General features: G+C 53.4%; 14 protein-coding genes and 1 long non-coding RNA gene across 20 annotated transcripts; all 15 read right to left on the bottom strand.

Annotated features, from left to right (window-relative positions):
• Window positions 1-2,046: 2,046 nt before the first annotated feature.
• On the bottom strand, window positions 2,047-3,153 carry LOC136005872 (hydrocephalus-inducing protein-like; the record flags this gene model as incomplete). Its single annotated transcript, XM_065663765.1, has 2 exons — window positions 2,047-2,505; window positions 2,950-3,153. Coding segments are annotated over 2 exons (663 nt in total), but the record flags the coding sequence as incomplete, so codon positions are not given.
• A 332-nt stretch (window positions 3,154-3,485) lies between these two features.
• On the bottom strand, window positions 3,486-51,457 carry LOC136005871 (hydrocephalus-inducing protein-like; the record flags this gene model as incomplete). The annotated part of the gene is made up of 38 exons (XM_065663764.1): window positions 3,486-3,512; window positions 3,799-4,023; window positions 4,272-4,422; window positions 4,722-4,885; window positions 6,258-6,455; window positions 7,250-7,442; window positions 7,801-8,015; window positions 9,418-9,582; window positions 10,320-10,469; window positions 10,865-11,056; window positions 11,144-11,271; window positions 12,120-12,256; window positions 13,145-13,278; window positions 14,009-14,139; window positions 14,599-14,776; window positions 15,544-15,681; window positions 16,548-16,757; window positions 17,466-17,505; window positions 20,286-20,599; window positions 21,329-21,472; window positions 23,149-23,292; window positions 25,393-25,633; window positions 27,144-27,382; window positions 30,200-30,352; window positions 31,729-31,893; window positions 32,352-32,487; window positions 33,760-33,860; window positions 34,443-34,678; window positions 36,055-36,115; window positions 37,552-37,770; window positions 38,139-38,257; window positions 39,372-39,471; window positions 43,229-43,419; window positions 44,877-45,001; window positions 45,854-46,053; window positions 46,603-46,737; window positions 49,887-50,006; window positions 51,368-51,457. Coding segments are annotated over 38 exons (6,009 nt in total), but the record flags the coding sequence as incomplete, so codon positions are not given.
• An 86-nt stretch (window positions 51,458-51,543) lies between these two features.
• LOC136005870 (hydrocephalus-inducing protein-like) lies at window positions 51,544-61,904 on the bottom strand (the record flags this gene model as incomplete). The annotated part of the gene is made up of 7 exons (XM_065663763.1): window positions 51,544-51,588; window positions 57,562-57,756; window positions 57,874-57,954; window positions 59,248-59,472; window positions 59,721-59,871; window positions 60,171-60,334; window positions 61,707-61,904. Coding segments are annotated over 7 exons (1,059 nt in total), but the record flags the coding sequence as incomplete, so codon positions are not given.
• A 1,341-nt stretch (window positions 61,905-63,245) lies between these two features.
• Window positions 63,246-106,883, bottom strand: LOC136005869 (hydrocephalus-inducing protein-like; the record flags this gene model as incomplete). Its single annotated transcript, XM_065663762.1, has 28 exons — window positions 63,246-63,359; window positions 64,867-65,031; window positions 65,769-65,918; window positions 66,314-66,505; window positions 66,593-66,720; window positions 67,569-67,705; window positions 68,581-68,714; window positions 69,441-69,571; window positions 70,024-70,201; window positions 70,969-71,106; window positions 71,973-72,182; window positions 72,891-72,930; window positions 75,710-76,023; window positions 76,756-76,899; window positions 78,576-78,719; window positions 80,820-81,060; window positions 82,568-82,806; window positions 85,625-85,777; window positions 87,151-87,315; window positions 87,774-87,909; window positions 89,182-89,282; window positions 89,865-90,032; window positions 98,653-98,843; window positions 100,301-100,425; window positions 101,278-101,477; window positions 102,027-102,161; window positions 105,313-105,432; window positions 106,794-106,883. Coding segments are annotated over 28 exons (4,383 nt in total), but the record flags the coding sequence as incomplete, so codon positions are not given.
• Window positions 106,884-112,917: 6,034 nt separating this feature from the next.
• Window positions 112,918-161,465, bottom strand: LOC136005868 (hydrocephalus-inducing protein-like; the record flags this gene model as incomplete). The annotated part of the gene is made up of 30 exons (XM_065663761.1): window positions 112,918-113,178; window positions 113,296-113,376; window positions 114,664-114,894; window positions 115,215-115,293; window positions 118,672-118,781; window positions 120,289-120,453; window positions 121,191-121,340; window positions 121,736-121,927; window positions 122,015-122,142; window positions 122,991-123,127; window positions 124,003-124,136; window positions 124,863-124,954; window positions 125,453-125,630; window positions 126,398-126,535; window positions 127,402-127,611; window positions 128,321-128,360; window positions 130,301-130,614; window positions 131,342-131,485; window positions 133,162-133,305; window positions 135,406-135,646; window positions 137,157-137,395; window positions 140,213-140,365; window positions 141,737-141,901; window positions 143,779-143,868; window positions 153,237-153,427; window positions 154,885-155,009; window positions 155,862-156,061; window positions 156,611-156,745; window positions 159,897-160,016; window positions 161,376-161,465. Coding segments are annotated over 30 exons (4,677 nt in total), but the record flags the coding sequence as incomplete, so codon positions are not given.
• An 86-nt stretch (window positions 161,466-161,551) lies between these two features.
• On the bottom strand, window positions 161,552-171,895 carry LOC136005867 (hydrocephalus-inducing protein-like; the record flags this gene model as incomplete). Its single annotated transcript, XM_065663760.1, has 7 exons — window positions 161,552-161,596; window positions 167,569-167,961; window positions 168,406-168,609; window positions 169,284-169,478; window positions 169,727-169,877; window positions 170,177-170,340; window positions 171,698-171,895. Coding segments are annotated over 7 exons (1,350 nt in total), but the record flags the coding sequence as incomplete, so codon positions are not given.
• A 1,341-nt stretch (window positions 171,896-173,236) lies between these two features.
• LOC136005866 (hydrocephalus-inducing protein-like) lies at window positions 173,237-223,679 on the bottom strand. The gene is made up of 30 exons (XM_065663759.1): window positions 223,675-223,679; window positions 222,961-223,063; window positions 222,436-222,516; window positions 222,124-222,318; window positions 215,945-216,034; window positions 214,464-214,583; window positions 211,179-211,313; window positions 210,430-210,629; window positions 209,453-209,577; window positions 207,805-207,995; window positions 198,347-198,436; window positions 196,305-196,469; window positions 194,778-194,930; window positions 191,721-191,959; window positions 189,970-190,210; window positions 187,726-187,869; window positions 185,906-186,049; window positions 184,863-185,176; window positions 182,883-182,922; window positions 181,965-182,174; window positions 180,961-181,098; window positions 180,016-180,193; window positions 179,426-179,517; window positions 178,566-178,699; window positions 177,560-177,696; window positions 176,584-176,711; window positions 176,305-176,496; window positions 175,760-175,909; window positions 174,858-175,022; window positions 173,237-173,437 (listed from the first exon to the last, which is right to left on the bottom strand). Exons 1-30 carry the CDS (start codon window positions 223,677-223,679, stop codon window positions 173,237-173,239), a joined length of 4,500 nt encoding a protein of 1,499 aa, XP_065519831.1.
• A 52-nt stretch (window positions 223,680-223,731) lies between these two features.
• On the bottom strand, window positions 223,732-281,705 carry LOC136005865 (hydrocephalus-inducing protein-like; the record flags this gene model as incomplete). Its single annotated transcript, XM_065663758.1, has 42 exons — window positions 223,732-224,034; window positions 224,283-224,433; window positions 225,465-225,469; window positions 227,261-227,453; window positions 227,812-228,026; window positions 229,429-229,593; window positions 230,331-230,480; window positions 230,876-231,067; window positions 231,155-231,282; window positions 232,131-232,267; window positions 233,114-233,289; window positions 234,020-234,111; window positions 234,610-234,787; window positions 235,555-235,692; window positions 236,559-236,768; window positions 237,478-237,517; window positions 240,297-240,610; window positions 241,344-241,487; window positions 243,164-243,307; window positions 245,408-245,648; window positions 247,159-247,397; window positions 250,216-250,368; window positions 251,736-251,900; window positions 252,359-252,494; window positions 253,767-253,867; window positions 254,450-254,685; window positions 256,062-256,122; window positions 257,546-257,764; window positions 258,133-258,251; window positions 259,366-259,465; window positions 263,208-263,413; window positions 264,871-264,995; window positions 265,848-266,047; window positions 266,597-266,731; window positions 269,882-270,001; window positions 271,363-271,479; window positions 277,562-277,954; window positions 278,398-278,601; window positions 279,043-279,273; window positions 279,522-279,672; window positions 279,972-280,135; window positions 281,508-281,705. Coding segments are annotated over 42 exons (7,089 nt in total), but the record flags the coding sequence as incomplete, so codon positions are not given.
• An 8-nt stretch (window positions 281,706-281,713) lies between these two features.
• LOC136005864 (hydrocephalus-inducing protein homolog) lies at window positions 281,714-324,752 on the bottom strand (the record flags this gene model as incomplete). Its single annotated transcript, XM_065663757.1, has 28 exons — window positions 281,714-281,720; window positions 283,051-283,160; window positions 284,668-284,832; window positions 285,570-285,719; window positions 286,115-286,306; window positions 286,394-286,521; window positions 287,370-287,506; window positions 288,353-288,528; window positions 289,255-289,346; window positions 289,845-290,022; window positions 290,790-290,927; window positions 291,794-292,003; window positions 292,713-292,752; window positions 294,693-295,006; window positions 295,740-295,883; window positions 297,294-297,437; window positions 299,538-299,778; window positions 300,883-301,121; window positions 303,969-304,121; window positions 305,490-305,654; window positions 307,533-307,622; window positions 315,298-315,424; window positions 316,948-317,149; window positions 318,540-318,664; window positions 319,517-319,716; window positions 320,266-320,400; window positions 323,182-323,301; window positions 324,663-324,752. Coding segments are annotated over 28 exons (4,212 nt in total), but the record flags the coding sequence as incomplete, so codon positions are not given.
• Window positions 324,753-324,838: 86 nt separating this feature from the next.
• LOC136005863 (hydrocephalus-inducing protein-like) lies at window positions 324,839-380,825 on the bottom strand (the record flags this gene model as incomplete). The annotated part of the gene is made up of 39 exons (XM_065663756.1): window positions 324,839-324,883; window positions 330,863-331,057; window positions 331,175-331,255; window positions 332,584-332,772; window positions 333,021-333,171; window positions 334,783-334,787; window positions 335,999-336,191; window positions 336,550-336,764; window positions 338,167-338,331; window positions 339,069-339,218; window positions 339,614-339,805; window positions 339,893-340,020; window positions 340,869-341,005; window positions 341,881-342,014; window positions 342,741-342,871; window positions 343,331-343,508; window positions 344,276-344,413; window positions 345,269-345,478; window positions 346,848-346,887; window positions 349,659-349,972; window positions 350,706-350,849; window positions 352,526-352,669; window positions 354,769-355,009; window positions 356,520-356,758; window positions 359,577-359,729; window positions 361,098-361,262; window positions 361,721-361,856; window positions 363,139-363,239; window positions 363,822-364,057; window positions 365,434-365,501; window positions 366,913-367,136; window positions 367,505-367,623; window positions 368,738-368,837; window positions 372,595-372,785; window positions 374,243-374,367; window positions 375,220-375,419; window positions 375,969-376,103; window positions 379,254-379,373; window positions 380,736-380,825. Coding segments are annotated over 39 exons (5,922 nt in total), but the record flags the coding sequence as incomplete, so codon positions are not given.
• An 86-nt stretch (window positions 380,826-380,911) lies between these two features.
• LOC136005862 (hydrocephalus-inducing protein-like) lies at window positions 380,912-387,967 on the bottom strand (the record flags this gene model as incomplete). Its single annotated transcript, XM_065663755.1, has 3 exons — window positions 380,912-380,956; window positions 386,928-387,320; window positions 387,764-387,967. Coding segments are annotated over 3 exons (642 nt in total), but the record flags the coding sequence as incomplete, so codon positions are not given.
• Window positions 387,968-388,299: 332 nt separating this feature from the next.
• Window positions 388,300-435,024, bottom strand: LOC136005861 (hydrocephalus-inducing protein-like; the record flags this gene model as incomplete). The annotated part of the gene is made up of 39 exons (XM_065663754.1): window positions 388,300-388,326; window positions 388,642-388,836; window positions 389,085-389,235; window positions 389,535-389,698; window positions 391,071-391,268; window positions 392,063-392,255; window positions 392,614-392,894; window positions 394,231-394,395; window positions 394,666-394,725; window positions 395,133-395,282; window positions 395,678-395,869; window positions 395,957-396,084; window positions 396,933-397,069; window positions 397,916-398,091; window positions 398,818-398,909; window positions 399,408-399,585; window positions 400,353-400,490; window positions 401,357-401,566; window positions 402,276-402,315; window positions 404,256-404,569; window positions 405,303-405,446; window positions 407,123-407,266; window positions 409,367-409,607; window positions 410,712-410,950; window positions 413,769-413,921; window positions 415,295-415,459; window positions 416,050-416,053; window positions 417,326-417,426; window positions 418,009-418,244; window positions 419,621-419,681; window positions 421,118-421,336; window positions 421,705-421,823; window positions 422,938-423,037; window positions 426,795-426,985; window positions 428,443-428,567; window positions 429,420-429,619; window positions 430,169-430,303; window positions 433,454-433,573; window positions 434,935-435,024. Coding segments are annotated over 39 exons (5,976 nt in total), but the record flags the coding sequence as incomplete, so codon positions are not given.
• A 20,376-nt stretch (window positions 435,025-455,400) lies between these two features.
• LOC136004832 (inositol 1,4,5-trisphosphate receptor-interacting protein-like 1) lies at window positions 455,401-499,542 on the bottom strand. Of its 2 annotated transcripts, none has more exons than XM_065661723.1 (9): window positions 499,363-499,542; window positions 496,506-496,620; window positions 493,728-493,800; window positions 493,008-493,284; window positions 488,997-489,070; window positions 471,735-471,834; window positions 471,266-471,353; window positions 470,021-470,098; window positions 455,401-456,882 (listed from the first exon to the last, which is right to left on the bottom strand). In XM_065661723.1, the coding sequence occupies exon 9, from the start codon at window positions 456,603-456,605 to the stop codon at window positions 455,757-455,759; it is 849 nt and encodes a 282-aa protein (XP_065517795.1). In that variant the 5' UTR covers window positions 456,606-456,882; window positions 470,021-470,098; window positions 471,266-471,353; window positions 471,735-471,834; window positions 488,997-489,070; window positions 493,008-493,284; window positions 493,728-493,800; window positions 496,506-496,620; window positions 499,363-499,542; the 3' UTR covers window positions 455,401-455,756. The 2 variants fall into 2 exon arrangements, 1 of the variants encoding a protein (XP_065517795.1); XR_010608599.1 differs by lacking the exon at window positions 455,401-456,882 and adding an exon at window positions 467,068-468,151.
• Window positions 499,543-533,340: 33,798 nt separating this feature from the next.
• LOC136005329 (uncharacterized) lies at window positions 533,341-536,579 on the bottom strand. The gene is made up of 3 exons (XR_010608759.1): window positions 536,453-536,579; window positions 534,238-534,343; window positions 533,341-533,484 (listed from the first exon to the last, which is right to left on the bottom strand). It is a non-coding gene; the product is annotated as an uncharacterized LOC136005329 (long non-coding RNA).
• Window positions 536,580-545,433: 8,854 nt separating this feature from the next.
• On the bottom strand, window positions 545,434-555,889 carry CMTR2 (cap methyltransferase 2). 5 transcript variants are annotated; one of them, XR_010608622.1, is made up of 3 exons: window positions 555,210-555,695; window positions 551,277-553,637; window positions 545,434-545,457 (listed from the first exon to the last, which is right to left on the bottom strand). XR_010608622.1 is itself a non-coding variant. In XM_065661953.1 (3 exons), the coding sequence occupies exon 3, from the start codon at window positions 553,616-553,618 to the stop codon at window positions 551,330-551,332; it is 2,289 nt and encodes a 762-aa protein (XP_065518025.1). In that variant the 5' UTR covers window positions 553,619-553,637; window positions 555,210-555,335; window positions 555,828-555,889; the 3' UTR covers window positions 550,903-551,329. The 5 variants fall into 5 exon arrangements, 4 of the variants coding, with proteins under 4 accessions (XP_065518025.1, XP_065518026.1, XP_065518024.1 ...); XM_065661953.1 differs by lacking the exon at window positions 545,434-545,457 and adding an exon at window positions 555,828-555,889 and having other exon boundaries at window positions 550,903-553,637; window positions 555,210-555,335; XM_065661954.1 differs by lacking the exon at window positions 545,434-545,457 and having other exon boundaries at window positions 550,903-553,637; window positions 555,210-555,335; window positions 555,529-555,695.
• Window positions 555,890-558,201: the final 2,312 nt, after the last annotated feature.

Below are 558,201 nucleotides of genomic sequence, written 5' to 3'. Positions count from 1 at the left end.
TTGGCATCAGCCCACCTTACAAGCGTGTCAAGGTCCCTCTGGATGGCATCCCTTCCCTCCAGCGTATCAACCGGACCACACAGCTTGGTGTCACTGGCAAACTTGCTGAGGGCGCACTCAAGCCCACTGTCCATGTCAGCGACAAAGATGTTGAGTAAGACCGGTCCCAACACCGATCCCTGAGGGACACCACTCGTTACCGGTCTCCAGCCGGACATCGAGCCATTGAGCACAACTCTTTGCGTGCGGCCGTCCAGCCAGTTCTTTATCCACCGAGTGGTCCATCCATCAAATTGATATCTCTCCAATTCAGAGAGAAGGATGTCGTGTGGGACAGTGTCAAACGCTTTGCACAAGTCCAGGTAGATGACATCAACTGCTTTACCCTTGTCCATCAGTTCTGTAGCCCCATCATAGAAGGCCACCACATTGGTCAGGCAGGATTTCCCCTTAGTGAAGCCATGCTGGCTGTCACCAAGCACCTTGTTGTTTTTCATGTGCCTTTAGCATGCTATCCAGGAGAATGTGCTCCAAGATTTTACCAGGCACAGAGGTGAGACTCACTGCTCTGTAATTCCCCGCGTCTTCCATTTTCCCCTTCTTGAAAATGGGGGTTATATTTCCTGTTTTCCAGTCGTCGGGAACTTCACCTGGCTGCCATTATTTTTCAAATATGATGGCCAGTAGCTTAGCAACGTCATTCGCCAGCTCCTTCAGGACCCGCGGATGGATTCCATCAGGTTCCATGGACTTGTGCACGTTCAGGTTCTTAAGACGGTCTTGAACCAGATCCTCTCCTATAGTGGGCCTAAGGTCTTCATTCTCAAATTTTTACCTTTAAGTGGAACCGACTGAAGTCTTAACCGCGCTTTCCCAAAGAATCTTAGAGAATAACAGAATCGTAGAACGCTTTGGATTGGAAAGGACCTTAAGATCCTCTAGTTCCAACACCCTGTCACAGGGAGGGACACCTCACACAAGAACATGGTGCCCAAGCCCCGTCCAACCTGGCCTTGAACACTGCCAGGGATGGAGCATTCACCACTGCTTTGGGCAACCTGTGCCAGTGCCCCACCACCCGCACAGTGAAGAATTTCTTCCTTCTAGCTAACCTGAACTTCCTCTGTTTCACTTTAAGCCCATCACCCCTTGTCCTCTTGATACAGTCCCTGATGAAGAGTCCCTCCCCAGCATGCTGGTAGGCCCCCTTCAGATACTGGAAGGCTGCTATGAGGTCTCCACCCCGCCTTCCCTTCTCCACGCTGAACAGCCCCAGCTTTCTCAGCCTGTCTTTGTACAGGAGCTGCTCCATCCCCCTTAGCATCCTCGTGGCCCTCCTCTGGATTTGCTCCAACAGCTCTAGGTCCTTCTGTTGAGGACACCAGAACTGTACACTGTGCTCCCAGGGGGGGTCTCATGAGAGCAGAGGAGCAGGATCACCTCCCTTGACCTGCTGGTCATGCTCTTGGTGATACAGCCCAGGACACAGGGGGTTTCCGGGCTCAAGCGCACGCTGAAGCGCCTCATGTTCCAACCCCCAGGTCCTTCTCCTCACGCTGCTCTGAATCACTTCTCTGCGCAGCCTGCAGCTGTGCCTGGGATTGCCCTGACCCAGGGCCAGGAGCCTGCACTCGGCTTTGCTGAACTTCATGAGGCTGGCCACCTCTCCAGCATGTGCAGGTCCCTCTGGATGCCATCCCTTCCCTCCAGCGCGCCGGCTGCACCACACAGCTTGGTGTTGTCTGCAAGCTTGCTGAGGGCGCTCGATCCCACTGTCTGTGTCAGCGACAAAGATGTTGAACAGGGTCTGCCCCAACACCGACCCCTGACGGACACCATTCGTCACTGGTCTCCGTTTACACATTGAGCCATTGACCGCGACTCTCTGTGTGCAGTCATCCAGCCAATTCCTTGTCCAGCGGCTGTGCATCCAGCAAATTCATGCCTCTCCCGTTTAGAGACAAGGACGTCGTGTGGGAGGATGCTAAATGGAATTTATTGGCTCCAGAGAGCACGAACGTGGCGGGAAGGGCCCGGGGCAGCTGGTCACTTGCGGGTGGAGGGCAGGCCCCGGAGGTGGTAGATCCAGGAGCCGCCAGGGCAAGAGACCACCAGCCTGCTGGTGACAGGAGCCGGGCCACCCGTGAAGGAGACGGTGATGGTGGTGCTGCTCTTGGCGCGCAGCATCTCGGGGGCCCTGACGCTGAAGGCCGGGTGCTTTACGGCATACTGGAACGCCGTGGCCCTCGGGAAGACGTTCCTGAAGGAGATGGAGGTGGTGCCGCCGGCTGGGATGAGGAAGGGGCCCTGGGGTTCAGGGGGCAGCGCAAGGCCGATGAGTGGGATGCAGTACTGCCCGCCCAGTGCAGAGCTGAGCTGCAGCGTGGCCTTGGCTTTGCCCAGGTGGCAGGGCTCAAAGGTCACTTCCACATTCAGCTCCGAGCCCCCAGCGCTGGCGGGTGCCGCACTGATGGATTTTGCCGTCTGGAAGTCGGCACAGTCGGTCTGCGCAGGGGAGACAAGAGACCATGGGGGGTTGGTCACAACAGCAGAGCCAGCGCCTCGGGAAGAACACGATGGTCCCCTGGCCCTGGCCCGTCCCACCCAGACCATAGCCCTGGTGAGTGCCTGCGGTGAATGGGCACGAGAAGTGTGCAAACGTGCCCAGCAGGAACAACCCTGCACCCAAGCCCCAAGACTGCCAGACCTGGGCTGCAAGCGGGAAGCAAGCCCAGGCACCACGGGGCCTGCAAAAGCAGCTCCAACCAGGGCAGCAGACACGGGCCCGCAAGGGAGGACAAGCCCACACTAGTGGGAAGGCCCCTGGGCTCACATGGCCACCCTGGCTCTGCCAGGCCACGCCAGAGGCACTCGGACCCCCTGGTGGAGAGGGCTGGTGCTGGCCAGAGGAGCTGCCTCCCAGCCAGAGCCCCGGCAGCCCGGGCTCACCTGTAGGAGGTACTCGGTCTCCTGCTGGGCAAAATTCCGGATTTTGGTGGTGATGGTCTGACGGGAGCCCAGCGTGGTGCGGAAATACACGGGCTTCTCTGGCCTGCTCGAGGTGGCTTTCAGCTGCAGGTTGTAAGACAGAGAGCCCAAGTCGCTGCTCTGGAGCACCAGGTGCCCCGTGCTCTCACCCGTTTTCAGGGGCTGATACTCCAAGACAAGATCCGCCTGGGAGGAAGGAAGGAAAAAGCCACGGCGTCAGGCACAGGCAGGGAACACGTGTGCCTGAGAAGGGGGCAGCTGGTCCCTGCTCTGCTCAGGCAGCGCTTGAAGGCTGGGCTGCCTTCCCCGCTCTGACTCCCTCTCTCTCGGGCACAGCCTTGCTCCTTCTGGGGGACGGTTCACTCAGGGACAGATCCCAACAGCTCAGAGCCCTCCAGCATGATGCCAGAAGCTGCCCACCCTAAAAAGCCCCTGTGCTCCCCCAGGGCACACACCACCTCCTGTCAATGCAGGCTGCAGACAACCTGGCCGCGGGATCAGGCTTGTCCTGCAGCCACTCGCACCTGGAAGCAACACATTAAATGAGGGGCACATGGCACAAGGGCCTGCCACGTGACGCCCAGTGGCGGCGTGTTACAGGGGCCAGCAGGGCAGACTCCACCAGCGCAGGATGATTCCCACTGGGGATATTCTCGCACACTGCTCCCTCTCTACGTCATCGGCAGGGAGCTGCCACCACGGAAAGAGGCCCCACATGGCTCCTTTCAGGCATCACCCTCCAAGAGCCCCCCCTCCGGCCACGAGTAGGGAGAGCAGAGTGAGCCGGAGGAGCTTTGCTCCTACCTTTGACTGTGCAGGAACAGTAAAGTGCTGTGGAACGCTGACGTCCGGCACTTTGCAGTTGATGGCAAACGTCACCGGGACAGGCAGAGGGTTGTCCACCTTGACGGTGGAGGACACTCTCTGCCGAACGGCGGTGCTCATTTCAACAGTGCCGATGGGTCCCGAAGCCATCACCTTGAAAGTCACCATGTGGAACAAGTACTCTCCGGTTGTCTCGTTGAGGAAGGTCACCTGAATCAGACAGAAAGGGAAGTGCTGCTCATTCCACACAGGAAAACAGACCCGGAAGAGCCCACCGAGCTCAGCGCCCTGCTTCCAGGAATGGCTATGAGCACCCAGCGAGGAGGAGTGCAAGACCAGAGAAAGCACCTGTGGTATTTCATAGGACCCGTGCACGTGGAGGTATGAAAACGGGCGTGTAGCTTCTCAGTGAGCCAACAGCTCCTTGAAGGGCCCTGCAGACCAGTGTCCTCACTCACCTTTGCCCTGTAGACTCCTTCTTTGTAGGAGAAGAAGGTGAGCTGGTAGTCCTTCTTCGCAGAGCTCGGCACGTCGATGTATGAACACCCCTGCAGCACGGAACTGCTTTCCAGGTTCTCTGGTTTGAGCATGTCAATAACCACCAGGAACCTGCGGGTGAGAAGGACGCAGTGAAGGTCAACAGGAAGGACTCCCATAGGATACCCATCCTGCGGGGGTACAATACAGTCCCTCTCATCCTCAGTGCCTCGGGCACAGGGCGCCAGCTCTCACCCCCCTTGGAGGAAAGCCCTCCAGGATGGCTCTGCACAGGCAGAACGTGGGTATGGCCAGACACAGCCAAGGAGAGGGAAAAGCTTTCAGGAGGGAGCTTCCAGGCACTGGAAGCTTCCTTCCTTGTGCTGCTGCAGGGATTGCTCATGAGGCCAGACTCCCTGGGCTGGACTCACCTCTGTGGTCTCTGCAGCCAGTTGGACACAGGGATGAGCTCCGTGTGGGAATTCCTGCACGGAACCTGCCGGGAAATGGCCCCTGAACACCTGGGGGCTTCAGCAGTTCCTTCCAGCTGGTAGCGTAAGCCTGTCCCGTCCGGCAGGGGGAAGAAGATGGAGCCCTACAGACAACGAATAGGACAAGTCGGCTCTGGAGCACCCCTGGACAGTCCCACGCCTGAGGCTCTCACTGAGGCAGCTTTCAGCATGTCCAGCTGGCAGAGCTGTGACTGCAGCCCTGTCCCGCGCAGGAGGAGACAGACGCCAGCGTCGCACCTGCTCTGAGCTGCTTGTGAGCGGGTGCGTGGCCCACAGGACACGGCACAGCTACAGGACACAGAGGCATCATCTCTGGGCAAAGCAAGGAAACACGGGCCCTGCAGCGGAGCTGCTCTGCACATCCCAACACTCCCTTACTGGCCCCACTCACCTGGGCATGTCCCTGCCAGCCTGTGCTCACGCAGGGACAGCCGTGGGCAGGGGGTGGCCGTCCCTGATGAGCTCCATTGCCTCAGTCCTGCTGGCCTTAGCCCCAACAGCGCTGACCAGAGAGCAGCCTGTAAGCTGGCACAACAGGGGCCCCCAGACATGGGCCATGGAAAGCTCATATCCATGCTCATTCTGGGTGCCCGTGGATCCCAGACACCTGCCTCTGCCTCCACAGCAGCTGAAAGCTGCAAGACTCCTCACGCAGGCTGTACGTTAAAGAGATGCTGAGCACGTGCGACCCTAAGGGCACAGATCTGCTGAGCACCCTGGAGACTTGAGGCCAGAAATCTCTGACCTGGCCCACTGTAAGGCCAGCTGGAGCGGGACAAGGAGCGCGACAAGGACCCGGCAGCTCCAGCACCACAGAGCCCTTCTGAACTGACCCCTTGGATTTGGGAGCTTGTTGCTGGCCTGGCACAGAAAACATTGCAGAGGGGCCAGTCACCCCCATGTGCCCAGCCTGAGACCTGCAGGAAGGGCTCCTCCCAAAGCTCCTGCATGACCCTCAAGAGATCTCTCTCGTTTCCCACCTGCCTGCTCACGGCCAGGACGGCACTGACAAACTGCAGGGCAGCTTTGCCCTTCTTGCTCCCTGCAAGCTGCAGAAGGACACCAGCCAGGTGCTGCTGGCAGAAGTGGTTGTGCCCGGGGCTTGGAGAGCCTGTGCAGCCCGTGCGCTGAGCATGGGGGTCTCTGAGCCCCCTGGGCTGCCACAAGCAGCGACCCAGAGCTACACAGAACAAACTTCATTTCTTGGCCTGCAGAAAGCCTGGCTTTTTACGTTAGCTGCTCCAACACGTTTGGTGCTCAGTCCCGACTTCCCATCTGCCCTTTGCCCGTGCCTGGCCCCCAGCCACCACAAAACCCACCTTCCAACAGAGAGCACAGGACACCTTCAGCTTGGACAGGACCTCCAAAGGTCATCTCGGCCAACCTCCTGCCCAAAGGAGAGTGACCTACAAGGGTCATGCCACGAGGGTCAGCACGCTGGCACAGCTCACCTACCTGATGCTTCTTGTTCCCACAGCTCATGGTTAGGGGTCTGTAGGTGACCTGGTAGGCCTTTTCTTTTTGCCTGGCCTCCAGATGGATAAATTCAGGCCCTTTCCAGTATTTCCCCTCAACAATGGGCTGCAGGGTCCAGGCCTCGCTGCTCGGGTTCGACAGGAGGATGGTCTGGCTCTGCTTCTCACGCACATTGCAGCTGAAAGTCAGGGTCTGCAACAGAGGAGCACAGAGGCTGCGGGGTCGTACCCACAATCCTTGCCACTCTTCTCACGCTGGCTCTACACCAGGACCTGGAGCACGGGGAGCAGCTTTTCCTTGTCACATGCAAAAATTACACTTTGGCCACAGCTTTTGGAGTAAATCAAGCTGGTTGTTCTTGAAGAAGGGAGCAGAACAAGCCTTTCGCATGCTGGGTGAAAGGAAACTTCAGGGGAGTCCTGAAAGGAAACTGCTGTGCAAGGACAGATCTGCAGCCACACAGCCCTTTCCTTCATGGGCAGGATGAAGAGGAGCTCCATGCTCTCTTTGGGAGCAAGAGCCAACTGCTCCCAAGCTACCCCCACCCAGGGGCTGGATGCAGATGCCTTGCCCCTTCCTACTGCTGAATGCCCTCCCCTGGCCCGGCACGGGGGAGAAGTGTGGCTGCGGGTGCAGTGCTGGGATACAGCGGGGTGGCTCTGTGGGGAGGGTCTCAGGAGAGCCCGGCAGGGTGCTCCCACGGCACGGGTGCTACAGTGCAGAGCCAGGACAACCGAGCTGCTCACTGGAGGAGCAACACCTCGAACAGGGGAGAAAGGCAATGACAGGGCTCAGGAACTCTGGCAGTCCTGCCCAGCACTTTCTCTCTGGGATACCCCGGCACAAGCCAGTCTGCGCTCGCAAGTGTCCTTCAGTTCCTGCCCTGGCAGAGATGTGGCGCAAATGCTGGGGTCCAGGGGCCCATCCTGTCCCTGCTGCGTTACCTCTCTGGTGCCAGGGGCCTCCACGCAGGATCCTGATAGCGTAAGGCGGAGCGCCTCGCTGCCCGGGATGAAGCACCGCAGCCCCTCGTACTGGACAGCCTGGCTCAGCTTCGAGGGGCGGAAGGTCACAACGAAGGGGACATCCACCCCTGGCCTGATGTAACCCTTCGTGGGGCTGATAGAAAAGTCCGGCTGGAAGCTCTCCACGTCCCACAAAAACCTTGCCAAGGAAAGCACAAGGACAGGAAAGAAGGATTAGCCACGGGGAGCTGTCAAGGCAGGGTAAGTCTCAGCGTGAGGCTCTCCGTCTCTGGTGGGCTTTCCCACCACATCTCAGGCCTGATGCTGAGCCACCTGGCAATAAGGCTTCAGGCTGGGCAGGACCCACTGCACCCATCTCTAAATGAGCTTTTGCTCGTACCCCCTTGCTAACTGCCAGGGCCTGACTGCACGGCCATGGCTGCACGACTCTCCAGCGGGATGGAGAAGCAGAGAGGAGCTATCTGGGCACACTACGGCTCCTCACAACCCTCATCCAAGCAATCAGCCCTCAGAGAGGCGGGGGGGTCCTGCTTTACCTGACTCCTGCGTCGCCCGCGTTCCGCATGACGACGCGCCGGCACGTGTAGCTCTGCCATACCACGGCTCCAAAGCTGAGCTGGTCCTGGTCCAAGCTCACGAGGCTGCCCTGGCAGGAGCCCCGCACCGCAAAGAGGGAGCGCACCAGCCCGCGGCACTCCAGCAGCACTTCCCCGCTGAACGGCTGCATGCGGCGCTTCGGGGAGAAGGTCACCTCCACTTTGCAGGTGTCTCCTCTGGCCTTCAGCTTTAGCTCCTTGCTGGGCTTCAAGCACAGAACCTACCCGAAGAGATGAGTGGAGACTATTTCATCTGGCAAGCCAGCTGCGGAGCCTCCCTCACCAGACTCAGGGAAGAGGCTTCCAATTCCTCTTCTGTCCGCACCAACACTGACCCAGTCCCACTCATTCCCTCGTAGGCATTCCTAGGTAATACCAAAGGTGTTTTCTGCCATGTGTCCACCTGGTCACGGTGAGGTCACCTCTGCCTTCTAAAGCTTTCATGGAAGTTCCAACAGAGCTGTAACCCTCCCTCTTTCAAGATTCACCTCCCTCGCCTTTCCAGATCTAAAATATGTGGCTGCATCCTGACCTATGCATCTAAAACAGGTTAGAGGAATTGTGCCGCCTTCTCACTTGTGGCTCTCGGGGAGTCCTGGCACCCAGCTCAGCTGAAGCATTCACACTGCAAGCATCTGCTGGCAGAGCAGTGCCAGCAGGGAGGACGGGGCAGGCACAGGCAGCCAGGGCAGCCCACAGCTGTCATTAGCTACTACCTCCCACCCACAGCAGCTCATCGCTCCCTGCAGGCACGCTAAAGTGCTCTGCAGAGAAGAAATGGCACTTACCCCAGCTTCCTGCAACTCTGGCACGGTGGATGTGACTCTGAGCTTAAAGGCGAGAGGGCCTGCACTCTTGTTGGCTATGGTGACGATCTTCTTCACCGTCTGCCCAATGCAGATGTTTCCTAGCTTCACCACCTTTCCTGGTGGATGCACAACGTCAACCTGAGGCAGGAGGGATTGATATCAAGCCAAAGGAAAGAAGGAGAAGAGGTTTTCTGCCACTCTCGTGGCAGAAACACAAACCATGGTAGGCTGGGGAAGAGATGAGGAAATGAGAAAACCATGCTGGTTGCCACCTGCACTTTTAGCATTTAGATTTCATCTCACCTTCATTTCTATGCCCCTTCCTTGGGCCTCAACAGTCAGCTTCTCAGCCGGGGCACACGGAGGCAGCAACAAGCTGTTGTGGCTGTTGTCGTCTTTAGGTGTCCGTAGGAGCTGCGCACAGAGGGAAGAGAAACCACAGACAGCATGAGTTTCTGGACCTTCACCACGTGAACAGACTCCCCAGACGAGACATCCCCTCCCATATTCTTTCCCCCCAGTGGCAGGGATTATCCAAGTCCCTCCACAGCCTGCCAGCAGAGCCGGCTAACCCTGGAATGCCACCGGGCTTTGCCCTGCGCGCTGCCCCCGTCTCCCTGGCACAAGCCTGGGAATGCTGGAGCGCTGGGAATCTCCAGGAGCGTGCACAGACCTTCCCCCTCACCTGCTCCTCAGCAAGGTGCTGCTGGTCAAACTCCAGTGAGTAAACCCCACAGGGGTTCTTCACCACCACTGTCCCCTCTTCCCCATGGCTCTGTGGCAGCAGCGGTCCCAGCTCGAGCTCTGCGGGGCTCAACTCCAGCCGTGGCTCCAGACCACATCCCAAGACCGGCACCCGCAGGCGTTGGCTGCTCTGGCAAATCTGGATCTGCAGCTCGCCCCGGTAGCACTTCTGCAAAGAAGCAGCACAGAAAGCTCCTCCGTGAAGCCCCAGGTGACAGCGCCTCCAAGGCAACAATCGCCCCAGGGTCAGGGGTCTTCTCAGCACCTCTAAGCTGAACCCAAACCAGGCAGTTACTTAGAGCAGGGGCTACAGCATCTGCATGGCTCTGAGTAACTGCGGTGAGTCCTGCTCGGGAGTGTAACTGGTCAGTTGGCTACCAGATGGATCTAAAACAGCCTATCAGAGGTTTTCACCTAGTCGTGGGGGAGCGCAACGCACGTGAGAAAAGTCTGCTTTCTCAGACACAGTCCTGGCGCTGCAGCACCGGGCAAACATCAGCTGTGTGAAAGAGGCAGCTGAGCTCTCACTGGACAGAAATAAGGATCGTCTTCTCTGCTCAGTGCTTGGCTCTGGTCAAGGCCAGACACGAGACGCTGAAATCTCCATGAGCAACTGAAAGATCCCTGCGACTGTCCCCAGCCATGGAAGCACTTGGGTCCATCCTGTCACACGCTGCCAGTTTCCAAGTCACGGTGGCCACATGCAAACTGCCTTTGGGAATGCTCCACCATTTAAGCTGACTCCCAAACTGCGTGGGACCGTGCAGGGGAAACTGAGGAACGGTGGGCACAGGGCTGGCAGAAAGCTCCACGCGGAGGCAGAGCTCATTCCCCGCTCCCTGGGCTGGCCTCCCCTTACCACACTGCCCTGACAGTCCTCCTGGGGGTGACACCCACCAAACTCACCTCTTCCGTGGGTGAAAAACGGACTTGGACATGGCACTGCTGTCCTGGAGCGAGGGTTCCAGCTGAGGGCAGCACCTCAAAGCCACAGGGCGCGGGCCTCATCTCCTCCCGCAGCTTGTCACGCTCGCTCGCTGGCAGATGTTTGTCCACCTGCGCACAGAAACCAGTCGCGTGAGGTCTCCTTGGTCTGCGAGGACAGACCCTCGGTTCCTGCAGTGCTCCGAGATGCTGGCACGGTGCAGGGAGCACCTTCATCCCACCCAGACGTGGCCACCCCTGCCTAGAACTGGAGGGCAAACATGTTGGCAGGGCAGGCAGATGGGGAGGCAGTGTCCTCGGAGGGGGAGGAATGGGTGAAGATGGCAGAGAAGTGAAGCGTCAGCTAGTGAGCAGGCCCAGGTGAACCAGCCTTGCTCTGTACCCTCAAAAGCTTCCTCAAGCGAGCTGCAGCCCAAGTGCTCAGGCAGCCAGAGGGGCGGGAAAGCCAAGAGAGGCAAAGAAAACCCAACCGAGAAGTTGTGTGTTACACGTTGTCTGTGCTTTACCTCCTTAACAGCCTCATTCATGCTAATGGACCATTTACAGGGGACCTGGGACGTGTTGTGGAGCTGGATGGTTTCTTCCTGCCACTGCCCACACTGGACAGAGGAGAACTCCAGCCTGTCCCTCGAGAGGCAGAGGGACGGCTCAGCCACAATGGCACGCAGGCGGACCTGGAACGTGGGGCCTCCTCTGACCTAGAGAAGGACAGAGCATCCACTTGAGAGCCCGGCTGACACTCGCTGCTGTGCCCAACCTGCCGCCTGCCCCACAAGCTGGCCTACCTTGATGGGCAGGAGCACATCCACCTTTCCCAGGGGCACGTTGGCACTTTGTGGGTCAAAGCACACTTCAAATGTCTTGGTCTCACAGCAGGGCAGGCGCTTCACAAGGTCCAGGCACACGCTGAAGCCTGAACACAGGAAAATCAAGCAGCTGAGATACACAAGCAACAGGAAATGGCTCAGAAGCACGGCAAGGCCACAGGGGTGTCCTGGCTGGCAGCTCTGTGAAAGACCCCTTTCCATCTCCAGAGAAGCTGCTCTGCTCCCCTTGTCACTGCCCAAAGCAAAAGGATTTTCACAGCCAGAATCCAGGGGTTGCAGGCTAAAAACGAACCACATTGGTTGAGGAGCTCCAGCAATTCCTTCAGCAGGCATCTCAGGGAAGGACGCATACACCTCTCCAAAGGACAATTTCCAACTAAGATACCAAATGCTGTGGTGTTCCCTGGACAGCGGCTTAGAAGAGACGCCTGGCCACCCGTCACAGACAGCAGTCCCCGTGTGACGGAGCTGCAGCCTTACCCCAAGGCCTCTTTGCGAAGCCTGTTTCGATACGGCACAGGATCCCACAGGCCGTTCAATAAGGCTGAGCAGAAGTGCTCTGGCACTAGGAACTCTGAACAAAGCACTTCCGAACCACAGAGGGTCCATCTGGCTGCAACATAAACCCTCAGAGTGCACGAAGAAACTCCGATGGTGCTCACGGGAGCCAAGAGCAGAAGATGCTGAGAGGCGATCATGCTGATCAGCCCATCTGGCCCCTGCAATGACTTTTTAGGGCAGCCACAGGCAGACCAGGTCTCTGGGCACTGCTCGACAGAATTCAGGCTCTTGAACAGGGCACCGGCCAGAGGGGTACTAAGGAGGAAAAAGCTGCCCAAGGAAGTACTCAAATCTCCCCATGCCCAATGGCTCCAGCTGATGTGGCAGAGACAGCCCCTTCAAGCCCCCGTGAAGCCTCTTTACCACTGGTTACCTGTGTTATACAGGACATATCCATCGGCCTTGAAAGATGCAGGGAAGTGCCCGGTGTTGGTGAGCTTCACCATGTGTGTGTGGATGTCACCGGGAACGACATAGCCAAGGTCCAGGACGTATTCGGGCAGCTCAGCTCTGAAAGGAGGAGGAAGGACACTCTGTAAAGCCCAGCATGGCGTGGGGTGGAGAAGCAAATGGAGGGGATAATTCTGTATCCACTGCTGTGAAAACTCAAGCCAAGCCCAGGAAACCCAAGGCCTGACCTGAGCACCCAGTAATAAGACTTGGCTAAGTCATGGGGAGTGCAGGGCCTAGGATTTATCAGCCACCAACGGGATCTTCGAGTCAGTTTAAAGCGGGTACTGGACACAGTTCCTATGCTGTGAAAAGCCATTGCAGAGAAGTCCACTGCGTCTCCACGGGTCTCAATGAAACTGCTAAGCTGGTGTCCGGCCCAAGCCTGAAACTGCTTCAGGACCTTCTCACAGGATTTCCTTGCAGAGGATACCTCCACTGCTCTGCAGCCAGATCAGTCCCCAAAGCAGCGCTTGAGAGTATCGCGTGCAGTAACCAACACTACAAGATTGCTGTGAAGGTCTTTGTGCAGGCAATCCCACTTGGAAAAGCACATAAGGGATCTGGACCATTCCCTGCTCTTCCTGCTTAGTGGGGTCTGCTTCTCGGCACAAAGACGCCGGCTTGGAGATGCCCCTTTCACAGCTGGTCAGCAGGGGTGGTGCCTGTGCTGTCTGCAAGGGCTTGCTGGTCTGCACCCCCTCAGCTCTGAGAACAGAACCCAGCAACTGTGGGGAGTGGAGCACCTCCAGAGCTCAGGGTAGCACTGTGCAAGTGAGGACACCGAGCTGCCCACAGGGAGCACGGCGTAGCTCTCAGCATCAGGCCCTTTCGGAAGTCTTCAGCTATTCCCAACTCTGAGACACAAGGAGCTCTCAGGGGCAGGGCTGCACTGCTGGCTGTTACTCTCGCGGCCCCTGGAGACAGGCTACAGGAGTCCCTACTAACTTGAGAAGCCTCCGATGTACACGCTGGTGAAAGGCAGTGTCCTCCGGGGGACGGGAGGCGAGAGCTTTCTGCTGCTCCAGGGCATGTTCCTCAATCAGCATCTCCTCCATCTGCATCTGCAGCTGAGCATCCCACTGAGGAAAGGAAAGACAGGGGCTGGTTAGCCAAGGTCCTTCCCAAGGCACAAGCTTGTCTCGGGTGGAGGATCCCACTCTGCTCTTGTTGAGAGGGACGACGGAGTCAGTCTGTCTCACTGGTCGGTGTCTGTGACACTTCCTGCTCTCTCAGGCAGGATCATATCCCCACAGAAATGAACTCCAGTGTCTCTGCCTGCCCAGTTATCAAAGCTGATCTGGACAGACACACAAACAAGCCAGAAACCTTCCAAAGCTCCAAGTATGTCCCTGCCTCCAGTGAGTGCCAAAGCAGCCTGGACAAAAGCTCTTCTGGAAAGGGGACCATGAGAGAGCTGGAGCCTCCTGAAGATACAGAACACAGCACAGCCTCAGGCTGCATTCAGGCTGCTGCTTTACGCTCTGTAAACCTGGCAGGGCTTGGCCGGTGAGCAACAAACCCCCCAGCACCGCCCTGTGTGTCCTTCAGAGCACCAGAAACCCAACTGCCCGAGCACAGCTTTCAGCATCTCCCTGGCTGGGGTAGTCAGGAGCTGGCGCATCGCCACGAGGGACAACTCCCAGAGGTGGGCAGCCCAAGGGGCACGCTGAGCTGACACACTCCGTGGCCAGGGGTGTGCAGGGAGGTGCCCAGTGCCGGCAGGGCCCTGGGCAGCTGCCGTGGGGCGCAGGGGCTCCAGTGTCTCGCAGGAGGGTGGCACGTGCGGGACAGGGCAGCAGCTCTACTCACCACGGTGCCCGAGTCGTCCACGCGGGGCTCGGCTGCCACAGCCTCCCCCAGAGCAATGGCCTCTTCTCTCTGGCTGCCTTTGTCCAGCTTTTCTTTGGCCTTTAGGAGGATCTTCTCATATTTGGCGTTGCCTGAAAGCACAGAACACCACCCATAGCAGTGGGGCAGCACAAATCCCACGGAAGACGGGAAGCCCCATTCCCCCGACACCCAGACACAAACTGCTCCAGCAATGTAGGGAAAGGAGATCCTGCTGCTTCTCACCCCCACCCGTCTTTCTCGCCACACAGGAGCATCTCAGCCCCACAGCGTGATGCAAACCCAACCCCTGTCAAAATCCCTGCCAGCCTCTATTACAGCTTTCCCAAGCTTTTCTGCCCAGCCATCATCTTCCCAGACCTCTTGGCAAGCTGTGCACGATGGTTCCTGCGGCAAAGCCCACATGGGCTCGTCTGCCAGAGGCTAAAGAAGCAACCAGAGGGCTGACCTTGTCTGACAGCCCTGAAACCTCCAGGCCTGCTCGAGGTGCCTGTGAGCTGCCCTGTGGGCATATGGCATGGGGGAAAGCCGAGCAGACAGGCAGTGCTCACCTTTGATGTTCCTGGGCAGGTCCAAGTGGATCCTGGGAAAGGTCCCCTCTCCTTTCAGGGAGATTTTTTCTGGCTCCAGGTGACCCAGTTGGATCTGGAAAGCCCTGCAGAAGACTCCAGGCACTCCTGGCAGGTAATACACTTTCAGCACTTGCTGCTTGCCAGGTTCAACGTAACCCTGCAGGGCACACAAGAGGGAGGGACGCAGTGTACCAAAGAGGATTCACTGGAGGGATGGCTCACATGACAGACGCGCTGAGAACACAAGACAGGTTCTCATACATAAGGAAACATCAGACATCACCACCTCCAGCTTTCCTGTATCCAAACGCCTGAGTCTCACAGCTCTTCTGCTCACAGGGTTTACCCTCTGCTAGCCAGAGCCAGGCACAACAAACCAAAGCTCTTTCACCAGCTGCTCTGGAAGAACGGAGAAGGGCCTCTGCTTCCAGCAGGGCCAGCAGCTCCTGGCAGCAGCTTGCAGGAGAGGACATCAGCATGTCACCCCTCAGACGGACAGGCACTGAGGAAGGTGGAAGCCACTTGGCCCTTTGGCTTCCTCTTCCCATCGCAAAAGGGCACCAAGACAGGAACACTGCTCCAGCTCTAAGACACCCAGGCAGGATGACAAGCTGCGATGGAGTGATGCTCCAGTGATGGCACAACCAGAGAGCTCAGCACTCAGCTCCAAAGAGCTCCCGGAGCACTCGTGCCTCCCACTGGTGCTTGCTGTAGGACAGCAGAGCCAGCGGCGCCCAAGGACAATCAGGGGCTCCGTTAGGATTCTGCTCGATGGACCTCCTCTGCCTCTGCAACAGTCGCTCACAGCCCTGTCTCTCCTGGCTGGTTTTGGACGGGGCTTGTGTGTTCATTCCCCCTGTTTTCCCCCAAAGCGCTCTCCTGGGCAGCCTGACACAGGCCGGGTGAAGCCCTTGTGCTACTCACCCTGCTGGGCACGACCAGGGGCACGCCAGGCAGAGGGCTGGCTGCAGTGCCTGTGCCGGGGCTCAGCACCGCAAAGGCAAATCCCAGCTTCCCGCTGTTTTGCAGGGTCAGCGCTGCTTCCGTGACTTTGTTAAACACCTGAGCAGAGGACAGAAGAGCAGGAAGTTACAGGCACATGTCTGCTGCCAAGAATTTCATTCCTCTTCCATCGGGTTGAAAGCAAAGGAACACAGCCCAGAAGCAGGGAGCGCACAGGAGAGATGGGCACTGGGCTCTCTGGGTTAGCCTGGGTAGCCCGCGGCCACAGGGTACCCCTGGGCCCTACACAGGAACAGCTATTTGTGGCAGAGGTGCAATAGCAACCATGGAAAGATCAGTAATAAAGCAAGTAGGGGACACAAGCTCTCTGCACTTGAAGGTGTCACCCAACTGCGAGCTGAAACACAGGAGGAGGCATTGGGGCATTTCAGGAGAAAAGGCACCTGCACACAAGTATTTGTGGGCACAACACAAGCCAAAACGGAGGGAGAGAGGGCAACGCACACAGGGCCAACAGCTGGAAACAGCTGTGGGGGTTGTAACCGGAAAGAAGTACAGTGAGGGTTATATGGGGACATTCTATCCGGCTACGGTGACTGGAAGCCCAGGTCAGCTGCCTCCTTGGTTGATGAATCAGGAGCATGAAAAGAGAGCACCTCATTTGGGCTTTAGGAGCAGATCAGCGGATGGATGTCTCAGGGACACATCCCTCTGCAGATCACCACTGGGATCCTGCCTGCCCCAGGAGGCAGCGTTAGTTAGAGGAGGGATTCCCAGCTTTGGGCTGGGCTGGGGTGGAGATGGCCATTAAACGCCAGCTTGGAGGTATCCCCCAAACATTGGACTTCCAAGCCACAGAGCCAGCGAAGCAGCTGGGAAGGGGGGAGAGCCCTGGACCCGGGTGGGCAGCAGCCCACCAGTCATGCTTGGAGGCAAGGAGCACTGACAAGAGCAGTGTGCGGTACCTGCAGCCCGCAGTCGATCTCGGTGGTGTCCAGGAGGTAGCTGATGCGCGAGGCCTCCCCACGCAGAGCCACCTCGTAGCTCGGGCCTCCCTCCACCCTGCACAGCGCCGTGACCTGGCTGACGGTGTTGGCATGGCCGAAGAAGGAGAAGCAGACGCGCTGGCTCTGGCCCGGCTGCAGCTCACCGTGCAGCGGCAGGATATCGAAAACCTGCAGGCAGGGAGGAGAGATCCACACGTGGAGCACGGGACTGATGCAGGAGAGCAGCCTCAGCTTGGGCCAAAGGACAGACGTGGCTGCAGGGGCCTCTTCCTCAAACACAGGCAACATCATCCTCATCTCACACTGCAGCCGTTCCACTCACCAACGGAGAAACCATGGGGAAAACCTTCTCCCACAGTCCCAATTAATGCAGTAGCTAATACACTACATTCATTTGTGGTGCCTCCTGGCAGCAAGAAATTCTCTCTGCTGCAGAACTTGCCTTCAAAAACACCTTTTCCTGCCCTCAGAAGAACACGAGACTGGGAGCTGAGAGCCTGTGGAGCCGGGGGCAGGATCCAGCCCAGCTCCTCGCACTCCTCATGCTTTTCCCTGTCTCTGATTCACATCCTGCTCTCTCCAGATGCTGCAGCAACTGCTGCCGCAGCAAATGCTGCCGCAGCAAATGCTGCTGCAGGAATTTCTTACCCACCACTAGATGAGGACCAAGATGGATAAAATCCTCCATAGCTGCCGCACAAGAAATGTTCTTGACCAGCCCTATAAGACCTCCCATGTGGCCTCTCCAATGACCAGTGATGCACTTGTTATGACATGAGGCCATTCTGGGAGCAGCACCCAGGACACCAGTGGGAGTGGGAGTACGTAACTGCTTGCTACACTGGAAATGTGGAAGTGAGACAGATTCCCACTTACCTCCTCCACACCCAAGGCGAGGGGCTCTGTCTCCATGAACCTGGAAAAAGAACAGACCTTTGCTCAGGGACCTTGCAGTGGGAGGGAGGGAAGTCTGCACAGCAGCTCCTCGGCAGGATGGGGCCCCTGCGGGGGCATCAGTGGTGTGAGCTCAGCAATGACCTCCAAAACTGGGATGGAGCAGGTCAACGCCTGGCAATGACACTGCCGTAGCAGCGCTGCAGGCAGCTGGCAACTGCTTGCCTCCAGATCTGCTATCTCCTGCTGCGTGATTCTGAAGATCCATTCCGTCACTGGAGAAAACACCTTGGTGCAAAGGCTTAGCTCAGCTTTGAGCTCTCAGAGGTCCAAGGGCTGAGGCTTAGGGTTAGTCTGTCTCTAACCACGTGGGTCTACAACAAGAGTAACCACGAGAGATTTGTGCCTCAGAAGTCAGAGAAAGGGCACACGTTGGTCTACACTGCCTATGTCCAGCCACACAGCAACAGTTGGATTGTGTTGCTCATATCACAGAATCACAGAATCCCAAGGGTTGGAAGGGACCTAAAAAGATCATCTAGTCCAACCCCCCTGCAAGAGCAGGGTAACCTACAGTACATCACACAGGAACTTGTCCAGGCGGGCCTTGAATATCTCCAGTGTAGGAGACTCCACAACCCCCCTGGGCAACCTGTTCCAGTGCTCTGTCACTCTTACAGTAAAGAAGTTCTTCCTGATGTTAACGTGGAACTTCCTATGTTCCAGTTTACACCCATTGCCCCTTGTCCTATCACTGGATATCACTGAAAAAAGCCTAGCTCCATCATCCTGACACCTACCCTTTACATATTTGTAAACATTGATGAGGTCACCCCTCAGTCTCCTCTTTTGCAAGCTAAAGAGACCCAGCTCCCTCAGCCTCTCCTCATAAGGGAGATATTCCACTCCCTTAATCATCTTTGTGGCTCTGCGCTGGACTCCTTCAAGCAATTCCCTGTCCTTCTTGAACAGAGGGGCCCAGAACTGGACGCAATATTCCAGATGCGGCCTCACCAAGGCTGAGTAGAGGGGGAGGAGAACCTCTCTTGACCTACTAACCACTCCCTTTCTAATGCACCCTAAGATGCCATTTGCCTTCTTGGCCACAAGAGCACATTGCTGGCTCATGGTCATCCTCCTATCCACCAGGACCCCCAGGTCCCTTTCCCGTTCACTACTTTCCAGCAGGTCAACCCCCAACCTGTACTGGTACATGGGGGGTTGTTTTTCCCCAGATGCAAGACTCTACACTTGCGCTTGTTAAATTTCATCAAGTTTCTCCCCGCCCAACTCTCCAGCCTGTCCAGGTCTCGCTGAATGGCAGCACATATGATCACTCTGCCCCAGGTAGCAGCAATGACCAAAGAGCAAGGAGGAAAGAACGGGCTGGACAATTAGAAAGAAAAAAATGTAAACACACAAAGTCTTGTTGAGGCAGAGAAACAGCGTTTTTCTCTCCTGACCAAAATAAACGTGCGCGACTGATCCTGGGAGTCTCTGATGACCAGCTCCAGCAAGGTCCCAGGTAGGGAAAGTTCCAGTCTTTGATCTCCCCTTCATGAGACCTGATGCTTGATTCCCTCCATGTCAGACTGAGTTAGAGCTGATGATTTAGAATACCAACAGTGCTTAGTGTGGACCAGAAATAACATCTGACACGCTGCCCTTCTGCAGGCTCCTAATGAACACTTTGAGTGTTTGGTGGTAACACCTTGGAGACCATCTTCATTTCCAGCTCTGGCACACAGCATCCCATGGTGTCTGCTGAGCGCCCTGGAGTGCCCCAGTGCCCTGGTCGTCTCCCCCAAGCCCTCCTAATAGCCACAGCTCATCTCCAGTTCCCAAGAGGTCACCTCCTCCGAGTCAGATCCCAATTCCCTTCACACAGCTGCTTCTTGATCGTTTCCCTTGTTTGTAATAACAGCGCTTCAGTGCCACGTGGTGAACTTTGCTGCGTTTCCTAGGGCATTACGGAAAACCATTTGCTACCGTCCTTCAAACTGCCCAGAGCAGACTTTTGTGCTATGCAGAGAAGCCGCAGCAGAAGGAACACTAGGAATGTGCTTCTAGATGTGCTTCAGCACCATACAAGTTTGCTCTTGGCCTTGGAAACCATAGACCACCACTGCATGGTCCTCCTTCCCAGGGATGTCCATACAAGGGCTCCCTCCAGCATCTACAGCTGGACCTAAAGTCACAGCAGAACCTGCCATTCCTCACTAAAACTCTACATAGCTCTTCTGTGAATGTGACGTGCAGTTCAAGAGATGAACACTCACTTCAAGGGGCTGTTTGCCTCAGGCCACGAAGATCTGAGAAAGCAGCTTTCTACATCAGCCCTCCTGCCCCCAGGAACCCATACAGGCCTACAGCAAAGCAGAGCAAGGGACTGCGACAGCAGTGTGTCACTCTGATGGCAGTGCCTGGGTAGGATCTTAGTACAAAATGACAACAGATGGGCTTAGCAGGGAAGGACACCTTCTACATCCGCTTCTCCAAGTGCCGAAGCATGGCTTTGCAGCTGCAGAGATAAAGCAGGACTCCAGCTTATGGCTATGTGAAAAGGGTCAGTAGTGTCCTACAGTCCCAGCCTGGCTGGAGAATGCTGTCTCCTTCCCAGCATCAAACCGGCGGAGATCACCTGTTCCCTGAGCACCTTGGCTGAGCACAACTCAGAGGTGTGATTTCCTCAAGGGAAGGTTGAAAACAATTTGGCAGATCAGGCAAATGGCCTCGGGCTTTGCAAACCACAAACAGGACATCAGGAAGAAGAGCTTCCAGGAGAGGGAGAGGTGCGCATACCTCACTGGGTTCACCTGGCTGTCCTTCAGGAATGCCCAGTGGTACTGGACAACCAGTGGGCTGCAGTTGGTCATCTCCATGTAACGCACATCCTTGCTGTCATTCAAGATGCAGCCAAAGTCCACGGCCGTGCTCTGGATCTGGAGATTCGGGAAGTAGACTTCTCCCCGGACGGTGACCTGCTCTTCGTGAGGATGCTCCAGGAACTTGATCTTCAGAGCCTTCTCCGCTGCCCGGATAAGCAAATCCTCCTCATAAGCAGGGTTAAATCCGATGCAGAGTTGAAGTTCCTCCCCTGTCCTCAGCTTCACGGGCTGCAAGGAGATGAAGAGAAAATGTTCAACGTGTGACCCCAACACGGGCTTCTGGCTTCATCCTTCATTTTCTTCACGCTGTCTGACCAAGCACCGCACTTTTTTCTGAAGCTGCCTGAGGCTCACGGTTCTGTGCTCTGCACCAATACAAGAGGAAATCCACGTTGGTCTCCTGAATTCTGGAGCCGCAGAAGCCACCTGCTAAACACAACCAAAGCAGCACTCTGGCACCCAGGCCTTCGCCCTCTGGAGGAACTCCTTTAGCCTGCAGCACAGCGGTGGCTGCACCTCTGACAACACGTGCACTGCAGAGCCCATGCCCAACACCTTCCGCACACACCAGGGCAGGAGCCAGACAGCAGCTGGAGAAGCCTACCTCAGCCTTCCCAAAGGCAGGGCTGCCCTCAAAGACAGCAAGCTGTTCCCCAGCTTATCTGAGGATGGCTGCTGGAGAGCTGGCATGCCTTCCAGCAGACACCTTTCCTACAGCTTGCCCACAGCTGGGTGCCTGCTCCCTCCTCCCCCTGTCTTCAAGCCAGGAGGTCTCTTCCCCATTCAGATGGCATTCTGTTTCCTTCAGCAGCTCGTTTCACATCTGATTTAGCTTGGGCCACTTTACTGCAGACTCTACAGAACACACTTCCATCATGGAGGACCTCCCAACAGAGACACACCACCACGTTCATCCCTCTTCAAAGCCCAGCAGCAAGAAAGTCCGGGGCTGCTCACCTGAGCATTTGCAGGGAGACGCTGCTGGTCCGCAGTGCAGATGGAGAAGGGCTGCTCTAAGGCAAGGACCACGCTGAGGGGCAGCGAGCACATGTTCTTTACAGAGAGAGGCTTGTACATCACAGCCAGGACATCACCGGGGTGCTACAGAAACAGGAGACAAGAAAAAATGACCTTGAAGTGGCCATGGACCTCCTCCCCTTCAGACGCATTTCAAATTTTCCAACCCCAAAAGTGCATCCATCTCTATTTACTCTTTTGATTGGTTTCTACCCCTCTGCAAAGTTTGTCCTCCAACTCTAGCAGACGCTTTCGCGTTTAGAACCCACAGCCTTCCCCAGGGGACAGGGAAACAGTCTCGCGTACAGATGAGGGAGCAGCCCCCCAGAGGAGGCAGCTGCTTCAGCAAGATCCAAAACAGAAAGTGAACCCACTCTGGCTCCAGTTGTGTGTCCTCTCCTGCCCAGAGAGCACACACAGGCACAAGGCACAAGGCCATTTCCACTCCCATACAGTAGTTTCTTACCACCCTATCAGCTCTGCCAGGCCCGCAAGGCAGTGATGCTGCTCAGAGGAGGCAAGCAAGCAGGATATGGCCTGCAGCGGACAGCCTGCAGCAGCCCGAGGTCAGCTTTGAACATTCACGGGCACATGCAGACAGCTCCAAACCTCAACAGTCTGGCCGCAACCTGCTGCCCCTGCTCCACTGACAAGATGTTGCAGCCTCAAAGCTAAGCTCAGCCTAAGCCTTTTCCTCCTGTCCATGCATTGCTCCGCGCTTCCTGCATGGTTTATCTAAACTAGACAGTCTTTGGGAAACTAATTGTGGATGCATTGGCATCCAACTCCTGCAGTGTCGCAGCACGCAACACATGGGAGCATGTGGCATCAAGCAGACCACAGGCAGACATCAGGGGGAGCTGAAAAGCTTCTGATTAGATGTGAACCGCCTGCTCACAGGATTTGTGCTTCTCTGGAAGCCTGGGAAGTGGAGGAGAGACCTGAAACCGCAGAAACTAAATCATGAGCTATCTGCTCTTTTTCAGACACCTCACGCGACGGGGAAAGGTGATGCAGGAGTCGGGATCCAGACACTAAAGGGCACACACGTTGCACTGGTGCTCTCATCGCTGCAGCTGAAGGGCACTCGTGGGTCCTTTGAAGAAGGTGAGGCTTGGGAAAGGCAAAGGGGCAGCACCCATACCGACGGCAGGGAAGGCAAAGAGGCGCAAGAGATGCCAGTTTTTCCTCATCAGCTTGAGGAGTTGACAGGAATCTCAGCTTTTCTCAGCTTCCCTACACGATCGCTGCTCGGACATCACCACACCTTGGAAGATCCTCAAAACCCTGACTACAGACACTGGCGTCTCTCTAGAGGGGGGCATGCTCCCCCTCGCCAGAGCAGCTGTAATCTCAGTTCTACCTGGCTCAACTTAGAGAACAGCCTCATCTCTAGCAGCATCCTCACTCCTCTCACCACCACCTCAGGGAGGGTGAGGAGGGATCTGCTCTCCACCTGCAGCCCCAGCACAGCAAGTGGCTCTTCCAAAGCCCACGCTGCTCTCACGGGTCCCACACCTCAGCCCGTGCCCTTGGCTCAGCAGCTCAATTCTGTCTGCACCTCGAGAAGGGCAGAATAGAGCTGCGGAGACTGTCCCCAGCCCCACAGGGGTGAAATAATGATCTCGGCATTCATGACAAAAGCTGGGCCTGGCTCAAGTCAACAGCCAAAGCTCTGTGGACTTGGAGAACTTCCTCCTTAGGACACAGGCACACCCCAGCCACACCAGTCAGTGCCAGGATGCAATGCAGAGACTCACCTTCTCCACCCGGAAAGTGATTTCTCTGCTGGATATTTGCAGAGCAGGAGCAATGAACTCGCACGTGACGTCCACCTGCACGATCAGATTCTTCACTCCCTCCTTGCCCACGATGGCGTGACACAGCAGCTTCTCCTTCACCACCTGCATGAGAGCCACACGGCCCCCAGCGGGTGTTATCAGGGTGTCCACAAAACACACTGCATCTTTGAGCCGCCCACCCACACGCCCCATTACTGCATGAAGTTACAGCCATTGGTCTCCTCAGGAGCCCTCTCTTCTTTATAAGCTGCATCCTCTTTGTTCTGCACTCACGCGTCCCTCGTGTTACAACCCAACCACCACAAAAGGCCCTCAGGAGTCTTGTGCTGCCTACAGCTCTCAGAACAATCCCTGCCCAAACGGTTATTGCTTTGCTTTGTCCCACTGCCAAACAAAATGCTTACCGAAAACTGTAGGAACTCATGAAAAAAAAACAAACCAGACTGTATGAAGGGAAACAGGGGATAGAAGGATCAATGCCAGCAAATCCTCCCTTGCAAGTTTAGTGGAAAGGATCCCTGGGAAAACCCCAAACAGACAGCCTGCCTTCCTAGGATGTACTGTGTCCCCCTAGACCTGCCTGTAAAACAAACCTCCCCAGGAAAGAGATGTCTTCAACCTGGCATGAAAACCCTCTACTTAAGCTGGATGCTCTTACATCCAAGACTTTTCCTGATTCCTCCTCATGGTTTCACTTCCCCACATTCCTCCCTTTTTTCCTCTCTCTTCCCTCTGATAGACCACCACAACCCAACTCCTCCTCAGAGCCTAGAGACATCAGAATCACCTGTGCTGCACGTGCACCACAGGGTCTTGGGCTTCTAACCAGCCTCAAGAGTATGAAGTTCTCGAGACCTAGGGAAGGTGGAAGACCCAGTCCCAGGCTCTTGGCTTGGACTGCACGAGCCAGGTAGCCACAGCTGAGCTCACAGATGCCCATTTGGCTTTCCAGGAAGGCACCCTCACCAGTGGCCTGACCATTTCCCTTCTGGTTCCTTCTTCCCTCTTCAGCAAAGCCTCATGGGCTCAGAACTGCACAGGGACAGTCCCATCGGAGTCAACCAGCTGAGAGATCAAGTCTTCCTCAAGCTACCACTCAGGCAATCCTTTAAAACACCTCTCAAACTCTAGCAGCAGCAGGAGCTTAATGCACATTTATTCCCCATTCACTTAAACACTTATGCCCAGTGCTCCTGGAGCCAGGGAAGGCACACCGGGGTCAGACGGCAGCTCCTCTGCAGAGCTGGATTTCCCCCGGAGAGAAGGGTCCAGGGAGGAAAACACTCAGTGACCCTGCTGAAATCTGCCCCTCTGAGCTGCAACCCAAGGGTGCTGCAAGACCTGCCTGCCCTCGGCACACGGGGGCTGGCTGAGGGAGCGGGGCGAGCGCTGATGGGAATACTGACACAAGTCAAGCTCTCAGTTCTAATGATCCCTGGAACACTTTCCCATGTGGACGGACATCATTCGGATCATTAGAGCTGGCACACTGGGTTCATTTCTCTCGTCCCGGTCTCCGGGCCGGACAAGCTCCCGGCCCGTGTCTGTCTACAGAGGAAAATCAATGCTGCTCCCAGACACTCCCTACCTTCCTGGGTGTTTTGTTTCACTCGCTGCTTCCCCACACAGACAACTGCCCATTTCTTTAGTTACTTTCTGCCTGGGCTCCCAGTCTACCTCTAACTTTAAGGCCAGCTGAGAAAACTGGGGCTGCTCAGCCTGGAGAAGAGAAACCGCGGGGAGACCTCAGAGCAGCCTTCCACTAGCTGAACGGGGCCTACAAGGATGCCGGACACGGACTCTTCTCAGGGACTGCAGCAACAGGACAAGGGGTAATGGACTTAAACTCAAACAGGGCAAGTTCAGGTTAGATACAAGGAAGAGGTTCTTCACTGTGAGGATGGTGAGGCACTGGCACAGGTTGCCAAAGCAGTGGTGAATGCTCCATCCCTGGCAGGGTACAAGGCCATGCTGGACAGAGCCTGGGGCGACAGTGCCTTCAGGCCATGTTTTGCTACCACCAAGTTGGCTTTATGGTAGCCATGGAACTCAAAAAGCCTCAGCAACTGATGGTGGCGAGCATGGAAAGCAACTGGTGCTGCCACGGTAACTTATGGCAGGAAACCAGGTTCTCAGAAGCACTTGCCCATTTGCTCAGGCAAATGTCAAGGGGCTGCACAAATGCCCTGATGCAGAACTCACCTGAGGGGTGCTGCAGGAGCCTTTCAGCACCACCTCCGCTGTCTGGCCGGGCATCAGCTCCGTCCTCAGCGGCTGAAGCTTCAGCACGGGGCCACAGGAGGAAACCTTGCCCTTGCTCTTACTGATGCGAGGGAGACGCTTGCGCTGCTTAAGTGTGGTGCCACCTTCTGTGGTCCAATAGAGCAGATGGGTGCGTCGTCCTTTGTTTGTCATCTTGAAGCGGTAACAGCAGGGATCCAGGCTAGAGGAGAAGCAGAGACACAAAATGGCAGGGGAGCTGCTATTTGCCACTGGTCACCCAGCTTCAGCACCCTGAGGGCACGACCTGACTGCACACTCGGCTTCACCAAAAGCCAGACCTTGGCTGCCCCTAGGTTTGTCACCATCCAGCAGCTGCTCTGCTGGCACCCTTCCAGCAAGGAAGAGCTTCGTAAAGAGCCGGCCCCACATGCAAGTAGCTGGAGGAACAGCCTCGCTGCCACTCCACCTTCCCCTTGGGAGCTGTTGTTCATGCCTCTGAGGCGTCTCGTAGGGAGCATCCAACCCTCATTGCCCCCAACGTACCACCCTCTGGTGGCGGCTCTGCAGCCGACAGCAATAGCAACAGCTCCAAACTGAGCCTGCGGGCAAAGACATAAAGGGGGGAAGAAGACAACTACATGAATCACATGGACACTGTCCCCTCCATTGTGCAGCCAGCTTGTGGCTGCACTGAGCACAGGAAACTCTGGGCAAGCACCAGCCTCCCTGCGATGTCCCTGCATACGTGGAGGGCTCGTGGGTGCGTATTTTACCTCTCCAAATCTATCCCAAGTACTTAAGGTAGGATTAAGCTGCTCTTTCTACCCCAAGAATTCAGGTATCGGAGCACCACGGACCCTCTTTGCAGCCACAGAAAGGAAGAGCCACCCCAAGAAGACTGTTCTTCTTCTCTGAGGAGGTCTCCAACACAAGGCAAACAGCACTTTTTTCCTCCTGTCTCCAAGAACATGACTGGTTTCAGACACACACGTTGGGACCACTGAATCCTCTCCTTCCAGCTCACCAATTTCAATCGAGACTCTTCATTTATCCCACTCCACCTCAGCAGACTTCCACACTTCCACACTTCCTCCCCCTTCCAGAGCTGGTCCTGCATCCACACTCGCTTGCCCGTGCCTCGGGAAGCAGGCAGGAGAAACCAGGGAAGAGCCACCACGTCTAATAAAGAGCAACCGGGCACGGAGTGGGGTAGAGGAGCCAACTGGGGGATGACACAGGGCAAAGAAATTCTGCTGCTCCTCCAGGGCTCCTGGCCAGAGGGGAAATAAACCAGCGCCATTCATTCAGTCGAGGAGCTGCTAACAAGCTACTGCCCAGGCTTGCTGCTGCTCTGAGATCTTACTCCAGACGGAATGGCAAAGCAAGCAATATCACTGCAGAGAGAAACATGTCTGTACTTGTAAGGCAGCATTTCTCAGCTGGAGGCTTCCAGGACCTGCTCTCTTCCTCCAAATCTTTGTTTGATAAAGTGAGGAGACAAATGGATTATGACTAAAGACAATTCAGCAACAACTTAGCAACTGCTCTCCAGCTCGGTGGCTTTCAGAGTACCTACTGACTTGCAGATGGCCATAAAATGTTTCCAAAGGAAGCCCTGTGGCTTCAGGGAAGCAGAGCCAGGACTGTGAGCACTGAAGAAGCTTGAGGGACTGCAGCAGAACTCCTCCTTGCTGAGCCCATGGGGAAGTGGGAGCTGAGAGATTCCCTACCTGAAGCAGGGCGCCAGGTTGAGCTCCGGGCCAAAGGGTTTGTCAATGACAATCGTGGTGCCAACGCCAACAGCCTGGACGGGGATGACGTAGGCACGACTGTTCTCAATGAACAGCACCACCTCGTCCTTGAATTGCTCCGTGTCATCCAAGTTTGCAGTGACAGCCAGAGACACCTCGGCCTTGGCAGGGATCACTCCCTGACTGGGTCCAACGGTCCAGCACGAGTCTGCACCAGCCTGGAAGACAAACAACACTCATTTAGGACGGAAACCACGGACCTGGCTGCCACCAGCCAAGGCCTGCCCAGGCAACACGTTCACACCGAGCCAGTGGGTGTGAAGATTCCACTGACATTCATGTACAGCTTCTCTGGCTCGTGCTGACACAGGGCAGCTCGCTTGGAAAGGAGCCCTGTGAGCTCCGCTCCAAACGTGAATCTGAGAGTCTGCTCCCTGACAAAGCTCATTTATCAAAGCTTGGCAACAAGCCCGCCAGAAAATTGTACCCCAGAAACTATTCCTGAGGAATGAGGATGGGGGTCTCGACGGAGCCAGACCTTCAACTCCCTGGCGTGACCCAGCACAGCCCTGCTGGGCCCGCCCAGGCCAACAGCCCACGCCAACAGCCCAGGCCAGGGGAGGACGATTTGCATCCTCTCCTCATTCTTTCAGTCAGCATCTGCTCTGGCTCCAAGGGGCAGCACCGTGCACTGCTGAACAGGAGACCTGCCAGGGCCACAAGGCTCTGCCGAGACACATTCCCTTGGGTTTCTAGGTCAGCTTCTGCCTGCCCCCAATCCAGCCTGTGTCTCAGAGACAAGAAACCTCTTGGAGCCACGCTACAAAATACCCCCACTTTCAAGACAAATACCCAACCTCTGATAACATCTCTGCTACTTGCTTATCCTTGAGTGCGCCGCAAAATGATGCCGTAGCTGCATGCACTGCATGCACAAAGACAGTGGCTATTTCTGACCCTATAGCAGCTTCTTGTACTATTGGGCATCAGAGCTCCTGAGTAACCAGTAAGGGCTGGGATCCACCACTTCAGAAGTTCACCACGATAATCAGAATCTTATCCCAGCACAGACATCCATCGTGAATGAAAGCTTCCACAATCTGGTTACAATGGACACCAGTGTGCAGCTGACGGATGGAGGGAGGGAAGGAGAGAGGGAGGAAGGGACGGATAGCTGCCCCAAGGGATGACTGAGGAGACACCACAATCAGCTCTCTTGAATCTGTTTACAGATGAGTCACTGAAGTGATCTGGTCACTCTAGCCTTGCACAAGTGACAGAGGAAGCAGAACTCCACGTTACAAATGCAGCTGCACTTGATCAAGCCGTAGCTCTAGCGAGAGCCGTAGCTCTAACAACAGCATTCCCATTCCCGTAGCTCTAACAACAGCATTCCCATTCTCAGTCAGGCTGAGTCACTGTCCTCGTAGGGCTGCTCATGAAGGGGAAATAAACCCCGTCCTGCACCAGCTGGCTGCAGAGCCTTGTCCCAGGTGGTTCAGCATTCCCGGTGGGGGGGACCCTCTGTTCTTCATTTCAAAGCTGCTCCTTATCCACACAAACAGCCAGTGGCAGGAAACAGCCCAAAAGCACCCCGAGCCCTGCAGGAGGCGGAGATCAGAGCCTGAGGCTGGCTACATGCTCCTGCCAACAACCGGCCTCCTCCTGCCTCCTCAGCATCAGCATCTCCTCAGCACAAGCACGGGGACCACTGTGGTTTAGCCTCTGCCCCGAGCACCGTCAACGGGATGTTTTACGGGATCAAGGGGCAGAGCTTGTCTCCATTTGTGCTCCCTGTCCACAGCTCACCCCTCCATGATCGCATCTGCCCTCCCTGCCAGGCTGGGGAGGCCAGGGACACCACTCTGCGCATCGCGGCTCTCCAGGCCACGGCTACGGCTTGCCCAGCTGCTGCCAAGCGCAACATTTAAGAACCAAACTGCTCCTGCTTTGCCTTTGGGAAAAGCTCTCAGCTTGCTTCTAGAAGCACAGCTGTCTTGAAGACTTCTAACCCTCTGTAATTCAGTTGCCAATAGGCACAGCGCAACAGGACATGTTTGCTTTCCCCTGACGAGCAGAGTAACAATTGCTTTGCTTACCAGCAAGTAAGAAAGGGCACTGAAGGAGGCAGCTGCTGAGGGCACTGGGGTGCTTGCTCTTTGCAGAGGTCAAAAGCAGATTTTTATGGTGCGGACAAAGAAGCTGCCTGCGAATCCCCCACTTTGAGGTTCTATTTAACCCCCAAACGCCTGGAAAAGCAGCAGGAGGGAAATTCAGCCCCCTCCTCCTTGCCCAGGGGGCTGAGCCTGTGCTCTCACACCCTGCTGGATGCCTCATGCGCAGACACAACCAAGTCCCCAGCCACAGGCCTGCGTGAAGCGGCTCCAGAACTTCAACAACCCAGCCTGCAGAAGAACAAACCTCCTCTCAAGCCCCTCACAGACGCCCCTCCGGTGGGGAGCACCCCCCAGACCCAGCACACGAGCCCTTCCTGGCTGCATCAGCCCCTGTCAGAAGACCCCACAACCTCCTTCTGCTCCGCAGCCTGTTCCACCCTGCCGCCTCCAGGAATTAAACAGCCTCTTTCTGCAGCCACATGCTCTACAATGTTACAGAGCACACAGGCTCTGCAGGTACACAACCCTTACAAGTCTGCTTCTGGGCAACAACCCAGCTGGTTTGACCCCCGAGGAGGTGTGAAACCCACTTCACCCTAAGCGCCTTGAGGACAGACCTCTCAGTTCCAAAAACAAAGACTCTCACAGCTAAACGCCTTCCACAAAATAAAGGGAGAACTTGCAGAAATGAACTCCTTTCTGCTCAAACATCTCTGCAAACTCTGTTTTACTGACGGGTGCCCCAGCTACAAGTGCCCCCGGAGCCAGGCTCCTCTTGCTGCACTCGGATGGAACATCTGGCTTTCTCTCTCAGACACATCTCAGTGACGTGGAAATGTTGCATAGAAATAAGTGCTCCAGTCACAGGCTGCTATGGGCCACTCACTTGCTCTGGAAAACAGCCCCAGCGACACTTACCATCTTTGCCGAGAAGGATGCGGGGATGACAGACTGATTGGAGAGGTGGAGGGTCCGGGAAGCATCTTGTAGAACTTGGATGCTGCCAAAATTTATCTCACTTGGGTGCACGTGGACAACTGGTCCTTCTCCAGTGCTCAATAAATGGATTTCCTGCTCCAGGAGGCAGGCAGGAAAGAGAAAAAAACAACAGGGAAGGTTTAGAATGACTGGACAGCTCTAAGGGGGCTCGTAGGCTGAGGGAATTCTGACTGTTTGAAGCTGTCAGGGTTGTGAGGCTGAAACAGGAAGGCTGGAGCAAAGGTGGCACCTGGAGTGGTCCCTGCGGATCTGAAAGCCACAAGATCCCATTATGAGGGGATACAGAACCCCCATCTCCCACGCATGCTTTTCACACCTCCTCCATGCTGTCAGCTCTCCTTCCGCTACCCTGCGCCTACGCCTGCTCCTTGTACTGCTCCATCATGCCATAAACCACCCTCCCTGACTGCTGCGGCTGCACAGCCACACTGCACAGGAACTTCTTCAACCTTCCCAAAGCTTCTCCTGTGAAAACCAGTAGAGGCTGGAAGCAAAGCTCTTCTCAGTAGAGATCATGCAAGTTAGTTGCCTCTCATTTGTGCTTGTGTGCATTCCTGGTATTACTTCTTTATTGCACCAAGACATTCATTATTAATTGCATCATTCGAGCAGTATTTTTTTCTGCTGACAGCCTGAGACCCAAAAGTTTGTTCCTGCAGAAGGGGCACAAACTAGCGGAGGAGGAATGTGGATCCTTTTGCTAAACCCTCTTCTCACATCACTAAAACCAATGAGAATTTATCCAGTCTGGCGGGATTTCCCCAGCTCCAAACACCCCAAGCCTTAACCAGGCTTGTAGAGCCTGAAGAAGGGAGGGCTCTGGGGAGACCTTAAAGCACCTTGCAGTGCCTAAAGGGGCCAACAAGAAACCTTGAGAGGGGCTTTGGATAAGGGCCTGCGGGGACAGAACAGGGAAGGACGGCTCTAAATTGACGGGGGCGGGGGGTGGGGTTGTGATCAATATGGGATCCTGGGAAGAAGCTCTTCCCTGTGAGGGGTGGTGAGGCTCTGGCACAGGTTGCCAAGAGGAGCTATGGCTGGCACAGGCTGCCCAGAGGAGCTATGGCTGCCCCATCCGTGGCACTGTTCAAGGCCAGCTTGGATGTGGCTACCAGCTCCCGAAGCTGCACTCAAGCCATAAGGCAGACCTAGAGGAAATGACACCCAGAAACTCCCATTTGTGCAGGCAACACCCAGCCAGGTTTTGACCAGCATTTGCGGGCTGCGAGCAGCAGCCGAGCACGAGCGCAGCGCCTTGAGGATGGATTGACCGGGCACAGGGTCACTCAGTCCCATGTCTTCTCCAGGCATTAGTGTTGCTTATGCCACGAATGCCTTCTTTCCTTGTAGACAACAGCCATAGATCATTTTCCCTGGAAGAACCCCTGTACGCTCTACATCCCACCAAGATGAGAGGCACAAAGGCACACGTCTGCCCCAGCACTCACCAGTGGGGATTCTTTACTCCCAAACACCGCAACACGAGCAACGGTGTCCTGCTTTCCCGTCACCTGGACTTCCAGTGTGAACGGGATCTCCACCGATCTCTGAGGCTGGATAATCCCACGAGGCTCAGGGCTGGAGTACCACACAGCAGCAGTATCCTTGTTCTCCTATAAGGGACAGAACCAAACACGGCTTCAGACTGACCTTTGAGGAAACTTTCAACTCTTTAACATCTACCACAACGGCAACTCACACACGTGTCTAAAAATGCCTAGGAGAAAGCAGAAAGGCACAACTCAAGATGCAAGACATGTATGGGCTCAGCATCCCGAGGGGGGCCAACAGCTGCTGCCTCCACAACCCCCCGTCCCGTGCTGGCAGCCTCCTTGCAGCAGCTTTTCACAACCCTACAAGTTCTCCCGCATTGAAAGCATCCCGAAGGCTAGAATATAATCTGCTTCCTGGAGAGTTTAAGCTGCTTCCTGGAGTTGATATTCAGGTAGCTTCCTGTTCCCAGCAAACCTTTAGGGTTGAATACAAACCAGCAACATCTTAACCAAACCCGTTTTTTCCCTAACAAACCCCTAGGTGACATTGGAGGCAGGAGGCGGATGCGATGCCAAACCTGAGGAAGAGCCCAGTAGCAGCCTGGAAGGTTGCTGTCGTTCACAAGGGTCAGCATCTGCTGGTAAGGGACTTTGAGAGAGCATCGTCCAAAGGTCAGAGCCGGGTGGAGCACTCGCAGCGGGGGAATTACACATCTAGGCAGAGAGATGAGCAAAAGGGAATTAGATTCTGACACAGCGTTGCTTACTTGTTTACTTCTCAATGAGCACCAAATGGAGCACGACCCAATTGTCACCGTCAAATAGTCATTTGATACGCCTACAGTGAGAAACAGCCTTCAACTTCTTTTTACCCAACAACCTCTTGCAAAAGAGGGGCAGACCCTGAGTCACAGCATCACAAAAGCTGCTCAGTGCCCAGGCAGAGCACGGTGCCCTGTCCCAGGTCAGCTTTGCCCCTCCTTTGCCCCAGGAGGCTCGCAAGGACCCTCTCAATGGCCCCAGCGAGGTGTGAGCTCTGAGGGAGCTTTCCCACCGAGGAGCAGCGCTCGCCAAGGCTCCAGGAACACCAGACTCCAGTGTCTCAGGGAAAACACCGCTGTGTCCCTGCCTGAAATCCAGCCCTTTACCCCAGCAACGCAGGGTGCAGGCCACCACCTGCCCTGCGCCGTGAGCGATAACCCTCTCCCAGGCCCTGTGGCTGCCTTGGTCCTTTCCCCACAGGTCCGCACGCCAGCTGCTCCCATTTGCACTTGTTCTACACAACTGCAGCCCAGGCACTGACTGCACAACTCTGCCCGGGAGAGGGAACAGCACCGGTGAAATGCATCCCTCTTGCCGTTGAACTGACGCCCACCGCAGCACAACAGGCCTGAATGTGGCTGAAGCAAGAACAACTTTGAGCTTAACTCCGAGAACATCAATGCTCAGCAGAGCCAGACGGAAGCACAAAAACCTGAGCTCACCTTCCACACCAAAGACTACTTTGTCTGTCACAAGATCTCGCCTTTACCTTTCCCTCACCAGTCCTGCCCTAAGCCCCTTGCCCGTCTGCACGGCCCCTCCTTAACTGAGGCAGACAACAGCTTGCAGCAGCTGCTTGCTGTGGCCCAAACCAGTCCTGGATTCTGGCCACAACCCAGCACAAGTCCAACACTTGCAGGAAGGAGGAGAGGCGGCCCTTTGGAAACATTACACCTCAAGCCCCCAGAGCAGGCCGATAAGGAATATAATCACAGTTTCCTGTAGGAGAAGGCCCTGGGCCGTGCCTGTGCCTGAGCACAAATGCTGCTCATCATGGACTGCTTTCCATGCGCTGCTGTTCTCCTGTCTAGCTGGGCAGAACTAGCTCATTGAGCAATGCTCCTCGTTTGGAGCTGGAGCCAGCCAGCTCTACGCAAGGCAGCACCACCTGCTTCTGGCAGATGCATAGGGAAAGAAGAGGGGCTGCAAGGGAAGCGTTGGTACCTGGCTCTGACGGGCAGTGATAACACCTCTCTGCCAACACCATCCACATCAACCACCAGGGCCAGCTTGTATCTCTTCACGGTGTTGGAGCACAGGGTGACCTGGAAGACAAGAGCATCAAATACTTCATCACTCCCAAAACCCATCGGCCATATGCAGTGCCCTCCACATCTCCTTCCACAGCAAGGAAAGGGAGGATTTAGTAGATATGAGGAAGATGAGGTATCAGGAAGAAGTTCTTCCTTGTGCGGGGGCTGAGGCCCTGGCACCGGTTGCCCAGAGAAGCTGCAGCTGCCCCATCCCTGGCGGTGTTCAGGGCCAGTTTGGATGTGGCTTGGAGCAGCCTCGTCTGGTGGAAGGTGTCCCTGCCCATGGCAGGGGGCTGGAACTGGATGAGCTGCAAGGTCCCTTCCAACCCAAAACAGGCTAGGATTCTGTGATGTTTGCCTTTAATTCTTCTGCTGGTTCATGTGTAGAGCACAGTCTCTGGCAGTAACAGAACTCTTTGGACAATACCTGAATTACTGAATGCGCTTTGCGTTGCCAGGGCAGATGTAGAGCCCAACACTAGTGCCCAACTCTTACTCGCAGGATGCTCAGAGCCAGCAGTGCTAAAGCCCCCTCAATGCCACCGAAGCTCCAGCTCCACCTCTGAAGCACACAGGGCTGCACTCTTCGCGTACCTGGATATCCAAGTGTCCCTTGGCGCAGATGGTCCCTGTGCAGGGCCTGATAGTAAATTCAGCTGGCTTCTTGGCACCTGGGGCTCGCTTTCTCCACGACGGACCAGTGCTGTCTGACACCTGAGCAAAACTGGTCACGCTGGGTGCTCCCGAGCCGTCCCCAGGAATGCGAAGGTTGAAGTTGAAGGGCACCGAGGAAGTGTTAGTGAGGCGGCAGCACAGGGTGCGAGGAAAGCCTGGGAAAAGGACACAACAGGAGTTTATTATCCCGTGACTCCTGGGGTGGACATCCTGCGGTGATAAAACTGCGCTTGGAGTTTGCCTCCTTTCAATGGCAATTACAGCTGATTGAGAAGCTCTGTGGGGAAGTCGTTGTCAATGACGGTCCCTTTTACGCTTGTCACACAGAAATGCCACTCTGACACAAGTGTCTCTAACTGTGAGGAGCTCTCACCTCCCCCAGACCAGCACCAATTCCTTCTCAACCACGACGGTGCATCCAGAACATTTACTCTCAAAAGTCAGTCCAGAAAAGTCCCTGTGAACTCCACAAACACTCCCACAGTTTTCGAGAGATAAAAGCAGTATGTTGTCATCAAAGAGATGATCCAGGAAAGGAAAGGAAAGATGAAATTGGCAGCCACAGCATGATGCAGAGCACTCTGAAGCAGTTTCTCCAGACAGGAACCTCGGTGCATCTCCTGGTTTGGGACAATCGAGACTGAGCCTGTGGCAGCTCACGGCCCACTTCACTGGAGGCAAACCTGATGCTTGCTCAAGAACAAGCAGGACCTGTGTCTCACCCTCCCGAAGGAGTGGGGACAAACGGCCATGCTGCACACCGCCTTTCATTACCCCACAAAGGCTGACATGGCTTCAGCTTTGGTACTTGCTTTCCATAATGGAAGCCACTGACACAATCGCAGCTGATCTGGGGGGTTGAGTTCACATTTAAACTTGAGACCATCTCAGTGAGAAGTCCTTTGCGAGACTGAGGTGGAGAACCAGAATCTGCATCTCAGTGGAGAAGCTCTGGGTGCACAGCCGCCAGCTCTGTCAGCAGAGCTGGGCTTTTGGTGGGGAAGGAGGAGCCCATGTCTGAAGACATGGGCGCCCAATGCGGAGCTACTGCTTGGCCATGTTACCTGGGAGCTGACAACGAGTTGGCCTCACAGCACTAGTTGATTTCTCACGCTAATGGTCAGGTGGGTAAATGGTGCCCTTGCCTCACAACAGCAAAATTCACCCAGGGCACCTACAACTTGCCTTCAACTCCCTTCTCCAGTTGGCCGCGGACAAGAAAGACTTTCACAGTCATTCTGTTGCTGAGGACTGGCAGATTGGGGCTGGACTGACTGTGAGGGACACCAGAGAACACTGACTTTCTACTCCCTCCGTTCTATTTGAACCATTCAATTGGCTCTGTGCCATTCTGTCTGGTTCTGTTTGATCTCATGATGGCAAAATACTGCCTAGCAGCTGGCAGTCCTGGTTTTGACATGCTGAAGGCGGCTATGGAGGAACACAAGTGACAATGCTGTCCTGGACAAGTGCTCCATCTGGGTAAGGCTCAGACCTCCCACCCTGCAGCCCAAGCCCAGGGCACACTCACCAAAGGAGACTTCACCGAAGCGGAGGGACGATACATTGAAATGAAACGCCGGCCCAGTGACACAGCCACTGTGAGGACAAAGGCAGAGGAGACATGGCCTCGGTTAAAGAGAACTGCAAAGCCTTCAGCTTTCCTTACCGTTCCGGTGGGTAAAAGCCGGCCTGAGAACCTCAGGGGGTTTCACATCAAGCCCTCACCCTCATGCTCAGCACAGCATCCAGGTGGACGGGAGGCAGCCAAAGCAAAGCGGTCAGCAGCCCATAGCTGCTTGTGGGGCTTGGGGCACAGTGTCATGCAGGGTATGCCCCCAAGTTGTAGATGGCCTGAGGAAGGACACCAAACAAGTGATGGCTGCGTGCCTCAGTTTCCCCATCTGTAATGTGTTGGACACAGGGGTGTCCCCAGTAAAGCACACTCAATGTAACTACCCTTCCCAGCCACAGCTTTCCTGCTTTGGCATTTCTTAGCTGGAACCGCTCTTCCCATGGAGTACAGGAACACCTTGCTCAGAAGATCTTGATCCATGCAATCGTTATGGGGGCAGGACTTTGAGACACGAAGCCAGGGGAGCCCCAGACATCCCTTGACAAGAGCCGCAACAGCTCAACAGAGCGGACAGTTGAATCTTGGAGGAAAACATCAGCCAACCACCAGGGCACCAGCTGACCCATCCAAGAGCAACACGTCTTAAACCACCCAACACAGAATCGTCAAATCATCTACGCTGGAAAAGACCTTTAAGATCATCAAGCCCAACTGTCACCCCAGCGCTGCCAAGCCCACCACTAATCCGTGTCACTAAGGGCCTCGTCTACACGGTTTGGGAACACTTCCAGGGATGGTGACTCCACCACTGCCCGGGGCAGTCTCTTCTAATGCCTGACCACCCTTTCGGGGAGAAACTGTTCCTAACATCAAGTCTAAATCTGCCCTGCACACACTGAGGCCGTTTCCTCTTGTCCTTTCCCTTGTTACTTGGGAGAAGAGACCAGCCACCTCCTGGCTCCATCCTCCTTTCAAGTAGTTGCAGGCATAACGGAACCTGAACACACCGCATCTCCTCACCTGCCCTTAAATTCAGCAGACTTGAAGGCTCCAAACTCCAGGACTCACCAACATCCACCTGAATCACCACGTGAAGCTGCACAACACCCATTAATTTATTTCATGGTTGATGCCAACCAATGCCAGCTCTGCCTCTCAGCTCAAAATCAAGGACCACAGCAACTGGTGTGTTCAACCCAACCTATTCCATGGCTCCCTCTTGCTGACAATTCCACTTCACTTGCTGCTGTGGTCGCAAGGAGTCAGCATCAAACTGGAGTCAAGGTTAGTGTGGGCTCCTAGTGTGGAGATGCCAGGATGAGAGCCAAGCTCAAGACCTCAGACAAGCCTTTTCTTTCTCTGCTCCATCAGCAAATGAGGTAGGTGGGAGATGACTACCCAGAGAGAGCTACAGATGTGGCCGCCAAGCTCTTAGAACCCTCCTCACCTCACAGTCAGCGTCAGAGGCTCAGGGGATCCCTTCACATTGAACTGGAATTCCTCTGTGAACTGCCCCACGACACTGGCATTGAAGGAGATCCAGATGGCCTGATGATCAAAAGGCAAAAGCATGCCCTCCCGGGGGCCAAAGGTGAAGCAGGAGCCCAGAGCTCTCTCTGGAGGGACCACGCTGAAGGGAGTCTCAGTAACTCCTCTGTTGAGCAGGAACACCTGCAGCAGCAGCGAGAAGGCAACATGGAAATACATGAGGAATCCTCTTTGCTTACAGAAGGCTCACTTCTTTTCTAGTTTAGCAATTAACATCTGTAAAAGGCAGAAGATGCTGAGCGCTGCTGCCAAATACAACAGGACGAGTTCTGCCTCGGGGATTTTTTCCATGCAAAGCAGGGATAACTTCACACAAACAGAGCCACTCTGGGCTTATTCCCCTGACACAGAGCACTCCACTTGACCTGCAGTGCCAAGCGCCTGCTCAGCACCACCAAGTTGATTCAGACCCATCCCGCAGCTCCACGAGGCTCGCTGCTGCCCGGGAGCCATCCGGATCCACCCCATGCCCTGCGCCCCGTCCTGCTCACCCTGTAGCTGTGGCTTGAGCCAACAGTCACCTCCCCGATGCTCAGCTGGTCACAGCTGAGTTGGACCTGGGGCCCGACGCCTTCCCCGCTGATGCACAGGGGCAGCCTGGTCTCACAGCCTGTGGAGGGAAATCTCTGTGAGTGCAATTCCCTCTGCTACCCGGCACTTTCCATGTTGTCTCAGTGCTGCTGCCGGTCCCTTGGCTGGATGGAACCAGCTCTAGATGCTCCAGGACAAGATACGGGACCCATCTCGTCCCTCAGGACATACGCCTTGGGGCTGCTTTCTCATTTCTAACCAACCCCCTGGGCCGGTGTCTCAGAGAACCACAGAATGGTTTGTGTTGGAAAGGACCTTAAGATCATCCAGTTCCAACCCCTTGCCATGGACAGGGACACCTTCCACTAGAGCAGCTTGCTTCAAGTCCCGTCCAGCCTGAACTTGAACATTGCCACGGGTGGAGCAACTTCCTTGGGCAGCCTCTTCCAGTGCCTCACCACTCTCACAGGAAAGAATTTCTTCTGTATATCTAAACTAAATCTCCCCTGTTTAAGCTCGAACCCATCAGCCCTTGTCTTATCTCTCCAGTCCCCGATGAAGGCTCTCTCTCCAGTCATGGGAAACCAGCCTTCTCACTGAGCAGATCACATAAGCCATAAATGTACTGCTAACGTGCACATCCCTTGGTGCAAAGGCAACCGAGACCTCAAGGCTTACAGCTAAACTCCAAGGTGGGTCCTTTCCCTTACATTTGCTAGAGATGACAGAGCACAAGATCTTCAGTCTGAAGGCTGCTCTCAGCCACTGAAGCAGCCTAAGGTGCCTGAATCCTGGCTCAAATTTTGGATGAGCTCTCACTGCCATCCCAGCCTACTCTGCACACAAAGTGAGCAGCACGAGAAGGAGGAGAGAGCCACGCCACAAAGACTCATCTTGGAGGTAACTGGTCTACAGGGGCCTGGTGCTCCTTCACTAAAGCTGTGTTGCAAATGCTGGCAAAGCCATGGCGGGAAAGCTTATTCCTTCACTGCTTGGTCACTTCTGGGATCAGGAAGGCAGAGCCAGGCATCCTGAGCCCTGGCCTCCGACAGGAGACCACCGGGAACCACGGGGACAGCGGCGTGTGCCAGCACTGCCCTGTTGAGCCCTCCAGAACTACATGAGGTCCGAGTGGGCTGGAAGAGTGTTTCTACCTCCTCTGTGGGAACAGGAGCAGGAGGAAAGAGCTGTACCTGAGATGTCACAGTAGACTGTCTCTTGGTAGACTCTGGCTTCTTCGGGCTTAAAGATTACATTGATTTCAAGGGAAGAATTGGGCAAGACATCTCCCTCCTGAAACAGAAGTGACAGCAAACCATTTATCTTCAAACATCACATTCTTGTTTCCACTGCAGCCCTGGAAGCCTTTATTTAGAGCATCAGCAAAGAGCAAGGAGCAAGCAACGCTTGCCAACAGGATTTACAGGAGAGCTTGGAAGCAGCAGCTTCCAAAGTCCCTCGCCTTTACTGGCACCCGGAAGGGGCATTTTGTTCCCCTCAGAAGAGACTGAGCTCTTGCTCGCAGATTTAAGTCTGGGCCACGCTACCAGTTTCTGCAACTCTCTGCTGCTCTCGCAGAGGATCCTGGCACTGGTGCTCAGTCCCAGGAAGCCCTGCCACACATTTCAGGAGGCATCCCTGGTTTCTATAGGCTCTCACTTCCTGTAACTGGTTTAAGGATAGGCACCTCTCAGCTTTACACGGGCTGCAGGAGCAACCAAGAAGAGAACAGCAGCCCCTTCCTCGGAAAACAAAATAGAAAAAATAAACTACTTTCACCCACTGTAAAAGAAAGAAGAGGTTGGGATTATTCCAGGGTTTACTCCAAGATGAGAAGGGATGCTGCGCTGCTCAGACAGCAGCCATTCTTCATCTCAAGACCATGCAAATACTCAGAAGGCAGGCTCTGGCTGATTGAAGGCCATGGGGTTTTTGCTGGCATCACCAGGAAAGTGAGCAGTTTTCTCTACCTATCTGCAGTAGAACTCAAAAATCCCGTTTAAACCTGCCAGCCTCGTGTCCAGGCTCACAGACGACACTGGAAGGGAGACTCAGACGTGGTATAAATCCAGGTTTTAGGAAGGGATTGCTGTGCTTGGGCTCAATTTGGCCTCCTTTCCACCCAGGACCATTGCATTCTGCAGGTCAGTATGTGAACTAACAGTGCACCAGTGTCCTTTCTTCACCCCCGCGCGCTACGTGGGAATGTGTCCTTACGGAGAATAACTGATACCTCTGAACACTGTGTGGACACTCATGAAGTGCCCTTAATTCACAGCCCTTGCAGCAGAGCCCAGCCTGGGGTCGGCTCTTGCCGCTGTTCAGAAATGCTTTTTGCAACAAGTGCCCCTAGCCTCACCAGAAACCGGATGTCTCCTCTCTTGGCACATCAAGCAGCTGATGTGGGATCTGCCAAGGGACCTCCTTCAGAGATGAGAAGGAGGAGGAGCAGCAGGAAGGGAGGTTCTCAGCCATCACTTACCATGGGCACAATGGTGAAAATATCACTGCAGAAAGGCATGGAGCCTCCCTGCACCTCTGTCCCCTGGTTCTGGGAGCTGCAGATGGGAAGGGAAGGGTGTTCTCTGAGAGGGGGGACCAGCCCGTGCTCCGCAGGAACATCAACCAGCTTGTCCTCTTCCTGCCTCTGCAGCCTGTGCCATGGGAGAGACGAACCAAGCAGATAATTGAATAAGCAGCAGATTTGCAAAGCCTGTCGTGTCAGTGCACGAGCAGCAAAGCACTCGGCGAGGAAGAGCAGCAGCTCAGCACAGGGCTGACCCTGAGACACAGGCTCCCACATGGATCCCATTATTGCCGTTCTTCCCAGCACAGCAAGGAGTTTTACTCCTCACTGACGAGCTAACAAGAGGTTTCTTAAAGCTGGCAGCCCTCAAGAAAAAGCCTCCTGCATTGGGAGGGGAGAAGCAACTGGCTTTCAGCTGCTCGTTACCAGCATCACACTTTTCCCCTTCCCTTTTGCACCCACAGGGGTGAGGAGACAGTATCTGCACTGCCTTCCACCAGAGGATCCCGGTGCACTTCCAAAGCAAAGCAACGGATTTGGGCATCCCATCACTTCAGTGACACAAATGGCTTTCTGAGCATGAAAACAGAGGTGCCAAGAGACGAAGGGACTCTGCCCAGCATCACCTAGTAAAGCAGTCAGGACCAGCATCTCTGAATGCAAACCCTACGTGGAATCTTGAACCACCTCATCTTTTCCCTCGTTTTGGCCTCCACTGCAGAGCTGTGATGCACTTAACCTCTCCCTTTATTGGCGACTGCAGCAGAAATCATTCTAGTGTTTAAAGATCACAAGCGGGAGATGAAAGGGGAGCCCTGCTGCAGAGCGGTTGCTCCTTGCTGGCACACTGCTGTCCCCCCTTCACGCTCCAGTCCCCTGGCCATGAAGAACCAGCGGGTGACAGCACTGGGGGACCAGGGGAAAGCTCCACGTGCAGCAAATCGAGGCAATGCCGTGTGAACGATCATCACCCAGCTAAATCCAAACGCAAAGAGAAGGGAAACAGGCAAGGACGTTACTTGCTGCACACACACTGAGCCTCGCGCACATGCTGTGCATGAGGAGGGCTTCCACACACTGGCGTGAGCAGCCCTCAACTCAAGCTCCGTCAGCAGGCCAGAATCACATCCCCAAAAGCGCTGCAGGAGGGACACCTTCTAATGGGCCATGTCTTTTGGGGTCACATCCCAACACAGGCTCCTGCACTGCCTCCTCTCAGGAAAAGGCCCTCTCTCCTCTGAGATCTCAAAAGCTTCTCTGACAGCAGGATGGTGGCCTTGGACCATCCCCAAAACTACGAGTAAGGAGGAACCAAGCGTCATGCTCAGAGTCAAGGACAGAGACTGGCACGACAGCAAGTCTCATACGTAAAAAATCAGGTTGAAGTGAACTCTGGGGAAAGCTGGTGGCTTCTGAGGGGACAGAGGATCACCCAGGGTCCAGTCCGAGACAGGCAGGTGGGGAGAGATGCTAAAGAAATGGTCCAGGGAAGAATCAAGGCAAGCTCACGAGATTTTCTTTTAACTCAGTGCGTTTGCACAGAACTCACACACTGTGTCATTAAAAACAGACAACCGTGGAAAACTAGTTCTGGCCTTTGAGGCATTTCTGACCTAATTACGCTGAACTTGATGTGCTCAAAGCCCTTGAAAAGTGCTGCAGTTCAAGGCAGTTTCCTGATCAGCTCTGGGTTCAGACTAACTCCTGTATATCTGCACCCATCTGAGCCTGAGAAGTCGCACAAGGATTGCCCAAGTCACATAAGCTTTAAAGTGTCATTTCCAGTTCATCCCCCCAGGCTGTGAGTGTTTCTCTGCTGCCTGAAATGGCAATTTCAAAGCTTTGCCAGAGACACCCTTGGAAGAACCTGCCCCATCTCTCACCACCACGACGACACAGGTTGCTGAAGCCCAAAAGCACTTCCAAGTCCTGGCTGCCCTCCCTTCCCCGCAGAGCCCTCCACATCTGCCCAGCCTATGAGGAAGGGGAGAAACACCTCGTTGGGCCAGAAACCAGGACACTGAAAGGCAATTCCCCAGCCTACGGCAGGACGGCCTCCACCTTCTGGGCCAACCAAGCACTCTACCCTGCCTGTGACTGGAAAAGGAGCCTGCCAGCTTATCAAAGAAGAAACTGCTAGAGTATCACAATAGCTGTGCCACCTGCAGCTCTTCAGGGCTACTGCTCAGTGCAGTCCCAGGTACCGAGTGCTGACACCTTCCTCAGCCTCATGGACCCTCCGTAGTGCACGGATCTCTGAACTCAATAGTTTGCCGCTCCCAAACGTGAGTTTGCCCTCTCAGGCAATCCAGTGATTGCACTCAACCTTCTCTCCCCAAAACATCATCCTCAGCTGTAGCACGGCTGGGACTGCAATGGTAAGGGTTAAGCTCCACGCTGTGCATGGGTTTACGTGCCCTAATCCGTTCAAAAGCCCCAACAGCCCTCTGAGACCGTGTGTTAGTTTTCCCCTGGGGCATCTATCTTTCTGAGACGAATCTCTCAAACAAACCTCAGCTTCTGCCGCTCCTCCTCTTCCTGATCAACAAAACGCTTCCACTGGAAGTGGGCCGTGATGGCACTCTGATTGTGGATGACCAGGGATCTTAGCTTTGACAGCGTGACAGAAGTCTTCTCAACTGTCAAGGAGCTCTTGTCAAGCCTGATGTTGACATTTACAGCTGTTCCACAAAGGCTTTTGTGAACATCTTCACCTGGAACAAAGCAAAAGCAAGTCTTGGCTCATCTCACTTGCTGACGGAAGTACAAGGAACAGAACAATCTGCAGGCAACAGAAGAAAGAGCTGCAGTTTTGAGCTGCATAAGCAGTTCCCCGGATCAGGACACTTAGCATATCCTGACAGCTGCACATGCTACAGCATGAGGATGTCCTGGCACCACCTTAGGCACCTTATTTTGTGGGTCGTTCGTGGAGATGTATCTTTTCAGATGTGCCCGGGTGCCCTTTGGGCTGCCATCCCACTCAGGTCACAGGGAATTCTACATCCAAGTCACTCAGTGATGCTGAGGAGCGCCACCTCAGCCATGCCTTGCCCAGGGTCTCCTGCAGGCAGGAGATGCCCCCAGTGTCGTGTCATCCTCATCTCCTGGTCCTGAAATATTGGGCATAGCTCTGATCTCAGAACCCAAGCGGGAGCATTTGAAATGCAATGGAGAAGGGCAGAAACAACAATGGAAACTACAGAGCAGCTTCTGTGCTGAGCTCTGCACTCAACAGGCTGCTACTGGGCCCTCGGATCCATCTGCCAACTCCTTCTTTGGCTCCTGCTACGGTCACAGCCAGGTGCCTCACCACTGCCCGCACATTCTTCCTTGTCAAACGTGCTGCTGTTACCACTTCACCACCGGAGAAGTGAGTCCCTTCACTAGGGTAAGTGTCCTCTGGAAGGCTGGAGACTTACTTCCAGCACCAGAGCAACACGCACAGCAGCACAGCCATTTCAAAGTGTTTCTCCAAGGTGGTGTTCACGACCTACCTTCAGACATCATTGCACCCTCACATTACTGACTCCAGCCAGCCCTAGCAGCAGCTTGCTCATAAACCTCACCACTAAAGAACTGCTGCTAACAAGGCGGTTTCTACAGAATCATTCCCAGGCTACAGCAAAGCTCAGAGCACCCTAATGGCTACCGCTGCCACAGTTACTGCTCCTCCTGGTCACAAGTCCTCAGCATGGCCCAGCTCTCAGCACAGCACCAACTGTACCCATGCAGCACATCACAAGAAGAGGGTCTCTACCTCAAAGGCCTTCCCGGGAACTGTAACACAACAGATCGGGATGAAAAGCAATGACCCGTCAGGAGAGCTCTAGGGGACAGGTTGCAGGCTCTTCAGAGAGCTCTCTTGCACGTTAAAAGCCATCTCCTTTTCAGTCAGGCTCCCTGCTGTGAGTTCTTCTGCAATGGAGCACCCAGAATATTCGCCATCGCCCCCGGTGCACCGTGCGCAGGAAGATCTGCCTGCCTTGCTACAGGCTGAAATATTCCAGCACAGGAATATCTGGCAGCCAGCAGGGGAGCTTTGCTCTACTCAGCGTGAAGGAACCTTGCAGAAGGCATTCAACAGGACAATGAAGCCACCAGATGATGACAGACAGCGCAGACACCGCTCTGTTTCGAAGGACACACGGAGGGTGCACCACGCGCTTACCTGTGTCATAGTGAACGATCATTGGACTCGTATAAACACCGGTCTTTGGTGGGTGGAATTCCACCGTGACTTCCATCGCTTCTCCAACGCCAAGAGTCCCAATGGAGGGATCCACAGAGAAAGGGCTGCAACACAAAGAGAGAGATCAGGACTGTATGGGAGATCCGGGCCCTCCCTTAAGTTTGCAGTCTAGTTCGCTTCAGCTCACTTGTGCAAGCAAGGAGCAAGCAAACCACAGTCGGTACAAGAAAACCAGAACATCCAGGATCAGAAATGGAGCGGGTGACTCTCCCTGCTGAAAGAGAACCAGACCTCAGAAGATCCCGCGGTATACCACGACCCCAGCCCCCCACACTCTGCACCCAGTTCTCAGTTCTCAGCTCTTCACCTCTGCACACGTGCAATCCAGTTACTCAGAATTCTGCTTTTTTGTGTAGTTCACTTAAAACTTTCCTAATGCTTCCCATTTCTTTATTGCAACTTGGGACTGAAATAGTTCATTGCCGAAGTTCGGGAACTCTTAAAACCCTTGTCAAGGAGCTCTCAACACACGCTCTATTACCCAGTAGAGTAGTTGGCAAGCGCCTTGCAAATAGATGCTAGACTTCACTGGGTATTTACTGTGGTGGTGCCTCTCACCAGCTCATTGCTTGCCTGTTTCTTGATGCTGTGTTTGGGATCCGTGACCTGAGCCCCTCGAACTGTCCTCTGCCACACAGCACCTTCTTCAGCAGTCAAGCTGCCTTCCTACCTTGCCTCTTCCAACCCAACAGCATCAGACCTGCAAGATGCTGCGTTGGAGACACCACTGCAGTGTAAAACTTGCTTGCAGAGCTTTCTCAAAACACTGCAAGCAATGGCAAACCCCACGTGTCCTGCCCATCTCCAGCACCTCAGATGCTCTGCCTCCTTTTTCTCACAGTTTACAAGCCCATGACCACGCAACAGCGTTTTGCGCAAGGGATGAGCTCCTTTACCTCAGAGTGGTGATGCTGTAGCAAGCCTCCCGCTTCCCCACGTTGCGCACCAGCAGAGTTTTCTGGGTGCTGAACCTGACTGGACACTCGGAGAAGTTCAGCTGCTCAGGGAAGTCCAGGCTGGCTCGGGCACCTATGGCTCGGATAGGCACAAAGAACTTCTCCCTCTCTGTGATGATGATAAGCTCGTCGAAATAATCCTGCAGGGAGAGAAACAATCTCAGCACAGTGCCTTTAGCACCATGCCCATTGCAGAAGAAGAGCTGCTGGTTTCTGTGACTCTCACAGTAGCATTCGGCAATGGACATGCACTTTTTACCTTCACGGCCTTTCATTACAGATTATTTCACAAGCAGGGGCAGCCAGGGACCATGGGGCAGATCCTCTTTAGTTTCTACAGGCATGCTGCCCGAGGGTAGGCCAGAGTATTGAACTACATTTAAGCAGCAAACAGAAGATGAGGAAAAGGCCATGCACAGGCAGCAGACTCTCAGCCCTGAAGCCAACAGACGTTACGTTAAATATTCCACCACTGAAGGGGAAAACAGCCTGAAACAGGCAAGAGCCTCCAGCCTATGGGAGCACAACCTTCACCCCCAGGAAAGAGTCTCCCCCAGGTCTAGATCCAGTGCAACTCCACTGAACGCAGGCCACTTCTTCAAAACCCACACCACATGCCTGCTTTGGAACCCAGCCCTGCAGGTTCACCTTCCCCTCAAGGCGCCATCTCTCGGGACCTCCACTCTCACCTTGTCCTCATCAGGTCTGAAAAGGATGCGGTAGGTTGAAGACATGCCCGGTGCTACCTTATAGTCCTCATTACTCGGGCTGATCAACTCGAAGTAAGGAGAGTTCCCCAGGATGACGTTCAGCAGACGAGGAACCTGCAGGGAAGACACAAGTAGGATTTTGTCGCTTGTGGAAACATGAGAAGGGACCAGGACAGGCCATGTGACATCCTTCCTTACCACCTTTCCAAAACACTTTTAGCTCTGAAGCTACACGCACGTAACACACGAGGGTGGACTTGAATCCCTTCTGCTGAGCTACACAGCTGCAGCACAGAGACAGTAGGAACAACACGCCCTGCTCTGAAGGCAGCAGGAAGGAGATGCAGTACCTCAAGTCACCTGCGTATTCAACAAGCCCAAAGAACATGCTTGCTTCTGCCTGCACACATCCATGCAGTCATACCTCTGGAGGGGGAATGTATTATCTGAAGGCAAACCAGCGTGCGTTATACGGGGAGGGAAGGAAGTCACTTCTGACACACCAGGGTGGAGCGGGGTGGTCAAGCTGCGGTGCTAGTCATGGCGGTGGACCAGCAAGAGAAGCAGACCACAGACACTCTGGGCTTCCTGAGAATAAAAGCTTACCTCAAGAGTAAAAGGACGAGCGCAGGAAGACAAAAGAACAACCCCAGGAAGAAGCAGATGGCTAAGAGAATTTAAAGGGGGCTGCAAAGCAGCAAGGGAGATCCGTAATACAAGGAAAGGCTGGTGCAGAGATGAGAACACCCAACGTGCCTCTACGATGGATACCACAGGCACGGAGACAGCAAACAGACATTCTCTAGCACACAGGCAGCAACGCCCCAGCACCCAATCTCATCTCAGAAAGCATAACAAGGAGACTTTGAATGGCAGGCAGCTCCACTGATGAACACGACGAGCCTTGGAAAAAATGGAGGCTCATTCTGCACCCCTGACCCAAGCCTGGTGACCCATGGCCAAGGCAGCCCTGGACGCTCTAAACACCCTTTGCTCCCACCAATGCCCTGGGGCAGCAAGCTCCAGGAGCCCATTTCCCACTGCAGCCACACGTTCTGGTCGCCAAGTCCCTTGGCACGTGAGCCCAGGTGGCAAAGATCTTCAGCAAGAGCCACCCAGGATGCCTCTGAGGGTGCTGAGGAGCAGCCTGAAGACAGGAAAGCAATTCGACAGCAAGTAGGCAAGAGCAGTAAGCATAGAGTGCAGCACTTCCGTATCGGAGTGAATACAGAGCACCTATTGGGCTCGATTACACTTTGCCTCTGTTACACATTGCTGCTAGCTGCAGTTTTAGGGGGTAGACAACCTCAGCTACCACGCAGGATACATCAGTAGGATTCCGAGGAATGTGGGAAACTCGTGAGACAGAGCACAATGTTCCTTTTCTCCAGGACATGACCAAAACCCAGCAAAATTAGAACATAATGAACTCTCTTGGGATTAGCATCTCTATCTTTGTGCATTTAAATATGCCAAGGGTTTTCGTTAGAGCTGATCTGCCTTTTACACCAGGGCTCTCCGACGCCTGAGGTTGTACCAGCTTCACAACTGATTCATTTTGGGTAAAATCAACAGTTCACACACTGCCTCCCCTTCACAGGGCATAGAAATCCCAAGCTGCAGCTGTTACCAGTCTATTACGTTTTATTGGGAATGGCACCAACATCAATGCAGGTGTTGTTTTCCACTTGGGAAGCACGAATAGAGCAAATTCACTGTTTGCCTCTTTGCTGGTACTTGGCAAAGGCAAACATTCTGAGGTGCTGCACGGATGAGGGAGCAGCTGAAGCCAAAAGGCACAGTGGGAAGGAAGCAGAGCAGTAGGAAAAGAGAAGCTGAGGCCCATTTTAATAAGCAAAGGGCACACCTGCAGCAAAGATTGCCCAAAGTCACTGTGAACCACACCAGTGGTGTCCCTTGGGCATAGGTACCCACATTGCAACTTCCCAGTATGCCCAAGCTACACCAGGAATGACACAGTACTCTCTGGGAGTAACTGAGGGACATACCTTCATCCTTCCTTGCCAAAGGCTCTTTCATGCTCTACCACGTCCCTGTAAAACCTGTTATCTCAGGAGATACTCTGACTTCTCTTGCTGTTCCTCCCCCTACATTAAGCCCTGACGGTGTCACTCCTTTTGTCCCCTCCTTTGTTTCTCCCAACAGGGAGATTTGAGGAGGGCGTTAATTCACCTGCACACTTCCACCTCCCCCCCGCTCCCCGCTGTGCCCTCCTCTCACACACACGTCTTGCTCTTTCTTACACAACCGGATCCTGAATTACGCCTGTTTCTCACCTTTCTCTGCTTCTAGCACACTTCCTCTTACGTACCAAGAGAATCCCTGTGCGGAAGAAAGCGCTCCGCGACAGGACGTTGAACTCAGCCCCTTTCCTCCCTCCTGTCTTTTCCCACCAGCTTGCTCTTGGCACATGCCTCACTGGAGCAAACGTTTCCCCAGCTGAAATTCAAAAGGTCTCCATTTCCCCCTCTACAGCAGAGCAGAACAAAGTTGCTGCCACTTCTCAACTTCTCCCTGCTCATTTTTCTTAGGAAATCTCAACAGGATCACAATCTTTCCCGTTCAAGTTGGAGACCTTCAGGAGCACATTACCCTGCCTGTGCTGGGATTCTCCAAAGAGAAAGCACAGCCACGCTGGCTTAGAAACACCTGAGCAGAACCGAACTAAGCTTAGCAGGAGCCTCAAGTGGCACCTCAAGTCCTCCCCTTTAACTGCTGCTGCTAAGCCAGCCTGTTTCCCCTGCTCTTCCAAAACACCCAGCCTGGAGTGCTAATGCCAGGAGTTACAACTTACTCCAGCACAAAGTGGAGAAAACTCAAGCCCTGTGCTTTGACACGGAGTTGCACACAGGGGGCTCAACAGGCTGAGAGAGGGAAACATGCCCTGCCAGAAACCAGGATTAACCAAGGAGCCACCGGGACATGGTGCACACTCGCGGTAAAGCATGACAGCAGGCAAGCACTGCCCAGCCCTCGACATTCCCATCAGTCCAGGGCTTTCAAGGGGAAGCATGCTGGCTCAGAAAGCTCCTTTGGCTTAGTTACCACCAGTGCGCGGCCAAAACCAGCGGCAGAATCCCCAGCATGGCAACATTTCCCCCATCTTGCAGAATCACGCTGCTGAGACATTTTATTCTGGATGCGCTGCGCTGCAGCAGGTAACTTGCTCTGCTGCACACCACGTGAATTCCACTGCTCTCCTCCTCCAGCCCAGTGCTCAGCCTCCACAGCCCAGCACTTACCCTGTCGATGTTCCTCAGAGCTAGCGCCGCTATGTAGAACTGGCGGGGAACGTAGTTCTCAAACACCACCTCGGATGGGAACGGCTGGAACAACCTCTGGTCCAGGCCAACTGCTGAGAACTGCAGATGCAAGACAGAGCAGAGAGAGCTTCAGCTGCTGGGAGAAAGATTAACGAATGAAGATCCCACACTGATCTCCAGTAAATACAGTCTCTTGGTGAGTACATCTGCCCAGCTCACACTAGGAGATGGGAGCCCACCCACCTCCGCTCTCAGCTCACAAAACGTTTCTGGACCATGTTGAGCAGCCTCAAGCTAAGAAGCTCTTTTGCAGGCTGTTTCTCCAGGCTGCCTTCTCCAAAAGGCAAAGCAGCGCCCACCTCCAGCAGAGCCCTCTGCTAAGGGGCTCCCTCAGCTCCAGACGCTTGCTGGAACAGTCACGAGCACTCAGGGAGCAAGCAAAACCCAGGAGTTTCCAGGAGCCTCCACAGGAAACAATTTGCAGGTGAACTTCCCTCTGAGACAGCGAGACTGAGTCCCACGCATCCCAAATATCTTTTTGGTTTTTTGATGCAGACCCGAGAAACCAGTCGGAAGACACCAGTACCAGGGAGGAAAGGCCAACAAGAAAGTAACAGGGCAGGAGGGAAACAGACAAATGAGGTGAATGCTGGATGGGGATGAAGTTTCAGCTGAAGTCTCAGCATCACGGGGCAACTTGAGCTAGACTGCAATTCGTATCCCCTTTCCCCACGAGCTTTATGTTGATGCTTCACTGTATTCTCTTACTGCTCGTTTCTTGAACACCGCTGCAGAAGCAGCTCTGAAAAATGCACGCAAAGACCAAACGCTGACCCAGCAGAGGCAGTACTTGGAGATAATTCCTCCCTGCTTGCTCTCCCCTCTCCCAGCTGCACTGCTGTCACTCGAGAGACACAGGCAGCTCTCCCGCTTCTCCACAAAAGCCACGCTCAGGCCGAGCCCAGTAGCTGTAGCACTGCCAGTTATTTGGGCGCCCGTCTTACGTGTTCCCACCTCCTGTGCTGCCTGGGGCAACCCATAACCGATGTGCTACATCAGGTCTCTTGCTGGCAGCTTTCTGCTCAACAGCCTACCTCAGTCATCCACCCACCTGGACTGTGTGTTAGACTGAGCAGTCCTGCAAGAAAAGCAGCTTTGAACATCCATCTAAGAGAACACTGATCCAGGCAAAGCGCATCCACTCTTCTCTGCCCAGCAAAACCCACCCACTGCAGCAGAGGTTCCACTGCCTTTGTGCAGACCAGGACTTCAATGGCTCATTGGAGAAATGTGTTTTTTGCCTTTCCCCCAGCAGAAAGAACTCCACCGCCACCAGTTGGAAATGACAACAGGACCTCATCACCAAGCTGCTTGGGTAAGCTGGAGGCAAGGCTGCCACAAGCACGTGCCCTCTTCAAATGTCACATCAAACGGCAAGGAGAAGAGCAGGGAAAGGCTACCTTTTGATGGGAGACTTCACCCATGTCCCGAAGCTGGGTAGCCCGGGGCCGCCTCATCTCCCGAGGGCTGGCCAGCCTCTGCCTGGTGGTGAGAGACTCTTCTGCCTCTCTGACCAGCTTCGGATTACGAGATGCTATCACTCTGCTCTGGAATCCATCCGCCCTTCTGGAGGACCTCATGGGCCGGGGGGTCTTGCCACTGGCCATGTCGCAGAGGTCGCCTGGAAAGAAGCAACAGTTGGACAATCCACAACCCCAGAACCTTAAAACCCTGGACCCATGGAACCCTGGAACCCCGCAACCTCAGGGAAGGGCTCTTAAAGCTCACCCAGTTGCAACCCCCTGCCACGGGCAGGGACACCTTCCACTAGGGCAGGTTGCTCCAAGCCCCGTCCAACCTGGCCTTGAACACTGCCAGAGATGGGGCAGCCACAGCTTCTCTGGGCAACCTGTGCCAGGGCCTTGCCATTCCTGGCACACCCAAAGGACACAGCTGTGTCTCCAGCCTCTGGCATCCTTCCTAAGCAGAGAACACAGGGCCTCCCCACCCTCATTCATGATTAGACCATATTTAGGCTCCATTCATAGACGTAAAACCCCACAACAAACAGACCCTGAGCCAAAACAGCCTTTTGCTCTGGGGGCAGTCCCACGAGCCACACAGACGCACCAGGCGCTACTGGCACTTCTCACCCTCTCTGCAAGGAGCCTGATGATGTTTCTAACTAAGTCAGCACAGAGTTCAAGACTCTGATTAAGAACCATAGTTTCTCAAGGCTACTTTGCCTGGCTCACGTTACAAAGATTATCTGGCAAAAACGGCTCCTTCCAGGCAGGAAATCACCCCACTGCCCAAGAGCATTTCTCCATGCAGAAGGACGCCCTAATTTTCACTTGTTAACACCCAAACTCCAGGCTCCCTCCAGGCACTCCAGGCTGCCACAGCAGGAAAAAAGCAGGAAACCATCGAAGGCACATGAGCAATTAGCTCAGAGCTACGTAAAATCCAGGATGATATTCCCTCCTGCTTCCCTGTGCTCCACATCACCTCTGCTGTGTGCACTTGCTGTACACAGCAAGACAGCATCTAGGCAAAGATGGCCATTCCCTGCCCCTCGACTGCTCCCCACACCCTGCAAGCAAGGCAATCACTTCATTCCTTTACTGCCAAGGCAGCGACAGCACGGCACGTGTTTGTGGTGCCGGGCCCTCCACGGCTTCAGGAAACAAGGCTACCGTTTCCTTTTGTCCTTGCAAGAAACTCCAGAGCTCTGCACTGCCCTACGGACAGGAGGACCTGCTGCAGCAAGAGCTGGGATTTAGAGCTGGAAATAACTCCTTTTCAAGGGAGAAACCTAATGGGGATGATCCAGCATTAAGCTGGGTTTCAGTGGTTTCTTACCGGGTCTTAAGAATAACTGCCTTATTCGTTCCAATTCTCCGAGCTGTGATTTCACTTCACTTGAAACGAACCCTGTCGTCGCCCCCACAACGCTTATTTCCAGAGGGCTTCCAACCTCCAGAGCCCAGCCAGCCCAGCAGCTTCCCCCCGCGCCCTGGAGCAAGGCTCTTCCACAGCCCCAGAGCCTGCAGGGACCAGCCTCCCAGAGGAGCAGGAAAGGAGCACAACGGAGCAATCGGGCACATCTCCCTGCAGGGGCAGGACAAACCAGCCACCAGGACACAGCACCCCTCCAGCCCACCACCCCACGGCTCCCTGCTCCCCACCTCAGACAGCCAAGGCTCCCTTTGCTGCAGGACCTACAGCCTAGCTCCAAGTCTCTACCCTCCCTGCAAGTTGCACGGCAATTTCAGAGCCCGTTCAAGCCCTTCTACCTGCCCAGCCCTGCTCTTAGCCCAGGGATGTTTAAATCCTGCCGGCTATCACACAACTGCCCCATCCCTGCTGCCAGCGGAGCTGCCTCCTCCCTGCCCAGGGCCAGACGCTACCTGAGCACGGGTGATTCACGCTTCTCCTGGAGGATTCCTCCGTGCGGGGCCCAGCCTTGGCTCCTGAATGCCCTCGCGCTGCTCGGCAGCTGTGGGCAGCTGCAGGGACAGGAGCCGCCCAGGGACGCCTCGGTGTGGCTCTTGCCCACCAGCACAGCAGCTAACTGCTGCTGGGCTGCCAACAGCCAGGGGAACCTGGGCAGCAAAGGACAGGGCTGGCACCTGGGCTGCCCAGCCCCTCTCCTCAACGCTCTGGCTTTGCCAGCTAGGGCAGGGTTTCACCAGCGCCTCGAGGAAGCAGAGCTCAGAGCCTGACAGTAGCTCAAGCCTGCTCCTGCCTCAGCGGCTCAGCAACTCCTGCTCTCACTGGGCCACGGCTGCTGCTCGCATTTAACAGCAGCAGCTCCCCTGTACGTCACAATAGGCGAGGGCCACACGTGGCTTCCACGGCCACCGCAGGGCCTTGCTAAAGCTACAGCCTTGCGGATCCCTGCAGCCCCCTACGCCTTCAATGTCTCCCCCGCAGTGAAGCCCTGCACCAGGGCTAAAGTGCACCTTACAGCAGCATTTGGTCACGCTCCGTGAGCGACACATAAATTGCTGGAGACACCGCAGATGAGCCAAGAATTTCCCTGCTTCAGCAGGAAAGAAAAAAGCTTCCGCACTGACTACAAAGCAACCATTTAATTCCTACTTTGCTGGCCCACGAGGAGCCCCGCCACACCAGGGCCATGGCCAGCCTGCCTTTGGGGTGACCCCTGTTGCTGTCCCTGGTGAGCACCCGTCGATGACTTTGTACCCATTAAGCCTGCGCACACGGGCACACGCACCACACAAGGCCACCCAACTGCCCGGGGCATCTCAGCTGCCAGGAGCTTCACACGTTTGCAGCACAGCGTTTGCCAGAAACAAAAGCTTCCCATGAGACTCGGGGCCACAGGCAAAGCAAATCCTCACACCTGCCTGGCGGGGAACGTGGAGCCCTCACTTTGAAACCAACACTCATCATCTGGGCCTTTACAACACAGGCAGGGAGGATATGAGCCCCGAGTGCTAACTGGCTCTCCAGGCAGCCAGCCTCTGGAAACACTCCAAAACATGTCCCGCACCATGTCCAGCCACGAATCCAGCTGGAAACTGGAGAGCTCAGGCAAAGACACCTCAGGCGTGACACCCCTGTGTGCTGAAGGCACCAAGGCAGAAGCTCTCTAACTAAAGGAAACCTCTTACAAAAGCTCTACCACAGCTGACATCATTAATAGGAGCCCACTAGTAGAGCTTCCTGCTATTTCCTTCATAACCTTCAACTGCCAGCCAACGCTGAGACAGCCCAAGCTCCCTTCCAGGGTCATAGAATCATAGAATCATAGAATAGTTAGGGCTGGAAAGGGCCTCAAGATCATCTAGTTCCAACCCCCCTGCTATGGCCAGGGACACCTCACGCTAAACCATCCCACGCAAGGCTTCATCCAACCTGGCCTCGCACACCGCCAGGGATGGAGCACTCACAACCTCCCTGGGCAACCCATTCCACACCACCCTAACAGGAAAGAATTTCCTCCTTAGATCCAATCTAAACTTCCCCTGTTTAAGTTTTAACCCCTTACCCCTTGTGCTGTCACTACAGTCCCTGATGAAGAGTCCCTCCCCAGCATCCCTATAGGCCCCCTTCAGGTACTGGAAGGCTGCTATTACGTCCCCACGCAGCCTTCTCTTCTCCACGCTGAACAGCCCCAACTTGCTCAGCCTATCTTCATACGGGAGGCGCTCCAGTCCCCTGATCATCCTCGTGGCCCTCCTCTGGACTTGTTCCAGCAGTTCCATGTCCTTTTTATGTCGAGGACACCAGAACTGCACACAATACTGCAGGTGAGGTCTCACAAGAGCAGAGTAGAGGGGCAGGGTCACCTCTTTCGACCTGCTGGTCTCGCTCCTTTTGATGCAGCCCAGGATACGGTTGGCTTTCTGGGCTGCGAGCGCACACTGCCGGCTCATGTTCATTTCCTCATCGACCAGCACCCCCAGGTCCTTCTCTGCAGGGCCGCTCTGAATCTCTTCTTTGCCCAACCTGTAGCTGTGCCTGGGATTGCTCCAACCCAGGTGTAGGACCTTGCACTTGTCATGGTTGAACATCATAAGGTTGGCATCAGCCCACCTTACAAGCGTGTCAAGGTCCCTCTGGATGGCATCCCTTCCCTCCAGCATATCAACCGGACCACACAGCTTGGTGTCACTGGCAAACTTGCTGAGGGCGCACTCAAGCCCACTGTCCATGTCAGCGACAAAGATGTTGAGTAAGACCGGTCCCAACACCGATCCCTGAGGGACACCACTCGTTACCGGTCTCCAGCCGGACATCGAGCCATTGAGCACAACTCTTTGCGTGCGGCCGTCCAGCCAGTTCTTTATCCACCGAGTGGTCCATCCATCAAATTGATATCTCTCCAATTCAGAGAGAAGGATGTCGTGTGGGACAGTGTCAAACGCTTTGCACAAGTCCAGGTAGATGACATCAACTGCTTTACCCTTGTCCATCAATTCTGTAGCCCCATCATAGAAGGCCACCACATTGGTCAGGCAGGATTTCCCCTTAGTGAAGCCATGCTGGCTGTCACCAAGCACCTTGTTGTTTTTCATGTGCCTTAGCATGCTGTCCAGGAGAATGTGCTCCAAGATTTTACCAGGCACAGAGGTAAGACTCTGTAATTCCCCGCGTCTTCCATTTTCCCCTTCTTGAAAATGGGGGTTATATTTCCCGTTTTCCAGTCGTCGGGAACTTCACCTGGCTGCCATTATTTTTCAAATATGATGCCCAGTAGCTTAGCAACGTCATTCGCCAGCTCCTTCAGGACCCGCGGATGGATTCCATCAGGTTCCATGGACTTGTGCACGTTCAGGTTCTTAAGACGGTCTTGAACCAGATCCTCTCCTATAGTGGGCCTAAGGTCTTCATTCTCAAATTTTTACCTTTAAGTGGAACCGACTGAAGTCTTAACCGCGCTTTCCCAAAGAATCTTAGAGAATAACAGAATCGTAGAACGCTTTGGATTGGAAAGGACCTTAAGATCCTCTAGTTCCAACACCCTGTCACAGGGAGGGACACCTCACGCAAGAACATGGTGCCCAAGCCCCGTCCAACCTGGCCTTGAACACTGCCAGGGATGGAGCATTCACCACTGCTTTGGGCAACCTGTGCCAGTGCCCCACCACCCGCACAGTGAAGAATTTCTTCCTTCTAGCTAACCTGAACTTCCTCTGTTTCACTTTAAGCCCATCACCCCTTGTCCTCTTGATACAGCCCCTGATCAAGAGTCCCTCCCCAGCATGCTGGTAGGCCCCCTTCAGATACTGGAAGGCTGCTATGAGGTCTCCACCCCGCCTTCCCTTCTCCACGCTGAACAGCCCCAGCTTTCTCAGCCTGTCTTTGTACAGGAGCTGCTCCATCCCCCTTAGCATCCTCGTGGCCCTCCTCTGGATTTGCTCGAACAGCTCTAGGTCCTTCTGTTGAGGACACCAGAACTGTACACTGTGCTCCCAGTGGGGGTCTCATGAGAGCAGAGGAGCAGGATCACCTCCCTTGACCTGCTGGTCATGCTCTTGGTGATACAGCCCAGGACACAGGGGGTTTCCGGGCTCAAGCGCACGCTGAAGCGCCTCATGTTCCAACCCCCAGGTCCTTCTCCTCACGCTGCTCTGAATCACTTCTCTGCGCAGCCTGCAGCTGTGCCTGGGATTGCCCTGACCCAGGGGCAGGAGCCTGCACTCGGCTTTGCTGAACTTCATGAGGCTGGCCACCTCTCCAGCATGTGCAGGTCCCTCTGGATGCCATCCCTTCCCTCCAGCGCGCCGGCTGCACCACACAGCTTGGTGTTGTCTGCAAGCTTGCTGAGGGCGCTCGATCCCACTGTCTGTGTCAGCGACAAAGATGTTGAACAGGGTCTGCCCCAACACCGACCCCTGACGGACACCATTCGTCACTGGTCTCCGTTTACACATTGAGCCATTGACCGCGACTCTCTGTGTGCAGTCAGCCAGCCAATTCCTTGTCCAGCGGCTGTGCATCCAGCGAATTCATGCCTCTCCCGTTTAGAGACAAGGACGTCATGTGGGAGGATGCTAAATGAAATTTATTGGCTCCAGAGAGCACGAACGTGGCGGGAAGGGCCAGGGGCAGCTGGTCACTTGCGGGTGGAGGGCAGGCCCCGGAGGTGGTAGATCCAGGAGCCGCCAGGGCAAGAGACCACCAGCCTGCTGGTGACAGGAGCCGGGCCGCCCGTGAAGGAGACGGTGATGGTGGTGCTGCTCTTGGCGCGCAGCATCTCGGGGGCCCTGACGCTGAAGGCCGGGTGCTTTACGGCATACTGGAACGCCGTGGCCCTCGGGAAGACGTTCCTGAAGGAGATGGAGGTGGTGCCGCCGGCTGGGATGAGGAAGGGGCCCTGGGGTTCAGGGGGCAGCGCAAGGCCGATGAGTGGGATGCAGTACTGCCCGCCCAGTGCAGAGCTGAGCTGCAGCGTGGCCTTGGCTTTGCCCAGGTGGCAGGGCTCAAAGGTCACTTCCACATTCAGCTCCGAGCCCCCAGCGCTGGCGGGTGCCGCACTGATGGATTTTGCCGTCTGGTAGTCGGCACAGTCGGTCTGCGCAGGGGAGACAAGAGACCATGGGGGGTTGGTCACAACAGCAGAGCCAGCGCCTCGGGAAGAACACGATGGTCCCCTGGCCCTGGCCCGTCCCACCCAGACCATAGCCCTGGTGAGTGCCTGCGGTGAATGGGCACGAGAAGTGTGCAAACGTGCCCAGCAGGAACAACCCTGCACCCAAGCCCCAAGACTGCCAGACCTGGGCTGCAAGCGGGAAGCAAGCCCAGGCACCACGGGGCCTGCAAAAGCAGCTCCAACCAGGGCAGCACACACGGGCCCGCAAGGGAGGACAAGCCCACACTAGTGGGAAGGCCCCTGGGCTCACATGGCCACCCTGGCTCTGCCAGGCCACGCCAGAGGCACTCGGACCCCCTGGTGGAGAGGGCTGGTGCTGGCCAGAGGAGCTGCCTCCCAGCCAGAGCCCTGGCAGCCCGGGCTCACCTGTAGGAGGTACTCGGTCTCCTGCTGGGCAAAATTCCGGATTTTGGTGGTGATGGTCTGACGGGAGCCCAGCGTGGTGCGGAAATACACGGGCTTCTCTGGCCTGCTCGAGGTGGCTTTCAGCTGCAGGGTGTAAGACAGAGAGCCCAAGTCGCTGCTCTGGAGCACCAGGTGCCCGGTGCTATCACCCGTTTTCAGGGGCTGATACTCCAAGACAAGATCCGCCTGGGAGGAAGGAAGGAAAAAGCCACGGCGTCAGGCACAGGCAGGGAACACGTGTGCCTGAGAAGGGGGCAGCTGGTCCCTGCTCTGCTCAGGCAGCGCTTGAAGGCTGGGCTGCCTTCCCCGCTCTGACTCCCTCTCTCTCGGGCACAGCCTTGCTCCTTCTGGGGGACGGTTCACTCAGGGACAGATCCCAACAGCTCAGAGCCCTCCAGCATGATGCCAGAAGCTGCCCACCCTAAAAAGCCCCTGTGCTCCCCCAGGGCACACACCACCTCCTGTCAATGCAGGCTGCAGACAACCTGGCCGCGGGATCAGGCTTGTCCTGCAGCCACTCGCACCTGGAAGCAACACATTAAATGAGGGGCACATGGCACAAGGGCCTGCCACGTGACGCCCAGTGGCGGCGTGTTACAGGGGCCAGCAGGGCAGACTCCACCAGCGCAGGATGATTCCCACTGGGGATATTCTCGCACACTGCTCCCTCTCTACGTCATCGGCAGGGAGCTGCCACCACGGAAAGAGGCCCCACATGGCTCCTTTCAGGCATCACCCTCCAAGAGCCCCCCCTCCGGCCACGAGTAGGGAGAGCAGAGTGAGCCGGAGGAGCTTTGCTCCTACCTTTGACTGTGCAGGAACAGTAAAGTGCTGTGGAACGCTGACGTCCGGCACTTTGCAGTTGATGGCAAACGTCACCGGGACAGGCAGAGGGTTGTCCACCTTGACGGTGGAGGACACTCTCTGCCGAACGGCGGTGCTCATTTCAACAGTGCCGATGGGTCCCGAAGCCATCACCTTGAAAGTCACCATGTGGAACAAGTACTCTCCGGTTGTCTCGTTGAGGAAGGTCACCTGAATCAGACAGAAAGGGAAGTGCTGCTCATTCCACACAGGAAAACAGACCCGGAAGAGCCCACCGAGCTCAGCGCCCTGCTTCCAGGAATGGCTATGAGCACCCAGCGAGGAGGAGTGCAAGACCAGAGAAAGCACCTGTGGTATTTCATAGGACCCGTGCACGTGGAGGTATGAAAACGGGCGTGTAGCTTCTCAGTGAGCCAACAGCTCCTTGAAGGGCCCTGCAGACCAGTGTCCTCACTCACCTTTGCCCTGTAGACTCCTTCTTTGTAGGAGAAGAAGGTGAGCTGGTAGTCCTTCTTCGCAGAGCTCGGCACGTCGATGTATGAACACCCCTGCAGCACGGAACTGCTTTCCAGGTTCTCTGGTTTGAGCATGTCAATAACCACCAGGAACCTGCGGGTGAGAAGGACGCAGTGAAGGTCAACAGGAAGGACTCCCATAGGATACCCATCGTGCGGGGGTACAATACAGTCCCTCTCATCCTCAGTGCCTCGGGCACAGGGCGCCAGCTCTCACCCCCCTTGGAGGAAAGCCCTCCAGGATGGCTCTGCACAGGCAGAACGTGGGTATGGCCAGACACAGCCAAGGAGAGGGAAAAGCTTTCAGGAGGGAGCTTCCAGGCACTGGAAGCTTCCTTCCTTGTGCTGCTGCAGGGATTGCTCATGAGGCCAGACTCCCTGGGCTGGACTCACCTCTGTGGTCTCTGCAGCCAGTTGGACACAGGGATGAGCTCCGTGTGGGAATTCCTGCACGGAACCTGCCGGGAAATGGCCCCTGAGCACCTGGGGGCTTCAGCAGTTCCTTCCAGCTGGTAGCGTAAGCCTGTCCCGTCCGGCAGGGGGAAGAAGATGGAGCCCTACAGACAACGAATAGGACAAGTCGGCTCTGGAGCACCCCTGGACAGTCCCACGCCTGAGGCTCTCACTGAGGCAGCTTTCAGCACGTCCAGCTGGCAGAGCTGTGACTGCAGCCCTGTCCCGCGCAGGAGGAGACAGACGCCAGCGTCGCACCTGCTCTGAGCTGCTTGTGAGCGGGTGCGTGGCCCACAGGACACGGCACAGCTACAGGACACAGAGGCATCATCTCTGGGCAAAGCAAGGAAACACGGGCCCTGCAGCAGAGCTGCTCTGCACATCCCAACACTCCCTTACTGGCCCCACTCACCTGGGCATGTCCCTGCCAGCCTGTGCTCACGCAGGGACAGCCGTGGGCAGGGGGTGGCCGTCCCTGATGAGCTCCATTGCCTCAGTCCTGCTGGCCTTAGCCCCAACAGCGCTGACCAGAGAGCAGCCTGTAAGCTGGCACAACAGGGGCCCCCAGACATGGGCCATGGAAAGCTCATATCCATGCTCATTCTGGGTGCCCGTGCATCCCAGACACCTGCCTCTGCCTCCACAGCAGCTGAAAGCTGCAAGACTCCTCACGCAGGCTGTACGTTAAAGAGATGCTGAGCACGTGCGACCCTAAGGGCACAGATCTGCTGAGCACCCTGGAGACTTGAGGCCAGAAATCTCTGACCTGGCCCACTGTAAGGCCAGCTGGAGCGGGACAAGGAGTGCGACAAGGACCCGGCAGCTCCAGCACCACAGAGCCCTTCTGAACTGACCCCTTGGATTTAGGAGCTTGTTGCTGGCCTGGCACAGAAAACATTGCAGAGGGGCCAGTCACCCCCCTGTGCCCAGCCTGAGACCTGCAGGAAGGGCTCCTCCCAAAGCTCCTGCATGACCCTCAAGAGATCTCTCTCGTTTCCCACCTGCCTGCTCACGGCCAGGACGGCACTGACAAACTGCAGGGCAGCTTTGCCCTTCTTGCTCCCTGCAAGCTGCAGAAGGACACCAGCCAGGTGCTGCTGGCAGAAGTGGTTGTGCCCGGGGCTTGGAGAGCCTGTGCAGCCCGTGCGCTGAGCATGGGGGTCTCTGAGCCCCCTGGGCTGCCACAAGCAGCGACCCAGAGCTACGCAGAACAAACTTCATTTCTTGGCCTGCAGAAAGCCTGGCTTTTTACGTTAGCTGCTCCAACACGTTTGGTGCTCAGTCCCGACTTCCCATCTGCCCTTTGCCCGTGCCTGGCCCCCAGCCACCACAAAACCCACCTTCCAACAGAGAGCACAGGACACCTTCAGCTTGGACAGGACCTCCAAAGGTCATCTCGGCCAACCTCCTGCCCAAAGGAGAGTGACCTACGAGGGTCATGCCACGAGGGTCAGCACGCTGGCACAGCTCACCTACCTGATGCTTCTTGTTCCCACAGCTCATGGTTAGGGGTCTGTAGGTGACCTGGTAGGCCTTTTCTTTTTGCCTGGCCTCCAGATGGATAAATTCAGGCCCTTTCCAGTATTTCCCCTCAACAATGGGCTGCAGGGTCCAGGCCTCGCTGCTCGGGTTCGACAGGAGGATGGTCTGGCTCTGCTTCTCACGCACATTGCAGCTGAAAGTCAGGGTCTGCAACAGAGGAGCACAGAGGCTGCTGGGTCGTACCCACAATCCTTGCCACTCTTCTCACGCTGGCTTTACACCAGGACCTGGAGCACGGGGAGCAGCTTTTCCTTGTCACATGCAAAAATTACACTTTGGCCACAGCTTTTGGAGTAAATCAAGCTGGTTGTTCTTGAAGAAGGGAGCAGAACAAGCCTTTCGCATGCTGGGTGAAAGGAAACTTCAGGGGAGTCCTGAAAGGAAACTGCTGTGCAAGGACAGATCTGCAGCCACACAGCCCTTTCCTTCATGGGCAGGATGAAGAGGAGCTCCATGCTCTCTTTGGGAGCAAGAGCCAACTGCTCCCAAGCCACCCCCTCCCAGGGGCTGGATGCAGATGCCTTGCCCCTTCCTACTGCTGAATGCCCTCCCCTGGCCCGGCACGGGGGAGAAGTGTGGCTGCGGGTGCAGTGCTGGGATACAGCGGGGTGGCTCTGTGGGGAGGGTCTCAGGAGAGCCCGGCAGGGTGCTCCCACGGCACGGGTGCTACAGTGCAGAGCCAGGACAACCGAGCTGCTCACTGAAGGAGCAACACCTCGAACAGGGGAGAAAGGCAATGACAGGGCTCAGGAACTCTGGCAGTCCTGCCCAGCACTTTCTCTCTGGGATACCCCGGCACAAGCCAGTCTGCGCTCGCAAGTGTCCTTCAGTTCCTGCCCTGGGAGAGATGTGGCGCAAATGCTGGGGTCCAGGGGCCCATCCTGTCCCTGCTGCGTTACCTCTCTGGTGCCAGGGGCCTCCACGCAGGATCCTGATAGCGTAAGGCGGAGCGCCTCGCTGCCCGGGATGAAGCACCGCAGCCCCTCGTACTGGACAGCCTGGCTCAGCTTCGAGGGGCGGAAGGTCACAACGAAGGGGACATCCACCCCTGGCCTGATGTAACCCTTCGTGGGGCTGATAGAAAAGTCCGGCTGGAAGCTCTCCACGTCCCACAAAAACCTTGCCAAGGAAAGCACAAGGACAGGAAAGAAGGATTAGCCACGGGGAGCTGTCAAGGCAGGGTAAGTCTCAGCGTGAGGCTCTCCGTCTCTGGTGGGCTTTCCCACCACATCTCAGGCCTGATGCTGAGCCACCTGGCAATAAGGCTTCAGGCTGGGCAGGACCCACTGCACCCATCTCTAAATGAGCTTTTGCTCGTACCCCCTTGCTAACTGCCAGGGCCTGACTGCACGGCCATGGCTGCACGACTCTCCAGCGGGATGGAGAAGCAGAGAGGAGCTATCTGGGCACACTACGGCTCCTCACAACCCTCATCCAAGCAATCAGCCCTCAGAGAGGCGGGGGGGTCCTGCTTTACCTGACTCCTGCGTCGCCCGCGTTCCGCATGACGACGCGCCGGCACGTGTAGCTCTGCCGTACCACGGCTCCAAAGCTGAGCTGGTCCTGGTCCAAGCTCACGAGGCTGCCCTGGCAGGAGCCCCGCACCGCAAAGAGGGAGCGCACCAGCCCGCGGCACTCCAGCAGCACTTCCCCGCTGAACGGCTGCATGCGGCGCTTCGGGGAGAAGGTCACCTCCACTTTGCAGGTGTCTCCTCTGGCCTTCAGCTTTAGCTCCTTGCTGGGCTTCAAGCACAGAACCTACCCGAAGAGATGAGTGGAGACTATTTCATCTGGCAAGCCAGCTGCGGAGCCTCCCTCACCAGACTCAGGGAAGAGGCTTCCAATTCCTCTTCTGTCCGCACCAACACTGACCCAGTCCCACTCATTCCCTCGTAGGCATTCCTAGGTAATACCAAAGGTGTTTTCTGCCATGTGTCCACCTGGTCACGGTGAGGTCACCTCTGCCTTCTAAAGCTTTCATGGAAGTTCCAACAGAGCTGTAACCCTCCCTCTTTCAAGATTCACCTCCCTCGCCTTTCCAGATCTAAAATATGTGGCTGCATCCTGACCTATGCGTCTAAAACAGGTTAGAGGAATTGTGCCGCCTTCTCACTTGTGGCTCTCGGGGAGTCCTGGCACCCAGCTCAGCTGAAGCATTCACACTGCAAGCATCTGCTGGCAGAGCAGTGCCAGCAGGGAGGACGGGGCAGGCACAGGCAGCCAGGGCAGCCCACAGCTGTCATTAGCTACTACCTCCCACCCACAGCAGCTCATCGCTCCCTGCAGGCACGCTAAAGTGCTCTGCAGAGAAGGAATGGCACTTACCCCAGCTTCCTGCAACTCTGGCACGGTGGATGTGACTCTGAGCTTAAAGGCGAGAGGGCCTGCACTCTTGTTGGCTATGGTGACGATCTTCTTCACCGTCTGCCCAATGCAGATGTTTCCTAGCTTCACCACCTTTCCTGGTGGATGCACAACGTCAACCTGAGGCAGGAGGGATTGATATCAAGCCAAAGGAAAGAAGGAGAAGAGGTTTTCTGCCACTCTCGTGGCAGAAACACAAACCATGCTAGGCTGGGGAAGAGATGAGGAAATGAGAAAACCATGCTGGTTGCCACCTGCACTTTTAGCATTTAGATTTCATCTCACCTTCATTTCTATGCCTCTTCCTTGGGCCTCAACAGTCAGCTTCTCAGCCGGGGCACACGGAGGCAGCAACAAGCTGTTGTGGCTGTTGTCGTCTTTAGGTGTCCGTAGGAGCTGCGCACAGAGGGAAGAGAAACCACAGACAGCATGAGTTTCTGGACCTTCACCACGTGAACAGACTCCCCAGACGAGCCATCCCCTCCCATATTCTTTCCCCCCAGTGGCAGGGATTATCCAAGTCCCTCCACAGCCTGCCAGCAGAGCCGGCTAACCCTGGAATGCCACCGGGCTTTGCCCTGCGCGCTGCCCCCGTCTCCCTGGCACAAGCCTGGGAATGCTGGAGCGCTGGGAATCTCCAGGAGCGTGCACAGACCTTCCCCCTCACCTGCTCCTCAGCAAGGTGCTGCTGGTCAAACTCCAGTGAGTAAACCCCACAGGGGTTCTTCACCACCACTGTCCCCTCTTCCCCATGGCTCTGTGGCAGCAGCGGTCCCAGCTCGAGCTCTGCGGGGCTCAACTCCAGCCGTGGCTCCAGACCACATCCCAAGACCGGCACCCGCAGGCGTTGGCTGCTCTGGCAAATCTGGATCTGCAGCTCGCCCCGGTAGCACTTCTGCAAAGAAGCAGCACAGAGAGCTCCTCCGTGAAGCCCCAGGTGACAGCGCCTCCAAGGCAACAATCGCCCCAGGGTCAGGGGTCTTCTCAGCACCTCTAAGCTGAACCCAAACCAGGCAGTTACTTAGAGCAGGGGCTACAGCATCTGCATGGCTCTGAGTAACTGCGGTGAGTCCTGCTCGGGAGTGTAACTGGTCAGTTGGCTACCAGATGGATCTAAAACAGCCTATCAGAGGTTTTCACCTAGTCGTGGGGGAGCGCAACGCACGTGAGAAAAGTCTGCTTTCTCAGACACAGTCCTGGCGCTGCAGCACCGGGCAAACATCAGCTGTGTGAAAGAGGCAGCTGAGCTCTCACTGGACAGAAATAAGGATCGTCTTCTCTGCTCAGTGCTTGGCTCTGGTCAAGGCCAGACACGAGACGCTGAAATCTCCATGAGCAACTGAAAGATCCCTGCGACTGTCCCCAGCCATGGAAGCACTTGGGTCCATCCTGTCACACGCTGCCAGTTTCCAAGTCACGGTGGCCACATGCAAACTGCCTTTGGGAATGCTCCACCATTTAAGCTGACTCCCAGACTGCGTGGGACCGTGCAGGGGAAACTGAGGAACGGTGGGCACAGGGCTGGCAGAAAGCTCCACGCGGAGGCAGAGCTCATTCCCCGCTCCCTGTGCTGGCCTCCCCTTACCACACTGCCCTGACAGTCCTCCTGGGGGTGACACCCACCAAACTCACCTCTTCCGTGGGTGAAAAACGGACTTGGACATGGCACTGCTGTCCTGGAGCGAGGGTTCCAGCTGAGGGCAGCACCTCAAAGCCACAGGGCGCGGGCCTCATCTCCTCCCGCAGCTTGTCACGCTCGCTCGCTGGCAGATGTTTGTCCACCTGCACACAGAAACCAGTCGCGTGAGGTCTCCTTGGTCTGCGAGGACAGACCCTCGGTTCCTGCAGTGCTCCGAGATGCTGGCACGGTGCAGGGAGCACCTTCATCCCACCCAGACGTGGCCACCCCTGCCTAGAACTGGAGGGCAAACATGTTGGCAGGGCAGGCAGATGGGGAGGCAGTGTCCTCGGAGGGGGAGGAATGGGTGAAGATGGCAGAGAAGTGAAGCATCAGCTAGTGAGCAGGCCCAGGTGAACCAGCCTTGCTCTGTACCCTCAAAAGCTTCCTCAAGCGAGCTGCAGCCCAAGTGCTCAGGCAGCCAGAGGGGCGGGAAAGCCAAGAGAGGCAAAGAAAACCCAACCGAGAAGTTGTGTGTTACACGTTGTCTGTGCTTTACCTCCTTAACAGCCTCATTCATGCTCATGGACCATTTACAGGGGACCTGGGACGTGTTGTGGAGCTGGATGGTTTCTTCCTGCCACTGCCCACACTGGACAGAGGAGAACTCCAGCCTGTCCCTCGAGAGGCAGAGGGACGGCTCAGCCACAATGGCACGCAGGCGGACCTGGAACGTGGGGCCTCCTCTGACCTAGAGAAGGACAGAGCATCCAGTTGAGAGCCCGGCTGACACTCGCTGCTGTGCCCAACCTGCTGCCTGCCCCACAAGCTGGCCTACCTTGATGGGCAGGAGCACATCCACCTTTCCCAGGGGCACGCTGGCACTTTGTGGGTCAAAGCACACTTCAAATGTCTTGGTCTCACAGCAGGGCAGGCGCTTCACAAGGTCCAGGCACACGCTGAAGCCTGAACACAGGAAAATCAAGCAGCTGAGATACACAAGCAACAGGAAATGGCTCAGAAGCACGGCAAGGCCACAGGGGTGTCCTGGCTGGCAGCTCTGTGAAAGACCCCTTTCCATCTCCAGAGAAGCTGCTCTTCTCCCCTTGTCACTGCCCAAAGCAAAAGGATTTTCACAGCCAGAATCCAGGGGTTGCAGGGTAAAAACGAACCACATTGGTTGAGGAGCTCCAGCAATTCCTTCAGCAGGCATCTCAGGGAAGGACGCATACACCTCTCCAAAGGACAATTTCCAACTAAGATACCAAATGCTGTGGTGTTCCCTGGACAGCGGCTTAGAAGAGACGCCTGGCCACCCGTCACAGACAGCAGTCCCCGTGTGACGGAGCTGCAGCCTTACCCCAAGGCCTCTTTGCGAAGCCTGTTTCGATACGGCACAGGATCCCACAGGCCGTTCAATAAGGCTGAGCAGAAGTGCTCTGGCACTAGGAACTCTGAACAAAGCACTTCCGAACCACAGAGGGTCCATCTGGCTGCAACATAAACCCTCAGAGTGCACGAAGAAACTCCGATGGTGCTCACGGGAGCCAAGAGCAGAAGATGCTGAGAGGCGATCACGCTGATCAGCCCATCTGGCCCCTGCAATGACTTTTTAGGGCAGCCACAGGCAGACCAGGTCTCTGGGCACTGCTCGACAGAATTCAGGCTCTTGAACAGGGCACCGGCCAGAGGGGTACTAAGGAGGAAAAAGCTGCCCAAGGAAGTACTCAAATCTCCCCATGCCCAATGGCTCCAGCTGATGTGGCAGAGACAGCCCCTTCAAGCCCCCGTGAAGCCTCTTTACCACTGGTTACCTGTGTTATACAGGACATATCCATCGGCCTTGAAAGATGCAGGGAAGTGCCCGGTGTTGGTGAGCTTCACCATGTGTGTGTGGATGTCACCGGGAACGACATAGCCAAGGTCCAGGACGTATTCGGGCAGCTCAGCTCTGAAAGGAGGAGGAAGGACACTCTGTAAAGCCCAGCATGGCGTGGGGTGGAGAAGCAAATGGAGGGGATAATTCTGTATCCACTGCTGTGAAAACTCAAGCCAAGCCCAGGAAACCCAAGGCCTGACCTGAGCACCCAGTAATAAGACTTGGCTAAGTCATGGGGAGTGCAGGGCCTAGGATTTATCAGCCACCAACGGGATCTTCGAGTCAGTTTAAAGCGGGTACTGGACACAGTTCCTATGCTGTGAAAAGCCATTGCAGAGAAGTCCACTGCGTCTCCACGGGTCTCAATGAAACTGCTAAGCTGGTGGCCGGCCCAAGCCTGAAACTGCTTCAGGACCTTCTCACAGGATTTCCTTGCAGAGGATACCTCCACTGCTCTGCAGCCAGATCTGTCCCCAAAGCAGCGCTTGAGAGTATCGCGTGCAGTAACCTACACTACAAGATTGCTGTGAAGGTCTTTTTGCAGGCAATCCCACTTGGAAAAGCACATAAGGGATCTGGACCATTCCCTGCTCTTCCTGCTTAGTGGGGTCTGCTTCTCGGCACAAAGACACCGGCTTGGAGATGCCCCTTTCACAGCTGGTCAGCAGGGGTGGTGCCTGTGCTGTCTGCAAGGGCTTGCTGGTCTGCACCCCCTCAGCTCTGAGAACAGAACCCAGCAACTGTGGGGAGTGGAGCACCTCCAGAGCTCAGGGTAGCACTGTGCAAGTGAGGACACCGAGCTGCCCACAGGGAGCACGGCGTAGCTCTCAGCATCAGGCCCTTTCGGAAGTCTTCAGCTATTCCCAACTCTGAGACACAAGGAGCTCTCAGGGGCAGGGCTGCACTCTCGCGGCCCCTGGAGACAGGCTACAGGAGTCCCTACTAACTTGAGAAGCCTCCGATGTACACGCTGGTGAAAGGCAGTGTCCTCCGGGGGACGGGAGGCGAGAGCTTTCTGCTGCTCCAGGGCATGTTCCTCAATCAGCATCTCCTCCATCTGCATCTGCAGCTGAGCATCCCACTGAGGAAAGGAAAGACAGGGGCTGGTTAGCCAAGGTCCTTCCCAAGGCACAAGCTTGTCTCGGGTGGAGGATCCCACTCTGCTCTTGTTGAGAGGGGCGACGGAGTCAGTCTGTCTCACTGGTCGGTGTCTGTGACACTTCCTGCTCTCTCAGGCAGGATCATATCCCCACAGAAATGAACTCCAGTGTCTCTGCCTGCCCAGTTATCAAAGCTGATCTGGACAGACACACAAACAAGCCAGAAACCTTTCAAAGCTCCAAGTATGTCCCTGCCTCCAGTGAGTGCCAAAGCAGCCTGGACAAAAGCTCTCCTGGAAAGGGAACCATGAGAGAGCTGGAGCCTCCTGGAGATACAGAACACAGCACAGCCTCAGGCTGCATTCAGGCTGCTGCTTTACGCTCTGTAAACCTGGCAGGGCTTGGCCGGTGAGCAACAAACCCCCCAGCACCGCCCTGTGTGTCCTTCAGAGCACCAGAAACCCAACTGCCCGAGCACAGCTTTCAGCATCTCCCTGGGGCAGTCAGGAGCTGGCGCATCCCCACGAGGGACAACTCCCAGAGGTGGGCAGCCCAAGGGGCACGCTGAGCTGACACACTCCGTGGCCAGGGGTGTGCAGGGAGGTGCCCAGTGCCGGCAGGGCCCTGGGCAGCTGCCGTGGGGCGCAGGGGCTCCAGTGTCTCGCAGGAGGGTGGCACGTGCGGGACAGGGCAGCAGCTCTACTCACCACGGTGCCCGAGTCGTCCACGCGGGGCTCGGCTGCCACAGCCTCCCCCAGAGCAATGGCCTCTTCTCTCTGGCTGCCTTTGTCCAGCTTTTCTTTGGCCTTTAGGAGGATCTTCTCATATTTGGCGTTGCCTGAAAGCACAGGACACCACCCATAGCAGTGGGGCAGCACAAATCCCACGGAAGACGGGAAGCCCCATTCACCCAGACACAAACTGCTCCAGCAATGTAGGGAAAGGAGATCCTGCTGCTTCTCACCCCCACCCGTCTTTCTCGCCACACAGGAGCATCTCAGCCCCACAGCGTGATGCAAACCCAACCCCTGTCAAAATCCCTGCCAGCCTCTATTACAGCTTTCCCAAGCTTTTCTGCCCAGCCATCATCTTCCCAGACCTCTTGGCAAGCTGTGCACGATGGTTCCTGCGGCAAAGCCCACATGGGCTCGTCTGCCAGAGGCTAAAGAAGCAACCAGAGGGCTGACCTTGTCTGACAGCCCTGAAACCTCCAGGCCTGCTGGAGGTGCCTGTGAGCTGCCCTGTGGGCATATGGCATGGGGGAAAGCCGAGCAGACAGGCAGTGCTCACCTTTGATGTTCCTGGGCAGGTCCAAGTGGATCCTGGGAAAGGTCCCCTCTCCTTTCAGGGAGATTTTTTCTGGCTCCAGGTGACCCAGTTGGATCTGGAAAGCCCTGCAGAAGACTCCAGGCACTCCTGGCAGGTAATACACTTTCAGCACTTGCTGCTTGCCAGGTTCAACGTAACCCTGCAGGGCACACAAGAGGGAGGGATGCAGTATACCAAAGAGGATTCAGTGGAGGGATGGCTCACATGACAGACGCGCTGAGAACACAAGACAGGTTCTCATACATAAGGAAACATCAGACATCACCACCTCCAGCTTTCCTGTATCCAAACGCCTGAGTCTCACAGCTCTTCTGCTCACAGGGTTTACCCTCTGCTAGCCAGAGCCAGGCACAACAAACCAAAGCTCTTTCACCAGCTGCTCTGGAAGAACGGAGAAGGGCCTCTGCTTCCAGCAGGGCCAGCAGCTCCTGGCAGCAGCTTGCAGGAGAGGACATCAGCATGTCACCCCTCAGACGGACAGGCACTGAGGAAGGTGGAAGCCACTTGGCCCTTTGGCTTCCTCTTCCCATCGCAAAAGGGCACCAAGACAGGAACACTGCTCCAGCTCTAAGACACCCAGGCAGGATGACAAGCTGCGATGGAGTGATGCTCCAGTGATGGCACAACCAGAGAGCTCAGCACTCAGCTCCAAAGAGCTCCCGGAGCACTCGTGCCTCCCACTGGTGCTTGCTGTAGGACAGCAGAGCCAGCGGCGCCCAAGGACAATCAGGGGCTCCGTTAGGATTCTGCTCGATGGACCTCCTCTGCCCCTGCAACAGTCGCTCACAGCCCTGTCTCTCCTGGCTGGTTTTGGACGGGGCTTGTGTGTTCATTCCCCCTGTTTTCCCCCAAAGCGCTCTCCTGGGCAGCCTGACACAGGCCGGGTGAAGCCCTTGTGCTACTCACCCTGCTGGGCACGACCAGGGGCACGCCAGGCAGAGGGCTGGCTGCAGTGCCTGTGCCGGGGCTCAGCACCGCAAAGGCAAATCCCAGCTTCCCGCTGTTTTGCAGGGTCAGCGCTGCTTCCGTGACTTTGTTAAACACCTGAGCAGAGGACAGAAGAGCAGGAAGTTACAGGCACATGTCTGCTGCCAAGAATTTCATTCCTCTTCCATTGGGTTGAAAGCAAAGGAACACAGCCCAGAAGCAGGGAGCGCACAGGAGAGATGGGCACTGGGCTCTCTGGGTTAGCCTGGGCAGCCCGCGGCCACAGGGTACCCCTGGGCCCTACACAGGAACAGCTATTTGTGGCAGAGGTGCAATAGCAACCATGGAAAGATCAGTAATAAAGCAAGTAGGGGACACAAGCTCTCTGCACTTGAAGGTGTCACCCAACTGCGAGCTGAAACACAGGAGGAGGCATTGGGGCATTTCAGGAGAAAAGGCACCTGCACACAAGTATTTGTGGGCACAACACAAGCCAAAAGGGAGGGAGAGAGGGCAACGCACACAGGGCCAACAGCTGGAAACAGCTGTGGGGGTTGTAACCGGAAAGAAGTACAGTGAGGGTTATTCAGGGACATTCTATCCGACTACGGTGACTGGAAGCCCAGGTCAGCTGCCTCCTTGGTTGATGAATCAGGAGCATTAAAAGAGAGCACCTCATTTGGGCTTTAGGAGCAGATCAGCGGATGGATGTCTCAGGGACACATCCCTCTGCAGATCACCACTGGGATCCTGCCTGCCCCAGGAGGCAGCGTTAGTTAGAGGAGGGATTCCCAGCTTTGGGCTGGGCTGGGGTGGAGATGGCCATTAAACGCCAGCTTGGAGGTATCCCCCAAACGTTGGACTTCCAAGCCACAGAGCCAGCGAAGCAGCTGGGAAGGGGGGAGAGCCCTGGACCCGGGTGGGCAGCAGCCCACCAGTCATGCTTGGAGGGAAGGAGCACTGACAAGAGCAGTGTGCGGTACCTGCAGCCCGCAGTCGATCTCGGTGGTGTCCAGGAGGTAGCTGATGCGCGAGGCCTCCCCACGCAGAGCCACCTCGTAGCTCGGGCCTCCCTCCACCCTGCACAGCGCCGTGACCTGGCTGACGGTGTTGGCGTGGCCGAAGAAGGAGAAGGAGACGCGCTGGCTCTGGCCCGGCTGCAGCTCACCGTGCAGTGGCAGGATATCGAAAACCTGCAGGCAGGGAGGAGAGATCCACACGTGGAGCACGGGATTGATGCAGGAGAGCAGCCTCAGCTTGGGCCAAAGGACAGATGTGGCTGCAGGGGCCTCTTCCTCAAACACAGGCAACATCATCCTCATCTCACACTGCAGCCGTTCCACTCACCAACGGAGAGACCATGGGGAAAACCTTCTCCCACAGTCCCAATTAATGCAGTAGCTAATACTCTACATTCATTTGTGGTGTCTCCTGGCAGCAAGAAATTCTCTCTGCTGCAGAACTTGCCTTCAAAAACACCTTTTCCTGCCCTCAGAAGAACACGAGACTGGGAGCTGAGAGCCTGTGGAGCCGGGGGCAGGATCCAGCCCAGCTCCTCGCACTCCTCATGCTTTTCCCTGTCTCTGATTCACATCCTGCTCTCTCCAGATGCTGCAGCAACTGCTGCCGCAGCAAATGCTGCTGCAGCAAATGCTGCTGCAGGAATTTCTTACCCACCACTAGATGAGGACCAAGATGGATAAAGTCCTCCATAACTGCCGCACAAGGAATGTTCTTGACCAGCCCGATAACACCTCCCATGTGGCCTCTCCAATGACCAGTGATGCGCTTGTTATGACATGAGGCCACTCTGGGAGCAGCACCCAGGACACCAGTGGGAGTGGGAGTACGTAACTGCTTGCTACACTGGAAATGTGGAAGTGAGACAGATTCCCACTTACCTCCTCCACACCCAAGGCGAGGGGCTCTGTCTCCATGAACCTGGAAAAAGAACAGACCTTTGCTCAGGGACCTTGCAGTGGGAGGGAGGGAAGTCTGCACAGCAGCTCCTCGGCAGGATGGGGCCCCTGCGGGGGCATCAGTGGTGTGAGCTCAGCAATGAGCTCCAAAACTGGGATGGAGCAGGTCAACGCCTGGCAATGACACTGCCATAGCAGCGCTGCAGGCAGCTGGCAACTGCTTGCCTCCAGATCTGCTATCTCCTGCTGCGTGATTCTGAAGATCCATTCCGTCACTGGAGAAAACACCTTGGTGCAAAGGCTTAGCTCAGCTTTGAGCTCTCAGAGGTCCAAGGGCTGAGGCTTAGGGTTAGTCTGTCTCTAACCACGTGGGTCTACAACAAGAGTAACCACGAGAGATTCGTGCCTCAGAAGTCAGAGAAAGGGCACACGTTGGTCTACACTGCCTATGTCCAGCCACACAGCAACAGTTGGATTGTGTTGCTCATATCACAGAATCACAGAATCCCAAGGGTTGGAAGGGACCTAAAAAGATCATCTAGTCCAACCCCCCTGCAAGAGCAGGGTAACCTACAGTACATCACACAGGAACTTGTCCAGGCGGGCCTTGAATATCTCCAGTGTAGGAGACTCCACAACCCCCCTGGGCAACCTGTTCCAGTGCTCTGTCACTCTTACAGTAAAGAAGTTCTTCCTGACGTTAACGTGGAACTTCCTATGTTCCAGTTTACACCCATTGCCCCTTGTCCTATCACTGGATATCACTGAAAAAAGCCTAGCTCCATCATCCTGACACCTACCCTTTACATATTTGTAAACATTGATGAGGTCACCCCTCAGTCTCCTCTTTTGCAAGCTAAAGAGACCCAGCTCCCTCAGCCTCTCCTCATAAGGGAGATGTTCCACTCCCTTAATCATCTTTGTGGCTCTGCGCTGGACTCCTTCAAGCAATTCCCTGTCCTTCTTGAACAGAGGGGCCCAGAACTGGACGCAATATTCCAGATGCGGCCTCACCAAGGCTGAGTAGAGGGGGAGGAGAACCTCTCTTGACCTACTAACCACTCCCTTTCTAATGCACCCTAAGATGCCATTTGCCTTCTTGGCCACAAGAGCACATTGCTGGCTCATGGTCATCCTCCTATCCACCAGGACCCCCAGGTCCCTTTCCCGTTCACTACTTTCCAGCAGGTCAACCCCCAACCTGTACTGGTACATGGGGTTGTTCTTCCCCAGATGCAAGACTCTACACTTGCCCTTGTTAAATTTCATCAAGTTTCTCCCCGCCCAACTCTCCAGCCTGTCCAGGTCTCGCTGAATGGCAGCACATATGATCACTCTGCCCCAGGTAGCAGCAATGACCAAAGAGCAAGGAGGAAAGAACGGGCTGGACAATTAGAAAGAAAAAAATGTAAACACACAAAGTCTTGTTGAGGCAGAGAAACAGCATTTTTCTCTCCTGACCAAAATAAACGTGCGCGACTGATCCTGGGAGTCTCTGATGACCAGCTCCAGCAAGGTCCCAGGTAGGGAAAGTTCCAGTCTTTGATCTCCCCTTCATGAGACCTGATGCTTGATTCCCTCCATGTCAGACTGAGTTAGAGCTGATGATTTAGAATACCAACAGTGCTTAGTGTGGACCAGAAATAACATCTGACACGCTGCCCTTCTGCAGGCTCCTAATGAACACTTTGAGTGTTTGGTGGTAACACCTTGGAGACCATCTTCATTTCCAGCTCTGGCACACAGCATCCCATGGTGTCTGCTGAGCGCCCCGGAGTGCCCCAGTGCCCTGGTCGTCTCCCCCAAGCCCTCCTAATAGCCACAGCTCATCTCCAGTTCCCAAGAGGTCACCTCCTCCGAGTCAGATCCCAATTCCCTTCACACAGCTGCTTCTTGATCGTTTCCCTTGTTTGTAATAACAGCGCTTCAGTGCCACGTGGTGAACTTTGCTGCGTTTCCTAGGGCATTACGGAAAACCATTTGCTACCGTCCTTCAAACTGCCCAGAGCAGACTTTTGTGCTATGCAGAGAAGCCGCAGCAGAAGGAACACTAGGAATGTGCTTCTAGATGTGCTTCAGCACCACTACAAGTTTGCTCTTGGCCTTGGAAACCATAGACCACCACTGCATGGTCCTCCTTCCCAGGGATGTCCATACAAGGGCTCCCTCCAGCATCTACAGCTGGACCTAAAGTCACAGCAGAACCTGCCATTCCTCACTAAAACTCTACATAGCTCTTCTGTGAATGTGACGTGCAGTTCAAGAGATGAACACTCACTTCAAGGGGCTGTTTGCCTCAGGCCACGAAGATCTGAGAAAGCAGCTTTCTACATCAGCCCTCCTGCCCCCAGGAACCCATACAGGCCTACAGCAAAGCAGAGCAAGGGACTGCGACAGCAGTGTGTCACTCTGATGGCAGTGCCTGGGTAGGATCTTAGTACAAAATGACAACAGATGGGCTTAGCAGGGAAGGACACCTTCTACATCCGCTTCTCCAAGTGCCGAAGCATGGCTTTGCAGCTGCAGAGATAAAGCAGGACTCCAGCTTATGGCTATGTGAAAAGGGTCAGTAGTGTCCTACAGTCCCAGCCTGGCTGGAGAATGCTGTCTCCTTCCCAGCACCAAACCGGCGGAGATCACCTCTTCCCTGAGCACCTTGGCTGAGCACAACTCAGAGGTGTGATTTCCTCAAGGGAAGGTTGAAAACAATTTGGCAGATCAGGCAAATGGCCTCGGGCTTTGCAAACCACAAACAGGACATCAGGAAGAAGAGCTTCCAGGAGAGGGAGAGGTGCGCATACCTCACTGGGTTCACCTGGCTGTCCTTCAGGAATGCCCAGTGGTACTGGACAACCAGTGGGCTGCAGTTGGTCATCTCCATGTAACGCACATCCTTGGTGTCATTCAAGATGCAGCCAAAGTCCACGGCCGTGGTCTGGATCTGGAGATTCGGGAAGTAGACTTCTCCCCGGACGGTGACCTGCTCTTCGTGAGGATGCTCCAGGAACTTGATCTTCAGAGCCTTCTCCGCTGCCCGGATAAGCAAATCCTCCTCATAAGCAGGGTTAAATCCGATGCAGAGTTGAAGTTCCTCCCCTGTCCTCAGCTTCATGGGCTGCAAGGAGATGAAGAGAAAATGTTCAACGTGTGACCCCAACACGGGCTTCTGGCTTCATCCTTCATTTTCTTCACGCTGTCTGACCAAGCACCGCACTTCTTCTGAAGCTGCCTGAGGCTCACGGTTCTGTGCTCTGCACCAATACAAGAGGAAATCCACGTTGGTCTCCTGAATTCTGGAGCCGCAGAAGCCACCTGCTAAACACAACCAAAGCAGCACTCTGGCACCCAGGCCTTCGCCCTCACTCTGGAGGAACTCCTTTAGCCTGCAGCACAGCGGTGGCTGCACCTCTGACAACACGTGCACTGCAGAGCCCATGCCCAACACCTTCCGCACACACCAGGGCAGGAGCCAGACAGCAGCTGGAGAAGCCTACCTCAGCCTTCCCAAAGGCAGGGCTGCCCTCAAAGACAGCAAGCTGTTCCCCAGCTTATCTGAGGATGGCTGCTGGAGAGCTGGCATGCCTTCCAGCAGACACCTTTCCTACAGCTTGCCCACAGCTGGGTGCCTGCTCCCTCCTCTCCCTGTCTTCAAGCCAGGAGGTCTCTTCCCGATTCAGATGGCATTCTGTTTCCTTCAGCAGCTCGTTTCACATCTGATTTAGCTTGGGCCACTTTACTGCAGACTCTACAGAACACACTTCCATCATGGAGGACCTCCCAACAGAGACACACCACCACGTTCATCCCTCTTCAAAGCCCAGCAGCAAGAAAGTCCGGGGCTGCTCACCTGAGCATCTGCAGGGAGAGGCTGCTGGTCCGCAGTGCAGATGGAGAAGGGCTGCTCTAAGGCAAGGACCACGCTGAGGGGCAGGGAGCACATGTTCTTTACAGAGAGAGGCTTGTACATCACAGCCAGGACATCACCGGGGTGCTACAGAAACAGGAGACAAGAAAAAATGACCTTGAAGTGGCCATGGACCTCCTCCCCTTCAGACGCATTTCAAATTTTCCAACCCCAAAAGTGCATCCATCTCTATTTACTCTTTTGATTGGTTTCTACCCCTCTGCAAAGTTTGTCCTCCAACTCTAGCAGACGCTTTCGCGTTTAGAACCCACAGCCTTCCCCAGGGGACAGGGAAACAGTCTCGCGTACAGATGAGGGAGCAGCCCCCCAGAGGAGGCAGCTGCTTCAGCAAGATCCAAAACAGAAAGTGAACCCACTCTGGCTCCAGTTGTGTGTCCTCTCCTGCCCAGAGAGCACACACAGGCACAAGGCACAAGGCCATTTCCACTCCCATACAGTAGTTTCTTACCACCCTATCAGCTCTGCCAGGCCCGCAAGGCAGTGATGCTGCTCAGAGGAGGCAAGCAAGCAGGATATGGCCTGCAGCGGACAGCCTGCAGCAGCCCGAGGTCAGCTTTGAACATTCACGGGCACATGCAGACAGCTCCAAACCTCAACAGTCTGGCCGCAACCTGCTGCCCCTGCTCCACTGACAAGATGTTGCAGCCTCAAAGCTAAGCTCAGCCTAAGCCTTTTCCTCCTGTCCATGCATTGCTCCGCGCTTCCTGCATGGTTTATCTAAACTAGACAGTCTTTGGGAAACTAATTGTGGATGCATTGGCATCCAACTCCTGCAGTGTCGCAGCACGCAACACATGGGAGCATGTGGCATCAAGCAGACCACAGGCAGACATCAGGGGGAGCTGAAAAGCTTCTGATTAGATGTGAACCGCCTGCTCACAGGATTTGTGCTTCTCTGGAAGCCTGGGAAGTGGAGGAGAGACCTGAAACCGCAGAAACTAAATCATGAGCTATCTGCTCTTTTTCAGACACCTCACGCGACGGGGAAAGGTGATGCAGGAGTCGGGATCCAGACACTAAAGGGCACACACGTTGCACTGGTGCTCTCATCGCTGCAGCTGAAGGGCACTCGTGGGTCCTTTGAAGAAGGTGAGGCTTGGGAAAGGCAAAGGGGCAGCACCCATACCGACGGCAGGGAAGGCAAAGAGGCGCAAGAGATGCCAGTTTTTCCTCATCAGCTTGAGGAGTTGACAGGAATCTCAGCTTTTCTCAGCTTCCCTACACGATCGCTGCTCGGACATCACCACACCTTGGAAGATCCTCAAAACCCTGACTACAGACACTGGCGTCTCTCTAGAGGGGGGCATGCTCCCCCTCGCCAGAGCAGCTGTAATCTCAGTTCTACCTGGCTCAACTTAGAGAACAGCCTCATCTCTAGCAGCATCCTCACTCCTCTCACCACCACCTCAGGGAGGGTGAGGAGGGATCTGCTCTCCACCTGCAGCCCCAGCACAGCAAGTGGCTCTTCCAAAGCCCACGCTGCTCTCACGGGTCCCACATCTCAGCCCGTGCCCTTGGCTCAGCAGCTCAATTCTGTCTGCACCTCGAGAAGGGCAGAATAGAGCTGCGGAGACTGTCCCCAGCCCCACAGGGGTGAAATAATGATCTCGGCATTCATGACAAAAGCTGGGCCTGGCTCAAGTCAACAGCCAAAGCTCTGTGGACTTGGAGAACTTCCTCCTTAGGACACAGGCACACCCCAGCCACACCAGTCAGTGCCAGGATGCAATGCAGAGACTCACCTTCTCCACCCGGAAAGTGATTTCTCTGCTGGATATTTGCAGAGCAGGAGCAATGAACTCGCACGTGACGTCCACCTGCACGATCAGATTCTTCACTCCCTCCTTGCCCACGATGGCGTGACACAGCAGCTTCTCCTTCACCACCTGCATGCGAGCCACACGGCCCCCAGCGGGTGTTATCAGGGTGTCCACAAAACACACTGCATCTTTGAGCCGCCCACCCACACGCCCCATTACTGCATGAAGTTACAGCCATTGGTCTCCTCAGGAGCCCTCTCTTCTTTATAAGCTGCATCCTCTTTGTTCTGCACTCACGCGTCCCTCGTGTTACAACCCAACCACCACAAAAGGCCCTCAGGAGTCTTGTGCTGCCTACAGCTGTCAGAACAATCCCTGCCCAAACGGTTATTGCTTTGCTTTGTCCCACTGCCAAACAAAATGCTTACCGAAAACTGTAGGAACTCATTAAAAAAAAACAAACCAGACTGTATGAAGGGAAACAGGGGATAGAAGGATCAATGCCAGCAAATCCTCCCTTGCAAGTTTAGTGGAAAGGATCCCTGGGAAAACCCCAAACAGACAGCCTGCCTTCCTAGGATGTACTGTGTCCCCCTAGACCTGCCTGTCAAACAAACCTCCCCAGGAAAGAGATGTCTTCAACCTGGCATGAAAACCCTCTACTTAAGCTGGATGCTCTTACATCCAAGACTTTTCCTGATTCCTCCTCATGGTTTCACTTCCCCACATTCCTCCCTTTTTTCCTCTCTCTTCCCTCTGATAGACCACCACAACCCAACTCCTCCTCAGAGCCTAGAGACGTCAGAATCACCTGTGCTGCACGTGCACCACAGGGTCTTGGGCTTCTAACCAGCCTCAAGAGTATGAAGTTCCCGAGACCTAGGGAAGGTGGAAGACCCAATCCCAGGCTCTTGGCTTGGACTGCACGAGCCAGGTAGCCACAGCTGAGCTCACAGATGCCCATTTGGCTTTCCAGGAAGGCACCCTCACCAGTGGCCTGACCATTTCCCTTCTGGTTCCTTCTTCCCTCTTCAGCAAAGCCTCATGGGCTCAGGACTGCACACAGACAGTCCCATCGGAGTCAACCAGCTGAGGGATCAAGTCTTCCTCAAGCTACCACTCAGGCAATCCTTTAAAACACCTCTCAAACTCTAGCAGCAGCAGGAGCTTAATGCACATTTATTCCCCATTCACTTAAACACTTGTGCCCAGTGCTCCTGGAGCCAGGGAAGGCACACCGGGGGCAGACGGCAGCTCCTCTGCAGAGCTGGATTTCCTCCGGAGAGACGGGTCCAGGGAGGAGAACACTCAGTGACCCTGCTGAAATCTGCCCCTCTGAGCTGCAACCCAAGGGTGCTGCAAGACCTGCCTGCCCTCGGCACACGGGGGCTGGCTGAGGGAGCGGGGCGAGCGCTGATGGGAATACTGACACAAGTCAAGCTCTCAGTTCTAATGATCCCTGGAACACTTTCCCATGTGGACGGACATCATTCGGATCATTAGAGCTGGCACACTGGGTTCATTTCTCTCGTCCCGGTCTCCGGGCCGGACAAGCTCCCGGCCCGTGTCTGTCTACACAGGAAAATCAATGCTGCTCCCAGACACTCCCTACCTTCCTGGGTGTTTTGTTTCACTCGCTGCTTCCCCACACAGACAACTGGCCATTTCTTTAGTTACTTTCTGCCTGGGCTCCCAGTCTACCTCTAACTTTAAGGCCAGCTGAGAAAACTGGGGCTGCTCAGCCTGGAGAAGAGAAACCGCGGGGAGACCTCAGAGCAGCCTTCCACTAGCTGAACGGGGCCTACAAGGATGCCGGACACGGACTCTTCTCAGGGACTGCAGCAACAGGACAAGGGGTAATGGACTTAAACTCAAACAGGGCGAGTTCAGGTTAGATACAAGGAAGAGGTTCTTCACTGTGAGGATGGTGAGGCACTGGCACAGGTTGCCAAAGCAGTGGTGAATGCTCCATCCCTGGCAGGGTACAAGGCCATGCTGGACAGAGCCTGGGGCGACAGTGCCTTCAGGCCATGTTTTGCTACCACCAAGTTGGCTTTATGGTAGCCATGGAACTCAAAAAGCCTCAGCAACTGATGGTGGCGAGCATGGAAAGCAACTGGTGCTGCCACGGTAACTTATGGCAGGAAACCAGGTTCTCAGAAGCACTTGCCCATTTGCTCAGGCAAATGTCAAGGGGCTGCAGAAATGCCCTGATGCAGAACTCACCTGAGGGGTGCTGCAGGAGCCTTTCAGCACCACCTCCGCTGTCTGGCCGGGCATCAGCTCCGTCCTCAGTGGCTGAAGCTTCAGCACGGGGCCACAGGAGGAAACCTTGCCCTTGCTCTTACTGATGCGAGGGAGACGCTTGCGCTGCTTAAGTGTGGTGCCACCTTCTGTGGTCCAATAGAGCAGATGGGTGCGTCGTCCTTTGTTTGTCATCTTGAAGCGGTAACAGCAGGGATCCAGGCTAGAGGAGAAGCAGAGACACAAAATGGCAGGGGAGCTGCTATTTGCCACTGGTCACCCAGCTTCAGCACCCTGAGGGCACGACCTGACTGCACACTCGGCTTCACCAAAAGCCAGACCTTGGCTGCCCCTAGGTTTGTCACCATCCAGCAGCTGCTCTGCTGGCACCCTTCCAGCAAGGAAGAGCTTCGTAAAGAGCCGGCCCCACATGCAAGTAGCTGGAGGAACAGCCTCGCTGCCACTCCACCTTCCCCTTGGGAGCTGTTGTTCATGCCTCTGAGGCGTCTCGTAGGGAGCATCCAACCCTCATTGCCCCCAACGTACCACCCTCTGGTGGCGGCTCTGCAGCCGACAGCAATGGCAACAGCTCCAAACTGAGCCCGCGGGCAATGACATAAAGGGGGGCAGAAGACAACTACATGAATCACATGGACACTGTCCCCTCCATTGTGCAGCCAGCTTGTGGCTGCACTGAGCACAGGAAACTCTGGGCAAGCACCAGCCTCCCTGCGATGTCCCTGCGTACGTGGAGGGCTCGTGGGTGCGTATTTTACCTCTCCAAATCTATCCCAAGTACTTAAGGTAGGATTAAGCTGCTCTTTCTACCCCAAGAATTCAGGTATCGGAGCACCACGGACCCTCTTTGCAGCCACAGAAAGGAAGAGCCACCCCAAGAAGACTGTTCTTCTCTGAGGAGGTCTCCAACACAAGGCAAACAGCACTTTTTTCCTCCTGTCTCCAAGAACATGACTGGTTTCAGACACACACGTTGGGACCACTGAATCCTCTCCTTCCAGCTCACCAATTTCAATCGAGACTCTTCATTTATCCCACTCCACCTCAGCAGACTTCCACACTTCCACACTTCCTCCCCCTTCCAGAGCTGGTCCTGCATCCACACTCGCTTGCCCGTGCCTCGGGAAGCAGGCAGGAGAAACCAGGGAAGAGCCACCACGTCTAATAAAGAGCAACCGGGCACGGAGTGGGGGAGAGGAGCCAACTGGGGGATGACGCAGGGCAAAGAAATTCTGCTGCTCCTCCAGGGCTCCTGGCCAGAGGGGAAATAAACCAGCGCCATTCATTCAGTCGAGGAGCTGCTAACAAGCTACTGCCCAGGCTTGCTGCTGCTCTGAGATCTTACTCCAGACGGAATGGCAAAGCAAGCAATATCACTGCAGAGGGAAACATGTCTGTACTTGTAAGGCAGCATTTCTCAGCTGGAGGCTTCCAGGACCTGCTCTCTTCCTCCAAATCTTTGTTTGATAAAGTGAGGAGACAAATGGATTATGACTAAAGACAATTCAGCAACAACTTAGCAACTGCTCTCCAGCTCGGTGGCTTTCAGAGTACCTACTGACTTGCAGATGGCCATAAAATGTTTCCAAAGGAAGCCCTGTGGCTTCAGGGAAGCAGAGCCAGGACTGTGAGCACTGAAGAAGCTTGAGGGACTGCAGCAGAACTCCTCCTTGCTGAGCCCATGGGGAAGTGGGAGCTGAGAGATTCCCTACCTGAAGCAGGGCGCCAGGTTGAGCTCCGGGCCAAAGGGTTTGTCAATGACAATCGTGGTGCCAACGCCAACAGCCTGGACGGGGATGACGTAGGCACGACTGTTCTCAATGAACAGCACCACCTCGTCCTTGAATTGCTCCGTGTCATCCAAGTTTGCAGTGACAGCCAGAGACACCTCGGCCTTGGCAGGGATCACTCCCTGACTGGGTCCAACGGTCCAGCACGAGTCTGCACCAGCCTGGAAGACAAACAACACTCATTTAGGACGGAAACCACGGACCTGGCTGCCACCAGCCAAGGCTTGCCCAGGCAACACGTTCACACCGAGCCAGTGGGTGTGAAGATTCCACTGACATTCATGTACAGCTTCTCTGGCTCGTGCTGACACAGGGCAGCTCGCCTGGAAAGGAGCCCTGAGAGCTCCGCTCCAAACGTGAATCTGAGAGTCTGCTCCCTGACAAAGCTCATTTATCAAAGCTTGGCAACAAGCCCGCCAGAAAATTGTACCCCAGAAACTATTCCTGAGGAATGAGGATGGGGGTCTCGACGGAGCCAGACCTTCAACTCCCTGGCGTGACCCAGCACAGCCCTGCTGGGCCCGCCCAGGCCAACAGCCCACGCCAACAGCCCAGGCCAGGGGAGGACGATTTGCATCCTCTCCTCATTCTTTCAGTCAGCATCTGCTCTGGCTCCAAGGGGCAGCACCGTGCACTGCTGAACAGGAGACCTGCCAGGGCCACAAGGCTCTGCCGAGACACATTCCCTTGGGTTTCTAGGTCAGCTTCTGCCTGCCCCCAATCCAGCCTGTGTCTCAGAGACAAGAAACCTCTTGGAGCCACGCTACAAAATACCCCCACTTTCAAGACAAATACCCAACCTCTGATAACATCTCTGCTACTTGCTTATCCTTGAGTGCGCCGCAAAATGATGCCGTAGCTGCATGCACTGCATGCACAAAGACAGTGGCTATTTCTGACCCTATAGCAGCTTCTTGTACTATTGGGCATCAGAGCTCCTGAGTAACCAGTAAGGGCTGGGATCCACCACTTCAGAAGTTCACCACGATAATCAGAATCTTATCCCAGCACAGACGTCCATCGTGAATGAAAGCTTCCACAATCTGGTTACAATGGACACCAGTGTGCAGCTGACGGATGGAGGGAGGGAAGGAGAGAGGGAGGAAGGGACGGATAGCTGCCCCAAGGGATGACTGAGGAGACACCACAATCAGCTCTCTTGAATCTGTTTACAGACGAGTCACTGAAGTGATCTGGTCACTCTGGCCTTGCACAAGTGACAGAGGAAGCAGAACTCCACGTTACAAATGCAGCTGCACTTGATCAAGCCGTAGCTCTAGCGAGAGCCGTAGCTCTAACAACAGCATTCCCATTCCCATAGCTCTAACAACAGCATTCCCATTCTCAGTCAGGCTGAGTCACTGTCCTCGTAGGGCTGCTCATGAAGGGGAAATAAACCCCGTCCTGCACCAGCTGGCTGCAGAGCCTTGTCCCAGGTGGTTCAGCATTCCCGGTGGGGGGGACCCTCTGTTCTTCATTTCAAAGCTGCTCCTTATCCACACAAACAGCCAGTGGCAGGAAACAGCCCAAAAGCACCCCGAGCCCTGCAGGAGGCGGAGATCAGAGCCTGAGGCTGGCTACATGCTCCCGCCAACAACCGGCCTCCTCCTGCCTCCTCAGCATCAGCATCTCCTCAGCACAAGCACGGGGACCACTGTGGTTTAGCCTCTGCCCCGAGCACCGTCAACGGGATGTTTTACGGGATCAAGGGGCAGAGCTTGTCTCCATTTGTGCTCCCTGTCCACAGCTCACCCCTCCATGATCGCATCTGCCCTCCCTGCCAGGCTGGGGAGGCCAGGGACACCACTCTGCGCATCGCGGCTCTCCAGGGCACGGCTACGGCTTGCCCAGCTGCTGCCAAGCGCAACATTTAAGAACCAAACTGCTCCTGCTTTGCCTTTGGGAAAAGCTCTCAGCTTGCTTCTAGAAGCACAGCTGTCTTGAAGACTTCTAACCCTCTGTAATTCAGTTGCCAATAGGCACAGCGCAACAGGACATGTTTGCTTTCCCCTGACGAGCAGAGTAACAATTGCTTTGCTTACCAGCAAGTAAGAAAGGGCACTGAAGGAGGCAGCTGCTGAGGGCACTGGGGTGCTTGCTCTTTGCAGAGGTCAAAAGCAGATTTTTATGGTGCGGACAAAGCAAGCTGCCTGCGAATCCCCCACTTTGAGGTTCTATTTAACCCCCAAACGCCTGGAAAAGCAGCAGGAGGGAAATTCAGCCCCCTCCTCCTTGCCCAGGGGGCTGAGCCTGTGCTCTCACACCCTGCTGGATGCCTCATGCGCAGACACAACCAAGTCCCCAGCCACAGGCCTGCGTGAAGCGGCTCCAGAACTTCAACAACCCAGCCTGCAGAAGAACAAACCTCCTCTCAAGCCCCTCACAGACGCCCCTCCGGTGGGGAGCACCCCCCAGACCCAGCACACGAGCCCTTCCTGGCTGCATCAGCCCCTGTCAGAAGACCCCACAACCTCCTTCTGCTCCGCAGCCTGTTCCACCCTGCCGCCTCCAGGAATTAAACAGCCTCTTTCTGCAGCCACATGCTCTACAATGTTACAGAGCACACAGGCTCTGCAGGTACACAACCCTTACAAGTCTGCTTCTGGGCAACAACCCAGCTGGTTTGACCCCCGAGGAGGTGTGAAACCCACTTCACCCTAAGCGCCTTGAGGACAGACCTCTCAGTTCCAAAAACAAAGACTCTCACAGCTAAACGCCTTCCACAAAATAAAGGGAGAACTTGCAGAAATGAACTCCTTTCTGCTCAAACATCTCTGCAAACTCTGTTTTACTGACGGGTGCCCCAGCTACAAGTGCCCCCGGAGCCAGGCTCCTCTTGCTGCACTCGGATGGAACATCTGGCTTTCTCTCTCAGACACATCTCAGTGACGTGGAAATGTTGCATAGAAATAAGTGCTCCAGTCACAGGCTGCTATGGGCCACTCACTTGCTCTGGAAAACAGCCCCAGCGACACTTACCATCTTTGCCGAGAAGGATGCGGGGATGACAGACTGATTGGAGAGGTGAAGGGTCCGGGAAGCATCTTGTAGAACTTGGATGCTGCCAAAATTTATCTCACTTGGGTGCACGTGGACAACTGGTCCTTCTCCAGTGCTCAATAAATGGATTTCCTGCTCCAGGAGGCAGGCAGGAAAGAGAAAAAAACAACAGGGAAGGTTTAGAATGACTGGACAGCTCTAAGGGGGCTCGTAGGCTGAGGGAATTCTGACTGTTTGAAGCTGTCAGGGTTGTGAGGCTGAAACAGGAAGGCTGGAGCAAAGGTGGCACCTGGAGTGGTCCCTGCGGATCTGAAAGCCACAAGATCCCATTAGGAGGGGATACAGAACCCCCATCTCCCACGCATGCTTTTCACACCTCCTCCATGCTGTCAGCTCTCCTTCCGCTACCCTGCGCCTACGCCTGCTCCTTGTACTGCTCCATCATGCCATAAACCACCCTCCCTGACTGCTGCGGCTGCACAGCCACACTGCACAGGAACTTCTTCAACCTTCCCAAAGCTTCTCCTGTGAAAACCAGTAGAGGCTGGAAGCAAAGCTCTTCTCAGTAGAGATCATGCAAGTTAGTTGCCTCTCATTTGTGCTTGTGTGCATTCCTGGTATTACTTCTTTATTGCACCAAGACATTCATTATTAATTGCATCATTCGAGCAGTATTTTTTTCTGCTGACAGCCTGAGACCCAAAAGTTTGTTCCTGCAGAAGGGGCACAAACTAGCGGAGGAGGAATGTGGATCCTTTTGCTAAACCCCCTTCTCACATCACTAAAACCAATGAGAATTTATCCAGTCTGGCGGGATTTCCCCAGCTCCAAACACCCCAAGCCTTAACCAGGCTTGTAGAGCCTGAAGAAGGGAGGGGTCTGGGGAGACCTTAAAGCACCTTCCAGTGCCTAAAGGGGCCAACAAGAAACCTTGAGAGGGGCTTTGGATAAGGGCCTGCGGGGACAGAACAGGGAAGGACGGCTCTAAATTGACGGGGGGGGGGGGGGTGGTGATCAATATGGGATCCTGGGAAGAAGCTCTTCCCTGTGAGGGGTGGTGAGGCTCTGGCACAGGCTGCCCAGAGGAGCTATGGCTGGCACAGGCTGCCCAGAGGAGCTATGGCTGCCCCATCCATGGCACTGTTCAAGGCCAGCTTGGATGTGGCTACCAGCTCCCGAAGCTGCACTCAAGCCATAAGGCAGACCTAGAGGAAATGACACCCAGAAATTCCCATTTGTGCAGGCAACACCCAGCCAGGTTTTGACCAGCATTTGCAGGCTGCAAGCAGCAGCCGAGCACGAGCGCAGCGCCTTGAGGATGGATTGACTGGGCACAGGGTCACTCAGTCCCATGTCTTCTCCAGGCATTAGTGTTGCTTATGCCACGAATGCCTTCTTTCCTTGTAGACAACAGCCATAGATCATTTTCCCTGGAAGAACCCCTGTACGCTCTACATCCCACCAAGATGAGAGGCACAAAGGCACACGTCTGCCCCAGCACTCACCAGTGGGGATTCTTTACTCCCAAACACCGCAACACGAGCAACGGTGTCCTGCTTTCCCGTCACCTGGACTTCCAGTGTGAACGGGATCTCCACCGAGCTCTGAGGCTGGATAATCCCACGGGGCTCAGGGCTGGAGTACCACACAGCAGCAGCATCCTTGTTCTCCTATAAGGGACAGAACCAAACACGGCTTCAGACTGACCTTTGAGGAAACTTTCAACTCTTTAACATCTACCACAACGCCAACTCACACACGTGTCTAAAAATGCCTAGGAGAAAGCAGAAAGGCACAACTCAAGATGCAAGACATGTATGGGTTCAGCATCCTGAGGGGGGCCAACAGCTGCTGCCTCCACAACCCCCCGTCCCGTGCTGGCAGCCTCCTTGCAGCAGCTTTTCACAACCCTACAAGTTCTCCCGCATTGAAAGCATCCCGAAGACTTGAATATAATCTGCTTCCTGGAGAGTTTAAGCTGCTTCCTGGAGTTGATATTCAGGTAGCTTCCTGTTCCCAGCAAACCTTTAGGGTTGAATACGAACCAGCAACATCTTAACCAAACCCGGTTTTTCCCTAACAAACCCCTAGGTGACATTGGAGGCAGGAGGCGGATGCGATGCCAAACCTGAGGAAGAGCCCAGTAGCAGCCTGGAAGGTTGCTGTCGTTCACAAGGGTCAGCATCTGCTGGTAAGGGACTTTGAGAGAGCATCGTCCAAAGGTCAGAGCCGGGTGGAGCACTCGCAGCGGGGGAATTACACATCTAGGCAGAGAGATGAGCAAAAGGGAATTAGATTCTGACACAGCGTTGCTTACTTGTTTACTTCTCAATGAGCACCAAATGGAGCACGACCCATTTGTCACCGTCAAATAGACATTTGATACGCCTACAGTGAGAAACAGCCTTCAACTTCTTTTTACCCAACAACCTCTTGCAAAAGAGGGGCAGACCCTGAGTCTCAGCATCACAAAAGCTGCTCAGTGCCCAGGCAGAGCACGGTGCCCTGTCCCAGGTCAGCTTTGCCCCTCCTTTGCCCCAGGAGGCTCGCAAGGACCCTCTCAATGGCCCCAGCGAGGTGTGAGCTCTGAGGGAGCTTTCCCACCGAGGAGCAGCGCTCGCCAAGGCTCCAGGAACACCAGACTCCAGTGTCTCAGGGAAAACACCGCTGTGTCCCTGCCTGAAATCCAGCCCTTTACCCCAGCAACGCAGGGTGCAGGCCACCACCTGCCCTGCGTCGTGAGCGATAACCCTCTCCCAGGCCCTGTGGCTGCCTTGGTCCTTTCCCCACGGGTCCGCACGCCAGCTGCTCCCATTTGCACTTGTTCTACACAACTGCAGCCCAGGCACTGACTGCACAACTCTGCCCGGGAGAGGGAACAGCACCGGTGAAATGCATCCCTCTTGCCGTTGAACTGACGCCCACCACAGCACAACAGGCCTGAATGTGGCTGAAGCAAGAACAACTTTGAGCTTAACTCCGAGAACATCAATGCTCAGCAGAGCCAGACGGAAGCACAAAAACCTGAGCTCACCTTCCACACCAAGGACTACTTTGTCTGTCACAAGATCTCGCCTTTACTTTTCCCTCACCAGTCCTGCCCTAAGCCCCTTGCCCGTCTGCACGGCCCCTCCTTAACTGAGGCAGACAACAGCTTGCAGCAGCTGCTTGCTGTGGCCCAAACCAGTCCTGGATTCTGGCCACAACCCAGCACAAGTCCAACACTTGCAGGAAGGAGGAGAGGCGGCCCTTTGGAAACATTACACCTCAAGCCCCCAGAGCAGGCCGATAAGGAATATAATCACAGTTTCCTGTAGGAGAAGGCCCTGGGCCGTGCCTGTGCCTGAGCACAAGTGCTGCTCATCATGGACTGCTTTCCATGCGCTGCTGTTCTCCTGTCTAGCTGGGCAGAACTAGCTCATTGAGCAATGCTCCTCGTTTGGAGCTGGAGCCAGCCAGCTCTACGCAAGGCAGCACCACTTGCTTCTGGCAGATGCATAGGGAAAGAAGAGGGGCTGCAAGGGAAGCGTTGGTACCTGGCTCTGACGGGCAGTGATAACACCTCTCTGCCAACACCATCCACATCAACCACCAGGGCCAGCTTGTATCTCTTCACGGTGTTGGAGCACAGGGTGACCTGGAAGACAAGAGCATCAAATACTTCATCACTCCCAAAACCCATCGGCCATATGCAGTGCCCTCCACATCTCCTTCCACAGCAAGGAAAGGGAGGATTTAGTAGATATGAGGAAGATGAGGTATCAGGAAGAAGTTCTTCCTTGTGCGGGGGCTGAGGCCCTGGCACCGGTTGCCCAGAGAAGCTGCGGCTGCCCCATCCCTGGCGGTGTTCAGGGCCAGTTTGGATGTGGCTTGGAGCAGCCTCGTCTGGTGGAAGGTGTCCCTGCCCATGGCAGGGGGCTGGAACTGGATGAGCTGTAAGGTCCCTTCCAACCCAAAACAGGCTAGGATTCTGTGATGTTTGCCTTTAATTCTTCTGCTGGTTCATGTGTAGAGCACAGTCTCTGGCAGTAACAGAAGTCTTTGGACAATACCAGAATTACTGAATGCGCTTTGCGTTGCCAGGGCAGATGTAGAGCCCAACACTAGTGCCCAACTCTTACTCGCAGGATGCTCAGAGCCAGCAGTGCTAAAGCCCCCTCAATGCCACCGAAGCTCCAGCTCCACCTCTGAAGCACACAGGGCTGGACTCTTTGCGTACCTGGATATCCAAGTGTCCCTTGGCGCAGATGGTCCCTGTGCAGGGCCTGATAGTAAATTCAGCTGGCTTCTTGGCACCTGGGGCTCGCTTTCTCCACGACGGACCAGTGCTGTCTGACACCTGAGCAAAACTGGTCACGCTGGGTGCTCCCGAGCCGTCCCCAGGAATGCGAAGGTTGAAGTTGAAGGGCACCGAGGAAGTGTTAGTGAGGCGGCAGCACAGGGTGCGAGGAAAGCCTGGGAAAAGGACACAACAGGAGTTTATTATCCCGTGACTCCTGGGGTGGACATCCTGCGGTGATAAAAAACTGCGCTTGGAGTTTGCCTCCTTTCAATGGCAATTACAGCTGATTGAGAAGCTCTGTGGGGAAGTCGTCGTCAATGACGGTCCCTTTTACGCTTGTCACACAGAAATGCCACTCTGACACAAGTGTCTCTAACTGTGAGGAGCTCTCACCTCCCCCAGACCAGCACCAATTCCTTCTCAACCATGACGGTGCATCCAGAACATTTACTCTCAAAAGTCAGTCCAGAAAAGTCCCTGTGAACTCCACAAACACTCCCACAGTTTTCGAGAAATAAAAGCAGTATGTTGTCATCAAAGAGATGATCCAGGAAAGGAAAGGAAAGATGAAATTGGCAGCCACAGCATGATGCAGAGCACTCTGAAGCAGTTTCTCCAGACAGGAACCTCGGTGCATCTCCTGGTTTGGGACAATCGAGACTGAGCCTGTGGCAGCTCACGGCCCACTTCACTGGAGGCAAACCTGATGCTTGCTCAAGAACAAGCAGGACCTGTGTCTCACCCTCCCGAAGGAGTGGGGACAAACGGCCATGCTGCACACCGCCTTTCATTACCCCACAAAGGCTGACATGGCTTCAGCTTTGGTACTTGCTTTCCATAATGGAAGCCACTGACACAATCGCAGCTGATCTGGGGGGTTGAGTTCACATTTAAACTTGAGACCATCTCAGTGAGAAGTCCTTTGCGAGACTGAGGTGGAGAACCAGAATCTGCATCTCAGTGGAGAAGCTCTGGGTGCACAGCCGCCAGCTCTGTCAGCAGAGCTGGGCTTTTGGTGGGGAAGGAGGAGCCCATGTCTGAAGACATGGGCGCCCAATGCGGAGCTACTGCTTGGCCATGTTACCTGGGAGCTGACAACGAGTTGGCCTCACAGCACTAATTGATTTCTCACGCTAATGGTCAGGTGGGTAAATGGTGCCCTTGCCTCACAACAGCAAAATTCACCCAGGGCACCTACAACTTGCCTTCAACTCCCTTCTCCAGTTGGCCGCGGACAAGAAAGACTTTCACAGTCATTCTGTTGCTGAGGACTGGCAGATTGGGGCTGGACTGACTGTGAGGGACACCAGAGAACACTGACTTTCTACTCCCTCCGTTCTATTTGAACCATTCAATTGGCTCTGTGCCATTCTGTCTGGTTCTGTTTGATCTCATGATGGCAAAATACTGCCTAGCAGCTGGCAGTCCTGGTTTTGACATGCTGAAGGCGGCTATGGAGGAACACAAGTGACAATGCTGTCCTGGACAAGTGCTCCATCTGGGTAAGGCTCAGACCTCCCACCCTGCAGCCCAAGCCCAGGGCACACTCACCAAAGGAGACTTCACTGAAGCGGAGGGACGATACATTGAAATGAAACGCCGGCCCAGTGACACAGCCACTGTGAGGACAAAGGCAGAGGAGACATGGCCTCGGTTAAAGAGAACTGCAAAGCCTTCAGCTTTCCTTACCGTTCCGGTGGGTAAAAGCCGGCCTGAGAACCTCAGGGGGTTTCACATCAAGCCCTCACCCTCATGCTCAGCACAGCATCCAGGTGGACGGGAGGCAGCCAAAGCAAAGCGGTCAGCAGCCCATAGCTGCTTGTGGGGCTTGGGGCACAGTGTCATGCAGGGTATGCCCCCAGGTTGTTGATGGCCTGAGGAAGGACACCAAACAAGTGATGGCTGCGTGCCTCAGTTTCCCCATCTGTAATGTGTTGGACACAGGGGTGTCCCCAGTAAAGCACACTCAATGTAACTACCCTTCCCAGCCACAGCTTTCCTGCTTTGGCATTTCTTAGCTGGAACCGCTCTTCCCATGGAGTACAGGAACACCTTGCTCAGAAGATCTTGATCCACGCAATCTTTATGGGGGCAGGACTTTGAGACACGAAGCCGGGGGAGCCCCAAACATCCCTTGACAAGAGCCGCAACAGCTCAACAGAGCGGACAGTTGAATCTTGGAGGAAAATATCAGCCAACCACCAGGGCACCAGCTGACCCATCCAAGAGCAACACGTCTTAAACCACCCAACACAGAATCGTCAAATCATCTACGCTGGAAAAGACCTTTAAGATCATCAAGTCCAACTGTCACCCCAGCGCTGCCAAGCCCACCACTAATCCGTGTCACTAAGGGCCTCGTCTACACGGTTTGGGAACACTTCCAGGGATGGTGACTCCACCACTGCCCGGGGCAGTCTCTTCTAATGCCTGACCACCCTTTCGGGGAGAAACTGTTTCGAACATCAAGTCTAAATCTGCCCTGCGCACACTGAGGCCGTTTCCTCTTGTCCTTTCCCTTGTTACTTGGGAGAAGAGACCAGCCACCTCCTGGCTCCATCCTCCTTTCAAGTAGTTGCAGGCATAACGGAACCTGAACACACCGCATCTCCTCACCTGCCCTTAAATTCAGCAGACTTGAAGGCTCCAAACTCTAGGACTCACCAACATCCACCTGAATCACCACGTGAAGCTGCACAACACCCATTAATTTATTTCATGGTTGATGCCAACCAATGCCAGCTCTGCCTCTCAGCTCAAAATCAAGGACCACAGCAAATGGTGTGTTCAACCCAACCTATTCCATGGCTCCCTCTTGCTGACAATTCCACTTCACTTGCTGCTGCGGTCGCAAGGAGTCAGCGTCAAACTGGAGTCAAGGTTAGTGTGGGCTCCTAGTGTGGAGATGCCAGGATGAGAGCCAAGATCAAGACCTCAGACAAGCCTTTTCTTTCTCTGCTCCATCAGCAAATGAGGTAGGTGGGAGATGACTACCCAGAGAGAGCTACAGATGTGGCCGCCAAGCTCTTAGAACCCTCCTCACCTCACAGTCAGCGTCAGAGGCTCAGGGGATCCCTTCACATTGAACTGGAATTCCTCTGTGAACTGCCCCACGACACTGGCATTGAAGGAGATCCAGATGGCCTGATGATCAAAAGGCAAAAGCATGCCCTCCCGGGGGCCAAAGGTGAAGCAGGAGCCCAGAGCTCTCTCCGGAGGGACCACGCTGAAGGGAGTCTCAGTAACTCCTCTGTTGAGCAGGAACACCTGCAGCAGCAGCGAGAAGGCAACATGGAAATACATGAGGAATCCTCTTTGCTTACAGAAGGCTCACTTCTTTTCTAGTTTAGCAATTAACATCTGTAAAAGGCAGAAGATGCTGAGCGCTGCTGCCAAATACAACAGGACGAGTTCTGCCTCGGGGATTTTTTCCATGCAAAGCAGGGATAACTTCACACAAACAGAGCCACTCTGGGCTTATTCCCCTGACACAGAGCACTCCACTTGACCTGCAGTGCCAAGCGCCTGCTCAGCACCACCAAGTTGATTCAGACCCATCCCACAGCTCCACGAGGCTCGCTGCTGCCCGGGAGCCATCCGGATCCACCCCATGCCCTGCGCCCCGTCCTGCTCACCCTGTAGCTGTGGCTTGAGCCAACAGTCACCTCCCCGATGCTCAGCTGGTCACAGCTGAGTTGGACCTGGGGCCCGACGCCTTCCCCGCTGATGCACAGGGGCAGCCTGGTCTCACAGCCTGTGGAGGGAAATCTCTGTGAGTGCAATTCCCTCTGCTACCCGGCACTTTCCAGGTTGTCTCAGTGCTGCTGCCGGTCCCTGGGCTGGATGGAACCAGCTCTAGATGCTCCAGGACAAGATACGGGACCCATCTCGTCCCTCAGGACATACGCCTTGGGGCTGCTTTCTCATTTCTAACCAACCCCCTGGGCCGGTGTCTCAGAGAACCACAGAATGGTTTGCGTTGGAAAGGACCTTAAGATCATCCAGTTCCAACCCCTTGCCATGGACAGGGACACCTTCCACTAGAGCAGCTTGCTTCAAGTCCCGTCCAGCCTGAACTTGAACATTGCCACGGGTGGAGCAACTTCCTTGGGCAGCCTCTTCCAGTGCCTCACCACTCTCACAGGAAAGAATTTCTTCTGTATATCTAAACTAAATCTCCCCTGTTTAAGCTCGAACCCATCAGCACTTGTCTTATCTCTCCAGGCCCCGATGAAGGCTCTCTCTCCAGTCATGGGAAACCAGCCTTCTCACTGAGCAGATCACATAAGCCATAAATGTACTGCTAACGTGCACATCCCTTGGTGCAAAGGCAACCGAGACCTCAAGGCTTACAGCTAAACTCCAAGGTGGGTCCTTTCCCTTACATTTGCTAGAGATGACAGAGCACAAGATCTTCAGTCTGAAGGCTGCTCTCAGCCACTGAAGCAGCCTAAGGTGCCTGAATCCTGGCTCAAATTTTGGATGAGCTCTCACTGCCATCCCAGCCTACTCTGCACACAAAGTGAGCAGCACGAGAAGGAGGAGAGAGCCACGCCACAAAGACTCATCTTGGACGTAACTGGTCTACAGGGGCCTGGTGCTCCTTCACTAAAGCTGTGTTGCAAATGCTGGCAAAGCCATGGCGGGAAAGCTTATTCCTTCACTGCTTGGTCACTTCTGGGATCAGGAAGGCAGAGCCAGGCATCCTGAGCCCTGGCCTCCGACAGGAGACCACCGGGAACCACGGGGACAGCGGCGTGTGCCAGCACTGCCCTGTTGAGCCCTCCAGAACTACATGAGGTCCGAGTGGGCTGGAAGAGTGTTTCTACCTCCTCTGTGGGAACAGGAGCAGGAGGAAAGAGCTGTACCTGAGATGTCACAGTAGACTGTCTCTTGGTAGACTCTGGCTTCTTTGGGCTGAAAGATCACACTGATTTCAAGGGAAGAATTGGGCAAGACATCTCCCTCCTGAAACAGAAGTGACAGCAAACCATTTATCTTCAAACATCACATTCTTGTTTCCACTGCAGCCCTGGAAGCCTTTATTTAGAGCATCAGCAAAGAGCAAGGAGCAAGCAACGCTTGCCAACAGGATTTACAGGAGAGCTTGGAAGCAGCAGCTTCCAAAGTCCCTCGCCTTTACTGGCACCCGGAAGGGGCAGTTTGTTCCCCTCAGAAGAGACTGAGCTCTTGCTCGCGGATTTAAGTCTGGGCCACGCTACCAGTTTCTGCAACTCTCTGCTGCTCTCGCAGAGGATCCTGGCACTGGTGCTCAGTCCCAGGAAGCCCTGCCACACATTTCAGGAGGCATCCCTGGTTTCTATAGGCTCTCACTTCCTGCAACTGGTTTAAGGAAAGGCACCTCTCAGCCTTACATGGGCTGCAGGAGCAACCAAGAAGAGAACAGCAGCCCCTTCCTCGGAAAACAAAATAGAAAAAATAAACTACTTTCACCCACTGTAAAAGAAAGAAGAGGTTGGGATTATTCCAGGGTTTACTCCAAGATGAGAAGGGATGCTGCGCTGCTCAGACAGCAGCCATTCTTCATCTCAAGACCATGCAAATACTCAGAAGGCACGCTCTGGCTGATTGAAGGCCATGGGGTTTTTGCTGGCATCACCAGGAAAGTGAGCAGTTTTCTCTACCTATCTGCAGTAGAACTCAAAAAGCCCGTTTAAACCTGCCAGCCTCGTGTCCAGGCTCACAGACGACACTGGAAGGGAGACTCAGACGTGGTATAAATCCAGGTTTTAGGAAGGGATTGCTGTGCTTGGGCTCAATTTGGCCTCCTTTCCACCCAGGACCATTGCATTCTGCAGGTCAGTATGTGAACTAACAGTGCACCAGTGTCCTTTCTTCACCCCCGCGCGCTACGTGGGAATGTGTCCTTACGGAGAATAACTGATACCTCTGAACACTGTGAGGACACTCATGAAGTGCCCTTAATTCACAGCCCTTGCAGCAGAGCCCAGCCTGGGGTCGGCTCTTGCTGCTGTTCAGAAATGCTTTTTGCAACAAGTGCCCCTAGCCTCACCAGAAACCGGATGTCTCCTCTCTTGGCACATCAAGCAGCTGATGTGGGATCTGCCAAGGGACCTCCTTCAGAGATGAGAAGGAGGAGGAGCAGCAGGAAGGGAGGTTCTCAGCCATCACTTACCATGGGCACAATGGTGAAAATATCACTGCAGAAAGGCATGGAGCCTCCCTGCACCTCTGTCCCCTGGTTCTGGGAGCTGCAGATGGGAAGGGAAGGGTGTTCTCTGAGAGGGGGGACCAGCCCGTGCTCCGTAGGAACATCAACCAGCTTGTCCTCTTCCAGCCTCTGCAGCCTGTGCCATGGGAGAGACGAACCAAGCAGATAATTGAATAAGCAGCAGATTTGCAAAGCCTGTCGTGTCAGTGCACGAGCAGCAAAGCACTCGGCGAGGAAGAGCAGCAGCTCAGCACAGGGCTGACCCTGAGACACAGGCTCCCACATGGATCCCATTATTGCCGTTCTTCCCAGCACAGCAAGGAGTTTTACTCCTCACTGACGAGCTAACAAGAGGTTTCTTAAAGCTGGCAGCCCTCAAGGAAAAGCCTCCTGCATTGGGAGGGGAGAAGCAACTGGCTTTCAGCTGCTCGTTACCAGCATCACACTTTTCCCCTTCCCTTTTGCACCCACAGGGGTGAGGAGACAGTATCTGCACTGCCTTCCACCAGAGGATCCCGGTGCACTTCCAAAGCAAAGCAACGGATTTGGGCATCCCATCACTTCAGTGACACAAATGGGTTTCTGAGCATGAAAACAGAGGTGCCAAGAGACGAAGGCACTCTGCCCAGCATCACCTAGTAAAGAAGTCAGGACCAGCATCTCTGAATGCAAACCCTACGTGGAATCTTGAACCACCTCATCTTTTCCCTCGTTTTGGCCTCCACTGCAGAGCTGTGATGCACTTAACCTCTCCCTTTATTGGCGGCTGCAGCAGAAATCATTCTAGTGTTTAAAGATCACAAGCGGGAGATGAAAGGGGAGCCCTGCTGCAGAGCGGTTGCTCCTTGCTGGCACACTGCTGTCCCCCCTTCACGCTCCAGTCCCCTGGCCATGAAGAACCAGCGGGTGACAGCACTGGGGGACCAGGGGAAAGCTCCACGTGCAGCAAATCGAGGCAACGCCGTGTGAACGATCATCACCCAGCTAAATCCAAACGCAAAGAGAAGGGAAACAGGCAAGGACGTTACTTGCTGCACACACACTGAGCCTCGCGCACATGCTGTGCATGAGGAGGGCTTCCACACACTGGCATGAGCAGCCCTCAACTCAAGCTCCGTCAGCAGGCCAGAATCACATCCCCAAAAGCGCTGCAGGAGGGACACCTTCTAATGGGCCATGTCTTTTGGGGTCACATCCCAACACAGGCTCCTGCACTGCCTCCTCTCAGGAAAAGGCCCTCTCTCCTCTGAGATCTCAAAAGCTTCTCTGACAGCAGGACGGTGGCCTTGGACCATCCCCAAAACTACGAGTAAGGAGGAACCAAGCGTCGTGCTCAGAGTCAAGGACAGAGACTGGCACGACAGCAAGTCTCATACGTAAAAAATCAGGTTGAAGTGAACTCTGGGGAAAGCTGGTGGCTTCTGAGGGGACAGAGGATCACCCAGGGTCCAGTCCGAGACAGGCAGGTGGGGAGAGATGCTAAAGAAATGGTCCAGGGAAGAATCAAGGCAAGCTCACGAGATTTTCTTTTAACTCAGTGCGTTTGCACAGAACTCACACACTGTGTCATTAAAAACAGACAACAGTGGAAAACTAGTTCTGGCCTTTGAGGCATTTCTGGCCTAATTACGCTGAACTTGATGTGCTCAAAGCCCTTGAGAAGTGCTGCAGTTCAAGGCAGTTTCCTGATCAACTCTGGGTTCAGACTAACTCCTGTATATCTGCACCCATCTGAGCCTGAAAAGTCGCACAAGGATTGCCCAAGTCACATAAGCTTTAAAGTGTCATTTCCAGTGCATCCCCCCAGGCTGTGAGTGTTTCTCTGCTGCCTGAAATGGCAATTTCAAAGCTTCGCCAGAGACACCCTTGGAAGAACCTGCCCCATCTCTCAGCACCACGATGACACAGGTTGCTGAAGCCCAAAAGCACTTCCAAGTCCTGGCTGCCCTCCCTTCCCCGCAGAGCCCTCCACATCTGCCCAGCCTATGAGGAGGGGGAGAAACACCTCGTTGGGCCAGAAACCAGGACACTGAAAGGCAATTCCCCAGCCTACGGCAGGACGGCCTCCACCTTCTGGGCCAACCAAGCACTCTACCCTGCCTGTGACTGGAAAAGGAGCCTGCCAGCTTATCAAAGAAGAAACTGCTAGAGTATCACAATAGCTGTGCCACCTGCAGCTCTTCAGGGCTACTGCTCAGTGCAGTCCCAGGTACCGAGTGCTGACACCTTCCTCAGCCTCATGGACCCTCCGTAGTGCACGGATCTCTGAACTCAATAGTTTGCCGCTCCCAAACGTGAGTTTGCCCTCTCAGGCAATCCAGTGATTGCACTCAACCTTCTCTCCCCAAAACATCATCCTCAGCTGTAGCACGGCTGGGACCGCAATGGCAAGGGTTAAGCTCCACGCTGTGCATAGGTTTACGTGCCCTAATCCGTTCAAAAGCCCCAACAGCCCTCTGAGACCGTGTGTTAGTTTTCCCCTGGGGCATCTATCTTTCTGAGACGAATCTCTCAAACAAACCTCAGCTTCTGCCGCTCCTCCTCTTCCAGATCAACAAAACGCTTCCACTGGAAGTGGGCCGTGATGGCACTCTGATTGTGGATGACCAGGGATCTTAGCTTTGACAGCGTGACAGAAGTCTTCTCAACTGTCAAGGAGCTCTTGTCAAGCCTGATGTTGACATTTACAGCTGTTCCACAAAGGCTTTTGTGAACATCTTCACCTGGAACAAAGCAAAAGCAAGTCTCGCCTCATCTCACTTGCTGACGGAAGTACAAGGAACAGAGCAATCTGCAGGCAACAGAAGAAAGAGCTGCAGTTTTGAGCTGCATAAGCAGTTCCCCGGATCAGGACACTTAGCATATCCTGACAGCTGCACATGCTACAGCATGAGGATGTCCTGGCACCACCTTAGGCACCTTATTTTGGGGGTCGTTCGTGGAGATGTATCTTTTCAGATGTGCCCGGGTGCCCTTTGGGCTGCCATCCCACTCAGGTCACAGGGAATTCTGCATCCAAGTCACTCAGTGATGCTGAGGAGCGCCACCTCAGCCATGCCTTGCCCAGGGTCTCCTGCAGGCAGGAGATGCCCCCAGTGTCGTGTCATCCTCATCTCCTGGTCCTGAAATATTGGGCATAGCTCTGATCTCAGAACCCAAGCGGGAGCATTTGAAATGCAATGGAGAAGGGCAGAAACAACAATGGAAACTACAGAGCAGCTTCTGTGCTGAGCTCTGCACTCAACAGGCTGCTACAGGGCCCTCGGATCCATCTGCCAACTCCTTCTTTGGCTCCTGCTACGGTCACAGCCAGGTGCCTCACCACTGCCCGCACATTCTTCCTTGTCAAACGTGCTGCTGTTACCACTTCACCACCGGAGAAGTGAGTCCCTTCACTAGGGTAAGTGTCCTCTGGAAGGCTGGAGACTTACTTCCAGCACCAGAGCAACACGCACAGCAGCACAGCCATTTCAAAGTGTTTCTCCAAGGTGGTGTTCACGACCTACCTTCAGACATCATTGCACCCTCACATTACTGACTCCAGCCAGCCCTAGCAGCAGCTTGCTCATAAACCTCACCACTAAAGAACTGCTGCTAACAAGGCGGTTTCTACAGAATCATTCCCAGGCTACAGCAAAGCTCAGAGCACCCTAATGGCTACCGCTGCCACAGTTACTGCTCCTCCTGGTCACAAGTCCTCAGCATGGCCCAGCTCTCAGCACAGCACCAACTGTACCCATGCAGCACATCACAAGAAGAGGGTCTCTACCTCAAAGGCCTTCCCGGGAACTGTAACACAACAGATCGGGATGAAAAGCAATGACCCGTCAGGAGAGCTCTAGGGGACAGGTTGCAGGCTCTTCAGAGAGCTCTCTTGCACGTTAAAAGCCATCCCCTTTTCAGTCAGGCTCCCTGCTGTGAGTTCTTCTGCAATGGAGCACCCAGAATATTCGCCATCGCCCCCGGTGCACCGTGCGCAGGAAGATCTGCCTGCCTTGTTACAGGCTGAAATATTCCAGCACAGGAATATCTGGCAGCCAGCAGGGGAGCTTTGCTCTACTCAGCGTGAAGGAACCTTGCAGACGGGATTCAACAGGACAATGAAGCCACCAGATGATGACAGACAGCGCAGACAGCGCTCTGTTTCGAAGGACACACGGAGGGTGCACCACGCGCTTACCTGTGTCATAATGAACGATCATTGGACTCGTATAAACACCGGTCTTCGGTGGGTGGAATTCCACCGTGACTTCCATCGCTTCTCCAACGCCAAGAGTCCCAATGGAGGGATCCACAGAGAAAGGGCTGCAACACAAAGAGAGAGATCAGGACTGTATGGGAGATCCGGGCCCTCCGTTAAGTTTGCAGTCTAGTTCGCTTCAGCTCACTTGTGCAAGCAAGGAGCAAGCAAACCACAGTCGGTACAAGAAAACCAGAACATCCAGGATCAGAAATGGAGCGGGTGACTCTCCCTGCTGAAAGAGAACCAGACCTCAGAAGATCCCGCGGTATACCACGACCCCAGCCCCCCACACTCTGCACCCAGTTCTCAGTTCTCAGCTCTTCACCTCTGCACACGTGCAATCCAGTTACTCAGAATTCTGCTTTTTTGTGTAGTTCACTTAAAACTTTCCTAATGCTTCCCATTTCTTTATTGCAACTTGGGACTGAAATAGTTCATTGCCGAAGTTCGGGAACTCTTAAAACCCTTGTCAAGGAGCTCTCAACACACGCTCTATTACCCAGTAGAGTAGTTGGCAAGCGCCTTGCAAATAGATGCTAGACTTCACTGGGTATTTACTGTGGTGGTGCCTCTCACCAGCTCATTGCTTGCCTGTTTCTTGAGGCTGTGTTTGGGATCCGTGACCTGAGCCCCTCGAACTGTCCTCTGCCACACAGCACCTTCTTCAGCAGTCAAGCTGCCTTCCTACCTTGCCTCTTCCAACCCAACAGCATCAGACCTGCAAGATGCTGCGTTGGAGACACCACTGCAGTGTAAAACTTGCTTGCAGAGCTTTCTCAAAACACTGCAAGCAATGGCAAACCCCACGTGTCCTGCCCATCTCCAGCACCTCAGATGCTCTGCCTCCTTTTTCTCACAGTTTACAAGCCCATGACCACGCAACAGCGTTTTGCACAAGGGATGAGCTCCTTTACCTCAGAGTGGTGATGCTGTAGCAAGCCTCCCGCTTCCCCACGTTGCGCACCAGCAGAGTTTTCTGGGTGCTGAACCTGACTGGACACTCGGAGAAGTTCAGCTGCTCAGGGAAGTCCAGGCTGGCTCGGGCACCTATGGCTCGGATAGGCACAAAGAACTTCTCCCTCTCTGTGATGATGATAAGCTCGTCGAAATAATCCTGCAGGGAGAGAAACAATCTCAGCACAGTGCCTTTAGCACCATGCCCATGGCAGAAGAAGAGCTGCTGGTTTCTGTGACTCTCACAGTAGCATTCGGCAATGTACATGCACTTTTTACCTTCACGGCCTTTCATTACAGATTATTTCACAAGCAGGGGCAGCCAGGGACCATGGGGCAGATCCTCTTTAGTTTCTACAGGCATGCTGCCCGAGGGTAGGCCAGAGTATTGAACTACATTTAAGCAGCAAACAGAAGATGAGGAAAAGGCCATGCACAGGCAGCAGACTCTCAGCCCTGAAGCCAACAGACGTTACGTTAAATATTCCACCACTGAAGGGGAAAACAGCCTGAAACTGGCAAGAGCCTCCAGCCTACGGGAGCACAACCTTCACCCCCAGGAAAGAGTCTCCCCCAGGTCTAGATCCAGTGCAACTCCACTGAACGCAGGCCACTTCTTCAAAACCCACACCACATGCCTGCTTTGGAACCCAGCCCTGCAGGTTCACCTTCCCCTCAAGGCGCCATCTCTCGGGACCTCCACTCTCACCTTGTCCTCATCAGGTCTGAAAAGGATGCGGTAGGTTGAAGACATGCCCGGTGCTACCTTATAGTCCTCATTACTCGGGCTGATCAACTCGAAGTAAGGAGAGTTCCCCAGGATGACGTTCAGCAGACGAGGAACCTGCAGGGAAGACACAAGTAGGATTTTGTCGCTTGTGGAAACATGAGAAGGGACCAGGACAGGCCATGTGACATCCTTCCTTACCACCTTTCCAAAACACTTTTAGCTCTGAAGCTACACGCACGTAACACACGAGGGTGGACTTTAATCCCTTCTGCTGAGCTACACAGCTGCAGCACAGAGACAGTAGGAACAACACGCCCTGCTCTGAAGGCAGCAGGAAGGAGATGCAGTACCTCAAGTCACCTGCGTATTCAACAAGCCCAAAGAACATGCTTGCTTCTGCCTGCACACATCCATGCAGTCATACCTCTGGAGGGGGAATGTATTATCTGAAGGCAAACCAGCGTGCGTTATACGGGGAGGGAAGGAAGTCACTTCTGACACACCAGGGTGGAGCGGGGTGGTCAAGCTGCGGTGCTAGTCATGGCGGTGGACCAGCAAGAGAAGCAGACCACAGACACTCTGGGCTTCCTGAGAATAAAAGCTTACCTCAAGAGCAAAAGGACGAGCGCAGGAAGACAAAAGAACAACCCCAGGAAGAAGCAGATGGCTAAGAGAATTTAAAGGGGGCTGCAAAGCAGCAAGGGAGATCCGTAATACAAGGAAAGGCTGGTGCAGAGATGAGAACACCCAACGTGCCTCTACGATGGATACCACAGGCACGGAGACAGCAAACAGACATTCTCTAGCACACAGGCAGCAACGCCCCAGCACCCAATCGCATCTCAGAAAGCATAACAAGGAGACTTTGAATGGCAGGCAGCTCCACTGATGAACACGACGAGCCTTGGAAAAAATGGAGGCTCATTCTGCACCCCTGACCCAAGCCTGGTGACCCATGGCCAAGGCAGCCCTGGACGCTCTAAACACCCTTTGCTCCCACCAATGCCCTGGGGCAGCAAGCTCCAGGAGCCCATTTCCCACTGCAGCCACACGTTCTGGTCGCCAAGTCCCTTGGCACGTGAGCCCAGGTGGCAAAGATCTTCAGCAAGAGCCACCCAGGATGCCTCTGAGGCTGCTGAGGAGCAGCCTGAAGACAGGAAAGCAATTCGACAGCAAGTAGGCAAGAGCAGTAAGCATAGAGTGCAGCACTTCCGTATCGGAGTGAATACAGAGCACCTATTGGGCTCGATTACACTTTGCCTCTGTTACACATTGCTGCTAGCTGCAGTTTTAGGGAGCAGACAACCTCAGCTACCACGCAGGATACATCAGTAGGATTCCGAGGAATGTGGGAAACTCGTGAGACAGAGCACAATGTTCCTTTTCTCCAGGACATGACCAAAACCCAGCAAAATTAGAACATAATGAACTCTCTTGGGATTAGCATCTCTATCTTTGTGCATTTAAATATGCCAAGGGTTTTCCTTAGAGCTCATCTGCCTTTTACACCAGGGCTCTCCGACGCCTGAGGTTGTACCAGCTTCACAACTGATTCATTTTGGGTAAAATCAACAGTTCACACACTGCCTCCCCTTCACAGGGCATAGAAATCCCAAGCTGCAGCTGTTACCAGTCTATTACGTTTTATTGGGAATGGCACCAACATCAACGCAGGTGTTGTTTTCCACTTGGGAAGCACGAATAGAGCAAATTCACTGTTTGCCTCTTTGCTGGTACTTGGCAAAGGCAAACATTCTGAGGTGCTGCACGGATGAGGGAGCAGCTGAAGCCAAAAGGCACAGTGGGAATGAAGCAGAGCAGTAGGAAAAGAGAAGCTGAGGCCCATTTTAATAAGCAAAGGGCACACCTGCAGCAAAGATTGCCCAAAGTCACTGTGAACCACACCAGTGGTGTCCCTTGGGCATAGGTACCCACATTGCAACTTCCCAGTATGCCCAAGCTACACCAGGAATGACACAGTACTCTCTGGGAGTAACTGAGGGACCATACCTTCATCCTTCCTTGCCAAAGGGTCTTCCATGCTCTACCACGTCCCTGTAAAACCTGTTATCTCAGGAGATACTCTGACTTCTCTTGCTGTTCCTCCCCCTACATTAAGCCCTGACGGTGTCACTCCTTTTGTCCCCTCCTTTGTTTCTCCCAACAGGGAGATTTGAGGAGGGCGTTAATTCACCTGCACACTTCCACCTCCCCCCCAGCTCCCCGCTGTGCCCTCCTCTCACACACACGTCTTGCTCTTTCTTACACAACCGGATCCTGAATGACGCCTGTTTCTCACCTTTCTCTGCTTCCAGCACACTTCCTCTTACGTACCAAGAGAATCCCTGTGCGGAAGAAAGCGCTCCGCGACAGGACGTTGAACTCAGCCCCTTTCCTCCCTCCTGTCTTTTCCCACCAGCTTGCTCTTGGCACATGCCTCACTGGAGCAAACGTTTCCCCAGCTGAAATTCAAAAGGTCTCCATTTCCCCCTCTACAGCAGAGCAGAACAAAGTTGCTGCCACTTCTCAACTTCTCCCTGCTCATTTTTCTTAGGAAATCTCAACAGGATCACAATCTTTCCCGTTCAAGTTGGAGACCTTCAGGAGCACATTACCCTGCCTGTGCTGGGATTCTCCAAAGAGAAAGCACAGCCACACTGGCTTAGAAACACCTGAGCAGAACCAAACTAAGCTTAGCAGGAGCCTCAAGTGGCACCTCAAGTCCTCCCCTTTAACTGCTGCTGCTAAGCCAGCCTGTTTCCCCTGCTCTTCCAAAACACCCAGCCTGGAGTGCTAATGCCAGGAGTTACAACTTACTCCAGCACAAAGTAGAGAAAACTCAAGCCCTGTGCTTTGACACGGAGTTGCACACAGGGGGCTCAACAGGCTGAGAGAGGGAAACATGCCCTGCCAGAAACCAGGATTAACCAAGGAGCCACCGGGACATGGTGCACACTCGCGGTAAAGCATGACAGCAGGCAAGCACTGCCCAGCCCTCGACATTCCCATCAGTCCAGGGCTTTCAAGGGGAAGCATGCTGGCTCAGAAAGCTCCTTTGGCTTAGTTACCACCAGTGCGCGGCCAAAACCAGCGGCACAATCCCCAGCATGGCAACATTTCCCCCATCTTGCAGAATCACGCTGCTGAGACATTTTATTCTGGATGCGCTGTGCTGCAGCAGGTAACTTGCTCTGCTGCACACCACGTGAATTCCACTGCTCTCCTCCTCCAGCCCAGTGCTCAGCCTCCACAGCCCAGCACTTACCCTGTCGATGTTCCTCAGAGCTAGCGCCGCTATGTAGAACTGGCGGGGAACGTAGTTCTCAAACACCACCTCGGATGGGAACGGCTGGAACAACCTCTGGTCCAGGCCAACTGCTGAGAACTGCAGATGCAAGACAGAGCAGAGAGAGCTTCAGCTGCTGGGAGAAAGATTAACGAATGAAGATCCCACACTGATCTCCAGTAAATACAGTCTCTTGGTGAGTACATCTGCCCAGCTCACACTAGGAGATGGGAGCCCACCCACCTCCGCTCTCAGCTCACAAAACGTTTCTGGACCATGTTGAGCAGCCTCAAGCTAAGAAGCTCTTTTGCAGGCTGTTTCTCCAGGCTGCCTTCTCCAAAAGGCAAAGCAGCGCCCACCTCCAGCAGAGCCCTCTGCTAAGGGGCTCACTCAGCTCCAGACGCTTGCTGGAACAGTCACGAGCACTCAGGGAGCAAGCAAAACCCAGGAGTTTCCAGGAGCCTCCACAGGAAACAATTTGCAGGTGAACTTCCCTCTGAGACAGCGAGACTGAGTCCCACGCATCCCAAATATCTTTTTGGGTTTTTGATGCAGACCCGAGAAACCAGTCGGAAGACACCAGTACCAGGGAGGAAAGGCCAACAAGAAAGTAACAGGGCAGGAGGGAAACAGACAAATGAGGTGAATGCTGGATGGGGATGAAGTTTCAGCTGAAGTCTCAGCATCACGGGGCAACTTGAGCTAGACTGCAATTCGTATCCCCTTTCCCCACGAGCTTTAAGTTGATGCTTCACTGTATTCTCTTACTGCTCGTTTCTTGAACACCGCTGCAGAAGCAGCTCTGAAAAATGCACGCAAAGACCAAACGCTGACCCAGCAGAGGCAGTACTTGGAGATAATTCCTCCCTGCTTGCTCTCCCCTCTCCCAGCTGCACTGCTGTCACTCGAGAGACACAGGCAGCTCTCCCGCTTCTCCACAAAAGCCACGCTCAGGCCGAGCCCAGTAGCTGTAGCACTGCCAGTTATTTGGGCGCCCGTCTTACGTGTTCCCACCTCCTGTGCTGCCTGGGGCAACCCGTAACCGATGTGCTACACCAGGTCTCTTGCTGGCAGCTTTCTGCTCAACAGCCTACCTCAGACATCCACCCACCTGGACTGTGTGTTAGACTGAGCAGTCCTGCAAGAAAAGCAGCTTTGAACATCCACCTAAGAGAACACTGATCCAGGCAAAGCGCATCCACTCTTCTCTGCCCAGCAAAACCCACCCACTGCAGCAGAGGTTCCACTGCCTTTGTGCAGACCAGGACTTCAATGGCTCATTGGAGAAATGTGTTTTTTGCCTTTCCCCCAGCAGAAAGAACTCCACCACCACCAGTTGGAAATGACAACAGGACCTCATCACCAAGCTGCTTGGGTAAGCTGGAGGCAAGGCTGCCACAAGCACGTGCCCTCTTCAAATGTCACATCAAACGGCAAGGAGAAGAGCAGGGAAAGGCTACCTTTTGATGGGAGACTTCACCCATGTCCCGAAGCTGGGTAGCCCGGGGCCGCCTCATCTCCCGAGGGCTGGCCAGCCTCTGCCTGGTGGTGAGAGACTCTTCTGCCTCTCTGACCAGCTTCGGATTACGAGATGCTACCACTCTGCTCTGGAATCCATCCGCCCTTCTGGAGGACCTCATGGGCCGGGGGGTCTTGCCACTGGCCATGTCGCAGAGGTCGCCTGGAAGAAGCAACAGTTGGACAATCCACAACCCCAGAACCTTAAAACCCTGGACCCACGGAACCCTGGAACCCCGCAACCTCAGGGAAGGGCCCTTAAAGCTCACCCAGTTCCAACCCCCTGCCACGGGCAGGGACACCTTCCACTAGGGCAGGTTGCTCCAAGCCCCGTCCAACCTGGCCTTGAACACTGCCAGGGATGGGGCTGCCACAGCTTCTCTGGGCAACCTGTGCCAGGGCCTCGCCATTCCTGGCACACCCAAAGGACACAGCTGTGTCTCCAGCCTCTGGCATCCTTCCTAAGCAGAGAACACAGGGCCTCCCCACCCTCATTCATGATTAGACCATATTTAGGCTCCATTCATAGACGTAAAACCCCACAACAAACAGACCCTGAGCCAAAACAGCCTTTTGCTCTGGGGGCAGTCCCACGAGCCACACAGACGCACCAGGCGCTACTGGCACTTCTCACCCTCTCTGCAAGGAGCCTGATGATGTTTCTAACTAAGTCAGCACAGAGTTCAAGACTCTGATTAAGAACTATAGTTTCTCAAGGCTACTTTGCCTGGCTCACGTTACAAAGATTATCTGGCAAAAACGGCTCCTTCCAGGCAGGAAATCACCCCACTGCCCAAGAGCATTTTTCCATGCAGAAGGACGCCCTAATTTTCACTTGTTAACACCCAAACTCCAGGCTCCCTCCAGGCACTCCAGGCTGCCACAGCAGGAAAAAAGCAGGAAACCATCGAAGGCACATGAGCAATTAGCTCAGAGCTACGTAAAATCCAGGATGATATTCCCTCCTGCTTCCCTGTGCTCCACATCACCTCTGCTGTGTGCACTTGCTGTACACAGCAAGACAGCATCTAGGCAAAGACGGCCATTCCCTGCCCCTCGACTGCTCCCCACACCCTGCAAGCAAGGCAATCACTTCATTCCTTTACTGCCAAGGCAGCGACAGCACGGCACGTGTTTGTGGTGCCGGGCCCTCCACGGCTTCAGGAAACAAGGCTACCGTTTCCTTTTGTCCTTGCAAGAAACTCCAGAGCTCTGCACTGCCCTACGGACAGGAGGACCTGCTGCAGCAAGAGCTGGGATTTAGAGCTGGAAATAACTCCTTTTCAAGGGAGAAACCTAATGGGGATGATCCAGCATTAAGCTGGATTTCAGTGGTTTCTTACCGGGTCTTAAGAATAACTGCCTTATTCGTTCCAATTCTCCGAGCTGTGATTTCACTTCACTTGAAACGAACCCTGTCGTCGCCCCCACAACGCTTATTTCCAGAGGGCTTCCAACCTCCACAGCCCAGCCAGCCCAGCAGCTTCCCCCCGCGCCCTGGAGCAAGGCTCTTCCACAGCCCCAGAGCCTGCAGGGACCAGCCTCCCAGAGGAGCAGGAAAGGAGCACAACGGAGCAATCGGGCACATCTCCCTGCAGGGGCAGGACAAACCAGCCACCAGGACACAGCACCCCTCCAGCCCACCACCCCACGGCTCCCTGCTCCCCACCTCAGACAGCCAAGGCTCCCTTTGCTGCAGGACCTACAGCCTAGCTCCAAGTCTCTACCCTCACTGCAAGTTGCACGGCAATTTCAGAGCCCGTTCAAGCCCTTCTACCTGCCCAGCCCTGCTCTTAGCCCAGGGATGTTTAAATCCTGCCGGCTATCACACAACTGCCCCATCCCTGCTGCCAGCGGAGCTGCCTCCTCCCTGCCCAGGGCCAGACGCTACCTGAGCACGGGTGATTCACGCTTCTCCTGGAGGATTCCTCCGTGCGGGGCCCAGCCTTGGCTCCTGAATGCCCTCGCGCTGCTCGGCAGCTGTGGGCAGCTGCAGGGACAGGAGCCGCCCAGGGACGCCTCGGTGTGGCTCTTGCCCACCAGCACAGCAGCTAACTGCTGCTGGGCTGCCAACAGCCAGGGGAACCTGGGCAGCAAAGGACAGGGCTGGCACCTGGGCTGCCCAGCCCCTCTCCTCAACGCTCTGGCTTTGCCAGCTAGGGCAGGGTTTCACCAGCGCCTCGAGGAAGCAGAGCTCAGAGCCTGACAGTAGCTCAAGCCTGCTCCTGCCTCAGCGGCTCAGCAACTCCTGCTCTCACTGGGCCACGGCTGCTGCTCGCCTTTAACAGCAGCAGCTCCCCTGTACGTCACAATAGGCGAGGGCCACACGTGGCTTCCACGGCCACCGCAGGGCCTTGCTAAAGCTACAGCCTTGCGGATCCCTGCAGCCCCCCGACACCTTCAATGTCTCCCCCGCAGTGAAGCCCTGCAGCAGGGCTAAAGTGCACCTTACAGCAGCATTTGGTCACGCTCCGTGAGCGACACATAAATTGCTGGAGACACCGCAGATGAGCCAAGAATTTCTCTGCTTCAGCAGGAAAGAAAAAAGCTTCCGCACTGACTACAAAGCAACCATTTAATTCCTACTTTGCTGGCCCACGAGGAGCCCCGCCACACCAGGGCCATGGCCAGGCTGCCTTTGGGGTGACCCCTGTTGCTGTCCCTGGTGAGCACCCGTCGATGACTTTGTACCCATTAAGCCTGCGCACACGGGCACACGCACCACACAAGGCCACCCAACTGCCCGGGGCATCTCAGCTGCCAGGAGCTTCACACGTTTGCAGCACAGCGTTTGCCAGAAACAAAAGCTTCCCATGAGACTCGGGGCCACAGGCAAAGCAAATCCTCACACCTGCCTGGCGGGGAACGTGGAGCCCTCACTTTGAAACCAACACTCATCATCTGGGCCTTTACAACACAGGCAGGGAGGATATGAGCCCCGAGTGCTAACTGGCTCTCCAGGCAGCCAGCCTCTGGAAACACTCCAAAACATGTCCCGCACCATGTCCAGCCACGAATCCAGCTGGAAACTGGAGAGCTCAGGCAAAGACACCTCAGGCGTGACACCCCTGTGTGCTGAAGGCACCAAGGCAGAAGCTCTCTAACTAAAGGAAACCTCTTACAAAAGCTCTACCACAGCTGACATCATTAATAGGAGCCCACTAGTAGAGCTTCCTGCTATTTCCTTCATAACCTTCAACTGCCAGCCAACGCTGAGACAGCCCAAGCTCCCTTCCAGGGTCATAGAATCATAGAATAGTTAGGGTTGGAAGGGGCCTCAAGATCATCTAGTTCCAACCCCCCTGCCATGGCCAGGGACACCTCACGCTAAACCATCCCACGCAAGGCTTCATCCAACCTGGCCTCGCACACCGCCAGGGATGGAGCACTCACAACCTCACTGGGCAACCCATTCCACACCACCCTAACAGGAAAGAATTTCCTCCTTAGATCCAATCTAAACTTCCCCTGTTTAAGTTTTAACCCCTTACCCCTTGTGCTGTCACTACAGTCCCTGATGAAGAGTCCCTCCCCAGCATCCCTATAGGCCCCCTTCAGGTACTGGAAGGCTGCTATTACGTCCCCACGCAGCCTTCTCTTCTCCACACTGAACAGCCCCAACTTGCTCAGCCTATCTTCATACGGGAGGCGCTCCAGTCCCCTGATCATCCTCGTGGCCCTCCTCTGGACTTGTTCCAGCAGTTCCATGTCCTTTTTATGTCGAGGACACCAGAACTGCACACAATACTCCAGGTGAGGTCTCACAAGAGCAGAGTAGAGGGGCAGGGTCACCTCTTTCGACCTGCTGGTCTCGCTCCTTTTGATGCAGCCCAGGATACGGTTGGCTTTCTGGGCTGCGAGCGCACACTGCCGGCTCATGTTCATTTCCTCATCGACCAGCACCCCCAGGTCCTTCTCTGCAGGGCCGCTCTGAATCTCTTCTTTGCCCAACCTGTAGCTGTGCCTGGGATTGCTCCAACCCAGGTGTAGGACCTTGCACTTGTCATGGTTGAACTTCATAAGGTTGGCATCAGCCCACCTTACAAGCGTGTCAAGGTCCCTCTGGATGGCATCCCTTCCCTCCAGCGTATCAACCGGACCACACAGCTTGGTGTCACTGGCAAACTTGCTGAGGGCGCACTCAAGCCCACTGTCCATGTCAGCGACAAAGATGTTGAGTAAGACCGGTCCCAACACCGATCCCTGAGGGACACCACTCGTTACCGGTCTCCAGCCGGATATCGAGCCATTGAGCACAACTCTTTGCGTGCGGCCGTCCAGCCAGTTCTTTATCCACCGAGTGGTCCATCCATCAAATTGATATCTCTCCAATTCAGAGAGAAGGATGTCGTGTGGGACAGTGTCAAACGCTTTGCACAAGTCCAGGTAGATGACATCAACTGCTTTACCCTTGTCCATCAATTCTGTAGCCCCATCATAGAAGGCCACCACATTGGTCAGGCAGGATTTCCCCTTAGTGAAGCCATGCTGGCTGTCACCAAGCACCTTGTTGTTTTTCATGTGCCTTAGCATGCTGTCCAGGAGAATGTGCTCCAAGATTTTACCAGGCACAGAGGTGAGACTCTGTCTGTAATTCCCCGCGTCTTCCATTTTCCCCTTCTTGAAAATGGGGGATATATTTCCCGTTTTCCAGTCGTCAGGAACTTCACCTGGCTGCCATTATTTTTCAAATATGATGCCCAGTAGCTTAGCAACGTCATTCGCCAGCTCCTTCAGGACCCGCGGACGGATTCCATCAGGTTCCATGGACTTGTGCACGTTCAGGTTCTTAAGACGGTCTTGAACCAGATCCTCTCCTATAGTGGGCCTAAGGTCTTCATTCTCAAATTTTTACCTTTAAGTGGAACCGACTGAAGTCTTAACCGCGCTTCCCCAAAGAATCTTAGAGAATAACAGAATCGTAGAACGCTTTGGATTGGAAAGGACCTTAAGATCCTCTAGTTCCAACACCCTGTCACAGGGAGGGACACCTCACACAAGAACATGGTGCCCAAGCCCCGTCCAACCTGGCCTTGAACACTGCCAGGGATGGAGCATTCACCACTGCTTTGGGCAACCTGTGCCAGTGCCCCACCACCCGCACAGTGAAGAATTTCTTCCTTCTAGCTAACCTGAACTTCCTCTGTTTCACTTTAAGCCCATCACCCCTTGTCCTCTTGATACAGTCCCTGATCAAGAGTCCCTCCCCAGCATGCTGGTAGGCCCCCTTCAGATACTGGAAGGCTGCTATGAGGTCTCCACCCCGCCTTCCCTTCTCCACGCTGAACAGCCCCAGCTTTCTCAGCCTGTCTTTGTACAGGAGCTGCTCCATCCCCCTTAGCATCCTCGTGGCCCTCCTCTGGATTTGCTCCAACAGCTCTAGGTCCTTCTGTTGAGGACACCAGAACTGTACACTGTGCTCCCAGGGGGGGTCTCATGAGAGCAGAGGAGCAGGATCACCTCCCTTGACCTGCTGGTCATGCTCTTGGTGATACAGCCCAGGACACAGGGGGTTTCCGGGCTCAAGCGCACGCTGAAGCGCCTCATGTTCCAACCCCCAGGTCCTTCTCCTCACGCTGCTCTGAATCACTTCTCTGCGCAGCCTGCAGCTGTGCCTGGGATTGCCCTGACCCAGGGGCAGGAGCCTGCACTCGGCTTTGCTGAACTTCATGAGGCTGGCCACCTCTCCAGCATGTGCAGGTCCCTCTGGATGCCATCCCTTCCCTCCAGCGCGCCGGCTGCACCACACAGCTTGGTGTTGTCTGCAAGCTTGCTGAGGGCGCTCGATCCCACTGTCTGTGTCAGCGACAAAGATGTTGAACAGGGTCTGCCCCAACACCGACCCCTGACGGACACCATTCGTCACTGGTCTCCGTTTACACATTGAGCCATTGACCGCGACTCTCTGTGTGCAGTCAGCCAGCCAATTCCTTGTCCAGCGGCTGCGCATCCAGCGAATTCATGCCTCTCCCGTTTAGAGACAAGGACGTCGTGTGGGAGGATGCTAAATGAAATTTATTGGCTCCAGAGAGCACGAACGTGGCGGGAAGGGCCAGGGGCAGCTGGTCACTTGCGGGTGGAGGGCAGGCCCCGGAGGTGGTAGATCCAGGAGCCGCCAGGGCAAGAGACCACCAGCCTGCTGGCGACAGGAGCCGGGCCGCCCGTGAAGGAGACGGTGATGGTGGTGCTGCTCTTGGCGCGCAGCATCTCGGGGGCCCTGACGCTGAAGGCCGGGTGCTTTACGGCATACTGGAACGCCGTGGCCCTCGGGAAGACGTTCCTGAAGGAGATGGAGGTGGTGCCGCCGGCTGGGATGAGGAAGGGGCCCTGGGGTTCAGGGGGCAGCGCAAGGCCGATGAGTGGGATGCAGTACTGCCCGCCCAGTGCAGAGCTGAGCTGCAGCGTGGCCTTGGCTTTGCCCAGGTGGCAGGGCTCAAAGGTCACTTCCACATTCAGCTCCGAGCCCCCAGCGCTGGCGGGTGCCGCACTGATGGATTTTGCCGTCTGGAAGTCGGCACAGTCGGTCTGCGCAGGGGAGACAAGAGACCATGGGGGGTTGGTCACAACAGCAGAGCCAGCGCCTCGGGAAGAACACGATGGTCCCCTGGCCCTGGCCCGTCCCACCCAGACCATAGCCCTGGTGAGTGCCTGCAGTGAATGGGCACGAGAAGTGTGCAAACGTGCCCAGCAGGAACAACCCTGCACCCAAGCCCCAAGACTGCCAGACCTGGGCTGCAAGCGGGAAGCAAGCCCAGGCACCACGGGGCCTGCAAAAGCAGCTCCAACCAGGGCAGCAGACACGGGCCCGCAAGGGAGGACAAGCCCACACTAGTGGGAAGGCCCCTGGGCTCACATGGCCACCCTGGCTCTGCCAGGCCACGCCAGAGGCACTCGGACGCCCTGGTGGAGAGGGCTGGTGCTGGCCAGAGGAGCTGCCTCCCAGCCAGAGCCCCGGCAGCCCGGGCTCACCTGTAGGAGGTACTCGGTCTCCTGCTGGGCAAAATTCCGGATTTTGGTGGTGATGGTCTGACGGGAGCCCAGCGTGGTGCGGAAATACACGGGCTTCTCTGGCCTGCTCGAGGTGGCTTTCAGCTGCAGGTTGTAAGACAGAGAGCCCAAGTCGCTGCTCTGGAGCACCAGGTGCCCCGTGCTCTCACCCGTTTTCAGGGGCTGATACTCCAAGACAAGATCCGCCTGGGAGGAAGGAAGGAAAAAGCCACGGCGTCAGGCACAGGCAGGGAACACGTGTGCCTGAGAAGGGGGCAGCTGGTCCCTGCTCTGCTCAGGCAGCGCTTGAAGGCTGGGCTGCCTTCCCCGCTCTGACTCCCTCTCTCTCGGGCACAGCCTTGCTCCTTCTGGGGGACGGTTCACTCAGGGACAGATCCCAACAGCTCAGAGCCCTCCAGCATGATGCCAGAAGCTGCCCACCCTAAAAAGCCCCTGTGCTCCCCCAGGGCACACACCACCTCCTGTCAATGCAGGCTGCAGACAACCTGGCCGCGGGATCAGGCTTGTCCTGCAGCCACTCGCACCTGGAAGCAACACATTAAATGAGGGGCACATGGCACAAGGGCCTGCCACGTGACGCCCAGTGGCGGCGTGTTACAGGGGCCAGCAGGGCAGACTCCACCAGTGCAGGATGATTCCCACTGGGGATATTCTCGCACACTGCTCCCTCTCTACGTCATCGGCAGGGAGCTGCCACCACGGAAAGAGGCCCCACATGGCTCCTTTCAGGCATCACCCTCCAAGAGCCCCTCCTCCGGCCACGAGTAGGGAGAGCAGAGTGAGCCGGAGGAGCTTTGCTCCTACCTTTGACTGTGCAGGAACAGTAAAGTGCTGTGGAACGCTGACGCCCGGCACTTTGCAGTTGATGGCAAACGTCACCGGGACAGGCAGAGGGTTGTCCACCTTGACGGTGGAGGACACTCTCTGCCGAACGGCGGTGCTCATTTCAACAGTGCCGATGGGTCCCGAAGCCATCACCTTGAAAGTCACCATGTGGAACAAGTACTCTCCGGTTGTCTCGTTGAGGAAGGTCACCTGAATCAGACAGAAAGGGAAGTGCTGCTCATTCCACACATGAAAACAGACCCGGAAGAGCCCACCGAGCTCAGCGCCCTGCTTCCAGGAATGGCTATGAGCACCCAGCGAGGAGGAGTGCAAGACCAGAGAAAGCACCTGTGGTATTTCATAGGACCCGTGCACGTGGAGGTATGAAAACGGGCGTGTAGCTTCTCAGTGAGCCAACAGCTCCTTGAAGGGCCCTGCAGACCAGTGTCCTCACTCACCTTTGCCCTGTAGACTCCTTCTTTGTAGGAGAAGAAGGTGAGCTGGTAGTCCTTCTTCGCAGAGCTCGGCACGTCGATGTATGAACACCCCTGCAGCACGGAACTGCTTTCCAGGTTCTCTGGTTTGAGCATGTCAATAACCACCAGGAACCTGCGGGTGAGAAGGACGCAGTGAAGGTCAACAGGAAGGACTCCCATAGGATACCCATCGTGCGGGGGTACAATACAGTCCCTCTCATCCTCAGTGCCTCGGGCACAGGGCGCCAGCTCTCACCCCCCTTGGAGGAAAGCCCTCCAGGATGGCTCTGCACAGGCAGAACGTGGGTATGGCCAGACACAGCCAAGGAGAGGGAAAAGCTTTCAGGAGGGAGCTTCCAGGCACTGGAAGCTTCCTTCCTTGTGCTGCTGCAGGGATTGCTCATGAGGCCAGACTCCCTGGGCTGGACTCACCTCTGTGGTCTCTGCAGCCAGTTGGACACAGGGATAAGCTCCGTGTGGGAATTCCTGCACGGAACCTGCCGGGAAATGGCCCCTGAGCACCTGGGGGCTTCAGCAGTTCCTTCCAGCTGGTAGCGTAAGCCTGTCCCGTCCGGCAGGGGGAAGAAGATGGAGCCCTACAGACAACGAATAGGACAAGTCGGCTCTGGAGCACCCCTGGACAGTCCCACGCCTGAGGCTCTCACTGAGGCAGCTTTCAGCACGTCCAGCTGGCAGAGCTGTGACTGCAGCCCTGTCCCGCGCAGGAGGAGACAGACGCCAGCTTCGCACCTGCTCTGAGCTGCTTGTGAGCGGGTGCGTGGCCCACAGGACACGGCACAGCTACAGGACACAGAGGCATCATCTCTGGGCAAAGCAAGGAAACACGGGTCCTGCAGCAGAGCTGCTCTGCACATCCCAACACTCCCTTACTGGCCCCACTCACCTGGGCATGTCCCTGCCAGCCTGTGCTCACGCAGGGACAGCCGTGGGCAGGGGGTGGCCGTCCCTGATGAGCTCCATTGCCTCAGTCCTGCTGGCCTTAGCCCCAACAGCGCTGACCAGAGAGCAGCCTGTAAGCTGGCACAACAGGGGCCCCCAGACATGGGCCATGGAAAGCTCATATCCATGCTCATTCTGGGTGCCCGTGCATCCCAGACACCTGCCTCTGCCTCCACAGCAGCTGAAAGCTGCAAGACTCCTCACGCAGGCTGTACGTTAAAGAGATGCTGAGCACGTGCGACCCTAAGGGCACAGATCTGCTGAGCACCCTGGAGACTTGAGGCCAGAAATCTCTGACCTGGCCCACTGTAAGGCCAGCTGGAGCGGGACAAGGAGCGCGACAAGGACCCGGCAGCTCCAGCACCACAGAGCCCTTCTGAACTGACCCCTTGGATTTAGGAGCTTGTTGCTGGCCTGGCACAGAAAACATTGCAGAGGGGCCAGTCACCCCCATGTGCCCAGCCTGAGACCTGCAGGAAGGGCTCCTCCCAAAGCTCCTGCATGACCCTCAAGAGATCTCTCTCGTTTCCCACCTGCCTGCTCACGGCCAGGACGGCACTGACAAACTGCAGGGCAGCTTTGCCCTTCTTGCTCCCTGCAAGCTGCAGAAGGACACCAGCCAGGTGCTGCTGGCAGAAGTGGTTGTGCCCGGGGCTTGGAGAGCCTGTGCAGCCCGTGCGCTGAGCATGGGGGTCTCTGAGCCCCCTGGGCTGCCACAAGCAGCGACCCAGAGCTACGCAGAACAAACTTCATTTCTTGGCCTGCAGAAAGCCTGGCTTTTTACGTTAGCTGCTCCAACACGTTTGGTGCTCAGTCCCGACTTCCCATCTGCCCTTTGCCCGTGCCTGGCCCCCAGCCACCACAAAACCCAGCTTCCAACAGAGAGCACAGGACACCTTCAGCTTGGACAGGACCTCCAAAGGTCATCTCGGCCAACCTCCTGCCCAAAGGAGAGTGACCTACGAGGGTCATGCCACGAGGGTCAGCACGCTGGCACAGCTCACCTACCTGATGCTTCTTGTTCCCACAGCTCATGGTTAGGGGTCTGTAGGTGACCTGGTAGGCCTTTTCTTTTTGCCTGGCCTCCAGATGGATAAATTCAGGCCCTTTCCAGTATTTCCCCTCAACAATGGGCTGCAGGGTCCAGGCCTCGCTGCTCGGGTTCGACAGGAGGATGGTCTGGCTCTGCTTCTCACGCACATTGCAGCTGAAAGTCAGGGTCTGCAACAGAGGAGCACAGAGGCTGCTGGGTCGTACCCACAATCCTTGCCACTCTTCTCACGCTGGCTTTACACCAGGACCTGGAGCACGGGGAGCAGCTTTTCCTTGTCACATGCAAAAATTACACTTTGGCCACAGCTTTTGGAGTAAATCAAGCTGGTTGTTCTTGAAGAAGGGAGCAGAACAAGCCTTTCGCATGCTGGGTGAAAGGAAACTTCAGGGGAGTCCTGAAAGGAAACTGCTGTGCAAGGACAGATCTGCAGCCACACAGCCCTTTCCTTCATGGGCAGGATGAAGAGGAGCTCCATGCTCTCTTTGGGAGCAAGAGCCAACTGCTCCCAAGCTACCCCCTCCCAGGGGCTGGATGCAGATGCCTTGCCCCTTCCTACTGCTGAATGCCCTCTCCTGGCCCGGCACGGGGGAGAAGTGTGGCTGCGGGTGCAGTGCTGGGATACAGCGGGGTGGCTCTGTGGGGAGGGTCTCAGGAGAGCCCGGCAGGGTGCTCCCACGGCACGGGTGCTACAGTGCAGAGCCAGGACAACCGAGCTGCTCACTGGAGGAGCAACACCTCGAACAGGGGAGAAAGGCAATGACAGGGCTCAGGAACTCTGGCAGTCCTGCCCAGCACTTTCTCTCTGGGATACCCCGGCACAAGCCAGTCTGCGCTCGCAAGTGTCCTTCAGTTCCTGCCCTGGCAGAGATGTGGCGCAAATACTGGGGTCCAGGGGCCCATCCTGTCCCTGCTGCGTTACCTCTCTGGTGCCAGGGGCCTCCACGCAGGATCCTGATAGCGTAAGGCGGAGCGCCTCGCTGCCCGGGATGAAGCACCGCAGCCCCTCGTACTGGACAGCCTGGCTCAGCTTCGAGGGGCGGAAGGTCACAACGAAGGGGACATCCACCCCTGGCCTGATGTAACCCTTTGTGGGGCTGATAGAAAAGTCCGGCTGGAAGCTCTCCACGTCCCACAAAAACCTTGCCAAGGAAAGCACAAGGACAGGAAAGAAGGATTAGCCACGGGGAGCTGTCAAGGCAGGGTAAGTCTCAGCGTGAGGCTCTCCGTCTCTGGTGGGCTTTCCCACCACATCTCAGGCCTGATGCTGAGCCACCTGGCAATAAGGCTTCAGGCTGGGCAGGACCCACTGCACCCATCTCTAAATGAGCTTTTGCTCGTACCCCCTTGCTAACTGCCAGGGCCTGACTGCACGGCCATGGCTGCACGACTCTCCAGCGGGATGGAGAAGCAGAGAGGAGCTATCTGGGCACACTACGGCTCCTCACAACCCTCATCCAAGCAATCAGCCCTCAGAGAGGCGGGGGGGTCCTGCTTTACCTGACTCCTGCGTCGCCCGCGTTCCGCATGACGACGCGCCGGCACGTGTAGCTCTGCCGTACCACGGCTCCAAAGCTGAGCTGGTCCTGGTCCAAGCTCACGAGGCTGCCCTGGCAGGAGCCCCGCACCGCAAAGAGGGAGCGCACCAGCCCGCGGCACTCCAGCAGCACTTCCCCGCTGAACGGCTGCATGCGGCGCTTCGGGGAGAAGGTCACCTCCACTTTGCAGGTGTCTCCTCTGGCCTTCAGCTTTAGCTCCTTGCTGGGCTTCAAGCACAGAACCTACCCGAAGAGATGAGTGGAGACTATTTCATCTGGCAAGCCAGCTGCGGAGCCTCCCTCACCAGACTCAGGGAAGAGGCTTCCAATTCCTCTTCTGTCCGCACCAACACTGACCCAGTCCCACTCATTCCCTCGTAGGCATTCCTAGGTAATACCAAAGGTGTTTTCTGCCATGTGTCCACCTGGTCACGGTGAGGTCACCTCTGCCTTCTAAAGCTTTCATGGAAGTTCCAACAGAGCTGTAACCCTCCCTCTTTCAAGATTCACCTCCCTCGCCTTTCCAGATCTAAAATATGTGGCTGCATCCTGACCTATGCGTCTAAAACAGGTTAGAGGAATTGTGCCGCCTTCTCACTTGTGGCTCTCGGGGAGTCCTGGCACCCAGCTCAGCTGAAGCATTCACACTGCAAGCATCTGCTGGCAGAGCAGTGCCAGCAGGGAGGACGGGGCAGGCACAGGCAGCCAGGGCAGCCCACAGCTGTCATTAGCTACTACCTCCCACCCACAGCAGCTCATCGCTCCCTGCAGGCACGCTAAAGTGCTCTGCAGAGAAGGAATGGCACTTACCCCAGCTTCCTGCAACTCTGGCACGGTGGATGTGACTCTGAGCTTAAAGGCGAGAGGGCCTGCACTCTTGTTGGCTATGGTGACGATCTTCTTCACCGTCTGCCCAATGCAGATGTTTCCTAGCTTCACCACCTTTCCTGGTGGATGCACAACGTCAACCTGAGGCAGGAGGGATTGATATCAAGCCAAAGGAAAGAAGGAGAAGAGGTTTTCTGCCACTCTCGTGGCAGAAACACAAACCATGGTAGGCTGGGGAAGAGATGAGGAAATGAGAAAACCATGCTGGTTGCCACCTGCACTTTTAGCATTTAGATTTCATCTCACCTTCATTTCTATGCCCCTTCCTTGGGCCTCAACAGTCAGCTTCTCAGCCGGGGCACACGGAGGCAGCAACAAGCTGTTGTGGCTGTTGTCGTCTTTAGGTGTCCGTAGGAGCTGCGCACAGAGGGAAGAGAAACCACAGACAGCATGAGTTTCTGGACCTTCACCACGTGAACAGACTCCCCAGACGAGCCATCCCCTCCCATATTCTTTCCCCCCAGTGGCAGGGATTATCCAAGTCCCTCCACAGCCTGCCAGCAGAGCCGGCTAACCCTGGAATGCCACCGGGCTTTGCCCTGCGCGCTGCCCCCGTCTCCCTGGCACAAGCCTGGGAATGCTGGAGCGCTGGGAATCTCCAGGAGCGTGCACAGACCTTCCCCCTCACCTGCTCCTCAGCAAGGTGCTGCTGGTCAAACTCCAGTGAGTAAACCCCACAGGGGTTCTTCACCACCACTGTCCCCTCTTCCCCATGGCTCTGTGGCAGCAGCGGTCCCAGCTCGAGCTCTGCGGGGCTCAACTCCAGCCGTGGCTCCAGACCACATCCCAAGACCGGCACCCGCAGGCGTTGGCTGCTCTGGCAAATCTGGATCTGCAGCTCGCCCCGGTAGCACTTCTGCAAAGAAGCAGCACAGAAAGCTCCTCCGTGAAGCCCCAGGTGACAGCGCCTCCAAGGCAACAATCGCCCCAGGGTCAGGGGTCTTCTCAGCACCTCTAAGCTGAACCCAAACCAGGCAGTTACTTAGAGCAGGGGCTACAGCATCTGCATGGCTCTGAGTAACTGCGGTGAGTCCTGCTCGGGAGTGTAACTGCGCAGTTGGCTACCAGATGGATCTAAAACAGCCTATCAGAGGTTTTCACCTAGTCGTGGGGGAGCGCAACGCACGTGAGAAAAGTCTGCTTTCTCAGACACAGTCCTGGCGCTGCAGCACCGGGCAAACATCAGCTGTGTGAAAGAGGCAGCTGAGCTCTCACTGGACAGAAATAAGGATCGTCTTCTCTGCTCAGTGCTTGGCTCTGGTCAAAGCCAGACACGAGACGCTGAAATCTCCACGAGCAATTGAAAGATCCCTGCGACTGTCCCCAGCCATGGAAGCACTTGGGTCCATCCTGTCACACGCTGCCAGTTTCCAAGTCACGGTGGCCACATGCAAACTGCCTTTGGGAATGCTCCACCATTTAAGCTGACTCCCAGACTGCGTGGGACCGTGCAGGGGAAACTGAGGAACGGTGGGCACAGGGCTGGCAGAAAGCTCCACGCGGAGGCAGAGCTCATTCCCCGCTCCCTGTGCTGGCCTCCCCTTACCACACTGCCCTGACAGTCCTCCTGGGGGTGACACCCACCAAACTCACCTCTTCCGTGGGTGAAAAACGGAGTTGGACATGGCACTGCTGTCCTGGAGCGAGGGTTCCAGCTGAGGGCAGCACCTCAAAGCCACAGGGCGCGGGCCTCATCTCCTCCCGCAGCTTGTCATGCTCGCTCGCTGGCAGATGTTTGTCCACCTGCGCACAGAAACCAGTCGCGTGAGGTCTCCTTGGTCTGCGAGGACAGACCCTCGGTTCCTGCAGTGCTCCGAGATGCTGGCACGGTGCAGGGAGCACCTTCATCCCACCCAGACGTGGCCACCCCTGCCTAGAACTGGAGGGCAAACATGTTGGCAGGGCAGGCAGATGGGGAGGCAGTGTCCTCGGAGGGGGAGGAATGGGTGAAGATGGCAGAGAAGTGAAGCGTCAGCTAGTGAGCAGGCCCAGGTGAACCAGCCTTGCTCTGTACCCTCAAAAGCTTCCTCAAGCGAGCTGCAGCCCAAGTGCTCAGGCAGCCAGAGGGGCGGGAAAGCCAAGAGAGGCAAAGAAAACCCAACCGAGAAGTTGTGTGTTACACGTTGTCTGTGCTTTACCTCCTTAACAGCCTCATTCATGCTCATGGACCATTTACAGGGGACCTGGGACGTGTTGTGGAGCTGGATGGTTTCTTCCTGCCACTGCCCACACTGGACAGAGGAGAACTCCAGCCTGTCCCTCGAGAGGCAGAGGGACGGCTCAGCCACAATGGCACGCAGGCGGACCTGGAACGTGGGGCCTCCTCTGACCTACAGAAGGACAGAGCATCCAGTTGAGAGCCTGGCTGACACTCGCTGCTGTGCCCAACCTGCTGCCTGCCCCACAAGCTGGCCTACCTTGATGGGCAGGAGCACATCCACGTTTCCCAGGGGCACGCTGGCACTTTGTGGGTCAAAGCACACTTCAAATGTCTTGGTCTCACAGCAGGGCAGGCGCTTCACAAGGTCCAGGCACACGCTGAAGCCTGAACACAGGAAAATCAAGCAGCTGAGATACACAAGCAACAGGAAATGGCTCAGGAGCACGGCAAGGCCACAGGGGTGTCCTGGCTGGCAGCTCTGTGAAAGACCCCTTTCCATCTCCAGAGAAGCTGCTCTGCTCCCCTTGTCACTGCCCAAAGCAAAAGGATTTTCACAGCCAGAATCCAGGGGTTGCAGGGTAAAAACGAACCACATTGGTTGAGGAGCTCCAGCAATTCCTTCAGCAGGCATCTCAGGGAAGGACGCATACACCTCTCCAAAGGACAATTTCCAACTAAGATACCAAATGCTGTGGTGTTCCCTGGACAGCGGCTTAGAAGAGACGCCTGGCCACCCGTCACAGACAGCAGTCCCCGTGTGACGGAGCTGCAGCCTTACCCCAAGGCCTCTTTGCGAAGCCTGTTTCGATACGGCACAGGATCCCACAGGCCGTTCAATAAGGCTGAGCAGAAGTGCTCTGGCACTAGGAACTCTGAACAAAGCACTTCCGAACCACAGAGGGTCCATCTGGCTGCAACATAAACCCTCAGAGTGCACAAAGAAACTCCGATGGTGCTCACGGGAGCCAAGAGCAGAAGATGCTGAGAGGCGATCATGCTGATCAGCCCATCTGGCCCCTGCAATGACTTTTTAGGGCAGCCACAGGCAGACCAGGTCTCTGGGCACTGCTCGACAGAATTCAGGCTCTTGAACAGGGCACCGGCCAGAGGGGTACTAAGGAGGAAAAAGCTGCCCAAGGAAGTACTCAAATCTCCCCATGCCCAATGGCTCCAGCTGATGTGGCAGAGACAGCCCCTTCAAGCCCCCGTGAAGCCTCTTTACCACTGGTTACCTGTGTTATACAGGACATATCCATCGGCCTTGAAAGATGCAGGGAAGTGCCCGGTGTTGGTGAGCTTCACCATGTGTGTGTGGATGTCACCGGGAACGACATAGCCAAGGTCCAGGACGTATTCGGGCAGCTCAGCTCTGAAAGGAGGAGGAAGGACACTCTGTAAAGCCCAGCATGGCGTGGGGTGGAGAAGCAAATGGAGTGGATAATTCTGTATCCACTGCGGTGAAAACTCAAGCCAAGCCCAGGAAACCCAAGGCCTGACCTGAGCACCCAGTAATAAGACTTGGCTAAGTCATGGGGAGTGCAGGGCCTAGGATTTATCAGCCACCAACGGGATCTTCGAGTCAGTTTAAAGCGGGTACTGGACACAGTTCCTATGCTGTGAAAAGCCATTGCAGAGAAGTCCACTGCGTCTCCACGGGTCTCAATGAAACTGCTAAGCTGGTGGCCGGCCCAAGCCTGAAACTGCTTCAGGACCTTCTCACAGGATTTCCTTGCAGAGGATACCTCCACTGCTCTGCAGCCAGATCTGTCCCCAAAGCAGCGCTTGAGAGTATCGCGTGCAGTAACCAACACTACAAGATTGCTGTGAAGGTCTTTTTGCAGGCAATCCCACTTGGAAAAGCACATAAGGGATCTGGACCATTCCCTGCTCTTCCTGCTTAGTGGGGTCTGCTTCTTGGCACAAAGACACCGGCTTGGAGATGCCCCTTTCACAGCTGGTCAGCAGGGGTGGTGCCTGTGCTGTCTGCAAGGGCTTGCTGGTCTGCACCCCCTCAGCTCTGAGAACAGAACCCAGCAACTGTGGGGAGTGGAGCACCTCCAGAGCTCAGGGTAGCACTGTGCAAGTGAGGACACCGAGCTGCCCACAGGGAGCACGGCGTAGCTCTCAGCATCAGGCCCTTTCGGAAGTCTTCAGCTATTCCCAACTCTGAGACACAAGGAGCTCTCAGGGGCAGGGCTGCACTCTCGCGGCCCCTGGAGACAGGCTACAGGAGTCCCTACTAACTTGAGAAGCCTCCGATGTACACGCTGGTGAAAGGCAGTGTCCTCCGGGGGACGGGAGGCGAGAGCTTTCTGCTGCTCCAGGGCATGTTCCTCAATCAGCATCTCCTCCATCTGCATCTGCAGCTGAGCATCCCACTGAGGAAAGGAAAGACAGGGGCTGGTTAGCCAAGGTCCTTCCCAAGGCACAAGCTTGTCTCGGGTGGAGGATCCCACTCTGCTCTTGTTGAGAGGGGCGACGGAGTCATTCTGTCTCACTGGTCGGTGTCTGTGACACTTCCTGCTCTCTCAGGCAGGATCATATCCCCACAGAAATGAACTCCAGTGTCTCTGCCTGCCCAGTTATCAAAGCTGATCTGGACAGACACACAAACAAGCCAGAAACCTTCCAAAGCTCCAAGTATGTCCCTGCCTCCAGTCAGTGCCAAAGCAGCCTGGACAAAAGCTCTCCTGGAAAGGGGACCATGAGAGAGCTGGAGCCTCCTGAAGATACAGAACACAGCACAGCCTCAGGCTGCATTCAGGCTGCTGCTTTACGCTCTGTAAACCTGGCAGGGCTTGGCCGGTGAGCAACAAACCCCCCAGCACCGCCCTGTGTGTCCTTCAGAGCACCAGAAACCCAACTGCCCGAGCACAGCTTTCAGCATCTCCCTGGGGCAGTCAGGAGCTGGCGCATCGCCACGAGGGACAACTCCCAGAGGTGGGCAGCCCAAGGGGCACGCTGAGCTGACACACTCCGTGGCCAGGGGTGTGCAGGGAGGTGCCCAGTGCCGGCAGGGCCCTGGGCAGCTGCCGTGGGGCGCAGGGGCTCCAGTGTCTCGCAGGAGGGTGGCACGTGCGGGACAGGGCAGCAGCTCTACTCACCACGGTGCCCGAGTCGTCCACGCGGGGCTCGGCTGCCACAGCCTCCCCCAGAGCAATGGCCTCTTCTCTCTGGCTGCCTTTGTCCAGCTTTTCTTTGGCCTTTAGGAGGATCTTCTCATATTTGGCGTTGCCTGAAAGCACAGGACACCACCCATAGCAGTGGGGCAGCACAAATCCCACGGAAGACGGGAAGCCCCATTCCCCCGACACCCAGACACAAACTGCTCCAGCAATGTAAGGAAAGGAGATCCTGCTGCTTCTCACCCCCACCCGTCTTTCTCGCCACACAGGAGCATCTCAGCCCCACAGCGTGATGCAAACCCAACCCCTGTCAAAATCCCTGCCAGCCTCTATTACAGCTTTCCCAAGCTTTTCTGCCCAGCCATCATCTTCCCAGACCTCTTGGCAAGCTGTGCACGATGGTTCCTGCGGCAAAGCCCACATGGGCTCGTCTGCCAGAGGCTAAAGAAGTAACCAGAGGGCTGACCTTGTCTGACAGCCCTGAAACCTCCAGGCCTGCTGGAGGTGCCTGTGAGCTGCCCTGTGGGCATATGGCATGGGGGAAAGCCGAGCAGACAGGCAGTGTTCACCTTTGATGTTCCTGGGCAGGTCCAAGTGGATCCTGGGAAAGGTCCCCTCTCCTTTCAGGGAGATTTTTTCTGGCTCCAGGTGACCCAGTTGGATCTGGAAAGCCCTGCAGAAGACTCCAGGCACTCCTGGCAGGTAATACACTTTCAGCACTTGCTGCTTGCCAGGTTCAACGTAACCCTGCAGGGCACACAAGAGGGAGGGACGCAGTGTACCAAAGAGGATTCCGTGGAGGGATGGCTCACATGACAGACGCGCTGAGAACACAAGACAGGTTCTCATACATAAGGAAACATCAGACATCACCACCTCCAGCTTTCCTGTATCCAAACGCCTGAGTCTCACAGCTCTTCTGCTCACAGGGTTTACCCTCTGCTAGCCAGAGCCAGGCACAACAAACCAAAGCTCTTTCACCAGCTGCTCTGGAAGAACGGAGAAGGGCCTCTGCTTCCAGCAGGGCCAGCAGCTCCTGGCAGCAGCTTGCAGGAGAGGACATCAGCATGTCACCCCTCAGATGGACAGGCACTGAGGAAGGTGGAAGCCACTTGGCCCTTTGGCTTCCTCTTCCCATCGCAAAAGGGCACCAAGACAGGAACACTGCTCCAGCTCTAAGACACCCAGGCAGGATGACAAGCTGCGATGGAGTGATGCTCCAGTGATGGCACAACCAGAGAGCTCAGCACTCAGCTCCAAAGAGCTCCCGGAGCACTCGTGCCTCCCACTGGTGCTTGCTGTAGGACAGCAGAGCCAGCGGCGCCCAAGGACAATCAGGGGCTCCGTTAGGATTCTGCTCGATGGACCTCCTCTGCCTCTGCAACAGTCGCTCACAGCCCTGTCTCTCCTGGCTGGTTTTGGACGGGGCTTGTGTGTTCATTCCCCCTGTTTTCCCCCAAAACGCTCTCCTGGGCAGCCTGACACAGGCCGGGTGAAGCCCTTGTGCTACTCACCCTGCTGGGCACGACCAGGGGCACGCCAGGCAGAGGGTTGGCTGCAGTGCCTGTGCCGGGGCTCAGCACCGCAAAGGCAAATCCCAGCTTCCCGCTGTTTTGCAGGGTCAGCGCTGCTTCCGTGACTTTGTTAAACACCTGAGGAGAGGACAGAAGAGCAGGAAGTTACAGGCACATGTCTGCTGCCAAGAATTTCATTCCTCTTCCATCGGGTTGAAAGCAAAGGAACACAGCCCAGAAGCAGGGAGCGCACAGGAGAGATGGGCACTGGGCTCTCTGGGTTAGCCTGGGCAGCCCGCGGCCACAGGGTACCCCTGGGCCCTACACAGGAACAGCTATTTGTGGCAGAGGTGCAATAGCAACCATGGAAAGATCAGTAATAAAGCAAGTAGGGGACACAAGCTCTCTGCACTTGAAGGTGTCACCCAACTGCAAGCTGAAACACAGGAGGAGGCATTGGGGCATTTCAGGAGAAAAGGCACCTGCACACAAGTATTTGTGGGCACAACACAAGCCAAAACGGAGGGAGAGAGGGCAACGCACACAGGGCCAACAGCTGGAAACAGCTGTGGGGGTTGTAACCGGAAAGAAGTACAGTGAGGGTTATTCGGGGACATTCTATCCGGCTACGGTGACTGGAAGCCCAGGTCAGCTGCCTCCTTGGTTGATGAATCAGGAGCATTAAAAGAGAGCACCTCATTTGGGCTTTAGGAGCAGATCAGCGGATGGATGTCTCAGGGACACATCCCTCTGCAGATCACCACTGGGATCCTGCCTGCCCCAGGAGGCAGCGTTAGTTAGAGGAGGGATTCCCAGCTTTGGGCTGGGCTGGGGTGGAGATGGTCATTAAACGCCAGCTTGGAGGTATCCCCCAAACGCTGGACTTCCAAGCCACAGAGCCAGCGAAGCAGCTGGGAAGGGGGGAGAGCCCTGGACCCGGGTGGGCAGCAGCCCACCGGTCATGCTTGGAGGCAAGGAGCACTGACAAGAGCAGCGTGCGGTACCTGCAGCCCGCAGTCGATCTCGGTGGTGTCCAGGAGGTAGCTGATGCGCGAGGCCTCCCCACGCAGAGCCACCTCGTAGCTCGGGCCTCCCTCCACCCTGCACAGCGCCGTGACCTGGCTGACGGTGTTGGCGTGGCCGAAGAAGGAGAAGGAGACGCGCTGGCTCTGGCCCGGCTGCAGCTCACCGTGCAGCGGCAGGATATCGAAAACCTGCAGGCAGGGAGGAGAGATCCACACGTGGAGCACGGGACTGATGCAGGAGAGCAGCCTGAGCTTGGGCCAAAGGACAGACGTGGCTGCAGGGGCCTCTTCCTCAAACACAGGCAACATCATCCTCATCTCACACTGCAGCCGTTCCACTCACCAACGGAGAAACCATGGGGAAAACCTTCTCCCACAGTCCCAATTAATGCAGTAGCTAATACACTACATTCATTTGTGGTGTCTCCTGGCAGCAAGAAATTCTCTCTGCTGCAGAACTTGCCTTCAAAAACACCTTCTCCTGCACTCAGAAGAACACGAGACTGGGAGCTGAGAGCCTGTGGAGCCGGGGGCAGGATCCAGCCCAGCTCCTCGCACTCCTCATGCTTTTCCCTGTCTCTGATTCACATCCTGCTCTCTCCAGATGCTGCAGCAACTGCTGCCGCAGCAAATGCTGCCGCAGCAAATGCTGCTGCAGGAATTTCCTACCCACCACTAGATGAGGACCAAGATGGATAAAGTCCTCCATAGCTGCCGCACAAGGAGTGTTCTTGACCAGCCCTATTAACACCTCCCATGTGGCCTCTCCAATGACCAGCGATGCGCTTGTTATGACATGAGGCCACTCTGGCAGCAGCACCCAGGACACCAGTGGGAGTGGGAGTACGTAACTGCTTGCTACACTGGAAATGTGGAAGTGAGACAGATTCCCACTTACCTCCTCCACACCCAAGGCGAGGGGCTCTGTCTCCATGAACCTGGAAAAAGAACAGACCTTTGCTCAGGGACCTTGCAGTGGGAGGGAGGGAAGTCTGCACAGCAGCTCCTCGGCAGGATGGGGCCCCTGCGGGGGCATCAGTGGTGTGAGCTCAGCAATGACCTCCAAAACTGGGATGGAGCAGGTCAACACCTGGCAATGAAACTGCCATAGCAGCGCTGCAGGCAGCTGGCAACTGCTTGCCTCCAGATCTGCTATCTCCTGCTGCGTGATTCTGAAGATCCATTCCGTCACTGGAGAAAACACCTTGGTGCAAAGGCTTAGCTCAGCTTTGAGCTCTCAGAGGTCCAAGGGCTGAGGCTTAGGGTTAGTCTGTCTCTAACCACGTGGGTCTACAACAAGAGTAACCACGAGAGATTCGTGCCTCAGAAGTCAGAGAAAGGGCACACGTTGGTCTACACTGCCTATGTCCAGCCACACAGCAACAGTTGGATTGTGTTGCTCATATGATCACTCTGCCCCAGGTAGCAGCAATGACCAAAGAGCAAGGAGGAAAGAACGGGCTGGACAATTAGAAAGAAAAAAATGTAAACACACAAAGTCTTGCTGAGGCAGAGAAACAGCATTTTTCTCTCCTGACCAAAATAAACGTGCGCGACTGATCCTGGGAGTCTCTGATGACCAGCTCCAGCAAGGTCCCAGGTAGGGAAAGTTCCAGTCTTTGATCTCCCCTTCATGAGACCTGATGCTTGATTCCCTCCATGTCAGACTGAGTTAGAGCTGATGATTTAGAATACCAACAGTGCTTAGTGTGGACCAGAAATAACATCTGACACGCTGCCCTTCTGCAGGCTCCTAATGAACACTTTGAGTGTTTGGTGGTAACACCTTGGAGACCATCTTCATTTCCAGCTCTGGCACACAGCATCCCATGGTGTCTGCTGAGCGCCCCGGAGTGCCCCAGTGCCCTGGTGGTCTCCCCCAAGCCCTCCTAATAGCCACAGCTCATCTCCAGTTCCCAAGAGGTCACCTCCTCCGAGTCAGATCCCAATTCCCTTCACACAGCTGCTTCTTGATCGTTTCCCTTGTTTGTAATAACAGCGCTTCAGTGCCACATGGTGAACTTTGCTGCGTTTCCTAGGGCATTACGGAAAACCATTTGCTACCGTCCTTCAAACTGCCCAGAGCAGACTTTTGTGCTATGCAGAGAAGCCGCAGCAGAAGGAACACTAGGAATGTGCTTCTAGATGTGCTTCAGCACCACTACAAGTTTGCTCTTGGCCTTGGAAACCATAGACCACCACTGCATGGTCCTCCTTCCCAGGGATGTCCATACAAGGGCTCCCTCCAGCATCTACAGCTGGACCTAAAGTCACAGCAGAACCTGCCATTCCTCACTAAAACTCTACATAGCTCTTCTGTGAATGTGACGTGCAGTTCAAGAGATGAACACGCACTTCAAGGGGCTGTTTGCCTCAGGCCACGAAGATCTGAGAAAGCAGCTTTCTACATCAGCCCTCCTGCCCCCAGGAACCCATACAGGCCTACAGCAAAGCAGAGCAAGGGACTGCGACAGCAGTGTGTCACTCTGATGGCAGTGCCTGGGTAGGATCTTAGTACAAAATGACAACAGATGGGCTTAGCAGGGAAGGACACCTTCTACATCCGCTTCTCCAAGTGCCGAAGCATGGCTTTGCAGCTGCAGAGATAAAGCAGGACTCCAGCTTATGGCTATGTGAAAAGGGTCAGTAGTGTCCTACAGTCCCAGCCTGGCTGGAGAATGCTGTCTCCTTCCCAGCATCAAGCCGGTGGAGATCACCTGTTCCCTGAGCACCTTGGCTGAGCACAACTCAGAGGTGTGATTTCCTCAAGGGAAGGTTGAAAACAATTTGGCAGATCAGGCAAATGGCCTCGGGCTTTGCAAACCACAAACAGGACATCAGGAAGAAGAGCTTCCAGGAGAGGGAGAGGTGCGCATACCTCACTGGGTTCACCTGGCTGTCCTTCAGGAATGCCCAGTGGTACTGGACAACCAGTGGGCTGCAGTTGGTCATCTCCATGTAACGCACATCCTTGGTGTCATTCAAGATGCAGCCAAAGTCCACGGCCGTGCTCTGGATCTGGAGATTCGGGAAGTAGACTTCTCCCCGGACGGTGACCTGCTCTTCGTGAGGATGCTCCAGGAACTTGATCTTCAGAGCCTTCTCCGCTGCCCGGATAAGCAAATCCTCCTCATAAGCAGGGTTAAATCCGATGCAGAGTTGAAGTTCCTCCCCTGTCCTCAGCTTCATGGGCTGCAAGGAGATGAAGAGAAAATGTTCAACGTGTGACCCCAACACGGGCTTCTCGCTTCATCCTTCATTTTCTTCACGCTGTCTGACCAAGCACCGCACTTTTTTCTGAAGCTGCCTGAGGCTCACGGTTCTGTGTTCTGCACCAATACAAGAGGAAATCCACGTTGGTCTCCTGAATTCTGGAGCCGCAGAAGCCACCTGCTAAACACAACCAAAGCAGCACTCTGGCACCCAGGCCTTCGCCCTCTGGAGGAACTCCTTTAGCCTGCAGCACAGCGGTGGCTGCACCTCTGACAACACGTGCACTGCAGAGCCCATGCCCAACACCTTCCGCACACACCAGGGCAGGAGCCAGACAGCAGCTGGAGAAGCCTACCTCAGCCTTCCCAAAGGCAGGGCTGCCCTCAAAGACAGCAAGCTGTTCCCCAGCTTATCTGAGGATGGCTGCTGGAGAGCTGGCATGCCTTCCAGCAGACACCTTTCCTACAGCTTGCCCACAGCTGGGTGCCTGCTCCCTCCTCCCCGTCTTCAAGCCAGGAGGTCTCTTCCCGATTCAGGTGGCATTCTGTTTCCTTCAGCAGCTCGTTTCACATCTGATTTAGCTTGGGCCACTTTACTGCAGACTCTACAGAACACACTTCCATCGTGGAGGACCTCCCAACAGAGACACACCACCACGTTCATCCCTCTTCAAAGCCCAGCAGCAAGAAAGTCCGGGGCTGCTCACCTGAGCATCTGCAGGGAGAGGCTGCTGGTCCGCAGTGCAGATGGAGAAGGGCTGCTCTAAGGCAAGGACCACGCTGAGGGGCAGCGAGCACATGTTCTTTACAGAGAGAGGCTTGTACATCACAGCCAGGACATCACCGGGGTGCTACAGAAACAGGAGACAAGAAAAAATGACCTTGAAGTGGCCATGGACCTCCTCCCCTTCAGACGCATTTCAAATTTTCCAACCCCAAAAGTGCATCCATCTCTATTTACTCTTTTGATTGGTTTCTACCCCTCTGCAAAGTTTGTCCTCCAACTCTAGCAGACGCTTTCGCGTTTAGAACCCACAGCCTTCCCCAGGGGACAGGGAAACAGTCTCGCGTACAGATGAGGGAGCAGCCCCCCAGAGGAGGCAGCTGCTTCAGCAAGATCCAAAACAGAAAGTGAACCCACTCTGGCTCCAGTTGTGTGTCCTCTCCTGCCCAGAGAGCACACACAGGCACAAGGCACAAGGCCATTTCCACTCCCATACAGTAGTTTCTTACCACCCTATCAGCTCTGCCAGGCCCGCAAGGCAGTGATGCTGCTCAGAGGAGGCAAGCAAGCAGGATATGGCCTGCAGCGGACAGCCTGCAGCAGCCCGAGGTCAGCTTTGAACATTCACGGGCACATGCAGACAGCTCCAAACCTCAACAGTCTGGCCGCAACCTGCTGCCCCTGCTCCACTGACAAGATGTTGCAGCCTCAAAGCTAAGCTCAGCCTAAGCCTTTTCCTCCTGTCCATGCATTGCTCCGCGCTTCCTGCATGGTTTATCTAAACTAGACAGTCTTTGGGAAACTAATTGTGGATGCATTGGCATCCAACTCCTGCAGTGTCGCAGCACGCAACACATGGGAGCATGTGGCATCAAGCAGACCACAGGCAGACATCAGGGGGAGCTGAAAAGCTTCTGATTAGATGTGAACCGCCTGCTCACAGGATTTGTGCTTCTCTGGAAGCCTGGGAAGTGGAGGAGAGACCTGAAACCGCAGAAACTAAATCATGAGCTATCTGCTCTTTTTCAGACACCTCACGCGACGGGGAAAGGTGATGCAGGAGTCGGGATCCAGACACTAAAGGGCACACACGTTGCACTGGTGCTCTCATCACTGCAGCTGAAGGGCACTCGTGGGTCCTTTGAAGAAGGTGAGGCTTGGGAAAGGCAAAGAGGCAGCACCCATACCGACGGCAGGGAAGGCAAAGAGGCGCAAGAGATGCCAGTTTTTCCTCATCAGCTTGAGGAGTTGACAGGAATCTCAGCTTTTCTCAGCTTCCCTACACGATCGCTGCTCAGACATCACCACACCTTGGAAGATCCTCAAAACCCTGACTACAGACACTGGCGTCTCTCTAGAGGGGGGCATGCTCCCCCTCGCCAGAGCAGCTGTAATCTCAGTTCTACCTGGCTCAACTTAGAGAACAGCCTCATCTCTAGCAGCATCCTCACTCCTCTCACCACCTCCTCAGGGAGGGTGAGGAGGGATCTGCTCTCCACCTGCAGCCCCAGCACAGCAAGTGGCTCTTCCAAAGCCCACGCTGCTCTCACGGGTCCCACACCTCAGCCCGTGCCCTTGGCTCAGCAGCTCAATTCTGTCTCCACCTCGAGAAGGGCAGAATAGAGCTGCGGAGACTGTCCCCAGCCCCACAGGGGTGAAATAATGATCTCGGCATTCATGACAAAAGCTGGGCCTGGCTCAAGTCAACAGCCAAAGCTCTGTGGACTTGGAGAACTTCCTCCTTAGGACACAGGCACACCCCAGCCACACCAGTCAGTGCCAGGATGCAATGCAGAGACTCACCTTCTCCACCCGGAAAGTGATTTCTCTGCTGGATATTTGCAGAGCAGGAGCAATGAACTCGCACGTGACGTCCACCTGCACGATCAGATTCTTCACTCCCTCCTTGCCCACGATGGCGTGACACAGCAGCTTCTCCTTCACCACCTGCATGCGAGCCACACGGCCCCCAGCGGGTGTTATCAGGGTGTCCACAAAACACACTGCATCTTTGAGCTGCCCACCCACACGCCCCATTACTGCATGAAGTTACAGCCATTGGTCTCCTCAGGAGCCCTCTCTTCTTTATAAGCTGCATCCTCTTTGTTCTGCACTCACGCGTCCCTCGTGTTACAACCCAACCACCACAAAAGGCCCTCAGGAGTCTTGTGCTGCCTACAGCTCTCAGAACAATCCCTGCCCAAACGGTTATTGCTTTGCTTTGTCCCACTGCCAAACAAAATGCTTACCGAAAAGTGTAGGAACTCATTAAAATAAAACAAACCAGACTGTATGAAGGGAAACAGGGGATAGAAGGATCAATGCCAGCAAATCCTCCCTTGCAAGTTTAGTGGAAAGGATCCCTGGGAAAACCCCAAACAGACAGCCTGCCTTCCTAGGATGTACTGTGTCCCCCTAGACCTGCCTGTAAAACAAACCTCCCCAGGAAAGAGATGTCTTCAACCTGGCATGAAAACCCTCTACTTAAGCTGGATGCTCTTACATCCAAGACTTTTCCTGATTCCTCCTCATGGTTTCACTTCCCCACATTCCTCCCTTTTTTCCTCTCTCTTCCCTCTGATAGACCACCACAACCCAACTCCTCCTCAGAGCCTAGAGACGTCAGAATCACCTGTGCTGCACGTGCACCACAGGGTCTTGGGCTTCTAACCAGCCTCAAGAGTATGAAGTTCTCGAGACCTAGGGAAGGTGGAAGACCCAGTCCCAGGCTCTTGGCTTGGACTGCACGAGCCAGGTAGCCACAGCTGAGCTCACAGATGCCCATTTGGCTTTCCAGGAAGGCACCCTCACCAGTGGCCTGACCATTTCCCTTCTGGTTCCTTCTTCCCTCTTCAGCAAAGCCTCATGGGCTCAGGACTGCACACGGACAGTCCCATCGGAGTCAACCAGCTGAGGGATCAAGTCTTCCTCAAGCTACCACTCAGGCAATCCTTTAAAACACCTCTCAAACTCTAGCAGCAGCAGGAGCTTAATGCACATTTATTCCCCATTCACTTAAACACTTGTGCCCAGTGCTCCTGGAGCCAGGGAAGGCACACCGGGGTCAGACGGCAGCTCCTCTGCAGAGCTGGATTTCCCCCGGAGAGAAGGGTCCAGGGAGGAGAACACTCAGTGACCCTGCTGAAATCTGCCCCTCTGAGCTGCAACCCAAGGGTGCTGCAAGACCTGCCTGCCCTCGGCACACGGGGGCTGGCTGAGGGAGCGGGGCGAGCGCTGATGGGAATACTGACACAAGTCAAGCTCTCAGTTCTAATGATCCCTGGAACACTTTCCCATGTGGACGGACATCATTCGGATCATTAGAGCTGGCACACTGGGTTCATTTCTCTCGTCCCGGTCTCCGGGCCGGACAAGCTCCCGGCCCGTGTCTGTCTACAGAGGAAAATCAATGCTGCTCCCAGACACTCCCTACCTTCCTGGGTGTTTTGTTTCACTCTCTGCTTCCCCACACAGACAACTGGCCATTTCTTTAGTTACTTTCTGCCTGGGCTCCCAGTCTACCTCTAACTTTAAGGCCAGCTGAGAAAACTGGGGCTGCTCAGCCTGGAGAAGAGAAACCGCGGGGAGACCTCAGAGCAGCCTTCCACTAGCTGAATGGGGCCTACAAGGATGCCGGACACGGACTCTTCTCAGGGACTGCAGCAACAGGACAAGGGGTAATGGACTTAAACTCAAACAGGGCGAGTTCAGGTTAGATACAAGGAAGAGGTTCTTCACTGTGAGGATGGTGAGGCACTGGCACAGGTTGCCAAAGCAGTGGTGAATGCTCCATCCCTGGCAGGGTACAAGGCCATGCTGGACAGAGCCTGGGGCGACAGTGCCTTCAGGCCATGTTTTGCTACCACCAAGTTGGCTTTATGGTAGCCATGGAACTCAAAAAGCCTCAGCAACTGATGGTGGCGAGCATGGAAAGCAACTGGTGCTGCCACGGTAACTTATGGCAGGAAACCAGGTTCTCAGAAGCACTTGCCCATTTGCTCAGGCAAATGTCAAGGGGCTGCAGAAATGCCCTGATACAGAACTCACCTGGGGGGTGCTGCAGGAGCCTTTCAGCACCACCTCCGCTGTCTGGCCGGGCATCAGCTCCGTCCTCAGCGGCTGAAGCTTCAGCACGGGGCCACAGGAGGAAACCTTGCCCTTGCTCTTACTGATGCGAGGGAGACGCTTGCGCTGCTTAAGTGTGGTGCCACCTTCTGTGGTCCAATAGAGCAGATGGGTGCGTCGTCCTTTGTTTGTCATCTTGAAGCGGTAACAGCAGGGATCCAGGCTAGAGGAGAAGCAGAGACACAAAATGGCAGGGGAGCTGCTATTTGCCACTGGTCACCCAGCTTCAGCACCCTGAGGGCACGACCTGACTGCACACTCGGCTTCACCAAAAGCCAGACCTTGGCTGCCCCTAGGTTTGTCACCATCCAGCAGCTGCTCTGCTGGCACCCTTCCAGCAAGGAAGAGCTTCGTAAAGAGCCGGCCCCACATGCAAGTAGCTGGAGGAACAGCCTCGCTGCCACTCCACCTTCCCCTTGGGAGCTGTTGTTCATGCCTCTGAGGCGTCACGTAGGGAGCATCCAACCCTCATTGCCCCCAACGTACCACCCTCTGGTGGCGGCTCTGCAGCCGACAGCAATGGCAACAGCTCCAAACTGAGCCCGCGAGCAAAGACATAAAGGGGGGCAGAAGACAACTACATGAATCACACGGACACTGTCCCCTCCATTGTGCAGCCAGCTTGTGGCTGCACTGAGCACAGGAAACTCTGGACAAGCACCAGCCTCCCTGCGATGCCCCTGCGTACGTGGAGGGCTCGTGGGTGCGTATTTTACCTCTCCAAATCTATCCCAAGTACTTAAGGTAGGATTAAGCTGCTCTTTCTACCCCAAGAATTCAGGTATCGGAGCACCACGGACCCTCTTTGCAGCCACAGAAAGGAAGAGCCACCCCAAGAAGACTGTTCTTCTTCTCTGAGGAGGTCTCCAACACAAGGCAAACAGCACTTTTTTCCTCCTGTCTCCAAGAACATGACTGGTTTCAGACACACACGTTGGGACCACTGAATCCTCTCCTTCCAGCTCACCAATTTCAATCGAGACTCTTCATTTATCCCACTCCACCTCAGCAGACTTCCACACTTCCACACTTCCTCCCCCTTCCAGAGCTGGTCCTGCATCCACACTCGCTTGCCCGTGCCTCGGGAAGCAGGCAGGAGAAACCAGGGAAGAGCCACCACGTCTAATAAAGAGCAACCGGGCACGGAGTGGGGGAGAGGAGCCAACTGGGGGATGACACAGGGCAAAGAAATTCTGCTGCTCCTCCAGGGCTCCTGGCCAGAGGGGAAATAAACCAGCGCCATTCATTCAGTCGAAGAGCTGCTAACAAGCTACTGCCCAGGCTTGCTGCTGCTCTGAGATCTTACTCCAGACGGAATGGCAAAGCAAGCAATATCACTGCAGAGGGAAACATGTCTGTACTTGTAAGGCAGCATTTCTCAGCTGGAGGCTTCCAGGACCTGCTCTCTTCCTCCAAATCTTTGTTTGATAAAGTGAGGAGACAAATGGATTATGACTAAAGACAATTCAGCAACAACTTAGCAACTGCTCTCCAGCTCGGTGGCTTTCAGAGTACCTACTGACTTGCAGATGGCCATAAAATGTTTCCAAAGGAAGCCCTGTGGCTTCAGGGAAGCAGAGCCAGGACTGTGAGCACTGAAGAAGCTTGAGGGACTGCAGCAGAACTCCTCCTTGCTGAGCCCATGGGGAAGTGGGAGCTGAGAGATTCCCTACCTGAAGCAGGGCGCCAGGTTGAGCTCCGGGCCAAAGGGTTTGTCAATGACAATCGTGGTGCCAACGCCAACAGCCTGGACGGGGATGACGTAGGCACGACTGTTCTCAATGAACAGCACCACCTCGTCCTTGAATTGCTCCGTGTCATCCAAGTTTGCAGTGACAGCCAGAGACACCTCGGCCTTGGCAGGGATCACTCCCTGACTGGGTCCAACGGTCCAGCACGAGTCTGCACCAGCCTGGAAGACAACCAACACTCATTTAGGACGGAAACCACGGACCTGGCTGCCACCAGCCAAGGCTTGCCCAGGCAACACGTTCACACCGAGCCAGTGGGTGTGAAGATTCCACTGACATTCATGTACAGCTTCTCTGGCTCGTGCTGACACAGGGCAGCTCGCTTGGAAAGGAGCCCTGAGAGCTCCGCTCCAAACGTGAATCTGAGAGTCTGCTCCCTGACAAAGCTCATTTATCAAAGCTTGGCAACAAGCCCGCCAGAAAATTGTACCCCAGAAACTATTCCTGAGGAATGAGGATGGGGGTCTCGACGGAGCCAGACCTTCAACTCCCTGGCGTGACCCAGCACAGCCCTGCTGGGCCCGCCCAGGCCAACAGCCCACGCCAACAGCCCAGGCCAGGGGAGGACGATTTGCATCCTCTCCTCATTCTTTCAGTCAGCATCTGCTCTGGCTCCAAGGGGCAGCACCGTGCACTGCTGAACAGGAGACCTGCCAGGGCCACAAGGCTCTGCCGAGACACATTCCCTTGGGTTTCTAGGTCAGCTTCTGCCTGCCCCCAATCCAGCCTGTGTCTCAGAGACAAGAAACCTCTTGGAGCCACGCTACAAAATACCCCCACTTTCAAGACAAATACCCAACCTCTGATAACATCTCTGCTACTTGCTTATCCTTGAGTGCACCGCAAAATGATGCCGTAGCTGCATGCACTGCATGCACAAAGACAGTGGCTATTTCTGACCCTATAGCAGCTTGTTGTACTATTGGGCATCAGAGCTCCTGAGTAACCAGTAAGGGCTGGGATCCACCACTTCAGAAGTTCACCACGATAATCAGAATCTTATCCCAGCACAGACGTCCATCGTGAATGAAAGCTTCCACAATCTGGTTACAATGGACACCAGTGTGCAGCTGACGGATGGAGGGAGGGAAGGAGAGAGGGAGGAAGGGACGGATAGCTGCCCCAAGGGATGACTGAGGAGACACCACAATCAGCTCTCTTGAATCTGTTTACAGACGAGTCACTGAAGTGATCTGGTCACTCTGGCCTTGCACAAGTGACAGAGGAAGCAGAACTCCACGTTACAAATGCAGCTGCACTTGATCAAGCCGTAGCTCTAGCGAGAGCCGTAGCTCTAACAACAGCATTCCCATTCCCGTAGCTCTAACAACAGCATTCCCATTCTCAGTCAGGCTGAGTCACTGTCCTCGTAGGGCTGCTCATGAAGGGGAAATAAACCCCGTCCTGCACCAGCTGGCTGCAGAGCCTTGTCTCAGGTGGTTCAGCATTCCCGGTGGGGGGGACCCTCTGTTCTTCATTTCAAAGCTGCTCCTTATCCACACAAACAGCCAGTGGCAGGAAACAGCCCAAAAGCACCCCGAGCCCTGCAGGAGGCGGAGATCAGAGCCTGAGGCTGGCTACATGCTCCCGCCAACAACCGGCCTCCTCCTGCCTCCTCAGCATCAGCATCTCCTCAGCACAAGCACGGGGACCACTGTGGTTTAGCCTCTGCCCCGAGCACCGTCAACGGGATGTTTTACGGGATCAAGGGGCAGAGCTTGTCTCCATTTGTGCTCCCTGTCCACAGCTCACCCCTCCATGATCGCATCTGCCCTCCCTGCCAGGCTGGGGAGGCCAGGGACACCACTCTGCGCATCGCGGCTCTCCAGGGCACGGCTATGGCTTGCCCAGCTGCTGCCAAGCGCAACATTTAAGAACCAAACTGCTCCTGCTTTGCCTTTGGGAAAAGCTCTCAGCTTGCTTCTAGAAGCACAGCTGTCTTGAAGACTTCTAACCCTCTGTAATTCAGTTGCCAATAGGCACAGCGCAACAGGACATGTTTACTTTCCCCTGACGAGCAGAGTAACAATTGCTTTGCTTACCAGCAAGTAAGAAAGGGCACTGAAGGAGGCAGCTGCTGAGGGCACTGGGGTGCTTGCTCTTTGCAGAGGTCAAAAGCAGATTTTTATGGCGCGGACAAAGAAGCTGCCTGCGAATCCCCCACTTTGAGGTTCTATTTAACCCCCAAACGCCTGGAAAAGCAGCAGGAGGGAAATTCAGCCCCCTCCTCCTTGCCCAGGGGGCTGAGCCTGTGCTCTCACACCCTGCTGGATGCCTCATGCACAGACACAACCAAGTCCCCAGCCACAGGCCTGCGTGAAGCGGCTCCAGAACTTCAACAACCCAGCCTGCAGAAGAACAAACCTCCTCTCAAGCCCCTCACAGACGCCCCTCCGGTGGGGAGCACCCCCCAGACCCAGCACACGAGCCCTTCCTGGCTGCATCAGCCCCTGTCAGAAGACCCCACAACCTCCTTCTGCTCCGCAGCCTGTTCCACCCTGCCGCCTCCAGGAATTAAACAGCCTCTTTCTGCAGCCACATGCTCTACAATGTTACAGAGCACACAGGCTCTGCAGGTACACAACCCTTACAAGTCTGCTTCTGGGCAACAACCCAGCTGGTTTGACCCCCGAGGAGGTGTGAAACCCACTTCACCCTAAGCGCCTTGAGGACAGACCTCTCAGTTCCAAAAACAAAGACTCTCACAGCTAAACACCTTCCACAAAATAAAGGGAGAACTTGCAGAAATGAACTCCTTTCTGCTCAAACATCTCTGCAAACTCTGTTTTACTGACGGGTGCCCCAGCTACAAGTGCCCCCGGAGCCAGGCTCCTCTTGCTGCACTCGGATGGAACATCTGGCTTTCTCTCTCAGACACATCTCAGTGACGTGGAAATGTTGCATAGAAATAAGTGCTCCAGTCACAGGCTGCTATGGGCCACTCACTTGCTCTGGAAAACAGCCCCAGCGACACTTACCATCTTTGCCGAGAAGGATGCGGGGATGACAGACTGATTGGAGAGGTGAAGGGTCCGGGAAGCATCTTGTAGAACTTGGATGCTGCCAAAATTTATCTCACTTGGGTGCACGTGGACAACTGGTCCTTCTCCAGTGCTCAATAAATGGATTTCCTGCTCCAGGAGGCAGGCAGGAAAGAGAAAAAAACAACAGGGAAGGTTTAGAATGACTGGACAGCTCTAAGGGGGCTCGTAGGCTGAGGGAATTCTGACTGTTTGAAGCTGTCAGGGTTGTGAGGCTGAAACAGGAAGGCTGGAGCAAAGGTGGCACCTGGAGTGGTCCCTGCGGATCTGAAAGCCACAAGATCCCATTAGGAGGGGATACAGAACCCCCATCTCCCACGCATGCTTTTCACACCTCCTCCATGCTGTCAGCTCTCCTTCCGCTACCCTGCGCCTACGCCTGCTCCTTGTACTGCTCCATCATGCCATAAACCACCCTCCCTGACTGCTGCGGCTGCACAGCCACACTGCACAGGAACTTCTTCAACCTTCCCAAAGCTTCTCCTGTGAAAACCAGTAGAGGCTGGAAGCAAAGCTCTTCTCAGTAGAGATCATGCAAGTTAGTTGCCTCTCATTTGTGCTTGTGTGCATTCCTGGTATTACTTCTTTATTGCACCAAGACATTCATTATTAATTGCATCATTCGAGCAGTATTTTTTTCTGCTGACAGCCTGAGACCCAAAAGTTTGTTCCTGCAGAAGGGGCACAAACTAGCGGAGGAGGAATGTGGATCCTTTTGCTAAACCCCCTTCTCACATCACTAAAACCAATGAGAATTTATCCAGTCTGGCGGGATTTCCCCAGCTCCAAACACCCCAAGCCTTAACCAGGCTTGTAGAGCCTGAAGAAGGGAGGGGTCTGGGGAGACCTTAAAGCACCTTCCAGTGCCTAAAGGGGCCAACAAGAAACCTTGAGAGGGGCTTTGGATAAGGGCCTGCGGGGACAGAACAGGGAAGGACGGCTCTAAATTGACGGGGGGGGGGGGTGGTGATCAATATGGGATCCTGGGAAGAAGCTCTTCCCTGTGAGGGGTGGTGAGGCTCTGGCACAGGCTGCCCAGAGGAGCTATGGCTGGCACAGGCTGCCCAGAGGAGCTATGGCTGCCCCATCCATGGCACTGTTCAAGGCCAGCTTGGATGTGGCTACCAGCTCCCGAAGCTGCACTCAAGCCATAAGGCAGACCTAGAGGAAATGACACCCAGAAATTCCCATTTGTGCAGGCAACACCCAGCCAGGTTTTGACCAGCATTTGCAGGCTGCAAGCAGCAGCCGAGCACGAGCGCAGCGCCTTGAGGATGGATTGACTGGGCACAGGGTCACTCAGTCCCATGTCTTCTCCAGGCATTAGTGTTGCTTATGCCACGAATGCCTTCTTTCCTTGTAGACAACAGCCATAGATCATTTTCCCTGGAAGAACCCCTGTACGCTCTACATCCCACCAAGATGAGACGCACAAAGGCACACGTCTGCCCCAGCACTCACCAGTGGGGATTCTTTACTCCCAAACACCGCAACACGAGCAACGGTGTCCTGCTTTCCCGTCACCTGGACTTCCAGTGTGAACGGGATCTCCACCGAGCTCTGAGGCTGGATAATCCCACGGGGCTCAGGGCTGGAGTACCACACAGCAGCAGCATCCTTGTTCTCCTATAAGGGACAGAACCAAACACGGCTTCAGACTGACCTTTGAGGAAACTTTCAACTCTTTAACATCTACCACAACGCCAACTCACACACGTGTCTAAAAATGCCTAGGAGAAAGCAGAAAGGCACAACTCAAGATGCAAGACATGTATGGGTTCAGCATCCTGAGGGGGGCCAACAGCTGCTGCCTCCACAACCCCCCGTCCCGTGCTGGCAGCCTCCTTGCAGCAGCTTTTCACAACCCTACAAGTTCTCCCGCATTGAAAGCATCCCGAAGACTTGAATATAATCTGCTTCCTGGAGAGTTTAAGCTGCTTCCTGGAGTTGACATTCAGGTAGCTTCCTGTTCCCAGCAAACCTTTAGGGTTGAATACGAACCAGCAACATCTTAACCAAACCCGGTTTTTCCCTAACAAACCCCTAGGTGACATTGGAGGCAGGAGGCGGATGCGATGCCAAACCTGAGGAAGAGCCCAGTAGCAGCCTGGAAGGTTGCTGTCGTTCACAAGGGTCAGCATCTGCTGGTAAGGGACTTTGAGAGAGCATCGTCCAAAGGTCAGAGCCGGGTGGAGCACTCGCAGCGGGGGAATTACACATCTAGGCAGAGAGATGAGCAAAAGGGAATTAGATTCTGACACAGCGTTGCTTACTTGTTTACTTCTCAATGAGCACCAAATGGAGCACGACCCATTTGTCACCGTCAAAGAGACATTTGATACGCCTACAGTGAGAAACAGCCTTCAACTTCTTTTTACCCAACAACCTCTTGCAAAAGAGGGGCAGACCCTGAGTCTCAGCATCACAAAAGCTGCTCAGTGCCCAGGCAGAGCACGGTGCCCTGTCCCAGGTCAGCTTTGCCCCTCCTTTGCCCCAGGAGGCTCGCAAGGACCCTCTCAATGGCCCCAGCGAGGTGTGAGCTCTGAGGGAGCTTTCCCACCGAGGAGCAGCGCTCGCCAAGGCTCCAGGAACACCAGACTCCAGTGTCTCAGGGAAAACACCGCTGTGTCCCTGCCTGAAATCCAGCCCTTTACCCCAGCAACGCAGGGTGCAGGCCACCACCTGCCCTGCGTCGTGAGCGATAACCCTCTCCCAGGCCCTGTGGCTGCCTTGGTCCTTTCCCCACGGGTCCGCACGCCAGCTGCTCCCATTTGCACTTGTTCTACACAACTGCAGCCCAGGCACTGACTGCACAACTCTGCCCGGGAGAGGGAACAGCACCGGTGAAATGCATCCCTCTTGCCGTTGAACTGACGCCCACCGCAGCACAACAGGCCTGAATGTGGCTGAAGCAAGAACAACTTTGAGCTTAACTCCGAGAACATCAATGCTCAGCAGAGCCAGACGGAAGCACAAAAACCTGAGCTCACCTTCCACACCAAGGACTACTTTGTCTGTCACAAGATCTCGCCTTTACTTTTCCCTCACCAGTCCTGCCCTAAGCCCCTTGCCCGTCTGCACGGCCCCTCCTTAACTGAGGCAGACAACAGCTTGCAGCAGCTGCTTGCTGTGGCCCAAACCAGTCCTGGATTCTGGCCACAACCCAGCACAAGTCCAACGCTTGCAGGAAGGAGGAGAGGCGGCCCTTTGGAAACATTACACCTCAAGCCCCCAGAGCAGGCCGATAAGGAATATAATCACAGTTTCCTGTAGGAGAAGGCCCTGGGCCGTGCCTGTGCCTGAGCACAAGTGCTGCTCATCATGGACTGCTTTCCATGCGCTGCTGTTCTCCTGTCTAGCTGGGCAGAACTAGCTCATTGAGCAATGCTCCTCGTTTGGAGCTGGAGCCAGCCAGCTCTACGCAAGGCAGCACCACTTGCTTCTGGCAGATGCATAGGGAAAGAAGAGGGGCTGCAAGGGAAGCGTTGGTACCTGGCTCTGACGGGCAGTGATAACACCTCTCTGCCAACACCATCCACATCAACCACCAGGGCCAGCTTGTATCTCTTCACGGTGTTGGAGCACAGGGTGACCTGGAAGACAAGAGCATCAAATACTTCATCACTCCCAAAACCCATCGGCCATATGCAGTGCCCTCCACATCTCCTTCCACAGCAAGGAAAGGGAGGATTTAGTAGATATGAGGAAGATGAGGTATCAGGAAGAAGTTCTTCCTTGTGCGGGGGCTGAGGCCCTGGCACCGGTTGCCCAGAGAAGCTGCGGCTGCCCCATCCCTGGCGGTGTTCAGGGCCAGTTTGGATGTGGCTTGGAGCAGCCTCGTCTGGTGGAAGGTGTCCCTGCCCATGGCAGGGGGCTGGAACTGGATGAGCTGTAAGGTCCCTTCCAACCCAAAACAGGCTAGGATTCTGTGATGTTTGCCTTTAATTCTTCTGCTGGTTCATGTGTAGAGCACAGTCTCTGGCAGTAACAGAAGTCTTTGGACAATACCAGAATTACTGAATGCGCTTTGCGTTGCCAGGGCAGATGTAGAGCCCAACACTAGTGCCCAACTCTTACTCGCAGGATGCTCAGAGCCAGCAGTGCTAAAGCCCCCTCAATGCCACCGAAGCTCCAGCTCCACCTCTGAAGCACACAGGGCTGGACTCTTTGCGTACCTGGATATCCAAGTGTCCCTTGGCGCAGATGGTCCCTGTGCAGGGCCTGATAGTAAATTCAGCTGGCTTCTTGGCACCTGGGGCTCGCTTTCTCCACGACGGACCAGTGCTGTCTGACACCTGAGCAAAACTGGTCACGCTGGGTGCTCCCGAGCCGTCCCCAGGAATGCGAAGGTTGAAGTTGAAGGGCACCGAGGAAGTGTTAGTGAGGCGGCAGCACAGGGTGCGAGGAAAGCCTGGGAAAAGGACACAACAGGAGTTTATTATCCCGTGACTCCTGGGGTGGACATCCTGCGGTGATAAAAAACTGCGCTTGGAGTTTGCCTCCTTTCAATGGCAATTACAGCTGATTGAGAAGCTCTGTGGGGAAGTCGTCGTCAATGACGGTCCCTTTTACGCTTGTCACACAGAAATGCCACTCTGACACAAGTGTCTCTAACTGTGAGGAGCTCTCACCTCCCCCAGACCAGCACCAATTCCTTCTCAACCATGACGGTGCATCCAGAACATTTACTCTCAAAAGTCAGTCCAGAAAAGTCCCTGTGAACTCCACAAACACTCCCACAGTTTTCGAGAAATAAAAGCAGTATGTTGTCATCAAAGAGATGATCCAGGAAAGGAAAGGAAAGATGAAATTGGCAGCCACAGCATGATGCAGAGCACTCTGAAGCAGTTTCTCCAGACAGGAACCTCGGTGCATCTCCTGGTTTGGGACAATCGAGACTGAGCCTGTGGCAGCTCACGGCCCACTTCACTGGAGGCAAACCTGATGCTTGCTCAAGAACAAGCAGGACCTGTGTCTCACCCTCCCGAAGGAGTGGGGACAAACGGCCATGCTGCACACCGCCTTTCATTACCCCACAAAGGCTGACATGGCTTCAGCTTTGGTACTTGCTTTCCATAATGGAAGCCACTGACACAATCGCAGCTGATCTGGGGGGTTGAGTTCACATTTAAACTTGAGACCATCTCAGTGAGAAGTCCTTTGCGAGACTGAGGTGGAGAACCAGAATCTGCATCTCAGTGGAGAAGCTCTGGGTGCACAGCCGCCAGCTCTGTCAGCAGAGCTGGGCTTTTGGTGGGGAAGGAGGAGCCCATGTCTGAAGACATGGGCGCCCAATGCGGAGCTACTGCTTGGCCATGTTACCTGGGAGCTGACAACGAGTTGGCCTCACAGCACTAATTGATTTCTCACGCTAATGGTCAGGTGGGTAAATGGTGCCCTTGCCTCACAACAGCAAAATTCACCCAGGGCACCTACAACTTGCCTTCAACTCCCTTCTCCAGTTGGCCGCGGACAAGAAAGACTTTCACAGTCATTCTGTTGCTGAGGACTGGCAGATTGGGGCTGGACTGACTGTGAGGGACACCAGAGAACACTGACTTTCTACTCCCTCCGTTCTATTTGAACCATTCAATTGGCTCTGTGCCATTCTGTCTGGTTCTGTTTGATCTCATGATGGCAAAATACTGCCTAGCAGCTGGCAGTCCTGGTTTTCACATGCTGAAGGCGGCTATGGAGGAACACAAGTGACAATGCTGTCCTGGACAAGTGCTCCATCTGGGTAAGGCTCAGACCTCCCACCCTGCAGCCCAAGCCCAGGGCACACTCACCAAAGGAGACTTCACTGAAGCGGAGGGACGATACATTGAAATGAAACGCCGGCCCAGTGACACAGCCACTGTGAGGACAAAGGCAGAGGAGACATGGCCTCGGTTAAAGAGAACTGCAAAGCCTTCAGCTTTCCTTACCGTTCCGGTGGGTAAAAGCCGGCCTGAGAACCTCAGGGGGTTTCACATCAAGCCCTCACCCTCATGCTCAGCACAGCATCCAGGTGGACGGGAGGCAGCCAAAGCAAAGCGGTCAGCAGCCCATAGCTGCTTGTGGGGCTTGGGGCACAGTGTCATGCAGGGTATGCCCCCAGGTTGTTGATGGCCTGAGGAAGGACACCAAACAAGTGATGGCTGTGTGCCTCAGTTTCCCCATCTGTAATGTGTTGGACACAGGGGTGTCCCCAGTAAAGCACACTCAATGTAACTACCCTTCCCAGCCACAGCTTTCCTGCTTTGGCATTTCTTAGCTGGAACCGCTCTTCCCATGGAGTACAGGAACACCTTGCTCAGAAGATCTTGATCCACGCAATCTTTATGGGGGCAGGACTTTGAGACACGAAGCCGGGGGAGCCCCAAACATCCCTTGACAAGAGCCGCAACAGCTCAACAGAGCGGACAGTTGAATCTTGGAGGAAAATATCAGCCAACCACCAGGGCACCAGCTGACCCATCCAAGAGCAACACGTCTTAAACCACCCAACACAGAATCGTCAAATCATCTACGCTGGAAAAGACCTTTAAGATCATCAAGTCCAACTGTCACCCCAGCGCTGCCAAGCCCACCACTAATCCGTGTCACTAAGGGCCTCGTCTACACGGTTTGGGAACACTTCCAGGGATGGTGACTCCACCACTGCCCGGGGCAGTCTCTTCTAATGCCTGACCACCCTTTCGGGGAGAAACTGTTTCGAACATCAAGTCTAAATCTGCCCTGCGCACACTGAGGCCGTTTCCTCTTGTCCTTTCCCTTGTTACTTGGGAGAAGAGACCAGCCACCTCCTGGCTCCATCCTCCTTTCAAGTAGTTGCAGGCATAACGGAACCTGAACACACCGCATCTCCTCACCTGCCCTTAAATTCAGCAGACTTGAAGGCTCCAAACTCTAGGACTCACCAACATCCACCTGAATCACCACGTGAAGCTGCACAACACCCATTAATTTATTTCATGGTTGATGCCAACCAATGCCAGCTCTGCCTCTCAGCTCAAAATCAAGGACCACAGCAAATGGTGTGTTCAACCCAACCTATTCCATGGCTCCCTCTTGCTGACAATTCCACTTCACTTGCTGCTGCGGTCGCAAGGAGTCAGCGTCAAACTGGAGTCAAGGTTAGTGTGGGCTCCTAGTGTGGAGATGCCAGGATGAGAGCCAAGATCAAGACCTCAGACAAGCCTTTTCTTTCTCTGCTCCATCAGCAAATGAGGTAGGTGGGAGATGACTACCCAGAGAGAGCTACAGATGTGGCCGCCAAGCTCTTAGAACCCTCCTCACCTCACAGTCAGCGTCAGAGGCTCAGGGGATCCCTTCACATTGAACTGGAATTCCTCTGTGAACTGCCCCACGACACTGGCATTGAAGGAGATCCAGATGGCCTGATGATCAAAAGGCAAAAGCATGCCCTCCCGGGGGCCAAAGGTGAAGCAGGAGCCCAGAGCTCTCTCCGGAGGGACCACGCTGAAGGGAGTCTCAGTAACTCCTCTGTTGAGCAGGAACACCTGCAGCAGCAGCGAGAAGGCAACATGGAAATACATGAGGAATCCTCTTTGCTTACAGAAGGCTCACTTCTTTTCTAGTTTAGCAATTAACATCTGTAAAAGGCAGAAGATGCTGAGCGCTGCTGCCAAATACAACAGGACGAGTTCTGCCTCGGGGATTTTTTCCATGCAAAGCAGGGATAACTTCACACAAACAGAGCCACTCTGGGCTTATTCCCCTGACACAGAGCACTCCACTTGACCTGCAGTGCCAAGCGCCTGCTCAGCACCACCAAGTTGATTCAGACCCATCCCACAGCTCCACGAGGCTCGCTGCTGCCCGGGAGCCATCCGGATCCACCCCATGCCCTGCGCCCCGTCCTGCTCACCCTGTAGCTGTGGCTTGAGCCAACAGTCACCTCCCCGATGCTCAGCTGGTCACAGCTGAGTTGGACCTGGGGCCCGACGCCTTCCCCGCTGATGCACAGGGGCAGCCTGGTCTCACAGCCTGTGGAGGGAAATCTCTGTGAGTGCAATTCCCTCTGCTACCCGGCACTTTCCAGGTTGTCTCAGTGCTGCTGCCGGTCCCTGGGCTGGATGGAACCAGCTCTAGATGCTCCAGGAGAAGATACGGGACCCATCTCGTCCCTCAGGACATACGCCTTGGGGCTGCTTTCTCATTTCTAACCAACCCCCTGGGCCGGTGTCTCAGAGAACCACAGAATGGTTTGCGTTGGAAAGGACCTTAAGATCATCCAGTTCCAACCCCTTGCCATGGACAGGGACACCTTCCACTAGAGCAGCTTGCTTCAAGTCCCATCCAGCCTGAACTTGAACATTGCCACGGGTGGAGCAACTTCCTTGGGCAGCCTCTTCCAGTGCCTCACCACTCTCACAGGAAAGAATTTCTTCTGTATATCTAAACTAAATCTCCCCTGTTTAAGCTCGAACCCATCAGCACTTGTCTTATCTCTCCAGTCCCCGATGAAGGCTCTCTCTCCAGTCATGGGAAACCAGCCTTCTCACTGAGCAGATCACATAAGCCATAAATGTACTGCTAACGTGCACATCCCTTGGTGCAAAGGCAACCGAGACCTCAAGGCTTACAGCTAAACTCCAAGGTGGGTCCTTTCCCTTACATTTGCTAGAGATGACAGAGCACAAGATCTTCAGTCTGAAGGCTGCTCTCAGCCACTGAAGCAGCCTAAGGTGCCTGAATCCTGGCTCAAATTTTGGATGAGCTCTCACTGCCATCCCAGCCTACTCTGCACACAAAGTGAGCAGCACGAGAAGGAGGAGAGAGCCACGCCACAAAGACTCATCTTGGACGTAACTGGTCTACAGGGGCCTGGTGCTCCTTCACTAAAGCTGTGTTGCAAATGCTGGCAAAGCCATGGCGGGAAAGCTTATTCCTTCACTGCTTGGTCACTTCTGGGATCAGGAAGGCAGAGCCAGGCATCCTGAGCCCTGGCCTCCGACAGGAGACCACCGGGAACCACGGGGACAGCGGCGTGTGCCAGCACTGCCCTGTTGAGCCCTCCAGAACTACATGAGGTCCGAGTGGGCTGGAAGAGTGTTTCTACCTCCTCTGTGGGAACAGGAGCAGGAGGAAAGAGCTGTACCTGAGATGTCACAGTAGACTGTCTCTTGGTAGACTCTGGCTTCTTTGGGCTGAAAGATCACACTGATTTCAAGGGAAGAATTGGGCAAGACATCTCCCTCCTGAAACAGAAGTGACAGCAAACCATTTATCTTCAAACATCACATTCTTGTTTCCACTGCAGCCCTGGAAGCCTTTATTTAGAGCATCAGCAAAGAGCAAGGAGCAAGCAACGCTTGCCAACAGGATTTACAGGAGAGCTTGGAAGCAGCAGCTTCCAAAGTTCCTCGCCTTTACTGGCACCCGGAAGGGGCAGTTTGTTCCCCTCAGAAGAGACTGAGCTCTTGCTCGCGGATTTAAGTCTGGGCCACGCTACCAGTTTCTGCAACTCTCTGCTGCTCTCGCAGAGGATCCTGGCACTGGTGCTCAGTCCCAGGAAGCCCTGCCACACATTTCAGGAGGCATCCCTGGTTTCTATAGGCTCTCACCTCCTGCAACTGGTTTAAGGAAAGGCACCTCTCAGCCTTACATGGGCTGCAGGAGCAACCAAGAAGAGAACAGCAGCCCCTTCCTCGGAAAACAAAATAGAAAAAATAAACTACTTTCACCCACTGTAAAAGAAAGAAGAGGTTGGGATTATTCCAGGGTTTACTCCAAGATGAGAAGGGATGCTGCGCTGCTCAGACAGCAGCCATTCTTCATCTCAAGACCATGCAAATACTCAGAAGGCACGCTCTGGCTGATTGAAGGCCATGGGGTTTTTGCTGGCATCACCAGGAAAGTGAGCAGTTTTCTCTACCTATCTGCAGTAGAACTCAAAGCCCGTTTAAACCTGCCAGCCTCGTGTCCAGGCTCACAGACGACACTGGAAGGGAGACTCAGACGTGGTATAAATCCAGGTTTTACGAAGGGATTGATGTGCTTGGGCTCAATTTGGCCTCCTTTCCACCCAGGACCATTGCATTCTGCAGGTCAGTATGTGAACTAACAGTGCACCAGTGTCCTTTCTTCACCCCCATGCGCTACGTGGGAATGTGTCCTTACGGAGAATAACTGATACCTCTGAACACTGTGAGGACACTCATGAAGTGCCCTTAATTCACAGCCCTTGCAGCAGAGCCCAGCCTGGGGTCGGCTCTTGCTGCTGTTCAGAAATGCTTTTTGCAACAAGTGCCCCTAGCCTCACCAGAAACCGGATGTCTCCTCTCTTGGCACATCAAGCAGCTGATGTGGGATCTGCCAAGGGACCTCCTTCAGAGATGAGAAGGAGGAGGAGCAGCAGGAAGGGAGGTTCTCAGCCATCACTTACCATGGGCACAATGGTGAAAATATCACTGCAGAAAGGCATGGAGCCTCCCTGCACCTCTGTCCCCTGGTTCTGGGAGCTGCAGATGGGAAGGGAAGGGTGTTCTCTGAGAGGGGGGACCAGCCCGTGCTCCGTAGGAACATCAACCAGCTTGTCCTCTTCCAGCCTCTGCAGCCTGTGCCATGGGAGAGACGAACCAAGCAGATAATTGAATAAGCAGCAGATTTGCAAAGCCTGTCGTGTCAGTGCACGAGCAGCAAAGCACTCGGCGAGGAAGAGCAGCAGCTCAGCACAGGGCTGACCCTGAGACACAGGCTCCCACATGGATCCCATTATTGCCGTTCTTCCCAGCACAGCAAGGAGTTTTACTCCTCACTGACGAGCTAACAAGAGGTTTCTTAAAGCTGGCAGCCCTCAAGGAAAAGCCTCCTGCATTGGGAGGGGAGAAGCAACTGGCTTTCAGCTGCTCGTTACCAGCATCACACTTTTCCCCTTCCCTTTTGCACCCACAGGGGTGAGGAGACAGTATCTGCACTGCCTTCCACCAGAGGATCCCGGTGCACTTCCAAAGCAAAGCAACGGATTTGGGCATCCCATCACTTCAGTGACACAAATGGGTTTCTGAGCATGAAAACAGAGGTGCCAAGAGACGAAGGCACTCTGCCCAGCATCACCTAGTAAAGAAGTCAGGACCAGCATCTCTGAATGCAAACCCTACGTGGAATCTTGAACCACCTCATCTTTTCCCTCGTTTTGGCCTCCACTGCAGAGCTGTGATGCACTTAACCTCTCCCTTTATTGGCGGCTGCAGCAGAAATCATTCTAGTGTTTAAAGATCACAAGCGGGAGATGAAAGGGGAGCCCTGCTGCAGAGCGGTTGCTCCTTGCTGGCACACTGCTGTCCCCCCTTCACGCTCCAGTCCCCTGGCCATGAAGAACCAGCGGGTGACAGCACTGGGGGACCAGGGGAAAGCTCCACGTGCAGCAAATCGAGGCAACGCCGTGTGAACGATCATCACCCAGCTAAATCCAAACGCAAAGAGAAGGGAAACAGGCAAGGACGTTACTTGCTGCACACACACTGAGCCTCGCGCACATGCTGTGCATGAGGAGGGCTTCCACACACTGGCATGAGCAGCCCTCAACTCAAGCTCCGTCAGCAGGCCAGAATCACATCCCCAAAAGCGCTGCAGGAGGGACACCTTCTAATGGGCCATGTCTTTTGGGGTCACATCCCAACACAGGCTCCTGCACTGCCTCCTCTCAGGAAAAGGCCCTCTCTCCTCTGAGATCTCAAAAGCTTCTCTGACAGCAGGACAGTGACCTTGGACCATCCCCAAAACTACGATTAAGGAGGAACCAAGCGTCGTGCTCAGAGTCAAGGACAGAGACTGGCACGACAGCAAGTCTCATACGTAAAAAATCAGGTTGAAGTGAACTCTGGGGAAAGCTGGTGGCTTCTGAGGGGACAGAGGATCACCCAGGGTCCAGTCCGAGACAGGCAGGTGGGGAGAGATGCTAAAGAAATGGTCCAGGGAAGAATCAAGGCAAGCTCACGAGATTTTCTTTTAACTCAGTGCGTTTGCACAGAACTCACACACTGTGTCATTAAAAACAGACAACAGTGGAAAACTAGTTCTGGCCTTTGAGGCATTTCTGGCCTAATTACGCTGAACTTGATGTGCTCAAAGCCCTTGAGAAGTGCTGCAGTTCAAGGCAGTTTCCTGATCAGCTCTGGGTTCAGACTAACTCCTGTATATCTGCACCCATCTGAGCCTGAAAAGTCGCACAAGGATTGCCCAAGTCACATAAGCTTTAAAGTGTCATTTCCAGTGCATCCCCCCAGGCTGTGAGTGTTTCTCTGCTGCCTGAAATGGCAATTTCAAAGCTTCGCCAGAGACACCCTTGGAAGAACCTGCCCCATCTCTCAGCACCACGATGACACAGGTTGCTGAAGCCCAAAAGCACTTCCAAGTCCTGGCTGCCCTCCCTTCCCCGCAGAGCCCTCCACATCTGCCCAGCCTATGAGGAGGGGGAGAAACACCTCGTTGGGCCAGAAACCAGGACACTGAAAGGCAATTCCCCAGCCTACGGCAGGACGGCCTCCACCTTCTGGGCCAACCAAGCACTCTACCCTGCCTGTGACTGGAAAAGGAGCCTGCCAGCTTATCAAAGAAGAAACTGCTAGAGTATCACAATAGCTGTGCCACCTGCAGCTCTTCAGGGCTACTGCTCAGTGCAGTCCCACGTACCGAGTGCTGACACCTTCCTCAGCCTCATGGACCCTCCGTAGTGCACGGATCTCTGAACTCAATAGTTTGCCGCTCCCAAACGTGAGTTTGCCCTCTCAGGCAATCCAGTGATTGCACTCAACCTTCTCTCCCCAAAACATCATCCTCAGCTGTAGCACGGCTGGGACCGCAATGGCAAGGGTTAAGCTCCACGCTGTGCATAGGTTTACGTGCCCTAATCCGTTCAAAAGCCCCAACAGCCCTCTGAGACCGTGTGTTAGTTTTCCCCTGGGGCATCTATCTTTCTGAGACGAATCTCTCAAACAAACCTCAGCTTCTGCCGCTCCTCCTCTTCCAGATCAACAAAACGCTTCCACTGGAAGTGGGCCGTGATGGCACTCTGATTGTGGATGACCAGGGATCTTAGCTTTGACAGCGTGACAGAAGTCTTCTCAACTGTCAAGGAGCTCTTGTCAAGCCTGATGTTGACATTTACAGCTGTTCCACAAAGGCTTTTGTGAACATCTTCACCTGGAACAAAGCAAAAGCAAGTCTCGCCTCATCTCACTTGCTGACGGAAGTACAAGGAACAGAGCAATCTGCAGGCAACAGAAGAAAGAGCTGCAGTTTTGAGCTGCATAAGCAGTTCCCCGGATCAGGACACTTAGCATATCCTGACAGCTGCACATGCTACAGCATGAGGATGTCCTGGCACCACCTTAGGCACCTTATTTTGGGGGTCGTTCGTGGAGATGTATCTTTTCAGATGTGCCCGGGTGCCCTTTGGGCTGCCATCCCACTCAGGTCACAGGGAATTCTGCATCCAAGTCACTCAGTGATGCTGAGGAGCGCCACCTCAGCCATGCCTTGCCCAGGGTCTCCTGCAGGCAGGAGATGCCCCCAGTGTCGTGTCATCCTCATCTCCTGGTCCTGAAATATTGGGCATAGCTCTGATCTCAGAACCCAAGCGGGAGCATTTGAAATGCAATGGAGAAGGGCAGAAACAACAATGGAAACTACAGAGCAGCTTCTGTGCTGAGCTCTGCACTCAACAGGCTGCTACAGGGCCCTCGGATCCATCTGCCAACTCCTTCTTTGGCTCCTGCTACGGTCACAGCCAGGTGCCTCACCACTGCCCGCACATTCTTCCTTGTCAAACGTGCTGCTGTTACCACTTCACCACCGGAGAAGTGAGTCCCTTCACTAGGGTAAGTGTCCTCTGGAAGGCTGGAGACTTACTTCCAGCACCAGAGCAACACGCACAGCAGCACAGCCATTTCAAAGTGTTTCTCCAAGGTGGTGTTCACGACCTACCTTCAGACATCATTGCACCCTCACATTACTGACTCCAGCCAGCCCTAGCAGCAGCTTGCTCATAAACCTCACCACTAAAGAACTGCTGCTAACAAGGCGGTTTCTACAGAATCATTCCCAGGCTACAGCAAAGCTCAGAGCACCCTAATGGCTACCGCTGCCACAGTTACTGCTCCTCCTGGTCACAAGTCCTCAGCATGGCCCAGCTCTCAGCACAGCACCAACTGTACCCATGCAGCACATCACAAGAAGAGGGTCTCTACCTCAAAGGCCTTCCCGGGAACTGTAACACAACAGATCGGGATGAAAAGCAATGACCCGTCAGGAGAGCTCTAGGGGACAGGTTGCAGGCTCTTCAGAGAGCTCTCTTGCACGTTAAAAGCCATCCCCTTTTCAGTCAGGCTCCCTGCTGTGAGTTCTTCTGCAATGGAGCACCCAGAATATTCGCCATCGCCCCCGGTGCACCGTGCGCAGGAAGATCTGCCTGCCTTGTTACAGGCTGAAATATTCCAGCACAGGAATATCTGGCAGCCAGCAGGGGAGCTTTGCTCTACTCAGCGTGAAGGAACCTTGCAGACGGGATTCAACAGGACAATGAAGCCACCAGATGATGACAGACAGCGCAGACAGCGCTCTGTTTCGAAGGACACACGGAGGGTGCACCACGCGCTTACCTGTGTCATAATGAACGATCATTGGACTCGTATAAACACCGGTCTTCGGTGGGTGGAATTCCACCGTGACTTCCATCGCTTCTCCAACGCCAAGAGTCCCAATGGAGGGATCCACAGAGAAAGGGCTGCAACACAAAGAGAGAGATCAGGACTGTATGGGAGACCCGGGCCCTCCGTTAAGTTTGCAGTCTAGTTCGCTTCAGCTCACTTGTGCAAGCAAGGAGCAAGCAAACCACAGTCGGTACAAGAAAACCAGAACATCCAGGATCAGAAATGGAGCGGGTGACTCTCCCTGCTGAAAGAGAACCAGACCTCAGAAGATCCCGCGGTATACCACGACCCCAGCCCCCCACACTCTGCACCCAGTTCTCAGTTCTCAGCTCTTCACCTCTGCACACGTGCAATCCAGTTACTCAGAATTCTGCTTTTTTGTGTAGTTCACTTAAAACTTTCCTAATGCTTCCCATTTCTTTATTGCAACTTGGGACTGAAATAGTTCATTGCCGAAGTTCGGGAACTCTTAAAACCCTTGTCAAGGAGCTCTCAACACACGCTCTATTACCCAGTAGAGTAGTTGGCAAGCGCCTTGCAAATAGATGCTAGACTTCACTGGGTATTTACTGTGGTGGTGCCTCTCACCAGCTCATTGCTTGCCTGTTTCTTGAGGCTGTGTTTGGGATCCGTGACCTGAGCCCCTCGAACTGTCCTCTGCCACACAGCACCTTCTTCAGCAGTCAAGCTGCCTTCCTACCTTGCCTCTTCCAACCCAACAGCATCAGACCTGCAAGATGCTGCGTTGGAGACACCACTGCAGTGTAAAACTTGCTTGCAGAGCTTTCTCAAAACACTGCAAGCAATGGCAAACCCCACGTGTCCTGCCCATCTCCAGCACCTCAGATGCTCTGCCTCCTTTTTCTCACAGTTTACAAGCCCATGACCACGCAACTGCGTTTTGCACAAGGGATGAGCTCCTTTACCTCAGAGTGGTGATGCTGTAGCAAGCCTCCCGCTTCCCCACGTTGCGCACCAGCAGAGTTTTCTGGGTGCTGAACCTGACTGGACACTCGGAGAAGTTCAGCTGCTCAGGGAAGTCCAGGCTGGCTCGGGCACCTATGGCTCGGATAGGCACAAAGAACTTCTCCCTCTCTGTGATGATGATAAGCTCGTCGAAATAATCCTGCAGGGAGAGAAACAATCTCAGCACAGTGCCTTTAGCACCATGCCCATGGCAGAAGAAGAGCTGCTGGTTTCTGTGACTCTCACAGTAGCATTCGGCAATGTACATGCACTTTTTACCTTCACGGCCTTTCATTACAGATTATTTCACAAGCAGGGGCAGCCAGGGACCATGGGGCAGATCCTCTTTAGTTTCTACAGGCATGCTGCCCGAGGGTAGGCCAGAGTATTGAACTACATTTAAGCAGCAAACAGAAGATGAGGAAAAGGCCATGCACAGGCAGCAGACTCTCAGCCCTGAAGCCAACAGACGTTACGTTAAATATTCCACCACTGAAGGGGAAAACAGCCTGAAACAGGCAAGAGCCTCCAGCCTATGGGAGCACAACCTTCACCCCCAGGAAAGAGTCTCCCCCAGGTCTAGATCCAGTGCAACTCCACTGAACGCAGGCCACTTCTTCAAAACCCACACCACATGCCTGCTTTGGAACCCAGCCCTGCAGGTTCACCTTCCCCTCAAGGCGCCATCTCTCGGGACCTCCACTCTCACCTTGTCCTCATCAGGTCTGAAAAGGATGCGGTAGGTTGAAGACATGCCCGGTGCTACCTTATAGTCCTCATTACTCGGGCTGATCAACTCGAAGTAAGGAGAGTTCCCCAGGATGACGTTCAGCAGACGAGGAACCTGCAGGGAAGACACAAGTAGGATTTTGTCGCTTGTGGAAACATGAGAAGGGACCAGGACAGGCCATGTGACATCCTTCCTTACCACCTTTCCAAAACACTTTTAGCTCTGAAGCTACACGCACGTAACACACGAGGGTGGACTTGAATCCCTTCTGCTGAGCTACACAGCTGCAGCACAGAGACAGTAGGAACAACACGCCCTGCTCTGAAGGCAGCAGGAAGGAGATGCAGTACCTCAAGTCACCTGCGTATTCAACAAGCCCAAAGAACATGCTTGCTTCTGCCTGCACACATCCATGCAGTCATACCTCTGGAGGGGGAATGTATTATCTGAAGGCAAACCAGCGTGCGTTATACGGGGAGGGAAGGAAGTCACTTCTGACACACCAGGGTGGAGCGGGGTGGTCAAGCTGTGGTGCTAGTCATGGCGGTGGACCAGCAAGAGAAGCAGACCACAGACACTCTGGGCTTCCTGAGAATAAAAGCTTACCTCAAGAGCAAAAGGACGAGCGCAGGAAGACAAAAGAACAACCCCAGGAAGAAGCAGATGGCTAAGAGAATTTAAAGGGGGCTGCAAAGCAGCAAGGGAGATCCGTAATACAAGGAAAGGCTGGTGCAGAGATGAGAACACCCAACGTGCCTCTACGATGGATACCACAGGCACGGAGACAGCAAACAGACATTCTCTAGCACACAGGCAGCAACGCCCCAGCACCCAATCGCATCTCAGAAAGCATAACAAGGAGACTTTGAATGGCAGGCAGCTCCACTGATGAACACGACGAGCCTTGGAAAAAATGGAGGCTCATTCTGCACCCCTGACCCAAGCCTGGTGACCCATGGCCAAGGCAGCCCTGGACGCTCTAAACACCCTTTGCTCCCACCAATGCCCTGGGGCAGCAAGCTCCAGGAGCCCATTTCCCACTGCAGCCACACGTTCTGGTCGCCAAGTCCCTTGGCACGTGAGCCCAGGTGGCAAAGATCTTCAGCAAGAGCCACCCAGGATGCCTCTGAGGGTGCTGAGGAGCAGCCTGAAGACAGGAAAGCAATTCGACAGCAAGTAGGCAAGAGCAGTAAGCATAGAGTGCAGCACTTCCGTATCGGAGTGAATACAGAGCACCTATTGGGCTCGATTACACTTTGCCTCTGTTACACATTGCTGCTAGCTGCAGTTTTAGGGAGCAGACAACCTCAGCTACCACGCAGGATACATCAGTAGGATTCCGAGGAATGTGGGAAACTCGTGAGACAGAGCACAATGTTCCTTTTCTCCAGGACATGACCAAAACCCAGCAAAATTAGAACATAATGAACTCTCTTGGGATTAGCATCTCTATCTTTGTGCATTTAAATATGCCAAGGGTTTTCCTTAGAGCTCATCTGCCTTTTACACCAGGGCTCTCCGACGCCTGAGGTTGTACCAGCTTCACAACTGATTCATTTTGGGTAAAATCAACAGTTCACACACTGCCTCCCCTTCACAGGGCATAGAAATCCCAAGCTGCAGCTGTTACCAGTCTATTACGTTTTATTGGGAATGGCACCAACATCAACGCAGGTGTTGTTTTCCACTTGGGAAGCACGAATAGAGCAAATTCACTGTTTGCCTCTTTGCTGGTACTTGGCAAAGGCAAACATTCTGAGGTGCTGCACGGATGAGGGAGCAGCTGAAGCCAAAAGGCACAGTGGGAATGAAGCAGAGCAGTAGGAAAAGAGAAGCTGAGGCCCATTTTAATAAGCAAAGGGCACACCTGCAGCAAGGATTGCCCAGAGTCACTGTGAACCACACCAGTGGTGTCCCTTGGGCATAGGTACCCACATTGCAACTTCCCAGTATGCCCAAGCTACACCAGGAATGACACAGTACTCTCTGGGAGTAACTGAGGGACCATACCTTCATCCTTCCTTGCCAAAGGGTCTTCCATGCTCTACCACGTCCCTGTAAAACCTGTTATCTCAGGAGATACTCTGACTTCTCTTGCTGTTCCTCCCCCTACATTAAGCCCTGACGGTGTCACTCCTTTTGTCCCCTCCTTTGTTTCTCCCAACAGGGAGATTTGAGGAGGGCGTTAATTCACCTGCACACTTCCACCTCCCCCCCAGCTCCCCGCTGTGCCCTCCTCTCACACACACGTCTTGCTCTTTCTTACACAACCGGATCCTGAATGACGCCTGTTTCTCACCTTTCTCTGCTTCCAGCACACTTCCTCTTACGTACCAAGAGAATCCCTGTGCGGAAGAAAGCGCTCCGCGACAGGACGTTGAACTCAGCCCCTTTCCTCCCTCCTGTCTTTTCCCACCAGCTTGCTCTTGGCACATGCCTCACTGGAGCAAACGTTTCCCCAGCTGAAATTCAAAAGGTCTCCATTTCCCCCTCTACAGCAGAGCAGAACAAAGTTGCTGCCACTTCTCAACTTCTCCCTGCTCATTTTTCTTAGGAAATCTCAACAGGATCACAATCTTTCCCGTTCAAGTTGGAGACCTTCAGGAGCACATTACCCTGCCTGTGCTGGGATTCTCCAAAGAGAAAGCACAGCCACACTGGCTTAGAAACACCTGAGCAGAACCAAACTAAGCTTAGCAGGAGCCTCAAGTGGCACCTCAAGTCCTCCCCTTTAACTGCTGCTGCTAAGCCAGCCTGTTTCCCCTGCTCTTCCAAAACACCCAGCCTGGAGTGCTAATGCCAGGAGTTACAACTTACTCCAGCACAAAGTAGAGAAAACTCAAGCCCTGTGCTTTGACACGGAGTTGCACACAGGGGGCTCAACAGGCTGAGAGAGGGAAACATGCCCTGCCAGAAACCAGGATTAACCAAGGAGCCACCGGGACATGGTGCACACTCGCGGTAAAGCATGACAGCAGGCAAGCACTGCCCAGCCCTCGACATTCCCATCAGTCCAGGGCTTTCAAGGGGAAGCATGCTGGCTCAGAAAGCTCCTTTGGCTTAGTTACCACCAGTGCGCGGCCAAAACCAGCGGCACAATCCCCAGCATGGCAACATTTCCCCCATCTTGCAGAATCACGCTGCTGAGACATTTTATTCTGGATGCGCTGTGCTGCAGCAGGTAACTTGCTCTGCTGCACACCACGTGAATTCCACTGCTCTCCTCCTCCAGCCCAGTGCTCAGCCTCCACAGCCCAGCACTTACCCTGTCGATGTTCCTCAGAGCTAGCGCCGCTATGTAGAACTGGCGGGGAACGTAGTTCTCAAACACCACCTCGGATGGGAACGGCTGGAACAACCTCTGGTCCAGGCCAACTGCTGAGAACTGCAGATGCAAGACAGAGCAGAGAGAGCTTCAGCTGCTGGGAGAAAGATTAACGAATGAAGATCCCACACTGATCTCCAGTAAATACAGTCTCTTGGTGAGTACATCTGCCCAGCTCACACTAGGAGATGGGAGCCCACCCACCTCCACTCTCAGCTCACAAAACGTTTCTGGACCATGTTGAGCAGCCTCAAGCTAAGAAGCTCTTTTGCAGGCTGTTTCTCCAGGCTGCCTTCTCCAAAAGGCAAAGCAGCGCCCACCTCCAGCAGAGCCCTCTGCTAAGGGGCTCACTCAGCTCCAGACGCTTGCTGGAACAGTCACGAGCACTCAGGGAGCAAGCAAAACCCAGGAGTTTCCAGGAGCCTCCACAGGAAACAATTTGCAGGTGAACTTCCCTCTGAGACAGCGAGACTGAGTCCCACGCATCCCAAATATCTTTTTGGTTTTTTGATGCAGACCCGAGAAACCAGTCGGAAGACACCAGTACCAGGGAGGAAAGGCCAACAAGAAAGTAACAGGGCAGGAGGGAAACAGACAAATGAGGTGAATGCTGGATGGGGATGAAGTTTCAGCTGAAGTCTCAGCATTACGGGGCAACTTGAGCTAGACTGCAATTCGTATCCCCTTTCCCCACGAGCTTTAAGTTGATGCTTCACTATTCTCTTACTGCTCGTTTCTTGAACACCGCTGCAGAAGCAGCTCTGAAAAATGCACGCAAAGACCAAACGCTGACCCAGCAGAGGCAGTACTTGGAGATAATTCCTCCCTGCTTGCTCTCCCCTCTCCCAGCTGCACTGCTGTCACTCGAGAGACACAGGCAGCTCTCCCGCTTCTCCACAAAAGCCACGCTCAGGCCGAGCCCAGTAGCTGTTGCACTGCCAGTTATTTGGGCGCCCGTCTTACGTGTTCCCACCTCCTGTGCTGCCTGGGGCAACCCGTAACCGATGTGCTACATCAGGTCTCTTGCTGGCAGCTTTCTGCTCAACAGCCTACCTCAGTCATCCACCCACCTGGACTGTGTGTTAGACTGAGCAGTCCTGCAAGAAAAGCAGCTTTGAACATCCATCTAAGAGAACACTGATCCAGGCAAAGCGCATCCACTCTTCTCTGCCCAGCAAAACCCACCCACTGCAGCAGAGGTTCCACTGCCTTTGTGCAGACCAGGACTTCAATGGCTCATTGGAGAAATGTGTTTTTTGCCTTTCCCCCAGCACAAAGAACTCCACCACCACCAGTTGGAAATGACAACAGGACCTCATCACCAAGCTGCTTGGGTAAGCTGGAGGCAAGGCTGCCATAAGCACGTGCCCTCTTCAAATGTCACATCAAACGGCAAGGAGAAGAGCAGGGAAAGGCTACCTTTTGATGGGAGACTTCACCCATGTCCCGAAGCTGGGTAGCCCGGGGCCGCCTCATCTCCCGAGGGCTGGCCAGCCTCTGCCTGGTGGTGAGAGACTCTTCTGCCTCTCTGACCAGCTTCGGATTACGAGATGCTGCCACTCTGCTCTGGAATCCATCCGCCCTTCTGGAGGACCTCATGGGCCGGGGGGTCTTGCCACTGGCCATGTCGCAGAGGTCGCCTGGAAGAAGCAACAGTTGGACAATCCACAACCCCAGAACCTTAAAACCCTGGACCCACGGAACCCTGGAACCCCGCAACCTCAGGGAAGGGCTCTTAAAGCTCACCCAGTTCCAACCCCCTGCCACGGGCAGGGACACCTTCCACTAGGGCAGGTTGCTCCAAGCCCCGTCCAACCTGGCCTTGAACACTGCCAGGGATGGGGCAGCCACAGCTTCTCTGGGCAACCTGTGCCAGGGCCTCGCCATTCCTGGCACACCCAAAGGACACAGCTGTGTCTCCAGCCTCTGGCATCCTTCCTAAGCGGAGAACACAGGGCCTCCCCACCCTCACTCATGATTAGTATTTAGGCCATATTTAGGCTCCATTCATAGATGTAAAACCCCACAACAAACAGACCCTGAGCCAAAACAGCCTTTTGCTCTGGGGGCAGTCCCACGAGCCACACAGACGCACCAGGCGCTACTGGCACTTCTCACCCTCTCTGCAAGGAGCCTGATGATGTTTCTAACTAAGTCAGCACAGAGTTCAAGACTCTGATTAAGAACTATAGTTTCTCAAGGCTACTTTGCCTGGCTCACGTTACAAAGATTATCTGGCAAAAACGGCTCCTTCCAGGCAGGAAATCACCCCACTGCCCAAGAGCATTTCTCCATGCAGAAGGACGCCCTAATTTTCACTTGTTAACACCCAAACTCCAGGCTCCCTCCAGGCACTCCAGGCTGCCACAGCAGGAAAAAAGCAGGAAACCATCGAAGGCACATGAGCAATTAGCTCAGAGCTACGTAAAATCCAGGATGATATTCCCTCCTGCTTCCCTGTGCTCCACATCACCTCTGCTGTGTGCACTTGCTGTACACAGCAAGACAGCATCTAGGCAAAGATGGCCATTCCCTGCCCCTCGACTGCTCCCCACACCCTGCAAGCAAGGCGATCACTTCATTCCTTTACTGCCAAGGCAGCGACAGCACGGCACGTGTTTGTGGTGCCGGGCCCTCCACGGCTTCAGGAAACAAGGCTACCGTTTCCTTCTGTCCTTGCAAGAAACTCCAGAGCTCTGCACTGCCCTACGGACAGGAGGACCTGCTGCAGCAAGAGCTGGGATTTAGAGCTGGAAATAACTCCTTTTCAAGGGAAAAACCTAATGGGGATGATCCAGCATTAAGCTGGGTTTCAGTGGTTTCTTACCGGGTCTTAAGAATAACTGCCTTATTCGTTCCAATTCTCCGAGCTGTGATTTCACTTCACTTGAAACGAACCCTGTCGTCGCCCCCACAACGCTTATTTCCAGAGGGCTTCCAACCTCCACAGCCCAGCCAGCCCAGCAGCTTCCCCCCGCGCCCTGGAGCAAGGCTCTTCCACAGCCCCAGAGCCTGCAGGGACCAGCCTCCCAGAGGAGCAGGAAAGGAGCACAACGGAGCAATCGGGCACATCTCCCTGCAGGGGCAGGACAAACCAGCCACCAGGACACAGCACCCCTCCAGCCCACCACCCCACGGCTCCCTGCTCCCCACCTCAGACAGCCAAGGCTCCCTTTGCTGCAGGACCTACAGCCTAGCTCCAAGTCTCTACCCTCACTGCAAGTTGCACGGCAATTTCAGAGCCCGTTCAAGCCCTTCTACCTGCCCAGCCCTGCTCTTAGCCCAGGGATGTTTAAATCCTGCCGGCTATCACACAACTGCCCCATCCCTGCTGCCAGCGGAGCTGCCTCCTCCCTGCCCAGGGCCAGACGCTACCTGAGCACGGGTGATTCACGCTTCTCCTGGAGGATTCCTCCGTGCGGGGCCCAGCCTTGGCTCCTGAATGCCCTCGCGCTGCTCGGCAGCTGTGGGCAGCTGCAGGGACAGGAGCCGCCCAGGGACGCCTCGGTGTGGCTCTTGCCCACCAGCACAGCAGCTAACTGCTGCTGGGCTGCCAACAGCCAGGGGAACCTGGGCAGCAAAGGACAGGGCTGGCACCTGGGCTGCCCAGCCCCTCTCCTCAACGCTCTGGCTTTGCCAGCTAGGGCAGGGTTTCACCAGCGCCTCGAGGAAGCAGAGCTCAGAGCCTGACAGTAGCTCAAGCCTGCTCCTGCCTCAGCGGCTCAGCAACTCCTGCTCTCACTGGGCCACGGCTGCTGCTCGCCTTTAACAGCAGCAGCTCCCCTGTACGTCACAATAGGCGAGGGCCACACGTGGCTTCCACGGCCACCGCAGGGCCTTGCTAAAGCTACAGCCTTGCGGATCCCTGCAGCCCCCCGACACCTTCAATGTCTCCCCCGCAGTGAAGCCCTGCAGCAGGGCTAAAGTGCACCTTACAGCAGCATTTGGTCACGCTCCGTGAGCGACACATAAATTGCTGGAGACACCGCAGATGAGCCAAGAATTTCTCTGCTTCAGCAGGAAAGAAAAAAGCTTCCGCACTGACTACAAAGCAACCATTTAATTCCTACTTTGCTGGCCCACGAGGAGCCCCGCCACACCAGGGCCATGGCCAGGCTGCCTTTGGGGTGACCCCTGTTGCTGTCCCTGGTGAGCACCCGTCGATGACTTTGTACCCATTAAGCCTGCGCACACGGGCACACGCACCACACAAGGCCACCCAACTGCCCGGGGCATCTCAGCTGCCAGGAGCTTCACACGTTTGCAGCACAGCGTTTGCCAGAAACAAAAGCTTCCCATGAGACTCGGGGCCACAGGCAAAGCAAATCCTCACACCTGCCTGGCGGGGAACGTGGAGCCCTCACTTTGAAACCAACACTCATCATCTGGGCCTTTACAACACAGGCAGGGAGGATATGAGCCCCGAGTGCTAACTGGCTCTCCAGGCAGCCAGCCTCTGGAAACACTCCAAAACATGTCCCGCACCATGTCCAGCCACGAATCCAGCTGGAAACTGGAGAGCTCAGGCAAAGACACCTCAGGCGTGACACCCCTGTGTGCTGAAGGCACCAAGGCAGAAGCTCTCTAACTAAAGGAAACCTCTTACAAAAGCTCTACCACAGCTGACATCATTAATAGGAGCCCACTAGTAGAGCTTCCTGCTATTTCCTTCATAACCTTCAACTGCCAGCCAACGCTGAGACAGCCCAAGCTCCCTTCCAGGGTCATAGAATCATAGAATAGTTAGGGTTGGAAGGGGCCTCAAGATCATCTAGTTCCAACCCCCCTGCCATGGCCAGGGACACCTCACGCTAAACCATCCCACGCAAGGCTTCATCCAACCTGGCCTCGCACACCGCCAGGGATGGAGCACTCACAACCTCCCTGGGCAACCCATTCCACACCACCCTAACAGGAAAGAATTTCCTCCTTAGATCCAATCTAAACTTCCCCTGTTTAAGTTTTAACCCCTTACCCCTTGTGCTGTCACTACAGTCCCTGATGAAGAGTCCCTCCCCAGCATCCCTATAGGCCCCCTTCAGGTACTGGAAGGCTGCTATTACGTCCCCACGCAGCCTTCTCTTCTCCACACTGAACAGCCCCAACTTGCTCAGCCTATCTTCATACGGGAGGCGCTCCAGTCCCCTGATCATCCTCGTGGCCCTCCTCTGGACTTGTTCCAGCAGTTCCATGTCCTTTTTATGTCGAGGACACCAGAACTGCACACAATACTCCAGGTGAGGTCTCACAAGAGCAGAGTAGAGGGGCAGGGTCACCTCTTTCGACCTGCTGGTCTCGCTCCTTTTGATGCAGCCCAGGATACGGTTGGCTTTCTGGGCTGCGAGCGCACACTGCCGGCTCATGTTCATTTCCTCATCGACCAGCACCCCCAGGTCCTTCTCTGCAGGGCCGCTCTGAATCTCTTCTTTGCCCAACCTGTAGCTGTGCCTGGGATTGCTCCAACCCAGGTGTAGGACCTTGCACTTGTCATGGTTGAACTTCATAAGGTTGGCATCAGCCCACCTTACAAGCGTGTCAAGGTCCCTCTGGATGGCATCCCTTCCCTCCAGCGTATCAACCGGACCACACAGCTTGGTGTCACTGGCAAACTTGCTGAGGGCGCACTCAAGCCCACTGTCCATGTCAGCGACAAAGATGTTGAGTAAGACCGGTCCCAACACCGATCCCTGAGGGACACCACTCGTTACCGGTCTCCAGCCGGATATCGAGCCATTGAGCACAACTCTTTGCGTGCGGCCGTCCAGCCAGTTCTTTATCCACCGAGTGGTCCATCCATCAAATTGATATCTCTCCAATTCAGAGAGAAGGATGTCGTGTGGGACAGTGTCAAACGCTTTGCACAAGTCCAGGTAGATGACATCAACTGCTTTACCCTTGTCCATCAATTCTGTAGCCCCATCATAGAAGGCCACCACATTGGTCAGGCAGGATTTCCCCTTAGTGAAGCCATGCTGGCTGTCACCAAGCACCTTGTTGTTTTTCATGTGCCTTAGCATGCTGTCCAGGAGAATGTGCTCCAAGATTTTACCAGGCACAGAGGTAAGACTCTGTAATTCCCCGTGTCTTCCATTTTCCCCTTCTTGAAAATGGGGTTTATATTTCCCGTTTTCCAGTCGTCGGGAACTTCACCTGGCTGCCATTATTTTTCAAATATGATGCCCAGTAGCTTAGCAACGTCATTCGCCAGCTCCTTCAGGACCCGCGGATGGATTCCATCAGGTTCCATGGACTTGTGCACGTTCAGGTTCTTAAGACAGTCTTGAACCAGATCCTCTCCTATAGTGGGCCTAAGGTCTTCATTCTCAAATTTTTACCTTTAAGTGGAACCGACTGAAGTCTTAACCGCGCTTTCCCAAAGAATCTTAGAGAATAACAGAATCGTAGAACGCTTTGGATTGGAAAGGACCTTAAGATCCTCTAGTTCCAACACCCTGTCACAGGGAGGGACACCTCACACAAGAACATGGTGCCCAAGCCCCGTCCAACCTGGCCTTGAACACTGCCAGGGATGGAGCATTCACCACTGCTTTGGGCAACCTGTGCCAGTGCCCCACCACCCGCACAGTGAAGAATTTCTTCCTTCTAGCTAACCTGAACTTCCTCTGTTTCACTTTAAGCCCATCACCCCTTGTCCTCTTGATACAGTCCCTGATCAAGAGTCCCTCCCCAGCATGCTTGTAGGCCCCCTTCAGATACTGGAAGGCTGCTATGAGGCCTCCACCCCGCCTTCCCTTCTCCACGCTGAACAGCCCCAGCTTTCTCAGCCTGTCTTTGTACAGGAGCTGCTCCATCCCCCTTAGCATCCTCGTGGCCCTCCTCTGGATTTGCTCCAACAGCTCTAGGTCCTTCTGTTGAGGACACCAGAACTGTACACTGTGCTCCCAGTGGGGGTCTCATGAGAGCAGAGGAGCAGGATCACCTCCCTTGACCTGCTGGTCATGCTCTTGGTGATACAGCCCAGGACACAGGGGGTTTCCGGGCTCAAGCGCACGCTGAAGCGCCTCATGTTCCAACCCCCAGGTCCTTCTCCTCACGCTGCTCTGAATCACTTCTCTGCGCAGCCTGCAGCTGTGCCTGGGATTGCCCTGACCCAGGGCCAGGAGCCTGCACTCGGCTTTGCTGAACTTCATGAGGCTGGCCACCTCTCCAGCATGTGCAGGTCCCTCTGGATGCCATCCCTTCCCTCCAGCGCGCCGGCTGCACCACACAGCTTGGTGTTGTCTGCAAGCTTGCTGAGGGCGCTCGATCCCACTGTCTGTGTCAGCGACAAAGATGTTGAACAGGGTCTGCCCCAACACCGACCCCTGACGGACACCATTCGTCACTGGTCTCCGTTTACACATTGAGCCATTGACCGCGACTCTCTGTGTGCAGTCATCCAGCCAATTCCTTGTCCAGCGGCTGTGCATCCAGCGAATTCATGCCTCTCCCGTTTAGAGACAAGGACGTCGTGTGGGAGGATGCTAAATGAAATTTATTGGCTCCAGAGAGCACGAACGTGGCGGGAAGGGCCAGGGGCAGCTGGTCACTTGCGGGTGGAGGGCAGGCCCCGGAGGTGGTAGATCCAGGAGCCGCCAGGGCAAGAGACCACCAGCCTGCTGGTGACAGGAGCCGGGCCGCCCGTGAAGGAGACGGTGATGGTGGTGCTGCTCTTGGCGCGCAGCATCTCGGGGGCCCTGACGCTGAAGGCCGGGTGCTTTACGGCATACTGGAACGCCGTGGCCCTCGGGAAGACGTTCCTGAAGGAGACGGAGGTGGTGCCGCCGGCTGGGATGAGGAAGGGGCCCTGGGGTTCAGGGGGCATCGCAAGGCCGATGAGTGGGATGCAGTACTGCCCGCCCAGTGCAGAGCTGAGCTGCAGCGTGGCCTTGGCTTTGCCCAGGTGGCAGGGCTCAAAGGTCACTTCCACATTCAGCTCCGAGCCCCCAGCACTGGCGGGTGCCGCACTGATGGATTTGGCCGTCTGGAAGTCGGCACAGTCGGTCTGCGCAGGGGAGACAAGAGACCATGGGGGGTTGGTCACAACAGCAGAGCCAGCGCCTCGGGAAGAACACGATGGTCCCCTGGCCCTGGCCCGTCCCACCCAGACCATAGCCCTGGTGAGTGCCTGCGGTGAATGGGCACGAGAAGTGTGCAAACGTGCCCAGCAGGAACAACCCTGCACCCAAGCCCCAAGACTGCCAGACCTGGGCTGCAAGCGGGAAGCAAGCCCAGGCACCACGGGGCCTGCAAAACCAGCTCCAACCAGGGCAGCAGACACGGGCCCGCAAGGGAGGACAAGCCCACACTAGTGGGAAGGCCCCTGGGCTCACATGGCCACCCTGGCTCTGCCAGGCCACGCCAGAGGCACTCGGACCCCCTGGTGGAGAGGGCTGGTGCTGGCCAGAGGAGCTGCCTCCCAGCCAGAGCCCCGGCAGCCCGGGCTCACCTGTAGGAGGTACTCGGTCTCCTGCTGGGCAAAATTCCGGATTTTGGTGGTGATGGTCTGACGGGAGCCCAGCGTGGTGCGGAAATACACGGGCTTCTCTGGCCTGCTCGAGGTGGCTTTCAGCTGCAGGTTGTAAGACAGAGAGCCCAAGTCGCTGCTCTGGAGCACCAGGTGCCCCGTGCTCTCACCCGTTTTCAGGGGCTGATACTCCAAGACAAGATCCACCTGGGAGGAAGGAAGGAAAAAGCCACGGCGTCAGGCACAGGCAGGGAACACGTGTGCCTGAGAAGGGGGCAGCTTGTCCCTGCTCTGCTCAGGCAGCGCTTGAAGGCTGGGCTGCCTTCCCCGCTCTGACTCCCTCTCTCTCGGGCACAGCCTTGCTCCTTCTGGGGGACGGTTCACTCAGGGACAGATCCCAACAGCTCAGAGCCCTCCAGCATGATGCCAGAAGCTGCCCACCCTAAAAAGCCCCTGTGCTCCCCCAGGGCACACACCACCTCCTGTCAATGCAGGCTGCAGACAACCTGGCCGCGGGATCAGGCTTGTCCTGCAGCCACTCGCACCTGGAAGCAACACATTAAATGAGGGGCACATGGCACAAGGGCCTGCCACGTGACGCCCAGTGGCGGCGTGTTACAGGGGCCAGCAGGGCAGACTCCACCAGCGCAGGATGATTCCCACTGGGGATATTCTCGCACACTGCTCCCTCTCTACGTCATCGGCAGGGAGCTGCCACCACGGAAAGAGGCCCCACATGGCTCCTTTCAGGCATCACCCTCCAAGAGCCCCCCTCCGGCCACGAGTAGGGAGAGCAGAGTGAGCCGGAGGAGCTTTGCTCCTACCTTTGACTGTGCAGGAACAGTAAAGTGCTGTGGAACGCTGACGTCCGGCACTTTGCAGTTGATGGCAAACGTCACCGGGACAGGCAGAGGGTTGTCCACCTTGACGGTGGAGGACACTCTCTGCCGAACGGCGGTGCTCATTTCAACAGTGCCGATGGGTCCCGAAGCCATCACCTTGAAAGTCACCATGTGGAACAAGTACTCTCCGGTTGTCTCGTTGAGGAAGGTCACCTGAATCAGACAGAAAGGGAAGTGCTGCTCATTCCACACATGAAAACAGACCCGGAAGAGCCCACCGAGCTCAGCGCCCTGCTTCCAGGAATGGCTATGAGCACCCAGCGAGGAGGAGTGCAAGACCAGAGAAAGCACCTGTGGTATTTCATAGGACCCGTGCACGTGGAGGTATGAAAACGGGCGTGTAGCTTCTCAGTGAGCCAACAGCTCCTTGAAGGGCCCTGCAGACCAGTGTCCTCACTCACCTTTGCCCTGTAGACTCCTTCTTTGTAGGAGAAGAAGGTGAGCTGGTAGTCCTTCTTCGCAGAGCTCGGCACGTCGATGTATGAACACCCCTGCAGCACGGAACTGCTTTCCAGGTTCTCTGGTTTGAGCATGTCAATAACCACCAGGAACCTGCGGGTGAGAAGGACGCAGTGAAGGTCAACAGGAAGGACTCCCATAGGATACCCATCGTGCGGGGGTACAATACAGTCCCTCTCATCCTCAGTGCCTCGGGCACAGGGCGCCAGCTCTCACCCCCCTTGGAGGAAAGCCCTCCAGGATGGCTCTGCACAGGCAGAACGTGGGTATGGCCAGACACAGCCAAGGAGTGGGAAAAGCTTTCAGGAGGGAGCTTCCAGGCACTGGAAGCTTCCTTCCTTGTGCTGCTGCAGGGATTGCTCATGAGGCCAGACTCCCTGGGCTGGACTCACCTCTGTGGTCTCTGCAGCCAGTTGGACACAGGGATGAGCTCCGTGTGGGAATTCCTGCACGCAACCTGCCGGGAAATGGCCCCTGAACACCTGGGGGCTTCAGCAGTTCCTTCCAGCTGGTAGCGTAAGCCTGTCCCGTCCGGCAGGGGGAAGAAGATGGAGCCCTACAGACAACGAATAGGACAAGTCGGCTCTGGAGCACCCCTGGACAGTCCCACGCCTGAGGCTCTCACTGAGGCAGCTTTCAGCACGTCCAGCTGGCAGAGCTGTGACTGCAGCCCTGTCCCGCGCAGGAGGAGACAGACGCCAGCGTCGCACCTGCTCTGAGCTGCTTGTGAGCGGGTGCGTGGCCCACAGGACACGGCACAGCTACAGGACACAGAGGCATCATCTCTGGGAAAGCAAGGAAACACGGGCCCTGCAGCAGAGCTGCTCTGCACATCCCAACACTCCCTTACTGGCCCCACTCACCTGGGCATGTCCCTGCCAGCCTGTGCTCACGCAGGGACAGCCGTGGGCAGGGGGTGGCTGTCCCTGATGAGCTCCATTGCCTCAGTCCTGCTGGCCTTAGCCCCAACAGCGCTGACCAGAGAGCAGCCTGTAAGCTGGCACAACAGGGGCCCCCAGACATGGGCCATGGAAAGCTCATATCCATGCTCATTCTGGGTGCCCGTGCATCCCAGACACCTGCCTCTGCCTCCACAGCAGCTGAAAGCTGCAAGACTCCTCACGCAGGCTGTACGTTAAAGAGATGCTGAGCACGTGCGACCCTAAGGGCACAGATCTGCTGAGCACCCTGGAGACTTGAGGCAAGAAATCTCTGACCTGGCCCACTGTAAGGCCAGCTGGAGCGGGACAAGGAGCGCGACAAGGACCCGGCAGCTCCAGCACCACAGAGCCCTTCTGAACTGACCCCTTGGATTTGGGAGCTTGTTGCTGGCCTGGCACAGAAAACATTGCAGAGGGGCCAGTCACCCCCATGTGCCCAGCCTGAGACCTGCAGGAAGGGCTCCTCCCAAAGCTCCTGCATGACGCTCAAGAGATCTCTCTCGTTTCCCACCTGCCTGCTCACGGCCAGGACGGCACTGACAAACTGCAGGGCAGCTTTGCCCTTCTTGCTCCCTGCAAGCTGCAGAAGGACACCAGCCAGGTGCTGCTGGCAGAAGTGGTTGTGCCCGGGGCTTGGAGAGCCTGTGCAGCCCGTGCGCTGAGCATGGGGGTCTCTGAGCCCCCTGGGCTGCCACAAGCAGCGACCCAGAGCTACGCAGAACAAACTTCATTTCTTGGCCTGCAGAAAGCCTGGCTTTTTACGTTAGCTGCTCCAACACGTTTGGTGCTCAGTCCCGACTTCCCATCTGCCCTTTGCCCGTGCCTGGCCCCCAGCCACCACAAAACCCACCTTCCAACAGAGAGCACAGGACACCTTCAGCTTGGACAGGACCTCCAAAGGTCATCTCGGCCAACCTCCTGCCCAAAGGAGAGTGACCTACGAGGGTCAGCACGCTGGCACAGCTCACCTACCTGATGCTTCTTGTTCCCACAGCTCATGGTTAGGGGTCTGTAGGTGACCTGGTAGGCCTTTTCTTTTTGCCTGGCCTCCAGATGGATAAATTCAGGCCCTTTCCAGTATTTCCCCTCAACAATGGGCTGCAGGGTCCAGGCCTCGCTGCTCGGGTTCGACAGGAGGATGGTCTGGCTCTGCTTCTCACGCACATTGCAGCTGAAAGTCAGGGTCTGCAACAGAGGAGCACAGAGGCTGCGGGGTCGTACCCACAATCCTTGCCACTCTTCTCACGCTGGCTCTACACCAGGACCTGGAGCACGGGGAGCAGCTTTTCCTTGTCACATGCAAAAATTACACTTTGGCCACAGCTTTTGGAGTAAATCAAGCTGGTTGTTCTTGAAGAAGGGAGCAGAACAAGCCTTTCGCATGCTGGGTGAAAGGAAACTTCAGGGGAGTCCTGAAAGGAAACTGCTGTGCAAGGACAGATCTGCAGCCACACAGCCCTTTCCTTCATGGGCAGGATGAAGAGGAGCTCCATGCTCTCTTTGGGAGCAAGAGCCAACTGCTCCCAAGCTACCCCCTCCCAGGGGCTGGATGCAGATGCCTTGCCCCTTCCTACTGCTGAATGCCCTCCCCTGGCCCGGCACGGGGGAGAAGTGTGGCTGCGGGTGCAGTGCTGGGATACAGCGGGGTGGCTCTGTGGGGAGGGTCTCAGGAGAGCCCGGCAGGGTGCTCCCACGGCACGGGTGCTACAGTGCAGAGCCAGGACAACCGAGCTGCTCACTGGAGGAGCAACACCTCGAACAGGGGAGAAAGGCAATGACAGGGCTCAGGAACTCTGGCAGTCCTGCCCAGCACTTTCTCTCTGGGATACCCCGGCACAAGCCAGTCTGCGCTCGCAAGTGTCCTTCAGTTCCTGCCCTGGCAGAGATGTGGCGCAAATGCTGGGGTCCAGGGGCCCATCCTGTCCCTGCTGCGTTACCTCTCTGGTGCCAGGGGCCTCCACGCAGGATCCTGATAGCGTAAGGCGGAGCGCCTCGCTGCCCGGGATGAAGCACCGCAGCCCCTCGTACTGGACAGCCTGGCTCAGCTTCGAGGGGCGGAAGGTCACAACGAAGGGGACATCCACCCCTGGCCTGATGTAACCCTTCGTGGGGCTGATAGAAAAGTCCGGCTGGAAGCTCTCCACGTCCCACAAAAACCTTGCCAAGGAAAGCACAAGGACAGGAAAGAAGGATTAGCCACGGGGAGCTGTCAAGGCAGGGTAAGTCTCAGCGTGAGGCTCTCCGTCTCTGGTGGGCTTTCCCACCACATCTCAGGCCTGATGCTGAGCCACCTGGCAATAAGGCTTCAGGCTGGGCAGGACCCACTGCACCCATCTCTAAATGAGCTTTTGCTCGTACCCCCTTGCTAACTGCCAGGGCCTGACTGCACGGCCATGGCTGCACGACTCTCCAGCGGGATGGAGAAGCAGAGAGGAGCTATCTGGGCACACTACGGCTCCTCACAACCCTCATCCAAGCAATCAGCCCTCAGAGAGGCGGGGGGGTCCTGCTTTACCTGACTCCTGCGTCGCCCGCGTTCCGCATGACGACGCGCCGGCACGTGTAGCTCTGCCGTACCACGGCTCCAAAGCTGAGCTGGTCCTGGTCCAAGCTCACGAGGCTGCCCTGGCAGGAGCCGCGCACCGCAAAGAGGGAGCGCACCAGCCCGCGGCACTCCAGCAGCACTTCCCCGCTGAACGGCTGCATGCGGCGCTTCGGGGAGAAGGTCACCTCCACTTTGCAGGTGTCTCCTCTGGCCTTCAGCTTTAGCTCCTTGCTGGGCTTCAAGCACAGAACCTACCCGAAGAGATGAGTGGAGACTATTTCATCTGGCAAGCCAGCTGCGGAGCCTCCCTCACCAGACTCAGGGAAGAGGCTTCCAATTCCTCTTCTGTCCGCACCAACACTGACCCAGTCCCACTCATTCCCTCGTAGGCATTCCTAGGTAATACCAAAGGTGTTTTCTGCCATGTGTCCACCTGGTCACGGTGAGGTCACCTCTGCCTTCTAAAGCTTTCATGGAAGTTCCAACAGAGCTGTAACCCTCCCTCTTTCAAGATTCACCTCCCTCGCCTTTCCAGATCTAAAATATGTGGCTGCATCCTGACCTATGCGTCTAAAACAGCTTAGAGGAATTGTGCCGCCTTCTCACTTGTGGCTCTCGGGGAGTCCTGGCACCCCGCTCAGCTGAAGCATTCACACTGCAAGCATCTGCTGGCAGAGCAGTGCCAGCAGGGAGGACGGGGCAGGCACAGGCAGCCAGGGCAGCCCACAGCTGTCATTAGCTACTACCTCCCACCCACAGCAGCTCATCGCTCCCTGCAGGCACGCTAAAGTGCTCTGCAGAGAAGGAATGGCACTTACCCCAGCTTCCTGCAACTCTGGCACGGTGGATGTGACTCTGAGCTTAAAGGCGAGAGGGCCTGCACTCTTGTTGGCTATGGTGACGATCTTCTTCACCGTCTGCCCAATGCAGATGTTTCCTAGCTTCACCACCTTTCCTGGTGGATGCACAACGTCAACCTGAGGCAGGAGGGATTGATATCAAGCCAAAGGAAAGAAGGAGAAGAGGTTTTCTGCCACTCTCGTGGCAGAAACACAAACCATGGTAGGCTGGGGAAGAGATGAGGAAATGAGAAAACCATGCTGGTTGCCACCTGCACTTTTAGCATTTGGATTTCATCTCACCTTCATTTCTATGCCCCTTCCTTGGGCCTCAACAGTCAGCTTCTCAGCCGGGGCACACGGAGGCAGCAACAAGCTGTTGTGGCTGTTGTCGTCTTTAGGTGTCCGTAGGAGCTGCGCACAGAGGGAAGAGAAACCACAGACAGCATGAGTTTCTGGACCTTCACCACGTGAACAGACTCCCCAGACGAGCCATCCCCTCCCATATTCTTTCCCCCCAGTGGCAGGGATTATCCAAGTCCCTCCACAGCCTGCCAGCAGAGCCGGCTAACCCTGGAATGCCACCGGGCTTTGCCCTGCGCGCTGCCCCCGTCTCCCTGGCACAAGCCTGGGAATGCTGGAGCGCTGGGAATCTCCAGGAGCGTGCACAGACCTTCCCCCTCACCTGCTCCTCAGCAAGGTGCTGCTGGTCAAACTCCAGTGAGTAAACCCCACAGGGGTTCTTCACCACCACTGTCCCCTCTTCCCCATGGCTCTGTGGCAGCAGCGGTCCCAGCTTGAGCTCTGCGGGGCTCAACTCCAGCCGTGGCTCCAGACCACATCCCAAGACCGGCACCCGCAGGCGTTGGCTGCTCTGGCAAATCTGGATCTGCAGCTCGCCCCGGTAGCACTTCTGCAAAGAAGCAGCACAGAAAGCTCCTCCGTGAAGCCCCAGGTGACAGCGCCTCCAAGGCAACAATCGCCCCAGGCTCAGGGGTCTTCTCAGCACCTCTAAGCTGAACCCAAACCAGGCAGTTACTTAGAGCAGGGGCTACAGCATCTGCATGGCTCTGAGTAACTGCGGTGAGTCCTGCTGGGGAGTGTAACTGGTCAGTTGGCTACCAGATGGATCTAAAACAGCCTATCAGAGGTTTTCACCTAGTCGTGGGGGAGCGCAACGCACGTGAGAAAAGTCTGCTTTCTCAGACACAGTCCTGGCGCTGCAGCACCGGGCAAACATCAGCTGTGTGAAAGAGGCAGCTGAGCTCTCACTGGACAGAAATAAGGATCGTCTTCTCTGCTCAGTGCTTGGCTCTGGTCAAAGCCAGACACGAGACGCTGAAATCTCCACGAGCAATTGAAAGATCCCTGTGACTGTCCCCAGCCATGGAAGCACTTGGGTCCATCCTGTCACACGCTGCCAGTTTCCAAGTCACGGTGGCCACATGCAAACTGCCTTTGGGAATGCTCCACCATTTAAGCTGACTCCCAAACTGCGTGGGACCGTGCAGGGGAAACTGAGGAACGGTGGGCACAGGGCTGGCAGAAAGCTCCACGCGGAGGCAGAGCTCATTCCCCGCTCCCTGGGCTGGCCTCCCCTTACCACACTGCCCTGACAGTCCTCCTGGGGGTGACACCCACCAAACTCACCTCTTCCGTGGGTGAAAAACGGACTTGGACATGGCACTGCTGTCCTGGAGCGAGGGTTCCAGCTGAGGGCAGCACCTCAAAGCCACAGGGCGCGGGCCTCATCTCCTCCCGCAGCTTGTCACGCTCGCTCGCTGGCAGATGTTTGTCCACCTGCGCACAGAAACCAGTCGCGTGAGGTCTCCTTGGTCTGCGAGGACAGACCCTCGGTTCCTGCAGTGCTCCGAGATGCTGGCACGGTGCAGGGAGCACCTTCATCCCACCCAGACGTGGCCACCCCTGCCTAGAACTGGAGGGCAAACATGTTGGCAGGGCAGGCAGATGGGGAGGCAGTGTCCTCGGAGGGGGAGGAATGGGTGAAGATGGCAGAGAAGTGAAGCGTCAGCTAGTGAGCAGGCCCAGGTGAACCAGCCTTGCTCTGTACCCTCAAAAGCTTCCTCAAGCGAGCTGCAGCCCAAGTGCTCAGGCAGCCAGAGGGGCGGGAAAGCCAAGAGAGGCAAAGAAAACCCAACCGAGAAGTTGTGTGTTACACGTTGTCTGTGCTTTACCTCCTTAACAGCCTCATTCATGCTCATGGACCATTTACAGGGGACCTGGGACGTGTTGTGGAGCTGGATGGTTTCTTCCTGCCACTGCCCACACTGGACAGAGGAGAACTCCAGCCTGTCCCTCGAGAGGCAGAGGGACGGCTCAGCCACAATGGCACGCAGACGGACCTGGAACGTGGGGCCTCCTCTGACCTAGAGAAGGACAGAGCATCCAGTTGAGAGCCCGGCTGACACTCGCTGCTGTGCCCAACCTGCTGCCTGCCCCACAAGCTGGCCTACCTTGATGGGCAGGAGCACATCCACCTTTCCCAGGGGCACGTTGGCACTTTGTGGGTCGAAGCACACTTCAAATGTCTTGGTCTCACAGCAGGGCAGGCGCTTCACAAGGTCCAGGCACACGCTGAAGCCTGAACACAGGAAAATCAAGCAGCTGAGATACACAAGCAACAGGAAATGGCTCAGAAGCACGGCAAGGCCACAGGGGTGTCCTGGCTGGCAGCTCTGTGAAAGACCCCTTTCCACCTCCAGAGAAGCTGCTCTGCTCCCCTTGTCACTGCCCAAAGCAAAAGGATTTTCACAGCCAGAATCCAGGGGTTGCAGGGTAAAAACGAACCACATTGGTTGAGGAGCTCCAGCAATTCCTTCAGCAGGCATCTCAGGGAAGGACGCATACACCTCTCCAAAGGACAATTTCCAACTAAGATACCAAATGCTGTGGTGTTCCCTGGACAGCGGCTTAGAAGAGACGCCTGGCCACCCGTCACAGACAGCAGTCCCCGTGCGACGGAGCTGCAGCCTTACTCCAAGGCCTCTTTGCGAAGCCTGTTTCAATACGGCACAGGATCCCACAGGCCGTTCAATAAGGCTGAGCAGAAGTGCTCTGGCACTAGGAACTCTAAACAAAGCACTTCCGAACCACAGAGGGTCCATCTGGCTGCAACATAATCCCTCAGAGTGCACAAAGAAACTCCGATGGTGCTCACGGGAGCCAAGAGCAGTAGATGCTGAGAGGCGATCACGCTGATCAGCCCATCTGGCCCCTGCAATGACTTTTTAGGGCAGCCACAGGCAGACCAGGTCTCTGGGCACTGCTCGACAGAATTCAGGCTCTTGAACAGGGCACCGGCCAGAGGGGTACTAAGGAGGAAAAAGCTGCCCAAGGAAGTACTCAAATCTCCCCATGCCCAATGGCTCCAGCTGATGTGGCAGAGACAGCCCCTTCAAGCCCCCATGAAGCCTCTTTACCACTGGTTACCTGTGTTATACAGGACATATCCATCGGCCTTGAAAGATGCAGGGAAGTGCCCGGTGTTGGTGAGCTTCACCATGTGTGTGTGGATGTCACCGGGAATGACATAGCCAAGGTCCAGGACGTATTCGGGCAGCTCAGCTCTGAAAGGAGGAGGAAGGACACTTTGTAAAGCCCAGCATGGCGTGGGGTGGAGAAGCAAATGGAGTGGATAATTCTGTATCCACTGCTGTGAAAACTCAAGCCAAGCCCAGGAAACCCAAGGCCTGACCTGAGCACCCAGTAATAAGACTTGGCTAAGTCATGGGGAGTGCAGGGCCTAGGATTTATCAGCCACCAACGGGATCTTCGTGTCAGTTTAAAGCGGGTACTGGACACAGTTCCTATGCTGTGAAAAGCCATTGCAGAGAAGTCCACTGCGTCTCCACGGGTCTCAATGAAACTGCTAAGCTGGTGTCCGGCCCAAGCCTGAAACTGCTTCAGGACCTTCTCACAGGATTTCCTTGCAGAGGATACCTCCACTGCTCTGCAGCCAGATCTGTCCCCAAAGCAGCGCTTGAGAGTATCGCGTGCAGTAACCAACACTACAAGATTGCTGTGAAGGTCTTTTTGCAGGCAATCCCACTTGGAAAAGCACATAAGGGATCTGGACCATTCCCTGCTCTTCCTGCTTAGTGGGGTCTGCTTCTCGGCACAAAGACGCCGGCTTGGAGATGCCCCTTTCACAGCTGGTCAGCAGGGGTGGTGCCTGTGCTGTCTGCAAGGGCTTGCTGGTCTGCACCCCCTCAGCTCTGAGAACAGAACCCAGCAACTGTGGGGAGTGGAGCACCTCCAGAGCTCAGGGTAGCACTGTGCAAGTGAGGACACCGAGCTGCCCACAGGGAGCACGGCGTAGCTCTCAGCATCAGGCCCTTTCGGAAGTCTTCAGCTATTCCCAACTCTGAGACACAAGGAGCTCTCAGGGGCAGGGCTGCACTGCTACAGGAGACAGGCTACAGGAGTCCCTACTAACTTGAGAAGCCTCCGATGTACACGCTGGTGAAAGGCAGTGTCCTCCAGGGGACGGGAGGCGAGAGCTTTCTGCTGCTCCAGGGCATGTTCCTCAATCAGCATCTCCTCCATCTGCATCTGCAGCTGAGCATCCCACTGAGGAAAGGAAAGACAGGGGCTGGTTAGCCAAGGTCCTTCCCAAGGCACAAGCTTGTCTCGGGTGGAGGATCCCACCCTGCTCTTGTTGAGTGGGGCGACGGAGTCATTCTGTCTCACTGGTTGGTGTCTGTGACACTTCCTGCTCTCTCAGGCAGGATCATATCCCCACAGAAATGAACTCCAGTGTCTCTGCCTGCCCAGTTATCAAAGCTGATCTGGACAGACACACAAACAAGCCAGAAACCTTCCAAAGCTCCAAGTATGTCCCTGCCTCCAGTCAGTGCCAAAGCAGCCTGGACAAAAGCTCTCCTGGAAAGGGAACCATGAGAGAGCTGGAGCCTCCTGGAGATACAGAACACAGCACAGCCTCAGGCTGCATTCAGGCTGCTGCTTTACGCTCTGTAAACCTGGCAGGGCTTGGCCGGTGAGCAACAAACCCCCCAGCACCGCCCTGTGTGTCCTTCAGAGCACCAGAAACCCAACTGCCCCAGCACAGCTTTCAGCATCTCCCTGGGGTAGTCAGGAGCTGGCGCATCGCCACGAGGGACAACTCCCAGAGGTGGGCAGCCCAAGGGGCACGCTGAGCTGACACACTCCGTGGCCAGGGGTGTGCAGGGAGGTGCCCAGTGCCGGCAGGGCCCTGGGCAGCTGCCGTGGGGCGCAGGGGCTCCAGTGTCTCGCAGGAGGGTGGCACGTGCGGGACAGGGCAGCAGCTCTACTCACCACGGTGCCCGAGTCGTCCACGCGGGGCTCGGCTGCCACAGCCTCCCCCAGAGCAATGGCCTCTTCTCTCTGGCTGCCTTTGTCCAGCTTTTCTTTGGCCTTTAGGAGGATCTTCTCATATTTGGCGTTGCCTGAAAGCACAGGACACCACCCATAGCAGTGGGGCAGCACAAATCCCACGGAAGACGGGAAGCCCCATTCCCCCGACACCCAGACACAAACTGCTCCAGCAATGTAGGGAAAGGAGATCCTGCTGCTTCTCACCCCCACCCGTCTTTCTCGCCACACAGGAGCATCTCAGCCCCACAGCGTGATGCAAACCCAACCCCTGTCAAAATCCCTGCCAGCCTCTATTACAGCTTTCCCAAGCTTTTCTGCCCAGCCATCATCTTCCCAGACCTCTTGGCAAGCTGTGCACGATGGTTCCTGCGGCAAAGCCCACATGGGCTCGTCTGCCAGAGGCTAAAGAAGCAACCAGAGGGCTGACCTTGTCTGACAGCCCTGAAACCTCCAGGCCTGCTCGAGGTGCCTGTGAGCTGCCCTGTGGGCATATGGCATGGGGGAAAGCCGAGCAGACAGGCAGTGCTCACCTTTGATGTTCCTGGGCAGGTCCAAGTGGATCCTGGGAAAGGTCCCCTCTCCTTTCAGGGAGATTTTTTCTGGCTCCAGGTGACCCAGTTGGATCTGGAAAGCCCTGCAGAAGACTCCAGGCACTCCTGGCAGGTAATACACTTTCAGCACTTGCTGCTTGCCAGGTTCAACGTAACCCTGCAGGGCACACAAGAGGGAGGGACGCAGTGTACCAAAGAGGATTCACTGGAGGGATGGCTCACATGACAGACGCGCTGAGAACACAAGACAGGTTCTCATACATAAGGAAACATCAGACATCACCACCTCCAGTTTTCCTGTATCCAAACGCCTGAGTCTCACTGCTCTTCTGCTCACAGGGGTTACCCTCTGCTAGCCAGAGCCAGGCACAACAAACCAAAGCTCTTTCACCAGCTGCTCTGGAAGAACGGAGAAGGGCCTCTGCTTCCAGCAGGGCCAGCAGCTCCTGGCAGCAGCTTGCAGGAGAGGACATCAGCATGTCACCCCTCAGACGGACAGGCACTGAGGAAGGTGGAAGCCACTTGGCCCTTTGGCTTCCTCTTCCCATCGCAAAAGGGCACCAAGACAGGAACACTGCTCCAGCTCTAAGACACCCAGGCAGGATGACAAGCTGCGATGGAGTGATGCTCCAGTGATGGCACAACCAGAGAGCTCAGCACTCAGCTCCAAAGAGCTCCCGGAGCACTCGTGCCTCCCACTGGTGCTTGCTGTAGGACAGCAGAGCCAGCGGCGCCCAAGGACAATCAGGGGCTCCGTTAGGATTCTGCTCGATGGACCTCCTCTGCCTCTGCAACAGTCGCTCACAGCCCTGTCTCTCCTGGCTGGTTTTGGACGGGGCTTGTGTGTTCATTCCCCCTGTTTTCCCCCAAAGCGCTCTCCTGGGCAGCCTGACACAGGCCGGGTGAAGCCCTTGTGCTACTCACCCTGCTGGGCACGACCAGGGGCACGCCAGGCAGAGGGTTGGCTGCAGTGCCTGTGCCGGGGCTCAGCACCGCAAAGGCAAATCCCAGCTTCCCGCTGTTTTGCAGGGTCAGCGCTGTTTCCGTGACTTTGTTAAACACCTGAGCAGAGGACAGAAGAGCAGGAAGTTACAGGCACACGTCTGCTGCCAAGAATTTCATTCCTCTTCCATCGTGTTGAAAGCAAAGGAACACAGCCCAGAAGCAGGGAGCGCACAGGAGAGATGGGCACTGGGCTCTCTGGGTTAGCCTGGGCAGCCCGCGGCCACAGGGTACCCCTGGGCCCTACACAGGAACAGCTATTTGTGGCAGAGGTGCAATAGCAACCATGGAAAGATCAGTAATAAAGCAAGTAGGGGACACAAGCTCTCTGCACTTGAAGGTGTCACCCAACTGCGAGCTGAAACACAGGAGGAGGCATTGGGGCACTTCAGGAGAAAAGGCACCTGCACACAAGTATTTGTGGGCACAACACAAGCCAAAAGGGAGGGAGAGAGGGCAACGCACACAGGGCCAACAGCTGGAAACAGCTGTGGGGGTTGTAACCGGAAAGAAGTACAGTGAGGGTTATTCGGGGACATTCTATCCGGCTACGGTGACTGGAAGCCCAGGTCAGCTGCCTCCTTGGTTGATGAATCAGGAGCATTAAAAGAGAGCACCTCATTTGGGCTTTAGGAGCAGATCAGCGGATGGATGTCTGAGGGACACATCCCTCTGCAGATCACCACTGGGATCCTGCCTGCCCCAGGAGGCAGCGTTAGTTAGAGGAGGGATTCCCAGCTTTGGGCTGGGCTGGGGTGGAGATGGCCATTAAACGCCAGCTTGGAGGTATCCCCCAAACGTTGGACTTCCAAGCCACAGAGCCAGCGAAGCAGCTGGGAAGGGGGGAGAGCCCTGGACCCGGGTGGGCAGCAGCCCACCGGTCATGCTTGGAGGCAAGGAGCACTGACAAGAGCAGCGTGCGGTACCTGCAGCCCGCAGTCGATCTCGGTGGTGTCCAGGAGGTAGCTGATGCGCGAGGCCTCCCCACGCAGAGCCACCTCGTAGCTCGGGCCTCCCTCCACCCTGCACAGCGCCGTGACCTGGCTGACGGTGTTGGCGTGGCTGAAGAAGGAGAAGGAGACGCGCTGGCTCTGGCCCGGCTGCAGCTCACCGTGCAGCGGCAGGATATCGAAAACCTGCAGGCAGGGAGGAGAGATCCACACGTGGAGCACGGGACTGATGCAGGAGAGCAGCCTCAGCTTGGGACAAAGGACAGACGTGGCTGCAGGGGCCTCTTCCTCAAACACAGGCAACATCCTCCTCATCTCACACTGCAGCCGCTCCACTCACCAACGGAGAGACCATGGGGAAAACCTTCTCCCACAGTCCCAATTAATGCAGTAGCTAATACACTACATTCATTTGTGGTGTCTCCTGGCAGCAAGAAATTCTCTCTGCTGCAGAACTTGCCTTCAAAAACACCTTTTCCTGCCCTCAGAAGAACACGAGACTGGGAGCTGAGAGCCTGTGGAGCCGGGGGCAGGATCCAGCCCAGCTCCTTGCACTCCTCATGCTTTTCCCTGTCTCTGATTCACATCCTGCTCTCTCCAGATGCTGCAGCAACTGCTGCCGCAGCAAATGCTGCCGCAGCAAATGCTGCTGCAGGAATTTCCTACCCACCACTAGATGAGGACCAAGATGGATAAAGTCCTCCATAGCTGCCGCACAAGGAGTGTTCTTGACCAGCCCTATAACACCTCCCATGTGGCGTCTCCAATGACCAGCGATGCGCTTGTTATGACATGAGGCCACTCTGGCAGCAGCACCCAGGACACCAGTGGGAGTGGGAGTACGTAACTGCTTGCTACACTGGAAATGTGGAAGTGAGACAGATTCCCACTTACCTCCTCCACACCCAAGGCGAGGGGCTCTGTCTCCATGAACCTGGAAAAAGAACAGACCTTTGCTCAGGGACCTTGCAGTGGGAGGGAGGGAAGTCTGCACAGCAGCTCCTCGGCAGGATGGGGCCCCTGCGGGGGCATCAGTGGTGTGAGCTCAGCAATGAGCTCCAAAACTGGGATGGAGCAGGTCAACGCCTGGCAATGACACTGCTATAGCAGCGCTGCAGGCAGCTGGCAACTGCTTGCCTCCAGATCTGCTATCTCCTGCTGCGTGATTCTGAAGATCCATTCCGTCACTGGAGAAAACACCTTGGTGCAAAGGCTTAGCTCAGCTTTCAGCTCTCAGAGGTCCAAGGGCTGAGGCTTAGGGTTAGTCTGTCTCTAACCACGTGGGTCTACAACAAGAGTAACCACGAGAGATTCGTGCCTCAGAAGTCAGAGAAAGGGCACACGTTGGTCTACACTGCCTATGTCCAGCCACACAGCAACAGTTGGATTGTGTTGCTCATATGATCACTCTGCCCCAGGTAGCAGCAATGACCAAAGAGCAAGGAGGAAAGAACGGGCTGGACAATTAGAAAGAAAAAAATGTAAACACACAAAGTCTTGTTGAGGCAGAGAAACAGCATTTTTCTCTCCTGACCAAAATAAACGTGCGCGACTGATCCTGGGAGTCTCTGATGACCAGCTCCAGCAAGGTCCCAGGTAGGGAAAGTTCCAGTCTTTGATCTCCCCTTCATGAGACCTGATGCTTGATTCCCTCCATGTCAGACTGAGTTAGAGCTGATGATTTAGAATACCAACAGTGCTTAGTGTGGACCAGAAATAACATCTGACACGCTGCCCTTCTGCAGGCTCCTAATGAACACTTTGAGTGTTTGGTGGTAACACCTTGGAGACCATCTTCATTTCCAGCTCTGGCGCACAGCATCCCATGGTGTCTGCTGAGCGCCCCGGAGTGCCCCAGTGCCCTGGTCGTCTCCCCCAAGCCCTCCTAATAGCCACAGCTCATCTCCAGTTCCCAAGAGGTCACCTCCTCCGAGTCAGATCCCAATTCCCTTCACACAGCTGCTTCTTGATCGTTTCCCTTGTTTGTAATAACAGCGCTTCAGTGCCACGTGGTGAACTTTGCTGCGTTTCCTAGGGCATTACGGAAAACCATTTGCTACCGTCCTTCAAACTGCCCAGAGCAGACTTCTGTGCTATGCAGAGAAGCCGCAGCAGAAGGAACACTAGGAATGTGCTTCTAGATGTGCTTCAGCACCACTACAAGTTTGCTCTTGGCCTTGGAAACCATAGACCACCACTGCATGGTCCTCCTTCCCAGGGATGTCCATACAAGGGCTCCCTCCAGCATCTACAGCTGGACCTAAAGTCACAGCAGAACCTGCCATTCCTCACTAAAACTCTACATAGCTCTTCTGTGAATGTGACGTGCAGTTCAAGAGATGAACACTCACTTCAAGGGGCTGTTTGCCTCAGGCCACGAAGATCTGAGAAAGCAGCTTTCTACATCAGCCCTCCTGCCCCCAGGAACCCATACAGGCCTACAGCAAAGCAGAGCAAGGGACTGCGACAGCAGTGTGTCACTCTGATGGCAGTGCCTGGGTAGGATCTTAGTACAAAATGACAACAGATGGGCTTAGCAGGGAAGGACACCTTCTACATCCGCTTCTCCAAGTGCCGAAGCATGGCTTTGCAGCTGCAGAGATAAAGCAGGACTCCAGCTTATGGCTATGTGAAAAGGGTCAGTAGTGTCCTACAGTCCCAGCCTGGCTGGAGAATGCTGTCTCCTTCCCAGCATCAAACCGGCGGAGATCACCTGTTCCCTGAGCACCTTGGCTGAGCACAACTCAGAGGTGTGATTTCCTCAAGGGAAGGTTGAAAACAATTTGGCAGATCAGGCAAATGGCCTCGGGCTTTGCAAACCACAAACAGGACATCAGGAAGAAGAGCTTCCAGGAGAGGGAGAGGTGCGCATACCTCACTGGGTTCACCTGGCTGTCCTTCAGGAATGCCCAGTGGTACTGGACAACCAGTGGGCTGCAGTTGGTCATCTCCATGTAACGCACATCCTTGCTGTCATTCAAGATGCAGCCAAAGTCCACGGCCGTGCTCTGGATCTGGAGATTCGGGAAGTAGACTTCTCCCCGGACGGTGACCTGCTCTTCGTGAGGATGCTCCAGGAACTTGATCTTCAGAGCCTTCTCCGCTGCCCGGATAAGCAAATCCTCCTCATAAGCAGGGTTAAATCCGATGCAGAGCTGAAGTTCCTCCCCTGTCCTCAGCTTCATGGGCTGCAAGGAGATGAAGAGAAAATGTTCTACGTGTGACCCCAACACGGGCTTCTGGCTTCATCCTTCATTTTCTTCACGCTGTCTGACCAAGCACCGCACTTTTTTCTGAAGCTGCCTGAGGCTCACGGTTCTGTGCTCTGCACCAATACAAGAGGAAATCCACGTTGGTCTCCTGAATTCTGGAGCCGCAGAAGCCACCTGCTAAACACAACCAAAGCAGCACTCTGGCACCCAGGCCTTCGCCCTCTGGAGGAACTCCTTTAGCCTGCAGCACAGCGGTGGCTGCACCTCTGACAACACGTGCACTGCAGAGCCCATGCCCAACACCTTCCGCACACACCAGGGCAGGAGCCAGACAGCAGCTGGAGAAGCCTACCTCAGCCTTCCCAAAGGCAGGGCTGCCCTCAAAGACAGCAAGCTGTTCCCCAGCTTATCTGAGGATGGCTGCTGGAGAGCTGGCATGCCTTCCAGCAGACACCTTTCCTACAGCTTGCCCACAGCTGGGTGCCTGCTCCCTCCTCCCCCTGTCTTCAAGCCAGGAGGTCTCTTCCCGATTCAGATGGCATTCTGTTTCCTTCAGCAGCTCGTTTCACATCTGATTTAGCTTGGGCCACTTTACTGCAGACTCTACAGAACACACTTCCATCATGGAGGACCTCCCAACAGAGACACACCACCACGTTCATCCCCCTTCAAAGCCCAGCAGCAAGAAAGTCCGGGGCTGCTCACCTGAGCATCTGCAGGGAGAGGCTGCTGGTCCGCAGTGCAGATGGAGAAGGGCTGCTCTAAGGCAAGGACCACGCTGAGGGGCAGCGAGCACATGTTCTTTACAGAGAGAGGCTTGTACATCACAGCCAGGACATCACCGGGGTGCTACAGAAACAGGAGACAAGAAAAAATGACCTTGAAGTGGCCATGGACCTCCTCCCCTTCAGACGCATTTCAAATTTTCCAACCCCAAAAGTGCATCCATCTCTATTTACTCTTTTGATTGGTTTCTACCCCTCTGCAAAGTTTGTCCTCCAACTCTAGCAGACGCTTTCGCGTTTAGAACCCACAGCCTTCCCCAGGGGACAGGGAAACAGTCTCGCGTACAGATGAGGGAGCAGCCCCCCAGAGGAGGCAGCTGCTTCAGCAAGATCCAAAACAGAAAGTGAACCCACTCTGGCTCCAGTTGTGTGTCCTCTCCTGCCCAGAGAGCACACACAGGCACAAGGCACAAGGCCATTTCCACTCCCATACAGTAGTTTCTTACCACCCTATCAGCTCTGCCAGGCCCGCAAGGCAGTGATGCTGCTCAGAGGAGGCAAGCAAGCAGGATATGGCCTGCAGCGGACAGCCTGCAGCAGCCCGAGGTCAGCTTTGAACATTCACGGGCACATGCAGACAGCTCCAAACCTCAACAGTCTGGCCGCAACCTGCTGCCCCTGCTCCACTGACAAGATGTTGCAGCCTCAAAGCTAAGCTCAGCCTAAGCCTTTTCCTCCTGTCCATGCATTGCTCCGCGCTTCCTGCATGGTTTATCTAAACTAGACAGTCTTTGGGAAACTAATTGTGGATGCATTGGCATCCAACTCCTGCAGTGTCGCAGCACGCAACACATGGGAGCATGTGGCATCAAGCAGACCACAGGCAGACATCAGGGGGAGCTGAAAAGCTTCTGATTAGATGTGAACCGCCTGCTCACAGGATTTGTGCTTCTCTGGAAGCCTGGGAAGTGGAGGAGAGACCTGAAACCGCAGAAACTAAATCATGAGCTATCTGCTCTTTTTCAGACACCTCACGCGACGGGGAAAGGTGATGCAGGAGTCGGGATCCAGACACTAAAGGGCACACACGTTGCACTGGTGCTCTCATCGCTGCAGCTGAAGGGCACTCGTGGGTCCTTTGAAGAAGGTGAGGCTTGGGAAAGGCAAAGAGGCAGCACCCATACCGACGGCAGGGAAGGCAAAGAGGCGCAAGAGATGCCAGTTTTTCCTCATCAGCTTGAGGAGTTGACAGGAATCTCAGCTTTTCTCAGCTTCCCTACACGATCGCTGCTCGGACATCACCACACCTTGGAAGATCCTCAAAACCCTGACTACAGACACTGGCGTCTCTCTAGAGGGGGGCATGCTCCCCCTCGCCAGAGCAGCTGTAATCTCAGTTCTACCTGGCTCAACTTAGAGAACAGCCTCATCTCTAGCAGCATCCTCACTCCTCTCACCACCACCTCAGGGAGGGTGAGGAGGGATCTGCTCTCCACCTGCAGCCCCAGCACAGCAAGTGGCTCTTCCAAAGCCCACGCTGCTCTCACGGGTCCCACACCTCAGCCCGTGCCCTTGGCTCAGCAGCTCAATTCTGTCTCCACCTCGAGAAGGGCAGAATAGAGCTGCGGAGACTGTCCCCAGCCCCACAGGGGTGAAATAATGATCTCGGCATTCATGACAAAAGCTGGGCCTGGCTCAAGTCAACAGCCAAAGCTCTGTGGACTTGGAGAACTTCCTCCTTAGGACACAGGCACACCCCAGCCACACCAGTCAGTGCCAGGATGCAATGCAGAGACTCACCTTCTCCACCCGGAAAGTGATTTCTCTGCTGGATATTTGCAGAGCAGGAGCAATGAACTCGCACGTGACGTCCACCTGCACGATCAGATTCTTCACTCCCTCCTTGCCCACGATGGCGTGACACAGCAGCTTCTCCTTCACCACCTGCATGCGAGCCACACGGCCCCCAGCGGGTGTTATCAGGGTGTCCACAAAACACACTGCATCTTTGAGCCGCCCACCCACACGCCCCATTACTGCATGAAGTTACAGCCATTGGTCTCCTCAGGAGCCCTCTCTTCTTTATAAGCTGCATCCTCTTTGTTCTGCACTCACGCGTCCCTCGTGTTACAACCCAACCACCACAAAAGGCCCTCAGGAGTCTTGTGCTGCCTACAGCTCTCAGAACAATCCCTGCCCAAACGGTTATTGCTTTGCTTTGTCCCACTGCCAAACAAAATGCTTACCGAAAACTGTAGGAACTCATTAAAAAAAAACAAACCAGACTGTATGAAGGGAAACAGGGGATAGAAGGATCAATGCCAGCAAATCCTCCCTTGCAAGTTTAGTGGAAAGGATCCCTGGGAAAACCCCAAACAGACAGCCTGCCTTCCTAGGATGTACTGTGTCCCCCTAGACCTGCCTGTAAAACAAACCTCCCCAGGAAAGAGATGTCTTCAACCTGGCATGAAAACCCTCTACTTAAGCTGGATGCTCTTACATCCAAGACTTTTCCTGATTCCTCCTCATGGTTTCACTTCCCCACATTCCTCCCTTTTTTCCTCTCTCTTCCCTCTGATAGACCACCACAACCCAACTCCTCCTCAGAGCCTAGAGACGTCAGAATCACCTGTGCTGCACGTGCACCACAGGGTCTTGGGCTTCTAACCAGCCTCAAGAGTATGAAGTTCTCGAGACCTAGGGAAGGTGGAAGACCCAATCCCAGGCTCTTGGCTTGGACTGCACGAGCCAGGTAGCCACAGCTGAGCTCACAGATGCCCATTTGGCTTTCCAGGAAGGCACCCTCACCAGTGGCCTGACCATTTCCCTTCTGGTTCCTTCTTCCCTCTTCATCAAAGCCTCATGGGCTCAGGACTGCACACGGACAGTCCCATCGGAGTCAACTAGCTGAGGGATCAAGTCTTCCTCAAGCTACCACTCAGGCAATCCTTTAAAACACCTCTCAAACTCTAGCAGCAGCAGGAGCTTAATGCACATTTATTCCCCATTCACTTAAACACTTGTGCCCAGTGCTCCTGGAGCCAGGGAAGGCACACCGGGGTCAGACGGCAGCTCCTCTGCAGAGCTGGATTTCCCCCGGAGAGAAGGGTCCAGGGAGGAGAACACTCAGTGACCCTGCTGAAATCTGCCCCTCTGAGCTGCAACCCAAGGGTGCTGCAAGACCTGCCTGCCCTCGGCACACGGGGGCTGGCTGAGGGAGCGGGGCGAGCGCTGATGGGAATACTGACACAAGTCAAGCTCTCAGTTCTAATGATCCCTGGAACACTTTCCCATGTGGACGGACATCATTCGGATCATTAGAGCTGGCACACTGGGTTCATTTCTCTCGTCCCGGTCTCCGGGCCGGACAAGCTCCCGGCCCGTGTCTGTCTACAGAGGAAAATCAATGCTGCTCCCAGACACTCCCTACCTTCCTGGGTGTTTTGTTTCACTCGCTGCTTCCCCACACAGACAACTGCCCATTTCTTTAGTTACTTTCTGCCTGGGCTCCCAGTCTACCTCTAACTTTAAGGCCAGCTGAGAAAACTGGGGCTGCTCAGCCTGGAGAAGAGAAACCGCGGGGAGACCTCAGAGCAGCCTTCCACTAGCTGAACGGGGCCTACAAGGATGCCGGACACGGACTCTTCTCAGGGACTGCAGCAACAGGACAAGGGGTAATGGACTTAAACTCAAACAGGGCGAGTTCAGGTTAGATACAAGGAAGAGGTTCTTCACTGTGAGGATGGTGAGGCACTGGCACAGGTTGCCAAAGCAGTGGTGAATGCTCCATCCCTGGCAGGGTACAAGGCCATGCTGGACAGAGCCTGGGGCGACAGTGCCTTCAGGCCATGTTTTGCTACCACCAAGTTGGCTTTATGGTAGCCATGGAACTCAAAAAGCCTCAGCAACTGATGGTGGCGAGCATGGAAAGCAACTGGTGCTGCCACGGTAACTTATGGCAGGAAACCAGGTTCTCAGAAGCACTTGCCCATTTGCTCAGGCAAATGTCAAGGGGCTGCACAAATGCCCTGATGCAGAACTCACCTGGGGGGTGCTGCAGGAGCCTTTCAGCACCACCTCCGCTGTCTGGCCGGGCATCAGCTCCGTCCTCAGCGGCTGAAGCTTCAGCACGGGGCCACAGGAGGAAACCTTGCCCTTGCTCTTACTGATGCGAGGGAGACGCTTGCGCTGCTTAAGTGTGGTGCCACCTTCTGTGGTCCAATAGAGCAGACGGGTGCGTCGTCCTTTGTTTGTCATCTTGAAGCGGTAACAGCAGGGATCCAGGCTAGAGGAGAAGCAGAGACACAAAATGGCAGGGGAGCTGCTATTTGCCACTGGTCACCCAGCTTCAGCACCCTGAGGGCACGACCTGACTGCACGCTCGGCTTCACCAAAAGCCAGACCTTGGCTGCCCCTAGGTTTGTCACCATCCAGCAGCTGCTCTGCTGGCACCCTTCCAGCAAGGAAGAGCTTCGTAAAGAGCCGGCCCCACATGCAAGTAGCTGGAGGAACAGCCTCGCTGCCACTCCACCTTCCCCTTGGGAGCTGTTGTTCATGCCTCTGAGGCGTCTCGTAGGGAGCATCCAACCCTCATTGCCCCCAACGTACCACCCTCTGGTGGCGGCTCTGCAGCCGACAGCAATGGCAACAGCTCCAAACTGAGCCCGCGGGCAAAGACATAAAGGGGGGCAGAAGACAACTACATGAATCACACGGACACTGTCCCCTCCATTGTGCAGCCAGCTTGTGGCTGCACTGAGCACAGGAAACTCTGGACAAGCACCAGCCTCCCTGCAATGTCCCTGCGTACGTGGAGGGCTCGTGGGTGCGTATTTTACCTCTCCAAATCTATCCCAAGTACTTAAGGTAGGATTAAGCTGCTCTTTCTACCCCAGGAATTCAGTTATCGGAGCACCACGGACCCTCTTTGCAGCCACAGAAAGGAAGAGCCACCCCAAGAAGACTGTTCTTCTTCTCTGAGGAGGTCTCCAACACAAGGCAAACAGCACTTTTTTCCTCCTGTCTCCAAGAACATGACTGGTTTCAGACACACACGTTGGGACCACTGAATCCTCTCCTTCCAGCTCACCAATTTCAATCGAGACTCTTCATTTATCCCACTCCACCTCAGCAGACTTCCACACTTCCACACTTCCTCCCCCTTCCAGAGCTGGTCCTGCATCCACACTCGCTTGCCCGTGCCTCGGGAAGCAGGCAGGAGAAACCAGGGAAGAGCCACCACGTCTAATAAAGAGCAACCGGGCACGGAGTGGGGGAGAGGAGCCAACTGGGGGATGACACAGGGCAAAGAAATTCTGCTGCTCCTCCAGGGCTCCTGGCCAGAGGGGAAATAAACCAGCGCCATTCATTCAGTCGAGGAGCTGCTAACAAGCTACTGCCCAGGCTTGCTGCTGCTCTGAGATCTTACTCCAGACGGAATGGCAAAGCAAGCAATATCACTGCAGAGGGAAACATGTCTGTACTTGTAAGGCAGCATTTCTCAGCTGGAGGCTTCCAGGACCTGCTCTCTTCCTCCAAATCTTTGTTTGATAAAGTGAGGAGACAAATGGATTATGACTAAAGACAATTCAGCAACAACTTAGCAACTGCTCTCCAGCTCGGTGGCTTTCAGAGTACCTACTGACTTGCAGATGGCCATAAAATGTTTCCAAAGGAAGCCCTGTGGCTTCAGGGAAGCAGAGCCAGGACTGTGAGCACTGAAGAAGCTTGAGGGACTGCAGCAGAACTCCTCCTTGCTGAGCCCATGGGGAAGTGGGAGCTGAGAGATTCCCTACCTGAAGCAGGGCGCCAGGTTGAGCTCCGGGCCAAAGGGTTTGTCAATGACAATCGTGGTGCCAACGCCAACAGCCTGGACGGGGATGACGTAGGCACGACTGTTCTCAATGAACAGCACCACCTCGTCCTTGAATTGCTCCGTGTCATCCAAGTTTGCAGTGACAGCCAGAGACACCTCGGCCTTGGCAGGGATCACTCCCTGACTGGGTCCAACGGTCCAGCACGAGTCTGCACCAGCCTGGAAGACAAACAACACTCATTTAGGACGGAAACCACGGACCTGGCTGCCACCAGCCAAGGCCTGCCCAGGCAACACGTTCACACCGAGCCAGCGGGTGTGAAGATTCCACTGACATTCATGTACAGCTTCTCTGGCTCGTGCTGACACAGGGCAGCTCGCTTGGAAAGGAGCCCTGAGAGCTCCGCTCCAAACGTGAATCTGAGAGTCTGCTCCCTGACAAAGCTCATTTATCAAAGCTTGGCAACAAGCCCGCCAGAAAATTGTACCCCAGAAACTATTCCTGAGGAATGAGGATGGGGGTCTCGACGGAGCCAGACCTTCAACTCCCTGGCGTGACCCAGCACAGCCCTGCTGGGCCCGCCCAGGCCAACAGCCCACGCCAACAGCCCAGGCCAGGGGAGGACGATTTGCATCCTCTCCTCATTCTTTCAGTCAGCATCTGCTCTGGCTCCAAGGGGCAGCACCGTGCACTGCTGAACAGGAGACCTGCCAGGGCCACAAGGCTCTGCCGAGACACATTCCCTTGGGTTTCTAGGTCAGCTTCTGCCTGCCCCCAATCCAGCCTGTGTCTCAGAGACAAGAAACCTCTTGGAGCCACGCTACAAAATACCCCCACTTTCAAGACAAATACCCAACCTCTGATAACATCTCTGCTACTTGCTTATCCTTGAGTGCGCCGCAAAATGATGCCGTAGCTGCATGCACTGCATGCACAAAGACAGTGGCTATTTCTGACCCTATAGCAGCTTCTTGTACTATTGGGCATCAGAGCTCCTGAGTAACCAGTAAGGGCTGGGATCCACCACTTCAGAAGTTCACCACGATAATCAGAATCTTATCCCAGCACAGACGTCCATCGTGAATGAAAGCTTCCACAATCTGGTTACAATGGACACCAGTGTGCAGCTGACGGATGGAGGGAGGGAAGGAGAGAGGGAGGAAGGGACGGATAGCTGCCCCAAGGGATGACTGAGGAGACACCACAATCAGCTCTCTTGAATCTGTTTACAGATGAGTCACTGAAGTGATCTGGTCACTCTGGCCTTGCACAAGTGGCAGAGGAAGCAGAACTCCACGTTACAAATGCAGCTGCACTTCATCAAGCCGTAGCTCTAGCGAGAGCCGTAGCTCTAACAACAGCATTCCCATTCCCGTAGCTCTAACAACAGCATTCCCATTCTCAGTCAGGCTGAGTCACTGTCCTCGTAGGGCTGCTCATGAAGGGGAAATAAACCCCGTCCTGCACCAGCTGGCTGCAGAGCCTTGTCCCAGGTGGTTCAGCATTCCCGGTGGGGGGGACCCTCTGTTCTTCATTTCAAAGCTGCTCCTTATCCACACAAACAGCCAGTGGCAGGAAACAGCCCAAAAGCACCCCGAGCCCTGCAGGAGGCGGAGATCAGAGCCTGAGGCTGGCTACATGCTCCTGCCAACAACCGGCCTCCTCCTGCCTCCTCAGCATCAGCATCTCCTCAGCACAAGCACGGGGACCACTGTGGTTTAGCCTCTGCCCCGAGCACCGTCAACGGGATGTTTTACGGGATCAAGGGGCAGAGCTTGTCTCCATTTGTGCTCCCTGTCCACAGCTCACCCCTCCATGATCGCATCTGCCCTCCCTGCCAGGCTGGGGAGGCCAGGGACACCACTCTGCGCATCGCGGCTCTCCAGGGCACGGCTACGGCTTGCCCAGCTGCTGCCAAGCGCAACATTTAAGAACCAAACTGCTCCTGCTTTGCCTTTGGGAAAAGCTCTCAGCTTGCTTCTAGAAGCACAGCTGTCTTGAAGACTTCTAACCCTCTGTAATTCAGTTGCCAATAGGCACAGCGCAACAGGACATGTTTGCTTTCCCCTGACGAGCAGAGTAACAATTGCTTTGCTTACCAGCAAGTAAGAAAGGGCACTGAAGGAGGCAGCTGCTGAGGGCACTGGGGTGCTTGCTCTTTGCAGAGGTCAAAAGCAGATTTTTATGGTGCGGACAAAGCAAGCTGCCTGCGAATCCCCCACTTTGAGGTTCTATTTAACCCCCAAACGCCTGGAAAAGCAGCAGGAGGGAAATTCAGCCCCCTCCTCCTTGCCCAGGGGGCTGAGCCTGTGCTCTCACACCCTGCTGGATGCCTCATGCGCAGACACAACCAAGTCCCCAGCCACAGGCCTGCGTGAAGCGGCTCCAGAACTTCAACAACCCAGCCTGCAGAAGAACAAACCTCCTCTCAAGCCCCTCACAGACGCCCCTCCGGTGGGGAGCACCCCCCAGACCCAGCACACGAGCCCTTCCTGGCTGCATCAGCCCCTGTCAGAAGACCCCACAACCTCCTTCTGCTCCGCAGCCTGTTCCACCCTGCCGCCTCCAGGAATTAAACAGCCTCTTTCTGCAGCCACATGCTCTACAATGTTACAGAGCACACAGGCTCTGCAGGTACACAACCCTTACAAGTCTGCTTCTGGGCAACAACCCAGCTGGTTTGACCCCCGAGGAGGTGTGAAACCCACTTCACCCTAAGCGCCTTGAGGACAGACCTCTCAGTTCCAAAAACAAAGACTCTCACAGCTAAACGCCTTCCACAAAATAAAGGGAGAACTTGCAGAAATGAACTCCTTTCTGCTCAAACATCTCTGCAAACTCTGTTTTACTGACGGGTGCCCCAGCTACAAGTGACCCCGGAGCCAGGCTCCTCTTGCTGCACTCGGATGGAACATCTGGCTTTCTCTCTCAGACACATCTCAGTGACGTGGAAATGTTGCATAGAAATAAGTGCTCCAGTCACAGGCTGCTATGGGCCACTCACTTGCTCTGGAAAACAGCCCCAGCGACACTTACCATCTTTGCCGAGAAGGATGCGGGGATGACAGACTGATTGGAGAGGTGAAGGGTCCGGGAAGCATCTTGTAGAACTTGGATGCTGCCAAAATTTATCTCACTTGGGTGCACGTGGACAACTGGTCCTTCTCCAGTGCTCAATAAATGGATTTCCTGCTCCAGGAGGCAGGCAGGAAAGAGAAAAAAACAACAGGGAAGGTTTAGAATGACTGGACAGCTCTAAGGGGGCTCGTAGGCTGAGGGAATTCTGACTGTTTGAAGCTGTCAGGGTTGTGAGGCTGAAACAGGAAGGCTGGAGCAAAGGTGGCACCTGGAGTGGTCCCTGCAGATCTGAAAGCCACAAGATTCCGTTATGAGGGGATACAGAACCCCCATCTCCCACGCATGCTTTTCACACCTCCTCCATGCTGTCAGCTCTCCTTCCGCTACTCTGTGCCTACGCCTGCTCCTTGTACTGCTCCATCATGCCATAAACCACCCTCCCTGACTGCTGCGGCTGCACAGCCACACTGCACAGGAACTTCTTCAACCTTCCCAAAGCTTCCCCTGTGAAAACCAGTAGAGGCTGGAAGCAAAGCTCTTCTCAGTAGAGATCATGCAAGTTAGTTGCCTCTCATTTGTGCTTGTGTGCATTCCTGGTATTACTTCTTTATTGCACCAAGACATTCATTATTAATTGCATCATTCAAGCAGTATTTTTTTCTGCTGACAGCCTGAGACCCAAAAGTTTGTTCCTGCAGAAGGGGCACAAACTAGCGGAGGAGGAATGTGGATCCTTTTGCTAAACCCCCTTCTCACATCACTAAAACCAATGAGAATTTATCCAGTCTGGCGGGATTTCCCCAGCTCCAAACACCCCAAGCCTTAACCAGGCTTGTAGAGCCTGAAGAAGGGAGGGCTCTGGGGAGACCTTAAAGCACCTTCCAGTGCCTAAAGGGGCCAACAAGAAACCTTGAGAGGGGCTTTGGATAAGGGCCTGCGGGGACAGAACAGGGAAGGATGGCTCTAAATTGACGGGGGGGGGGGGGGGTGGTGATCAATATGGGATCCTGGGAAGAAGCTCTTCCCTGTGAGGGGTGGTGAGGCTCTGGCACAGGTTGCCAAGAGGAGCTATGGCTGGCACAGGCTGCCCAGAGGAGCTATGGCTGCCCCATCCGTGGCACTGTTCAAGGCCAGCTTGGATGTGGCTACCAGCTCCCGAAGCTGCACTCAAGCCATAAGGCAGACCTAGAGGAAATGACACCCAGAAACTCCCATTTGTGCAGGCAACACCCAGCCAGGTTTTGACCAGCATTTGCGGGCTGCGAGCAGCAGCCGAGCACGAGCGCAGCGCCTTGAGGACGGATTGACTGGGCACAGGGTCACTCAGTCCCATGTCTTCTCCAGGCATTAGTGTTGCTTATGCCACGAATGCCTTCTTTCCTTGTAGACAACAGCCATAGATCATTTTCCCTGGAAGAACCCCTGTACGCTCTACATCCCACCAAGATGAGAGGCACAAAGGCACACGTCTGCCCCAGCACTCACCAGTGGGGATTCTTTACTCCCAAACACCGCAACACGAGCAACGGTGTCCTGCTTTCCCGTCACCTGGACTTCCAGTGTGAACGGGATCTCCACCGAGCTCTGAGGCTGGATAATCCCACGGGGCTCAGGGCTGGAGTACCACACAGCAGCAGCATCCTTGTTCTCCTATAAGGGACAGAACCAAACACGGCTTCAGACTGACCTTTGAGGAAACTTTCAACTCTTTAACATCTACCACAACGCCAACTCACACACGTGTCTAAAAATGCCTAGGAGAAAGCAGAAAGGCACAACTCAAGATGCAAGACATGTATGGGTTCAGCATCCCGAGGGGGGCCAACAGCTGCTGCCTCCACAACCCCCCGTCCCGTGCTGGCAGCCTCCTTGCAGCAGCTTTTCACAACCCTACAAGTTCTCCCGCATTGAAAGCATCCTGAAGACTTGAATATAATCTGCTTCCTGGAGAGTTTAAGCTGCTTCCTGGAGCTGATATTCAGGTAGCTTCCTGTTCCCAGCAAACCTTTAGGGTTGAATACAAACCAGCAACATCTTAACCAAACCCGGTTTTTCCCTAACAAACCCCTAGGTGACATTGGAGGCAGGAGGCGGATGCGATGCCAAACCTGAGGAAGAGCCCAGTAGCAGCCTGGAAGGTTGCTGTCGTTCACAAGGGTCAGCATCTGCTGGTAAGGGACTTTGAGAGAGCATCGTCCAAAGGTCAGAGCCGGGTGGAGCACTCGCAGCGGGGGAATTACACATCTAGGCAGAGAGATGAGCAAAAGGGAATTAGATTCTGACACAGCGTTTCTTACTTGTTTACTTCTCAATGAGCACCAAATGGAGCACGACCCATTTGTCACCGTCAAATAGACATTTGATACGCCTACAGTGAGAAACAGCCTTCAACTTCTTTTTACCCAACAACCTCTTGCAAAAGAGGGGCAGACCCTGAGTCTCAGCATCACAAAAGCTGCTCAGTGCCCAGGCAGAGCACGGTGCCCTGTCCCAGGTCAGCTTTGCCCCTCCTTTGCCCCAGGAGGCTCGCAAGGACCCTCTCAATGGCCCCAGCGAGGTGTGAGCTCTGAGGGAGCTTTCCCACCGAGGAGCAGCGCTCGCCAAGGCTCCAGGAACACCAGACTCCAGTGTCTCAGGGAAAACACCGCTGTGTCCCTGCCTGAAATCCAGCCCTTTACCCCAGCAACGCAGGGTGCAGGCCACCACCTGCCCTGCGCCGTGAGCGATAACCCTCTCCCAGGCCCTGTGGCTGCCTTGCTCCTTTCCCAACGGGTCCGCACGCCAGCTGCTCCCATTTGCACTTGTTCTACACAACTGCAGCCCAGGCACTGACTGCACAACTCTGCCCGGGAGAGGGAACAGCACCGGTGAAATGCATCCCTCTTGCCGTTGAACTGACGCCCACCGCAGCACAACAGGCCTGAATGTGGCTGAAGCAAGAACAACTTTGAGCTTAACTCCGAGAACATCAATGCTCAGCAGAGCCAGACGGAAGCACAAAAACCTGAGCTCACCTTCCACACCAAGGACTACTTTGTCTGTCACAAGATCTCGCCTTTACTTTTCCCTCACCAGTCCTGCCCTAAGCCCCTTGCCCGTCTGCACGGCCCCTCCTTAACTGAGGCAGACAACAGCTTGCAGCAGCTGCTTGCTGTGGCCCAAACCAGTCCTGGATTCTGGCCACAACCCAGCACAAGTCCAACACTTGCAGGAAGGAGGAGAGGCGGCCCTTTGGAAACATTACACCTCAAGCCCCCAGAGCAGGCCGATAAGGAATATAATCACAGTTTCCTGTAGGAGAAGGCCCTGGGCCGTGCCTGTGGCTGAGCACAAGTGCTGCTCATCATGGACTGCTTTCCATGCGTTGCTGTTCTCCTGTCTAGCTGGGCAGAACTAGCTCATTGAGCAATGCTCCTCGTTTGGAGCTGGAGCCAGCCAGCTCTACGCAAGGCAGCACCACTTGCTTCTGGCAGATGCATAGGGAAAGAAGAGGGGCTGCAAGGGAAGCGTTGGTACCTGGCTCTGACGGGCAGTGATAACACCTCTCTGCCAACACCATCCACATCAACCACCAGGGCCAGCTTGTATCTCTTCACAGTGTTGGAGCACAGGGTGACCTGGAAGACAAGAGCATCAAATACTTCATCACTCCCAAAACCCATCGGCCATATGCAGTGCCCTCCACATCTCCTTCCACAGCAAGGAAAGGGAGGATTTAGTAGATATGAGGAAGATGAGGTATCAGGAAGAAGTTCTTCCTTGTGTGGGGGCTGAGGCCCTGGCACCGGTTGCCCAGGGAAGCTGCGGCTGCCCCATCCCTGGCGGTGTTCAGGGCCAGTTTGGATGTGGCTTGGAGCAGCCTCGTCTGGTGGAAGGTGTCCCTGCCCATGGCAGGGGGCTGGAACTGGATGAGCTGTAAGGTCCCTTCCAACCCAAAACAGGCTAGGATTCTGTGATGTTTGCCTTTAATTCTTCTGCTGGTTCATGTGTAGAGCACAGTCTCTGGCAGTAACAGAAGTCTTTGGACAATACCTGAATTACTGAATGCGCTTTGCGTTGCCAGGGCAGATGTAGAGCCCAACACTAGTGCCCAACTCTTACTCGCAGGATGCTCAGAGCCAGCAGTGCTAAAGCCCCCTCAATGCCACCGAAGCTCCAGCTCCACCTCTGAAGCACACAGGGCTGGACTCTTCGCGTACCTGGATATCCAAGTGTCCCTTGGCGCAGATGGTCCCTGTGCAGGGCCTGATAGTAAATTCAGCTGGCTTCTTGGCACCTGGGGCTCGCTTTCTCCACGACGGACCAGTGCTGTCTGACACCTGAGCAAAACTGGTCACGCTGGGTGCTCCCGAGCCGTCCCCAGGAATGCGAAGGTTGAAGTTGAAGGGCACCGAGGAAGTGTTAGTGAGGCGGCAGCACAGGGTGCGAGGAAAGCCTGGGAAAAGGACACAACAGGAGTTTATTATCCCGTGACTCCTGGGGTGGACATCCTGCGGTGATAAAACTGCGCTTGGAGTTTGCCTCCTTTCAATGGCAATTACAGCTGATTGAGAAGCTCTGTAGGGAAGTCGTCGTCAATTACGGTCAATTTTACGCTTGTCACACAGAAATGCCACTCTGACACAAGTGCCTCTAACTGTGAGGAGCTCTCACCTCCCCCAGACCAGCACCAATTCCTTCTCAACCATGACGGTGCATCCAGAACATTTACTCTCAAAAGTCAGTCCAGAAAAGTCCCTGTGAACTCCACAAACACTCCCACAGTTTTCGAGAGATAAAAGCAGTATGTTGTCATCAAAGAGATGATCCAGGAAAGGAAAGGAAAGATGAAATTGGCAGCCACAGCATGATGCAGAGCACTCTGAAGCAGTTTCTCCAGACAGGAACCTCGGTGCATCTCCTGGTTTGGGACAATCGAGACTGAGCCTGTGGCAGCTCACGGCCCACTTCACTGGAGGCAAACCTGATGCTTGCTCAAGAACAAGCAGGACCTGTGTCTCACCCTCCCGAAGGAGTGGGGACAAACGGCCATGCTGCACACCGCCTTTCATTACCCCACAAAGGCTGACATGGCTTCAGCTTTGGTACTTGCTTTCCATAATGGAAGCCACTGACACAATCGCAGCTGATCTGGGGGGTTGAGTTCACATTTAAACTTGAGACCATCTCAGTGAGAAGTCCTTTGCGAGACTGAGGTGGAGAACCAGAATCTGCATCTCAGTGGAGAAGCTCTGGGTGCACAGCCGCCAGCTCTGTCAGCAGAGCTGGGCTTTTGGTGGGGAAGGAGGAGCCCATGTCTGAAGACATGGGCGCCCAATGCGGAGCTACTGCTTGGCCATGTTACCTGGGAGCTGACAACGAGTTGGCCTCACAGCACTAATTGATTTCTCACGCTAACGGTCAGGTGGGTAAATGGTGCCCTTGCCTCACAACAGCAAAATTCACCCAGGGCACCTACAACTTGCCTTCAACTCCCTTCTCCAGTTGGCCGCGGACAAGAAAGACTTTCACAGTCATTCTGTTGCTGAGGAATGGCAGATTGGGGCTGGACTGACTGTGAGGGACACCAGAGAACACTGACTTTCTACTCCCTCCGTTCTATTTGAACCATTCAATTGGCTCTGTGCCATTCTGTCTGGTTCTGTTTGATCTCATGATGGCAAAATACTGCCTAGCAGCTGGCAGTCCTGGTTTTCACATGCTGAAGGCGGCTATGGAGGAACACAAGTGACAATGCTGTCCTGGACAAGTGCTCCATCTGGGTAAGGCTCAGACCTCCCACCCTGCAGCCCAAGCCCAGGGCACACTCACCAAAGGAGACTTCACCGAAGCGGAGGGACGATACATTGAAATGAAACGCCAGCCCAGTGACACAGCCACTGTGAGGACAAAGGCAGAGGAGACATGGCCTCAGTTAAAGAGAACTGCAAAGCCTTCAGCTTTCCTTACCGTTCCGGTGGGTAAAAGCCGGCCTGAGAACCTCAGGGGGTTTCACATCAAGCCCTCACCCTCATGCTCAGCACAGCATCCAGGTGGACGGGAGGCAGCCAAAGCAAAGCGGTCAGCAGCCCATAGCTGCTTGTGGGGCTTGGGGCACAGTGTCATGCAGGGTATGCCCCCAGGTTGTTGATGGCCTGAGGAAGGACACCAAACAAGTGATGGCTGCGTGCCTCAGTTTCCCCATCTGTAATGTGTTGGACACAGGGGTGTCCCCAGTAAAGCACACTCAATGTAACTACCCTTCCCAGCCACAGCTTTCCTGCTTTGGCATTTCTTAGCTGGAACCGCTCTTCCCATGGAGTACAGGAACACCTTGCTCAGAAGATCTTGATCCACGCAATCGTTATGGGGGCAGGACTTTGAGACACGAAGCCGGGGGAGCCCCAGACATCCCTTGACAAGAGCCGCAACAGCTCAACAGAGCGGACAGTTGAATCTTGGAGGAAAACATCAGCCAACCACCAGGGCACCAGCTGACCCATCCAAGAGCAACACGTCTTAAACCACCCAACACAGAATCGTCAAATCATCTACGCTGGAAAAGACCTTTAAGATCATCAAGCCCAACTGTCACCCCAGCGCTGCCAAGCCCACCACTAATCCGTGTCACTAAGGGCCTCGTCTACACGGTTTGGGAACACTTCCAGGGATGGTGACTCCACCACTGCCCGGGGCAGTCTCTTCTAATGCCTGACCACCCTTTCGGGGAGAAACTGTTCCTAACATCAAGTCTAAATCTGCCCTGCGCACACTGAGGCCGTTTCCCCTTGTCCTTTCCCTTGTTACTTGGGAGAAGAGACCAGCCACCTCCTGGCTCCATCCTCCTTTCAAGTAGTTGCAGGCATAACGGAACCTGAACACACCGCATCTCCTCACCTGCCCTTAAAGTCAGCAGACTTGAAGGCTCCAAACTCCAGGACTCACCAACATCCACCTGAATCACCACGTGAAGCTGCACAACACCCATTAATTTATTTCATGGTTGATGCCAACCAATGCCAGCTCTGCCTCTCAGCTCAAAATCAAGGACCACAGCAAATGGTGTGTTCAACCCAACCTATTCCATGGCTCCCTCTTGCTGACAATTCCACTTCATTTGCTGCTGCGGTCGCAAGGAGTCAGCGTCAAACTGGAGTCAAGGTTAGTGTGGGCTCCTAGTGTGGGGATGCCAGGATGAGAGCCAAGATCAAGACCTCAGACAAGCCTTTTCTTTCTCTGCTCCATCAGCAAATGAGGTAGGTGGGAGATGACTACCCAGAGATAGCTACAGATGTGGCCGCCAAGCTCTTAGAACCCTCCTCACCTCACAGTCAGCGTCAGAGGCTCAGGGGATCCCTTCACATTGAACTGGAATTCCTCTGTGAACTGCCCCACGACACTGGCATTGAAGGAGATCCAGATGGCCTGATGATCAAAAGGCAAAAGCATGCCCTCCCGGGGGCCAAAGGTGAAGCAGGAGCCCAGAGCTCTCTCCGGAGGGACCACGCTGAAGGGCGTCTCAGTAACTCCTCTGTTGAGCAGGAACACCTGCAGCAGCAGCGAGAAGGCAACATGGAAATACATGAGGAATCCTCTTTGCTTACAGAAGGCTCACTTCTTTTCTAGTTTAGCAATTAACATCTGTAAAAGGCAGAAGATGCTGAGCGCTGCTGCCAAATACAACAGGACGAGTTCTGCCTCGGGGATTTTTTCCATGCAAAGCAGGGATAACTTCACACAAACAGAGCCACTCTGGGCTTATTCCCCTGACACAGAGCACTCCACTTGACCTGCAGTGCCAAGCGCCTGCTCAGCACCACCAAGTTGATTCAGACCCATCCCACAGCTCCACGAGGCTCGCTGCTGCCCGCGAGCCATCCGGATCCACCCCATGCCCTGCGCCCCGTCCTGCTCACCCTGTAGCTGTGGCTTGAGCCAACAGTCACCTCCCCGATGCTCAGCTGGTCACAGCTGAGTTGGACCTGGGGCCCGACGCCTTCCCCGCTGATGCACAGGGGCAGCCTGGTCTCACAGCCTGTGGAGGGAAATATCTGTGAGTGCAATTCCCTCTGCTACCCAGCACTTTCCAGGTTGTCTCAGTGCTGCTGCCGGTCCCTGGGCTGGATGGAACCAGCTCTAGATGCTCCAGGAGAAGATACGGGACCCATCTCGTCCCTCAGGACATACGCCTTGGGGCTGCTTTCTCATTTCTAACCAACCCCCTGGGCCGGTGTCACAGAGAACCACAGAATGTTTTGCGTTGGAAAGGACCTTAAGATCATCCAGTTCCAACCCCTTGCCATGGACAGGGACACCTTCCACTAGAGCAGCTTGCTTCAAGTCCCTTCCAGCCTGAACTTGAACATTGCCACGGGTGGAGCAACTTCCTTGGGCAGCCTCTTCCAGTGCCTCACCACTCTCACAGGAAAGAATTTCTTCTGTATATCTAAACTAAATCTCCCCCGTTTAAGCTCGAACCCATCAGCCCTTGTCTTATCTCTCCAGTCCCCGATGAAGGCTCTCTCTCCAGTCATGGGAAACCAGCCTTCTCACTGAGCAGATCACATAAGCCATAAATGTACTGCTAACGTGCACATCCCTTGGTGCAAAGGCAACCGAGACCTCAAGGCTTACAGCTAAACTCCAAGGTGGGTCCTTTCCCTTACATTTGCTAGAGATGACAGAGCACAAGATCTTCAGTCTGAAGGCTGCTCTCAGCCACTGAAGCAGCCTAAGGTGCCTGAATCCTGGCTCAAATTTTGGATGAGCTCTCACTGCCATCCCAGCCTACTCTGCACACAAAGTGAGCAGCACGAGAAGGAGGAGAGAGCCACGCCACAAAGACTCATCTTGGACGTAACTGGTCTACAGGGGCCTGGTGCTCCTTCACTAAAGCTGTGTTGCAAATGCTGGCAAAGCCATGGCGGGAAAGCTTATTCCTTCACTGCTTGGTCACTTCTGGGATCAGGAAGGCAGAGCCAGGCATCCTGAGCCCTGGCCTCCGACAGGAGACCACCGGGAACCACGGGGACAGCGGCGTGTGCCAGCACTGCCCTGTTGAGCCCTCCAGAACTACATGAGGTCCGAGTGGGCTGGAAGAGTGTTTCTACCTCCTCTGTGGGAACAGGAGCAGGAGGAAAGAGCTGTACCTGAGATGTCACAGTAGACTGTCTCTTGGTAGACTCTGGCTTCTTTGGGCTTAAAGATCACATTGATTTCAAGGGAAGAATTGGGCAAGACATCTCCCTCCTGAAACAGAAGTGACAGCAAACCATTTATCTTCAAACATCACATTCTTGTTTCCACTGCAGCCCTGGAAGCCTTTACTTAGAGCATCAGCAAAGAGCAAGGAGCAAGCAACGCTTGCCAACAGGATTTACAGGAGAGCTTGGAAGCAGCAGCTTCCCAAGTCCCTCGCCTTTACTGGCACCCGGAAGGGGCATTTTGTTCCCCTCAGAAGAGACTGAGCTCTTGCTCGCGGATTTAAGTCTGGGCCACGCTACCAGTTTCTGCAACTCTCTGCTGCTCTCGCAGAGGATCCTGGCACTGGTGCTCAGTCCCAGGAAGCCCTGCCACACATTTCAGGAGGCATCCCTGGTTTCTATAGGCTCTCACTTCCTGCAACTGGTTTAAGGAAAGGCACCTCTCAGCCTTACATGGGCTGCAGGAGCAACCAAGAAGAGAACAGCAGCCCCTTCCTCGGAAAACAAAATAGAAAAACTAAACTACTTTCACCCACTGTAAAAGAAAGAAGAGGTTGGGATTATTCCAGGGTTTACTCCAAGATGAGAAGGGATGCTGCGCTGCTCAGACAGCAGCCATTCTTCATCTCAAGACCATGCAAATACTCAGAAGGCAGGCTCTGGCTGATTGAAGGCCATGGGGTTTTTGCTGGCATCACCAGGAAAGTGAGCAGTTTTCTCTACCTATCTGCAGTAAAACTCAAAAAGCCCGTTTAAACCTGCCAGCCTCGTGTCCAGGCTCACAGACGACACTGGAAGGGAGACTCAGACGTGGTATAAATCCAGGTTTTAGGAAGGGATTGCTGTGCTTGGGCTCAATTTGGCCTCCTTTCCACCCAGGACCATTGCATTCTGCAGGTCAGTATGTGAACTAACAGTGCACCAGTGTCCTTTCTTCAGCCCCGCGCGCTACGTGGGAATGTGTCCTTACGGAGAATAACTGATACCTCTGAACACTGTGAGGACACTCATGAAGTGCCCTTAATTCACAGCCCTTGCAGCAGAGCCCAGCCTGGGGTCGGCTCTTGCCGCTGTTCAGAAATGCTTTTTGCAACAAGTGCCCCTAGCCTCACCAGAAACCGGATGTCTCCTCTCTTGGCACATCAAGCAGCTGATGTGGGATCTGCCAAGGGACCTCCTTCAGAGATGAGAAGGAGGAGGAGCAGCAGGAAGGGAGGTTCTCAGCCATCACTTACCATGGGCACAATGGTGAAAATATCACTGCAGAAAGGCATGGAGCCTCCCTGCACCTCTGTCCCCTGGTTCTGGGAGCTGCAGATGGGAAGGGAAGGGTGTTCTCTGAGAGGGGGGACCAGCCCGTGCTCCGTAGGAACATCAACCAGCTTGTCCTCTTCCAGCCTCTGCAGCCTGTGCCATGGGAGAGACGAACCAAGCAGATAATTGAATAAGCAGCAGATTTGCAAAGCCTGTCGTGTCAGTGCACGAGCAGCAAAGCACTCGGCGAGGAAGAGCAGCAGCTCAGCACAGGGCTGACCCTGAGACACAGGCTCCCACATGGATCCCATTACTGCCGTTCTTCCCAGCACAGCAAGGAGTTTTACTCCTCACTGACGAGCTAACAAGAGGTTTCTTAAAGCTGGTAGCCCTCAAGAAAAAGCCTCCTGCATTGGGAGGGGAGAAGCAACTGGCTTTCAGCTGCTCGTTACCAGCATCACACTTTTCCCCTTCCCTTTTGCACCCACAGGGGTGAGGAGACAGTATCTGCACTGCCTTCCACCAGAGGATCCCGGTGCACTTCCAAAGCAAAGCAACGGATTTGGGCATCCCATCACTTCAGTGACACAAATGGCTTTCTGAGCATGAAAACAGAGGTGCCAAGAGACGAAGGCACTCTGCCCAGCATCACCTAGTAAAGAAGTCAGGACCAGCATCTCTGAATGCAAACCCTACGTGGAATCTTGAACCACCTCATCTTTTCCCTCGTTTTGGCCTCCACTGCAGAGCTGTGATGCACTTAACCTCTCCCTTTATTGGCGGCTGCAGCAGAAATCATTCTAGTGTTTAAAGATCACAAGCGGGAGATTAAAGGGGAGCCCTGCTGCAGAGCGGTTGCTCCTTGCTGGCACACTGCTGTCCCCCCTTCACGCTCCAGTCCCCTGGCCATGAAGAACCAGCGGGTGACAGCACTGGGGGACCAGGGGAAAGCTCCACGTGCAGCAAATCGAGGCAATGCCGTGTGAACAATCATCACCCAGCTAAATCCAAACGCAAAGAGAAGGGAAACAGGCAAGGACGTTACTTGCTGCACACACACTGAGCCTCGCGCACATGCTGTGCATGAGGAGGGCTTCCACACACTGGCATGAGCAGCCCTCAACTCAAGCTCCGTCAGCAGGCCAGAATCACATCCCCAAAAGCGCTGCAGGAGGGACAACTTCTAATGGGCCATGTCTTTTGGGGTCACATCCCAACACAGGCTCCTGCACTGCCTCCTCTCAGGAAAAGGCCCTCTCTCCTCTGAGATCTCAAAAGCTTCTCTGACAGCAGGACGGTGGCCTTGGACCATCCCCAAAACTACGAGTAAGGAGGAACCAAGCGTCGTGCTCAGAGTCAAGGACAGAGACTGGCACGACAGCAAGTCTCATACGTAAAAAATCAGGTTGAAGTGAACTCTGGGGAAAGCTGGTGGCTTCTGAGGGGACAGAGGATCACCCAGGGTCCAGTCCGAGACAGGCAGGTGGGGAGAGATGCTAAAGAAATGGTCCAGGGAAGAATCAAGGCAAGCTCACGAGATTTTCTTTTAACTCAGTGCGTTTGCACAGAACTCACACACTGTGTCATTAAAAACAGACAACAGTGGAAAACTAGTTCTGGCCTTTGAGGCATTTCTGACCTAATTACGCTGAACTTGATGTGCTCAAAGCCCTTGAAAAGTGCTGCAGTTCAAGGCAGTTTCCTGATCAGCTCTGGGTTCAGACTAACTCCTGTATATCTGCACCCATCTGAGCCTGAGAAGTCGCACAAGGATTGCCCAAGCCACATAAGCTTTAAAGTGTCATTTCCAGTTCATTCCCCCAGGCTGTGAGTGTTTCTCTGCTGCCTGAAATGGCAATTTCAAAGCTTCGCCAGAGACACCCTTGGAAGAACCTGCCCCATCTCTCAGCACCACGACGACACAGGTTGCTGAAGCCCAAAAGCACTTCCAAGTCCTGGCTGCCCTCCCTTCCCCGCAGAGCCCTCCACATCTGCCCAGCCTATGAGGAAGGGGAGAAACACCTCGTTGGGCCAGAAACCAGGACACTGAAAGGCAACTCCCCAGCCTACGGCAAGATGGCCTCCACCTTCTGGGCCAACCAAGCACTCTACCCTGCCTGTGACTGGAAAAGGAGCCTGCCAGCTTATCAAAGAAGAAACTGCTAGAGTATCACAATAGCTGTGCCACCTGCAGCTCTTCAGTGCTACTGCTCAGTGCAGTCCCAGGTACCGAGTGCTGACACCTTCCTCAGCCTCATGGACTCTCCGTAGTGCACGGATCTCTGAACTCAATAGTTTGCCGCTCCCAAACGTGAGTTTGCCCTCTCAGGCAATCCAGTGATTGCACTCAACCTTCTCTCCCCAAAACATCATCCTCAGCTGTAGCACGGCTGGGACTGCAATGGCAAGGGTTAAGCTCCACGCTGTGCATGGGTTTACGTGCCCTAATCCGTTCAAAAGCCCCAACAGCCCTCTGAGACCGTGTGTTAGTTTTCCCCTGGGGCATCTATCTTTCTGAGACGAATCTCTCAAACAAACCTCAGCTTTTGCCGCTCCTCCTCTTCCTGATCAACAAAACGCTTCCACTGGAAGTGGGCCGTGATGGCACTCTGATTGTGGATGACCAGGGATCTTAGCTTTGACAGCGTGACAGAAGTCTTCTCAACTGTCAAGGAGCTCTTGTCAAGCCTGATGTTGACATTTACAGCTGTTCCACAAAGGCTTTTGTGAACATCTTCACCTGGAACAAAGCAAAAGCAAGTCTTGGCTCATCTCACTTGCTGACGGAAGTACAAGGAACAGAACAATCTGCAGGCAACAGAAGAAAGAGCTGCAGTTTTGAGCTGCATAAGCAGTTCCCCGGATCAGGACACTTAGCATATCCTGACAGCTGCACATGCTACAGCATGAGGATGTCCTGCCACCACCTTAGGCACCTTATTTTGGGGGTCGTTCGTGGAGATGTATCTTTTCAGATGTGCCCGGGTGCCCTTTGGGCTGCCATCCCACTCAGGTCACAGGGAATTCTACATCCAAGTCACTCAGGGACGCTGAGGAGCACCACCTCAGCCATGCCTTGCCCAGGGTCTCCTGCAGGCAGGAGATGCCCCCAGTGTCGTGTCATCCTCATCTCCTGGTCCTGAAATACTGGGCATAGCTCTGATGTCAGAACCCAAGCGGGAGCATTTGAAATGAAATGGAGAAGGGCAGAAACAACAATGGAAACTACAGAGCAGCTTCTGTGCTGAGCTCTGCACTCAACAGGCTGCTACTGGGCCCTCGGATCCATCTGCCAACTCCTTCTTTGGCTCCTGCTACGGTCACAGCCAGGTGCCTCACCACTGCCCGCACATTCTTCCTTGTCAAACGTGCTGCTGTTACCACTTCACCACCGGAGAAGTGAGTCCCTTCACTAGGGTAAGTGTCCTCTGGAAGGCTGGAGACTTACTTCCAGCACCAGAGCAACACGCACAGCAGCACAGCCATTTCAAAGTGTTTCTCCAAGGTGGTGTTCACGACCTACCTTCAGACATCATTGCACCCTCACATTACTGACTCCAGCCAGCCCTAGCAGCAGCTTGCTCATAAACCTCACCACTAAAGAACTGCTGCTAACAAGGCGGTTTCTACAGAATCATTCCCAGGCTACAGCAAAGCTCAGAGCACCCTAATGGCTACCGCTGCCACAGTTACTGCTCCTCCTGGTCACAAGTCCTCAGCATGGCCCAGCTCTCAGCACAGCACCAACTGTACCCATGCAGCACATCACAAGAAGAGGGTCTCTACCTCAAAGGCCTTCCCAGGAACTGTAACACAACAGATCGGGATGAAAAGCAATGACCCGTCAGGAGAGCTCTAGGGGACAGGTTGCAGGCTCTTCAGAGAGCTCTCTTGCACGTTAAAAGCCATCTCCTTTTCAGTCAGGCTCCCTGCTGTGAGTTCTTCTGCAATGGAGCACCCAGAATATTTGCCATCGCCCCCGGTGCACCGTGCGCAGGAAGATCTGCCTGCCTTGTTACAGGCTGAAATATTCCAGCACAGGAATATCTGGCAGCCAGCAGGGGAGCTTTGCTCTACTCAGCGTGAAGGAACCTTGCAGAAGGGATTCAACAGGACAATGAAGCCACCAGATGATGACAGACAGCGCAGACACCGCTCTGGTTCGAAGGACACACGGAGGGTGCACCACGCGCTTACCTGTGTCATAGTGAACGATCATTGGACTCGTATAAACACCGGTCTTTGGTGGGTGGAATTCCACCGTGACTTCCATCGCTTCTCCAACGCCAAGAGTCCCAATGGAGGGATCCACAGAGAAAGGGCTGCAACACAAAGAGAGAGATCAGGACTGTATGGGAGATCCGGGCCCTCCGTTAAGTTTGCAGTCTAGTTCGCTTCAGCTCACTTGTGCAAGCAAGGAGCAAGCAAACCACAGTCGGTACAAGAAAACCAGAACATCCAGGATCAGAAATAGAGCGGGTGACTCTCCCTGCTGAAAGAGAACCAGACCTCAGAAGATCCCGCGGTATAACACGACCCCAGCCCCCCACACTCTGCACCCAGTTCTCAGTTCTCAGCTCTTCACCTCTGCACACGTGCAATCCAGTTACTCAGAATTCTGCTTTTTTGTGTAGTTCACTTAAAACTTTCCTAATGCTTCCCATTTCTTTATTGCAACTTGGGACTGAAATAGTTCATTGCCGAAGTTCGGGAACTCTTAAAACCCTTGTCAAGGAGCTCTCAACACACGCTCTATTACCCAGTAGAGTAGTTGGCAAGCGCCTTGCAAATAGATGCTAGACTTCACTGGGTATTTACTGTGGTGGTGCCTCTCACCAGCTCATTGCTTGCCTGTTTCTTGAGGCTGTGTTTGGGATCCGTGACCTGAGCCCCTCGAATTGTCCTCTGCCACACAGCACCTTCTTCAGCAGTCAAGCTGCCTTCCTACCTTGCCTCTTCCAACCCAACAGCATCAGACCTGCAAGATGCTGCGTTGCAGACACCACTGCAGTGTAAAACTTGCTTGCAGAGCTTTCTCAAAACACTGCAAGCAATGGCAAACCCCACGTGTCCTGCCCATCTCCAGCACCTCAGATGCTCTGCCTCCTTTTTCTCACAGTTTACAAGCCCATGACCACGCAACAGCGTTTTGCGCAAGGGATGAGCTCCTTTACCTCAGAGTGGTGATGCTGTAGCAAGCCTCCCGCTTCCCCACGTTGTGCACCAGCAGAGTTTTCTGGGTGCTGAACCTGACTGGACACTCGGAGAAGTTCAGCTGCTCAGGGAAGTCCAGGCTGGCTCGGGCACCTATGGCTCGGATAGGCACAAAGAACTTCTCCTTCTCTGTGATGATGATAAGCTCGTCGAAATAATCCTGCAGGGAGAGAAACAATCTCAGCACAGTGCCTTTAGCACCATGCCCATGGCAGAAGAAGAGCTGCTGGTTTCTGTGACTCTCACAGTAGCATTCGGTAATGTACATGCACTTTTTACCTTCATGGCCTTTCATTACAGATTATTTCACAAGCAGGGGCAGCCAGGGACCATGGGGCAGATCCTCTTTAGTTTCTACAGGCATGCTGCCCGAGGGTAGGCCAGAGTATTGAACTACATTTAAGCAGCAAACAGAAGATGAGGAAAAGGCCATGCACAGGCAGCAGACTCTCAGCCCTGAAGCCAACAGACGTTACGTTAAATATTCCACCACTGAAGGGGAAAACAGCCTGAAACAGGCAAGAGCCTCCAGCCTATGGGAGCACAACCTTCACCCCCAGGAAAGAGTCTCCCCCAGGTCTAGATCCAGTGCAACTCCACTGAACGCAGGCCACTTCTTCAAAACCCACACCACATGCCTGCTTTGGAACCCAGCCCTGCAGGTTCACCTTCCCCTCAAGGCGCCATCTCTCGGGACCTCCACTCTCACCTTGTCCTCATCAGGTCTGAAAAGGATGCGGTAGGTTGAAGACAGGCCCGGTGCTACCTTATAGTCCTCATTACTCGGGCTGATCAACTCGAAGTAAGGAGAGTTCCCCAGGATGACGTTCAGCAGACGAGGAACCTGCAGGGAAGACACAAGTAGGATTTTGTCGCTTGTGGAAACATGAGAAGGGACCAGGACAGGCCATGTGACATCCTTCCTTACCACCTTTCCAAAACACTTTTAGCTCTGAAGCTACACGCACGTAACACACGAGGGTGGACTTGAATCCCTTCTGCTGAGCTACACAGCTGCAGCACAGAGACAGTAGGAACAACACGCCCTGCTCTGAAGGCAGCAGGAAGGAGATGCAGTACCTCAAGTCACCTGCGTATTCAACAAGCCCAAAGAACATGCTTGCTTCTGCCTGCACACATCCATGCAGTCATACCTCTGGAGGGGGAATGTATTATCTGAAGGCAAACCAGCGTGCGTTATACAGGGAGGGAAGGACGTCACTTCTGACACACCAGGGTGGAGCGGGGTGGTCAAGCTGCGGTGCTAGTCATGGCGGTGGACCAGCAAGAGAAGCAGACCACAGACACTCTGGGCTTCCTGAGAATAAAAGCTTACCTCAAGAGCAAAAGGACGAGCGCAGGAAGACAAAAGAACAACCCCAGGAAGAAGCAGATGGCTAAGAGAATTTAAAGGGGGCTGCAAAGCAGCAAGGGAGATCCGTAATACAAGCAAAGGCTGGTGCAGAGATGAGAACACCCAACGTGCCTCTACGATGGATACCACAGGCACGGAGACAGCAAACAGACATTCTCTAGCACACAGGCAGCAACGCCCCAGCACCCAATCTCATCTCAGAAAGCATAACAAGGAGACTTTGAATGGCAGGCAGCTCCACTGATGAACACGACGAGCCTTGGAAAAAATGGAGGCTCATTCTGCACCCCTGACCCAAGCCTGGTGACCCATGGCCAAGGCAGCCCTGGACGCTCTAAACACCCTTTGCTCCCACCAATGCCCTGGGGCAGCAAGCTCCAGGAGCCCATTTCCCACTGCAGCCACACGTTCTGGTCGCCAAGTCCCTTGGCACGTGAGCCCAGGTGGCAAAGATCTTCAGCAAGAGCCACCCAGGATGCCTCTGAGGGTGCTGAGGAGCAGCCTGAAGACAGGAAAGCAATTCGACAGCAAGTAGGCAAGAGCAGTAAGCATAGAGTGCAGCACTTCCGTATCGGAGTGAATACAGAGCACCTATTGGGCTCGATTACACTTTGCCTCTGTTACACATTGCTGCTAGCTGCAGTTTTAGGGGGTAGACAACCTCAGCTACCACGCAGGATACATCAGTAGGATTCCGAGGAATGTGGGAAACTCGTGAGACAGAGCACAATGTTCCTTTTCTCCAGGGCATGACCAAAACCCAGCAAAATTAGAACATAATGAACTCTCTTGGGATTAGCATCTCTATCTTTGTGCATTTAAATATGCCAAGGGTTTTCCTTAGAGCTGATCTGCCTTTTACACCAGGGCTCTCCGACGCCTGAGGTTGTACCAGCTTCACAACTGATTCATTTTGGGTAAAATCAACAGTTCACACACTGCCTCCCCTTCACAGGGCATAGAAATCCCAAGCTGCAGCTGTTACCAGTCTATTACGTTTTATTGGGAATGGCACCAACATCAATGCAGGTGTTGTTTTCCACTTGGGAAGCACGAATAGAGCAAATTCACTGTTTGCCTCTTTGCTGGTACTTGGCAAAGGCAAACATTCTGAGGTGCTGCACGGATGAGGGAGCAGCTGAAGCCAAAAGGCACAGTGGGAACGAAGCAGAGCAGTAGGAAAAGAGAAGCTGAGGCCCATTTTAATAAGCAAAGGGCACACCTGCAGCAAAGATTGCCCAAAGTCACTGTGAACCACACCAGTGGTGTCCCTTGGGCATAGGTACCCACATTGCAACTTCCCAGTATGCCCAAGCTACACCAGGAATGACACAGTACTCTCTGGGAGTAACTGAGGGACCATACCTTCATCCTTCCTTGCCAAAGGCTCTTCCATGCTCTACCACGTCCCTGTAAAACCTGTTATCTCAGGAGATACTCTGACTTCTCTTGCTGTTCCTCCCCCTACATTAAGCCCTGACGGTGTCACTCCTTTTGTCCCCTCCTTTGTTTCTCCCAACAGGGAGATTTGAGGAGGGCGTTAATTCACCTGCACACTTCCACCTCCCCCCCGCTCCCCGCTGTGCCCTCCTCTCACACACACGTCTTGCTCTTTCTTACACAACCGGATCCTGAATTACGCCTGTTTCTCACCTTTCTCTGCTTCCGGCACACTTCCTCTTACGTATCAAGAGAATCCCTGTGCGGAAGAAAGCGCTCCGCGACAGGACGTTGAACTCAGCCCCTTTCCTCCCTCCTGTCTTTTCCCACCAGCTTGCTCTTGGCACATGCCTCACTGGAGCAAACGTTTCCCCAGCTGAAATTCAAAAGGTCTCCATTTCCCCCTCTACAGCAGAGCAGAACAAAGTTGCTGCCACTTCTCAACTTCTCCCTGCTCATTTTTCTTAGGAAATCTCAACAGGATCACAATCTTTCCCGTTCAAGTTGGAGACCTTCAGGAGCACATTACCCTGCCTGTGCTGGGATTCTCCAAAGAGAAAGCACAGCCACGCTGGCTTAGAAACACCTGAGCAGAACCAAACTAAGCTTAGCAGGAGCCTCAAGTGGCACCTCAAGTCCTCCCCTTTAACTGCTGCTGCTAAGCCAGCCTGTTTCCCCTGCTCTTCCAAAACACCCAGCCTGGAGTGCTAATGCCAGGAGTTACAACTTACTCCAGCACAAAGTGGAGAAAACTCAAGCCCTGTGCTTTGACACGGAGTTGCACACAGGGGGCTCAACAGGCTGAGAGAGGGAAACATGCCCTGCCAGAAACCAGGATTAACCAAGGAGCCACCGGGACATGGTGCACACTCGCGGTAAAGCATGACAGCAGGCAAGCACTGCCCAGCCCTCGACATTCCCATCAGTCCAGGGCTTTCAAGGGGAAGCATGCTGGCTCAGAAAGCTCCTTTGGCTTAGTTACCACCAGTGCGCGGCCAAAACCAGCGGCACAATCCCCAGCATGGCAACATTTCCCCCATCTTGCAGAATCACGCTGCTGAGACATTTTATTCTGGATGCGCTGCGCTGCAGCAGGTAACTTGCTCTGCTGCACACCACGTGAATTCCACTGCTCTCCTCCTCCAGCCCAGTGCTCAGCCTCCACAGCCCAGCACTTACCCTGTCGATGTTCCTCAGAGCTAGCGCCGCTATGTAGAACTGGCGGGGAACGTAGTTCTCAAACACCACCTCGGATGGGAACGGCTGGAACAACCTCTGGTCCAGGCCAACTGCTGAGAACTGCAGATGCAAGACAGAGCAGAGAGAGCTTCAGCTGCTGGGAGAAAGATTAACGAATGAAGATCCCACACTGATCTCCAGTAAATACAGTCTCTTGGTGAGTACATCTGCCCAGCTCACACTAGGAGATGGGAGCCCACCCACCTCCGCTCTCAGCTCACAAAACGTTTCTGGACCATGTTGAGCAGCCTCAAGCTAAGAAGCTCTTTTGCAGGCTGTTTCTCCAGGCTGCCTTCTCCAAAAGGCAAAGCAGCGCCCACCTCCAGCAGAGCCCTCTGCTAAGGGGCTCACTCAGCTCCAGACGCTTGCTGGAACAGTCACGAGCACTCAGGGAGCAAGCAAAACCCAGGAGTTTCCAGGAGCCTCCACAGGAAACAATTTGCAGGTGAACTTCCCTCTGAGACAGCGAGACTGAGTCCCACGCATCCCAAATATCTTTTTGGTTTTTTGATGCAGACCCGAGAAACCAGTCGGAAGACACCAGTACCAGGGAGGAAAGGCCAACAAGAAAGTAACAGGGCAGGAGGGAAACAGACAAATGAGGTGAATGCTGGATGGGGATGAAGTTTCAGCTGAAGTCTCAGCATCACGGGGCAACTTGAGCTAGACTGCAATTCGTATCCCCTTTCCCCACGAGCTTTATGTTGATGCTTCACTGTATTCTCTTACTGCTCGTTTCTTGAACACCGCTGCAGAAGCAGCTCTGAAAAATGCACGCAAAGACCAAACGCTGACCCAGCAGAGGCAGTACTTGGAGATAATTCCTCCCTGCTTGCTCTCCCCTCTCCCAGCTGCACTGCTGTCACTCGAGAGACACAGGCAGCTCTCCCGCTTCTCCACAAAAGCCACGCTCAGGCCGAGCCCAGTAGCTGTAGCACTGCCAGTTATTTGGGCGCCCGTCTTACGTGTTCCCACCTCCTGTGCTGCCTGGGGCAACCCATAACCGATGTGCTACATCAGGTCTCTTGCTGGCAGCTTTCTGCTCAACAGCCTACCTCAGTCATCCACCCACCTGGACTGTGTGTTAGACTGAGCAGTCCTGCAAGAAAAGCAGCTTTGAACATCCATCTAAGAGAACACTGATCCAGGCAAAGCGCATCCACTCTTCTCTGCCCAGCAAAACCCACCCACTGCAGCAGAGGTTCCACTGCCTTTGTGCAGACCAGGACTTCAATGGCTCATTGGAGAAATGTGTTTTTTGCCTTTCCCCCAGCAGAAAGAACTCCACCGCCACCAGTTGGAAATGACAACAGGACCTCATCACCAAGCTGCTTGGGTAAGCTGGAGGCAAGGCTGCCACAAGCACGTGCCCTCTTCAAATGTCACATCAAACAGCAAGGAGAAGAGCAGGGAAAGGCTACCTTTTGATGGGAGACTTCACCCACGTCCCGAAGCTGGGTAGCCCGGGGCCGCCTCATCTCCCGAGGGCTGGCCAGCCTCTGCCTGGTGGTGAGAGACTCTTCTGCCTCTCTGACCAGCTTCGGATTACGAGATGCTACCACTCTGCTCTGGAATCCATCCGCCCTTCTGGAGGACCTCATGGGCCGGGGGGTCTTGCCACTGGCCATGTCGCAGAGGTCGCCTGGAAGAAGCAACAGTTGGACAATCCACAACCCCAGAACCTTAAAACCCTGGACCCATGGAACCCTGGAACCCCGCAACCTCAGGCAAGGGCTCTTAAAGCTCACCCAGTTCCAACCCCCTGCCACGGGCAGGGACACCTTCCACTAGGGCAGGTTGCTCCAAGCCCCGTCCAACCTGGCCTTGAACACTGCCGGGGATGGGGCAGCCACAGCTTCTCTGGGCAACCTGTGCCAGGGCCTCGCCATTCCTGGCACACCCAAAGGACACAGCTGTGTCTCCAGCCTCTGGCATCCTTCCTAAGCGGAGAACACAGGGCCTCCCCACCCTCATTCATGATTAGACCATATTTAGGCTCCATTCATAGACGTAAAACCCCACAACAAACAGACCCTGAGCCAAAACAGCCTTTTGCTCTGGGGGCAGTCCCACGAGCCACACAGACGCACCAGGCACTACTGGCACTTCTCACCCTCTCTGCAAGGAGCCTGATGATGTTTCTAACTAAGTCAGCACAGAGTTCAAGACTCTGATTAAGAACTATAGTTTCTCAAGGCTACTTTGCCTGGCTCACGTTACAAAGATTATCTGGCAAAAACGGCTCCTTCCAGGCAGGAAATCACCCCACTGCCCAAGAGCATTTCTCCATGCAGAAGGACGCCCTAATTTTCACTTGTTAACACCCAAACTCCAGGCTCCCTCCAGGCACTCCAGGCTGCCACAGCAGGAAAAAAGCAGGAAACCATCGAAGGCACATGAGCAATTAGCTCAGAGCTACGTAAAATCCAGGATGATATTCCCTCCTGCTTCCCTGTGCTCCACATCACCTCTGCTGTGTGCACTTGCTGCACACAGCAAGACAGCATCTGGGCAAAGATGGCCATTCCCTGCCCCTCGACTGCTCCCCACACCCTGCAAGCAAGGCAATCACTTCATTCCTTTACTGCCAAGGCAGCGACAGCACGGCACGTGTTTGTGGTGCCGGGCCCTCCACGGCTTCAGGAAACAAGGCTACCGTTTCCTTTTGTCCTTGCAAGAAACTCCAGAGCTCTGCACTGCCCTACGGACAGCAGGACCTGCTGCAGCAAGAGCTGGGATTTAGAGCTGGAAATAACTCCTTTTCAAGGGAGAAACCTAATGGGGATGATCCAGCATTAAGCTGGGTTTCAGTGGTTTCTTACCGGGTCTTAAGAATAACTGCCTTATTCGTTCCAATTCTCTGAGCTGTGATTTCACTTCACTTGAAACGAACCCTGTCGTCGCCCCCACAACGCTTATTTCCAGAGGGCTTCCAACCTCCAGAGCCCAGCCAGCCCAGCAGCTTCCCCCCGCGCCCTGGAGCAAGGCTCTTCCACAGCCCCAGAGCCTGCAGGGACCAGCCTCCCAGAGGAGCAGGAAAGGAGCACAACGGAGCAATCGGGCACATCTCCCTGCAGGGGCAGGACAAACCAGCCACCAGGACACAGCACCCCTCCAGCCCACCACCCCACGGCTCCCTGCTCCCCACCTCAGACAGCCAAGGCTCCCTTTGCTGCAGGACCTACAGCCTAGCTCCAAGTCTCTACCCTCACTGCAAGTTGCACGGCAATTTCAGAGCCCGTTCAAGCCCTTCTACCTGCCCAGCCCTGCTCTTAGCCCAGGGATGTTTAAATCCTGCCGGCTATCACACAACTGCCCCATCCCTGCTGCCAGCGGAGCTGCCTCCTCCCTGCCCAGGGCCAGACGCTACCTGAGCACGGGTGATTCACGCTTCTCCTGGAGGATTCCTCCGTGCGGGGCCCAGCCTTGGCTCCTGAATGCCCTCGCGCTGCTCGGCAGCTGTGGGCAGCTGCAGGGACAGGAGCCGCCCAGGGACGCCTCGGTGTGGCTCTTGCCCACCAGCACAGCAGCTAACTGCTGCTGGGCTGCCAACAGCCAGGGGAACCTGGGCAGCAAAGGACAGGGCTGGCACCTGGGCTGCCCAGCCCCTCTCCTCAACGCTCTGGCTTTGCCAGCTAGGGCAGGGTTTCACCAGCGCCTCGAGGAAGCAGAGCTCAGAGCCTGACAGTAGCTCAAGCCTGCTCCTGCCTCAGCGGCTCAGCAACTCCTGCTCTCACTGGGCCACGGCTGCTGCTCGCATTTAACAGCAGCAGCTCCCCTGTACGTCACAATAGGCGAGGGCCACACGTGGCTTCCACGGCCACCGCAGGGCCTTGCTAAAGCTACAGCCTTGCGGATCCCTGCAGCCCCCCGACGCCTTCAATGTCTCCCCCGCAGTGAAGCCCTGCAGCAGGGCTAAAGTGCACCTTACAGCAGCATTTGGTCACGCTCCGTGAGCGACACATAAATTGCTGGAGACACCGCAGATGAGCCAAGAATTTCTCTGCTTCAGCAGGAAAGAAAAAAGCTTCCGCACTGACTACAAAGCAACCATTTAATTCCTACTTTGCTGGCCCACGAGGAGCCCCGCCACACCAGGGCCATGGCCAGGCTGCCTTTGGGGTGACCCCTGTTGCTGTCCCTGGTGAGCACCCGTCGATGACTTTGTACCCATTAAGCCTGCGCACACGGGCACACGCACCACACAAGGCCACCCAACTGCCCGGGGCATCTCAGCTGCCAGGAGCTTCACACGTTTGCAGCACAGCGTTTGCCAGAAACAAAAGCTTCCCATGAGACTCGGGGCCACAGGCAAAGCAAATCCTCACACCTGCCTGGCGGGGAACGTGGAGCCCTCACTTTGAAACCAACACTCATCATCTGGGCCTTTACAACACAGGCAGGGAGGATATGAGCCCCGAGTGCTAACTGGCTCTCCAGGCAGCCAGCCTCTGGAAACACTCCAAAACATGTCCCGCACCATGTCCAGCCACGAATCCAGCTGGAAACTGGAGAGCTCAGGCAAAGACACCTCAGGCGTGACACCCCTGTGTGCTGAAGGCACCAAGGCAGAAGCTCTCTAACTAAAGGAAACCTCTTACAAAAGCTCTACCACAGCTGACATCATTAATAGGAGCCCACTAGTAGAGCTTCCTGCTATTTCCTTCATAACCTTCAACTGCCAGCCAACGCTGAGACAGCCCAAGCTCCCTTCCAGGGTCATAGAATCATAGAATAGTTAGGGTTGGAAAGGGCCTCAAGATCATCTAGTTCCAACCCCCCTGCCATGGCCAGGGACACCTCACGCTAAACCATCCCACGCAAGGCTTCATCCAACCTGGCCTCGCACACCGCCAGGGATGGAGCACTCACAACCTCCCTGGGCAACCCATTCCAGTGTCTCACCACCCTAACAGGAAAGAATTTCCTCCTTAGATCCAATCTAAACTTCCCCTGTTTAAGTTTTAACCCCTTACCCCTTGTGCTGTCACTACAGTCCCTGATGAAGAGTCCCTCCCCAGCATCCCTATAGGCCCCCTTCAGGTACTGGAAGGCTGCTATTAGGTCCCCACGCAGCCTTCTCTTCTCCACGCTGAACAGCCCCAACTTGCTCAGCCTATCTTCATACGGGAGGCGCTCCAGTCCCCTGATCATCCTCGTGGCCCTCCTCTGGACTTGTTCCAGCAGTTCCATGTCCTTTTTATGTCGAGGACACCAGAACTGCATGCAATACTCCAGGTGACGTCTCACAAGAGCAGAGTAGAGGGGCAGGATCACCTCTTTCGACCTGCTGGTCTCGCTCCTTTTCATGCAGCCCAGGATACGGTTGGCTTTCTGGGCTGCGAGCGCACACTGCCGGCTCATGTTCATTTCCTCATCGACCAGCACCCCCAGGTCCTTCTCTGCAGGGCCGCTCTGAATCTCTTCTTTGCCCAACCTGTAGCTGTGCCTGGGATTGCTCCAACCCAGGTGTAGGACCTTGCACTTGTCATGGTTGAACTTCATAAGGTTGGCATCAGCCCACCTTACAAGCGTGTCAAGGTCCCTCTGGATGGCATCCCTTCCCTCCAGCATATCAACCGGACCACACAGCTTGGTGTCACTGGCAAACTTGCTGAGGGCGCACTCAAGCCCACTGTCCATGTCAGCGACAAAGATGTTGAGTAAGACCGGTCCCAACACCGATCCCTGAGGGACACCACTCGTTACCGGTCTCCAGCCGGACATCGAGCCATTGAGCACAACTCTTTGCGTGCGGCCGTCCAGCCAGTTCTTTATCCACCGAGTGGTCCATCCATCAAATTGATATCTCTCCAATTCAGAGAGAAGGATGTCGTGTGGGACAGTGTCAAACGCTTTGCACAAGTCCAGGTAGATGACACCAACTGCTTTACCCTTGTCCATCAGTTCTGTAGCCCCATCATAGAAGGCCACCACATTGGTCAGGCAGGATTTCCCCTTAGTGAAGCCATGCTGGCTGTCACCAAGCACCTTGTTGTTTTTCATGTGCCTTAGCATGCTGTCCAGGAGAATGTGCTCCAAGATTTTACCAGGCACAGAGGTGAGACTCACTGCTCTGTAATTCCCCGCGTCTTCCATTTTCCCCTTCTTGAAAATGGGGGTTATATTTCCCGTTTTCCAGTCGTCGGGAACTTCACCTGGCTGCCATTATTTTTCAAATATGATGGCCAGTAGCTTAGCAACGTCATTCGCCAGCTCCTTCAGGACCCGCGGATGGATTCCATCAGGTTCCATGGACTTGTGCACGTTCAGGTTCTTAAGACGGTCTTGAACCAGATCCTCTCCTACACTGGGCCTAAGGTCTTTAAGTGGAACCGACTGAAGTCTTAACCGTGCTTTCCCAAAGAATCTTAGAGAATAACAGAATCGCAGAACGGTTTGGATTGGAAAGGACCTTAAGATCCTCTAGTTCCAACACCCTGTCACAGGGAGGGACACCTCACACAAGAACATGGTGCCCAAGCCCCGTCCAACCTGGCCTTGAACACTGCCAGGGATGGAGCATTCACCACTGCTTTGGGCAACCTGTGCCAGTGCCCCACCACCCGCACAGTGAAGAATTTCTTCCTTCTAGCTAACCTGAACTTCCTCTGTTTCACTTTAAGCCCATCACCCCTTGTCCTCTTGATACAGTCCCTGATGAAGAGTCCCTCCCCAGCATGCTGGTAGGCCCCCTTCAGATACTGGAAGGCTGCTATGAGGTCTCCACCCCGCCTCCCCTTCTCCACGCTGAACAGCCCCAGCTTTCTCAGCCTGTCTTTGTACAGGAGCTGCTCCATCCCCCTTAGCATCCTCGTGGCCCTCCTCTGGATTTGCTCCAACAGCTCTAGGTCCTTCTGTTGAGGACACCAGAACTGTACACTGTGCTCCCAGTGGGGGTCTCATGAGAGCAGAGGAGCAGGATCACCTCCCTTGACCTGCTGGTCATGCTGGTGGTGATACAGCCCAGGACACAGGGGGTTTCCGGGCTCAAGCGCACGCTGAAGCGCCTCATGTTCCAACCCCCAGGTCCTTCTCCTCACGCTGCTCTGAATCACTTCTCTGCGCAGCCTGCAGCTGTGCCTGGGATTGCCCTGACCCAGGGCCAGGAGCCTGCACTCGGCTTTGCTGAACTTCATGAGGCTGGCCACCTCTCCAGCATGTGCAGGTCCCTCTGGATGCCATCCCTTCCCTCCAGTGCGCCGGCTGCACCACACAGCTTGGTGTTGTCTGCAAGCTTGCTGAGGGCGCTCGATCCCACTGTCTGTGTCAGCGACAAAGATGTTGAACAGGGTCTGCCCCAACACCGACCCCTGACGGACACCATTCGTCACTGGTCTCCGTTTACACATTGAGCCATTGACTGCGACTCTCTGTGTGCAGTCATCCAGCCAATTCCTTGTCCAGCGGCTGTGCATCCAGCAAATTCATGCCTCTCCCGTTTAGAGACAAGGACGTTGTGTGGGAGGATGCTAAATGGAATTTATTTGCTCCAGAGAGCACGAACGTGGCGGGAAGGGCCAGGGGCAGCTGGTCACTTGCGGGTGGAGGGCAGGCCCCGGAGGTGGTAGATCCAGGAGCCGCCAGGGCAAGAGACCACCAGCCTGCTGGTGACAGGAGCCGGGCTGCCCGTGAAGGAGACGGTGATGGTGGTGCTGCTCTTGGCGCGCAGCATCTCGGGGGCCCTGATGCTGAAGGCCGGGTGCTTTACGGCATACTGGAACGCCGTGGCCCTCGGGAAGACGTTCCTGAAGGAGATGGAGGTGGTGCCGCCGGCTGGGATGAGGAAGGGGCCCTGGGGTTCAGGGGGCAGCGCAAGGCCTATGAGTGGGATGCAGTACTGCCCGCCCAGTGCAGAGCTGAGCTGCAGCGTGGCCTTGGCTTTGCCCAGGTGGCAGGGCTCAAAGGTCACTTCCACATTCAGCTCCGAGCCCCCAGCGCTGGCGGGTGCCGCACTGATGGATTTTGCCATCTGGAAGTCGGCACAGTCGGTCTGTGCAGGGGAGACAAGAGACCATGGGGGGTTGGTCACAACAGCAGAGCCAGCGCCTCGGGAAGAACACGATGGTCCCCTGGCCCTGGCCCGTCCCACCCAGACCATAGCCCTGGTGAGTGCCTGCGGTGAATGGGCACGAGAAGTGTGCAAACGTGCCCAGCAGGAACAACCCTGCACCCAAGCCCCAAGACTGCCAGACCTGGGCTGCAAGCGGGAAGCAAGCCCAGGCACCACGGGGCCTGCAAAACCAGCTCCAACCAGGGCAGCAGACACGGGCCCGCAAGGGAGGACAAGCCCACACTAGTGGGAAGGCCCCTGGGCTCACATGGCCACCCTGGCTCTGCCAGGCCACGCCAGAGGCACTCGGACCCCCTGGTGGAGAGGGCTGCTGCTGGCCAGAGGAGCTGCCTCCCAGCCAGAGCCCCGGCAGCCCGGGCTCACCTGTAGGAGGTACTCGGTCTCCTGCTGGGCGAAATTCCGGATTTTGGTGGTGATGGTCTGACGGGAGCCCAGCGTGGTGCGGAAATACACGGGCTTCTCTGGCCTGCTCGAGGTGGCTTTCAGCTGCAGGTTGTAAGACAGAGAGCCCAAGTCGCTGCTCTGGAGCACCAGGTGCCCCGTGCTCTCACCCGTTTTCAGGGGCTGATACTCCAAGACAAGATCCGCCTGGGAGGAAGGAAGGAAAAAGCCACGGCGTCAGGCACAGGCAGGGAACACGTGTGCCTGAGAAGGGGGCAGCTGGTCCCTGCTCTGCTCAGGCAGCGCTTGAAGGCTGGGCTGCCTTCCCCGCTCTGACTCCCTCTCTCTCGGGCACAGCCTTGCTCCTTCTGGGGGACGGTTCACTCAGGGACAGATCCCAACAGCTCAGAGCCCTCCAGCATGATGCCAGAAGCTGCCCACCCTAAAAAGCCCCTGTGCTCCCCCAGGGCACACACCACCTCCTGTCAATGCAGGCTGCAGACAACCTGGCCGCGGGATCAGGCTTGTCCTGCAGCCACTTGCACCTGGAAGCAACACATTAAATGAGGGGCACATGGCACAAGGGCCTGCCACGTGACGCCCAGTGGCGGCGTGTTACAGGGGCCAGCAGGGCAGACTCCACCAGCGCAGGATGATTCCCACTGGGGATATTCTCGCACACTGCTCCCTCTCTACGTCATCGGCAGGGAGCTGCCACCACGGAAAGAGGCCCCACATGGCTCCTTTCAGGCATCACCCTCCAAGAGCCCCCCCTCTGGCCACGAGTAGGGAGAGCAGAGTGAGCCGCAGGAGCTTTGCTCCTACCTTTGACTGTGCAGGAACAGTAAAGTGCTGTGGAACGCTGACGTCCGGCACTTTGCAGTTGATGGCAAACGTCACCGGGACAGGCAGAGGGTTGTCCACCTTGACGGTGGAGGACACTCTCTGCCGAACGGCGGTGCTCATTTCAACAGTGCCGATGGGTCCCGAAGCCATCACCTTGAAAGTCACCATGTGGAACAAGTACTCTCCGGTTGTCTCGTTGAGGAAGGTCACCTGAATCAGACAGAAAGGGAAGTGCTGCTCATTCCACACAGGAAAACAGACCCGGAAGAGCCCACCGAGCTCAGCGCCCTGCTTCCAGGAATGGCTATGAGCACCCAGCGAGGAGGAGTGCAAGACCAGAGAAAGCACCTGTGGTATTTCATAGGACCCGTGCACGTGGAGGTATGAAAACGGGCGTGTAGCTTCTCAGTGAGCCAACAGCTCCTTGAAGGGCCCTGCAGACCAGTGTCCTCACTCACCTTTGCCCTGTAGACTCCTTCTTTGTAGGAGAAGAAGGTGAGCTGGTAGTCCTTCTTCGCAGAGCTCGGCACGTCGATGTATGAACACCCCTGCAGCACGGAACTGCTTTCCAGGTTCTCTGGTTTGAGCATGTCAATAACCACCAGGAACCTGCGGGTGAGAAGGACGCAGTGAAGGTCAACAGGAAGGACTCCCATAGGATACCCATCGTGCGGGGGTACAATACAGTCCCTCTCATCCTCAGTGCCTCGGGCACAGGGCGCCAGCTCTCACCCCCCTTGGAGGAAAGCCCTCCAGGATGGCTCTGCACAGGCAGAACGTGGGTATGGCCAGACACAGCCAAGGAGAGGGAAAAGCTTTCAGGAGGGAGCTTCCAGGCACTGGAAGCTTCCTTCCTTGTGCTGCTGCAGGGATTGCTCATGAGGCCAGACTCCCTGGGCTGGACTCACCTCTGTGGTCTCTGCAGCCAGTTGGACACAGGGATGAGCTCCGTGTGGGAATTCCTGCACGCAACCTGCCGGGAAATGGCCCCTGAACACCTGGGGGCTTCAGCAGTCCCTTCCAGCTGGTAGCGTAAGCCTGTCCCGTCCGGCAGGGGGAAGAAGATGGAGCCCTACAGACAACGAATAGGACAAGTCGGCTCTGGAGCACCCCTGGACAGTCCCATGCCTGAGGCTCTCACTGAGGCAGCTTTCAGCACGTCCAGCTGGCAGAGCTGTGACTGCAGCCCTGTCCCGTGCAGGAGGAGACAGACGCCAGCGTCGCACCTGCTCTGAGCTGCTTGTGAGCGGGTGCGTGGCCCACAGGACACGGCACAGCTACAGGACACAGAGGCATCATCTCTGGGCAAAGCAAGGAAACACGGGCCCTGCAGCAGAGCTGCTCTGCACATCCCAACACTCCCTTACTGGCCCCACTCACCTGGGCATGTCCCTGCCAGCCTGTGCTCACGCAGGGACAGCCGTGGGCAGGGGGTGGCCGTCCCTGATGAGCTCCATTGCCTCAGTCCTGCTGGCCTTAGCCCCAACAGCGCTGACCAGAGAGCAGCCTGTAAGCTGGCACAACACAGGCCCCCAGACATGGGCCATGGAAAGCTCATATCCATGCTCATTCTGGGTGCCCGTGCATCCCAGACACCTGCCTCTGCCTCCACAGCAGCTGAAAGCTGCAAGACTCCTCACGCAGGCTGTACGTTAAAGAGATGCTGAGCACGTGCGACCCTAAGGGCACAGATCTGCTGAGCACCCTGGAGACTTGAGGCCAGAAATCTCTGACCTGGCCCACTGTAAGGCCAGCTGGAGCGGGACAAGGAGCGCGACAAGGACCCGGCAGCTCCAGCACCACAGAGCCCTTCTGAACTGACCCCTTGGATTTAGGAGCTTGTTGCTGGCCTGGCACAGAAAACATTGCAGAGGGGCCAGTCACCCCCCTGTGCCCAGCCTGAGACCTGCAGGAAGGGCTCCTCCCAAAGCTCCTGCATGACCCTCAAGAGATCTCTCTCGTTTCCCACCTGCCTGCTCACGGCCAGGACGGCACTGACAAACTGCAGGGCAGCTTTGCCCTTCTTGCTCCCTGCAAGCTGCAGAAGGACACCAGCCAGGTGCTGCTGGCAGAAGTGGTTGTGCCCGGGGCTTGGAGAGCCTGTGCAGCCCGTGCGCTGAGCATGGGGGTCTCTGAGCCCCCTGGGCTGCCACAAGCAGCGACCCAGAGCTACGCAGAACAATCTTCATTTCTTGGCCTGCAGAAAGCCTGGCTTTTTACGTTAGCTGCTCCAACACGTTTGGTGCTCAGTCCCGACTTCCCATCTGCCCTTTGCCCGTGCCTGGCCCCCAGCCACCACAAAACCCAGCTTCCAACAGAGAGCACAGGACACCTTCAGCTTGGACAGGACCTCCAAAGGTCATCTCGGCCAACCTCCTGCCCAAAGGAGAGTGACCTACGAGGGTCATGCCACGAGGGTCAGCACGCTGGCACAGCTCACCTACCTGATGCTTCTTGTTCCCACAGCTCATGGTTAGGGGTCTGTAGGTGACCTGGTAGGCCTTTTCTTTTTGCCTGGCCTCCAGATGGATAAATTCAGGCCCTTTCCAGTATTTCCCCTCAACAATGGGCTGCAGGGTCCAGGCCTCGCTGCTCGGGTTCAACAGGAGGATGGTCTGGCTCTGCTTCTCATGCACATTGCAGCTGAAAGTCAGGGTCTGCAACAGAGGAGCACAGAGGCTGCGGGGTCGTACCCACAATCCTTGCCACTCTTCTCACGCTGGCTCTACACCAGGACCTGGAGCACGGGGAGCAGCTTTTCCTTGTCACATGCAAAAATTACACTTTGGCCACAGCTTTTGGAGTAAATCAAGCTGGTTGTTCTTGAAGAAGGGAGCAGAACAAGCCTTTCGCATGCTGGGTGGAAGGAAACTTCAGGGGAGTCCTGAAAGGAAACTGCTGTGCAAGAACAGATCTGCAGCCACACAGCCCTTTCCTTCATGGGCAGGATGAAGAGGAGCTCCATGCTCTCTTTGGGAGCAAGAGCCAACTGCTCCCAAGCTGCCCCCTCCCAGGGGCTGGATGCAGATGCCTTGCCCCTTCTTACTGCTGAATGCCCTCCCCTGGCCCGGCACGGGGGAGAAGTGTGGCTGCGGGTGCAGTGCTGGGATACAGCGGGGTGGCTCTGTGGGGAGGGTCTCAGGAGAGCCCGGCAGGGTGCTCCCACGGCACGGGCGCTGCAGTGCAGAGCCAGGACAACCGAGCTGCTCACTGGAGGAGCAACACCTCGAACAGGGGAGAAAGGCAATGACAGGGCTCAGGAACTCTGGCAGTCCTGCCCAGCACTTTCTCTCTGGGATACCCCGGCACAAGCCAGTCTGCGCTCGCAAGTGTCCTTCAGTTCCTGCCCTGGCAGAGATGTGGCGCAAATGCTGGGGTCCAGGGGCCCATCCTGTCCCTGCTGCGTTACCTCTCTGGTGCCAGGGGCCTCCACGCAGGATCCTGATAGCGTAAGGCGGAGCGCCTCGCTGCCCGGGATGAAGCACCGCAGCCCCTCGTACTGGACAGCCTGGCTCAGCTTCGAGGGGCGGAAGGTCACAACGAAGGGGACATCCACCCCTGGCCTGATGTAACCCTTTGTGGGGCTGATAGAAAAGTCCGGCTGGAAGCTCTCCACGTCCCACAAAAACCTTGCCAAGGAAAGCACAAGGACAGGAAAGAAGGATTAGCCACGGGGAGCTCTCAAGGCAGGGTAAGTCTCAGCGTGAGGCTCTCCGTCTCTGGTGGGCTTTCCCACCACATCTCAGGCCTGATGCTGAGCCACCTGGCAATAAGGCTTCAGGCTGGGCAGGACCCACTGCACCCATCTCTAAATGAGCTTTTGCTCGTACCCCCTTGCTAACTGCCAGGGCCTGACTGCACGGCCATGGCTGCATGACTCTCCAGCGGGATGGAGAAGCAGAGAGGAGCTATCTGGGCACACTACGGCTCCTCACAACCCTCATCCAAGCAATCAGCCCTCAGAGAGGCGGGGGGGTCCTGCTTTACCTGACTCCTGCGTCGCCCGCGTTCCGCATGACGACGCGCCGGCACGTGTAGCTCTGCCGTACCACGGCTCCAAAGCTGAGCTGGTCCTGGTCCAAGCTCACGAGGCTGCCCTGGCAGGAGCCCCGCACCGCAAAGAGGGAGCGCACCAGCCCGCGGCACTCCAGCAGCACTTCCCCGCTGAACGGCTGCATGCGGCGCTTTGGGGAGAAGGTCACCTCCACTTTGCAGGTGTCTCCTCTGGCCTTCAGCTTTAGCTCCTTGCTGGGCTTCAAGCACAGAACCTACCCGAAGAGATGAGTGGAGACTATTTCATCTGGCAAGCCAGCTGCGGAGCCTCCCTCACCAGACTCAGGGAAGAGGCTTCCAATTCCTCTTCTGTCCGCACCAACACTGACCCAGTCCCACTCATTCCCTCGTAGGCATTCCTAGGTAATACCAAAGGTGTTTTCTGCCATGTGTCCACCTGGTCACGGTGAGGTCACCTCTGCCTTCTAAAGCTTTCATGGAAGTTCCAACAGAGCTGTAACCCTCCCTCTTTCAAGATTCACCTCCCTCGCCTTTCCAGATCTAAAATATGTGGCTGCATCCTGACCTATGCGTCTAAAACAGGTTAGAGGAATTGTGCCGCCTTCTCACTTGTGGCTCTCGGGGAGTCCTGGCACCCAGCTCAGCTGAAGCATTCACACTGCAAGCATCTGCTGGCAGAGCAGTGCCAGCAGGGAGGACGGGGCAGGCACAGGCAGCCAGGGCAGCCCACAGCTGTCATTAGCTACTACCTCCCACCCACAGCAGCTCATCGCTCCCTGCAGGCATGCTAAAGTGCTCTGCAGAGAAGGAATGGCACTTACCCCAGCTTCCTGCAACTCTGGTACGGTGGATGTGACTCTGAGCTTAAAGGCGAGAGGGCCTGCACTCTTGTTGGCTATGGTGACGATCTTCTTCACCGTCTGCCCAATGCAGATGTTTCCTAGCTTCACCACCTTTCCTGGTGGATGCACAACGTCAACCTGAGGCAGGAGGGATTGATATCAAGCCAAAGGAAAGAAGGAGAAGAGGTTTTCTGCCACTCTCGTGGCAGAAACACAAACCATGCTAGGCTGGGGAAGAGATGAGGAAATGAGAAAACCATGCTGGTTGCCACCTGCACTTTTAGCATTTAGATTTCATCTCACCTTCATTTCTATGCCCCTTCCTTGGGCCTCAACAGTCAGCTTCTCAGCCGGGGCACACGGAGGCAGCAACAAGCTGTTGTGGCTGTTGTCGTCTTTAGGTGTCCGTAGGAGCTGCGCACAGAGGGAAGAGAAACCACAGACAGCATGAGTTTCTGGACCTTCACCACGTGAACAGACTCCCCAGACGAGCCATCCCCTCCCATATTCTTTCCCCCCAGTGGCAGGGATTATCCAAGTCCCTCCACAGCCTGCCAGCAGAGCCGGCTAACCCTGGAATGCCACCGGGCTTTGCCCTGCGCGCTGCCCCCGTCTCCCTGGCACAAGCCTGGGAATGCTGGAGCGCTGGGAATCTCCAGGAGCGTGCACAGACCTTCCCCCTCACCTGCTCCTCAGCAAGGTGCTGCTGGTCAAACTCCAGTGAGTAAACCCCACAGGGGTTCTTCACCACCACTGTCCCCTCTTCCCCATGGCTCTGTGGCAGCAGCGGTCCCAGCTCGAGCTCTGCGGGGCTCAACTCCAGCCGTGGCTCCAGACCACATCCCAAGACTGGCACCCGCAGGCGTTGGCTGCTCTGGCAAATCTGGATCTGCAGCTCGCCCCGGTAGCACTTCTGCAAAGAAGCAGCACAGAAAGCTCCTCCGTGAAGCCCCAGGTGACAGCGCCTCCAAGGCAACAATCGCCCCAGGGTCAGGGGTCTTCTCAGCACCTCTAAGCTGAACCCAAACCAGGCAGTTACTTAGAGCAGGGGCTACAGCATCTGCATGGCTCTGAGTAACTGCGGTGAGTCCTGCTCGGGAGTGTAACTGCGCAGTTGGCTACCAGATGGATCTAAAACAGCCTATCAGAGGTTTTCACCTAGTCGTGGGGGAGCGCAACGCACGTGAGAAAAGTCTGCTTTCTCAGACACAGTCCTGGCGCTGCAGCACCGGGCAAACATCAGCTGTGTGAAAGAGGCAGCTGAGCTCTCACTGGACAGAAATAAGGATCGTCTTCTCTGCTCAGTGCTTGGCTCTGGTCAAAGCCAGACACGAGACGCTGAAATCTCCACGAGCAATTGAAAGATCCCTGCGACTGTCCCCAGCCATGGAAGCACTTGGGTCCATCCTGTCACACGCTGCCAGTTTCCAAGTCACGGTGGCCACACGCAAACTGCCTTTGGGAATGCTCCACCATTTAAGCTGACTCCCAAACTGCGTGGGACCGTGCAGGGGAAACTGAGGAACGGTGGGCACAGGGCTGGCAGAAAGCTCCACGCGGAGGCAGAGCTCATTCCCCGCTCCCTGTGCTGGCCTCCCCTTACCACACTGCCCTGACAGTCCTCCTGGGGGTGACACCCACCAAACTCACCTCTTCCGTGGGTGAAAAACGGACTTGGACATGGCACTGCTGTCCTGGAGCGAGGGTTCCAGCTGAGGGCAGCACCTCAAAGCCACAGGGCGCGGGCCTCATCTCCTCCCGCAGCTTGTCATGCTCGCTCGCTGGCAGATGTTTGTCCACCTGCGCACAGAAACCAGTCGCGTGAGGTCTCCTTGGTCTGCGAGGACAGACCCTCGGTTCCTGCAGTGCTCCGAGATGCTGGCACGGTGCAGGGAGCACCTTCATCCCACCCAGACGTGGCCACCCCTGCCTAGAACTGGAGGGCAAACATGTTGGCAGGGCAGGCAGATGGGGAGGCAGTGTCCGCGGAGGGGGAGGAATGGGTGAAGATGGCAGAGAAGTGAAGCGTCAGCTAGTGAGCAGGCCCAGGTGAACCAGCCTTGCTCTGTACCCTCAAAAGCTTCCTCAAGCGAGCTGCAGCCCAAGTGCTCAGGCAGCCAGAGGGGCGGGAAAGCCAAGAGAGGCAAAGAAAACCCAACCGAGAAGTTGTGTGTTACACGTTGTCTGTGCTTTACCTCCTTAACAGCCTCATTCATGCTCATGGACCATTTACAGGGGACCTGGGACGTGTTGTGGAGCTGGATGGTTTCTTCCTGCCACTGCCCACACTGGACAGAGGAGAACTCCAGCCTGTCCCTCGAGAGGCAGAGGGACGGCTCAGCCACAATGGCACGCAGGCGGACCTGGAACGTGGGGCCTCCTCTGACCTAGAGAAGGACAGAGCATCCAGTTGAGAGCCCGGCTGACACTCGCTGCTGTGCCCAACCTGCTGCCTGCCCCACAAGCTGGCCTACCTTGATGGGCAGGAGCACATCCACCTTTCCCAGGGGCACGTTGGCACTTTGTGGGTCGAAGCACACTTCAAATGTCTTGGTCTCACAGCAGGGCAGGCGCTTCACAAGGTCCAGGCACACGCTGAAGCCTGAACACAGGAAAATCAAGCAGCTGAGATACACAAGCAACAGGAAATGGCTCAGAAGCACGGCAAGGCCACAGGGGTGTCCTGGCTGGCAGCTCTGTGAAAGACCCCTTTCCATCTCCAGAGAAGCTGCTCTGCTCCCCTTGTCACTGCCCAAAGCAAAAGGATTTTCACAGCCAGAATCCAGGGGTTGCAGGCTAAAAACGAACCACATTGGTTGAGGAGCTCCAGCAATTCCTTCAGCAGGCATCTCAGGGAAGGACGCATACACCTCTCCAAAGGACAATTTCCAACTAAGATACCAAATGCTGTGGTGTTCCCTGGACAGCGGCTTAGAAGAGACGCCTGGCCACCCGTCACAGACAGCAGTCCCCGTGTGACGGAGCTGCAGCCTTACCCCAAGGCCTCTTTGCGAAGCCTGTTTCGATACGGCACAGGATCCCACAGGCTGTTCAATAAGGCTGAGCAGAAGTGCTCTGGCACTAGGAACTCTAAACAAAGCACTTCCGAACCACAGAGGGTCCATCTGGCTGCAACATAAACCCTCAGAGTGCACAAAGAAACTCCGATGGTGCTCACGGGAGCCAAGAGCAGTAGATGCTGAGAGGCGATCATGCTGATCAGCCCATCTGGCCCCTGCAATGACTTTTTAGGGCAGCCACAGGCAGACCAGGTCTCTGGGCACTGCTTGACAGAATTCAGGCTCTTGAACAGGGCACCGGCCAGAGGGGTACTAAGGAGGAAAAAGCTGCCCAAGGAAGTACTCAAATCTCCCCATGCCCAATGGCTCCAGCTGATGTGGCAGAGACAGCCCCTTCAAGCCCCCGTGAAGCCTCTTTACCACTGGTTACCTGTGTTATACAGGACATATCCATCGGCCTTGAAAGATGCAGGGAAGTGCCCGGTGTTGGTGAGCTTCACCATGTGTGTGTGGATGTCACCGGGAACGACATAGCCAAGGTCCAGGACGTATTCGGGCAGCTCAGCTCTGAAAGGAGGAGGAAGGACACTCTGTAAAGCCCAGCATGGTGTGGGGTGGAGAAGCAAATGGAGTGGATAATTCTGTATCCACTGCTGTGAAAACTCAAGCCAAGCCCAGGAAACCCAAGGCCTGACCTGAGCACCCAGTAATAAGACTTGGCTAAGTCATGGGGAGTGCAGGGCCTAGGATTTATCAGCCACCAACGGGATCTTCGAGTCAGTTTAAAGCGGGTACTGGACACAGTTCCTATGCTGTGAAAAGCCATTGCAGAGAAGTCCACTGCGTCTCCACGGGTCTCAATGAAACTGCTAAGCTGGTGGCCGGCCCAAGCCTGAAACTGCTTCAGGACCTTCTCACAGGATTTCCTTGCAGAGGATACCTCCACTGCTCTGCAGCCAGATCTGTCCCCAAAGCAGCGCTTGAGAGTATCGCGTGCAGTAACCAACACTACAAGATTGCTGTGAAGGTCTTTTTGCAGGCAATCCCACTTGGAAAAGCACATAAGGGATCTGGACCATTCCCTGCTCTTCCTGCTTAGTGGGGTCTGCTTCTCGGCACAAAGACTCCAGCTTGGAGATGCCCCTTTCACAGCTGGTCAGCAGGGGTGGTGCCTGTGCTGTCTGCAAGGGCTTGCTGGTCTGCACCCCCTCAGCTCTGAGAACAGAACCCAGCAACTGTGGGGAGTGGAGCACCTCCAGAGCTCAGGGTAGCACTGTGCAAGTGAGGACACCGAGCTGCCCACAGGGAGCACGGCGTAGCTCTCAGCATCAGGCCCTTTCTGAAGTCTTCAGCTATTCCCAACTTTGAGACACAAGGAGCTCTCAGGGGCAGGGCTGCACTGCTGGCTGTTACCCTCGCGGCCCCTGGAGACAGGCTACAGGAGTCCCTACTAACTTGAGAAGCCTCCGATGTACACGCTGGTGAAAGGCAGTGTCCTCCGGGGGACGGGAGGCGAGAGCTTTCTGCTGCTCCAGGGCATGTTCCTCAATCAGCATCTCCTCCATCTGCATCTGCAGCTGAGCATCCCACTGAGGAAAGGAAAGACAGGGGCTGGTTAGCCAAGGTCCTTCCCAAGGCACAAGCTTGTCTTGGGTGGAGGATCCCACCCTGCTCTTGTTGAGAGGGGCGACGGAGTCAGTCTGTCTCACTGATCGGTGTCTGTGACACTTCCTGCTCTCTCAGGCAGGATCATATCCCCACAGAAATGAACTCCAGTGTCTCTGCCTGCCCAGTTATCAAAGCTGATCTGGACAGACACACAAACAAGCCAGAAACCTTCCAAAGCTCCAACTATGTCCCTGCCTCCAGTGAGTGCCAAAGCAGCCTGGACAAAAGCTCTCCTGGAAAGGGAACCATGAGAGAGCTGGAGCCTCCTGGAGATACAGAACACAGCACAGCCTCAGGCTGCATTCAGGCTGCTGCTTTACGCTCTGTAAACCTGGCAGGGCTTGGCCGGTGAGCAACAAACCCCCCAGCACCGCCCTGTGTGTCCTTCAGAGCACCAGAAACCCAACTGCCCGAGCACAGCTTTCAGCATCTCCCTGGCTGGGGTAGTCAGGAGCTGGCGCATCGCCACGAGGGACAACTCCCAGAGGTGGGCAGCCCAAGGGGCACGCTGAGCTGACACACTCCGTGGCCAGGGGTGTGCAGGGAGGTGCCCAGTGCCGGCAGGGCCCTGGGCAGCTGCCGTGGGGCGCAGGGGCTCCAGTGTCTCGCAGGAGGGTGGCACGTGCGGGACAGGGCAGCAGCTCTACTCACCACGGTGCCCGAGTCGTCCACGCGGGGCTCGGCTGCCACAGCCTCCCCCAGAGCAATGGCCTCTTCTCTCTGGCTGCCTTTGTCCAGCTTTTCTTTGGCCTTTAGGAGGATCTTCTCATATTTGGCGTTGCCTGAAAGCACAGGACACCACCCATAGCAGTGGGGCAGCACAAATCCCATGGAAGACGGGAAGCCCCATTCCCCCGACACCCAGACACAAACTGCTCCAGCAATGTAGGGAAAGGAGATCCTGCTGCTTCTCACCCCCACCCGTCTTTCTCGCCACACAGGAGCATCTCAGCCCCACAGCGTGATGCAAACCCAACCCCTGTCAAAATCCCTGCCAGCCTCTATTACAGCTTTCCCAAGCTTTTCTGCCCAGCCATCATCTTCCCAGACCTCTTGGCAAGCTGTGCACGATGGTTCCTGCAGCAAAGCCCACATGGGCTCGTCTGCCAGAGGCTAAAGAAGCAACCAGAGGGCTGACCTTGTCTGACAGCCCTGAAACCTCCAGGCCTGCTCGAGGTGCCTGTGAGCTGCCCTGTGGGCATATGGCATGGGGGAAAGCCGAGCAGACAGGCAGTGCTCACCTTTGATGTTCCTGGGCAGGTCCAAGTGGATCCTGGGAAAGGTCCCCTCTCCTTTCAGGGAGATTTTTTCTGGCTCCAGGTGACCCAGTTGGATCTGGAAAGCCCTGCAGAAGACTCCAGGCACTCCTGGCAGGTAATACACTTTCAGCACTTGCTGCTTGCCAGGTTCAACGTAACCCTGCAGGGCACACAAGAGGGAGGGACGCAGTGTACCAAAGAGGATTCACTGGAGGGATGGCTCACATGACAGACGCGCTGAGAACACAAGACAGGTTCTCATACATAAGGAAACATCAGACATCACCACCTCCAGCTTTCCTGTATCCAAACGCCTGAGTCTCACTGCTCTTCTGCTCACAGGGTTTACCCTCTGCTAGCCAGAGCCAGGCACAACAAACCAAAGCTCTTTCACCAGCTGCTCTGGAAGAACGGAGAAGGGCCTCTGCTTCCAGCAGGGCCAGCAGCTCCTGGCAGCAGCTTGCAGGAGAGGACATCAGCATGTCACCCCTCAGACAGACAGGCACTGAGGAAGGTGGAAGCCACTTGGCCCTTTGGCTTCCTCTTCCCATCGCAAAAGGGCACCAAGACAGGAACACTGCTCCAGCTCTAAGACACCCAGGCAGGATGACAAGCTGCGATGGAGTGATGCTCCAGTGATGGCACAACCAGAGAGCTCAGCACTCAGCTCCAAAGAGCTCCCGGAGCACTCGTGCCTCCCACTGGTGCTTGCTGTAGGACAGCAGAGCCAGCGGCGCCCAAGGACAATCAGGGGCTCCGTTAGGATTCTGCTCGATGGACCTCCTCTGCCTCTGCAACAGTCGCTCACAGCCCTGTCTCTCCTGGCTGGTTTTGGACGGGGCTTGTGTGTTCATTCCCCCTGTTTTCCCCCAAAATGCTCTCCTGGGCAGCCTGACACAGGCCGGGTGAAGCCCTTGTGCTACTCACCCTGCTGGGCACGACCAGGGGCACGCCAGGCAGAGGGCTGGCTGCACTGCCTGTGCCGGGGCTCAGCACCGCAAAGGCAAATCCCAGCTTCCCGCTGTTTTGCAGGGTCAGCGCTGCTTCCGTGACTTTGTTAAACACCTGAGGAGAGGACAGAAGAGCAGGAAGTTACAGGCACACGTCTGCTGCCAAGAATTTCATTCCTCTTCCATCGGGTTGAAAGCAAAGGAACACAGCCCAGAAGCAGGGAGCGCACAGGAGAGATGGGCACTGGGCTCTCTGGGTTAGCCTGGGCAGCCCGCGGCCACAGGGTACCCCTGGGCCCTACACAGGAACAGCTATTTGTGGCAGAGGTGCAATAGCAACCATGGAAAGATCAGTAATAAAGCAAGTAGGGGACACAAGCTCTCTGCACTTGAAGGCGTCACCCAACTGCAAGCTGAAACACAGGAGGAGGCATTGGGGCATTTCAGGAGAAAAGGCACCTGCACACAAGTATTTGTGGGCACAACACAAGCCAAAACGGAGGGAGAGAGGGCAACGCACACAGGGCCAACAGCTGGAAACAGCTGTGGGGGTTGTAACCGGAAAGAAGTACAGTGAGGGTTATTCGGGGACATTCTATCCGGCTACGGTGACTGGAAGCCCAGGTCAGCTGCCTCCTTGGTTGATGAATCAGGAGCATTAAAAGAGAGCACCTCATTTGGGCTTTAGGAGCAGATCAGCGGATGGATGTCTCAGGGACACATCCCTCTGCAGATCACCACTGGGATCCTGCCTGCCCCAGGAGGCAGCGTTAGTTAGAGGAGGGATTCCCAGCTTTGGGCTGGGCTGGGGTGGAGATGGCCATTAAACGCCAGCTTGGAGGTATCCCCCAAACGCTGGACTTCCAAGCCACAGAGCCAGCGAAGCAGCTGGGAAGGGGGGAGAGCCCTGGACCCGGGTGGGCAGCAGCCCACCGGTCATGCTTGGAGGCAAGGAGCACTGACAAGAGCAGCGTGCGGTACCTGCAGCCCGCAGTCGATCTCGGTGGTGTCCAGGAGGTAGCTGATGCGCGAGGCCTCCCCACGCAGAGCCACCTCGTAGCTCGGGCCTCCCTCCACCCTGCACAGCGCCGTGACCTGGCTGACGGTGTTGGCGTGGCCGAAGAAGGAGAAGGAGACGCGCTGGCTCTGGCCCGGCTGCAGCTCACCGTGCAGCGGCAGGATATCGAAAACCTGCAGGCAGGGAGGAGAGATCCACACGTGGAGCACGGGACTGATGCAGGAGAGCAGCCTCAGCTTGGGCCAAAGGACAGACGTGGCTGCAGGGGCCTCTTCCTCAAACACAGGCAACATCATCCTCATCTCACACTGCAGCCGTTCCACTCACCAACGGAGAAACCATGGGGAAAACCTTCTCCCACAGTCCCAATTAATGCAGTAGCTAATACACTACATTCATTTGTGGTGTCTCCTGGCAGCAAGAAATTCTCTCTGCTGCAGAACTTGCCTTCAAAAACACCTTTTCCTGCCCTCAGAAGAACACGAGACTGGGAGCTGAGAGCCTGTGGAGCCGGGGGCAGGATCCAGCCCAGCTCCTCGCACTCCTCATGCTTTTCCCTGTCTCTGATTCACATCCTGCTCTCTCCAGATGCTGCAGCAACTGCTGCCGCAGCAAATGCTGCCGCAGCAAATGCTGCTGCAGGAATTCCCTACCCACCACTAGATGAGGACCAAGATGGATAAAGTCCTCCATAGCTGCCGCGCAAGGAGTGTTCTTGACCAGCCCTATTAACACCTCCCATGTGGCCTCTCCAATGACCAGCGATGCGCTTGTTATGACATGAGGCCACTCTGGCAGCAGCACCCAGGACACCAGTGGGAGTGGGAGTATGTAACTGCTTGCTACACTGGAAATGTGGAAGTGAGACAGATTCCCACTTACCTCCTCCACACCCAAGGCGAGGGGCTCTGTCTCCATGAACCTGGAAAAAGAACAGACCTTTGCTCAGGGACCTTGCAGTGGGAGGGAGGGAAGTCTGCACAGCAGCTCCTCGGCAGGATGGGGCCCCTGCGGGGGCATCAGTGGTGTGAGCTCAGCAATGAGCTCCAAAACTGGGATGGAGCAGGTCAACGCCTGGCAATGAAACTGCCATAGCAGCGCTGCAGGCAGCTGGCAACTGCTTGCCTTCAGATCTGCTATCTCCTGCTGCGTGATTCTGAAGATCCATTCCGTCACTGGAGAAAACACCTTGGTGCAAAGGCTTAGCTCAGCTTTGAGCTCTCAGAGGTCCAAGGGCTGAGGCTTAGGGTTAGTCTGTCTCTAACCACGTGGGTCTACAACAAGAGTAACCATGAGAGATTCGTGCCTCAGAAGTCAGAGAAAGGGCACACGTTGGTCTACACTGCCTATGTCCAGCCACACAGCAACAGTTGGATTGTGTTGCTCATATCACAGAATCACAGAATCCCAAGGGTTGGAAGGGACCTAAAAAGATCATCTAGTCCAACCCCCCTGCAAGAGCAGGGTAACCTACAGTACATCACACAGGAACTTGTCCAGGCGGGCCTTGAATATCTCCAGTGTAGGAGACTCCACAACCCCCCTGGGCAACCTGTTCCAGTGCTCTGTCACTCTTACAGTAAAGAAGTTCTTCCTGATGTTAACGTGGAACTTCCTATGTTCCAGTTTACACCCATTGCCCCTTGTCCTATCACTGGATATCACTGAAAAAAGCCTAGCTCCGTCATCCTGACACCTACCCTTTACATATTTGTAAACATTGATGAGGTCACCCCTCAGTCTCCTCTTTTGCAAGCTAAAGAGACCCAGCTCCCTCAGCCTCTCCTCATAAGGGAGATGTTCCACTCCCTTAATCATCTTTGTGGATCTGCGCTGGACTCCTTCAAGCAATTCCCTGTCCTTCTTGAACAGAGGGGCCCAGAACTGGACGCAATATTCCAGATGCGGCCTCACCAAGGCTGAGTAGAGGGGGAGGAGAACCTCTCTTGACCTACTAACCACTCCCTTTCTAATGCACCCTAAGATGCCATTTGCCTTCTTGGCCACAAGAGCACATTGCTGGCTCATGGTCATCCTCCTATCCACCAGGACCCCCAGGTCCCTTTCCCCTTCACTACTTTCCAGCAGGTCAACCCCCAACCTGTACTGGTACATGGGGTTGTTCTTCCCCAGATGCAAGACTCTACACTTGCCCTTGTTAAATTTCATCAAGTTTCTCCCCGCCCAACTCTCCAGCCTGTCCAGGTCTCGCTGAATGGCAGCACATATGATCACTCTGCCCCAGGTAGCAGCAATGACCAAAGAGCAAGGAGGAAAGAACGGGCTGGACAATTAGAAAGAAAAAAATGTAAACACACAAAGTCTTGTTGAGGCAGAGAAACAGCATTTTTCTCTCCTGACCAAAATAAACGTGCGCGACTGATCCTGGGAGTCTCTGATGACCAGCTCCAGCAAGGTCCCAGGTAGGGAAAGTTCCAGTCTTTGATCTCCCCTTCATGAGACCTGATGCTTGATTCCCTCCATGTCAGACTGAGTTAGAGCTGATGATTTAGAATACCAACAGTGCTTAGTGTGGACCAGAAATAACATCTGACACGCTGCCCTTCTGCAGGCTCCTAATGAACACTTTGAGTGTTTGGTGGTAACACCTTGGAGACCATCTTCATTTCCAGCTCTGGCACACAGCATCCCATGGTGTCTGCTGAGCGCCCCGGAGTGCCCCAGTGCCCTGGTCGTCTCCCCCAAGCCCTCCTAATAGCCACAGCTCATCTCCAGTTCCCAAGAGGTCACCTCCTCCGAGTCAGATCCCAATTCCCTTCACACAGCTGCTTCTTGATCGTTTCCCTTGTTTGTAATAACAGCGCTTCAGTGCCACGTGGTGAACTTTGCTGGGTTTCCTTGGGCATTACGGAAAACCATTTGCTACCGTCCTTCAAACTGCCCAGAGCAGACTTTTGTGCTATGCAGAGAAGCCGCAGCAGAAGGAACACTAGGAATGTGCTTCTAGATGTGCTTCAGCACCACTACAAGTTTGCTCTTGGCCTTGGAAACCATAGACCACCACTGCATGGTCCTCCTTCCCAGGGATGTCCATACAAGGGCTCCCTCCAGCATCTACAGCTGGACCTAAAGTCACAGCAGAACCTGCCATTCCTCACTAAAACTCTACATAGCTCTTCTGTGAATGTGACGTGCAGTTCAAGAGATGAACACTCACTTCAAGGGGCTGTTTGCCTCAGGCCACGAAGATCTGAGAAAGCAGCTTTCTACATCAGCCCTCCTGCCCCCAGGAACCCATACAGGCCTACAGCAAAGCAGAGCAAGGGACTGCGACAGCAGTGTGTCACTCTGATGGCAGTGCCTGGGTAGGATCTTAGTACAAAATGACAACAGATGGGCTTAGCAGGGAAGGACACCTTCTACATCCGCTTCTCCAAGTGCCGAAGCATGGCTTTGCAGCTGCAGAGATAAAGCAGGACTCCAGCTTATGGCTATGTGAAAAGGGTCAGTAGTGTCCTACAGTCCCAGCCTGGCTGGAGAATGCTGTCTCCTTCCCAGCATCAAGCCGGTGGAGATCACCTGTTCCCTGAGCACCTTGGCTGAGCACAACTCAGAGGTGTGATTTCCTCAAGGGAAGGTTGAAAACAATTTGGCAGATCAGGCAAATGGCCTCGGGCTTTGCAAACCACAAACAGGACATCAGGAAGAAGAGCTTCCAGGAGAGGGAGAGGTGCGCATACCTCACTGGGTTCACCTGGCTGTCCTTCAGGAATGCCCAGTGGTACTGGACAACCAGTGGGCTGCAGTTGGTCATCTCCATGTAACGCACATCCTTGGTGTCATTCAAGATGCAGCCAAAGTCCACGGCCGTGCTCTGGATCTGGAGATTCGGGAAGTAGACTTCTCCCCGGACGGTGACCTGCTCTTCGTGAGGATGCTCCAGGAACTTGATCTTCAGAGCCTTCTCCGCTGCCCGGATAAGCAAATCCTCCTCATAAGCAGGGTTAAATCCGATGCAGAGTTGAAGTTCCTCCCCTGTCCTCAGCTTCACGGGCTGCAAGGAGATAAAGAGAAAATGTTCAACATGTGACCCCAACACGGGCTTCTGGCTTCATCCTTCATTTTCTTCACGCTGTCTGACCAAGCACCGCACTTTTTTCTGAAGCTGCCTGAGGCTCACGGTTCTGTGCTCTGCACCAATACAAGAGGAAATCCACGTTGGTCTCCTGAATTCTGGAGCCGCAGAAGCCACCTGCTAAACACAACCAAAGCAGCACTCTGGCACCCAGGCCTTCGCCCTCACTCTGGAGGAACTCCTTTAGCCTGCAGCACAGCGGTGGCTGCACCTCTGACAACACGTGCACTGCAGAGCCCATGCCCAACACCTTCCGCACACACCAGGGCAGGAGCCAGACAGCAGCTGGAGAAGCCTACCTCAGCCTTCCCAAAGGCAGGGCTGCCCTCAAAGACAGCAAGCTGTTCCCCAGCTTATCTGAGGATGGCTGCTGGAGAGCTGGCATGCCTTCCAGCAGACACCTTTCCTACAGCTTGCCCACAGCTGGGTGCCTGCTCCCTCCTCCCCCTGTCTTCAAGCAAGGAGGTCTCTTCCCGATTCAGATGGCATTCTGTTTCCTTCAGCAGCTCGTTTCACATCTGATTTAGCTTGGGCCACTTTACTGCAGACTCTACAGAACACACTTCCATCATGGAGGACCTCCCAACAGAGACACACCACCACGTTCATCCCTCTTCAAAGCCCAGCAGCAAGAAAGTCCGGGGCTGCTCACCTGAGCATCTGCAGGGAGAGGCTGCTGGTCCGCAGTGCAGATGGAGAAGGGCTGCTCTAAGGCAAGGACCACGCTGAGGGGCAGCGAGCACATGTTCTTTACAGAGAGAGGCTTGTACATCACAGCCAGGACATCACCGGGGTGCTACAGAAACAGGAGACAAGAAAAAATGACCTTGAAGTGGCCATGGACCTCCTCCCCTTCAGACGCATTTCAAATTTTCCAACCCCAAAAGTGCATCCATCTCTATTTACTCTTTTGATTGGTTTCTACCCCTCTGCAAAGTTTGTCCTCCAACTCTAGCAGACGCTTTCGCGTTTAGAACCCACAGCCTTCCCCAGGGGACAGGGAAACAGTCTCGCGTACAGATGAGGGAGCAGCCCCCCAGAGGAGGCAGCTGCTTCAGCAAGATCCAAAACAGAAAGTGAACCCACTCTGGCTCCAGTTGTGTGTCCTCTCCTGCCCAGAGAGCACACACAGGCACAAGGCACAAGGCCATTTCCACTCCCATACAGTAGTTTCTTACCACCCTATCAGCTCTGCCAGGCCCGCAAGGCAGTGATGCTGCTCAGAGGAGGCAAGCAAGCAGGATATGGCCTGCAGCGGACAGCCTGCAGCAGCCCGAGGTCAGCTTTGAACATTCACGGGCACATGCAGACAGCTCCAAACCTCAACAGTCTGGCCGCAACCTGCTGCCCCTGCTCCACTGACAAGATGTTGCAGCCTCAAAGCTAAGCTCAGCCTAAGCCTTTTCCTCCTGTCCATGCATTGCTCCGCGCTTCCTGCATGGTTTATCTAAACTAGACAGTCTTTGGGAAACTAATTGTGGATGCATTGGCATCCAACTCCTGCAGTGTCGCAGCACGCAACACATGGGAGCATGTGGCATCAAGCAGACCACAGGCAGACATCAGGGGGAGCTGAAAAGCTTCTGATTAGATGTGAACCGCCTGCTCACAGGATTTGTGCTTCTCTGGAAGCCTGGGAAGTGGAGGAGAGACCTGAAACCGCAGAAACTAAATCATGAGCTATCTGCTCTTTTTCAGACACCTCACGCGACGGGGAAAGGTGATGCAGGAGTCGGGATCCAGACACTAAAGGGCACACACGTTGCACTGGTGCTCTCATCGCTGCAGCTGAAGGGCACTCGTGGGTCCTTTGAAGAAGGTGAGGCTTGGGAAAGGCAAAGAGGCAGCACCCATACCGACGGCAGGGAAGGCAAAGAGGCGCAAGAGATGCCAGTTTTTCCTCATCAGCTTGAGGAGTTGACAGGAATCTCAGCTTTTCTCAGCTTCCCTACACGATCGCTGCTCGGACATCACCACACCTTGGAAGATCCTCAAAACCCTGACTACAGACACTGGCGTCTCTCTAGAGGGGGGCATGCTCCCCCTCGCCAGAGCAGCTGTAATCTCAGTTCTACCTGGCTCAACTTAGAGAACAGCCTCATCTCTAGCAGCATCCTCACTCCTCTCACCACCACCTCAGGGAGGGTGAGGAGGGATCTGCTCTCCACCTGCAGCCCCAGCACAGCAAGTGGCTCTTCCAAAGCCCACGCTGCTCTCACGGGTCCCACACCTCAGCCCGTGCCCTTGGCTCAGCAGCTCAATTCTGTCTGCACCTCGAGAAGGGCAGAATAGAGCTGCGGAGACTGTCCCCAGCCCCACAGGGGTGAAATAATGATCTCGGCATTCATGACAAAAGCTGGGCCTGGCTCAAGTCAACAGCCAAAGCTCTGTGGACTTGGAGAACTTCCTCCTTAGGACACAGGCACACCCCAGCCACACCAGTCAGTGCCAGGATGCAATGCAGAGACTCACCTTCTCCACCCGGAAAGTGATTTCTCTGCTGGATATTTGCAGAGCAGGAGCAATGAACTCGCATGTGACGTCCACCTGCACGATCAGATTCTTCACTCCCTCCTTGCCCACGATGGCGTGACACAGCAGCTTCTCCTTCACCACCTGCATGCGAGCCACACGGCCCCCAGCGGGTGTTATCAGGGTGTCCACAAAACACACTGCATCTTTGAGCCGCCCACCCACACGCCCCATTACTGCATGAAGTTACAGCCATTGGTCTCCTCAGGAGCCCTCTCTTCTTTATAAGCTGCATCCTCTTTGTTCTGCACTCACGCGTCCCTCGTGTTACAACCCAACCACCACAAAAGGCCCTCAGGAGTCTTGTGCTGCCTACAGCTCTCAGAACAATCCCTGCCCAAACGGTTATTGCTTTGCTTTGTCCCACTGCCAAACAAAATGCTTACCGAAAACTGTAGGAACTCATTAAAAAAAAACAAACCAGACTGTATGAAGGGAAACAGGGGATAGAAGGATCAATGCCAGCAAATCCTCCCTTGCAAGTTTAGTGGAAAGGATCCCTGGGAAAACCCCAAACAGACAGCCTGCCTTCCTAGGATGTACTGTGTCCCCCTAGACCTGCCTGTAAAACAAACCTCCCCAGGAAAGAGATGTCTTCAACCTGGCATGAAAACCCTCTACTTAAGCTGGATGCTCTTACATCCAAGACTTTTCCTGATTCCTCCTCATGGTTTCACTTCCCCACATTCCTCCCTTTTTTCCTCTCTCTTCCCTCTGATAGACCACCACAACCCAACTCCTCCTCAGAGCCTAGAGACGTCAGAATCACCTGTGCTGCACGTGCACCACAGGGTCTTGGGCTTCTAACCAGCCTCAAGAGTATGAAGTTCTCGAGACCTAGGGAAGGTGGAAGACCCAGTCCCAGGCTCTTGGCTTGGACTGCACGAGCCAGGTAGCCACAGCTGAGCTCACAGATGCCCATTTGGCTTTCCACGAAGGCACCCTCACCAGTGGCCTGACCATTTCCCTTCTGGTTCCTTCTTCCCTCTTCAGCAAAGCCTCATGGGCTCAGGACTGCACACGGACAGTCCCATCGGAGTCAACCAGCTGAGGGATCAAGTCTTCCTCAATCTACCACTCAGGCAATCCTTTAAAACACCTCTCAAACTCTAGCAGCAGCAGGAGCTTAATGCACATTTATTCCCCATTCACTTAAACACTTGTGCCCAGTGCTCCTGGAGCCAGGGAAGGCACACCGGGGTCAGACGGCAGCTCCTCTGCAGAGCTGGATTTCCCCCGGAGAGAAGGGTCCAGGGAGGAGAACACTCAGTGACCCTGCTGAAATCTGCCCCTCTGAGCTGCAACCCAAGGGTGCTGCAAGACCTGCCTGCCCTCGGCACACGGGGGCTGGCTGAGGGAGCGGGGCGAGCGCTGATGGGAATACTGACACAAGTCAAGCTCTCAGTTCTAATGATCCCTGGAACACTTTCCCATGTGGACGGACATCATTCGGATCATTAGAGCTGGCACACTGGGTTCATTTCTCTCGTCCCGGTCTCCGGGCCGGACAAGCTCCCGGCCCGTGTCTGTCTACAGAGGAAAATCAATGCTGCTCCCAGACACTCCCTACCTTCCTGGGTGTTTTGTTTCACTCGCTGCTTCCCCACACAGACAACTGCCCATTTCTTTAGTTACTTTCTGCCTGGGCTCCCAGTCTACCTCTAACTTTAAGGCCAGCTGAGAAAACTGGGGCTGCTCAGCCTGGAGAAGAGAAACCGCGGGGAGACCTCAGAGCAGCCTTCCACTAGCTGAACGGGGCCTACAAGGATGCCGGACACGGACTCTTCTCAGGGACTACAGCAACAGGACAAGGGGTAATGGACTTAAACTCAAACAGGGCGAGTTCAGGTTAGATACAAGGAAGAGGTTCTTCACTGTGAGGATGGTGAGGCACTGGCACAGGTTGCCAAAGCAGTGGTGAATGCTCCATCCCTGGCAGGGTACAAGGCCATACTGGACAGAGCCTGGGGCGACAGTGCCTTCAGGCCATGTTTTGCTACCACCAAGTTGGCTTTATGGTAGCCATGGAACTCAAAAAGCCTCAGCAACTGATGGTGGCGAGCATGGAAAGCAACTGGTGCTGCCACAGTAACTTATGGCAGGAAACCAGGTTCTCAGAAGCACTTGCCCATTTGCTCAGGCAAATGTCAAGGGGCTGCAGAAATGCCCTGATGCAGAACTCACCTGGGGGGTGCTGCAGGAGCCTTTCAGCACCACCTCCGCTGTCTGGCCGGGCATCAGCTCCGTCCTCAGCGGCTGAAGCTTCAGCACGGGGCCACAGGAGGAAACCTTGCCCTTGCTCTTACTGATGCGAGGGAGACGCTTGCGCTGCTTAAGTGTGGTGCCACCTTCTGTGGTCCAATAGAGCAGATGGGTGCGTCGTCCTTTGTTTGTCATCTTGAAGCGGTAACAGCAGGGATCCAGGCTAGAGGAGAAGCAGAGACACAAAATGGCAGGGGAGCTGCTATTTGCCACTGGTCACCCAGCTTCAGCACCCTGAGGGCACGACCTGACTGCACACTCGGCTTCACCAAAAGCCAGACCTTGGCTGCCCCTAGGTTTGTCACCATCCAGCAGCTGCTCTGCTGGCACCCTTCCAGCAAGGAAGAGCTTCGTAAAGAGCCGGCCCCACATGCAAGTAGCTGGAGGAACAGCCTCGCTGCCCCTCCACCTTCCCCTTGGGAGCTGTTGTTCATGCCTCTGAGGCGTCTCGTAGGGAGCATCCAACCCTCATTGCCCCCAACGTACCACCCTCTGGTGGCGGCTCTGCAGCCGACAGCAATGGCAACAGCTCCAAACTGAGCCCGCGGGCAAAGACATAAAGGGGGGCAGAAGACAACTACATGAATCACACGGACACTGTCCCCTCCATTGTGCAGCCAGCTTGTGGCTGCACTGAGCACAGGAAACTCTGAACAAGCACCAGCCTCCCTGCGATGTCCCTGCGTACGTGGAGGGCTCGTGGGTGCGTATTTTACCTCTCCAAATCTATCCCAAGTACTTAAGGTAGGATTAAGCTGCTCTTTCTACCCCAAGAATTCAGGTATCGGAGCACCACGGACCCTCTTTGCAGCCACAGAAAGGAAGAGCCACCCCAAGAAGACTGTTCTTCTTCTCTGAGGAGGTCTCCAACACAAGGCAAACAGCACTTTTTTCCTCCTGTCTCCAAGAACATGACTGGTTTCAGACACACACGTTGGGACCACTGAATCCTCTCCTTCCAGCTCACCAATTTCAATCGAGACTCTTCATTTATCCCACTCCACCTCAGCAGACTTCCACACTTCCACACTTCCTCCCCCTTCCAGAGCTGGTCCTGCATCCACACTCGCTTGCCCGTGCCTCGGGAAGCAGGCAGGAGAAACCAGGGAAGAGCCACCACGTCTAATAAAGAGCAACCGGGCACGGAGTGGGGGAGAGGAGCCAACTGGGGGATGACACAGGGCAAAGAAATTCTGCTGCTCCTCCAGGGCTCCTGGCCAGAGGGGAAATAAACCAGCGCCATTCATTCAGTCGAGGAGCTGCTAACAAGCTACTGCCCAGGCTTGCTGCTGCTCTGAGATCTTACTCCAGACAGAATGGCAAAGCAAGCAATATCACTGCAGAGAGAAACATGTCTGTACTTGTAAGGCAGCATTTCTCAGCTGGAGGCTTCCAGGACCTGCTCTCTTCCTCCAAATCTTTGTTTGATAAAGTGAGGAGACAAATGGATTATGACTAAAGACAATTCAGCAACAACTTAGCAACTGCTCTCCAGCTCGGTGGCTTTCAGAGTACCTACTGACTTTCAGATGGCCATAAAATGTTTCCAAAGGAAGCCCTGTGGCTTCAGGGAAGCAGAGCCAGGACTGTGAGCACTGAAGAAGCTTGAGGGACTGCAGCAGAACTCCTCCTTGCTGAGCCCATGGGGAAGTGGGAGCTGAGAGATTCCCTACCTGAAGCAGGGCGCCAGGTTGAGCTCCGGGCCAAAGGGTTTGTCAATGACAATCGTGGTGCCAACGCCAACAGCCTGGACGGGGATGACGTAGGCACGACTGTTCTCAATGAACAGCACCACCTCGTCCTTCAATTGCTCCGTGTCATCCAAGTTTGCAGTGACAGCCAGAGACACCTCGGCCTTGGCAGGGATCACTCCCTGACTGGGTCCAACGGTCCAGCACGAGTCTGCACCAGCCTGGAAGACAAACAACACTCATTTAGGACGGAAACCACGGACCTGGCTGCCACCAGCCAAGGCCTGCCCAGGCAACACGTTCACACCGAGCCAGTGGGTGTGAAGATTCCACTGACATTCATGTACAGCTTCTCTGGCTCGTGCTGACACAGGGCAGCTCGCTTGGAAAGGAGCCCTGAGAGCTCCGCTCCAAACGTGAATCTGAGAGTCTGCTCCCTGACAAAGCTCATTTATCAAAGCTTGGCAACAAGCCCGCCAGAAAATTGTACCCCAGAAACTATTCCTGAGGAATGAGGATGGGGGTCTCGACGGAGCCAGACCTTCAACTCCCTGGCGTGACCCAGCACAGCCCTGCTGGGCCCGCCCAGGCCAACAGCCCACGCCAACAGCCCAGGCCAGGGGAGGACGATTTGCATCCTCTCCTCATTCTTTCAGTCAGCATCTGCTCTGGCTCCAAGGGGCAGCACCGTGCACTGCTGAACAGGAGACCTGCCAGGGCCACAAGGCTCTGCCGAGACACATTCCCTTGGGTTTCTAGGTCAGCTTCTGCCTGCCCCCAATCCAGCCTGTGTCTCAGAGACAAGAAACCTCTTGGAGCCACGCTACAAAATACCCCCACTTTCAAGACAAATACCCAACCTCTGATAACATCTCTGCTACTTGCTTATCCTTGAGTGCGCCGCAAAATGATGCCGTAGCTGCATGCACTGCATGCACAAAGACAGTGGCTATTTCTGACCCTATAGCAGCTTCTTGTACTATTGGGCATCAGAGCTCCTGAGTAACCAGTAAGGGCTGGGATCCACCACTTCAGAAGTTCACCACGATAATCAGAATCTTATCCCAGCACAGACGTCCATCGTGAATGAAAGCTTCCACAATCTGGTTACAATGGACACCAGTGTGCAGCTGACGGATGGAGGGAGGGAAGGAGAGAGGGAGGAAGGGACGGATAGCTGCCCCAAGGGATGACTGAGGAGACACCACAATCAGCTCTCTTGAATCTGTTTACAGATGAGTCACTGAAGTGATCTGGTCACTCTGGCCTTGCACAAGTGGCAGAGGAAGCAGAACTCCACGTTACAAATGCAGCTGCACTTCATCAAGCCGTAGCTCTAGCGAGAGCCGTAGCTCTAACAACAGCATTCCCATTCCCGTAGCTCTAACAACAGCATTCCCATTCTCAGTCAGGCTGAGTCACTGTCCTCGTAGGGCTGCTCATGAAGGGGAAATAAACCCTGTCCTGCACCAGCTGGCTGCAGAGCCTTGTCCCAGGGGGTTCAGCATTCCCGGTGGGGGGGACCCTCTGTTCTTCATTTCAAAGCTGCTCCTTATCCACACAAACAGCCAGTGGCAGGAAACAGCCCAAAAGCACCCCGAGCCCTGCAGGAGGCGGAGATCAGAGCCTGAGGCTGGCTACATGCTCCCGCCAACAACCGGCCTCCTCCTGCCTCCTCAGCATCAGCATCTCCTCAGCACAAGCACGGGGACCACTGTGGTTTAGCCTCTGCCCCGAGCACTGTCAACGGGATGTTTTACGGGATCAAGGGGCAGAGCTTGTCTCCATTTGTGCTCCCTGTCCACAGCTCACCCCTCCATGATCGCATCTGCCCTCCCTGCCAGGCTGGGGAGGCCAGGGACACCACTCTGCGCATTGCGGCTCTCCAGGGCACGGCTACGGCTTGCCCAGCTGCTGCCAAGCGCAACATTTAAGAACCAAACTGCTCCTGCTTTGCCTTTGGGAAAAGCTCTCAGCTTGCTTCTAGAAGCACAGCTGTCTTGAAGACTTCTAACCCTCTGTAATTCAGTTGCCAATAGGCACAGCGCAACAGGACATGTTTGCTTTCCCCTGACGAGCAGAGTAACAATTGCTTTGCTTACCAGCAAGTAAGAAAGGGCACTGAAGGAGGCAGCTGCTGAGGGCACTGGGGTGCTTGCTCTTTGCAGAGGTCAAAAGCAGATTTTTATGGTGCGGACAAAGCAAACTGCCTGCGAATCCCCCACTTTGAGGTTCTATTTAACCCCCAAACGCCTGGAAAAGCAGCAGGAGGGAAATTCAGCCCCCTCCTCCTTGCCCAGGGGGCTGAGCCTGTGCTCTCACACCCTGCTGGATGCCTCATGCGCAGACACAACCAAGTCCCCAGCCACAGGCCTGCGTGAAGCGGCTCCAGAACTTCAACAACCCAGCCTGCAGAAGAACAAACCTCCTCTCAAGCCCCTCACAGACGCCCCTCCGGTGGGGAGCACCCCCCAGACCCAGCACACGAGCCCTTCCTGGCTGCATCAGCCCCTGTCAGAAGACCCCACAACCTCCTTCTGCTCCGCAGCCTGTTCCACCCTGCCGCCTCCAGGAATTAAACAGCCTCTTTCTGCAGCCACATGCTCTACAATGTTACAGAGCACACAGGCTCTGCAGGTACACAACCCTTACAAGTCTGCTTCTGGGCAACAACCCAGCTGGTTTGACCCCCGAGGAGGTGTGAAACCCACTTCACCCTAAGCGCCTTGAGGACAGACCTCTCAGTTCCAAAAACAAAGACTCTCACAGCTAAACGCCTTCCACAAAATAAAGGGAGAACTTGCAGAAATGAACTCCTTTCTGCTCAAACATCTCTGCAAACTCTGTTTTACTGACGGGTGCCCCAACTACAAGTGCCCCCGGAGCCAGGCTCCTCTTGCTGCACTCGGATGGAACATCTGGCTTTCTCTCTCAGACACATCTCAGTGACGTGGAAATGTTGCATAGAAATAAGTGCTCCAGTCACAGGCTGCTATGGGCCACTCACTTGCTCTGGAAAACAGCCCCAGCGACACTTACCATCTTTGCCGAGAAGGATGCGGGGATGACAGACTGATTGGAGAGGTGAAGGGTCCGGGAAGCATCTTGTAGAACTTGGATGCTGCCAAAATTTATCTCACTTGGGTGCACGTGGACAACTGGTCCTTCTCCAGTGCTCAATAAATGGATTTCCTGCTCCAGGAGGCAGGCAGGAAAGAGAAAAAAACAACAGGGAAGGTTTAGAATGACTGGACAGCTCTAAGGGGGCTCGTAGGCTGAGGGAATTCTGACTGTTTGAAGCTGTCAGGGTTATGAGGCTGAAACAGGAAGGCTGGAGCAAAGGTGGCACCTGGAGTGGTCCCTGCGGATCTGAAAGCCACAAGATCCCATTATGAGGGGATACAGAACCCCCATCTCCCACGCATGCTTTTCACACCTCCTCCATGCTGTCAGCTCTCCTTCCGCTACTCTGTGCCTACGCCTGCTCCTTGTACTGCTCCATCATGCCATAAACCACCCTCCCTGACTGCTGCGGCTGCACAGCCACACTGCACAGGAACTTCTTCAACCTTCCCAAAGCTTCTCCCGTGAAAACCAGTAGAGGCTGGAAGCAAAGCTCTTCTCAGCAGAGATCATGCAAGTTAGTTGCCTCTCATTTGTGCTTGTGTGCATTCCTGGTATTACTTCTTTATTGCACCAAGACATTCATTATTAATTGCATCATTCGAGCAGTATTTTTTTCTGCTGACAGCCTGAGACCCAAAAGTTTGTTCCTGCAGAAGGGGCACAAACTAGCGGAGGAGGAATGTGGATCCTTTTGCTAAACCCCCTTCTCACATCACTAAAACCAATGAGAATTTATCCAGTCTGGCGGGATTTCCCCAGCTCCAAACACCCCAAGCCTTAACCAGGCTTGTAGAGCCTGAAGAAGGGAGGGCTCTGGGGAGACCTTAAAGCACCTTCCAGTGCCTAAAGGGGCCAACAAGAAACCTTGAGAGGGGCTTTGGATAAGGGCCTGCGGGGACAGAACAGGGAAGGACGGCTCTAAATTGACGGGGGGGGTGGTGATCAATATGGGATCCTGGGAAGAAGCTCTTCCCTGTGAGGGGTGGTGAGGCTCTGGCACAGGTTGACAAGAGGAGCTATGGCTGGCACAGGCTGCCCAGAGGAGCTATAGCTGCCCCATCCGTGGCTCTGTTCAAGGCCAGCTTGGATGTGGCTACCAGCTCCCGAAGCTGCACTCAAGCCATAAGGCAGACCTAGAGGAAATGACACCCAGAAACTCCCATTTGTGCAGGCAACACCCAGCCAGGTTTTGACCAGCATTTGCGGGCTGCGAGCAGCAGCCGAGCACGAGCGCAGCGCCTTGAGGATGGATTGACCGGGCACAGGGTCACTCAGTCCCATGTCTTCTCCAGGCATTAGTGTTGCTTATGCCACGAATGCCTTCTTTCCTTGTAGACAACAGCCATAGATCATTTTCCCTGGAAGAACCCCTGTACGCTCTACATCCCACCAAGATGAGAGGCACAAAGGCACACGTCTGCCCCAGCACTCACCAGTGGGGATTCTTTACTCCCAAACACCGCAACACGAGCAACGGTGTCCTGCTTTCCCGTCACCTGGACTTCCAGTGTGAACGGGATCTCCACCAAGCTCTGAGGCTGGATAATCCCACGGGGCTCAGGGCTGGAGTACCACACAGCAGCAGCATCCTTGTTCTCCTATAAGGGACAGAACCAAACACGGCTTCAGACTGACCTTTGAGGAAACTTTCAACTCTTTAACATCTACCACAACGCCAACTCACACACGTGTCTAAAAATGCCTAGGAGAAAGCAGAAAGGCACAACTCAAGATGCAAGACATGTATGGGTTCAGCATCCCGAGGGGGGCCAACAGCTGCTGCCTCCACAACCCCCCGTCCCGTGCTGGCAGCCTCCTTGCAGCAGCTTTTCACAACCCTACAAGTTCTCCCGCATTGAAAGCATCCCGAAGACTTGAATATAATCTGCTTCCTGGAGAGTTTAAGCTGCTTCCTGGAGTTGATATTCAGGTAGCTTCCTGTTCCCAGCAAACCTTTAGGGTTGAATACAAACCAGCAACATCTTAACCAAACCCGTTTTTTCCCTAACAAACCCCTAGGTGACATTGGAGGCAGGAGGCGGATGCGATGCCAAACCTGAGGAAGAGCCCAGTAGCAGCCTGGAAGGTTGCTGTCGTTCACAAGGGTCAGCATCTGCTGGTAAGGGACTTTGAGAGAACATCGTCCAAAGGTCAGAGCCGGGTGGAGCACTCGCAGCGGGGGAATTACACATCTAGGCAGAGAGATGAGCAAAAGGGAATTAGATTCTGACACAGCGTTGCTTACTTGTTTACTTCTCAATGAGCACCAAATGGAGCACGACCCATTTGTCATCGTCAAATAGACATTTGATACGCCTACAGTGAGAAACAGCCTTCAACTTCTTTTTACCCAACAACCTCTTGCAAAAGAGGGGCAGACCCTGAGTCTCAGCATCACAAAAGCTGCTCAGTGCCCAGGCAGAGCACGGTGCCCTGTCCCAGGTCAGCTTTGCCCCTCCTTTGCCCCAGGAGGCTCGCAAGGACCCTCTCAATGGCCCCAGCGAGGTGTGAGCTCTGAGGGAGCTTTCCCACCGAGGAGCAGCGCTCGCCAAGGCTCCAGGAACACCAGACTCCAGTGTCTCAGGGAAAACACCGCTGTGTCCCTGCCTGAAATCCAGCCCTTTACCCCAGCAACGCAGGGTGCAGGCCACCACCTGCCCTGCGCCGTGAGCGATAACCCTCTCCCAGGCCCTGTGGCTGCCTTGCTCCTTTCCCCACGGGTCCGCACGCCAGCTGCTCCCATTTGCACTTGTTCTACACAACTGCAGCCCAGGCACTGACTGCACAACTCTGCCCGGGAGAGGGAACAGCACCGGTGAAATGCATCCCTCTTGCCGTTGAACTGACGCCCACCGCAGCACAACAGGCCTGAATGTGGCTGAAGCAAGAACAACTTTGAGCTTAACTCCGAGAACATCAATGCTCAGCAGAGCCAGACGGAAGCACAAAAACCTGAGCTCACCTTCCACACCAAGGACTACTTTGTCTGTCACAAGATCTCGCCTTTACTTTTCCCTCACCAGTCCTGCCCTAAGCCCCTTGCCCGTCTGCACGGCCCCTCCTTCACTGAGGCAGACAACAGCTTGCAGCAGCTGCTTGCTGTGGCCCAAACCAGTCCTGGATTCTGGCCACAACCCAGCACAAGTCCAACACTTGCAGGAAGGAGGAGAGGCGGCCCTTTGGAAACATTACACCTCAAGCCCCCAGAGCAGGCCGATAAGGAATATAATCACAGTTTCCTGTAGGAGAAGGCCCTGGGCCGTGCCTGTGGCTGAGCACAAGTGCTGCTCATCATGGACTGCTTTCCATGCGCTGCTGTTCTCCTGTCTAGCTGGGCAGAACTAGCTCATTGAGCAATGCTCCTCGTTTGGAGCTGGAGCCAGCCAGCTCTACGCAAGGCAGCACCACTTGCTTCTGGCAGATGCATAGGGAAAGAAGAGGGGCTGCAAGGGAAGCGTTGGTACCTGGCTCTGACGGGCAGTGATAACACCTCTCTGCCAACACCATCCACATCAACCACCAGGGCCAGCTTGTATCTCTTCACGGTGTTGGAGCACAGGGTGACCTGGAAGACAAGAGCATCAAATACTTCATCACTCCCAAAACCCATCGGCCATATGCAGTGCCCTCCACATCTCCTTCCACAGCAAGGAAAGGGAGGATTTAGTAGATATGAGGAAGATGAGGTATCAGGAAGAAGTTCTTCCTTGTGCGGGGGCTGAGGCCCTGGCACCGGTTGCCCAGAGAAGCTGCGGCTGCCCCATCCCTGGCGGTGTTCAGGGCCAGTTTGGATGTGGCTTGGAGCAGCCTCGTCTGGTGGAAGGTGTCCCTGCCCATGGCAGGGGGCTGGAACTGGATGAGCTGTAAGGTCCCTTCCAACCCAAAACAGGCTAGGATTCTGTGATGTTTGCCTTTAATTCTTCTGCTGGTTCATGTGTAGAGCACAGTCTCTGGCAGTAACAGAAGTCTTTGGACAATACCTGAATTACTGAATGCGCTTTGCGTTGCCAGGGCAGATGTAGAGCCCAACACTAGTGCCCAACTCTTACTCGCAGGATGCTCAGAGCCAGCAGTGCTAAAGCCCCCTCAATGCCACCGAAGCTCCAGCTCCACCTCTGAAGCACACAGGGCTGGACTCTTCGCGTACCTGGATATCCAAGTGTCCCTTGGCGCAGATGGTCCCTGTGCAGGGCCTGATAGTAAATTCAGCTGGCTTCTTGGCACCTGGGGCTCGCTTTCTCCACGACGGACCAGTGCTGTCTGACACCTGAGCAAAACTGGTCACGCTGGGTGCTCCCGAGCCGTCCCCAGGAATGCGAAGGTTGAAGTTGAAGGGCACCGAGGAAGTGTTAGTGAGGCGGCAGCACAGGGTGCGAGGAAAGCCTGGGAAAAGGACACAACAGGAGTTTATTATCCCGTGACTCCTGGGGTGGACATCCTGCGGTGATAAAACTGCGCTTGGAGTTTGCCTCCTTTCAATGGCAATTACAGCTGATTGAGAAGCTCTGTGGGGAAGTCGTCGTCAATTACGGTCCCTTTTACGCTTGTCACACAGAAATGCCACTCTGACACAAGTGTCTCTAACTGTGAGGAGCTCTCACCTCCCCCAGACCAGCACCAATTCCTTCTCAACCATGACGGTGCATCCAGAACATTTACTCTCAAAAGTCAGTCCAGAAAAGTCCCTGTGAACTCCACAAACACTCCCACAGTTTTCGAGAGATAAAAGCAGTATGTTGTCATCAAAGAGATGATCCAGGAAAGGAAAGGAAAGATGAAATTGGCAGCCACAGCATGATGCAGAGCACTCTGAAGCAGTTTCTCCAGACAGGAACCTCGGTGCATCTCCTGGTTTGGGACAATCGAGACTGAGCCTGTGGCAGCTCACGGCCCACTTCACTGGAGGCAAACCTGATGCTTGCTCAAGAACAAGCAGGACCTGTGTCTCACCCTCCCGAAGGAGTGGGGACAAACGGCCATGCTGCACACCGCCTTTCATTACCCCACAAAGGCTGACATGGCTTCAGCTTTGGTACTTGCTTTCCATAATGGAAGCCACTGACACAATCGCAGCTGATCTGGGGGGTTGAGTTCACATTTAAACTTGAGACCATCTCAGTGAGAAGTCCTTTGCGAGACTGAGGTGGAGAACCAGAATCTGCATCTCAGTGGAGAAGCTCTGGGTGCACAGCCGCCAGCTCTGTCAGCAGAGCTGGGCTTTTGGTGGGGAAGGAGGAGCCCATGTCTGAAGACATGGGCGCCCAATGCGGAGCTACTGCTTGGCCATGTTACCTGGGAGCTGACAACGAGTTGGCCTCACAGCACTAATTGATTTCTCACGCTAATGGTCAGGTGGGTAAATGGTGCCCTTGCCTCACAACAGCAAAATTCACCCAGGGCACCTACAACTTGCCTTCAACTCCCTTCTCCAGTTGGCCGCGGACAAGAAAGACTTTCACAGTCATTCTGTTGCTGAGGAATGGCAGATTGGGGCTGGACTGACTGTGAGGGACACCAGAGAACACTGACTTTCTACTCCTTCCGTTCTATTTGAACCATTCAATTGGCTCTGTGCCATTCTGTCTGGTTCTGTTTGATCTCATGATGGCAAAATACTGCCCAGCAGCTGGCAGTCCTGGTTTTGACATGCTGAAGGCGGCTATGGAGGAACATAAGTGACAATGCTGTCCTGGACAAGTGCTCCATCTGGGTAAGGCTCAGACCTCCCACCCTGCAGCCCAAGCCCAGGGCACACTCACCAAAGGAGACTTCACCGAAGCGGAGGGACGATACATTGAAATGAAACGCCGGCCCAGTGACACAGCCACTGTGAGGACAAAGGCAGAGGAGACATGGCCTCGGTTAAAGAGAACTGCAAAGCCTTCAGCTTTCCTTACCGTTCCGGTGGGTAAAAGCCAGCCTGAGAACCTCAGGGGGTTTCACATCAAGCCCTCACCCTCATGCTCAGCACAGCATCCAGGTGGACGGGAGGCAGCCAAAGCAAAGCGGTCAGCAGCCCATAGCTGCTTGTGGGGCTTGGGGCACAGTGTCATGCAGGGTATGCCCCCAGGTTGTTGATGGCCTGAGGAAGGACACCAAACAAGTGATGGCTGCGTGCCTCAGTTTCCCCATCTGTAATGTGTTGGACACAGGGGTGTCCCCAGTAAAGCACACTCAATGTAACTACCCTTCCCAGCCACAGCTTTCCTGCTTTGGCATTTCTTAGCTGGAACCGCTCTTCCCATGGAGTACAGGAACACCTTGCTCAGAAGATCTTGATCCACGCAATCGTTATGGGGGCAGGAATTTGAGACACGAAGCCGGGGGAGCCCCAGACATCCCTTGACAAGAGCCGCAACAGCTCAACAGAGCGGACAGTTGAATCTTGGAGGAAAACATCAGCCAACCACCAGGGCACCAGCTGACCCATCCAAGAGCAACACGTCTTAAACCACCCAACACAGAATCGTCAAATCATCTACGCTGGAAAAGACCTTTAAGATCATCAAGTCCAACTGTCACCCCAGCGCTGCCAAGCCCACCACTAATCCGTGTCACTAAGGGCCTCGTCTACACGGTTTGGGAACACTTCCAGGGATGGTGACTCCACCACTGCCCGGGGCAGTCTCTTCTAATGCCTGACCACCCTTTCGGGGAGAAACTGTTCCTAACATCAAGTCTAAATCTGCCCTGCACAAACTGAGGCCGTTTCCTCTCGTCCTTTCCCTTGTTACTTGGGAGAAGAGACCAGCCACCTCCTGGCTCCATCCTCCTTTCAAGTAGTTGCAGGCATAACGGAACCTGAACACACCGCATCTCCTCACCTGCCCTTAAATTCAGCAGACTTGAAGGCTCCAAACTCCAGGACTCACCAACATCCACCTGAATCACCACGTGAAGCTGCACAACACCCATTAATTTATTTCATGGTTGATGCCAACCAATGCCAGCTCTGCCTCTCAGCTCAAAATCAAGGACCACAGCAAATGGTGTGTTCAACCCAACCTATTCCATGGCTCCCTCTTGCTGACAATTCCACTTCACTTGCTGCTGCGGTCGCAAGGAGTCAGCATCAAACTGGAGTCAAGGTTAGTGTGGGCTCCTAGTGTGGGGATGCCAGGATGAGAGCCAAGATCAAGACCTCAGACAAGCCTTTTCTTTCTCAATGAGGTAGGTGGGAGATGACTACCCAGAGAGAGCTACAGATGTGGCCGCCAAGCTCTTAGAACCCTCCTCACCTCACAGTCAGCGTCAGAGGCTCAGGGGATCCCTTCACATTGAACTGGAATTCCTCTGTGAACTGCCCCACGACACTGGCATTGAAGGAGATCCAGATGGCCTGATGATCAAAAGGCAAAAGCATGCCCTCCCGGGGGCCAAAGGTGAAGCAGGAGCCCAGAGCTCTCTCCGGAGGGACCACGCTGAAGGGAGTCTCAGTAACTCCTCTGTTGAGCAGGAACACCTGCAGCAGCAGCGAGAAGGCAACATGGAAATACATGAGGAATCCTCTTTGCTTACAGAAGGCTCACTTCTTTTCTAGTTTAGCAATTAACATCTGTAAAAGGCAGAAGATGCTGAGCGCTGCTGCCAAATACAACAGGACGAGTACTGCCTCGAGGTTTTTTTCCATGCAAAGCAGGGATAACTTCACACAAACAGAGCCACTCTGGGCTTATTCCCCTGACACAGAGCACTCCACTTGACCTGCAGTGCCAAGCGCCTGCTCAGCACCACCAAGTTGATTCAGACCCATCCCACAGCTCCACGAGGCTCGCTGCTGCCCGGGAGCCATCCGGATCCACCCCATGCCCTGCGCCCCGTCCTGCTCACCCTGTAGCTGTGGCTTGAGCCAACAGTCACCTCCCCGATGCTCAGCTGGTCACAGCTGAGTTGGACCTGGGGCCCGACGCCTTCCCCGCTGATGCACAGGGGCAGCCTGGTCTCACAGCCTGTGGAGGGAAATCTCTGTGAGTGCAATTTCCTCTGCTACGCGGCACTTTCCAGGTTGTCTCAGTGCTGCTGCCGGTCCCTGGGCTGGATGGAACCAGCTCTAGATGCTCCAGGAGAAGATACGGGACCCATCTCGTCCCTCAGGACATGCGCCTTGGGGCTGCTTTCTCATTTCTAACCAACCCCCTGGGCTGGTGTCTCAGAGAACCACAGAATGGTTTGCGTTGGAAAGGACCTTAAGATCACCCAGTTCCAACCCCTTGCCATGGACAGGGACACCTTCCACTAGAGCAGTTTGCTTCAAGTCCCGTCCAGCCTGAACTTGAACATTGCCACGGGTGGAGCAGCTTCCTTGGGCAGCCTCTTCCAGTGCCTCACCACTCTCACAGGAAAGAATTTCTTCTGTATATCTAAACTAAATCTCCCCTGTTTAAGCTCGAACCCATCAGCCCTTGTCTTATCTCTCCAGTCCCCGATGAAGGCTCTCTCTCCAGTCATGGGAAACCAGCCTTCCCACTGAGCAGATCACATAAGCCATAAATGTACTGCTAACGTGCACATCCCTTGGTGCAAAGGCAACCGAGACCTCAAGGCTTACAGCTAAACTCCAAGGTGGGTCCTTTCCCTTACATTTGCTAGAGATGACAGAGCACAAGATCTTCAGTCTGAAGGCTGCTCTCAGCCACTGAAGCAGCCTAAGGTGCCTGAATCCTGGCTCAAATTTTGGATGAGCTCTCACTGCCATCCCAGCCTACTCTGCACACAAAGTGAGCAGCACGAGAAGGAGGAGAGAGCCACGCCACAAAGACTCATCTTGGAGGTAACTGGTCTACAGGGGCCTGGTGCTCCTTCACTAAAGCTGTGTTGCAAATGCTGGCAAAGCCATGGCGGGAAAGCTTATTCCTTCACTGCTTGGTCACTTCTGGGATCAGGAAGGCAGAGCCAGGCATCCTGAGCCCTGGCCTCCGACCGGAGACCACCGGGAACCATGGGGACAGCGGCGTGTGCCAGCACTGCCCTGTTGAGCCCTCCAGAACTACATGAGGTCCGAGTGGGCTGGAAGAGTGTTTCTACCTCCTCTGTGGGAACAGGAGCAGGAGGAAAGAGCTGTACCTGAGATGTCACAGTAGACTGTCTCTTGGTAGACTCTGGCTTCTTTGGGCTTAAAGATCACATTGATTTCAAGGGAAGAATTGGGCAAGACATCTCCCTCCTGAAACAGAAGTGACAGCAAACCATTTATCTTCAAACATCACATTCTTGTTTCCACTGCAGCCCTGGAAGCCTTTATTTAGAGCATCAGCAAAGAGCAAGGAGCAAGCAACGCTTGCCAACAGGATTTACAGGAGAGCTTGGAAGCAGCAGCTTCCAAAGTCCCTCGCCTTTACTGGCACCCGGAAGGGGCATTTTGTTCCCCTCAGAAGAGACTGAGCTCTTGCTCGCGGATTTAAGTCTGGGCCACGCTACCAGTTTCTGCAACTCTCTGCTGCTCTCGCAGAGGATCCTGGCACTGGTGCTCAGTCCCAGGAAGCCCTGCCACACATTTCAGGAGGCATCCCTGGTTTCTATAGGCTCTCACTTCCTGCAACTGGTTTAAGGAAAGGCACCTCTCAGCCTTACATGGGCTGCAGGAGCAACCAAGAAGAGAATAGCAGCCCCTTCCTCGGAAAACAAAATAGAAAAAATAAACTACTTTCACCCACTGTAAAAGAAAGAAGAGGTTGGGATTATTCCAGGGTTTACTCCAAGATGAGAAGGAATGCTGCGCTGCTCAGACAGCAGCCATTCTTCATCTCAAGACCATGCAAATACTCAGAAGGCAGGCTCTGGCTGATTGAAGGCCATGGGGTTTTTGCTGGCATCACCAGGAAAGTGAGCAGTTTTCTCTACCTATCTGCAGTAGAACTCAAAAAGCCCGTTTAAACCTGCCAGCCTCGTGTCCAGGCTCACAGACGACACTGGAAGGGAGACTCAGACGTGGTATAAATCCAGGTTTTAGGAAGGGATTGCTGTGCTTGGGCTCAATTTGGCCTCCTTTCCACCCAGGACCATTGCATTCTGCAGGTCAGTATGTGAACTAACAGTGCACCAGTGTCCTTTCTTCACCCCCGCGCGCTACGTGGGAATGTGTCCTTACGGAGAATAACTGATACCTCTGAACACTGTGAGGACACTCATGACGTGCCCTTAATTCACAGCCCTTGCAGCAGAGCCCAGCCTGGGGTCGGCTCTTGCCGCTGTTCAGAAATGCTTTTTGCAACAAGTGCCCCTAGCCTCACCAGAAACCGGATGTCTCCTCTCTTGGCACATCAAGCAGCTGATGTGGGATCTGCCAAGGGACCTCCTTCAGAGATGAGAAGGAGGAGGAGCAGCAGGAAGGGAGGTTCTCAGCCATCACTTACCATGGGCACAATGGTGAAAATATCACTGCAGAAAGGCATGGAGCCTCCCTGCACCTCTGTCCCCTGGTTCTGGGAGCTGCAGATGGGAAGGGAAGGGTGTTCTCTGAGAGGGGGGACCAGCCCGTGCTCCGTAGGAACATCAACCAGCTTGTCCTCTTCCAGCCTCTGCAGCCTGTGCCATGGGAGAGACGAACCAAGCAGACAATTGAATAAGCAGCAGATTTGCAAAGCCTGTCGTGTCAGTGCACGAGCAGCAAAGCACTCGGCGAGGAAGAGCAGCAGCTCAGCACAGGGCTGACCCTGAGACACAGGCTCCCACATGGATCCCATTACTGCCGTTCTTCCCAGCACAGCAAGGAGTTTTACTCCTCACTGACGAGCTAACAAGAGGTTTCTTAAAGCTGGCAGCCCTCAAGAAAAAGCCTCCTGCATTGGGAGGGGAGAAGCAACTGGCTTTCAGCTGCTCGTTACCAGCATCACACTTTTCCCCTTCCCTTTTGCACCCACAGGGGTGAGGAGACAGTATCTGCACTGCCTTCCACCAGAGGATCCCGGTGCACTTCCAAAGCAAAGCAACGGATTTGGGCATCCCATCACTTCAGTGACACAAATGGGTTTCTGAGCATGAAAACAGAGGTGCCAAGAGACGAAGGCACTCTGCCCAGCATCACCTAGTAAAGAAGTCAGGACCAGCATCTCTGAATGCAAACCCTACGTGGAATCTTGAACCACCTCATCTTTTCCCTCGTTTTGGCCTCCACTGCAGAGCTGTGATGCACTTAACCTCTCCCTTTATTGGCGGCTGCAGCAGAAATCATTCTAGTGTTTAAAGATCACAAGCGGGAGATGAAAGGGGAGCCCTGCTGCAGAGCGGTTGCTCCTTGCTGGCACACTGCTGTCCCCGCTTCACGCTCCAGTCCCCTGGCCATGAAGAACCAGCGGGTGACAGCACTGGGGGACCAGGGGAAAGCTCCACGTGCAGCAAATCGAGGCAATGCCGTGTGAACGATCATCACCCAGCTAAATCCAAACGCAAAGAGAAGGGAAACAGGCAAGGACGTTACTTGCTGCACACACACTGAGCCTCGCGCACATGCTGTGCATGAGGAGGGCTTCCACACACTGGCATGAGCAGCCCTCAACTCAAGCTCCGTCAGCAGGCCAGAATCACATCCCCAAAAGCGCTGCAGGAGGGACACCTTCTAATGGGCCATGTCTTTTGGGGTCACATCCCAACACAGGCTCCTGCACTGCCTCCTCTCAGGAAAAGGCCCTCTCTCCTCTGAGATCTCAAAAGCTTCTCTGACAGCAGGACGGTGACCTTGGACCATCTCCAAAACTACGAGTAAGGAGGAACCAAGCGTCGTGCTCAGAGTCAAGGACAGAGACTGGCACGACAGCAAGTCTCATACGTAAAAAATCAGGTTGAAGTGAACTCTGGGGAAAGCTGGTGGCTTCTGAGGGGACAGAGGATCACCCAGGGTCCAGTCCGAGACAGGCAGGTGGGGAGAGATGCTAAAGAAATGGTCCAGGGAAGAATCAAGGCAAGCTCACGAGATTTTCTTTTAACTCAGTGCGTTTGCACAGAACTCACACACTGTGTCATTAAAAACAGACAACAGTGGAAAACTAGTTCTGGCCTTTGAGGCATTTCTGACCTAATTACGCTGAACTTGATGTGCTCAAAGCCCTTGAAAAGTGCTGCAGTTCAAGGCAGTTTCCTGATCAGCTCTGGGTTCAGACTAACTCCTGTATATCTGCACCCATCTGAGCCTGAGAAGTCGCACAAGGATTGCCCAAGTCACATAAGCTTTAAAGTGTCATTTCCAGTTCATCCCCCCAGGCTGTGAGTGTTTCTCTGCTGCCTGAAATGGCAATTTCAAAGCTTTGCCAGAGACACCCTTGGAAGAACCTGCCCCATCTCTCACCACCACGACGACACAGGTTGCTGAAGCCCAAAAGCACTTCCAAGTCCTGGCTGCCCTCCCTTCCCCGCAGAGCCCTCCACATCTGCCCAGCCTATGAGGAAGGGGAGAAACACCTCGTTGGGCCAGAAACCAGGACACTGAAAGGCAATTCCCCAGCCTACGGCAGGACGGCCTCCACCTTCTGGGCCAACCAAGCACTCTACCCTGCCTGTGACTGGAAAAGGAGCCTGCCAGCTTATCAAAGAAGAAACTGCTAGAGTATCACAGTAGCTGTGCCACATGCAGCTCTTCAGGGCTACTGCTCAGTGCAGTCCCAGGTACCGAGTGCTGACACCTTCCTCAGCCTCATGGACCCTCCGTAGTGCACGGATCTCTGAACTCAATAGTTTGCCGCTCCCAAACGTGAGTTTGCCCTCTCAGGCAATCCAGTGATTGCACTCAACCTTCTCTCCCCAAAACATCATCCTCAGCTGTAGCACGGCTGGGACTGCAATGGCAAGGGTTAAGCTCCACGCTGTGCATGGGTTTACGTGCCCTAATCCGTTCAAAAGCCCCAACAGCCCTCTGAGACCATGTGTTAGTTTTCCCCTGGGGCATCTATTTTTCTGAGACGAATCTCTCAAACAAACCTCAGCTTCTGCCGCTCCTCCTCTTCCTGATCAACAAAACGCTTCCACTGGAAGTGGGCCGTGATGGCACTCTGATTGTGGATGACCAGGGATCTTAGCTTTGACAGCGTGACAGAAGTCTTCTCAACTGTCAAGGAGCTCTTGTCAAGCCTGATGTTGACATTTACAGCTGTTCCACAAAGGCTTTTGTGAACATCTTCACCTGGAACAAAGCAAAAGCAAGTCTCGCCTCATCTCACTTGCTGACGGAAGTACAAGGAATAGAGCAATCTGCAGGCAACAGAAGAAAGAGCTGCAGTTTTGAGCTGCATAAGCAGTTCCCCGGATCAGGACACTTAGCATATCCTGACAGCTGCACATGCTACAGCATGAGGATGTCCTGGCACCACCTTAGGCACCTTATTTTGGGGGTCGTTCGTGGAGATGTATCTTTTCAGATGTGCCCGGGTGCCCTTTGGGCTGCCATCCCACTCAGGTCACAGGGAATTCTACATCCAAGTCACTCAGGGACGCTGAGGAGCGCCACCTCAGCCATGCCTTGCCCAGGGTCTCCTGCAGGCAGGAGATGCCCCCAGTGTCGTGTCATCCTCATCTCCTGGTCCTGAAATATTGGGCATAGCTCTGATCTCAGAACCCAAGCGGGAGCATTTGAAATGCAATGGAGAAGGGCAGAAACAACAATGGAAACTACAGAGCAGCTTCTGTGCTGAGCTCTGCACTCAACAGGCTGCTACTGGGCCCTCGGATCCATCTGCCAACTCCTTCTTTGGCTCCTGCTACGGTCACAGCCAGGTGCCTCACCACTGCCCGCACATTCTTCCTTGTCAAACGTGCTGCTGTTACCACTTCACCACCGGAGAAGTGAGTCCCTTCACTAGGGTAAGTGTCCTCTGGAAGGCTGGAGACTTACTTCCAGCACCAGAGCAACACGCACAGCAGCACAGCCATTTCAAAGTGTTTCTCCAAGGTGGTGTTCACGACCTACCTTCAGACATCATTGCACCCTCACATTACTGACTCCAGCCAGCCCTAGCAGCAGCTTGCTCATAAACCTCACCACTAAAGAACTGCTGCTAACAAGGCGGTTTCTACAGAATCATTCCCAGGCTACAGCAAAGCTCAGAGCACCCTAATGGCTACCGCTGCCACAGTTACTGCTCCTCCTGGTCACAAGTCCTCAGCATGGCCCAGCTCTCAGCACAGCACCAACTGTACCCATGCAGCACATCACAAGAAGAGGGTCTCTACCTCAAAGGCCTTCCCAGGAACTGTAACACAACAGATCGGGATGAAAAGCAAAGACCCGTCAGGAGAGCTCTAGGGGACAGGTTGCAGGCTCTTCAGAGAGCTCTCTTGCACGTTAAAAGCCATCTCCTTTTCAGTCAGGCTCCCTGCTGTGAGTTCTTCTGCAATGGAGCACCCAGAATATTCGCCATCGCCCCCGGTGCACCGTGCGCAGGAAGATCTGCCTGCCTTGTTACAGGCTGAAATATTCCAGCACAGGAATATCTGGCAGCCAGCAGGGGAGCTTTGCTCTACTCAGCGTGAAGGAACCTTGCAGAAGGGATTCAACAGGACAATGAAGCCACCAGATGATGACAGACAGCGCAGACACCGCTCTGATTCGAAGGACACACGGAGGGTGCACCACGCGCTTACCTGTGTCATAGTGAACGATCATCGGACTCGTATAAACACCGGTCTTTGGTGGGTGGAATTCCACCGTGACTTCCATCGCTTCTCCAACGCCAAGAGTCCCAATGGAGGGATCCACAGAGAAAGGGCTGCAACACAAAGAGAGAGATCAGGACTGTATGGGAGATCCGGGCCCTCCGTTAAGTTTGCAGTCTAGTTCGCTTCAGCTCACTTGTGCAAGCAAGGAGCAAGCAAACCACAGTCGGTACAAGAAAACCAGAACATCCAGGATCAGAAATGGAGCGGGTGACTCTCCCTGCTGAAAGAGAACCAGACCTCAGAAGATCCCGCGGTATACCACGACCCCAGCCCCCCACACTCTGCACCCAGTTCTCAGTTCTCAGCTCTTCACCTCTGCACACGTGCAATCCAGTTACTCAGAATTCTGCTTTTTTGTGTAGTTCACTTAAAACTTTCCTAATGCTTCCCATTTCTTTATTGCAACTTGGAACTGAAATAGTTCATTGCCGAAGTTCGGGAACTCTTAAAACCCTTGTCAAGGAGCTCTCAACACACGCTCTATTACCCAGTAGAGTAGTTGGCAAGCGCCTTGCAAATAGATGCTAGACTTCACTGGGTATTTACTGTGGTGGTGCCTCTCACCAGCTCATTGCTTGCCTGTTTCTTGAGGCTGTGTTTGGGATCCGTGACCTGAGCCCCTCGAACTGTCCTCTGCCACACAGCACCTTCTTCAGCAGTCAAGCTGCCTTCCTACCTTGCCTCTTCCAACCCAACAGCATCAGACCTGCAAGATGCTGCGTTGGAGACACCACTGCAGTGTAAAACTTGCTTGCAGAGCTTTCTCAAAACACTGCAAGCAATGGCAAACCCCACGTGTCCTGCCCATCTCCAGCACCTCAGATGCTCTGCCTCCTTTTTCTCACAGTTTACAAGCCCATGACCACGCAACAGCGTTTTGCGCAAGGGATGAGCTCCTTTACCTCAGAGTGGTGATGCTGTAGCAAGCCTCCCGCTTCCCCACGTTGCGCACCAGCAGAGTTTTCTGGGTGCTGAACCTGACTGGACACTCGGAGAAGTTCAGCTGCTCAGGGAAGTCCAGGCTGGCTCGGGCACCTATGGCTCGGATAGGCACAAAGAACTTCTCCCTCTCTGTGATGATGATAAGCTCGTCGAAATAATCCTGCAGGGAGAGAAACAATCTCAGCACAGTGCCTTTAGCACCATGCCCATGGCAGAAGAAGAGCTGCTGGTTTCTGTGACTCTCACAGTAGCATTCGGCAATGGACATGCACTTTTTACCTTCATGGCCTTTCATTACAGATTATTTCACAAGCAGGGGCAGCCAGGGACCATGGGGCAGATCCTCTTTAGTTTCTACAGGCATGCTGCCCGAGGGTAGGCCAGAGTATTGAACTACATTTAAGCAGCAAACAGAAGATGAGGAAAAGGCCATGCACAGGCAGCAGACTCTCAGCCCTGAAGCCAACAGACGTTACGTTAAATATTCCACCACTGAAGGGGAAAACAGCCTGAAACAGGCAAGAGCCTCCAGCCTATGGGAGCACAACCTTCACCCCCAGGAAAGAGTCTCCCCCAGGTCTAGATCCAGTGCAACTCCACTGAACGCAGGCCACTTCTTCAAAACCCACACCACATGCCTGCTTTGGAACCCAGCCCTGCAGGTTCACCTTCCCCTCAAGGCGCCATCTCTCGGGACCTCCACTCTCACCTTGTCCTCATCAGGTCTGAAAAGGATGCGGTAGGTTGAAGACATGCCCGGTGCTACCTTATAGTCCTCATTACTCGGGCTGATCAACTCGAAGTAAGGAGAATTCCCCAGGATGACGTTCAGCAGACGAGGAACCTGCAGGGAAGACACAAGTAGGATTTTGTCGCTTGTGGAAACATGAGAAGGGACCAGGACAGGCCATGTGACATCCTTCCTTACCACCTTTCCAAAACACTTTTAGCTCTGAAGCTACACGCACGTAACACACGAGGGTGGACTTGAATCCCTTCTGCTGAGCTACACAGCTGCAGCACAGAGACAGTAGGAACAACACGCCCTGCTCTGAAGGCAGCAGGAAGGAGATGCAGTACCTCAAGTCACCTGCGTATTCAACAAGCCCAAAGAACATGCTTGCTTCTGCCTGCACGCATCCATGCAGTCATACCTCTGGAGGGGGAATGTATTATCTGAAGGCAAACCAGCGTGCGTTATACGGGGAGGGAAGGAAGTCACTTCTGACACACCAGGGTGGAGCGGGGTGGTCAAGCTGCGGTGCTAGTCATGGCGGTGGACCAGCAAGAGAAGCAGACCACAGACACTCTGGGCTTCCTGAGAATAAAAGCTTACCTCAAGAGCAAAAGGACGAGCGCAGGAAGACAAAAGAACAACCCCAGGAAGAAGCAGATGGCTAAGAGAATTTAAAGGGGGCTGCAAAGCAGCAAGGGAGATCCGTAATACAAGCAAAGGCTGGTGCAGAGATGAGAACACCCAACGTGCCTCTACGATGGATACCACAGGCACGGAGACAGCAAACAGACATTCTCTAGCACACAGGCAGCAACGCCCCAGCACCCAATCTCATCTCAGAAAGCATAACAAGGAGACTTTGAATGGCAGGCAGCTCCACTGATGAACACGACGAGCCTTGGAAAAAATGGAGGCTCATTCTGCACCCCTGACCCAAGCCTGGTGACCCATGGCCAAGGCAGCCCTGGACGCTCTAAACACCCTTTGCTCCCACCAATGCCCTGGGGCAGCAAGCTCCAGGAGCCCATTTCCCACTGCAGCCACACGTTCTGGTCGCCAAGTCCCTTGGCACGTGAGCCCATGTGGCAAAGATCTTCAGCAAGAGCCACCCAGGATGCCTCTGAGGGTGCTGAGGAGCAGCCTGAAGACAGGAAAGCAATTCGACAGCAAGTAGGCAAGAGCAGTAAGCATAGAGTGCAGCACTTCCGTATCGGAGTGAATACAGAGCACCTATTGGGCTCGATTACACTTTGCCTCTGTTACACATTGCTGCTAGCTGCAGTTTTAGGGGGTAGACAACCTCAGCTACCACGCAGGATACATCAGTAGGATTCCGAGGAATGTGGGAAACTCGTGAGACAGAGCACAATGTTCCTTTTCTCCAGGACATGACCAAAACCCAGCAAAATTAGAACATAATGAACTCTCTTGGGATTAGCATCTCTATCTTTGTGCATTTAAATATGTCAAGGGTTTTCCTTAGAGCTCATCTGCCTTTTACACCAGGGCTCTCCGACGCCTGAGGTTGTACCAGCTTCACAACTGATTCATTTTGGGTAAAATCAACAGTTCACACACTGCCTCCCCTTCACAGGGCATAGAAATCCCAAGCTGCAGCTGTTACCAGTCTATTACGTTTTATTGGGAATGGCACCAACATCAATGCAGGTGTTGTTTTCCACTTGGGAAGCACGAATAGAGCAAATTCACTGTTTGCCTCTTTGCTGGTACTTGGCAAAGGCAAACATTCTGAGGTGCTGCACGGATGAGGGAGCAGCTGAAGCCAAAAGGCACAGTGGGAACGAAGCAGAGCAGTAGGAAAAGAGAAACTGAGGCCCATTTTAATAAACGAAGGGCACACCTGCAGCAAAGATTGCCCAAAGTCACTGTGAACCACACCAGTGGTGTCCCTTGGGCATAGGTACCCACATTGCAACTTCCCAGTATGCCCAAGCTACACCAGGAATGACACAGTACTCTCTGGGAGTAACTGAGGGACCGTACCTTCATCCTTCCTTGCCAAAGGCTCTTCCATGCTCTACCACGTCCCTGTAAAACCTGTTATCTCAGGAGATACTCTGACTTCTCTTGCTGTTCCTCCCCCTACATTAAGCCCTGACGGTGTCACTCCTTTTGTCCCCTCCTTTGTTTCTCCCAACAGGGAGATTTGAGGAGGGCGTTAATTCACCTGCACACTTCCACCTCCCCCCCGCTCCCCGCTGTGCCCTCCTCTCACACACACGTCTTGCTCTTTCTTACACAACCGGATCCTGAATTACGCCTGTTTCTCACCTTTCTCTGCTTCCAGCACACTTCCTCTTACGTACCAAGAGAATCCCTGTGCGGAAGAAAGCGCTCCGCGACAGGACATTGAACTCAGCCCCTTTCCTCCCTCCTGTCTTTTCCCACCAGCTTGCTCTTGGCACATGCCTCACTGGAGCAAACGTTTCCCCAGCTGAAATTCAAAAGGTCTCCATTTCCCCCTCTACAGCAGAGCAGAACAAAGTTGCTGCCACTTCTCAACTTCTCCCTGCTCATTTTTCTTAGGAAATCTCAACAGGATCACAATCTTTCCCGTTCAAGTTGGAGACCTTCAGGAGCACATTACCCTGCCTGTGCTGGGATTCTCCAAAGAGAAAGCACAGCCACGCTGGCTTAGAAACACCTGAGCAGAACCGAACTAAGCTTAGCAGGAGCCTCAAGTGGCACCTCAAGTCCTCCCCTTTAACTGCTGCTGCTAAGCCAGCCTGTTTCCCCTGCTCTTCCAAAACACCCAGCCTGGAGTGCTAATGCCAGGAGTTACAACTTAATCCAGCACAAAGTGGAGAAAACTCAAGCCCTGTGCTTTGACACGGAGTTGCACACAGGGGGCTCAACAGGCTGAGAGAGGGAAACATGCCCTGCCAGAAACCAAGATTAACCAAGGAGCCACCGGGACATGGTGCACACTCGCGGTAAAGCATGACAGCAGGCAAGCACTGCCCAGCCCTCGACATTCCCATCAGTCCAGGGCTTTCAAGGGGAAGCATGCTGGCTCAGAAAGCTCCTTTGGCTTAGTTACCACCAGTGCGCGGCCAAAACCAGCGGCAGAATCCCCAGCATGGCAACATTTCCCCCATCTTGCAGAATCACGCTGCTGAGACATTTTATTCTGGATACGCTGCGCTGCAGCAGGTAACTTGCTCTGCTGCACACCACGTGAATTCCACTGCTCTCCTCCTCCAGCCCAGTGCTCAGCCTCCACAGCCCAGCACTTACCCTGTCGATGTTCCTCAGAGCTAGCGCCGCTATGTAGAACTGGCGGGGAACGTAGTTCTCAAACACCACCTCGGATGGGAACGGCTGGAACAACCTCTGGTCCAGGCCAACTGCTGAGAACTGCAGATGCAAGACAGAGCAGAGAGAGCTTCAGCTGCTGGGAGAAAGATTAACGAATGAAGATCCCACACTGATCTCCAGTAAATACAGTCTCTTGGTGAGTACATCTGCCCAGCTCACACTAGGAGATGGGAGCCCACCCACCTCCGCTCTCAGCTCACAAAACGTTTCTGGACCATGTTGAGCAGCCTCAAGCTAAGAAGCTCTTTTGCAGGCTGTTTCTCCAGGCTGCCTTCTCCAAAAGGCAAAGCAGCGCCCACCTCCAGCAGAGCCCTCTGCTAAGGGGCTCACTCAGCTCCAGACGCTTGCTGGAACAGTCACGAGCACTCAGGGAGCAAGCAAAACCCAGGAGTTTCCAGGAGCCTCCACAGGAAACAATTTGCAGGTGAACTTCCCTCTGAGACAGCGAGACTGAGTCCCACGCATCCCAAATATCTTTTTGGTTTTTTGATGCAGACCCGAGAAACCAGTCGGAAGACACCAGTACCAGGGAGGAAAGGCCAACAAGAAAGTAACAGGGCAGGAGGGAAACAGACAAATGAGGTGAATGCTGGATGGGGATGAAGTTTCAGCTGAAGTCTCAGCATCACGGGGCAACTTGAGCTAGACTGCAATTCGTATCCCCTTTCCCCACGAGCTTTAAGTTGATGCTTCACTGTATTCTCTTACTGCTCGTTTCTTGAACACCGCTGCAGAAGCAGCTCTGAAAAATGCACGCAAAGACCAAACGCTGACCCAGCAGAGGCAGTACTTGGAGATAATTCCTCCCTGCTTGCTCTCCCCTCTCCCAGCTGCACTGCTGTCACTCGAGAGACACAGGCAGCTCTCCCGCTTCTCCACAAAAGCCACGCTCAGGCCGAGCCCAGTAGCTGTAGCACTGCCAGTTATTTGGGCACCCGTCTTACGTGTTCCCACCTCCTGTGCTGCCTGGGGCAACCCGTAACCGATGTGCTACATCAGGTCTCTTGCTGGCAGCTTTCTGCTTAACAGCCTACCTCAGTCATCCACCCACCTGGACTGTGTGTTAGACTGAGCAGTCCTGCAAGAAAAGCAGCTTTGAACATCCACCTAAGAGAACACTGATCCAGGCAAAGCGCATCCACTCTTCTCTGCCCAGCAAAACCCACCCACTGCAGCAGAGGTTCCACTGCCTTTGTGCAGACCAGGACTTCAATGGCTCATTGGAGAAATGTGTTTTTTGCCTTTCCCCCAGCACAAAGAACTCCACCACCACCAGTTGGAAATGACAACAGGACCTCATCACCAAGCTGCTTGGGTAAGCTGGAGGCAAGGCTGCCACAAGCACGTGCCCTCTTCAAATGTCACATCAAACGGCAAGGAGAAGAGCAGGGAAAGGCTACCTTTTGATGGGAGACTTCACCCATGTCCCGAAGCTGGGTAGCCCGGGGACGCCTCATCTCCCGAGGGCTGGCCAGCCTCTGCCTGGTGGTGAGAGACTCTTCTGCCTCTCTGACCAGCTTCGGATTACGAGATGCTACCACTCTGCTCTGGAATCCATCCGCCCTTCTGGAGGACCTCATGGGCCGGGGGGTCTTGCCACTGGCCATGTCGCAGAGGTCGCCTGGAAGAAGCAACAGTTGGACAATCCACAACCCCAGAACCTTAAAACCCTGGACCCATGGAACCCTGGAACCCCGCAACCTCAGGCAAGGGCTCTTAAAGCTCACCCAGTTCTAACCCCCTGCCACGGGCAGGGACACCTTCCACTAGGGCAGGTTGCTCCAAGCCCCGTCCAACCTGGCCTTGAACACTGCCAGGGATGGGGCAGCCACAGCTTCTCTGGGCAACCTGTGCCAAGGCCTCGCCATTCCTGGCACACCCAAAGGACACAGCTGTGTCTCCAGCCTCTGGCATCCTTCCTAAGCGGAGAACACAGGGCCTCCCCACCCTCATTCATGATTAGACCATATTTAGGCTCCATTCATAGACGTAAAACCCCACAACAAACAGACCCTGAGCCAAAACAGCCTTTTGCTCTGGGGGCAGTCCCACGAGCCACACAGACGCACCAGGCGCTACTGGCACTTCTCACCCTCTCTGCAAGGAGCCTGATGATGTTTCTAACTAACTCAGCACAGAGTTCAAGACTCTGATTAAGAACTATAGTTTCTCAAGGCTACTTTGCCTGGCTCACGTTACAAAGATTATCTGGCAAAAACGGCTCCTTCCAGGCAGGAAATCACCCCACTGCCCAAGAGCATTTCTCCATGCAGAAGGACGCCCTAATTTTCACTTGTTAACACCCAAACTCCAGGCTCCCTCCAGGCACTCCAGGCTGCCACAGCAGGAAAAAAGCAGGAAACCATCGAAGGCACATGAGCAATTAGCTCAGAGCTACGTAAAATCCAGGATGATATTCCCTCCTGCTTCCCTGTGCTCCACATCACCTCTGCTGTGTGCACTTGCTGTACACAGCAAGACAGCATCTAGGCAAAGATGGCCATTCCCTGCCCCTCGACTGCTCCCCACACCCTGCAAGCAAGGCAATCACTTCATTCCTTTACTGCCAAGGCAGCGACAGCACGGCACGTGTTTGTGGTGCCGGGCCCTCCACGGCTTCAGGAAACAAGGCTACCGTTTCCTTTTGTCCTTGCAAGAAACTCCAGAGCTCTGCACTGCCCTACGGACAGGAGGACCTGCTGCAGCAAGAGCTGGGATTTAGAGCTGGAAATAACTCCTTTTCAAGGGAGAAACCTAATGGGGATGATCCAGCATTAAGCTGGGTTTCAGTGGTTTCTTACCGGGTCTTAAGAATAACTGCCTTATTCGTTCCAATTCTCCGAGCTGTGATTTCACTTCACTTGAAACGAACCCTGTCGTCGCCCCCACAACGCTTATTTCCAGAGGGCTTCCAACCTCCAGAGCCCAGCCAGCCCAGCAGCTTCCCCCCGCGCCCTGGAGCAAGGCTCTTCCACAGCCCCAGAGCCTGCAGGGACCAGCCTCCCAGAGGAGCAGGAAAGGAGCACAACGGAGCAATCGGGCACATCTCCCTGCAGGGGCAGGACAAACCAGCCACCAGGACACAGCACCCCTCCAGCCCACCACCCCACGGCTCCCTGCTCCCCACCTCAGACAGCCAAGGCTCCCTTTGCTGCAGGACCTACAGCCTAGCTCCAAGTCTCTACCCTCACTGCAAGTTGCACGGCAATTTCAGAGCCCGTTCAAGCCCTTCTACCTGCCCAGCCCTGCTCTTAGCCCAGGGATGTTTAAATCCTGCCGGCTATCACACAACTGCCCCATCCCTGCTGCCAGCGGAGCTGCCTCCTCCCTGCCCAGGGCCAGACGCTACCTGAGCACGGGTGATTCACGCTTCTCCTGGAGGATTCCTCCGTGCGGGGCCCAGCCTTGGCTCCTGAATGCCCTCGCGCTGCTCGGCAGCTGTGGGCAGCTGCAGGGACAGGAGCCGCCCAGGGACGCCTCGGTGTGGCTCTTGCCCACCAGCACAGCAGCTAACTGCTGCTGGGCTGCCAACAGCCAGGGGAACCTGGGCAGCAAAGGACAGGGCTGGCACCTGGGCTGCCCAGCCCCTCTCCTCAACGCTCTGGCTTTGCCAGCTAGGGCAGGGTTTCACCAGCGCCTCGAGGAAGCAGAGCTCAGAGCCTGACAGTAGCTCAAGCCTGCTCCTGCCTCAGCGGCTCAGCAACTCCTGCTCTCACTGGGCCACGGCTGCTGCTCGCATTTAACAGCAGCAGCTCCCCTGTACGTCACAATAGGCGAGGGCCACACGTGGCTTCCACGGCCACCGCAGGGCCTTGCTAAAGCTACAGCCTTGCGGATCCCTGCAGCCCCCCTACGCCTTCAATGTCTCCCCCGCAGTGAAGCCCTGCACCAGGGCTAAAGTGCACCTTACAGCAGCATTTGGTCACGCTCCGTGAGCGACACATAAATTGCTGGAGACACCGCAGATGAGCCAAGAATTTCCCTGCTTCAGCAGGAAAGAAAAAAGCTTCCGCACTGACTACAAAGCAACCATTTAATTCCTACTTTGCTGGCCCACGAGGAGCCCCGCCACACCAGGGCCATGGCCAGGCTGCCTTTGGGGTGACCCCTGTTGCTGTCCCTGGTGAGCGCCCGTCGATGACTTTGTACCCATTAAGCCTGCGCACACGGGCACACGCACCACACAAGGCCACCCAACTGCCCGGGGCATCTCAGCTGCCAGGAGCTTCACACGTTTGCAGCACAGCGTTTGCCAGAAACAAAAGCTTCCCATGAGACTCGGGGCCACAGGCAAAGCAAATCCTCACACCTGCCTGGCGGGGAACGTGGAGCCCTCACTTTGAAACCAACACTCATCATCTGGGCCTTTACAACACAGGCAGGGAGGATATGAGCCCCGAGTGCTAACTGGCTCTCCAGGCAGCCAGCCTCTGGAAACACTCCAAAACATGTCCCGCACCATGTCCAGCCACGAATCCAGCTGGAAACTGGAGAGCTCAGGCAAAGACACCTCAGGCGTGACACCCCTGTGTGCTGAAGGCACCAAGGCAGAAGCTCTCTAACTAAAGGAAACCTCTTACAAAAGCTCTACCACAGCTGACATCATTAATAGGAGCCCACTAGTAGAGCTTCCTGCTATTTCCTTCATAACCTTCAACTGCCAGCCAACGCTGAGACAGCCCAAGCTCCCTTCCAGGGTCATAGAATCATAGAATAGTTAGGGTTGGAAAGGGCCTCAAGATCATCTAGTTCCAACCCCCCTGCCATGGCCAGGGACACCTCACGCTAAACCATCCCACGCAAGGCTTCATCCAACCTGGCCTCGCACACCGCCAGGGATGGAGCACTCACAACCTCCCTGGGCAACCCATTCCAGTGTCTCACCACCCTAACAGGAAAGAATTTCCTCCTTAGATCCAATCTAAACTTCCCCTGTTTAAGTTTTAACCCCTTACCCCTTGTGCTGTCACTACAGTCCCTGATGAAGAGTCCCTCCCCAGCATCCCTATAGGCCCCCTTCAGGTACTGGAAGGCTGCTATTAGGTCCCCACGCAGCCTTCTCTTCTCCACGCTGAACAGCCCCAACTTGCTCAGCCTATCTTCATACGGGAGGCACTCCAGTCCCCTGATCATCCTCGTGGCCCTCCTCTGGACTTGTTCCAGCAGTTCCATGTCCTTTTTATGTCGAGGACACCAGAACTGCACACAATACTCCAGGTGAGGTCTCACAAGAGCAGAGTAGAGGGGCAGGGTCACCTCTTTCGACCTGCTGGTCTCGCTCCTTTTGATGCAGCCCAGGATACGGTTGGCTTTCTGGGCTGCGAGCGCACACTGCCGGCTCATGTTCATTTCCTCATCGACCAGCACCCCCAGGTCCTTCTCTGCAGGGCCGCTCTGAATCTCTTCTTTGCCCAACCTGTAGCTGTGCCTGGGATTGCTCCAACCCAGGTGTAGGACCTTGCACTTGTCGTGGTTGAACTTCATAAGGTTGGCATCAGCCCACCTTACAAGCGTGTCAAGGTCCCTCTGGATGGCATCCCTTCCCTCCAGCATATCAACCGGACCACACAGCTTGGTGTCACTGGCAAACTTGCTGAGGGCGCACTCAAGCCCACTGTCCATGTCAGCGACAAAGATGTTGAGTAAGACCGGTCCCAACACCGCTCCCTGAGGGACACCACTCGTTACCGGTCTCCAGCCGGACATCGAGCCATTGAGCACAACTCTTTGCCTGCGGCCGTCCAGCCAGTTCTTTATCCACCGAGTGGTCCATCCATCAAATTGATATCTCTCCAATTCAGAGAGAAGGATGTCGTGTGGGACAGTGTCAAACGCTTTGCACAAGTCCAGGTAGATGACATCAACTGCTTTACCCTTGTCCATCAGTTCTGTAGCCCCATCATAGAAGGCCACCACATTGGTCAGGCAGGATTTCCCCTTAGTGAAGCCATGCTGGCTGTCACCAAGCACCTTGTTGTTTTTCATGTGCCTTAGCATGCTGTCCAGGAGAATGTGCTCCAAGATTTTACCAGGCACAGAGGTGAGACTCACTGCTCTGTAATTCCCCGCGTCTTCCATTTTCCCCTTCTTGAAAATGGGGGTTATATTTCCCGTTTTCCAGTCGTCGGGAACTTCACCTGGCTGCCATTATTTTTCAAATATGATGGCCAGTAGCTTAGCAACGTCATTCGCCAGCTCCTTCAGGACCCGCGGATGGATTCCATCAGGTTCCATGGACTTGTGCACGTTCAGGTTCTTAAGACGGTCTTGAACCAGATCCTCTCCTATAGTGGGCCTAAGGTCTTCATTCTCAAATTTTTACCTTTAAGTGGAACTGACTGAAGTCTTAACCGCGCTTTCCCAAAGAATCTTAGAGAATAACAGAATCGTAGAACGCTTTGGATTGGAAAGGACCTTAAGATCCTCTAGTTCCAACACCCTGTCACAGGGAGGGACACCTCACACAAGAACATGGTGCCCAAGCCCCGTCCAACCTGGCCTTGAACACTGCCAGGGATGGAGCATTCACCACTGCTTTGGGCAACCTGTGCCAGTGCCCCACCACCCGCACAGTGAAGAATTTCTTCCTTCTAGCTAACCTGAACTTCCTCTGTTTCACTTTAAGCCCATCACCCCTTGTCCTCTTGATACAGTCCCTGATGAAGAGTCCCTCCCCAGCATGCTGGTAGGCCCCCTTCAGATACTGGAAGGCTGCTATGAGGTCTCCACCCCGCCTTCCCTTCTCCAGGCTGAACAGCCCCAGCTTTCTCAGCCTGTCTTTGTACAGGAGCTGCTCCATCCCCCTTAGCATCCTCGTGGCCCTCCTCTGGATTTGCTCCAACAGCTCTAGGTCCTTCTGTTGAGGACACCAGAACTGTACACTGTGCTCCCAGTGGGGGTCTCATGAGAGCAGAGGAGCAGGATCACCTCCCTTGACCTGCTGGTCATGCTCTTGGTGATACAGCCCAGGACACAGGGGGTTTCCGGGCTCAAGCGCACGCTGAAGCGCCTCATGTTCCAACCCCCAGGTCCTTCTCCTCACGCTGCTCTGAATCACTTCTCTGCGCAGCCTGCAGCTGTGCCTGGGATTGCCCTGACCCAGGGCCAGGAGCCTGCACTCGGCTTTGCTGAACTTCATGAGGCTGGCCACCTCTCCAGCATGTGCAGGTCCCTCTGGATGCCATCCCTTCCCTCCAGCGCGCCGGCTGCACCACACAGCTTGGTGTTGTCTGCAAGCTTGCTGAGGGCGCTCGATCCCACTGTCTGTGTCAGCGACAAAGATGTTGAACAGGGTCTGCCCCAACACTGACCCCTGACGGACACCATTCGTCACTGGTCTCCGTTTACACATTGAGCCATTGACCGCGACTCTCTGTGTGCAGTCATCCAGCCAATTCCTTGTCCAGCGGCTGTGCATCCAGCGAATTCATGCCTCTCCCGTTTAGAGACAAGGACGTTGTGTGGGAGGATGCTAAATGAAATTTATTGGCTCCAGAGAGCACGAACGTGGCGGGAAGGGCCAGGGGCAGCTGGTCACTTGCGGGTGGAGGGCAGGCCCCGGAGGTGGTAGATCCAGGAGCCGCCAGGGCAAGAGACCACCAGCCTGCTGGTGACAGGAGCCGGGCCGCCCGTGAAGGAGACGGTGATGGTGGTGCTGCTCTTGGCGCGCAGCATCTCGGGGGCCCTGACGCTGAAGGCCGGGTGCTTTACGGCATACTGGAACGCAGTGGCCCTCGGGAAGACGTTCCTGAAGGAGATGGAGGTGGTGCCGCCGGCTGGGATGAGGAAGGGGCCCTGGGGTTCAGGGGGCAGCGCAAGGCCGATGAGTGGGATGCAGTACTGCCCGCCCAGTGCAGAGCTGAGCTGCAGCGTGGCCTTGGCTTTGCCCAGGTGGCAGGGCTCAAAGGTCACTTCCACATTCAGCTCCGAGCCCCCAGCGCTGGCGGGTGCCGCACTGATGGATTTTGCCGTCCGGAAGTCGGCACAGTCGGTCTGCGCAGGGGAAACAAGAGACCATGGGGGGTTGGTCACAACAGCAGAGCCAGCGCCTCGGGAAGAACACGATGGTCCCCTGGCCCTGGCCCGTCCCACCCAGACCATAGCCCTGGTGAGTGCCTGCGGTGAATGGGCACGAGAAGCGTGCAAACGTGCCCAGCAGGAACAACCCTGCACCCAAGCCCCAAGACTGCCAGACCTGGGCTGCAAGCGGGAAGCAAGCCCAGGCACCACGGGGCCTGAAAAGCAGCTCCAACCAGGGCAGCAGACACGGGCCCGCAAGGGAGGACAAGCCCACACTAGTGGGAAGGGCCCTGGGCTCACATGGCCACCCTGGCTCTGCCAGGCCACGCCAGAGGCACTCGGACCCCCTGGTGGAGAGGGCTGGTGCTGGCCAGAGGAGCTGCCTCCCAGCCAGAGCCCTGGCAGCCCGGGCTCACCTGTAGGAGGTACTCGGTCTCCTGCTGGGCGAAATTCCGTATTTTGGTGGTGATGGTCTGACGGGAGCCCAGCGTGGTGCGGAAATACACGGGCTTCTCTGGCCTGCTCGAGGTGGCTTTCAGCTGCAGGTTGTAAGACAGAGAGCCCAAGTCGCTGCTCTGGAGCACCAGGTGCCCCGTGCTCTCACCCGTTTTCAGGGGCTGATACTCCAAGACAAGATCCGCCTGGGAGGAAGGAAGGAAAAAGCCACGGCGTCAGGCACAGGCAGGGAACACGTGTGCCTGAGAAGGGGGCAGCTGGTCCCTGCTCTGCTCAGGCAGCGCTTGAAGGCTGGGCTGCCTTCCCCGCTCTGACTCCCTCTCTCTCGGGCACAGCCTTGCTCCTTCTGGGGGACGGTTCACTCAGGGACAGATCCCAACAGCTCAGAGCCCTCCAGCATGATGCCAGAAGCTGCCCACCCTAAAAAGCCCCTGTGCTCCCCCAGGGCACACACCATCTCCTGTCAATGCAGGCTGCAGACAACCTGGCCGCGGGATCAGGCTTGTCCTGCAGCCACTGGCTCCTTTCAGGCATCACCCTCCAAGAGCCCCCCCTCCGGCCACGAGTAGGGAGAGCAGAGTGAGCTGGAGGAGCTTTGCTCCTACCTTTGACTGTGCAGGAACAGTAAAGTGATGTGGAACGCTGACGTCCGGCACTTTGCAGTTGATGGCAAACGTCACCGGGACAGGCAGAGGGTTGTCCACCTTGACGGTGGAGAACGCTCTCTGCCGAACGGCGGTGCTCATTTCAACAGTGCCGATGGGTCCCGAAGCCATCACCTTGAAAGTCACCATGTGGAACAAGTACTCTCCGGTTGTCTCGTTGAGGAAGGTCACCTGAATCAGACAGAAAGGGAAGTGCTGCTCATTCCACACAGGAAAACAGACCCGGAAGAGCCCACCAAGCTCAGCGCCCTGCTTCCAGGAATGGCTATGAGCACCCAGCGAGGAGGAGTGCAAGACCAGAGAAAGCACCTGTGGTATTTCATAGGACCCGTGCACGTGGAGGTATGAAAACGGGCGTGTAGCTTCTCAGTGAGCCAACAGCTCCTTGAAGGGCCCTGCAGACCAGTGTCCTCACTCACCTTTGCCCTGTAGACTCCTTCTTTGTAGGAGAAGAAGGTGAGCTGGTAGTCCTTCTTCGCAGAGCTCGGCACGTCGATGTATGAACACCCCTGCAGCACGGAACTGCTTTCCAGGTTCTCTGGTTTGAGCATGTCAATAACCACCAGGAACCTGCGGGTGAGAAGGACGCAGTGAAGGTCAACAGGAAGGACTCCCATAGGATACCCATCGTGCGGGGGTACAATACAGTCCCTCTCATCCTCAGTGCCTCGGGCACAGGGCGCCAGCTCTCACCCCCCTTGGAGGAAAGTCCTCCAGGATGGCTCTGCACAGGCAGAACGTGGGTATGGCCAGACACAGCCAAGGAGAGGGAAAAGCTTTCAGGAGGGAGCTTCCAGGCACTGGAAGCTTCCTTCCTTGTGCTGCTGCAGGGATTGCTCATGAGGCCAGACTCCCTGGGCTGGACTCACCTCTGTGGTCTCTGCAGCCAGTTGGACACAGGGATGAGCTCCGTGTGGGAATTCCTGCACGCAACCTGCCGGGAAATGGCCCCTGAACACCTGGGGGCTTCAGCAGTTCCTTCCAGCTGGTAGCGTAAGCCTGTCCCGTCCGGCAGGGGGAAGAAGATGGAGCCCTACAGACAACGAATAGGACAAGTCGGTTCTGGAGCACCCCTGGACAGTCCCACGCCTGAGGCTCTCACTGAGGCAGCTTTCAGCACGTCCAGCTGGCAGAGCTGTGACTGCAGCCCTGTCCCGCGCAGGAGGAGACAGACGCCAGCGTCGCACCTGCTCTGAGCTGCTTGTGAGCGGGTGCGTGGCCCACAGGACACGGCACAGCTACAGGACACAGAGGCATCATCTCTGGGCAAAGCAAGGAAACACGGGCCCTGCAGCAGAGCTGCTCTGCACATCCCAACACTCCCTTACTGGCCCCACTCACCTGGGCATGTCCCTGCCAGCCTGTGCTCACGCAGGGACAGCCGTGGGCAGGGGGTGGCCGTCCCTGATGAGCTCCATTGCCTCAGTCCTGCTGGCCTTAGCCCCAACAGCGCTGACCAGAGAGCAGCCTGTAAGCTGGCACAACAGGGGCCCCCAGACATGGGCCATGGAAAGCTCATATCCATGCTCATTCTGGGTGCCCGTGCATCCCAGACACCTGCCTCTGCCTCCACAGCAGCTGAAAGCTGCAAGACTCCTCACGCAGGCTGTACGTTAAAGAGATGCTGAGCACGTGCGACCCTAAGGGCACAGATCTGCTGAGCACCCTGGAGACTTGAGGCCAGAAATCTCTGACCTGGCCCACTGTAAGGCCAGCTGGAGCGGGACAAGGAGCGCGACAAGGACCCGGCAGCTCCAGCACCACAGAGCCCTTCTGAACTGACCCCTTGGATTTAGGAGCTTGTTGCTGGCCTGGCACAGAAAACATTGCAGAGGGGCCAGTCACCCCCCTGTGCCCAGCCTGAGACCTGCAGGAAGGGCTCCTCCCAAAGCTCCTGCATGACCCTCAAGAGATCTCTCTCGTTTCCCACCTGCCTGCTCACGGCCAGGACGGCACTGACAAACTGCAGGGCAGCTTTGCCCTTCTTGCTCCCTGCAAGCTGCAGAAGGACACCAGCCAGGTGCTGCTGGCAGAAGTGGTTGTGCCCGGGGCTTGGAGAGCCTGTGCAGCCCGTGCGCTGAGCATGGGGGTCTCTGAGCCCCCTGGGCTGCCACAAGCAGCGACCCAGAGCTACGCAGAACAAACTTCATTTCTTGGCCTGCAGAAAGCCTGGCTTTTTACGTTAGCTGCTCCAACACGTTTGGTGCTCAGTCCCGACTTCCCATCTGCCCTTTGCCCGTGCCTGGCCCCCAGCCACCACAAAACCCAGCTTCTAACAGAGAGCACAGGACACCTTCAGCTTGGACAGGACCTCCAAAGGTCATCTTGGCCAACCTCCTGCCCAAAGGAGAGTGACCTACGAGGGTCATGCCACGAGGGTCAGCACGCTGGCACAGCTCACCTACCTGATGCTTCTTGTTCCCACAGCTCATGGTTAGGGGTCTGTAGGTGACCTGGTAGGCCTTTTCTTTTTGCCTGGCCTCCAGATGGATAAATTCAGGCCCTTTCCAGTATTTCCCCTCAACAATGGGCTGCAGGGTCCAGGCCTCGCTGCTCGGGTTCGACAGGAGGATGGTCTGGCTCTGCTTCTCACGCACATTGCAGCTGAAAGTCAGGGTCTGCAACAGAGGAGCACAGAGGCTGCGGGGTCGTACCCACAATCCTTGCCACTCTTCTCACGCTGGCTCTACACCAGGTCCTGGAGCACGGGGAGCAGCTTTTCCTTGTCACATGCAAAAATTACACTTTGGCCACAGCTTTTGGAGTAAATCAAGCTGGTTGTTCTTGAAGAAGGGAGCAGAACAAGCCTTTCGCATGCTGGGTGAAAGGAAACTTCAGGGGAGTCCTGAAAGGAAACTGCTGTGCAAGGACAGATCTGCAGCCACACAGCCCTTTCCTTCATGGGCAGGATGAAGAGGAGCTCCATGCTCTCTTTGGGAGCAAGAGCCAACTGCTCCCAAGCTACCCCCTCCCAGGGGCTGGATGCAGATGCCTTGCCCCTTCCTACTGCTGAATGCCCTCCCCTGGCCCGGCACGGGGGAGAAGTGTGGCTGCGGGTGCAGTGCTGGGATACAGCGGGGTGGCTCTGTGGGGAGGGTCTCAGGAGAGCCCGGCAGGGTGCTCCCACGGCACGGGTGCTACAGTGCAGAGCCAGGACAACCGAGCTGCTCACTGGAGGAGCAACACCTCGAACAGGGGAGAAAGGCAATGACAGGGCTCAGGAACTCTGGCAGTCCTGCCCAGCACTTTCTCTCTGGGATACCCCGGCACAAGCGAGTCTGCGCTCGCAAGTGTCCTTCAGTTCCTGCCCTGGCAGAGATGTGGCACAAATGCTGGGGTCCAGGGGCCCATCCTGTCCCTGCTGCGTTACCTCTCTGGTGCCAGGGGCCTCCACGCAGGATCCTGATAGCGTAAGGCAGAGCGCCTCGCTGCCCGGGATGAAGCACCGCAGCCCCTCGTACTGGAGAGCCTGGCTCAGCTTCGAGGGGCGGAAGGTCACAACGAAGGGGACATCCACCCCTGGCCTGATGTAACCCTTTGTGGGGCTGATAGAAAAGTCCGGCTGGAAGCTCTCCACGTCCCACAAAAACCTTGCCAAGGAAAGCACAAGGACAGGAAAGAAGGATTAGCCACGGGGAGCTGTCAAGGCAGGGTAAGTCTCAGCGTGAGGCTCTCCGTCTCTGGTGGGCTTTCCCACCACATCTCAGGCCTGATGCTGAGCCACCTGGCAATAAGGCTTCAGGCTGGGCAGGACCCACTGCACCCATCTCTAAATGAGCTTTTGCTCGTACCCCCTTGCTAACTGCCAGGGCCTGACTGCACGGCCATGGCTGCACGACTCTCCAGCGGGATGGAGAAGCAGAGAGGAGCTATCTGGGCACACTACGGCTCCTCACAACCCTCATCCAAGCAATCAGCCCTCAGAGAGGCGGGGGGGTCCTGCTTTACCTGACTCCTGCGTCGCCCGCGTTCCGCATGACGACGCGCCGGCACGTGTAGCTCTGCCGTACCACGGCTCCAAAGCTGAGCTGGTCCTGGTCCAAGCTCACGAGGCTGCCCTGGCAGGAGCCCCGCACCGCAAAGAGGGAGCGCACCAGCCCGCGGCACTCCAGCAGCACTTCCCCGCTGAACGGCTGCATGCGGCGCTTTGGGGAGAAGGTCACCTCCACTTTGCAGGTGTCTCCTCTGGCCTTCAGCTTTAGCTCCTTGCTGGGCTTCAAGCACAGAACCTACCCGAAGAGATGAGTGGAGACTATTTCATCTGGCAAGCCAGCTGCGGAGCCTCCCTCACCAGACTCAGGGAAGAGGCTTCCAATTCCTCTTCTGTCCGCACCAACACTGACCCAGTCCCACTCATTCCCTCGTAGGCATTCCTAGGTAATACCAAAGGTGTTTTCTGCCACGTGTCCACCTGGTCACGGTGAGGTCACCTCTGCCTTCTAAAGCTTTCATGGAAGTTCCAACAGAGCTGTAACCCTCCCTCTTTCAAGATTCACCTCCCTCGCCTTTCCAGATCTAAAATATGTGGCTGCATCCTGACCTATGCGTCTAAAACAGGTTAGAGGAATTGTGCCGCCTTCTCACTTGTGGCTCTCGGGGAGTCCTGGCACCCAGCTCAGCTGAAGCATTCACACTGCAAGCATCTGCTGGCAGAGCAGTGCCAGCAGGGAGGACGGGGCAGGCACAGGCAGCCAGGGCAGCCCACAGCTGTCATTAGCTACTACCTCCCACCCACAGCAGCTCATCGCTCCCTGCAGGCACGCTAAAGTGCTCTGCAGAGAAGGAATGGCACTTACCCCAGCTTCCTGCAACTCTGGCACGGTGGATGTGACTCTGAGCTTAAAGGCGAGAGGGCCTGCACTCTTGTTGGCTATGGTGACGATCTTCTTCACCGTCTGCCCAATGCAGATGTTTCCTAGCTTCACCACCTTTCCTGGTGGATGCACAACGTCAACCTGAGGCAGGAGGGATTGATATCAAGCCAAAGGAAAGAAGGAGAAGAGGTTTTCTGCCACTCTCGTGGCAGAAACACAAACCATGCTAGGCTGGGGAAGAGATGAGGAAATGAGAAAACCATGCTGGGTGCCACCTGCACTTTTAGCATTTAGATTTCATCTCACCTTCATTTCTATGCCCCTTCCTTGGGCCTCAACAGTCAGCTTCTCAGCCGGGGCACACGGAGGCAGCAACAAGCTGTTGTGGCTGTTGTCGTCTTTAGGTGTCCGTAGGAGCTGCGCACAGAGGGAAGAGAAACCACAGACAGCATGAGTTTCTGGACCTTCACCACGTGAACAGACTCCCCAGACGAGCCATCCCCTCCCATATTCTTTCCCCCCAGTGGCAGGGATTATCCAAGTCCCTCCACAGCCTGCCAGCAGAGCCGGCTAACCCTGGAATGCCACCGGGCTTTGCCCTGCGCGCTGCCCCCGTCTCCCTGGCACAAGCCTGGGAATGCTGGAGCGCTGGGAATCTCCAGGAGCGTGCACAGACCTTCCCCCTCACCTGCTCCTCAGCAAGGTGCTGCTGGTCAAACTCCAGTGAGTAAACCCCACAGGGGTTCTTCACCACCACTGTCCCCTCTTCCCCATGGCTCTGTGGCAGCAGCGGTCCCAGCTCGAGCTCTGCGGGGCTCAACTCCAGCCGTGGCTCCAGACCACATCCCAAGACCGGCACCCGCAGGCGTTGGCTGCTCTGGCAAATCTGGATCTGCAGCTCGCCCCGGTAGCACTTCTGCAAAGAAGCAGCACAGAAAGCTCCTCCGTGAAGCCCCAGGTGACAGCGCCTCCAAGGCAACAATCGCCCCAGGCTCAGGGGTCTTCTCAGCACCTCTAAGCTGAACCCAAACCAGGCAGTTACTTAGAGCAGGGGCTACAGCATCTGCATGGCTCTGAGTAACTGCGGTGAGTCCTGCTGGGGAGTGTAAGTGGTCAGTTGGCTACCAGATGGATCTAAAACAGCCTATCAGAGGTTTTCACCTAGTCGTGGGGGAGCGCAACGCACGTGAGAAAAGTCTGCTTTCTCAGACACAGTCCTGGCGCTGCAGCACCGGGCAAACATCAGCTGTGTGAAAGAGGCAGCTGAGCTCTCACTGGACAGAAATAAGGATCGTCTTCTCTGCTCAGTGCTTGGCTCTGGTCAAAGCCAGACACGAGACGCTGAAATCTCCACGAGCAATTGAAAGATCCCTGCGACTGTCCCCAGCCATGGAAGCACTTGGGTCCATCCTGTCACACGCTGCCAGTTTCCAAGTCACGGTGGCCACATGCAAACTGCCTTTGGGAATGCTCCACCATTTAAGCTGACTCCCAAACGGCATGGGACCGTGCAGGGGAAACTGAGGAACGGTGGGCACAGGGCTGGCAGAAAGCTCCACGCGGAGGCAGAGCTCATTCCCCGCTCCCTGGGCTGGCCTCCCCTTACCACACTGCCCTGACAGTCCTCCTGGGGGTGACACCCACCAAACTCACCTCTTCCGTGGGTGAAAAACGGACTTGGACATGGCACTGCTGTCCTGGAGCGAGGGTTCCAGCTGAGGGCAGCACCTCAAAGCCACAGGGCGCGGGCCTCATCTCCTCCCGCAGCTTGTCACGCTCGCTCGCTGGCAGATGTTTGTCCACCTGCGCACAGAAACCAGTCGCGTGAGGTCTCCTTGGTCTGCGAGGACAGACCCTCGGTTCCTGCAGTGCTCCAAGATGCTGGCACGGTGCAGGGAGCACCTTCATCCCACCCAGACGTGGCCACCCCTGCCTAGAACTGCAGGGCAAACATGTTGGCAGGGCAGGCAGATGGGGAGGCAGTGTCCTCGGAGGGGGAGGAATGGGTGAAGATGGCAGAGAAGTGAAGCGTCAGCTAGTGAGCAGGCCCAGGTGAACCAGCCTTGCTCTGTACCCTCAAAAGCTTCCTCAAGCGAGCTGCAGCCCAAGTGCTCAGGCAGCCAGAGGGGCGGGAAAGCCAAGAGAGGCAAAGAAAACCCAACCGAGAAGTTGTGTGTTACACGTTGTCTGTGCTTTACCTCCTTAACAGCCTCATTCATGCTCATGGACCATTTACAGGGGACCTGGGACGTGTTGTGGAGCTGGATGGTTTCTTCTTGCCACTGCCCACACTGGACAGAGGAGAACTCCAGCCTGTCCCTCGAGAGGCAGAGGGACGGCTCAGCCACAATGGCACGCAGGCGGACCTGGAACGTGGGGCCTCCTCTGACCTACAGAAGGACAGAGCATCCAGTTGAGAGCCCGGCTGACACTCGCTGCTGTGCCCAACCTGCTGCCTGCCCCACAAGCTGGCCTACCTTGATGGGCAGGAGCACATCCACCTTTCCCAGGGGCACGTTGGCACTTTGTGGGTCGAAGCACACTTCAAATGTCTTGGTCTCACAGCAGGGCAGGCGCTTCACAAGGTCCAGGCACACGCTGAAGCCTGAACACAGGAAAATCAAGCAGCTGAGATACACAAGCAACAGGAAATGGCTCAGAAGCACGGCAAGGCCACAGGGGTGTCCTGGCTGGCAGCTCTGTGAAAGACCCCTTTCCATCTCCAGAGAAGCTGCTCTGCTCCCCTTGTCACTGCCCAAAGCAAAAGGATTTTCACAGCCAGAATCCAGGGGTTGCAGGCTAAAAACGAACCACATTGGTTGAGGAGCTCCAGCAATTCCTTCAGCAGGCATCTCAGGGAAGGACGCATACACCTCTCCAAAGGACAATTTCCAACTAAGATACCAAATGCTGTGGTGTTCCCTGGACAGCGGCTTAGAAGAGACGCCTGGCCACCCGTCACAGACAGCAGTCCCCGTGTGACGGAGCTGCAGCCTTACCCCAAGGCCTCTTTGCGAAGCCTGTTTCGATACGGCACAGGATCCCACAGGCCGTTCAATAAGGCTGAGCAGAAGTGCTCTGGCACTAGGAACTCTAAACAAAGCACTTCCGAACCACAGAGGGTCCATCTGGCTGCAACATAAACCCTCAGAGTGCACAAAGAAACTCCGATGGTGCTCACGGGAGCCAAGAGCAGTAGATGCTGAGAGGCGATCACGCTGATCAGCCCATCTGGCCCCTGCAATGACTTTTTAGGGCAGCCACAGGCAGACCAGGTCTCTGGGCACTGCTCGACAGAATTCAGGCTCTTGAACAGGGCACCGGCCAGAGGGGTACTAAGAAGGAAAAAGCTGCCCAAGGAAGTACTCAAATCTCCCCATGCCCAATGGCTCCAGCTGATGTGGCAGAGACAGCCCCTTCAAGCCCCCGTGAAGCCTCTTTACCACTGGTTACCTGTGTTATACAGGACATATCCATCGGCCTTGAAAGATGCAGGGAAGTGCCCGGTGTTGGTGAGCTTCACCATGTGTGTGTGGATGTCACCGGGAATGACATAGCCAAGGTCCAGGACGTATTCGGGCAGCTCAGCTCTGAAAGGAGGAGGAAGGACACTCTGTAAAGCCCAGCATGGCGTGGGGTGGAGAAGCAAATGGAGGGGATAATTCTGTATCCACTGCTGTGAAAACTCAAGCCAAGCCCAGGAAACCCAAGGCCTGACCTGAGCACCCAGTAATAAGACTTGGCTAAGTCATGGGGAGTGCAGGGCCTAGGATTTATCAGCCACCAACGGGATCTTCGAGTCAGTTTAAAGCGGGTACTGGACACAGTTCCTATGCTGTGAAAAGCCATTGCAGAGAAGTCCACTGCGTCTCCACGGGTCTCAATGAAACTGCTAAGCTGGTGTCCGGCCCAAGCCTGAAACTGCTTCAGGACCTTCTCACAGGATTTCCTTGCAGAGGATACCTCCACTGCTCTGCAGCCAGATCTGTCCCCAAAGCAGCGCTTGAGAGTATCGCGTGCAGTAACCAACACTACAAGATTGCTGTGAAGGTCTTTTTGCAGGCAATCCCACTTGGAAAAGCACATAAGGGATCTGGACCATTCCCTGCTCTTCCTGCTTAGTGGGGTCTGCTTCTCGGCACAAAGACACCGGCTTGGAGATGCCCCTTTCACAGCTGGTCAGCAGGGGTGGTGCCTGTGCTGTCTGCAAGGGCTTGCTGGTCTGCACCCCCTCAGCTCTGAGAACAGAACCCAGCAACTGTGGGGAGTGGAGCACCTCCAGAGCTCAGGGTAGCACTGTGCAAGTGAGGACACCGAGCTGCCCACAGGGAGCACGGCATAGCTCTCAGCATCAGGCCCTTTCTGAAGTCTTCAGCTATTCCCAACTCTGAGACACAAGGAGCTCTCAGGGGCAGGGCTGCACTGCTGGCTGTTACCCTCGCGGCCCCTGGAGACAGGCTACAGGAGTCCCTACTAACTTGAGAAGCCTCCGATGTACACGCTGGTGAAAGGCAGTGTCCTCCGGGGGACGGGAGGCGAGAGCTTTCTGCTGCTCCAGGGCATGTTCCTCAATCAGCATCTCCTCCATCTGCATCTGCAGCTGAGCATCCCACTGAGGAAAGGAAAGACAGGGGCTGGTTAGCCAAGGTCCTTCCCAAGGCACAAGCTTGTCTTGGGTGGAGGATCCCACCCTGCTCTTGTTGAGAGGGGCGACGGAGTCAGTCTGTCTCACTGATCGGTGTCTGTGACACTTCCTGCTCTCTCAGGCAGGATCATATCCCCACAGAAATGAACTCCAGTGTCTCTGCCTGCCCAGTTATCAAAGCTGATCTGGACAGACACACAAACAAGCCAGAAACCTTCCAAAGCTCCAAGTATGTCCCTGCCTCCAGTCAGTGCCAAAGCAGCCTGGACAAAAGCTCTCCTGGAAAGGGAACCATGAGAGAGCTGGAGCCTCCTGGAGATACAAAACACAGCACAGCCTCAGGCTGCATTCAGGCTGCTGCTTTACGCTCTGTAAAGCTGGCAGGGCTTGGCCGGTGAGCAACAAACCCCCCAGCACCGCCCTGTGTGTCCTTCAGAGCACCAGAAACCCAACTGCCCGAGCACAGCTTTCAGCATCTCCCTGGGGTAGTCAGGAGCTGGCGCATCGCCACGAGGGACAACTCCCAGAGGTGGGCAGCCCAAGGGGCACGCTGAGCTGACACACTCCGTGGCCAGGGGTGTGCAGGGAGGTGCCCAGTGCCGGCAGGGCCCTGGGCAGCTGCCGTGGGGCGCAGGGGCTCCAGTGTCTCGCAGGAGGGTGGCACGTGCGGGACAGGGCAGCAGCTCTACTCACCACGGTGCCCGAGTCGTCCACGCGGGGCTCGGCTGCCACAGCCTCCCCCAGAGCAATGGCCTCTTCTCTCTGGCTGCCTTTGTCCAGCTTTTCTTTGGCCTTTAGGAGGATCTTCTCATATTTGGCGTTGCCTGAAAGCACAGGACACCACCCATAGCAGTGGGGCAGCACAAATCCCACGGAAGACGGGAAGCCCCATTCCCCCGACACCCAGACACAAACTGCTCCAGCAATGTAGGGAAAGGAGATCCTGCTGCTTCTCACCCCCACCCGTCTTTCTCGCCACACAGGAGCATCTCAGCCCCACAGCGTGATGCAAACCCAACCCCTGTCAAAATCCCTGCCAGCCTCTATTACAGCTTTCCCAAGCTTTTCTGCCCAGCCATCATCTTCCCAGACCTCTTGGCAAGCTGTGCACGATGGTTCCTGCGGCAAAGCCCACATGGGCTCGTCTGCCAGAGGCTAAAGAAGCAACCAGAGGGCTGACCTTGTCTGACAGCCCTGAAACCTCCAGGCCTGCTCGAGGTGCCTGTGAGCTGCCCTGTGGGCATATGGCATGGGGGAAAGCCGAGCAGACAGGCAGTGCTCACCTTTGATGTTCCTGGGCAGGTCCAAGTGGATCCTGGGAAAGGTCCCCTCTCCTTTCAGGGAGATTTTTTCTGGCTCCAGGTGACCCAGTTGGATCTGGAAAGCCCTGCAGAAGACTCCAGGCACTCCTGGCAGGTAATACACTTTCAGCACTTGCTGCTTGCCAGGTTCAACGTAACCCTGCAGGGCACACAAGAGGGAGGGACGCAGTGTACCAAAGAGGATTCCGTGGAGGGATGGCTCACATGACAGACGCGCTGAGAACACAAGACAGGTTCTCATACATAAGGAAACATCAGACATCACCACCTCCAGCTTTCCTGTATCCAAACGCCTGAGTCTCACTGCTCTTCTGCTCACAGGGTTTACCCTCTGCTAGCCAGAGCCAGGCACAACAAACCAAAGCTCTTTCACCAGCTGCTCTGGAAGAACGGAGAAGGGCCTCTGCTTCCAGCAGGGCCAGCAGCTCCTGGCAGCAGCTTGCAGGAGAGGACATCAGCATGTCACCCCTCAGACGGACAGGCACTGAGGAAGGTGGAAGCCACTTGGCCCTTTGGCTTCCTCTTCCCATCGCAAAAGGGCACCAAGACAGGAACACTGCTCCAGCTCTAAGACACCCAGGCAGGATGACAAGCTGTGATGGAGTGATGCTCCAGTGATGGCACAACCAGAGAGCTCAGCACTCAGCTCCAAAGAGCTCCCGGAGCACTCGAGCCTCCCACTGGTGCTTGCTGTAGGACAGCAGAGCCAGCGGCGCCCAAGGACAATCAGGGGCTCCGTTAGGATTCTGCTCGATGGACCTCCTCTGCCTCTGCAACAGTCGCTCACAGCCCTGTCTCTCCTGGCTGGTTTTGGACGGGGCTTGTGTGTTCATTCCCCCTGTTTTCCCCCAAAACGCTCTCCTGGGCAGCCTGACACAGGCCGGGTGAAGCCCTTGTGCTACTCACCCTGCTGGGCACGACCAGGGGCACGCCAGGCAGAGGGTTGGCTGCAGTGCCTGTGCCGGGGCTCAGCACCGCAAAGGCAAATCCCAGCTTCCCGCTGTTTTGCAGGGTCAGCGCTGCTTCCGTGACTTTGTTAAACACCTGAGGAGAGGACAGAAGAGCAGGAAGTTACAGGCACATGTCTGCTGCCAAGAATTTCATTCCTCTTCCATCGGGTTGAAAGCAAAGGAACACAGCCCAGAAGCAGGGAGCGCACAGGAGAGATGGGCACTGGGCTCTCTGGGTTAGCCTGGGCAGCCCGCGGCCACAGGGTACTCCTGGGCCCTACACAGGAACAGCTATTTGTGGCAGAGGTGCAATAGCAACCATGGAAAGATCAGTAATAAAGCAAGTAGGGGACACAAGCTCTCTGCACTTGAAGGTGTCACCCAACTGCAAGCTGAAACACAGGAGGAGGCATTGGGGCATTTCAGGAGAAAAGGCACCTGCACACAAGTATTTGTGGGCACAACACAAGCCAAAACGGAGGGAGAGAGGGCAACGCACACAGGGCCAACAGCTGGAAACAGCTGTGGGGGTTGTAACCGGAAAGAAGTACAGTGAGGGTTATTCGGGGACATTCTATCCGGCTACGGTGACTGGAAGCCCAGGTCAGCTGCCTCCTTGGTTGATGAATCAGGAGCATTAAAAGAGAGCACCTCATTTGGGCTTTAGGAGCAGATCAGCGGATGGATGTCTCAGGGACACATCCCTCTGCAGATCACCACTGGGATCCTGCCTGCCCCAGGAGGCAGCGTTAGTTAGAGGATGGATTCCCAGCTTTGGGCTGGGCTGGGGTGGAGATGGTCATTAAACGCCAGCTTGGAGGTATCCCCCAAACGTTGGACTTCCAAGCCACAGAGCCAGCGAAGCAGCTGGGAAGGGGGGAGAGCCCTGGACCCGGGTGGGCAGCAGCCCACCGGTCATGCTTGGAGGCAAGGAGCACTGACAAGAGCAGCGTGCGGTACCTGCAGCCCGCAGTCGATCTCGGTGGTGTCCAGGAGGTAGCTGATGCGCGAGGCCTCCCCACGCAGAGCCACCTCGTAGCTCGGGCCTCCCTCCACCCTGCACAGCGCCGTGACCTGGCTGACGGTGTTGGCGTGGCCGAAGAAGGAGAAGGAGACGCGCTGGCTCTGGCCCGGCTGCAGCTCACCGTGCAGCGGCAGGATATCGAAAACCTGCAGGCAGGGAGGAGAGATCCACACGTGGAACACGGGACTGATGCAGGAGAGCAGCCTCAGCTTGGGCCAAAGGACAGACGTGGCTGCAGGGGCCTCTTCCTCAAACACAGGCAACATCCTCCTCATCTCACACTGCAGCCGTTCCACTCACCAACGGAGAAACCATGGGGAAAACCTTCTCCCACAGTCCCAATTAATGCAGTAGCTAATACACTACATTCATTTGTGGTGTCTCCTGGCAGCAAGAAATTCTCTCTGCTGCAGAACTTGCCTTCAAAAACACCTTTTCCTGCCCTCAGAAGAACACGAGACTGGGAGCTGAGAGCCTGTGGAGCCGGGGGCAGGATCCAGCCCAGCTCCTCGCACTCCTCATGCTTTTCCCTGTCTCTGATTCACATCCTGCTCTCTCCAGATGCTGCAGCAACTGCTGCCTCAGCAAATGCTGCCGCAGCAAATGCTGCTGCAGGAATTCCCTACCCACCACTAGATGAGGACCAAGATGGATAAAGTCCTCCATAGCTGCCGCACAAGGAGTGTTCTTGACCAGCCCTATTAACACCTCCCATGTGGCCTCTCCAATGACCACCGATGCGCTTGTTATGACATGAGGCCACTCTGGCAGCAGCACCCAGGACACCAGTGGGAGTGGGAGTATGTAACTGCTTGCTACACTGGAAATGTGGAAGTGAGACAGATTCCCACTTACCTCCTCCACACCCAAGGCGAGGGGCTCTGTCTCCATGAACCTGGAAAAAGAACAGACCTTTGCTCAGGGACCTTGCAGTGGGAGGGAGGGAAGTCTGCACAGCAGCTCCTCGGCAGGATGGGGCCCCTGCGGGGGCATCAGTGGTGTGAGCTCAGCAATGAGCTCCAAAACTGGGATGGAGCAGGTCAACGCCTGGCAATGAAACTGCCATAGCAGCGCTGCAGGCAGCTGGCAACTGCTTGCCTCCAGATCTGCTATCTCCTGCTGCGTGATTCTGAAGATCCATTCCGTCACTGGAGAAAACACCTTGGTGCAAAGGCTTAGCTCAGCTTTGAGCTCTCAGAGGTCCAAGGGCTGAGGCTTAGGGTTAGTCTGTCTCTAACCACGTGGGTCTACAACAAGAGTAACCACGAGAGATTCGTGCCTCAGAAGTCAGAGAAAGGGCACACGTTGGTCTACACTGCCTATGTCCAGCCACACAGCAACAGTTGGATTGTGTTGCTCATATGATCACTCTGCCCCAGGTAGCAGCAATGACCAAAGAGCAAGGAGGAAAGAACGGGCTGGACAATTAGAAAGAAAAAAATGTAAACACACAAAGTCTTGTTGAGGCAGAGAAACAGCATTTTTCTCTCCTGACCAAAATAAACGTGCGCAACTGATCCTGGGAGTCTCTGATGACCAGCTCCAGCAAGGTCCCAGGTAGGGAAAGTTCCAGTCTTTGATCTCCCCTTCATGAGACCTGATGCTTGATTCCCTCCATGTCAGACTGAGTTAGAGCTGATGATTTAGAATACCAACAGTGCTTAGTGTGGACCAGAAATAACATCTGACACGCTGCCCTTCTGCAGGCTCCTAATGAACACTTTGAGTGTTTGGTGGTAACACCTTGGAGACCATCTTCATTTCCAGCTCTGGCACACAGCATCCCATGGTGTCTGCTGAGTGCCCCGGAGTGCCCCAGTGCCCTGGTCGTCTCCCCCAAGCCCTCCTAATAGCCACAGCTCATCTCCAGTTCCCAAGAGGTCACCTCCTCCGAGTCAGATCCCAATTCCCTTCACACAGCTGCTTCTTGATCGTTTCCCTTGTTTGTAATAACAGCGCTTCAGTGCCACGTGGTGAACTTTGCTGCGTTTCCTAGGGCATTACGGAAAACCATTTGCTACCGTCCTTCAAACTGCCCAGAGCAGACTTTTGTGCTATGCAGAGAAGCCGCAGCAGAAGGAACACTAGGAATGTGCTTCTAGATGTGCTTCAGCACCACTACAAGTTTGCTCTTGGCCTTGGAAACCATAGACCACCACTGCATGGTCCTCCTTCCCAGGGATGTCCATACAAGGGCTCCCTCCAGCATCTACAGCTGGACCTAAAGTCACAGCAGAACCTGCCATTCCTCACTAAAACTCTACATAGCTCTCCTGTGAATGTGACGTGCAGTTCAAGAGATGAACACGCACTTCAAGGGGCTGTTTGCCTCAGGCCACGAAGATCTGAGAAAGCAGCTTTCTACATCAGCCCTCCTGCCCCCAGGAACCCATACAGGCCTACAGCAAAGCAGAGCAAGGGACTGCGACAGCAGTGTGTCACTCTGATGGCAGTGCCTGGGTAGGATCTTAGTACAAAATGACAACAGATGGGCTTAGCAGGGAAGGACACCTTCTACATCCGCTTCTCCAAGTGCCGAAGCATGGCTTTGCAGCTGCAGAGATAAAGCAGGACTCCAGCTTATGGCTATGTGAAAAGGGTCAGTAGTGTCCTACAGTCCCAGCCTGGCTGGAGAATGCTGTCTCCTTCCCAGCATCAAACCGGCGGAGATCACCTGTTCCCTGAGCACCTTGGCTGAGCACAACTCAGAGGTGTGATTTCCTCAAGGGAAGGTTGAAAACAATTTGGCAGATCAGGCAAATGGCCTCGGGCTTTGCAAACCACAAACAGGACATCAGGAAGAAGAGCTTCCAGGAGAGGGAGAGGTGCGCATACCTCACTGGGTTCACCTGGCTGTCCTTCAGGAATGCCCAGTGGTACTGGACAACCAGTGCGCTGCAGTTGGTCATCTCCATGTAACGCACATCCTTGCTGTCATTCAAGATGCAGCCAAAGTCCACCGCCGTGCTCTGGATCTGGAGATTCGGGAAGCAGACTTCTCCCCGGACGGTGACCTGCTCTTCGTGAGGATGCTCCAGGAACTTGATCTTCAGAGCCTTCTCCGCTGCCCGGATAAGCAAATCCTCCTCATAAGCAGGGTTAAATCCGATGCAGAGTTGAAGTTCCTCCCCTGTCCTCAGCTTCATGGGCTGCAAGGAGATGAAGAGAAAATGTTCAACGTGTGACCCCAACACGGGCTTCTGGCTTCATCCTTCATTTTCTTCACGCTGTCTGACCAAGCACCGCACTTTTTTCTGAAGCTGCCTGAGGCTCACGGTTCTGTGCTCTGCACCAATACAAGAGGAAATCCACGTTGGTCTCCTGAATTCTGGAGCCGCAGAAGCCACCTGCTAAACACAACCAAAGCAGCACTCTGGCACCCAGGCCTTCGCCCTCACTCTGGAGGAACTCCTTTAGCCTGCAGCACAGCGGTGGCTGCACCTCTGACAACACGTGCACTGCAGAGCCCATGCCCAGCACCTTCCGCACACACCAGGGCAGGAGCCAGACAGCAGCTGGAGAAGCCTACCTCAGCCTTCCCAAAGGCAGGGCTGCCCTCAAAGACAGCAAGCTGTTCCCCAGCTTATCTGAGGATGGCTGCTGGAGAGCTGGCATGCCTTCCAGCAGACACCTTTCCTACAGCTTGCCCACAGCTGGGTGCCTGCTCCCTCCTCCCCCTGTCTTCAAGCCAGGAGGTCTCTTCCCCATTCAGATGGCATTCTGTTTCCTTCAGCAGCTCGTTTCACATCTGATTTAGCTTGGGCCACTTTACTGCAGACTCTACAGAACACACTTCCATCGTGGAGGACCTCCCAACAGAGACACACCACCACGTTCATCCCTCTTCAAAGCCCAGCAGCAAGAAAGTCCGGGGCTGCTCACCTGAGCATCTGCAGGGAGAGGCTGCTGGTCCGCAGTGCAGATGGAGAAGGGCTGCTCTAAGGCAAGGACCACGCTGAGGGGCAGCGAGCACATGTTCTTTACAGAGAGAGGCTTGTACATCACAGCCAGGACATCACCGGGGTGCTACAGAAACAGGAGACAAGAAAAAATGACCTTGAAGTGGCCATGGACCTCCTCCCCTTCAGACGCATTTCAAATTTTCCAACCCCAAAAGTGCATCCATCTCTATTTACTCTTTTGATTGGTTTCTACCCCTCTGCAAAGTTTGTCCTCCAACTCTAGCAGACGCTTTCGCGTTTAGAACCCACAGCCTTCCCCAGGGGACAGGGAAACAGTCTCGCGTACAGATGAGGGAGCAGCCCCCCAGAGGAGGCAGCTGCTTCAGCAAGATCCAAAACAGAAAGTGAACCCACTCTGGCTCCAGTTGTGTGTCCTCTCCTGCCCAGAGAGCACACACAGGCACAAGGCACAAGGCCATTTCCACTCCCATACAGTAGTTTCTTACCACCCTATCAGCTCTGCCAGGCCCGCAAGGCAGTGATGCTGCTCAGAGGAGGCAAGCAAGCAGGATATGGCCTGCAGCGGACAGCCTGCAGCAGCCCGAGGTCAGCCCGAGGCAGACATCAGGGGGAGCTGAAAAGCTTCTGATTAGATGTGAACCGCCTGCTCACAGGATTTGTGCTTCTCTGGAAGCCTGGGAAGTGGAGGAGAGACCTGAAACCGCAGAAACTAAATCATGAGCTATCTGCTCTTTTTCAGACACCTCACGCGACGGGGAAAGGTGATGCAGGAGTCGGGATCCAGACACTAAAGGGCACACACGTTGCACTGGTGCTCTCATCACTGCAGCTGAAGGGCACTCGTGGGTCCTTTGAAGAAGGTGAGGCTTGGGAAAGGCAAAGAGGCAGCACCCATACCGACGGCAGGGAAGGCAAAGAGGCGCAAGAGATGCCAGTTTTTCCTCATCAGCTTGAGGAGTTGACAGGAATCTCAGCTTTTCTCAGCTTCCCTACACGATCGCTGCTCGGACATCACCACACCTTGGAAGATCCTCAAAACCCTGACTACAGACACTGGCGTCTCTCTAGAGGGGGGCATGCTCCCCCTCGCCAGAGCAGCTGTAATCTCAGTTCTACCTGGCTCAACTTAGAGAACAGCCTCATCTCTAGTAGCATCCTCACTCCTCTCACCACCACCTCAGGGAGGGTGAGGAGGGATCTGCTCTCCACCTGCAGCCCCAGCACAGCAAGTGGCTCTTCCAAAGCCCACGCTGCTCTCACGGGTCCCACATCTCAGCCCGTGCCCTTGGCTCAGCAGCTCAATTCTGTCTCCACCTCGAGAAGGGCAGAATAGAGCTGCGGAGACTGTCCCTAGCCCCACAGGGGTGAAATAATGATCTCGGCATTCATGACAAAAGCTGGGCCTGGCTCAAGTCAACACTCAAAGCTCTGTGGACTTGGAGAACTTCCTCCTTAGGACACAGGCACACCCCAGCCACACCAGTCAGTGCCAGGATGCAATGCAGAGACTCACCTTCTCCACCCGGAAAGTGATTTCTCTGCTGGATATTTGCAGAGCAGGAGCAATGAACTCGCACGTGACGTCCACCTGCACGATCAGATTCTTCACTCCCTCCTTGCCCACGATGGCGTGACACAGCAGCTTCTCCTTCACCACCTGCATGCGAGCCACACGGCCCCCAGCGGGTGTTATCAGGGTGTCCACAAAACACACTGCATCTTTGAGCCGCCCACCCACACGCCCCATTACTGCATGAAGTTACAGCCATTGGTCTCCTCAGGAGCCCTCTCTTCTTTATAAGCTGCATCCTCTTTGTTCTGCACTCACGCGTCCCTCGTGTTACAACCCAACCACCACAAAAGGCCCTCAGGAGTCTTGTGCTGCCTACAGCTCTCAGAACAATCCCTGCCCAAACGGTTATTGCTTTGCTTTGTCCCACTGCCAAACAAAACGCTTACCGAAAACTGTAGGAACTCATTAAAAAAAAACAAACCAGACTGTATGAAGGGAAACAGGGGATAGAAGGATCAATGCCAGCAAATCCTCCCTTGCAAGTTTAGTGGAAAGGATCCCTGGGAAAACCCCAAACAGACAGCCTGCCTTCCTAGGATGTACTGTGTCCCCCTAGACCTGCCTGTAAAACAAACCTCCCCAGGAAAGAGATGTCTTCAACCTGGCATGAAAACCCTCTACTTAAGCTGGATGCTCTTACATCCAAGACTTTTCCTGATTCCTCCTCATGGTTTCACTTCCCCACATTCCTCCCTTTTTTCCTCTCTCTTCCCTCTGATAGACCACCACAACCCAACTCCTCCTCAGAGCCTAGAGACGTCAGAATCACCTGTGCTGCACGTGCACCACAGGGTCTTGGGCTTCTAACCAGCCTCAAGAGTATGAAGTTCTCGAGACCTAGGGAAGGTGGAAGACCCAGTCCCAGGCTCTTGGCTTGGACTGCACGAGCCAGGTAGCCACAGCTGAGCTCACAGATGCCCATTTGGCTTTCCAGGAAGGCACCCTCACCAGTGGCCTGACCATTTCCCTTCTGGTTCCTTCTTCCCTCTTCAGCAAAGCCTCATGGGCTCAGGACTGCACACGGACAGTCCCATCGGAGTCAACCAGCTGAGGGATCAAGTCTTCCTCAAGCTACCACTCAGGCAATCCTTTAAAACACCTCTCAAACTCTAGCAGCAGCAGGAGCTTAATGCACATTTATTCCCCATTCACTTAAACACTTGTGCCCAGTGCTCCTGGAGCCAGGGAAGGCACACCGGGGTCAGACGGCAGCTCCTCTGCAGAGCTGGATTTCCCCCGGAGAGAAGGGTCCAGGGAGGAGAACACTCAGTGACCCTGCTGAAATCTGCCCCTCTGAGCTGCAACCCAAGGGTGCTGCAAGACCTGCCTGCCCTCGGCACACGGGGGCTGGCTGAGGGAGCGGGGCGAGCGCTGATGGGAATACTGACACAAGTCAAGCTCTCAGTTCTAATGATCCCTGGAACACTTTCCCATGTGGACGGACATCATTCGGATCATTAGAGCTGGCACACTGGGTTCATTTCTCTCGTCCCGGTCTCCGGGCCGGACAAGCTCCCGGCCCGTGTCTGTCTACAGAGGAAAATCAATGCTGCTCCCAGACACTCCCTACCTTCCTGGGTGTTTTGTTTCACTCGCTGCTTCCCCACACAGACAACTGGCCATTTCTTTAGTTACTTTCTGCCTGGGCTCCCAGTCTACCTCTAACTTTAAGGCCAGCTGAGAAAACTGGGGCTGCTCAGCCTGGAGAAGAGAAACCGCGGGGAGACCTCAGAGCAGCCTTCCACTAGCTGAACGGGGCCTACAAGGATGCCGGACACGGACTCTTCTCAGGGACTGCAGCAACAGGACAAGGGGTAATGGACTTAAACTCAAACAGGGCGAGTTCAGGTTAGATACAAGGAAGAGGTTCTTCACTGTGAGGATGGTGAGGCACTGGCACAGGTTGCCAAAGCAGTGGTGAATGCTCCATCCCTGGCAGGGTACAAGGCCATGCTGGACAGAGCCTGGGGCGACAGTGCCTTCAGGCCATGTTTTGCTACCACCAAGTTGGCTTTATGGTAGCCATGGAACTCAAAAAGCCTCAGCAACTGATGGTGGCGAGCATGGAAAGCAACTGGTGCTGCCACGGTAACTTATGGCAGGAAACCAGGTTCTCAGAAGCACTTGCCCATTTGCTCAGGCAAATGTCAAGGGGCTGCAGAAATGCCCTGATGCAGAACTCACCTGGGGGGTGCTGCAGGAGCCTTTCAGCACCACCTCCGCTGTCTGGCCGGGCATCAGCTCCGTCCTCAGCGGCTGAAGCTTCAGCACGGGGCCACAGGAGGAAACCTTGCCCTTGCTCTTACTGATGCGAGGGAGACGCTTGCGCTGCTTAAGTGTGGTGCCACCTTCTGTGGTCCAATAGAGCAGATGGGTGCGTCGTCCTTTGTTTGTCATCTTGAAGCGGTAACAGCAGGGATCCAGGCTAGAGGAGAAGCAGAGACACAAAATGGCAGGGGAGCTGCTATTTGCCACTGGTCACCCAGCTTCAGCACCCTGAGGGCACGACCTGACTGCACACTCGGCTTCACCAAAAGCCAGACCTTGGCTGCCCCTAGGTTTGTCACCATCCAGCAGCTGCTCTGCTGGCACCCTTCCAGCAAGGAAGAGCTTCGTAAAGAGCCGGCCCCACATGCAAGTAGCTGGAGGAACAGCCTCGCTGCCACTCCACCTTCCCCTTGGGAGCTGTTGTTCATGCCTCTGAGGCGTCTCGTAGGGAGCATCCAACCCTCATTGCCCCCAACGTACCACCCTCTGGTGGCGGCTCTGCAGCCGACAGCAATGGCAACAGCTCCAAACTGAGCCCGCGGGCAAAGACATAAAGGGGGGCAGAAGACAACTACATGAATCACACGGACACTGTCCCCTCCATTGTGCAGCCAGCTTGTGGCTGCACTGAGCACAGGAAACTCTGGACAAGCACCAGCCTCCCTGCGATGTCCCTGCGTACGTGGAGGGCTCGTGGGTGCGTATTTTACCTCTCCAAATGGGAGAGGTAAATGGGAGCCAAATGGGAGCCAACTGGGGGATGACACAGGGCAAAGAAATTCTGCTGCTCCTCCAGGGCTCCTGGCCAGAGGGGAAATAAACCAGCGCCATTCATTCAGTCGAGGAGCTGCTAACAAGCTACTGCCCAGGCTTGCTGCTGCTCTGAGATCTTACTCCAGACGGAATGGCAAAGCAAGCAATATCACTGCAGAGAGAAACATGTCTGTACTTGTAAGGCAGCATTTCTCAGCTGGAGGCTTCCAGGACCTGCTCTCTTCCTCCAAATCTTTGTTTGATAAAGTGAGGAGACAAATGGATTATGACTAAAGACAATTCAGCAACAACTTAGCAACTGCTCTCCAGCTCGGTGGCTTTCAGAGTACCTACTGACTTGCAGATGGCCATAAAATGTTTCCAAAGGAAGCCCTGTGGCTTCAGGGAAGCAGAGCCAGGACTGTGAGCACTGAAGAAGCTTGAGGGACTGCAGCAGAACTCCTCCTTGCTGAGCCCATGGGGAAGTGGGAGCTGAGAGATTCCCTACCTGAAGCAGGGCGCCAGGTTGAGCTCCGGGCCAAAGGGTTTGTCAATGACAATCGTGGTGCCAACGCCAACAGCCTGGACGGGGATGACGTAGGCACGACTGTTCTCAATGAACAGCACCACCTCGTCCTTGAATTGCTCTGTGTCATCCAAGTTTGCAGTGACAGCCAGAGACACCTCGGCCTTGGCAGGGATCACTCCCTGACTGGGTCCAACGGTCCAGCACGAGTCTGCACCAGCCTGGAAGACAAACAACACTCATTTAGGACGGAAACCACGGACCTGGCTGCCACCAGCCAAGGCCTGCCCAGGCAACACGTTCACACCGAGCCAGTGGGTGTGAAGATTCCACTGACATTCATGTACAGCTTCTCTGGCTCGTGCTGACACAGGGCAGCTCGCTTGGAAAGGAGCCCTGAGAGCTCCGCTCCAAACGTGAATCTGAGAGTCTGCTCCCTGACAAAGCTCATTTATCAAAGCTTGGCAACAAGCCCGCCAGAAAATTGTACCCCAGAAACTATTCCTGAGGAATGAGGATGGGGGTCTCGACGGAGCCAGACCATCAACTCCCTGGCGTGACCCAGCACAGCCCTGCTGGGCCCGCCCAGGCCAACAGCCCACGCCAACAGCCCAGGCCAGGGGAGGACGATTTGCATCCTCTCCTCATTCTTTCAGTCAGCATCTGCTCTGGCTCCAAGGGGCAGCACCGTGCACTGCTGAACAGGAGACCTGCCAGGGCCACAAGGCTCTGCCGAGACACATTCCCTTGGGTTTCTAGGTCAGCTTCTGCCTGCCCCCAATCCAGCCTGTGTCTCAGAGACAAGAAACCTCTTGGAGCCACGCTACAAAATACCCCCACTTTCAAGACAAATACCCAACCTCTGATAACATCTCTGCTACTTGCTTATCCTTGAGTGCGCCGCAAAATGATGCCGTAGCTGCATGCACTGCATGCACAAAGACAGTGGCTATTTCTGACCCTATAGCAGCTTCTTGTACTATTGGGCATCAGAGCTCCTGAGTAACCAGTAAGGGCTGGGATCCACCACTTCAGAAGTTCACCACGATAATCAGAATCTTATCCCAGCACAGACATCCATCGTGAATGAAAGCTTCCACAATCTGGTTACAATGGACACCAGTGTGCAGCTGACGGATGGAGGGAGGGAAGGAGAGAGGGAGGAAGGGACGGATAGCTGCCCCAAGGGATGACTGAGGAGACACCACAATCAGCTCTCTTGAATCTGTTTACAGATGAGTCACTGAAGTGATCTGGTCACTCTGGCCTTGCACAAGTGACAGAGGAAGCAGAACTCCACGTTACAAATGCAGCTGCACTTGATCAAGCCGTAGCTCTAGCGAGAGCCGTAGCTCTAACAACAGCATTCCCATTCCCGTAGCTCTAACAACAGCATTCCCATTCCCGTAGCTCTAACAACAGCATTCCCATTCTCAGTCAGGCTGAGTCACTGTCCTCGTAGGGCTGCTCATGAAGGGGAAATAAACCCTGTCCTGCACCAGCTGGCTGCAGAGCCTTGTCCCAGGTGGTTCAGCATTCCCGGTGGGGGGGACCCTCTGTTCTTCATTTCAAAGCTGCTCCTTATCCACACAAACAGCCAGTGGCAGGAAACAGCCCAAAAGCACCCCGAGCCCTGCAGGAGGCGGAGATCAGAGCCTGAGGCTGGCTACATGCTCCCGCCAACAACCGGCCTCCTCCTGCCTCCTCAGCATCAGCATCTCCTCAGCACAAGCACGGGGACCACTGTGGTTTAGCCTCTGCCCCGAGCACTGTCAACGGGATGTTTTACGGGATCAAGGGGCAGAGCTTGTCTCCATTTGTGCTCCCTGTCCACAGCTCACCCCTCCATGATCGCATCTGCCCTCCCTGCCAGGCTGGGGAGGCCAGGGACACCACTCTGCGCATCGCGGCTCTCCAGGGCACGGCTACGGCTTGCCCAGCTGCTGCCAAGCGCAACATTTAAGAACCAAACTGCTCCTGCTTTGCCTTTGGGAAAAGCTCTCAGCTTGCTTCTAGAAGCACAGCTGTCTTGAAGACTTCTAACCCTCTGTAATTCAGTTGCCAATAGGCACAGCGCAACAGGACATGTTTGCTTTCCCCTGACGAGCAGAGTAACAATTGCTTTGCTTACCAGCAAGTAAGAAAGGGCACTGAAGGAGGCAGCTGCTGAGGGCACTGGGGTGCTTGCTCTTTGCAGAGGTCAAAAGCAGATTTTTATGGTGTGGACAAAGCAAGCTGCCTGCGAATCCCCCACTTTGAGGTTCTATTTAACCCCCAAATGCCTGGAAAAGCAGCAGGAGGGAAATTCAGCCCCCTCCTCCTTGCCCAGGGGGCTGAGCCTGTGCTCTCACACCCTGCTGGATGCCTCATGCGCAGACACAACCAAGTCCCCAGCCACAGGCCTGCATGAAGCGGCTCCAGAACTTCAACAACCCAGCCTGCAGAAGAACAAACCTCCTCTCAAGCCCCTCACAGACGCCCCTCCGGTGGGGAGCACCCCCCAGACCCAGCATACGAGCCCTTCCTGGCTGCATCAGCCCCTGTCAGAAGACCCCACAACCTCCTTCTGCTCCGCAGCCTGTTCCACCCTGCCGCCTCCAGGAATTAAACAGCCTCTTTCTGCAGCCACATGCTCTACAATGTTACAGAGCACACAGGCTCTGCAGGTACACAACCCTTACAAGTCTGCTTCTGGGCAACAACCCAGCTGGTTTGACCCCCGAGGAGGTGTGAAACCCACTTCACCCGAAGCGCCTTGAGGACAGACCTCTCAGTTCCAAAAACAAAGACTCTCACAGCTAAACGCCTTCCACAAAATAAAGGGAGAACTTGCAGAAATGAACTCCTTTCTGCTCAAACATCTATGCAAACTCTGTTTTACTGACGGGTGCCCCAGCTACAAGTGCCCCCGGAGCCAGGCTCCTCTTGCTGCACTCGGATGGAACATCTGGCTTTCTCTCTCAGACACATCTCAGTGACGTGGAAATGTTGCATAGAAATAAGTGCTCCAGTCACAGGCTGCTATGGGCCACTCAGTTGCTCTGGAAAACAGCCCCAGCGACACTTACCATCTTTGCCGAGAAGGATGTGGGGATGACAGACTGATTGGAGAGGTGAAGGGTCCGGGAAGCATCTTGTAGAACTTGGATGCTGCCAAAATTTATCTCACTTGGGTGCACGTGGACAACTGGTCCTTCTCCAGTGCTCAATAAATGGATTTCCTGCTCCAGGAGGCAGGCAGGAAAGAGAAAAAAACAACAGGGAAGGTTTAGAATGACTGGACAGCTCTAAGGGGGCTCGTAGGCTGAGGGAATTCTGACTGTTTGAAGCTGTCAGGGTTGTGAGGCTGAAACAGGAAGGCTGGAGCAAAGGTGGCACCTGGAGTGGTCCCTGTGGATCTGAAAGCCACAAGATCCCATTATGAGGGGATACAGAACCCCCATCTCCCACGCATGCTTTTCACACCTCCTCCATGCTGTCAGCTCTCCTTCCGCTACTCTGTGCCTACGCCTGCTCCTTGTACTGCTCCATCATGCCATAAACCACCCTCCCTGACTGCTGCGGCTGCACAGCCACACTGCACAGGAACTTCTTCAACCTTCCCAAAGCTTCTCCTGTGAAAACCAGTAGAGGCTGGAAGCAAAGCTCTTCTCAGCAGAGATCATGCAAGTTAGTTGCCTCTCATTTGTGCTTGTGTGCATTCCTGGTATTACTTCTTTATTGCACCAAGACATTCATTATTAATTGCATCATTCGAGCAGTATTTTTTTCTGCTGACAGACTGAGACCCAAAAGTTTGTTCCTGCAGAAGGGGCACAAACTAGCGGAGGAGGAATGTGGATCCTTTTGCTAAACCCCCTTCTCACATCACTAAAACCAATGAGAATTTATCCAGTCTGGCGGGATTTCCCCAGCTCCAAACACCCCAAGCCTTAACCAGGCTTGTAGAGCCTGAAGAAGGGAGGGCTCTGGGGAGACCTTAAAGCACCTTCCAGTGCCTAAAGGGGCCAACAAGAAACCTTGAGAGGGGCTTTGGATAAGGGCCTGCGGGGACAGAACAGGGAAGGACGGCTCTAAATTGACGGGGGGGGGTGGTGATCAATATGGGATCCTGGGAAGAAGCTCTTCCCTGTGAGGGGTGGTGAGGCTCTGGCACAGGTTGCCAAGAGGAGCTATGGCTGGCACAGGCTGCCCAGAGGAGCTATGGCTGCCCCATCCGTGGCACTGTTCAAGGCCAGCTTGGATGTGGCTACCAGCTCCCGAAGCTGCACTCAAGCCATAAGGCAGACCTAGAGGAAATGACACCCAGAAACTCCCATTTGTGCAGGCAACACCCAGCCAGGTTTTGACCAGCATTTGCGGGCTGCGAGCAGCAGCCGAGCACGAGCGCAGCGCCTTGAGGATGGATTGACCGGGCACAGGGTCACTCAGTCCCATGTCTTCTCCAGGCATTAGTGTTGCTTATGCCACGAATGCCTTCTTTCCTTGTAGACAACAGCCATAGATCATTTTCCCTGGAAGAACCCCTGTACGCTCTACATCCCACCAAGATGAGAGGCACAAAGGCACACGTCTGCCCCAGCACTCACCAGTGGGGATTCTTTACTCCCAAACACCGCAACACGAGCAACGGTGTCCTGCTTTCCCGTCACCTGGACTTCCAGTGTGAACGGGATCTCCACCGAGCTCTGAGGCTGGATAATCCCACGGGGCTCAGGGCTGGAGTACCACACAGCAGCAGCATCCTTGTTCTCCTATAAGGGACAGAACCAAACACGGCTTCAGACTGACCTTTGAGGAAACTTTCAACTCTTTAACATCTACCACAACGCCAACTCACACACGTGTCTAAAAATGCCTAGGAGAAAGCAGAAAGGCACAACTCAAGATGCAAGACATGTATGGGTTCAGCATCCCGAGGGGGGCCAACAGCTGCTGCCTCCACAACCCCCCGTCCCATGCTGGCAGCCTCCTTGCAGCAGCTTTTCACAACCCTACAAGTTCTCCCGCATTGAAAGCATCCCGAAGACTAGAATATAATCTGCTTCCTGGAGAGTTTAAGCTGCTTCCTGAAGTTGACATTCAGGTAGCTTCCTGTTCCCAGCAAACCTTTAGGGTTGAATACAAACCAGCAACATCTTAACCAAACCCGGTTTTTCCCTAACAAACCCCTAGGTGACATTGGAGGCAGGAGGCAGATGCGATGCCAAACCTGAGGAAGAGCCCAGTAGCAGCCTGGAAGGTTGCTGTCGTTCACAAGGGTCAGCATCTGCTGGTAAGGGACTTTGAGAGAGCATCGTCCAAAGGTCAGAGCCGGGTGGAGCACTCGCAGCGGGGGAATTACACATCTAGGCAGAGAGATGAGCAAAAGGGAATTAGATTCTGACACAGCGTTTCTTACTTGTTTACTTCTCAATGAGCACCAAATGGAGCACGACCCATTTGTCACCGTCAAATAGACATTTGATACGCCTACAGTGAGAAACAGCCTTCAACTTCTTTTTACCCAACAACCTCTTGCAAAAGAGGGGCAGACCCTGAGTCTCAGCATCACAAAAGCTGCTCAGTGCCCAGGCAGAGCACGGTGCCCTGTCCCAGGTCAGCTTTGCCCCTCCTTTGCCCCAGGAGGCTCGCAAGGACCCTCTCAATGGCCCCCAGCGAGGTGTGAGCTCTGAGGGAGCTTTCCCACCGAGGAGCAGCGCTCGCCAAGGCTCCAGGAACACCAGACTCCAGTGTCTCAGGGAAAACACCGCTGTGTCCCTGCCTGAAATCCAGCCCTTTACCCCAGCAACGCAGGGTGCAGGCCACCACCTGCCCTGCGCCGTGAGCGATAACCCTCTCCCAGGCCCTGTGGCTGCCTTGCTCCTTTCCCCACGGGTCCGCACGCCAGCTGCTCCCATTTGCACTTGTTCTACACAACTGCAGCCCAGGCACTGACTGCACAACTCTGCCCGGGAGAGGGAACAGCACCGGTGAAATGCATCCCTCTTGCCGTTGAACTGACGCCCACCGCAGCACAACAGGCCTGAATGTGGCTGAAGCAAGAACAACTTTGAGCTTAACTCCGAGAACATCAATGCTCAGCAGAGCCAGACGGAAGCACAAAAACCTGAGCTCACCTTCCACACCAAGGACTACTTTGTCTGTCACAAGATCTCGCCTTTACTTTTCCCTCACCAGTCCTGCCCTAAGCCCCTTGCCCGTCTGCACGGCCCCTCCTTAACTGAGGCAGACAACAGCTTGCAGCAGCTGCTTGCTGTGGCCCAAACCAGTCCTGGATTCTGGCCACAACCCAGCACAAGTCCAACACTTGCAGGAAGGAGGAGAGGCGGCCCTTTGGAAACATTACACCTCAAGCCCCCAGAGCAGGCCGATAAGGAATATAATCACAGTTTCCTGTAGGAGAAGGCCCTGGGCCGTGCCTGTGCCTGAGCACAAGTGCTGCTCATCATGGACTGCTTTCCATGCGCTGCTGTTCTCCTGTCTAGCTGGGCAGAACTAGCTCATTGAGCAATGCTCCTCGTTTGGAGCTGGAGCCAGCCAGCTCTACGCAAGGCAGCACCACTTGCTTCTGGCAGATGCATAGGGAAAGAAGAGGGGCTGCAAGGGAAGCGTTGGTACCTGGCTCTGACGGGCAGTGATAACACCTCTCTGCCAACACCATCCACATCAACCACCAGGGCCAGCTTGTATCTCTTCACGGTGTTGGAGCACAGGGTGACCTGGAAGACAAGAGCATCAAATACTTCATCACTCCCAAAACCCATCGGCCATATGCAGTGCCCTCCACATCTCCTTCCACAGCAAGGAAAGGGAGGATTTAGTAGATATGAGGAAGATGAGGTATCAGGAAGAAGTTCTTCCTTGTGCGGGGGCTGAGGCCCTGGCACCGGTTGCCCAGAGAAGCTGCGGCTGCCCCATCCCTGGCGGTGTTCAGGGCCAGTTTGGATGTGGCTTGGAGCAGCCTCGTCTGGTGGAAGGTGTCCCTGCCCATGGCAGGGGGCTGGAACTGGATGAGCTGTAAGGTCCCTTCCAACCCAAAACAGGCTAGGATTCTGTGATGTTTGCCTTTAATTCTTCTGCTGGTTCATGTGTAGAGCACAGTCTCTGGCAGTAACAGAAGTCTTTGGACAATACCTGAATTACTGAATGCGCTTTGCGTTGCCAGGGCAGATGTAGAGCCCAACACTAGTGCCCAACTCTTACTCGCAGGATGCTCAGAGCCAGCAGTGCTAAAGCCCCCTCAATGCCACCGAAGCTCCAGCTCCACCTCTGAAGCACACAGGGCTGGACTCTTCGCGTACCTGGATATCCAAGTGTCCCTTGGCGCAGATGGTCCCTGTGCAGGGCCTGATAGTAAATTCAGCTGGCTTCTTGGCACCTGGGGCTTGCTTTCTCCACGGCGGACCAGTGCTGTCTGACACCTGAGCAAAACTGGTCACGCTGGGTGCTCCCGAGCCGTCCCCAGGAATGCGAAGGTTGAAGTTGAAGGGCACCGAGGAAGTGTTAGTGAGGCGGCAGCACAGGGTGCGAGGAAAGCCTGGGAAAAGGACACAACAGGAGTTTATTATCCCGTGACTCCTGGGGTGTACATCCTGCGGTGATAAAAAACTGCGCTTGGAGTTTGCCTCCTTTCAATGGCAATTACAGCTGATTGAGAAGCTCTGTGGGGAAGTCGTCGTCAATTACGGTCCCTTTTACGCTTGTCACACAGAAATGCCACTCTGACACAAGTGTCTCTAACTGTGAGGAGCTCTCACCTCCCCCAGACCAGCACCAATTCCTTCTCAACCATGACGGTGCATCCAGAACATTTACTCTCAAAAGTCAGTCCAGAAAAGTCCCTGTGAACTCCACAAACACTCCCACAGTTTTCGAGAGATAAAAGCAGTATGTTGTCATCAAAGAGATGATCCAGGAAAGGAAAGGAAAGATGAAATTGGCAGCCACAGCATGATGCAGAGCACTCTGAAGCAGTTTCTCCAGACAGGAACCTCGGTGCATCTCCTGGTTTGGGACAATCGAGACTGAGCCTGTGGCAGCTCACGGCCCACTTCACTGGAGGCAAACCTGATGCTTGCTCAAGAACAAGCAGGACCTGTGTCTCACCCTCCCAAAGGAGTGGGGACAAACGGCCATGCTGCACACCGCCTTTCATTACCCCACAAAGGCTGACATGGCTTCAGCTTTGGTACTTGCTTTCCATAATGGAAGCGACTGACACAATCGCAGCTGATCTGGGGGGTTGAGTTCACATTTAAACTTGAGACCATCTCAGTGAGAAGTCCTTTGCGAGACTGAGGTGGAGAACCAGAATCTGCATCTCAGTGGAGAAGCTCTGGGTGCACAGCCGCCAGCTGCGTCAGCAGAGCTGGGCTTTTGGTGGGGAAGGAGGAGCCCATGTCTGAAGACATGGGCGCCCAATGCGGAGCTACTGCTTGGCCATGTTACCTGGGAGCTGACAACGAGTTGGCCTCACAGCACTAATTGATTTCTCACGCTAATGGTCAGGTGGGTAAATGGTGCCCTTGCCTCACAACAGCAAAATTCACCCAGGGCACCTACAACTTGCCTTCAACTCCCTTCTCCAGTTGGCCGCGGACAAGAAAAACTTTCACAGTCATTCTGTTGCTGGGGACTGGCAGATTGGGGCTGGACTGACTGTGAAGGACACCAGAGAACACTGACTTTCTACTCCCTCCGTTCTATTTGAACCATTCAATTGGCTCTGTGCCATTCTGTCTGGGTCTGTTTGATCTCATGATGGCAAAATACTGCCTAGCAGCTGGCAGTCCTGGTTTTGACATGCTGAAGGCGGCTATGGAGGAACACAAGTGACAATGCTGTCCTGGACAAGTGCTCCATCTGGGTAAGGCTCAGACCTCCCACCCTGCAGCCCAAGCCCAGGGCACACTCACCAAAGGAGACTTCACCGAAGCGGAGGGACGATACATTGAAATGAAACGCCGGCCCAGTGACACAGCCACTGTGAGGACAAAGGCAGAGGAGACATGGCCTCGGTTAAAGAGAACTGCAAAGCCTTCAGCTTTCCTTACCGTTCCGGTGGGTAAAAGCCAGCCTGAGAACCTCAGGGGGTTTCACATCAAGCCCTCACCCTCATGCTCAGCACAGCATCCAGGTGGACGGGAGGCAGCCAAAGCAAAGCGGTCAGCAGCCCATAGCTGCTTGTGGGGCTTGGGGCACAGTGTCATGCAGGGTATGCCCCCAGGTTGTTGATGGCCTGAGGAAGGACACCAAACAAGTGATGGCTGCGTGCCTCAGTTTCCCCATCTGTAATGTGTTGGACACAGGGGTGTCCCCAGTAAAGCACACTCAATGTAACTACCCTTCCCAGCCACAGCTTTCCTGCTTTGGCATTTCTTAGCTGGAACCGCTCTTCCCATGGAGTACAGGAACACCTTGCTCAGAAGATCTTGATCCACGCAATCGTTATGGGGGCAGGACTTTGAGACACGAAGCCGGGGGAGCCCCAGACATCCCTTGACAAGAGCCGCAACAGCTCAACAGAGCGGACAGTTGAATCTTGGAGGAAAATATCAGCCAACCACCAGGGCACCAGCTGACCCATCCAAGAGCAACACGTCTTAAACCACCCAACACAGAATCGTCAAATCATCTACGCTGGAAAAGACCTTTAAGATCATCAAGTCCAACTGTCACCCCAGCGCTGCCAAGCCCACCACTAATCCGTGTCACTAAGGGCCTCGTCTACACGGTTTGGGAACACTTCCAGAGATGGTGACTCCACCACTGCCCGGGGCAGTCTCTTCTGACCACCCTTTCGGGGAGAAACTGTTCCTAACATCAAGTCTAAATCTGCCCTGCACAAACTGAGGCCGTTTCCTCTCGTCCTTTCCCTTGTTACTTGGGAGAAGAGACCAGCCACCTCCTGGCTCCATCCTCCTTTCAAGTAGTTGCAGGCATAACGGAACCTGAACACACCGCATCTCCTCACCTGCCCTTAAATTCAGCAGACTTGAAGGCTCCAAACTCCAGGACTCACCAACATCCACCTGAATCACCACGTGAAGCTGCACAACACCCATTAATTTATTTCATGGTTGATGCCAACCAATGCCAGCTCTGCCTCTCAGCTCAAAATCAAGGACCACAGCAAATGGTGTGTTCAACCCAACCTATTCCATGGCTCCCTCTTGCTGACAATTCCACTTCACTTGCTGCTGCGGTCGCAAGGAGTCAGCATCAAACTGGAGTCAAGGTTAGTGTGGGCTCCTAGTGTGGGGATGCCAGGATGAGAGCCAAGATCAAGACCTCAGACAAGCCTTTTCTTTCTCAATGAGGTAGGTGGGAGATGACTACCCAGAGAGAGCTACAGATGTGGCCGCCAAGCTCTTAGAACCCTCCTCACCTCACAGTCAGCGTCAGAGGCTCAGGGGATCCCTTCACATTGAACTGGAATTCCTCTGTGAACTGCCCCACGACACTGGCATTGAAGGAGATCCAGATGGCCTGATGATCAAAAGGCAAAAGCATGCCCTCCCGGGGGCCAAAGGTGAAGCAGGAGCCCAGAGCTCTCTCCGGAGGGACCACGCTGAAGGGCGTCTCAGTAACTCCTCTGTTGAGCAGGAACACCTGCAGCAGCAGCGAGAAGGCAACATGGAAATACATGAGGAATCCTCTTTGCTTACAGAAGGCTCACTTCTTTTCTAGTATAGCAATTAACATCTGTAAAAGGCAGAAGATGCTGAGCGCTGCTGCCAAATACAACAGGACGAGTTCTGCCTCGGGGTTTTTTTCCATGCAAAGCAGGGATAACTTCACACAAACAGAGCCACTCTGGGCTTATTCCCCTGACACAGAGCACTCCACTTGACCTGCAGTGCCAAGCGCCTGCTCAGCACCACCAAGTTGATTCAGACCCATCCCACAGCTCCACGAGGCTCGCTGCTGCCCGGGAGCCATCCGGATCCACCCCATGCCCTGCGCCCTGTCCTGCTCACCCTGTAGCTGTGGCTTGAGCCAACAGTCACCTCCCTGATGCTCAGCTGGTCACAGCTGAGTTGGACCTGGGGCCCGACGCCTTCCCCACTGATGCACAGGGGCAGCCTGGTCTCACAGCCTGTGGAGGGAAATCTCTGTGAGTGCAATTTCCTCTGCTACGCGGCACTTTCCAGGTTGTCTCAGTGCTGCTGCCGGTCCCTGGGCTGGATGGAACCAGCTCTAGATGCTCCAGGAGAAGATACGGGACCCATCTCGTCCCTCAGGACATACGCCTTGGGGCTGCTTTCTCATTTCTAACCAACCCCCTGGGCCGGTGTCTCAGAGAACCACAGAATGGTTTGCGTTGGAAAGGACCTTAAGATCATCCAGTTCCAACCCCTTGCCATGGACAGGGACACCTTCCACTAGAGCAGCTTGCTTCAAGTCCCTTCCAGCCTGAACTTGAACATTGCCACGGGTGGAGCAACTTCCTTGGGCAGCCTCTTCCAGTGCCTCACCACTCTCACAGGAAAGAATTTCTTCTGTATATCTAAACTAAATCTCCCCTGTTTAAGCTCGAACCCATCAGCCCTTGTCTTATCTCTCCAGTCCCCGATGAAGGCTCTCTCTCCAGTCATGGGAAACCAGCCTTCTCACTGAGCAGATCACATAAGCCATAAATGTACTGCTAACGTGCACATCCCTTGGTGCAAAGGCAACCGAGACCTCAAGGCTTACAGCTAAACTCCAAGGTGGGTCCTTTCCCTTACATTTGCTAGAGATGACAGAGCACAAGATCTTCAGTCTGAAGGCTGCTCTCAGCCACTGAAGCAGCCTAAGGTGCCTGAATCCTGGCTCAAATTTTGGATGAGCTCTCACTGCCATCCCAGCCTACTCTGCACACAAAGTGAGCAGCACGAGAAGGAGGAGAGAGCCACGCCACAAAGACTCATCTTGGAGGTAACTGGTCTACAGAGGCCTGGTGCTCCTTCACTAAAGCTGTGTTGCAAATGCTGGCAAAGCCATGGCGGGAAAGCTTATTCCTTCACTGCTTGGTCACTTCTGGGATCAGGAAGGCAGAGCCAGGCATCCTGAGCCCTGGCCTCCGACAGGAGACCACAGGGAACCACGGGGACAGCGGCGTGTGCCAGCACTGCCCTGTTGAGCCCTCCAGAACTACATGAGGTCCGAGTGGGCTGGAAGAGTGTTTCTACCTCCTCTGTGGGAACAGGAGCAGGAGGAAAGAGCTGTACCTGAGATGTCACAGTAGACTGTCTCTTGGTAGACTCTGGCTTCTTCGGGCTTAAAGATCACATTGATTTCAAGGGAAGAATTGGGCAAGACATCTCCCTCCTGAAACAGAAGTGACAGCAAACCATTTATCTTCAAACATCACATTCTTGTTTCCACTGCAGCCCTGGAAGCCTTTATTTAGAGCATCAGCAAAGAGCAAGGAGCAAGCAACGCTTGCCAACAGGATTTACAGGAGAGCTTGGAAGCAGCAGCTTCCAAAGTCCCTCGCCTTTACTGGCACCCAGAAGGGGCATTTTGTTCCCCTCAGAAGAGACTGAGCTCTTGCTCGCGGATTTAAGTCTGGGCCACGCTACCAGTTTCTGCAACTCTCTGCTGCTCTCGCAGAGGATCCTGGCACTAGTGCTCAGTCCCAGGAAGCCCTGCCACACATTTCAGGAGGCATCCCTGGTTTCTATAGGCTCTCACTTCCTGCAACTGGTTTAAGGAAAGGCACCTCTCAGCCTTACATGGGCTGCAGGAGCAACCAAGAAGAGAACAGCAGCCCCTTCCTCGGAAAACAAAATAGAAAAAATAAACTACTTTCACCCACTGTAAAAGAAAGAAGAGGTTGGGATTATTCCAGGGTTTACTCCAAGACGAGAAGGGATGCTGTGCTGCTCAGACAGCAGCCATTCTTCATCTCAAGACCATGCAAATACTCAGAAGGCAGGCTCTGGCTGATTGAAGGCCATGGGGTTTTTGCTGGCATCACCAGGAAAGTGAGCAGTTTTCTCTACCTATCTGCAGTAGAACTCAAAAAGCCCGTTTAAACCTGCCAGCCTCGTGTCCAGGCTCACAGACGACACTGGAAGGGAGACTCAGACGTGGTATAAATCCAGGTTTTACGAAGGGATTGCTGTGCTTGGGCTCAATTTGGCCTCCTTTCCACCCAGGACCATTGCATTCTGCAGGTCAGTATGTGAACTAACAGTGCACCAGTGTCCTTTCTTCAGCCCCGCGCGCTACGTGGGAATGTGTCCTTACGGAGAATAACTGATACCTCTGAACACTGTGAGGACACTCATGAAGTGCCCTTAATTCACAGCCCTTGCAGCAGAGCCCAGCCTGGGGTCGGCTCTTGCTGCTGTTCAGAAATGCTTTTTGCAATAAGTGCCCCTAGCCTCACCAGAAACCGGATGTCTCCTCTCTTGGCACATCAAGCAGCTGATGTGGGATCTGCCAAGGGACCTCCTTCAGAGATGAGAAGGAGGAGGAGCAGCAGGAAGGGAGGTTCTCAGCCATCACTTACCATGGGCACAATGGTGAAAATATCACTGCAGAAAGGCATGGAGCCTCCCTGCACCTCTGTCCCCTGGTTCTGGGAGCTGCAGATGGGAAGGGAAGGGTGTTCTCTGAGAGGGGGGACCAGCCCGTGCTCCGTAGGAACATCAACCAGCTTGTCCTCTTCCAGCCTCTGCAGCCTGTGCCATGGGAGAGACGAACCAAGCAGATAATTGAATAAGCAGCAGATTTGCAAAGCCTGTCGTGTCAGTGCACGAGCAGCAAAGCACTCGGCGAGGAAGAGCAGCAGCTCAGCACAGGGCTGACCCTGAGACACAGGCTCCCACATGGATCCCATTACTGCCGTTCTTCCCAGCACAGCAAGGAGTTTTACTCCTCACTGACGAGCTAACAAGAGGTTTCTTAAAGCTGGCAGCCCTCAAGAAAAAGCCTCCTGCATTGGGAGGGGAGAAGCAACTGGCTTTCAGCTGCTCGTTACCAGCATCACACTTTTCCCCTTCCCTTTTGCACCCACAGGGGTGAGGAGACAGTATCTGCACTGCCTTCCACCAGAGGATCCCGGTGCACTTCCAAAGCAAAGCAACGGATTTGGGCATCCCATCACTTCAGTGACACAAATGGGTTTCTGAGCATGAAAACAGAGGTGCCAAGAGACGAAGGGACTCTGCCCAGCATCACCTAGTAAAGAAGTCAGGACCAGCATCTCTGAATGCAAACCCTACGTGGAATCTTGAACCACCTCATCTTTTCCCTCGTTTTGGCCTCCACTGCAGAGCTGTGATGCACTTGACCTCTCCCTTTATTGGCGGCTGCAGCAGAAATCATTCTAGTGTTTAAAGACCACAAGCGGGAGATGAAAGGGGAGCCCTGCTGCAGAGCGGTTGCTCCTTGCTGGCACACTGCTGTCCCCCCTTCACGCTCCAGTCCCCTGGCCATGAAGAACCAGCGGGTGACAGCACTGGGGGACCAGGGGAAAGCTCCACGTGCAGCAAATCGAGGCAACGCCGTGTGAACGATCATCACCCAGCTAAATCCAAACGCAAAGAGAAGGGAAACAGGCAAGGACGTTACTTGCTGCACACACACTGAGCCTCGCGCACATGCTGTGCATGAGGAGGGCTTCCACACACTGGCATGAGCAGCCCTCAACTCAAGCTCCGTCAGCAGGCCAGAATCACATCCCCAAAAGCGCTGCAGGAGGGACACCTTCTTTTGGGGTCACATCCCAACACAGGCTCCTGCACTGCCTCCTCTCAGGAAAAGGCCCTCTCTCCTCTGAGATCTCAAAAGCTTCTCTGACAGCAGGACGGTGGCCTTGGACCATCCCCAAAACTACGAGTAAGGAGGAACCAAGCGTCGTGCTCAGAGTCAAGGACAGAGACTGGCACGACAGCAAGTCTCATACGTAAAAAATCAGGTTGAAGTGAACTCTGGGGAAAGCTGGTGGCTTCTGAGGGGACAGAGGATCACCCAGGGTCCAGTCCGAGACAGGCAGGTGGGGAGAGATGCTAAAGAAATGGTCCAGGGAAGAATCAAGGCAAGCTCACGAGATTTTCTTTTAACTCAGTGCGTTTGCACAGAACTCACACACTGTGTCATTAAAAACAGACAACAGTGGAAAACTAGTTCTGGCCTTTGAGGCATTTCTGACCTAATTACGCTGAACTTGATGTGCTCAAAGCCCTTGAAAAGTGCTGCAGTTCAAGGCAGTTTCCTGATCAGCTCTGGGTTCAGACTAACTCCTGTATATCTGCACCCATCTGAGCCTGAGAAGTCGCACAAGGATTGCCCAAGTCACATAAGCTTTAAAGTGTCATTTCCAGTTCATCCCCCCAGGCTGTGAGTGTTTCTCTGCTGCCTAAAATGGCAATTTCAAAGCTTCGCCAGAGACACCCTTGGAAGAACCTGCCCCACCTCTCACCACCACGACGACACAGGTTGCTGAAGCCCAAAAGCACTTCCAAGTCCTGGCTGCCCTCCCTTCCCCGCAGAGCCCTCCACATCTGCCCAGCCTATGAGGAAGGGGAGAAACACCTCGTTGGGCCAGAAACCAGGACACTGAAAGGCAATTCCCCAGCCTACGGCAGGACGGCCTCCACCTTCTGGGCCAACCAAGCACTCTACCCTGCCTGTGACTGGAAAAGGAGCCTGCCAGCTTATCAAAGAAGAAACTGCTAGAGTATCACAGTAGCTGTGCCACCTGCAGCTCTTCAGTGCTACTGCTCAGTGCAGTCCCAGGTACCGAGTGCTGACACCTTCCTCAGCCTCATGGACCCTCCGTAGTGCACGGATCTCTGAACTCAATAGTTTGCCGCTCCCAAACGTGAGTTTGTCCTCTCAAGCAATCCAGTGATTGCACTCAACCTTCTCTCCCCAAAACATCATCCTCAGCTGTAGCATGGCTGGGACTGCAATGGCAATGGTTAAGCTCCACGCTGTGCATGGGTTTACGTGCCCTAATCCGTTCAAAAGCCCCAACAGCCCTCTGAGACCGTGTGTTAGTTTTCCCCTGGGGCATCTATCTTTCTGAGACGAATCTCTCAAACAAACCTCAGCTTCTGCCGCTCCTCCTCTTCCAGATCAACAAAACGCTTCCACTGGAAGTGGGCCGTGATGGCACTCTGATTCTGGATGACCAGGGATCTTAGCTTTGACAGCGTGACAGAAGTCTTCTCAACTGTCAAGGAGCTCTTGTCAAGCCTGATGTTGACATTTACAGCTGTTCCACAAAGGCTTTTGTGAACATCTTCACCTGGAACAAAGCAAAAGCAAGTCTCGCCTCATCTCACTTGCTGACGGAAGTACAAGGAACAGAGCAATCTGCAGGCAACAGAAGAAAGAGCTGCAGTTTTGAGCTGCATAAGCAGTTCCCCGGATCAGGACACTTAGCATATCCTGACAGCTGCACATGCTACAGCATGAGGATGTCCTGCCACCACCTTAGGCACCTTATTTTGAGGGTCGTTCGTGGAGATGTATCTTTTCAGATGTGCCCGGGTGCCCTTTGGGCTGCCATCCCACTCAGGTCACAGGGAATTCTACATCCAAGTCACTCAGGGACGCTGAGGAGCGCCACCTCAGCCATGCCTTGCCCAGGGTCTCCTGCAGGCAGGAGATGCCCCCAGTGTCGTGTCATCCTCATCTCCTGGTCCTGAAATATTGGGCATAGCTCTGATCTCAGAACCCAAGCGGGAGCATTTGAAATGCAATGGAGAAGGGCAGAAACAACAATGGAAACTACAGAGCAGCTTCTGTGCTGAGCTCTGCACTCAACAGGCTGCTACTGGGCCCTCGGATCCATCTGCCAACTCCTTCTTTGGCTCCTGCTACGGTCACAGCCAGGTGCCTCACCACTGCCCGCACATTCTTCCTTGTCAAACGTGCTGCTGTTACCACTTCACCACCGGAGAAGTGAGTCCCTTCACTAGGGTAAGTGTCCTCTGGAAGGCTGGAGACTTACTTCCAGCACCAGAGCAACACGCACAGCAGCACAGCCATTTCAAAGTGTTTCTCCAAGGTGGTGTTCACGACCTACCTTCAGACATCATTGCACCCTCACATTACTGACTCCAGCCAGCCCTAGCAGCAGCTTGCTCATAAACCTCACCACTAAAGAACTGCTGCTAACAAGGCGGTTTCTACAGAATCATTCCCAGGCTACAGCAAAGCTCAGAGCACCCTAATGGCTACCGCTGCCACAGTTACTGCTCCTCCTGGTCACAAGTCCTCAGCATGGCCCAGCTCTCAGCACAGCACCAACTGTACCCATGCAGCACATCACAAGAAGAGGGTCTCTACCTCAAAGGCCTTCCCGGGAACTGTAACACAACAGATCGGGATGAAAAGCAATGACCCGTCAGGAGAGCTCTAGGGGACAGGTTGCAGGCTCTTCAGAGAGCTCTCTTGCACGTTAAAAGCCATCTCCTTTTCAGTCAGGCTCCCTGCTGTGAGTTTCTTCTGTTACAGGCTGAAATATTCCAGCACAGGAATATCTGGCAGCCAGCAGGGGAGCTTTGCTCTACTCAGCGTGAAGGAACCTTGCAGAAGGCATTCAACAGGACAATGAAGCCACCAGATGATGACAGACAGCGCAGACACCGCTCTGTTTCGAAGGACACACGGAGGGTGCACCATGCGCTTACCTGTGTCATAGTGAACGATCATTGGACTCGTATAAACACCGGTCTTTGGTGGGTGGAATTCCACCGTGACTTCCATCGCTTCTCCAACGCCAAGAGTCCCAATGGAGGGATCCACAGAGAAAGGGCTGCAACACAAAGAGAGAGATCAGGACTGTATGGGAGATCCGGGCCCTCCGTTAAGTTTGCAGTCTAGTTCGCTTCAGCTCACTTGTGCAAGCAAGGAGCAAGCAAACCACAGTCGGTACAAGAAAACCAGAACATCCAGGATCAGAAATAGAGCGGGTGACTCTCCCTGCTGAAAGAGAACCAGACCTCAGAAGATCCCGCGGTATACCACGACCCCAGCCCCCCACACTCTGCACCCAGTTCTCAGTTCTCAGCTCTTCACCTCTGCACACGTGCAATCCAGTTACTCAGAATTCTGCTTTTTTGTGTAGTTCACTTAAAACTTTCCTAATGCTTCCCATTTCTTTATTGCAACTTGGGACTGAAATAGTTCATTGCCGAAGTTCGGGAACTCTTAAAACCCTTGTCAAGGAGCTCTCAACACACGCTCTATTACCCAGTAGAGTAGTTGGCAAGCGCCTTGCAAATAGATGCTAGACTTCACTGGGTATTTACTGTGGTGGTGCCTCTCACCAGCTCATTGCTTGCCTGTTTCTTGATGCTGTGTTTGGGATCCGTGACCTGAGCCCCTCGAACTGTCCTCTGCCACACAGCACCTTCTTCAGCAGTCAAGCTGCCTTCCTACCTTGCCTCTTCCAACCCAACAGCATCAGACCTGCAAGATGCTGCGTTGGAGACACCACTGCAGTGTAAAACTTGCTTGCAGAGCTTTCTCAAAACACTGCAAGCAATGGCAAACCCCACGTGTCCTGCCCATCTCCAGCACCTCAGATGCTCTGCCTCCTTTTTCTCACAGTTTACAAGCCCATGACCACGCAACAGCGTTTTGCGCAAGGGATGAGCTCCTTTACCTCAGAGTGGTGATGCTGTAGCAAGCCTCCCGCTTCCCCACGTTGCGCACCAGCAGAGTTTTCTGGGTGCTGAACCTGACTGGACACTCGGAGAAGTTCAGCTGCTCAGGGAAGTCCAGGCTGGCTCGGGCACCTATGGCTCGGATAGGCACAAAGAACTTCTCCCTCTCTGTGATGATGATAAGCTCGTCGAAATAATCCTGCAGGGAGAGAAACAATCTCAGCACAGTGCCTTTAGCACCATGCCCATGGCAGAAGAAGAGCTGCTGGTTTCTGTGACTCTCACAGTAGCATTCGGCAATGGACATGCACTTTTTACCTTCATGGCCTTTCATTACAGATTATTTCACAAGCAGGGGCAGCCAGGGACCATGGGGCAGATCCTCTTTAGTTTCTACAGGCATGCTGCCCGAGGGTAGGCCAGAGTATTGAACTACATTTAAGCAGCAAACAGAAGATGAGGAAAAGGCCATGCACAGGCAGCAGACTCTCAGCCCTGAAGCCAACAGACGTTACGTTAAATATTCCACCACTGAAGGGGAAAACAGCCTGAAACAGGCAAGAGCCTCCAGCCTATGGGAGCACAACCTTCACCCCCAGGAAGGAGTCTCCCCCTGGTCTAGATCCAGTGCAACTCCACTGAACGCAGGCCACTTCTTCAAAACCCACACCACATGCCTGCTTTGGAACCCAGCCCTGCAGGTTCACCTTCCCCTCAAGGCGCCATCTCTCGGGACCTCCACTCTCACCTTGTCCTCATCAGGTCTGAAAAGGATGCGGTAGGTTGAAGACATGCCCGGTGCTACCTTATAGTCCTCATTACTCGGGCTGATCAACTCGAAGTAAGGAGAGTTCCCCAGGATGACGTTCAGCAGACGAGGAACCTGCAGGGAAGACACAAGTAGGATTTTGTCGCTTGTGGAAACATGAGAAGGGACCAGGACAGGCCATGTGACATCCTTCCTTACCACCTTTCCAAAACACTTTTAGCTCTGAAGCTACACGCACGTAACACACGAGGGTGGACTTGAATCCCTTCTGCTGAGCTACACAGCTGCAGCACAGAGACAGTAGGAACAACACGCCCTGCTCTGAAGGCAGCAGGAAGGAGATGCAGTACCTCAAGTCACCTGCGTATTCAACAAGCCCAAAGAACATGCTTGCTTCTGCCTGCACGCATCCATGCAGTCATACCTCTGGAGGGGGAATGTATTATCTGAAGGCAAACCAGCGTGCGTTATACGGGGAGGGAAGGAAGTCACTTCTGACACACCAGGGTGGAGCGGGGTGGTCAAGCTGCGGTGCTAGTCATGGCGGTGGACCAGCAAGAGAAGCAGACCACAGACACTCTGGGCTTCCTGAGAATAAAAGCTTACCTCAAGAGCAAAAGGACGAGCGCAGGAAGACAAAAGAACAACCCCAGGAAGAAGCAGATGGCTAAGAGAATTTAAAGGGGGCTGCAAAGCAGCAAGGGAGATCCGTAATACAAGCAAAGGCTGGTGCAGAGATGAGAACACCCAACGTGCCTCTACGATGGATACCACAGGCACGGAGACAGCAAACAGACATTCTCTAGCACACAGGCAGCAACGCCCCAGCACCCAATCTCATCTCAGAAAGCATAACAAGGAGACTTTGAATGGCAGGCAGCTCCACTGATGAACACGACGAGCCTTGGAAAAAATGGAGGCTCTTTCTGCACCCCTGACCCAAGCCTGGTGACCCATGGCCAAGGCAGCCCTGGACGCTCTAAACACTCGTGAGACAGAAGCACAATGTTCCTTTTCTCCAGGACATGACCAAAACCCAGCAAAATTAGAACATAATGAACTCTCTTGGGATTAGCATCTCTATCTTTGTGCATTTAAATATGCCAAGGGTTTTCCTTAGAGCTCATCTGCCTTTTACACCAGGGCTCTCCAACGCCTGAGGTTGTACCAGCTTCACAACTGATTCATTTTGGGTAAAATCAACAGTTCACACACTGCCTCCCCTTCACAGGGCATAGAAATCCCAAGCTGCAGCTGTTACCAGTCTATTACGTTTTATTGGGAATGGCACCAACATCAATGCAGGTGTTGTTTTCCACTTGGGAAGCACGAATAGAGCAAATTCACTGTTTGCCTCTTTGCTGGTACTTGGCAAAGGCAAACATTCTGAGGTGCTGCACGGATGAGGGAGCAGCTGAAGCCAAAAGGCACAGTGGGAATGAAGCAGAGCAGTAGGAAAAGAGAAGCTGAGGCCCATTTTAATAAGCGAAGGGCACACCTGCAGCAAAGATTGCCCAAAGTCACTGTGAACCACACCAGTGGTGTCCCTTGGGCATAGGTACCCACATTGCAACTTCCCAGTATGCCCAAGCTACACCAGGAATGACACAGTACTCTCTGGGAGTAACTGAGGGACCATACCTTCATCCTTCCTTGCCAAAGGCTCTTCCATGCTCTACCACGTCCCTGTAAAACCTGTTATCTCAGGAGATACTCTGACTTCTCTTGCTGTTCCTCCCCCTACATTAAGCCCTGACGGTGTCACTCCTTTTGTCCCCTCCTTTGTTTCTCCCAACAGGGAGATTTGAGGAGGGCGTTAATTCACCTGCACACTTCCACCTCCCCCCCGCTCCCCGCTGTGCCCTCCTCTCACACACACGTCTTGCTCTTTCTTACACAACCGGATCCTGAATTACGCCTGTTTCTCACCTTTCTCTGCTTCCAGCACACTTCCTCTTACGTACCAAGAGAATCCCTGTGCGGAAGAAAGCGCTCCGCGACAGGACGTTGAACTCAGCCCCTTTCCTCCCTCCTGTCTTTTCCCACCAGCTTGCTCTTGGCACATGCCTCACTGGAGCAAACGTTTCCCCAGCTGAAATTCAAAAGGTCTCCATTTCCCCCTCTACAGCAGAGCAGAACAAAGTTGCTGCCACTTCTCAACTTCTCCCTGCTCATTTTTCTTAGGAAATCTCAACAGGATCACAATCTTTCCCGTTCAAGTTGGAGACCTTCAGGAGCACATTACCCTGCCTGTGCTGGGATTCTCCAAAGAGAAAGCACAGCCACGCTGGCTTAGAAACACCTGAGCAGAACCGAACTAAGCTTAGCAGGAGCCTCAAGTGGCACCTCAAGTCCTCCCCTTTAACTGCTGCTGCTAAGCCAGCCTGTTTCCCCTGCTCTTCCAAAACACCCAGCCTGGAATGCTAATGCCAGGAGTTACAACTTACTCCAGCACAAAGTGGAGAAAACTCAAGCCCTGTGCTTTGACACGGAGTTGCACACAGGGGGCTCAACAGGCTGAGAGAGGGAAACATGCCCTGCCAGAAACCAGGATTAACCAAGGAGCCACCGGGACATGGTGCACACTCGCGGTAAAGCATGACAGCAGGCAAGCACTGCCCAGCCCTCGACATTCCCATCAGTCCAGGGCTTTCAAGGGGAAGCATGCTGGCTCAGAAAGCTCCTTTGGCTTAGTTACCACCAGTGCGCGGCCAAAACCAGCGGCAGAATCCCCAGCATGGCAACATTTCCCCCATCTTGCAGAATCACGCTGCTGAGACATTTTATTCTGGATACGCTGCGCTGCAGCAGGTAACTTGCTCTGCTGCACACCACGTGAATTCCACTGCTCTCCTCCTCCAGCCCAGTGCTCAGCCTCCACAGCCCAGCACTTACCCTGTCGATGTTCCTCAGAGCTAGCGCCGCTATGTAGAACTGGCGGGGAACGTAGTTCTCAAACACCACCTCGGATGGGAACGGCTGGAACAACCTCTGGTCCAGGCCAACTGCTGAGAACTGCAGATGCAAGACAGAGCAGAGAGAGCTTCAGCTGCTGGGAGAAAGATTAACGAATGAAGATCCCACACTGATCTCCAGTAAATACAGTCTCTTGGTGAGTACATCTGCCCAGCTCACACTAGGAGATGGGAGCCCACCCACCTCCGCTCTCAGCTCACAAAACGTTTCTGGACCATGTTGAGCAGCCTCAAGCTAAGAAGCTCTTTTGCAGGCTGTTTCTCCAGGCTGCCTTCTCCAAAAGGCAAAGCAGCGCCCACCTCCAGCAGAGCCCTCTGCTAAGGGGCTCCCTCAGCTCCAGACGCTTGCTGGAACAGTCACGAGCACTCAGGGAGCAAGCAAAACCCAGGAGTTTCCAGGAGCCTCCACAGGAAACAATTTGCAGGTGAACTTCCCTCTGAGACAGCGAGACTGAGTCCCACGCATCCCAAATATCTTTTTGGTTTTTTGATGCAGACCCGAGAAACCAGTCGGAAGACACCAGTACCAGGGAGGAAAGGCCAACAAGAAAGTAACAGGGCAGGAGGGAAACAGACAAATGAGGTGAATGCTGGATGGGGATGAAGTTTCAGCTGAAGTCTCAGCATTACGGGGCAACTTGAGCTAGACTGCAATTCGTATCCCCTTTCCCCACGAGCTTTAAGTTGATGCTTCACTGTATTCTCTTACTGCTCGTTTCTTGAACACCGCTGCAGAAGCAGCTCTGAAAAATGCACGCAAAGACCAAACGCTGACCCAGCAGAGGCAGTACTTGGAGATAATTCCTCCCTGCTTGCTCTCCCCTCTCCCAGCTGCACTGCTGTCACTCGAGAGACACAGGCAGCTCTCCCGCTTCTCCACAAAAGCCACGCTCAGGCCGAGCCCAGTAGCTGTAGCACTGCCAGTTATTTGGGCGCCCGTCTTACGTGTTCCCACCTCCTGTGCTGCCTGGGGCAACCCGTAACCGATGTGCTACATCAGGTCTCTTGCTGGCAGCTTTCTGCTCAACAGCCTACCTCAGTCATCCACCCACCTGGACTGTGTGTTAGACTGAGCAGTCCTGCAAGAAAAGCAGCTTTGAACATCCACCTAAGAGAACACTGATCCAGGCAAAGCGCATCCACTCTTCTCTGCCCAGCAAAACCCACCCACTGCAGCAGAGGTTCCACTGCCTTTGTGCAGACCAGGACTTCAATGGCTCATTGGAGAAATGTGTTTTTTGCCTTTCCCCCAGCACAAAGAACTCCACCACCACCACTTGGAAATGACAACAGGACCTCATCACCAAGCTGCTTGGGTAAGCTGGAGGCAAGGCTGCCACAAGCACGTGCCCTCTTCAAATGTCACATCAAACGGCAAGGAGAAGAGCAGGGAAAGGCTACCTTTTGATGGGAGACTTCACCCATGTCCCGAAGCTGGGTAGCCCGGGGCCGCCTCATCTCCCGAGGGCTGGCCAGCCTCTGCCTGGTGGTGAGAGACTCTTCTGCCTCTCTGACCAGCTTCGGATTACGAGATGCTACCACTCTGCTCTGGAATCCATCCGCCCTTCTGGAGGACCTCATGGGCCGGGGGGTCTTGCCACTGGCCATGTCGCAGAGGTCGCCTGGAAGAAGCAACAGTTGGACAATCCACAACCCCAGAACCTTAAAACCCTGGACCCACGGAACCCTGGAACCCCGCAACCTCAGGGAAGGGCTCTTAAAGCTCACCCAGTTGCAACCCCCTGCCACGGGCAGGGACACCTTCCACTAGGGCAGGTTGCTCCAAGCCCCGTCCAACCTGGCCTTGAACACTGCCAGAGATGGGGCAGCCACAGCTTCTCTGGGCAACCTGTGCCAGGGCCTCGCCATTCCTGGCACACCCAAAGGACACAGCTGTGTCTCCAGCCTCTGGCATCCTTCCTAAGCGGAGAACACAGGGCCTCCCCACCCTCATTCATGATTAGACCATATTTAGGCTCCATTCATAGACGTAAAACCCCACAACAAACAGACCCTGAGCCAAAACAGCCTTTTGCTCTGGGGGCAGTCCCACGAGCCACACAGACGCACCAGGCGCTACTGCCACTTCTCACCCTCTCTGCAAGGAGCCTGATGATGTTTCTAACTACCTCAGCACAGAGTTCAAGACTCTGATTAAGAACTATAGCTTCTCAAGGCTACTTTGCCTGGCTCACGTTACAAAGATTATCTGGCAAAAACGGTTCATTCCAGGCAGGAAATCACCCCACTGCCCAAGAGCATTTCTCCATGCAGAAGGACGCCCTAATTTTCACTTGTTAACACCCAAACTCCAGGCTCCCTACAGGCACTCCAGGCTGCCACAGCAGGAAAAAAGCAGGAAACCATCGAAGGCACATGAGCAATTAGCTCAGAGCTACGTAAAATCCAGGATGATATTCCCTCCTGCTTCCCTGTGCTCCACATCACCTCTGCTGTGTGCACTTGCTGTACACAGCAAGACAGCATCTAGGCAAAGACGGCCATTCCCTGCCCCTCGACTGCTCCCCACACCCTGCAAGCAAGGCAATCACTTCATTCCTTTACTGCCAAGGCAGCGACAGCACGGCACGTGTTTGTGGTGCCGGGCCCTCCACGGCTTCAGGAAACAAGGCTACCGTTTCCTTTTGTCCTTGCAAGAAACTCCAGAGCTCTGCACTGCCCTACGGACAGGAGGACCTGCTGCAGCAAGAGCTGGGATTTAGAGCTGGAAATAACTCCTTTTCAAGGGAGAAACCTAATGGGGATGATCCAGCATTAAGCTGGGTTTCAGTGGTTTCTTACCGGGTCTTAAGAATAACTGCCTTATTCGTTCCAATTCTCTGAGCTGTGATTTCACTTCACTTGAAACGAACCCTGTCGTTGCCCCCACAAGGCTTATTTCCAGAGGGCTTCCAACCTCCACAGCCCAGCCAGCCCAGCAGCTTCCCCCCGCGCCCTGGAGCAAGGCTCTTCCACAGCCCCAGAGCCTGCAGGGACCAGCCTCCCAGAGGAGCAGGAAAGGAGCACAACGGAGCAATCGGGCACATCTCCCTGCAGGGGCAGGACAAACCAGCCACCAGGACACAGCACCCCTCCAGCCCACCACCCCACGGCTCCCTGCTCCCCACCTCAGACAGCCAAGGCTCCCTTTGCTGCAGGACCTACAGCCTAGCTCCAAGTCTCTACCCTCACTGCAAGTTGCACGGCAATTTCAGAGCCCGTTCAAGCCCTTCTACCTGCCCAGCCCTGCTCTTAGCCCAGGGATGTTTAAATCCTGCCGGCTATCACACAACTGCCCCATCCCTGCTGCCAGCGGAGCTGCCTCCTCCCTGCCCAGGGCCAGACGCTACCTGAGCACGGGTGATTCACGCTTCTCCTGGAGGATTCCTCCGTGCGGGGCCCAGCCTTGGCTCCTGAATGCCCTCGCGCTGCTCGGCAGCTGTGGGCAGCTGCAGGGACAGGAGCCGCCCAGGGACGCCTCGGTGTGGCTCTTGCCCACCAGCACAGCAGCTAACTGCTGCTGGGCTGCCAACAGCCAGGGGAACCTGGGCAGCAAAGGACAGGGCTGGCACCTGGGCTGCCCAGCCCCTCTCCTCAACGCTCTGGCTTTGCCAGCTAGGGCAGGGTTTCACCAGCGCCTCGAGGAAGCAGAGCTCAGAGCCTGACAGTAGCTCAAGCCTGCTCCTGCCTCAGCGGCTCAGCAACTCCTGCTCTCACTGGGCCACGGCTGCTGCTCGCATTTAACAGCAGCAGCTCCCCTGTACGTCACAATAGGCGAGGGCCACACGTGGCTTCCACAGCCACCGCAGGGCCTTGCTAAAGCTACAGCCTTGCGGATCCCTGCAGCCCCCCTACGCCTTCAATGTCTCCCCCGCAGTGAAGCCCTGCAGCAGGGCTAAAGTGCACCTTACAGCAGCATTTGGTCACGCTCCGTGAGCGACACATAAATTGCTGGAGACACCGCAGATGAGCCAAGAATTTCTCTGCTTCAGCAGGAAAGAAAAAAGCTTCCGCACTGACTACAAAGCAACCATTTAATTCCTACTTTGCTGGCCCACGAGGAGCCCCGCCACACCAGGGCCATGGCCAGGCTGCCTTTGGGGTGACCCCTGTTGCTGTCCCTGGTGAGCGCCCGTCGATGACTTTGTACCCATTAAGCCTGCGCACACGGGCACACGCACCACACAAGGCCACCCAACTGCCCGGGGCATCTCAGCTGCCAGGAGCTTCACACGTTTGCAGCACAGCGTTTGCCAGAAACAAAAGCTTCCCATGAGACTCGGGGCCACAGGCAAAGCAAATCCTCACACCTGCCTGGCGGGGAACGTGGAGCCCTCACTTTGAAACCAACACTCATCATCTGGGCCTTTACAACACAGGCAGGGAGGATATGAGCCCCGAGTGCTAACTGGCTCTCCAGGCAGCCAGCCTCTGGAAACACTCCAAAACATGTCCCGCACCATGTCCAGCCACGAATCCAGCTGGAAACTGGAGAGCTCAGGCAAAGACACCTCAGGCGTGACACCCCTGTGTGCTGAAGGCACCAAGGCAGAAGCTCTCTAACTAAAGGAAACCTCTTACAAAAGCTCTACCACAGCTGACATCATTAATAGGAGCCCACTAGTAGAGCTTCCTGCTATTTCCTTCATAACCTTCAACTGCCAGCCAACGCTGAGACAGCCCAAGCTCCCTTCCAGGGTCATAGAATCATAGAATAGTTAGGGTTGGAAAGGGCCTCAAGATCATCTAGTTCCAACCCCCCTGCCATGGCCAGGGACACCTCACGCTAAACCATCCCACGCAAGGCTCCATCCAACCTGGCCTCGAACACCGCCAGGGATGGAGCACTCACAACCTCCCTGGGCAACCCATTCCAGTGTCTCACCACCCTAACAGGAAAGAATTTCCTCCTTAGATCCAATCTAAACTTCCCCTGTTTAAGTTTTAACCCCTTACCCCTTGTGCTGTCACTACAGTCCCTGATGAAGAGTCCCTCCCCAGCATCCCTATAGGCCCCCTTCAGGTACTGGAAGGCTGCTATTAGGTCCCCACGCAGCCTTCTCTTCTCCACGCTGAACAGCCCCAACTTGCTCAGCCTATCTTCATACGGGAGGCGCTCCAGTCCCCTGATCATCCTCGTGGCCCTCCTCTGGACTTGTTCCAGCAGTTCCATGTCCTTTTTATGTCGAGGACACCAGAACTGCACACAATACTCCAGGTGAGGTCTCACAAGAGCAGAGTAGAGGGGCAGGGTCACCTCTTTCGACCTGCTGGTCTCGCTCCTTTTGATGCAGCCCAGGATACGGTTGGCTTTCTGGGCTGCGAGCGCACACTGCCGGCTCATGTTCATTTCCTCATCGACCAGCACCCCCAGGTCCTTCTCTGCAGGGCCGCTCTGAATCTCTTCTTTGCCCAACCTGTAGCTGTGCCTGGGATTGCTCCAACCCAGGTGTAGGACCTTGCACTTGTCATGGTTGAACTTCATAAGGTTGGCATCAGCCCACCTTACAAGCGTGTCAAGGTCCCTCTGGATGGCATCCCTTCCCTCCAGCATATCAACCGGACCACACAGCTTGGTGTCACTGGCAAACTTGCTGAGGGCGCACTCAAGCCCACTGTCCATGTCAGCGACAAAGATGTTGAGTAAGACCGGTCCCAACACCGATCCCTGAGGGACACCACTCGTTACCGGTCTCCAGCCGGACATCGAGCCATTGAGCACAACTCTTTGCGTGCGGCCGTCCAGCCAGTTCTTTATCCACCGAGTGGTCCATCCATCAAATTGATATCTCTCCAATTCAGAGAGAAGGATGTCGTGTGGGACAGTGTCAAACGCTTTGCACAAGTCCAGGTAGATGACATCAACTGCTTTACCCTTGTCCATCAGTTCTGTAGCCCCATCATAGAAGGCCACCACATTGGTCAGGCAGGATTTCCCCTTAGTGAAGCCATGCTGGCTGTCACCAAGCACCTTGTTGTTTTTCATGTGCCTTTAGCATGCTGTCCAGGAGAATGTGCTCCAAGATTTTACCAGGCACAGAGGTGAGACTCACTGCTCTGTAATACCCCGCGTCTTCCATTTTCCCCTTCTTGAAAATGGGGGTTATATTTCCCGTTTTCCAGTCGTCGGGAACTTCACCTGGCTGCCATTATTTTTCAAATATGATGGCCAGTAGCTTAGCAACGTCATTCGCCAGCTCCTTCAGGACCCGTGGATGGATTCCATCAGGTTCCATGGACTTGTGCACGTTCAGGTTCTTAAGACGGTCTTGAACCAGATCCTCTCCTATAGTGGGCCTAAGGTCTTCATTCTCAAATTTTTACCTTTAAGTGGAACCGACTGAAGTCTTAACCGCGCTTTCCCAAAGAATCTTAGAGAATAACAGAATCGTAGAACGCTTTGGATTGGAAAGGACCTTAAGATCCTCTAGTTCCAACACCCTGTCACAGGGAGGGACACCTCACACAAGAACATGGTGCCCAAGCCCCGTCCAACCTGGCCTTGAACACTGCCAGGGATGGAGCATTCACCACTGCTTTGGGCAACCTGTGCCAGTGCCCCACCACCCGCACAGTGAAGAATTTCTTCCTTCTAGCTAACCTGAACTTCCTCTGTTTCACTTTAAGCCCATCACCCCTTGTCCTCTTGATACAGTCCCTGACCAAGAGTCCCTCCCCAGCATGCGGGTAGGCCCCCTTCAGATACTGGAAGGCTGCTATGAGGTCTCCACCCCGCCTTCCCTTCTCCACGCTGAACAGCCCCAGCTTTCTCAGCCTGTCTTTGTACAGGAGCTGCTCCATCCCCCTTAGCATCCTCGTGGCCCTCCTCTGGATTTGCTCCAACAGCTCTAGGTCCTTCTGTTGAGGACACCAGAACTGTACACTGTGCTCCCAGGGGGGGTCTCATGAGAGCAGAGGAGCAGGATCACCTCCCTTGACCTGCTGGTCATGCTCTTGGTGATACAGCCCAGGACACAGGGGGTTTCCGGGCTCAAGCGCACGCTGAAGCGCCTCATGTTCCAACCCCCAGGTCCTTCTCCTCACGCTGCTCTGAATCACTTCTCTGCGCAGCCTGCAGCTGTGCCTGGGATTGCCCTGACCCAGGGCCAGGAGCCTGCACTCGGCTTTGCTGAACTTCATGAGGCTGGCCACCTCTCCAGCATGTGCAGGTCCCTCTGGATGCCATCCCTTCCCTCCAGCGCGCCGGCTGCACCACACAGCTTGGTGTTGTCTGCAAGCTTGCTGAGGGCGCTCGATCCCACTGTCTGTGTCAGCGACAAAGATGTTGAACAGGGTCTGCCCCAACACCGACCCCTGACGGACACCATTCGTCACTGGTCTCCGTTTACACATTGAGCCGTTGACCGCGACTCTCTGTGTGCAGTCATCCAGCCAATTCCTTGTCCAGCGGCTGTGCATCCAGCGAATTCATGCCTCTCCCGTTTAGAGACAAGGACGTCGTGTGGGAGGATGCTAAATGGAATTTATTGGCTCCAGAGAGCACGAACGTGGCGGGAAGGGCCAGGGGCAGCTGGTCACTTGCGGGTGGAGGGCAGGCCCCGGAGGTGGTAGATCCAGGAGCCGCCAGGGCAAGAGACCACCAGCCTGCTGGTGACAGGAGCCGGGCCGCCCGTGAAGGAGACGGTGATGGTGGTGCTGCTCTTGGCGCGCAGCATCTCGGGGGCCCTGACGCTGAAGGCCGGGTGCTTTACGGCATACTGAAACGCCGTGGCCCTCGGAAAGACGTTCCTGAAGGAGATGGAGGTGGTGCCGCCGGCTGGGATGAGGAAGGGGCCCTGGGGTTCAGGGGGCAGCGCAAGGCCGATGAGTGGGATGCAGTACTGCCCGCCCAGTGCAGAGCTGAGCTGCAGCGTGGCCTTGGCTTTGCCCAGGTGGCAGGGCTCAAAGGTCACTTCCACATTCAGCTCCGAGCCCCCAGCGCTGGCGGGTGCCGCACTGATGGATTTTGCCGTCTGGAAGTCGGCACAGTCGGTCTGCGCAGGGGAGACAAGAGACCATGGGGGGTTGGTCACAACAGCAGAGCCAGCGCCTCGGGAAGAACACGATGGTCCCCTGGCCCTGGCCCGTCCCACCCAGACCATAGCCCTGGTGAGTGCCTGCGGTGAATGGGCACGAGAAGTGTGCAAACGTGCCCAGCAGGAACAACCCTGCACCCAAGCCCCAAGACTGCCAGACCTGGGCTGCAAGCGGGAAGCAAGCCCAGGCACCACGGGGCCTGCAAAAGCAGCTCCAACCAGGGCAGCAGACACGGGCCCGCAAGGGAGGACAAGCCCACACTAGTGGGAAGGCCCCTGGGCTCACATGGCCACCCTGGCTCTGCCAGGCCACGCCAGAGGCACTCGGACCCCCTGGTGGAGAGGGCTGGTGCTGGCCAGAGGAGCTGCCTCCCAGCCAGAGCCCCGGCAGCCCGGGCTCACCTGTAGGAGGTACTCGGTCTCCTGCTGGGCAAAATTCCGGATTTTGGTGGTGATGGTCTGACGGGAGCCCAGCGTGGTGCGGAAATACACGGGCTTCTCTGGCCTGCTCGAGGTGGCTTTCAGCTGCAGGTTGTAAGACAGAGAGCCCAAGTCGCTGCTCTGGAGCACCAGGTGCCCCGTGCTCTCACCCGTTTTCAGGGGCTGATACTCCAAGACAAGATCCGCCTGGGAGGAAGGAAGGAAAAAGCCACGGCGTCAGGCACAGGCAGGGAACACGTGTGCCTGAGAAGGGGGCAGCTGGTCCCTGCTCTGCTCAGGCAGCGCTTGAAGGCTGGGCTGCCTTCCCCGCTCTGACTCCCTCTCTCTCGGGCACAGCCTTGCTCCTTCTGGGGGACGGTTCACTCAGGGACAGATCCCAACAGCTCAGAGCCCTCCAGCATGATGCCAGAAGCTGCCCACCCTAAAAAGCCCCTGTGCTCCCCCAGGGCACACACCACCTCCTGTCAATGCAGGCTGCAGACAACCTGGCCGCGGGATCAGGCTTGTCCTGCAGCCACTCGCACCTGGAAGCAACACATTAAATGAGGGGCACATGGCACAAGGGCCTGCCACGTGACGCCCAGTGGCGGCGTGTTACAGGGGCCAGCAGGGCAGACTCCACCAGCGCAGGATGATTCCCACTGGGGATATTCTCGCACACTGCTCCCTCTCTACGTCATCGGCAGGGAGCTGCCACCACGGAAAGAGGCCCCACATGGCTCCTTTCAGGCATCACCCTCCAAGAGCCCCCCTCCGGCCACGAGTAGGGAGAGCAGTGTGAGCTGGAGGAGCTTTGCTCCTACCTTTGACTGTGCAGGAACAGTAAAGTGCTGTGGAACGCTGACGTCCGGCACTTTGCAGTTGATGGCAAACGTCACCGGGACAGGCAGAGGGTTGTCCACCTTGACGGTGGAGGACACTCTCTGCCGAACGGCGGTGCTCATTTCAACAGTGCCGATGGGTCCCGAAGCCATCACCTTGAAAGTCACCATGTGGAACAAGTACTCTCCGGTTGTCTCGTTGAGGAAGGTCACCTGAATCAGACAGAAAGGGAAGTGCTGCTCATTCCACACATGAAAACAGACCCGGAAGAGCCCACCGAGCTCAGCGCCCTGCTTCCAGGAATGGCTATGAGCACCCAGCGAGGAGGAGTGCAAGACCAGAGAAAGCACCTGTGGTATTTCATAGGACCCGTGCACGTGGAGGTATGAAAACGGGCGTGTAGCTTCTCAGTGAGCCAACAGCTCCTTGAAGGGCCCTGCAGACCAGTGTCCTCACTCACCTTTGCCCTGTAGACTCCTTCTTTGTAGGAGAAGAAGGTGAGCTGGTAGTCCTTCTTCGCAGAGCTCGGCACATCGATGTATGAACACCCCTGCAGCACGGAACTGCTTTCCAGGTTCTCTGGTTTGAGCATGTCAATAACCACCAGGAACCTGCGGGTGAGAAGGACGCAGTGAAGGTCAACAGGAAGGACTCCCATAGGATACCCATCGTGCGGGGGTACAATACAGTCCCTCTCATCCTCAGTGCCTCGGGCACAGGGCGCCAGCTCTCACCCCCCTTGGAGGAAAGCCCTCCAGGATGGCTCTGCACAGGCAGAACGTGGGTATGGCCAGACACAGCCAAGGAGAGGGAAAAGCTTTCAGGAGGGAGCTTCCAGGCACTGGAAGCTTCCTTCCTTGTGCTGCTGCAGGGATTGCTCATGAGGCCAGACTCCCTGGGCTGGACTCACCTCTGTGGTCTCTGCAGCCAGTTGGACACAGGGATGAGCTCCGTGTGGGAATTCCTGCACGCAACCTGCCGGGAAATGGCCCCTGAACACCTGGGGGCTTCAGCAGTTCCTTCCAGCTGGTAGCGTAAGCCTGTCCCGTCCGGCAGGGGGAAGAAGATGGAGCCCTACAGACAACGAATAGGACAAGTCGGCTCTGGAGCACCCCTGGACAGTCCCACGCCTGAGGCTCTCACTGAGGCAGCTTTCAGCACGTCCAGCTGGCAGAGCTGTGACTGCAGCCCTGTCCCGCGCAGGAGGAGACAGACGCCAGCGTCGCACCTGCTCTGAGCTGCTTGTGAGCAGGTGCGTGGCCCACAGGACACGGCACAGCTACAGGACACAGAGGCATCATCTCTGGGCAAAGCAAGGAAACACGGGCCCTGCAGCAGAGCTGCTCTGCACATCCCAACACTCCCTTACTGGCCCCACTCACCTGGGCATGTCCCTGCCAGCCTGTGCTCACGCAGGGACAGCCGTGGGCAGGGGGTGGCCGTCCCTGATGAGCTCCATTGCCTCAGTCCTGCTGGCCTTAGCCCCAACAGCGCTGACCAGAGAGCAGCCTGTAAGCTGGCACAACAGGGGCCCCCAGACATGGGCCATGGAAAGCTCATATCCATGCTCATTCTGGGTGCCCGTGCATCCCAGACACCTGCCTCTGCCTCCACAGCAGCTGAAAGCTGCAAGACTCCTCACGCAGGCTGTACGTTAAAGAGATGCTGAGCACGTGCGACCCTAAGGGCACAGATCTGCTGAGCACCCTGGAGACTTGAGGCCAGAAATCTCTGACCTGGCCCACTGTAAGGCCAGCTGGAGCGGGACAAGGAGCGGGACAAGGACCCGGCAGCTCCAGCACCACAGAGCCCTTCTGAACTGACCCCTTGGATTTAGGAGCTTGTTGCTGGCCTGGCACAGAAAACATTGCAGAGGGGCCAGTCACCCCCCTGTGCCCAGCCTGAGACCTGCAGGAAGGGCTCCTCCCAAAGCTCCTGCATGACCCTCAAGAGATCTCTCTCGTTTCCCACCTGCCTGCTCACGGCCAGGACGGCACTGACAAACTGCAGGGCAGCTTTGCCCTTCTTGCTCCCTGCAAGCTGCAGAAGGACACCAGCCAGGTGCTGCTGGCAGAAGTGGTTGTGCCCGGGGCTTGGAGAGCCTGTGCAGCCCGTGCGCTGAGCATGGGGGTCTCTGAGCCCCCTGGGCTGCCACAAGCAGCGACCCAGAGCTACGCAGAACAAACTTCATTTCTTGGCCTGCAGAAAGCCTGGCTTTTTACGTTAGCTGCTCCAACACGTTTGGTGCTCAGTCCCGACTTCCCATCTGCCCTTTGCCCGTGCCTGGCCCCCAGCCACCACAAAACCCAGCTTCCAACAGAGAGCACAGGACACCTTCAGCTTGGACAGGACCTCCAAAGGTCATCTCGGCCAACCTCCTGCCCAAAGGAGAGTGACCTACGAGGGTCATGCCACGAGGGTCAGCACGCTGGCACAGCTCACCTACCTGATGCTTCTTGTTCCCACAGCTCATGGTTAGGGGTCTGTAGGTGACCTGGTAGGCCTTTTCTTTTTGCCTGGCCTCCAGATGGATAAATTCAGGCCCTTTCCAGTATTTCCCCTCAACAATGGGCTGCAGGGTCCAGGCCTCGCTGCTCGGGTTCGACAGGAGGATGGTCTGGCTCTGCTTCTCACGCACATTGCAGCTGAAAGTCAGGGTCTGCAACAGAGGAGCACAGAGGCTGCTGGGTCGTACCCACAATCCTTGCCACTCTTCTCACGCTGGCTCTACACCAGGACCTGGAGCACGGGGAGCAGCTTTTCCTTGTCACATGCAAAAATTACACTTTGGCCACAGCTTTTGGAGTAAATCAAGCTGGTTGTTCTTGAAGAAGGGAGCAGAACAAGCCTTTCGCATGCTGGGTGAAAGGAAACTTCAGGGGAGTCCTGAAAGGAAACTGCTGTGCAAGGACAGATCTGCAGCCACACAGCCCTTTCCTTCATGGGCAGGATGAAGAGGAGCTCCATGCTCTCTTTGGGAGCAAGAGCCAACTGCTCCCAAGCTACCCCCTCCCAGGGGCTGGATGCAGATGCCTTGCCCCTTCCTACTGCTGAATGCCCTCCCCTGGCCCGGCACGGGGGAGAAGTGTGGCTGCGGGTGCAGTGCTGGGATACAGCGGGGTGGCTCTGTGGGGAGGGTCTCAGGAGAGCCCGGCAGGGTGCTCCCACGGCACGGGTGCTGCAGTGCAGAGCCAGGACAACCGAGCTGCTCACTGGAGGAGCAACACCTCGAACAGGGGAGAAAGGCAATGACAGGGCTCAGGAACTCTGGCAGTCCTGCCCAGCACTTTCTCTCTGGGATACCCCGGCACAAGCGAGTCTGCGCTCGCAAGTGTCCTTCAGTTCCTGCCCTGGGAGAGATGTGGCGCAAATGCTGGGGTCCAGGGGCCCATCCTGTCCCTGCTGCGTTACCTCTCTGGTGCCAGGGGCCTCCACGCAGGATCCTGATAGCGTAAGGCGGAGCGCCTCGCTGCCCGGGATGAAGCACCGCAGCCCCTCGTACTGGACAGCCTGGCTCAGCTTCGAGGGGCGGAAGGTCACAACGAAGGGGACATCCACCCCTGGCCTGATGTAACCCTTCGTGGGGCTGATAGCAAAGTCCGGCTGGAAGCTCTCCACGTCCCACAAAAACCTTGCCAAGGAAAGCACAAGGACAGGAAAGAAGGATTAGCCACGGGGAGCTCTCAAGGCAGGGTAAGTCTCAGCGTGAGGCTCTCCGTCTCTGGTGGGCTTTCCCACCACATCTCAGGCCTGATGCTGAGCCACCTGGCAATAAGGCTTCAGGCTGGGCAGGACCCACTGCACCCATCTCTAAATGAGCTTTTGCTCGTACCCCCTTGCTAACTGCCAGGGCCTGACTGCACGGCCATGGCTGCACGACTCTCCAGCGGGATGGAGAAGCAGAGAGGAGCTATCTGGGCACACTACGGCTCCTCACAACCCTCATCCAAGCAATCAGCCCTCAGAGAGGCGGGGGGGTCCTGCTTTACCTGACTCCTGCGTCGCCCGCGTTCCGCATGACGACGCGCCGGCACGTGTAGCTCTGCCGTACCACGGCTCCAAAGCTGAGCTGGTCCTGGTCCAAGCTCACGAGGCTGCCCTGGCAGGAGCCCCGCACCGCAAAGAGGGAGCGCACCAGCCCGCGGCACTCCAGCAGCACTTCCCCGCTGAACGGCTGCATGCGGCGCTTCGGGGAGAAGGTCACCTCCACTTTGCAGGTGTCTCCTCTGGCCTTCAGCTTTAGCTCCTTGCTGGGCTTCAAGCACAGAACCTACCCGAAGAGATGAGTGGAGACTATTTCATCTGGCAAGCCAGCTGCGGAGCCTCCCTCACCAGACTCAGGGAAGAGGCTTCCAATTCCTCTTCTGTCCGCACCAACACTGACCCAGTCCCACTCATTCCCTCGTAGGCATTCCTAGGTAATACCAAAGGTGTTTTCTGCCATGTGTCCACCTGGTCACGGTGAGGTCACCTCTGCCTTCTAAAGCTTTCATGGAAGTTCCAACAGAGCTGTAACCCTCCCTCTTTCAAGATTCACCTCCCTCGCCTTTCCAGATCTAAAATATGTGGCTGCATCCTGACCTATGCGTCTAAAACAGGTTAGAGGAATTGTGCCGCCTTCTCACTTGTGGCTCTCGGGGAGTCCTGGCACCCAGCTCAGCTGAAGCATTCACACTGCAAGCATCTGCTGGCAGAGCAGTGCCAGCAGGGAGGACGGGGCAGGCACAGGCAGCCAGGGCAGCCCACAGCTGTCATTAGCTACTACCTCCCACCCACAGCAGCTCATCGCTCCCTGCAGGCACGCTAAAGTGCTCTGCAGAGAAGGAATGGCACTTACCCCAGCTTCCTGCAACTCTGGCACGGTGGATGTGACTCTGAGCTTAAAGGCGAGAGGGCCTGCACTCTTGTTGGCTATGGTGACGATCTTCTTCACCGTCTGCCCAATGCAGATGTTTCCTAGCTTCACCACCTTTCCTGGTGGATGCACAACGTCAACCTGAGGCAGGAGGGATTGATATCAAGCCAAAGGAAAGAAGGAGAAGAGGTTTTCTGCCACTCTCGTGGCAGAAACACAAACCATGCTAGGCTGGGGAAGAGATGAGGAAATGAGAAAACCATGCTGGTTGCCACCTGCACTTTTAGCATTTAGATTTCATCTCACCTTCATTTCTATGCCCCTTCCTTGGGCCTCAACAGTCAGCTTCTCAGCCGGGGCACACGGAGGCAGCAACAAGCTGTTGTGGCTGTTGTCGTCTTTAGGTGTCCGTAGGAGCTGCGCACAGAGGGAAGAGAAACCACAGACAGCATGAGTTTCTGGACCTTCACCACGTGAACAGACTCCCCAGACGAGCCATCCCCTCCCATATTCTTTCCCCCCAGTGGCAGGGATTATCCAAGTCCCTCCACAGCCTGCCAGCAGAGCCGGCTAACCCTGGAATGCCACCGGGCTTTGCCCTGCGCGCTGCCCCCGTCTCCCTGGCACAAGCCTGGGAATGCTGGAGCGCTGGGAATCTCCAGGAGCGTGCACAGACCTTCCCCCTCACCTGCTCCTCAGCAAGGTGCTGCTGGTCAAACTCCAGTGAGTAAACCCCACAGGGGTTCTTCACCACCACTGTCCCCTCTTCCCCATGGCTCTGTGGCAGCAGCGGTCCCAGCTCGAGCTCTGCGGGGCTCAACTCCAGCCGTGGCTCCAGACCACATCCCAAGACCGGCACCCGCAGGCGTTGGCTGCTCTGGCAAATCTGGATCTGCAGCTCGCCCCGGTAGCACTTCTGCAAAGAAGCAGCACAGAAAGCTCCTCCGTGAAGCCCCAGGTGACAGCGCCTCCAAGGCAACAATCGCCCCAGGGTCAGGGGTCTTCTCAGCACCTCTAAGCTGAACCCAAACCAGGCAGTTACTTAGAGCAGGGGCTACAGCATCTGCATGGCTCTGAGTAACTGCGGTGAGTCCTGCTGGGGAGTGTAAGTGGTCAGTTGGCTACCAGATGGATCTAAAACAGCCTATCAGAGGTTTTCACCTAGTCGTGGGGGAGCGCAACGCACGTGAGAAAAGTCTGCTTTCTCAGACACAGTCCTGGCGCTGCAGCACCGGGCAAACATCAGCTGTGTGAAAGAGGCAGCTGAGCTCTCACTGGACAGAAATAAGGATCGTCTTCTCTGCTCAGTGCTTGGCTCTGGTCAAAGCCAGACACGAGACGCTGAAATCTCCACGAGCAATTGAAAGATCCCTGCGACTGTCCCCAGCCATGGAAGCACTTGGGTCCATCCTGTCACACGCTGCCAGTTTCCAAGTCACGGTGGCCACATGCAAACTGCCTTTGGGAATGCTCCACCATTTAAGCTGACTCCCAAACGGCATGGGACCGTGCAGGGGAAACTGAGGAACGGTGGGCACAGGGCTGGCAGAAAGCTCCACGCGGAGGCAGAGCTCATTCCCCGCTCCCTGGGCTGGCCTCCCCTTACCACACTGCCCTGACAGTCCTCCTGGGGGTGACACCCACCAAACTCACCTCTTCCGTGGGTGAAAAACGGACTTGGACATGGCACTGCTGTCCTGGAGCGAGGGTTCCAGCTGAGGGCAGCACCTCAAAGCCACAGGGCGCGGGCCTCATCTCCTCCCGCAGCTTGTCACGCTCGCTCGCTGGCAGATGTTTGTCCACCTGCGCACAGAAACCAGTCGCGTGAGGTCTCCTTGGTCTGCGAGGACAGACCCTCGGTTCCTGCAGTGCTCCGAGATGCTGGCACGGTGCAGGGAGCACCTTCATCCCACCCAGACGTGGCCACCCCTGCCTAGAACTGGAGGGCAAACATGTTGGCAGGGCAGGCAGATGGGGAGGCAGTGTCCTCGGAGGGGGAGGAATGGGTGAAGATGGCAGAGAAGTGAAGCGTCAGCTAGTGAGCAGGCCCAGGTGAACCAGCCTTGCTCTGTACCCTCAAAAGCTTCCTCAAGCGAGCTGCAGCCCAAGTGCTCAGGCAGCCAGAGGGGCGGGAAAGCCAAGAGAGGCAAAGAAAACCCAACCGAGAAGTTGTGTGTTACACGTTGTCTGTGCTTTACCTCCTTAACAGCCTCATTCATGCTCATGGACCATTTACAGGGGACCTGGGACGTGTTGTGGAGCTGGATGGTTTCTTCCTGCCACTGCCCACACTGGACAGAGGAGAACTCCAGCCTGTCCCTCGAGAGGCAGAGGGACGGCTCAGCCACAATGGCACGCAGGCGGACCTGGAACGTGGGGCCTCCTCTGACCTACAGAAGGACAGAGCATCCAGTTGAGAGCCCGGCTGACACTCGCTGCTGTGCCCAACCTGCTGCCTGCCCCACAAGCTGGCCTACCTTGATGGGCAGGAGCACATCCACCTTTCCCAGGGGCACGTTGGCACTTTGTGGGTCGAAGCACACTTCAAATGTCTTGGTCTCACAGCAGGGCAGGCGCTTCACAAGGTCCAGGCACACGCTGAAGCCTGAACACAGGAAAATCAAGCAGCTGAGATACACAAGCAACAGGAAATGGCTCAGAAGCACGGCAAGGCCACAGGGGTGTCCTGGCTGGCAGCTCTGTGAAAGACCCCTTTCCATCTCCAGAGAAGCTGCTCTGCTCCCCTTGTCACTGCCCAAAGCAAAAGGATTTTCACAGCCAGAATCCAGGGGTTGCAGGCTAAAAACGAACCACATTGGTTGAGGAGCTCCAGCAATTCCTTCAGCAGGCATCTCAGGGAAGGACGCATACACCTCTCCAAAGGACAATTTCCAACTAAGATACCAAATGCTGTGGTGTTCCCTGGACAGCGGCTTAGAAGAGACGCCTGGCCACCCGTCACAGACAGCAGTCCCCGTGTGACGGAGCTGCAGCCTTACCCCAAGGCCTCTTTGCGAAGCCTGTTTCGATACGGCACAGGATCCCACAGGCCGTTCAATAAGGCTGAGCAGAAGTGCTCTGGCACTAGGAACTCTAAACAAAGCACTTCCGAACCACAGAGGGTCCATCTGGCTGCAACATAAACCCTCAGAGTGCACAAAGAAACTCCGATGGTGCTCACGGGAGCCAAGAGCAGTAGATGCTGAGAGGCGATCACGCTGATCAGCCCATCTGGCCCCTGCAATGACTTTTTAGGGCAGCCACAGGCAGACCAGGTCTCTGGGCACTGCTCGACAGAATTCAGGCTCTTGAACAGGGCACCGGCCAGAGGGGTACTAAGAAGGAAAAAGCTGCCCAAGGAAGTACTCAAATCTCCCCATGCCCAATGGCTCCAGCTGATGTGGCAGAGACAGCCCCTTCAAGCCCCCGTGAAGCCTCTTTACCACTGGTTACCTGTGTTATACAGGACATATCCATCGGCCTTGAAAGATGCAGGGAAGTGCCCGGTGTTGGTGAGCTTCACCATGTGTGTGTGGATGTCACCGGGAACGACATAGCCAAGGTCCAGGACGTATTCGGGCAGCTCAGCTCTGAAAGGAGGAGGAAGGACACTCTGTAAAGCCCAGCATGGCGTGGGGTGGAGAAGCAAATGGAGTGGATAATTCTGTATCCACTGCTGTGAAAACTCAAGCCAAGCCCAGGAAACCCAAGGCCTGACCTGAGCACCCAGTAATAAGACTTGGCTAAGTCATGGGGAGTGCAGGGCCTAGGATTTATCAGCCACCAACGGGATCTTCGAGTCAGTTTAAAGCGGGTACTGGACACAGTTCCTATGCTGTGAAAAGCCATTGCAGAGAAGTCCACTGCGTCTCCACGGGTCTCAATGAAACTGCTAAGCTGGTGTCCGGCCCAAGCCTGAAACTGCTTCAGGACCTTCTCACAGGATTTCCTTGCAGAGGATACCTCCACTGCTCTGCAGCCAGATCTGTCCCCAAAGCAGCGCTTGAGAGTATCGTGTGCAGTAACCAACACTACAAGATTGCTGTGAATGGCTTTTTGCAGGCAATCCCACTTGGAAAAGCACATAAGGGATCTGGACCATTCCCTGCTCTTCCTGCTTAGTGGGGTCTGCTTCTCGGCACAAAGACTCCAGCTTGGAGATGCCCCTTTCACAGCTGGTCAGCAGGGGTGGTGCCTGTGCTGTCTGCAAGGGCTTGCTGGTCTGCACCCCCTCAGCTCTGAGAACAGAACCCAGCAACTGTGGGGAGTGGAGCACCTCCAGAGCTCAGGGTAGCACTGTGCAAGTGAGGACACCGAGCTGCCCACAGGGAGCACGGCGTAGCTCTCAGCATCAGGCCCTTTCGGAAGTCTTCAGCTATTCCCAACTCTGAGACACAAGGAGCTCTCAGGGGCAGGGCTGCACTCTCGCGGCCCCTGGAGACAGGCTACAGGAGTCCCTACTAACTTGAGAAGCCTCCGATGTACACGCTGGTGAAAGGCAGTGTCCTCCGGGGGACGGGAGGCGAGAGCTTTCTGCTGCTCCAGGGCATGTTCCTCAATCAGCATCTCCTCCATCTGCATCTGCAGCTGAGCATCCCACTGAGGAAAGGAAAGACAGGGGCTGGTTAGCCAAGGTCCTTCCCAAGGCACAAGCTTGTCTCGGGTGGAGGATCCCACCCTGCTCTTGTTGAGAGGGGCGACGGAGTCAGTCTGTCTCACTGGTCGGTGTCTGTGACACTTCCTGCTCTCTCAGGCAGGATCATATCCCCACAGAAATGAACTCCAGTGTCTCTGCCTGCCCAGTTATCAAAGCTGATCTGGACAGACACACAAACAAGCCAGAAACCTTCCAAAGCTCCAAGTATGTCCCTGCCTCCAGTGAGTGCCAAAGCAGCCTGGACAAAAGCTCTCCTGGAAAGGGAACCATGAGAGAGCTGGAGCCTCCTGGAGATACAGAACACAGCACAGCCTCAGGCTGCATTCAGGCTGCTGCTTTACGCTCTGTAAACCTGGCAGGGCTTGGCCGGTGAGCAACAAACCCCCCAGCACCGCCCTGTGTGTCCTTCAGAGCACCAGAAACCCAACTGCCCGAGCACAGCTTTCAGCATCTCCCTGGGGTAGTCAGGAGCTGGCGCATCGCCACGAGGGACAACTCCCAGAGGTGGGCAGCCCAAGGGGCACGCTGAGCTGACACACTCCGTGGCCAGGGGTGTGCAGGGAGGTGCCCAGTGCCGGCAGGGCCCTGGGCAGCTGCCGTGGGGCGCAGGGGCTCCAGTGTCTCGCAGGAGGGTGGCACGTGCGGGACAGGGCAGCAGCTCTACTCACCACGGTGCCCGAGTCGTCCACGCGGGGCTCGGCTGCCACAGCCTCCCCCAGAGCAATGGCCTCTTCTCTCTGGCTGCCTTTGTCCAGCTTTTCTTTGGCCTTTAGGAGGATCTTCTCATATTTGGCGTTGCCTGAAAGCACAGGACACCACCCATAGCAGTGGGGCAGCACAAATCCCACGGAAGACAGGAAGCCCCATTCCCCCGACACCCAGACACAAACTGCTCCAGCAATGTAGGGAAAGGAGATCCTGCTGCTTCTCACCCCCACCCGTCTTTCTCGCCACACAGGAGCATCTCAGCCCCACAGCGTGATGCAAACCCAACCCCTGTCAAAATCCCTGCCAGCCTCTATTACAGCTTTCCCAAGCTTTTCTGCCCAGCCATCATCTTCCCAGACCTCTTGGCAAGCTGTGCACGATGGTTCCTGCGGCAAAGCCCACATGGGCTCGTCTGCCAGAGGCTAAAGAAGCAACCAGAGGGCTGACCTTGTCTGACAGCCCTGAAACCTCCAGGCCTGCTCGAGGTGCCTGTGAGCTGCCCTGTGGGCATATGGCATGGGGGAAAGCCGAGCAGACAGGCAGTGCTCACCTTTGATGTTCCTGGGCAGGTCCAAGTGGATCCTGGGAAAGGTCCCCTCTCCTTTCAGGGAGATTTTTTCTGGCTCCAGGTGACCCAGTTGGATCTGGAAAGCCCTGCAGAAGACTCCAGGCACTCCTGGCAGGTAATACACTTTCAGCACTTGCTGCTTGCCAGGTTCAACGTAACCCTGCAGGGCACACAAGAGGGAGGGACGCAGTGTACCAAAGAGGATTCCGTGGAGGGATGGCTCACATGACAGACGCGCTGAGAACACAAGACAGGTTCTCATACATAAGGAAACATCAGACATCACCACCTCCAGCTTTCCTGTATCCAAACGCCTGAGTCTCACTGCTCTTCTGCTCACAGGGTTTACCCTCTGCTAGCCAGAGCCAGGCACAACAAACCAAAGCTCTTTCACCAGCTGCTCTGGAAGAACGGAGAAGGGCCTCTGCTTCCAGCAGGGCCAGCAGCTCCTGGCAGCAGCTTGCAGGAGAGGACATCAGCATGTCACCCCTCAGACGGACAGGCACTGAGGAAGGTGGAAGCCACTTGGCCCTTTGGCTTCCTCTTCCCATCGCAAAAGGGCACCAAGACAGGAACACTGCTCCAGCTCTAAGACACCCAGGCAGGATGACAAGCTGTGATGGAGTGATGCTCCAGTGATGGCACAACCAGAGAGCTCAGCACTCAGCTCCAAAGAGCTCCCGGAGCACTCGAGCCTCCCACTGGTGCTTGCTGTAGGACAGCAGAGCCAGCGGCGCCCAAGGACAATCAGGGGCTCCGTTAGGATTCTGCTCGATGGACCTCCTCTGCCTCTGCAACAGTCGCTCACAGCCCTGTCTCTCCTGGCTGGTTTTGGACGGGGCTTGTGTGTTCATTCCCCCTGTTTTCCCCCAAAGCGCTCTCCTGGGCAGCCTGACACAGGCCGGGTGAAGCCCTTGTGCTACTCACCCTGCTGGGCACGACCAGGGGCACGCCAGGCAGAGGGCTGGCTGCAGTGCCTGTGCCGGGGCTCAGCACCGCAAAGGCAAATCCCAGCTTCCCGCTGTTTTGCAGGGTCAGCGCTGCTTCCGTGACTTTGTTAAACACCTGAGCAGAGGACAGAAGAGCAGGAAGTTACAGGCACACGTCTGCTGCCAAGAATTTCATTCCTCTTCCATCGGGTTGAAAGCAAAGGAACACAGCCCAGAAGCAGGGAGCGCACAGGAGAGATGGGCACTGGGCTCTCTGGGTTAGCCTGGGCAGCCCGCGGCCACAGGGTACCCCTGGGCCCTACACAGGAACAGCTATTTGTGGCAGAGGTGCAATAGCAACCATGGAAAGATCAGTAATAAAGCAAGTAGGGGACACAAGCTCTCTGCACTTGAAGGTGTCACCCAACTGCGAGCTGAAACACAGGAGGAGGCATTGGGGCATTTCAGGAGAAAAGGCACCTGCACACAAGTATTTGTGGGCACAACACAAGCCAAAAGGGAGGGAGAGAGGGCAACGCACACAGGGCCAACAGCTGGAAACAGCTGTGGGGGTTGTAACCGGAAAGAAGTACAGTGAGGGTTATTCGGGGACATTCTATCCGGCTACGGTGACTGGAAGCCCAGGTCAGCTGCCTCCTTGGTTGATGAATCAGGAGCATTAAAAGAGAGCACCTCATTTGGGCTTTAGGAGCAGATCAGCGGATGGATGTCTCAGGGACACATCCCTCTGCAGATCACCACTGGGATCCTGCCTGCCCCAGGAGGCAGCGTTAGTTAGAGGAGGGATTCCCAGCTTTGGGCTGGGCTGGGGTGGAGATGGCCATTAAACGCCAGCTTGGAGGTATCCCCCAAACGTTGGACTTCCAAGCCACAGAGGCAGCGAAGCGGGGAGAGCCCTCGACCCGGGTGGGCAGCAGCCCACCGGTCATGCTTGGAGGCAAGGAGCACTGACAAGAGCAGCGTGCGGTACCTGCAGCCCGCAGTCGATCTCGGTGGTGTCCAGGAGGTAGCTGATGCGCGAGGCCTCCCCACGCAGAGCCACCTCGTAGCTCGGGCCTCCCTCCACCCTGCACAGCGCCGTGACCTGGCTGACGGTGTTGGCGTGGCCGAAGAAGGAGAAGCAGACGCGCTGGCTCTGGCCCGGCTGCAGCTCACCGTGCAGCGGCAGGATATCGAAAACCTGCAGGCAGGGAGGAGAGATCCACACGTGGAGCACGGGACTGATGCAGGAGAGCAGCCTCAGCTTGGGACAAAGGACAGACGTGGCTGCAGGGGCCTCTTCCTCAAACACAGGCAACATCCTCCTCATCTCACACTGCAGCCGTTCCACTCACCAACGGAGAGACCATGGGGAAAACCTTCTCCCACAGTCCCAATTAATGCAGTAGCTAATACACTACATTCATTTGTGGTGTCTCCTGGCAGCAAGAAATTCTCTCTGCTGCAGAACTTGCCTTCAAAAACACCTTTTCCTGCCCTCAGAAGAACACGAGACTGGGAGCTGAGAGCCTGTGGAGCCGGGGGCAGGATCCAGCCCAGCTCCTCGCACTCCTCATGCTTTTCCCTGTCTCTGATTCACATCCTGCTCTCTCCAGATGCTGCAGCAACTGCTGCCGCAGCAAATGCTGCTGCAGGAATTTCACAGAATCACAGAATCCCAAGGGTTGGAAGGGACCTAAAAAGATCATCTAGTCCAACCCCCCTGCAAGAGCAGGGTAACCTACAGTACATCACACAGGAACTTGTCCAGGCGGGCCTTGAATATCTCCAGTGTAGGAGACTCCACAACCCCCCTGGGCAACCTGTTCCAGTGCTCTGTCACTCTTACAGTAAAGAAGTTCTTCCTGATGTTAACGTGGAACTTCCTATGTTCCAGTTTACACCCATTGCCCCTTGTCCTATCACTGGATATCACTGAAAAAAGCCTAGCTCCATCATCCTGACACCTACCCTTCACATATTTGTAAACATTGATGAGGTCACCCCTCAGTCTCCTCTTTTGCAAGCTAAAGAGACCCAGCTCCCTCAGCCTCTCCTCATAAGGGAGATGTTCCACTCCCTTAATCATCTTCGTGGCTCTGCGCTGGACTCCTTCAAGCAATTCCCTGTCCTTCTTGAACAGAGGGGCCCAGAACTGGACGCAATATTCCAGATGCGGCCTCACCAAGGCTGAGTAGAGGGGGAGGAGAACCTCTCTTGACCTACTAACCACTCCCTTTCTAATGCACCCTAAGATGCCATTTGCCTTCTTGGCCACAAGAGCACATTGCTGGCTCATGGTCATCCTCCTATCCACCAGGACCCCCAGGTCCCTTTCTTACCCACCACTAGATGAGGACCAAGATGGATAAAGTCCTCCATAGCTGCCGCACAAGGAATGTTCTTGACCAGCCCTATAACACCTCCCATGTGGCCTCTCCAATGACCAGTGATGCGCTTGTTATGACATGAGGCCACTCTGGCAGCAGCACCCAGGACACCAGTGGGAGTGGGAGTACGTAACTGCTTGCTACACTGGAAATGTGGAAGTGAGACAGATTCCCACTTACCTCCTCCACACCCAAGGCGAGGGGCTCTGTCTCCATGAACCTGGAAAAAGAACAGACCTTTGCTCAGGGACCTTGCAGTGGGAGGGAGGGAAGTCTGCACAGCAGCTCCTCGGCAGGATGGGGCCCCTGCGGGGGCATCAGTGGTGTGAGCTCAGCAATGAGCTCCAAAACTGGGATGGAGCAGGTCAACACCTGGCAATGACACTGCTATAGCAGCGCTGCAGGCAGCTGGCAACTGCTTGCCTCCAGATCTGCTATCTCCTGCTGCGTGATTCTGAAGATCCATTCCGTCACTGGAGAAAACACCTTGGTGCAAAGGCTTAGCTCAGCTTTGAGCTCTCAGAGGTCCAAGGGCTGAGGCTTAGGGTTAGTCTGTCTCTAACCACGTGGGTCTACAACAAGAGTAACCACGAGAGATTCGTGCCTCAGAAGTCTGAGAAAGGGCACACGTTGGTCTACACTGCCTATGTCCAGCCACACAGCAACAGTTGGATTGTGTTGCTCATATCACAGAATCCCAAGGGTTGGAAGGGACCTAAAAAGATCATCTAGTCCAACCCCCCTGCAAGAGCAGGGTAACCTACAGTACATCACACAGGAACTTGTCCAGGCGGGCCTTGAATATCTCCAGTGTAGGAGACTCCACAACCCCCCTGGGCAACCTGTTCCAGTGCTCTGTCACTCTTACAGTAAAGAAGTTCTTCCTGACGTTAACGTGGAACTTCCTATGTTCCAGTTTACACCCATTGCCCCTTGTCCTATCACTGGATATCACTGAAAAAAGCCTAGCTCCATCATCCTGACACCTACCCTTTACATATTTGTAAACATTGATGAGGTCACCCCTCAGTCTCCTCTTTTGCAAGCTAAAGAGACCCAGCTCCCTCAGCCTCTCCTCATAAGGGAGATGTTCCACTCCCTTAATCATCTTTGTGGCTCTGCGCTGGACTCCTTCAAGCAATTCCCTGTCCTTCTTGAACAGAGGGGCCCAGAACTGGACGCAATATTCCAGATGCGGCCTCACCAAGGCTGAGTAGAGGGGGAGGAGAACCTCTCTTGACCTACTAACCACTCCCTTTCTAATGCACCCTAAGATGCCATTTGCCTTCTTGGCCACAAGAGCACATTGCTGGCTCATGGTCATCCTCCTATCCACCAGGACCCCCAGGTCCCTTTCCCGTTCACTACTTTCCAGCAGGTCAACCCCCAACCTGTACTGGTACATGGGGTTGTTCTTCCCCAGATGCAAGACTCTACACTTGCCCTTGTTAAATTTCATCAAGTTTCTCCCCGCCCAACTCTCCAGCCTGTCCAGGTCTCGCTGAATGGCAGCACATATGATCACTCTGCCCCAGGTAGCAGCAATGACCAAAGAGCAAGGAGGAAAGAACGGGCTGGACAATTAGAAAGAAAAAAATGTAAACACACAAAGTCTTGCTGAGGCAGAGAAACAGCATTTTTCTCTCCTGACCAAAATAAACGTGCGCGACTGATCCTGGGAGTCTCTGATGACCAGCTCCAGCAAGGTCCCAGGTAGGGAAAGTTCCAGTCTTTGATCTCCCCTTCATGAGACCTGATGCTTGATTCCCTCCATGTCAGACTGAGTTAGAGCTGATGATTTAGAATACCAACAGTGCTTAGTGTGGACCAGAAATAACATCTGACACGCTGCCCTTCTGCAGGCTCCTAATGAACACTTTGAGTGTTTGGTGGTAACACCTTGGAGACCATCTTCATTTCCAGCTCTGGCACACAGCATCCCATGGTGTCTGCTGAGCGCCCCGGAGTGCCCCAGTGCCCTGGTCGTCTCCCCCAAGCCCTCCTAATAGCCACAGCTCATCTCCAGTTCCCAAGAGGTCACCTCCTCCGAGTCAGATCCCAATTCCCTTCACACAGCTGCTTCTTGATCGTTTCCCTTGTTTGTAATAACAGCGCTTCAGTGCCACGTGGTGAACTTTGCTGCGTTTCCTAGGGCATTACGGAAAACCATTTGCTACCGTCCTTCAAACTGCCCAGAGCAGACTTTTGTGCTATGCAGAGAAGCCGCAGCAGAAGGAACACTAGGAATGTGCTTCTAGATGTGCTTCAGCACCACTACAAGTTTGCTCTTGGCCTTGGAAAACATAGACCACCACTGCATGGTCCTCCTTCCCAGGGATGTCCATACAAGGGCTCCCTCCAGCATCTACAGCTGGACCTAAAGTCACAGCAGAACCTGCCATTCCTCACTAAAACTCTACATAGCTCTTCTGTGAATGTGACGTGCAGTTCAAGAGATGAACACGCACTTCAAGGGGCTGTTTGCCTCAGGCCACGAAGATCTGAGAAAGCAGCTTTCTACATCAGCCCTCCTGCCCCCAGGAACCCATACAGGCCTACAGCAAAGCAGAGCAAGGGACTGCGACAGCAGTGTGTCACTCTGATGGCAGTGCCTGGGTAGGATCTTAGTACAAAATGACAACAGATGGGCTTAGCAGGGAAGGACACCTTCTACATCCGCTTCTCCAAGTGCCGAAGCATGGCTTTGCAGCTGCAGAGATAAAGCAGGACTCCAGCTTATGGCTATGTGAAAAGGGTCAGTAGTGTCCTACAGTCCCAGCCTGGCTGGAGAATGCTGTCTCCTTCCCAGCATCAAACCGGCGGAGATCACCTGTTCCCTGAGCACCTTGGCTGAGCACAACTCAGAGGTGTGATTTCCTCAAGGGAAGGTTGAAAACAATTTGGCAGATCAGGCAAATGGCCTCGGGCTTTGCAAACCACAAACAGGACATCAGGAAGAAGAGCTTCCAGGAGAGGGAGAGGTGCGCATACCTCACTGGGTTCACCTGGCTGTCCTTCAGGAATGCCCAGTGGTACTGGACAACCAGTGGGCTGCAGTTGGTCATCTCCATGTAACGCACATCCTTGGTGTCATTCAAGATGCAGCCAAAGTCCACGGCCGTGGTCTGGATCTGGAGATTCGGGAAGTAGACTTCTCCCCGGACGGTGACCTGCTCTTCGTGAGGATGCTCCAGGAACTTGATCTTCAGAGCCTTCTCCGCTGCCCGGATAAGCAAATCCTCCTCATAAGCAGGGTTAAATCCGATGCAGAGTTGAAGTTCCTCCCCTGTCCTCAGCTTCATGGGCTGCAAGGAGATGAAGAGAAAATGTTCAACGTGTGACCCCAACACGGGCTTCTGGCTTCATCCTTCATTTTCTTCACGCTGTCTGACCAAGCACCGCACTTTTTTCTGAAGCTGCCTGAGGCTCACGGTTCTGTGCTCTGCACCAATACAAGAGGAAATCCACGTTGGTCTCCTGAATTCTGGAGCCGCAGAAGCCACCTGCTAAACACAACCAAAGCAGCACTCTGGCACCCAGGCCTTCGCCCTCACTCTGGAGGAACTCCTTTAGCCTGCAGCACAGCGGTGGCTGCACCTCTGACAACACGTGCACTGCAGAGCCCATGCCCAACACCTTCCGCACACACCAGGGCAGGAGCCAGACAGCAGCTGGAGAAGCCTACCTCAGCCTTCCCAAAGGCAGGGCTGCCCTCAAAGACAGCAAGCTGTTCCCCAGCTTATCTGAGGATGGCTGCTGGAGAGCTGGCATGCCTTCCAGCAGACACCTTTCCTACAGCTTGCCCACAGCTGGGTGCCTGCTCCCTCCTCCCCCTGTCTTCAAGCCAGGAGGTCTCTTCCCGATTCAGATGGCATTCTGTTTCCTTCAGCAGCTCGTTTCACATCTGATTTAGCTTGGGCCACTTTACTGCAGACTCTACAGAACACACTTCCATCGTGGAGGACCTCCCAACAGAGACACACCACCACGTTCATCCCTCTTCAAAGCCCAGCAGCAAGAAAGTCCGGGGCTGCTCACCTGAGCATTTGCAGGGAGAGGCTGCTGGTCCGCAGTGCAGATGGAGAAGGGCTGCTCTAAGGCAAGGACCACGCTGAGGGGCAGCGAGCACATGTTCTTTACAGAGAGAGGCTTGTACATCACAGCCAGGACATCACCGGGGTGCTACAGAAACAGGAGACAAGAAAAAATGACCTTGAAGTGGCCATGGACCTCCTCCCCTTCAGACGCATTTCAAATTTTCCAACCCCAAAAGTGCATCCATCTCTATTTACTCTTTTGATTGGTTTCTACCCCTCTGCAAAGTTTGTCCTCCAACTCTAGCAGACGCTTTCGCGTTTAGAACCCACAGCCTTCCCCAGGGGACAGGGAAACAGTCTCGCGTACAGATGAGGGAGCAGCCCCCCAGAGGAGGCAGCTGCTTCAGCAAGATCCAAAACAGAAAGTGAACCCACTCTGGCTCCAGTTGTGTGTCCTCTCCTGCCCAGAGAGCACACACAGGCACAAGGCACAAGGCCATTTCCACTCCCATACAGTAGTTTCTTACCACCCTATCAGCTCTGCCAGGCCCGCAAGGCAGTGATGCTGCTCAGAGGAGGCAAGCAAGCAGGATATGGCCTGCAGCGGACAGCCTGCAGCAGCCCGAGGTCAGCTTTGAACATTCACGGGCACATGCAGACAGCTCCAAACCTCAACAGTCTGGCCGCAACCTGCTGCCCCTGCTCCACTGACAAGATGTTGCAGCCTCAAAGCTAAGCTCAGCCTAAGCCTTTTCCTCCTGTCCATGCATTGCTCCGCGCTTCCTGCATGGTTTATCTAAACTAGACAGTCTTTGGGAAACTAATTGTGGATGCATTGGCATCCAACTCCTGCAGTGTCGCAGCACGCAACACATGGGAGCATGTGGCATCAAGCAGACCACAGGCAGACATCAGGGGGAGCTGAAAAGCTTCTGATTAGATGTGAACCACCTGCTCACAGGATTTGTGCTTCTCTGGAAGCCTGGGAAGTGGAGGAGAGACCTGAAACCGCAGAAACTAAATCATGAGCTATCTGCTCTTTTTCAGACACCTCACGCGACGGGGAAAGGTGATGCAGGAGTCGGGATCCAGACACTAAAGGGCACACACGTTGCACTGGTGCTCTCATCGCTGCAGCTGAAGGGCACTCGTGGGTCCTTTGAAGAAGGTGAGGCTTGGGAAAGCTAAAGAGGCAGCACCCATACCGACGGCAGGGAAGGCAAAGAGGCGCAAGAGATGCCAGTTTTTCCTCATCAGCTTGAGGAGTTGACAGGAATCTCAGCTTTTCTCAGCTTCCCTACACGATCGCTGCTCGGACATCACCACACCTTGGAAGATCCTCAAAACCCTGACTACAGACACTGGCGTCTCTCTAGAGGGGGGCATGCTCCCCCTCGCCAGAGCAGCTGTAATCTCAGTTCTACCTGGCTCAACTTAGAGAACAGCCTCATCTCTAGCAGCATCCTCACTCCTCTCACCACCACCTCAGGGAGGGTGAGGAGGGATCTGCTCTCCACCTGCAGCCCCAGCACAGCAAGTGGCTCTTCCAAAGCCCACGCTGCTCTCACGGGTCCCACACCTCAGCCCGTGCCCTTGGCTCAGCAGCTCAATTCTGTCTGCACCTCGAGAAGGGCAGAATAGAGCTGCGGAGACTGTCCCCAGCCCCACAGGGGTGAAATAATGATCTCGGCATTCATGACAAAAGCTGGGCCTGGCTCAAGTCAACAGCCAAAGCTCTGTGGACTTGGAGAACTTCCTCCTTAGGACACAGGCACACCCCAGCCACACCAGTCAGTGCCAGGATGCAATGCAGAGACTCACCTTCTCCACCCGGAAAGTGATTTCTCTGCTGGATATTTGCAGAGCAGGAGCAATGAACTCGCACGTGACGTCCACCTGCACGATCAGATTCTTCACTCCCTCCTTGCCCACGATGGCGTGACACAGCAGCTTCTCCTTCACCACCTGCATGCGAGCCACACGGCCCCCAGCGGGTGTTATCAGGGTGTCCACAAAACACACTGCATCTTTGAGCCGCCCACCCACACGCCCCATTACTGCATGAAGTTACAGCCATTGGTCTCCTCAGGAGCCCTCTCTTCTTTATAAGCTGCATCCTCTTTGTTCTGCACTCACGCGTCCCTCGTGTTACAACCCAACCACCACAAAAGGCCCTCAGGAGTCTTGTGCTGCCTACAGCTCTCAGAACAATCCCTGCCCAAACGGTTATTGCTTTGCTTTGTCCCACTGCCAAACAAAATGCTTACCGAAAACTGTAGGAACTCATTAAAAAAAACAAACCAGACTGTATGAAGGGAAACAGGGGATAGAAGGATCAATGCCAGCAAATCCTCCCTTGCAAGTTTAGTGGAAAGGATCCCTGGGAAAACCCCAAACAGACAGCCTGCCTTCCTAGGATGTACTGTGTCCCCCTAGACCTGCCTGTCAAACAAACCTCCCCAGGAAAGAGATGTCTTCAACCTGGCATGAAAACCCTCTACTTAAGCTGGATGCTCTTACATCCAAGACTTTTCCTGATTCCTCCTCATGGTTTCACTTCCCCACATTCCTCCCTTTTTTCCTCTCTCTTCCCTCTGATAGACCACCACAACCCAACTCCTCCTCAGAGCCTAGAGACGTCAGAATCACCTGTGCTGCACGTGCACCACAGGGTCTTGGGCTTCTAACCAGCCTCAAGAGTATGAAGTTCCCGAGACCTAGGGAAGGTGGAAGACCCAATCCCAGGCTCTTGGCTTGGACTGCACGAGCCAGGTAGCCACAGCTGAGCTCACAGATGCCCATTTGGCTTTCCAGGAAGGCACCCTCACCAGTGGCCTGACCATTTCCCTTCTGGTTCCTTCTTCCCTCTTCAGCAAAGCCTCATGGGCTCAGGACTGCACACGGACAGTCCCATCGGAGTCAACCAGCTGAGGGATCAAGTCTTCCTCAAGCTACCACTCAGGCAATCCTTTAAAACACCTCTCAAACTCTAGCAGCAGCAGGAGCTTAATGCACATTTATTCCCCATTCACTTAAACACTTGTGCCCAGTGCTCCTGGAGCCAGGGAAGGCACACCGGGGTCAGACGGCAGCTCCTCTGCAGAGCTGGATTTCCGCCGGAGAGAAGGGTCCAGGGAGGAGAACACTCAGTGACCCTGCTGAAATCTGCCCCTCTGAGCTGCAACCCAAGGGTGCTGCAAGACCTGCCTGCCCTCGGCACACGGGGGCTGGCTGAGGGAGCGGGGCGAGCGCTGATGGGAATACTGACACAAGTCAAGCTCTCAGTTCTAATGATCCCTGGAACACTTTCCCATGTGGACGGACATCATTCGGATCATTAGAGCTGGCACACTGGGTTCATTTCTCTCGTCCCGGTCTCCGGGCCGGACAAGCTCCCGGCCCGTGTCTGTCTACAGAGGAAAATCAATGCTGCTCCCAGACACTCCCTACCTTCCTGGGTGTTTTGTTTCACTCGCTGCTTCCCCACACAGACAACTGGCCATTTCTTTAGTTACTTTCTGCCTGGGCTCCCAGTCTACCTCTAACTTTAAGGCCAGCTGAGAAAACTGGGGCTGCTCAGCCTGGAGAAGAGAAACCGCGGGGAGACCTCAGAGCAGCCTTCCACTAGCTGAACGGGGCCTACAAGGATGCCGGACACGGACTCTTCTCAGGGACTGCAGCAACAGGACAAGGGGTAATGGACTTAAACTCAAACAGGGCGAGTTCAGGTTAGATACAAGGAAGAGGTTCTTCACTGTGAGGATGGTGAGGCACTGGCACAGGTTGCCAAAGCAGTGGTGAATGCTCCATCCCTGGCAGGGTACAAGGCCATGCTGGACAGAGCCTGGGGCGACAGTGCCTTCAGGCCATGTTTTGCTACCACCAAGTTGGCTTTATGGTAGCCATGGAACTCAAAAAGCCTCAGCAACTGATGGTGGCGAGCATGGAAAGCAACTGGTGCTGCCACGGTAACTTATGGCAGGAAACCAGGTTCTCAGAAGCACTTGCCCATTTGCTCAGGCAAATGTCAAGGGGCTGCAGAAATGCCCTGATGCAGAACTCACCTGGGGGGTGCTGCAGGAGCCTTTCAGCACCACCTCCGCTGTCTGGCCGGGCATCAGCTCCGTCCTCAGCGGCTGAAGCTTCAGCACGGGGCCACAGGAGGAAACCTTGCCCTTGCTCTTACTGATGCGAGGGAGACGCTTGCGCTGCTTAAGTGTGGTGCCACCTTCTGTGGTCCAATAGAGCAGATGGGTGCGTCGTCCTTTGTTTGTCATCTTGAAGCGGTAACAGCAGGGATCCAGGCTAGAGGAGAAGCAGAGACACAAAATGGCAGGGGAGCTGCTATTTGCCACTGGTCACCCAGCTTCAGCACCCTGAGGGCACGACCTGACTGCACACTCGGCTTCACCAAAAGCCAGACCTTGGCTGCCCCTAGGTTTGTCACCATCCAGCAGCTGCTCTGCTGGCACCCTTCCAGCAAGGAAGAGCTTCGTAAAGAGCCGGCCCCACATGCAAGTAGCTGGAGGAACAGCCTCGCTGCCACTCCACCTTCCCCTTGGGAGCTGTTGTTCATGCCTCTGAGGCGTCTCGTAGGGAGCATCCAACCCTCATTGCCCCCAACGTACCACCCTCTGGTGGCGGCTCTGCAGCCGACAGCAATGGCAACAGCTCCAAACTGAGCCCGCGGGCAAAGACATAAAGGGGGGCAGAAGACAACTACATGAATCACACGGACACTGTCCCCTCCATTGTGCAGCCAGCTTGTGGCTGCACTGAGCACAGGAAACTCTGGACAAGCACCAGCCTCCCTGCGATGTCCCTGCGTACGTGGAGGGCTCGTGGGTGCGTATTTTACCTCTCCAAATCTATCCCAAGTACTTAAGGTAGGATTAAGCTGCTCTTTCTACCCCAAGAATTCAGGTATCGGAGCACCACGGACCCTCTTTGCAGCCACAGAAAGGAAGAGCCACCCCAAGAAGACTGTTCTTCTTCTCTGAGGAGGTCTCCAACACAAGGCAAACAGCACTTTTTTCCTCCTGTCTCCAAGAACATGACTGGTTTCAGACACACACGTTGGGACCACTGAATCCTCTCCTTCCAGCTCACCAATTTCAATCGAGACTCTTCATTTATCCCACTCCACCTCAGCAGACTTCCACACTTCCACACTTCCTCCCCCTTCCAGAGCTGGTCCTGCATCCACACTCGCTTGCCCGTGCCTCGGGAAGCAGGCAGGAGAAACCAGGGAAGAGCCACCACGTCTAATAAAGAGCAACCGGGCACGGAGTGGGGGAGAGGAGCCAAATGGGGGATGACACAGGGCAAAGAAATTCTGCTGCTCCTCCAGGGCTCCTGGCCAGAGGGGAAATAAACCAGCGCCATTCATTCAGTCGAGGAGCTGCTAACAAGCTACTGCCCAGGCTTGCTGCTGCTCTGAGATCTTACTCCAGACGGAATGGCAAAGCAAGCAATATCACTGCAGAGAGAAACATGTCTGTACTTGTAAGGCAGCATTTCTCAGCTGGAGGCTTCCAGGACCTGCTCTCTTCCTCCAAATCTTTGTTTGATAAAGTGAGGAGACAAATGGATTATGACTAAAGACAATTCAGCAACAACTTAGCAACTGCTCTCCAGCTCGGTGGCTTTCAGAGTACCTACTGACTTGCAGATGGCCATAAAATGTTTCCAAAGGAAGCCCTGTGGCTTCAGGGAAGCAGAGCCAGGACTGTGAGCACTGAAGAAGCTTGAGGGACTGCAGCAGAACTCCTCCTTGCTGAGCCCATGGGGAAGTGGGAGCTGAGAGATTCCCTACCTGAAGCAGGGCGCCAGGTTGAGCTCCGGGCCAAAGGGTTTGTCAATGACAATCGTGGTGCCAACGCCAACAGCCTGGACGGGGATGACGTAGGCACGACTGTTCTCAATGAACAGCACCACCTCGTCCTTGAATTGCTCCGTGTCATCCAAGTTTGCAGTGACAGCCAGAGACACCTCGGCCTTGGCAGGGATCACTCCCTGACTGGGTCCAACGGTCCAGCACGAGTCTGCACCAGCCTGGAAGACAAACAACACTCATTTAGGACGGAAACCACGGACCTGGCTGCCACCAGCCAAGGCCTGCCCAGGCAACACGTTCACACCGAGCCAGTGGGTGTGAAGATTCCACTGACATTCATGTACAGCTTCTCTGGCTCGTGCTGACACAGGGCAGCTCGCTTGGAAAGGAGCCCTGAGAGCTCCGCTCCAAACGTGAATCTGAGAGTCTGCTCCCTGACAAAGCTCATTTATCAAAGCTTGGCAACAAGCCCGCCAGAAAATTGTACCCCAGAAACTATTCCTGAGGAATGAGGATGGGGGTCTCGACGGAGCCAGACCTTCAACTCCCTGGCGTGACCCAGCACAGCCCTGCTGGGCCCGCCCAGGCCAACAGCCCACGCCAACAGCCCAGGCCAGGGGAGGACGATTTGCATCCTCTCCTCATTCTTTCAGTCAGCATCTGCTCTGGCTCCAAGGGGCAGCACCGTGCACTGCTGAACAGGAGACCTGCCAGGGCCACAAGGCTCTGCCGAGACACATTCCCTTGGGTTTCTAGGTCAGCTTCTGCCTGCCCCCAATCCAGCCTGTGTCTCAGAGACAAGAAACCTCTTGGAGCCACGCTACAAAATACCCCCACTTTCAAGACAAATACCCAACCTCTGATAACATCTCTGCTACTTGCTTATCCTTGAGTGCGCCGCAAAATGATGCCGTAGCTGCATGCACTGCATGCACAAAGACAGTGGCTATTTCTGACCCTATAGCAGCTTCTTGTACTATTGGGCATCAGAGCTCCTGAGTAACCAGTAAGGGCTGGGATCCACCACTTCAGAAGTTCACCACGATAATCAGAATCTTATCCCAGCACAGACGTCCATCGTGAATGAAAGCTTCCACAATCTGGTTACAATGGACACCAGTGTGCAGCTGACGGATGGAGGGAGGGAAGGAGAGAGGGAGGAAGGGACGGATAGCTGCCCCAAGGGATGACTGAGGAGACACCACAATCAGCTCTCTTGAATCTGTTTACAGATGAGTCACTGAAGTGATCTGGTCACTCTGGCCTTGCACAAGTGGCAGAGGAAGCAGAACTCCACGTTACAAATGCAGCTGCACTTGATCAAGCCGTAGCTCTAGCGAGAGCCGTAGCTCTAACAACAGCATTCCCATTCCCGTAGCTCTAACAACAGCATTCCCATTCTCAGTCAGGCTGAGTCACTGTCCTCGTAGGGCTGCTCATGAAGGGGAAATAAATCCCGTCCTGCACCAGCTGGCTGCAGAGCCTTGTCCCAGGGGGTTCAGCATTCCCGGTGGGGGGGACCCTCTGTTCTTCTTTTCAAAGCTGCTCCTTATCCACACAAACAGCCAGTGGCAGGAAACAGCCCAAAAGCACCCTGAGCCCTGCAGGAGGCGGAGATCAGAGCCTGAGGCTGGCTACATGCTCCCGCCAACAACCGGCCTCCTCCTGCCTCCTCAGCACCAGCATCTCCTCAGCACAAGCACGGGGACCACTGTGGTTTAGCCTCTGCCCCGAGCACCGTCAACGGGATGTTTTACGGGATCAAGGGGCAGAGCTTGTCTCCATTTGTGCTCCCTGTCCACAGCTCACCCCTCCATGATCGCATCTGCCCTCCCTGCCAGGCTGGGGAGGCCAGGGACACCACTCTGCGCATCGCGGCTCTCCAGGGCACGGCTACGGCTTGCCCAGCTGCTGCCAAGCGCAACATTTAAGAACCAAACTGCTCCTGCTTTGCCTTTGGGAAAAGCTCTCAGCTTGCTTCTAGAAGCACAGCTGTCTTGAAGACTTCTAACCCTCTGTAATTCAGTTGCCAATAGGCACAGCGCAACAGGACATGTTTGCTTTCCCCTGACGAGCAGAGTAACAATTGCTTTGCTTACCAGCAAGTAAGAAAGGGCACTGAAGGAGGCAGCTGCTGAGGGCACTGGGGTGCTTGCTCTTTGCAGAGGTCAAAAGCAGATTTTTATGGTGCGGACAAAGCAAGCTGCCTGCGAATCCCCCACTTTGAGGTTCTATTTAACCCCCAAACGCCTGGAAAAGCAGCAGGAGGGAAATTCAGCCCCCTCCTCCTTGCCCAGGGGGCTGAGCCTGTGCTCTCACACCCTGCTCGATGCCTCATGCGCAGACACAACCAAGTCCCCAGCCACAGGCCTGCGTGAAGCGGCTCCAGAACTTCAACAACCCAGCCTGCAGAAGAACAAACCTCCTCTCAAGCCCCTCACAGACGCCCCTCCGGTGGGGAGCACCCCCCAGACCCAGCACACGAGCCCTTCCTGGCTGCATCAGCCCCTGTCAGAAGACCCCACAACCTCCTTCTGCTCCGCAGCCTGTTCCACCCTGCCGCCTCCAGGAATTAAACAGCCTCTTTCTGCAGCCACATGCTCTACAATGTTACAGAGCACACAGGCTCTGCAGGTACACAACCCTTACAAGTCTGCTTCTGGGCAACAACCCAGCTGGTTTGACCCCCGAGGAGGTGTGAAACCCACTTCACCGTAAGCGCCTTGAGGACAGACCTCTCAGTTCCAAAAACAAAGACTCTCACAGCTAAACGCCTTCCACAAAATAAAGGGAGAACTTGCAGAAATGAACTCCTTTCTGCTCAAACATCTCTGCAAACTCTGTTTTACTGACGGGTGCCCCAGCTACAAGTGCCCCCGGAGCCAGGCTCCTCTTGCTGCACTCGGATGGAACATCTGGCTTTCTCTCTCAGACACATCTCAGTGACGTGGAAATGTTGCATAGAAATAAGTGCTCCAGTCACAGGCTGCTATGGGCCACTCACTTGCTCTGGAAAACAGCCCCAGCGACACTTACCATCTTTGCCGAGAAGGATGCGGGGATGACAGACTGATTGGAGAGGTGAAGGGTCCGGGAAGCATCTTGTAGAACTTGGATGCTGCCAAAATTTATCTCACTTGGGTGCACGTGGACAACTGGTCCTTCTCCAGTGCTCAATAAATGGATTTCCTGCTCCAGGAGGCAGGCAGGAAAGAGAAAAAAACAACAGGGAAGGTTTAGAATGACTGGACAGCTCTAAGGGGGCTCGTAGGCTGAGGGAATTCTGACTGTTTGAAGCTGTCAGGGTTGTGAGGCTGAAACAGGAAGGCTGGAGCAAAGGTGGCACCTGGAGTGGTCCCTGCGGATCTGAAAGCCACAAGATCCCATTATGAGGGGATACAGAACCCCCATCTCCCACGCATGCTTTTCACACCTCCTCCATGCTGTCAGCTCTCCTTCCGCTACTCTGTGCCTACGCCTGCTCCTTGTACTGCTCCATCATGCCATAAACCACCCTCCCTGACTGCTGCGGCTGCACAGCCACACTGCACAGGAACTTCTTCAACCTTCCCAAAGCTTCTCCTGTGAAAACCAGTAGAGGCTGGAAGCAAAGCTCTTCTCAGCAGAGATCATGCAAGTTAGTTGCCTCTCATTTGTGCTTGTGTGCATTCCTGGTATTACTTCTTTATTGCACCAAGACATTCATTATTAATTGCATCATTCGAGCAGTATTTTTTTCTGCTGACAGCCTGAGACCCAAAAGTTTGTTTCTGCAGAAGGGGCACAAACTAGCGGATGAGTAATGTGGATCGTTTTGCTAAACCCCCTTCTCACATCACTAAAACCAATGAGAATTTATCCAGTCTGGCGGGATTTCCCCAGCTCCAAACACCCCAAGCCTTAACCAGGCTTGTAGAGCCTGAAGAAGGGAGGGATCTGGGGAGACCTTAAAGCACCTTCCAGTGCCTAAAGGGGCCAACAAGAAACCTTGAGAGGGGCTTTGGATAAGGGCCTGCGGGGACAGAACAGGGAAGGACGGCTCTAAATTGACGGGGGGGGGTGGTGATCAATATGGGATCCTGGGAAGAAGCTCTTCCCTGTGAGGGGTGGTGAGGCTCTGGCACAGGTTGCCAAGAGGAGCTATGGCTGGCACAGGCTGCCCAGAGGAGCTATGGCTGCCCCATCCGTGGCACTGTTCAAGGCCAGCTTGGATGTGGCTACCAGCTCCCGAAGCTGCACTCAAGCCATAAGGCAGACCTAGAGGAAATGACACCCAGAAACTCCCATTTGTGCAGGCAACACCCAGCCAGGTTTTGACCAGCATTTGCGGGCTGCGAGCAGCAGCCGAGCACGAGCGCAGCGCCTTGAGGACGGATTGACTGGGCACAGGGTCACTCAGTCCCATGTCTTCTCCAGGCATTAGTGTTGCTTATGCCACGAATGCCTTCTTTCCTTGTAGACAACAGCCATAGATCATTTTCCCTGGAAGAACCCCTGTACGCTCTACATCCCACCAAGATGAGAGGCACAAAGGCACACGTCTGCCCCAGCACTCACCAGTGGGGATTCTTTACTCCCAAACACCGCAACACGAGCAACGGTGTCCTGCTTTCCCGTCACCTGGACTTCCAGTGTGAACGGGATCTCCACCGAGCTCTGAGGCTGGATAATCCCACGGGGCTCAGGGCTGGAGTACCACACAGCAGCAGCATCCTTGTTCTCCTATAAGGGACAGAACCAAACACGGCTTCAGACTGACCTTTGAGGAAACTTTCAACTCTTTAACATCTACCACAACGGCAACTCACACACGTGTCTAAAAATGCCTAGGAGAAAGCAGAAAGGCACAACTCAAGATGCAAGACATGTATGGGTTCAGCATCCTGAGGGGGGCCAACAGCTGCTGCCTCCACAACCCCCCGTCCCGTGCTGGCAGCCTCCTTGCAGCAGCTTTTCACAACCCTACAAGTTCTCCCGCATTGAAAGCATCCCGAAGACTTGAATATAATCTGCTTCCTGGAGAGTTTAAGCTGCTTCCTGGAGTTGATATTCAGGTAGCTTCCTGTTCCCAGCAAACCTTTAGGGTTGAATACAAACCAGCAACATCTTAACCAAACCCGTTTTTTCCCTAACAAACCCCTAGGTGACATTGGAGGCAGGAGGCGGATGCGATGCCAAACCTGAGGAAGAGCCCAGTAGCAGCCTGGAAGGTTGCTGTCGTTCACAAGGGTCAGCATCTGCTGGTAAGGGACTTTGAGAGAGCATCGTCCAAAGGTCAGAGCCGGGTGGAGCACTCGCAGCGGGGGAATTACACATCTAGGCAGAGAGATGAGCAAAAGGGAATTAGATTCTGACACAGCGTTGCTTACTTGTTTACTTCTCAATGAGCACCAAATGGAGCACGACCCATTTGTCACCGTCAAATAGACATTTGATACGCCTACAGTGAGAAACAGCCTTCAACTTCTTTTTACCCAACAACCTCTTGCAAAAGAGGGGCAGACCCTGAGTCTCAGCATCACAAAAGCTGCTCAGTGCCCAGGCAGAGCACGGTGCCCTGTCCCAGGTCAGCTTTGCCCCTCCTTTGCCCCTCCTTTCCCCAGGAGGCTCGCAAGGACCCTCTCAATGGCCCCAGCGAGGTGTGAGCTCTGAGGGAGCTTTCCCACCGAGGAGCAGCGCTCGCCAAGGCTCCAGGAACACCAGACTCCAGTGTCTCAGGGAAAACACCGCTGTGTCCCTGCCTGAAATCCAGCCCTTTACCCAGGCAACGCAGGGTGCAGGCCACCACCTGCCCTGCGCCGTGAGCGATAACCCTCTCCCAGGCCCTGTGGCTGCCTTGGTCCTTTCCCCACGGGTCCGCACGCCAGCTGCTCCCATTTGCACTTGTTCTACACAACTGCAGCCCAGGCACTGACTGCACAACTCTGCCCGGGAGAGAGAACAGCACCGGTGAAATGCATCCCTCTTGCTGTTGAACTGACACCCACCGCAGCACAACAGGCCTGAATGTGGCTGAAGCAAGAACAACTTTGAGCTTAACTCCGAGAACATCAATGCTCAGCAGAGCCAGACGGAAGCACAAAAACCTGAGCTCACCTTCCACACCAAGGACTACTTTGTCTGTCACAAGATCTCGCCTTTACTTTTCCCTCACCAGTCCTGCCCTAAGCCCCTTGCCCGTCTGCACGGCCCCTCCTTAACTGAGGCAGACAACAGCTTGCAGCAGCTGCTTGCTGTGGCCCAAACCAGTCCTGGATTCTGGCCACAACCCAGCACAAGTCCAACACTTGCAGGAAGGAGGAGAGGCGGCCCTTTGGAAACATTACACCTCAAGCCCCCAGAGCAGGCCGATAAGGAATATAATCACAGTTTCCTGTAGGAGAAGGCCCTGGGCCGTGCCTGTGCCTGAGCACAAGTGCTGCTCATCATGGACTGCTTTCCATGCGCTGCTGTTCTCCTGTCTAGCTGGGCAGAACTAGCTCATTGAGCAATGTTCCTCGTTTGGAGCTGGAGCCAGCCAGCTCTACGCAAGGCAGCACCACTTGCTTCTGGCAGATGCATAGGGAAAGAAGAGGGGCTGCAAGGGAAGCGTTGGTACCTGGCTCTGACGGGCAGTGATAACACCTCTCTGCCAACACCATCCACATCAACCACCAGGGCCAGCTTGTATCTCTTCACGGTGTTGGAGCACAGGGTGACCTGGAAGACAAGAGCATCAAATACTTCATCACTCCCAAAACCCATCGGCCATATGCAGTGCCCTCCACATCTCCTTCCACAGCAAGGAAAGGGAGGATTTAGTAGATATGAGGAAGATGAGGTATCAGGAAGAAGTTCTTCCTTGTGCGGGGGCTGAGGCCCTGGCACCGGTTGCCCAGAGAAGCTGCGGCTGCCCCATCCCTGGCGGTGTTCAGGGCCAGTTTGGATGTGGCTTGGAGCAGCCTCGTCTGGTGGAAGGTGTCCCTGCCCATGGCAGGGGGCTGGAACTGGATGAGCTGTAAGGTCCCTTCCAACCCAAAACAGGCTAGGATTCTGTGATGTTTGCCTTTAATTCTTCTGCTGGTTCATGTGTAGAGCACAGTCTCTGGCAGTAACAGAAGTCTTTGGACAATACCTGAATTACTGAATGCGCTTTGCGTTGCCAGGGCAGATGTAGAGCCCAACACTAGTGCCCAACTCTTACTCGCAGGATGCTCAGAGCCAGCAGTGCTAAAGCCCCCTCAATGCCACCAAAGCTCCAGCTCCACCTCTGAAGCACACAGGGCTGGACTCTTCGCGTACCTGGATATCCAAGTGTCCCTTGGCGCAGATGGTCCCTGTGCCGGGCCTGATAGTAAATTCAGCTGGCTTCTTGGCACCTGGGGCTCGCTTCCTCCACGATGGACCAGTGCTGTCTGACACCTGAGCAAAACTGGTCACGCTGGGTGCTCCCGAGCCGTCCCCAGGAATGCGAAGGTTGAAGTTGAAGGGCACCAAGGAAGTGTTAGTGAGGCGGCAGCACAGGGTGCGAGGAAAGCCTGGGAAAAGGACACAACAGGAGTTTATTATCCCGTGACTCCTGGGGTGGACATCCTGCGGTGATAAAACTGCGCTTGGAGTTTGCCTCCTTTCAATGGCAATTACAGCTGATTGAGAAGCTCTGTGGGGAAGTCGTCGTCAATTACGGTCCCTTTTACGCTTGTCACACAGAAATGCCACTCTGACACAAGTGTCTCTAACTGTGAGGAGCTCTCACCTCCCCCAGACCAGCACCAATTCCTTCTCAACCATGACGGTGCATCCAGAACATTTACTCTCAAAAGTCAGTCCAGAAAAGTCCCTGTGAACTCCACAAACACTCCCACAGTTTTCGAGAGATAAAAGCAGTATGTTGTCATCAAAGAGATGATCCAGGAAAGGAAAGGAAAGATGAAACTGGCAGCCACAGCATGATGCAGAGCACTCTGAAGCAGTTTCTCCAGACAGGAACCTCGGTGCATCTCCTGGTTTGGGACAATCGAGACTGAGCCTGTGGCAGCTCACGGCCCACTTCACTGGAGGCAAACCTGATGCTTGCTCAAGAACAAGCAGGACCTGTGTCTCACCCTCCCGAAGGAGTGGGGACAAACGGCCATGCTGCACACCGCCTTTCATTACCCCACAAAGGCTGACATGGCTTCAGCTTTGGTACTTGCTTTCCATAATGGAAGCCACTGACACAATCGCAGCTGATCTGGGGGGTTGAGTTCACATTTAAACTTGAGACCATCTCAGTGAGAAGTCCTTTGCGAGACTGAGGTGGAGAACCAGAATCTGCATCTCAGTGGAGAAGCTCTGGGTGCACAGCCGCCAGCTCTGTCAGCAGAGCTGGGCTTTTGGTGGGGAAGGAGGAGCCCATGTCTGAAGACATGGGCGCCCAATGCGGAGCTACTGCTTGGCCATGTTACCTGGGAGCTGACAACGAGTTGGCCTCACAGCACTAATTGATTTCTCACGCTAATGGTCAGGTGGGTAAATGGTGCCCTTGCCTCACAACAGCAAAATTCACCCAGGGCACCTACAACTTGCCTTCAACTCCTTTCTCCAGTTGGCCGCGGACAAGAAAGACTTTCACAGTCATTCTGTTGCTGAGGACTGGCAGATTGGGGCTGGACTGACTGTGAGGGACACCAGAGAACACTGACTTTCTACTCCCTCCGTTCTATTTGAACCATTCAATTGGCTCTGTGCCATTCTGTCTGGTTCTGTTTGATCTCATGATGGCAAAATACTGCCTAGCAGCTGGCAGTCCTGGTTTTGACATGCTGAAGGCGGCTATGGAGGAACACAAGTGACAATGCTGTCCTGGACAAGTGCTCCATCTGGGTAAGGCTCAGACCTCCCACCCTGCAGCCCAAGCCCAGGGCACACTCACCAAAGGAGACTTCACCGAAGCGGAGGGACGATACATTGAAATGAAACGCCGGCCCAGTGACACAGCCACTGTGAGGACAAAGGCAGAGGAGACATGGCCTCGGTTAAAGAGAACTGCAAAGCCTTCAGCTTTCCTTACCGTTCCGGTGGGTAAAAGCCAGCCTGAGAACCTCAGGGGGTTTCACATCAAGCCCTCACCCTCATGCTCAGCACAGCATCCAGGTGGACGGGAGGCAGCCAAAGCAAAGCGGTCAGCAGCCCATAGCTGCTTGTGGGGCTTGGGGCACAGTGTCATGCAGGGTATGCCCCCAGGTTGTTGATGGCCTGAGGAAGGACACCAAACAAGTGATGGCTGCGTGCCTCAGTTTCCCCATCTGTAATGTGTTGGACACAGGGGTGTCCCCAGTAAAGCACACTCAATGTAACTACCCTTCCCAGCCACAGCTTTCCTGCTTTGGCATTTCTTAGCTGGAACCGCTCTTCCCATGGAGTACAGGAACACCTTGCTCAGAAGATCTTGATCCACGCAATCGTTATGGGGGCAGGACTTTGAGACACGAAGCCGGGGGAGCCCCAGACATCCCTTGACAAGAGCCGCAACAGCTCAACAGAGCGGACAGTTGAATCTTGGAGGAAAATATCAGCCAACCACCAGGGCACCAGCTGACCCATCCAAGAGCAACACGTCTTAAACCACCCAACACAGAATCGTCAAATCATCTACGCTGGAAAAGACTTTTAAGATCATCAAGTCCAACTGTCACCCCAGCGCTGCCAAGCCCACCACTAATCCGTGTCACTAAGGGCCTCGTCTACACGGTTTGGGAACACTTCCAGGGATGGTGACTCCACCACTGCCCGGGGCAGTCTCTTCTAATGCCTGACCACCCTTTCGGGGAGAAACTGTTCCTAACATCAAGTCTAAATCTGCCCTGCACAAACTGAGGCCGTTTCCTCTCGTCCTTTCCCTTGTTACTTGGGAGAAGAGACCAGCCACCTCCTGGCTCCATCCTCCTTTCAAGTAGTTGCAGGCATAACGGAACCTGAACACACCGCATCTCCTCACCTGCCCTTAAATTCAGCAGACTTGAAGGCTCCAAACTCCAGGACTCACCAACATCCACCTGAATCACCACGTGAAGCTGCACAACACCCATTAATTTATTTCATGGTTGATGCCAACCAATGCCAGCTCTGCCTCTCAGCTCAAAATCAAGGACCACAGCAAATGGTGTGTTCAACCCAACCTATTCCATGGCTCCCTCTTGCTGACAATTCCACTTCACTTGCTGCTGCGGTCGCAAGGAGTCAGCATCAGACTGGAGTCAAGGTTAGTGTGGGCTCCTAGTGTGGGGATGCCAGGATGAGAGCCAAGATCAAGACCTCAGACAAGCCTTTTCTTTCTCAATGAGGTAGGTGGGAGATGACTACCCAGAGAGAGCTACAGATGTGGCCGCCAAGCTCTTAGAACCCTCCTCACCTCACAGTCAGCGTCAGAGGCTCAGGGGATCCCTTCACATTGAACTGGAATTCCTCTGTGAACTGCCCCACGACACTGGCATTGAAGGAGATCCAGATGGCCTGATGATCAAAAGGCAAAAGCATGCCCTCCCGGGGGCCAAAGGTGAAGCAGGAGCCCAGAGCTCTCTCCGGAGGGACCACACTGAAGGGAGTCTCAGTAACTCCTCTGTTGAGCAGGAACACCTGCAGCAGCAGCGAGAAGGCAACATGGAAATACATGAGGAATCCTCTTTGCTTACAGAAGGCTCACTTCTTTTCTAGTTTAGCAATTAACATCTGTAAAAGGCAGAAGATGCTGAGCGCTGCTGCCAAATACAACAGGACGAGTTCTGCCTCGGGGTTTTTTTCCATGCAAAGCAGGGATAACTTCACACAAACAGAGCCACTCTGGGCTTATTCCCCTGACACAGAGCACTCCACTTGACCTGCAGTGCCAAGCGCCTGCTCAGCACCACCAAGTTGATTCAGACCCATCCCACAGCTCCACGAGGCTCGCTGCTGCCCGGGAGCCATCCGGATCCACCCCATGCCCTGCGCCCCGTCCTGCTCACCCTGTAGCTGTGGCTTGAGCCAACAGTCACCTCCCCGATGCTCAGCTGGTCACAGCTGAGTTGGACCTGGGGCCCGACGCCTTCCCCGCTGATGCACAGGGGCAGCCTGGTCTCACAGCCTGTGGAGGGAAATCTCTGTGAGTGCAATTCCCTCTGCTACCCGGTACTTTCCAGGTTGTCTCAGTGCTGCTGCCGGTCCCTGGGCTGGATGGAACCAGCTCTAGATGCTCCAGGAGAAGACACGGGACCCATCTCGTCCCTCAGGACATGCGCCTTGGGGCTGCTTTCTCATTTCTAACCAACCCCCTGGGCTGGTGTCTCAGAGAACCACAGAATGGTTTGCGTTGGAAAGGACCTTAAGATCACCCAGTTCCAACCCCTTGCCATGGACAGGGACACCTTCCACTAGAGCAGCTTGCTTCAAGTCCCGTCCAGCCTGAACTTGAACATTGCCACGGGTGGAGCAACTTCCTTGGGCAGCCTCTTCCAGTGCCTCACCACTCTCACAGGAAAGAATTTCTTCTGTATATCTAAACTAAATCTCCCCTGTTTAAGCTCGAACCCATCAGCCCTTGTCTTATCTCTCCAGTCCCCGATGAAGGCTCTCTCTCCAGTCATGGGAAACCAGCCTTCTCACTGAGCAGATCACATAAGCCATAAATGTACTGCTAACGTGCACATCCCTTGGTGCAAAGGCAACCGAGACCTCAAGGCTTACAGCTAAACTCCAAGGTGGGTCCTTTCCCTTACATTTGCTAGAGATGACAGAGCACAAGATCTTCAGTCTGAAGGCTGCTCTCAGCCACTGAAGCAGCCTAAGGTGCCTGAATCCTGGCTCAAATTTTGGATGAGCTCTCACTGCCATCCCAGCCTACTCTGCACACAAAGTGAGCAGCACGAGAAGGAGGAGAGAGCCACGCCACAAAGACTCATCTTGGAGGTAACTGGTCTACAGGGGCCTGGTGCTCCTTCACTAAAGCTGTGTTGCAAATGCTGGCAAAGCCATGGCGGGAAAGCTTATTCCTTCACTGCTTGGTCACTTCTGGGATCAGGAAGGCAGAGCCAGGCATCCTGAGCCCTGGCCTCCGACAGGAGACCACCGGGAACCACGGGGACAGCGGCGTGTGCCAGCACTGCCCTGTTGAGCCCTCCAGAACTACATGAGGTCCGAGTGGGCTGGAAGAGTGCTTCTACCTCCTCTGTGGGAACAGGAGCAGGAGGAAAGAGCTGTACCTGAGATGTCACAGTAGACTGTCTCTTGGTAGACTCTGGCTTCTTTGGGCTTAAAGATCACATTGATTTCAAGGGAAGAATTGGGCAAGACATCTCCCTCCTGAAACAGAAGTGACAGCAAACCATTTATCTTCAAACATCACATTCTTGTTTCCACTGCAGCCCTGGAAGCCTTTATTTAGAGCATCAGCAAAGAGCAAGGAGCAAGCAACGCTTGCCAACAGGATTTACAGGAGAGCTTGGAAGCAGCAGCTTCCAAAGTCCCTCGCCTTTACTGGCACCCGGAAGGGGCATTTTGTTCCCCTCAGAAGAGACTGAGCTCTTGCTCGCGGATTTAAGTCTGGGCCACGCTACCAGTTTCTGCAACTCTCTGCTGCTCTCGCAGAGGATCCTGGCACTGGTGCTCAGTCCCAGGAAGCCCTGCCACACATTTCAGGAGGCATCCCTGGTTTCTATAGGCTCTCACTTCCTGCAACTGGTTTAAGGAAAGGCACCTCTCAGCCTTACATGGGCTGCAGGAGCAACCAAGAAGAGAACAGCAGCCCCTTCCTCGGAAAACAAAATAGAAAAAATAAACTACTTTCACCCACTGTAAAAGAAAGAAGAGGTTGGGATTATTCCAGGGTTTACTCCAAGATGAGAAGGGATGCTGTGCTGCTCAGACAGCAGCCATTCTTCATCTCAAGACCATGCAAATACTCAGAAGGCAGGCTCTGGCTGATTGAAGGCCATGGGGTTTTTGCTGGCATCACCAGGAAAGTGAGCAGTTTTCTCTACCTATCTGCAGTAAAACTCAAAAAGCCCGTTTAAACCTGCCAGCCTCGTGTCCAGGCTCACAGACGACACTGGAAGGGAGACTCAGACGTGGTATAAATCCAGGTTTTAGGAAGGGATTGCTGTGCTTGGGCTCAATTTGGCCTCCTTTCCACCCAGGACCATTGCATTCTGCAGGTCAGTATGTGAACTAACAGTGCACCAGTGTCCTTTCTTCACCCCCGCGCGCTACGTGGGAATGTGTCCTTACGGAGAATAACTGATACCTCTGAACACTGTGAGGACACTCATGAAGTGCCCTTAATTCACAGCCCTTGCAGCAGAGCCCAGCCTGGGGTCGGCTCTTGCTGCTGTTCAGAAATGCTTTTTGCAACAGGTGCCCCTAGCCTCACCAGAAACTGGATGTCTCCTCTCTTGGCACATCAAGCAGCTGATGTGGGATCTGCCAAGGGACCTCCTTCAGAGATGAGAAGGAGGAGGAGCAGCAGGAAGGGAGGTTCTCAGCCATCACTTACCATGGGCACAATGGTGAAAATATCACTGCAGAAAGGCATGGAGCCTCCCTGCACCTCTGTCCCCTGGTTCTGGGAGCTGCAGATGGGAAGGGAAGGGTGTTCTCTGAGAGGGGGGACCAGCCCGTGCTCCGTAGGAACATCAACCAGCTTGTCCTCTTCCAGCCTCTGCAGCCTGTGCCATGGGAGAGACGAACCAAGCAGATAATTGAATAAGCAGCAGATTTGCAAAGCCTGTCGTGTCAGTGCACGAGCAGCAAAGCACTCGGCGAGGAAGAGCAGCAGCTCAGCACAGGGCTGACCCTGAGACACAGGCTCCCACATGGATCCCATTATTGCCGTTCTTCCCAGCACAGCAAGGAGTTTTACTCCTCACTGACGAGCTAACAAGAGGTTTCTTAAAGCTGGCAGCCCTCAAGAAAAAGCCTCCTGCATTGGGAGGGGAGAAGCAACTGGCTTTCAGCTGCTCGTTACCAGCATCACACTTTTCCCCTTCCCTTTTGCACCCACAGGGGTGAGGAGACAGTATCTGCACTGCCTTCCACCAGAGGATCCCGGTGCACTTCCAAAGCAAAGCAACGGATTTGGGCATCCCATCACTTCAGTGACACAAATGGGTTTCTGAGCATGAAAACAGAGGTGCCAAGAGACGAAGGGACTCTGCCCAGCATCACCTAGTAAAGAAGTCAGGACCAGCATCTCTGAATGCAAACCCTACGTGGAATCTTGAACCACCTCATCTTTTCCCTCGTTTTGGCCTCCACTGCAGAGCTGTGATGCACTTGACCTCTCCCTTTATTGGCGGCTGCAGCAGAAATCATTCTAGTGTTTAAAGATCACAAGCGGGAGATGAAAGGGGAGCCCTGCTGCAGAGCGGTTGCTCCTTGCTGGCACACTGCTGTCCCCCCTTCACGCTCCAGTCCCCTGGCCATGAAGAACCAGCGGGTGACAGCACTGGGGGACCAGGGGAAAGCTCCACGTGCAGCAAATCGAGGCAACGCCGTGTGAACGATCATCACCCAGCTAAATCCAAACGCAAAGAGAAGGGAAACAGGCAAGGACGTTACTTGCTGCACACACACTGAGCCTCGCACACATGCTGTGCATGAGGAGGGCTTCCACACACTGGCGTGAGCAGCCCTCAACTCAAGCTCCGTCAGCAGGCCAGAATCACATCCCCAAAAGCGCTGCAGGAGGGACACCTTCTAATGGGCCATGTCTTTTGGGGTCACATCCCAACACAGGCTCCTGCACTGCCTCCTCTCAGGAAAAGGCCCTCTCTCCTCTGAGATCTCAAAAGCTTCTCTGACAGCAGGACGGTGACCTTGGACCATCCCCAAAACTACGAGTAAGGAGGAACCAAGCGTCGTGCTCAGAGTCAAGGACAGAGACTGGCACGACAGCAAGTCTCATACGTAAAAAATCAGGTTGAAGTGAACTCTGGGGAAAGCTGGTGGCTTCTGAGGGGACAGAGGATCACCCAGGGTCCAGTCCGAGACAGGCAGGTGGGGAGAGATGCTAAAGAAATGGTCCAGGGAAGAATCAAGGCAAGCTCACGAGATTTTCTTTTAACTCAGTGCGTTTGCACAGAACTCACACACTGTGTCATTAAAAACAGACAACAGTGGAAAACTAGTTCTGGCCTTTGAGGCATTTCTGACCTAATTACGCTGAACTTGATGTGCTCAAAGCCCTTGAAAAGTGCTGCAGTTCAAGGCAGTTTCCTGATCAGCTCTGGGTTCAGACTAACTCCTGTATATCTGCACCCATCTGAGCCTGAAAAGTCGCACAAGGATTGCCCAAGTCACATAAGCTTTAAAGTGTCATTTCCAGTTCATCCCCCCAGGCTGTGAGTGTTTCTCTGCTGCCTGAAATGGCAATTTCAAAGCTTTGCCAGAGACACCCTTGGAAGAACCTGCCCCATCTCTCACCACCACGACAACACAGGTTGCTGAAGCCCAAAAGCACTTCCAAGTCCTGGCTGCCCTCCCTTCCCCGCAGAGCCCTCCACATCTGCCCAGCCTATGAGGAGGGGGAGAAACACCTCGTTGGGCCAGAAACCAGGACACTGAAAGGCAATTCCCCAGCCTACGGCAGGACGGCCTCCACCTTCTGGGCCAACCAAGCACTCTACCCTGCCTGTGACTGGAAAAGGAGCCTGCCAGCTTATCAAAGAAGAAACTGCTAGAGTATCACAATAGCTGTGCCACCTGCAGCTCTTCAGGGCTACTGCTCAGTGCAGTCCCACGTACCGAGTGCTGACACCTTCCTCAGCCTCATGGACCCTCCGTAGTGCACGGATCTCTGAACTCAATAGTTTGCCGCTCCCAAACGTGAGTTTGCCCTCTCAGGCAATCCAGTGATTGCACTCAACCTTCTCTCCCCAAAACATCATCCTCAGCTGTAGCACGGATGGGACTGCAATGGCAAGGGTTAAGCTCCACGCTGTGCATGGGTTTACGTGCCCTAATCCGTTCAAAAGCCCCAACAGCCCTCTGAGACCGTGTGTTAGTTTTCCCCTGGGGCATCTATCTTTCTGAGACGAATCTCTCAAACAAACCTCTGCTTCTGCCGCTCCTCCTCTTCCTGATCAACAAAACGCTTCCACTGGAAGTGGGCCGTGATGGCACTCTGATTGTGGATGACCAGGGATCTTAGCTTTGACAGCGTGACAGAAGTCTTCTCAACTGTCAAGGAGCTCTTGTCAAGCCTGATGTTGACATTTACAGCTGTTCCACAAAGGCTTTTGTGAACATCTTCACCTGGAACAAAGCAAAAGCAAGTCTTGGCTCATCTCACTTGCTGACGGAAGTACAAGGAACAGAGCAATCTGCAGGCAACAGAAGAAAGAGCTGCAGTTTTGAGCTGCATAAGCAGTTCCCCGGATCAGGACACTTAGCATATCCTGACAGCTGCACATGCTACAGCATGAGGATGTCCTGGCACCACCTTAGGCACCTTATTTTGGGGGACGTTCGTGGAGATGTATCTTTTCAGATGTGCCCGGGTGCCCTTTGGGCTGCCATCCCACTCAGGTCACAGGGAATTCTACATCCAAGTCACTCAGGGACGCTGAGGAGCGCCACCTCAGCCATGCCTTGCCCAGGGTCTCCTGCAGGCAGGAGATGCCCCCAGTGTCGTGTCATCCTCATCTCCTGGTCCTGAAATACTGGGCATAGCTCTGATCTCAGAACCCAAGCGGGAGCATTTGAAATGCAATGGAGAAGGGCAGAAACAACAATGGAAACTACAGAGCAGCTTCTGTGCTGAGCTCTGCACTCAACAGGCTGCTACTGGGCCCTCGGATCCATCTGCCAACTCCTTCTTTTGCTCCTGCTACGGTCACAGCCAGGTGCCTCACCACTGCCCGCACATTCTTCCTTGTCAAACATGCTGCTGTTACCACTTCACCACCGGAGAAGTGAGTCCCTTCACTAGGGTAAGTGTCCTCTGGAAGGCTGGAGACTTACTTCCAGCACCAGAGCAACACGCACAGCAGCACAGCCATTTCAAAGTGTTTCTCCAAGGTGGTGTTCACGACCTACCTTCAGACATCATTGCACCCTCACATTACTGACTCCAGCCAGCCCTAGCAGCAGCTAGCTCATAAACCTCACCACTAAAGAACTGCTGCTAACAAGGCGGTTTCTACAGAATCATTCCCAGGCTACAGCAAAGCTCAGAGCACCCTAATGGCTACCGCTGCCACAGTTACTGCTCCTCCTGGTCACAAGTCCTCAGCATGGCCCAGCTCTCAGCACAGCACCAACTGTACCCATGCAGCACATCACAAGAAGAGGGTCTCTACCTCAAAGGCCTTCCCGGGAACTGTAACACAACAGATCGGGATGAAAAGCAATGACCCGTCAGGAGAGCTCTAGGGGACAGGTTGCAGGCTCTTCAGAGAGCTCTCTTGCACGTTAAAAGCCATCTCCTTTTCAGTCAGGCTCCCTGCTGTGAGTTCTTCTGCAATGGAGCACCCAGAATATTCGCCATCGCCCCCGGTGCACCGTGCGCAGGAAGATCTGCCTGCCTTGTTACAGGCTGAAATATTCCAGCACAGGAATATCTGGCAGCCAGCAGGGGAGCTTTGCTCTACTCAGCGTGAAGGAACCTTGCAGAAGGGATTCAACAGGACAATGAAGCCACCAGATGATGACAGACAGCGCAGACAGCGCTCTGTTTCGAAGGACACACGGAGGGTGCACCACGCGCTTACCTGTGTCATAGTGAACGATCATTGGACTCGTATAAACACCGGTCTTTGGTGGGTGGAATTCCACCGTGACTTCCATCGCTTCTCCAACGCCAAGAGTCCCAATGGAGGGATCCACAGAGAAAGGGCTGCAACACAAAGAGAGAGATCAGGACTGTATGGGAGATCCGGGCCCTCCGTTAAGTTTGCAGTCTAGTTCGCTTCAGCTCACTTGTGCAAGCAAGGAGCAAGCAAACCACAGTCGGTACAAGAAAACCAGAACATCCAGGATCAGAAATAGAGCGGGTGACTCTCCCTGCTGAAAGAGAACCAGACCTCAGAAGATCCCGCGGTATACCACGACCCCAGCCCCCCACACTCTGCACCCAGTTCTCAGTTCTCAGCTCTTCACCTCTGCACACGTGCAATCCAGTTACTCAGAATTCTGCTTTTTTGTGTAGTTCACTTAAAACTTTCCTAATGCTTCCCATTTCTTTATTGCAACTTGGGACTGAAATAGTTCATTGCCGAAGTTCGGGAACTCTTAAAACCCTTGTCAAGGAGCTCTCAACACACGCTCTATTACCCAGTAGAGTAGTTGGCAAGCGCCTTGCAAATAGATGCTAGACTTCACTGGGTATTTACTGTGGTGGTGCCTCTCACCAGCTCATTGCTTGCCTGTTTCTTGAGGCTGTGTTTGGGATCCGTGACCTGAGCCCCTCGAACTGTCCTCTGCCACACAGTACCTTCTTCAGCAGTCAAGCTGCCTTCCTACCTTGCCTCTTCCAACCCAACAGCATCAGACCTGCAAGATGCTGCGTTGGAGACACCACTGCAGTGTAAAACTTGCTTGCAGAGCTTTCTCAAAACACTGCAAGCAATGGCAAACCCCACGTGTCCTGCCCATCTCCAGCACCTCAGATGCTCTGCCTCCTTTTTCTCACAGTTTACAAGCCCATGACCACGCAACAGCGTTTTGCGCAAGGGATGAGCTCCTTTACCTCAGAGTGGTGATGCTGTAGCAAGCCTCCCGCTTCCCCACGTTGCGCACCAGCAGAGTTTTCTGGGTGCTGAACCTGACTGGACACTCGGAGAAGTTCAGCTGCTCAGGGAAGTCCAGGCTGGCTCGGGCACCTATGGCTCGGATAGGCACAAAGAACTTCTCCCTCTCTGTGATGATGATAAGCTCGTCGAAATAATCCTGCAGGGAGAGAAACAATCTCAGCACAGTGCCTTTAGCACCATGCCCATGGCAGAAGAAGAGCTGCTGGTTTCTGTGACTCTCACAGTAGCATTCGGCAATGGACATGCACTTTTTACCTTCATGGCCTTTCATTACAGATTATTTCACAAGCAGGGGCAGCCAGGGACCATGGGGCAGATCCTCTTTAGTTTCTACAGGCATGCTGCCCGAGGGTAGGCCAGAGTATTGAACTACATTTAAGCAGCAAACAGAAGATGAGGAAAAGGCCATGCACAGGCAGCAGACTCTCAGCCCTGAAGCCAACAGACGTTACGTTAAATATTCCACCACTGAAGGGGAAAACAGCCTGAAACAGGCAAGAGCCTCCAGCCTATGGGAGCACAACCTTCACCCCCAGGAAAGAGTCTCCCCCAGGTCTAGATCCAGTGCAACTCCACTGAACGCAGGCCACTTCTTCAAAACCCACACCACATGCCTGCTTTGGAACCCAGCCCTGCAGGTTCACCTTCCCCTCAAGGCGCCATCTCTCGGGACCTCCACTCTCACCTTGTCTTCATCAGGTCTGAAAAGGATGCGGTAGGTTGAAGACATGCCCGGTGCTACCTTATAGTCCTCATTACTCGGGCTGATCAACTCGAAGTAAGGAGAGTTCCCCAGGATGACGTTCAGCAGACGAGGAACCTGCAGGGAAGACACAAGTAGGATTTTGTCGCTTGTGGAAACATGAGAAGGGACCAGGACAGGCCATGTGACATCCTTCCTTACCACCTTTCCAAAACACTTTTAGCTCTGAAGCTACACGCACGTAACACACGAGGGTGGACTTGAATCCCTTCTGCTGAGCTACACAGCTGCAGCACAGAGACAGTAGGAACAACACGCCCTGCTCTGAAGGCAGCAGGAAGGAGATGCAGTACCTCAAGTCACCTGCGTATTCAACAAGCCCAAAGAACATGCTTGCTTCTGCCTGCACACATCCATGCAGTCATACCTCTGGAGGGGGAATGTATTATCTGAAGGCAAACCAGCGTGCGTTATACGGGGAGGGAAGGACGTCACTTCTGACACACCAGGGTGGAGCGGGGTGGTCAAGCTGCGGTGCTAGTCATGGCGGTGGACCAGCAAGAGAAGCAGACCACAGACACTCTGGGCTTCCTGAGAATAAAAGCTTACCTCAAGAGCAAAAGGACGAGCGCAGGAAGACAAAAGAACAACCCCAGGAAGAAGCAGATGGCTAAGAGAATTTAAAGGGGGCTGCAAAGCAGCAAGGGAGATCCGTAATACAAGGAAAGGCTGGTGCAGAGATGAGAACACCCAACGTGCCTCTACGATGGATACCACAGGCACGGAGACAGCAAACAGACATCCTCTAGCACACAGGCAGCAACGCCCCAGCACCCAATCTCATCTCAGAAAGCATAACAAGGAGACTTTGAATGGCAGGCAGCTCCACTGATGAACACGACGAGCCTTGGAAAAAATGGAGGCTCATTCTGCACCCCTGACCCAAGCCTGGTGACCCATGGCCAAGGCAGCCCTGGACGCTCTAAACACCCTTTGCTCCCACCAATGCCCTGGGGCAGCAAGCTCCAGGAGCCCATTTCCCACTGCAGCCACACGTTCTGGTCGCCAAGTCCCTTGGCACGTGAGCCCAGGTGGCAAAGATCTTCAGCAAGAGCCACCCAGGATGCCTCTGAGGGTGCTGAGGAGCAGCCTGAAGACAGGAAAGCAATTCGACAGCAAGTAGGCAAGAGCAGTAAGCATAGAGTGCAGCACTTCCGTATCGGAGTGAATACAGAGCACCTATTGGGCTCGATTACACTTTGCCTCTGTTACACATTGCTGCTAGCTGCAGTTTTAGGGGGTAGACAACCTCAGCTACCACGCAGGATACATCAGTAGGATTCCAAGGAATGTGGGAAACTCGTGAGACAGAGCACAATGTTCCTTTTCTCCAGGACATGACCAAAACCCAGCAAAATTAGAACATAATGAACTCTCTTGGGATTAGCATCTCTATCTTTGTGCATTTAAATATGCCAAGGGTTTTCCTTAGAGCTCATCTGCCTTTTACACCAGGGCTCTCCGACGCCTGAGGTTGTACCAGCTTCACAACTGATTCATTTTGGGTAAAATCAACAGTTCACACACTGCCTCCCCTTCACAGGGCATAGAAATCCCAAGCTGCAGCTGTTACCAGTCTATTACGTTTTATTGGGAATGGCACCAACATCAATGCAGGTGTTGTTTTCCACTTGGGAAGCACGAATAGAGCAAATTCACTGTTTGCCTCTTTGCTGGTACTTGGCAAAGGCAAACATTCTGAGGTGCTGCACGGATGAGGGAGCAGCTGAAGCCAAAAGGCACAGTGGGAACGAAGCAGAGCAGTAGGAAAAGAGAAGCTGAGGCCCATTTTAATAAGCAAAGGGCACACCTGCAGCAAAGATTGCCCAAAGTCACTGTGAACCACACCAGTGGTGTCCCTTGGGCATAGGTACCCACATTGCAACTTCCCAGTATGCCCAAGCTACACCAGGAATGACACAGTACTCTCTGGGAGTAACTGAGGGACCATACCTTCATCCTTCCTTGCCAAAGGCTCTTCCATGCTCTACCACGTCCCTGTAAAACCTGTTATCTCAGGAGATACTCTGACTTCTCTTGCTGTTCCTCCCCCTACATTAAGCCCTGACGGTGTCACTCCTTTTGTCCCCTCCTTTGTTTCTCCCAACAGGGAGATTTGAGGAGGGCGTTAATTCACCTGCACACTTCCACCTCCCCCCCGCTCCCCGCTGTGCCCTCCTCTCACACACACGTCTTGCTCTTTCTTACACAACCGGATCCTGAATTACGCCTGTTTCTCACCTTTCTCTGCTTCCAGCACACTTCCTCTTACGTACCAAGAGAATCCCTGTGCGGAAGAAAGCGCTCCGCGACAGGACGTTGAACTCAGCCCCTTTCCTCCCTCCTGTCTTTTCCCACCAGCTTGCTCTTGGCACATGCCTCACTGGAGCAAACGTTTCCCCAGCTGAAATTCAAAAGGTCTCCATTTCCCCCTCTACAGCAGAGCAGAACAAAGTTGCTGCCACTTCTCAACTTCTCCCTGCTCATTTTTCTTAGGAAATCTCAACAGGATCACAATCTTTCCCGTTCAAGTTGGAGACCTTCAGGAACACATTACCCTGCCTGTGCTGGGATTCTCCAAAGAGAAAGCACAGCCACGCTGGCTTAGAAACACCTGAGCAGAACCGAACTAAGCTTAGCAGGAGCCTCAAGTGGCACCTCAAGTCCTCCCCTTTAACTGCTGCTGCTAAGCCAGCCTGTTTCCCCTGCTCTTCCAAAACACCCAGCCTGGAGTGCTAATGCCAGGAGTTACAACTTACTCCAGCACAAAGTGGAGAAAACTCAAGCCCTGTGCTTTGACACGGAGTTGCACACAGGGGGCTCAACAGGCTGAGAGAGGGAAACATGCCCTGCCAGAAACCAAGATTAACCAAGGAGCCACCGGGACATGGTGCACACTCGCGGTAAAGCATGACAGCAGGCAAGCACTGCCCAGCCCTCGACATTCCCATCAGTCCAGGGCTTTCAAGGGGAAGCATGCTGGCTCAGAAAGCTCCTTTGGCTTAGTTACCACCAGTGCGCGGCCAAAACCAGCGGCAGAATCCCCAGCATGGCAACATTTCCCCCATCTTGCAGAATCACGCTGCTGAGACATTTTATTCTGGATGCGCTGCGCTGCAGCAAGTAACTTGCTCTGCTGCACACCACGTGAATTCCACTGCTCTCCTCCTCCAGCCCAGTGCTCAGCCTCCACAGCCCAGCACTTACCCTGTCGATGTTCCTCAGAGCTAGCGCCGCTATGTAGAACTGGCAGGGAACGTAGTTCTCAAACACCACCTCGGATGGGAACGGCTGGAACAACCTCTGGTCCAGGCCAACTGCTGAGAACTGCAGATGCAAGACAGAGCAGAGAGAGCTTCAGCTGCTGGCAGAAAGATTAACGAATGAAGATCCCACACTGATCTCCAGTAAATACAGTCTCTTGGTGAGTACATCTGCCCAGCTCACACTAGGAGATGGGAGCCCACCCACCTCCGCTCTCAGCTCACAAAACGTTTCTGGACCATGTTGAGCAGCCTCAAGCTAAGAAGCTCTTTTGCAGGCTGTTTCTCCAGGTTGCCTTCTCCAAAAGGCAAAGCAGCGCCCACCTCCAGCAGAGCCCTCTGCTAAGGGGCTCACTCAGCTCCAGACGCTTGCTGGAACAGTCACGAGCACTCAGGGAGCAAGCAAAACCCAGGAGTTTCCAGGAGCCTCCACAGGAAACAATTTGCAGGTGAACTTCCCTCTGAGACAGCGAGACTGAGTCCCACGCATCCCAAATATCTTTTTGGTTTTTTGATGCAGACCCGAGAAACCAGTCGGGTTTCCAGGTACCAGTACCAGGGAGGAAAGGCCAACAAGAAAGTAACAGGGCAGGAGGGAAACAGACAAATGAGGTGAATGCTGGATGGGGATGAAGTTTCAGCTGAAGTCTCAGCATCACGGGGCAACTTGAGCTAGACTGCAATTCGTATCCCCTTTCCCCACGAGCTTTAAGTTGATGCTTCACTGTATTCTCTTACTGCTCGTTTCTTGAACACCGCTGCAGAAGCAGCTCTGAAAAATGCACGCAAAGACCAAACGCTGACCCAGCAGAGGCAGTACTTGGAGATAATTCCTCCCTGCTTGCTCTCCCCTCTCCCAGCTGCACTGCTGTCACTCGAGAGACACAGGCAGCTCTCCCGCTTCTCCACAAAAGCCACGCTCAGGCCGAGCCCAGTAGCTGTAGCACTGCCAGTTATTTGGGCGCCCGTCTTACGTGTTCCCACCTCCTGTGCTGCCTGGGGCAACCCGTAACCGATGTGCTACATCAGGTCTCTTGCTGGCAGCTTTCTGCTCAACAGCCTACCTCAGTCATCCACCCACCTGGACTGTGTGTTAGACTGAGCAGTCCTGCAAGAAAAGCAGCTTTGAACATCCAAGAGAACACTGATCCAGGCAAAGCGCATCCACTCTTCTCTGCCCAGCAAAACCCACCCACTGCAGCAGAGGTTCCACTGCCTTTGTGCAGACCAGGACTTCAATGGCCCATTGGAGAAATGTGTTTTTTGCCTTTCCCCCAGCAGAAAGAACTCCACCACCACCACTTGGAAATGACAACAGGACCTCATCACCAAGCTGCTTGGGTAAGCTGGAGGCAAGGCTGCCACAAGCACGTGCCCTCTTCAAATGTCACATCAAACGGCAAGGAGAAGAGCAGGGAAAGGCTACCTTTTGATGGGAGACTTCACCCATGTCCCGAAGCTGGGTAGCCCGGGGCCGCCTCATCTCCCGAGGGCTGGCCAGCCTCTGCCTGGTGGTGAGAGACTCTTCTGCCTCTCTGACCAGCTTCGGATTACGAGATGCTACCACTCTGCTCTGGAATCCATCCGCCCTTCTGGAGGACCTCATGGGCCGGGGGGTCTTGCCACTGGCCATGTCGCAGAGGTTGCCTGGAAGAAGCAACAGTTGGACAATCCACAACCCCAGAACCTTAAAACCCTGGACCCACGGAACCCTGGAACCCCGCAACCTCAGGGAAGGGCTCTTAAAGCTCACCCAGTTCCAACCCCCTGCCACGGGCAGGGACACCTTCCACTAGGGCAGGTTGCTCCAAGCCCCGTCCAACCTGGCCTTGAACGCTGCCAGGGATGGGGCAGCCACAGCTTCTCTGGGCAACCTGTGCCAGGGCCTCGCCATTCCTGGCACACCCAAAGGACACAGCTGTGTCTCCAGCCTCTGGCATCCTTCCTAAGCGGAGAACACAGGGCCTCCCCACCCTCATTCATGATTAGACCATATTTAGGCTCCATTCATAGACGTAAAACCCCACAACAAACAGACCCTGAGCCAAAACAGCCTTTTGCTCTGGGGGCAGTCCCACGAGCCACACAGACGCACCAGGCGCTACTGGCACTTCTCACCCTCTCTGCAAGGAGCCTGATGATGTTTCTAACTACCTCAGCACAGAGTTCAAGACTCTGATTAAGAACTATACTTTCTCAAGGCTACTTTGCCTGGCTCACGTTACAAAGATTATCTGGCAAAAACGGCTCCTTCCAGGCAGGAATTCACCCCACTGCCCAAGAGCATTTCTCCATGCAGAAGGACGCCCTAATTTTCACTTGTTAACACCCAAACTCCAGGCTCCCTACAGGCACTCCAGGCTGCCACAGCAGGAAAAAAGCAGGAAACCATCGAAGGCACATGAGCAATTAGCTCAGAGCTACGTAAAATCCAGGATGATATTCCCTCCTGCTTCCCTGTGCTCCACATCACCTCTGCTGTGTGCACTTGCTGTACACAGCAAGACAGCATCTAGGCAAAGATGGCCATTCCCTGCCCCTCGACTGCTCCCCACACCCTGCAAGCAAGGCAATCACTTCATTCCTTTACTGCCAAGGCAGCGACAGCACTGCACGTGTTTGTGGTGCCGGGCCCTCCACGGCTTCAGGAAACAAGGCTACCGTTTCCTTTTGTCCTTGCAAGAAACTCCAGAGCTCTGCACTGCCCTACGGACAGGAGGACCTGCTGCAGCAAGAGCTGGGATTTAGAGCTGGAAATAACTCCTTTTCAAGGGAGAAACCTAATGGGGATGATCCAGCATTAAGCTGGGTTTCAGTGGTTTCTTACCGGGTCTTAAGAATAACTGCCTTATTCGTTCCAATTCTCCGAGCTGTGATTTCACTTCACTTGAAACGAACCCTGTCGTCGCCCCCACAATGCTTATTTCCAGAGGGCTTCCAACCTCCACAGCCCAGCCAGCCCAGCAGCTTCCCCCCGCGCCCTGGAGCAAGGCTCTTCCACAGCCCCAGAGCCTGCAGGGACCAGCCTCCCAGAGGAGCAGGAAAGGAGCACAACGGAGCAATCGGGCACATCTCCCTGCAGGGGCAGGACAAACCAGCCACCAGGACACAGCACCCCTCCAGCCCACCACCCCACGGCTCCCTGCTCCCCACCTCAGACAGCCAAGGCTCCCTTTGCTGCAGGACCTACAGCCTAGCTCCAAGTCTCTACCCTCACTGCAAGTTGCACGGCAATTTCAGAGCCCGTTCAAGCCCTTCTACCTGCCCAGCCCTGCTCTTAGCCCAGGGATGTTTAAATCCTGCCGGCTATCACACAACTGCCCCATCCCTGCTGCCAGCGGAGCTGCCTCCTCCCTGCCCAGGGCCAGACGCTACCTGAGCACGGGTGATTCACGCTTCTCCTGGAGGATTCCTCCGTGCGGGGCCCAGCCTTGGCTCCTGAATGCCCTCGCGCTGCTCGGCAGCTGTGGGCAGCTGCAGGGACAGGAGCCGCCCAGGGACGCCTCGGTGTGGCTCTTGCCCACCAGCACAGCAGCTAACTGCTGCTGGGCTGCCAACAGCCAGGGGAACCTGGGCAGCAAAGGACAGGGCTGGCACCTGGGCTGCCCAGCCCCTCTCCTCAACGCTCTGGCTTTGCCAGCTAGGGCAGGGTTTCACCAGCGCCTCGAGGAAGCAGAGCTCAGAGCCTGACAGTAGCTCAAGCCTGCTCCTGCCTCAGCGGCTCAGCAACTCCTGCTCTCACTGGGCCACGGCTGCTGCTCGCCTTTAACAGCAGCAGCTCCCCTGTACGTCACAATAGGCGAGGGCCACACGTGGCTTCCACGGCCACCGCAGGGCCTTGCTAAAGCTACAGCCTTGCGGATCCCTGCAGCCCCCCTATGCCTTCAATGTCTCCCCCGCAGTGAAGCCCTGCACCAGGGCTAAAGTGCACCTTACAGCAGCATTTGGTCACGCTCCGTGAGCGACACATAAATTGCTGGAGACACCGCAGATGAGCCAAGAATTTCTCTGCTTCAGCAGGAAAGAAAAAAGCTTCCGCACTGACTACAAAGCAACCATTTAATTCCTACTTTGCTGGCCCACGAGGAGCCCCGCCACACCAGGGCCATGGCCAGGCTGCCTTTGGGGTGACCCCTGTTGCTGTCCCTGGTGAGCACCCGTCGATGACTTTGTACCCATTAAGCCTGCGCACACGGGCACACGCACCACACAAGGCCACCCAACTGCCCGGGGCATCTCAGCTGCCAGGAGCTTCACACGTTTGCAGCACAGCGTTTGCCAGAAACAAAAGCTTCCCATGAGACTCGGGGCCACAGGCAAAGCAAATCCTCACACCTGCCTGGCGGGGAACGTGGAGCCCTCACTTTGAAACCAACACTCATCATCTGGGCCTTTACAACACAGGCAGGGAGGATATGAGCCCCGAGTGCTAACTGGCTCTCCAGGCAGCCAGCCTCTGGAAACACTCCAAAACATGTCCCGCACCATGTCCAGCCACGAATCCAGCTGGAAACTGGAGAGCTCAGGCAAAGACACCTCAGGCGTGACACCCCTGTGTGCTGAAGGCACCAAGGCAGAAGCTCTCTAACTAAAGGAAACCCCTTACAAAAGCTCTACCACAGCTGACATCATTAATAGGAGCCCACTAGTAGAGCTTCCTGCTATTTCCTTCATAACCTTCAACTGCCAGCCAACGCTGAGACAGCCCAAGCTCCCTTCCAGGGTCATAGAATCATAGAATAGTTAGGGCTGGAAAGGGCCTCAAGATCATCTAGTTCCAACCCCCCTGCCATGGCCAGGGACACCTCACGCTAAACCATCCCACGCAAGGCTTCATCCAACCTGGCCTCGCACACCGCCAGGGATGGAGCACTCACAACCTCCCTGGGCAACCCATTCCAGTGTCTCACCACCCTAACAGGAAAGAATTTCCTCCTTAGATCCAATCTAAACTTCCCCTGTTTAAGTTTTAACCCCTTACCCCTTGTGCTGTCACTACAGTCCCTGATGAAGAGTCCCTCCCCAGCATCCCTATAGGCCCCCTTCAGGTACTGGAAGGCTGCTATTAGGTCCCCACGCAGCCTTCTCTTCTCCACGCTGAACAGCCCCAACTTGCTAAGCCTATCTTCATACGGGAGGCGCTCCAGTCCCCTGATCATCCTCGTGGCCCTCCTCTGGACTTGTTCCAGCAGTTCCATGTCCTTTTTATGTCGAGGACACCAGAACTGCACACAATACTCCAGGTGAGGTCTCACAAGAGCAGAGTAGAGGGGCAGGGTCACCTCTTTCGACCTGCTGGTCTCGCTCCTTTTGATGCAGCCCAGGATACAGTTGGCTTTCTGGGCTGCGAGCGCACACTGCCGGCTCATGTTCATTTCCTCATCGACCAGCACCCCCAGGTCCTTCTCTGCAGGGCCGCTCTGAATCTCTTCTTTGCCCAACCTGTAGCTGTGCCTGGGATTGCTCCAACCCAGGTGTAGGACCTTGCACTTGTCATGGTTGAACTTCATAAGGTTGGCATCAGCCCACCTTACAAGCGTGTCAAGGTCCCTCTGGATGGCATCCCTTCCCTCCAGCATATCAACCGGACCACACAGCTTGGTGTCACTGGCAAACTTGCTGAGGGCGCACTCAAGCCCACTGTCCATGTCAGCGACAAAGATGTTGAGTAAGACCGGTCCCAACACCGATCCCTGAGGGACACCACTCGTTACCGGTCTCCAGCCGGACATCGAGCCATTGAGCACAACTCTTTGCGTGCGGCCGTCCAGCCAGTTCTTTATCCACCGAGTGGTCCATCCATCAAATTGATATCTCTCCAATTCAGAGAGAAGGATGTCGTGTGGGACAGTGTCAAACGCTTTGCACAAGTCCAGGTAGATGACATCAACTGCTTTACCCTTGTCCATCAATTCTGTAGCCCCATCATAGAAGGCCACCACATTGGTCAGGCAGGATTTCCCCTTAGTGAAGCCATGCTGGCTGTCACCAAGCACCTTGTTGTTTTTCATGTGCCTTAGCATGCTGTCCAGGAGAATGTGCTCCAAGATTTTACCAGGCACAGAGGTAAGACTCTGTAATTCCCCGCGTCTTCCATTTTCCCCTTCTTGAAAATGGGGGTTATATTTCCCGTTTTCCAGTCGTCGGGAACTTCACCTGGCTGCCATTATTTTTCAAATATGATGGCCAGTAGCTTAGCAACGTCATTCGCCAGCTCCTTCAGGACCCGCGGATGGATTCCATCAGGTTCCATGGACTTGTGCACGTTCAGGTTCTTAAGACGGTCTTGAACCAGATCCTCTCCTATAGTGGGCCTAAGGTCTTCATTCTCAAATTTTTACCTTTAAGTGGAACCGACTGAAGTCTTAACCGCGCTTTCCCAAAGAATCTTAGAGAATAACAGAATCGTAGAACGCTTTGGATTGGAAAGGACCTTAAGATCCTCTAGTTCCAACACCCTGTCACAGGGAGGGACACCTCACACAAGAACATGGTGCCCAAGCCCCGTCCAACCTGGCCTTGAACACTGCCAGGGATGGAGCATTCACCACTGCTTTGGGCAACCTGTGCCAGTGCCCCACCACCCGCACAGTGAAGAATTTCTTCCTTCTAGCTAACCTGAACTTCCTCTGTTTCACTTTAAGCCCATCACCCCTTGTCCTCTTGATACAGTCCCTGATCAAGAGTCCCTCCCCAGCATGCTGGTAGGCCCCCTTCAGATACTGGAAGGCTGCTATGAGGTCTCCACCCCGCCTTCCCTTCTCCACGCTGAACAGCCCCAGCTTTCTCAGCCTGTCTTTGTACAGGAGCTGCTCCATCCCCCTTAGCATCCTCGTGGCCCTCCTCTGGATTTGCTCCAACAGCTCTAGGTCCTTCTGTTGAGGACACCAGAACTGTACACTGTGCTCCCAGGGGGGGTCTCATGAGAGCAGAGGAGCAGGATCACCTCCCTTGACCTGCTGGTCATGCTCTTGGTGATACAGCCCAGGACACAGGGGGTTTCCGGGCTCAAGCGCACGCTGAAGCGCCTCATGTTCCAACCCCCAGGTCCTTCTCCTCACGCTGCTCTGAATCACTTCTCTGCGCAGCCTGCAGCTGTGCCTGGGATTGCCCTGACCCAGGGCCAGGAGCCTGCACTCGGCTTTGCTGAACTTCATGAGGCTGGCCACCTCTCCAGCATGTGCAGGTCCCTCTGGATGCCATCCCTTCCCTCCAGCGCGCCGGCTGCACCACACAGCTTGGTGTTGTCTGCAAGCTTGCTGAGGGCGCTCGATCCCACTGTCTGTGTCAGCGACAAAGATGTTGAACAGGGTCTGCCCCAACACCGACCCCTGACGGACACCATTCGTCACTGGTCTCCGTTTACACATTGAGCCATTGACCGCGACTCTCTGTGTGCAGTCATCCAGCCAATTCCTTGTCCAGCGGCTGTGCATCCAGCAAATTCATGCCTCTCCCGTTTAGAGACAAGGACGTCGTGTGGGAGGATGCTAAATGGAATTTATTGGCTCCAGAGAGCACGAACGTGGCGGGAAGGGCCAGGGGCAGCTGGTCACTTGCGGGTGGAGGGCAGGCCCCGGAGGTGGTAGATCCAGGAGCCGCCAGGGCAAGAGACCACCAGCCTGCTGGTGACAGGAGCCGGGCCGCCCGTGAAGGAGACGGTGATGGTGGTGCTGCTCTTGGCGCGCAGCATCTCGGGGGCCCTGACGCTGAAGGCCGGGTGCTTTACGGCATACTGGAACGCCGTGGCCCTCGGGAAGACGTTCCTGAAGGAGATGGAGGTGGTGCCGCCGGCTGGGATGAGGAAGGGGCCCTGGGGTTCAGGGGGCAGCGCAAGGCCGATGAGTGGGATGCAGTACTGCCCGCCCAGTGCAGAGCTGAGCTGCAGCGTGGCCTTGGCTTTGCCCAGGTGGCAGGGCTCAAAGGTCACTTCCACATTCAGCTCCGAGCCCCCAGCGCTGGCGGGTGCCGCACTGATGGATTTTGCCGTCTGGAAGTCGGCACAGTCGGTCTGCGCAGGGGAGACAAGAGACCATGGGGGGTTGGTCACAACAGCAGAGCCAGCGCCTCGGGAAGAACACGATGGTCCCCTGGCCCTGGCCCGTCCCACCCAGACCATAGCCCTGGTGAGTGCCTGCGGTGAATGGGCACGAGAAGTGTGCAAACGTGCCCAGCAGGAACAACCCTGCACCCAAGCCCCAAGACTGCCAGACCTGGGCTGCAAGCGGGAAGCAAGCCCAGGCACCATGGGGCCTGAAAAGCAGCTCCAACCAGGGCAGCAGACACGGGCCCGCAAGGGAGGACAAGCCCACACTAGTGGGAAGGCCCCTGGGCTCACATGGCCACCCTGGCTCTGCCAGGCCACGCCAGAGGCACTCGGACCCCCTGGTGGAGAGGGCTGGTGCTGGCCAGAGGAGCTGCCTCCCAGCCAGAGCCCCGGCAGCCCGGGCTCACCTGTAGGAGGTACTCGGTCTCCTGCTGGGCAAAATTCCGGATTTTGGTGGTGATGGTCTGACGGGAGCCCAGCGTGGTGCGGAAATACACGGGCTTCTCTGGCCTGCTCGAGGTGGCTTTCAGCTGCAGGTTGTAAGACAGAGAGCCCAAGTCGCTGCTCTGGAGCACCAGGTGCCCCGTGCTCTCACCCGTTTTCAGGGGCTGATACTCCAAGACAAGATCCGCCTGGGAGGAAGGAAGGAAAAAGCCACGGCGTCAGGCACAGGCAGGGAACACGTGTGCCTGAGAAGGGGGCAGCTGGTCCCTGCTCTGCTCAGGCAGCGCTTGAAGGCTGGGCTGCCTTCCCCGCTCTGACTCCCTCTCTCTCGGGCACAGCCTTGCTCCTTCTGGGGGACGGTTCACTCAGGGACAGATCCCAACAGCTCAGAGCCCTCCAGCATGATGCCAGAAGCTGCCCACCCTAAAAAGCCCCTGTGCTCCCCCAGGGCACACACCACCTCCTGTCAATGCAGGCTGCAGACAACCTGGCCGCGGGATCAGGCTTGTCCTGCAGCCACTCGCACCTGGAAGCAACACATTAAATGAGGGGCACATGGCACAAGGGCCTGCCACGTGACGCCCAGTGGCGGCGTGTTACAGGGGCCAGCAGGGCAGACTCCACCAGCGCAGGATGATTCCCACTGGGGATATTCTCGCACACTGCTCCCTCTCTACGTCATCGGCAGGGAGCTGCCACCATGGAAAGAGGCCCCACATGGCTCCTTTCAGGCATCACCCTCCAAGAGCCCCCCTCCGGCCACGAGTAGGGAGAGCAGAGTGAGCCGGAGGAGCTTTGCTCCTACCTTTGACTGTGCAGGAACAGTAAAGTGCTGTGGAACGCTGACGTCCGGCACTTTGCAGTTGATGGCAAACGTCACCGGGACAGGCAGAGGGTTGTCCACCTTGACGGTGGAGGACACTCTCTGCCGAATGGCGGTGCTCATTTCAACAGTGCCGATGGGTCCCGAAGCCATCACCTTGAAAGTCACCATGTGGAACAAGTACTCTCCGGTTGTCTCGTTGAGGAAGGTCACCTGAATCAGACAGAAAGGGAAGTGCTGCTCATTCCACACATGAAAACAGACCCGGAAGAGCCCACCGAGCTCAGCGCCCTGCTTCCAGGAATGGCTATGAGCACCCAGCGAGGAGGAGTGCAAGACCAGAGAAAGCACCTGTGGTATTTCATAGGACCCGTGCACGTGGAGGTATGAAAACGGGCGTGTAGCTTCTCAGTGAGCCAACAGCTCCTTGAAGGGCCCTGCAGACCAGTGTCCTCACTCACCTTTGCCCTGTAGACTCCTTCTTTGTAGGAGAAGAAGGTGAGCTGGTAGTCCTTCTTCGCAGAGCTCGGCACATCGATGTATGAACACCCCTGCAGCACGGAACTGCTTTCCAGGTTCTCTGGTTTGAGCATGTCAATAACCACCAGGAACCTGCGGGTGAGAAGGACGCAGTGAAGGTCAACAGGAAGGACTCCCATAGGATACCCATCGTGCGGGGGTACAATACAGTCCCTCTCATCCTCAGTGCCTCGGGCACAGGGCGCCAGCTCTCACCCCCCTTGGAGGAAAGCCCTCCAGGATGGCTCTGCACAGGCAGAACGTGGGTATGGCCAGACACAGCCAAGGAGAGGGAAAAGCTTTCAGGAGGGAGCTTCCAGGCACTGGAAGCTTCCTTCCTTGTGCTGCTGCAGGGATTGCTCATGAGGCCAGACTCCCTGGGCTGGACTCACCTCTGTGGTCTCTGCAGCCAGTTGGACACAGGGATGAGCTCCGTGTGGGAATTCCTGCACGCAACCTGCCGGGAAATGGCCCCTGAACACCTGGGGGCTTCAGCAGTCCCTTCCAGCTGGTAGCGTAAGCCTGTCCCGTCCGGCAGGGGGAAGAAGATGGAGCCCTACAGACAACGAATAGGACAAGTCGGCTCTGGAGCACCCCTGGACAGTCCCACGCCTGAGGCTCTCACTGAGGCAGCTTTCAGCACGTCCAGCTGGCAGAGCTGTGACTGCAGCCCTGTCCCGCGCAGGAGGAGACAGACGCCAGCGTCGCACCTGCTCTGAGCTGCTTGTGAGCGGGTGCGTGGCCCACAGGACACGGCACAGCTACAGGACACAGAGGCATCATCTCTGGGCAAAGCAAGGAAACACGGGCCCTGCAGCGGAGCTGCTCTGCACATCCCAACACTCCCTTACTGGCCCCACTCACCTGGGCATGTCCCTGCCAGCCTGTGCTCACGCAGGGACAGCCGTGGGCAGGGGGTGGCCGTCCCTGATGAGCTCCATTGCCTCAGTCCTGCTGGCCTTAGCCCCAACAGCGCTGACCAGAGAGCAGCCTGTAAGCTGGCACAACAGGGGCCCCCAGACATGGGCCATGGAAAGCTCATATCCATGCTCATTCTGGGTGCCCGTGCATCCCAGACACCTGCCTCTGCCTCCACAGCAGCTGAAAGCTGCAAGACTCCTCACGCAGGCTGTACGTTAAAGAGATGCTGAGCACGTGCGACCCTAAGGGCACAGATCTGCTGAGCACCCTGGAGACTTGAGGCCAGAAATCTCTGACCTGGCCCACTGTAAGGCCAGCTGGAGCGGGACAAGGAGCGCGACAAGGACCCGGCAGCTCCAGCACCACAGAGCCCTTCTGAACTGACCCCTTGGATTTAGGAGCTTGTTGCTGGCCTGGCACAGAAAACATTGCAGAGGGGCCAGTCACCCCCATGTGCCCAGCCTGAGACCTGCAGGAAGGGCTCCTCCCAAAGCTCCTGCATGACCCTCAAGAGATCTCTCTCGTTTCCCACCTGCCTGCTCACGGCCAGGACGGCACTGACAAACTGCAGGGCAGCTTTGCCCTTCTTGCTCCCTGCAAGCTGCAGAAGGACACCAGCCAGGTGCTGCTGGCAGAAGTGGTTGTGCCCGGGGCTTGGAGAGCCTGTGCAGCCCGTGCGCTGAGCATGGGGGTCTCTGAGCCCCCTGGGCTGCCACAAGCAGCGACCCGGAGCTACGCAGAACAAACTTCATTTCTTGGCCTGCAGAAAGCCTGGCTTTTTACGTTAGCTGCTCCAACACGTTTGGTGCTCAGTCCCGACTTCCCATCTGCCCTTTGCCCGTGCCTGGCCCCCAGCCACCACAAAACCCAGCTTCCAACAGAGAGCACAGGACACCTTCAGCTTGGACAGGACCTCCAAAGGTCATCTCGGCCAACCTCCTGCCCAAAGGAGAGTGACCTACGAGGGTCATGCCACGAGGGTCAGCACGCTGGCACAGCTCACCTACCTGATGCTTCTTGTTCCCACAGCTCATGGTTAGGGGTCTGTAGGTGACCTGGTAGGCCTTTTCTTTTTGCCTGGCCTCCAGATGGATAAATTCAGGCCCTTTCCAGTATTTCCCCTCAACAATGGGCTGCAGGGTCCAGGCCTCGCTGCTCGGGTTCGACAGGAGGATGGTCTGGCTCTGCTTCTCACGCACATTGCAGCTGAAAGTCAGGGTCTGCAACAGAGGAGCACAGAGGCTGCGGGGTCGTACCCACAATCCTTGCCACTCTTCTCACGCTGGCTCTACACCAGGACCTGGAGCACGGGGAGCAGCTTTTCCTTGTCACATGCAAAAATTACACTTTGGCCACAGCTTTTGGAGTAAATCAAGCTGGTTGTTCTTGAAGAAGGGAGCAGAACAAGCCTTTCGCATGCTGGGTGAAAGGAAACTTCAGGGGAGTCCTGAAAGGAAACTGCTGTGCAAGGACAGATCCGCAGCCACACAGCCCTTTCCTTCATGGGCAGGATGAAGAGGAGCTCCATGCTCTCTTTGGGAGCAAGAGCCAACTGCTCCCAAGCTACCCCCTCCCAGGGGCTGGATGCAGATGCCTTGCCCCTTCCTACTGCTGAATGCCCTCCCCTGGCCCGGCACGGGGGAGAAGTGTGGCTGCGGGTGCAGTGCTGGGATACAGCGGGGTGGCTCTGTGGGGAGGGTCTCAGGAGAGCCCGGCAGGGTGCTCCCACGGCACGGGTGCTGCAGTGCAGAGCCAGGACAACCGAGCTGCTCACTGGAGGAGCAACACCTCGAACAGGGGAGAAAGGCAATGACAGGGCTCAGGAACTCTGGCAGTCCTGCCCAGCACTTTCTCTCTGGGATACCCCGGCACAAGCGAGTCTGCGCTCGCAAGTGTCCTTCAGTTCCTGCCGTGGGAGAGATGTGGCGCAAATGCTGGGGTCCAGGGGCCCATCCTGTCCCTGCTGCGTTACCTCTCTGGTGCCAGGGGCCTCCACGCAGGATCCTGATAGCGTAAGGCGGAGCGCCTCGCTGCCCGGGATGAAGCACCGCAGCCCCTCGTACTGGACAGCCTGGCTCAGCTTCGAGGGGCGGAAGGTCACAACGAAGGGGACATCCACCCCTGGCCTGATGTAACCCTTTGTGGGGCTGATAGCAAAGTCCGGCTGGAAGCTCTCCACGTCCCACAAAAACCTTGCCAAGGAAAGCACAAGGACAGGAAAGAAGGATTAGCCACGGGGAGCTGTCAAGGCAGGGTAAGTCTCAGCGTGAGGCTCTCCGTCTCTGGTGGGCTTTCCCACCACATCTCAGGCCTGATGCTGAGCCACCTGGCAATAAGGCTTCAGGCTGGGCAGGACCCACTGCACCCATCTCTAAATGAGCTTTTGCTCGTACCCCCTTGCTAACTGCCAGGGCCTGACTGCACGGCCATGGCTGCACAACTCTCCAGCGGGATGGAGAAGCAGAGAGGAGCTATCTGGGCACACTACGGCTCCTCACAACCCTCATCCAAGCAATCAGCCCTCAGAGAGGCGGGGGGGTCCTGCTTTACCTGACTCCTGCGTCGCCCGCGTTCCGCATGACGACGCGCCGGCACGTGTAGCTCTGCCGTACCACGGCTCCAAAGCTGAGCTGGTCCTGGTCCAAGCTCACGAGGCTGCCCTGGCAGGAGCCCCGCACCGCAAAGAGGGAGCGCACCAGCCCGCGGCACTCCAGCAGCACTTCCCCGCTGAACGGCTGCATGTGGCGCTTCGGGGAGAAGGTCACCTCCACTTTGCAGGTGTCTCCTCTGGCCTTCAGCTTTAGCTCCTTGCTGGGCTTCAAGCACAGAACCTACCCGAAGAGATGAGTGGAGACTATTTCATCTGGCAAGCCAGCTGCGGAGCCTCCCTCACCAGACTCAGGGAAGAGGCTTCCAATTCCTCTTCTGTCCGCACCAACACTGACCCAGTCCCACTCATTCCCTCGTAGGCATTCCTAGGTAATACCAACGGTGTTTTCTGCCATGTGTCCACCTGGTCACGGTGAGGTCACCTCTGCCTTCTAAAGCTTTCATGGAAGTTCCAACAGAGCTGTAACCCTCCCTCTTTCAAGATTCACCTCCCTCGCCTTTCCAGATCTAAAATATGTGGCTGCATCCTGACCTATGCGTCTAAAACAGGTTAGAGGAATTGTGCCGCCTTCTCACTTGTGGCTCTCGGGGAGTCCTGGCACCCAGCTCAGCTGAAGCATTCACACTGCAAGCATCTGCTGGCAGAGCAGTGCCAGCAGGGAGGACGGGGCAGGCACAGGCAGCCAGGGCAGCCCACAGCTGTCATTAGCTACTACCTCCCACCCACAGCAGCTCATCGCTCCCTGCAGGCACGCTAAAGTGCTCTGCAGAGAAGGAATGGCACTTACCCCAGCTTCCTGCAACTCTGGCACGGTGGATGTGACTCTGAGCTTAAAGGCGAGAGGGCCTGCACTCTTGTTGGCTATGGTGACGATCTTCTTCACCGTCTGCCCAATGCAGATGTTTCCTAGCTTCACCACCTTTCCTGGTGGATGCACAACGTCAACCTGAGGCAGGAGGGATTGATATCAAGCCAAAGGAAAGAAGGAGAAGAGGTTTTCTGCCACTCTCGTGGCAGAAACACAAACCATGGTAGGCTAGGGAAGAGATGAGGAAATGAGAAAACCATGCTGGTTGCCACCTGCACTTTTAGCATTTAGATTTCATCTCACCTTCATTTCTATGCCCCTTCCTTGGGCCTCAACAGTCAGCTTCTCAGCCGGGGCACACGGAGGCAGCAACAAGCTGTTGTGGCTGTTGTCGTCTTTAGGTGTCCGTAGGAGCTGCGCACAGAGGGAAGAGAAACCACAGACAGCATGAGTTTCTGGACCTTCACCACGTGAACAGACTCCCCAGACGAGCCATCCCCTCCCATATTCTTTCCCCCCAGTGGCAGGGATTATCCAAGTCCCTCCACAGCCTGCCAGCAGAGCCGGCTAACCCTGGAATGCCACCGGGCTTTGCCCTGCGCGCTGCCCCCGTCTCCCTGGCACAAGCCTGGGAATGCTGGAGCGCTGGGAATCTCCAGGAGCGTGCACAGACCTTCCCCCTCACCTGCTCCTCAGCAAGGTGCTGCTGGTCAAACTCCAGTGAGTAAACCCCACAGGGGTTCTTCACCACCACTGTCCCCTCTTCCCCATGGCTCTGTGGCAGCAGCGGTCCCAGCTCGAGCTCTGCGGGGCTCAACTCCAGCCGTGGCTCCAGACCACATCCCAAGACCGGCACCCGCAGGCGTTGGCTGCTCTGGCAAATCTGGATCTGCAGCTCGCCCCGGTAGCACTTCTGCAAAGAAGCAGCACAGAAAGCTCCTCCGTGAAGCCCCAGGTGACAGCGCCTCCAAGGCAACAATCGCCCCAGGCTCAGGGGTCTTCTCAGCACCTCTAAGCTGAACCCAAACCAGGCAGTTACTTAGAGCAGGGGCTACAGCATCTTCATGGCTCTGAGTAACTGCGGTGAGTCCTGCTGGGGAGTGTAACTGGTCAGTTGGCTACCAGATGGATCTAAAACAGCCTATCAGAGGTTTTCACCTAGTCGTGGGGGAGCGCAACGCACGTGAGAAAAGTCTGCTTTCTCAGACACAGTCCTGGCGCTGCAGCACCGGGCAAACGTCAGCTGTGTGAAAGAGGCAGCTGAGCTCTCACTGGACAGAAATAAGGATCGTCTTCTCTGCTCAGTGCTTGGCTCTGGTCAAAGCCAGACACGAGACGCTGAAATCTCCACGAGCAATTGAAAGATCCCTGTGACTGTCCCCAGCCATGGAAGCACTTGGGTCCATCCTGTCACACGCTGCCAGTTTCCAAGTCACGGTGGCCACATGCAAACTGCCTTTGGGAATGCTCCACCATTTAAGCTGACTCCCAAACTGCGTGGGACCGTGCAGGGGAAACTGAGGAACGGTGGGCACAGGGCTGGCAGAAAGCTCCACGCGGAGCCAGAGCTCATTCCCCGCTCCCTGTGCTGGCCTCCCCTTACCACACTGCCCTGACAGTCCTCCTGGGGGTGACACCCACCAAACTCACCTCTTCCGTGGGTGAAAAACGGACTTGGACATGGCACTGCTGTCCTGGAGCGAGGGTTCCAGCTGAGGGCAGCACCTCAAAGCCACAGGGCGCGGGCCTCATCTCCTCCCGCAGCTTGTCACGCTCGCTCGCTGGCAGATGTTTGTCCACCTGCGCACAGAAACCAGTCGCGTGAGGTCTCCTTGGTCTGCGAGGACAGACCCTCGGTTCCTGCAGTGCTCCGAGATGCTGGCACGGTGCAGGGAGCACCTTCATCCCACCCAGACGTGGCCACCCCTGCCTAGAACTGGAGGGCAAACATGTTGGCAGGGCAGGCAGATGGGGAGGCAGTGTCCTCGGAGGGGGAGGAATGGGTGAAGATGGCAGAGAAGTGAAGCGTCAGCTAGTGAGCAGGCCCAGGTGAACCAGCCTTGCTCTGTACCCTCAAAAGCTTCCTCAAGCGAGCTGCAGCCCAAGTGCTCAGGCAGCCAGAGGGGCGGGAAAGCCAAGAGAGGCAAAGAAAACCCAACCGAGAAGTTGTGTGTTACACGTTGTCTGTGCTTTACCTCCTTAACAGCCTCATTCATGCTCATGGACCATTTACAGGGGACCTGGGACGTGTTGTGGAGCTGGATGGTTTCTTCCTGCCACTGCCCACACTGGACAGAGGAGAACTCCAGCCTGTCCCTCGAGAGGCAGAGGGACGGCTCAGCCACAATGGCACGCAGGCGGACCTGGAACGTGGGGCCTCCTCTGACCTACAGAAGGACAGAGCATCCAGTTGAGAGCCCGGCTGACACTCGCTGCTGTGCCCAACCTGCTGCCTGCCCCACAAGCTGGCCTACCTTGATGGGCAGGAGCACATCCACCTTTCCCAGGGGCACGTTGGCACTTTGTGGGTCAAAGCACACTTCAAATGTCTTGGTCTCACAGCAGGGCAGGCGCTTCACAAGGTCCAGGCACACGCTGAAGCCTGAACACAGGAAAATCAAGCAGCTGAGATACACAAGCAACAGGAAATGGCTCAGAAGCACGGCAAGGCCACAGGGGTGTCCTGGCTGGCAGCTCTGTGAAAGACCCCTTTCCATCTCCAGAGAAGCTGCTCTGCTCCCCTTGTCACTGCCCAAAGCAAAAGGATTTTCACAGCCAGAATCCAGGGGTTGCAGGGTAAAAACGAACCACATTGGTTGAGGAGCTCCAGCAATTCCTTCAGCAGGCATCTCAGGGAAGGACGCATACACCTCTCCAAAGGACAATTTCCAACTAAGATACCAAATGCTGTGGTGTTCCCTGGACAGCGGCTTAGAAGAGACGCCTGGCCAACCGTCACAGACAGCAGTCCCCGTGTGACGGAGCTGCAGCCTTACCCCAAGGCCTCTTTGCGAAGCCTGTTTCGATATGGCACAGGATCCCACAGGCCGTTCAATAAGGCTGAGCAGAAGTGCTCTGGCACTAGGAACTCTAAACAAAGCACTTCCGAACCACAGAGGGTCCATCTGGCTGCAACATAAACCCTCAGAGTGCACAAAGAAACTCCGATGGTGCTCACGGGAGCCAAGAGCAGCAGATGCTGAGAGGCGATCACGCTGATCAGCCCATCTGGCCCCTGCAATGACTTTTTAGGGCAGCCACAGGCAGACCAGGTCTCTGGGCACTGCTCGACAGAATTCAGGCTCTTGAACAGGGCACCGGCCAGAGGGGTACTAAGGAGGAAAAAGCTGCCCAAGGAAGTACTCAAATCTCCCCATGCCCAATGGCTCCAGCTGATGTGGCAGAGACAGCCCCTTCAAGCCCCCGTGAAGCCTCTTTACCACTGGTTACCTGTGTTATACAGGACATATCCATCGGCCTTGAAAGATGCAGGGAAGTGCCCGGTGTTGGTGAGCTTCACCATGTGTGTGTGGATGTCACCGGGAATGACATAGCCAAGGTCCAGGACGTATTCGGGCAGCTCAGCTCTGAAAGGAGGAGGAAGGACACTCTGTAAAGCCCAGCATGGCGTGGGGTGGAGAAGCAAATGGAGGGGATAATTCTGTATCCACTGCTGTGAAAACTCAAGCCAAGCCCAGGAAACCCAAGGCCTGACCTGAGCACCCAGTAATAAGACTTGGCTAAGTCATGGGGAGTGCAGGGCCTAGGATTTATCAGCCACCAACGGGATCTTCGAGTCAGTTTAAAGCGGGTACTGGACACAGTTCCTATGCTGTGAAAAGCCATTGCAGAGAAGTCCACTGCGTCTCCACGGGTCTCAATGAAACTGCTAAGCTGGTGTCCGGCCCAAGCCTGAAACTGCTTCAGGACCTTCTCACAGGATTTCCTTGCAGAGGATACCTCCACTGCTCTGCAGCCAGATCTGTCCCCAAAGTAGCGCTTGAGAGTATCGCGTGCAGTAACCAACACTACAAGATTGCTGTGAAGGTCTTTTTGCAGGCAATCCCACTTGGAAAAGCACATAAGGGATCTGGACCATTCCCTGCTCTTCCTGCTTAGTGGGGTCTGCTTCTCGGCACAAAGACACCGGCTTGGAGATGCCCCTTTCACAGCTGGTCAGCAGGGGTGGTGCCTGTGCTGTCTGCAAGGGCTTGCTGGTCTGCACCCCCTCAGCTCTGAGAACAGAACCCAGCAACTGTGGGGAGTGGAGCACCTCCAGAGCTCAGGGTAGCACTGTGCAAGTGAGGACACCGAGCTGCCCACAGGGAGCACGGCATAGCTCTCAGCATCAGGCCCTTTCTGAAGTCTTCAGCTATTCCCAACTCTGAGACACAAGGAGCTCTCAGGGGCAGGGCTGCACTGCTGGCTGTTACCCTCGCGGCCCCTGGAGACAGGCTACAGGAGTCCCTACTAACTTGAGAAGCCTCCGATATACACGCTGGTGAAAGGCAGTGTCCTCCGGGGGACGGGAGGCGAGAGCTTTCTGCTGCTCCAGGGCATGTTCCTCAATCAGCATCTCCTCCATCTGCATCTGCAGCTGAGCATCCCACTGAGGAAAGGAAAGACAGGGGCTGGTTAGCCAAGGTCCTTCCCAAGGCACAAGCTTGTCTCGGGTGGAGGATCCCACCCTGCTCTTGTTGAGAGGGGCGACGGAGTCAGTCTGTCTCACTGGTCGGTGTCTGTGACACTTCCTGCTCTCTCAGGCAGGATCATATCCCCACAGAAATGAACTCCAGTGTCTCTGCCTGCCCAGTTATCAAAGCTGATCTGGACAGACACACAAACAAGCCAGAAACCTTCCAAAGCTCCAAGTATGTCCCTGCCTCCAGTGAGTGCCAAAGCAGCCTGGACAAAAGCTCTCCTGGAAAGGGAACCATGAGAGAGCTGGAGCCTCCTGGAGATACAGAACACAGCACAGCCTCAGGCTGCATTCAGGCTGCTGCTTTACGCTCTGTAAACCTGGCAGGGCTTGGCCGGTAAGCAACAAACCCCCCAGCACCGCCCTGTGTGTCCTTCAGAGCACCAGAAACCCAACTGCCCGAGCACAGCTTTCAGCATCTCCCTGGGGTAGTCAGGAGCTGGCGCATCGCCACGAGGGACAACTCCCAGAGGTGGGCAGCCCAAGGGGCACGCTGAGCTGACACACTCCGTGGCCAGGGGTGTGCAGGGAGGTGCCCAGTGCCGGCAGGGCCCTGGGCAGCTGCCGTGGGGCGCAGGGGCTCCAGTGTCTCGCAGGAGGGTGGCACGTGCGGGACAGGGCAGCAGCTCTACTCACCACGGTGCCCGAGTCGTCCACGCGGGGCTCGGCTGCCACAGCCTCCCCCAGAGCAATGGCCTCTTCTCTCTGGCTGCCTTTGTCCAGCTTTTCTTTGGCCTTTAGGAGGATCTTCTCATATTTGGCGTTGCCTGAAAGCACAGGACACCACCCATAGCAGTGGGGCAGCACAAATCCCACGGAAGACGGGAAGCCCCATTCCCCCGACACCCAGACACAAACTGCTCCAGCAATGTAGGGAAAGGAGATCCTGCTGCTTCTCACCCCCACCCGTCTTTCTCGCCACACAGGAGCATCTCAGCCCCACAGCGTGATGCAAACCCAACCCCTGTCAAAATCCCTGCCAGCCTCTATTACAGCTTTCCCAAGCTTTTCTGCCCAGCCATCATCTTCCCAGACCTCTTGGCAAGCTGTGCACGATGGTTCCTGCGGCAAAGCCCACATGGGCTCGTCTGCCAGAGGCTAAAGAAGCAACCAGAGGGCTGACCTTGTCTGACAGCCCTGAAACCTCCAGGCCTGCTCGAGGTGCCTGTGAGCTGCCCTGTGGGCATATGGCATGGGGGAAAGCCGAGCAGACAGGCAGTGCTCACCTTTGATGTTCCTGGGCAGGTCCAAGTGGATCCTGGGAAAGGTCCCCTCTCCTTTCAGGGAGATTTTTTCTGGCTCCAGGTGACCCAGTTGGATCTGGAAAGCCCTGCAGAAGACTCCAGGCACTCCTGGCAGGTAATACACTTTCAGCACTTGCTGCTTGCCAGGTTCAACGTAACCCTGCAGGGCACACAAGAGGGAGGGACGCAGTGTACCAAAGAGGATTCCGTGGAGGGATGGCTCACATGACAGACGCGCTGAGAACACAAGACAGGTTCTCATACATAAGGAAACATCAGACATCACCACCTCCAGCTTTCCTGTATCCAAACGCCTGAGTCTCACTGCTCTTCTGCTCACAGGGTTTACCCTCTGCTAGCCAGAGCCAGGCACAACAAACCAAAGCTCTTTCACCAGCTGCTCTGGAAGAACGGAGAAGGGCCTCTGCTTCCAGCAGGGCCAGCAGCTCCTGGCAGCAGCTTGCAGGAGAGGACATCAGCATGTCACCCCTCAGACGGACAGGCACTGAGGAAGGTGGAAGCCACTTGGCCCTTTGGCTTCCTCTTCCCATCGCAAAAGGGCACCAAGACAGGAACACTGCTCCAGCTCTAAGACACCCAGGCAGGATGACAAGCTGCGATGGAGTGATGCTCCAGTGATGGCACAACCAGAGAGCTCAGCACTCAGCTCCAAAGAGCTCCCGGAGCACTCGTGCCTCCCACTGGTGCTTGCTGTAGGACAGCAGAGCCAGCGGCGCCCAAGGACAATCAGGGGCTCCGTTAGGATTCTGCTCGATGGACCTCCTCTGCCTCTGCAACAGTCGCTCACAGCCCTGTCTCTCCTGGCTGGTTTTGGACGGGGCTTATGTGTTCATTCCCCCTGTTTTCCCCCAAAACGCTCTCCTGGGCAGCCTGACACAGGCCGGGTGAAGCCCTTGTGCTACTCACCCTGCTGGGCACGACCAGGGGCACGCCAGGCAGAGGGTTGGCTGCAGTGCCTGTGCCGGGGCTCAGCACCGCAAAGGCAAATCCCAGCTTCCCGCTGTTTTGCAGGGTCAGCGCTGCTTCCGTGACTTTGTTAAACACCTGAGGAGAGGACAGAAGAGCAGGAAGTTACAGGCACATGTCTGCTGCCAAGAATTTCATTCCTCTTCCATCGGGTTGAAAGCAAAGGAACACAGCCCAGAAGCAGGGAGCGCACAGGAGAGATGGGCACTGGGCTCTCTGGGTTAGCCTGGGCAGCCCGCGGCCACAGGGTACTCCTGGGCCCTACACAGGAACAGCTATTTGTGGCAGAGGTGCAATAGCAACCATGGAAAGATCAGTAATAAAGCAAGTAGGGGACACAAGCTCTCTGCACTTGAAGGTGTCACCCAACTGCAAGCTGAAACACAGGAGGAGGCATTGGGGCATTTCAGGAGAAAAGGCACCTGCACACAAGTATTTGTGGGCACAACACAAGCCAAAACGGAGGGAGAGAGGGCAACGCACACAGGGCCAACAGCTGGAAACAGCTGTGGGGGTTGTAACCGGAAAGAAGTACAGTGAGGGTTATTCGGGGACATTCTATCCGGCTACGGTGACTGGAAGCCCAGGTCAGCTGCCTCCTTGGTTGATGAATCAGGAGCATTAAAAGAGAGCACCTCATTTGGGCTTTAGGAGCAGATCAGCGGATGGATGTCTCAGGGACACATCCCTCTGCAGATCACCACTGGGATCCTGCCTGCCCCAGGAGGCAGCGTTAGTTAGAGGAGGGATTCCCAGCTTTGGGCTGGGCTGGGGTGGAGATGGTCATTAAACGCCAGCTTGGAGGTATCCCCCAAACGCTGGACTTCCAAGCCACAGAGCCAGCGAAGCAGCTGGGAAGGGGGGAGAGCCCTGGACCCGGGTGGGCAGCAGCCCACCGGTCATGCTTGGAGGCAAGGAGCACTGACAAGAGCAGCGTGCGGTACCTGCAGCCCGCAGTCGATCTCGGTGGTGTCCAGGAGGTAGCTGATGCACGAGGCCTCCCCACGCAGAGCCACCTCGTAGCTCGGGCCTCCCTCCACCCTGCACAGCGCCGTGACCTGGCTGACGGTGTTGGCGTGGCCGAAGAAGGAGAAGGAGACGCGCTGGCTCTGGCCCGGCTGCAGCTCACCGTGCAGCGGCAGGATATTGAAAACCTGCAGGCAGGGAGGAGAGATCCACACGTGGAACACGGGACTGATGCAGGAGAGCAGCCTCAGCTTGGGCCAAAGGACAGACGTGGCTGCAGGGGCCTCTTCCTCAAACACAGGCAACATCATCCTCATCTCACACTGCAGCCGTTCCACTCACCAACGGAGAAACCATGGGGAAAACCTTCTCCCACAGTCCCAATTAATGCAGTAGCTAATACACTACATTCATTTGTGGTGTCTCCTGGCAGCAAGAAATTCTCTCTGCTGCAGAACTTGCCTTCAAAAACACCTTTTCCTGCCCTCAGAAGAACACGAGACTGGGAGCTGAGAGCCTGTGGAGCCGGGGGCAGGATCCAGCCCAGCTCCTCGCACTCCTCATGCTTTTCCCTGTCTCTGATTCACATCCTGCTCTCTCCAGATGCTGCAGCAACTGCTGCCGCAGCAAATGCTGCCGCAGCAAATGCTGCTGCAGGAATTTCCTACCCACCACTAGATGAGGACCAAGATGGATAAAGTCCTCCATAGCTGCCGCACAAGGAGTGTTCTTGACCAGCCCTATTAACACCTCCCATGTGGCCTCTCCAATGACCAGCGATGCGCTTGTTATGACATGAGGCCACTCTGGCAGCAGCACCCAGGACACCAGTGGGAGTGGGAGTACGTAACTGCTTGCTACACTGGAAATGTGGAAGTGAGACAGATTCCCACTTACCTCCTCCACACCCAAGGCGAGGGGCTCTGTCTCCATGAACCTGGAAAAAGAACAGACCTTTGCTCAGGGACCTTGCAGTGGGAGGGAGGGAAGTCTGCACAGCAGCTCCTCGGCAGGATGGGGCCCCTGCGGGGGCATCAGTGGTGTGAGCTCAGCAATGAGCTCCAAAACTGGGATGGAGCAGGTCAACGCCTGGCAATGAAACTGCTATAGCAGCGCTGCAGGCAGCTGGCAACTGCTTGCCTCCAGATCTGCTATCTCCTGCTGCGTGATTCTGAAGATCCATTCCGTCACTGGAGAAAACACCTTGGTGCAAAGGCTTAGCTCAGCTTTGAGCTCTCAGAGGTCCAAGGGCTGAGGCTTAGGGTTAGTCTGTCTCTAACCACGTGGGTCTACAACAAGAGTAACCACGAGAGATTCGTGCCTCAGAAGTCAGAGAAAGGGCACACGTTGGTCTACACTGCCTATGTCCAGCCACACAGCAACAGTTGGATTGTGTTGCTCATATGATCACTCTGCCCCAGGTAGCAGCAATGACCAAAGAGCAAGGAGGAAAGAACGGGCTGGACAATTAGAAAGAAAAAAATGTAAACACACAAAGTCTTGTTGAGGCAGAGAAACAGCATTTTTCTCTCCTGACCAAAATAAACGTGCGCAACTGATCCTGGGAGTCTCTGATGACCAGCTCCAGCAAGGTCCCAGGTAGGGAAAGTTCCAGTCTTTGATCTCCCCTTCATGAGACCTGATGCTTGATTCCCTCCATGTCAGACTGAGTTAGAGCTGATGATTTAGAATACCAACAGTGCTTAGTGTGGACCAGAAATAACATCTGACACGCTGCCCTTCTGCAGGCTCCTAATGAACACTTTGAGTGTTTGGTGGTAACACCTTGGAGACCATCTTCATTTCCAGCTCTGGCACACAGCATCCCATGGTGTCTGCTGAGCGCCCCGGAGTGCCCCAGTGCCCTGGTCGTCTCCCCCAAGCCCTCCTAATAGCCACAGCTCATCTCCAGTTCCCAAGAGGTCACCTCCTCCGAGTCAGATCCCAATTCCCTTCACACAGCTGCTTCTTGATCGTTTCCCTTGTTTGTAATAACAGCGCTTCAGTGCCACGTGGTGAACTTTGCTGCGTTTCCTAGGGCATTACGGAAAACCATTTGCTACCGTCCTTCAAACTGCCCAGAGCAGACTTTTGTGCTATGCAGAGAAGCCGCAGCAGAAGGAACACTAGGAATGTGCTTCTAGATGTGCTTCAGCACCACTACAAGTTTGCTCTTGGCCTTGGAAACCATAGACCACCACTGCATGGTCCTCCTTCCCAGGGATGTCCATACAAGGGCTCCCTCCAGCATCTACAGCTGGACCTAAAGTCACAGCAGAACCTGCCATTTCTCACTAAAACTCTACATAGCTCTCCTGTGAATGTGACGTGCAGTTCAAGAGATGAACACGCACTTCAAGGGGCTGTTTGCCTCAGGCCACGAAGATCTGAGAAAGCAGCTTTCTACATCAGCCCTCCTGCCCCCAGGAACCCATACAGGCCTACAGCAAAGCAGAGCAAGGGACTGCGACAGCAGTGTGTCACTCTGATGGCAGTGCCTGGGTAGGATCTTAGTACAAAATGACAACAGATGGGCTTAGCAGGGAAGGACACCTTCTACATCCGCTTCTCCAAGTGCCGAAGCATGGCTTTGCAGCTGCAGAGATAAAGCAGGACTCCAGCTTATGGCTATGTGAAAAGGGTCAGTAGTGTCCTACAGTCCCAGCCTGGCTGGAGAATGCTGTCTCCTTCCCAGCATCAAGCCGGTGGAGATCACCTGTTCCCTGAGCACCTTGGCTGAGCACAACTCAGAGGTGTGATTTCCTCAAGGGAAGGTTGAAAACAATTTGGCAGATCAGGCAAATGGCCTCGGGCTTTGCAAACCACAAACAGGACATCAGGAAGAAGAGCTTCCAGGAGAGGGAGAGGTGCGCATACCTCACTGGGTTCACCTGGCTGTCCTTCAGGAATGCCCAGTGGTACTGGACAACCAGTGGGCTGCAGTTGGTCATCTCCATGTAACGCACATCCTTGCTGTCATTCAAGATGCAGCCAAAGTCCACGGCCGTGCTCTGGATCTGGAGATTCGGGAAGCAGACTTCTCCCCGGACGGTGACCTGCTCTTCGTGAGGATGCTCCAGGAACTTGATCTTCAGAGCCTTCTCCGCTGCCCGGATAAGCAAATCCTCCTCATAAGCAGGGTTAAATCCGATGCAGAGTTGAAGTTCCTCCCCTGTCCTCAGCTTCACGGGCTGCAAGGAGATGAAGAGAAAATGTTCAACGTGTGACCCCAACACGGGCTTCTGGCTTCATCCTTCATTTTCTTCACGCTGTCTGACCAAGCACCGCACTTTTTTCTGAAGCTGCCTGAGGCTCACGGTTCTGTGCTCTGCACCAATACAAGAGGAAATCCACGTTGGTCTCCTGAATTCTGGAGCCGCAGAAGCCACCTGCTAAACACAACCAAAGCAGCACTCTGGCACCCAGGCCTTCGCCCTCACTCTGGAGGAACTCCTTTAGCCTGCAGCACAGCGGTGGCTGCACCTCTGACAACACGTGCACTGCAGAGCCCATGCCCAACACCTTCCGCACACACCAGGGCAGGAGCCAGACAGCAGCTGGAGAAGCCTACCTCAGCCTTCCCAAAGGCAGGGCTGCCCTCAAAGACAGCAAGCTGTTCCCCAGCTTATCTGAGGATGGCTGCTGGAGAGCTGGCATGCCTTCCAGCAGACACCTTTCCTACAGCTTGCCCACAGCTGGGTGCCTGCTCCCTCCTCCCCCTGTCTTCAAGCCAGGAGGTCTCTTCCCCATTCAGATGGCATTCTGTTTCCTTCAGCAGCTCGTTTCACATCTGATTTAGCTTGGGCCACTTTACTGCAGACTCTACAGAACACACTTCCATCATGGAGGACCTCCCAACAGAGACACACCACCACGTTCATCCCTCTTCAAAGCCCAGCAGCAAGAAAGTCCGGGGCTGCTCACCTGAGCATCTGCAGGGAGAGGCTGCTGGTCCGCAGTGCAGATGGAGAAGGGCTGCTCTAAGGCAAGGACCACGCTGAGGGGCAGCGAGCACATGTTCTTTACAGAGAGAGGCTTGTACATCACAGCCAGGACATCACCGGGGTGCTACAGAAACAGGAGACAAGAAAAAATGACCTTGAAGTGGCCATGGACCTCCTCCCCTTCAGACGCATTTCAAATTTTCCAACCCCAAAAGTGCATCCATCTCTATTTACTCTTTTGATTGGTTTCTACCCCTCTGCAAAGTTTGTCCTCCAACTCTAGCAGACGCTTTCGCGTTTAGAACCCACAGCCTTCCCCAGGGGACAGGGAAACAGTCTCGCGTACAGATGAGGGAGCAGCCCCCCAGAGGAGGCAGCTGCTTCAGCAAGATCCAAAACAGAAAGTGAACCCACTCTGGCTCCAGTTGTGTGTCCTCTCCTGCCCAGAGAGCACACACAGGCACAAGGCACAAGGCCATTTCCACTCCCATACAGTAGTTTCTTACCACCCTATCAGCTCTGCCAGGCCCGCAAGGCAGTGATGCTGCTCAGAGGAGGCAAGCAAGCAGGATATGGCCTGCAGCGGACAGCCTGCAGCAGCCCGAGGTCAGCTTTGAACATTCACGGGCACATGCAGACAGCTCCAAACCTCAACAGTCTGGCCGCAACCTGCTGCCCCTGCTCCACTGACAAGATGTTGCAGCCTCAAAGCTAAGCTCAGCCTAAGCCTTTTCCTCCTGTCCATGCATTGCTCCGCGCTTCCTGCATGGTTTATCTAAACTAGACAGTCTTTGGGAAACTAATTGTGGATGCATTGGCATCCAACTCCTGCAGTGTCGCAGCACGCAACACATGGGAGCATGTGGCATCAAGCAGACCACAGGCAGACATCAGGGGGAGCTGAAAAGCTTCTGATTAGATGTGAACCGCCTGCTCACAGGATTTGTGCTTCTCTGGAAGCCTGGGAAGTGGAGGAGAGACCTGAAACCGCAGAAACTAAATCATGAGCTATCTGCTCTTTTTCAGACACCTCACGCGACGGGGAAAGGTGATGCAGGAGTCGGGATCCAGACACTAAAGGGCACACACGTTGCACTGGTGCTCTCATCGCTGCAGCTGAAGGGCACTCGTGGGTCCTTTGAAGAAGGTGAGGCTTGGGAAAGGCAAAGAGGCAGCACCCATACCGACGGCAGGGAAGGCAAAGAGGCGCAAGAGATGCCAGTTTTTCCTCATCAGCTTGAGGAGTTGACAGGAATCTCAGCTTTTCTCAGCTTCCCTACACGATCGCTGCTCGGACATCACCACACCTTGGAAGATCCTCAAAACCCTGACTACAGACACTGGCGTCTCTCTAGAGGGGGGCATGCTCCCCCTCGCCAGAGCAGCTGTAATCTCAGTTCTACCTGGCTCAACTTAGAGAACAGCCTCATCTCTAGTAGCATCCTCACTCCTCTCACCACCACCTCAGGGAGGGTGAGGAGGGATCTGCTCTCCACCTGCAGCCCCAGCACAGCAAGTGGCTCTTCCAAAGCCCACGCTGCTCTCACGGGTCCCACATCTCAGCCCGTGCCCTTGGCTCAGCAGCTCAATTCTGTCTCCACCTCGAGAAGGGCAGAATAGAGCTGCGGAGACTGTCCCTAGCCCCACAGGGGTGAAATAATGATCTCGGCATTCATGACAAAAGCTGGGCCTGGCTCAAGTCAACAGCCAAAGCTCTGTGGACTTGGAGAACTTCCTCCTTAGGACACAGGCACACCCCAGCCACACCAGTCAGTGCCAGGATGCAATGCAGAGACTCACCTTCTCCACCCGGAAAGTGATTTCTCTGCTGGATATTTGCAGAGCAGGAGCAATGAACTCGCACGTGACGTCCACCTGCACGATCAGATTCTTCACTCCCTCCTTGCCCACGATGGCGTGACACAGCAGCTTCTCCTTCACCACCTGCATGCGAGCCACACGGCCCCCAGCGGGTGTTATCAGGGTGTCCACAAAACACACTGCATCTTTGAGCCGCCCACCCACACGCCCCATTACTGCATGAAGTTACAGCCATTGGTCTCCTCAGGAGCCCTCTCTTCTTTATAAGCTGCATCCTCTTTGTTCTGCACTCACGCATCCCTCGTGTTACAACCCAACCACCACAAAAGGCCCTCAGGAGTCTTGTGCTGCCTACAGCTCTCAGAACAATCCCTGCCCAAACGGTTATTGCTTTGCTTTGTCCCACTGCCAAACAAAATGCTTACCGAAAACTGTAGGAACTCATAAAAAAAAAACAAACCAGACTGTATGAAGGGAAACAGGGGATAGAAGGATCAATGCCAGCAAATCCTCCCTTGCAAGTTTAGTGGAAAGGATCCCTGGGAAAACCCCAAACAGACAGCCTGCCTTCCTAGGATGTACTGTGTCCCCCTAGACCTGCCTGTAAAACAAACCTCCCCAGGAAAGAGATGTCTTCAACCTGGCATGAAAACCCTCTACTTAAGCTGGATGCTCTTACATCCAAGACTTTTCCTGATTCCTCCTCATGGTTTCACTTCCCCACATTCCTCCCTTTTTTCCTCTCTCTTCCCTCTGATAGACCACCACAACCCAACTCCTCCTCAGAGCCTAGAGACGTCAGAATCACCTGTGCTGCACGTGCACCACAGGGTCTTGGGCTTCTAACCAGCCTCAAGAGTATGAAGTTCTCGAGACCTAGGGAAGGTGGAAGACCCAGTCCCAGGCTCTTGGCTTGGACTGCACGAGCCAGGTAGCCACAGCTGAGCTCACAGATGCCCATTTGGCTTTCCAGGAAGGCACCCTCACCAGTGGCCTGACCATTTCCCTTCTGGTTCCTTCTTCCCTCTTCAGCAAAGCCTCATGGGCTCAGGACTGCACACGGACAGTCCCATCGGAGTCAACCAGCTGAGGGATCAAGTCTTCCTCAAGCTACCACTCAGGCAATCCTTTAAAACACCTCTCAAACTCTAGCAGCAGCAGGAGCTTAATGCACATTTATTCCCCATTCACTTAAACACTTGTGCCCAGTGCTCCTGGAGCCAGGGAAGGCACACCGGGGTCAGACGGCAGCTCCTCTGCAGAGCTGGATTTCCGCCGGAGAGAAGGGTCCAGGGAGGAGAACACTCAGTGACCCTGCTGAAATCTGCCCCTCTGAGCTGCAACCCAAGGGTGCTGCAAGACCTGCCTGCCCTCGGCACACGGGGGCTGGCTGAGGGAGCGGGGCGAGCGCTGATGGGAATACTGACACAAGTCAAGCTCTCAGTTCTAATGATCCCTGGAACACTTTCCCATGTGGACGGACATCATTCGGATCATTAGAGCTGGCACACTGGGTTCATTTCTCTCGTCCCGGTCTCCGGGCCGGACAAGCTCCCGGCCCGTGTCTGTCTACAGAGGAAAATCAATGCTGCTCCCAGACACTCCCTACCTTCCTGGGTGTTTTGTTTCACTCGCTGCTTCCCCACACAGACAACTGGCCATTTCTTTAGTTACTTTCTGCCTGGGCTCCCAGTCTACCTCTAACTTTAAGGCCAGCTGAGAAAACTGGGGCTGCTCAGCCTGGAGAAGAGAAACCGCGGGGAGACCTCAGAGCAGCCTTCCACTAGCTGAACGGGGCCTACAAGGATGCCGGACACGGACTCTTCTCAGGGACTGCAGCAACAGGACAAGGGGTAATGGACTTAAACTCAAACAGGGCAAGTTCAGGTTAGATACAAGGAAGAGGTTCTTCACTGTGAGGATGGTGAGGCACTGGCACAGGTTGCCAAAGCAGTGGTGAATGCTCCATCCCTGGCAGGGTACAAGGCCATGCTGGACAGAGCCTGGGGCGACAGTGCCTTCAGGCCATGTTTTGCTACCACCAAGTTGGCTTTATGGTAGCCATGGAACTCAAAAAGCCTCAGCAACTGATGGTGGCGAGCATGGAAAGCAACTGGTGCTGCCACGGTAACTTATGGCAGGAAACCAGGTTCTCAGAAGCACTTGCCCATTTGCTCAGGCAAATGTCAAGGGGCTGCAGAAATGCCCTGATGCAGAACTCACCTGGGGGGTGCTGCAGGAGCCTTTCAGCACCACCTCCGCTGTCTGGCCGGGCATCAGCTCCGTCCTCAGCGGCTGAAGCTTCAGCACGGGGCCACAGGAGGAAACCTTGCCCTTGCTCTTACTGATGCGAGGGAGACGCTTGCGCTGCTTAAGTGTGGTGCCACCTTCTGTGGTCCAATAGAGCAGATGGGTGCGTCGTCCTTTGTTTGTCATCTTGAAGCGGTAACAGCAGGGATCCAGGCTAGAGGAGAAGCAGAGACACAAAATGGCAGGGGAGCTGCTATTTGCCACTGGTCACCCAGCTTCAGCACCCTGAGGGCACGACCTGACTGCACACTCGGCTTCACCAAAAGCCAGACCTTGGCTGCCCCTAGGTTTGTCACCATCCAGCAGCTGCTCTGCTGGCACCCTTCCAGCAAGGAAGAGCTTCGTAAAGAGCCGGCCCCACATGCAAGTAGCTGGAGGAACAGCCTCGCTGCCACTCCACCTTCCCCTTGGGAGCTGTTGTTCATGCCTCTGAGGCGTCTCGTAGGGAGCATCCAACCCTCATTGCCCCCAACGTACCACCCTCTGGTGGCGGCTCTGCAGCCGACAGCAATGGCAACAGCTCCAAACTGAGCCCGCAGGCAAAGACATAAAGGGGGGCAGAAGACAACTACATGAATCACACGGACACTGTCCCCTCCATTGTGCAGCCAGCTTGTGGCTGCACTGAGCACAGGAAACTCTGGACAAGCACCAGCCTCCCTGCGATGTCCCTGCGTACGTGGAGGGCTCGTGGGTGCGTATTTTACCTCTCCAAATGGGAGAGGTAAATGGGAGCCAAATGGGAGCCAACTGGGGGATGACACAGGGCAAAGAAATTCTGCTGCTCCTCCAGGGCTCCTGGCCAGAGGGGAAATAAACCAGCGCCATTCATTCAGTCGAGGAGCTGCTAACAAGCTACTGCCCAGGCTTGCTGCTGCTCTGAGATCTTACTCCAGACGGAATGGCAAAGCAAGCAATATCACTGCAGAGAGAAACATGTCTGTACTTGTAAGGCAGCATTTCTCAGCTGGAGGCTTCCAGGACCTGCTCTCTTCCTCCAAATCTTTGTTTGATAAAGTGAGGAGACAAATGGATTATGACTAAAGACAATTCAGCAACAACTTAGCAACTGCTCTCCAGCTCGGTGGCTTTCAGAGTACCTACTGACTTGCAGATGGCCATAAAATGTTTCCAAAGGAAGCCCTGTGGCTTCAGGGAAGCAGAGCCAGGACTGTGAGCACTGAAGAAGCTTGAGGGACTGCAGCAGAACTCCTCCTTGCTGAGCCCATGGGGAAGTGGGAGCTGAGAGATTCCCTACCTGAAGCAGGGCGCCAGGTTGAGCTCCGGGCCAAAGGGTTTGTCAATGACAATCGTGGTGCCAACGCCAACAGCCTGGACGGGGATGACGTAGGCACGACTGTTCTCAATGAACAGCACCACCTCGTCCTTGAATTGCTCCGTGTCATCCAAGTTTGCAGTGACAGCCAGAGACACCTCGGCCTTGGCAGGGATCACTCCCTGACTGGGTCCAACGGTCCAGCACGAGTCTGCACCAGCCTGGAAGACAAACAACACTCATTTAGGACGGAAACCACGGACCTGGCTGCCACCAGCCAAGGCCTGCCCAGGCAACACGTTCACACCGAGCCAGTGGGTGTGAAGATTCCACTGACATTCATGTACAGCTTCTCTGGCTCGTGCTGACACAGGGCAGCTCGCTTGGAAAGGAGCCCTGAGAGCTCCGCTCCAAACGTGAATCTGAGAGTCTGCTCCCTGACAAAGCTCATTTATCAAAGCTTGGCAACAAGCCCGCCAGAAAATTGTACCCCAGAAACTATTCCTGAGGAATGAGGATGGGGGTCTCGACGGAGCCAGACCTTCAACTCCCTGGCGTGACCCAGCACAGCCCTGCTGGGCCCGCCCAGGCCAACAGCCCACGCCAACAGCCCAGGCCAGGGGAGGACGATTTGCATCCTCTCCTCATTCTTTCAGTCAGCATCTGCTCTGGCTCCAAGGGGCAGCACCGTGCACTGCTGAACAGGAGACCTGCCAGGGCCACAAGGCTCTGCCGAGACACATTCCCTTGGGTTTCTAGGTCAGCTTCTGCCTGCCCCCAATCCAGCCTGTGTCTCAGAGACAAGAAACCTCTTGGAGCCACGCTACAAAATACCCCCACTTTCAAGACAAATACCCAACCTCTGATAACATCTCTGCTACTTGCTTATCCTTGAGTGCGCCGCAAAATGATGCCGTAGCTGCATGCACTGCATGCACAAAGACAGTGGCTATTTCTGACCCTATAGCAGCTTCTTGTACTATTGGGCATCAGAGCTCCTGAGTAACCAGTAAGGGCTGGGATCCACCACTTCAGAAGTTCACCACGATAATCAGAATCTTATCCCAGCACAGACGTCCATCGTGAATGAAAGCTTCCACAATCTGGTTACAATGGACACCAGTGTGCAGCTGACGGATGGAGGGAGGGAAGGAGAGAGGGAGGAAGGGACGGATAGCTGCCCCAAGGGATGACTGAGGAGACACCACAATCAGCTCTCTTGAATCTGTTTACAGATGAGTCACTGAAGTGATCTGGTCACTCTGGCCTTGCACAAGTGGCAGAGGAAGCAGAACTCCACGTTACAAATGCAGCTGCACTTGATCAAGCCGTAGCTCTAGCGAGAGCCGTAGCTCTAACAACAGCATTCCCATTCCCGTAGCTCTAACAACAGCATTCCCATTCTCAGTCAGGCTGAGTCACTGTCCTCGTAGGGCTGCTCATGAAGGGGAAATAAATCCCGTCCTGCACCAGCTGGCTGCAGAGCCTTGTCCCAGGGGGTTCAGCATTCCCGGTGGGGGGGACCCTCTGTTCTTCTTTTCAAAGCTGCTCCTTATCCACACAAACAGCCAGTGGCAGGAAACAGCCCAAAAGCACCCTGAGCCCTGCAGGAGGCGGAGATCAGAGCCTGAGGCTGGCTACATGCTCCCGCCAACAACCGGCCTCCTCCTGCCTCCTCAGCACCAGCATCTCCTCAGCACAAGCACGGGGACCACTGTGGTTTAGCCTCTGCCCCGAGCACCGTCAACGGGATGTTTTACGGGATCAAGGGGCAGAGCTTGTCTCCATTTGTGCTCCCTGTCCACAGCTCACCCCTCCATGATCGCATCTGCCCTCCCTGCCAGGCTGGGGAGGCCAGGGACACCACTCTGCGCATCGCGGCTCTCCAGGGCACGGCTACGGCTTGCCCAGCTGCTGCCAAGCGCAACATTTAAGAACCAAACTGCTCCTGCTTTGCCTTTGGGAAAAGCTCTCAGCTTGCTTCTAGAAGCACAGCTGTCTTGAAGACTTCTAACCCTCTGTAATTCAGTTGCCAATAGGCACAGCGCAACAGGACATGTTTGCTTTCCCCTGACGAGCAGAGTAACAATTGCTTTGCTTACCAGCAAGTAAGAAAGGGCACTGAAGGAGGCAGCTGCTGAGGGCACTGGGGTGCTTGCTCTTTGCAGAGGTCAAAAGCAGATTTTTATGGTGCGGACAAAGCAAGCTGCCTGCGAATCCCCCACTTTGAGGTTCTATTTAACCCCCAAACGCCTGGAAAAGCAGCAGGAGGGAAATTCAGCCCCCTCCTCCTTGCCCAGGGGGCTGAGCCTGTGCTCTCACACCCTGCTCGATGCCTCATGCGCAGACACAACCAAGTCCCCAGCCACAGGCCTGCGTGAAGCGGCTCCAGAACTTCAACAACCCAGCCTGCAGAAGAACAAACCTCCTCTCAAGCCCCTCACAGACGCCCCTCCGGTGGGGAGCACCCCCCAGACCCAGCACACGAGCCCTTCCTGGCTGCATCAGCCCCTGTCAGAAGACCCCACAACCTCCTTCTGCTCCGCAGCCTGTTCCACCCTGCCGCCTCCAGGAATTAAACAGCCTCTTTCTGCAGCCACATGCTCTACAATGTTACAGAGCACACAGGCTCTGCAGGTACACAACCCTTACAAGTCTGCTTCTGGGCAACAACCCAGCTGGTTTGACCCCCGAGGAGTTGTGAAACCCACTTCACCCTAAGCGCCTTGAGGACAGACCTCTCAGTTCCAAAAACAAAGACTCTCACAGCTAAACGCCTTCCACAAAATAAAGGGAGAACTTGCAGAAATGAACTCCTTTCTGCTCAAACATCTCTCCAAACTCTGTTTTACTGACGGGTGCCCCAGCTACAAGTGCCCCCGGAGCCAGACTCCTCTTGCTGCACTCGGATGGAACATCTGGCTTTCTCTCTCAGACACATTTCAGTGACGTGGAAATGTTGCATAGAAATAAGTGCTCCAGTCACAGGCTGCTATGGGCCACTCACTTGCTCTGGAAAACAGCCCCAGCGACACTTACCATCTTTGCCGAGAAGGATGCGGGGATGACAGACTGATTGGAGAGGTGGAGGGTCCGGGAAGCATCTTGTAGAACTTGGATGCTGCCAAAATTTATCTCACTTGGGTGCACGTGGACAACTGGTCCTTCTCCAGTGCTCAATAAATGGATTTCCTGCTCCAGGAGGCAGGCAGGAAAGAGAAAAAAACAACAGGGAAGGTTTAGAATGACTGGACAGCTCTAAGGGGGCTCGTAGGCTGAGGGAATTCTGACTGTTTGAAGCTGTCAGGGTTGTGAGGCTGAAACAGGAAGGCTGGAGCAAAGGTGGCACCTGGAGTGGTCCCTGCGGATCTGAAAGCCACAAGATCCCATTATGAGGGGATACAGAACCCCCATCTCCCACGCACGCTTTTCACACCTCCTCCATGCTGTCAGCTCTCCTTCCACTACTCTGTGCCTACGCCTGCTCCTTGTACTGCTCCATCATGCCATAAACCACCCTCCCTGACTGCTGCGGCTGCACAGCCACACTGCACAGGAACTTCTTCAACCTTCCCAAAGCTTCTCCTGTGAAAACCAGTAGAGGCTGGAAGCAAAGCTCTTCTCAGCAGAGATCATGCAAGTTAGTTGCCTCTCATTTGTGCTTGTGGGCATTCCTGGTATTACTTCTTTATTGCACCAAGACATTCATTATTAATTGCATCATTCGAGCAGTATTTTTTTCTGCTGACAGCCTGAGACCCAAAAGTTTGTTCCTGCAGAAGGGGCACAAACTAGCGGAGGAGGAATGTGGATCCTTTCGCTAAACCCCCTTCTCACATCACTAAAACCAATGAGAATTTATCCAGTCTGGCGGGATTTCCCCAGCTCCAAACACCCCAAGCCTTAACCAGGCTTGTAGAGCCTGAAGAAGGGAGGGCTCTGGGGAGACCTTAAAGCACCTTCCAGTGCCTAAAGGGGCCAACAAGAAACCTTGAGAGGGGCTTTGGATAAGGGCCTGCGGGGACAGAACAGGGAAGGACGGCTCTAAATTGACGGGGGGGGGGGGGGTGGTGATCAATATGGGATCCTGGGAAGAAGCTCTTCCCTGTGAGGGGTGGTGAGGCTCTGGCACAGGTTGCCAAGAGGAGCTATGGCTGGCACAGGCTGCCCAGAGGAGCTATGGCTGCCCCATCCGTGGCACTGTTCAAGGCCAGCTTGGATGTGGCTACCAGCTCCCGAAGCTGCACTCAAGCCATAAGGCAGACCTAGAGGAAATGACACCCAGAAACTCCCATTTGTGCAGGCAACACCCAGCCAGGTTTTGACCAGCATTTGCGGGCTGCGAGCAGCAGCCGAGCACGAGCTCAGCGCCTTGAGGATGGATTGACCGGGCACAGGGTCACTCAGTCCCATGTCTTCTCCAGGCATTAGTGTTGCTTATGCCACGAATGCCTTCTTTCCTTGCAGACAACAGCCATAGATCATTTTCCCTGGAAGAACCCCTGTATGCTCTACATCCCACCAAGATGAGAGGCACAAAGGCACACGTCTGCCCCAGCACTCACCAGTGGGGATTCTTTACTCCCAAACACCGCAACACGTGCAACGGTGTCCTGCTTTCCCGTCACCTGGACTTCCAGTGTGAACGGGATCTCCACCGAGCTCTGAGGCTGGATAATCCCACGGGGCTCAGGGCTGGAGTACCACACAGCAGCAGCATCCTTGTTCTCCTATAAGGGACAGAACCAAACACGGCTTCAGACTGACCTTTGAGGAAACTTTCAACTCTTTAACATCTACCACAACGGCAACTCACACACGTGTCTAAAAATGCCTAGGAGAAAGCAGAAAGGCACAACTCAAGATGCAAGACATGTATGGGTTCAGCATCCTGAGGGGGGCCAACAGCTGCTGCCTCCACAACCCCCCGTCCCGTGCTGGCAGCCTCCTTGCAGCAGCTTTTCACAACCCTACAAGTTCTCCCGCATTGAAAGCATCCCGAAGACTTGAATATAATCTGCTTCCTGGAGAGTTTAAGCTGCTTCCTGGAGTTGATATTCAGGTAGCTTCCTGTTCCCAGCAAACCTTTAGGGTTGAATACGAACCAGCAACATCTTAACCAAACCCGGTTTTTCCCTAACAAACCCCTAGGTGACATTGGAGGCAGGAGGCGGATGCGATGCCAAACCTGAGGAAGAGCCCAGTAGCAGCCTGGAAGGTTGCTGTCGTTCACAAGGGTCAGCATCTGCTGGTAAGGGACTTTGAGAGAGCATCGTCCAAAGGTCAGAGCCGGGTGGAGCACTCGCAGCGGGGGAATTACACATCTAGGCAGAGAGATGAGCAAAAGGGAATTAGATTCTGACACAGCGTTGCTTACTTGTTTACTTCTCAATGAGCACCAAATGGAGCACGGCCCATTTGTCACCGTCAAATAGACATTTGATACGCCTACAGTGAGAAACAGCCTTCAACTTCTTTTTACCCAACAACCTCTTGCAAAAGAGGGGCAGACCCTGAGTCTCAGCATCACAAAAGCTGCTCAGTGCCCAGGCAGAGCACGGTGCCCTGTCCCAGGTCAGCTTTGCCCCTCCTTTGCCCCAGGAGGCTCGCAAGGACCCTCTCAATGGCCCCAGCGAGGTGTGAGCTCTGAGGGAGCTTTCCCACCGAGGAGCAGCGCTCGCCAAGGCTCCAGGAACACCAGACTCCAGTGTCTCAGGGAAAACACCGCTGTGTCCCTGCCTGAAATCCAGCCCTTTACCCCAGCAACGCAGGGTGCAGGCCACCACCTGCCCTGCGCCGTGAGCGATAACCCTCTCCCAGGCCCTGTGGCTGCCTTGGTCCTTTCCCCACGGGTCCGCACGCCAGCTGCTCCCATTTGCACTTGTTCTACACAACTGCAGCCCAGGCACTGACTGCACAACTCTGCCCGGGAGAGGGAACAGCACCGGTGAAATGCATCCCTCTTGCCGTTGAACTGACGCCCACCGCAGCACAACAGGCCTGAATGTGGCTGAAGCAAGAACAACTTTGAGCTTAACTCCGAGAACATCAATGCTCAGCAGAGCCAGACGGAAGCACAAAAACCTGAGCTCACCTTCCACACCAAGGACTACTTTGTCTGTCACAAGATCTCGCCTTTACTTTTCCCTCACCAGTCCTGCCCTAAGCCCCTTGCCCGTCTGCACGGCCCCTCCTTAACTGAGGCAGACAACAGCTTGCAGCAGCTGCTTGCTGTGGCCCAAACCAGTCCTGGATTCTGGCCACAACCCAGCACAAGTCCAACACTTGCAGGAAGGAGGAGAGGCGGCCCTTTGGAAACATTACACCTCAAGCCCCCAGAGCAGGCCGATAAGGAATATAATCACAGTTTCCTGTAGGAGAAGGCCCTGGGCTGTGCCTGTGGCTGAGTACAAGTGCTGCTCATCATGGACTGCTTTCCATGCGCTGCTGTTCTCCTGTCTAGCTGGGCAGAACTAGCTCATTGAGCAATGCTCCTCGTTTGGAGCTGGAGCCAGCCAGCTCTACGCAAGGCAGCACCACTTGCTTCTGGCAGATGCATAGGGAAAGAAGAGGGGCTGCAAGGGAAGCGTTGGTACCTGGCTCTGACGGGCAGTGATAACACCTCTCTGCCAACACCATCCACGTCAACCACCAGGGCCAGCTTGTATCTCTTCATGGTATTGGAGCACAGGGTGACCTGGAAGACAAGAGCATCAAATACTTCATCACTCCCAAAACCCATCGGCCATATGCAGTGCCCTCCACATCTCCTTCCACAGCAAGGAAAGGGAGGATTTAGTAGATATGAGGAAGATGAGGTATCAGGAAGAAGTTCTTCCTTGTGCGGGGGCTGAGGCCCTGGCACCGGTTGCCCAGAGAAGCTGCGGCTGCCCCATCCCTGGCGGTGTTCAGGGCCAGTTTGGATGTGGCTTGGAGCAGCCTCGTCTGGTGGAAGGTGTCCCTGCCCATGGCAGGGGGCTGGAACTGGATGAGCTGTAAGGTCCCTTCCAACCCAAAACAGGCTAGGATTCTGTGATGTTTGCCTTTAATTCTTCTGCTGGTTCATGTGTAGAGCACAGTCTCTGGCAGTAACAGAAGTCTTTGGACAATACCTGAATTACTGAATGCGCTTTGCGTTGCCAGGGCAGATGTAGAGCCCAACACTAGTGCCCAACTCTTACTCGCAGGATGCTCAGAGCCAGCAGTGCTAAAGCCCCCTCAATGCCACCGAAGCTCCAGCTCCACCTCTGAAGCACACAGGGCTGGACTCTTCGCGTACCTGGATATCCAAGTGTCCCTTGGCGCAGATGGTCCCTGTGCAGGGCCTGATAGTAAATTCAGCTGGCTTCTTGGCACCTGGGGCTCGCTTTCTCCACGACGGACCAGTGCTGTCTGACACCTGAGCAAAACTGGTCACGCTGGGTGCTCCCGAGCCATCCCCAGGAATGCGAAGGTTGAAGTTGAAGGGCACCGAGGAAGTGTTAGTGAGGCGGCAGCACAGGGTGCGAGGAAAGCCTGGGAAAAGGACACAACAGGAGTTTATTATCCCGTGACTCCTGGGGTGGACATCCTGCGGTGATAAAACTGCGCTTGGAGTTTGCCTCCTTTCAATGGCAATTACAGCTGATTGAGAAGCTCTGTGGGGAAGTCGTCGTCAATTACAGTCCCTTTTACGCTTGTCACACAGAAATGCCACTCTGACACAAGTGTCTCTAACTGTGAGGAGCTCTCACCTCCCCCAGACCAGCACCAATTCCTTCTCAACCATGACGGTGCATCCAGAACATTTACTCTCAAAAGTCAGTCCAGAAAAGTCCCTGTGAACTCCACAAACACTCCCACAGTTTTCGAGAGATAAAAGCAGTATGTTGTCATCAAAGAGATGATCCAGGAAAGGAAAGGAAAGATGAAATTGGCAGCCACAGCATGATGCAGAGCACTCTGAAGCAGTTTCTCCAGACAGGAACCTCGGTGCATCTCCTGGTTTGGGACAATCGAGACTGAGCCTGTGGCAGCTCACGGCCCACTTCACTGGAGGCAAACCTGATGCTTGCTCAAGAACAAGCAGGACCTGTGTCTCACCCTCCCGAAGGAGTGGGGACAAACGGCCATGCTGCACACCGCCTTTCATTACCCCACAAAGGCTGACATGGCTTCAGCTTTGGTACTTGCTTTCCATAATGGAAGCCACTGACACAATCGCAGCTGATCTGGGGGGTTGAGTTCACATTTAAACTTGAGACCATCTCAGTGAGAAGTCCTTTGCGAGACTGAGGTGGAGAACCAGAATCTGCATCTCAGTGGAGAAGCTCTGGGTGCACAGCCGCCAGCTCTGTCAGCAGAGCTGGGCTTTTGGTGGGGAAGGAGGAGCCCATGTCTGAAGACATGGGCGCCCAATGCGGAGCTACTGCTTGGCCATGTTACCTGGGAGCTGACAACGAGTTGGCCTCACAGCACTAATTGATTTCTCACGCTAATGGTCAGGTGGGTAAATGGTGCCCTTGCCTCACAACAGCAAAATTCACCCAGGGCACCTACAACTTGCCTTCAACTCCTTTCTCCAGTTGGCCGCGGACAAGAAAGACTTTCACAGTCATTCTGTTGCTGAGGACTGGCAGATTGGGGCTGGACTGACTGTGAGGGACACCAGAGAACACTGACTTTCTACTCCCTCCGTTCTATTTGAACCATTCAATTGGCTCTGTGCCATTCTGTCTGGTTCTGTTTGATCTCATGATGGCAAAATACTGCCTAGCAGCTGGCAGTCCTGGTTTTGACATGCTGAAGGCGGCTATGGAGGAACACAAGTGACAATGCTGTCCTGGACAAGTGCTCCATCTGGGTAAGGCTCAGACCTCCCACCCTGCAGCCCAAGCCCAGGGCACACTCACCAAAGGAGACTTCACCGAAGCGGAGGGACGATACATTGAAATGAAACGCCGGCCCAGTGACACAGCCACTGTGAGGACAAAGGCAGAGGAGACATGGCCTCGGTTAAAGAGAACTGCAAAGCCTTCAGCTTTCCTTACCGTTCCGGTGGGTAAAAGCCAGCCTGAGAACCTCAGGGGGTTTCACATCAAGCCCTCATCCTCATGCTCAGCACAGCATCCAGGTGGACGGGAGGCAGCCAAAGCAAAGCGGTCAGCAGCCCATAGCTGCTTGTGGGGCTTGGGGCACAGTGTCATGCAGGGTATGCCCCCAGGTTGTTGATGGCCTGAGGAAGGACACCAAACAAGTGATGGCTGCGTGCCTCAGTTTCCCCATCTGTAATGTGTTGGACACAGGGGTGTCCCCAGTAAAGCACACTCAATGTAACTACCCTTCCCAGCCACAGCTTTCCTGCTTTGGCATTTCTTAGCTGGGACCGCTCTTCCCATGGAGTACAGGAACACCTTGCTCAGAAGATCTTGATCCACGCAATCGTTATGGGGGCAGGACTTTGAGACACGAAGCCGGGGGAGCCCCAAACATCCCTTGACAAGAGCCGCAACAGCTCAACAGAGCGGACAGTTGAATCTTGGAGGAAAACATCAGCCAACCACCAGGGCACCAGCTGACCCATCCAAGAGCAACACGTCTTAAACCACCCAACACAGAATCGTCAAATCATCTACGCTGGAAAAGACCTTTAAGATCATCAAGCCCAACTGTCACCCCAGCGCTGCCAAGCCCACCACTAATCCGTGTCACTAAGGGCCTCGTCTACACGGTTTGGGAACACTTCCAGGGATGGTGACTCCACCACTGCCCGGGGCAGTCTCTTCTAATGCCTGACCACCCTTTCGGGGAGAAACTGTTCCTAACATCAAGTCTAAATCTGCCCTGCACACACTGAGGCCGTTTCCTCTTGTCCTTTCCCTTGTTACTTGGGAGAAGAGACCAGCCACCTCCTGGCTCCATCCTCCTTTCAAGTAGTTGCAGGCATAACGGAACCTGAACACACCGCATCTCCTCACCTGCCCTTAAAGTCAGCAGACTTGAAGGCTCCAAACTCCAGGACTCACCAACATCCACCTGAATCACCACGTGAAGCTGCACAACACCCATTAATTTATTTCATGGTTGATGCCAACCAATGCCAGCTCTGCCTCTCAGCTCAAAATCAAGGACCACAGCAACTGGTGTGTTCAACCCAACCTATTCCATGGCTCCCTCTTGCTGACAATTCCACTTCATTTGCTGCTGCGGTCGAAAGGAGTCAGCGTCAAACTGGAGTCAAGGTTAGTGTGGGCTCCTAGTGTGGGGATGCCAGGATGAGAGCCAAGATCAAGACCTCAGACAAGCCTTTTCTTTCTCTGCTCCATCAGCAAATGAGGTAGGTGGGAGATGACTACCCAGAGAGAGATACAGATGTGGCCGCCAAGCTCTTAGAACCCTCCTCACCTCACAGTCAGCGTCAGAGGCTCAGGGGATCCCTTCACATTGAACTGGAATTCCTCTGTGAACTGCCCCACGACACTGGCATTGAAGGAGATCCAGATGGCCTGATGATCAAAAGGCAAAAGCATGCCCTCCCGGGGGCCAAAGGTGAAGCAGGAGCCCAGAGCTCTCTCCGGAGGGACCACGCTGAAGGGCGTCTCAGTAACTCCTCTGTTGAGCAGGAACACCTGCAGCAGCAGCGAGAAGGCAACATGGAAATACATGAGGAATCCTCTTTGCTTACAGAAGGCTCACTTCTTTTCTAGTTTAGCAATTAACATCTGTAAAAGGCAGAAGATGCTGAGCGCTGCTGCCAAATACAACAGGACGAGTTCTGCCTCGGGGATTTTTTCCATGCAAAGCAGGGATAACTTCACACAAACAGAGCCACTCTGGGCTTATTCCCCTGACACAGAGCACTCCACTTGACCTGCAGTGCCAAGCGCCTGCTCAGCACCACCAAGTTGATTCAGACCCATCCCACAGCTCCACGAGGCTCGCTGCTGCCCGGGAGCCATCCGGATCCACCCCATGCCCTGCGCCCCGTCCTGCTCACCCTGTAGCTGTGGCTTGAGCCAACAGTCACCTCCCCGATGCTCAGCTGGTCACAGCTGAGTTGGACCTGGGGCCCGACGCCTTCCCCGCTGATGCACAGGGGCAGCCTGGTCTCACAGCCTGTGGAGGGAAATCTCTGTGAGTGCAATTCCCTCTGCTACCCAGCACTTTCCAGGTTGTCTCAGTGCTGCTGCCGGTCCCTGGGCTGGATGGAACCAGCTCTAGATGCTCCAGGACAAGATACGGGACCCATCTCGTCCCTCAGGACATGCGCCTTGGGGCTGCTTTCTCATTTCTAACCAACCCCCTGGGCTGGTGTCTCAGAGAACCACAGAATGGTTTGTGTTGGAAAGGACCTTATGATCACCCAGTTCCAACCCCTTGCCATGGACAGGGACACCTTCCACTAGAGCAGCTTGCTTCAAGTCCCGTCCAGCCTGAACTTGAACATTGCCACGGGCGGAGCAACTTCCTTGGGCAGCCTCTTCCAGTGCCTCACCACTCTCACAGGAAAGAATTTCTTCTGTGTATCTAAACAAAATCTCCCCTGTTTAAGCTCGAACCCATCAGCCCTTGTCTTATCTCTCCAGTCCCCGATGAAGGCTCTCTCTCCAGTCATGGAAAACCAGCCTTCTCACTGAGCAGATCACATAAGCCATAAATGTACTGCTAACGTGCACATCCCTTGGTGCAAAGGCAACCGAGACCTCAAGGCTTACAGCTAAACTCCAAGGTGGGTCCTTTCCCTTACATTTGCTAGAGATGACAGAGCACAAGATCTTCAGTCTGAAGGCTGCTCTCAGCCACTGAAGCAGCCTAAGGTGCCTGAATCCTGGCTCAAATTTTGGATGAGCTCTCACTGCCATCCCAGCCTACTCTGCACACAAAGTGAGCAGCACGAGAAGGAGGAGAGAGCCACGCCACAAAGACTCATCTTGGAGGTAACTGGTCTACAGGGGCCTGGTGCTCCTTCACTAAAGCTGTGTTGCAAATGCTGGCAAAGCCATGGCGGGAAAGCTTATTCCTTCACTGCTTGGTCACTTCTGGGATCAGGAAGGCAGAGCCAGGCATCCTGAGCCCTGGCCTCCGACAGGAGACCACCGGGAACCACGGGGACAGCGGCGTGTGCCAGCACTGCCCTGTTGAGCCCTCCAGAACTACATGAGGTCCGAGTGGGCTGGAAGAGTGTTTCTACCTCCTCTGTGGGAACAGGAGCAGGAGGAAAGAGCTGTACCTGAGATGTCACAGTAGACTGTCTCTTGGTAGACTCTGGCTTCTTTGGGCTTAAAGATCACATTGATTTCAAGGGAAGAATTGGGCAAGACATCTCCCTCCTGAAACAGAAGTGACAGCAAACCATTTATCTTCAAACATCACATTCTTGTTTCCACTGCAGCCCTGGAAGCCTTTACTTAGAGCATCAGCAAAGAGCAAGGAGCAAGCAACGCTTGCCAACAGGATTTACAGGAGAGCTTGGAAGCAGCAGCTTCCCAAGTCCCTCGCCTTTACTGGCACCCGGAAGGGGCATTTTGTTCCCCTCAGAAGAGACTGAGCTCTTGCTCGCGGATTTAAGTCTGGGCCACGCTACCAGTTTCTGCAACTCTCTGCTGCTCTCGCAGAGGATCCTGGCACTGGTGCTCAGTCCCAGGAAGCCCTGCCACACATTTCAGGAGGCATCCCTGGTTTCTATAGGCTCTCACTTCCTGCAACTGGTTTAAGGAAAGGCACCTCTCAGCCTTACATGGGCTGCAGGAGCAACCAAGAAGAGAACAGCAGCCCCTTCCTCGGAAAACAAAATAGAAAAAATAAACTACTTTCACCCACTGTAAAAGAAAGAAGAGGTTGGGATTATTCCAGGGTTTACTCCAAGATGAGAAGGGATGCTGCGCTGCTCAGACAGCAGCCATTCTTCATCTCAAGACCATGCAAATACTCAGAAGGCAGGCTCTGGCTGATTGAAGGCCATGGGGTTTTTGCTGGCATCACCAGGAAAGTGAGCAGTTTTCTCTACCTATCTGCAGTAAAACTCAAAAAGCCCGTTTAAACCTGCCAGCCTCGTGTCCAGGCTCACAGACGACACTGGAAGGGAGACTCAGACGTGGTATAAATCCAGGTTTTACGAAGGGATTGCTGTGCTTGGGCTCAATTTGGCCTCCTTTCCACCCAGGACCATTGCATTCTGCAGGTCAGTATGTGAACTAACAGTGCACCAGTGTCCTTTCTTCAGCCCCGCGCGCTACGTGGGAATGTGTCCTTACGGAGAATAACTGATACCTCTGAACACTGTGAGGACACTCATGAAGTGCCCTTAATTCACAGCCCTTGCAGCAGAGCCCAGCCTGGGGTCGGCTCTTGCCGCTGTTCAGAAATGCTTTTTGCAACAAGTGCCCCTAGCCTCACCAGAAACCGGATGTCTCCTCTCTTGGCACATCAAGCAGCTGATGTGGGATCTGCCAAGGGACCTCCTTCAGAGATGAGAAGGAGGAGGAGCAGCAGGAAGGGAGGTTCTCAGCCATCACTTACCATGGGCACAATGGTGAAAATATCACTGCAGAAAGGCATGGAGCCTCCCTGCACCTCTGTCCCCTGGTTCTGGGAGCTGCAGATGGGAAGGGAAGGGTGTTCTCTGAGAGGGGGGACCAGCCCGTGCTCCGTAGGAACATCAACCAGCTTGTCCTCTTCCAGCCTCTGCAGCCTGTGCCATGGGAGAGACGAACCAAGCAGATAATTGAATAAGCAGCAGATTTGCAAAGCCTGTCGTGTCAGTGCACGAGCAGCAAAGCACTCGGCGAGGAAGAGCAGCAGCTCAGCACAGGGCTGACTCTGAGACACAGGCTCCCACATGGATCCCATTACTGCCGTTCTTCCCAGCACAGCAAGGAGTTTTACTCCTCACTGACGAGCTAACAAGAGGTTTCTTAAAGCTGGCAGCCCTCAAGAAAAAGCCACCTGCATTGGGAGGGGAGAAGCAACTGGCTTTCAGCTGCTCGTTACCAGCATCACACTTTTCCCCTTCCCTTTTGCACCCACAGGGGTGAGGAGACAGTATCTGCACTGCCTTCCAGCAGAGGATCCCGGTGCACTTCCAAAGCAAAGCAACGGATTTGGGCATCCCATCACTTCAGTGACACAAATGGGTTTCTGAGCATGAAAACAGAGGTGCCAAGAGACGAAGGCACTCTGCCCAGCATCACCTAGTAAAGAAGTCAGGACCAGCATCTCTGAATGCAAACCCTACGTGGAATCTTGAACCACCTCATCTTTTCCCTCGTTTTGGCCTCCACTGCAGAGCTGTGATGCACTTAACCTCTCCCTTTATTGGCGGCTGCAGCAGAAATCATTCTAGTGTTTAAAGATCACAAGCGGGAGATTAAAGGGGAGCCCTGCTGCAGAGCGGTTGCTCCTTGCTGGCACACTGCTGTCCCCCCTTCACGCTCCAGTCCCCTGGCCATGAAGAACCAGCGGGTGACAGCACTGGGGGACCAGGGGAAAGCTCCACGTGCAGCAAATCGAGGCAATGCCGTGTGAACGATCATCACCCAGCTAAATCCAAACGCAAAGAGAAGGGAAACAGGCAAGGACGTTACTTGCTGCACACACACTGAGCCTCGCGCACATGCTGTGCATGAGGAGGGCTTCCACACACTGGCATGAGCAGCCCTCAACTCAAGCTCCGTCAGCAGGCCAGAATCACATCCCCAAAAGCGCTGCAGGAGGGACAACTTCTAATGGGCCATGTCTTTTGGGGTCACATCCCAACACAGGCTCCTGCACTGCCTCCTCTCAGGAAAAGGCCCTCTCTCCTCTGAGATCTCAAAAGCTTCTCTGACAGCAGGACGGTGGCCTTGGACCATCCCCAAAACTACGAGTAAGGAGGAACCAAGCGTCGTGCTCAGAGTCAAGGACAGAGACTGGCACGACAGCAAGTCTCATACGTAAAAAATCAGGTTGAAGTGAACTCTGGGGAAAGCTGGTGGCTTCTGAGGGGACAGAGGATCACCCAGGGTCCAGTCCGAGACAGGCAGGTGGGGAGAGATGCTAAAGAAATGGTCCAGGGAAGAATCAAGGCAAGCTCACGAGATTTTCTTTTAACTCAGTGCGTTTGCACAGAACTCACACACTGTGTCATTAAAAACAGACAACAGTGGAAAACTAGTTCTGGCCTTTGAGGCATTTCTGACCTAATTACGCTGAACTTGATGTGCTCAAAGCCCTTGAAAAGTGCTGCAGTTCAAGGCAGTTTCCTGATCAGCTCTGGGTTCAGACTAACTCCTGTATATCTTCACCCATCTGAGCCTGAGAAGTCGCACAAGGATTGCCCAAGTCACATAAGCTTTAAAGTGTCATTTCCAGTTCATCCCCCCAGGCTGTGAGTGTTTCTCTGCTGCCTGAAATGGCAATTTCAAAGCTTCGCCAGAGACACCCTTGGAAGAACCTGCCCCATCTCTCACCACCACGACGACACAGGTTGCTGAAGCCCAAAAGCACTTCCAAGTCCTGGCTGCCCTCCCTTCCCCGCAGAGCCCTCCACATCTGCCCAGCCTATGAGGAAGGGGAGAAACACCTCGTTGGGCCAGAAACCAGGACACTGAAAGGCAATTCCCCAGCCTACGGCAGGACGGCCTCCACCTTCTGGGCCAACCAAGCACTCTACCCTGCCTGTGACTGGAAAAGGAGCCTGCCAGCTTATCAAAGAAGAAACTGCTAGAGTATCACAATAGCTGTGCCACCTGCAGCTCTTCAGGGCTACTGCTCAGTGCAGTCCCAGGTACCGAGTGCTGACACCTTCCTCAGCCTCATGGACCCTCCGTAGTGCACGGATCTCTGAACTCAATAGTTTGCCGCTCCCAAACGTGAGTTTGCCCTCTCAGGCAATCCAGTGATTGCACTCAACCTTCTCTCCCCAAAACATCATCCTCAGCTGTAGCACGGCTGGGACTGCAATGGCAAGGGTTAAGCTCCACGCTGTGCATGGGTTTACGTGCCCTAATCCGTTCAAAAGCCCCAACAGCCCTCTGAGACCGTGTGTTAGTTTTCCCCTGGGGCATCTATCTTTCTGAGACGAATCTCTCAAACAAACCTCAGCTTCTGCCGCTCCTCCTCTTCCTGATCAACAAAACGCTTCCACTGGAAGTGGGCCGTGATGGCACTCTGATTGTGGATGACCAGGGATCTTAGCTTTGACAGCGTGACAGAAGTCTTCTCAACTGTCAAGGAGCTCTTGTCAAGCCTGATGTTGACATTTACAGCTGTTCCACAAAGGCTTTTGTGAACATCTTCACCTGGAACAAAGCAAAAGCAAGTCTTGGCTCATCTCACTTGCTGACGGAAGTACAAGGAACAGAGCAATCTGCAGGCAACAGAAGAAAGAGCTGCAGTTTTGAGCTGCATAAGCAGTTCCCCGGATCAGGACACTTAGCATATCCTGACAGCTGCACATGCTACAGCATGAGGATGTCCTGGCACCACCTTAGGCACCTTATTTTGAGGGACGTTCGTGGAGATGTATCTTTTCAGATGTGCCCGGGTGCCCTTTGGGCTGCCATCCCACTCAGGTCACAGGGAATTCTACATCCAAGTCACTCAGGGACGCTGAGGAGCGCCACCTCAGCCATGCCTTGCCCAGGGTCTCCTGCAGGCAGGAGATGCCCCCAGTGTCGTGTCATCCTCATCTCCTGGTCCTGAAATACTGGGCATAGCTCTGATCTCAGAACCCAAGCGGGAGCATTTGAAATGAAATGGAGAAGGGCAGAAACAACAATGGAAACTACAGAGCAGCTTCTGTGCTGAGCTCTGCACTCAACAGGCTGCTACTGGGCCCTCGGATCCATCTGCCAACTCCTTCTTTGGCTCCTGCTACGGTCACAGCCAGGTGCCTCACCACTGCCCGCACATTCTTCCTTGTCAAACGTGCTGCTGTTACCACTTCACCACCGGAGAAGTGAGTCCCTTCACTAGGGTAAGTGTCCTCTGGAAGGCTGGAGACTTACTTCCAGCACCAGAGCAACACGCACAGCAGCACAGCCATTTCAAAGTGTTTCTCCAAGGTGGTGTTCACGACCTACCTTCAGACATCATTGCACCCTCACATTACTGACTCCAGCCAGCCCTAGCAGCAGCTTGCTCATAAACCTCACCACTAAAGAACTGCTGCTAACAAGGCGGTTTCTACAGAATCATTCCCAGGCTACAGCAAAGCTCAGAGCACCCTAATGGCTACCGCTGCCACAGTTACTGCTCCTCCTGGTCACAAGTCCTCAGCATGGCCCAGCTCTCAGCACAGCACCAACTGTACCCATGCAGCACATCACAAGAAGAGGGTCTCTACCTCAAAGGCCTTCCCGGGAACTGTAACACAACAGATCGGGATGAAAAGCAATGACCCGTCAGGAGAGCTCTAGGGGACAGGTTGCAGGCTCTTCAGAGAGCTCTCTTGCACGTTAAAAGCCATCTCCTTTTCAGTCAGGCTCCCTGCTGTGAGTTCTTCTGCAATGGAGCACCCAGAATATTCGCCATCGCCCCCGGTGCACCGTGCGCAGGAAGATCTGCCTGCCTTGTTACAGGCTGAAATATTCCAGCACAGGAATATCTGGCAGCCAGCAGGGGAGCTTTGCTCTACTCAGCGTGAAGGAACCTTGCAGAAGGGATTCAACAGGACAATGAAGCCACCAGATGATGACAGACAGCGCAGACACCGCTCTGTTTCGAAGGACACACGGAGGGTGCACCACGCGCTTACCTGTGTCATAGTGAACGATCATTGGACTCATATAAACACCGGTCTTTGGTGGGTGGAATTCCACCGTGACTTCCATCGCTTCTCCAACGCCAAGAGTCCCAATGGAGGGATCCACAGAGAAAGGGCTGCAACACAAAGAGAGAGATCAGGACTGTATGGGAGATCCGGGCCCTCCGTTAAGTTTGCAGTCTAGTTCGCTTCAGCTCACTTGTGCAAGCAAGGAGCAAGCAAACCACAGTCGGTACAAGAAAACCAGAACATCCAGGATCAGAAATAGAGCGGGTGACTCTCCCTGCTGAAAGAGAACCAGATCTCAGAAGATCCCGCGGTATACCACGACCCCAGCCCCCCACACTCTGCACCCAGTTCTCAGTTCTCAGCTCTTCACCTCTGCACACGTGCAATCCAGTTACTCAGAATTCTGCTTTTTTGTGTAGTTCACTTAAAACTTTCCTAATGCTTCCCATTTCTTTATTGCAACTTGGGACTGAAATAGTTCATTGCCGAAGTTCGGGAACTCTTAAAACCCTTGTCAAGGAGCTCTCAACACACGCTCTATTACCCAGTAGAGTAGTTGGCAAGCGCCTTGCAAATAGATGCTAGACTTCACTGGGTATTTACTGTGGTGGTGCCTCTCACCAGCTCATTGCTTGCCTGTTTCTTGATGCTGTGTTTGGGATCCGTGACCTGAGCCCCTCGAACTGTCCTCTGCCACACAGCACCTTCTTCAGCAGTCAAGCTGCCTTCCTACCTTGCCTCTTCCAACCCAACAGCATCAGACCTGCAAGATGCTGCGTTGCAGACACCACTGCAGTGTAAAACTTGCTTGCAGAGCTTTCTCAAAACACTGCAAGCAATGGCAAACCCCACGTGTCCTGCCCATCTCCAGCACCTCAGATGCTCTGCCTCCTTTTTCTCACAGTTTACAAGCCCATGACCACGCAACAGCGTTTTGCGCAAGGGATGAGCTCCTTTACCTCAGAGTGGTGATGCTGTAGCAAGCCTCCCGCTTCCCCACGTTGCGCACCAGCAGAGTTTTCTGGGTGCTGAACCTGACTGGACACTCGGAGAAGTTCAGCTGCTCAGGGAAGTCCAGGCTGGCTCGGGCACCTATGGCTCGGATAGGCACAAAGAACTTCTCCCTCTCTGTGATGATGATAAGCTCGTCGAAATAATCCTGCAGGGAGAGAAACAATCTCAGCACAGTGCCTTTAGCACCATGCCCATGGCAGAAGAAGAGCTGCTGGTTTCTGTGACTCTCACAGTAGCATTCGGTAATGTACATGCACTTTTTACCTTCATGGCCTTTCATTACAGATTATTTCACAAGCAGGGGCAGCCAGGGACCATGGGGCAGATCCTCTTTAGTTTCTACAGGCATGCTGCCCGAGGGTAGGCCAGAGTATTGAACTACATTTAAGCAGCAAACAGAAGATGAGGAAAAGGCCATGCACAGGCAGCAGACTCTCAGCCCTGAAGCCAACAGACGTTACGTTAAATATTCCACCACTGAAGGGGAAAACAGCCTGAAACAGGCAAGAGCCTCCAGCCTATGGGAGCACAACCTTCACCCCCAGGAAAGAGTCTCCCCCAGGTCTAGATCCAGTGCAACTCCACTGAACGCAGGCCACTTCTTCAAAACCCACACCACACGCCTGCTTTGGAACCCAGCCCTGCAGGTTCACCTTCCCCTCAAGGCGCCATCTCTCGGGACCTCCACTCTCACCTTGTCCTCATCAGGTCTGAAAAGGATGCGGTAGGTTGAAGACATGCCCGGTGCTACCTTATAGTCCTCATTACTCGGGCTGATCAACTCGAAGTAAGTAGAGTTCCCCAGGATGACGTTCAGCAGACGAGGAACCTGCAGGGAAGACACAAGTAGGATTTTGTCGCTTGTGGAAACATGAGAAGGGACCAGGACAGGCCATGTGACATCCTTCCTTACCACCTTTCCAAAACACTTTTAGCTCTGAAGCTACACGCACGTAACACACGAGGGTGGACTTGAATCCCTTCTGCTGAGCTACACAGCTGCAGCACAGAGACAGTAGGAACAACACGCCCTGCTCTGAAGGCAGCAGGAAGGAGATGCAGTACCTCAAGTCACCTGCGTATTCAACAAGCCCAAAGAACATGCTTGCTTCTGCCTGCACACATCCATGCAGTCATACCTCTGGAGGGGGAATGTATTATCTGAAGGCAAACCAGCGTGCGTTATACAGGGAGGGAAGGAAGTCACTTCTGACACACCAGGGTGGAGCGGGGTGGTCAAGCTGCAGTGCTAGTCATGGCGGTGGACCAGCAAGAGAAGCAGACCACAGACACTCTGGGCTTCCTGAGAATAAAAGCTTACCTCAAGAGCAAAAGGACGAGCGCAGGAAGACAAAAGAACAACCCCAGGAAGAAGCAGATGGCTAAGAGAATTTAAAGGGGGCTGCAAAGCAGCAAGGGAGATCCGTAATACAAGGAAAGGCTGGTGCAGAGATGAGAACACCCAACGTGCCTCTACGATGGATACCACAGGCACGGAGACAGCAAACAGACATTCTCTAGCACACAGGCAGCAACGCCCCAGCACCCAATCTCATCTCAGAAAGCATAACAAGGAGACTTTGAATGGCAGGCAGCTCCACTGATGAACACGACGAGCCTTGGAAAAAATGGAGGCTCATTCTGCACCCCTGACCCAAGCCTGGTGACCCATGGCCAAGGCAGCCCTGGACGCTCTAAACACCCTTTGCTCCCACCAATGCCCTGGGGCAGCAAGCTCCAGGAGCCCATTTCCCACTGCAGCCACACGTTCAGGTCGCCAAGTCCCTTGGCACGTGAGCCCAGGTGGCAAAGATCTTCAGCAAGAGCCACCCAGGATGCCTCTGAGGGTGCTGAGGAGCAGCCTGAAGACAGGAAAGCAATTCGACAGCAAGTAGGCAAGAGCAGTAAGCATAGAGTGCAGCACTTCCGTATCGGAGTGAATACAGAGCACCTATTGGGCTCGATTACACTTTGCCTCTGTTACACATTGCTGCTAGCTGCAGTTTTAGGGGGTAGACAACCTCAGCTACCACGCAGGATACATCAGTAGGATTCCGAGGAATGTGGGAAACTCGTGAGACAGAGCACAATGTTCCTTTTCTCCAGGACATGACCAAAACCCAGCAAAATTAGAACATAATGAACTCTCTTGGGATTAGCATCTCTATCTTTGTGCATTTAAATATGCCAAGGGTTTTCCTTAGAGCTGATCTGCCTTTTACACCAGGGCTCTCCAACGCCTGAGGTTGTACCAGCTTCACAACTGATTCATTTTGGGTAAAATCAACAGTTCACACACTGCCTCCCCTTCACAGGGCATAGAAATCCCAAGCTGCAGCTGTTACCAGTCTATTACGTTTTATTGGGAATGGCACCAACATCAATGCAGGTGTTGTTTTCCACTTGGGAAGCACGAATAGAGCAAATTCACTGTTTGCCTCTTTGCTGGTACTTGGCAAAGGCAAACATTCTGAGGTGCTGCACGGATGAGGGAGCAGCTGAAGCCAAAAGGCACAGTGGGAATGAAGCAGAGCAGTAGGAAAAGAGAAGCTGAGGCCCATTTTAATAAGCAAAGGGCACACCTGCAGCAAAGACTGCCCAAAGTCACTGTGAACCACACCAGTGGTGTCCCTTGGGCATAGGTACCCACATTGCAACTTCCCAGTATGCCCAAGCTACACCAGGAATGACACAGTACTCTCTGGGAGTAACTGAGGGACCATACCTTCATCCTTCCTTGCCAAAGGCTCTTCCATGCTCTACCACGTCCCTGTAAAACCTGTTATCTCAGGAGATACTCTGACTTCTCTTGCTGTTCCTCCCCCTACATTAAGCCCTGACGGTGTCACTCCTTTTGTCCCCTCCTTTGTTTCTCCCAACAGGGAGATTTGAGGAGGGTGTTAATTCACCTGCACACTTCCACCTCCCCCCCGCTCCCCGCTGTGCCCTCCTCTCACACACACGTCTTGCTCTTTCTTACACAACCGGATCCTGAATTACGCCTGTTTCTCACCTTTCTCTGCTTCCAGCACACTTCCTCTTACGTACCAAGAGAATCCCTGTGCGGAAGAAAGCGCTCCGCGACAGGACGTTGAACTCAGCCCCTTTCCTCCCTCCTGTCTTTTCCCACCAGCTTGCTCTTGGCACATGCCTCACTGGAGCAAACGTTTCCCCAGCTGAAATTCAAAAGGTCTCCATTTCCCCCTCTACAGCAGAGCAGAACAAAGTTGCTGCCACTTCTCAACTTTTCCCTGCTCATTTTTCTTAGGAAATCTCAACAGGATCACAATCTTTCCCGTTCAAGTTGGAGACCTTCAGGAGCACATTACCCTGCCTGTGCTGGGATTCTCAAAAGAGAAAGCACAGCCACGCTGGCTTAGAAACACCTGAGCAGAACCAAACTAAGCTTAGCAGGAGCCTCAAGTGGCACCTCAAGTCCTCCCCTTTAACTGCTGCTGCTAAGCCAGCCTGTTTCCCCTGCTCTTCCAAAACACCCAGCCTGGAGTGCTAATGCCAGGAGTTACAACTTACTCCAGCACAAAGTGGAGAAAACTCAAGCCCTGTGCTTTGACACGGAGTTGCACACAGGGGGCTCAACAGGCTGAGAGAGGGAAACATGCCCTGCCAGAAACCAAGATTAACCAAGGAGCCACCGGGACATGGTGCACACTCGCGGTAAAGCATGACAGCAGGCAAGCACTGCCCAGCCCTCGACATTCCCATCAGTCCAGGGCTTTCAAGGGGAAGCATGCTGGCTCAGAAAGCTCCTTTGGCTTAGTTACCACCAGTGCGCGGCCAAAACCAGCGGCAGAATCCCCAGCATGGCAACATTTCCCCCATCTTGCAGAATCACGCTGCTGAGACATTTTATTCTGGATGCGCTGCGCTGCAGCAAGTAACTTGCTCTGCTGCACACCACGTGAATTCCACTGCTCTCCTCCTCCAGCCCAGTGCTCAGCCTCCACAGCCCAGCACTTACCCTGTCGATGTTCCTCAGAGCTAGCGCCGCTATGTAGAACTGGCGGGGAACGTAGTTCTCAAACACCACCTCGGATGGGAACGGCTGGAACAACCTCTGGTCCAGGCCAACTGCTGAGAACTGCAGATGCAAGACAGAGCAGAGAGAGCTTCAGCTGCTGGCAGAAAGATTAACGAATGAAGATCCCACACTGATCTCCAGTAAATACAGTCTCTTGGTGAGTACATCTGCCCAGCTCACACTAGGAGATGGGAGCCCACCCACCTCTGCTCTCAGCTCACAAAACGTTTCTGGACCATGTTGAGCAGCCTCAAGCTAAGAAGCTCTTTTGCAGGCTGTTTCTCCAGGCTGCCTTCTCCAAAAGGCAAAGCAGCACCCACCTCCAGCAGAGCCCTCTGCTAAGGGGCTCACTCAGCTCCAGACGCTTGCTGGAACAGTCACGAGCACTCAGGGAGCAAGCAAAACCCAGGAGTTTCCAGGAGCCTCCACAGGAAACAATTTGCAGGTGAACTTCCCTCTGAGACAGCGAGACTGAGTCCCACGCATCCCAAATATCTTTTTGGTTTTTTGATGCAGACCCGAGAAACCAGTCGGAAGACACCAGTACCAGGGAGGAAAGGCCAACAAGAAAGAAACAGGGCAGGAGGGAAACAGACAAATGAGGTGAATGCTGGATGGGGATGAAGTTTCAGCTGAAGTCTCAGCATTACGGGGCAAATTGAGCTAGACTGCAATTCGTATCCCCTTTCCCCACGAGCTTTAAGTTGATGCTTCACTGTATTCTCTTACTGCTCGTTTCTTGAACACCGCTGCAGAAGCAGCTCTGAAAAATGCACGCAAAGACCAAACGCTGACCCAGCAGAGGCAGTACTTGGAGATAATTCCTCCCTGCTTGCTCTCCCCTCTCCCAGCTGCACTGTTGTCACGCGAGAGACACAGGCAGCTCTCCCGCTTCTCCACAAAAGCCACGCTCAGGCCGAGCCCAGTAGCTGTAGCACTGCCAGTTATTTGGGCGCCCGTCTTACGTGTTCCCACCTCCTGTGCTGCCTGGGGCAACCCGTAACCGATGTGCTACATCATGTCTCTTGCTGGCAGCTTTCTGCTCAACAGCCTACCTCAGTCATCCACCCACCTGGACTGTGTGTTAGACTGAGCAGTCCTGCAAGAAAAGCAGCTTTGAACATCCATCTAAGAGAACACTGATCCAGGCAAAGCACATCCACTCTTCTCTGCCCAGCAAAACCCACCCACTGCAGCAGAGGTTCCACTGCCTTTGTGCAGACCAGGACTTCAATGGCTCATTGGAGAAATGTGTTTTTTGCCTTTCCCCCAGCAGAAAGAACTCCACCACCACCAGTTGGAAATGACGACAGGACCTCATCACCAAGCTGCTTGGGTAAGCTGGAGGCAAGGCTGCCACAAGCACGTGCCCTCTTCAAATGTCACATCAAACGGCAAGGAGAAGAGCAGGGAAAGGCTACCTTTTGATGGGAGACTTCACCCATGTCCCGAAGCTGGGTAGCCCGGGGCCGCCTCATCTCCCGAGGGCTGGCCAGCCTCTGCCTGGTGGTGAGAGACTCTTCTGCCTCTCTGACCAGCTTCGGATTACGAGATGCTACCACTCTGCTCTGGAATCCATCCGCCCTTCTGGAGGACCTCATGGGCCGGGGGGTCTTGCCACTGGCCATGTCGCAGAGGTCGCCTGGAAGAAGCAACAGTTGGACAATCCACAACCCCAGAACCTTAAAACCCTGGACCCATGGAACCCTGGAACCCCACAACCTCAGGCAAGGGCTCTTAAAGCTCACCCAGTTGCAACCCCCTGCCACGGGCAGGGACACCTTCCACTAGGGCAGGTTGCTCCAAGCCCCGTCCAACCTGGCCTTGAACACTGCCAGAGATGGGGCAGCCACAGCTTCTCCGGGCAACCTGTGCCAGGGCCTCGCCATTCCTGGCACACCCAAAGGACACAGCTGTGTCTCCAGCCTCTGGCATCCTTCCTAAGCGGAGAACACAGGGCCTCCCCACCCTCATTCATGATTAGACCATATTTAGGCTCCATTCATAGACGTAAAACCCCACAACAAACAGACCCTGAGCCAAAACAGCCTTTTGCTCTGGGGGCAGTCCCACGAGCCACACAGACGCACCAGGCGCTACTGGCACTTCTCACCCTCTCTGCAAGGAGCCTGATGATGTTTCTAACTAACTCAGCACAGAGTTCAAGACTCTGATTAAGAACTATAGTTTCTCAAGGCTACTTTGCCTGGCTCACGTTACAAAGATTATCTGGCAAAAACGGCCCCTTCCAGGCAGGAAATCACCCCACTGCCCAAGAGCATTTCTCCATGCAGAAGGACGCCCTAATTTTCACTTGTTAACACCCAAACTCCAGACTCCCTACAGGCACTCCAGGCTGCCACAGCAGGAAAAAAGCAGGAAACCATCGAAGGCACATGAGCAATTAGCTCAGAGCTACGTAAAATCCAGGATGATATTCCCTCCTGCTTCCCTGTGCTCCACATCACCTCTGCTGTGTGCACTTGCTGTACACAGCAAGACAGCATCTAGGCAAAGACGGCCATTCCCTGCCCCTCGACTGCTCCCCACACCCTGCAAGCAAGGCAATCACTTCATTCCTTTACTGCCAAGGCAGCGACAGCACGGCACGTGTTTGTGGTGCCGGGCCCTCCACGGCTTCAGGAAACAAGGCTACCGTTTCCTTTTGTCCTTGCAAGAAACTCCAGAGCTCTGCACTGCCCTACGGACAGGAGGACCTGCTGCAGCAAGAGCTGGGATTTAGAGCTGGAAATAACTCCTTTTCAAGGGAGAAACCTAATGGGGATGATCCAGCATTAAGCTGGGTTTCAGTGGTTTCTTACCGGGTCTTAAGAATAACTGCCTTATTCGTTCCAATTCTCCGAGCTGTGATTTCACTTCACTTGAAACGAACCCTGTCGTCGCCCCCACAACGCTTATTTCCAGAGGGCTTCCAACCTCCACAGCCCAGCCAGCCCAGCAGCTTCCCCCCGCGCCCTGGAGCAAGGCTCTTCCACAGCCCCAGAGCCTGCAGGGACCAGCCTCCCAGAGGAGCAGGAAAGGAGCACAACGGAGCAATCGGGCACATCTCCCTGCAGGGGCAGGACAAACCAGCCACCAGGACACAGCACCCCTCCAGCCCACCACCCCACGGCTCCCTGCTCCCCACCTCAGACAGCCAAGGCTCCCTTTGCTGCAGGACCTACAGCCTAGCTCCAAGTCTCTACCCTCACTGCAAGTTGCACGGCAATTTCAGAGCCCGTTCAAGCCCTTCTACCTGCCCAGCCCTGCTCTTAGCCCAGGGATGTTTAAATCCTGCCGGCTATCACACAACTGCCCCATCCCTGCTGCCAGCGGAGCTGCCTCCTCCCTGCCCAGGGCCAGACGCTACCTGAGCACGGGTGATTCACGCTTCTCCTGGAGGATTCCTCCGTGCGGGGCCCAGCCTTGGCTCCTGAATGCCCTCGCGCTGCTCGGCAGCTGTGGGCAGCTGCAGGGACAGGAGCCGCCCAGGGACGCCTCGGTGTGGCTCTTGCCCACCAGCACAGCAGCTAACTGCTGCTGGGCTGCCAACAGCCAGGGGAACCTGGGCAGCAAAGGACAGGGCTGGCACCTGGGCTGCCCAGCCCCTCTCCTCAACGCTCTGGCTTTGCCAGCTAGGGCAGGGTTTCACCAGCGCCTCGAGGAAGCAGAGCTCAGAGCCTGACAGTAGCTCAAGCCTGCTCCTGCCTCAGCGGCTCAGCAACTCCTGCTCTCACTGGGCCACGGCTGCTGCTCGCATTTAACAGCAGCAGCTCCCCTGTACGTCACAATAGGCGAGGGCCACACGTGGCTTCCACGGCCACCGCAGGGCCTTGCTAAAGCTACAGCCTTGCGGATCCCTGCAGCCCCCCTACGCCTTCAATGTCTCCCCCGCAGTGAAGCCCTGCACCAGGGCTAAAGTGCACCTTACAGCAGCATTTGGTCACGCTCCGTGAGCGACACGTAAATTGCTGGAGACACCGCAGATGAGCCAAGAATTTCTCTGCTTCAGCAGGAAAGAAAAAAGCTTCCGCACTGACTACAAAGCAACCATTTAATTCCTACTTTGCTGGCCCACGAGGAGCCCCGCCACACCAGGGCCATGGCCAGGCTGCCTTTGGGGTGACCCCTGTTGCTGTCCCTGGTGAGCACCCGTCGATGACTTTGTACCCATTAAGCCTGCGCACACGGGCACACGCACCACACAAGGCCACCCAACTGCCCGGGGCATCTCAGCTGCCAGGAGCTTCACACGTTTGCAGCACAGCGTTTGCCAGAAACAAAAGCTTCCCATGAGACTCGGGGCCACAGGCAAAGCAAATCCTCACACCTGCCTGGCGGGGAACGTGGAGCCCTCACTTTGAAACCAACACTCATCATCTGGGCCTTTACAACACAGGCAGGGAGGATATGAGCCCCGAGTGCTAACTGGCTCTCCAGGCAGCCAGCCTCTGGAAACACTCCAAAACATGTCCCGCACCATGTCCAGCCACGAATCCTGCTGGAAACTGGAGAGCTCAGGCAAAGACACCTCAGGCGTGACACCCCTGTGTGCTGAAGGCACCAAGGCAGAAGCTCTCTAACTAAAGGAAACCCCTTACAAAAGCTCTACCACAGCTGACATCATTAATAGGAGCCCACTAGTAGAGCTTCCTGCTATTTCCTTCATAACCTTCAACTGCCAGCCAACGCTGAGACAGCCCAAGCTCCCTTCCAGGGTCATAGAATCATAGAATCATAGAATAGTTAGGGTTGGAAAGGACCTCAAGATCATCTAGTTCCAACCCCCCTGCCATGGCCAGGGACACCTCACGCTAAACCATCCCACGCAAGGCTTCATCCAACCTGGCCTCGCACACCGCCAGGGATGGAGCACTCACAACCTCCCTGGGCAACCCATTCCAGTGTCTCACCACCCTAACAGGAAAGAATTTCCTCCTTAGACCCAATCTAAACTTCCCCTGTTTAAGTTTTAACCCCTTACCCCTTGTGCTGTCACTACAGTCCCTGATGAAGAGTCCCTCCCCAGCATCCCTATAGGCCCCCTTCAGGTACTGGAAGGCTGCTATTAGGTCCCCACGCAGCCTTCTCTTCTCCACACTGAACAGCCCCAACTTGCTCAGCCTATCTTCATACGGGAGGCGCTCCAGTCCCCTGATCATCCTCGTGGCCCTCCTCTGGACTTGTTCCAGCAGTTCCATGTCCTTTTTATGTTGAGGACACCAGAACTGCACACAATACTCCAGGTGAGGTCTCACAAGAGCAGAGTAGAGGGGCAGGATAACCTCCTTCGACCTGCTGGTCACACTCCTTTTGATGCAGCCCAGGATACGGTTGGCTTTCTGGGCTGCGAGCGCACACTGCCGGCTCATGTTCATTTTCTCATTGACCAGCACCCCCAAGTCCTTCTCCGCAGGGCTGCTCTGAATCTCTTCTCTGCCCAGCCTGTAGCTGTGTCTGGGATTGCTCCGACCCAGGTGTAACACCTTGCACTTGTCATGGTTGAACTTCATAAGGTTGGCATCAGCCCACCTCACAAGCGTGTCAAGGTCTCTCTGGATGGCATCCCTTCCCTCCAGCGATTCAACCAAACACATATTTGTCAATATGCCAAAATCCTCCCTGCATTGTGATCTGAGGATGGACAAAGCTCCACCCGTCCAGAAGAACTGAGCATCTACAGACATACAGCAGGCCTGAATATTGAGCCAGCATTAAGACATGTGGACCTTCTCAACAACAGTGACCTACATATAGACAGAACCAAGTGCTGCCTTGATAATCAGAGCAAGTGCCATTCCTAATACTGAAGAGGCTGGAAATTTGTCCAGGATATTGACCAGAGCACAAAAAGTGCTGAAACCCATTTGCAGAAGGACTACAGAGCCCTGGGAGAGGTGGTTAGGGACTCTGGAGCTCAGATAGTCTTTTAGTCAATTCTCCAGGATACAGGGGAGGACCCCAAAAAAGGCCAGGTGGATTTGGCAGGTTAATAAATGGTTAGAACAGTGGTGCTGTAGTCAGAGGTTTGGGTGTCTTGAAAACGGGACCCAAGTCAATAGGCCAGGTCTACTGGGGGCTGGTCTGACAAGGGGAAGAGCGGTTTTGCTAGGAGGCTTGCCAGACTGGTCAAGGATGCTTTAAACTAGATGTGTTGGGGGAGGGGGGCATCATCCCACCCCAACACACCCAGTCAGCTGCCAGCACCTATAATAAATGCTTGGAGCAATGTAGAGATGTTCCAACCGCTCCAGCCAAAGAGCTGGCTTCATTTGGAGCTCGGCTCAGATGCCTCTGTACAAATGCCCATAGCATGGGGAACACACATGAGGAATTAGACTTGTGTGCAGCTCTGCAGGCATATGATATAATAGGCATCACAGAAATATGGTGGGATGGCTCCTATGACTGGAGTGTTGGAATGGCTCTTTAGAAAGGGCAGGCCTGGCAGGCGGGGGTGGGGGGGGCAGTTGCTGTTGATGTTAGGGATAGGCTGGAGAGTATGGAACTCTGTCTGGGGACAGGTGAGCAGTCAACAGAGAGTTTGTGGGTCAGGGTTAAAGGGAGAATAGCTATGGGGGACATTACTGTGGGGATCTGTTACAGACCGCCTGCTCAAGAGGAATCTGTGGATGAAGCACCCTACGGACAGATAGGAACAGCCTCACACTTGCAGGCCCTTGTTATCATGGGAGACTTCAACCACCCTGATATCAGTTGGAGGGACGGTACGGCCCAGCACAAGCAATCCAGGAGGTTCCTCGATTGTGTGGAAGACAACTTCCTTCTGCAAGTAATAGAGGAGCCCACACAGAGAGGTGACATGCTTGACCTCGTGCTCACCAAGAGGGAAGGGCTGCTTGGAAGTGTGACTCTCCAGGGCAGCCTTGGTTGCAGCAATCATGAGATAGTCGAATTTGAGATCCTCAGGACAGTGAGAAGAGCGTGCAGCAAGCTCACTGCCCTGGACTTCAAGAGAGCAGACTTTGGCCTCTTCAGGAGCCTGCTTAGTAAGGTTCCGTGGGATATAGCCCTAGAGGGCAGGGGGGCCCAAGTCTGTTGGATGATATTCAAGGATCGCCTACTGCAAGCTCAGGAGTGTTGCATCCCAACTAGAGGGAAGTGCAGCAGGAGGGCCAGGAGACCTCCTTGGATGGATAAGGAGCTGCTGAGGAAATTTCGAAGGAAAAAAGAGGCTTATAAAAGGTGGAAGCAAGGACAGGTGGCCTGAGTAGAATATAGGGATATTTTCCAGGAAGCTAGGGACCAGGTTAGGAAAGCTAAGACCCAGTTAGAATTAAATTTGGCTAGGGATGTTAAGGATAACAGGAAGGGATTCTACAGGTACATAGCAAATAAAAGACAGACTAGGGACAACATAGGCCCCCTCCGGAAGCTATCAGGGGAACTGGCTGCCCTGGATTTGGAGAAGGCTGTAGTTCTTAATGAGTTCTGTGTCTTGGTTTTCACACTGGCAAAGGCTCTGACCACACAGCCCAAGTTTTGGAAGGCAGACACAGGGACTGTGAGAGTGAAGACCCTCAGCCCACTGTAGGAGAGGATCTGGTTCGAGACCATCTTAAAGGCCTGAACGTACACAAGTCCATGGGACCTGATAAAATCCATCCGCGGGTCCTGAAGGAGCTGGCAAATGAAGCTGCTAAGCCACTGGCCATCATATTTGAAAACTCATGGCAGTCAGGTGAAGTTCCCAATGACTGGAAAAAGGGTAATATAACTTCCATTTTCAAGAAGGGGAAAATGGATGACCCAGGAAATTACAAACCAGTCAGTCTCACCTCCATGCCTGGCAAAATCTTGGAGCAGATTCTCCTGGAAGGCATGCTAAGGCACATGAAAAACAACAAGGTGCTTGGTGACAGCCAGCATGGCTTCACTAAGGGGAAATCCTGCCTGACCTATTTGGTGGCCTTCTTTGATGGGGCTACGGAACTGATGGACAGGGGTAGAGCAGTTGACATCATCTCTGTCATCTTGTGCAAAGCGTTTGACACTGTCCTGCATGACATCCTTGTCTCTAAATTCAAGAGACATCAATTTGACAGGTGGACCACTCAATGGATAAAGAACTGGCTGGATGGCTGCACACAAAGAGTTGTGGTCAATGGCTCAATGTCCAGCTGGAGACCAGTAACAAGTGGTGTCCCTCAGGGATCGGTGTTGGGTCCGGTCTTGTTCAACACCTTTGTCGGTGACATGGCCAGTGTATTTGTGTGCACCCTCAGCAAGTTTGCTGATGACACCAAGCTGTCACAGCTGACACAGACATAACATGGACAGAGACTTTAAGATGTACCTGCTCTGGTGTGGACTTATTTACTGCCACAGACCCTTTGGTGTGTCCTGCTCCTACATAGAGAGCCATAGTTTGAAGTCCCTTCAACTCAAGTTCATAGTTGAGTTCCAGCCTCTGCAGTACAGCAGCATAGAAACAGTAGTGATGCCCTGGCCATCTGCCAGACCAAACACATCACCATTGCTGTTATCAGAATGTTCGCAGGCACAGCAGAGTTGGATGATAAGCTGCACAGTGAGCAGTGGAATCAAAAAGCAGACACTAACAAGCACTAGGGTCTAAGACAAGTAAGGCAAGCAAGACCCAAGGCAAGCTCAGAAGCCTGCTCTGAATAGCTAAACAGCAGTAACACCGATAAGAATAATGCTGAATTTGAACTGGAAAGGTAAAATTGCCTCATCACTTCATAATCAGAATCTTGTGTTACACAAAAATCTTTAGGTACATGTTATCTTCACTGTACACAGTGATGATTTTCTGTGTAGCAAAACTGCCTAAAATGCAAAAAACCCTAACATTCATGCAGCTGGTTAAGAGGAGCAGCATACAAAAAAAACATGAGAAGTGCTTATATTGCGTTCTACTTCTTCTGCTGCCTTGTATTTGTCTCTCCACACAGAAATGCATTATCCTGAGATACTCCACCGTGTAGGAGCAGAAGGGATCCAGGAACACTTCTCTGCAGCCAGCAACAGCCCACCTTTATGGACAAAATAAGACAATTCATGGCTTTGGGCTGTTTCTGTTTCCAAGAAATAGCAAATCTGAACAAAGGAGAGCACAGAAGTATAGCTTCCACAGGAGAAACTTCTGAGCATGAGCTACAGCATGCTGCTAAGAGATATCACATAAAGCTAGGGGAAACCAGGACACTCACAGGCAAGATCCAGCAGTTAGGATAAAAACATCAGATGCTTCTTTTTGTAGCTCAGTAAGGTCTTCCTGAACTCTCAGGAAAATTCACTACCTTAACCATCTTCTTGTGTAAATTATTCAGCCAGGAGGGTAGGAAGCACACAGCTTGAGTGAGGTGATGAAGAGAATTAGTAATCAGCTAGAACTAACTACGCCTTGTTCTTCATTTGTCTCTTCCCATTCTCTCAAAGATATTTGTCCTTTGGGGACTTTGTGCTAACTGCTTCCAGCATGGGCAAGGCTGTCACTCCTATGCTTTTCATGGCCACAAAGCCAAAAATGGATCTGTCCATTCCTACATTAGAAACTACATGTCCAACTATGAACCAGCAAGGCTGCGGGGTTCACAGCAGATGTAAACCCAAAGATGAAACAGCTGGAAGTAGACATCAAGCACTCTTGGTCTATGGAATCTAAGCTACGAAATTACTTCCAGAAGAAATTACATAAATATAGAGTCCAGCTGGATTTACATCACATCATGAGGCATCTAATGCACTTGGAAGAACCTATAGTGAGCAGCCCCACAGTGTCTTGCTGCAAGAGACAAATGCTTACAAATCCTAGCTGCTACTACCTCCTTGTTTGTCTCAGACACAGTAGCACTGGCCATTGGTTCAAAACACAGACAACCAAAGGATCATATAAGTTACAGTGCTATTTAACTTATTACATCATCTTAAGCAGCATTTCAGATTGTAGAATACACCCCCTATTCTGACCAAAAAGGTCTTATTTTTTCCTCTCATTTAATTTCAGACAGGTGTATGGAAACATTTACTTTCTAGCCCAGCTAAGAGAGCTGGCAGGAACAAATAATAAAATGTTCAGAACATCTTAAAGAGCAGAGTTGGTGCTTTTTATTGTTTTACAACTGCTTTAATCAATTTTTTTATCCATTGACTCCCTTGCAAGTTCCAACCAATATAATTAGCACTATCTAAATTAGTTATCACTCAAAATTACTTTCTTCTTGGAAAAACAGTTCTATTTTAAAATTATAGGTGTTGCCATAGGCTCTGTCAGACCTATATACATGGGCACATTTTAAGTAGATAATATTTTAATCCTAATTAAAAAAATATTCTCCCCCTCCATAAAATGTTAAGGTTTGTCAATGACCTTATTTTCCTTTTGATAGACATATTGTGACAATCAACTGCTTTTCATTCATATACGTACTCTTCACCTTCCATTGAAACATTATATTGTTCAGCTAAGCTCTTATATAAACTAAACATACATCTTGTCAGGTTTATCTTCATTGCAGATTTGATAGAGAGCAGAGAAGCCAACATTTCCAAAGAGTGCCTATTTTAGACCCTGTTATTTACACACTGTCATCAGTAAGTAAGACTGTGTCTTCAGTTGTTGCCAAACACCATCAATTCCTATTAATTTCAGTGCAAAGAGCAATATATCAGTACATCTGATAAAACATCAGCAAGCTCACACCAGCGTGAGATGAGAATGGAGATGCTAAGATACCACATCTCCCAGATGTGGCTTTGGACCCAGGACCTGTCTGGGGTGTCTGGTACTCTTAGGTAACCCAACTAAGCCACTTCAAAGGCACCAAACTTAGTTAAAACAAGTCCACAAGATTGTTAGCTGACTTTGAAAATGTTGGCCCTGATGGAATTTTTTAGGTATCGATGTTTGGAAACACTGCCAGGAGATTTTATGCATTCTCATAATTGCTCAAGCCATTGAGAGGTATGCATGCTCAACATTACTGCAAAAAAGTGTTTGTGGATCTGCACTGAGCAGATTACAGGAACAGGCTTTAGTTCTTAATCTCCAGCTATCTTAAATTGATGGGTCAGTTGCTGCGGTATCTCCAGAGAGGGCGCCTTCAACGCGAGGGCGCGGGGAAGCTCAACGTCCAGCAGCCTCAACTCAGAGCAGCGGCAGCCGCCGAGAGGGCCTCAGGCCCTTTCCAGGCCTTTCCCAGGAGTTGGCAGCTCCGCTGCCGCGAGAAGGGACTCACAGGGGGCGGAGCCAGGAGGGAGGGCCCCGCCCCCCGCCCTGAGGTGGAGAACCCGCCCTGGGTAGCTCTGCGCGGCCGCCGGAGCGGCGGTTGGCCCTTGGAACGTGGGTGGGCGGTCTCGGCTTGGCGAGCGCTCGCCTCATAACCAATGGCCGGCCTGGGCGGTCTGCTCTGTCTGCTCCGGCGGTGCCAGCGTAGGCGCCCAGACAGAGCCGGTGAGAAGGGAGGCTGGAGTGCGGAGCTCGGGGTGTAGAGGGTGCCTGCACTGGGCTTGTGAGGCCTCTTGAGGCCAGGGTGCGCAATGGGCAGAGCTGCACCCGGTGCGCCCTGGTGGAGGCCCTCCTGCAGCAGGGGCTGAGCTGCGCGACACTGCCAATAGGATGAAAGATGTCAGGGAAGCTGAGAGGAAACAGGGCTGCTTGCTCCAGGCCCAAACTGTGCAGGGGCCATAGGCATCCACCCTAGCACATACAAGGAAAGGAGGAAGGCATTAATCCGGGAAACTGGGAGCTAGTAACAGAAAAAGAAACAACAAAAAACAACCCACCACAAACCAAAACCAACCAACCAACCACCACCACCAATAACAAAACCACAAAAAAAAAAACCCAACAAAACTAGGAGGAAGAGGACAATTAAAAGGGTCTTCCTCCTAAATCCAACATCCCCACCCAGAACTGCTTCGCAGTTCTGCACAGCGCTAATGAGGAAGTGCCCACCTTACCACATGAACAACCGGCTGATGCACCAGTAAAGAGGATCACTGCTGGTGCCACCATGAAAAATCAGCGGGTCATAGTAGTAGGGGACTTTACTTCGAAAGGAACAGAGGCACCCATCTGTCGGACTGACCCAGTCTCAAGGGAGGTGTGTTGCCTACCAGGAGCTCGGATCAGGGATGCTGCAGAGAGGCTGCCTGCTCTAGTAAGTCCCACTGACTATTACCCACTTCTAGTGAGCCATGTAGGTGCTAGTGATACAGATAGCAGTAGCCCAGAGAACATAAAGAAGGACTACAGAGCCCTGGGAGAGGTGGTTGGGGCTCTGGAGCTCAGATAGTTTTTAAATCAATTCTCCAGGATAAAGGGGAGGACCCTAAAAAGGCCAAGTGGATTTGGCAGGTTAATAAATGGTTAGAACAGTGGTGCCGTAGTCAGAGGTTTGGGTGTCTTGAAAATGGGACCCAAGTCAATAGGCCAGGTGTACTGGGGGCTGGTGGAGCTGGTCTGACAAAGAAGGGGAAGAGCAGTTTTGGTAGGAGGCTTGCCAGACTGGTCAAGGGTGCCTTAAACTAGATGTGTTGGGGGAGGGGGGCATCATTCCACCCCAACACAGTCAGTTGCCAGCACCTATAATAAAAGCTCAGAGCGATGCAGAGTTATTTCAGCTGCTCCAGCCAATGAGCCGCATTCATTTGGAGCTCGGCTTAGATGCATCTCTACCTCTGGAAAGCATGCTAAGGCACATGAAAAACAACAAGGTGGTTGGTGACAGCCAGCATGGCTTCACTAAGGGGAAATCCTGCCTGACCAATTTGGTGGCCTTCTATGCTGGGGCTACGGAACTGATGGGCAGAGGTAAAGCAGTTGACGTAATCTACGTTGTCTTGTGCAAAGTGTTCAACACTGTCCTGCATGACATCCTTGTCTCTAAACTGGAGAGACATCAATTTTATAGATGGAGCACTCGGTGGATAAAGAACTGGCTGGATGGCTGCACACAAAGAGTTGTGGTCAATGGCTCAATGTCCAGCTGGAGACCAGTAACAAGTGGAGTCACTCAGGGGTGTTGGGACTGGTCTTGTTCAACATCTTTGTCGGTGACATGTACAATGGGATTGAGTGCGCCCTCAGCAAGTTTGCCAATGACACCAAGCTGTGTGGTTCGGTTGATACACTGGAGGGAAGGGATGCCATCCAGAGGGACCTTGACACACTTGTGAGGTGGGCTGATGCCAACCTTATGAAGTTCAACCACGCCAAATGCAAGGTCCTACACCTGGGCTGGGGCAATCCCAGCATAGCTATACCAGGTATAGCTATAGCTATAGGCTGGGCAGAGAAGAGATTCAGAGCAGCCCTGTGGAGAAGGTCTTGGGGGTGTTGGTTGATGAGAAAATGAACCGGCTTCAGTGTGTGCTTGCAGCCCAGAAAGCCAACCATATCCTGGTCTGCATCAAAAGGAGCATGACCGCAGGTCAAAGGAGGTGATCTTGCCCCTCTGCTCTGCTCTCGTGAGAACTCACTTGGAGTACTGTGTGCAGTTCTGGTGTCCTCAACATAAAAAGGACATGGAACTGCTGGAACAAGTCCAGAGGAGGGCCACAAGGAGGATCAGGGGGCTGGAGCACCTCCCGTATGAAGATAGGCTGAGGAAGTTGGGGCTGTTCAGCCTGGAGAAGAGAAGGCTGCGTGGAGACCTCGTAGCAGCCTTCCAGTATCTGAAGGGGGCCTATAGGGATGCTGGGGATGGACTCTTCATCAGGGACTGTAGTAATAGGACAAAGGGTAATGGGTTCAAACTTAAACAGGGGAAGTTCAGGTGAGATATAAGGAAGAAGTTCTTTACTGTGGGGGTGGTGAGGCACTGGAATGGGTTTGCCGAGGAAGTTGTGAATGCTCCATCCCTGGCGGTGTTTAAGGCTGGGTTAGACAGAGCCTTGGGTGGGATGGTTTAGTGTGAGGTGTCCTTGCCCATGACAGTGGGGTTGGAACTTGACTATTTTAAGGTCCTTTCCAGCCGTAACTATTCTATGATTCTGTGTGAGAGGGGACAGCAACTCCTGTGGAGTCACAGTTCCAAATATGAACCTATCTGACAGCTTTGAGCCACTGTGTTTTTGGACCCCAAGAGGAGAAGATGTTCAGGGAACAGTTTACAGCCAGAGGATGACAAAGCCTATTTAGAGAGCCCATTTCTCTGTAGAAGGATCTCTTGGTGACTGGAGGATATTTCCCTTGGCATTCCTTGGTGGCTGTCTTCCTCTTAGAGATGAATTCGAGTACACCTATCTACCTGCACAGCACCTGTCATTTATCCCTTCCCTAGGGAAAGAAGTACAGGGTGGGGATGCTGGAGAATGGCCAGTCTCTTTCAAACACAGAAGAGGGGCAGGGTGAAGCACAGGATGGAAAATATCAGAGCAAGACTGGCTGTGGGCACATGACTGCAAGGTTAGCTGCAGTGCTCACTGGGGAAAGCACTGGTCTTACTGAAAGACCATTTTAATTCTTATATCTCAATGTCCTTTAATGAACCTTCAGCACAGGGCTCCTGAATCAGCTTTACCGTTCACTCAGTTCCTGCAGGAACTCACTGCAATAACATCTATCACAAACTGCTCCTTCCATGTATTCACCCTCCAGTCCCTCTCACTCTCTTATTCCCAGTTTCATGTCTTAAGAATAAGGCAGTGGAAAGGGAAGGTTCAACAGGAATCAAAGAGACCTTATCATTTGAAATTTGGTAAAGAAAAAGCTGAATAATTTCCCACAACCTGAGGGCAGTGCTATCTTTCATCCTGACTTACTCTGCTATTTACAAAAAACTGTATAATTACCAGAGCAAATGCCACATCACAGCCTGCACCTGCTATTGGCAAGATAGAGAATAGTAATAATTGAAAGTAATAATTAAATAAACCTGTCCATCAATCAGCTTCATCTAGTTTTGCAGCTTCTGTGTTCTTTAAAAGGAGCAAAACAATGCATTTGTGCAAAGAACTTTCTCTTCACATTTTAATGGCAATTATTGCATGTAAACTAGATGTAGTAAGAACTATGAAGCAGATGAATATGGTCTAAAAAAACCCCCAAACAAACAACAGAAACTCAGGCAAATATACCCACTGGAAAATCAAAAAGCTAAAACTGTAAGGTCACTGTGTGTATAGTTGTGTGTGTGCTACAAAATGGTTCTTTTTAGCCTCAGCATCTGAGTATTTCCAATGGAAATGTTATTATAAAAGACAACAGGTTGTTTCAGCAGAACTGATCAAAAAGTGATTGCAGTTTCAGGCGTGGTCCCATGATGTGACTGACAATCCTGAGTGAAAGAATTATTTTTACCCAGCAGCTCATTCTTGGGTGGAAGAGCCATCCGGGAAGAGATGGACATGCTTGAAATCCTGGGAAGCAGAGACAGGGTAAGGGTGTGAGGAGAGGATTGACTGCAGGGAAGAGTCTTCTCTTCTACCCTTCATTTCTACTTTGAGCTATGGCAGTAATACTGCTCCGAGGTCTGCCAAGTGTGGCATCCCTCCCAGGCTGCATCCAAAGAGAGGATTGAGGTTTTCTCTGGGGTTGTAGCAGCTTCCTAATGCAAAATTCATCCTAACCCAAGCCAAGGGAAAAGGCAGATGCTGGACTTTCACATAGACAAGACAAAAGCTTGGGCTCAGATATCTGGACATAGCTCACATCTGTCACACACATCTTTCTACATCTCTTCATTACATATTTTCCTCTCTACCTAACTGACATCTGTGGTGCACATTCCTTTTATATTGCACTTTAACATACAACTCTGTTGAGCAACTGGATGGGACATTTATCCTGTGTCACCACTGGCAAGAGCCATATGTCACTGCTCCTTGCTTACTAAAAGTCAAATATACAGTATTAAGCCATTTCACATCACAGTTTTGGAAGATGAATGCAAGGTAAGATCATGAGAATTAAAGGGGTGGAGGGCTGTATTTTCCATTAAGGATTTGCTGACAAAGAATCTGTTGGCAATTAATAGATTAATAGACGTTTTTGTAAATGTCTCATGGATTCTTACTGAGTTTAGTAAGGCAACAATCCCAGTTCAGCAGCCCACAGAGCACTTGATCTGTGGCATTTACAGCTGTGTTTTGTAACTGGTTTTTCACAACTTTCAGTGCTTAAAATTTTACTACAGTGATCCAGCCCCTGCCCAGTGTATTTAAACCAGTTGCCAGTGTTGTTCTTCATTGCCTCCAGAGACCTCTCAGAGCAGTTCTTGGATGACTTTGGAAACCCTTCTTTTGGACCAAGCAAAATAAGTAAGTTCTGACTTCAAAATGCTAATTTTTATTGCCAACTAAGCCTTTACGAAGTACTGAAGATTCAGTAATACATTGTTGCTACGAAGTGAGTTTGGAAAGGCACCATGTGCTAAATGTAAAGGCAACAGCAAGGGTTCAAGAAAACCCCAACAGATGACTCCCACAGGCAAACAGACCTCAGGAAATACCCTTCATAATCACCTCTTCCGACAGAAAGGAAATTACTTCTACTGAAGATATGCTTCCTTTCCTTTTCAGTACCCTAGATATTCAGAAACTCTTCCTGGGATTTGCAGTGGTTCTTACTTAAAGAGTAATTTATTGACACTCCTAAGAGAACACTTTAGTTCACAAAGTTTTATTCATCAAAATGCTACAAAAATGGCAGTTTTATTATGATCCTAATCTATGAAGCTCTTTGTCTATCTTTAAAGCTGTGGTTATCTTGAAGTGCTTAGTCTCGTGTTCATTGCTTTTATAATTGGACAACATAGAACAATGGGAGATTTACTAGTTTATTAAGAACCAAAATTAATGTAATCCAATATCACCCTTTGTTGAAAGCCACCTACAAAAGAATTGCATGAGGATGTGAAATGAATAATCTTTCTTGTTTTTCTCCTCTTGAAATCACTATAGTGCCTTTCCAGAGCATAATAAATGGCAGTATGTTATGGAAAATTAGTACAAGTCTTACCAGGTAAGTAAGTTCCTAGATTTTTGGGCACTGTCCTGGGTTCAGCAGTAGCAGTTATTTTTCTCCTTCTTAGTAGCTGGTGCAGCACTGTGTTTTGATTTTTTGGCCTGGCAACAGTGCTGATAACGCCAATGTTTTTAGTTGCTCAAATGTTTGGTCTGGCCAAGGACTTTCTGAGCCTCATGCTCTGCCAGGGAGGAAGGGAATCCAGGAGGAAGCCGAGATAGGACACCTGACCCAAACTAACCAAAGAGGTATTCCATACCACAGCACATCATGCCCAGGATGTAATGGGGAGTTACCTGGAAGGGCACGTGCTCTCTTCAGGGGAGTCAAACTCGTTCAGCGGTGGTATTGTATTCTCTTCTCATGTTATTTTCTCTTATCATTATTATCATTGGTGGTAGCAGTAGTGATCTGTATTATACCTTAGTTACTGGGCTGCTCTTATTTCAACCCGTGGGAGTTACATTCTCTCAATTCTCCTCCCCATCCCTCCAGGAGCTGGGGGGTGGGGGGGGAGGAAAGAAAGAGGGAGAAAAAAAAGTGGGGGGAGTGAGCGAACAAGCTGTGTGTATCAGTTTAAACCACGAGAGGCACTGGCACAGTTTATTTCTGTCAAACGTTTTCACAGAGGAATCCTTTATTTGAAGTGATCTTTATGGTCCAGACTTGAAAAAGAAAGTCTTAAAATCAACAACCTAGTTCTTGTTCTACAGGCAACAATATGGTCATTAAACCCAAACTCATTTGTTTTTTTCATACCATTAAAGACAGGCTTGTGCATGAAGCAATGTTTCTAAGGTGGGAAACTAAAATTTATACCAGAAAAGCTAGGGCAGTTCAGCACCAGGAAATAAACCAGAAAGAATTGTCTCACTTTACAAGATCTAAATCCTGCTCCACACTAGTCTCATTAGTCCTTTAAAGACCAACTGAATGATTAATGCTTGCAGGAGTCAAATCATCAAGGATAAGAGCAATGAAAAAATGGAAGCAATGTGTCACAGTGATGTGTCACAGAGTTTAAACCAAGTAGTCAAACAGACAAAGGGATTTTGATGTTTCCTTGCCATGGACAGAACTAGTTTTTCAAGTCCTACATCCTTACTAGGTTGAGGTGAAGCTGGAAGAGGCTGAAAAAAATTTCACAAATCCTCTTCTGTGTGAAAATGTGCTTTGAATCTGCAGAATTGATTCAGAAAGTGTCTTTCTTTTACCACCTTGGCCTCCTGAAACCTACTTCAAATCAGAGGACCAATTGTCTATTGCAGTACTTTATCATTGTTCGGCTATATCATTAATTACGACATTCCTTCCTCCCTGCCCCCGGCCATCAAAGTGCTTTTATAAAGAAAGAAAGAAAATGGCACTATGCCTATTTTACAGTCAGAGAAACTGAGGCACAAAATGACAAAGCATTACTTTCTCATTGCAGACTGGACCTTGAGATGAGACCAATGCAAACTATTAAGAATCATTGTTGCCTGATACAAGGAAAGGTCTAGTCCTCTGAACCGAGCAGTCACCAGGAACGCAGACTGATCTTTGTGTTCGATTCTGGTATGCGTGTTGGTTGTTCAGCTGTGAATCTGTTCTAACTGGGTGAACTGTGCACCAAAGAGCTGTCAGGCAGTCAGTACCTGATCACACACATGACCTGTCACGTGTCCGGGTTACACTGCTTCCTGAGAAGTCAATGGTAAAATAACACTTACTAAAAGCCTCTTTGGAACACTTTTTTCTGTGTTACAAGAAATTGTCATCTTCAGTTATCTGCCTTCTCCTATCTAACCCACAAACAACAGAGCCATCCATGCCCATTTGCTGTGTTTTGTGTTCCTGGGAATGCTGACCATCTATCTGCTAGCTCAAACAACTCTTAGCTTGCTCTGTAGCTTCTGGGCTTTGTTGTAATGCCAGGTAAAAAATGCATCAAGCCATTTGGAATAGACCTTCAGAGAGATACTGAGAGTTTCAGGAAGGAAACCAGAAGGCGGAGGTGTAATAAATTAATCCTTTAGTTTTAATGTATTTAATGTGGTGTTTCTGATAGCTCTTTTTCTTACCTCACTTTCCTGCACCATGAGCTTGCAGTTTTCTGATTTCCTGGGTGAACAAACAGGATGATGATTTCTGTGAGAAAGATGGGAGACATCTCTTCTGCAAGACAGTTCAGCTCCCCACCTCTGGAGAGCTGGGAAAAATGATGGGAAAGGCTCAGCATGCAAACTTGCCATGGCTCCTGCCTCCTCACCAGCAGTATTGGCAGTAAGCACCAGCTGCTACCGGGCCAGTACATTTGGATCCTTTCTATGCTGAAAGTCACAGGCAATATGCTGGATTGGTGCCAAAGGCTCCACTGACCTCAGTGGCCACTGAAAACCAGATCCTATGGGATCTTCTTGCATTTACACCTTGAAGAATATCTGTCTGGTTCTGGGAAATGCCTCAAAGGGCAACTATTGCTTCAAGCTCACTCAGGCAAATCATACCTAAGATTGTTTATCAAATAAAACTTTATGCATTGGCTTAAAGAAAAACTAAACGTTATTGTTGATTTCTCTGCTTTATTGCAGCTAATGGCAGGGCAGGATGTAATTTTTTTCTTTCCTCAGGACTTGTTAGCTCTTTTGCATTTCCCCATAGATGTTTTCTTATAAAGAATAAAAAATATAATAAATAAATTGAAAAAGAATATGCTTGTAGACCCAAAAGAAAGAATGCATCTATTATAAAATAAAATCTCTTCTAGTAGCTATTAGAATGCATTGAAAATATTCCCAGGACTCTCCCCTCCAGTTATGTTGCAAAAGCCATGCAAATAATAATTGTGGCTAAGTGCACTACAGTGACAGTCAATATTGTACTTCCCAAGCTAGTACTCATTATTCTTTATGGAACTCATGCATTTTGTGAAAGATCAAAAGATTTACATATCATATGGAGTGCTTTACGGAGTGACTTGCTGTGCACTTTAAATGCACAATGTTCCACAGCCACTTAAATACAGATTTCATTTCTGTCTTCTGTGTGATATTAAATCTGAAAAAAAGAGGGAGAAACAGACAAAATCATCTTGCGTACCTTTGTTCACATCATGAAATACAATTTTAATTTGGTTTCAATATAGAAGTGCATTGTTTTTATGGGATGTTATTGAATAATCTTCTAGGCTCAGCATTGGCCTTTCCTCGTGAAAGAGATGAAGGAAATAATTTTTTTTATAACCACTACAGGTGAAATCATCTGCTCTTCCGTGCCCTGAGGAAGCGGACAGACTCCAGCAGTCCACTTGGCCTCCCTCCACCGTTGGCTTCTCTGCAACATCCCCCAGTTAGTCTGGTTTGCACTTGTGGGTGGAAAGTAGCAGCAAATGAAGAAGCAGCTGCAACCGACTTCCTTAGTGCAAGAAAGAAAGAAAAAGCCATGATTTCTGTGCTGCCCTAGACTGCGGGAATCAAGGCAGATCACTGTGCCGCAGCCTGCTTGTGTGCCCTTGGGTGAGCCACTGCACACAGGTTACTCTGTGGAATGCAGAGACAGAAGTATTTATTTTTTTTTTACCTTGCCAGAGTGTTGCAAGGGTGAAGAAATACTTTAAGGACAACTGAGTGGTCAGTTACTACTGTATATAATATGACCCCATGGCTGCGTAGCAAGGCTTTGAGTCTCTGCCACGCCTGCATTCTACATATTCATGCTCCTGAGACTTGCCTTTTAGCATGTACCTAGCTGTGAAAAGATCAGCTGCTTGGACTAGTCTCAGGCCTTTCATCTACTTTCTCTGCCCGTGTGGTTGTGTCATGGGAGCAGAGATGGTGTATGTGTCAGGCATGGAACTCTGCCTTGGACATTTCCCATTTGAAGGTGAGATGGAATCTACAGACAGCCTGAGCTATGTTCCTTGGAGACCTGGGAGTACACCAAGGTTGGGACCACTCCTGAAAGTAGATTTTCAGCATGATCTTTGTGACCAGAGAAGCATCATACATGAACATCATTTTTGTGTGGCTCCTAAAGGAAGAATTAAGAGCAGTATGTGTCATTCTAGGTCTGCTCACCAGCAACGGGTGGAGTTGAGCATCACCCAACAAACATATCTACACTAACAATGTTGAGGAAATGTATGCCTCTGCTGAAGAAAGAAAAAAAAAAAAAAGCTGATCAAGTAGTTAGCCCTTTATTTCTATGGAAGAATGAAAGGGTTTCATGAATAGGAAGTGTGCCCAATTTGTTTGCTTCTAGTACATTCTGCATTATTTTCCAAATAAAGCAAATGGAAAACCTTTTTAATGAAGCATAACTACGTTGTGATCAATGCTTACTCTGTCTAAATATTGACTTGGATAGCATTTTCTCGGGATGAACAGACCATAACCCATGAATCTGGCATCAAATTCAGGGAGATTAATAGGAAAGATGAATTTTCTGGTTGTCTGAAGAGATTTGACATAGCCAAGGCAACAGAGACTTCTCACTATTTATGAGATCAGCCAGAGGGTTTTCAAGAGGCTGTAGCTTTCTTGTTCCAGTGGACTTTTGAAAGCTTAGGATAAAATTAGCTCTGTCCTCTCTCTGGTTAACACAGAGATAGGAAGAGAGTGGCAGGAAATTCTGTAAAACAACCCCATTGTCTTGGAGCAAAGACTACCCAAGGAGTCTTGCAAGCCCTATTGAAGTGCAACTGCTGGGTCTTTGACCTGCACCTTCAGGTAAAATCAGAATAGATCAGGCATACGGACACTAATCCTGGCCTAAACAATTCAGAAGAGGGGCAGATTGACTGGTTTTGGGGAAAAGAGAGGGGTAATTAGAGCAAAGGGTGTTTGGAAATTTAGCTTAAAAGGGAAAAATCAATTGTCCTGCACATAGTTGGTCTTCTGCCAGTTTGTACACTGTGATATTTTCTCTCTCATTGCAAAAGCACAGATTCATGTTTCATTAATAAATGAGCTTTATTCTCAAGAAGGGTCCTGTTGTGAGGGAAGGCGTTTAAATGATTTTTGGTTTAGACATTGTTATATGCATTACAGTCAGAGACCCTAGTGCAAACAGGATCCTAAGAAGGAGAAAACTGAGTGCTACTGCTGTAGGCAGGACACCACCACAGGTATAACCCGGTGCTGCGCTGGGGAGAATGCTGCCACTCTCCTGAGAGGCCTGCGGCGCAGTTTTCCTCGTGCTTTCTGTGTCCTCTTTCTGCGTCTCCCCACTTTTTCCCTCGGGTACAAGTTTGTCATCTGCTGTCAGCTGTGCAGCCTGCAAAAACAGCTCTGTGCACCAAGACCACTTTCAGTGGCCGTAGGTCAGCATTCTTGTGAGGCAATCTTGCATGTCCATGAACTCCCTCATTGCCTCAGCTTGAGCATCGGGATCCTGTGCCAGATGATGGAAGAGGTTGAATGGCTGGGCTCTTTGCAAGGCTGGGGGCAAGACGATCTCCTCAGGAATCTTCTCATTCCCAAAGAAGAAGTGGTCGAGGCGTTTCTCCTCCAAGCAGTGGCACAGGTACCGCATGATGTCATCCAGCCGCAACAGGAAACGTGTCCTGCGCCAGCCTGACAGGGGTGTGGTGTTCAGGAGGTGCATCACCACTGTCTTCAAGGTATAGCTGGAAAAGCCTGTGCCCACAAGAATGCAGGCACAGAGCTGCAGGCATCGGAGGTGGAAGCTGCCATCTGGGGCATGCCTGGCCGTCAGCTCAAAGAACTTTGCCTCTGCCACAGCGCAGCTCAACGTCCAGGTTGTGCTTGGGGTGAAGATAGCCTCACTAGCCTGGCTGCTCATGAAGATGTCCGAGTCACCTTGCCGCACGCCCAGCGTAATTTCAACGATGGTTTCCTCCTCTGCTCTTGCCATGTTGAATTTGCAGGAGCGGCTGCAGGGCAGCATAGTTAAACGCCACTGGTGTGAAAGAGGCAAAACCACCCAGCATGCTTTCACCAGCTGATGAAGCCTGCAAGCTGTTTTCTGCACATCTAGATAGGAGCCAGTGCAGAGGGTGTGTAGGAGGCTGGGGCCCTGATTCCTTCTCAGCTCCTCTTCGTCATGGTGGAGGAAGCACAGCATGTCCCCCACCAGCTGCTCTGTCGCGCATGTACACTCCAGCTCCACATGGATGCGGAAGTTCCTCTCTGGCATCTCCCCCGGATTGCAGAGCTCCGGGAGAAAGGTGTGGTCAGACAGGGGGGCCAGGGGCACAAGCACTCAGTAGATGATGTTTTCTTCATAGGGACTCCAGCCTTCATGTGCGCTGCCTATGCCGAAGCATGGTTCCAGCACTGGGAAGGAGCTACCTGACACGACTTGTCTGACACATACGGTTGCATGTGTCTTCATCCAGCTCATCAGTGACGACACGCACATTCAGCATGAGCTGTTGCAGAACCCAGAGTAAGAGCTTTGTGACAGCCATGGCCTGCAGAAGAGAGAAAGAATTCAGTGGGGCTGGGAGGGAAGGAAGGAGGAAAGGAGCTGGTGGCGGGGGGAGTGGATGCAGGAGCCGCAGAGAGCTGGGGACAGGCAGGAGAGGGAGCGAGGCAGCTGGGAGGCAGCAAGGCCTGCGCCCAGGCGCGGTGGCAGCAGCAGCGTGCCCTGCCCAAGGCGCTCGCAGCCAGGGTTTCGATGCAGGGTGAGCACCCACCCCCAGGGGCCCATGTTTCTGCCCCGGCCCTTGTCCAGCCCAGTCTCCCCCCTGCCTGGGCACTCTCTGCTGCCCCAGGCCGTACTGGGCCAGTGCTGCCCGCTGGCACCCTCATGTCCATCCCCCATTGTGACTCGTCCGCTGTGATGTCACAGGCGCCCCGGGTGCATCACAAGCCCTCCTGCCCTGCAGCCCCAGCCTTCGGCCCCAGCCCAGTTCAGGGACTCACAGCTGCCCTGGTGCTCTGGTTACAGCTTGGCACCAGTCAACTTTGTTCAGAGAAGCTTGCATGGTGCTGTATTTTGTAATAAATATATTCTGCCTGCCAATGAGAATCTCATCATCATAGAATATCCCGAGTTAGAAGATGTCTGAGTAGCCTAGCTGTATGCCAAACATCTCAACGAGCACGGCTCTCCGAGAGACATCTGTGGTCTGCACTTTGCAAGAGCAGGTAGAGGGCAGCCCATTTATGCTGTAGCAGTGTAACAGAAGCACCAACATCCTTCTGTGGCATTTTCTAGACACTCTTTGCCATGCCTGTAGTGATACACGGGGTTGTTGTGACTGAAGTGCAGTACCTGGCACTGATCCGTACTGAATCTCATATCGCTGGCCTTGACCTATTGATCCTGTCTGTCCGTATTCCTCTGCAGAGCCTTCTGATCCACAATCAATAATGGTGTTCTCTGCAAACTAGCCAAGGCTGCAATTGATCCCCTCATCCAGCTCATTGATAATAATGTTAACAGAACTCACCCCAACACTGAGCATTTAGGAACACCACTTTTCACAAGCTGCCAACTAGTTTTATCTCCATTCGCCACCACTCTTTGGGTCCAGCCTTCAGGCCATCATGAAAGATTGTCTTTTGAAAACAGAAATTCCTCTTCCACCTGTGAGCTCTCTCATTCCTCATCAGGTATTGCCAGTGCTATAGATGGTGCATAAGTCCTCCAGAATAGGTACAATTCATGTGGAAATATTTCCCTGTAGTATTCTGCCATTGTATTTCTATATTAATTGGCACACCTAAACTTTCAAATTTCAGCTGCATTCCCATTATAAACTTCCCAAATCTAAGCTTTGAAGTTTCAAGGATTCCTAGATGGACATGCAGGAGAAGTTGCAGGTTAACTAACTGTAAAAGATAAAATTATTATTCTCTAGGAAAACTAAACAAACAAACCAAACCAAACCAACAAAACACCACTAACAACAGGAGAGACACAAAATAATAACTCAGCAGATCTCTCAAGCTAATTGCCAAAAACCTTTACAGTGATGCTTTGTCTTCCTACCAGCTGCAGATCCCAGCCCTTATTCTGGCCTCTACACTGCAATACTGGGCTTTCCTTTGCACTATAATGAACTAGAAATAAAAGAAATACAGAAACATAAAGGCTGAAATTAAAACGGAAGAGCAACAGTAACATGGCAATAGTGGTGTTAGTGCTGAAGTATTCCCTGGGAGCGTGAGCTGGCAAATATAGTGGACACCCAGATATTTGAAATGCAGCCAAATAATTTGGCACATCTCTTACTGGCACAAAGCAGTCTTAGTAAAGCTTCCTACTGCTCCTGGCACTTTTACAGCTGTCTTTCTTCATCTTGCTCTTCCCACTGCAACAGCTACTCAACAGGTGTTTCTACAGACACAGTGTGTTTGGCAGCTGTAACCCTTCAATATTATCACTAAAATACATTTTTCTCCCTCTCAACAGCATCACTTGGGTCTGTTGCTCAGAGGCCAGCATGACAACAGGGACAGCTTACCAACTGGATTTGGGAAAAGGGGACTGCTTGTTTGGGCAGCCAGATATTCGAGTCCATAAAACAGTTGGAAAATATCAATGCTTGGCATGACCAAGCTGGAGTGGTGCTTTGTTTAAGTTTATCTGGAACCCATCTTCTGCTCACCTGGCTCTTCCCTGTTTTTGATGTTCTTGCCCCAGGACCTCTTGGTCCCACACACATTTTCTTAATTGCAAACAAGTCCCCATGCCTTTGGGCTCCTTATGATTTTTCGTAAGTATTGAGTGTTTGCTCTGATCATGATGGGTTTTCTTTGCCCAACCCTACACAGCCTTCAGTCCAAATGTGCTTAGAGAATAGATAGGAGAGCTCAGATCCTGGAGGAAAACTGGGAACTGTATGAGTTTCAGAAAGTCTGACCCAGGGAGATTCAAAAGTGAATAGTGTTCATGAGAACATTAAAATTAATAACTGTCTTGTTTTCTTCTTTTTCAGTTTACCTCTGCAGTTTTTTGGCCTTGTGTAGCCTTTTCTGTTTTCTGATATCATACACACCAGAGCAATCTCAGTTCTTCCAGTGACGCAGTCTGGGGTTTACTGAATGATGTTTTTTTTTAGGTCTCTGGTGCATAGTATACATCAGAGAAACAATGCAGAATGAGTTTCTCTTAGGAATTAGTGCAAGGCCACAAGATTCATAGAATCATAGAATAGTTAGGGTTGGAAAGGACCTCAAGATCATCTAGTTTCAACCCCCCTGCCATAGGCAGGGACACCTCACACTAAACCATGTCATCCAAGGCTCTGTCCAGCCTGGCCTCGAACACCGCCAGAGATGGAGCACTCACAGCCTCCCTGGGCAACCGATTCCAGTGCCTCACCACCCTAACAGGAAAGAATTTCCTCCTTAGATCCAATCTAAACTTCCCCTGTTTAAGTTTTAACCCCTTACCCCTTGTGCTGTCACTACAGTCCCTGATGAAGAGTCCCTCCCCAGCATCCCTACAGGCCCCCTTCAGGTACTGGAAGGCTGCTATTACGTCCCCACGCAGCCTTCTCTTCTCCACGCTGCACAGCCCCAACTTTCTCAGCCTATCTTCATACGGGAGGCGCTCCAGTCCCCTGATCATCCTCGTGGCCCTCCTCTGGACTTGTTCCAGCAGTTCCATGTCCTTTTTATGTCGAGGACACCAGAACTGCACACAATACTCCAGGTGAGGTCTCACAAGAGCAGAGTAGAGGGGCAGGATCACCTCCTTCGACCTGCTGGTCTCGCTCCTTTTGATGCAGCCCAGGATACGGTTGGCTTTCTGGGCTGCGAGCGCACACTGCCGGCCCATGTTCATTTCCTCATCGACCAGCACCCCCAGGTCCTTCTCTGCAGGGCCGCTCTGAATCTCTTCTTTGCCCAACCTGTAGCTGTGCCTGGGATTACTCCGACCCAGGTGTAGGACCTTGCACTTGTCATGGTTGAACTCCATAAGGTTGGCATCAGCCCACCTCACAAGCGTGTCCAGGTCCCTCTGGATGGCATCCCTTCCCTCCAGCATATCAACCGGACCACACAGCTTGGTGTCACTGGCAAACTTGCTGAGGGCGCACTCAAGCCCACTGTCCATGTCAGCGACAAAGATGTTGAGTAAGACCGGTCCCAACACCGATCCCTGAGGGACACCACTCGTTACCGGTCTCCAGCCGGACATCGAGCCATTGAGCACAACTCTTTGCGTGCGGCCGTCCAGCCAGTTCTTTATCCACCGAGTGGTCCATCCATCAAATTGATATCTCTCCAATTCAGAGAGAAGGATGTTGTGCGGGACAGTGTCAAATGCTTTGCACAAGTCCAGGTAGATGACACCAACTGCTTTACCCCTGTCCATCAGTTCTGTAGCCCCATCGTAGAAGGCCACCAAATAGGTCAGGCAGGATTTCCCCTTAGTGAAGCCATGCTGGCTGTCACCAAGCACCTTGTTGTTTTTCATGTGCCTTAGCATGCTGTCCAGGAGAATGTGCTCCACGATTTTACCAGGCACAGAGGTGAGACTCACTGCTCTGTAATTCCCCGCGTCTTCCATTTTCCCCTTCTTGAAAATGGGGGTTATATTTCCCGTTTTCCAGTCGTCGGGAACTTCACCTGACTGCCATGATTTTTCAAATACGATGGCCAGTGGCTTAGCAACTTCATTCGCCAGCTCCTTCAGGACCCGCGGATGGATTCCATCAGGTCCTACGGACTTGTGTGCATTCAGATTTTTAAGATGGTCTCGAACCAGACCCTCTCCTACAGTGGGCCCAAGGTCTTCATTCTCACATTCCCTGCATCTACCTTCTAATACCTGGGTGGTGCACTCAGAGCCTTTGCCAGTGAAGACTGAGGCAAAGAATTCATTCAGAACCTCAGCCTTCTCCATGATTTTTTTTTTTAATGTCTTTTATTGATACATATACACATGTACACATATGAAGCTAGAAGAATGGCACTGCTGAAAGGTCCGTTTAACTCATCCTTCCTCCAATAGCTATAGAAAGCAAATGGGTAATGGCAGGTTTACAAACCAGACTGATGTTTCCATAGCACATTTTCCCAGAGTGTAAAAATTTGTGGCTGAGAAACTTCAAAAGCAAGAGGAAGATGGTGCTTAATAGCTCATAAAAAACTTTATTTTCATGAATTTATCTGCTTACATTTTGAACTGATACGACCTTAGAGCATCCACCAGATCCTGCAGCAAGGAGTTCCACCACTTTACAACGTTGTGTGCAAAGAACTACCTTTTCCTGTTTGTTTTGCACCTATGACCCAAGAGTTTTGTATGATGTCCCTAAGACATGTATTGGAAGAGAGTTTGAAAGGGTTTCTCTTCCTCCCCATTTCTACAGCAGCCATGATTTCACAGTTATGATTTTACTGATATATGTCATCCCTCCATTCTCTTTTCCACAAAGTTTTTGACACTGGCCTAAGAGTATGGAAATGTCCCAGTGGATCTTTACTCTCTTACGTCCCCAGAACATCTTCCCCCCCCCCCCCCCCGAAGTGTCAGAATAGTATTTCTAGCCCATATTTTGTTTATGCTAATATTTCTATTTGTAGACACACTTGTTAATCTACAACTAGGTCAATTAAAGAATGTCTCTCATGGTATCTCTGCCACAGAATAAAAAAGTGCATTAAATCATTGTCCAGAGCATCACAAGCACTAACTTTTTGATTAAGGCTGGAAGGCCGCAAGGCTGTTAAAACCCTCTTTCCATTCTCCTCAATGTTGCCATTAATATGTAAAAAGCTTAAGCTTGCTAAAGGGATTATTTCCCATCCTATCTGAATGTAAACTGTAAATTTCAATGTAAAATGTAAATTTCAATGATTACATGTATCTTTTTGTCATTTTCTCGTAAAACATCTTATTCTTGAACAGCATAATTGGCCTTGTAGTAATGTTTAATGAATGATTAAATCAGCATAAATGCAATATACAGCTCTGCTTGGAAATCATGTTTACAACCTCCAGAGCCACAGAAACATGTTTTGGTAACATAGATTTAAATGCCTGTAATTTTCTAATTTGGACTTTCTGGTATATTTCACATTAAGTACATGAGAAAGTAAATATGAATTTGCCCATATGAGCTCAAAAGCAATTCAGTCAGTTATCTTTTTTTTTTTTTTTTAATTGTAATTTCTAACCTATGTATTAACAACACCTCTGTGGTTTTTATTTAAGTATATTATATAATCTTCCCAAATTAAAGGCCAATTAAAATTACATAATTTCAGACCTCAGGCAGGCAAGTCCTTGTAGAGATACAGGAGTTAGCAGGGCTTATTGACAGGGCTTTAAACTAGTTAGGAAGGGGGGAGGGGATTTAACTGGGCCTGTTGGGGACAAGCCCAAGAGGAACATGCTAGGGATTGAAGGATGGCGGGCTAAGGAGGACTATCAATCTCTTGTTTCACTTGTGGGAAAGGATAGCTTTTTAGACCCTGTCCCGCAGGGGAAAAAGGGTACTAGGACTGGCTCCCTGAAATGCCTGTACACCAATGCACGCAGCATGGGGAATAAACAGGAGGAGTTAGAAGTCTGTGTGCGGGCTAAAGGTTATGATCTAGTGGCGATTACAGAGACATGGTGGGACAGTTCACATGACTGGAATGTGGTCATGGATGGCTATGTCCTTTTTAGGAAAGATAGGTCCGCAAAGCGAGGTGGTGGAGTGGCTCTTTACGTGAGAGAGCAACTAGAATGTATTGAGTTCTGTCCGGGGTCGGATGAGGAGCAAGTGGAATGTCTGTGGGTACGAATCAAGGGGCTGACTGGCACGGGTGATACAGTTGTGGGGGTCTATTACAGACCTCCTGATCAGGACGAAGGAGTTGATGAGGCTTTCTACAGGCAACTGGAAGTAGCCTCGCGACTACATGCCTTAGTCGTCGTGGGGGACTTTAATTACCCCGATATTTGCTGGAAGACTCACACAGCCAGTCATTCACAGTCTAGGTGGTTCCTCGAGTGCATTGATGATAATTTCTTAATGCAAATGGTGGACGTACCAACTAGGGGAGCAGCGCTGCTAGATTTAGTACTCGCCAACAAGGAGGGTTTGGTCGAAGTGGTGACGGTCAATGGCAGCCTTAGCTGCAGTGACCATGAGATGGTGGAGTTTAGGATCCTGTGTGGGAGGAATAGAATACCTAGCAAAGCCACAGTTCTGGATTTCCGAAGGGCCAACTTTGGCCTCTTCAGTCAACTGCTAAGGGAAGTCTCATGGGAAAGTGTACTAGGCGGTAAAGGGGCTCAAGATAGTTGGTTAGCATTCAAGGACTGCTTCTTCCAAGCTCAGGATCGGAGCGTCCCAATGAGTAGGAAGTCAAGTAAGGGATCTAGGAGACCGGCGTGGTTAAACAAGGAGCTGCTGGGCAAACTCAAGTGGAAAAGGAGAATCTATGGATTATGGAAGGAGGGGCTGGCCGCTTGGGAGGAATATAGGACAGTTGTTAGAGGATGTAGGGAGGCAATTAGGACAGCTAAGGCCTCCTTGGAACTCAATCTTGCTAGTCGGGTTAAAGACAATAGAAAGGGCTTCTTCAAATACATAGCAAATAAAACTAACACAAGAGGCAATATAGGCCCACTGCTGAACGAAGTGGGTACCCTGGAGACAGAGGATATAAAGAAGGCAGAGGTGCTGAATGCCTTCTTTGCCTCTGTCTTTACTCCTGCAGACTCTCCCCGAGGGCCCCGGATTTCTATAGCCCCAGAAGGAGTCAGGACAAAGGAGGAGTTTGCTTTGGTAGATGAGGATTGGGTTAGGGATCAGCTATGCAAACTGGACATCTGTAAATCGATGGGTCCGGATGGAATGCACCCACGGGTGCTGAGGGAGCTGGCGGAGGTCATTGCTAGGCCACTTTCCATCATCTTTGGTAAGTCGTGGGAAACGGGCGAGGTGCCTGAGGATTGGCGGATGGCAAAGGTCACACCAATCTATAAGAAGGGCAAGAAAGAGGAACCCGGTAATTATAGACCGGTCAGCCTTACCTCCATCCCTGGAAAGGTGATGGAACAACTTATTCTTGACTCCATCACTAGGCATATCAAGGATGAGGGGGTCATTAAGAACAGCCAACATGGTTTTATGAGGGGGAAGTCATGTATGACCAACCTTATAGCCTTCTATGAGGAAGTGACTAGGTGGAGGGATGATGGTAGAGCGGTAGATGTAGTTTTTCTTGATTTCAGTAAGGCATTTGATACTGTCTCCCACAGCATCCTCATAGATAAGCTAAGGAAGTGTGGGCTTGACGATCAAGTAGTGAGGTGGATCGAGAACTGGTTGAAAGGAAGAAGGCAGAGAGTTGTGGTCAATGGCGCAGAATCTAGCTGGAGGTCTGTGACTAGTGGAGTTCCTCAGGGGTCGGTGCTGGGACCGGTGCTGTTTAATATTTTCATCAATGACCTGGATGAGGGAACTGAGTGCACCCTCAGCAAGTTTGCTGATGACACAAAACTGGGAGGAGTGGCTGACACACCAGAGGACTGTGCTGCCATTCAGCGAGACCTGGACAGGCTGGAGAGTTGGGCGGGGAGAAACTTGATGAAATTTAACAAGGGCAAGTGTAGAGTCTTGCATCTGGGGAAGAACAACCCCGTGTACCAGTACAGGTTGGGGGTTGACCTGCTGGAAAGTAGTGAACGGGAAAGGGACCTGGGGGTCCTGGTGGATAGGAGGATGACCATGAGCCAGCAATGTGCTCTTGTGTCCAAGAAGGCAAATGGCATCTTAGGGTGCATTAGAAAGGGAGTGGTTAGTAGGTCAAGAGAGGTTCTCCTCCCCCTCTACTCAGCCTTGGTGAGGCCGCATCTGGAATATTGCGTCCAGTTCTGGGCCCCTCAATTCAAGAAGGACAGGGAATTGCTTGAAGGAGTCCAGCGCAGAGCCACAAAGATGATTAAGGGAGTGGAACATCTCCCTTATGAGGAGAGGCTGAGGGAGCTGGGTCTCTTTAGCTTGCAAAAGAGGAGACTGAGGGGTGACCTCATCAATGTTTACAAATATGTGAAGGGTAGGTGTCAGGATGATGGAGCTAGGCTTTTTTCAGTGATATCCAGTGATAGGACAAGGGGCAATGGGTGTAAACTGGAGCATAGGAAGTTCCACGTTAACATCAGGAAGAACTTCTTTACTGTAAGAGTGACAGAGCACTGGAAGAGGTTGCCCAGGGGGGTTGTGGAGTCTCCTACACTGGAGATATTCAAGGCCCGCCTGGACAAGTTCCTATGTGATGTACTGTAGGTTACCCTGCTCTTGCAGGGGGGTTGGACTAGATGATCTTTTTAGGTCCCTTCCAACCCTTGGGATTCTGTGATTCTGTGAGATGGCCAAGCTAAGACACTTCACACTGACACATTACATTAACCAGAGACTCTAGGTTTTGCCCAGGTGAAAGAGTCCAGGTGAAACGAAGTAACAAAAGTTTATCTGAGTGTAAAGAGAAATGGAAAAGTATTTCTTCAAAGGAGGAAGAAATACGGAAAGGTATAAATTCAGTTTGCTGAAGTTATGAGGTTGAGAGGCATTTAGGAAAAGTGAAAATCCTATGGAATATGACGATGATCTCAGGAGTCACAGATGTAAGAGTAGTTTAAGAATGTTCACATTAAGGAATGCCCCTTAGCTGACAAAAATCAGACATAAAAGTGCAATGCGCTATTTTGAGGGTACCTGCAGGACCCCAACATCCTGTGGCAATGGAAAAGCCAGATGCAGTCCTGGGGTTTATCCAGCCAGATGCAGCCAATGGAGTTCGGAAAGTGTCACTGACCCTTTCCAAGGACACTGATACATTCAGGAGAAATTCTCCCATGTTAACAAGTACAGAGAAGAGATGGGAATTTCATTTTTCCAAGAGAGGATGCAAAACATTCTGCTTTCCCTGTAGAAATATGGCAGAAAAGTAAGTACAACAAAGCAAAGAAGCCTACTTAGACAGAAAACTGACATTAGTAGAAGAATATACTAGGACAAGCCAAATAGTTTCAGGGTGGAAGTTACATCTCCCAAATTCTTCAGTGTTGAAGCATTTCTTTGACAGATGCTGCAGAGTGAAGAAAATGCATGGGTTTTAAAATGAAGATAGATTTGTTTATGAGGGGGCCAGAGGTCAGTTTTCCCTTCAAAGCTACCACCTGAATTGTTCAGAAAAAAGGTTGTCTATGTGATCAGGAAGCAAAGTGACACCGCACAACAGCATTCTTGAGATATGTAGAGTATATGCCATGCTGCTGAGTTGACCAGGTCTTCTACCCAGGCTGAAGACACAACCCACACTGAGATGTACAAGAGCTGAACACCTGACCCCTCCAGCACCCTTAGGCTCCTTCACATGCCATGTACTCTGTTCTACTCCAGGTGCATTTAGATAGGTGCCTTTGATGACAGCCAGTGTTTATACGGGGTTGTTGAGGTTCATGAAAGTTGAAGTCCATTGAATAGAGCCATTATAGCCTTGTTCAAGAGTGACAGTGTCGTAAAGGTTACTCTTCCAAGCACAATCTGCTGTCTGGCTTTTCACCGCAAATCTGCATGATTACCTGCTCGCAAGTTACTAAACAAGAGTTAACATACGCCAGCAAAGCTTTGCAAATGCTTATGTAGTCAAAATAGGTGCCAGAAGGTTCAAATAAAATGCATACAGGCAATTGCTTGAAGAATGACCACTGTTTACTTGTAAGCAATTCAGGCTCAGGAAAAACTGTGGAAAATATTTGAGGATACATGTGATGGTTCAGTTAAAAACAAGCGTTGGACAATGCAGGCCAGCAAACTGTCTGAACATCTCAGCTTTCTTTGTACTTCTACTCAAGAAATACCTATACTGAACCTGGAGAGGAGAAGAAATGTTTCTTTTTATCCAACCAGTCCAGGGTGTTACTTGTACAAATGTAATTTTCTTCTGGTCCCCAACAGTTCTAACTATTCCTAATATGTTTGTACAGCATGACTCCACTGTCAGGACTCCCTCTTTCTGCCACTACCCATCCTGTGGCTCTGTCCATGGAGCCCAGCTAACAGGAATTCTGCCTTGAAGCCTGCTTCACCAGGTAACCCTCCCATCTCTTGCTTCCCCTATACTGGACTGCAGCATTCTCTCAAGGCCATTAAAAAATGAAGATAATTGAGTGGTCTGTTTTGGTGACAAAGGCAGATGAAACAAAAGAAAAAAGCTAAAACAACTCATTGAAATGGAAAGACAATGTCTTACAGAAGGAATTTCAGTATTTAAAAAAAAGGTGGAAAATTAATTTTCCCTTTTCTGAAGTGTCTCTGTAATTCTTCAAAAGGGACAGGGCAGCTTTACCAGGGAATAACATGGTTCAACTAGTACTTCAACAATTCATCCAGCTATAACTGTAACCACAGACTAAATCTGAGTTTGGCAAACACTTTGCTGGTCTCATCATCTGGTTTACAAAAGCACTGAGGGATTTTAAAGAACCAAAGGCAGGTGGACTTTTAGTTGGCATCACGATTTGGATTAATGAAATGCCCTACCCACCAGCAGGAGCAAGTGTTATAAGAATAAAAAGGCAGGCAATGTAATAGATACAGGTTCACCAATCTGAAATAACGAAAAGCCCAAGCAGGAAATACAAGAGCATAATATTTTTACCAAAATGCAAAGAAAAGGTATCAATCAAAACCTTTGGAAATTTCTGGCCAACCTGTCTGGTGTTATGGCAAGGCCACAGCCTGAAGTTAGTGCCCCAGTTTTCAGCAGGATTCTAAGCTGTTTTATAAATGACAAACAAAACCACAGTATCGTATCATCACTCTTCAATAAGATTTTGCCCCTGCATACCCACCCCTGACAATTCAGCACTGGGTGATGTGGTTGTCTGAAAGCCAATCTCTTCTAAGAAATACGAAAATGTCTGAGAAAGACATTCCTTTGAAAATATTAGGTGAAAAATTATAATTGAATCAATTTGATAGGTGGACCACTCGGTGGATAAAGAACTGTCTGGATGGCTGCATACAGAGTTGTGGTCAGTGGCTCAATGTCTGGCTGGAGACCAGTGATGAGTGGTGTCCCTCAGGGATCGGTGTTCAATATCTTGTTCAGTATCTTTGCTGGCGACATGCACAGTGGGATTGAGTGCACCCTCAGCAAGTTTGCCAGTGACACCAAGCTGTGTGGTCCGGTTGATATGCTGGAGGGAAGGGATGCCATCCAGAGGGACCTTGGCACGCTTGTGAGGTGGGCTGATGCCAACCTTATGAAGTTCAACCATGACAAGTGCAAGGGTGCAAGTACACCTGGGTTGGAGCAATCCCAGGCACAGCTACAGGTTGGGCAAAGAAGAGATTCAGAGCGGCCCTGCAGAGAAGGACCTGGGGGTGCTGGTCGATGAGGAAATGAACATGAGCCGGCAGTGTGCGCTCGCAGCCCAGAAAGCCAACCGTATCCTGGGCTGCATCAAAAGGAGCGAGACCAGCAGGTCGAAAGAGGTGACCCTGCCCCTCTACTCTGCTCTTGTGAGACCTCACCTGGAGTATTGTGTGCAGTTCTGGTGTCCTCGACATAAAAAGGACATGGAACTGCTGGAACAAGTCCAGAGGAGGGCCACGAGGATGATCAGGGGACTGGAGCGCCTCCCGTATGAAGATAGGCTGAGCAAGTTGGGGCTGTTCAGCGTGGAGAAGAGAAGGCTGCGTGGGGACCTAATAGCAGCCTTCCAGTACCTGAAGGGGGCCTATAGGGATGCTGGGGAGGGACTCTTCATCAGGGACTGTAGTGACAGCACAAGGGGTAAGGGGTTAAAACTTAAACAGGGGAAGTTTAGATTGGATACAAGGAAGAAATTCTTTAGTGTTAGGGTGGTGAGGCACTGGAATGGGTTTGCCAAGGAAGTTGTGAATGCTCCATCCCTGGCAGTGTTCAAGACCAGGTTGGATGAAGCCTTGGGTGGGATGGTTTAGTGTGAGGTGTCCCTGCCCATGGCAGGGGGATTGGAACTTGATGATCTTATTGTCCTTTCCAACCCTAACTATTCTATGATTCTATGAATAACCAACTTTCCAAATTGATGCAAGATGCCATATTTGCATTTTACATAAACTCAAATAAGCCAATCTTGTGTTTTGCAAAAATATTAGTAATAAAATATAAAAATTATGCATTGTCAAACTCCTTCAAGCATCTGCTGAGCTGTCACTAAGGAAATCCTCATCAGCTGTGTTTGAGGGCTTCATATGAACCTAACAGCATGTACTAAGCTCCTCTGTTTGCACTCTGTGCCACAGTACAGTAGCTTCGGTCAACACAGATACCTGGATATAACTGACTTCAAACACTGTTTATTGAGCAAGCATCCACCATACAGCTCAAAAGATGAAGAAAAGTAAGAGAAAAATATGGACAAGTATACCAATGAATGTGACTCAGGGGGGACACAAACCAGCCAAGGATACTGAAGAGCCAGTGGTGAATATCCTATTGCCAGAAGCATTTGTGTAATGAAACAGCCCAAGGACAAAACACCTACTGTACCAACACCTAGAGCCAAAAGTGGACTTGGATGTCTAGATTAAAAGCTCTGCTTAACACTCAAGATGATGGATGCTGCAATTTCCACCAGAAAAGTCTTCATAGTACCTGAATTTCAGCTGTTGGGCACTCATCTGCCCACCTAGGTCCTCCAAAGCATTGGTGGGATTCTTACACTGGATTCTTCTAGAGAGGAAAAAAAAGAGGCTCTACTTACTCAAAAATAAAAGGGAAAGGGCATAGACATGCTAATGGTTAATACGTTCTGTTATACGACCCAGATTTCTCACATGTCCTGTGCTGAACCTTGTGTAAATCAGTGTCAGAGAGAAAGTGGCTCTTGCCTGTATGTTCAGGGTACTAATTTGTCAGATCTGAAGGAACAGTTAAATATTTATGTACAACAGAACAGTCTCCTCAGTAAAAGACAGAGAGAGACTATACTCAGAACATAGGCCAGTAGCCTGAGCTTCCTTCCAGAAATGGGTTAGGAAGGAGTTCAAAGCCCTGGTCCTTCTCACAACTCAGGTGCCTAGTCCCACATCCACCCAGTCACCTTCCTGTGAATCATGGAGGAAGAAGCTGTCCTGCCCCAGTACCTAGTACCAGGAGAGAATTCACCTGCATGAACCTGATGTTGCGGAAGCCACTATCACTGCTCCTCAATGTTTCCTAGCTGTTGGAAACAAGCTGCTGCTTTTTCCCTCCAAGACTCTTCCCAGCCCCTTCTAATGAAACCTACCATCTCTCTGTCCCTACCAGTAATTAATATTGCCTTGATAGACCTGACTCTGGTCTTACCACCTGTCTGTTGCAGTTCCACATGTATTTTCTTCCAAGCTGCCTCTAATGCCTCTGAGGACATTCTTCATGTGCATTCCGTATCTGACCATCATTCCAAATCTCTCCTCTGCGCTCTCGTAAGTCCAAATGGTTTGACAGCTGTCAGACTGCTGGATCAATGTAAGTGATGTCAACCATGTTAGCTAACACTGTCCCCTTGTTTCCACCTCTCCACAACTCTCTCCATTTTACTCCTATACTGAGGTTGTCAGCTCCTTGGGGCAGGCATAATCTTTTTGTTCTGTACCTGTACAGTGCCTACACAACAGCACCCTCTGATTTTGAGAGCTCACATTACTACATTTGAGTAATAAATGCGGAGCTCAGCTTGAATTCCTTCTTCCTTCCAATGTTATAGCTGAGTAGAACTGTACTGTACCATGTATAAACTAGGAGACCTAGGGATGTTTCCAGCTTTGAGGTTCAGACAAAGGCTCCAGCTGCATCCCTGACTCCATTTTGTTGTGTGAATTGGGTGCAAATCTTCCTTCCCTGAACCTGATTTCTTACCTGTGTCATTTGCTGATTCCTCCATTAAAACCATTCAGGAAATAGGATTTATGGGGCTGACTTGCTTCTTAGCCCAGCCATGACCCCTCTGAAATGTGAAAGAAAGGTCTGGTCAGACAAAGAGCACTTGGCTCATTCTTCAGCCCTTTTTACTGAGGTGTCTTAGCCTCGGATCCACTTAAACCGTATGGAAGGGTTATGTTCTGTGGCAAGATCACATGAAAGGGAGACCATGTCTTCTGAGTTCTGGCAACTCCTTAGTCTACAACCACAGTGGTTTAGTTTCTAAATAATAATAAAGTTTCTCACAATCCTTAGCTATTCAGTCACACCACTTGTGTGGGAGGACACACTTGTTATCATGTTGTAAGGCCAGGCGAAGGAAGCAGAGACAAAGAAATCACTTATTTTGCTGTTTTAGAATGGTTTCCAGGGGATTACAAATCTACGTGCTTTTGATGTGGCTTACCTGGAAAGGTACATAGTATGGTAAAGCCCTTTTTTCTCTGGAAATGTCACCCCTCTATTGCTAAAGTCAGTCTTCTTTTTTTCCACACCAAAAACAGAATCTAGAAAAAAGAACTAGAAATGGAGTCAAGGTTATACTGTTAGACATTACAAAGAGAACTGTGAAAGAGGATATATGCAGAAAAACAGTGAGGAGCACAAGTCAGAAAGGGAATATGGAACATACAAAGCTCATTAAGAAAATCATTGAAGCCTTTCTGAGTTTCTCCACATGATGATAGCTAAAGGCTGTGCAATTGGAACACCTTTTGTACAGCACATTTGAGGGAGAGAAAATGTAAGAGAAAGATCAAACCGGGCAATACGTCATGAAAGAGAAGAAAACATATTATTCTACATTCACGTGGAGGGAGAAAATATGTCGGCATCCTGTTCTGCTCTAGAGGAAGGCTGGGCACTGTGTCTCCTCATTGCCTAGTTGCTGTCACAGTTGATCACCACTGCTGAGCAAGCTTTAGCAGTCTGTGTATGGGGCTACCCTGTATCACTCCTTCCCAGGGAGGGTATGCCCCATTTCTGTCTCAGGGCATGCCATTTGGCATGGCGGAGCCATCACAGATGGGTGGGCAAAACCACAGCAGGCATTGCAGCTTGCGTTTAGACAATAAAATAACCTGCCGGCGGCCATGCTTCTTGGAAGTGCTCATGCTGTAAATATTTCAGTGAGTGTTGCCCATGGCCACCAGATACTGACAAATGCTTCTACAGCAAAGGCTTGGTATCTGGACCTCAAATCTCTTCAGTCCCAAACTTCAGCCTTTCTCCCACTGACTCATCTTCACACTGGTAAGATTGCTGTGGTGGGACAAGGGCAACACAGCTGTACATACTTCCTGCAGTTCTTTTTCTTATTTCTGCCTTTTTTGGGTGGTTGGGGGTTTTGGTTTTGTTTTTGTTTTTTTTGTTTGGTAGATTTTTTTTCTAAATTCTTAAAGTTCTATTGTTTCTGGAGAATTAATTTAAGAAAAAGGCTTAGTTTTTCTGTTTTCTGGGGTTTGGGTTGTTTTTCAAATCAACAAAGCCCACTACAAACCTGTGCCTCCAGTGAAAGGAAAACTTCCCTCGCCACATTAAGTGGAGGTGGTAGAAATGAGGATATTTGAACAAAAGAAGCAGTAGTGATCACTACCTCATCGCTGGAGCACACAGGGAAAGGACAGAGAGAAATGGAACAGCAGCAGTGAGAAACAGGCACACATATTCAGTTCCTTCGTCAAAAACCTTGTGCTGCAGCATTTCAATTAACAAAGTAGGATGGTTTACCTGATAAAATGCTCCCTGTGTGAGCGTAATTACATATTTGTGCCCCACAGAGATTTTTTAATTTCTCCTCAGTTTGTTTGCCTTGAAAGTATTTGTCACTGGAAATGTTCTTGATGTGTAATTTTAAGGCAGGGTTGGCCAAATGTGCGGTTTGTTTTCATTTTAGATTTACTTCACTGGAGAAGGATTAGAAGATAATGTATATTTTCAGCCCAAAGAAAAAAAAATCAGTAAGAAAGGTGTTACATCAGCTGGTAGCAGGAAAAAAAAAAGAACTCAAGTGCATTAAGAAATGTCATTGTCTTTTTTTTTCCTCTGCCTTTTGCTTCAAATATATTCTCAGGTGCTTGAACTAGCTTATTGTTCTGCCCCTTCCATTTTGTCCTTGCACCCCAAACCCACCTCTTGTGTTTCCAGAGAGACTGCAATGAACAGGCGGACTTTTGGTCATTGTTTTCTTATTATTTGACCCCCTTCCTAAGCAATCCCTGCCTTGGAGTCTTTGTGCTGAGAAACAGCCCACCTCCAGTAAGATGTTACAGATGTGCTCAAGCCTAAGCATGCAAGTAACTGCATGGCATTCAATAAGCTTCAAGTTACACTTGTCTAAGTACTCTGATGGGTCAGGGGCTGGCAGAATATAAGTGTTGTAAGTTCATTGTCACAGCTTCATTTATCCATAGAAAAGCACAGGCAAGACTTTCAAGAGCTTCTTGAAAGCTTAGTGAAGAGCAGAACCCTAGCCTGCATCAAAATCTAGCATACTGTTGTTGGTTTTCTTCCTTATTTCCCCTAAACTTCTTCAGAAAGGATGGAAAAGGGTCTGAAGGTCAAAACTCTGCATCAGTTTTGGCTGGAGAATAGCACAACAGAAGGTCACTGCTGGCCTTGGTGGTCAGTATCTTTCTAAGAGATTATTAGGGAAGTTTCCACAAGCCATGCGGTAGTTCAGCCAGTGTTTGAGAAGCCACCACGTGAACCATTTTACTGAGGATTATGCTAGCTTAACCATGCAGGAAGGGAAAAAGTTTGAATGGTGTCAGGAGACAAATCTGCAACCACATCTGCAGCACTGCATCAGGACTGTCACAGGAATGGTTCTGCTGGAGCAAGAAGAGCTTTAGCTCTGGAGATGACAAATATCCATATCCACATCCTAGACTTAACAGCAATTTTTGACACTGACATGACTGAGTTCATCTTACAGGCGTGGCGGAGATAAACGGAGTCATGAAGTTGGCTTTGCTTATCCCTCTCAGATGGATCCTGGAGGGTCCTAACTAGCATCTGTTCTGTCTCTTTGAGGATGCACAAGGCACGTCTTCTTACTATCAGGTTGTGTGAGAACTCCAGGAGTGAGACTCAGAGATGTTATTTGACTTTGGTTCTTGCCAAACTGTGACACTTCCCTATCACAGCCAGAATTGTCTTTTCTCCCCCAGCTGCCCTGATGCTTGTAAAAGAAAAGATACTAGATGAAAGACAAAAAAAGCTGGCTAAAGCCCAAGACATGGTCATGGGAACTGATCTTGGGGATGAGGAAAACAACAATAAGGAAACACCCTAAAATCTCAGCCCCTTCAACATGCCATCAGAATAAGTGTTCTATACAGCTTCTATGCAATGTGGAATGGAGGATTTTTCTCCCCCACTTTGGTTACCCAAGAAATGTAAACTTACTTTCATATACAAACCTGAACTGCCACTACTGTGCTGTGTATGGTTCCTGTTCTGCACAAGGGTGTCAAAACCCAAGGGAAAACTGGTAAGGGTTAACATACAAGGGAGAGCATTCTGCTGCTGCACAAGATTTATGCACCCGTTTAAATCAAATGCTAAGCTGCAAAGCATTCACTGGGCCATTCCCATCCCAGACACCCTCCCTGTAATCCAAGATGCTATGTGAAACTGAGGCAAGCCATTCTCAGATGCACAAAGTCACAAGTCACATCTGACAACCCAGGCACAGAAAAACTAGGGTACTGTACACTGGCTTTAAGCTTTCCCCATCCTGCTGGGTGAGATGTCTCACAATCTTTATATAGATCCATACAATGTTTTGCAAATGTTTTCACAGACCAGAAATGCTTGTACTATCACACACATCGTCAGTTCAGCTGGATACCTATTAACTATTTCAATCCTAGCTGTAAGCAGTAGATGTTTCAGCTTCCAGGGGCAGCCATTTGGCTCTCATGCAGCTTGAGTGCAGCTCCCCTGGAACCCAGCATCCCAGACCTGCCATCCAGACCTGTGCCAGCACAAGAGCTGCTTGGCAGGCCCACTCTGCAGGTTCTGGAGAAAAGTTAGCAGGGACTGCTGACTGGGCTGCCAAGCATCACAGCACCCCAACTGTGCCTAGCCATGTGCAGCATACACAGTGGGGAGTCACTGCTGCCTACCACTCTTGAAAACCCTTGAGCTCCCAGAGACTTGAGGTATGCCTTTTGGGACATTTTACATCTGAAGACTTTGAGACTGAGCCTGTGGGGACAGAAGAGACACCTGCTCATTGATTATATGATCTCCTGAGATTCCTTCTGGCAGCATCTTTCTGCGATTACTCACGACCACTTGCTGTCAGGATGGTTTTGTGATACTGGCAGCTGTTTCCCAGCAGCTAGACTGAGGTCAGACACCCTTTAGTTGTTGACACCAATTTGTTCTGCCTTGAAAGGCTGAAATGATCTGTTCATGTTGCAAGGTAAGGCTACCAGTAACAACAAGAAGAAAAGACCCCAACCCAAAATAAACAAACAAAACCCACAGCCTCTTAAATTGTATTAGTTTTCCCTGCTACCTCAGTACAAACTGTAAGACTCAATACACACTCTAGTCTCATATTCCAGTGATGTCTGATTATATTTATATTATCATGAGACAGATAACCTACTATGCTGCAGCCATACGTCCCTCTCAGAAGCAAAAGGCTTCTTACAAGCTTCCAGCTCCAATTCCGGCATATTCCCCTTCCTTACCTACACTTCTCTTTGTCCTTTCCACCATCATTTTTACTCCTTAACCTAGGATGCTCTATCAGGGGCCTATGTCATTGCTGAGTATTTCTGAATGCATGAAAAACTCCTAAAGGATATTTGAGGGGGTTGCACACCACTCCACATATCACCTTAGAAATATCTGCTCTCTAAAGCTATATGATAATGCACACTGCATCTGAGATTACAATAGCCCTAAGAGACAAAATACTCTTCCTTACAGCTAACAATGCATGGCTTGGTTTTTTGAGATCCTTATTTTCAGAAGACTGAGTTCTGTTGTTTGGCAGCTGCAGTTTCAAAGGAAATCTCCAAAGATGGTTTAACTTTGAGCATTGCCATTTCTGCCCCTGGGGTACAAGCAATCACTGGGTAACATTGACCTGTAGCCTGTGTGCCTGAAGTGGGGCTGAGCATTTCAAACTCAGCTGGCAAAACCTGCAGCCCTCCAGCAAACAGCCTCAGAAGTCTCAGGGATGATGCATGCACAATGAAAAGATGCTCTCAAAAACCCCAAGAAGATTGCTTATTTCTTGTGGCCTCCTCTTGCTGCTTTGTAGCAGCCTATCACCCACCATTTCCTGCCTTCTGCTCTCATTCCATAGTGCTCCTAGAAGCAGACCCAGCATCCACAAATCCAAAGGGCGAGACTTTCTGAGGTAGGTTTTTCATCATCCCTTTAAACTATCCTGCTCCTCCCTATTCATTAGCAAAGAATTCAATACAATTCTCATCCCTTCTTTTAAGCCAGAATAGGTAGATTAAAAAAAACCAAAACAACAAAAAACCAAAACTGAAAAACACCTGGAGAGACTGGGGGAAAAAAATATCTTTCTTTTCTGGTGGGAGGGAGGTAATCTTATAGGACCAGAAGAACTGATCACACCTGTAGGAACAGTTTGCATCTCACTTCAAAATAAAGTTGATATATCCATCTTGTCTCCAGCCCGATCAATCTGAAGAAGCATTGCCTTTGAACTGCATCACTAACGTTTGTACCCAAATATCATTTCAAAAGCAGAACAAATGGGGCAAAAATAAAGAAACTGTTAAAAATGGGAACATCAGCAGCACACCGGGAAGCAGACCAAGAACCTCAAGACTCTGTGTACTTAGACTGCCATGTTCAGTGTGCTTGTACAGGGACCACCACTCTCCTGGCCTGATCCTGTCCAGTCTCTGGTCCGCCACAATAACAGCAGCAACAATAGTGAAGTTCTGCCTGCAGTAGATGTGGCTATTTCATTTTGGCAGCGCAAATGTTGCTAAGTGAAAGCACGTCTTTCTGAACTGCCTTGCTCATGGGAACCATTTAATCATTATAGAGCAATTATAGAGGTCTTTATTCAGTTGTTCCTTAAGTCCTCATTCAGGCAAACCTATTTCAATGGGAACTGTGCCTGAAAGGGACTCATCAAAACCTGACCAGGAAATGGCCAGTAAGAGTAACCTATTTCCAAGAGAGAAAAACTCATGCATTACATCCATAATGGGTAACTTCTTATGAATACACCTATTGAAGTTTGTTATATTCATTAAACTCCATTTGCAGAGGAAGGGCAACCTTCCAGTTAACACAATTTCTATGGGCTCATGAGAGCTACATTCTGTTCCTGGCTTTGACATAGACTCCCCCCGTGACCATAGTCACACCACTTCGTAATTTTACCTTGGATTTAGCAAAATAGGTAATAAACCCAGACAGTGGTAAGCATCAGTTTAACTGCATTTATGGACTGCAGTCCCTGGTTCCTCCTCAGCAAACCAGAAAGAAGTTTCTCTTCTTTTTTTTTTTTTCTTTTTTTTTTTTTCCCCTCCCTTTTTCTGTTTCCTGTTCACATTCTGCGGCAGGGCCAGTCTTTTATTCTGTGTACACCCAGTGTGTGGTAAAATTTGCCTTTGATCAGGGCTGTGCTGTATCACAGAGTAATAATACTAATTGTTATCAATACAAGCAAACAATGCTGTGCTTTTGTGACAAATGTCCACTAGGAGCTTGACTGAGACCATCAACATTTCATCTGGTACTTAAGCCTCATTTGAACTTTTCTCCCAAAGAGAGAGTTTACAAACAATTTAGTCCCTATTTGAGCAGCGCTTTGAAGATGTAAAGTACTAAATTGAGTATCTGTATGTACAAGAGACAGAGACAGAATGTGTAATTTCTTTTTGCATTCAAGGAACACAAGATTTCCTTTTTCCCCCTCTTTTTGGAAGGAAGTTTACTGCTGAGACTATTAGAGAAAATGCAAATGTGCAGGCTGTTTGTTAAGTCTCCAGGAGAGAAAGCACAGGCAGTTGTTACCATGAGTATTTCTAGGAAAGCGGGAAATCTTTGTCTTTAAGTGTATTTATTTAGCTAAAGAAAGTTTGCATAGCTTGTAGAAAATGATTCTGGAGGAAATTAAATTTCAGTGGCACCTCCGTATCACTCCTACATCTGCCAATTCTTCTAACCAGCTAGTAACATTTTGCACCTAGGGCTCCAGCCCGCAAGCACATTTGCAATGCTCACCAAAGTCAGAGATGAGCTGATGCGCACCTTTTTTTTATTTACTCTTATCCAAGAAAGAGGCAACAACAGTACCCCTGAACACAACAGATTACCTGTTGTAGTAGAACCAACCAGCTCCCTGCAGCAAAAGCATAAGACATGAGAAATTTTTGAGGCAAATTCAAGAAAAATAAAGTAATATTGCATATTTATATGGGCTGGTATAGATAGATCCAAGCATAAGCCAGGTTTGGTCCAGAAGAAACGGAGCCATATTAGGGAGCTTATTAGAACCTATTAACTTGGACACTGCCCCATGCTAATGTGTATACAGCTTCCAAACTGGATCTAGCTTGTGTCCAACTAAGTTGGAGAATAGCTGTGGGTGTGATTCCCATAGCCAGACGTTATTGCTCTTCTCTGATCACTTGCTTTCAACCTGTGAAATCACCAATCCATAAAAATGCTGCACTCCAGGCAGGTCAAAGTATGCCTTGGAAGCAGTAAGCCAGGATTCCAAACATGAGATAAACAAAAGGACAGCTAGGTGCCTTAAGGGAGGGGGAAGTCATAAGGCTTGGAGGAGAGGCAAAGGCCTTTAAAGAGAAGTCTGGACAAGGGACGTCAAAGGAAACATGCTGGAAGAGAGGTCTAGAAGATGTGCTCAGAAAGAATCTGGCCACAGAGCCCAGCGCTAGCTGTACTTTATGAAAGCTGGAAGATACAGGGAAGCTGGGAAAAAACTCCAAAACCTAAAATACCCCGACAAACAAAAAAACCAAAACACTACAAAACAAAAAACCACCAAACCCAAAAGTGAAGTGACAAAATCTTTAACTTTTTATGTGTTTTGTTGGTAAAGAAGTTCTGAGAATGGAAAATGGGCAAGAAAGACAGAAAAAGGAGGGACATCTGCAATCATTGCCAATGACTTTGGAAACAGAAGAAAATGAGCAAAGCCAGAGGCCGTTGGTGCACATCACATCTTTCATGAAAGACAGACTGTGATCAAACAAACTGCACAGCAAGTTAATTTAACTATCACAAATAGTTTTGATGAAAAATACTTTCTAAACTAAATATTTTGGTCCCTCAGTTTGAAATAAATGCTTCCATTTCAAAACACACTTAAATTGTATTAAAAAGAAAAAAAAATTCTTAAGAATTAAAAGAAAGTAAAATCCTTCAAACCACATTGAGATATGTTGGCTAGGATGCAAAGACCTTTAATCATACGTAGAGAGAAATTTTTTCTAAGATTTTGAATATTTAAATTTTTCAAAAACCTTACATGACCAAAAATTTTTTCCCAATTTTCAGTTATCAACACTGACACCCCCTACCTCCAAATCCCATTTATCAAAAAGGTTTGTCATTAATTTCATTTAAAGCACAGACATAAACTGATATATTAGTATTACAGACCCTTTCTTTTCGGAAGAGTTAATCATGTGCTGTTAATATATTCCCAGTAATAGTTCCATAAAGATTCTGGAGCATCAGGCCTCAGTATATGCAAATCAGTGCAGCTGCACTGTTTTACAGTACCACAGTAATTTCAATAAGGCTGAGAGCCAGCCAGCTCCTTTATATGTTAACCTTCTGATAGGATGTAAGTATTATCAAGAAGCATAAGCTAGTTGCCATACTCTTCCCACACACAAGCATCTCAACAACAGGATGAGAAGGCAGAGACATAATGTCACATCATCAGGGCATTGCTAACATTACAAGTGGAAGGGTCAGGTGAATAAAAATGGCTGTAGATTTGGCTCTGAAAAGTGGTCACTTTTTAGGGGGTGAGCAGTTCTTGCTCTACGCTCATTTTGGCACTTTTAGTAGTTTATACATGTCCCAGATTCTAGGCATTCAATTCTAGGAAACATCTAATGTTCTTCTAATTTGTGCAAAATATTTGCTACACTTCATTGAAGGAAATATTAAAACGTTATTTGCATTTCAGCAACACCAAGAAAGCCCAGCTGGAATCAGCGTCATGTTGTGCTGTATTTTATATAGTGCCAGAGGCCTAGTTCAAAGTTACAACAAAAAGGATAAGCAGAGGATAGGAGAAACTATAGAATTATAAAAATAAGTTAGTTACACAGCCAGCGTTTGATTCCAGTGATATGTTTCACCTGCCTATATGTACATGTCTGTCTAAGCTATTCACTCTGGGTTCTTTCTAAAGCCACTGAAGATCGAGTCAATAAAATCAGTGGAGCGTGGGGTGCAATTCACTTTTTCTTAAAATAGCTGTCAGAAGCTGGTCAACTGAGTTGTACAGTAAAAGCATCTTTCCTTCCCACCAGAACCACAGAGTGACTAGCACAGCTGTATGTGTCTAGTTGGCATATAGACACATATGCTCACTTACTCAGCTGTGTACGTCTGGGGTTAACCTACCCCAGCTCTCTTGACTTTCCACACAGGTCCCTGTGTACTAAGCTGTGTTGCCTCCCTGCATAGGTAGAATAAATTCATTCTTCAACTCTGCAGTTTTCTACTTTGGTTCAAAACAAAGATCTTCCCCTCTCCAATCATCTTGAAAGAGAGAAAAGTGAATGTACATAGAAACCTTTAACACAAATCGGTAGGATCCTAAAGAACAGCATGGTATGTTCTTGTGTTAAGAGATCTATACTTTGCTTCGGTTTGATTATTTCAGATCATATGCACACACACTATCAGCATTGGCGGGGGGGGGGGGGGAATTAAAACTATCTTCAGTAGGGAAATAAATTATCTTTCCGGTGATAATTTTCCCCTCTATCTGAATTTAAAATGAGTTGCATCTGGATGGAGGAATACCACTTGATACTTTATGTGCATATGTACTGCGCTGCATGTGCTCCTATACAGGTTTTGTGTATGTGTGTGCATTGTGAATGTGTTAATAATGACTTTTTTTTTTGTTTATGGGTTTTTAGTAGATAAAGAGGATAGATGTAGTGTGCTTATACATGGCAGTACACTGGCATTAAAAAAAATGCATAGTAAGAACTTAATTAATTAATTTATCTGAAGAAAATAAATTCTTTCAAACACCATGCAGAATTAAGACACATTCAGCTAGGTTTCTTGGAGACCAAAGTTGCAGACAGATGCCAAAAGGAACCAACAAACATTTCTTGCAAGTTACCAGCCTAACCTAATCTGTTTAATTGTGTTTATAAATATATGAGGCACCCAGCTGTGTATCCAAATACCACACTTCTGTGGATCAGGTCCTAAAGTACAACGTGTGTGGCATATTACTTCGAGTACTGGACTTCGTTAAAGATCAGTCCCTTTCCACTCCTGTAGAGATGAAAGCTTCTGTTCAGAGCCAGCGTGTCCTCACAGATCTCAGTGGTACATTCCACATTTAGTAAAATCATCCTTTGCAGTAATTATATTTTCTAAGTGAAAGCAAAAGAAATCAGTAGCCTTCCCAAAACATAGTTTCTTTCATTATCCTTTAGCAAGCAGGCTTACTCTGGTTAGATATAGCCAACAGAAGAAATGGATGCTGAGAATTACCCATATGAACACAGAAAAATTGGCCTGAAGAAGGGAAAGAGACAAGGAAAAGAGTATTTATATGTGGCTATTCTATTGAATTTATTCTCTACTGGGGGCATACTGACATGCACTCTTGGACATATTTTTGCAGCATGGAAATGGGTTCATTTCAAATGCTAGCCAAACAAGAGCTATCCATTTGACTATAAATACCCATTACAGGCTTCATCTGAGCCTGGCACTTGTATTGGAGGGAGCCAGTGACACTGCTTGTGTTCGCTGTGAGCAAATAAATGACCTGCTCAGGCAGGTGGCTGAACTGAGGGAGGAGGTAGAAAGGTTGAGAGCCATTAGAGAGTGTGAAAGTGAAATAGATTGGTGGAACCACACCCTAAGGCAAGGGCAGAGGGAAGTGGTTCAACAAGCTATGGATCCCCTTCCCTCCTACCATCAGACAGAAGGAGAGAGCTTAATGGACAAGGATGGATGGAGGGAGGTTCCTCCTCGGAGAGGTAAGCGAAAACCCTCACAATCCCTTCCTCCCTCCCAGTTGCCCTTGAATAACAGGTACGAGGTCTTGGAAATTCAGGGCCAGGTGAATGGAGATGGTGAGGCAAATCTATCTAGTGAGGCACCCAGGGCTAGTCACTCACCCACATACCTCAGAACTTCCCCAACCAAGAAGAAAAGAAGAGTAATTGTGGTGGGTGACTCCCTTCTGAGGGGAACAGAAGGGCCCATTTGTCGACCGGATCCACCCCACAGGGAGGTCTGCTGCCTGCCTGGGGCTCGGATTAGAGATGTTAAAAAGAAGCTCTCTGAACTGGTGCAGCCGTCTGACTACTACCCACTGCTGGTTTTTCAGGTTGGCAGTGACGAAATTATTACGAGGAACGTAAGGGCAATGAAGAGAGGACAAGGGGCAATGGGTGTAAACTGGAACATAGGAAGTTCCACGTTAACATCAGGAAGAACTTCTTTACTGTAAGAGTGACAGAGCACTGGAACAGGTTGCCCAGGGGGGTTGTGGAGTCTCCTACACTGGAGATATTCAAGGCCCGCCTGGACAAGTTCCTGTGTGATGTACTGTAGGTTACCCTGCTCTTGCAGGGGGGTTGGACTAGATGATCTTTTTAGGTCCCTTCCAACCCTTGGGATTCTGTGATTCTGTGAAGGCTGAGAGAGGAACATAATTTCTCAACCCTCCTCTTGCCTCCAAACTTCTCTCCTCTCAGGGGTCATAAAATTCAAGATAGGAAAGTCCTAAACCACTAATGTTTCATGAAAAACTAATGTTTCATCATAAAATAGAATCTGTTTTGAAAGTAACATCCTACTACACAGAAGAGCTAAGAGCCATTCATCTGATACAGAAACCATTGCCTTTTTTCACTGAGCAAAACCACAACATGGCAGGCAGTTACAGAAATAGCCCTTATTCATACAAGGCTGTATTCTTATAGATATTATTTTTTTTTTCTGGGATAATACTTCATTCTGTGCCACATCCAGCAGGTCAAGTTTTCCCAGGTAGCTGGCAAATGCTAATGGGATGTTCTCAGTAATATTTCACATAATTTTCCTAAGACAGACCTAACCAAAAAACCTACTCAGAGCTCAATATCCCACACCATGAAATCACCCCAGTGAAATTGTATTATTTAATTATTTTTTTGTTATACCCCCGACTATTTGGTCAGTGTCAAACCACCACATGAGAAAGGCAATCCAAGTTGGGTATTTACAGTCCTGCATAATGTGCCATAAATATTTTTGGAGCACTTTGGTCACTTTGGAGGGTCTTGAGAGAGATTATACTCTTTAGTGCTTGAACCCTCCAGGAACTGCTTGATATGATACAGACTTTAGAAGGGGGTTGATGTCTTGGAATGCAAGACTGAATATCTGTTTTTTTCCATCTGATTAATAGAAGGAATACACACCTACTTCATCCATCGACAGAGTCTGTGTCTCCAGTTCAGTTAGTGATAACCGCAGAAATGCTAAGCAGAACAAACAAGGATTTACCCTAAAGTAATCTGCAGGTGCCACATCAGCCAATCTCCCCTTCAGATACACATACAGAAAAGATAACACACAATATTTAGCAATCCATTTTTCTATTCTGTTTCATTACCACCTCAATGGAATATGTATAAAAATACACACATACACACATATAAATATATATGGAATGGAGTGGGGACAGGAAGAGTGAAGATACAGGAAAATGTAATATTTAAGAAACTTATTGCTCCATAAACAAATAGACAAGTAAATATAAGAATTTGCAGAAGTTCCAAGCTGAGATCAAAAGTGGAACTTGTTTTCCTTCCCCCAAACATTGTTTGACTTTAAGGCATTGTAACCCAAAGCATTGTCTGACTTCGGGCTGTTGTAGCTTTCCACCTTCTATCTGTCCTCAAAATTAAAAAATAATTAACTGTGTAATGGGTATAGGTGCCAGTAATAAAGCCTAGAAACTCTATTTGTCCTCATAAGCAATTGTCATCTCCCTACGTAAGTACAGCCTGGTGCTGTCAATAAATATAAACAGAGTTTTGATAAAGATAAATTAAAGATGGTTATTTGATCTTCTAAAGAGACTGGGTATTCTGGACAGCTGTTTGGCTGCTGGAGCTGCATGTAATGAGATTCATGCACAAAATTGTTTGCACATTTGAGTGAGATATTTCACAATGGCACTGAAAACAATTGGGTGTTGTGGGATAAGTACCTTTTACAGTATATCAAGGTCAAACCTCTTACTTGATGTACTTAACTAACCATGTAAAATATTACATCAGCAAGCCTATGAGGCACTTAGAGATATATTCATATTTGCATAATGTCCTCTGTAAGTTAGTCTGCGGTCCTTAAGGGTGTTTAGAATAACTGCATGCAAGAATATACTTAATCCAATCTCATTTTAGCTTTTCCTCTTTTAAGATTTCAAAATTAATAAATCCTCCTGATACTCCAAATTACCATGAGCTTTTATAAGCATAACTTTGTAACTTTAACCCATTTATGAACATACCCTACAGGCATATGTACTAATGAATAAGAAATAACATTAGAAGTTTAAAGATGGTCTCTTTATGAAGTAATGTAAGAAAATCCTGTTAGCTGGATCAAGTACAAAAGTGTGATTTCTTAAAAATAGAAAATCCTTCACAAAATTACTTGTAATTACAATAACCAAAGGATAAAAAGTAAGAATAGTTTAAGTATTGTGCATTATTTAACTTGGTACATTAAATGTTTTATGTTTAAGCATGCAAATAGAAATCTGATCTAAAGTGTGTTCCATGGCTATGGGATTTTTATTATTTATTTATTTTCTACTGTGCTTGATTGCTGTCAAGAATACTGACAGATAAAGGATTTCCAATTTCCTTAAATGCTTAGCACTTCTTCAAGTGACTTAAGCTCAGCTCTTGTTTCCCTCTAAGACATTTGAAAGAGGTGGGGAAAATCTTCCTAGTCAAAGCTTCTTCCAGCATCCCACAAGTTCTCCAGAATCCACAAGCTACATACCTTCTTTAGAGAATTAAAACTGTGATAAAATCTCAACACAATTAATGGGTCAATAACTAACATTTCTCCTTCTTCTTGCCATGGTATTGAAGCAGCAACTATGTCTGCTCACCATCAGGAGTCATTACAACACATTAAATTAAATATCCTGGTGACCAAGCCCTGCTAGTAGGGGAGGGAAAGGGGACCAAGTCCCAGACACTGATTCTAGTGGCTCACTGAAAAAAAAAGGCCATGTGAGAACCACATGGAAGTGGCAAAAAGAGGTTTATTTTGCCCACCACCTATTTAATATGGACAGAAAAAGCCCTGAGCATTTCTTGCTTCCCCCCACCCCTTCCCACTTAAACATTAAATGTCCAAAGTATAGGGATCTCCCCTTTTCCAGTTATTACTTATTATGATAATCCATTTTGTTCTGTTCACAGATCAGCCTTAATCACTATTCTCCTTGCACAAAATAACTAAAAAAAGGGATTTTATCTGGTATGAGCAGTCGGTGTGTATCATCAGAGCTGCTTTAGATCAATGGAGCTATGACACTAAGAAAAGCTGAACAGCTGGCCCTGAGACCTTGGTGTTCCCAATAGATTAACTCTGTTGATTTCCTAAAAGTGGCATTTCAGCATATCGAGAATGTATTGCTTTCAGAAGGAGGACAGGTGCAAGTCCCAGACGTCAAAGGAGTCACCCTTTTATTGTAAGGAAGTTGAAGTGTATTGACAGGTCCCACAACAAAACCCATTTCATTCATCACATGTTGACTTTGGCAAGTTTTTGCCCTGCTCAGTGGAGCAAGAATAAAATAAATTTAAAGCAATGACAACTGTGATTTTGCCACGTGGGCGTGCTATAGAGATGCTCTATCGCTCTTCCACTGGATGTCACTCTGACATTGAGCTGAATTCTAGACTTTCTGCAGACCTAACTGCCTTTGTTCAGGGAATAATACAAGAGCTGAAAGTTGAGAGAAAAGCTAAGTGACTTCTTCTTAATGCAGCTTCAGATGTCCAATAACCCTTTGAGAAGTAGGATCATGATCGTGTCGCAGGGATTCATAGGGGCAAAACAGCATGTAAACAATAATACTTCAACTTTAGAAAAACAAGGCTGGGAGGGGATAGATATGTTGTAAATAAATCTGTAGATTTAATGCCTAGAGGTAGAAGCTAAAGGACAGTTAATTCACATGAACATAAGAGAACCTTGATCTTATTTAGACTGGAAATTAAAGGAAGGATTCAAAATGTAAGATCAGAGAGTACTGATGGAGCTGCCTGGCTAAGTGGACTAGCACTAGTGGAGCTCTCTCTCTCCACCCAAGAAAACAAACCCCAGCTAGGATAAAAATGGAAATTATTCTGTTTATGAATAACACTTCGTCACTGTACGGGTCAGGAGGTGACCTAACTCTGTGACCCAGGACATTTCTTCTGTTCTTCAGTTATCAGCAGCACCTTAGCTACTACCCATCTGTACTACACACTAAGGTAAAGGATTTTATGTGGAGTACAGTCCATGGCTGAGAATGCCAGGAGGCAGAAACATTTCCACTCATTCTCCTGCCTCCCCTACCCTTGTTTTGTCACATTCACAGCACAACGGGACAGTCTAGCGGGACTAAGAGACATTCTGAACTGGGCAGGTTTTACACACCCATAGATGAAATCACTAGGACCTGTATTTAACTCAAGTCATTAACACTTGGTCTAGTCATAGGACTCAAAGTGAAGTGATACCTCATGCAATGCTGATAGCTGCTAGAGATGTTACCTGTGGTATCCCAGGAAATTCTTCAATAGAGGCAAGTTTGCTTGCAGAAGCAATTTCATATCACCTCCCTTGAGAAGTCTCAGAGGCAACGCTGGTTTATATGTTTTCCACACTCCTGCTCTCCCCCATGTACCTAGCAGGTGGGATACCATCATACAACTGAGCCCACGAGCACAGGTTCAGAGGGCTTCAGGCCACCTTCTGCTTTCCTTGTGCAAATCTGCACTGGAGTCTGGCAAATCTCCCCTTCAGTAGAAACATTTGGATTCCCTCATCTCTGGCTTCAGGTAGTGCATCTGCTCCGACAGCGCTAATGGCCAAGGCTCTTACAGCTGCTACCCTCCACAGCAATTGCATGAGGCACATCCAGCCTGCTTTACCCTGGATCTCCTCCTTTCCAGGCAGATTATTAGAAAGACAGCCAACTAAATCGCTACCCTAGTAATGAAGAGAAACCCCATTTACAGAGAAATTTACAATATTTTGCAGAAAAATACCAGGATGTCCTTGACAGAGAGAAAAAAGGGCAACTTTAAACAGAAAACAGACTTCTAGTGTCTGCAGAGCCAGCAATAAGAACATTTTGCAATAGAAAGATTATTCTTTACATCCAACAATATGAATGGTTGTCCACAGAATGTGCCTATTTGTGAGTGCATAGTAATTTTATGTACACAGTCAACAGTGTCAAATGTACAGCAAAAAGATGCCACTGAACCTTAGTCATATGACAAGGCTGAAGTTATTTTACCACTGTTATTGAAATTATCAACGGAAGAAGAGTCTGATGCTCCTAAATTTCTCAAAGGATGAATAATTTAATTTTCTTCCCACACTGAATAACAGATTTACTTGTAAATGCTTGGATGTTCATTCTTCACATAGGGTAAGCACCCTGGACTTGGGGAAGAAACAGTTTATTTTCCTTTATATATAACAATAAGTTCCCCTCATTTACTGGGCTATTGCTGATGCCTCCATAACAGCAGAAGTCAAAGATTTGAGAGTTTTAAAGGGTTTAGATATTCAAGTTCCATTAGACTCATGGGAACTGTTCCTGTAGATCTTTCAGGCAACTCTAAAGAAAATCATTCTAAATTCCTTACCCCTCCCTTTGCATATTTTAAGGAAACTAAAGACAGCTTTGGAGATGAGCGGTAAGCAGAGAGGCAACTCCATTATCATCACTGTTGTCAAGGTGAAACAAGAGAACTGAACTTGATGGTAGGAGAGTCTAATGAAAGCCCTTAGAAGTGCCATCATATTTGTCCTGCATGTGTAGCTGTCATACATGGTATCAAGTAAGTGATGCTGTAACACCATGTAGTAGAAGGTAATGTTAGCTGCATTTAGCGGTTCATTAGACATGAAAATGCTTCTGAAAGACCGCAAGTTACTACTGAACATAACAAGAAAGATGAGTTGAAAAAGCTGAAGAAAGAAAAGAAATTCATCCCATTTCAATTAACTGAGAAGGCTGAATAGAAATATTTACTCCCAAAAAGCACTATCAGCTTCAAGACTTATTCTCCTTCAGGGGACAGAAAGTTTGATAAAAATGTAACACCCTGGTGCTGATTATGATAAATGCTCATTGAAGACATATTTTGGTGGTGATAAGGAGCTGCATGACCTTGTGGAGACTCAGCGCTCCGAGGCAGACACTTGCAGTAGCAGCAGATGCACTTCCATACAGGAGCAGCCCTTCTGCAGAGAAAACAAATAATAAAGAAATTAGTACAGCTCTGACACAAACCATCTTTTAACTCAATTAGTGTTTACAAACACAGCTCTGCTCCTGTCTGGGGAAGCAGAGAACAGTTACTGTCAAACTGGATAAAGAAATGGAAAAGGAAAAGGAAGGAAAAAAACCAAAAAACCTTTACACAAGCATCCCTCCTTCTCCTAGCTGTGGTCCCCTGGTCATTTGGAGAAACACATCCAATCCCACCTGGAGATACAGTGGGAATTGGCCTCCCAAGAGGAGCAGACAACATAAAAGTCTGGAATGTACTCTTGTCCTACACCCATCGCAGCATGGCTTTTGAATGTTGGATTTAGTGCTGTGCTTCCACAGATATAAAATTAGGCCGACAGAAGTCTGGATTCAGGCCCTTGCTCCATACTGCTAACTTGTAGAGAGCTGGTAGCCAAAAGCATTTGGAACGGTTGTCTCTCTCCAGATGCTGCCATTCATTTCTGTGGGAACAAGACCATTTACATCTAATTACAGTTTCTGCTCAAATTAACAGGACAGAAATGACAGCACAAATACCCCTTGTGCAGGCTAACTGGGAGACCTTTCGTCATCATGGCTTATAAAGTAGTTGACTTTCAAACACACCAGCTTTTAAGTAATTTAAAGTTCACACCCTGACTTCTCAGTTTCTCTCATCAGCATATTAAAGCAACAGCAAAAGCAAAAGAAATGGGTCATTAAAGAGATTATTAAAGAGATTTTTATTATTATAAAAGAAATCTGCTTGTGAAAGATATGTTAAGTGACCATGCAGTCAACTATGGAATTGGTATCGTCATGGCATAAAGCATTGCTTTCATTATCAAACCAAATGCCAATTGCACATTACATTATGATTTTATGATTGGATAGTTGCTGTTTCTTTTAGAACCTAATCAATGTGTAGCAGATAAAATAATTCATGTTATTGCAAAAGAGGGGGTTACACCAACATAGTTAATAGCTTATACATTCAAGGGAAACTTCTGTTCCTTTTTTAACATATATTCATTAGCAAACTGGCTCTTTCGCAGTTTCTTGCCTGCAACACAACTGCATTTGGATATTACATGGATGCATAAATGCAGCCCTGTTCTAAATATCAAAGCAGGACATAGAGCAACATGCAACTGTCATACAGTGTAGAAACATGCACTCTCCACTTAACTGTTAATGCTTGTTTAATAATTCCTAAGCTCTGAGTGAATCTGCACCAGATACATGCAGATATATACAAGCAAACACTTATCAGCTCAGAATAAGCAAATTACAAACTCGAAAAGGAATGGACAAGTTATCTGGACAAGTCCATTCATGCACAGAAGTTGCTGCTAGACATGAGCCCTCTGCTTGATATTGCAGGTAGGTAAGGGCAAAAAAAAAGCAAATAATTATATTTTGAAGACAAACATAACTCATCTTAAGACCCATACCTCTATTAAAAAGCAAAGAAAAAAAAAAAAAAAGTTTTGTATCGGACTTCCAACACACCAGCTATGAAATTCTCACAGTTATTTCTCCTCCAGATTTCAAAACTGGACATCATTTTGAAGACTCTGATGGCCAAGTCCAGCTCCTGACTTGTGCCAAGAGGCAAAGTAAAATCACAGAAACCATCAGACATCCATTTTATATGTGCCAGTTGTGAAGGCAGGTGATTATGGAGAAAGAATTTACAGACTGCAATGTACAAAATTTGGCTTTCCCTTCTATTTCAGCAGCGGAGCCCTTAAGACTCACCTTAAGCAGAGTCTTAAGACACACCAAACAAAATAGAAATATGAACTTCACCTCACACTGGACAGACTATAGGAAACATCTCAAGCCTGAGATGGACAAAAGAACAGGAGGAAATACTATACAATATATATATATATACAATATACAATGGATCTAGACAAATTCATAGCAAAACCATGGATTAGTTTTAACTGAAGTTTTTCTCCCATTGTGCCTTTCCTCATTATTCTCCCATTGTGCCTTTCCTAAATTATTCTAAACACATAGACATCATGTTTCAGCACATTAGGCCTGTTTAAAAGTGATATTTGAAAAAACACTAAAATCTATTGGATGTGCATAGAATTTCTTGCTAAGGGTCCAGCCCAGTTTCCATTGCATTCAGTACTTGGAGCTCTATGACAGCTGTGTTAGACCTTTAAGGTGAGATTTTCAAAAGCTTCCCAGGGACTCACAGTGTGTTTACACTGTTAGTTAAGCTTGTGTCTGAGCCTGATCCTTAACTCCGTAATCATCTGCACTGTTAACCCTAAATGTACCAATAATTGATGCTTGAAGAGCTTCAGGAAGTGTAGTGTAAGAGAAGAACCAGTCTTTTTGGGGACCTGTGAGAGAAGGGGATGTGACCTCCTTCAATAGGTGGTGCAGTGGGAGCCAAGGCTTAAGGAACATCTTCTCGGGATGCTCCTCAGATACTTAGCTGGTGATGTTAACTCCACTGTTTGACTTTGCACTGAAAGGGGATGCAAGTGTTCCCATGGTTGGTGACAGCAAAGCAGAAACTTAGAGATTTATGATCAACTTTACAATAGAAGCACTGTTAAGTACAGTAAGTACATCAAAAGGAGTGTGACCAACAGGTCAAAGGAGGTGATCCTGCCCCTCTACTCTGCTCTTGTGAGACCTCACCTGGAGTATTGTGTGCAGTTCTGGTGTCCTCGACATAAAAAGGACATGGAACTACTGGAACAAGTCCAGAGGAGGGCCACGAGGATGATCAGGGGACTGGAGCACCTCCCGTATGAAGATAGGCTGAGGAAGTTGGGGCTGTTCAGCCTGGAGAAGAGAAGGCTGCATGGGGACCTAATAGCAGCCTTCCAGTACCTGAAGGGGGCCTGTAGGGATGCTGGGGAGGGACTCTTTGTCAGGGACTGTAGTGACAGCACAAGGGGTAAGGGGTTAAAACTTAAACAGGGGAAGTTTAGATTGGATATAAGGAGGAAATTCTTTCCTGTTAGGGTGGTGAGGCACTGGAATGGGTTGCCCTGGGAGGTTGTGAGTGCTCCATCCCTGGCAGTGTTCAAGGCCAGTTTGGACGAAGCCTTGGGTGGGATGGTTTAGTGTGAGGTGTCCCTGCCCATGGCAGGGGGGTTGGAACTAGATGATCTTGAGGTCCTTTCCAACCCTAACTATTCTATGATTCTAGGCACCAAATATCATCCACAAGTTTGCCCACTGCAGTTTACAGGCAGCTGCATTCCCTGCAGATGGAGTTGTATAACTGGAGTTAAAACACTGTATATAGAAAAGGTCTATAGAGGGCTCTGGACAGGCTGGATCAATGGGTTGAGGCTAACTGTATGAGATTCAGCAAGGTTCAGTGCTGGGTCCTGCACTTGGGTCACAACAACCCCTTTCGCTATTACAGGTGAGGCTTGGAAAAATCCCGGTGGAAAAGAACCTAGGGGTATTGGTCAATGGCCAGCTTGTACACAGGCAGGCAAGAAGGCTAACATCTAACCATATTGTATCAGCAACAGTGTGGCCAGCAGGCATAGGGCAGTGATCGTCCTCCTGTACTGGGCACTGGTTTGGCTGCACCTCAAATACTGTGTTCAGGTTTGGGCCCCTCACAGCAAGAAGGACATTGAGGTGCTGGAGCATGTCCAAAGACAGGCACCGAAGCTGGTGAAGTGCCTGGAGCACAAATCTTATGAGGAGCAGCTGGGGGATCTGGGGTTGTTTAGTCTGGAGAAAAGGAGGCTTGAGGGGAGACCTTTCAGTCTCTACAACTGCCTGAAAGGAGGTTGTAGTGAGGTGGGGGCTGGTAAGAAGCAACATGACAAGATGAAACGGCCTTGCTTGAAGTGTGCCAGGGGAGGTTTAGGCTGACTACTCGGAAACATTTCTTCACCAAAAGGGCTGTCAAGCATTAGAACAGGCTACCTAGGGAAGTGGTTGAGTCATCATCCCTGGAGGTATTTGAAAAATATTTAGATCTTAGAGACATGTTTTAGTGGTGGACTTGGTAGTGCTGGTTTAACAGTTGGACTTTGTGATCTGAAAGGTCTTTCCAGCCTGAAAGATTCTATGATTCCAATGGCACTGGGCTCTGCAGGAATTCTCCATTGATTCAAGGAGCCGGGGTAGGTGTCCAAAGCAATTACAGAAGCATGCCTCATCGAGGCAGTTCACTGGTGTAGCAACATTTTATTTCTCCCACCTGAGAAAATAAAAAGCAGGGGAGAATTATTTGTCAGCTCAAGCCCTGTGTTAATCTAGTTGCAAGTATAATGTGATTTCCCTCCTGCCCCAGTAGTAGGTATTGTAAAACCTTACATATGGATCATTTTAATCTATTATAATGTCTGGCTAGAAAGAAGGTTTCTCTCTACCACAGCTGCTTGTGATTAATACTAAATATACATGCCAAGCTTCAATCAGCAAGAGTGTGCATTTTAGCTAGTCTGTATTTGGTAAATCAACAGTAAACCCTTTAAAATGCAGAAGATGCTGCAAAGCTTTACATGCTTAAGTTATAAGCAGCTTTTTTTTCCAAATGCTTCTTCTATTTGCCATTTCTAATGTAGCATTATCTTTTACTTCTTTTCTTTAAGCAAAATTGATTTAAAACCTGCTGATCACAGAAGATAAGTGTCACCTCACCTTTACATATAAACTGTGGGCAAATATTCATTAACGGCTTTGTCCTCTTCATTTTACATTCATTTACTGCAAACTTCAGCAAGAGGAGAAGCATTTCAGTTGAAATTAAGATCAAGCACATGTAATAATAAAAAAAAAAGCCCAAAGGCAATAAATTATAATTCCATAAATCATTATAGAATACAAACATGTATTCTTATTTTACTATAATTATCAAACTAGGATTAATATAATCTTGTATATTACTTCCCTTCATGGTGAATTAAATTATGTAAAAAGTCTCCCACTAGTATTCTTACCCAGCAAGAAATATTTTAATTGTAAATTTGAATTTCAGAGTCTTTAAATTACACACACATTAAAAAAGGCCAGTACTATGGCTACTGTGTATCCACTAATCTGTAAACAGACTCCCAGTCCAGGACTCATCTCTGAAATGTGGCATCAATTGCACAGGCTCCCATTTAGCTTTAGTTGAATAAAGCCATACTAGACACGCAAATAACATCAAACTTGCCGGATTAGAAAGGGGCACCTCATACTCTAAATCTTGATTGTCAATCATCACCCAGGATTAAGGGATATAAAAAGCAAGCACTTCCTTTTAACTTCTGCCTACTGTGCATTTTGGATTATCGCCCAGAAGCGGCATTACTTGAAACAAGGCTGCCTCCCTTCTACCATCTCAGGGAAGTGCATCTTTACCATATGCTAACCTCTGCTTGGGGAAAAAAAAAAATTAAAAGTCTCAGCAAAGCATACAATTTAGATTTGAGATCTACCGCTGACTGTGATTATATTTATAACTCGCTTTTCACTGAAAAATGGGGGATTATTTTTGGCTTAATAAGTGCTTTCTGAACACACTCACCACTTTTATCAGAAAGATGTAAGGCAGTTAAAAACCAGAGCAGCTACTCTGTTCTTACACAGAACTGGCAGCAGTCCTGAATCACTGCTTTTCACATGAAGGGTTTTCAGGGAATTACTTGGAATGAATTTCATTGTACTCCTAAAAGCAGAGCAGCACCCCATGAATAACTCCCTGTCCTCCTGCACACAAGACAGTCAACATTCAGCCTTCCAACTCTGTCCCTCACCTCTCCCTTTACCACTTCTCCTGTGGTTCCCTGGTTGAGCTACAAGACACTTTGGCAAAGCTGGAGTTGCCACTTCGAAAGTCTCTCATTTGACGTCAGAAAAGGCCAAGGGAGAAGGAGACTGGTCAACAAATGTTAATGTTGAATGCGTATGCAGGTTCAAAGAACTGAGCTCAGGATTTGGTTATAAACTGGGAATTATTTGTGGCAACAGCTAACAGAACTGGCTGCTCAGTTTGGCCCCTAACTCGTGATTTATCACCTAATCTTTCAGGCAAACATGTATGTGGTTTTCCTCATCTGATGTAAAGTTCAGGTCATTCTTGGTCTTCTGGCTATTTCTGTTCAACAGCTGTCATGCCAACTGATGTACCTGCATGTGCAAGTTAGATGGAGAGCTGGACACAGATGAACAATTTTGGAATTCAAGTATGGCAAAATCCATGTAGAAGAGAAAGTACACAAGGAATCAGTCAGAGAGAGGTAGCTGTCTACACGAACAAGGAGCTAACAACTCTGTTTTAAGGTTCTGAGGTTCATCTGTGGTTCAGTGCTTCCATGTCTTTGGCTGCTACCACAGACAACAAAATACATGCCATCATGCACATCCATCCTGTCAAACCCAGCTAATACAGAGTAGGGCACAGACCCCTTGAAGTTATTCAGGCATGTAAAGCCTCTTCAAAACTGTGGGATTTAGATACCCTGGCACTTTTGTGGATCTGAGCTTCTAAATTGGATGCTGCAGTGTTCAGTCTACTCAGGTCACCATTGCAGACATCTCAAATGATCTGGCAGGTAATCCTCCATAAGCAAAGGTTTCTTCTGCATTTACTTACAAGTGTGTCTCCCCTTCTCTCTATTTATGAAAATTTATTAAAATGCTCTAATCATACATGTACATGTGTGCAAATGTATGGTATATAATATAGTCAAGTTATGAGGAAGAAAAGACAAACTAGAAGAGAATGAAGTATCATCAGTGCTATCCTAGACTATAAAAATACGATTAAATCAACTTCTACAGCTAATCAAAATATTTTTCAAAATCAGTATTTTGGGAACATCTTTATAATTGAGATGCTCACCAGAATCTGGGGACACGGGTCAGATCCTCAGCTAGTGTAAACTGTCACAGCTGTACTGACTTCATATGCACTTTCACAATCTAATTGAGTCAATGATCTTGCCCCTAAGGTACAGTTTATGGCTGCATACTGATTAAAGAAAATATACACTGGTTCTTTGAGCAAGAAGGGGAAAAAAAACTCAGCTAAGGCTAATCTTATCAACATATAACCTTTTAATCAGATTATTGAAACAACATGTTAATTTATGAAAAGTTTGGCATTCTATTAAATTGCAAACAACGTAGTGAATTGCAACCCAACAGGCTGCTTCATTGAATTCATGCAGCCACTCCTGGCAAAGGCATTCCAAATTTGAACTTAATATTCCTACTCCTGGTTTCCATAGTTTCTTTTTAAAGATGAGTACTAGCAGAAACTGGCAGTAACTTTACCCATATTCTCAATAATAACCCCCCTCTGGCTGTCAATATGTGTGAAAGGAAAAATTTTTTGCATACCCCAGCCTGTCATTTCCGTCTTTTGTCAAAAATATGTTGGCAAAAAATCTCCTTTTTTCCTTTTTTTTTTTTTTTTTTTTTTTTGCTTACACAGCTTAAGATGCATAACTGTTTCTCTGCTTGGGTTATGAGCAAAGCACCTTCCCTCCTTTGTGTATTGGAAAGAGAGCTCAGGAGTCATGCTTCTCCAATCTCAGATGACAGCCTTATAGAAAAAAAAAAACAAAACAAAACAAAGAACAAAACAAATCAAGACAACAAATTTCAGAGTTAGGGGGAGAGAAAAAAAGCTTTCCTTGGAGAATCAGGAACTCAAGTAGCTAAAATGCTTGGGGAAGTGTTTTGCATTTTACTTTCTTGCCTAGGAACTTCAAAAAATGGCTACTGTCCATACTGAACCAAGAACTTATTCTAAATATCCTTTAAAGCTGTTTTTCTATTCCTATATAAAAGAGTGCTGCCCTTCATACAAGCAATATCTGAGCTAGCCCGAAAAACAGGAACACAGACTAAGAAAGTCTCACCATCCGGACAGAAAGCAGGGGAGAAGCACATCACTGGATCACGCATGGGCAAGGAGAAAGGAGTGGACCTTCCCATCAGCATCCCACTCCCATAGGAATCTTTCTAGAGGGCACAACTTCTACTCTGCAGCTTAACAACACTTCACATTCTGAACAATGTAGCCCCAAAACACATCTTTCACCATTATGCAAGACTGTTCACGGAACAAACCCATCATTCACTATATTCAACCCAGTACCTTCTGACTTTTGGGGAGTATTCTTTGTCTTTTGTGTTGGGACAAGGGAAACACAAATATAATCTGGGAGGGTACCAGTAGAGCAAAGGGCCCAAATGAAGAATTTCAGGTAAAAATCTTCATAATATATATACCCTAAGCTCCATACTGCTACAGGACACTGTAATAGGCCTTCAAGCCCGGGAACCAGTTACTTCAAATTTAACGTGGCCTTTGGACTGCAGCACAGGAATAATCCTTTATCACTTCCCGTGGGAAGTTCAGTGTCTCTGTTTTATCTGGCCCAGCAAACCCAAGTTATTTCAGCTACTCTCTGACCAGACCTTACACGCAAGCAGAGTTGACCAGCTAAGTTTTAACCCAGGTGTAATTGAAGTGACGGTAGCTGGTAGGTGGAAAACCTGCTAAGAATTGGAGATGGGTCCTTACCTGAGAACCTGTGATTTACCCCAGCTTCTAATCCAATAACACTATAGAATCTGTCTTTTCCTAGAAGACCACTTAATGGCAACAGTTAAGGCACTTTTTCAGCAGTTTCCTGCTAAATGGCTAGTTGTTCCCTTAACATACAGATCTTGCTATTCCTTGCAAATCTCCATTACAGACTTAATGATTTCCTATGTTAGCGGCTATACCTTAAGCTTTTTCCTAAACTGAAACAAGCGTAAGCAAGATCAGGGTCTCACCATGGATATACCCAAACTAATTCTTCTCTCTGGGTTTCTTTAGCCATATTGGCTGAATGTGGCAGAGGCACAGAATTAAAAAATATTATGCTGCAATAAATTTTATACAAAACATTCAATATAAAATTCAGAAATACAAATTAGTAGCCCACTGAAACAAAGGCTACAGAACTGGTATTCCATTTGGACATATGTTAGCATAGTGAGAGATGTGCGAGACGTTAATGTGTACCCGATGTCTATCACACAGACGACCACTCATCCACACAGAAGTTGTGGTCACAGCAGAGCACAGAGAGTACTCCAGAGTGTCTTAAGGGAGTCTTGGGAGCCTTCAGAGGAAAGAACCTGTTAGACATCATTCCTCAGTAAATCAGACTTGGTTTACTCCACTGTTCAAAGAGTAACTGTGACACAAAAAAGCTATTATTCACTGGCAAATGCTCTGACCACACCACCCAAGTCTTGAAAGGCAGATGCAGGGACTGCGAGAATGAAGACCTTAGGCCCACTGTAGGAGAGGATCTGATTCGAGACCGTCTTAAGAACCTGAACGTGCACAAGTCCATGGAACCTGATGGAATCCATCCGCGGGTCCTGAAGGAGCTGGCGAATGACGTTGCTAAGCTACTGGCCATCATATTTGAAAAATAATGGCAGCCAGGTGAAGTTCCCGACGACTGGAAAAAGGGAAATATAACCCCCATTTTCAAGAAGGGGAAAATGGAAGACCCGGGGAATTACAGACCAGTGAGTCTCACCTCTGTGCCTGGTAAAATCTTGGAGCACATTCTCCTGGATGGCATGCTAAGGCACATGAAAAACAACAAGGTGCTTGGTGACAGCCAGCATGGCGTCACTAAGGGGAAATCCTGCCTGACCAATGTGGTGGCTTGTCGCTGGCCTGGCACAGAAAACATTGCAGAGGGGCCAGTCACCCCCATGTGCCCAGCCTGAGACCTGCAGGAAGGGCTCCTCCCAAAGCTCCTGCATGACCCTCAAGAGATCTCTCTCGTTTCCCACCTGCCTGCTCACGGCCAGGACGGCACTGACAAACTGCAGGGCAGCTTTGCCCTTCTTGCTCCCTGCAAGCTGCAGAAGGACACCAGCCAGGTGCTGCTGGCAGAAGTGCTTGTGCCCGGGGCTTGGAGAGCCTGTGCAGCCCGTGCGCTGAGCATGGGGGTCTCTGAGCCCCCTGGGCTGCCACAAGCAGCGACCCAGAGCTACGCAGAACAAACTTCATTTCTTGGCCTGCAGAAAGCCTGGCTTTTTACGTTAGCTGCTCCAACATGTTTGGTGCTCAGTCCCGACTTCCCATCTGCCCTTTGCCCGTGCCTGGCCCCCAGCCACCACAAAACCCAGCTTCCAACAGAGAGCACAGGACACCTTCAGCTTGGACAGGACCTCCAAAGGTCATCTCGGCCAACCTCCTGCCCAAAGGAGAGTGACCTACGAGGGTCATGCCACGAGGGTCAGCACGCTGGCACAACTCACCTACCTGATGCTTCTTGTTCCCACAGCTCATGGTTAGGGGTCTGTAGGTGACCTGGTAGGCCTTTTCTTTTTGCCTGGCCTCCAGATGGATGAATTCAGGCCCTTTCCAGTATTTCCCCTCAACAATGGGCTACAGGGTCCAGGCCTCGCTGCTCGGGTTCGACAGGAGGATGGTCTGGCTCTGCTTCTCACGCACATTGCAGCTGAAAGTCAGGGTCTGCAACAGAGGAGCACAGAGGCTGCGGGGTCGTACCCACAATCCTTGCCACTCTTCTCACGCTGGCTCTACACCAGGTCCTGGAGCACGGGGAGCAGCTTTTCCTTGTCACATGCAAAAATTACACTTTGGCCACAGCTTTTGGAGTAAATCAAGCTGGTTGTTCTTGAAGAAGGGAGCGGAACAAGCCTTTCGCATGCTGGGTGAAAGGAAACTTCAGGGGAGTCCTGAAAGGAAACTGCTGTGCAAGGACAGATCTGCAGCCACACAGCCCCTTCCTTCATGGGCAGGATGAAGAGGAGCTCCATGCTCTCTTTGGGAGCAAGAGCCAACTGCTCCCAAGCTACCCCCTCCCAGGGGCTGGATGCAGATGTCTTGCCCCTTCCTACTGCTGAATGCCCTCCCCTGGCCCGGCACGGGGGAGAAGTGTGGCTGCAGGTGCAGTGCTGGGATACAGCGGGGTGGCTCTGTGGGGAGAAAGGCAATGACAGGGCTCAGGAACTCTGGCAGTCCTGCCCAGCACTTTCTCTCTGGGATACCCCAGCACAAGCGAGTCTGCGCTCGCAAGTGTCCTTCAGTTCCTGCCCTGGGAGAGATGTGGCGCAAATGCTGGGGTCCAGGGGCCCATCCTGTCCCTGCTGCGTTACCTCTCTGGTGCCAGGGGCCTCCACGCAGGATCCTGATAGCGTAAGGCGGAGCGCCTCGCTGCCCGGGATGAAGCACCGCAGCCCCTCGTACTGGACAGCCTGGCTCAGCTTCGAGGGGCGGAAGGTCACAACGAAGGGGACATCCACCCCTGGCCTGATGTAACCCTTCGTGGGGCTGATAGAAAAGTCCGGCTGGAAGCTCTCCACGTCCCACAAAAACCTTGCCAAGGAAAGCACAAGGACAGGAAAGAAGGATTAGCCACGGGGAGCTGTCAAGGCAGGGTAAGTCTCAGCGTGAGGCTCTCCGTCTCTGGTGGGCTTTCCCACCACATCTCAGGCCTGATGCTGAGCCACCTGGCAATAAGGCTTCAGGCTGGGCAGGACCCACTGCACCCATCTCTAAATGAGCTTTTGCTCGTACCCCCTTGCTAACTGCCAGGGCCTGACTGCACGGCCATGGCTGCACGACTCTCCAGCGGGATGGAGAAGCAGAGAGGAGCTATCTGGGCACACTACGGCTCCTCACAACCCTCATCCAAGCAATCAGCCCTCAGAGAGGCGGGGGGGTCCTGCTTTACCTGACTCCTGCGTCGCCCGCGTTCCGCATGACGATGCGCCGGCACGTGTAGCTCTGCCGTACCACGGCTCCAAAGCTGAGCTGGTCTTGGTCCAAGCTCACGAGGCTGCCCTGGCAGGAGCCCCACACCGCAAAGAGGGAGCGCACCAGCCCGTGGCACTCCAGCAGCACTTCCCCGCTGAACGGCTGCATGCGGCGCTTCGGGGAGAAGGTCACTTCCACTTTGCAGGTGTCTCCTCTGGCCTTCAGCTTTAGCTCCTTGCTGGGCTTCAAGCACAGAACCTACCCGAAGAGATGAGTGGAGACTATTTCATCTGGCAAGCCAGCTGCGGAGCCTCCCTCACCAGACTCAGGGAAGAGGCTTCCAATTCCTCTTCTGTCCACACCAACACTGACCCAGTCCCACTCATTCCCTCGTAGGCATTCCTAGGTAATACCAAAGGTGTTTTCTGCCATGTGTCCACCTGGTCACGGTGAGGTCACCTCTGCCTTCTAAAGCTTTCATGGAAGTTCCAACAGAGCTGTAACCCTCCCTCTTTCAAGATTCACCTCCCTCGCCTTTCCAGATCTAAAATATGTGGCTGCATCCTGACCTATGCGTCTAAAACAGGTTAGAGGAATGGTGCCGCCTTCTCACTTGTGGCTCTCGGGGAGTCCTGGCACCCAGCTCAGCTGAAGCATTCACACTGCAAGCATCTGCTGGCAGAGCAGTGCCAGCAGGGAGGACGGGGCAGGCACAGGCAGCCAGGACAGCCCACAGCTGTCATTAGCTACTACCTCCCACCCACAGCAGCTCATCGCTCCCTGCAGGCACGCTAAAGTGCTCTGCAGAGAAGGAATGGCACTTACCCCAGCTTCCTGCAACTCTGGCACGGTGGATGTGACTCTGAGCTTAAAGGCGAGAGGGCCTGCACTCTTGTTGGCTATGGTGACGATCTTCTTCACCGTCTGCCCAATGCAGATGTTTCCTAGCTTCACCACCTTTCCTGGTGGATGCACAACGTCAACCTGAGGCAGGAGGGATTGATATCAAGCCAAAGGAAAGAAGGAGAAGAGGTTTTCTGCCACTCTCGTGGCAGAAACACAAACCATGCTAGGCTGGGGAAGAGATGAGGAAATGAGAAAACCATGCTGGTTGCCACCTGCACTTTTAGCATTTAGATTTCATCTCACCTTCATTTCTATGCCCCTTCCTTGGGCCTCAACAGTCAGCTTCTCAGCTGGGGCACACGGAGGCAGCAACAAGCTGTTGTGGCTGTTGTCGTCTTTAGGTGTCCGTAGGAGCTGCGCACAGAGGGAAGAGAAACCACAGACAGCATGAGTTTCTGGACCTTCACCACGTGAACAGACTCCCCAGACGAGCCATCCCCTCCCATATTCTTTCCCCCCAGTGGCAGGGATTATCCAAGTCCCTCCACAGCCTGCCAGCAGAGCCGGCTAACCCTGGAATGCCACCGGGCTTTGCCCTGCGCGCTGCCCCCATCTCCCTGGCACAAGCCTGGGAATGCTGGAGCGCTGGGAATCTCCAGGAGCGTGCACAGACCTTCCCCCTCACCTGCTCCTCAGCAAGGTGCTGCTGGTCAAACTCCAGTGAGTAAACCCCACAGGGGTTCTTCACCACCACTGTCCCCTCTTCCCCATGGCTCTGTGGCAGCAGCGGTCCCAGCTCGAGCTCTGCGGGGCTCAACGCCAGCCGTGGCTCCAGACCACATCCCAAGACCGGCACCCGCAGGCATTGGCTGCTCTGGCAAATCTGGATCTGCAGCTCGCCCCGGTAGCACTTCTGCAAAGAAGCAGCACAGAAAGCTCCTCCGTGAAGCCCCAGGTGACAGCGCCTCCAAGGCAACAATCGCCCCAGGGTCAGGGGTCTTCTCAGCACCTCTAAGCTGAACCCAAACCAGGCAGTTACTTAGAGCAGGGGCTACAGCATCTGCATGGCTCTGAGTAACTGCGGTGAGTCCTGCTGGGGAGTGTAACTGGTCAGTTGGCTACCAGATGGATCTAAAACAGCCTATCAGAGGTTTTCACCTAGTCGTGGGGGAGCGCAACGCACGTGAGAAAAGTCTGCTTTCTCAGACACAGTCCTGGCGCTGCAGCACCGGGCAAACATCAGCTGTGTGAAAGAGGCAGCTGAGCTCTCACTGGACAGAAATAAGGATCGTCTTCTCTGCTCAGTGCTTGGCTCTGGTCAAAGCCAGACACGAGACGCTGAAATCTCCACGAGCAATTGAAAGATCCCTGCCACTGTCCCCAGCCATGGAAGCACTTGGGTCCATCCTGTCACACGCTGCCAGTTTCCAAGTCACGGTGGCCACATGCAAACTGCCTTTGGGAATGCTCCACCATTTAAGCTGACTCCCAAACTGCGTGGGACCGTGCAGGGGAAACTGAGGAACGGTGGGCACAGGGCTGGCAGAAAGCTCCACGCGGAGGCAGAGCTCATTCCCCGCTCCCTGTGCTGGCCTCCCCTTACCACACTGCCCTGACAGACCTCCTGGGGGTGACACCCACCAAACTCACCTCTTCCGTGGGTGAAAAACGGACTTGGACATGGCACTGCTGTCCTGGAGCGAGGGTTCCAGCTGAGGGCAGCACCTCAAAGCCACAGGGCGCGGGCCTCATCTCCTCCCGCAGCTTGTCACGCTCGCTCGCTGGCAGATGTTTGTCCACCTGCGCACAGAAACCAGTCGCGTGAGGTCTCCTTGGTCTGCGAGGACAGACCCTCGGTTCCTGCAGTGCTCCGAGATGCTGGCACGGTGCAGGGAGCACCTTCATCCCACCCAGACGTGGCCACCCCTGCCTAGAACTGGAGGGCAAACATGTTGGCAGGGCAGGCAGATGGGGAGGCAGTGTCCTCGGAGGGGGAGGAATGGGTGAAGATGGCAGAGAAGTGAAGCATCATCTAGTGAGCAGGCCCAGGTGAACCAGCCTTGCTCTGTACCCTCAAAAGCTTCCTCAAGCGAGCTGCAGCCCAAGTGCTCAGGCAGCCAGAGGGGCGGGAAAGCCAAGAGAGGCAAAGAAAACCCAACCGAGAAGTTGTGTGTTACACGTTGTCTGTGCTTTACCTCCTTAACAGCCTCATTCATGCTCATGGACCATTTACAGGGGACCTGGGACGTGTTGTGGAGCTGGATGGTTTCTTCCTGCCACTGCCCACACTGGACAGAGGAGAACTCCAGCCTGTCCCTCGAGAGGCAGAGGGACGGCTCAGCCACAATGGCACGGAGGCGGACCTGGAACATGGGGCCTCCTCTGACCTAGAGAAGGACAGAGCATCCAGTTGAGAGCCCGGCTGACACTCGCTGCTGTGCCCAACCTGCTGCCTGCCCCACAAGCTGGCCTACCTTGATGGGCAGGAGCACATCCACCTTTCCCAGGGGCACATTGGCACTTTGTGGGTCGAAGCACACTTCAAATGTCTTGGTCTCACAGCAGGGCAGGCGCTTCACAAGGTCCAGGCACACGCTGAAGCCTGAACACAGGAAAATCAAGCAGCTGAGATACACAAGCAACAGGAAATGGCTCAGAAGCACGGCAAGGCCACAGGGGTGTCCTGGCTGGCAGCTCTGTGAAAGACCCCTTTCCATCTCCAGAGAAGCTGCTCTGCTCCCCTTGTCACTGCCCAAAGCAAAAGGATTTTCACAGCCAGAATCCAGGGGTTGCAGGCTAAAAACGAACCACGTTGGTTGAGGAGCTCCAGCAATTCCTTCAGCAGGCATCTCAGGGAAGGATGCATACACCTCTCCAAGGGACAATTTCCAACTAAGATACCAAACGCTGTGGTGTTCCCTGGACAGCGGCTTAGAAGAGACGCCTGGCCACCCGTCACAGACAGCAGTCCCCGTGTGACGGAGCTGCAGCCTTACCCCAAGGCCTCTTTGCGAAGCCTGTTCCGATACGGCACAGGATCCCACAGGCCGTTCAATAAGGCTGAGCAGAAGTGCTCTGGCACTAGGAACTCCAAACAAAGCACTTCCGAACCACAGAGGGTCCATCTGGCTGCAACATAAACCCTCAGAGTGCACGAAGAAACTCCGATGGTGCTCACGGGAGCCAAGAGCAGAAGATGCTGAGAGGCGATCATGCTGATCAGCCCATCTGGCCCCTGCAATGACTTTTTAGGGCAGCCACAGGCAGACCAGGTCTCTGGGCACTGCTCGACAGAATTCAGGCTCTTGAACAGGGCACCAGCCAGAGGGGTACTAAGGAGGAAAAAGCTGCCCAAGGAAGTACTCAAATCTCCCCATGCCCAATGGCTCCAGCTGATGTGGCAGAGACAGCCCCTTCAAGCCCCCGTGAAGCCTCTTTACCACTGGTTACCTGTGTTATACAGGACATATCCATCGGCCTTGAAAGATGCAGGGAAGTGCCCGGTGTTGGTGAGCTTCACCATGTGTGTGTGGATGTCACCAGGAACGACACAGCCAAGGTCTAGGACGTATTCGGGCAGCTCAGCTCTGAAAGGAGGAGGAAGGACACTCTGTAAAGCCCAGCATGGCGTGGGGTGGAGAAGCAAATGGAGTGGATAATTCTGTATCCACTGCTGTGAAAACTCAAGCCAAGCCCAGGAAACGCAAGGCCTGACCTGAGCACCCAGTAATAAGACTTGGCTAAGTCATGGGGAGTGCAGGGCCTAGGATTTATCAGCCACCAACGGGATCTTCGAGTCAGTTTAAAGTGGGTACTGGACACAGTTCCTATGCTGTGAAAAGCCATTGCAGAGAAGTCCACTGCGTCTCCACGGGTCTCAATGAAACTGCTAAGCTGGTGTCCGGCCCAAGCCTGAAACTGCTTCAGGACCTTCTCACAGGATTTCCTTGCAGAGGATACCTCCACTGCTCTGCAGCCAGATCTGTCCCCAAAGTAGCGCTTGAGAGTATCGCGTGCAGTAACCAACACTACAAGATTGCTGTGAAGGTCTTTTTGCAGGCAATCCCACTTGGAAAAGCACATAAGGGATCTGGACCATTCCCTGCTCTTCCTGCTTAGTGGGGTCTGCTTCTCGGCACAAAGACGCCGGCTTGGAGATGCCCCTTTCACAGCTGGTCAGCAGGGGTGGTGCCTGTGCTGCCTGCAAGGGCTTGCTGGTCTGCACCCCCTCAGCTCTGAGAACAGAACCCAGCAACTGTAGGGAGTGGAGCACCTCCAGAGCTCAGGGTAGCACTGTGCAAGTGAGGACACCGAGCTGCCCACAGGGAGCACGGCGTAGCTCTCAGCATCAGGCCCTTTCTGAAGTCTTCAGCTATTCCCAACTCTGAGACACAAGGAGCTCTCAGGGGCAGGGCTGCACTGCTGGCTGTTACCCTCACGGCCCCTGGAGACAGGCTACAGGAGTCCCTACTAACTTGAGAAGCCTCCGATGTACACGCTGGTGAAAGGCAGTGTCCTCTGGGGGACGGGAGGCGAGAGCTTTCTGCTGCTCCAGGGCATGTTCCTCAATCAGCATCTCCTCCATCTGCATCTGCAGCTGAGCATCCCACTGAGGAAAGGAAAGACAGGGGCTGGTTAGCCAAGGTCTTTCCCAAGGCACAAGCTTGTCTCGGGTGGAGGATCCCACCCTGCTCTTGTTGAGAGGGGTGACGGAGTCAGTCTGTCTCACTGATCGGTGTCTGTGACACTTCCTGCTCTCTCAGGCAGGATCATATCCCCACAGAAATGAACTCCAGTGTCTCTGCCTGCCCAGTTATCAAAGCTGATCTGGACAGACACACAAACAAGCCAGAAACCTTCCAAAGCTCCAAGTATGTCCCTGCCTCCAGTGAGTGCCAAAGCAGCCTGGACAAAAGCTCTCCTGGAAAGGGAACCATGAGAGAGCTGGAGCCTCCTGGAGATACAGAACACAGCACAGCCTCAGGCTGCATTCAGGCTGCTGCTTTACGCTCTGTAAACCTGGCAGGGCTTGGCCGGTGAGCAACAAACCCCCCAGCACCGCCCTGTGTGTCCTTCAGAGCACCAGAAACCCAACTGCCCGAGCACAGCTTTCAGCATCTCCCTGGGGTAGTCAGGAGCTGGCGCATCGCCACGAGGGACAACTCCCAGAGGTGGGCAGCCCAAGGGGCACGCTGAGCTGACACACTCCGTGGCCAGGGGTGTGCAGGGAGGTGCCCAGTGCCGGCAGGGCCCTGGGCAGCTGCCGTGGGGCGCAGGGGCTCCAGTGTCTCGCAGGAGGGTGGCACGTGCGGGACAGGGCAGCAGCTCTACTCACCACGGTGCCCGAGTCGTCCACGCGGGGCTCGGCTGCCACAGCCTCCCCCAGAGCAATGGCCTCTTCTCTCTGGCTGCCTTTGTCCAGCTTTTCTTTGGCCTTTAGGAGGATCTTCTCATATTTGGCGTTGCCTGAAAGCACAGGACACCACCCATAGCAGTGGGGCAGCACAAATCCCACGGAAGACGGGAAGCCCCATTCCCCCGACACCCAGACACAAACTGCTCCAGCAATGTAGGGAAAGGAGATCCTGCTGCTTCTCACCCCCACCCGTCTTTTCTCGCCACACAGGAGCATCTCAGCCCCACAGCGTGATGCAAACCCAACCCCTGTCAAAATCCCTGCCAGCCTCTATTACAGCTTTCCCAAGCTTTTCTGCCCAGCCATCATCTTCCCAGACCTCTTGGCAAGCTGTGCACGATGGTTCCTGCGGCAAAGCCCACATGGGCTCGTCTGCCAGAGGCTAAAGAAGCAACCAGAGGGCTGACCTTGTCTGACAGCCCTGAAACCTCCAGGCCTGCTGAAGGTGCCTGTGAGCTGCCCTGTGGGCATATGGCATGGGGGAAAGCTGAGCAGACAGGCAGTGCTCACCTTTGATGTTCCTGGGCAGGTCCAAGTGGATCCTGGGAAAGGTCCCCTCTCCTTTCAGGGAGATTTTTTCTGGCTCCAGGTGACCCAGTTGGATCTGGAAAGCCCTAAAGAAGACTCCAGGCACTCCTGGCAGGTAATACACTTTCAGCACTTGCTGCTTGCCAGGTTCAACGTAACCCTGCAGGGCACACAAGAGGGAGGGACGCAGTGTACCAAAGAGGATTCAGTGGAGGTGTGGCTCACATGACAGACGCGCTGAGAACACAAGACAGGTTCTCATACATAAGGAAACATCAGACATCACCACCTCCAGCTTTCCTGTATCCAAACGCCTGAGTCTCACTGCTCTTCTGCTCACAGGGTTTACCCTCTGCTAGCCAGAGCCAGGCAAAACAAACCAAAGCTCTTTCACTAGCTGCTCTGGAAGAACAGAGAAGGGCCTCTGCTTCCAGCAGGGCCAGCAGCTTCTGGCAGCAGCTTGCAGGAGAGGACATCAGCATGTCACCCTTCAGACGGACAGGCACTGAGGAAGGTGGAAGCCACTTGGCCCTTTGGCTTCCTTTCCCATCGCAAAAGGGCACCAAGACAGGAACACTGCTCCAGCTCTAAGACACCCAGGCAGGATGACAAGCTGGGATGGAGTGATGCTCCAGTGATGGCACAACCAGAGAGTTCAGCACTCAGCTCCAAAGAGCTCCCGGAGCACTCGTGCCTCCCACTGGTGCTTGCTGTAGGACAGCAGAGCCAGCGGCACCCAAGGACAATCAGGGGCTCCGTTAGGATTCTGCTCGATGGACCTCCTCTGCCTCTGTAACAGTCGCTCACAGCCCTGTCTCTCCTGGCTGGTTTTGGATGGGGCTTGTGTGTTCATTCCCCCTGTTTTCCCCCAAAACGCTCTCCTGGGCAGCCTGACACAGGCCGGGTGAAGCCCTTGTGCTACTCACCCTGCTGGGCACGACCAGGGGCACGCCAGGCAGAGGGCTGGCTGCAGTGCCTGTGCCGGGGCTCAGCACCGCAAAGGCAAATCCCAGCTTCCCGCTGTTTTGCAGGGTCACCGCTGCTTCCGTGACTTTGTTAAACACCTGAGGAGAGGACAGAAGAGCAGGAAGTTACAGGCACACGTCTGCTGCCAAGAATTTCATTCCACTTCCATCGGGTTGAAAGCAAAGGAACACAGCCCAGAAGCAGGGAGCGCACAGGAGAGATGGGCACTGGGCTCTCTGGGATAGCCTGGGCAGCCCGCGGCCACAGGGTACCCCTGGGCCCTACACAGGAACAGCTATTTGTGGCAGAGGTGCAATAGCAGCCATGGAAAGATCAGTAATAAAGCAAGTAGGGGATACAAGCTCTCTGCACTTGAAGGTGTCACCCAACTGCGAGCTGAAACACAGGAGGAGGCATTGGGGCATTTCAGGAGAAAAGGCACCTGCACACAAGTATTTGTGGGCACAACACAAGCCAAAACGGAGGGAGAGAGGGCAACGCACACAGGGCCAACAGCTGGAAACAGCTGTGGGGGTTGTAACCGGAAAGAAGTACAGTGAGGGTTATTCGGGGACATTCTATCCGGCTACGGTGACTGGAAGCCCAGGTCAGCTGCCTCCTTGGTTGATGAATCAGGAGCATTAAAAGAGAGCACCTCATTTGGGCTTTAGGAGCAGATCAGCAGATGGATGTCTCAGGGACACATCCCTCTGCAGATCACCACTGGGATCCTGCCTGCCCCAGGAGGCAGCGTTAGTTAGAGGAGGGATTCCCAGCTTTGGGCTGGGCTGGGGTGGAGATGGCCATTAAACGCCAGCTTGGAGGTATCCCCCAAACGTTGGACTTCCAAGCCACAGAGCCAGCGAAGGGGGGAGAGCCCTGGACCCGGGTGGGCAGCAGCCCACCGGTCATGCTTGGAGGCAAGGAGCACTGACAAGAGCAGCGTGCGGTACCTGCAGCCCGCAGTCGATCTCGGTGGTGTCCAGGAGGTAGCTGATGCGCGAGGCCTCCCCACGCAGAGCCACCTCGTAGCTTGGGCCTCCCTCCACCCTGCACAGCGCCGTGACCTGGCTGACGGTGTTGGCGTGGCCGAAGAAGGAGAAGCAGACGCGCTGGCTCTGGCCCGGCTGCAGCTCACCGTGCAGCGGCAGGATATCGAAAACCTGCAGGCAGGGAGGAGAGATCCACACGTGGAGCACGGGATTGATGCAGGAGAGCAGCCTCGGCTTGGGCCAAAGGACAGACGTGGCTGCAGGGGCCTCTTCCTCAAACACAGGCAACATCATCCTCATCTCACACTGCAGCCGTTCCACTCACCAACGGAGAGACCATGGGGAAAACCTTCTCCCACAGTCCCAATTTATGCAGTAGCTAATACACTACATTCATTTGTGGTGTCTCCTGGCAGCAAGAAATTCTCTCTGCTGCAGAACTTGCCTTCAAAAACACCTTTTCCTGCCCTCAGAAGAACACGAGACTGGGAGCTGAGAGCCCGTGGAGCCGGGGGCAGGATCCAGCCCAGCTCCTCGCACTCCTCATGCTTTTCCCTGTCTCTGATTCACATCCTGCTCTCTCCAGATGCTGCAGCAACTGCTGCCGCAGCAAATGCTGCCGCAGCAAATGCTGCTGCAGGAATTTCTTACCCACCACTAGATGAGGACCAAGATGGATAAAGTCCTCCATAGCTGCCGCACAAGGAGTGTTCTTGACCAGCCCTATAACACCTCCCATGTGGCCTCTCCAATGACCAGCGATGCGCTTGTTATGACATGAGGCCACTCTGGCAGCAGCACCCAGGACACCAGTGGGAGTGGGAGTACGTAACTGCTTGCTACACTGGAAATGTGGAAGTGAGACAGATTCCCACTTACCTCCTCCACACCCAAGGCGAGGGGCTCTGTCTCCATGAACCTGGAAAAAGAACAGACCTTTGCTCAGGGACCTTGCAGTGGGAGGGAGGGAAGTCTGCACAGCAGCTCCTCGGCAGGATGGGGCCCCTGCAGGGGCATCAGTGGTGTGAGCTCAGCAATGAGCTCCAAAACTGGGATGGAGCAGGTCAACGCCTGGCAATGACACTGCTATAGCAGCGCTGCAGGCAGCTGGCAACTGCTTGCCTCCAGATCTGCTATCTCCTGCTGCGTGATTCTGAAGATCCATTCCGTCACTGGAGAAAACACCTTGGTGCAAAGGCTTAGCTCAGCTTTGAGCTCTCAGAGGTCCAAGGGCTGAGGCTTAGGGTTAGTCTGTCTCTAACCACGTGGGTCTACAACAAGAGTAACCACGAGAGATTCATGCCTCAGAAGTCAGAGAAAGGGCACACGTTGGTCTACACTGCCTATGTCCAGCCACACAGCAACAGTTGGATTGTGTTGCTCATATGATCACTCTGCCCCAGGTAGCAGCAATGACCAAAGAGCAAGGAGGAAAGAACGGGCTGGACAATTAGAAAGAAAAAAATGTAAACACACAAAGTCTTGTTGAGGCAGAGAAACAGCATTTTTCTCTCCTGACCAAAATAAACGTGCGCGACTGATCCTGGGAGTCTCTGATGACCAGCTCCAGCAAGGTCCCAGGTAGGGAAAGTTCCAGTCTTTGATCTCCCCTTCATGAGACCTGATGCTTGATTCCCTCCATGTCAGACTGAGTTAGAGCTGATGATTTAGAATACCAACAGTGCTTAGTGTGGACCAGAAATAACATCTGACACGCTGCCCTTCTGCAGGCTCCTAATGAACACTTTGAGTGTTTGGTGGTAACACCTTGGAGACCATCTTCATTTCCAGCTCTGGCACACAGCATCCCATGGTGTCTGCTGAGCGCCCCGGAGTGCCCCAGTGCCCTGGTCGTCTCCCCCAAGCCCTCCTAATAGCCACAGCTCATCTCCAGTTCCCAAGAGGTCACCTCCTCCGAGTCAGATCCCAATTCCCTTCACACAGCTGCTTCTTGATCGTTTCCCTTGTTTGTAATAACAGCGCTTCAGTGCCACGTGGTGAACTTTGCTGCGTTTCCTAGGGCATTACGGAAAACCATTTGCTACCGTCCTTCAAACTGCCCAGAGCAGACTTTTGTGCTATGCAGAGAAGCCGCAGCAGAAGGAACACTAGGAATGTGCTTCTAGATGTGCTTCAGCACCACTACAAGTTTGCTCTTGGCCTTGGAAACCATAGACCACCACTGCATGGTCCTCCTTCCCAGGGATGTCCATACAAGGGCTCCCTCCAGCATCTACAGCTGGACCTAAAGTCACAGCAGAACCTGCCATTCCTCACTAAAACTCTACATAGCTCTTCTGTGAATGTGACGTGCAGTTCAAGAGATGAACACTCACTTCAAGGGGCTGTTTGCCTCAGGCCACGAAGATCTGAGAAAGCAGCTTTCTACATCAGCCCTCCTGCCCCCAGGAACCCATACAGGCCTACAGCAAAGCAGAGCAAGGGACTGCGACAGCAGTGTGTCACTCTGATGGCAGTGCCTGGGTAGGATCTTAGTACAAAATGACAACAGATGGGCTTAGCAGGGAAGGACACCTTCTACATCCGCTTCTCCAAGTGCCGAAGCATGGCTTTGCAGCTGCAGAGATAAAGCAGGACTCCAGCTTATGGCTATGTGAAAAGGGTCAGTAGTGTCCTACAGTCCCAGCCTGGCTGGAGAATGCTGTCTCCTTCCCAGCATCAAACCGGCGGAGATCACCTGTTCCCTGAGCACCTTGGCTGAGCACAACTCAGAGGTGTGATTTCCTCAAGGGAAGGTTGAAAACAATTTGGCAGATCAGGCAAATGGCCTCGGGCTTTGCAAACCACAAACAGGACATCAGGAAGAAGAGCTTCCAGGAGAGGGAGAGGTGCGCATACCTCACTGGGTTCACCTGGCTGTCCTTCAGGAATGCCCAGTGGTACTGGACAACCAGTGGGCTGCAGTTGGTCATCTCCATGTAACGCACATCCTTGCTGTCATTCAAGATGCAGCCAAAGTCCACGGCCGTGCTCTGGATCTGGAGATTCGGGAAGTAGACTTCTCCCCGGACGGTGACCTGCTCTTCGTGAGGATGCTCCAGGAACTTGATCTTCAGAGCCTTCTCCGCTGCCCGGATAAGCAAATCCTCCTCATAAGCAGGGTTAAATCCGATGCAGAGTTGAAGTTCCTCCCCTGTCCTCAGCTTCATGGGCTGCAAGGAGATGAAGAGAAAATGTTCAACGTGTGACCCCAACACGGGCTTCTGGCTTCATCCTTCATTTTCTTCACGCTGCCTGACCAAGCACCGCACTTTTTTCTGAAGCTGCCTGAGGCTCACGGTTCTGTGCTCTGCACCAATACAAGAGGAAATCCACGTTGGTCTCCTGAATTCTGGAGCCGCAGAAGCCACCTGCTAAACACAACCAAAGCAGCACTCTGGCACCCAGGCCTTCGCCCTCACTCTGGAGGAACTCCTTTAGCCTGCAGCACAGCGGTGGCTGCACCTCTGACAACACGTGCACTGCAGAGCCCATGCCCAACACCTTCCGCACACACCAGGGCAGGAGCCAGACAGCAGCTGGAGAAGCCTACCTCAGCCTTCCCAAAGGCAGGGCTGCCCTCAAAGACAGCAAGCTGTTCCCCAGCTTATCTGAGGATGGCTGCTGGAGAGCTGGCATGCCTTCCAGCAGACACCTTTCCTACAGCTTGCCCACAGCTGGGTGCCTGCTCCCTCCTCCCCCTGTCTTCAAGCCAGGAGGTCTCTTCCCGATTCAGATGGCATTCTGTTTCCTTCAGCAGCTCGTTTCACATCTGATTTAGCTTGGGCCACTTTACTGCAGACTCTACAGAACACACTTCCATCATGGAGGACCTCCCAACAGAGACACACCACCACGTTCATCCCTCTTCAAAGCCCAGCAGCAAGAAAGTCCGGGGCTGCTCACCTGAGCATCTGCAGGGAGAGGCTGCTGGTCCGCAGTGCAGATGGAGAAGGGCTGCTCTAAGGCAAGGACCACGCTGAGGGGCAGCGAGCACATGTTCTTTACAGAGAGAGGCTTGTACATCACAGCCAGGACATCACCAGGGTGCTACAGAAACAGGAGACAAGAAAAAATGACCTTGAAGTGGCCATGGACCTCCTCCCCTTCAGACGCATTTCAAATTTTCCAACCCCAAAAGTGCATCCATCTCTATTTACTCTTTTGATTGGTTTCTACCCCTCTGCAAAGTTTGTCCTCCAACTCTAGCAGACGCTTTCGCATTTAGAACCCACAGCCTTCCCCAGGGGACAGGGAAACAGTCTCGCGTACAGATGAGGGAGCAGCCCCCCAGAGGAGGCAGCTGCTTCAGCAAGATCCAAAACAGAAAGTGAACCCACTCTGGCTCCAGTTGTGTGTCCTCTCCTGCCCAGAGAGGACACACAGGCACAAGGCACAAGGCCATTTCCACTCCCATACAGTAGTTTCTTACCACCCTATCAGCTCTGCCAGGCCCGTAAGGCAGTGATGCTGCTCAGAGGAGGCAAGCAAGCAGGATATGGCCTGCAGCGGACAGCCTGCAGCAGCCCGAGGTCAGCTTTGAACATTCACGGGCACATGCAGACAGCTCCAAACCTCAACAGTCTGGCCGCAACCTGCTGCCCCTGCTCCACTGACAAGATGTTGCAGCCTCAAAGCTAAGCACAGCCTAAGCCTTTTCCTCCTGTCCATGCATTGCTCCGCGCTTCCTGCATGGTTTATCTAAACTAGACAGTCTTTGGGAAACTAATTGTGGATGCATTGGCATCCAACTCCTGCAGTGTCGCAGCACGCAACACATGGGAGCATGTGGCATCAAGCAGACCACAGGCAGACATCAGGGGGAGCTGAAAAGCTTCTGATTAGATGTGAACCGCCTGCTCACAGGATTTGTGCTTCTCTGGAAGCCTGGGAAGTGGAGGAGAGACCTGAAACCGCAGAAACTAAATCATGAGCTATCTGCTCTTTTTCAGACACCTCACGCGACGGGGAAAGGTGATGCAGGAGTCGGGATCCAGACACTAAAGGGCACACACGTTGCACTGGTGCTCTCATCGCTGCAGCTGAAGGGCACTCGTGGGTCCTTTGAAGAAGGTGAGGCTTGGGAAAGGCAAAGAGGCAGCACCCATACCGACGGCAGGGAAGGCAAAGAGGCGCAAGAGATGCCAGTTTTTCCTCATTAGCTTGAGGAGTTGACAGGAATCTCAGCTTTTCTCAGCTTCCCTACACGATCGCTGCTCGGACATCACCACACCTTGGAAGATCCTCAAAACCCTGACTACAGACACTGGCGTCTCTCTAGAGGGGGGCATGCTCCCCCTCGCCAGAGCAGCTGTAATCTCAGTTCTACCTGGCTCAACTTAGAGAACAGCCTCATCTCTAGCAGCATCCTCACTCCTCTCACCACCACCTCAGGGAGGGTGAGGAGGGATCTGCTCTCCACCTGCAGCCCCAGCACAGCAAGTGGCTCTTCCAAAGCCCACGCTGCTCTCACGGGTCCCACATCTCAGCCCGTGCCCTTGGCTCAGCAGCTCAATTCTGTCTGCACCTCGAGAAGGGCAGAATAGAGCTGCGGAGACTGTCCCCAGCCCCACAGGGGTGAAATAATGATCTCGGCATTCATGACAAAAGCTGGGCCTGGCTCAAGTCAACAGCCAAAGCTCTGTGGACTTGGAGAACTTCCTCCTTAGGACACAGGCACACCCCAGCCACACCAGTCAGTGCCAGGATGCAATGCAGAGACTCACCTTCTCCACCCGGAAAGTGATTTCTCTGCTGGATATTTGCAGAGCAGGAGCAATGAACTCGCACGTGACGTCCACCTGCACGATCAGATTCTTCACTCCCTCCTTGCCCACGATGGCGTGACACAGCAGCTTCTCCTTCACCACCTGCATGCGAGCCACACGGCCCCCAGCGGGTGTTATCAGGGTGTCCACAAAACACACTGCATCTTTGAGCCGCCCACCCACACGCCCCATTACTGCATGAAGTTACAGCCATTGGTCTCCTCAGGAGCCCTCTCTACTTTATATGCTGCTTCCTCTTTGTTCTGCACTCACGCGTCCCTCGTGTTACAACCCAACCACCACAAAAGGCCCTCAGGAGTCTTGTGCTGCCTACAGCTGTCAGAACAATCCCTGCCCAAACGGTTATTGCTTTGCTTTGTCCCACTGCCAAACAAAATGCTTACCGAAAACTGTAGGAACTCATTAAAAAAAAACAAACCAGACTGTATGAAGGGAAACAGGGGATAGAAGGATCAATGCCAGCAAATCCTCCCTTGCAAGTTTAGTGGAAAGGATCCCTGGGAAAACCCCAAACAGACAGCCTGCCTTCCTAGGATGTACTGTGTCCCCCTAGACCTGCCTGTAAAACAAACCTCCCCAGGAAAGAGATGTCTTCAACCTGGCATGAAAACCCTCTACTTAAGCTGGATGCTCTTACATCCAAGACTTTTCCTGATTCCTCCTCATGGTTTCACTTCCCCACATTCCTCCCTTTTTTCCTCTCTCTTCCCTCTGATAGACCACCACAACCCAACTCCTCCTCAGAGCCTAGAGACGTCAGAATCACCTGTGCTGCACGTGCACCACAGGGTCTTGGGCTTCTAACCAGCCTCAAGAGTATGAAGTTCTCGAGACCTAGGGAAGGTGGAAGACCCAATCCCAGGCTCTTGGCTTGGACTGCACGAGCCAGGTAGCCACAGCTGAGCTCACAGATGCCCATTTGGCTTTCCAGGCAAGACACCCTCACCAGCGGCCTGACCATTTCCCTTCTGGTTCCTTCTTCCCTCTTCAGCAAAGCCTTATGGGCTCAGGACTGCACAGGGACAGTCCCATCGGAGTCAACCAGCTGAGGGATCAAGTCTTCCTCAAGCTACCACTCAGGCAATCCTTTAAAACACCTCTCAAACTCTAGCAGCAGCAGGAGCTTAATGCACATTTATTCCCCATTCACTTTAACACTTGTGCCCAGTGCTCCTGAAGCCAGGGAAGGCACACCGGGGTCAGACGGCAGCTCCTCTGCAGAGCTGGATTTCCGCCGGAGAGAAGGGTCCAGGGAGGAGAACACTCAGTGACCCTGCTGAAATCTGCCCCTCTGAGCTGCCACCCAAGGGTGCTGCAAGACCTGCCTGCCCTCGGCACACGGGGGCTGGCTGAGGGAGCGGGGCGAGCGCTGATGGGAATACTGACACAAGTCAAGCTCTCAGTTCTAATGATCCCTGGAACACTTTCTCATGTGGACGGACATCATTCGGATCATTAGAGCTGGCACACTGGGTTCATTTCTCTCGTCCCGGTCTCCGGGCCGGACAAGCTCCCGGCCCGTGTCTGTCTACAGAGGAAAAATCAATGCTGCTCCCAGACACTCCCTACCTTCCTGGGTGTTTTGTTTCACTCGCTGCTTCCCCACACAGACAACTGGCCATTTCTTTAGTTACTCTCTGCCTGGGCTCCCAGTCTACCTCTAACTTTAAGGCCAGCTGAGAAAACTGGGGCTGCTCAGCCTGGAGAAGAGAAACCACGGGGAGACCTCAGAGCAGCCTTCCACTAGCTGAACGGGGCCTACAAGGATGCCTGACACAGACTCTTCTCAGGGACTGCAGCAACAGGACAAGGGGTAATGGACTTAAACAGGGCGAGTTCAGGTTAGATACAAGGAAGAGGTTCTTCACTGTGAGGATGGTGAGGCACTGGCACAGGCTGCCAAAGCAGTGGTGAATGCTCCATCCCTGGCAGGGTTCAAGGCCATGCTGGACAGAGCCTGGGGCGACAGTGCCTTCAGGCCATGTTTTGCTACCACCAAGTTGGCTTTATGGTAGCCATGGAACTCAAAAAGCCTCAGCAACTGATGGTGGCAAGCATGGAAAGCAACTGGTGCTGCCACGGTAACTTATGGCAGGAAACCAGGTTCTCAGAAGCACTTGCCCATTTTCTGCAAGGGGCTGCAGAAATGCCCTCATGCAGAACTCACCTGGGGGGTGCTGCAGGAGCCTTCCAGCACCATCTCCGCTGTCTGGCTGGGCATCAGCTCCGTCCTCAGCGGCTGAAGCTTCAGCACGGGGCCACAGGAGGAAACCTTGCCCTTGCTCTTACTGATGCGAGGGAGACGCTTGCGCTGCTTAAGTGTGGTGCCACCTTCTGTGGTCCAATAGAGCAGATGGGTGCGTCGTCCTTTGTTTGTCATCTTGAAGCGGTAACAGCAGGGATCCAGGCTAGAGGAGAAGCAGAGACACAAAATGGCAGGGGAGCTGCTATTTGCCACTGGTCACCCAGCTTCAACACCCTGAGGGCACGACCTGAGTGCACACTCGGCTTCACCAAAAGCCAGACCTTGGCTGCCCCTAGGTTTGTCACCATCCAGCAGCTGCTCTGCAGGCACCCTTCAAGCAAGGAAGAGCTTCGTAAAGAGCCTGCCCCACATGCAAGTAGCTGGAGGAACAGCCTCGCTGCCACTCCACCTTCCCCCTGGGAGCTGTTGTTCATGCCTCTGAGGCGTCTCGTAGGGAGCATCCAACCCTCATTGCCCCCAACGTACCACCCTCTGGTGGCGGCTCTGCAGCCGACAGCAATGGCAACAGCTCCAAACTGAGCCCGCGGGCAAAGACATAAAGGGGGGCAGAAGACAACTACATGAATCACATGGACACTGTCCCCTCCATTGTGCAGCCAGCTTGTGGCTGCACTGAGCACAGGAAACTCTGGACAAGCACCAACCTCCCTGCGATGTCCCTGCGTACGTGGAGGGCTCGTGGGTGCGTATTTTACCTCTCCAAATCTATCCCAAGTACTTAAGGTAGGATTAAGCTGCTCTTTCTACCCCAAGAATTCAGGTATCGGAGCACCACGGACCCTCTTTGCAGCCACAGAAAGGAAGAGCCACCCCAAGAAGACTGTTCTTCTTCTCTGAGGAGGTCTCCAACACAAGGCAAACAGCACTTTTTTCCTCCTGTCTTCAAGAACATGACTGGTTTCAGACACACACGTTGGGACCACTGAATCCTCTCCTTCCAGCTCACCAATTTCAATCGAGACTCATTTATCCCACTCCACCTCAGCAGACTTCCACACTTCCACACTTCCTCCCCCTTCCAGAGCTGCTCCTGCATCCACACTCGCTTGCCCGTGCCTCGGGAAACAGGCAGGAGAAACCAGGGAAGAGCCACCACGTCTAATAAAGAGCAACCGGGCACGGAGTGGGGGAGAGGAGCCAACTGGGGGATGACACAGGGCAAAGAAATTCTGCTGCTCCTCCAGGGCTCCTGGCCAGAGGGGAAATAAACCAGCGCCATTCATTCAGTCGAGGAGCTGCTAACAAGCTACTGCCCAGGCTTGAGGTGCTCTGAGATCTTACTCCAGACGGAATGGCAAGGCAAGCAGTATCACTGCAAAGAGAAACATGTCTATACTTGTAAGGCAGCATTTCTCAGCTGGAGGCTTCCAGGACCTGCTCTCTTCCTCCAAATCTTTGTTTGATAAAGTGAGGAGACAAATGGATTATGACTAAAGACAATTCAGCAACAACTTAGCAACTGCTCTCCAGCTCGGTGGCTTTCAGAGTACCTACTGACTTGCAGATGGCCATAAAATGTTTCCAAAGGAAGCCCTGTGGCTTCAGGGAAGCAGAGCCAGGACTGTGAGCACTGAAGAAGCTTGAGGGACTGCAGCAGAACTCCTCCTTGCTGAGCCCATGGGGAAGTGGGAGCTGAGAGATTCCCTACCTGAAGCAGGGCGCCAGATTGAGCTCCGGGCCAAAGCGTTTGTCAATGACAATCGTGGTGCCAACGCCAACAGCCTGGACGGGGATGACGTAGGCACGACTGTTCTCAATGAACAGCACCACCTCGTCCTTGAATTGCTCCGTGTCATCCAAGTTTGCAGTGACAGCCAGAGACACCTCGGCCTTGGCAGGGATCACTCCCTGACTGGGTCCAACGGTCCAGCACGAGTCTGCACCAGCCTGGAAGACAACCAACACTCATTTAGGACGGAAACCACGGACCTGGCTGCCACCAGCCAAGGCCTGCCCAGACAACACGTTCACACCGAGCCAGCGGGTGTGAAGATTCCATTGACATTCATGTACAGCTTCTCTGGCTCGTGCTGACACAGGGCAGCTCGCTTGGAAAGGAGCCCTGAGAGCTCCGCTCCAAACGTGAATCTGAGAGTCTGCTCCCTGACAAAGCTCATTTATCAAAGCTTGGCAACAAGCCCGCCAGAAAATTGTACCCCAGAAACTATTCCTGAGGAATGAGGATAGCGGTCTCGACGGAGCCAGACCTTCAACTCCCTGGCGTGACCCAGCACAGCCCTGCTGGGCCCGTCCAGTCCAACAGCCCACGCCAACAGCCCAGGCCAGGGGAGGACGATTTGCATCCTCTCCTCATTCTTTCAGTCAGCATCTGCTCTGGCTCCAAGGGGCAGCACCGTGCACTGCTGAACAGGAGACCTGCCAGGGCCACAAGGCTCTGCCGAGACACATTCCCTTGGGTTTCTAGGTCAGCTTCTGCCTGCCCCCAATCCAGCCTGTGTCTCAGAGACAAGAAACCTCTTGGAGCCACGCTACAAAATACCCCCACTTTCAAGACAAATACCCAACCTCTGATAACATCTCTGCTACTTGCTTATCCTTGAGTGCGCCGCAAAATGATGCCGTAGCTGCATGCACTACATGCACAAAGACAGTGGCTATTTCTGACCCTATAGTAGCTTCTTGTACTATTGGGCATCAGAGCTCCTGAGTAACCAGTAAGGGCTGGGATCCACCACTTCAGAAGTTCACCACGATAATCAGAATCTTATCCCAGCACAGACGTCCATCGTGAATGAAAGCTTCCACAATCTGGTTACAATGGACACCAGTGTGCAGCTGACGGATGGAGGGAGGGAAGGAGAGAGGGAGGAAGGGACGGATAGCTGCCCCAAGGGATGACTGAGGAGACACCACAATCAGCTCTCTTGAATCTGTTTACAGATGAGTCACTGAAGTGATCTGGTCACTCTGGCCTTGCACAAGGGACAGAGGAAGCAGAACTCCACATTACAAATGCAGCTGCACTTGATCAAGCCGTAGCTCTAGCGAGAGCCGTAGCTCTAACAACAGCATTCCCATTCCCGTAGCTCTAACAACAGCATTCCCATTCTCAGTCAGGCTGAGTCACTGTCCTCGTAGGGCTGCTCATGAAGGGGAAATAAACCCCGTCCTGCACCAGCTGGCTGCAGAGCCTTGTCCCAGGTGGTTCAGCATTCCCAGTGGGGGGGACCCTCTGTTCTTCATTTCAAAGCTGCTCCTTATCCACACAAACAGCCAGTGGCAGGAAACAGCCCAAAAGCACCCCGAGCCCTGCAGGAGGCGGAGATCAGAGCCTGAGGCTGGCTACATGCTCCCGCCAACAACCGGCCTCCTCCTGCCTCCTCAGCATCAGCATCTCCTCAGCACAAGCACCAGGACCACTGTGGTTTAGCCTCTGCCCCGAGCACCATCAACGGGATGTTTTACGGGATCAAGGGGCAGAGCTTGTCTCCATTTGTGCTCCCTGTCCACAGCTCACCCCTCCATGATCGCATCTGCCCTCCCTGCCAAGCTGGGGAGGCCAGGGACACCACTCTGTGCATCGCGGTTCTCCAGGGCACGGCTACGGCTTGCCCAGCTGCTGCCAAGCGCAACATTTAAGAACCAAACTGCTCCTGCTTTGCCTTTGGGAAAAGCTCTCAGCTTGCTTCTAGAAGCACAGCTGTCTTGAAGACTTCTAACCCTCTGTAATTCAGTTGCCAATAGGCACAGCACAACAGGACTTGTTTGCTTTCCCCTGACGAGCAGGGTAACAATTGCTTTGCTTACCAGCAAGTAAGAAAGGGCACTGAAGGAGGCAGCTGCTGAGGGCACTGGGGTGCTTGCTCTTTGCAGAGGTCAAAAGCAGATTTTTATGGTGCGGACAAAGCAAGCTGCCTGCGAATCCCCCACTTTGAGGTTCTATTTAACCCCCAAACGCCTGGAAAAGCAGCAGGAGGGAAATTCAGCCCCCTCCTCCTTGCCCAGGGGGCTGAGCCTGTGCTCTCACACCCTGCTGGATGCCTCATGCGCAGACACAACCAAGTCCCCAGCCACAGGCCTGCGTGAAGCAGCTCCAGAACTTCAACAACCCAGCCTGCAGAAGAACAAACCTCCTCTCAAGCCCCTCACAGACGCCCCTCCGGTGGGGAGCACCCCCAGACCCAGCACACGAGCCCTTCCTGGCTGCATCAGCCCCTGTCAGAAGACCCCACAACCTCCTTCTGCTCCGCAGCCTGTTCCACCATGCGGCCTCCAGGAATTAAACAGCCTCTTTCTGCAGCCACATGCTCTACAACGTTACAGAGCACACAGGCTCTGCAGGTACACAACCCTTACAAGTCTGCTTCTGGGCAACAACCCAGCTGGTTTGACCCCCGTGGAGGTGTGAAACCCACTTCACCCTAAGCGCCTTGAGGACAGACCTCTCAGTTCCAAAAACAAAGACTCTCACAGCTAAACGCCTTCCACAAAATAAAGGGAGAACTTGCAGAAATGAACTCCTTTCTGCTCAAACATCTCTGCAAGCTCTGTTTTACTGACGGGTGCCCCAGCTACAAGTGCCCCCGGAGCCAGGCTCCTCTTGCTGCACTCGGATGGAACATCTGGCTTTCTCTCTCAGACACATCTCAGTGACGTGGAAATGTTGCACAGAAATAAGTGCTCCAGTCACAGGCTGCTATGGGCCACTCACTTGCTCTGGAAAACAGCCCCAGCGACACTTACCATCTTTGCCGAGAAGGATGTGGGGATGACAGACTGATTGGAGAGGTGGAGGGTCCGGGAAGCATCTTGTAGAACTTGGACGCTGCCAAAATTTATCTCACTTGGGTGCACGTGGACAACTGGTCCTTCTCCAGTGCTCAATAAATGGATTTCCTGCTCCAGGAGGCAGGCAGGAAAGAGAAAAAAACAACAGGGAAGGTTTAGAATGACTGGACAGCTCTAAGGGGGCTCGTAGGCTGAGGGAATTCTGACTGTTTGAAGCTGTCAGGGTTGTGAGGCTGAAACAGGAAGGCTGGAGCAAAGGTGGCACCTGGAGTGGTCCCTGCGGATCTGAAAGCCACAAGATCCCATTATGAGGGGATACAGAACCCCCATCTCCCACGCACGCTTTTCACACCTCCTCCATGCTCTCAGCTCTCCTTCCGCTACCCTGTGCCTACGCCTGCTCCTTGTACTGCTCCATCATGCCATAAACCACCCTCCCTGACTGCTGCGGCTGCACAGCCACACTGCACAGGAACTTCTTCAACCTTCCCAAAGCTTCTCCTGTGAAAACCAGTAGAGGCTGGAAGCAAAGCTCTTCTCAGTAGAGATCATGCAAGTTAGTTGCCTCTCATTTGTGCTTGTGTGCATTTCTGGTATTACTTCTTTATTGCACCAAGACATTCATTATTAATTGCATCATTCGAGCAGTATTTTTTTCTGCTGACAGCCTGAGACCCAAAAGTTTGTTCCTGCAGAAGGGGCACAAACTAGCGGAGGAGGAATGTGGATCCTTTTGCTAAACCCCCTTCTCACATCACTAAAACCAATGAGAATTTATCCAGTCTGGCAGGATTTCCCCAGCTCCAAACACCCCAAGCCTTAACCAGGCTTGTAGAGCCTGAAGAAGGGAGGGCTCTGGGGAGACCTTAAAGCACCTTCCAGTGCCTAAAGGGGCCAACAAGAAACCTTGAGAGGGGCTTTGGATAAGGGCCTGCGGGGACAGAACAGGGAAGGACAGCTCTAAATTGACGGGGTGGGGGGGGGGTGTGTGTGATCAATATGGGATCCTGGGAAGAAGCTCTTCCCTGTGAGGGGTGGTGAGGCTCTGGCACAGGTTGCCAAGAGGAGCTATGGCTGGCACAGGCTGCCTAGAGGAGCTATGGCTGCCCCATCCATGGCACTGTTCAAGGCCAGTTTGGATGTGGCTTGGAGCAGCCTCGTCTGGTGGAAGGTGTCCCTGCCCATGGCAGGGGGCTGGAACTGGATGAGCTGTAAGGTCCCTTCCAACCCAAAACAGGCTAGGATTCTGTGATATTTGCCTTTAATTCTTCTGCTGGATCATGTGTAGAGCACAGTCTCTGGCAGTAACAGAAGTCTTTGGACAATACCTGAATTACTGAATGCGCTTTGCGTTGCCAGGGCAGATGTAGAGCCCAACACTAGTGCCCAACTCTTACTCGCAGGATGCTCAGAGCCAGCAGTGCTAAAGCCCCCTCAATGCCACCGAAGCTCCAGCATCACCTCTGAAGCACACAGGGCTGGACTCTTCGCGTACCTAGATATCCAAGTGTCCCTTGGCGCAGATGGTCCCTGTGCAGGGGAGAGAGCCACGCCACAAAGACTCATCTTGGAGGTAACTGGTCTACAGGGGCCTGGTGCTCCTTCACTAAAGCTGTGTTGCAAATGCTGGCAAAGCCATGGCGGGAAAGCTTATTCCTTCACTGCTTGGTCACTTCTGGGATCAGGAAGGCAGAGCCAGGCATCCTGAGCCCTGGCCTCCGACAGGAGACCACCGGGAACCACGGGGACAGCGGCGTGTGCCAGCACTGCCCTGTTGAGCCCTCCAGAACTACATGAGGTCCGAGTGGGCTGGAAGAGTGTTTCTACCTCCTCTGTGGGAACAGGAGCAGGAGGAAAGAGCTGTACCTGAGATGTCACAGTAGACTGTCTCTTGATAGACTCTGGCTTCTTCGGGCTTAAAGATCACATTGATTTCAAGGGAAGAATTGGGCAAGACATCTCCCTTCTGAAACAGAAGTGACAGAAAACCATTTATCTTCAAACATCACATTCTTGTTTCCACTGCAGCCCTGGAAGCCTTTATTTAGAGCATCAGCAAAGAGCAAGGAGCAAGCAACGCTTGTCAACAGGATTTACAGGAGAGCTTGGAAGCAGCAGCTTCCAAAGTCCCTCGCCTTTACTGGCGCCCGGAAGGGGCATTTTGTTCCCCTCAGAAGAGACTGAGCTCTTGCTCACGGATTTAAGTCTGGGCCACGCTACCAGTTTCTGCAACTCTCTGCTGTTTCCTCAGGGTCTTCTTTCTCTGCTGCTCTCGCAGAGGATCCTGGCACTGGTGTTCAGTCCCAGGAAGCCCTGTCACACATTTCAGGAGGCATCCCTGGTTTCTATAGGCTCTCACTTCCTGCAACTGGTTTAAGGAAAGGCACCTCTTACAGCCCTTCAGCCCCTAGCATTACAAATACAGTTGACTTAAGTAGCTACACCTCTGGCAACTGTAATAATGCTCTACAGGAATTAAATATTTAGTTTATGGAAGCAGATAAAAAGAACAGTCATTTCTCTATCAGCACAGCCAGCCTTTGATTCCGCTCTGCTGTTGGGTATTCTCAGGAATTTGTCCAGAACAGCCTTGAACTGAGTGGAGCCTCCAGCACTCCTGCAGCATGAATATTCGCTAAGTATGGCTCTTCCCACTGACACCGCACTTACAGCTTAGAGGACAGCCCCCACAAAAATTAAAGAGCCAGAACATGGGAAGTTATTGGCCTGCAGCTGCAAGTAATTCCCTAAAGCACAACCTGCTCTGCGTCAGGAGAACACAGGGAAGGACAGGTAGAGAAGAACCCTTTCAAACACCAACAGACCAGTAACTGGAAAAGTCTGAAAGAATAAAGTCACTTGGATTCTTCTTAAAACCTAGAGAAAGTCTCCACGTGGGACAGGAGACACTGCCCATGACACAAAGCCCTTGCTGTCCCAGCCTCCTCCCATTCCTGCATCCCCATTTCTCCTCCCCATTCCAGGGCAGCTGGAGCTGGCTCAGTGCCTCAAGGCATCTGTCTGACTCTGCATTTGATCCTGGCCAAACTCAACATCACAACGGTGAGCTGCCACTGCACCAAAAAGTACAGCTTCAGCAAGAACCTGGAGAACACTGCAAAGGTGCATCTCAAACAGTGAGGAATGCAAAGGAGTCCTGGCAGGGTTACTCAGAGTGGCCAAGTCCCTGGGGGCAGGATTTGCTCCATACCAAGACCACACTGATTGCTGGGATCATTCTGTACACACTCTTTAACTAGTGCAGGAGGGAGCTTAGAGCTTTGGGCACGTGCCATTTCTTCCTTTACAAGCTAATCAGAGGAGGATGCAGCACACAAAGCCACTTGCCAGGGATGATGTCTTGCCATCCACCAAGCACCAGGAAGCCATCCAGTGATGCATCACAATCCTCACAAGGGACACATATCCATACATCCAAGGTGCTGCTGGCTCCCAAGGCACAACCAGATTAGACTCCTCTAAGGCACCTGAGGAACAAGCTTATGGACTAGCACTAAAGCCTCTCCTTTTCCAGGGATCAGCACAGCTCTCAGGAACAATCCTAATACAGCACCCCTAGTGGAGCCTTGCATTCATAGCCTCGCTCCCAAGAGAACCGACCCAGCAGTTAACAGGCTCAGGTCTCTTGAGCTCCTGAGAGGAAATCACTGTCCGGCAGGATTCAGTGTATTGGGGTGGAAACTTTTGGCAGTCCATCCACAGAGACATTCCCTGGATTGGCAGTGAAGCTGTAAGCCAGAGCGTTTGACTCCGATGACGGAAGGCCAGGAGAAATCGTCTGTTACACTTTATCCTACTATTCCATGGCCAAACCACATTCTTTAAAGACAGAACTATACTGGGAAACCCTTCGTCACTTCTCCCTTCATTACTGCTCTATGTCAAACTATAAAAGCAGAATGCTATTTCTCTCGGGAAATTAAAACAGGCTCTTGAAGAGGTTCTGCTACTCCCCAGGAAAAAAGAACTGCTGGATAAAAGGATGTGCTTCATCACCCACCCTTGCACACTGCTGATACACGTGGATGAGCCTCGGGACACCTCAAGAGCCAGTGCTCTGCCCAGGAGAGCAGGTTCTCTATAGGATGGCAGCTGAGTCAGAGTATAGAAAACTACCATGGATGCTACCCAGGACAGCAATGAAGCTCTGCAGTGCTCTCAACATGACACTGCAGCACTCCTGGCTTCACGTCAGCCTCAGGCTGCAACCGGCAGGTGGCCTAAAACACAGACGGTGGCTGCACGATGATACAGCACAAATCCCTCAGCTCTTGTACCCTGGCTTTGCTGCTGCATAAAGCAACAGCACACAGGAGGGGATGGCACACCACGACTCACAGCTACAGAAGTGATCCCTGTGCAAGAGCCAACGCTAAATACAAACAGATCCCATTGCTCCTTCCTCAGGCCCTAAATGGTGGGAATCTGTGAGACCCCTGCCAGGCTGGCTAAGAAGAAGCCGGCCTTGAAAAGCTGCCCACCACCAGCTGGGGCTGGCCAAGTCACTTGCTTTGCTTTGCAGAGGTGAAAAGTGAGCCACGGAAACCAAGCCAGTGCTCACAGCAGACAAAACCCAAAGACAGAGCTGGCAAAGGCAGTACTGAAATAACATCCAGAGTGCATCCTGCTAGTTCAAGGCACTCACGAGAAAGGCAGTGCCAAAGCCAACATCTGCCTCTTTCCATAAATGACTGAACTCTCAGCTCCCACTGGAAATGGGGCCTCTGCCGAAACCTAAAGGGCTCTGCAGGATCCTCTCATTTGGATGGGGACCAGCTTGGCTCCTAGCTGAGGTGGAGATTTGCAGGAGCAAACAACGCTGCTACCTTCTGGCCCAGCCTCTGGATCAACAACAGCAGCAGTTTCATAACCTGGACGTCTGCAAGACCACATCCACCAGCTCAACGTTAGCACATGGCACTGAGGAGTCACTGACAGGCAATCACAGGGCATGGTGGCTTGCCACGGTCAGCGCCATGGTAATAAACCCTTGTGCTCCCTTTCCTCTGGTTTCCATTTCCAAGGAGTCAGCTCCCACGTGTCACAATGTGACTTACAGCTAAGCTGTGGTGGGGAGGATGCAGCACAAATCACGCATTTTCTCCTGTGGTAGCCACCTGAGCTTCCATCACAGCTGCTTCTGCTGACATCTCGTGGGTATTTGCAGAAAGAAATTAAATACAATGCAAGATGTGCTCGGAAAGTCAGAGCTGCACAACAGCTCCTTCCCCACGGGCCTGGAAGCTGCTCCAGATGTTCCAGGTCACATGGCAAGTCCCAAAGCACTGCCTCCTCTGTCCTGTTCTGATCTGCAGCCGAGACTTAACCCTAGACACACTGAAGTGACCTGCTGCAGCTTCTGCAGACAGCAACACCTGAAATACAGGCAGCTGATGCTCCACCTAACAAAGCTTCTGCACAAGCCCTGCAAAGCCAACCTGCCCAGAAAGCACTTCCAACACCACTATCCCTCCACCAGCTTCCTAACTTCTGCAAGCAATTTCTTCCTCCAGTCACTTGTCACCAGGGTTTGATGATTTCTAGAGGGTGCTCCCAAAAACCACGGGCAATGGGTGCCAAGAAGAGAGCAGCTGCTTCTGGCCAGGAAGTCCAAGGCAGCAACGTCCCACCTCTGTGGGGGCCTCCCCAGCAGACTCAAGGGCAGTGCAAGAAGGCTGTTGGTCCAAGCTCAAAGTTACAGGGCCATTGACAGACAACATGTTGTGGAAGTCAGTGGCAGGGGATATTCACATTCTACATGTGTAAAAGAGGAGAAAATACTGTCAATTGGAGTAAAGACACCCACATGCCAGGGGGAAGGCAGACACCAGCAAGACTCTCAGTGGGAAGAGGACTGTTCCATAAATAATGGAATTCATGGTAATCAAGAGACTGATAACGCTGCACAAGACAGCAGGGGAGAGACTTGTGTAGGAGCCTGCTTTGATGCAGAACTAGAACAAACTGTGTAACAGGAACATTTAGGAAAGGTTTCCACTCAGCCTGGGGCCAAGCTATGCTTCATGTCTGTACATCATCACATCTTGATGCAGACAGGACTCAGGCAGAATTCCAGACCTCCCCTTAATGCACCTCAGGAGCTCAAGAGCAGGTTAAGCTCATTGTGGAGACACAGTGACTGTAATGAAGCAGAAGCCCTGGGGCACACTAAAGAACCAGCTCTGACACACCACAGGATGCCCTGAATGCTCAGCTGAGCAGCTCCCACTCTCCCCAATATCCCTGCTGCTCTGACACAGTCTCTTGGTCACATTGTGCTCCTGACAGCAACAGGGGTGGGAAACCGCACTTTTGATGGCACTGGTGGCTCTCAGCCTTACATGGGCTGCAGGAGCAACCAAGAAGAGAACAGCAGCCCCTTCCTCAGAAAACAAAATAAAAAAAAAATTAACTACTTCCACCCACTGTAAAAGAAAGAAGAGGTTGGGATTATTCCAGGGTTTACTCCAAGATGAGAAGGGATGCTGCGCTAATCAGACAGCAGCCATTCTTCATCTCAAGACCATGCAAATACTCAGAAGGCAGGCTCTGGCTGATAGAAGGATATGGGGGTTTTGCTGGCATCACCAGGAAAGTGAGCAGTTTTCTCTACCTATCTGCAGTAGAACTCAAAAAGCCCGTTTAAACCTGCCAGCCTCGTGTCCAGGCTCACAGACGACACTGGAAGGGAGACTCAGATGTGGTATAAATCCAGGTTTTAGGAAGGGATTGCTGTGCTTGGGCTCAATTTGGCCTCCTTTCCACCCAGGACCATTGCATTCTGCAGGTCAGTATGTGAATTAACAGTGCACCAGTGTCCTTTCTTCACCCCCATGCGCTACGTGGGAATGTGTCCTTACAGAGAATAACTGATACCTCTGAACACTGTGAGGACACTCATGAAGTGCCCTTAATTCACAGCCCTTGCAGCAGAGCCCAGCCTGGGGTCGGCTCTTGCCGCTGTTCAGAAATGCTTTTTGCAACAAGTGCCCCTAGCCTCACCAGAAACCGGATGTCTCCTCTTTTGGCACATCAAGCAGCTGATGTGGGATCTGCCAAGGGACCTCCTTCAGAGATGAGAAGGAGGAGGAGCAGCAGGAAGGGAGGTTCTCAGCCATCACTTACCATGGGCACAATGGTGAAAATATCACTGCAGAAAGGCATGGAGTCTCCCTGCACCTCTGTCCCCTGGTTCTGGGAGCTGCAGATGGGAAGGGAAGGGTGTTCTCTGAGAGGGGGGACCAGCCCGTGCTCCGTAGGAACATCAACCAGCTTGTCCTCTTCCAGCCTCTGCAGCCTGTGCCATGGGAGAGACGAACCAAGCAGATAATTGAATAAGCAGCAGATTTGCAAAGCCTGTCGTGTCAGTGCACGAGCAGCAAAGCACTCGGCGAGGAAGAGCAGCAGCTCAGCACAGGGCTGACCCTGAGACACAGGCTCCCACATGGATCCCATTATTGCCGTTCTTCCCAGCACAGCAAGGAGTTTTACTCCTCACTGACGAGCTAACAAGAGGTTTCTTAAAGCTGGCAGCCCTCAAGAAAAAGCCTCCTGCATTGGGAGGGGAGAAGCAACTGGCTTTCAGCTGCTCGTTGCCAGCATCACACTTTTCCCCTTCCCTTTTGCACCCACAGGGGTGAGGAGACAGTATCTGCACTGCCTTCCACCAGAGGATCCCACCGCACTTCCAAAGCAAAGCAATGGATTTGGGCATCCCATCACTTCAGTGACACAAATGGGTTTCTGAGCATGAAAACAGAGGTGCCAAGAGACGAAGGGACTCTGCCCAGCATCACCTAGTAAAGAAGTCAGGACCAGCATCTCTGAATGCAAACCCTACGTGGAATCTTGAACCACCTCATCTTTTCCCTCGTTTTGGCCTCCACTGCAGAGCTGTGATGCACTTAACCTCTCCCTTTATTGGCGGCTGCAGCAGAAATCATTCTAGTGTTTAAAGACCACAAGCAGGAGATGAGAGGGGAGCCCTGCTGCAGAGCAATTGCTCCTTGCTGGCACACTGCTGTCCCCCCTTCATGCTCCAATCCCCTGGCCATGAAGAACCAGCGGGTGACAGCACTGGGGGACCAGGGGAAGGCTCCATGTGCAGCAAATCGAGGCAACGCCGTGTGAACGATCATCACCCAGCTAAATCCAAACGCAAAAAGAAGGGAAACAGGCAAGGACGTTACTTGCTGCACACACTGAGCCTCGTGCACATGCTGTGCATGAGGAGGGCTTCCACACACTGGCATGAGCAGCCCTCAACTCAAGCTCCGTCAGCAGGCCAGAATCACATCCCCAAAAGCGCTGCAGGAGGGACACCTTCTAATGGGCCATGTCTTTTCGGGTCACATCCCAACACAGGCTCCTGCACTGCCTCCTCTCAGGAAAAGGTTCTCTCTCCTCTGAGATCTCAAAAGCTTCTCTGGCAGCAGGACAGTGGCCTTGGAGCTAAGACCATCCCAAAACTGCAAGTAAGGAAGAACCAAGCGTCGTGCTCAGAGTCTAGGACAGAGACTGGCACAACAGCAAGTCTCATACGTAAAAAATCAGGTTGAAGTGAACTCTGGGGAAAGCTGGTGGCTTCTGAGGGGACAGAGGATCACCCAGGGTCCAGTCCGAGACAGGCAGGTGGGGAGAGATGCTAAAGAATTGGTCCAGGGAAGAATCAAGGCAAGGTCATGAGATTTTCTTTTAACTCAGTGCATTTGCACAGAACTCCCACACTGTGTCATTATAAACAGACAACAGTGGAAAACCAGTTCTGGCCTTTGAGGCATTTCTGACCCAATTATGTTGAACTTGATGTGCTCAAAGCCCTTGAAAAGTGCTGCAGTTCAAGGCAGTTTCCTGATCAGCTCTGGGTTCAGACTAACTCCTGTATATCTGCACCCATCTGAGCCTGAAAAGTCACACAAGGATTGCCCAAGTCACATAAGCTTTAAAGTGTCATTTCCAGTTCATCCCCCCAGGCTGTGTTTCTCTGCTGCCTGAAATGGCAATTTCAAAGTGTCACCAGAGACACCCTTGGAAGAACCTGCCCCATCTCTCACCACCACGACGACACAGGTTGCTGAAGCCCAAAAGCACTTCCAAGTCCTGGCTGCCCCCCCTTCCCCACAGAGCCCTCCACATCTGCCCAGCCTATGAGGAAGGGGAGAAACACCTCGTTGGGCCAGAAACCAGGACACTGAAAAGCAATTCCCCAGCCTACGGCAGGACGGCCTCCACCTTCTGGGCCAACCAAGCACTCTACCCTGCCTGTGACTGGAAAAGGAGCCTGCCAGCTTATCAAAGAAGAAACTGCTTGAGTATCACAATAGCTGTGCCACCTGCAGCTCTTCAGGGCTACTGCTCAGTGCAGTCCCAGGTACCGAGTGCTGACACCTTCCTCAGCCTCATGGACCCTCCGTAGCGCACGGATCTCTGAACTCAATAGTTTGCCGCTCCCAAACGTGAGTTTGCCCTCTCAGGCAATCCAGTGATTGCACTCAACCTTCTCTCCCCAAAACATCATCCCCAGCTGTAGCCCAGCTGGGACTGCAATGGCAAAGGTTAAGCTCCACGCTGTGCATGGGTTTACGTGCCCTAATCCGTTCAAAAGCCCCAACAGCCCTCTGAGACCGTGTGTTAGTTTTCCCCTGGGGCATCTATCTTTCTGAGACGAATCTCTCAAACAAACCTCAGCTTCTGCCGCTCCTCCTCTTCCTGATCAACAAAACGCCTCCACTGGAAGTGGGCCGTGATGGCACTCTGATTGTGGATGACCAGGGATCTTAGCTTTGACAGCGTGACAGAAGTCTTCTCAACTGTCAAGGAGCTCTTGTCAAGCCTGATGTTGACATTTACAGCTGTTCCACAAAGGCTTTTGTGAACATCTTCACCTGGAACAAAGCAAAAGCAAGTCTCGCCTCATCTCACTTGCTGACGGAAGTACAAGGAACAGAGCAATCTGCAGGCAACAGAAGAAAGAGCTGCAGTTTTGAGCTGCATAAGCAGTTCCCCAGATCAGGACATTAATCATATCCTGACAGCTGCACATGCTACAGCATGAGGATGTCCTGGCACCACCTTAGGCACCTTATTTTGAGGGACGTTCGTGGAGATGTATCTTTTCAGATGTGCCCGGGTGCCCTTTGGGCTGCCATCCCACTCAGGTCACAGGGAATTCTACATCCAAGTCACTCAGGGACGCTGAGGAGCGCCACCTCAGCCATGCCTTGCCCACGGCCTCCTGCAGGCAGGAGATGCCCCCAGTGTCGTGTCATTCTTATCTCCTGGTCCTGAAATACTGGGCATAGCTCTGATCTCAGAACCCAAGCAGGAGCATTTGAAATTAAATGGAGAAGGGCAGAAACAACAATGGAAACTACAGAGCAGCTTCTGTGCTGAGCTCTGCACTCAACAGGCTGCTACTGGGCCCTCGGATCCATCTGCCAACTCCTTCTTTTGCTCCTGCTACGGTCACAGCCAGGTGCCTCACCACTGCCCGCACATTATTCCTTGTCAAACGTGCTGCTGTTACCACTTCACCACCGGAGAAGTGAGTCCCTTCACTAGGGTAAGTGTCCTCTGGAAGGCTGGAGACTTACTTCCAGCACCAGAGCAACACGCACAGCAGCACAGCCATTTCAAAGTGTTTCTCCAAGGTGGTGTTCACGACTTACCTTCAGACATCATTGCACCCTCACATTACTGACTCCAGCCAGCCCTAGCAGCAGCTTGCTCATAAACCTCACCACTAAAGAACTGCTGCTAACAAGGCGGTTTCTACAGAATCATTCCCAGGCTACAGCAAAGCTCAGAGCACCCTAATGGCTACCGCTGCCACAGTTACTGCTCCTCCTGGTCACAAGTCCTCAGCATGGCCCAGCTCTCAGCACAGCACCCACTGTACCCATGCAGCACATCACAAGAAGAGGGTCTCTACCTCAAAGGCCTTCCCAGGACCTGTAACACAACAGATCGGGATGAAAAGCAATGACCAGTCAAAAGAGCTCTATGGGACAGGTTTTAGGCTCTTCAGACAGCTCTCTTGCACGTTAAAAGCCATCTTCTTTTCCATCAGGCTCCTTCCTATGCGTCCTTCTGCAATGGAGCACCCAGAGTATTAGTCATCACCCTTTGTGCATTGTGCTTAGGAAGATCTGTTTGTCTTGTTAACGGCTGAAATATTCCAGCACAGGAATATCCCGGAGCCAGGCTTTGTTCTAGTCAGCATGAAGGCATCTTGCAGAAGGGACTGAACAGGACAATGAAGCCATCAGATGATGACAGATGACACTGCCCCACAGCCAGGATGCCACAAGCTAGTTTTAATCATCACTGCTACTACAGCAATGAGACACCGAGGTACTTTTGTTCCTAGGGAAAACAGTGCTGGAACTTTAATTCTGATTGCCTGGCAAAGACATGCCCAACATGCCACTTAATAAATCCATCAGCCTTCAAGCTGCTCTTCTGATGCTCAGCAGATGCTGATTGATCCACAAGGAAAGGAGCCTAATGAATGGTCAGCTCTGTCCTGAAACACATACAGAGTTAATGGCACTGAGGAACATCTCAGTGATTTCCACTGATGACAGAGTAGACAACCTGCAGTCAAGGATGACCTGCAAAGAGATGAAACCCACATTCCTGCAGACATCTTTCACATGCTAACAAGGTGCTATTTGTCATCACATGGAATTGTGTCTCTGGGCATATCTGGGGATGAACTAAACTGCCAGAAAGAGATTTTTAACTTCCAAATGACCCTCCTACTTCACACACTCTTGTGACTTATGCAGCCAACTCCATGGGCTGCTGCCGCAGGGTTTTGTCACGAGGGGTGTTACGTACTTGGAGAACTGTAAAGCTCTGCAAAAATCTTCAAGCATACGAAGCAAACTTCATTTTCCTTCACCGCTCTCAGTGTGACAGACGATCTGTCTTGAAACACAAGGCCCTGAAGAGGGAACAAAGGCCATGCTCTGTTTGCAATTACCAGAACAACCTTACCTAAAACAGATTTAAATAAATCATTATTCCAAGCAGCTCTAGAAAAGGGGAACAAAGGCAGGAAACAGTTGTTACCTTTTAGACATACAGGAAAACTCTGGAGGCCAGATAGACTCAACCGTCAATCTAATTGATTTGAACTACAAAAGCCAAAACCCATCAGCTGTATAAAGTACTAGCTACCAACTCTCCATCTGTTGCTGCTCCTATTAAGATGCAAAGTCAACATATAACTGCACAACCTCCCGCTTACACTTTTTTTTGCCTCCCTCCACTCACTTTGAAGCAGAAGTCCAGCAGAAACCAGCCATGCTGCTGGGAATCCTCACAAGCCAGGGAAGAAAAGCACAACGCACACTCCACCTGTGACACAGCACAAAGAAAAACCCCTCTGCAAAATTTTAAATGACCCACAATCCAAGGAAAAAGCTAGAGAAGCCTCTTGTAGTAATTACAGCATCAGAATCTGGCTTACACCTAGGATAATACAGGAAACAAGATCTTTAAAAGCCTCATGCGATAAGTTTCTAAACATCTGCCAGCACTATAAAAAAAAAAAAAAAATGTACTGTATCAGTTAGTGGACTACAGTGAAGCTTTGGTGTCCAAAGAGGCTGCTACTCAGGGAACAGATTTCCATTCCTCTTTGCACCTATAAGAAGCTGCTATGAGTCTGCCTGGTGTTGAAGGAATGGAGAATTGCATGAAGATGTACAACTGGAGTTGACTAGCAGTGGCACACAGCAATGGCCATCAGAACCTCAGCACCTGCTGCCATAAACATAGCTCAACAGTAACTCAACTCTACTCACACAGCAAGGTCAGAGCCCCTGTAAACACTCACACGAGACCAAGATTAAAACCAGAAAGTGGCTTTGGTGCTCCCACCCTAGAATCCTGCACAATGCAGGGACAACTCAGATTAGTCTCTAATGAGGTCATGAGTTTGCTCAGGCAAGAACTGAGAGACCACAGTCCTGGCTGAAGTCAGTATAAATTGAGAGCACTCAGATTGATCTCAGGAATGTGAAATGCAACACAATGAGGTCTGAGTTCAGCCCTGCTGCCATTCACATCCATCAATGCATTGACGAAGAAGAAAAAAGAGAAAGGAAAAGACTATATCTAGAGACTAAATAGGATTTTCATTTTGTTTTCAAGCAAGTTCCTGGAAGAGAACAGAACTATGCAAAGGTGCTTGTTTTCTCTAAGGTCTACCCAAACACACAGATGAAGACCACAGTGAGGCAGTGCTTCTCCTTGGTGCTTGGGACTGGAGCAGAGCACTAGAGAGACTGGAAGGGCACTGTCAGGGAGGAGACATCCCAGGCCAAGGCTTGTTTCCCCACGCTGCAGCCTACTGCTGATCAACAGGAGATCATTACATTTAGCCCTATATCCAGCAAGCGGCAATGGGGAGTAAAGGCTGCTGGGGGCCCCAGATGTCCAGGGGCAGCAGCAAAGCTCAGAAGCAGGGAAACAAGGCAGAGCCTTCCCTGCCCCAGGGCAGAGCAAGCTCAGCTCCACATCAGCTTCAGTTCCTGGTATGCTGCACAGGAGAAACATGTTCAGCTGCTCTCATCTCCTTTACAGGAATAACTTGACTTTGGCAGAGAGCAGGTTTTGCTCTCCAGGGCTTGGGAGAGGAGACATTACTTCATTCACTTTCTAAAGGAACAGTAACTAACCCAGTGCAGGAAAACTCAATCTGATAGACAACTGCTGAGCCAGAGGCAGATACTGCCCTTGAAGCAATTGATCCAAGGAGCTGAGGCTGAGCTCTCCCTTCCTTGCCCTGGGTATACAGAGCCACAGAGGATGCTCTGAGCCTAGGTCTGTGATCCACAGCAAAAGGAGCCGAGATTTGCTTTAGGAAAGCTCCTGCTCAGGAACTACCAGCCCTCTCATAAGCTGTGTAGGAAGTTGAGAGGAAACAGGGTATTAATCTGCCAAATACTCAGGCAGTTCTTTAGCAGCTTTAAGCACAAGGCTGGAGGCTTTCAGCAGGACTAAACCCACTGACTTTTTACCCAATTACTCCTGGGCTACATGTTACCTCTCTTGCGGGGAAGCTGCTTTCTGGAGCTCTGCACCAAAGGAAGACAGGACAGCCATGGAGAAGACATGCCTGCTTGAGGGCTGGCTCCTCTTGGAGATCAAGATTTAAACTGCAACAGAAAGAGAGTGAGAGTAGGAGAGCTCTGCAGTCACTTCTACCTAGGCCATCTGTTGTATTGTTCACAGTTCACAGCATTTTATGGACAGAGCAAGAACAATCAATGTCCTCCCTCATTCACAGACTGGGCAGCACAGAGTACCATTTGAGGCCAAACCATGTGCAAGATGAGGAGGGCAAGACCAGCAGCAGCGAGGCAGGCAGCCTGCGTCCCATCCACACGTAAGCCACAGCCTGGAGGCAGTCACATCTGCATCCCACGGGAAGACAGGAAGACATGGAGGATGCGTCTCTTCCTGGGAGCAAAGCTTGCTCCCTTGCCCAGCTCCAGTGGTGGGGAGAAGGGGCTCCAGCTCCCAGTGCTTCACATGGCAAGTGCTGCCCGAAGCAACAGGGCCTCTGGCCAGCCCCAGCACCACCAGGGCAACAGCAGGGATGCCCACAGGGGAGGAGGCAGCGCTGGCTTTCCAACATGCACATCAGAAACACCTTCCTGTGGGCACTCATGCACTCAGCAAGTCACGTATCAAAATAACTGGACGTGTCTGTCCTCTTGCACAGCACACAGAGCTGCAGCAAAGGCAAAGACAAGAGCTATAGTGACGATCCAAGGGAGAGAAGTGCTCCCACACACAGCTGACAGGCTCGCAGGGATGCGAGAGGAGCATTTGAACCATCAGGGAAGAACTCCAGTGCTCCGTTCCAGAAAGGATCCGACGGCAACACTCCATCACTTTCGATGCTAGCAAAATGTTTCCTACCAAAACCTCCAGAGAGATCACTTACCCAACTGCAGCCTCATCTAGTCCCAGATATGCAGCCCACAGTCCTCTTCAGTCCAAACTGGGTTCATGTTTGTTTTCTTCTAAGAAAGAAGTAAAGTTGGCTCCTCTTAGCCCTGTTTCCCTCCCTGCCTCTGAGCAAGCCAAGCCCACGCTGCAGGGCGAACCTTGATCTTGTTTGCTTTTGGGAGACACAGACCTCCATGCACAGCCCTGGCTTTGCTTTCTCCCTTTTCATTCCCATGCTTAGAATCAGTTTGGTTTCCTCGCTTCTTGCTCAGTTTACGTCCCACTTCCATACCCTGAACTGCTTCTCTACTCCTTTCCTAAATCCAGACAGTATTTCAAAAACTCCACTTTGGAGACCTTGACATTAGCTGTGCAGTCAAATCTGAACTGAGGAATTGTTTTCCCTCCACCACTTTTTAAAACAAAACAAAAATAACTTGGGCCCAGCAAGTGTAATGCCTCCTTGGTTTACTTTTCCCTTCACACTATGAAACCATTTAACCCAGCAGCTGCCTTTGTGTAAATTTCAGAACATTCAACAAGTTACTCACAGTTCAGGGGGAATCTCTGACACGAGCAGGGCAGCACCCGAGGCTGTGACTGCCAGGAGACACTGCACAGAAAGATGGGTGCATTCTGGACGGAGGTTCGGGCACAATTCAACAAGGTACTGGCACCACGTCTCAGTTTAAACAAGAAAGGGGACAGAGGTCAGGGGCACCTGAGATTTTAGAAGATGAGACAGCAGCCACATCAAAAAACACACAAACAAAGAAACAAACCAAAAAAGAGGATAAAAAGATGAAAAGACAGGCACCCAGTGGGTCAGGAGCAGCCACGTTGGCAACTGTGACCATCGACACAAGCACCTCTGAGTTTCAAGGCTCAGAGCTGCAGGACAGACTCACTCGGTCTGGAGCCGTCAGCCTCACTGCAAGGGTTTTGGTTCCCATTACAAGGTCTGCTACGGGAGCAGCTCAAGGGGGTGCAGGTTTCGTTCGAGCAGCCTCTCCCTGCCAAGGATGAAAGCAAGGACCCAAGTACCCCATTGGTGACTTCCTCTCACACTGGAAAGTCTTCCTAGTGCACTCCGGCACACGATCTCATTGAAAGGGAAGAGAAGGGATGGATGGAAACATAAAAAGAAGCCAGAGGCTGCCAGCCACTGGCCCATCCTGACTCCATCCCTCTCCCCACTGCAGCAGGAGCACAACTGGCTGCTCTTGGAAGGACAACAAGGCCATCAGGAGGCAAGGAGGATTTCAGGAGGGCAACAGACAGCAGCAGCAGATGAAATCTTGGTAAAGAAAAGCTCCTTTTGTCAGGAAAGGACAGTCCTTTCCTGTCTGCCATCAGGAAAGACAACACATGAGGACTGTCTGGAAGCCTCCCGTCCCTGCAAACAGCAAGGGGTGGTTGTGCTGGCCCACACAGCCACGATGCCCAAAGCCTTTCCAGCATGCCTCTGCCTCCCAGCACCAGCAAACCCTGGAGCAAAGTCCCTGTACGGGAGGCTGAGATCCCCAGCAGGGCCTGCAGGAATCTCATGCTCCCAGCTCCCAGCCTGTAGCTCAGGGCTTCCAGCATTCCAGGAAGCCTCAGCAGACCCAGGCGATGTCCTAAACCCAAGAGCATAAGACAAGGTTCATAGAGCTACCACCCTTCCTTTCAAGGGCTTTGCTTCATTCCTGTCCTCAAGGCAGCCGCGCAGAACTCTCCCTTACAAAGCAGCACAGCGACTCCAAGAGCAGCCAAGACACAGAGAACAAACCTTCCCTGTTTCCTTAACCAACCCCAAACTTTCTCCTCTTTACTACAGACAAGAAAAACAAAATCCTCCCCCAAGCCAGAGACAGCACCAAGGGGAGGTGGATGGACCATGGATGGACCAAGGATGGACCAAGGGTGACGCAGAAGGGGACAAATTTGCCCTTGTCTAATTACAGCTCTGCCAGGGACCAGGCAAAGGGGTTGATCTCACAGGGAACCAACTTTCCTACCTGTGAGGCAAGTCCAGACATACCTAGTTGGCAACAGCAGACTCACCAGACTCAGAAAGGCTGGCAAACAACTCGTATCCAACTGCTGTGGGTAGTACGGAGAGCCTGATCTACCTCCTCTCTCTGTAATCAGCCTCTCTAACACCTGAAACAACATAAGGAATGAGCTTTCGTAGTAGAAAATGGCATCCTTCACCAGACTGGGAGCAAAAAGCATTGCTGACAAACCTTACCTTTCAGCACACTGCCTGGATCAACATCCCTTTAAAACACGTGCCTGCAGCAGTCCTGAACGCAGACAGAAAAGCACCTCAGCTTTGTGGGCAGAACAGATGATAATGCACAGGAAAACTAAGGTTTAAGTTCATGACACATCAGCTTTTCTCTAGCAACTGCCTACAAGCAAGGTCTTGTCCCACGGGGGACACAAGGTCTCACAGTCCACATTTGCTGTGGATCCTGCAGCTCTTCTTGTGGAAGTTAACCTCAGCATGCACCTTCAAACTCCTTGGCTCCCTGAAAAGAAGAACGAGTCTCCTGGCTTGGGTGGTTTTGCTTTTAAGGAGCCATCTGCTGAACTGTCTGAGACCAAAATGCCAGCAGCTTTGTGCCAAAGGGGGAAGCCAGGGTGCAGCAGAAAGGCCCTGAGGCGCTCTGCTTTGCACAAACAAGTGCCTGAGGATGTGCGATGGACCAAGAATCCCACAGAAATAAAAGTGACCTTTTTTAGCAGCCTTTATCTTTGGTCCTGCAAAAGTAGTAAGAAACCTACTTCTGATTCTATGATTCTTCCTTCATGGTCTCTTGCCATCCATCCACACCAAGAAGGCCAGTCATCAAGGCCACAGCAGAAACACTTGTGTACATCTATTTGTGACAAGAGCCATCAAAACACAAGAGTCGGTGATGGAAAGCTGGGGAGAACAGTCAGGATTTGACAAAACAGTTCAGACAGCTGGAAACCAGGCTGAAAATGAACATCTGTCAAAAGAAAAACATGGCATTTTGCTCTGCCCTAGAGCTACCTATGTGTCACAGGCAAATATCGCATCCTGCTGCCCAGACCCAGACCAAGAGTACTCCTTCCCCAGAGGAGACTGTGTCGGCCCTGAGGCACGGTGAGGATGGGACACCACCACCACCTCTTTTCCAGCTCCCACTTATGTATGCTGCGACAGCAGTAGATCATGGGCTTGTCAGAGCCACAGCAGAAAGTGTCCTTGGTTCAGCAGTAGCAGTCATTTTTCTCCTTTTTAGTAGCTGGTGCAGTGCTGTGTTTTGATTTTTAGGCCTGGGAACAGAGCTGATAACTCAAATGTTTTAGTCTGACTGAGGACTTTCTGAGCCTCATGCTCTGCCGGGGACGAGGGGAGGCCAGGAGGAAGCAGAGACAGGACACCTGACCCAAACTGACCAAAGAACTATTCCATACCACAGCACATCATGCCTGGGATGTAACTGAGAGTTACCCGGAAGGCAGGGACTGCAGGGTTGGACGAGGTATGGGTCGGTGCTCAGCTGGGTGGAGTGAGGCGAGTTCTTGATCAGCTGGTGCTGACGTGTTGTGTTCTTTCCCCTTGTTATTTCCTTTATCATTATTATTATTGGTGGTAGCAGTAGTGATTTGCGTTATACCTTACTTACTAAACTGTTCTTATCTCAACCTGTGGGAGTTGCATTCTTTCAATTCTCCTCTCCGTCCCTCCAAGAGTAGGGGGAGAGCAAGAAAGGGGGGAGTGAGAGAGCGACTGTGTGATTTATGGATGACTTTTGATTAAACCACAGTAGAAGGGAAATCCAACACTCAGTCACGCCCACCTTCCTCTCCTGCTCTGGTGTCACAGAGGTATTCCAAGCTCTGAAAATAACTCCACACGACTCCACCTCTGTGCCACTGATCCCGTCCTTACTGGGGTTTGCTCCTTCCTTAAGAAACAAGGAAAGGGCAGGGGGCAGACTCAGCATACTGTTTCCCTTCCATGGGGAGCATTTGCTCAGCCCTCCAGCACTGGCAGGCAAATTGTCTTTTGGTGCAAGGGCACAGAGCTCAGCACGGTTCTGCCAGCAGACACCTCAGCCCGGGGCTCCCTCTCGATTCCTGCTTTCTAACAAGCATCCCATTGCTCAGCCAGGAGTCCAACCAGGGGCACCCACCGGCTCAGGAGACCAAGGCTCCCAATCCCTCCTCCTGCAGACCTAACCACAGCAGACCTAACACCTAGGAGAAAGAAGATCTGGGAGTCACCAGCCACAACATCTCACTCCTTACAGCTGCCACTCTTCTTTCCCCCATGCCATCATGGGCCAGGAACACAACAATTACAGCCCCCGCTGCGGGTACATTCTCCACAAGGTTTGCAGTGAGCTCTGAGGCAGAGCTCCATCTCAACAGAGCCAGCTTTGAGATCTGCAGCCCAAAGCTCAGCAGGCAGTGGGCACATCAAACCCCTGACAAAACGTCCCTCTTCCCTGGCAAGCCACCCAGGACACAGATTTCCAGGCCCTCTGCCCTGTGCTCAGCAATTCCCTTCACCACAAAGGTCTGACATATCTGCAATATGCATATGCATCTGTCATCTGACGTATCAGCTCTGGGAAGCCCAATCCCCTCTGCAGGAACAGCACTGCCCACACTGCAAGCTTCCTTCCCTAAGTTTTAAGGACATCACCACCACCACCACCACAGGCATCGTCTTCCAGCAGAGAGTTACTGGCCCCTGGCTCTGAGGTTTGTCTGCTGCTGGTAACCCAGTGGTAACTTCAGCTCAGAGAGTTACTCGGCAATCCTTGCCTTCCATTACCCCAGTATTGGGAAGAACTTGGCATCTTCCAGACACAGCCCAGAAGGGCTTGGGGTGGGAAGGGGAGGGAAGAGAAGAGAATACAGAGAGAACAGCCTCAATCTGTTCTCCCTCTGGAAACAAGACAAAAACCCTCTGCGAACTACAGAGGAGGTTCTGTCCATGTTTTTCCCAGTTTTTCCCGGACCCCAATACCTCTCTGAGACCTTGCTGCCCAAACCTTGCCCAAACCTTGCCCTCCCAGTCTCTGCAGGATACACCTGCCACAAAGGTTGTCTCAGTCCCCGTATCTTAATCCCAGCTTCAGTTTAATCCCTGTGGTGAAAAGCCACAGAAGCAGAGTCCTGAAAACCTCATCTGCCTTCAGGGAGGCAAAAGAAGTGTACAAGCTGCTCTAAGAGCAGACGGTGTCTAAAGGAAATGATGATAATTAAGCTGCAGAGCTGCAGCTTCCCAAGGGACTGCTTCACCCCAGCAGCGGACCTCTAGGCCAATGCACCAGTTAGTCAAATTCTAAGTTCCACCACCTTTCATTACTTGCTAATTAACAAATCACTACTTCCACTCATGCTCCCGAGACTGTATTTTGCTACAGAACTTCCACAAAACTAAACACAGAATCCCCGGCCAAACCACTTATATGAATATAAACTTATGGGCCTCTAACCCCCTGTGGTGGAATGCAAACAGAGCCTATTTGGGGTTTATTCAGTGCCACTGCTATTAATTGTGCCTCTTTGGCATATCTAAATTTCATTAATTGCCCCAAATCCATTCCTTTGCTTTATAGTTAAGGCCACAGCATGACAGTTGCTAACACCCAGCCTACCTCGGTATTTCAGTGCAAAGTGCAAGCTCAGCCTAGCTGAGGACCGGCTTCTCCAGTGCTCCCACACACCAGAGGTTAAGTTTTTGAACCAGCTCCCCCACTCTGGCTCCCGACGTCTTAGCTGCCTCCAGTCCCATCCACTCTGTGCTAACACCCAAAGCCAGGGCTCTTTCCAGGTGTGACAGCAAGCCTCTGCTGCTGAACATCACCATTTCCACCAGCCAGAATCCTACAGCCCTGCCAGTCCCAGCTGCACCAGTCCCAAACACTTCCCGTGCCACTGATGGACGCCACACAGGGCTCTCCACGCTATCTACGCAGCTTGCAGCCTGGTTTCCTCAGGCTACAGAGCTGGGTACCGCCAGTGCTGGGGCAGTAATGAAGGCCGGGAGCCCCAGCTGCTCAGAAGACTCCTGTGGTTCAGATATCCTCAGCAGTCCTGCCCCATACCCGCACTCCTGCACTGAACACTCATCTCCCAGAGAGCATCAGTATCTGAGGGGACGTGTAGCTACTCAGCAGCCTCCTTGCAGTTCAGTTGAATTGTGACCCCAAGACAGACTTCATTACATTTCCACTCAAGGGAGTCGACTTGTGCTCTGTCATCAACCTGGGGCACTCAACTGATTCTAAAGCAAGTATTTAATCACCTTAACTCTCTAGAGACCTACATTAAGGCACTTCACCACAGTCCTTTTGTTCCTTAGTCTTAACTGAGGTTCCACTGCCAACTGGCTACTGGGTCATCGTTTTGAGGCACAGGTATCTGACAGCTTAGGACCTTGGGGTACCTCCGCATGAGCTTTCATGGGTATGGGGCAGCACTTGTCCAGTCACCTCTTCACTATGCAGACCATGACCTCTGGCTCCAGCAACAACTAAGATTTGAAGATCGAGTCTCCTTCTCCCTGCTGCCTCCCAGTCTAGACACATCAACTCACCAACGAGTAACAGTCCTTCTCCCTGCTCTCCCTCGCTTGAGGCAAATCAGTTCTTTACCAAGCGACAGTCACCCTCATTTAGCAAAGCTCTACGAAGAGGCACTTTCATAAACATGTTCCAGCTCCACAGGGCAGAAAAACAGTGTTTCAACAAATAGTTTCACATGACCGCTGTAATAAAAGGGGCCACTAGCTGTGATGCACTAGTTCAAGCAGGAGTTGCATTATGGGTTAAACTTCACCTCCCCAGTCTCGCTGGGGGACACTGAGGACCTGACACAACCCAGAACAAAATAATTTCCCAAATATCTCTTCAGGCGGGGAGAGCTGGTTTGCTTTGCACTCAGGGACTTGGCTTAGCTTTCAACACCAGCTACTTCAACTCAGAAACTGGCAGCCACACCATCATATGAAGCTCTATCCAATTTCAGGTACGATATACAATCAACATCATGCCACGTATAAATTGACTTTAAGGCCTGAAGGAGCTACATATGCAGTTTTTTAAAGTCTGTACCAGCAAAATGAAGACACCCACATTTCCTCTTTACTTTTTCATCTGCCGTATCATGTTTTCAGACAAAGGAAACTCTTTTGATACTGTTATACTGGAAATGCACACATTTCATAGACCTTTTTATGAGTCTGAATACAATCCCAAGCATTTACATTTCCCGGTAATTCAGTAAAACCACATTAAACAATATTTCCACCAAAATCAACCCACAGTTCTTCTAACGGGCTCTTCCATCCCAGCCCCCCATTCCAAAGACCATTCCCTTCCAAAGCCCTCATGTCCCCTAAAGTACGTCTGGACATTAACAACCAAAGCTTAGTCTAGAGCTCCACTAAAAGCAAGTGAGACAACACTGCCCCACATTTCAGCCCACATTCCATACCACTTCTAGTTTAGACATGTCCCCACCAAACACCTGCTGCCATAAGGGTCAGTAAGGAACATTTCTTCTGTCATTGCTTACCTCTCAGGCACAGAATGATCTTCCCCAGCTCTGTAACTTGGAGGTCACTTCCAAAAACAAAGGCAATGAAAAAATCCCCAACCATTAGCATTACTAATTGCAACCAAAATCATTTAGCAGTCTCAACACAAATGGCTGAGCCAAGCCAACCAGCTGGAACCCCTGTCAGTACAGCAGAGCCAACCCTGAGGAATAAGGCTCACTTATTCTTGCCTTAAAGCTTATTCTCAGCTTTTTCTTAATCACACCATTCAGTGAAGGCAAGCACTTGGAATAAAAAAACATTTGGATGAGGATTAATAACAGACTTGGTGACAAAAAGACAGGGTATAATAGCCGTGTCCTACCAGAGTGCCTGGCACAGCCAGGAGAAACTGAAGATCCTTAGGACAAAAATCCTTGCTGTTCAAGGAGGCCACAGCAACCACGCAAGTGGGACACAGACTGCAAGGCTCACTGGCAAGGCCAAGGGCACCGTGTGCAGGCTTCCGACACACTGCTGTGACCACGTTTGCAGCTGGAGTCTCTCTGTGAGCTGGTAACCTGCAAAGGGACAGACAGTTACAGCAAGTGAGAACCAAAGACTGAGTGCGCTGCTCCTGTGCCCCTCCATCCTTCTCTCAGTGAGGATGGAGCAAACCGGGAAGGTGAGGAAACCCTGGCACAAAAATACAACAACAATTAAACCTCCCCAAATTTCTCTCTGCTGTGCTTCATTGTCTTGTTCCATGTTTGGTAAAGAAACCTGTAAATGGCAACATTTAAAACTTTAAAGATAAGACTCTATTTCTTCCAGATAATATTTGTTTTCCTTTCTTTTTAAAAAAGGATCTTCCATTACTCACTTGCAGAATAAATGAAAATAAGCAATAGCCACATAATCTGGCATCCTTCATCTCCTTAGAAAAACATCTCCACCTTTCAAAACAAAAGCACACAAAGATTAGCTACAGAGCAAAAGCTTCAGCACCCTACAACGAGGGGATTCCATGCATGGAAACATGAACATTCCTGTCTATACAGGAAAAGCAGCGCACAGCTGGTGAACTGTCTGTTCAGGTGCTTATGCCTCAAAGCCTTTTTTTAAGGAATTTTTAGCACGGAAAGGCTGGCAAATCCCATCAGCTGCACGTTACATGAACCTCTCCTGGCTGGTGGAAAAGCTTCCTGCATTTAAATGTCTCCTACAAGTTCTGCTTGTTCTAAGTGTCTACAGGCAGGGGCTAATTCTTTGAGCCGCTAAATTAAAGGGATGTCAAAGGGCAGCTCTGAGGGATGGTAACAGGAGGCTCTGAGGCTTCAGCCTACTCATCAACCCTTGCTTCCAGTGAATCAAGGATTCAATGCTCTTCTGCATCCTAAAGCACCCACTTCAGTGGTCAGAAATCAAGGCGGGGTTTTCTTTTCTGCTGCCTTCTCCGTGGGCAATATTAATCCCTTCCCATTAAGTCCCAAGTTGTTTCCCCAACAGAGTACAATTCTGCTACATATTCTACATTTACAACTACTCATTTGATAGATCCAGCTTAAATCAAGACGAAGAGACATCAATTAGTGCCGTCTTAATAGACGACCGGATTTCATTGGACAAATCTCTACATTTTGTAGAAATCCAACTGGAAAGCCAGTGGCAAGAGCACAAACAATCTGGGCACAGCCAAATGAATCTAAACACGACACAAAAGCAGTGAAAATAAGCAGCACATCTCTTAGCTTTAATGGAACTCAGAACAAAATCCCCACAGCATTTTCACTCAGAAGACTACCCAATTCATCCAAGCCTCAGGCAACCAATTTCAAAATGGTATGCTGGCTCCAAAAAGTTTCAGCAAAATCATGTAGCTCATGGCTAATCACCGGGCCTAGATATCTGTCTTTCACTGGAAACCTGCAACAGCAGGGCTGCAAAACTAAACTGACCTCAAGTCTGCATGATTCTGGGGCACATCATAACCAGCTTATTCCCTCCACCCCCTTTATTTCCCACAGTGCGAAACATGAAAGCTCCCAGTTATGAAAACCAATACCCAGTCCATCTTTGAACAGGTCAGAAAATCAATTAAAAACAGGCAGGATACTGAGACACTTCATTGGGTTCCACCCAAATCATATTGCTCAAAACCTGACAGCCTTAATGAAGGCAGGAGTCATCAGACGATCTCCACAAAGTTAAACATATTCTTCCTGTGCTTTGTTACATATCCCAAAAGTCACAACATAAATCAAGTGCCACTTCCCTCCAAAACCTGTGGTCAAAAGACAGTGCAGGATTCTCTCCATTAAAAGGACAAGTGCCATTCCTAACTTCAAAACTCCTGCCATTAAGTCAACAATAATAATAAGACTCTCCAAACCACATCCTTTATTACTAACAGAAGGAGCAGCTGCTATCAAAGCATTTCTCCCATCATCTCCCCGTGTCTGCCAACAAAAATCTCGAGTAAACCAGGCATCAGGACCCACAGGACATGGATTTCCTTCAGTTTAGACACCTGCCTTTGCACAGAAGGGCTGGCACACATTTCTGGGGGGATACTTCCAAACAGCTGCATTACAGTTCCCCACTAACTCAGTCCACGGGATCTTGAAGTACGCAGTCAGAGAATCATAGAATCATAGAACAGTCTGGGTTGGCAAGGACCTTAAGATCATCTAGTTCCAACCTCCCTGCCACGGGCAGGGACACCTGGCACTAAACCATGTCACCCAGGGCTCTGTCCAACCTGGCCCTGAACACTGCCAGAGGTGGAACATTCACAATTTCCTTGGGCAACCCATTCTGGTGCCTCACCACCCACATAGTGAAGAATTTCTTCCTGCTAGCTAACCTGAACTTCCTCCTCTTCACTTGAAGCCCATCACCCCTTGTCCTATCACTACACTCCCTGATCAAGAGTCCATCTCCAGCATCCTTGTAGGCCCCCTTCAGATACTGGAAGGCTGCTATGAGGTCTCCACGCAGGCTTCCCTTCTCCAGGCTGAACAGCCCCAACTTCCTCAGCCTATCTTCATAGAAGAGCTGCTCCAACTCCCTTATCATCCTTGTGGCCCTCCTCTGGACTTGCTCCAACAAATCCTAACTCCCCTCAGAGTTCCGTGACCATCTAAAAGCTTTTCTCCTAAAAAGATTCTGAAGACAGGGGGACCAATACAGAGGGGAACAACGGGACAGAAGGAATCTCAAGGAAGTCTGCAGAGTTTGCCAGATGTACAGAACAGATCAAGGAAAGTCTGAAACAATAAATGCATTTTCTCCCACAGTCCGTCAGTCACCTCAGGGTTTTATTTTACCTATAAAATAACTTTTTAAAAATATTAACCTTAGTGAGGACAAAAACCAAGGTAAGTACCTGCTAGAGGGGATGCTTCTGCCCACTCACAGCTCTGTCGTGGAATATCACGGTGTAAGCACAGCCAATGCACTCGAAACACCTCATCTCCCCAGCTTTAAGAGATGGCTTTTCAAATGCTAAAGCTCAGTGGGACTTTCAGAAGTTTTAATCGCCTCTGAATCGTCTTTTCAGAGAAAGCAGGCTTTTACAGGCAATCTTTGACACTGTCTCATCATCCATTCTTCTGCAGTTTCTTCCCCCTTAGTTTGTTTTTCACCCTTTTTTTTTTATTCTTCAGTGAAATGCACCTGCGGCACTGCTTGCCCTCTTCTGTTTACAGGTTCAAAAACTGACTCACAGGAGAAGCTCTCACTGCATGTATCTCCCAGTCTGTAGCCTCTGTTCCCTGCCTGTCTGGTTGGAGTGAGAAAGCACGACTCAGCTCACAGCAAAAAAGCAAGGTCATTTCAATTAAAATGGACCATGACCAACCCCAGAAGCTTTAGTTTAGGGCAGCTTCTACTTACAGGCAAGTGTAAAAAGCAAGATTTTCAGACAATGTTATGAATGAGTCAGACCTGAGCCACCAACTCATTCACCTCTCTTCAATAAAAAATGAACTGTTAAAGGCATTAAACTCTGCCCCAACCACAGTGCCAAGAAAGGCAATTCAATGGGCAGCACCTCCAGACAAAGCAAGTTTTCAGCAGTGCCTTTAATCCCTTACCAGTGATCAACTACCCTTGAAGCTCCTACATTCTATAATGACAAGTGCTTTCAGAAGGCGGCTGGTAACTCGTCAGGAGACTACCATTTTCCTTCTTTGACAGTTCTCTACAGGATCATGCACATAACGACAGCAAAGCCATGTCTCCTTTAAACATCATTTCTCCCTCTGAGCAGGTTTTTCCATGTATGCTACAAACTCAAAACTGTTAAGATACATGACTTAGGCCTCAAAATTTAGCTCTCAAAGGAGCAATGGGGAAAATAAAATTGGATCCCCTTAAAGCAACAGTCAGTTTCCAATTTCATCATTTTTACCTTTAAGGGGAACCTACTGCCAGCAACATGGACAATGGGATCGAGCGTGCCCTTTGCAAATTTGCTGACACCACCAAGCTGTGTGGTTTGGTTGACAGACTGGAGGGAAGGGATGCCACCCAGAGGGACCTTGACATGCTTGAGAGCTGGGCCAATGCCAGCCTCACAAAGCTCAATTTGTGAGGCTGGCATTGCAAGGTCCTACACCTGGGTCACGGCAATCCCAGGCACAGCTACAGGTTGGGCAGAGAAGTAATTCGGAGCAGCCCGAGAAGAAGAACCTGGGGGTGTTAGTCAACTATAAAGGGAACATGAGCTGGCTTCAGTGTGCACCCGCAGACCAGAAACCGAACCACATCCTGGGCTGCAGCAATATAAGCATGACCAGCAGGGTGAAAGAGGTGATTCCGCACCTCTACTCTGCTCTCATTGGACCCCACTTGGTGTACTGGGTACAGTTCTGGTGTCCTGAACAGAAGGACATAAGGCTGTTCGAGCAAATCCATAGGAGGGCCATGAGGACGCTAAGGGGGATGAAGCACCTCTTCTATGAAGACAGGCTGAGAAAGCTGGGGCTGTTCAGCCCGGAAAAGAGAAGGCTGCGTGGACACCTCATAGCAGCCTTCCAGTACGTGAATGGGGCCTACAAGGATGCTGGAGAGGGACTCTTCATCAGGGACTGCAGCGACAGGACAAGAGGTAATGGGTCTAAACAGAAACAGGGGAACTTTAGATTAGATAAAAGGCAGAAGTTCTCTACTGTGAGGGTAGTGAGGCACTGAAACAGGTTGCCTAAAGGGTGGTAAATGCTCCATCCCTGGCATTGTTCAAGGCCAGGCTGGACAGAGCCCTGGGAGACACGGTCTGCTCTGAGGCGTCCCTGCCTATGGCAGGGGGTTGGAACTAGATGATCTTAAGGTCCTTTCCAACCCTAACGATTCTGTGATTCTGTGATTCAAGTCTTAACCATACTTTCCCAAAGACCAACCCTAACTAGTCTATGATTCTATGAAGTCTTAACCATACTTTCCCAAAGACAGTTATCACAAATTTCTTCAGCTTATTGTTCCTCCAGTGGTACCCAAACCATTTCTTGATACACAAAAACATGCCTGATCACATTTTCAGCCTGAAAAACATTTACAGCTCCTTGTTAATAGACAGATGGAAGTCTTCTTTGCTCAGGCATCTCAAACTACTCTAAGGAGTCTGAAATTATTAGAATAACTTTAATTATTCTAAAAAGCCACATAAAGACACAACACTGAGCATTCTGGCCCAAATCTCATGTTTCAGATCCTACAAACCGTGGAAAAGTACGTATGTGTCAAAACCCCCACTGTTTGCTGGATCAACAGAAGAGGGCTAATGTCACAAAACAGGGTCCCCCGTCATCTGGCCTGATGTAACAGGTATAATGCACCACCACATCTACCATCCTAGAATCACAGAATCACAGAATTATAGAATGGTTAGGGTTGGAAAGGACCTTAAGATCATTTAGTTCTAACCCCACTGACATGGACAGGGATGCCTCACACTAGACCATGTCACCCAAGGCTCTGTCCAACCTGGCCTTGAACACAGCCAGTGATGGACCATTTACTGCTTCTCTGGGCAACCTGTTTCAGTGCATCACCACCCTCACAGGGAAGAACTGCTTCCTTATATCTTACCTCAACTTCTGTTTTAGTTTGAGCCCATTACTCCTTTTCCTGTCACTACAGTCAATTCTGAATTAGGTGGCACACAAAGAAATTTGCTCAGGGAGAGCTGGGACAGAAAAGAAACAGTTTCTCCACTTCACGCACTGTTCCTCCCATGTCCCCTATATCTGAGATTAAGCCTCAGGTTTCTGTACAACAGGCCAATGTGGTGCAAGTGGGACTGATAGCTCAAAACATCCCCCCAGCAGTAACAACATCACACCAGGGTTTTTTACAGTAACATCACCTTCACATTCACAATGTTTTTAACACCTTCTACCTGCCTGTGAAAGAAGGTCTAGCAGCAGCAGCTTGCTCCATTCTAGAGATATTTTAAAGTGGAACATCACTAGTCATTTGCTGCTGCTTAGCTTCCACAATCAAGTGGAGCTGTCTCTTGGCAATGGCTGTGTTTAAATCCCATAAGAACTCCAATAGCTTGCCCTGGAGGAGAACCTCCATGGGCACAAACTGCAAAACTTGCTGGGGAGAGTCTGTGTCAAGCAAAGAGCTCATTAGTTCCTTCAGATGCTGCAGGTATAGGACAACCGGATTTGGGAGGCCTCGGTAACCAATGCACAGCAAAGCAGCGCTGCTCCTCAGGGGCTCGGGGCAGGCTGGACAAGTGAATGTGATGCGTCTGAAGCAGCAGTGCAATATGAACACCAGGCCAGCTGTGAAGCGTGTAAAACAAGAGAGAATAGGCAAAATCAATGCATCTCCCACTGTCAGCTGATCCAACGAATGCAGAATACACTCCAAAAGCTGCTGCTGGTACTTTGGTTCTCCATCATAAAGCAAAGAGAGGCTGAATGTCAGCAGTGTGGATGAGTCCAGGAGCTTTGTTTCCATATTGGGCTGGCTTTCAATATCACAGAGGGATGGGAAGCCTACCACAAGGCACGTGAAGTGGTCACATCTGTTTAGGACTTCCTGGTGACATCTGGAGAGATCAGACACTTCTGCCAATATCTGTTCCCCAGGAAGCACTTCACACAACAGACACGTCTGCAGTATCTGTCTGCTCTTCAGGCTCCCCCCCGCCAATGCGTTCAGCGCTTCATTCAGATTTTCCAAGACTTGACCATCACAGAATGGGGAACATTTTACCACTGGTAATCTTTTTCCTTCCAAAACATACCACAAGCTACAGTCAAGGTCAGAAGATAATCCTTGCAAGACACACGTTTTCCCAGCTTTATTTAAACTGTGTTCTTCAGCCCAGTGATTAAAATAGCCCTTTGCCACTTTATCATTCCACGTGAGGGTTTCCAGCATCTTCCGCTCATTGTACGTATTAAAATATTTACTTCTTTGCCCAAACCATTTTGTATTCATACTGCAACCAGTCTGAGATTTCCTGACAAGCCAGTTCTTTCTGGCAATGGGTTTCAGACAAAGTCTCTGCATGAAGAACTCCACTGCACAATCTCTTAACTGGTTCAGCTTTGTCTGCTCCTCTTCTCCCATGCACTCAAAGAGACTGATGTTCTGAGAGATAGTTTCTACCTGGCACTTGTGGAAGAACATGCAACACTCTTCATGTAGCTTAAGAAAAGATTCTGGTAGTGCATGCTGGGGAAAAAGTGCTTTGTTGACCATTTCTGTTCCAAAGTTCTGTAACATCTTAGAAAGCAGCGGATGGATGCTCTCTCTGCCCATGTAACGAAGACAAATCACATAGGCCTCTGAGTTGCCAGCTTTGCTAGTGGCTGGCTTAAAGACATGGACCTCCTCGAAAGAGCAGTTTAGCAGAAAGAGCAGATTGGTAGAACAGTGCTCAAACAGCGTGAACATCTTCAAAACAAAGGACCCTCCAGTGCCCAGAATCATTAAAGCACTGACTGTTTCACAGTAATGAAGGGGTGAGACAAGAGCCTCCTGTTCTCCTGGATTCCCCTGGCAATCAAAGCTGCCATCAGCAGTCACCAAGTGAACCGTGGCCATGTTACTTACAAAGTTCTGAAGTCCTGTTAGGTGTTTCAGTGTCATCACATCACCAGTGTTATCTGGGCCAAAGTACCACCAAGGCAAAGTATTTGCTATGAGACGGTCATCCATTATCATCATAAGGGTGTCATTGGCTTCATGATACGGGTTTAGAGTGTTCGCTATCCAATTCCAGTCGCATTGGACGTGGTGGGATTTCAAGTAGTGGTTGAGACTGGCTATGAAAGCTCCAGGTGCTTCACAGAGGTGGACAGTATTCAGTTCTCTGTCCTGAAGAGCTTCTTCAGGGAGAAGCGGAAAACTGCACAGGATCTCATGGAACTTGCACCACGCCTGGGTACACAGCTCAGCATTCACCCATTTCTTCACATGAGGAATTATTTTCCCTGCTTTATTGGTAAACGAGGTGTGCTGATGCCATTCATCCAGGTTCTTATCACTGAGTTGATTCTTCACATCATTCATGGAGTCCTTCAGAGCCATGAGTGAGTCAAATTCCTTGTGATCACATGTAAAAGCATCGCTGGGATCTGGAAGCTGCCACTCATTATTCATTGGCTTAGTATAAGTAAACTTCTTTGCAAACAGCTTCTCAATTTCAGACAGAATTTCAGGACTGAACTTGTCAAGGTTTGTAGTCACGTTAACATAAGACTTCTTACATTTGTTCATTCTTGGATTGATTCAAGACCTGGATAACAGCACAGAAGAATAAACAATGTCACGCCAGTCACACATGCATGTAAATAGGCAAAGCTGGTCCTAAACAATAAAGATCTCTCCCGCTTAGCCTCTGTATTGCAGAATATGAGAAACTCTTCACAGAATCATGTACCAGTGAGGAAAATAAATGAGGGATCTCCTGAATGAGGCTATCTGGGGATCAGGAGATTCACAGGTTCAATCACCCTTCATGCTATTTACATAGCAAGTGAAGAAGAGTTAGCTGCTACTTTGGCTCTTCACTGACCTCTGAATGCTCTGCTCACTCTGTAGGTCTGAGCACTTAGATCCAAGTATCTCAGTCACGAAAGAGACTGTACCACAAGCCATACAAATTAAACAAGTGCCCAAAAAATCTTTTCATCTGATTATGGCAGTATTTATCCAGGAGTTCAAAGTAAGGAAACTGGGGAGCCACAAGACAAGGGGGGCTTGGAAACGGAGCCCTGCTTCTCCTCCTCCTTACCAACAGCTATCCCTCATACATCATCCACGAAACCCAATGTGATGCAGGGCGAGCCCGTCACCAGCACCCAGGCCCTTTGCTTAGGAGACCCTGGTGAGAGGTTGAAACCAGCCTGCAAGCAAAACCCTGTTTCTGTGCTTAACAGTACAGCAAATCCTCATGCCTTACTTTCCCTACTGGAAAACCAGCAATACATCCAAAGCAAGAAGAGACTTTGTTGCACCCACAGTCAATCTTAAATCATGCTTTATGTTAAAGGAGGAAGTAGTGCAAAGTGGTGTGCTTTGGATACATGCAGGTATCAGAAGCATACTCCTCACAAAGCTAAGAAGCTCTGTAGCCATCTGCTCCAGCACACAAGCAGAAGTTAGGTTCACTAACCAGAAATCTGCCTGCAATCTATTCAAAACTAAGATGCTCATTTAAGCAAAACAATTTAATCAAAATTACCACAAGAGACAGGGATCATGGAATTGTTTAGGATGAAGACCTTTTAGACCACAGAATCCAACAGTTACACTGGAATTCTTTGCTTTCTGACATTTTTATTATGGACTTTTCAAGCAGCTTCAAATGGTCTTAACAGAAAGCAAACAAGAGAAGCCACACAATAACTGAGCAACTTTTCTACAGACACCAACTTCTCTCACATGTAGTTACAAGCTGCTCAGACACCACTGAAACTCATGAATCATCCTTGTCACCAGAGACACAATGACAGAGAACTGCCTATCAGGACTTAACAGAGCCGACTGTATTTACTTCTACATCATTTTACAATTTACAAAGGTGTAAGCCTCCCACAATAGAAAATACAACAACCTGCTCCTTTGTGAGGCTGACACTGGGAAATCCCTCAGCATATTATTTTAACCACCCCTCTTCCTCAGAAGCAAGGAACAATCTTCAGTGTTTCAGGTCACTGTGATAAAATACTGGACTAAAATTGAAACAGTTGAGAAACTTTGGAAGCAAACAGAACAAACAATAGTCAACAGAAACACTTTTCCACTTGAAACTATGTAGCATGTCAGGCAGCAGCCACAGGGCCGCAACAGCTCCTCTCATACGCACCAGCTCTCTGATGGCTGAAGTTTCACCTCCAATTTCTACAGTTCCACTGCCTTTCAATGAGCATACTTAGTTTCACTTTCCTTTACACAGATATCCTGCAGCTTTAATCTCGTCCTTTCTTACAAGCTGTGCTGGGGAGAAGAGGAAAGTTGAGGGAAACACATAAGACTGCTGTGCCCTAAACCAGTTTTACTTCGTTTCTAAACACAATCCCAGAGCTCACACCAGCAAACCCCTGAACAAGCCATCACCCAAAGCACGACATGGAAAAAGCAATCGCCTGTTTTTTTTTCTGGTTTACAGTTATTTCAGGCCGCACCGTCTGACTCGGGCCGCTGCAGGCCGCCTCCGGGCTCCTCCCGCCCCGCAGCTCCTCACACATCCCCGGGGACCGCACACCAGGTCCCGCTCGGAGCTGCCCCGCCGCCAGACCCGGCACACGCGGGGCTCGCAGGGCCCCCGAGAAACACGCCCTCCCAGCCAGCCGCCGCGGGCCACAGGCCTCCCTCCGCCACAGCCTCTCGCACAGCCGAGGCCGGCCGAGGCGCCTCCCCGCGCCGCCCGCTCTCTACGCTAGGCCGCAGCTTCCGCTTGGCCCAGATGAGCCCCAGCTCTTACCCGGCGGGCCGCAGCGGCGCGGAGGGAAGCGAAGCAGGCCCGGCCTCCTCGGCCTGCCCCGCCTCCGGGCCCTCGCGTCAGCGGTGCGACGGGGGCAGGTACTTGCTGCCGAGTTTGTTGACGTAGGGGGAGGCCTGGAGCGTTGCTGCCGAGAGGGAAGGCCGCTCGGGCCGGACCGGAGGCACGGCAGCCGTTTCATTCGCAGGAGCAAGGAGGCTGCTTTTCACCGGGAAACCCCGCTCAGCTGAGCTGGTTCTGCGAGAAGGGAGCAGAGGAGCTGCCTCCAGCAGTAGTGCAGCCCAGTAGGGACAATAAGCGTTCACAGAAATTATTCAGCTAGCATTTACCACATGATCATACATACATACATACATGATCGGGTTGCTCAGATGAAAAACAGGAGGAGCGCTGTCCTGCTCCAGCCCTTCGGAGAGGACTGGCTGGGGCTCAGGGCCCCGCGTCCTTTTGCCTGAAGACGTGGGGCATGAGCCCTGCCGAGCCAGACGCAGCTGACTTAGGAGCAGGACCAGGGCAAAGCACCGTCCTCGCCCAGCACTGCAGATGCCACATTTCATACACACTCCCCAGGCCAGCCTTTGTCTCTGGGGGCATCAGTGATCCTCCTCTAGAGTTTGCTTTGGTCTCTCTAACCCACAAGCAGATACTTCAGAAGCCCGTTGCACGTGATAACCCTTTCTAAATCCTCAGGAGACTCATTACACCCAGCTTGGCTTGGCAGGAGACAAGAGCCTTGAAATACTAATGGAGCAGTAATGAGGGGAGTTGAGTGAGCATTGCGGCATCCCTAGAAACACACTTTCTAGACAGCAAAACAGCATCTAATCTGCAAGCAGAGGCAGGAAGGTCAAAGCAGATTAATTATTACAGCAGACAGAGGGTGTGAGCTGCTATTGAGATTTTAAACATTGCAGGGATTTTCCTGTGTGTAGGTTAGGGAATGCGGCACTTGCCAGCCACTTTGGAAACAAACCACCAGCAATATAGCATGAGTTAGCATAAATTCTTTCACTACAGTGCTAGGCTTGCTGCTATTGACTTCTGTACTCACACATATTTCTTCTTGATGATGCTCAATCCAGCCCTAAATCCAGAGTAGCCTTAGTACAAAAATTCATTGCCATGAGTGCAATGGAGCCCCAAACTGACATAACAAGGGGAATTTTTTCTAGAAGCTCAGTAATTGGTACAGAAATCTTTTCCATCTTAAGGACATAATAATAATAACAGATAGGTAAATGATCTTTTCTCCTGCTGTAGGTAGAGAATTCATAAGTTAAAGTCTTAACTGAGAATATAAAACTGCAAACAGACAAGTTCACACACACACTTTTAAGCTACTTACTTGTTTTCTAAAATAAAGCAATAACTGCTACAAAATAGAGACTTAAGCAGAAAAAAAACTAGTTCTGTGAAAGAATACAGGACTAAAACTTTTTAAATCTCTTAGGGGTTGAATATTTTTAAAGTTAAAATAGCCATACTCACCCTATTCAACAACATTACAAAAAGATGCTGGCTATCTCATAGCAAGAAGCTTTACATGTGAAGGGAAGTTTTATATGTAGGTCTGCAATGCCTCTTCACCCTTGGATTGGCCTGTTTGAAAATCACCTACCAATCAAGCAACATCTTTGGCTACTTAAAGGTGGGAGGCAGAGTGGGGACAAATTTGTTAAAGAAGCTGAGCAGCCTGTGGGTAGTTGAGGGTTTTCCAGTGCATGATGTGGTCTCTTTGATTGTACTGGGTGTACAGTAGTTGTATTGGTAAAATGTTTAGCTTAAGAGTATTTGAAGTTAATGTGTGTTTTATTCTGTAATGCTTGCTTTTTGTCTTTGTGTTAAAAGCCTGGCCACAGCTTTCCTTTACTTCTGGCTCTCTGATCTCTCTAGTGATGCTCTGGTGTTTCAATTACTTTTCTTTTGTTATTCCTGCTACACAGCTTGTGCTGAGTCCTGTGGAAAATGGGTGATTTAAACCATTGAGTTTAAGAGCTGGATTTTTGTGATCTCCTCTTAAACACATAACTCACCTTTTTATGTGCTGTTGGGTTCTTAAGTGTTTGGTTATTATCAGTAAGGGAGCAACAACAATTAAGCATGTAGGGGAAAGCTATATGTAAGGAATACTCTTACCTTTTAGTATTACTCTACTAGGCTTTTACTATAGCTTATAGCTTCTCAGTGTCACAGTCTTCTGCATTACTGAAGATAAGGCTTTCCCAAAATACAGGGGAGAACAACCCATCACTTGGCACACAATACTACAAGAATCCTAGCTAAAAGAAATATAATCTAACAGCAGGCTTCAGAAAAACATAGTATTTTTTCTGAAATTAAACCTTCAACTCAGCTT

The sequence above is a fragment of the Lathamus discolor genome, chromosome Z (assembly GCF_037157495.1).
Source record: "Lathamus discolor isolate bLatDis1 chromosome Z, bLatDis1.hap1, whole genome shotgun sequence".
In the NCBI taxonomy this organism is placed as follows: domain Eukaryota; kingdom Metazoa; phylum Chordata; class Aves; order Psittaciformes; family Psittacidae; genus Lathamus; species Lathamus discolor.
This window is presented reverse-complemented; position numbering and strand designations above follow the sequence as displayed.

Excerpts from the sequence above, each read along its gene's own strand:
- LOC136005866 (XM_065663759.1), bottom strand. Across the intron at positions 177,697-178,565 it reads GTACATCGGAGGCTTCTCAA|AGCTGAGCTGCCCGAATACG; the intron begins GTTAGTAGGGAC and ends TCCTCCTTTCAG. Across the intron at positions 176,712-177,559 it reads ATATGTCCTGTATAACACAG|GCTTCAGCGTGTGCCTGGAC; the intron begins GTAACCAGTGGT and ends TCCTGTGTTCAG.
- LOC136004832 (XM_065661723.1), bottom strand. The coding sequence starts at position 456,605 with ATGCCAGAGAGGAACTTCCGCATCCATGTGGAGCTGGAGTGTACATGC.
- CMTR2 (XM_065661953.1), bottom strand. The coding sequence starts at position 553,618 with ATGAACAAATGTAAGAAGTCTTATGTTAACGTGACTACAAACCTTGAC.